Below are 570,059 nucleotides of genomic sequence, written 5' to 3'. Positions count from 1 at the left end.
GTTTACCCATATACAAAATGGGAATAGTAACATACCTACACCTAAACCATAATCTTGTTATGGGAACGAAGTAAGTGAATGCATGTAAATCACCCAGTACAATGCCTACCCAGTCCAGAGTGAGTTCTCAGCAGTAACGTGTGACAATAACCTTACTCCTATGTAAGGAGCCTGACACACAGTAAGCTTGAAATATTAGTTACCTTATTGTGTGACAAGGTTTTTCTCCACTTTGGTTAAAATGATCAATTGTTAAAATGCAATTTTAAGTGTTTATTATAATAGAAATTAGACAATAGGAATCATAAAGGGCATAAATCTATAGATAAAGAAACTGGGGTCTATCAGTGTTAAATTATAGTTATGATTAAGTAGTAGGATTAGACCCAGACTCCAGGCCTTCTGACTCCTGCTTTCATTCTTGGTCTTGGTATCCGACTCTAACTTTTTCTTTTTATTTTATTTATCTTTAGAAAAGGGAGGAAGAAAGAGAGGGAGAGATACATCAATGCGTGGTTGCTTCTCACACACCCGCTACTGGTCTACAACCCAGGCATGTGCCCTGAGTGGGAATCGAATCAGTGACCCTTTGGTTTGCAGTCCAGTGCTCAATCTATAGAGCCACACCAGCCAGGGCTGACTTAACTCTTTAAAACCCTTTCATAGGTGATTCTCTAGTTAATAGGATGAAAACAAAGTACTGCTGATCCAAATAACACACATACTAGTAGTATTTCACAGCACAACGAGGGCAGTTCTGAAAGCTCTGGGCATACATTCCTGAGCCTGATACAGACGTTGCCTGTCCCCACCCTGAGCGGTTCAACTATATAAAGTTATTAACTAATTAGTTAACTAGAAAACTATGAAAATCAGAACATTTCATTCCCTTGGCAAAAGATGGGGTTTCTAAAACTAAAAGGACATGTGATGGAGAAGCGATGAGTTAGACTCTATAACTACCCATAAAAGTGCCAGCTGCTCTTCAAAGAACAGTTGGTCTTTCCTACCCTGAGCTGTATCTCCATAGTGATTCTCAATCCTGGCTGCACATACGAACCCTCTCGGGGAACTCTGGCAGAAAAATGTCTAGGCCCCACTCATGAATGTTTGCAGTGAGGACCCAGGCTTGAGAACCACTGGCTTATCTTACCCAGCTAGACCCCAGACTTTTTGTCCAGTCAGGAGTGATACCAGTTGATGAGTTCTCCATTTAACCAGCAACCTTCACGAATGAAGTTTTCTCTTTTGTGTTAAAATCAGAGCACATAACACAACAGAAATAATGCATAGAATCTTTCAGTATCCCATACATATTTCCCCATTTAAATCCTTACAGTAATCCCGCCAGGTAAGCCACGTCGATCCTAACATCCTGGAGCTACACCTGAATGGCCCACAATTGTGCATATCTGGTAAATTCCTACATAGTCCTAAGCCTATGATCTTTGGATGGCACCACCCTGCAAGCGGCCCCAGAGGTGAGGGCCCTCCCTGTAGTACAATGTCACTGCATCTGGGGGAGCAGAGTAGGTCAGAGGTGGTGAGGAGGTGCAGGCAGGGGGAAGCAGACCCAAGGGTTCCGGAAACCAGAGCTAGAAACCAGGACCCAGGATGGCAAATCGGTTGGGAAATATAGTACAAGTCATTAAATAAACTAATTGGTATCTGACAATTTTAGGAAAATTATATGTTAAAGGGCTGTTATCTTACAGTCAGGATAGTTTTATCACCTACCTGAGGGATGCACCGTATCTTGTCAGAGTATCCTGACCTGTCCCCTCCCACTCTACATCACAGATGCTTGGCAGAGTAATGATAATTTACTCAACATCAGTTTATGATGAGTAAATTAATGAATTAATATATATTGATGGATAGCATTAGAAACTTTTAATTAAAAGAAAAGTCTCCATCCGAATGACTGGCTATTGGTTGAGCTTTTGACAGGCTTGGCCAATCCCTAATAAACTGATGAAAAACTGAACTATTGAGCAGATTTCATATTCTTTCCCGTATTTCACATTTCTTTCCCAACCCTGCTGGCAAATCCAAGTCGGAAGCAAAATGTGACTGAGCGCAGAACTAAAGCGAAGATGGCTTCATGGCCACTGTTCACACCCGAGGCTCAGGCACCTTCTTGGGGATGAGACCCCCAGGTGTAAGTTTGTCTGGTGGTCAAGGCACCCTGTCCCCTCTCCAGTCCCAGGGAGTGGCGTGGGAGAGGCATTTGGCCATCCAGTCCTCATGGTTATTTTTGCTAGATACTCTCAATCTTAGAACAGCATTACACCAATGCAATGTGGAGACAAAAAACCCCAGCTGCTCCTCCTGCCAATTATTCCAAGCAGACCGTTTGCTGCCCCTTAAACCCCCACAATAAAAACCCTGTACCCTCCACATAGTTATTCATTAAAATAAAATAAAATGCTGGAGTGGCTACTAAGTGCCAGGTACTAGGAATATGGCAGTAGGAAACAGTAAGACAATACAATCTTTCCCCTTGGAGCTTACAGCTGAGCAGAAAGAGACAGATAATAAATGTCAGATGGGACAGCAGAGGGGGTAATAGTGAGGGTGGGGTCAAAAGTGTAGCAATTTTAAGTATCAAGGAAGGCATCGCCAAGAAAACATTTCAGCAAGACCGGATGATACATGGACATCTGGGGGAAGAGCATTCCAGATCCAGGAATCATCAAGTGCCAAGGCTGGAGATGGACATCGTATTCAGCAAACAGGAGGGCGAGGTGAGTGAAACTGAGCACGGAGCACAGCAGGAAAGGAGGTAAGAGAAGCAGGGCACTTGAGAGACTTTGGATTTATTCTGAGAGGCGGGAAGAGTTTAAAGCAGAGAAATTCATCTAAGTGTGATGCAGTAGATCTAAGATAAAGGTGATCATTACAGAATATTTAGGTGAAAATCAACAGTATGAAATCTGACCCTTAAGCCTGGTTCAATGGCTACGTGTCTCAGAAAGAGAAAGCTGCTTATCCTGTAGGAAGCACTTCAGGATTTTAGAAAACAATGTCTCAGGTGAAAATAAGCATTTGTTGACCAATGTATCCTAAGCGATGTAGGAAAGAATGTGTACGTATGGCCACCTTACTGACTTGAAGGCAGTGCCTATGAATTTGTGAGAATTAGTTTGTGGAGGGTAATCGAACCTGTTAAAAGTGCTTGAGAGGAATGCTAACTAAGCATTTGTTGGAGGTATTAGAAAAAGATTCATCTTTAAGTAAGAAATGGAATTAGATGTGGTTCTTTAGGAAGAATTCAAAACTTCACATTTTCCCCTAAGGAGCCAGCAGGTATTTAATTGTTGGAACCAACCTGAGTACGGAGGAGCAGAGTTAGGTGGTCATCTAGCAAGGAATAAAAATATAGGCAGAAAGGTTTTCTTTATTTCATGTAATTAAGAGTTTGGAAAGTTCTCTTGCACTCCTGAAGCTTTTATTTTTTTCTTACAATCCTGGCATGTGCAGTCTGACCTCAGTGTCTTGCACACATTTCCTGGCTCTTTCCTGAGCCGCCGTAAGCAAATAGTTGCTCCTAAATCCCCGGAACTGTCTACTCTCTGGTGACATTTTTGAATGGCTCATCCAGTGCAGGGAGAACAGCAAATTTCTTCCTTTCTCCGGTTCTCAGGAACCCTACTTCCTTTATAAAATCTCTGAAAGCGGTTTTCACAACTTACCCATGGCCAGCCAGACCTCTACAACCAGTGGGGTGCCCCAGGACCCTGAGGGCCACTCCCAACCCCACCGCCAACATTTCAGAGGTGGTTTTGTCAGAATTTCTCAATTTGAAAAATTAGATTGTTGACACTAAAAGGTACTACAGTCCACAGTGTGGGTAATTATTTTTTCCTCAGGTTGCCATGGTATAGCTTTTTGAAGAGAAGGTCCTTTCTTAGACACCCATCTGAAAAATGGGTGTAGGGCAAAAACTGTTACCTCTGGCCAGTAGGATTCTTCTGAGGATGAGGCAAGCACATGCACTGAAAATGCTTAGCACACTGCCCAGCACATCAAGTGCGCAGCAGATGGTAGCGACCCTGTGACAGTTCCACTCTACCCATGAGCACACAGACAAGAGCGATGTAAGGACTCACAGTCACAAAGGCAGACCTGAAGTTAGTTCATTCCTATACTGAGGTTCTATGTACCATTCCGCAAAGTGTGGGGGATCAGGAAATGAAGTAAACACCCCCACACACATACGCCCCACTTACTCCCACAGTGGTAGGGCTGGGAAGAGCAGAAAAGGCTATATAAAATCCATAGCAATACAGAAAGTACCGGTTCCCTAAAGGGCTGAGGACCAGGGTACTGTGGCTGCCCAGAGCCCTCAGCAGTCTGAGCTGTCTCATGGCATGACCATGCCTCGCAGTGACGTTTACAAGAACTTGTAGAAAGATTCCTCCTTCTCAAATCAAAAGGTGACCTCAGACCTGAGATCTAGAGGTGAAGTAGTAACTTGTACAAGATCACAGAGCTAATAAATGGTAGAGGAATGATTTGAACTTGGGTGGCTGAACTTGCTGCCCTCTTTTACTTTTGTATGAACATAGAGACTGCTTGATTTACCAAGAATCTAGAACATTTGGATTATAAGTCACTGGTTTATATGAAGGGATATGGTAGGCTTTAAGAGATGCTCTTCAGAATTTACCTTGAAGCATTTTCTTAGAAAAGATGCCTTAAAAAAAAAAAAGCCCTAAGATTGGTGGATAAGTCTCTAACACTTCAAAAGAGTATACTGCCCAGCTATTGGGGTGAAGAGTCAAAGTCAGGTTTATTTCCTAGGAACCAAGCCAAGACTGCCTGCATAGCTCTAAACCTAGTCAATTTCTTTGGGTTTAACTCCAGAAAGGGCTGGAGGACTAACACCTAAAAAGCTGGAAACAAAGACACAGAGTTCTAAGTGTGGATTTTATTTCACGAAGAGACAACAATGCCGTCCCACATACAAGTGTTTACAAAACCCATCTGATTCACCAGTCTAGAGAGCCTGGGGTCTTTTCCACTTCTCAACATAGTTGGGAATATGGAAACATTAATACCCACATAATTCCCAAAGTTGGAATTTATCCATCAAACGGTACAGATTACCTAAACGTGCACTTACCTGCACAATTCATTCTAAGAATCTCAGTGATACAAACCTCATGGCCAAGGTTTCATTAATCTATTTGGTCTCATACCATGCAAACCGGAACAAGTATGCTGCTATACTAAACTGAAGATCAGTTCTCATTTTACAATTAAAAAGGTTCTCAACGCTTTAGCAACTATAGAGAATATGAAGGTTTATTTCAAAAAGAGTACATTTTTAAAACCAGGATACACAGATGCATTTAATGTAACAGTACCTTCTGCAAAAATAGGTTAAATAATACTCAGAAATGCAAGGAACAATCTTATTCTCTAAAAATTGGACAGCAGACTTTTTAAACTTAGACAGCCTTCAAAATGAAGGCTGAAAATGCTTGGTGACAAGTAACTCTACCGCCTGGTGCCACAGAGTGAGCGCCGCAAACGAAACTTCTACCACACAGCTGCAAACTACTCTATCTCCACACTGCGTTCGGCAAAATGGTTTTGACTCCAGTCCTCTCAGATGTGTCTCGGTGCTACAAGAAAAAAAGTTGAATGATACACAAAACTATTAGAAGTTACAACAGAACTATTTAAACATCTTCTCCAAAATTGAGAAAAGCAATCATGTTAAATTTTAAAAAAGGAGAAATAAAGAAAAGTCTCAAGCAAGTCAGAGGTCCTCTTCGTGAGTAGTCAAGTACAGTTTACTGGAGATTTCAATAAATTATCCTGAATCCATGGCAGAGAGCTAATGTTCAGAATCGTCGTGGAGGTCCACCTTTAAATGGCTTAAATCCAGAGCCACTTCCTCTTGGCATGGAATTGCCACCGATTTGTACAATTCTATTAATTGGGGAGGCATTACTGGAAAGGTGTAAGAGAAAAAAAGAAATAGTTACAGTTAATAACTACAAACTGCTTATAATTTACCAGGCGCTATTCTTTGTACTTTAGCCACACCAAGAAATTCACTGTTCTCAACAGTCTCACTTTACTTATGAAGAAACTGAGATGTGGAGGTACAAGATCACAGAGGTAGTAATAAATGGTGGAGGAAGAATGTGAACTTGAGCAGTTGAACTTGCCTCAGAGTAGGCCATGCATGTATGTATGGTATGCACATGAACGGACTGGAGAATGGACTGGTTCTCAAATTGTGGTACCCATCAACTGGGAGGTTGAACCTCTGACCTACAGAACATCATTCAAGAAATGTTTCTGGAATTTTTTATATGCATAATGCAACACAGTAGGTACAAATGAGTGATACAAGAAAAAGATCCACCAAAAAGCCCTACAACAACGTTGGGAGATAAAACCCCACAGTGATTTGGCCAAGATGGAGGTGTAGGTAGACACACTGTGCTTCCTCAAACAGCCAAAATTAAGGACAACAAAAATTTAGAAACAAAAAAGCAACCAGAACTGATAGGAAATTGAACTGTATGGAAGTCCCAACAACCATTTATCCAGACCAGTAAGAGGGGCAGAGAGGGGTCACAGCAGGAAAAAGTGGTGGCTGAAGGACCCGAGTGCACAGGCAGCGGCTGGCAGACCCAAGGCGTAAGGTGGCAATGAGCAGACCCAGTGAGGGCAAAAGGCGGTTGGCTGACCGCAGTCACACATATGCATGCAGATAAACCAGGCGAAAAACGGGCAGTGAGACAGACTGGGTGACCCTGCGCCAGGAAATAAAGCCTAAAAGCACCGACTGAAAACACCTGTGGGGGTTGAGGTGCCAGGAGAGACTCCCAGCCTCACAGGAAAGTTCAGTGGAGAGACTTACAGGGTCCTAGACCTTGCACAAACCTACCCACCCAGGAACCAGCACCAGGAGGGCCCAGTTTGCTTGGGGAAAGCAGCAGAAGGGACTGAAATCCAAGAGACAGTGGAGCAAGAACCATTGTTCCCTCTCTGACCCCACCCCCACATAGAGCATCACAATCCAGCTACTGGATTGCCCCACTCTGGTGAACACCTAAGGCTCAGCCCCTCATATCTAACAGGTGCAACCAGACCCAGGGGTTGGGGGGAGGTTCAAATGGAAGAATAGATCAAAGCCCCAGAGCCAATACTTTTAAGCAACCAAGAGACAGCCAACCTATCAGATGCACAGTTCAAAGCACTGGTGATCAGGATGCTCATAGAACTGGTTGAATTTGGTCGCAAATTAGATGAAAAAAATGAAGGCTACACTAAGTGAAATGAAGGAAAATGCACATGGAACCAATAGTGATGGAAACAAAACTGGGACCCAAATCAATGGAGTAGACCAGAATGAAGAAAGAAACAACCAAACAGAAAAGAAGGAAGAAACAAGAATTTAAGAAAATGAGGAGAGGCTTAGGAACCTCCAGGACACCTTTAAACACTCCAACATCCGAATTATATGGGTACCAGAAGGGAAAGAGGAAGAGCGACAAGTGGAAAACTTACTGGAATAAATAAAGGAGAACTTCCCCAATCTGGCAAAGGAAATAGACTTCCAGTAAGTCCAGGAAGCTCAGAGTCCCAAAGAAGGTGGACTCAAGGAGGAACACACCAAGGCACATCATCATTACATTAACCAAGATTAAAATGAAGGAGAGAATCCTAGAAGCAGCAAGAGATAAGGGGACAGTCACCTACAAAGGAGTTCCCGTCAGATTGTCAGCTGATTTCTCAAAAGAGACCTTATAGGCAAGAAGGGGCTGGAAAGAAGTATTCCAAGTCATGAAAGGCAAGGACCTACATCCAAGATTGCTCTATCCAACAAAGCTTTCATTTAGAATGGAAGGGCAGATAAAGTGCTTCTCAGATAAGGTCAAGTTCAAGGAGTTCATCATCACCAAGCCCTTATTATATGAAATGTTAAAGGGACTTATCTAAGAAAAAGAAGATAAAAATATCAACAGTGAAAGGAGAGCAAAGTCATAATTACTAACAACCACACCTAAAACAAAAGGAAACTAAGAGGACAGCTAGATCAGGAATGGAACCATAGAAATGAAGATCACATGGAGGGTTAGCAACAGGGGAGTGGGAGGAGGTGAAGGGGGGGAAGGTACAGAGAATAAGTAGCATAGATGGTAGGTAGAAAATAGACGGGTAGGGCAAGAATAGTAGGGGAAATGTAGAAGCTTATGACACATGGACATGAACTAAAGTGCGGGGAATGTGGGTGGGTGGGAGGGGATGTGCAGGGTGGAGGGGAATGAAGGGGGGGAAATGGGACAACTGTAATTGCATAATCAATAAAATATATTTTTAAAAAACCCACAGTGAAATGGTATAAGTAGAATAGAACCAGTTTATGAAAAGATTTGAATGCCAAGTTGAAGAATCTGGATTAGTTTCTGTGACCCAGGAAAGCTGCTTGTGTTTTGGGAGTAAATAAATGGTATAATACAACAGCAGCAATTGTTAAATTTAGAAATAGTGTGAATGGAGCACAAAAAAGATTAATTTGGGAAGATCAAATAGAAGCTGGAATGAGGAAGAAAGCATTAGCTATTACAATTTTTTATAAAACTTATAAATTCACACTCAAAATGAAGAAAGATACAAGTGAGGCCCATGGTTTTGAAGTCCGGGGGGATGAGATGCATGGTGGCCCTGGCAAATTAAAAGAAGCTGTAGGCAATAACTGGGACATGAAGGTTTGAAACAAGAGGAATGAGTTTGCCTGTGACCTTGAATGTATGGAGACAGCAGGGCTTTTACATGCAGATCACAATACAGAGCTCCATTTGAAGGAGCTGGCAAAAGAAATAAAAAGGGCAGAAAGAAAACTATGATGCATTAGAAGCAGAGGAGTGTTTCAAAAGAGGGAAAAGCAATGGTGGGAAATAGTGCTTATCCACTGAGGAGCCTAAGAACTAAAATAAAGGAATCCTATGTATCAAAGGAATCTATATTTATCAGGAAACAAAGGCATCGGTGACCTATAAAAACCAAAGGTAGAATGAGTGATGAGGCTGTGCAGGCACAAGTATAAATAAACACTTACATTTGGTGGTAGATGCAGCCAATTGAAAAGTAATTCTGGGTTACTAAGCCAAGCCCCGTCTTCTAAGACGGGGCCATGGGAAAGAAAGGTGGGCATGCAACAGAGAGAGAGGCCAAAGACCTGCCGCACAGGGGCCACAGCGGGTGTCAGTGCGAGAGAAAATAAAGCTTGTCTCTTAGCATATGAACCGGCCTTAGGTTAAATGCCCAAAAGTTTTGCAGGAGTTACAATATTTGAAAAGGGAGGAAGCAAAACATCCTTTCAGTTTTCTTCTTCCTTTCTAGGAATTTTAGGAATGTTAGGTAGTGAACAAAAAGATGGCGCCAACTTGAAGTCAATGTTCAATAACTACTGGATTCTGACATACCTACATACACACCTCTATCTAGATCAATATGCCAGAATGCCAATCAACGAACCAATACCAGGGAATAGAAACTGGTAAAAATTAACACCAGCTGCCCTGCATAAAATCCACTGGAGATGTGTAGTTAATAAAGAGACATATTTGGGCAGATCTAGGGTTGCCACCGTTCAGTCTCTCAGAAGCTGTAATGACCTTTCAGAAGAGAAGAAGGGTTTGGTTGTACACTGGCAGAAAATTCTCAACGAGTCAGCTATTTACCTTGCATGCTGGCTTATCATGCCTGCCCCTGTCCGGCCGTCACCCATGCGCCTTGTGTCATGATAGCCAGGCCCTTGAGAAGGGGGACCGTGCCACTCTTTCCTTGGTCCACTGGCATCCCGTCCGTGGCGCTCAACCACGTGTCGCTCTTCAGGATAGTGCTAGTGAAGAGAATATTAACAGAGAAGTCACGATACCTCAGCCACACACCAATTTACTCATGTTAGTGTGCTTTTAATGCAGAAACAAATTAGTAAGATGTCTGGGAAGATAAAAGACTTAATAATACGACAGCGCATATAAGGGTTTCCAACCACTCTGCATTAAGAAGCTACTCAGGGTAAGATATGAGGGAAATGGTACAGCACTGTAATTGCTACTTCTATACCTTCTAGCACCCATGTACTTTTTGACCCTTTATTTAGTATTTTCATATCTCTATATGACGCCTGGATCAATATATCTACATGTAAGAAGGCATAGTGAGAGGTCTTAACCTTAAGACAAATTAAGATGTAAGATCAACATGCAAACACATAAAACAGGAGCTGTTATCTTAGAGAGAACTGTTGCTGCTATGGCTTGGACAAGGTCTTCCATCCATGACAATGAAAAACAGCGTACTGGACATAAAGAAACAAAGGCCTTAGAACTAAGACTCTGAGGAAGGACGAGTCATAATTATGATACTTAGCCTACAAAAACACAAAGCTAAAGGTACCTTAGAGACAGAACCCCTTTCCTAAAAGAACTTCTGAATTCAGAGGGCTTTGTCCATGAGACTGCCTTAAGTTTACTCTAAACAAAGCAGAAATTTGATTTATATACCCAAGCCTAAAGTTCTATTTAGTGTAAACACCTCCATGAAGTGATCTACTTAATGTTTCACTTATTAGAAGCATTATAGCTTATAATGCCATCAGGCCCAAATCTGTTTCATAATTGCTCCAGATGAACTGGAAAGTATATAGTTCTATTAGCTAAAATGCCAAGGGCTTAAAAGTTTTTCTAGTAAAAAAGAAAGGTCCGGAAAAAACCTAGCATTTCTATTTAAATATAAAACAGCATCAGAGTATAATGCAGGTTGAAGATGGATACACACACACTTCAAGACTTTTTTATGTATAACTTGAGATGATATTCTGTATGTGTTACTTCAATGCATATATCAGTGTATCATCAATAGAATGCTTTTAAATTACCGTATGTTTCAGACCATAAGATGTACTAGGTTTTAAGAGGAAGAAAATAGGGAAAAAATGTGGTGAAATATTTAACATAAATAACATAATATTTTACCAATGTAAATGTAAAAAGAACTCAACAGCAGTATTAACAATCGTTATTCCTCCCAAATGGGGGTGGGGTGCATCTTATAGTTAAAAAAATATGGTAGTTAAAAGTTTCTGCTCAATATAGTTGCTTGAGTGATGAAGACACTTTCTTCCGTCTAGGTTCATTAACTCAAAAATATTCAAGTCAACAAAGTAAAACAAGAGTCAAAAGCAATTTAAAACTACAACATTTTTATTGCATTTTTACAGTTAAAGCTACTTAATGGCTGACTTCCGGTCAAGATGCAGGCACAGGGGAACACGGCTGGCCTCCTTGCACAACTACAACTAAACTATAAAACAACTGTTGTTAGAACCATCAGAAATAGAGTTGAATGGAAGTCTGGAAAGTTCAGAATTTAAAAAACCATATCCATCCATAGGTGAAAGGGATGCAAAACGAGCTGGTCACATACCCATTGTGCTAGATAAAACTTCAAGAAGGGTATCTCAGAAGTGCACAGTCCCAACCCCATACCAGGCCCTTCACCCTAGGGTTCCAGTGCCAGGAAAAGGAGTCCCATAACCTGTGGCTGCAAAAACCAGCAGGCACTGAGTTGGTGGAATAAACTTCTAGAGTTCCAAGCAGTTCCTCTTAAAGAACCCACACATGGACTCACGGACTTAGATTCACTTCTTCTGACCTCCAGCCCAGGGCAGCAACTTGAAAGGCACCAGTGGCATATATGGAAGAACTGAATTGTCCAGCATCGAGGTGAGAGCTGCAGGGACAGCTTTCTCCCAGACAGAAAGGCAAGCAGAGGCCGTTGTCTCTTATCTGAACCCTCTGCCTACAGAGCCACTGAGCCAGCGGGTGGGTGCCATATCTGAGACTCGTCAACCTGGATAGAACTGGAGATCGCCCAAGACTCTGTCATACCCAACTTATGGGCCCGCCCAAGCTGTTAACAGTGGCTTTTCAATATAATGGCTGGTCTTGGCTCATGTTGCGCAACTTCCTAAATCCTCTCAAACAAGCAACGGCAGGCTTCAGTGAGCCCCAAGGCCCCTGTTCCTCTTATTAGGTGGCCAAAGGCCTGGCAGTAGCAGCAGCCAGCCTAGGTTCAAGCTTGGCTTCGCCTGGGAACCGCCAAGCCCATCACAGGAAGCAGCCACCTCATACTGCTTTACAGCTCAGGCAGGGTGGACCTACGGCAAAACACAGGTCAGAGCTGACCTTGACCTGCACCACCCAGGAAACCCTAGAGCCTGTGTACCCAGTGGACAGCTACAGACCATGCTGGAGCACCACCCTGCCCCTGCAATCTCCAGGCAGGGGAGGGGTTGGTGGTCAATGGACACAGCTGACTGGCCTGGGTAAATCCCTCCCACTGATCTGCCAACAGTAATCAAGGCTCAACTACAAGACAATGGTGTATTAAGCCCACATGAAAGATACAACGAGAGTACCCAGCTTGGATGGGAGGGGAAGCCGAGCCACTGACCCCTACAGGACACCCACTACATTAGGCCATGCCACGAAGAGAGGGAGTCATAGCTGCTCTACCTAATACACAGAAACAAACACAGGGAGGCTGCCAAAATGAGGAGTCAAATAAACATGGCCCAGCCACGGCTAATGTGGCCCAGTGGACTGAGTGCCAGACTGCAAACCAAAGGGATTGTACCAGGATTGTACCAGGTCCCCAGTAAAGGGTGTGCAAGAAGCAACCACACATTGATGTTTCTCTCCTTCTCTTTCTCTCTTCCTTCCCCTCTCTCAAAATAAATAAATAGAAATGTTAAAACGAGGGAGAGAAATGGCACAAATAAAAGAACAGATCAAAATTCTGGGTGATAGGGGAGGCTGTACCACTGGACCCTACGGGACACCTACTGCATTAGGCCACACTACCAAGACACAGAGTCAAAGCAGCTCTACCTAATACAATAGGAACAAACACATGGAGGCTGCCAAAACAAAGAGACAAAGAAACACGGCCCACATGAAAGAGATCAAAACTCCAGAAAAAAAACCCTAAATAAAATGGAGATAAGTAATCTGTTAGATGCAGAGTTCAAAATGCCGGTTATAAGGATGCTCAAGGAACTTAGGACCTCAGCAGCACAAAAAACACCCAGTCAGAAATGAAAGACACTAACTGAAATAAAGAACAATTTACAGGGAAACAACAGTAGAATGGATGAAGCCAAGAATCAGATCAATGATTTGAAACATAAGGAGCCAAAAAACAACCATAAGAACAACAAAAAAAGAATCCCCAAAAAATGAGGATAGTATAAAGAGTCTCTGGGGCAACTTTAAGTGATCCAACATTTGCTTCGAAGGGGTGCTGGAGGAAGAGAAAGAGCAAAAATTGGAAATCTATCTGAAAAAATTTGGTGAAAGAAATAGATTTGCAAATCCAGAAACCAGAGTCTCCCAACTATGATGAATGCATAGAGGCCCACTCCAAGACACATCATTATTAAAAGGCCAAAGGTTAAAGATAAATAGAGATGCTTAAAAGTAAGAGAAAGCCCTGGCTGGTGTAGCTCAGTGGATTGAGCGCGGGCCTGCGAACCAGACAATCGCGGTTCGATTCCCAGTCAGGGCACATGCCTGGGTTGCAGACCAGTTCCCTGCAGGCCAGTTCCCAGCAGGGGACGCACAAAAGGCAACCATACAGTGATGTTTCTCTCCCTCTCTCCTTCCCTTCCCCTCTAAAGATAAATAAATAAAATATTAAAAAAAAAAAACAAGAGAAAAGATGTTAGTTATCTGAAAGTTGCCAAATGGGAGGGGGAGGAGAAGAATGGGTGAAAAGGCAAGGCGATTAAGAAATACAAATAGGTGGTTGCAGAAGAGCCATGAGTATGTAAAGTGCAGCAAGGGAAACAGAGCAGAGCAGCCAAAGAACCTACACGCACAATCGGGACATGAACAATGGTGAGGGATTGCCTGAGGGAGTGGGGAGAGTGGGAGTTGCTGGGTGATAGGAGGCAAAAGAGAAACATCTGGACAAACTGTAATAGCATAATCAATAAAATGTAATTTTTAAAAAAGAAATAAAACCAAAGTCCTCAGGAAAGCTCATCTACCGAATGTAATACTTCTCAAATTTCCGCAGGAAGTTTAACTTAAAAAATTACCGAGAATTTCAGGACTAGTATCCTCCTTCCTTGGACTACTGAAATTCAACTACTGACAGTAAAATATGAAAAGTATTAACATCTTTTACAGTTTCTCAATTATTCTAATAGATAAATGTATCTCACAACAAAATGGTAAGTCCTCTAAATTTCAAGAAATGAGAGTAAACATTAAGCCCTAGCCAGGTAGCTCAGCTGGTTAGACAGCCGTCCCGACACACCGAGGTTGTGGGTTCCATCCCTGGTCAGGGCACACACAAGAACCAACCAACGAACACATAAATCCATGGAACCAATTGATGTTTCTCTCTCCCCTCCCCTCCCTTCTCTCCAAAAACAGTTCTATAAAAAGAGAGAGAGAATAAAGCTCCGTAAGCATTTACCTGCGCTCCACTTCCTCGGTCTGTGATGACTCTGTCTCCCTCTCTGTCCCCATAGCCGGAAGCGTTGCTGCGACTCCCATGGGGAGCCCCTCTTACACTGTGTCCCGACACTTCTCTCCCAGATCGTTCTGGCCTTTCAACCCTGTTAAACAAAACCCCAAAACATACACCATCAAAATTCTATTTCAACTGCTGAGAAACCCAAACGCGTCGTATACCACCAACCAGGCATTAGAACCCACGCCAATACCTTGTTTCCCGTTTGTCACTGGACATGCCTCCTTCGCCTTTCCAGGTGGATGGTCTGGATGGGTTGGGGCCTGCTTCTCGAGGATGTCTGGGGTGAGTGACATCAGGCCTGTCGTGAATGATCACGGTTCTCCTCTCATCTCGTTCCCCTCGTACTTCCAGCCTGTCCGTTTCTCCAAGTTCATTTCTTGATGGTGGAGGCTCATTTCTTCTGGAATCACTGAAATTTTTCGGATACCTTTCAAAACCCGGATCTTCTCTTCGTGCACTCGGACGTGTTTTTTTCCCTTCACTTTGACCAACAAAGCGTTCTCGCCTATTAAGTTACCCAAAACAAAGAACACAGATTCTGGTAAGTACTTACGTGGCTTTATTCTCCTTAACTTTATTTGCATAACCTACAATAATTATACCTCCTGTAAAAAATTACCTTAAGGCAAAGCCACCAAAAAATCCCACAATTATAATAACTCATAATCTTTTAAATTGACTAAATGTGTGGCATGAAGGTTGGTTTTTCAGCATCCAGGAGGGATTCCATCCAACACTCAAACCACTACCAACCTGAGATTTCACTGCTCTTAACAGCTGAGGCACCCAAAACTCTCTGCATTCCCCCTGCGTATGAAAGCCTGAGAAATAAAACCAACCTACTTAACCTTGTCATGGTGGCCGATTAAACTAATTTTGAATACCAAATCATATTTCTACTAACAAAAACCAAACGTGGGCCTTGGCCAGGTGGCTCAGTTAGCGGGACCTCGGCCCATGTACCAAAAAGCTGTGGGTTGATTCCTGGTTGGGGCACGTACAGGAGGCAAGTGGTCAATGTCGATCTCTCTCCCCCCCTTCCTCTCTCTCTAAAGTCAATAAGTGTATCCTCAGGTGAGAACTTAAAAAGAAAAAGAGACAGGCAAAAAAAAAAAGAACAGATGAAACTGCTGTGCTGTACGGCAGGAACTGGAGCGCTTTGCCAAGATAATCGGGGCCTATGTGAGATTTGGGAATTATCTGTCTGTGGGGAGACCAGGAAGCAGTAACTCAGACAAGAAAAAAATGTTCTGTGCACCAGTATCCCCAAAAGAAGACTTCACCCCAACAACTGGTATAGAAAAATGAATCCACTGTCTTTTCCTAAAACCTTTTTATATTTTCTCAATTAATGAGAGCTAAATACTGTTACTCAGCTTTAAATGCCAGCATGGGGGGAAAGAAAACCGAATGAAGAAATAATTTTTTAATACATTTGCATCAAAGGTGGAAAAAATAAATCTAGGATATTCATTCATATACTAAGAACTCATCTAGTAGCCCTGGCTGGTGTAGCTCAGTGGACTGAGCACGCGGGCCTGCAAGTCAGAGGATTGCGGTTCAGTTCCCAGTCAGGGCACATGCTGGGGTTGCAGGCCAGTTTCCAGCAGGGGACTCATGAGAGGCAACCACACATTGATATTTCTCTCCCTCTCTCCTTCCCTTCCCCTCTAAAGATAAATAAATTTAAAAATATTAAAAATAATTAGTCTTTAAAAAAAAAGTCATCTAGTATAAACTGCTACCAGTTAGATGTTAGATGGGAAGTTTGATCATGTTATCCAAGATACAAACATTCTTTGTTTAAATCTAGGTTATTATGTTAATTTTTGTTGATTCCTTGTTTTTCTTCATATTACAGTCCTTTCTGGCTGTCCCCTGTAAATTCTGTATTATAAGCACCTGAGAAATTCAAACGACTGGGGGAAGTTGCTGATATTCACAGGCACATTTGGATAGTTCACAGAACCCATGAATAAAATGAAGGTGTTTGTTAAAGTAAAGGAAAACAAGGTTTTGCAGTGGGGTGATTACTTTTCCTTGGAGTAACTCCTAAGCAAATTAGATGCCTCATCATTTGGAGGGAAGTCTTCTCCACTCCCCGATATCAGCAAAAAGATCAACTATTAAATTTTTTGAAGCCCAGAGCTTCTTTATTTAAAAAAAAAAGTGTGGATTAAAATTATTGTAAAAAGCAAGCATGGACATAGGTGGGCCAGCTGAATTGTCCATTACAGTAGATCTTGACCATGGACAAGTTGGCTGTGGTTGACCCCTGTGCAGCTGTAAACTGCCTTCTTTAAAAAGAGAAGCTGCTGGGATGTGTAGGCTTTGCACTGAGCAGTTTAGTCTTTGAGGGCTTCTTGAAATAAGAAAGCCATCACCTAAACACTCATCTAGTCATCCCAGGGTTCTCTTAACTCTGTAGGTCCACGAGGTAGACTTCAATGATTCATATGTTTTCCATGGTCATTTCTGAGGATTTTTCACACGAGAGAAAAGAAAAGGGAAAGAGTTAATCCTTGTGGGTGTGAGTTTGGGACCCGCTGGCCAACAAAAGTGTCACTCCCGGAATACAGGCTTGGCATGTTTGCACCTGTCACTGTGTTAGTGTTTAAGCTTGGTGGTTAGAGCTGTTGCATGTTTTTTAAAATACATTTTTAAAATATTTTATTTATTTATCTTTAGAGGGGAAGGAGAGAGAGAGAGAGAAATATCAACGTATGGTTGCCTCTCGTGAGTCCCCCACTGGGAACTGGCCTGCAACCCATGCATGTGCCCTGACTCGGAATCAAACCATGGTTGTTTGGTTCGCAGGCCTGCGCTCAATCCACTGAGCCACACCAGTCTGGGCCTGTTTCATTTTCTGAACTAGTTTAACTTCATGGTTCTAGTTATTCAAACCAATTCTTACAGCCTCCTGAGTGGGTCACCTGGAGCTTTGAATTGTAATATTTTGAAATTTTTCATACTAAAATGTACCAAAACAGTGCACAGAGTAAAGGTAATTTACAGGGAAAAAAAAAATACACAGCTTATTTCATATGGAAAAAAATATTGAGTGGTAGATACACAATGCAATATACAGATCATGTATCAGAGAAATGTACATTTGAAACCTGTATGATTTTATTAACCAATGTCACCAAATTAAAAAAAAAACCCACCATTTATTTTGAACACTCAGCTCTAACCTGTACTTCATTAAGATTTTAACAGAAAAACCAAACTTATCACTAGCACGACTCATACACTAAACGTCCATTTTGAACATAATCAATTTACCTTTCAAAAGATGAAGACTGTACTGTTGAACCCTCAGGAAACCTGCCCCTTTCTCGGTGGTCAAAGTCATTAAATCTGTTCTGTTGGCGAGAATAGTCAGATCCATGGCTGAATCGTGCATCTGTATCTAGAGACAACTTTTTATTCTCGCTCCAGTAAGGATCATCTCGCCTTAAAGAGAAATATTTGCTCATTTATATAAATTAGTATTACGACAACCCAACAACACTTACTTGGAGCCCCACACACCACACACACTAGAAGCTGTGCAGACGGAGGACAATAAACTCAGAACACAATCCCTGTTACAAGACGAGCTAGCCAGAACTCACTGCATGGTGTCACACAGTGGTAGAGGGATTTCACAGGGCAGAAAATAGTTAAAAATTGTCTGTCTTAAAATTATTAGATGGAAAAGACAAGTGGTATAATACTCGATCTATACCACTGAATAGTAAAATTCTAAATCATAGCATACAACCTCTTCAGTTATACTTCACTTTGGAAAGGGTAGAGAAATAAGTCCGAGCATAATTCATTCATTACGCCTATTTCTCAGCACAATCAACTAAATCTCACAGAACTTAAAGTAAGAAAATTAAATGACTATATTTTTGAAATCTAGTGCGAATCATGAACACACACAACAAAATCCATATTTTTAGTCTCTCTAATATATGACTTCCCTTTTTGTACTATCTGGGCTACCTTGTAAGAATTTTGAAAATGGGCATGAGTTTGAGAACCACCACTGAAGCCTATTATAACCATTATTTCCAGTCATAATGGAAAATGTCTGGCATTAGAAAGGAAAAAGAAGAACAGATCTTCCTACTTGACAACACACTGGGTTGTGTTCATTACTATAATTATTCCCATCCCTGTCGACCACCTCTAACTCCGGTGATTACTTGTACTTACTAGTTCTCTAGTTAATTTTGGCTTGAAAGGAGTAAGATAGCAAGTGTAAATGAAAAAGAAGCAAGCAACTACCTATGATCCACATCACGTGGACGTTTCAAAGAATTCCTTTTTTCTTGTTCATAACGAAGCTGTTGCTGTTGCCTTCTTAGTTCCTCTCGTTCTCTAGCAATACGTTCAGCTTCTTTACGTCGTTCCTTCAGACGACACAGAAGGAAGAACCAACGATGCAAAATAAAAACATAAGGTAAGTATATATGCAACCTTGTTTTAATCCTATCATTAAGAAACCATCATGGGCAAGCATTGGGCAAAACACTTGGGACAGATATATAAGCAAATATGACTCCAGGAATCAGTAATCTAGACTAGGGCTATTACTGTTCGTCAACCTCATAAATAACAGAGATTGTGGGGGTGAAAGCTGACAGGTAACTGGGAAGGTCAAATTTAGTTTAATCATTTGACTGAAACAAAAGCACCTATAGGGAATTAGAAATAGAGTTCTTAATAGGTACGGACACTAAGTGCCTTAAAATCCTGGGTGCACTTCTGCAGAGAGAGGCATTATTTCCTTCCAGCCTTGGGAAATCATTCCCACTGTAATATGTAAGGAAAGTTATTATTTTCTAAGGTTGGGGCAGTGACAGAGCCTGGATTACAACTAATCTGGACTCACAGTCCTATGCTCAGATTATTAGGCTGCCATGATATTGCAGAGCTTGAGTTACTACCAATTGGCTAGAACAAAGTTACTAAACGTATTTTTTAAAGAGCACCTCATTCATTGGTATCTTTCAGGGACACAATAAATGCTCTCAGCTGAACTCATTCTACAGAAGCTTTACAAAAGTAAAGCAAATTTCAGGACAAAAACCACAGGGTTTGGAAAAGGTCAGTTATTTAAGACGAAAAGGTTTTCTGACTGCACCTGTTCAATACGAATGCGTTCCCTTTCCAAGCGTTCGCGTTCCATCCTCTCTCTCTCTAGTTTTTGCCTTTCAATTTCTAGGCGCTCTCTCTCTCTCTGTAAGCGGTCCCGTTCTTCCCGTTCACGAATTATTCTAATGCGTTCTCGCTCTCGACGCTCCCTTTCTGCCATCTCTCTTCGTCTAACAAAAATCAGTATTTAGAAATACTTAAATTATGCTAGCACTGTGTGAAAGAGAATAGCTTTTGAATTTTTATTTGAGATTGGCAATTTTAAACTTCCACTCCATCTAAGTAGTTTTAATATAATTAGAAAGAAAACTCAAAATAAAACTTTAAACAGACCCCAACACTGTCACGTATTTAAGACTGTCAATTGAGCAGCTGAATTTTACATAGTAGTGGCCTATCAGATGATTCCTGTTTAAACAAAAAAATCCCACTATAACAGCCCACTAATCAATTGACATTTCAAAAAAATATACAAAATTACAAAACTACAACTTCTATTGTTTTTGACATATAAATTTCCAGTATCTAACATATATTCTATCTCCTTACACAAGGTATACCTTATTTTGATGACTTGGGATCACACTCATCAACATGAGTTATCTGGCAAATGCTACACATAATAAAATGGTGACCCTTAAGGGCTTTTTCGGAGTATTTGTTGGCCTGTAATACAAGGCACCGGGTGACATGCATTACTGAGTCAGGAGGTAGTTCAAATGTTTGCTGAACTGAATTAACTTATTGTATTAGACTTTAAATAGTTTTGGTCGTTTCCTCCCTGTAAGGAACTCAGTGGACTTTGTCTCTCAATGTCCTCCTTCAGCAACCTAGTGGTTGTCAATGGGCCAGTACTACCCCCATGGAAATGTGAGGGGCATTTTTAGCTACTACATTTACTGAATGACACAGTCCTGCACAACAAAAATACCATCCAACACTCCTAATTTCTTTCAAATGACATAATGGACATTTATGTCGTTAAAACAAAACAAAATCACCTTTCAAAAACCTGAGCCTAGAGTGTAATTCATTTTTAACAAATGCTAGGTTGGTTTGTTTGCTTTAGCAAGGTTTTATACACACTATAATTTCCAGGAATGCAATTCCCTGCAAAAAAAGGGAAAATTATACTTAAGAACTTCATCAAAAGTTGTTCATCACTCCAGAAATCATGTCATAGCGTCAATACGACAACTCCTGGTCTTTGACTCACCAATACGACACACCATTATCAGTCTGTATTTGTAGTTGTCACATTCTCATTGAATCTAAAGAGGGGAGCAAACATCTGCCTACTTCATTAGTCTTCTGGAGAATCAAGCCTAAACATTCACATCTGGAATACATTTCCATCGTAACATGAATTACTTTCATTATAAATTACTTTTATTTCCCCTTATGTTAGCATTAAGACACACTACTGATTTCTGGAATTTATTTGTATAGGGAGGCAGGTACATTATATATCAATTTTATTTCAGAATGGTAAACAGGGCACCGTGACTTTTTAAAATATATTAAAAGTGTACGGGTCTGATAGTTTTGGAATTGCTGCTCTAGTAGCTACTGCTCTCAATCTTCTCAAATCGTCATCTAATTAGGGAGCTCGGCATACTGGGACTTCACCAAAAACAGGGAAAATGTGTTCTGAGTAATGCAAGGATTATTTCCTTTTAGTAAAGTGTGTGGCCACCACATATTATTTAACTTGATAAAAGTATCTCTGGTCACTCCTAACACTCTGGTGAAGGAATAGATCAAATTCTCTAAGTCACCTCTCAGTTAGACAAGTTAATATTTGGAAATTTATATTATGAAACACTTCCACAAGAACATTTTAAGCGGCACCCAAAACCTGACATACAAAAGCAAACTGGCACTCACGGTGCACAGCTAAGACACTGCCACTAAAAACAGAAGTTTTGTGTTTTGTCCTCAGTTTCTTTTAGAGAGAATTCTGGTTTGAGATAGAGTTTGAACAAAACAAGGTCTACTGGGCAAATCTTCCTTCACTTGGGCTCTAATTCAAAATGCAATAAATTTTCCCCCAAAATGTCAATATTCTATTTGAATACTGTAGCTTACACTGAGACTATCGTATCTTAAAATCCATTTTTCCTTTTAAGGTCATGTGTTTTATGGCAGCAACTTTGGAGAGGAAAGAGCATTGGACTTGGAGTCAGAAGACTTGGGTCTGAGTCCCGACTCTGCCACTCACTAGCCATGTGGCACTGGAAGAGTCATTCAGCCTCTCTGGGCCTCCGTGTGTTCAATTATGTGATGGGCATAACTAACCGGGCAGGGCTACGGAGACAGAGGTAACAGATGGAAAGGTCCTGTGTAAACTGTCAAATGCCATGCAAACTTGAGATATAATTAGGTTTTACTGTACTTCTCAAAAGTGAAAAATAGCTTTCTGTGGGAATATAATTTCCAACAGTATTAAATATGTACCTATAGTTAAAGACAGGTACAAAATAGACCGTTTCTACCTTCGAAGTTCCATTGCATGTCGCAATCTTTCAAAACGAACTAAGTGTTCTCTCAGTCTTTGTTCCTTCATCTTCTCAAAAGGCAAGATGTCTTTCCTTCTGTAGTCTTTGTCCCTTTTTTTATCTAGGCTAGCTCTCTCCTTTTCCTTGCTTCTTCCATGAATCTATAGAAAAAAATCATAACAGGACTAGATGTTAAAATAATCTGGGGTTTTGTCCTTCACGTTCAGCAGGTCATTTAAAAAGCTTAAATGAGTAATGACATTCCCTTTTTCTGAGATTTTGTAGCATGGAATTATTACAGAGGTAATTACAGAGGAAGGATACAGAGATACCAAATTATCTTTTTTTTGTAAACAGGTGGAACTGCATACAATATCCTTTTCAGAGACTTACTTTCTCATATCTTCCTCTTCTTGATGGCCTACAATGATCTCCTTTAGTTTGGTCTAGTATTACCATGTGTCCAGGACTCTTTGAGCCTAAGGAAAAAAAATTAGATAAGTAAATGTCTAAGAAAAATTCATTTAAAAAATATAATGTGAAAATGCTGAATTCTTTGACAACTAGATAGTCACAAACCAATACACAGAATTTTTTCAAAACCTACTTATTTTATGAGAACATAAATGCAAAGCTTTTAGAAATAGCTCAATCTGCTAATGTAAATATTTTCAGTGATAAAAAAAGGTCCCAACTCAACTACACAGCTATAAATCAATGATCATCCTCCGTCAGCTCAGATTTAACTGTAAAGAGGCTTTGTGGGAGGGACACATTTGTTTTCTGAGAGTAGAAAAGCAGACAATTAGTCTTATTAGCCCTCCTTTTCTAAAACTATAACAACTAACAACGAAGCTTAAATATCTATCTGGTTTGCAGTTTCTAGTTTTCCCTTCCACTGTAAAAACTGAATTGTAGAATATATTACAAAGAGATTGAGAAGAGGGATACATAGCATACTTATTCGTTTCTTTTCTTCACTTTTTTTAATCAATTCTGAAGTCGGCCCACTTGCTCCATTATCATTCTTCTCATCTTTACCTTCTATTTTCTTAGTATCCTTGCTTTCTTTTTTTTCAGATTTCTCAGACGACCTTTTCTCTTCTTTTTTGACAGAAGCTTGTGTCCTGACCATCCCACCCCACAGAGAAAAACAACAGAATGAGAACGACTTCATCAATGTACCAAAAAAGTCCACATACTTATCAAAAAAATAAATCCTTACTTGCTACTTCTATCACTCATATTTTTTTTGTCCCCAGAACTTCTTGAACTACTCTTTTCATCATTTTCTTTCTTTAATTCTTTCTTAGAAGGGTCACCTTTAACCTGAAATGTTTAAACAGAAAAAAAAAACTTTGTTTTAAAATTACATTTTTATGTTTATAAAAAGTATGTTAATGGTAGAAAATTTGAAAAACATAAAAGTAAAAAGAATGAATGGCTACAAATAGAAATCATTCCTAATTCTACTCCCTACCAGTATAACATCTTTAAGACCGAGAATTACTAGTCTTCAAAGTAACCTCCCTTTTATCAACGGTCACGCAAACTTACTTTTTCAACAGAAATCAGTTGTCCATGCAGCTCAGTGCGATGAAGATGTGCAATACACCTGGACACCTCTGTGCTGGAAGACATAGTTACTATGCCGTAGCACTTGGCCCCAGGACTTCGAGCATTTGTAACTACTTTTGCACTTAGTACCTGTAAAATAGGATTATACTTGAGAAAGTTTTACAACTTCACACATTTCTAAACAGATGAAACTTCAGAACTGAGACTATTCGAATTAAAGAATCTATTCAGGATATATAAATTCATGATAAAGGATAAATTTAGCATATATACTTCATATTCTATGATCACCATCTACCTCACCTATAAATACAAAGTAAATATTCAAAGGAACGATTTAAAGCATCGAAAAGCAATTTAACCTAATTTTAATTTTTCTTTTTATTTCTTTCAAATACACAGCCAAAACACAATTAGTCACATCAATGAAGTAATGATACACTTAATGAAAGTAAACAGTATTTTCAATTAGAGTTGGGCCAAAAGTTCCATTATAGCCATCTCCCTCCTAGAGTCTCTTGGGGGGGGGGTTGCAGGGGAGGATAGGAGTCTAGAAAGTTTCTAAATGAATTTTAACACTGTTCTAAGAGTTTATAAGAAGCTTTCAAAAATAATCAGCCATATGTATAAAAGCAGTCTTTAAAAATACATCATAAGCCCTGGCTAGTGTGGCTCAGGGGACAGAGTGCCGGTCTGTGAACCAAAAGATGGCTGGTTTGATTCCCAGGCAGGGCACCTGTGTGGGTTGCAGGCCAGATCACCAGCAGGGGGTGTGTGAGAGTCAAGCACACATTGATGTTTCTCTCCCTGTCTTCCACTCTGTCTAAAAATAAAATCATTAAAAAAAATTTTTTTAATACATCCTAAAAATTATACTTTAAGAAGGCACATTTTCCATTTGTCCGTGTATACCAATATAAAAGTAACAAATAATTTCATTTCTATAAAATGAATAGTTAGGAGATATAAGGCAGAGATGGGTGAGAAAAAAGGTAAGAGAAAACAACCTGGTGTGCAACGAAGAGGAACACAGACGTAATTCTAGAAGGAGGTAAAACAGGATTTAGTAGGCTGTGTGGTGTAGGTAGCCGAAAACTCAGCTTTTTTATCTTCAACTCTGCGAAAGACCAACTTGCCCCAACAGCAAATTTATAAAGTGTGTGGACTAAACTTAAATAGTTTTAGTCCTCAAAAATGTCAACAGCATAATGTTTTTATATCTCTAACAATAAATTACTGAAATAAAACAAAAAGTATACCATGGCTGATAATGGGATAATTCTCAGTGTTCTGTATCTGATATCTATAAGATCTTTTGATTTCAATTAGAAAACAAACAAAAACCCCATCAACTCCTAAAATTAACAGAACTGATTTTTATAATATTCATATGGGGTATTTACTAATATTGCTTTAATAAATATTGGAAAGCCTCGCATCTGCACACATAGTAGATTAGGTCCCTGTTACCAAAGAGCTCACCATAGAGAGGTTAACATATGATGCACGTTTAAACATAAGGCAGAAAGCAGTGAGTGCCTTAACGGTTACAGATTAATTGTAATTCTGTTCAATGACTATTAATTAAATATTCAATTCATTATTGACTACTTCCCTCTCCCGTCAGTTCTTCCTTAGGTGTCAGAGAGACTTCTGCTAATGAACCAGACCGCAGTGAACGCTCTCCTGTTGCTCTCGTAGCACCCTGCGGTCTTCGTCGTAGCACCCATCACCCCGATTAAGTAGGTTTTTACCAGTTTTACATTTTTCTCCAGAACTGTACTGGAAACTCAGATGACAGGGACCACGCCATTTTTGTTTTGTCCAATTCTATATCCCACTGCCTAATACTAGTCTACCTATATCTTCCAGGTGACCAGATCAGCTTCAGCAGTCCTAGGTCCTAAGAAAGTCATGAAGGATGTGATGAATAAAACTCAGTCCTTGACTCAAATGGGCTCAAAATATGAGCTTTCCATACAATGATCCTCAGGGCTCAGAGTGACATGATATGATAAAACTCACCATCATCAAAGAATGCAATAATTATGCCTATAACACTCCTAAGAGAAACAAGAAATTAGAAGATTCTGTATAATACTGTTTTGAATAAGCCCATTTCAAATGGAGATACTAAAGATAGGTAAAGAATGTACCTTGCCATATTTGCCAAAGAGGTTCTTCAAATCAGCAGCTTTGGTATTAGAAGAAAGTCCACTGACCCAGATATTTTTAGTTGAGCCTCCACTGCTACCGCTGGTACTGCTTGTACTTCCTAGGATTTAATATCAGACATTTAAGTATCTCAATTGGATTTTTAAAAACAAAATTATTAGAACAAGTCTTTCAAACTTATAAAAACCTCTCTTTTAATTGTGATATGACCTTACTGTATCAAAATCAACCACAATAACAGGCAATACAACTACAGTAAGGGACCAAGTCTGAACACTGCATACTTCCTACTGCATGAGTTTTAAGTGGGCAAAAAAATCAACTACATGTCTTGGACTTTTGCTGTTAAGTGTTAATAAATTATACTCTACCACTGAACTAAAAAAATACAGGCAACCAGGGAACAGTCATCTAGGAATGTAAGACTACTTAATTACCCGTATTTGTTATGGGCTTCTGGGGAAAATTGGGAGTGAAAGAGGAAAAAGTCAAAGCAAGGGATAAACTGTTGTCAAGAACTTAAATGTTTAATAACAAAGACTAACCAACCAGCTCACCTTCATTCTCTATCAGAGAAAGAGTAAGAGAAAGTGGGAATTATATGCACTTGGATAACGTTGGATTTAATAAAACACAATCTTATAAAACAATTTACAAGAGTAAGAATGGAAACCTTAACATTCTTTAAGAACAAATGGTTGTATGAATCACTTCTGTATTATTTCCATACACAAACTACAGTTTCACATATACAAATGCCATTTCTTAGAATACAGGTCGAGTTAGTCACCCTTCAGTGCTTTTCTTCAAATGTGCAGTTATAATAGGGGAATTTTCATTCACGTGATTTTATTTGGAAATTAATTCTTACCAACTTTAAGAGAAGCAATATACAAGCAATTAAAAGTAACAATTTTAATAACTTCAAGTTAATATATGTAGAAAGAGTAAAATTTTCACTGTTTTTAAAAGCTCTATGCCACAAGTTTTAGTTGAAAAATTAGTCACTGTAGACCCTGGCCAGGTAGCTAGCTCAGCAGGTTAGAGCATCATCCTGGTACACCAAGGATGTGGGTTCGATCCCTGGCTACAGCACATACAAGAATCAACCAACCAATGAATTCATAAATAAGTGGAATAACAAAATCATTGTTTCACTCTCTCCCCCCCCCATCCTCTCTCTAAAATCAGTAAATTAAAAAATACTTGAGCACTGGCTGGTGTAGCTCAGCGGATTGAGCGCAGGCTGTGAACCAAAGGGTCACCAGTTCAATTCTTAGTCAGGGCACATGCCTGGGTTGCAGGCCAGGTACCCAGTATGGGGTGCATGAGAGGCAACCCCACACTGATGTTTCTCTCCCTCTCTCTCCTCTTCCCCCCTCTCTAAAAATGAATAAATAAAATCTTTAAAAAAATACTTTAAGAAAATTAGTCAATTGTTGACTTATGAGAAGACAACCTACACCTGACTTCAGTATTTTAAATATTAATGGTTGCTGCATTTCTATTCTTAAGGAACACATTTATCAAAAGGATCTGTTTTATGTTATGGAATGTTAACCAGAAGTCTGTGTATCTTTTTTATGTCACCAGTAACATGTGGGCCCACATACTTCTCTAATTACAGATTTAAAATTTTTTAATAGGAGAAAGTTAACATTGAACCAAGACTACTCCTTCTGAATTTAAAGGATAACACTTAATAAATTTGTTATATCTTACCTATTGACCAAAGCTGTAAGGGACGTAGGTATTGTAATTAATTATAATTTAATAAATCAATCATAAAATTTCCAACTATTAAAATATGCCAAGAAAATACACTAAATGAACTACACAGGACATATAACACTCTTCTTGGGGGCCACTGAAGAGGCATTTTAGGACACTGTATTACCTGAATGGTGTTTTATCTCTTAAAATGCTCTTTTAGAAAATAAGAAACATTGTTCATGTAGACAGCAGATAGTTTCGTACAAAATGAAACTACAGTGCATGGCCATTACATAACCTTCCCAATAAATAACAAAACCAATCAAATGTTGCATCTTTAAACTTACAAATTTTAAATAAAACTATTTTCCTCATTAGATTTCCATCAACACAAAGTAAGTCAAATTAGGAAGTGAATTCTGAAGAATTAAAACATACTACATACTATGTTTCTAGAAGTGTGCCCTGATTTGAAGAATGAAAAACACAAAACCAAAAGTTAAAGACTGATTTTCTTTGAAATATTCTACTCCACAAACATACACAAGAATACAATTCATAGCACATTTCCTACTAGAACAGGGGAAGGGCTGTGGTTACAGCCTCAGGGGTTACAAATGACTACAACTAAACATAAAATACTTCTGAAACTATAATTTAGTTTTTTAATTTCAGAAGAAAATGAAATATCTATTACACTAATATTCAGTACAGTTGCTTGAAAACAGGGTTAAAAAGACATCCAAATGGGTTTTTAGCATACTCAAACCAGTTTACAATTAACCAAAGAGTAATACTTTTCAATCACACCAAGGGTACGTTGTAGTCTAACTCCATGGTGTACACAAAGGCCATCCAAAATTTTTAGCATGTCCATTTTATGGACTAAATGTTAAAAAAAAAAAAACATGCAATTATTCCTTTTTAAATAAAATTATGCACTTTACCACTGGAATAAGTAGGAAAAAATCCATTACCTTTGTCATCTTTGGATGATGTCTTGCTGTCTTTAGATTCCTTTGAAGAGCTAAAGAAGCAAATCACCAGAAGAAAATTGAAAACAAAAAACAAAGAAACAAAAATCGAACAGCTTCATATTGACTATATTTCAAACTGGTACTATTCATACAAATTAACAATTCCAAAGACCTAGATTAGGTTATTTGAACAAATGATTCCCTTAGGATTCTTGCACTGATTTTCCCCAAGATGCCCGAAGATCTAGATTTTCTGACAATTCTATTCAGTGGATATATGGCCATCTTCTCCAGATTTCAGAACTGGGACTTGACTTCATTTTGTGTTGTTAGGACTGATAGTTGTTCATTAACCATCATCACAAGGATTTTTAAAAATAAAACACAAAAAAATTGTCAATTTGAAAAAAAAACAAAAACAAAAAAACAACAAAAAAAACAAATATATGCTGACAATTCGACAATGCAATCAGTAGAACACACTGCATATTATGAAGATCTTGAAATTTTTTTAAAGTAACTTATGACGGTCAAAAATATTATAGGCAGGATCATAAGTACTAATTACTGTACATGGTCTTGAAGCCACCCCCTTAATGTAGAGTGATCTTATTGAATGCTGGAATTCAGTATCGTAAAGAACTGACATAGAAAAACAAACCTCTTTGCTTGACCAGAGGCCCCAGTAGACGAGGGCCCTTTCTTCAAAGTATCCTTTTCTTTGTCTCCAGATTCTGCTTTCTTAGAACTTTCTCTGGCTTCCTTCTCGGCAGGATCACCCTTCAGGCAGTCTTCCTTCTTACCATCTTTACGGTTCGCATTCATCTCATAATCCTTGCTTTCCTTCTCCGGGCTCTGTGCAATGGCGTCCTGCCCATCTTTTGGCTTACTTGCTTCAGAATCTGTAATTTTCACATTTTTACCTGTTTCTAGGAGGTCATCACCATCAAAATCCAGAGTGATGGCATCTTCAGCCTGGATTGTGACCGAGATGTTGTCATCCTCAGCTTCTTTCACTGTCGCATTAGCTTCCATCGCTTCATGAGCTGTGTGATCAGCCTCAGATAGGTTCCCTTCTGAAGGAAGAGGTTTAGATACTTCTTGTGTACCATCACCAGAACCTGCTATATCTAAGAGGATTTAACAGGAATAAATATGGCAAAACAAGAAGTTTAAACAATTTCATATTCATAAGCTAGAATAGGACCTAGAAAATATAAAGCCAGTTATTAGCACTGATGGAAGGTTAGGGAAAAAAAAAACACAAGGGTATTACCTAATATAAACAATCCTTTACCCAGGATCACTTATTCTTCATGGGAAAAAAAATGATCTCTACATACAGATACCAAACAACAAAAATGAGAAAAGGGTTCCATCCTGAGGATACCAGCTCTTCATTTCTGGCTGTAAGTTAATGGCATATGGAAGATTTTTTTCCTCCACGAGACAGTGCCAAACGTGAAGATTTGTTATTCAGTGTTCAAATCATCTTGGGATTTAGCCCTTGTGACCAGAACTCCCATGGTGACGTGTTGAAAGGTCACAGACTGAGGATATCGGTCAGTCTTCGAAGTACTTCAGGGCCTCATATTTTACGTTCTTCTTATTCAGTTCTTGGGTAGTCCAGAATCATGTGGAAAACTGCTACAAAAGGCTCCAAAGATGGCCTGCTCCATTACGTTCAGGAAATCGGTTATTTCCAGTCTTCATCCTGTCCAGTCAGTCCCGCAGTTATCGTTTTCAAAGGTGTCTCGAATTCCCCCCAAATAGAAAGGCTTCAGGTGTGTGAGATTTTCAGTCAGTAGCTTTCCTTCATCATTGCCTCTAGGCTTTTTTATTCTGTCCTGCTTAGAACCCTGCTCCAGGTCCTTTCTAGTCCGAAGGAGGGTCCAAGAATGCTCCCATAATCTTGTACTGACCACATGTATTGCTACAATGTCCCTGTAATTGTATTATTGGATGCCACAGCTCTCCTAAAGTACTAAAACAATCAGAAGATTGTATGTAAGTTTGTCTAAGCAGCGAACAAAAAGTCAGTCTCCTGGTTACCCACCATTTTAGGAAGAGTTGCAAAATTAACTATCCGCATTTTGCTACAACTCCAATAAGCACATATGAGTTACTGTAGTGCCAGTCTTATGATATAATCAACTTACCGTATGCTGAAAGTTATTTTTTTATTAGTTGGTTAAATAAAACATGGCATTGTCCACTTCAGTAACTGATACGTACTGATAAGTTAGAATGTATCTTAAGTGTGAAAAGAAAATTAAAGCCAATTGAAAAACAAAACCAAGATTCTAACTTAATTCACTAAATTGATGAATTTGAAAATAAACTTATTTCAAAAATAAGACTTCAAATAAGGTATGCCTTATTTTCACACAGTGTACTGGTTTTCTAAACGTCAGCAATTTAAACTCTGCTCAGCGTCACACATACCTTTCTCACTTTCTTCTTCCTCACCATCCTGAAATTCAAAGAATAATCCAATGTAAAATGAATTCACGTAAAACTGGATTTTAGTAGTAGTATAAAATCAGCCAGCTTAAATTAGTACATAATTTAGCAATATTAACTAGAGATACTGATCACTAACAAATGTAGAATATTCCGATAAAAACCAGAGCCCACTTAGAAAAATGCCTAATATATATGATTTTAGACAAGAAAACAGGCAAATCCATCAAAAATGAGTTCAACAATGTACTGGATTATTTCTTTTCAGTATTCAAAGCTGGTTTATATAACACAAATATTACTCATATTAAGAGCTGCCAATAAAAAGAATGACCTGATTATTTTATGTAACTCAGTTCACTCTTAAGGCATATTATTCAAGATCTTAGCATGAGAAAATAAAACCTGAAGACTTACACTTTCATGAGCTTAAATGTATATTAATATAAAATAAACAACAATGAAAAGAACAGACTCCCTTTTAGGTATCTCAGAAGTAAGAAGGAAGACTACAAATGCAGTTAGTTTCAAATTTCAGTCCTTCTTAGCTGTTAAAAATGAGTTTATAGTTGTCAGAGACACTGGTGGCCAGCCACTTAAAAGGGGTGTTTGTGCTCCAGGTAAATCAAAACAAGTAAAACAGTCTTTTTAAATGACTGATTTAAAAATACGTGATCTTCACCTGATCTAAAATTAAGTGTGTGCTAGCTTGAACAGGAATACCACAAAGGAAAAAGTATTATTTACACCAAGCAAACAAATACTGCAAAATCCCTAAAGTAATCACACAAAGACAGAACCAAATTAAAGATCATATCGAATAAGCAAAGTAATATGCATTTATAATCCCAATACTGAAGAAATTAAGGATGTTTAAATTTACAACTTTTAAAAATAAAACCTGTGTAGAAGTAGGTCATTTTCGGTCAAGGTGGTGTGCATTTACCACACACACAGCCTCAGGGTAGTGGTTCTCAAACTGTGAGTCTGTATCAGCATCCCTGGAAGGGCTTGTTAAAGCACAGACTGCTGAGCACCAACCCCAGAGTTTCTGATTCAGGCCAGGAGTGGGGCTTGAGAATCTGCACCTCTATCAAGTTTTCACGTGATGCTGATGCCGCTGGTCCAGGGACTACAATTTAAGAGCTACTCACAGGCTTGTAGAGTGACAGCCTAGCAGTGAAAGAAGACTTACAGCAACATTTAACCATAAACACAACTTTAAATGGCATATTTATCCTATAACACAATTTTAGATTCATATAAAAGCACGTATTCCTTAAAATAGCAAATATTTTACTACCATATGCTCAAAATTACATTTGGATAACTACTGTATTTGTAAGAAATCATTTTAATGATATTTTTACCTTTAAGTTAACCCACAAGTGCCCCAATTAAGGAATGACCAATTGTTTTACACATTAAAATAATCTGATGGAAGCCACAAACACTGAACCCACACAGCCACACGCTTAGAAAGTAAAACAGCCCAAAATAAGTTGATTACTCATAGCAATGCAAATCCTATTTTATTATATAAGTCCATTATATTGTGTTCTAATAATCTCTTAATTGTACTGTATTATTTTCTTTAAACAAAGTGCATTGAATTCAGTTGTAATCATTATGTTTCTAATCTGCAGTCCTTGGAAAGGGAAGAAAAATGCTTAACTTGGGTGAGTGACTGGGAGGATAAACTATGCTGGAATTATTGATAAGTCTTTTTCTTACGAGTTCACCTTGACTTTAGTGATTTATCTCAGAGGGATAAATAAACTGCAATTCCTTAACTTCTATGTAAAAGCAGAACAGACTTCAGGAATGCACCTTGCCTCTCCTTTGTCTACCTGTGATGCCACCGGCACACTTCCAAGTTAATCTTTTAAAGATGAGATACTGATAGGTTCAAGAAAAAATGGCCAAATTATTTGCTATTCTATAAAATAAAATTTAAATAATGTGACGTTAAAAACCCCTTTCTGCTATAGTGCCTACCAATTAAAAATGTTCTTTCTAGCTACTAAACTAACTAGTAAGGTTTGCCTTACTTGGCTGCAGAGATTTTAGATATTCTAATTATTCAACATGTCTTCTGAAGGATTTCATAACTTTAGTTTCTCAAAACAGCGCTGTACTGCATATACTTAAATGTCTCTAGGAGAAGACTCTTACCCAGCTCCTAGAACATAAAATCAATTGCCACAGAGGTGAAGCATAACAACTAGGCTAGCAGAAAAGATGAGGCAGCTATCACTGCACATTTCTTGTACTGTGCAGATAGATACGTGCTGTAAGCATAGCACTACCAAGGGTAAGCCAAGAGTCAAAAATAACTCTAAAAACCTTTGCAATAAAGAAACAAGGCAAGAAACACAAGAAAGAAAGTGGGAAGAGTTTCCTGTCTAAATGACACATGTGCACAGACATGATATAAACCCAAAGCTTCTCTATTTCTTTTTATTTGTCTTGGCAGAAGCAATGATTACTGAGACGAAGGCAAGGCTAAGACTTGTTTTTCAGTTAACAAAGTGTTTGCTATGTACCCATTCTATTACCTTCCTGCAGGTTAACCTTGTGATGCATATACGTGTCACGTGCCAAGTAAGAAGACCACTTCTGGAAGGCCTTCCCCTGACCTGTCTGTAAACACTGCAGTCAGCCTGGCTAATTTCAAACAAACCTTCAAAATAACCCTATCTATATGGCAATCTGCTAAAGATCATGGGAAATACAGCATCTGGCACATAATTAGCACTCAATAAATAGCTGTTCAATAAATTTACTGAATAAATGCAGTGGAGACACTGCTATCTGGAGGTGAAGGGATGGAACCAACCGCTCACTGGTGCACATGTGAAGAGCCTAACTGCAGCACAATGGAGGTGCACGACCGCTCACGGAGCCACATTTACCAGTGTGGAGTGAGTTAGTGCAAATAACACCAGATGAGGCATCATCAGACCTAGGTATTTATTCTGTCTTTACCACTGAAATACCTTTACTCTGTGCTATTGTGATCTGTCTAGGTGAAGTTCACATATAAAACAGAGATAACGTTTGACCTGAATGGGAGGTATAGAATGAAATAAGATAATGGACATAAAAAGTTCTTTGTAAAAGGTAAAACATTACACACGAGAGATATTAGGGACAGCTTTATGGAGGAGACAGAGATAAATCTGGCTTTGAGAGGTATATAGACCTAAAAAAAAAAAAGGAAAGGCCCTTCAAGTGAGTAAAACATTAGGGGCAAAGGCAAACAGAGAAAAGAACATTCATGGTGTGACCACAGAAGACAGAAGAGACTGAGACTAGGGGAAATTTTAAGAATTAAAACATTAGCAAATATAAATACTTTCGAGAAAAATTTCCCCAAAATTCCCAAGTAACTGGTGTCTTAAAGCTAGTAGAACAGTAATACAAATAACCACTAAACACATATGTACCATGTTATGTGCCAGGATCTGACTAATCCTCACATCCATCTAGCAGGTGGGAATTATAATGTTTACTTTATATACATGGAAATTGCCTAAGAGAACGTGCCCCAAACCACAATATTGTCAGTCAACTAATAAAAGTATAATTCATACCAAATTCTATCTAGTATGACAAACTGCCTAGAGGCTAAAGCCTGAAGACAAAAGATTTAAGCTTGAAGACTGGCTTTAAATAAATACATCTCTATACAAATACACTGCCAATTTGCTTATATTTTTAAAGGCAAATAATAGAAGGATAAATTATGACTTTTAAGTTCACCATTAAAGGATGGGTTAGGGGAACTTTTAGACAACTTGTTTCATAGCTTTGACTTTGGAACCATGCAAATAATTTAAATAATTATAAAATTAGATCAAAATTTTTAACTTTTTATTTTGAAATAATTATAGACTCACAAGAAGTTGATTAAATTTTTTAAAAAGCAATACCTAGGAGCCACAGTATCCCCCCGCCAGTGTTAATAATCAATATACTTAAATTAGAATGTGGCCGTTTTGTCAAGCTCATAATATTATAGTTCTGAATTTTTGGTTGCAGGATGGCTGTTGTAAAAATGTCATTTTGAATATATTTTAAATTGTAAGAATAAAAGAAAAAAAAATTGTTAAAAAAAAAAAAAGCAGCCCTGGGTGTGGCTCAGTGGATTGAGCATAGGCCTGCAAACCAAAGGGTAGCCAATGCGATCCCTGTCAGACACATGCTTCGGTTGCAGGCCAGGTAAAGTCCCCAGTGCAGGGCGTGTGACAGGCAACCACACAATGTTTCTCTCCCTCTCTTTCTCCCTCCTGTCCCCTCCAAAATAAGTAAATAAAATCTTTTAAAAATATAATAAATAAAATAATAACATGGGGGGAAAGATGGAAGGAAAAATCTAAAGATTAAGAGACCTGAATAGTTATTTCAATCAATCATAATGTATAGATCTTATTTGTTTCCAGATTCAAACAAAACCTGTTTAAAAAAAACACTAAAGACAATTAAACATCTGAATACTAACTATATTTGATGAAATGAAAATCTTACATTAGGATAATATAAAAAAGTAAGAGTTCTTTTCTAGAGATACATAGTGGCAAATTTTAAGCAAAATATGATGTCTAGGATTTGTTTCACTAATGCAGAAAGGGAAAGTGAATGAAGCAGTAAATGAAATAAGACCACCCATGAGTTGGTAACAGTTGAAGTTGGGTGATGGTCCCACACTATGTAGTCTTCCTTAATGCACATAGGAAGACAATATAGTCACATATTCATTAAGCATGTTTAGAAACAGTAGATCATTATAGGATCTTGGAACATTTACGTTTCTAGAGGTTTCACTACAAAGTACTTAGAGAAAGAGGGAAAATGTCATATTACTTTAGGAGAATTACTCTGAAGATGTAATCTATCTTTTGATACAATAAAGTAAAACTTGCCCCTTGATGAAAAATAACTTTTTTCATTATCAAGATGGAACAGGAGCAGGGCCATCTCTAACCCATAAAAATTTGTGAAATCAGAAAAAGACATTTATTCCTTAAGACATAATAAATACATAGACTATTATGTGAGTGGAAAGCCTTAGACATGATGACTTCACACAACTCACAACCTGCACAACTATAGGACTGGCCCGTGACGGAAATTTAAAAACCTAGTTGCCACAGTATGAAGAGCCCAACTGCACCTTTTTGCAAATTAGTAATCTAGGAGAGGCACTCCCCAATATGAGAGTTAATCTCCCTCATCTACTCTTTATCACTCAGAAATGAACATATTTGGAGACGGTGTGGAGGACAAGTCTATAGACTTTGACAGGCTGAATATTTCCTTCCCAGGTAACTAAATTATCAGAATCATTTCTCCCAGAGCTGTAGTTTCTCCCCAATGCAATAAACATAGAGAGCCAATATATAGCCTCACCAGCATTGGTGGCTCACCAGCATGTCAAAGGCAAGATAGCTGCAGGAAAGAAGGCATGACCAGAGGCAATGAGCTAATAAGCACCATAAATACAAACCCCACAATAGACACATCTAGTAAATATCACAGTGAGAAAAAAAGCAGAACTAATCACTATTTTTCCTAACTCTGGTAAATAGGGGGAATCCCTACCTATACTTGAAAGTATATTATTTAAAGGGGATACATAAGATCCAGGCCAGGTAACTCAGTTGACTAGAGCATTGTCCCAATATGCCAAGGCTGCAGGTCAATCCCTCATCAGGACACATACAAGAATCAACAAATGAATGCATAAGTAAATGGAACAAACTGATGCTCCTTTCTCTCCCCTTCCTCTCTCTCTCTAAAAATCACCAAAATAAATAATAAATAGCATATATGAACAAAGGGTTCTTGAGAACAAATAATAAAAAAAGATAAAGAATACTTTAAAAAACACTGCAGAAACTGAGCTATAAATGTCTGTTTACAGCATCTGTAGGTCACGCTTTAAAGTGTACATTATATATATGTATCACATATACCAAAAACGTACTTTAACACATAGCAGAAAAGTGGTCATTTTCAACACAGGATATGCACCCCATGTAAATCTCTAGAGTTTTATAATTTTTATACCAGCCCCATCTGGTATATTAATAAAATATACCAGAGTGTTAAATTAACAAAAATTTAAATAAGGCTTTAAATGGGGTTAGCATTTTTTAAATATTTTATATCAAAGTGACAGAAAAAAAATCAAGCAGAATGTGGGCTTCCTGCAAGAGTGGTAATAAGAGTTATGTTTTCTAGAAAGGAGGGACTGCTTTCATTTTATTCTGAAAATGGTAGAAACTTGTTATAATAACTTCCGAATACCTTCATGACAACAGAAGTTTCGGCTACTGATTTTAAGTATCTTGCTTACACCACATAAATAACTTCGCATTGAATTTAAGGCAGTTTTATGAAAAAGAGAATTAGAGTCAAAATAAGATTCCTCTTCCAAACCCTTCCACCCACAATATCAAATTCATAGGACTAGATGTAAACTTACTTGGGCTGTTAGAAAGGTATCATCTTCACCTTCTTGAGCTTCAATTTCCTAAGTAAAAGGGTATACAATAGCTGCTTTACAAAATATCTGGGTAACATGAGAATGCTTTTATGCTATACCCAATTACCACTAGCCTTGTGTTCCATACAGTGTCTGTGATCCCACGGGTACTAAGTCAGTGCTTAACAATTCAGACCATATTTTCTATGCCAACATAAAATCCGTCACACTGATAAAGAATTAGGAAACTCTTTCTCCAGCCCTTCATTTACTAGGCGAGGTGGAAGAGAAGGGTTCTGGGCCCGCCTAAGCACTGACAGCAGGGACTCCGTAACCCACTGATCTACTAGGACACATGGTACTAATGTACTGAGAAGCAGAACAAATCATCTACTTCATTCGAAGAACTTTAAAATTATATGCTTTAAATTATACTCTCATTAAGTAACCACCCCACCCGTGATAATAACCAAAGAAAACGCAAATTAATCATTTATATCTACTAAAGTAGGAAAAAAAATCACCAGGTAATGGTGGCAAGGTCAGAGCAAAACTGGTACACTCATTCATACTGGGGTTAAAAAAAAAAAAAACAACTTAAAACTTAAATGTTCCAAGTTAAAGGAGTGGCTATTAGGCACAGAGAAAGCAGTTCAATATTAGTACAAAACACAGATTATGAAGCTATTATGTGGAAATATATAGAATTTTACATAGAATAAATAGCAATGATAACTACTAAGTAATATATATATATGTGAAAAATAAGCAAAAATCAAAAAGGTCATCTTAGATGACAGGATTCAGGGTGACTATAACTTTAAAAATATATTTTTTGAAAATTCTGAGATTTCCACATTGAGCTAGGGAAAAAAAACTTATTATTTAGTACTTAATTTATCTGAGTCATGTTTTAAAAAATACTGGCTAAAGACCTGACTTTCGATGTCCTCTTTCTCTATATCTTCTATTGCTTCTGCCTCTATCAATTCATGAGCTCTTTTGTTCTCTTCTGCAGAAAGTAACTCCTTGGAATGCACAGTTTCTTCTTCATTTTCACCAAACTCTTCAGAGTCCTTTAGTTCGTCATTTCCATCTTGTTCATGTGCTTCTTGATTCTCCAATTCACAGTCCTTTTAATGGTAAGAAAATTTGGTACAACTAGAGGCAAAGTAGTGCAGGCTAGCCACCAAACGTTTTTGGTGATTTACATCTCTACACGTTTTAAATTTTATCGTATGTTGACATTATTCCCAAAGTCAAAGTTAATCATTTCACTGTACATATTATGGTAACTGTCTTTAAAAATAGAGGGAGTCTAATACCAAGATCACTAAACTACATATCTGAGTTGCCAGATCTCTCATACTGAAATACACATGAATTGGGTTGCTACTAGAGATGCTCTCAAGTCCCAGTTTTTAATAGTTAGCAACCGACACCCTAGCAGCTGTCCTAAAAGAGATGGCTTCAAAGAAATGACTTAATTTCTCCACGTGCCATACTTTACTTCAACTTTAAAGACCCTGGAGGTCATATGTTATAAGGCTTATTTCTAATTAATAATAAGGAATCCCAACTGTGATACAAATGTCTGTTCTTCAAAAATGTGCAAGCAATTAACTTAAATGTATTCGTTTTAAAATCTATCACTAGGCCACAATGCCAGTTAGGCAAAGGAGCACGGGTTGGGATTACCTCTCTGAGGAATGTCTGCTTGCCTTTCAAAGTTTATAGGTACACGGTCCTCCAGTAGAAACAAAGAAAGGCAGCAATCTGCATAGTTTCCTCTTTAACTAGAGAAAAAGGGTGGACCTGGCTGGTATAGTTGAGTGGATTGAGCGCGGGCTGCGAACCAAAGGGTCCCCAGTTTGATTCCCAGTCAGGGCACATGCCTGGGTTGCAGGCCAGGTCCCCAGTGGGGGCCACATGAGAGGCAACCACACATTGATGTTTCTATGCTTTCTCCTTCCCTTTCCCTCTTGCTAAAAATAAATAAGTAAATACAATCTTAAAGAAGAAAAAGGGCTGAAAGCAGTGAACATTCCTGCCTCCTTTCTTGTAAATCTAGCAGGTTTAAGAAAAGGTTTCTGAATTAAAAAAGAAAACAGCAGGGACATGGCTACCAATCATTCATAGCTGAACTGCAATCAGGGAACAGAAATTTCTGAGGGGGCGGGCGAGAGAAGACATGACAGTTTTGGAATGTGGAGTACCTGGGGAGCAGGGCCTCTCTCGGATGACCTGCCGCACCACGTCTGAGGGAGCACAGGGGGTTGAAAGCAGAGCAGTAATTGTATGTCATAGAGGAATGGGTGCAAATAAGGAAAAATCAAGTTTAGTCACCAAGAGAAATTCAGCTACTCTATCTGAAGTGCCTAACACTGACCATTCTCCTCACTTAAAAATGGAAGCAATCCCTATATTACTCATCCATCTAGGCAATAGGTGATACTGACCCACCCCTACTAGGAATTCCAAACTCAAAATTACCAACTCTGGAAGACATGGAAAGTGTATTAACTTAATGTCTATCAAATGCATTGCATATGCTGATAGAAAGTGAAAAATAAATATAAAAAGAAATTGAACATATATTTAAATAGGATTTTTTTTTAAAAAGCTCTCACTCTTCTAGACAGTATGACCAAGTTCATTTAATAATAACACAAAGGCATCCTTTGCAGCAAATAGTAAAGACAGCTCTATTATGCTGAATAGGAGTATATACCTCCTTGTTAACATTTCAAATGACTATGTTTATGAACTGAAGAACTGAAAGTTAGATTTTATAAATTAAAAGGTTTTATACTAAGTAACAATGTCTTTCCAGATTATGGATACTTTTTGCTTAATCATGTACTCACTAGTGAAGACAACTAGAAAAAAATAAGAACAAATCTAAATAAAGGAAGCTACACCACAAAGAAAACAATACAGAGATTGAAGAACTCTTCAAGGATCAAACACAAGCTGATTACAGGCATGCAATCTTCAACTTTAATGGATGCCTGGGCAAATATTGTCTAAAATTATCTGATTTTAGGGTTAACTGCTCAACGGAACAATTCTTTCTTTCTGTGCCTGCCCTCAAAGTGCAAAGTACGAAGTGTGAGGTGTATGGTCTGTGTGTAACACGAGGAGCGTAGAGACCTAGACAGGAGGAGAGATAGGCAGGTGAATGAACATAAGCTTTCTTCCTGGTGAAGCACGCAGGCTCCAGAGATGTTAGGACGATATGGATTAACGATACACAGGGAATGAAACACATGGGCATATCAGTGTACGCAACTTAAGAGGAACACTGCTCATTAAATAATTCCTGCAAATGCCACACTACTTAGGACCTAATGATCAGTAAGTAGCTGATCACGTTTCAGTCAACTGAAAACAAAAGAACCTTAACTACAAGTTAAAAATACTAGGTATACAGAACTGCCACAACCTCGTTACATACATTATTTTTCTGGCTGATCAGTTTTAAATATATTCTTTTTTTTTTAGCCAAAAGACCTGAATTATTTATCTTTGAAGTGCAAAATAATTTCTTTAATTTAATCTTTACCAAGTAGCAACACAACAGCAATTTTCTCTCTATTTTAAGGACACATTAATCTAGATTCGGTGTATTATATACAAAAGCTACTGCAATGGGCAGATGAAAAGTAAATGATCAATACCCTTCACTGTAGAACCTTGTCCAGGAGCTAACATACCAACTGTTCTTTAGCTGTTCCTCTGGCCCCTATCTCAGATTTCTACTTAAAAATCCAGACCAACATTAGTTTTAGCTTTATTCTCATTTAAAGAAAGGTAAAGTTATTTACTATATTTCTCAACTATGAAAATTAATGAGATTGACAATATTACATTAAGTCTCTATATTTTACCTACATACTTCAGTAACATTCAAGTAAAATGCATGAGTTCATCATGCAAAACACTAGGCTCAAAATAAACATCTTAACCTGGGTAATTAACACTTTACCTTGACAAAAGCATCATCTTCCACAGAAGCATCTCCACTCAACTCATCTGCTTCCTGTTTTTTACCTGTGAAAGAAGGAAAATGGGCTAACAACCAATACTTAATTACTGTAAGAGCAAAAAACATCCAAAAGTTCACCCCATAGTTCCACTCTCTGCTCCCAATCATCTGACAAAGCCAATGCTGATTGCTTATAAGCTACCTGCCCATGGCTGCCCCACACATAAAAAGCTTTAACAATGTCATGCTGTTTCACTAAAATAAACTGTGCAAATAATTAATCCTACATATGTACCCATCATCTTACCTGACTTGACATCTACAATACAATTTTTCCTTCCACTACTCAAATTCCCTAGCTTCAAGTCTCCCAGAAGTAGCAGAACCTTTCAAGGGTGTTCTACTGACTGTAGATATAACCAGATGTCTGATAGCTAAGTTCCAGACTCATATCCCCCACCACCAAAGCCGTATTACCCTAAGTTCTCTTCAACAAGCTTTCTCTGAAATAAAACTCACACATAATCTGTACCTTACAATCCATCAATTGATTATATATTGCCTTATATTCTCAAGTATATCTTGTTTCATCACTTAGAGAAAAAATGGTTATTCTGTATTTCTCCAAATACCTACATACAAATAGTTCTGGGCCCTTAACATGATTGACTTAACTGATTTAGGCAAGTAGAAATTACTTCATAATGAAAACTATTAATAGCTTCCAGATAGACTGCAGGCCTCCTCAGCCCAAACCTCATCTTCAAAACTTTTAACTCATGGTTGAAACTTTAAAAATGTTCTTCATACGAAAAAAACAAAATCTCCACAAAGCCAATGCTAAGAGTTTGTTTTCCAACTAGTCCACAAAAACCTACTTAATAACACATAATGTATTAGAAATGCTGTTAAAACCACAGCTCCCGGAAACCAAGTATTTAAAAAGAAATTTAATTCATTTACGTTGAAATGTGCATGAATATTCTTTCCTGGGCGAACTTATCCCACCCTCTGAAACAGAACAGCCACACACCTACCCTCCAGCTGTGGGGACCTCAGGGTGGAGGGTGAGGCAGTGAGGGAACTGTGTTAAAAAGTTAGGGTCTCTCCCTATCTCTAGTCTCTTCACCAGCCCAGATCTTCCATCCCCTCCCAATTCCAATGAGTGATGAAAAGGGAAACAAGACGCTGGTCCTTCAGGGTATGTGAAAAGCAAAATTAAAAGTGGGGATTTTTCTTTTACCCACTGAGGTAAAAGGGCCTGTCCCTGCCCCTGAGGACTTGTGTGAATCAAAAGAGAAAGTGTGGAGCTTGGTACACCATTCACTTGCTCTTTGGAACTGTTTGTATTTTAGAGAAAATATAAATTAGAAGTCACTATAAAAGTAATGACTAAGAAAGTCTGTTCATCAGAAAGTGTTTTAATAAACACTTTCAAATTTTCTATTTGAAAATTTTAATAAAGATGTTCTTTTCTCAAGGGTTGGGGATATAATACCGGAAGTAAAAGAGTGCACTAAAATCCACATTTAGAAAGTGTTCCAAATATAGAAACTTAAAAATGTTACCTTGGGGAGAAATAGCTTCTAAAAAAACATAGGAACCTTTCTACCCACTCCAACCTCAACAGACACCACCAAATAACCCACAGATTATTTACTCCTGACAATTACGAACTATTTTATAATTTGCAAAGCACTTTTTAAAAGGCTCAATTGATTTTTCCAAGCACCCAATGGTAATGGGGCAGGTACAACTTTACAAAAGAGAAGGGGGACTGAGAGGTTAAATAGCTTTCCCAAAGCTAGTAAGTGGTGCTGTCAGAAAGGAAGCCAAGGCTTCTCATTCCCAGTCCCAAATTCTTTCCACTACATCTTACTATGACCTACTTAAAAGACATTATTCTAGTAAGGAGTGGTTAATTAACTCATTTTTAAGATATTATCTTTGAAAAGGCAGCTCTCGGCAAGACACTATATACACTATACACGATGCATACTCCACAATGAATTGCACTTGCTTCTGTTTACTTAAAGGAAAACCAAATTATGCTCCAGCAACAGAAACAGCACAGGAACAGCAGCAGCCACTACCACTGCTTAACTTGCTCCCACAGTCCAGGCACTAGGATAAATGCTTTATGTACTGTAGTGTATTTACTTTATCCTCGTATCTGAAACTATATTCCTATTTCACAAAAACAGGAAACCAATGCTGAAGTTATCAGATTACAAGACTAGTAAAGAAAGTGCTCTGATTGAAACCCAGACCTATTTCCACTCCTCAAAACCCACAAAACCATTAGATCTTCAAGTACCTGAAAAAGGCCAGTTGTTTAAAAATGTTATCATTTACTGCACAGAGGTCCTAATAGCCACATCTACAAGATTTTTAAATGTGAGACTCACAGAGATTACATAATTTGCCCCATGACAAACACTCAACAAGAGGCAGAGGTACAGAAAAAGGTCCAAAATCACTACCCCTTGCTGTTTCAACAGCTCTACCGCATGAAAGCACCGGACATTTAATGCGTCATCAGCTTGTAAACATAAAAACCATACGGACAGGATTTGCACATACACAGTGATAGAGCTGTAGTAATAACCTGACGGGCACACTGAACAATACAGCTTTCACTGCTTTCACTATCCGTAACTTTGGGCTTGTTTTACACATCTGGGATTAAAAACTGTATTGAAATCATTCTTTTATGAAAAAGCATCACCCCTCCCCCATACAAAAATATAACTCATATTTTAAATAGCTATGATGTTCGCCATCCGGCCTAGAGCCCAGTACCATGCACTACAAGGAGCAGCTACTCAGGTATTATGTATTTCCTGACTAATCAGTGTTAAGTCCCGGACGGGATGCTGGTAGTAAACAGGTCTGGATTTCTATTCAGTCCTCGATAAAACAAAGAGGTGACATGCCAGTCAAATTAGCATGGTGTGCCTCCCCATCCTGTCAGTATGTACTGTAAACTCCCACCTTTCGTGTGGTACAAAGTACATCTATGGACTCCTAACTTCTGTTACAGATGAGAAATAAAAAGAAAAACCAGATCCCCCTTCAATTCCAACAAGCAACAACACCACATTAGGTACATTTTTGTGTAGTGAGTACCTATTTTAATCCCTATCTCCCATTTAAAGCTTGTGCTATGAAAGCATTAACCAAATAATCTTTTGTCCTTCCAGGAATCTGTCATGTGCCACAAAAAAATGTAAACCGGTCCACAGGACAACAGCATGACCAGGATGAGGGAGCCGACAAAGTTTCATGTAGACTGAGGCCCTGCTTTAATACTTGAAGAACAAAACTAGAAAATAATCTGAGCAGTAAAGATATTCTTAAAAACAAAAACACCCCGGTTGGCACAGCTCAGTGGACTGAGTGCCGGCCTGCAAATGAAAGGATCACCAGTTCGATTCCCAGTCAGGGCACATGCCTGGGTTGTGGGCCAGGCCCCCAGTTGGGGGTGTACAAGAGGCAACCACACATTGATGTTTCTCTCTCTTTCTCCCTCCCTTCCCCTCTCTAAAAATAAATAAATAAAATCTTTTAAAAAAAAGGAAGCAAAACAAACTTCTCACACCTTACTACCACAGCAGTACCATATAGGTATTTTGAAATGACATAAAATGCACTGGAGTTTCCTTGCATGATTTTAGGGTCTAAAGTAAAACGGCCAGGTAGAAATGCACACAACCACAGGAGGGCGACACCAGAAACATCTCCGTATCCGGGCAGCTCAAATCTGTTAGGCCCACAAATCCTTAAGGAAATTGCTGGGGCCACACATGCTTTGGAATAAAGAATTTTCAGATTTTTGAAGAGTACAATGGTATACATGCCCTTAATTAATCTCAACTTCCCAGGGGCTTCTAAAAAGGGTCTTTCAATCATTTACAGAAATATTTGTGCAATAAAATAGATGCATATTCACACCAAATGGGATAAATCAAGAATATAAATAGCCTCAATTTTGCCCCCAAACTTAAGAAAAAACTTTGTTTCCAGAACTTTTGAATTTCATAATTGTGTTTAAAGGATTCTGGATTGGCCCCAGCCAGGTGGCTTTGTTGGTTAGAGTGTCAACACAATATGCCAAGGTTGGGGGTTCAAGCCCCAGTCAGGGCACGTTAGAAGACTCGATCAATGAACACTCCAGTAAGTGGAACAACAAATTGTTGTGCCTCCCCATCTCTTCCTCTCCCCACGCCCGCCGCCCCGTCCCTCCCTACAATAAAAACAAAAAATTTTCAAGTTTTTTAAAAAAGGATTCTGGATCATAAATTGGGTTCTTCCTCCAAAGGCAAAGTGGTCCTTAAAAGTTTGTGATTTTCCTTTTCAAGTTCAGAAATACCTCCAAAACAAAATAAAACCCCCACTTCATTGAGTAGAGCTTTGCAAAAAAACCATGGCTTGAGTAACTTTTCCACTTAACCAGTTACACAAACTATAAAATGTAGAAAATATGTAGTCGTAAAATTTCTGTTGGAGGTGGGGAGAAGATTCAGAGTGTAAGCCAAACTGAGGAATATTTAACGTGCTCAGGAACAACCTCTCCTCAACTGCATGCAATATTTTAAAATAACCATAGACTGTGCCTTGTGTTTATTGTTTGCATATGCGCTTCAGCCTCTTTATTAAACCAGTATTTTCCTAATGAAGTCATTTTTCTGAAAGGCCCCGCATACCACCTCATACACAGCAGTCACCCAGCAGGTCACTGATTTATATTTGAGTCTACTACAAAGACAAATCACACTCATCATAATAAACCTGAAAAACACCAAAAGTATGTTTACAAAAATCTCTAATTTTGTCATCTAAAGACAGCTAAACTAAACACACACACACATAACATGTGTACACACACACAGGATATTTTAAAAGGCAGCACAAATGTACTTTTCTAGTCTATCAATGAAAAGAAAATACTCCTGCTTAACAGCACTGTTGCAAGAAGCAAATAAAGCAACGTGAACAATTTTTGAAAACTGTAAGACATATGAAATAATTTGCAAACTGACAGGCAGAGATAAATGGAAACGATACTGAGTTTCAAGCTCAAGTCTAGAGTCAGAGGTTCTTAACTCTATCTGCACGAGAATCACCTGGAGAACCTTTAGAACTACTGGTGCCTGGATCTGCAATGGAGCAACTGAAACCAAATTTCTGGGAGGAGGCAGGAGCCTGGTATATGTATTTTTTTAAATGTGAATGACTCCTAAGGTAGATTGAGAACCATGATGACTGAGCATAAATAACTGAAGAAGCTACAGTGAGAAGATAAGAGGAAAGTTGTTTTCAGATTCCTCAGACTAGAGAAAATGTAAGTTCTACCTACCTTTAACAAAATACTATATATGATGTGAACCCATTTTAGTTGTTGAAAAGGAAAAAAAAAGATCATTAAACATAAACCTGTAAGACATGCACATGGTACATACACCACAAATTCAGGGTGGTGGAATTACAAGCAATTTTCATTTTTTGTACTTCTCTGTATTTACTTATTTTTAAAATGAAAACATCTCACTTTTTATTATCTGGAAAACAACACAGGAGAGCCAAATGCAAAGTACTATTCCAGGGTGGCAGGACTGTAATGTAAGGCTAACTCCTGGAATTGCACAATATTGAGTTCCTCTTACTGTAGAGTGTGAGAACTACTGTACAGTTGATTCAATGAATTAGTAAATTCCATGATTAAACCCTAAGCCATTGCACAATCTCTTCATTGAAGTCCTTTCTGATGCAATCGACTAATAATTTCTTTTCCTCTAATTCCTGGACAATTCAGTTTTTTGACATGAAGTCTGAGGTCCTCTGCCCCTAATTCAGAATGCCTCCACAAGGAATGACTTGGAAGAAGCACAATGTCTTAAAGTACTAGGAAATTTTACCTAAAAACAAAATGTAAAAAAAAAATTATCTACCTTGACACACACCATATCTGATACAATAGCTTAATGATAACAGTTTCATGATAAATATAACTCACCATTTACAAATACACAAGGCAAATACATGTTTTAATGGCTGAGGTAAAATGGCCTGATTTTGTAAAATGAAAATGATATACATGCCCTGACTGGTATAGTTCAGTTGGTTGCAAGGGGTCCTGCAAAGCAAAAGGTTGCTGGTTCAATTCCCGGTGAGGACACACGCCTAGTTTGCAGCCCAGTACTCAGTGGCCATGTGTGCGAGAGGCAACAACCAACATTTCTCTTACACACTGATGATTCTCTCCCTCTCTTTCTCCCTCCCTTTCCCTGTCTCTAAGAATAAAAAAATAAAATCTTAAAAAAAAAACATATACAATCTCTGAGGCTGAACAGTATTCCAGCAAAAGTTATGAGGCTTTTTCCACTACGGCCAAGAACTTGGTGAGGAATAAAAAGATAGTGCAATGATTTACATGTTCTAAAAGTAAATATACTTTGCAAATACCAATGTTTAAAGAGAAGTCACCAGTGCTGCTGAGAAATAGTAAAGACTACTAATCTCTTGGTATACAGGCTTTTCACAAAGAAATATGCAATTATATAAAGTCAAGTAGAGTTATTTTAAAAAGCAATTGTTAAGAAACCCTTCATATGGTCCTCAGTAATCATTCAACATATATTTTTCTGAGCACCTATTATGCACCAAGCACTATGGTAGGCATTACAGAGACCAGTGTCGGTAAAAGTCTAGGTCCTTATCCTTGCACAAAGCTTCTAGCTTAGTGAGCACCCCAAAAATATCTGACAATTCTGTCCCCGAAGACCTTCTCAATGTCAGAGTTTTAATTAAATTTTCCTTAACATCCAAACATAATGCAGTTAAAAAAACAAAAAAGGCCAAGAGATTACAGTATACTATGATAATGTATTATATTAAATGCATTTTGTGTGGTTGATTATATTCTTACTTGACATAAATTTTAGAAAGCTTTACCCAGTACACATGTAATTAATTATATTGCCTGTGGTACTGTTCACACAAAATTAGACAGATCTTTGGATAAACCTATTATCCTAAATTATACTTTTTCTATAGGGGAAAAATCAGATTTTATATAGCAATCTGAATCTGTTTTTAAAGCCTGCATGTACTGCAAGTGAGTGTCAACATTAGTTAGTACTGAATTACATACAGGGTCTGGCACATATAATGCTCCTTTTTTATTACAAAAATCTTTTATTACAGGATCATAAGCACATAATTCTGTAACATAACAATAACACACCCAAGCACACCATATGACATTTTAGGTGAAATGTTCAAATTAATGTCCATCTCGTGCAACACATCCACACACCCTACCAACCACGCTCAGGCAAGCCTTCCTTCTCTGGACCCCGTATGATTCTGAATACGGTACTGATTGACCACCTAAAATAACTTTAGCTGAAGTTTAGAAATGACTCTAAAGTTTGAAAATCCAAAAGGATGTAATATGCCACTGTCAGGTGAGCCAAAAGAAACTTTAAATCTATAATCTCTAAAACAGGTTGATGAGTTAGCTCTACCTGTTTAACCACTTTCTTAACGCACACCCAAATAATATGATAGTAAATCTCACTGGTGAAGCTTTCTTCTAGGTTACTTATTAAAAGTTCACAGCAAAGAGAATATAAGACTTAGAAGGGGACTCCGGAATATGTGAGATCTCACTCCCTGGCATATGTTGTCAGTCTGGCTCAAATAAACTCTTATTAAAAAAGGGCAGAGGGGTGGGGCACAAACTGAGGTACAAACTGTTTCACCAAATTAAATGTATGCAAACAGACTTTTTTTTATTTTAACATGAAATTCTTTTTTTTAAATTTATTTTTCAAGTACAGTTTTCTGTCTTTTACTCCCATCCCAGCCCGCCCCCCCCAAACAGATTTTATAAATGTTGATCATAAATATTAGGACCTACCACATTATCAACTTTACAAGTTTGTTGCTTCTAAAACTGCATTTTTAATAGTGTACAACATACTAAAGAATGAAGATTCCTTTTCCTCTAGCTGCCCAAACATAATCATTTTAACACAAATTTTAAAAATAGTGAAGCAGTATTTATATGGAAATGTGCTTTATATTTCACCTAAGTCCTTTTTCCAGACTCATGAAGCTTCTCTGTTTTCTTAACATCATTTAACTTCTATCCAAAGATTTATTTTCCTGACAAGCTATTATATGTGTCTTGCTGACGTCTGCAAGGTAATAATTAATCCCTTCCTTTGCTCTTTTCCTTTTCTAATAACCTATCCTATACTACTTGAGGGTTTATAAGTTTTCCTATTCTTTTCTTATATATCTAGTTTAGCTAAACAGAAAGCACTTTTCTTCTGGCTCTTACCTATACGTAATCATTAAATTTCAGAACTACAAAGAACTTTACAGATAAATTAGTACAATGTCCCAACTTTACAAAAAAGAGAACAGACCTACTGAAGGAAAAATTCTATGACCAAGATGACTTTATGTTCAAGGTAGATACTGCTAAGTGAAATAAGATTTGGCAAAAACTACCAGTATTTAATGTAGTAATTCAGCAACTAGACTGAAAACCTGACATTATATTAATATTTAATTTCTTGAGTCCTTGGTTTTCAAAATCCATTAACATTGATATTTTAAGAAGTTTTCCTATTCAAATTTGATATCTAAAAGTTATTTTAAAAATTCCTAAAGTTCAAAATAATTTTACTTATAAGCATCTTAACTGTAAATTAATTCAAACTAGGCTTGTAGTTTGGGATTTACATTATGTTCTTTGCAACTCATACAATTTTCAGAACAATGATAAATGAATTCAAGGAGACAAAGACTATCATACATGTCCCAGAATGAATTTCAGAAAGTACACAGTAATAGCCTGCGAGAGACAAATGACTGTTACAACTTTTAACTGAAGGCCACAAGACACCTTAACATCAGAGTTATGGAAAAATTAAAGTTCAAGTATCCTTATAATTCCTATGAAAGAAAAAAAATAACATATTGATTTTATAGCTATACTGAAAAACTTAAAATTTTATAAGATTTATTTTATTAGTTTTATTAGTTTTATTAATAAGCTAAATTTATTTCTAAGGGTAAGATACTAAAATGGGCTACCCAGAGAAATTAAAAGTAGGTGAGAATGAATATACCAAAAGATGTTTATTTTAGATACTAACATCAAAAATCAGCTCAAATAATTTGAGATTATGATTAATACATAGTATCTGCCAAACTTTTACAATGTGCTACATAAGTGACAAGTCAAAATCTCTCTAAGAAATTACTATAAGAAACACAGTTACTTCCTGATGTACTTACTTCTGAATTGTTTATGCTTCATTTTGAAATAGCCTCTGGCTTGCCAGCAGAGGTTCCTTAGAACAAGCTTCTCTAACACAGGGAAATATGTTTCTCTCAAAGTGCTACATATGGAGTCAGTGTTCCATTCAAAGCCAAGATCTTCAGGGTAATTTGTTACTTTTCTAAACTCCATTTCCACCTCTGCTATTCCCACCATGCCACCCAGAAAACGCTTCCTAGCAGTTTTCAAGTTCCTTTGGCACAAATATGGGACTCTTACAGACCTATGAACCCAAATAAGTGAGATGGCATCAAAATCTGCCCAGACCTAATATCCACACAGATTGCTTAAAATCAAATTTTAATATTTCCTTCTTTTCCATGTAAATCCATTCAGCCATTTTACTCTAGTCATAATCAGGTCTATGGCAGACAGAGTAGCAACTGAATCACTTAGAGCAGCAGTTAGGTACCAGGATCCAGGATCCAGGCACCCACATCATATTCACTCTCTGCCACTGTCCTTATGGGACAGATGAAAAAAGCTGTAATTATGTATTCAAGTAAAAGATTACACTTACCAGAATCTTCAAAAAATATCAAAGTCCCAAAATGTTAATTTAAAACCACTTTTACCTATTCACTAAATCACCATATTTGAAATATATTCTGGCCTAGCTGAAAAATTATAAAATAAAAATCCTTAAGATATCCCTACAACCTAAAACTTTTTTTAAAGCTATCTAATCATGGATTTTCTTTACTTTGTTAGTGTGATGGGTGAGATCTTTTTAAATTTCACTGAAAATTAGAATGTATAATGTAATGGCAAAAACACAAATTAAGTTCACCAAGTCGAACAAAATACTAAACATACAGGTTATAGAATTTTAATATACTAGAGAAAACAGCAAGGAGCCAAGGCGAAAGATTTGGTAGGAATTCCTTCAATACTCTGCCAATTGTGGGGCAAGGTAGATATGTATTAATTCTGTATTTTATTCTTTAGGTCTTCACAGTATGAAGGAAAAAACATTAATGAAACTTGACATAATTTTTTTCGGCAGTAAAAAAGAACTGGTCTCACTTTCAGGTCAGCTTCAGCCAATCTTAAAGGCTACAAGTTACCCAGAGCCTGGCAACAGTAACTTTTCTTCCTTGACCCATGAAGGCAGAGTGCCAGAGGGAAATAGCAAAGAGTAGCACTATATAAACAGGGCAAGTGGCACAAGAGCAGAGGCAAGTTATATAACCAAAATATATTTTAAAATATGTTCATAACTCATAACAACCTTTGCCTTTGGTTGGTTTCTTGTTTGGAGTATCAGTTGAAACAGTTAATTCAATATTATCTGGATCGCCTCCTTCCTCTTCAATAGCCTACATTAGAAAGAGAAGTTAATATGCTACACAGTCTATCTAAACTTATTTTATAAAAACGAAATGAAAAAAAAATCAGCAAACCTCAAGCCTCAAGACATTAGAATTGCCAGTCATTTCGTAAACCGACTTCAAAAGCAGCAATTAAACTACACGAGTAAGAGAAACTTTCAAGAGGAAATATTAACTATCGAAATCACATGGAGTTTTAAATTCTACCGAGTCGAGATAGTTAAATTATCATACTGAACAAAAGTCTAAACATTCTCGATTGCAGAAAAGTTGCTTACTAAGATAATAAATAACTAAAGGGAACTTTCCTGATTTCCATAATGCAAACTTATTTCTCCTCTACTACAATTCCAACGCTCAAATAAACCGAAAGATAATCAAGGATGAAAAAGCAGATTATTGAGCTGAAGCAAACACTGAAAATTCCAGAGGAAAACAAACCCTTTCTCTTACCCACCCATCAACTTCCACTACCAATCCCTTCCCAAGATGGGGAGAAACGGTTGGGCACAATTAAACGGTAACTTCGCAGAAGTCACCAAAGTAACCAGCCCCCTCCGAGGTCAAGAAATGCACGCGCTCACCATCGCTTAAGGTTGCGGACCGAGCGCCTCCCGGGTCTACACGATCGCCTTTGGGAGGCCGTGCCGGCCGGCCGCAGCCCTCGCAGCCTGGCGGGGACGTCCCAGAGGAGATAGGGACGCGTTCGGCTGCACCGGTCCTGGGCGGCTCGCGAGCGGGTCGCAGGCCCTGCCCGGCCCGCGAGGGCGGGGGCGCCGCGGGAGGGTCCTCGTCCACCCCGCAACCGCGGGTGCCGCCCGGAGCCTTCCCACCGCGCTGTCCCGCTTGCCCAGGCGGCTGCTGACTGCCAGAGCTGCGGCGCAAGGTGGGGCTCCAAGGCGCGGCCTAAGCACCCCTTCCCGGACCTCGCCGGCCTCACCTGCTTGAGTCGGGAGATGAGTACAGTCTTGACTCCGGTGATGTCTAAGTTCCGCCGCTTCAGCTCGGACTTAAGATCGATGACCCGCAGATCGGTGATCTTTTTACATTCAGCCTGACCCGAGGCAGGCGAGGCTGCCACAGCACCGGTAGCGGCAGCCATTTTAGAAGAGCAGCGCGCTGCCGAGGCAGCAAGTGAGCTGCAGGGCGGCGGCAGCAGCGCCAGCTTCGACCCAAGCCTGGGCGACAGCCCGAGCCGCCCAGCGCTGTGCACAATGCGCCGCTGGCTCCGCCCTCTTTCCGCCACCCCAGCGCAACCTGCAACCTCAGGCGGCACCCGGATGACAGGCGCGCGTGCGCAGTGGCAGGGGTCCCTGGGGCAGGCGCTGGGCGCGCTCCGCCTGGACGGCAGCGGGCACCTGGGCTGAGTCCTCTTCCGAGTGTTGGAAGGTCAGGCTGGCTCGTCCAACCGCACCAACGTCCGCCTCCTTGCCGTTTCCCCTCAGCTGCGTTAGCCATTTTTGGCAAAGTCTCCGATCTTGTGCTACAGCAGTGTGTTAGGCACAACACACAGCGCAGATTGTTCGCAGGTTACTCAACACAGACTGTGGGGCGTGTACGCGTCCCCAACCTCTTCCAGGGAAATACTTTATCAGTTCTGAATAATCTAAAAAATGTGGCTGGTGTGCATTAATGAACTAGGTTTGCCGAGTTCCATAGAGAAGGCCGGAAAGAAATCCTACGGCTGTCATATTCATGTAAAAAGCATAAAGGGCTATAAACGTTATAAGAATATTAACAGGGCTGGCCTGTGCGACATGCCCCACTAGCTATTTCAGGGGAAAACATACCTTTACTCCGAGGAGGCATAGTTTATCCTAGGGCTACCCTGCTCACTGAAGAATAGGACAACTTTCCAGTGCACTGGCCTCAATTGGCCATCCTCTCCGGTGGACCTGATGGCTCAACATGAAATGATCACTGAATAAGGAATTTCATAAGTACTTCATTACCACTGTTATATACTGTGTGCCCTGCTTTGCCCTCCCCAAACTTTGGGACCCCCACGAACCACAATCTTCTTATGGGTGACTGGCCTGCGCAAAAGTGAGTACCTATTTGTAACTTTAGCCGGTATTATTAATAACCAAAGCATAAGCATTTATAGAATAAAACTATAAATTCCATAAACTGAGTTTGACACATAATTAACCATACTGGCATTTTTCTTGGTTTTAAAACTTAAAGCGATGAGGTATGTCTCATTTTACAATGCTTTTTTCTGATTGAGTAATTACATCAAAAGAAAAAACTGGACATTATGACCTGACATCTGGGTAGTTCTTTGTGGTTTATGGTGCACTCTGACATGCAATAACCCACTAAATCTTTCCAGACTCAGTGAAGTAAAGTTCTGGGAGGCTTAGGGAGATTAAATGTATTGTTCAGGTAGCTGGTAAGTATGTGGCCAAACTGGCGATCAAATCCAGGTTTCCTGATTCCTACTCTAGCTCTGTCTCTACGCAGTCATAGAATTTCAGAATTCAAAGGATCTTTAGAAATCTGGCACAATCCTCCATCTTTCTTTTTTTTTTTTTTTTGGAACATGTGTCCATATATTTTTTTAATGTATTAACATTTTAAGAAATGTATGTAGGGATCTACATCTTGTCACTAAACTTCAGATCTCATTCCAGCGTCCCTCCTACTCAGTCACCATGCTCCCACCTTCTGTGGAGCTTTTAAAGAAAGGTTATATTCTATCCAAAAGCCAGTGTTATATTTAAAGTGAATGAGGCCCGGCTGGTGTGGCTCAGTGTGTGCTGGCCTGCAACCAAAAGGTCCCCCGTAGGGTGCATTTCTGAGGATTAGGGTTAGGGTATCTCTCACACATTGATGTTTCTTTCCCTCTCTTCCTTCCCCTCTCTCTAAAAATAAATAAAAATTAAAATATTAAAAATAAGTAAATAAAGTGAATGAGGTTTTCTTTGTCTAAATAATCCATTAATGGAAGTGTATGAAAATGGAGATCTGGCCCTGTCTGGTGGGTCAGTGGGTTGAGCTTCACCCTGTACACCAAAAGGCTGTGGGTTCGATTCCAGGTCAGGGCACATACCTACTTTACCAATTCCATCCCCAGTCGGGGTTTGTGCAAGAGGCAGACCTATGGATGTTTCCTTCTCTCTCCCTTTCTCTTTCTCTAAAAATCAATAAATATATATGTGCCCTCTGATATGATGCACTTGAAAAGAACACATCACCTGTCAAAAATGCCGAGAAGTTTCCTGAATCTTATGAGCAAACAGACAAATCCAATTGTAGGACATTCTGCAAAGTATCTGCCCTGGAGTTTTCAAAAAAAAGCAATATCATGAAAGTGTTAAAGAACAAAAATTCAATCGAGTAAATTTGAATATCTAGTTGGCTTTATTGAGCAATCACAAATCTTGTAGCATTCCATCCAACAAGTAGAGAGTTACTCAGAGAAACTTTACAAATGGAAGGATTTAGTAGGCAGAAAATGGGTGCAGCTAAAAAGCTATTTGCAAAAAAAAAAAAAAGAAAGAATTCTTTCAGGCAAGGTTGCCTTCCCCTTAGGGGGTTACTTATCAAACAAATTGCCTAAACTCCCCTTGAGAGATAGAGAAGACCCATCAAGACAGATCACCTCATTGGTATTGACCAGAAAATTACCAATTTACCTATTAAGGTTACATTCCTGGAGAATGTTGAAAATGCAGTTAGGTCAGGTGTTAAGTCTAGGTTTGCCCTTCAGCACAAGTGAGTCCATTTTGGACCCGTTGTGTGAACTTAAGTCATTTTTCTGGGACAAATGCCCAGGAGCATGAGTGCTGTGTGAAAAACAAAAGGTTGATATCCCTAATATAAAAAGAACTTCTGAAAGTAGATAAGAAAAGTCATATGGTATGTATGTTTTATTCTTTTTTTTCTTTTTCTTTTTTAAATATATTTGATTAATTATGCCATTACAGTTCTATTCCCCCCTTCATTCCCCTCCACCCTGCACACCCCCTCCCCCACCGTTCCCCCCTTTAGTTTATGACCACGTGTCTCAAGCTCTTTAGATTCTATGTCTCCCCTACTGTTCTTGCCCTCCCCCTATCTGTTTTCTACCTACTGTCTATGCTACTTATTTTATGTACTTTCTCCCCCCTTCTCCTCCCACTCCCCTGTTGCTAAATCTTCATTTCTATGGTTCCACTCCTGATCTAGCTGTCCTCTTAGTTTGCTTTTGTTTTAGGAGTGGTTCTTAATAACTGTGAGTTTGCTGTCCTTTCACTGTTCCTCTTTTTTATCTTCTTTTTCTTAGGTAAGTCCCTTTAACATTTCATATAATAAGGGCTTGGTGATGATGAACTCCTTGAATTTGATCTCATCTGAGAAGCGCTTTATCTGTCCTTCCATTCTAAATGAAAGCTTTGCTGGATAGAGCAGTCTTGGTTGTAGGTCTTTGGTTTTCATGAGTTGGAATACTTCTTTCCAGCCCCTTCTTGCCTGTAAGGTCTCTTTTGAGAAATCCACTGACAGTCTGATGGGAACTCCTTTGCAGGTGACTGTCCCCTTATCTCTTGCTGCTTCTAGGATTCTCTCCTTCATTTTAATCTTTAACAAACTGACAAACATTTCCAGTGTGGTTGTGCCATTTTACATTCCCACTAGCAATTTCTGATATATCCAACTCTGCCACATTCTAACCAGTATTTGGTATTGTCACTTTTTGAAAATTTCAGCTGTTTTAATAGGCATGTTGTGATGTTTCATCGGAAGTTGTATTAATAACTAAAGTGAATTCACTTCTAAAACCAGGATAAATTCCAAATAGATATCTAAATATAAGAGATGAAGTGATACAAGTTCTGGAAGAGAGTACTGGTGAATTCCCAGTTCCTGGCAACCACGTATCTGATTTCGGTCACTATAGTTTTGCCTCTTACAGTTTGTCATGTAAATGGAAACATATAATATGAAGTCTTTTTGTTTTGGCTTAGATCCATCTATGTTTTTAAATATATTATTACTGTTTTCTGTTCAATGGCTGAGCAGTATTTCATTATTTGGTTGTACCACAGTTTGTTTATCCATTAACCACTTGATAAGCATTGAGTTGTTTTGAATATTATGAGTGTAATTGCTATAAACATTACCATACAAGTATTTGTGTAGACATGTGTTTTCATTTATTTTGAGTAGATACCTTGAAGTGGGTGGTATGATAATTGTATATTTAACTTCAGGAGAAACTGCCAAACTGTTTTTCCCACCAACAATATATGAGGGTTTCAGTTGCTTCAAATTCTTATTAACACTTAATAGGGTCAATCTTGTTTTTTTATTTTTATTTTTTTAATTTGAACCATTTTAGTAGATAGGTGTTATTGTTTGTCATTTTATTTTTATTTAATATTTAAATTATATTGTATTGATTATGCTATTACAGTCCTCCCAATTATTCCAATTTTGTCTCCCTCCACCCAGCATCCCCCACTCCCTAAGGCATCCCCACACTACTGTCCATGGGTCATGTGTATAAGTTCTTTGGCTTCTCCATTTCCTATACTGCACTTTACAACCCCATGGCTATTCTGTAACTCCCTATTTGTACTTCTTAATGCCCTCACCTCTTCACCCGTTCCCCACACCACCTTCCCTCTGACAACCATCATATCACTCTCCATGTCCATGATTCTGTCTGTTTTTCTTATTTGCGTACCCTGGTTTTTTTATTTTCATTTTTATTTATTTATTTTTAAGTATACTTAATTGATTATGCTATTAACAGTTGTCCTAGTTTTTTCTCACCTTTATCCCCCTCCGCCCTGTACCCCACTCCCACCAGCATTCCCCCACCTTAGTTCATGTCAGTAGTTCATATGTTTAAGTTCTTTGGCTTCTCCATTTCCCATACTATTCTTAACCTCCCCATCTAATTTTGTACCTACTAATTATGCTTCTTGTTCCCTATACCTTTTCCCCCATTTCCCCCCACCACTCTCCACTGATAAACCCTCCATGTGATCTTCATTTCTGTGAATCTGTTCCTGTTCTAGTTGTTTGCTTAGTTTGTTTTTTTGTTTTGGTTTTGGTTTTGATTTGATTGTTGATAGTTGTGAGTTTGTTGTCATTTTACAGTTCATATTTTTTTATTTTCTCCTTTTTCTTAGGTAAGTCCCTCTAACATTTCATATAATTAGGGCTTGGTGCTGATGAACTCCTTTAAGAAATTGCTTATAAGACATTATCTTATAAGCACTTTATCTGCCCTTCCATTCTAAAAAATAGCTTTGCTGGGTAAAGTAATCTTGGATGTAGGTCCTTGCCTTTCATGACTTTGAATACTTCTTTACAGCCCTTACTTGACTGTAGGGTTTCTTTTGAGAAATCAGCTGATAGACTTATGGGAACTCCTTTGTAGGTAACTCTATCCTTTTCTCTTAAGATTCTTAATATTCTCTTCTCATCTTTAATCTTGGGTAATTTAAGTATAATGTGCCTTGGTTTGTTCTTCCTTGGACCCAATTTCTTTGGGATTCTCTGAGCTTTCTGGACTTGCATGTCTATTTCCTTCCACAGGTTGGGGAAGTTCTCCATTATTTTTTCCAATAAGTTTTCAATTTCTTACTCTTACTCTTCTCCTTTTGGCACCCCTTTGATGCAGATGTTGGAACTGATATTCTCATAGAACCAGCTTTATGTTTCACTGGTTTTCATATATCCTTTTGAATTAGTGGCGTTTTTTGTTTTGTTTTTTTTTTTTATAAATACCGAAAGGTGGAATTGCTGGGTCATATGGTAGTTCTATTTTTAATTTTTTGAGGAACCTCCATAATGTTTTCCATAGTGTCTGCACCAATTTACATTCTTACCAACAGTGCACAAGGGTTCTCTTTTCTCCACATCCCCACCAACACTTGTTTTTTTTTTGTCTTTTTCATTATAGTCATTCTAATAGGTATGAAGTATTATTTCATTGTGATTCCGATTTACATTTCTGTAATAAGTAATGAAGTTGAACAACTCTTAATATGCCTGTTGGTCATCTGTATGTCTTCCCTGGAAAAGCGTCTTTTCAGATCTTCTTCCCATTTTTTAATTGGATTGTCTTTTTTTTTCTTTTGAGTTCTATTAGTTATTCATATATTTTGGATATTAACCCCGTATCAGATATATAATTTTAAAATGTTTTATTACATTTAGCATATTGCCTTTTTATTTTGTTGATGGTTTCTGTTGCTGTGCAGGAGATTTTTAGTTTAATATAGTCCCATTTGTCCATTTTTGCTTTGGTTTCTTTTACTTCTGGCATAGATTGAAAAAACCATCACCAAGACCTATGTTAAGAAGCTTACTGACTATGTTTTTTTTAGGACTTTCATGGTTTCAGGTTGTATGTTCAAGACCTGATTCCATTCTGAATTGTTTTTTGAGTATGGTATAAGACATGGGTCCAGTATTATCTTTTTGCATATGGTTACCAGTTTTTCTAACACTATTTATTTATTTATATTTTTTCTAACATTATTTATTAAGAACAGTGTTGTTGCACCATTGCATTATTCTTGGCTCCTTTGTCATGAATTAATGGAACATATATGCATGGGATAATTTGTGTGCTCTTTATTCTGTTCCATTGATTGGTGTGTATGTGTTTATGTCAAAACCATATTGTTTCATTTCACATTTTAAATTTTTAAATTATTTTTTATTATTTATGCCATTACAGTTGTCCAAATTTTTCCAACTTTGTCCACTCCAAATAGCCCCTGCTCAACTTCCTCAGGCAATCCTCACACCTTTGTCAATGTCCATGGGTCATGCACATATATGTTCTTTAGCTACTCTAGTCCCTATGCTGTACTTTACATTCCATGACTATTCTATAACTGCTAATTTGTACTTCTTAACCCCTTCATGTTTTTTCCCATCCAACACCCCCTTCCTATCTGGCAATCATCAAAATGTTCTCTGTATCTATTATTCTGTTTCTTTTCTGCTTATTTATTTTGTTTTTTAGAATCAATTATTGTTAGATATGTATTTATTGCCATTTTATTGTTTATGTTTTTGATCATCATCTTCTTAAAGACGACCTTGTATTAAATATTTCATATAATACTGGTTTGGTGGTGATGAACTCCTTTAATTTTTCTTGTCCTGGAAATTCTATATCTGTCCTTCAATTCTAAATGATAGCTTTGCTGGGTAGAGTAATCTTGGCTGTATGTAGGTCCTGGCTTTTCATCACTTTGAATATTTCTTGCTAATCCCTCTAGCCAGCAAAGTTTCTTTTGAGAAATCAGCTGACAGTCTTATGGGAATCACCCTGTAGGTAACTAACTGCTTTTCTATTACTGCTTTTAAGATGATGTCTTTGTGTTTAACATTTGGCGTTTTAATTATAATGTGTTTTGGTATGGGCCTCTTTGGGTTCATCTTTTTTGGGACTCTCTGAACTTGTATGTCTATCTCCTTCACCAAGTTAGAGAAATTTTCTTTCATTATTTACTCAGATTAGGTTTCCAATTCCTGGCTCTCTCTTTTCTCCTTTCAACATTCCAATGATAAGAATGTTGGTATGCTTGAAGTTGTCACAAAGACCTTATGCTCTACCCTCATTTGTTTGGATTCTTTTTAATTTTTGCTGTTCTGATTGGTTGGTTTTTGTTCCCTTACTATTCCAAGTCAATTTGTTTTTGCCTTCATCTACCCTACTGTTGAATCCCTATAAATTCTCCCTTTCTGACTGGATCGTTTTATGCTGTTGAGGTTCTCAATAAATTTCTTGAGCATCCTTATAGCCATTGTTTTGAACTCTGCATGTAGTAGATTGTCTCTATTTTGCTAGTTTCCATTTTGTTTAGTACTTTTTCTGGAGTTTTGTTCTGTTCTTTCATTTGGGCCATGCTTCTCTTTCTCCTCATTTTGGCAGCTTGCCTGTGTTTGTTTCCATGTATTAGATAGAGCTGCTAGGCCTCCCACACTTGGTAGCTTGGCCTAATGTAGTAGGTGTCCTGTACAGTCCAATGACACAACCTCCCCTATTACCCAAGATGGGTACTCAAGGTACACTAGCCCTGTGGGCTGTATACATCCCGCTGTTATAGTTGAGCCTTGATTGCTCTTGGTACATTCAAAGTCAGCCTGTGTCCTGTTTTGGGTTGGTCACACAGCATAAACTACAAAGTGATCTGCAGAAGGCTCTACTTGTCCTGGGTATGTAGAGCTTTCCAGGCTGAGCCAAGTTGTGAATCAAGGCTAGCTGCTGCTAGTGCTGAGCCTAGGACAACTTAGTGAGAGGTGTGGGGCTCGCCAAAGCTAGGTGCTTCTTGTTTGAAAGAATTTAGGAAAATATGAAGCATGGGCCAAGACAATCCATTCATGCAGAAAAGCAACTTGAAATAGTTGGGTGGGCCTGAAAGTGGGTGAGGCAAGGCCTCAAGGAATCACCAAAGTGGGGGCAAACTGTGAGCCAAGTTGATGGAATCTCAGATATGGTACCTGCTTTCTGGTTCTGTATTCTTTGAGGGGTGGGCTCCAAAAAGGAACAATGGCCTCTGGCAAGGCTTCTGTCTGGGAGAATGTTGCCCCCCAGCTCTCACCCTATTGCTGGACAATATTGTTCATCCCCATATGTGTTGATGCCTTTCCATTAGCTGCCCCATGCTAGAGCTTAGAGGGAGTATCTGAGTAAATCCATGCATGGGCCCTATAAGCGGACCTGCCTGGGACTATAGCAGTTTCTGCCTTTACAGCCTTACTCCCCTCTGGTTTTTACCAGATCTTCCTGGCACTGGAACCCTGGGGTGGCTGGTCTGGTGTGGGGCTGGGACCCTTTACTCCTGAGATATCCTTTCCAATATTTATCTGCTACATACGGATGTGGGAGCAACCTATTCTGCATCCCCACCCCCCTACCAGTCTCAATGTGGTTTCTTTTTTAACTTTGTGGTTATAGGAGTTCCACTCAGCTCAATTTCTTTTTTTTAATATTTTATTTATTTATTTTTAGAGAGAGGGGAAGTGAGGGAGAAAGAGTGGGAGAGAAACATCAATGTGTGGTTGCCTCTCATGTGTCCCCTACTGGGGACCTGGCCTACAACCCAGGCATGTGCCCTGACTGGGAATTGAACCTGAGACCCTTTGGTTCACAGGCCCATACTCAATCCACTGAGCTACACCAGCCAGGGCTTATTTTGAATAGTTTTTATTGTTCTTTTTCTTTACATTTACTGATTTTTTTCCTGGAGTGTCTAACCTGCCTGTAACCCCATCTATATGTTCTATATTTTAGATATTGTGTTTTTCATCAATGGAAATTTCATGTGGACCTTTTTTACATCTTACTTTGTATTTTTTAAATCATGCTCATAGTTTTCTCTACCTTTTTAATCAGATAGAGTATCCTACAATAGATATTTTAATGTCTATTAATTTTATCAGCTCTATCATTTCTACATGTTTTTTAAAGCAGTTTTTAAAAAAAGATTTTATTTATTTTTTAGAGAGAAAGGGAGAGAAACATCTATCAGTTGCCTCCTCCATGCCCCCAACTGGAAACCTGGCCTGCGACTCAGGCACGTGCCCTGACCAAGAAGCAAACTCTGGACTGCAGGCCACTGAGCTACACTAGTCAGAGCTCTGCATCTGTTTCTATTAACCAATTGTTCCCCTGGCTATGGGTCCTATTCTTCTGCTTCTTTGAATTCTTGGCCATCTCTTTTGGGCAGCAAACACTGGGAACTCTACATTCTTGGGTGTTCCGTTATTTGTATTTCTTTAATTGTTTTGACTTTTATTCTGGCACCCTATTAAGATACTTGGAGTATATTTGGTCTTCTTGAGGCTTGCTTCTAAGCATTGTTAGGATGGATCCACATAGACTCTATTTTGGGCCTACTTTGATCTGACTCCTGAGTTAATGACTCTCCGAGGTTTCTACTTTACACCCATATATTTGGAGGTCTTTCCATTTGGACTGTTTACAGACCTGTGTGAGTTCTGGAGTGCTTTGTGTACTCTTTTCTAAAGGTTGTTTTCCTATCCTTAGTAGTTTACTCATATGCCTATGTAGATCAGTACTCAAAGATTTAAGGTGCCCTCTTATATTTTTGTGAGCTTCTCCTTTCTCTTCTTGTAGCTTCCACTTTCCTGGTTTTCTGCCTTGTAAATTTTAGTTTTCCATGCTTCATTAAATCTCTGTCCTCTCAACTTAGTAAAATCAGTCGGGTTTGTTTGAGTTCCACCTCTCAGTGTTTCAGCCAGGACACTCTTCCAAGGCAGAGAATTGGAGCACTTAAAGGGTTCCCTTTATTTGACTTTCTCTCCGTCTCACTAAGTTGTACTGCTAGTTGTCTAGTATCTGAAAACTGTTGTTTTGCACATCACGTTTGATTGTCTAATTGTGTAAGGCAGGGCAGTGATGTCCTATTTTTCCATTATGGCAGGCAGCAGAAATCCTAACCTGCTTTATTAAATACTTCTTTTGAGTTTTGGAAAATTGCGTGTATACTCTGATTCTCTGTTCATAAATTTGGCATGAGGTCAAATTAAAAGCATTTAATCTCCCCAGATCAGAGAAATACAAATTAAAACTTTGGTGATAATATCTACCTAAAAGATGTAGGAATTGAATGAAAAAATAAATGTATCATTAGAACACATGTATTATGTATGTATCTATGGCTGGAATCACTGACATGTAGTGCAAATATATCCTGGGTTTGGCTTTCCTGTGACACACTCAAGTAGAGATGTGGAATAGTCAATTCTCATGCTCAGAAGAAGGATCTGGACAAAGATATAGAATTCTGAGATATTAGCATACACATCCAGTAGCATATGAAATTACTTAGGGAGAGAATAAGATACTGTGAAAACTAAAAAGAGAACCTGAGACTAAGACATGAAAGCAGGATATTTGGCTTTAAATTATGGTAAACTAGATGATTTGTATCCACCTTCCAATTGAAGATAAGTAGAAAATCTAGATAAGCTATAAATGTCTTAATACATGAAACGGCAAATAATTTAGTAAGAAATATAAGGCACAATATAGGAGAGGACCGGGACCCAGAGAAGTGAGCCATTTTGGAACACCATTTCTTTTTAACTTATTGATGTTTAGAGAGAAGGAAAATGAGGGGGAGAGACAGATATAGAGAAAGAGAGACATTGATTTGTTGTTCTACATATTTATGTACTCATTGGTTGTATCTTGTATGTTCCCTGATGGGGAATCAAACCCACAACCTGGGTGTGTTGGGATGATGCTCTAACCAACTGAACTACCCAGCAGGGCCAGAAACACCATTTTTAATAGGTGGAATTGACATATAACATTATATTAGTGTCAGGAGCACTTTTGTCCTAGGTATGTACATCAATCCTAGGAAGGCAAGTGAAAGACTAAGTTGCACTTTGGGAAGCCTTGCTGAACTGGATGGATGAGGACTGGTACATGGTACTCATCAAAAATGGTGACCCAGACCCAACTTTGGGCTAGAGCCATGATAGTCCATTGTCTGGAAGAAAAGATATGGATTGTGGTCTTCCTTGGCATTATACTGCGGTGCAGCAAATCATACACTTTGGTTCTTTCCTGCTGACTACCTGGAAAGAACCTGGCAGATAGAAATAAAAATTATTTGTGGTAGAAGTTAATGTCATAAGAGATCTTATATGGTTTCTATAAATGCAATTTCAAGCACAATGTCTTGAACACAACAAAAGATACGGAGGCACACAAAGAGACAAGGTGCCATGAGTTAGAACCTGCAAGGACAATAGATAGCTGAAAACGATACACAAGGACTCTAGAAATGGAACTTTGCAGGCCCAAACTTTATAAAATAACTCTGATTACAGACAAAGTCAAGCTTGAAAACTTTAGCAAAGAACTGTAACCTCATAAAAGGGATATAGCAGATGTGGGAAAAGCCGAAATTGCAGAAGTGAAAATACAATACCAAAATTTAAAAATTGATTTAGTAGATTAGCCACAAATGGGAGAGACAATTAGGTGCTGGAATAAATTTCAGAAGAAACTATCCAGGATGAAGCAAGGAATAATTAAAATATAGGTCACACAGTACAAAGGGCCAAAGATATACCAGATATAGTGAGAGGATCTAACAAGTTTAACTAAAGTACTAGAAGAAAAAGAGAGAGGAGGGCTCTGAAACAATATTTTGAAGACGGTTGCTAATTATCCACCAATTCAAGAAAGCCCTCCAAAGCCCAAGCAGAATGAATAAAATAAATCCTCTGTTAAACCCATAAAGATGAAACTTTAGTAAATCAAGACAGAGAAAAAATCTTAAAACAGCCAGAAAAGAAAAAGACAGATTAACTCTGAAAAAGCCATAATTAAACTCACCACTGATGTGTCAAAGACAAGAGCTTCAGAAGACATTGAAATGGTATCTTCAAAGTGCTGGGAGAAAATAAGCACCACCCTAGAAAGACTTCAATAATGAAGGCAAAATAGATACATTTTAAAGAAAAATAAAAAATTGTTAACAGTAGTTAAGCATTCAGGAATATTCTAGAAGCACTCATCATGCAGGAGGAAGTAATCATGCGTGAAAGATCACATGCAGAAAACCATGGATACCAAAGAAAATTATCATTATGAGGATAAACTTAAATCACAGTGACTGTGAAAGTAGGGGGTATGAAAAATGTAATAATGTCTTGTGGCATTTAAATGGTATAGAATTACAATACATGACAAAATGTTTTGCATGACGTGTGCATGTGTGGGTATGTGGTAAATGTTGTTAAACCATTTATAGATTTTTTCTCAGGAGGATAATAAAGGTAACAATATGATGTTTTGTTAAGTAAGAATAATTGTGGTAATTTCTAGGGCAACCCACTAAGAGAATGAAACAGTGCACGGCCACAATGAGATACCACTTTATACCTACCAGGATGACTATAATAAAAAAGACAGAAAGCAAGTTTGGGCAAGGATATGGAGAAATTGGAACCCTCAGGTATTGCTGTTAGGAATGTAAAATTGTGTGGCCTAACTGCAGAAAACAGTTTGGTGGTTTCTCAAAAAGCTAGTTATAGATTTACTGTATGACCCAGTAATTCCACTGTTAGTATATATGCAAAAGAATTGAAAACAGGGATTCAAGTAGATACTTTTGCATGAATGCTTATAATAGCATTATTATAGCAGCCAATGGTGGAAAGAACCTGAATGTCTATCAAGAGATAAAGGAATAAACAATTTTAGAATTTTAGGACTGTTTATTCTAGGATTTTATTATTTCTTTCATAATTTTTTCCTCCATAGTCTTTGTTTGCCCTTTCTGGAACTTCTGCTGGATAGTTGACCTCTAGCATTAGTCCTCTATAACTTGTACCTTTTCTCTCATATTCCTTTTCCTTTTGGTAGTGCATCCTGGAAGATTTTCTTGGTGTTCTCTTTCAACCTTTCCTTCTATTGAATCTTAATTTCAGAAGTCATCATTTTGATTCTTAAGCATTCCTTTTTGCCTTTTTCATGGTATCTTTTTGCTGTTATAAGGATGCAGTATCATTTTCAATTTCTGAGCCTCTGAGGGGTTTAACATTTTTTCTGTTTATTAAATTACCTCTGTTCTATAGTCATTTAAAAAAATATTTTATTTATTTTTAGAGAGATGGGAAGGGAGGGAGAAAGAGAGGGAGAGAAACAGCGATGTGTAAGAGATACATCAACTGGTTGCCTCTCACATGCCCCCAACCAGGGAACCTGGCCTACAACCCAGGTGTGTACCCTAACTGGGAATTGAACCAGCAACCCTTTGGTTTGCAGGTCGGCACTCAATTCACTGAGTCACACCAGCAAGGGCTCTATGTCATTTTTGAAAAATGTTAATTTTAGTCTCTTTCTCTTTATAGGTTTTCCTCAAATATCCTGGAACATCTTGCCTGTTAATAAATATATTTAAAAGACATTTTTACTCCAATCCCTAGGATATGTTTATTGATTTCAGAGAGACAGGAAGGAGAGAGAGGGAGGGAGTGGGGACAGAGAGAGAAGCATTGATTGGTTGCCTCCTGTAAGCACCCCACCTAAGGATCGAACACCCAACCTTTCGGTGTACAGGATGACACCCCAACTGAGCCACCCAGCCAGGGTGTCAATAAATATTTTTAAATTATGTACTATAAAACTAAATGTGAAGTCTGTGTAAAAGGCGATGTGTACTGCTAGGCAGGTGTGGGCCGGAGGAGCCTATAAGTATTCAAATGTGAAATATTCAGTGCGGTTTGCCACACTAGCTGCTCTAGTCTCCTAAGCTGGTACGATGTTTCTTTTCACAGTTCCCTGCCCTTGATTTCAGCTTAGGACTTCTTTACCTGGTGAAGAGAGAGGCATGCAGATGTTTGACCATGCCACGTAAAGACTTAACATTGCAGGAATCACTTCTGTTTTTATTTCTACATTTTTTTTCTTGGCCTCCCTTTCTTTGGTCCATATTTCTAGCCTCTGGTGTATTGTACAAGGTATATCAGCTCCCTCATTGGTGCAGCCCCTTTGGTAGTATTTTATGATGTTGCTATTCTTTTTTACGCTGCAACAACAATCATTAGTTCTCTACCTGAATTCTATCTTACAGATATTTAGAAGAATAACTTGCTTGTAGATGACCTCCAATTTTCTTGTTGTTTGAGTTTGTACCTCTTTGATTCTTTTATCACTTGTTGGGGTGACATTGGGAATGATAAGCATATGTGACCAGTCTGTTACCTTCTACCAGATTAGAACATTTAGTTCAATGATTTGTAAAGAATATTTTCTGTATGAAGATCCTCTTAAATGAGCATCTTTGAGAAAAAAATGCTAGAACTTTAGGGGTTCTGAAAAATGAACTTCATATTGAAATGTTTAAGTAATTTTGATTCAGTAGGTGGCACTCTTTCCTAGTTTAACGCCATCCTAAATTCATGTTTGAGTGGTTCAGAGTAGAAAGATTTTATTTATCCAAATAATCCAAATAAATAAGGTTTCAGAATTTGATCATCATCAAAGTCGATGACAAGTTTATGTTTTCACAATTTAAAAAGTTCGCCCTGGCTGGCCAGCTCCTTTGGTTAGAGCTTGCCCTGCTACTCTGAGGTTGCAGGTTCCCTCTCTGGTCTGGGCTCATACAAGAAACAGACAATGAATGCAAACATGGGTGCAACAACAAATCGGTGTTTCTCTTTCTCTCTCTGAAATTGATCAATAAAAAAGAATTTTAAACTTTTAAATTTTGAGCAAATTAAAAAATAAGATATTAAATTAAAATCTCTAAATAATCTTTCTAAATTTCTGAAACAGTAATACGATAGTGAATTATGCTCTATCACAAGTTAAAAGCCATTGAAATTTTACCAGGAGACCTGAGTATGAAAAGTATTCATAGTCAAGATATTAAATATTTTTAAAATCTCCTTTTAGATTGTGGGCAGTCTCATTTAATTCTTTTCAGTCTTCTTCTACACACTTAGTTCTAAATATTCTCCAAATACAGCATCCAAAGGAAGGCCTGCTTGAGTGTGGTTGGTAAGGTAATGGTAAAGGTAATAATATGGGTATAATAATTTATAGTTTTAATTTGAACATTTTACCTAAAATGTCATGTGATGTGCTTGAGTGTGATATTGTTATGTTACAGAATTACATGCTTATGATTTTGTAATAAAAAGGGGGCATTATTCTTGCCAGACCCTGTATATCAGCATTTTAAACATACTCTATAATCTATAAACTAAACAAAGCACAGTGTCTGTTTGTAATTCTGTAATCCAAAACCATAATTAAGATACACTTCCGGCAATTAGACAAATACCACTATAATTTAGGGAAACAATGTTTTGGAAGCTTTATGTGATTTATAAATGACAAACAAGTACATACAAACATCTGTACTTCCTGTTATGAATTTGCAAATAATTGACCCATATGTAAATCACACTTAAAACTCACAATATTTACAGGATTTGCATATAAATCTTGTTAGGTCTGAGGCAAATCATGAAATGTTAGAGCCCTAAGAGACTTTGGAGATTATAAGCCTAACTTTTCACAAGGTTGAAAACTTGTGAAAATTTTTTTAATTTTTAGAAAAGATTTTATTAATTCATTTTTTTTAAATAGAGAGGGGAAGAGGAGAAAGAGAGGAAGAGAAATATCAATGTGTGGTTGCCTCTTGCATGCCCCGTACTGAGAACCTAGCCTGCAACCCAGGCATGTGCCCTGACTGGGAATTGAACTGGCAACCCTTTGGTGCACAGGCTGGCACTCAGTCCACTGAGTTGTACCAGCCAGGGTGGAAATTTGTGAATTTTTAAATTGCTAACTGAAATGAACCCTTTAGAAATCATGGGTCTTAAAAACAGTATTGCAAAAGCATTCCAAAAAGAGTTAAAACAACTTACTGTAAATGTTCAGTGGTAAACCTATGACCAACTTTGACCAAGTATATAAAAATACTGGTAATTAACAGACTAAACTATTTCTGAAAATAATTGTCCATCTGGACACCTCAGTTGTGCTATTAGACTTTCATTAACACAGTGGATGGTCACGTTCCCTTTCATTTTCTACAGTTTTATTTTTTAAATATATTTTCACAACACCAGATGGCCTCAAAACCATGCCCAAAATTTGGCCAGATAGCCAGAAACCTTTCAGAATATTTCTGAATGCTTGTCTACAAAATTCAAAGCATTTTATGTTTCCTTGTGAGTCCATAATTTGTTACTTCAGTTTTTTCAGAAACTTGAGCCATACAGATAGTATTAGTACTTGCTAATTCAAATATATCTTGCAGGCCCTGGCTGGTGTAGCTCAGTGGATTGAGCACGGGATGTGAACTAAGGGGTCGCCAGTTTGATTCCCAGTCCGGGCACATGCCTGGGTTGTGGGCCAGGTCCCCAGTGGGGGTCACGTGATGTTTTTCTCTCTCTCTTTCTTCCTCCCTTCCTTCTCTCTAAAAATAAATGAGCATCTTTGAGCATCTCATATTTTAAAGAACTAAAGTCTTTAAAATATATATATATATCTTGCAGGTTATATTGCAAAGACAATGAGAGAAACTTAAAAATTGGTAAGTACTCATCAAAATTGTGCAGTTTTTTGAGGTTATCCTCCCACCAAATATCTACTTACTTTTTCAAAATATAAGTATGGTCAATAATTCTGTGGTTGTGTTAGTAGTAAGAAATAAATGCTGTGCCTAATGACTCTTTTAGTTCTGTTTCTGTTTTATTTTTATGTCTGTTGTTCTGTATGTACTATAACAAAGGTTATTAATTTTTAAGCTAAACACGGTCTCTATTTGCAGTCTTGTAACCTGAAATAAATTTTATAAATGAAATGTTGCCCTTGCTGGTGTGGCTCAGTGGATTGAGTGCCAATCTGTAGACCAAAAGGTTGCTGGGTAGATTCCCAGTCAGGGCACATGCCTGGTTTGCTGGCCTGGTCCCCAGCTGGGGTGTGTGAGAAGAAACCAATTGATGTTTCTCTCCCTCCTTTCCCCTAACCCTCTCTCTAAAAATAAATAAATAAAATATTTTTAAAAATTTATACCATATTGCCTCAATTAAATTAACAGCGTTGTGAAATCTATCGTATTTTCCTTTCAGTTTCAAGCTCAAATGATATCTTGGTACATTAATAGGGAAGTAAAAAGTTCTAAATTGTTAAACGTTCTGACTAACGCACCGCTTAGGTCCTTTTAATTCTTCCCCAAACTTTTCATCTGAGGAAATAGTTCAGTAAATATTTTCAGCAAGTTCCTAAGATCTCCCTCTCATGGCACTAAATCTCCAGGCTTTGCTTCGTTTTCTTCCAAAGAGCTCCCAAAGCTCACCACGTGTTTAGTCACTCTCACTTGCAAAGTCTATAAAATCCTGAGGTATGCAATGGGTGGTAGGCATGCCAGTCTTCTCCTCTGACTTTGGTCATTTGTAGAAGGATTCCTTTTTTCCCAGTTATTGCAGATGACCCACTAATTCAGCTCAGTATTTTCATGTTTAGAGAAGCTTCTCAAATTCCTGCCTAACAGGCAGGTAGGCACTGCTGACCCATGTTACAGGCTAATTTGGTAAACATTATTTTGCTGCAGTTTCGGACAGGCAGAATTTGGTTTGGAGTATAGTTTGGATAGCCCTGATCTTTCCTCAGGTGGGAAAAAATTTGGAAGAATTCATGTGATTTGGATTAGGGATTTCTGGACCTTGGCTGGGTAGCTCAGTTGGTTGGGGTGGCATCCCAGTATGCCGAGGTTGTGATTCAATCCCTGGTCAGGGCATATGCAAGAATCAACCAATGAGTGCGTGAATAAATGGAACAACATAATCAGTGTTTCTCTCTCTCTCCCAATCTCTCTTCCATTCCTTTCTCTCTAAAATCAATAAATTTTTAAAAATCTTTTTTAAAAAGTTCAAAAAAAGAATTTATGGCTTCCTAGTGGCAGAATTAAAAGTAAAACACCCGTCTTCTTATTCAGTAAGTTCAATAAATATTTGAGTGATAATTTTCTGCTAGAAACAGAAGGACGGTCTATATTTTTTATATTTTAGTTTTCTGGAAAAGACAGGCATGAATATAAATAATTATAGTACTTATGATAAAAGTACATACAAAGATTGAAGAGAGTACAAAAGTGGGAGTGATTATTAGCTCCATTGTGGGCTTGGGGGAGAGAGATAAGGAAGTGGTCTGTGGAGGAGGGCTTTGAGGAATGGACGAGAGTTTACTAAGAAAATAAAGCAGGAGCGAGGATGTGGAGGAGTGGGGGAGAGTATTTTGAAACAAGGAATAGTAGGTGAAAAAGCTGGGAAATATTGGACGGTACTTTTTTTCTAGAGAACTAACAGTAGCTTGCGAAGTACATGGACGTCTAAGAGCTTGGGTAGGGAACAGGGTAGGGAGGGGTGGTGTGAAATTGCACAGCAGAATCTGGCATTTGAAGAGCTTTATTTGCCAACCTAGGCTTTATCCTAAAGGTGAGAGAGAGAGTTATTGAAGGATTTTAAGCAACTCAGTGTCTCAATCAGTTTTTGCCATCTGCCCCAGAACTGATCCTTGTGATCCAAGTGACCTTTCAGCTCCCAGGCTGGCACTCAGACCACTGAGCCTGGGCTTGCCTGCTTTTTTAAAAAAAAAAAAGAAAAAGACTTCATCCATTTATTTGCTGCCATAGTCTATTTTTTATGAAGATTTTACTTATTTTCAGAGGGATGGAGAAAGAAAGGCAAAGAAACATCAGTGTGTGAGAGGAATATCAGTTGGCTGCCTCTCGCATACCCCAGAGCAGGGCCTGGCGGGCCACTCAGGCAAGGGCCCTGACCTGGAATCCAACCAGCAACCTTTTGGTTCACAAGCCACTGCTCAATCCTCTGTGCCACACCAGCCAGGACTATTTGCTGCCATATTCTGAGAGTGGTTAAGACTGAATGGGAGTGGTGTGGTAGCAGTGGTGGGAGCAGAAGCATAGAGATCAGGAAACTACCGTTGTAATTCAGCTGAGAGATATATCCCACCCCCACTAATCTACGAGTATTTCCCCTAAATGCAACCTTGTGGCATCTGTCTTCTCTGTCTCAGCCTTTTCTGCTCTGGGCTTCCTACTTTTGATTTGTTGTCCATCTAATATCCACCCCGCCATCATATTAGTGACTATTCTGATTTTCTTAGCCTCTCTTCTAATTACTCTCCGCCTAGCCATTTTAAAAACCAGGTATCTTAGTCAATGGCCTTACTTCACGTTTCACAGAGAAATCAAGGTCAGTCATGGAGAAAGTCTTCAATATTCCCCCTGAAGGTAACAAACTTAATTCATTTGTACAATCCCTTCCTCCTCCTCCTCACCTGTTGCAGTGAAAGGGCTATGCCTTCCCCTGTCCAAGGCTAATTCTTCCATCTGAGCTTCGAATCCCATTTGCTCTGCTTCCATTGAGCATTCTCCCTCCTTTTTAAAAAGATTTTATTTCTTTATTTTTAGAGAGAGGGGAAGAGAGAGAGAAAGAGAGGGATAGAATATGTGAGAGAAACATAGACCAGTTGCCACTCGAATGGCCCCACCTGGGGACCAGGCCTGCAACCCACGCATGTTCCCTGACCAGGAATCAAGGTGGCAGCCATTCGGTCTGCAGCACGCTGTTCAATCCACTGAGCTACGCCGGTCAGGGCGAGCATCCCTGTATTTCCATGATCTTCCACCTCTCTTTTTTTTCTGCTGGCTGTTTTCCCCGCAGCATAACTTTCTTGATTCCATAGTCTTCTAGATGTGTGTCTTTCTTTTTACATTTACTACCAATTTAATGAAAAAGTACTGGTCCTTGTCTATCTTCACTGTTCTGTCCTTTCTAAATCAGGACTTCTCAATTGGGATATTATTGGCATTTTGGGCCAATAATAATTGGCACAAAGATAATTTTTTGTTGTAGGGGGCTGTACTGTTCATTGTGAGATGTTTAGCAACATCCCAGGCCTCTATCCACTAGATGCCAGTAGCATCTTCCTAGCTGTAACAACCAAAAATATCTCTAGACATCAAATAACCCCTGCGGGTCAAATCACCCCCAGACGAAAACCTCTGTTCTAAAATATAAGACAGTTGTTGAAGCTGCTCTTATTTACAGGTCTCTTCACTGCCAAACCAATGAACATTTCATATTCTTCATCGCCCACTTTGATATTGAAACTCTTTACAAATTTTTAAAAATATTTTATGTATCTTTAGAGGGGAAGGGAAGGAGAGAGGGAGAGAAATATCAATGTATGGTTGCCTCCCGTGTGTCCCCTGCTGGGAACTGGCCTGTAACCCAGGCATGTGCCCTGACTGGGAATCGAACTGTGGTTGCTTGGTTCCCAGGCCCGAGCTCAATCCACTGAACTACGCCAGCCAGGGCTTAAAATGGTTTTTATTTACTAATTTGAGAGGGAGGGAGGGAGGGAGGGAGGGGAAGGGGGAGGAAGAGGAGGAGCGAGGGAAACATGGATTTGTTGTTCCACTTATTCATGCGTTCATTTGTTGATTTTGTATGTGCCTTGACCAGGGGTGGAACCCCCAACCTTGGCATATTGGGATGACCCTCTAAGCAACTGAGCTACCCAGCCAGGGCTCATTAATTCTTTTTTTAAATTTTTATTTATTGATTTTAGAGAGAGAGAGAGGAAGTAGGGGGGGGATCAATTTGCTTTCCTACCTATCCTTGTATTCACCAGTTGCCTCTTGCATATGCCCTTACCAGAGATTGAACCCACGTCCCTGGCTCATGGAGATGATGCTCCAACCAACTGAGCCATTTGGTCAGAGCCTTATTGGTCGATTCTTTTATGTGCCCTGACCAGGTATGGATCCCCAATGTTGGCATGTGGGGATGATGTTGTAACCAACTGAGCTACCCTGCCAGGGCAGAACTCTTTTTCTTGTTTGGCTTGTTACCTACTTTTCTAGTTTTTTTTTCCTCCCATATCCTTCTGGAACTTCTTTTTCATTTTTCAACTCTTAAACTATCAGACTGCTCTACATGTCTGTCTCTTCTCGCTTATACTCTGGGTGAACTCATTCATAATTTTTGTGTCAGTTATCACATACAAGTTTAGCCCAAATCTATGTCTTTAGCCCAAACCTCTCTTCTGAGCTTCAGACCCATGTATCCAACAGTTGGTTGGAATCTCCTCTGTGGGTAAATGTTAGACACCTCAAACTCAGCTTGACCAATAAAGAAATAATCATTTTCTTTCCCACAACCTCCTCTTTCATGCTACTCCCAACCAGAAGTCCCAAATTTAAAAAGCTGGGTTTTGCAAACTGTGTTTCTTTCTTGAATGGCACCAATACCACCTGTATTCATTAGTTATTTAATATTCTTATCTCTTGAATCTGTTCCTTCTCATTCTCATTTCTACCACCCTTCTTACCTTTTATCTGCCATTCCAACTGGTCTTCTCCTCTCTATTCTTGCTCCTCTCAACACTCCCTCTATTTTACTAATATAAAAGGGATCTCTAATAGTCAAATTGGATTGTTAGTCCTGTTATTGATCTCCCTTAATGGCTTCCCATAATTTTAAGTACAAATTAGGACAGACTTTTTATCCTAGCCAAAACAACCCTACTTAATGATATTTTTAAAGATTTTATTCATTTATCTTTAGAGAGGAAGGGAAGGAGAGAAGGAGGGAAACATCAATGTGTGGTTGCCTCTTATGTGTCCCCTGCTGGGAACTGGCCTGCAACCCATGCATGTGCCCTGATTGGGAATCGAACCGCGATCGTGTGATTCTCAGGCCTGCGCTCAATCCACTGAGCTATGCCAGCCAGGGCCTTAATGATTTTTATCTACTTTTCTTTTCTTGTCTCTTGATAGTTTCTTTGTATGATACATTCAGTAGGTCCTAGTAGAAAATTTGCTTCATGCTCTTTCAGGTACAGGATTCTGTATCTTAGCATGTGCTGATCTTACCGCCTTGGAATACTCTCGCCTTTTGATTTCTTTAACTGTCTTTATTAATGTTGCTCAATTCACTTTAAACATCATCTTCTCTTGGCTTTACTACGGTGTTTCCTCTTTGTGTTCTCAGCATACTATTATACCATCTTATCCCTTCCACATTATAGTGTAAATAATAAATTTGCTTTCTGAGTCTGGTGAAACAGCCTGTAGAGCAGTGATTACGTGTGTACTTAGCGCTCCCAGTGCCCAGCACAATGTCTAGCACATTGTAACTGCTTGGCTAGTGTTTGTTAAACAAATGAATACTAAAGATACTAAAGAGCTAGACTGGCGCAGAGTATGGACAGAAATGGATTGATTTTCACTATCTGAGATATTTGAGAGGCTGAAACAGAAGGATGTATAGAGTGATCAGAGGTAGGGAATGAGGGAGAGGGAACAGTCCAGAATGACCTTTAGGTTTCTGGTTAGATAACTTGGTCCTACTGACTGAGGCAGGAAAGCTCAAGGTGGATCGTGTGTAAATACAATACACCTACATTAATTAATTAGTTAATTTAGGACATGATGTGTTAGAGGTGCCTTGGGAGATTAAAGTGGAAATAACATGTCCAGTACAGTTAGCCATATAGGTCTAGATCAGACAGCGCTGTCCAATATGAATATTGTGTGAGCCACAAATGTAATCTCCAGTAGCCATATTTTAAAAAGTAAAAGAAACAGTTGAAATTAATTTTAATAATATATTTTAATTAACCCCAGGATTTCTCAACTGTACCATTAACATTTTGGGCCAGGCAACACTTTGTTGTGGAGCGCTATCCTGTGCGTTGTAGGACTTTTAGCATCACCCCTGACCTCTTTGTTAGGAGATGCTGCTAGCCACACACCCTGACCCAAGTCGTGACAGCCAAAATGTCTCCAGATACTGCAGAATGTCCTGGGGCAGGGAGGTGGGGGAGCAAAATCGCCCCTGCTCAAGAACCACTGATTTAACCCAATATATCCACAATAATATTTACACATGTAATCAATATTGAAATGTATTGAGATTTTTACAAGTTTTTGTTTTATTGTATTTTTGAAATTGAATATACATTTTCCACTTACAGCATTTTTCAGTTTGTACAAACTACATTTCAAGTGCTCAACAACTACATGTGTCTGTGCCTACTTTACTGAGGAGCACCCGTCTAGAGCTTTTGAAAAAAGGCTGGGTCTGGAAGTATAGAAAATATAGACCTGGAAATAACAGTTTAACTCATAGCAGTAGATAAGATAGTCCAGGCAGAATTTGTATTTAGAGGGAGAAAGAGGATTGAGGAAAAATCCCAATCTGTTTCCACACACAACCTATTGGGTTGGCCAAAAAGTTCTTTTTTTTTTTTTTGTAGTATGGCTTCAGTAGCACTTCATTATCTTTAACTTTATTTGAAACAATTTTGTTAGATTGTAATGTGACAGCTGTCATATTAACATGTATTAAAAAATCTTATCAAAATTGGTGAATTTTGTGTAGCCATTTTTATATTGAAGATGTAAGAAAATATGCGACATTTTTGGCATATTATGCATTATTATATCAAGAAAGGTAAAAATGCAAATGAAATGCAAAAAAAAGATTTGTGTAGTGCACAGAGAATGTTCTGTGACTAATTGAACATATCAGAAGGGATTTACGGAGTTTTGTCCTGGAGAGTTCTCACCAGATGGTGATGCTCCATGGTTGGGTAGACCAGTTGAAGTTGATAGCTATCAAATCAAGGCATTAATTGAGAACAGTCAACATTCTACCACCTGGGACATAGCCAATATACTCAAAATGTCAAAATCAATAAAGTTATTGGTGAAAATGAAAAATGTGTCTTTTATTTTACAGAAAAAACGAAGTGGACTTTTTGGCCAAACCAATTGGCCAAAAAGTCTATTTCTTTCTTCCATTTCTTTTTTCCTATTATTGTAAAATATTTTCTCTACTTAATGAAATGGAGAACATAAGTGAACAAAAGAAAGAGTATTGAGAAAAAATTGATGACAAAGGGAGGGAATTAATGTTTATTGAATACTTAATTGGTAAATGATGTTTGAAGCATTATATAAACTGTCGTATTTAATCTCACGAGAACCTTTGAGGTAAATAATGTTATCTCAGCTTGTAGGAAAGGAACCTAAGGATCTTTTTGGTTTTAGATATGCTTTTATTTTATTTTTAAAATTGAGCTATAATTGACATATTATTTATTTATTTAAGAGATTTATAAAGGTTTAGTTTAGTACATCACTGTGATTTGAAAGGAAGTTTGATTCCAAAGCCTACATCCTCCTACTGCACATAATGGATCATTTGTTATTTAATGATTTTTATAAATAATTATGAAGGTGAGTGTGATTGTACAACCAGTACCTATATCTATGACCACTTTTGATCTGATTCTGGAAGCAAATTCCTTTTAATAGTAAGGTGCCGTGATCTTTGTCATTAGCGATCGTGACTTTGGTATTATTTGTTGTGAACAACACTAAACCATAATGTTTTTTAACTGTACTGTAAGTATGGTCAATTTACGTGGTCAGCTGTAAATTTTACTTACGAAAAATTAGCTACGGTGTATTCAGTATTTTGATTAAATACTGGACGCACAAGCACCAAAGAAAATAAAATGCTGTGAGGAGCTCCCCGATACAGTACTGCTTCACGAAGAAACTGATAAACCGAGCACAAAGGGGAGGATCGGAGAAGAAGGGGCGGGACAGTGAGAAACTAGCATCTGAGCAAGCGCAGAAACAAACAGATGTTCACGGAGGCGTGAAGGCTACAGCGCTCTCACTTTCCGAACTGTCGTAAAGCCCCGGACTGTCGTGCTTGCTCGATAGAGGAGGGATTGGTAAGGCGGCGGCAGCAGCAGATCAGCAGCAGTGGCGGCGACGGTGGCGGCGAGGTGTTAGGTCTGCGCAGCACAGAAACGCCCACAGCTGCGGGGAAGGAGTTCCTGTGGGAGTAAATTAGGCATTCTAAACCCAAACCGGGTGAGCTGGGCCGAACCAGGCGCTGCCGCTCGCACAGTTTTGGTGGCGGTGACAGTAGCTGCTGTTGACTATAGGGGCCTATTAGGCCGAGATCTGAACCGCAGATCACTGGCTTTCAACACATCCTCTTCCACCCTTCTATCTCCTGTCTTCCTTACTGGGCCAGCGATTCCAGGACCCTGGGAAGAGGGTGGCTAATGATTAAGGTGAGGGGGGTCAGGGGGTAGGGGGATCGATTAGAGGCCGCGCGTGCGCGCCACGGGGGAGGGGCCGGCCTGGAGGGGAGAAAGAGGAAGGGCTGCGGCGGCGGAAGGCTGGGGTCGGCGACCGGCCGGTTCTTGCTGGCTGCGTCTTGCCTTAGGGTCTGGGTCTCCTCAGATTTGACTTCGTTCAAGCAGAGCATTGGTCTGCAGACACACCCACACCCCACACAGGAAGTGAGTGTGGGCGAGGGGATTTCTTTTTTGACTCTTCCTACAGTCTTAGGATGGGGGCTGAGGACCGAGGCGTGGGAGTGCGATTTGACAATGGAGCGATGAAGGTAACCCGCACCCCAAGTGCTTGGAGGGCGTAAGTCAGCCCTGACGGTTGGGGAGTTGCCTTCCTGTGCGATCAAGGAACGTCGGTCGCGGAACTGCAGAAATACCGACGCCTCAGATTTTGTAGAGTTGGTCATTCAAAAAGAAGCTCGGTATATTTATTGTCTTTAGATAATTTATCAATTAGTGGCAGTGGTCTAATGGAAATAGCTGTTTTATACTGTAGAAATAGAGTTTTCACAATAGTTGGTCAGTAGATTATAATAAATCGTTACAGGTACTTTTTAACATAAGTCTAAGTTTCAACATTTAAGGAAATACCAGAAAGTGTAGGGCATTCACTTAATTTGTTCGTGTTTGTGGTGCGGACTTACTCCATTGTATTGTATGTTTTCCTGTTTCTTGACGTACATGCAGGACTCTGGAATGGTAAGATGCCAGTGGACACAGGCTTTACAGTTTTTAAACCTGTCGATCCAAACTTTATTTTATTTGGTATTTTATGTTTAATTTTATTTTAGGGACCTCTTGAACCGTAAGAACAGACCGGAGAAAAGATAAGCTATAGTTACACTTCCTTTCTCAGTTTTGTTTGTCATTGCTTTCAGATATTGGAATGTAATTTTGTTATTACGTAAAAGATCTGTAATAATGGTTTTACTTAGCTTTAGGAGGGTGAAGATCTACATTTCGACGGTTACTGTGTATCTTCTAGTAAAAATTTCATCTTATGTTATTTTTTATACTAGTCTTTGGTTGTGTTTGTTAGACAAAAAGAGCAGATAGGATTCGAAAGAAGTCTTTTTATTCTGAAAGGAATCTAAAAGTCTTGGATTATTTTACTGCAGTCTATTTCTTGTCATTTAACCATGGTAAAAAAAAAAAAAAGAAACTTTGTTTACTCCTAATAGTAGTCTGTAAGTCATCCTGAATAATATTTCTTTCAGGAACCTGAGGAATACTTTTTACTGTTCAGTAAAAGTCCAGAATTACATTGGATGCCAAACACATCTGTTCTCTCTTTCCTGCATGCCACAGATTCTTGATAACTGCAGGCCCAGGTTTCTACAGGTACTTGATATAAAACCATTGCAGGAGGACTGAGTGACAAATGTTTAAAAACATATTACTGAGCTTATATGTTATTATTTTATTTTTTGTTTATTTATTTTAGAGAGTGAGAGAGGAAAGGAGAGAGAGAACGAAAGGAAACATCGATTTGTTGTTCCACTTACTGATGCATTTATTGGTTGATTCTTGTATGTGCCTTGGCCAGGGATGGAACCTGCAACCTTGGTATATACCGATGATGCTCTTAACCAACTGAGCTAAGCGGCCAGGGCCTGAGTTTACATTTTACATAGAGGTACTTTATTATTATTTAGTCACTCAGTAAGTATTTATTGAATACCTCATGTTCTTGGCATTGTTTTTGGTCTTCAGTGCAGAAGGCACCGCTGCCCTCATGGAGTTGATATTCTATAGGAGGAAACAATAGCTTTAGGTAGTGTTAAGTGCCATGAAGAAAATAGGGCCATGCAATGGAGAATTAATGGAAGGGAAGCTCTACTACGGATTGAGTGATTAGAGAGAGCCTCTTTTTAGAGGTAATACTTGACTTGCAATTAGTGACTGGAAAGTGTTAGCCATAGTGGTAGTCTGGAGACAGAGTGCTACAGACAAAAGGAACAAAAAATGTATTGAATTGGGTTTGATTCTGGAGGATCGACAAGTGAAAACTGTTTGATTTGTCTGTTAGGGTTTTTCATAATTGCAGGTAGATAATTTAAAAAGAAAGGTTAAATATATTGTATAGGTAGCAGCCACTTACAATGTGTTGACCTTGTTTAAATCCTGACCCCAACAAAGAAAGAAAGTTTCTTTTAGAACACCATAGGGAAAATTTGAATGTGGGTGGGTATTAGATGATGTCAAGGAAATATTGTTAATTTTGTTAGGGCTGATAATGGCATGTTTGTGTAAGAATATGCCCATATTTTTTAGGAGTGGAGACTGAAGAATGAGGAAGAGAAATAAGATGTCTGGTATTTGTTTTAAAATACTTCAAGCAAAAACAGGAGTGGGGAGATGAAGCAAGTGTGGTGCAATCTTGATAATCGTTGGGGTTAGGTGATAGGTATGCGGGTATTAATAATGCTCTCTGCTTTTGTGAGTTTTAAAAATGCTCATGTTTAGAAATATATTTGAAATAATGTATACCATTTATTCAACAAATATGAGTGTTATATTTCAGATCATTGCAGGAGAACTGAGTGACAAATGTTTAAAAACAGATATTACTGAGCTTATATGTTATTATTTTATTTTTTGTTTATTTATTTTAGAGAGCGAGAGGGGAAAGGAGAGAGGATGACACTTTGTCATTTGTCAAATGACAATCACTTTGTCATTTCAGACACTTTGTCAGTGCTCCAGTTAAAACAACGATCAGGACCTTTAGGCCTGCCTGTGAGAAGCTTGTGGTTTGCTGGAGGAAGTATTAGTCCCTTAGTTTGTCTTATATTAACGTGAAAAGTAGGTTTTTGTGGAGGGTATAGTGTCTTAGTATTTATGTGGTTCCTTAAAAAGTATTTTTCTTTTTCTAGAGAATTAAAAATTTAAGAAATTCTATATGAAGCTGGCTGTGTGCCATTCTGAGTCACTTTTGTAGCCATTGCCCTTATTCATATGTCCTCTAGGACATCAGGATAAATCACTTGTTCTCACTGTCTTTTCACATCCCAATTTGCCTTTAATTAAATTTTTATTTTGAAATTATTTCAAATACAAAAGCATAAAATAGTACTGAGAACTCTTAAATAGCCTACACTCAGATTTACCAATTTTTAACATTTGTCACATTTGCTTACTCATTCTGCTTTCTGTATCACTTTATTTTTATTTATTTTATTACAATTTTATTTTTATCCCCACTAGAGGATATCTTTTCATTGCTTTTAAAGAGAGGAAGGGAGAGAGAGAAACATCGATGTGTAAGAGAAACGTCAATTGGTTGCCTCCCGTACCAGGCATTGTACATGCCTGGACCCGGGGTCAAACCCTCAACCTAGATACGTTCCCTGACCAAGAATGGAACCTGCAACTCGTTGGTTAAGGGATATGCTCCAACCAGCTGGGTCATACCAGCCAGGGCTCTGTATCACTTTAGAGTAAATTGTATATATTTTGCCCTTTCGTCTTTAAATATCCACTGTGTATTGTGTTTTCTTGCATTATCACAGTACATTTACTAAATTCAGAAATTTAATACTAATAATATGAAACTTTATAGACCCTATTCCAGTTTGCTAAATTTGTCTCAGTAAGTGGCATTTGTTTCTTTATAGCATTTTCCCCATAGGATCCACTCCAGATCTCAAATTGCATTTAGTTGCTGTGACTTAGTTGCCTTTAATCCAAAATAGCACCTTAGCCTTTCTCTTTCATTACATTAACATTTTTGAAGAACATAAGCTACATATTTTAGAAAATATTCTTTAATTTGGATTTGTCTGATGTTTCCTCATAATTAGATTCAGATTAAACATCCTCAGCCAGGAATTTTGTGTTCTTTTCCAGGTAGGAACAAAAGCATGTGTCATTGGTCTGTCCTTCATGGGTGATGTTGGTTTGTAATTACCTGGTCACAGTGTTGTCTGGTTTCTTCACAGAATAGTTATTGTTTTTCCCTTTGCATCTAACAAGCAATCCCTGAGAATAACTTTGAGATAGTGCAGATATCTGCTTCTAATTAGATCTTCTCTATCCTCATCAAATTTGCTTCTTGGATTTAGCATGTATTGATGATTCTTGCCTATACTGATCTTTACTTTGATGGTTGCAAAATGGTTATTTTTCTAACTCCTCCATGTCCTCTACCTTGCCAGTAGGCATTCTGTTGTAGGAAGAAGCATCCTTTTTACCTCTGTTATCAATATGGATATATATACTTTCTGTTTTATTATGGGTTACAGTCCATTAGCGCCTTTATTTTTTTATGTTCCAGTTGTCCCAGATTTGCTCAGTGGTTGCCTGTTCACTCTGGTTTCATGTCTTTTTGGCAAAATCTCTTAAATTTTTTTGAGTATTTCCTTCTTTCTGAAACATCGAAATGTTCCAAGTTTTTCTTGATTCTGTCTCAATCCTGGAATTAGCCATTCTCCAAGAAGCCTTGGTTCCATTTAGTAGGAAATCCAACTTGCTTTTGAGTTATCTATTTATATACAGCAATCTCTTCTTTCCTGGATCAGGACATCCTCTGAGAAACTAAATATAAATTAGATTTTTATAGCGGATTTATAGTTCTATGAAGATTTTATTTATAAAGTAATAATTACATAAGTTAGTTTGTTATATTTGCCCCCCAAAAATGATTTTTGTTTACTTTTTTATTGAATTTATTGAGGTGACATTGGTTAATAAACTAGGTTTCAGATGTAAAATTCTGTAATACATGTCTTCTGTGTATTGTATTGTATTGTGTGTTCACCACCCCTAGTCAATCCTCCTTCAAAAAGCAACCATTTTATTTTTTGACTTTGTTTTTCAAATAAGTGATTCTGATATGATCTTAATTGTGTGATCGAGTGAAACAAAGAATAAAGTAAAAAGGTTATTTTACCGTGTGTGTGGAGGAGGTATTTAGGGAACAGTTTAACTAATCTGTGTTAAAAAATAACTTAAGATTTACATACTTAAGAGTGTTTTTAAATCTTAAGACTCTCTGGTCAGAAGGAAATTGTTGCTTTTTAACTAGCTTTGTAAATGAAATTTTTTTGGTATAATATAGAATAATTATACTATAGGAAACTCACAGGCACAGTATTACATTATATTCAGGCAGTTAGTTACTTTTATATCTTGGTATATTTCATAGACATTCTCTCACCTGTACATGAGTATGTCCTTATTTTAAAATCTTTTAAAACTTGGCATGAGTATTTTCAAATAATATTTTGAATGATTTTTAGTTTTGAACCAATTAACATCTGTACATGGTTACAAATGTCGGTTCCAAAGGCTTCTACTGTTCCAAAGGCTTCTACTGAAAAGCAGCAATCTCCTCTGTAACCCCTCCTAATCCCCCAGTGCCACTTCCTAAGGAGAAACATTTCCAGCTGTTAAGATTTTCTTTTCTGGTATTCACCTTCATATTTCTAAATAGCATTCTTATATGTCTACTTAGCCACTTTTGATGGCAGTTTTTGTTTTTTAATTATTTATTTTTAAAAGTAAAAGTAATGCATGTAAACATTACCAAATTTATAACACACAAAGGGTGCACAGGGAAAACTATTCTCCTTGCAGTCTCTGTCTTCCTGCCACTCAGTTTCTTTTTCCTGGAGCTGCATCTCCTCTTCCTATTTCATGTTTAACAGCAGAGCAGTGGTTTTCAGTATGTGGTCTGGATTCTTAAGGGGGTCTGCAAATGTTTCAAAGGGCCTTCTAGGGTGAAACTACTTCATAATAATATTAAATTCTTCTTTGCTACTTAACTATGTTGACATTTGCACTGATGGTGCAAATACAGTGGTGCATAAAACTGCTGGCCTTGCATGGCATATCTAGACAGTGGGAAAAACTGCTAATAGTTATATTCTTCACATCTATACACATTCATAGGGAAAAATATTTCACTGATGAACTAGTAAAACTTGTTAATTTTATTAATCTTGACTCAAGTGCATGTCTAATATTTCATGTGACAAAATAGGAAGAATGTTATAAAGTGCTTCTGCTGTATACGAAAGTATGATGCTTGTCTTGAAAAATACTTGTGGGTTGACTTGCAAGCTGGGCTAACCAGTTGCTTTTTCATGGAACACTATTTTTACTTGCAAGAATGACAGACTATGGTTATTTAAACTTGGGTATTTATACATATTTTCTTAAAAATAAATGAAGTGAGCCTGTTGCTTCAGGGAAAACAACGGACAATTTGTTGCCAAGATAAAATTTAGGCTCTCAAGCAAAAATTAGAGTTTTGGAAAACATATCTCCCACTATGAGCTTGGCAGCCTCTTAGGACCTCTCTGATGATATCAATGGTGATATTAACAAGTGCGCGTGCGCGCGTGTGTGTGTGTGTGTGTGTGTGTGTGTGTGTGTTTGTGAATATTTTTCTTCATAGATAGCAGTTCTGGGTAGCAGTTCTAAGGCCTGGACTTACTTTTCAGTCATCATCTTTTTGTCTTGACCAAACTTCAGTTTAACATATTTTTCCTTTTCTCTCATTATCTTTACTAAGTCACAGTTACCTTTTTCTCTGATATCTGGAAGAACTCACAGTTTATGTATATTGAAACCAAAATTCTGAAGATTGCCCAAAGAGTGTTTAAGTAAATGTGTGTAGGCTTGACTTGTATTTATCACATTTGGGTTAGGATTACTGTGTTTTTCTAGACTATGAAGTATTTTTGGACACGGTAGTATATTAACTGTCTTCTTAATTATTACCTAATAATTAAAGATTGGTAGCAAAAAATAAAAAAGTTTGTTGAATAAAGTGGTGATATTAACATACAGGGTAATGAATTCTTGCTTTCCTCAAATCAGTATCCTAGAATTTTTTTAATAGCTTGCTATTTTTGTTTCTTACTGCAAGGATTTAACTTTCCTCTCTGAATTTTAACTTTTGCTCTCGGAAGACAAAAATGTCATTTAGCCAGAACAATCTTGGAAATCCCTCAAGTTGCCCATAAAATATAAAATATAGACATACCATTTCTCAAAGTCTAACACATTGTTTTTCCTGTAGTGTTGGAACAAATTATGTTTTATTGTTAAAAACCAGATGAAATAGTAGTCTGTATGTATGGTCCATGTAGTGGGAAAAATAGATGGCTATAAACGTTAGAATCTGACAGCATAGCAAGGTGCTCACATGAGAGACACATGGGAAGTGAGACTAACCAGAGAACAGTAAAATTTTATCGTTTTGCGTTCTGGGCATATAGTCATTGAGCAGAATAGCAAGCATAATCTGCATGGTTTAAATTATTTTTTTCTTGTCTTCATGTAGTTTAGAAACTTTTAAAAATTTATCGTAGTTTAGAAAAAATTTTAAATTTATTAAATTTTAATTTAGGAAGAAAGAGAAACATTGATTTATTGTTCTACTTATTTATGCATTCATTGGTTGATTCTTGTATGTGCCCTGACTGGGGTTCGAGCCTACAACCTTGGAGGATTGGGATGATGCTTTAACTAACTGAGCTCCCTGGCCAGGGCATTCATATGGTTAATTCACATTGTGAATACACTCTCTATCCAGAAGTGTTCTCCCTGATCCAGTTTTCAGTATGTTTTTTACCTTCAGTCCTTAAAATTCTTGCCCTGACCATTGTGGCTCAGTGGGTTGGTCCACAAAGTGAAGTTTCACCAGTTTGGTTCCAGGTTAAGGCACATGCCTAGGTTGAGAGCCATGTCCCTGATTGGGGGCACGAAAGAGGCAATGGACTGATGTTTCTCTCACACATTGATGTTTCTCTCCCTCTCTTTCTCCCTTTCTTCCCCTCTCTCTAAAAACAAATAAAATCTTTTAAAAAATTAATGGAATGTCAGCCCTTTTCCTAGTTTTTCTCTTATGACTCTTGTTCTCATTTTTTAGCACATACTCTTTAACTAATGCTCTTAGGTTACATATTTTGACCTGAACGACATAGGCAGAGCAAAAATAACTTTTATCTGAAACTCTTTGGACTTCATTCAAGGAGAAATTTTCTTTGGGCAGTTTTGCTCACCCCATTAAATTCTACATGCTCAGTAGCTACCATTTTTCCAAACTAGTTTACTGTTTTATTTTTATTTACTGTCTTACTCCAACCTTTGCTTTAGGTCTTTAATAACTCAGAGTTTTGGTCTGATCTTCAAGAGGTTCAACTCAGATAGGATAGACTAGCTTGAGGTGAGTATACCTAGAAAATTGAAGGCCTGTTTTTTAAAAATAAGTTCAAATGTAAAGTCAGTGGACTTTTTTGCCAGGATTATTTCTAAGCTAGTTGAGTCTTCAACTTCAAAAACAGTAATAAAAGCCAGAATACGCGTACATTGTCTTGCTTAAAATTTTTAACAACCCTTTGAGGAACTAAATATTTCCAATTTGCTAATGAGGACATTTAGGTACATAATGGTTAGTAACTTGCTAAAGATTCATAGTAGTGATAAGGTAAAGTGGTTTTTGAGTCCATAGGTTTTGAGTCACCAGAAAAAGGAATTCCGGAATACCGGGGCTTAACTAGTATTTCTCTATTGCCTTTAAGGAAAACAGTAAGGTGTATGTTTGTATCCAGTGGGCAGTCTTTTGTCAAAAGAGAGGGAAGGATGGTGATGTTTTATCTGGATGGTGTGATTGGAGGTGGGGGCAAGTTTTCTCTGTGCTTTTTCTGTCTATTCCAGATTTTCTATAGTGAACATACATATTTTTTAAGATTTCATTTATTTATTTTTAGAGAGGGGACAGGAAGGAGAGAGAGGGAGAGAAACATCAATGTGTGGTTGCCTCTTACCCCCTACTGGGGACCTGGCCTGCAACCCAATCGTGCCCTGACTGTGAATCGAACCAGCAACACCTTGGTTCACAAACTGGTGCTCAGTCCACTGAACCACACCAGCCAGGGCTAGTGAACATATTTTTAAAAGCTATTTAGTTGAGATATAATTTATATTCAGTAAAAGCATGTGTTACTGTGCATTTCATTAAGCTTGGGTAAATGTCTATGAGGTCTGTTTAGAAGGTATCCAACCATGTAATATGAAAAATAGAGACACTTATCGAAGAAGATACAAGATACAGGAAACATTGTATATAGGACAGTGACACCTCAGTCCCCTTTAAAATAGGCCCCTTGGGACCTCACACAGTTCTCCCAATCACCATCAGTTACCCTGTCATTATTTTCCTGAATCTCATTGAAGAACTGAAGTCTCTTCTCTTTCAAAGGTGATTTTAGTTTTGGGAAAAGCCAGAAGTCACAGCACACCAAATCTGGGCCATAGAGGGGCTGAGTGACCTGGGCGATTGGACGTTTCCTCAACAAACTGTGTGAAACGTGATATATGAGTGGGTACATTGTTGTGATGAAGCCGACAGTCACCAGTTGCCCATAGCTGCAGCCTTCTCAATCACCCAAATAGGTTCTGCGGAGGAACATTCAAGCTTCATGCAAAAGGTGATGCAGAAACATTGCTGTACTTGCTCAGTCATTTTGAATGCAATGGCCACACAGTGCACATGCTCACTCAGTGGTTTCTACCTCCCCTACTGACTAGTACAGTGAAGTCATTGTAAGTGTGCAATGCAGCCCACTCCCCTTGGCTGCCAGCTTACATGGGATGTCGTACAAACCATTTTCGTTATACTAACAATAGCTGGACTTTTTCTGGACAGACATCATATACATCCATGTAACTAACACCCCAAGGAGGACATAAACATTCCATCACCCTAGAAAGTTTTTTCTTGTTCCTGTGCCACAAGTTACCTCATCTCCTGACCTAGGCAACCACTGATTTGATTTTTAACATTACGGATTAGTTTTCTTTCTTCTACAACTTCATATAAATAGAATTATATAGTATCACACTTTTGTATTGAGCTTCTTTTGGTCTTCAAATGTTTCCTCTCCAGCTTTTAATTTTTATTAAAAGTATATTTTATTATTTTATTATTTTTATGTTGAAGTATAGTTGGCTGCAGTATAATAGTTTTGAGTGTACAGTATAGTGATTTGACATTTGTTTGTCCTATAATGTGATCACTCTAGCATTTTATTGTGAAAAAATCTCAAACATAAATAAAAGTTAAAAGAATTGTGGCAGTGAATGCCTATCTCCCCACCACCTTGAGTCTGCAGATAAGTTTGCTATTTTTGCTTTATCACATTTTTCTATGTGTTTGTTCCTTTAACCTTAATCAGTCAAGCTTATTAGAGTTTTGTGATTGTTTTTTGCATTTTAAAGTAGGTTGCAGACATCAGTGCATTTACCCCTAAACAAATTCAGCTTCCGTATCATTAACTATAGTTGAATATTTGCTTATAGTTCTGTTTCTTTTTTTATATTCAGCCTGCCATTCAAATGCAGTTGTTTTTAAAGGAGAATATATAGTCCTGGCTGGTGTGCCTCAGTGGATTGAGCGCTGGCCTGCAAACCAAAGGGTCACCGGTTTGATTCCTGGTCAGGGCACATGCCGGGGTTGTGGGTCAGGTCCCCAATTAGGAGTGTGCAAGAGGCAACCACACATTGATGTTTCTCTCCCTCCCTTTCTCCCTTCTCTGTCTAAAAATGAATTTAAATATAAAAAATAAAGTAAAATTTACATATATAAAGAAATGCACAAATTTAAGTCTGCCATTTAAGTTTTGCCAAATGTATACATTTGTGCAATCCAAATCCTTATGAAGAAATAGAGCATTACCTGCACATCAAAAAGTTCCCTTATGCACCTATCTATTCAGTCTTTTCCCTATCCTTTGTACAATACAGCCAGTGTTTAAATTTTCTTTTTCACTTTAGGTTAGATTTGTCTGTTCTAGAACATCAATATCAATGGAATCATAGAGATACTTTGTATCTAATTTCTTTCCCTTAGCAGGATGTTTTTGAAATTCATCTATAATGTTGGCAGTACTTGTATCAGTAGTTCCTTCTTTGTAGTTGCTATTTGGTGTCCTGTTACATCTTTGTATCATTTGTCCACTTGCTGGAGATTTGTTTTTCCCAAGTTTTTGGTTATTATAAGTAAAGCTATGAGCATTCACATACAGATCTTTTTGTGTGCCTATGTTTTCAAACCTGTAATGGTTTGAAATACCTTACAGGGAACTACTGGTTCATAGGTTAGATGGATGTGTAATTTCATTAGAAGCTGCCAAAGAGTTGTGTGTGGATTTCCCATTGTGCCACATCCTTGTTAACATTTGATGTTTTTGTGTTTTATTTTAGCATTTTATTGGCTGTATAGTTATATCTTATTATGGTTTTAATTTGTATTTCCCTGATAACTAAAGATATTCAGCATTTTGACATGAACTTACTGGCCATTTATATGTTTTGAGATCGTTTGCCTATATTTCAGGGGGAAGTTGTCTTATTAAGATGTAAGAGTTTATGTATATTTGGATTCAGGTATCTGTGTATTTATGTATACATATAAATTACATGCATATATGATTTTCTTCATCTTTAGCTTGTTAGATTATCTTTTTGTTTTCTTAGTGGTATTTCTGAAGAGCATGTTTTCATTTTGATAAAGTTTAGTTTATCAAGTTGTAAAAAATGGTTAATGCTTTTTGTATTTTACAAAATCTTTGCCCATGGTATGATCATACAAATTTTGTGTTTCATATCTTTTAGAAGTTTAATAGTTTTAGTTTTTAGGTTTAAGTCTGTGATCCTTTTTGAGTTAATTTTTGTGTCTGGTGTGGTAAGGGTTCAGATTTTTTTTTCCATGTGGCTCACCAGTTGTTCTACCACTGTTTGTTGAAAAGACTTTTCCTTCTTCATTATTTGTTGAAAATCATTTGGTGACAGTGTGATCTGTTTCTGGACTCCAGTCTATTTTTATGCCAGCAGTACCCTGTTTTAATACAGTTGAATTTTAATCTGTCATCTGGTTTGTTTTCTATTTATCTCATGTGTTCTATTGTTTTGTGTTTTATTCTCATGTCCTGCTCCCCTTATGCTTGTGTTTTTGTTTTTTTGTATTATATTTTATTTCCACTTTTGACTTAATTAACTATACTTATATGTTTTATTATTTTTTTTGTGTGGTTGCTCTAGAGTTTACACTATGCATCTTAAACTTTTTTCACAGTCTGCCTTCAGGGAATAATAAATTGACACTATTTCATGTACAAGAAACTTGTAACAGTCTTCCGATTGCCCCTCTCTTGTGCTTTGGGTTATAAACATTTTACTTTCCATGTTACTAGTTTTGGGAGGATTTCTTTGTTCAAATTTTGTGTTTTTAGCTAGAGAATAATTTTTGTGAGGGTATCTCTGTGAGGGAAGGTGCTGGTAGAACTCACTTTATTCCATTCTACTTTTACAGAAGTCACCAGATGGTGATGATTTATGAAAAAGTCTTTAAAATTTGATAAATTCAGACAAGAAACATTGATATTTATGTCTGACAAAAAGATGGTTATATTATATTCTTTTTTTACAGAATTCGATTAAAATGATAACTTGAGGCATTTGTGAGTGAATGCCTCTGAATATTACCCAGATAATAATTTTAGGCAAATTATTTAATGAAACCATTTTTAAAAATTCCTCCCCATGTCTCATCTGTATGAAAGGTAGATTTAGATTAGTACTTTAAATGTATTAAAGTTTTTATTTTTAAGTGATTTTGCTGACCATTCTAAGCTTTTATTTTCAGGTCCTGATTGTGTCATTCATTTTATATGTAATCCCTTTTCAGTTTTGTGTAGTTTGAGAATATGGTGGACGTTTCGTTTAAACCATTATGTGAGATCATGGTTAAAAACAGATTTTGGAATATGTTTTGTAAGCTAATTTTTAATTACTCCTTTTTATATTGCTGATTATTTATATATTTCTAGACAAGTTTTGTGGTTGATTTTTTATTTTCTTTTTAAAATTTATTGATTAAAGAGGGAGAGACGGGAAGGGGAGGGAGGGAGACCAGGGCAGGTGAGGGGTGATGGTGGGGGCACAGGGGGCGGGCAGGCTCAGAGATAGAAACGTCGATTTGTTGTTCCTATTTATGCACTCATTGGTTACTTTCTGTATGTGCCCTGACCAGGAATAAAACCTGCAACTTTGGCAAATGGGGATGATGTTCTAAACAGCTGAGCAATTCAGCCAGGGAAATCTTTATTCTCTTTTAACTTTCAAGTGTTGTATTATAGCTTACAGTTCTCTGCCCACTGAAGGGTAATGGAGACTGTGCTGCCTGATTTGAGAGGTGGGGACCTTGGTGTTACTGTGAAGATGAAAGGAGAACATGCCCTGGTTGGGTAGCTCAGTTGTTTACAGTGAGTGTGTCTTGATATGCCAAGGTTGAGGATTTGATTCCTAGTCCGGCACATGCAAGAATCAACCAATGAGTGCATAAATGGGTGGAACAATAGATTGACACTCTCTCTCTTCCTTTCCCCTCTCTAAAAATCAATAAATAAAAAATGAAAAAAATGAAAGGTTATGGGAGAACTTAGGGCTGTAGTTTTAGTAATGTACATTTCTCTATTAGTTGAAAGGAAATTGGGGGAAAGGCCCTCATCTAGTCTTTCATATACTGAAAAGTACCTTAAGAAGGTGTCTTATTGTCATTTTTTGTTCCTAACAATAATTTTATACAAATAGTTGTTTGAAGTAGAGTGGCACCTCGAGATCATATGTTGTCTGTTAGAAGATCATATATTGTCTTTCAGATAACTGATTTTAGACATTCGTAGTTGTACTTCATTATTAAATATGTAGTTCAAGGAATCTCTGCCATGGAAAACAGGGTGATTAAGTCTCATTTCTTCCCATTTCACTTTTTCCTTTTATTCTTCAGGAAAAACCCTGGTACACCCTCCTCTTAAGAATTGTGTTTCTTTTTAAAATCAAAGAAGTCACTTACAAATGATTTGTAGACTTTCAGGGCAGGTAAATGGTGCAGGAGTGGGTTGGAGTCTCTTTCCAGTTGCTTTGGCTGGATATTGATGTCAAATATTTCTGCCTTGAAACTTTATTAAATATTTTAGAAAACAAATGGTACTGGATCTAGGAAAGAATTTATTGCTGAGTTCTCTTGTGAAACCTGACTTGAAATATTAACTGCAGTACTAAGAAAAGGTTTTAGTCAGAGTTTGTCCTTGTCACCACAGTTGAAGGAAGCATCAGTATGATATTAACAAGGTGTCCTGAACTTCCCAGTTTTAAAGCTTTTGAAAATTCTATAGCTTAGCCTTTGTCCTACTGTAATTTAGCCTTAGGTTTTAGGATTGAGAACCAGTAGGAACCAAAGTTTTTAAGTAACAAACTTGAATCTTTCTTTTTCATTATTTTGCTTTACAAGATTCTCAAAAAGAAAATAAAGAATGAAAATAAATAAAACATTATAGATATAATGGAGGTCACCTTTGTTTTCCTTCTTCTGAGTTTGAAGATCGTCCTGGCATATTAGGAACATAGTTTCACATTTTGCAAGTATTTTATATAGTATTTAAAATTTTTATCCTTTTACCATTTTTAAGAATTTAAATGCAGCTTTCTGTACTATCGAACATTTTATTTTGTACATTTTCAATGAAAATTGAGATAACACTGTTAGTCATTAGCATGCTACCATTTTAACCTGGTAAGCAATTACAAATTATTAACCATGTGTTGTAAATAGCCTAAAACATGCTACATGAATTTTTTTTATAAGTCTGTTTCCTGGATGGCTCAGATTTATGACTCTGTGCTACCTTACAGTGTTGCCTTAAGAATCTCTTCATATGAATACGGTTATTTAATCTAGATAAACTGCTGACTTTTTAGTTACTGGGACAAGTGCCTTAGTTGTTCTCACTCTTAATTGTTATTAAGTGCTGTCTGTAATGCCTGGAATCCAGACAGTTAAACTTATTAGCACTGTATGTAAAGTAAAATAGTTTCTGTGTTTTGAACTGTGTGTGGCCTTTCTGACAATTATTTTGACCTTGAGAGAATTGTTTTCCTTTAGGCTGTGTTCCCAAGGTTTGAAGCTGCTAGAAATCTGACTTCCAAAATAATGGAGTATCTGCTACTGCTTTACAGAAAGAGAAAAGGGGAGTTATTTGAACAATACAATAAGACAAGTATTTTATGCAAGAGATTTATAAGTAACTGAATTATGAAAGCTATCATTTTAACATGAATATTTGCTTGGGTGGGAGTATGAAGTTTAAGGCCAAGGACAATAGCAACAAAAAACAGTGTTCATTCTAAGATAGCATAATTCTGTTGTATTCTGCAGTTTGTGCTTCTGGCTTGCTTGTTGAACATAGCTCTGAAAAAACGTGGAAGGCTTCAAGGTTCAGTTCTTTTGGTTGATTCTAAGGATGCGGACCTTCATTTAGTAATTCAGCCTACCCTCCCTGTCTGATCCACTTAATTACTGATTACTGTGGCTTTACGTTGGTCTACTTTCATAGCCTTAAGGTTGCCATTTGGGTCCTTCCCAGAGTAGAGGGATTTTTAAAAAATCTAACATTTAGAACAGAATGGCATATTTGGTTAAGGTGGATCCTGATAGAAATTGAGAAGTTAGTGATTGAATAAAGGGAAGGATGATGTTGAAGTTTATTCTTGATAGCTTCCTTTTCTCTGAAGAAAGAGGCATTTACTTAAAACGAGGGGATGTAAAAGATGTAAAGGGCTCGAGGAAATAAATATTTGGGTCCTTTACTATGAGAATGGGCAAATAGCTATCAGAAAGAATTGCCAAGTTATTATTGGTCTAGTCAAGGTTAAAGAAAAAAATGTTTTAATAAAAAATACTTTTCATTGAGAAAGAGAGGGAGAGAAACATCAGTGTATGGTTGCCTCTTGTACGTTCCCAACTGGGGACCTGGCCTGCAACCCAGCCATGTGCCCTGACTGGGAATCAAAACTAGCGACCCTTTGGTTCGCAGGCTGGCTGGCGCTCAAACCACTGAGCCACACCAGCCAGGCCTCCACTTTATTTTTTTCACTAAAAAACAAAAACAGAAAAATTCACACTCCAAACATGAACCTGCCATTTCTTGCCATGTTTCAGCATCATTTGGAGTGAAGGATTTTCTTTGCCTGCCATCATGTTGTACATTCTTCTTGCTTTGACATGGATGCCAACCTTCTCCTTTATGTTTATATAAAGTGCTTTTACTTATAAAATTGTCCTTAGCATTCTATATTTTGTCATGTTTCTTTCTGTCACACTAAATTAGGACCTTGTTGAAGAATAGGACTCTATATCAGACTTACTTCTGCCCACAGATCTAGCATACAAATAGTTATTTTGTAATTATTTGAATAACTAAGCATATTCCATATCGATCAAAATTTTTCACCTTGACTTTGTTAGCCTACCATAATTTAGTTCCACCCTAGTTATTTCAGATAGCATGCTTCTCACAAGGCGACTCTTTTCAGAGCCTGGTGTAAACCACAATACTTAGAAAGATTTTTATTTATTAATTTTAGAGAGAAAGAGAAAAACATCGATTTGCTCTTATACTTATTTATATATTCTTTGGTTGTATCATGTATGAGTCCTGACTGAGGATCCATCCGACAACCTTGGCATTTTGGGACAGCAGTTGAGCCACTGAGCAACTTGACCAGGGCAGCCATAGTACTTTTTATTTTTTATTTTGATTTCTACTTTAGCATGGCTCAACAGTCACATAGTGACTGCTTATTGATAAGAAAAAGATAAAGTTATTTTAAATTATTGACAAAAATTAGCTCAAAATATTAATTGTGCTTCTGTAAAGATGTAAGTTTAATTCTAGATTTACCTTGTGTAGATTGTTGAATTTTGATAATGTAATAGGCATGTTAAAGCAGATAGGCATGTTAAAGCAGATACCTTTCCACACTGAAAAATATTAATCATCTTTAAGTTGGCTTCTATTACTTTAAAAAAGAGAAAGAGAACTCTCAATTCATCTAGTTCCAATCTCCAAGGAAACCTGGAGGCCGCTTGTCGCTGAGTTTTGGAAATTGGATGTTTAAATAATAGTAATCTCTAAGACTAGTTTGTAAATTAGAAGCCTTGAAGGTTGACAGATTGATTACGTGGAGTATCGACAGTGAAAGATTGTAGAGGTTTGTTTTCCTTGTACATTATTTATTGACACTTTTCAGTTAATCTAAGAATAATTACTATACTTTTTAAAAAATATATTTTATTGATTATGCCATTACAGTTCTATTCCCCCCTTCATTCCCCTCCACCCTGCACACCCCCTCCCCCACCATTCCCCCCTTAGTTTATGACCACATGTCTCAAGTTCTTTTTTTTAAATTTTTTTATTGATTAAGCTGTTACAGTTGTTCTATTCCCCCTTTCATTCCCCTCCACCCTACCCCCCATCCCCACCATTACCCCCCCTTTAGTTTATGGCCATGTGTCTCAAGTCCTTTAGATTCTATATTTCCCATGCTATTCTTGCCCCCCCCCATCTATTTTCTATCTACTGTCTATGCTACTTATTTTCTGTACCTTCTCCCCCCATCTCCTCCTCCCACTCCCCCTGTTGCTAACCCTCCTTAAGATCTTCATTTCTATGTTTCTGCTCCTGATCTAGCTGTCCTTTTAGTTTGCTTTCGTTTTAGGTGTGGTTGTTAATAACTGTGAGTTTGTTGTCCTTTCACTGTTCATGTTTCTTTAACTTCTTTTTCTTAGATAAGTCCCTTTAACATTTCATATAATAAGGGCTTGGTGATGATGAACTCCTTGAATTTGATCTTATCTGAGGAGCACTTTATCTGTCCTTCCATTCTAAATGAAAGTTTTGCTGGATAGAGCAATCTTGGTTGTAGGTCTTTGGATTTCATGACTTGGAATACCTCTTTCCAGCCCCTTCTTGCCTGTAAGGTCTCTTTTGAGAAATCCACTGACAGTCTGATGGGGACTCCTTTGTAGGTGACTGTTCCCTGATCTCTTGCTCCTTGTAGGATTCTCTCCTTCATTTTAATCTTGGCTAATGTAATTATGATGTGCCTTGTGTGTTTCTTCTTGGGTCCAACTTCTTTGGAACTCTCTGAGCTTCCTGGATTTCCTGGAAGTCTATTGCCTTTGCCAGATTGGGGAAATTCTCCTTTATTATTTGTTCAAATAAGTTTTCCACTGGTGGCTGGTCCTCTTCCCCTTCTGGTACCCCTATAATTCGGATGTTGGAACATTTAAAGATGTCCTGGAGGTTCCTAAGCCTTTCCTCATTTTTTTGAATTTGTGTTTCTTCATTCTTTTCTGTTTGGTTGTTTCTTTCTTCCTTCTGGTCCACTCCATTGATTTGAGTCCCAGTTTCATTTCCATCACTATTGTTTTCCTGTGCATTTCCCTTCCTTTCAATTAGTTTAGCCTTCATTTGTTCCTCTAATTTGTGACTAAAATCAACCAGTTCTTTGAGCATCCTGATCACCAGTGTTTTGAACTGTGCAGCTGAAAGTTTTGCTATTTCTTCGTCGCTTAGATTTATGGGCTCTGGGGCTTTGAGATCTTCTTGAGCCATTTTTGGTCTGTTCACGCCCATTAATTATGAGCAGCGGAGCCTTAGGTGTTTACCAGGGCGGGGTTGCCCAGGTCGCTGGGTTGTGACGCTGTATGTGGGGGCGGGGTCAAAGAGGGGCAATAGTGGTCCCCTCTGCTGCCTCCTGCTGCAGGGTCCTGCGTGGTCTGTCTCACTGCTTGCTCCTTCGCTGGTTTATCTGCGCACAAATGTGTGACCGTGGTCAGCCTGCCGCCTTGTACCCTCACTGGGTCTGCTCGTTGCTACCCCACACCTGGGATCCACCCTCAGCTGCCTGCGGGCCTGGATCGGAGGATCTTTCCTGCCCAACCCTGCTCCACTGCTGGCTCCGCCCCTCTTACTGGTCTGGCTGAATGGTTCATTGTTGTCGGACTTCTGTATAGTTCAATTTTCTGTGTTTTGGCTGCGTTTTTTGTTCCTAAAACTTTGTTTTTTAAACTTGGTTGTGCGAGAAGGCACAGTGTTTCCACCTACGCCTCCATCTTGGCGTAAGTCTCCTAATTACTATACTTTTAAAAATCATTTTCTTATTTTTAAATTATAGCTGACATACATTTCTATATTACTTTCAGGTGTATACCCCAGTGATTATATATTACATAACTTGCTAAATGATCATCATGATAAATCCTGTACCCATCTGACTCTGTACATAGTAATTTGACTCTAATTGACTATATTCCCTGTGCTGTACTTTACATCCCCATGACTATTCCGTATCAACCAATTTGTACTTCTGAATCCCTTCACCTTTTTCACTTATGTCCCCAACTCCTCTCCTACCTGGTAATCGTTAAAATGTTCCCTGTATCTATGATTCTGTTTCTATTCTGCTTGTTCATTTGTTTTTTGTGTTGTTGGGGGTTTCTTTGAGTCAGTTGTTGATAAGATATGTATTCGTTGCCATTTAATTGTTTATATTTTGGATCTTTGTTTCTTCTTAAAGAAGTCTCTTATGTAATACCGTTTTGGTGGTGAAGAACTCTTTTAGCCTTTTCTTGTCTGGGAAGCTCTTTGTCCTTTGATTCTAAATGATAGCTTTGCTGGATAGAGTAATCTTACTTGCAGGTCCTTGCTTTTCATCACTTTGAATATTTCTTCCCAGTACCTTTTGGCCTGTAAAGTTTCTGTTGAGAAATCAGCTGACAGTCTTACAGGAGCTCTCTTGTAGGTAACTGCTTTTCTCTTATGGCTTCTAAGATTCTCTGTCTTTAACCTTTGCACTTTATTCATTTTTATTTTTTAAAATTTTCTACATACTGATTTTTTTTTTTTTTAGAGAGAGAAAGAGAAGCATTGATTTGCTGTGCCACTTATCTGTGCATTCACTGGCTGATTCCTGTATATGCCTGCTGACTTGGGGTCAGACCCACTGCCGTGGCATATCAGGATGACGCTCCAATGAACTGAGCTATCAGACCAAAGCCAACGTTTTCCATTTCAGTTATGATGTGTCTTGGTGTGGGTCTCATTGGGTTCCTCTTGTTTGGGACTCTCTGCGCTTCGTGGATTTGTCTGTCTATTTCCTTCACCAGGTTAGGGAAGTTTCCTGTCATTATTTTTTCAAATAGGCTTCCCATTCCTTGCTTTCTCTCTTCTTCTATATACACTCCCATGATGCGAATGTTGGAATGCTTGAAGTTGTCCCAGAGGCTCCTTACACTGTCCTCATTATTTTTGAAGTCTTTTTTCTTTTTGTTGTTATGATTGGGTGGGTTTGGGGGGGGGTTGTTGTTGTTTGCTTTCTTATATTCAAAATTGCTGATTTGATTCTTGGCTTCATTTACTCTACTGTTGATTTCCTGTAAATTATTTTTCATTTCAGTTAGTGTATTCCTTCATTTCTGACTGGTCCTTTTTTATACTGAATTTCTCACTAAGTTCATTGAGCATCATTTTAACCAGTGTTTTGAACTCTGCGTCTAGTAGATTGCTTGTCTCTATTTAGTTTCCTTCTTTTTCTGGAGTTTTGTTCTGTTCTTTCATTTGGGACCTGTTTGTCTCCTTAGTTTGGCTGCTTCCCTGTGTTTGTTTCTGTGTATTAGGTAGAGCTGCTACATCTTCCAGGCTTGGTAGAGTCGCCTAATGTAGTAGGTGTTCTGTTGGGTCCAGTAGCACAGTTTCCCTGATCTCCCTAGCTGGGCACTTGAGATGCCCCTACTGCTACCACCTGTCCCCCAGGGGCTGAGTACACTCTCCTGTTGTAGCTGAACATTGATTGCTGTTGGCACTCAGTAGGAGGGATTTAGCCCCAGACCAATTAGCTGCAAGGACTGGCTGAGACCTTGGACCCCCAGCCACAGACCACAGTAGAATATCAGCTGTGCAGGGGCGCACTTCACAGAGCAGGACTTAACTTCAGTGGAGTCAGGTGCCCACTGAATATGCCTCTTCAGTGTGTTGCCTGTGATGGTGGTTGGGTGGTAGTGCTTTGATGTGGTCTGAAGCAGTCCACTAGATGTGCTGGTTCCAGGGCCTCCAGGGAGGTGCAGACCGAGGTCAGCCATAGCCTGTGCTCTGCCTGGGGCCACCCAGTGTGAGTTACGAAATGATTTGCAGATGGCTGCTACTTGTGCTGGGCTTGAAGCGGGCTGGATGAGGCCCAGCTGTGAACCAAAGCCTTTGCTGCTGGGCACACTTAGTGACAGGTACACGGCTTGCTAAGGCCAGATGCTGCTTGTTTGAGAGATTTTAGGAAAATCTGAAGCATGAGCCACTGTAAACAACTTAGGTGAGTCTGAAAGTTGGGTGGAGCAGGCCCTGAGGACATCAACAGAGTCAGGCCAACAGCCATAGCCAGGTAGATGGAGTCTTAGATATGTGGTCTGCACTGGTGGCTCTGTGGGATGAGGGCTCATCATAGAAAGAATGGCCTCTGCCTGCATTTCTGTCTGGGAGAAAGCTGCCCCTCACCTCTCACACTGATGCCAGACAGTTTAGTTCCATGCGGTATGCCTTTCAAGCTGCTGCCGCTGCACTGGAGCTCAGACGGAGTGAGTCTGTGGGCAGGCTCTTTAGGAGGAGCTGTCTGGGATTCCATCTCACTCATCCTCAATAACTGCTGGTTTTTACAGCCAGAAGTTATGGGGACTTCTCTTTCTGACACTGGAACCCTGGGCTGGGGAGCCCAGTGTGGGTCTGGGATCCTCTTTTTCTCAGGGGGATCTCTGCAGTTGAGACATCCCTCCCAATTTTTATCTGCCACGCATGTGGGTGTGCAACTGGCTTTTCTGGGTTTCCACCCCTCCTACCATTCTCAATTTGGCTGCTTCTTTAATTCCCTAGTTGTATGACCTCCATTCAGCCAGATTCCAGATGGTTCTGAATGACGGTTCTGAAGTTTAGTTGTAATTTTGATGTCTAGTTACTATACTTTTAATGATGAAAGATTTTGTGAAATAGTTTGATGATAAATTATTACTTTTCAAGCATTAAATTTTTTCATAAAGTTAACATTGTGCCTAGATCTGTAGACTAGTATCAATAATGAAAAAGCTAGTCAACTCTCAAATTTGGCAATTCCAGTCAAATTTGACAACAATCAGATGTCATCTTTCAGTTTCTGCCCTGTCTATTAAGTTGTCCAGGATTCGTGGTCATTTCTAGTGGCTAAGGAGGAGTTTTATGCTAGTCAAGATTTTCATAAAAATCATAGGCATATGAGATCTGTCCAATAGATATCCAACCATGCAGTATGAAAAATAGAGACAAAGAAGATACAAGAAATATTGAACATGGGACAGTGACACCTCAGTCCCCTTCAGAGTAGGGGACCACACACAGTTCTCCCAATTGCTGTCAGCTACCCTGTCGTATTGACCTGAATTTCACTGATGGTCTGAAATTTCTTTCCTTTCAGAAGTGTGATGATTATAGGTTTAGGAAAAGCCAAAAGTCACAGGGTGCCAAATCTGGGATGTAAGAGGGCTCAGTCACCTGGGTGGTTCGATGTTTCCCCCCAAAACTGCAAGAGATATGATGCCTAAGTGGGCACTTCATTGTGATGAAGCCGCCAATCATCCATTACCCATAGCAGCTGCCTTCTAAATTATCCAAATAGTTTCCATGGAGAAAATGTTCAAGCTTAATGCAAAATGTGATGCAGATTCAATGCTCTACTTGCTCAGTCTTTTTTTTTTTCAATGTACGGTTGTCTTTCGTGCATCCCCTACTGGGAACTGGCCTGAAGGGAACCGGTTTGCAACCCAGGAATATGCCCTGACTGGGAATCGAACCTCGATCCTCTGGTTCGCAGGCCTGTGCTCAATCCACTGAGCTACACCAGCCAGGGCTCACTTAGTGTTTTTAATTAAATGTTGATTATGTGAAAGTTCCAGTGAACAAAATGATGAGAAACTAAATGTATACAGTGTGAATTTGAGTTAATTTTTAGGTTTATGTATTCAGACTATTAAAACAATAGCAGTGTTTTTAAAGGCCTAACTTGTCCATGGTGATGGTATTTATGTTTTATATTAAAAAAAATTAAGGCTTCTAATTTATATTAGATCCAATTTGGAGTCTTTGCTCATCCAGAAATGAAGCATCTCTTAACATATGAAGACTGTCTTTTATATCCTATTGTATAGTTTTTAAATTTTTTGTGCATAGGTCTTTTTTCATTGATTCTTTCACATTTTCTTTATAGAATGTATTTTATATGATATAAGCAGTATCTTCATATCTCATTTCATGTTACAGTTAATAAATTTCAGAGACCAGGTTTCCATAGCAGATACATCAGACATTTGTGCAGTATTCCTTATGATTTGTAGAACTCCCTTCCTAACTGGTTGAAACCAACTCCAGATACTCTTCAGGTTTGGTAGGATAAATACACCCTTCGTTTTGCTACTGGCCCTGATAATAACAGTCATGGCTAGAGCAACACACTCTGTAATATATTGAACTCCACCTCGTTTGTACTGATAGGAGACCTAAATAGATGTTAGATATGTTTTTCTTTGATGAGTAATACTTAGGGACTTTAGAATACTTTAAACAGGACAAACAAGAAATAATAAGCTCGTTGAGCAATAAAAAAAACCTGTTATTTGAGATATTTAACTTTTCTAAAGGTGGATGCATCTAATTAGAAATAAGGGAGTTAAAACATCCAACTTCTCAAACTTTAATCCCCCATAGTAAAAGTTTATCTAAAAGTTTTACTCTGTAAATCTGTACAGTCTATAAAATTACTTGCTTTCACAGGTTTTGTGCCAAACAAACTTTGTACTTTCAGGTTGAGTAAGAGCATTGGATTTTATGAACTTCTTTAAGGATTTCATTTGTTTCTAGGTATAAGGGAATGTCATAAACACTGTATCTCATATGTAACTGCTCCTCTAGAAAAGACAATAATAGCCATTTTGCCAGGTACTCTGCTAGGTACTCTCATTTAACCCTTAAAGCAATTTTACCAGGTAGATTCTATTATTATTCCAATTTTGTAGATGAGAATCAGTGTTAAAGAGTTTAAGTAATCTACACAAGGTTATAAAGCTAGTCAGGGGCAGAGTCAAGACTTGAACCCAGCCCTAGCTGGTGTAGCTCGGTGGATTGAGCGCCGGCCTGCAAGTCAGAGGATTGCGGTTCAGTTCCCAGTCAGGGCACATGCCTGGGTTGCAGGCCAGTTCCCAGCAGGGGTGACGCATGAAAGGCAACCATACATTGATATTTCTCTCCCTCTCTCTTTCCCTTCCCATCTAAAAATAAACAAACAAATAAATCTTTAAAAAAAAGAGTTGAACCCAGATATTTTTAGTTACAACAAATGGCGCTTGACTATTTTTATTCCTCTTCTTGAGTGATCCCACGTAAAAGTGGAAAAATCACCTTCCCTGTTCATCACTCAGTATCTTTGAATGTTTCACTGTCCATAATGTTTGTTTACCCATAGTTCTTAGATTTACTATAGCCTTTTTGGTTCATTTTTTTCTAGCTTCCTAGTATATTTTGAAAATATGTCTTATAAGATTTTTAGTCTTGAAATCTGCCTCTAGGTTTGGTCAGTCAGCTAGTTTCCAACCCTAAGTCATTTGAGGTCAAGTTTGTAGTTAGGGCGGACAAAGACTCTTCATTCACAGGGTAATAAGCCGTATCTGAGGATAGTTAACCCATGTGAAAGTCTGTAAATGTAAACTTGGCCCTGTGTATGCTTTTCAGTTCCCCTTTACCTTCTCAGAGGACATTATGATCGTGGGCAGACCTCTCATAATGCAGCTTTTAGAGTCTGACAGTGTTAAATATCTTTGAACTTTTATTCCCTTTAATGCTATGGGCAATAATATCCAGAGGAATGGAGGATGTCCCTGAATCCCTGATGTAGATATCCCATGTCTCTCAGTTCATTGTCTCTTTGGATATCTGTTTAGGTTAAGGAGTCCAGTGGACTAGAGAAGATTTAGATCTCTTAATTTCTTTACTCTCTATATAACTCATTCTTCATTCAGTGACTTTTAAAAGCAACCATACAACTGACCACATGACTCTAGCAAAAATAAGACCCTGTTATGTCAGTGTGAAGCCATCCAGTGAGACTCCCTGTCCTTCCTCCTCTCTGTCAAGATTCTGAACTGCTTAACACAGAAATAACAGTGTTCTGGGGGACTGGAGGTGAAGAGAATTAGAATACTAGTTTCCCATTCTATGATTGAAAAAATTTGCTAGTATTTTTGGATCACATTAAATTTCCCATTAATTTTTGCATAAGTGATGTAATAATGGTTGTGTTTAAGTCCCTGTGCATCTTGTTAAATTTGATATGCAGTATTAAATCTCTTTACCCCTTTTTTGAGTGGCATATTTTTTGTTATTCTGTAAAATTTCTTAACTAGGTACTATTTGTTTAAAGGAAAATCATTGATTTTGTAGTATGACTATGGTAAACATTTCTATAATTGGCCTGTCTTATTGTTTCTAGTGGTTTTTCTGTTGCTGTCATCTGTTGATACCATCTGCAAATAATGACAAAAAATACCTTTTAAAAAAATATTTATATGTATAGTCTTGTTTGAATAACTTGTCTAGTCTTTCTAGGACAGCGTTGTATGGTGATGAAATTATTTTGTGTTGACTTGAATGAGAATGCCTTTAGTGTTTCACCATTAACCATCATTTTTTGTGGGGGGGTGGTGATGGTGGTGACTTTTTCTGAATTATGCAGGCCAAACAAAATGTGTATGAGCAGAATCCAGCTAATTTTTTTGGTTTGAAGATTTATTTTTTAACCTTGAACCTTGATGTCTTCAGAGACATAAAAAGTGGTCTCTGTAGATTTTCAGGAATATGCAATACTCTTCTATTTATTTATTTATTTTAAATTTTATTTATTTAATTGTACACTTTTCTATTTAATAACTATGAATCAAGAAATAGCTTGTAAATAAGGTTCCTGGCTCTGCAATGCAGTCATGTGCCCTGACTGGGAATCAAACTGGTGACCTTTTGGTTGTGGGATGACACCCCACCCGTTGAGCCACACGAGTCAGGGCCATTCATTCTTTTACTGATGAATGCAATTAAGACATACTCATTCTGTGCTTACTATATGCCAGTCAGCTGTTTCAGTTGCTAGAGATCAGGCAGTGAATAAGGGAGACTGCTTTTTCATAACTTGCATTGTAGTGAGGGGACTTATATGCAATATATAGGCTAATGAGATCATTGTAAGCATTGGCAATTTAAGTACTTACAAAAATCAAGATTTGGTGTTCAGTTATGGGGAAAAGAGGTTGGTTCTTTAAATGGAGTATGTGTTAGTCCTGGTCCTCTAAGAAACGGATTAAATGTACAGAGATGGGGGGTGGTAACATATAAACATAAAACTCACTGTTTTTACCATATTAAATGTACAGTTTGCAATCAAACATACCCACATTGTTGTGCAGCCACCTAGGTCCAGAATTTTTTCATCTTTCCCAGGTGAAACCCATTTAACACTAACTCTCATTTCCCTATTCCCCTACCCCTTGGCAGCTGCCATTCACCTTTCTGTCTCTGAACCTGGCTACTCCAGAAACCTCATATAAGTGAAATCCTATAGTATTTGTCTTTTGTTACTGGCTTATTTCACTTTGTTATCAAGGTTCATTCATTTTGTAGCACGTGTCAGAATTTCCTTCCTTTTTCTTTTCCTTGTAAGACATTTTTTTTAGAGTACCTTTCTTTTTTTGAGAGCAGTTTTGGGTTTATAACAAAATTAAGAGGAAGGTATGGAGATTTCTCATATACCTGCCTCCAACCCCCGCCCAGGCCCCACAGTGTGTAGGTGGCCTGTCATTATCAACTTCAATCAATCACCAACTGGTAAATTTCTTCTACCAAAGATACACAAATTGACCCATCATAATCATACAAAGGTCAGTAGTTTACTGTAGGGTTCACTCTTGGTGTTGTATATTCTATGGGTTTAAACAAATATAATGGCACATATCTATATTATAATATCAAGCAGAATTTTCACTGCCCTTAAAATTTTTTCTGCTGTACTTACGCATCATCTCTCCATGCCCCGCCACAACTGATCTTTTTATTGTCTCCATAGTTTTCCTTTTCCAGGATATCATATAGTTGGAGTCATGCAGTATTATAGCCTTTTCAGATTGGCTTTACTTAATATGCATTTATTTAAAAAAAATAAGGATTAAGAGGTGGTCTTTTTTAAGATTTTATTTATTTATTTTCAGAGAGAGGAGAAAGGAGGGAGGAAGATAAGAGAATCATCAATGTATGGTTGCCTTCTGCACACCCCCTACCAGGTAGAGAGGGACAGACTTAACCTGCAATCCAGGCATGTGCCCTGACTGGGAATTGAACCAGCAACGCTTTGGTTTGCAGGCTGGTACTCAATCCACTGAGCCACACTGCCCAGGGCCACTTAATATGCATTTAAAGTTCCTTCACATCTTTTCATGGCTCGATAGCTCTTTCCTTTTCAGCACTGAATAATATTCCCTTATCTGGATATACCTGTTTATTTATCTACTTGCCTTCTGAAGGATGTCTTGGTTCCTTCCAAGTTTTGCCATTTATGAGTAGAGTTGTTACAGCCATTTGTGTGTAGGTTTTTGTGTGGATTCTTATGTTTTAAGGCTGAATAATATTTCATTGTATGTATACCATATTTTATCTAATCTATCAGTGGACAGTGGGAGTGTTTTCACCTTTTGGCTGTTGTGAATAATACTGCTGTGAACATGTACAAATAATGTTTTTTGAGTCTCTGCTTTCTTTTAGATATATGCCAAGAAATAGAATTGCTGAATTGTATGGTAATTCTGGGTTGATTTTTTGAGAAATTGCTGTCTTTTCCACAGCTGCTGCACCAGTTCGTACCCCATTAGCTGTTCACAAGGGTTTCAGTTTCCCCACATCCTTACCAGTACTTACCTTTTTTAAAATAATTGTCATCATAATGGCTGTGAAATGGCATCTTACTGCCTTTTTTGACTTACCTTCCCCTAGTGATTAGTGAAGTCATTGAGTATCTTTTCATGTGCTTATTGGACATTTATACATCTTTGGAGAAATTACTATTCGAGACCTTTGCCTGTTTTTAAATCAAATTGTTTTTGTTGAATTCTAGGACTTCTTTGTATATTCTAGATACCATTTTCTTATCAGACATATGATTTGCAAATTATTTTTTGTATTCCATAGGTTTTCTTTTCACTCTGTTCATACAGAAATCCCTCATTTTATTGCACTTTGCTTTATTGTACTTCACAGATACTGCTTTTTTTTTTTTTTTTTTTTTTACAAATTGATGGTAAGACCTATCAGCAGAAAGATTATGGCTTGCTGAAAGCTCAGGTGAAGGTTAGCATATTTTCAGCAATAAAATATTTTTTATTTGCTATGTATATTGTTTTTTAGTACATTAGTACCTAATGCTATTGCACACTTAATAGACCACAGTATAGCGTAAGCATAAATTTCATATGCATGCCCTGGGAAACCAAAACATGCATGACTCGTTTTATCGCAGTGCTTTCTTTACTGTGGTGGTCTGGAACCAAACCCGCATTATCGTTGAAGCATATCTGTATTGCACTTGGATGCTCATTGTGCAAGGACTTTATTGGGGGGGGTGCCCATGAGAGAAAATGAGGGGGCTGGATAAAATGTAAAATCAGAAAATTGACTGACCCTCTAGTGAAAGAGGAAAAAAAGACTGGGCGAAAGTCTAAGGAAGTTTCAAACAAGGCCATCAGGGAGTGCTAGACCCAGAGTCAGTCACTGAAGGAGTCCCGTGTTTCCACGGACAGGCCTAACTTAGTGTCCTTGCCACACTTGGTCATCGCTCAGGTACAGCCTGTAAGAACTGTGACTTTGGGTAAATGTAATTCAGAGCACAACAGCTAGGGCTCTTGATCAGTTAACCTCTCCGTAGTTGGAAGTATGCAAGCCACATTCCCATGGCTGCCACAGAACAGTTAGAGAAGACCTCTCCAAAGAGGTGACATTTAAGCCAAGACCTGAATAGTAAGCAGAGGCTAGTTAGCCTTTCAGAAATCTTTGAAATAGCATTCTAGGCATGGGAAAAACAAAGTACAAAAGGCTCTGAGGCAGAGAAATCTTGCCATGTTCAGAGACAAAAAGAAGGCCAGTTTGGCTGCAATCTAGTGAATTTAAAGAGGTGAAGTGGTAAGACAGGGCATGAGATCACAAAGCGTTTGTAAACACTTTGTGAAGAGTTTGGATTTCATTTTTTGAGACATTTGGAAACTACTGGAAAATTTTTAGCAGGATTGTAACTGACTTATACTCTTACATAAACCCAAGTTACTAAATAGAAATGAATTGTTGGTAAAAATTAAGAAAATTCGGAGCCAGTTCCAGTAATACAAGTAAAAGATTATGGTAGTTTGGACTAGGATGGTAGCAGTGGGTATTTTCTATCCAAAGGTTAACAAAATCCTTGTAGTTCTGTCTGTCATTATCTCTGCTTTTGTGCTTTTCATGTTCCAGTCACTAGTCCTTATTGTCTGTTACCGTATTTTTTCATTTTATATAGCAATAACCTCTTAATTGTTTTCTTGTTCTGTGTAGAGTTGGGGCCCACTTCAGTCTGTTTTTATACCACATTACCAGATGATCCAACAATAGTGCAACTCTAATGATATAATTTTCTAGTTTAAGACTTTTTTTCTAGGTGTGCTCATTGTCTTACATTTTAGGATATATTGCCTCTTTTCTGCATCTATCTCTCACCTGTATTGTTACCCCTTACCTGACTCTTCAGGATTCCTTCCCGAAGCCTTGCCCATTCACCATCTCTAGTCTGTCAGTTAAGTGTCCTTGCTGTATCTTCCCTTTGGCGCCTTGTAACATGTGTTTGACTCTTTCCTCAATCTGTGAGCTCTTTGAGGGTTAGTACTATGAGTGTTTTTTGTGATTTTGCTTTTAGAGTGTTACTGTGCTGATCCACAGTCTCATGCCAGTCCCCGATATGCACCATAGACCTGCTGGAACTCTTGGTTCAACAAACGCAATTTTTAGTGTTCTACAATTTTTATCCTGGAACTCATTTACACTGTTCTGTTTTCTTCTGTGCTCTGATAACTCTATCTCTGCTTGTCTCTTTGAGAACTTTTAGGGAATTATCTGTAATTATTTATTTATTTCATCTTGATTTTTTTGGTCAACAAGAATTCACATGCATCTTTTGGTAATAGCTAATAGTCTGTTCTCTGAACTTTATTGTCTATTCAGGGTAGGTTGCCCTGACCATTGGTCTTTTTTTCACATTTTTATTTCCCATTTAGCCTCCTAAATGGAGTTGAGTTTATATCTTGGCAGTTTCACAGTAGTTATTCTGAGTATAACTTCCTCCTTACTCCCAGGTATCAGTCTGCAAGTTACCTACTATTTACTAACAAGTTTATCAAGTTCTTTTTTACTTTATTAGAGTGTATGCTTGTATACCTTCAAGTGCAGAAACCTCACTCTAAGAAATTTAGTTTATTTTAGGTACTTTGCCAATGAGCCCAGAATTATGTGTATTAGGGGGAAGTATCTTTCTTGCTAATGAAATTTTCATTGTTTGGAATATGTAATAAAGCATATCGTCCATTTGTCTGGCTATAAGTAGTGGTGGGTATAAAGCCTTTAGGTGGTAGGAGAGAGTATTCTGTCAGGCACTTGATTTAGTATTCTTAAACTGGTGCATAGTAAAATAAATGCCAGTAAAAGAGAATTAAAAATTAAAAACGTGCCCTAAGTAATATTCCTATGATACAAATATTATTTTTCTACTTAATTATATTTAAAAAAATAAATAGTGGACATATTTCCAGTTCATTTTCTGATCATCTGAAACTTTTATACGAAAGTGTAAAACCATCTTACAGATTTCTTTTTAAAATCTTTTCCTTTAGAATTCTGTAAAGTTAATCCTCAAATTTTTATTTATTAAGTATTTATATTTGTCATTGGTGGTGAAGGTTCAGAAACAATAACTTTTTACACAGTTTAGATATAGAGTTTATTAAAGTTGTATCAAATAATCTCAATGGGTTTTTATCCCTCTTATGCTAACACAAATTCCCTTTATAACATAATTTGCCAAATCCTAACCATAATTTTTTTTGCTTTGAAAGTTAGCATGTTTAGCTATTGTGCTATTTTCGTGCAAGGTTTACTAGTAGTTATTCTACAGTTATCAGGAGTAATAATACTGGTAATGCTGTTGTTATGCAAACCGCAAAAAAAAAAGATCATATTAAACCAACACAAAGAAGAATGAGTAGTAGGATTTCAGTATTGAAACAATGTAAGGAGATAGATATAGGAGGTCTGTCCAGAAAGTATCCAGGCATGTGAAATGGAGACATTTACTGAAAAAGTTACCAGATATAGGAAACATTGTAGATAGGACAATGTTATGTCAGTCCCCTTTAAAGTAGGCCCCTTACAACCTTACAGTTCTCTCAATCACCATCAGCTACCTACTTCATGTTTTCCTGAATCTCATTGAAGGTGTGAAATCTCTTCTCTTTCAAAGGTGATTTTAGTGTTCAGAAAAGCCAGAGGTCGCAGTGTACCAAATCTGGGCTGTAAGGGGGCTGAGTGACCTGGGTGATTTGATGTTTCACTAAAACCTGTGCATGAGCTGTGATGCATGAGTGGGCCATTGTTGTGATGAAGCTGCCAATCACCAGTTGTCCATAGCTGCAAGGCCTTCTGAATTATTGGAATAATTTTCATAGAGGAATGTTCTAGCTTAATGCAAAATGTGATGTGGATTTGTTGATCTACTCATTTTTAAGGTGATGGCCTCACAGTACACATGCTCACTCAATGGCATCTGCCACCCCTACTGACTAGTACAGTGAAGTCATCATTGTTATGTATGTGCATTCCTGTCCACTCTCCTTGGCTGCCAGGTTACATCAATGTCACGCAAACTGTTCTTGTCATATTAACAATGGCTGGACTTTTTCCAACCATTGGACAAGTTTGTTTACTTTGTAAATTAGATCAGCAAATACTTTTTTTTTCCCAGAAATAAGAGACTAGATTATGATTTTAGCAAATAGCAAATAGTTCAGAACATTCTTTATTGATCCTTTCTGTTTTGCTGCCTTTTTAGTTAAAAAATGTAGTGCTGGTATTTATTTTTCTTCTGTGAACTTACTCTTCTTTTTCTTAGTTTAAAATAGAACTTGAATTTGTACTCCCTTGATGGGAACATCTCAGGTAATATGGGATGTTAGTTTTGCATTTAATGACTATGTGACATAACTTGGAGAACAGTTACTGTTGCGTAGACAAACACACACCACACTGTACGCCACCCCTCTCCCTTTCTCCTTCTCTAACCCTCTAACTGAGCAGGGGGAAAAAATCACCAAAAACCAGAGCAGAGTTAACCATAGAGAGTTCATTGTTTTGGCTTTGAGACACAAACTGATAGAACAGAAATTGAATTTAATAAATTATGCTATGAATCACTTCTTTGTAAATTCACTTACAGATTCCTGTTCTCAGAACTTATGTCTCCATTTGGCAAGTTTTCATTGCCTTTCAGGGTCTCCATTACCAAGGCCCAGAGGGTGACTTAGTACTAAGGACGAGGAGCCTAAAACAAATTTTATTTTCATTCAGCATATAAAGATCATCCTTAGAGATCCAGCTCAACACAACTCCTGGGAGACATGGACCTCTGGAAGAGCCCCACGGCTTTCCGAACGACATAACTCTTTTGATGCTGATCAGAAGATGGGTCCACATTTATCTGATGCCCAGAAAACTTGATACTTGCCCTCTTGACTGGTTAGCAACAGTTTTCTTGAGATATAAGTCACATACCATACAGTTCTCCCTTCTTAAAGGTACAATTCAGTGGTTTTTACAATATTCACAGAGTTGAACAACAACCACCACAATCAATTTTAAAACATTTTCGGTTCACCAAAAATAGATCCTATACTTTTTGGCCACCACACCTCATTCCTTTTTATATCCCCTGCCCTGGGCAATCAATAATCTACTTTCTATCTCTATAGAGTTGCCTATTTTGGACATTTCTTATAAAAAGAGTCTTATTTGCCACATACATTCTTTTGTGACTGATTTCTTTTACTTAGCTGGGTGTGTTTGAGGTTCATATATTGTAGCATGACTCAGTACTTCATTTCTTTTTGGTTACTGAGTAATGGATTTGCTTATCATTTGATGCACATTCTTTGTTTATACTTTTTAGCTGTTGTGACTAATGGTGCTATGAATGTTTGTGTGTTAAGTATTTTCATGGATGCATGTTTTCATTTCTCTTAGATACATACCTAGGAGTGGAGGTGCTGGATTTTATAGTAAGTCTGTTTAATCTTTTGAGGAATTGCCAAAGTGCCTACACCATTTTATATTCCTACCACCATGTGTGAGGGTTCCTTTCTAACACTTGGTATTATCTGAATTTTGTGTTATAGCCATCCTAGTGTGCACCCTTGAATCTTTCCTTTTAATTTTTAACATTTAGTTATTGATTTTAGAGAGTGGAAAGAGGGGTAGAGAGAGAAACATCAATTTTATTATTCCACTTATTTACACATTCATTGGTTGATTCTTGACTGGGGATCAAACCTGCAACCTTGGTGTATCAGGACGATGCTGTAACTCTCTGAGCTACCTGGCCAGGGCCCCCCACCCCTTGAATCTTTTATATTTTATTAATTATACTATTATAGTTTTCCCCAATTTTTCCCCCTTTGCCTCTCTCTGCCTGCTACCCCCACTTTCTCAACAGTCCTCCCCTTTAGTTCATGTGTCATGCATATAAATTCTTTGGCTTCTCCATTTCCTATACTATTCTTGACATTCCCGTCTGTTTGTTCCTACCAATTGTGCTTCTTAATCCCTGCACCTTTTTCCCCATTTGTCCCCTTCGCCTTGTCGGCTGATAAACCTCCAAATGATCTCTATATCTATGATTCTGTTCTGTTATGGTTGTTTCCTTAGTTTGTTGTTTTTAGATTCAGTTCTTGATAGTTGTGAATTTGTTGCCATTTTAATGTTCATAGTTCTGATCTTCTTTTTCTTAAATAAGTCCCTTAAGCATTACATGTAATTATGACTTGGTGATGAAGAACTCCTTTAGCTTTACCTTGTCTGGGAAGCACTTTATCTGCCCTTCCATTCTAACTGATAGCTTTGCTGGATAGAGCAATCTAGATTGTAGGTCCTTGGCTTTTCATCACTTTGAATACTTCTTGCCAGTCTCTTCTAGCTTGCGAAGTTTCTTTTGAGAAATCAGCTGACAGTCTTATGGAAACTTCTTTGTAGATAACTCTCTGCTTTTCTTTTGCTCCTTTTAAGATTCTTTATCTTTAACCTTTAGCATCTTAATTATTGTATTGGTTGTGATTGTCTTTGGGTCCAACTTGTTTGGGACTCTGTTCTTTGTGGACTTGTATGTCTGTTTCCTCTGCCATATTGTGAAGGAAATAGACGAGGAAAGTTTTCTTTCGTTATTTTTCAAATAAGTTTTTAATTTCCTGCTTTTCCTTTTCCTTTTCTCCTCCTTTTATCCCTGTGAGTCATATGTTGGTATGTTTAGAGATTTCCCAGAGGATTCTTTATACTATCCTCACTTTTTTAAAATTCTTTTTTCTTCTTGCTGTTCTGGCTGAATGCTTATTTATGCTTTATGTTCTGAATCATTGATTTGTATTCTGGCTTTATCCCCTCCACTGTTGGTTCCCTGTAGATTTTTCTTTATTTCACTTAGGGTAGCCTTCATTTCTTCCTGGGTCTTTTTCATTTTGTTGCCTTACTCAATGAATTCTTTGAGCATCCTGATCACCACTGTTTTGACCTCTGCATCTAATAGGTTGGTTATCTCCATTGCATTTAGTTCTTTTCCTAGGGTTTTGTTCTGTTCTTTCATTTGGGCCATATTTCTTTGTCTCCTCATTTTGGCAGCCTCCCTGTGTTTGTGTCTGTGTATTAGGTAGAGTTGCTTTGACTCCTTGTGTAAGCAGTGTGGCCCATCTGGATGAATATAGCTTCTTTAAATCCTTGGTTGTTGGACTTCCATAAGCTCTATTTTCTGATGGTTCTGGGTATTAATTTCTTTGGAGGTCTAGTTGCAGTTCTTTCTGTGGTGGTCCAAGGAGGTGAAACGTGTTTACCTGTGCCTCCATGTTGACCAGAAGTCCACTCCACCTTGAATTTTAAATCTCATGTACTTGTGCTTTATCATTACATTTAATTATGGTGATTCCTGTCTGACTGGCTGCCCTCTGTAACACGTGCATTGCTGTGCTCGTATGTTGCTCATTTTTGTGTTTCTTTACTAGTTATCCTGGTGAACTCCAGACAGTGCTGGATGCCTGATCTTTGATACAGCGACTTTTGCCCTTGCAAATGATAATAATAGAAGGTTAAGGTTCTTTTTTCTCTAGAAATAAGCTGTTTCTTTTTTTAAAGATATGGTCTTCTGCTCTGATAATAGTTATATACTAAAATAAAGTGGGAGGTTCTATATTCCTGTAACTGTCTGTGGAGAAGGAAAAAACTGGCTGCTAAATATTTCCCCCACTGCCCTTTTCAGAAAGCAGTTTAAAAGTGCATGTTAAATACAAAAGTAATCTGTGGTGTTAGAAGGTAAGGTATTGGTTACAATTCTTGGTGGGTAAAGTAACCAGAAGAGATTTCTGTGGTGCTGGTTATCTTAATGTTTATTGATCTTGAAGCTCGAGTTAGTTATATAGATATGTTCACTTTGCAAGACTTCATTGAGCTAGAATCTATCTGTAATATACTTCAGTAAAAACTTAAGTTAGAAATATTAATATTGTTTAATATTTTGCACTAGTAAAGCACTTTATTTTTCACATTAACTATCTTTCCAATGAGTATGTTCCATTTTGAGTCAAGATATTTACAACTTTATCACCATTCTTTTTATATACATTGGATTGATGTAGATGTTTTAATTTCAAGTCCCCTTGTTCAGCAGCTCATTATTTCAGAGACTTAATAATTTAGATACACTTAGATTAGCTGTAGGAAGTTTGATTTTTATGTTCTCTGCTGCTTTAAGTGAATAATCTTCAACTCACACAGTCTTGGCTTGAGTCTTATTGTATATATCTAAAACTTTCTCAGATGCAGTTGTGTGCCTACTGTCTATCGGTAAGTTCACACTTTCATTAGAGAATAAGAGAGTGTGAAGGAAGAAAAAACCATGGGAAAGAGTAGTTATATTTGTAGTGGTTCATTATTTATAGTAAGACATCTAACATAGTAACCACCTGAAGGTCCAGAAATATTTACTATAATTAGCACTTTAAAATCTGATACCAGGCTAATCAAAATTTTTTGAATTCTAATCCTTTTACTCATTTTTACTATAATAGGTTTTTAAAATGTTTTAACTAAATATGTCATGTTACTAAAGGTAGAAAGATACACAGTAATGTCAGTTTTTGGTTAACAGAAGTTTTAAAATAGGCCTATGTTCACTGATCTTTATTTCTAAAAATTGGGTACATGGGTAGAGGTAACAGAAAAAAATGGTTTTTAAGAATAGTAATAGCTATTTTATATCCTGATGAGGAAAAGGTAACCTTTCCCTAAGTGGAATCTGAGTATTCTTTATTTAAATAGTATAATAAAACACATTAACAATTATTTTAATACCTAATTGTGTCTTTTAGGCCGTCCTTAAAGTTTCCCATGTTTCAATGGACTCCTGAATATAGCAAGCTCTATACCTTAAAAGTGGATATGAAGAGTGAGATTCCTTCTGATGCACCAAAGACACAGGACAGTCTGAAAGGGATCCTCTTGCATCCAGAGCCCATTGGGGCAGCCAAAAGTTTCCCTGCAGGAGTTGAGATGATTAATAGTAAAGTGGGGAATGAATTCTCTCATTTGTGTGATGATTCTCAAAAACAAGAGAAGGACATGAATGGTAACCAACAAGAGCAAGAAAAAAGTGTTGTCGTAAGGAAAAAACGCAAAAGCCAGCAGGCTGGCCCTTCGTACATGCAAAATTGTGTTAAAGAGAACCAGGGAATATTAGGATTGAGGCAACACCTGGAAGCACCAAGTGATGAAGACAATGACTCCTCTTTTAGCGATTGTCTTTCTTCTCCTTCCTCTAGTTTGCATTTTGGAGATTCTGATACTGTGACTTCAGATGAGGATAAAGGAGTCTCTGTCAGACATTCCCAGGCAATTTTGAGTGCTAAAAGTAGAACTCAGAGTGCACGGTCCCAAAAGTGGCCTCCGACTGAGACAGAAACTGTTTCCGGATTGTTAATAAAAAGACCCTGTTTTCATAGCAGTTCACTAAGGAGACTTCCATGCAGAAAGAGATTTGTAAAAAATAATTCCTCACAGAGGACACAGAAACAAAAGGAGAGGATATTAATGCAGAGGAAAAAACGAGAAGTGTTAGCCCGAAGAAAATATGCATTGCTCCCCAGTTCTAGTAGTTCTAGTGAAAATGACCTCAGCAGTGAATCTTCTTCGAGCTCATCAACTGAAGGAGAAGATTTGTTTGTTTCTACCAGTGAAAACCACCAAAACAATCCAGCTGTTCCCTCAGGTAAAACTGTTTTTTAAATTGAGTAAAATACACAGAAGCTGTTGCATTGTTTTTGTGCCTATTTTCTTGTACTTTTTAGTGATTTTGTTATATTTAAAAAGAATATGAGACTTTATTGACCTGTTATTTTTAAGCCATATAAATAAATGCAGTGTTACAAAGAACACGTGTTAATGACTTGTGGACATGGCCAGTGGAGAGGAGATTGACTATGGGAGGGAGGGTTGGGCCTGGTAGAGGGGCAAAAAGGGAGAAAATTGGACAACTGTAATAGAATAAACTATTTTTAAAAAGTAGTATTAAACCATGACTCCAGTTCTAAGGTATAAGTTTAAAAAATTTTTTAAAGTCTTAAATAGAAAAGTTCTTTAAATTTCTGTATTTCTGAGAAAAATTAAGTAAAGCTAGAGGATTTTTTTTTAGAAAACCGTTTTTATTATTCTATACTTATTAGATTATATTTTATGAGTTGATGACTTATAGTAGTTTTTATTCCTGTAGTGCTTTTCAGTATGTTTAACTTTTATGAATACTTTTTCAGATAACTGTGTGATGGGTTTCTTTCATATCGAACTTCATAAAAGCAATTCTAGTCACTAAAAAAGACAAGTCAATATTATGTTTCCTTAAGTGCTCTGTTCTTATTGTTTACTATTAACTTGTCATATTCTTTATACTGAAAAATAATTTCAAGTATTTGAGAGAACACAAACATTAGTCCTGAGAGTGCTCAGTAGAGCATATGAATAATCAGTTAAAATTGAATTGATAGAGGATTAGCTCAATTGTCCTTTCTCCTTCCCCTCGGTGATGCTGTATTTAACTGGAATAAGTTTGTGTACAGGTATGTCCCATATATATAATTTTTATAATTTATTGTCATTTAAAAGAAGTTGAAGTGAGCTTTGAATAGTAAAGCCTGAACTGAGATTAAAGATTAATTTCTTGTGAAAGTGTAAGGAAGTAGGCAATAGGAAGAACTTTTTAAAGGGCCAGATTATGAGTTTGGTGTCTTTTTTTTGGTTGGTTGGTTTGATTTTTCAAATTATATTAGAAAGTTTGTTTAGAAAGTTGCAGAGGTATTAGAGGTGAACAAACAAACAAGTTACAGAGGTAGAAGGGCCCTTGGAGCTTAGAAGAGAGAAAGACAAAGATAATGCACCTGTGAGGAAGAAGAAGGGGACAGAAAGGCAGGCACGTCCCCCAAAGGGAGAGGGCACCGAATTAGGTTTTTAATACTGACACAAAGTTTTCTCAGTCTTTACCTGATGTCCTGCTTGTTAAAGGTAGAGCCTGCTATTCCACTCTGCAAACATGGCATTATTCCCTCTTATTTTCTTTATGGGTTCCTTCCTATTCCAAGATGCCCTTTCCAAACCCTGAACCGGTAACTTTGTTCTTAATTTTAGTCTTAGCCATGTATAGTTCATTTTTTTATAACCTACCCAAATATTTGTTTTAAAAAGAGTTCATCGAGATTGCACTACAGCTGGAAGATGGTTATAGCAACCATTCCCTAAGGTTTTAAAAAAGAGGGAAGTGAGAATAGGAATTGTCTTGCAAAATTGTCACATTTCACATTTTTCTCATTCGGTTAGAATGGGAAGAGTTTGGGGAGAGGGAGCAGCAGAGCTCGATTTCCGCTGGAGAACAGTGAGGCAGGGCAGTTGGTGATGCGAGGCAGAGGTTCCGAGGAGGTGGTGTTTGTAGGAGGCATGAGAGTGGGTACATCTAGCTCAGTGTCAGTGTCTGTTTCTGGGGAGAAAGGAGTCAGATATTCTCAGGTGTTGAAGATAAATGAAAACTCTGTGATTCGTTTTTAAATCTTGTTTAGTAGTTATTGTAGCATGTGGTGTTTTTCTGTCTTAGAATAATTCCATTACTTAAACTCCATTATTTTCGGACATTATCCTGCAATGTTTGTCTTTGGAAAACAAATCCAAAAGGATTCCTGATGTTTTCTGGTTTCTAGATCAGTGTTTTATTTTAAATTAAAAAAAAATTTTTTTAAAGAAATGACTTGATCACATTCAAATGGTGTGGAATTTTAAAAATACCAAGAAGTATAAAATAAAAAATAAGATTTTGAACTTCCAGTCAAGTTGGCAGCATAGGCAGACATGGCTCATTTCTTCTTACAACCTCATCAAAATCACAACTAAAATATAGAACAACCATCACTCAGAACTGTCAGAAAGCGAGGTGAATGGAAGTCTGACAACTACAGAATTAAAGAAACCACATTCGGCCAGACTGGTAGGAGGGACGCAGATGCAGAATGCACAGGTCTAACATCAACATATGGTAGATAAAATTTGGAAGGAATATCTCAGGGGCGAGGAGTCCCAGCCCCAGCCCAGAGTTTCAGTGCCAGGAATATAAGGCCCCACAACTTCTGGATACAAAAACAAAAGGATTGAGTTGGTGGAAGAAACTTCTGAAGCCCCAAGCAGTTCCTCTTAAAGGACCCACATGTGGTCTCACCTATTCAGATTCACCCCTTTGAGCTCTGGCACCACAGTGGCAGCTTGTAAAGCATCAGTGTCATGCCGGGAGAGACTGAGGTATCTGGCATCAAGGGGAACAGAGGCCATTGTCCCTTTTCTGGGCCCTCATCCCACAGAGCTATTAAGCTGGTTCCACTCTTTGAAACCAGGGCATCAACCTGGGTAACACTCTTTGGCTTCCTTTGGAGATCCCCAGAGACTCTCCCCACCCAAGTTACAGGCCCACCCAAGCCGCTTTTCCATATGAATGGCTGGTCTTGGCTCTTGCTGCATGACTTCCTAAGTCCTCTCAAACAGGCAACAACTGGCCTCAGTGAGCCCCAGGCCTGGCACTAGCAGCAGTGAATCCAGATTCACAGCTTGGCTTCACCTGGGAACCTCCAATCCCAGCACAAGTAGCAGCCATCTCAGATTGCTTTATGGCTCAGGCAAGGCGGGCAAAACAAGGTGGGTCCTGGGCAAAACACAGGTGGGATCTGACTTGGCCTGTACCACCTGGGAAGTCTCAAGGCTAGCACACCTGGTAGATACCTACAGACCACATTGGAGCATCACCACCCTGCCCCAGCACAGCTGATCCTCCACAGAGGGTCAAGGTTGGTGGTAAGTGGTGACAGCCAATCCTTACAGCTGACTGGCCTGGGTAAATCCCTCCCATTGATCTGCCAACAGCAGCCAAAGCTCAAATGTAAGAGGAAGGTGTACTCATCCTAGGCTCATCTGTAAGAGGAGGGTATACTCAGCCCACACGAAGGGCAGACCTGGAGTACAGAATTTGGGTGGTAGGGGAAGCTGTGCCACTGGACTCTACAGGACACCTACTACATCAGGCCATGCTACCAAGACAGGGAGTCATAGCAGCTCTACCTAATACATAAAAGAAAAACAGGGAGGCAGCCAAAATGAGGAGACAGAAACATGACCCAACTGAAAGAACAGATCAAAACTCCCCAAAACCAAACTAAACAAAATGGACATAAGCAATTGATAAGGTGAAGAGTTCAAAACACTGTTTATAAGGATGCTCAAGGATTTAGTGAGCACATCAATAACACAAAAAACATCCAGTCAGAAAAGAAGGGTACACTAATCGAAATAAAGAACCATTTACAGGGAAACAACAGTATAGTGGATGAATCAATGATCTGGAACATGAGGATTTTTAAAAAAAGAACAAGAAGAAAAAGAATCCAAAAAAACCAAGAATAATGTAAGTACCCTCTGGGTCAACTTTAAGCATTCCAACATTTGCATGATAGGGGTGCCAAAAGGAGAAGAGAAAGACCAAGAAATTGGAAATCTATCTGAAAAAATAATGAAAGAAAACATCCTTAATTTGGTGAAGGAAATAGATATGCAAGTCCAGGAAGCACAGAGAGTCCCAAACAAGATGGATGCAAAGGAGGCCCACTCCAAAACACATCATTAAAATGCCAAAGTTTAAAGATTAAGAGAGAATCTTAAAAGCAGCAAGAAAAAAAGCAATTAGTTACCCACAGGTGAGTTTCCAAAGACTGTCAGCTGATTTCTCAAAAGAAACATTACAGTCTCTAAGGGATAGACAAGAAATATTCAGGCCCTGGCTGGTGTAGCTTAGTGGTTTGAGCACGGGCCTGTGAACCAGGGTATCACAGTTCGATTCCCAATCAGGGCACATGCCTGGTTGCAGGCCAGTTCCCAGCAGGGGACTCATGAGAGGCAACCATACATTGATATTTCTCTCCTTCTCTCCGTCCCTTTCCCTCTAAAGATAAATAAATAAAATCTTAAAAAAAAAAAAAGAAATATTCAAAGTAAAGAAAAGCAGGGACCTACAGGCAACATTGCTGTACCTAGCAATGACATCGTTTAGAATCAAAGGTCAGATAAAGAGCTTCCCAGACAACAAAAAACTAAAGTTCATAATCACCCAACCATTATTATATGAAATGTTAAGGGGACTTAATTCAAGTAAAGAAGATCAAAACTATGAACAATAAAATAGCAAAAATATGTATATCAAAAATTGAATCTAAAAATTTGACTGAGCAAACAAGAACACAGAATCATGGATATGTAGAATGTTTTGATGGTTACCAAATGGGAAGTGGGTGTGGGGAGAATGGGTGAAGAGGTGAAAGTATTAAGAAGTACAAATAAATAGTTAAAAAGTAGCCATGGAGGTGTAAAGTACAGTATAGGAATTGGAGTAAAGAATTTACACACCTGACCCATGGACTTGAACAGTGGTGTGAGGATTCTCTGAGGAAGTGGCGGGGGGATTACCTGACTGGAAGGAGGCAGAGTGGGAGAAATCAGGACAACTCTAATATCATATTCAATAAAACGTAATTCAAAAATAAAAGTTTATTTCAAAATAAAGTAAAAGTTTGCTTCTATTTCTTAGGTCTGAGTCTTATTAGCCAGAAGTAATCAGTTAGCAGTTTATCTCCTAAATTTACAAAATAATCCATTTTAGAAAAACAGTGATTCTTTAAACAATAGAAGAGAGTATAAGTGAGTTATTTATATAACTTAGTTACATAGTCTTTTTGTTTATAAAAAGTTGTAAGATGAATTTTAATGCATTAGCTACCTTTGTATCATTTATTATTGGAACTTCAAAAGTGTTGTATTGGACTATGTTTAATAAAGTCTTTGAAAAAACAAAGAAATTTTATGAAGACATATATAAGAGAAACACTCATAAAGTTGAAAAGTAGATGTAGATTTTTCTCCATTGTAGAATGGTGATGTCCAGTTGGTGAATTAAAACAAGGGAAGTTTTAAAGTAAAACTTTTAATTTTTATATACATTTTAGTTTTAAATATGATTCCCTTTGCACACATATCTTAAGCATCATGTAAATGATTATGAAGCAAGAATCAAAAAGGTAATTTTGAAATTGAATCTAGAATATTATTTTAAAGAGCTACTTAAGTAGAGTTATTTTCTTTTCTCTGCCTGTGAGATATGTTTATGCTGTTAGAGAGATATCCTACCTTACTATGTCTGTGTGTTTAATCTTTAGAACTTAAAAATTACTTTAAATATTTACATATTATATAATATATGAATATTGTTAGATCTTATTTCTTTTACTTTATTGATGTCAAAGAATTATTTTAGTCTTTCCAACTAATGGTTTGGGACAATTGTAGAGTCACTGCAAAAAAGATGAATTTAGACCTTTTACAACTTGTCAGCCTAAAAGTTAAAATGCATCATAGAACTAAACTGTATATAACTTCTAGAAACAACAGAGGAGAAATTCTCAGTGGTCTTTGGTTAGGCAGAGATTTCTTAAATGTGTCGCTAAAGTATGATTCATAAAAAATTGCTAATTTGGACTTCATCAAAATGAAAGACTGCGTTAACAATGCTATTAAGAAAATAAAAAGACATGGTACTGAGAGAAAATATTTACATATAGTATATCTGATAAAAGACTTGTGTTTCAAATACATGAAGACCTCTTACAGCTCAACAATACAACCAAAGTCCAAGTTAAATATAGGCAAAGAATTTGAATAGGCATTTTATCACAGTCACTAATAAGCACTTGAAAAAATGCTCAATGTCATTAGTTATAGAAATCGAAACCACCATGAGGTACCACTGTATATCCACTAGAATAGCTATAGTAAAAAAGAGGCAATAACAGTTATTGATGAGGCTTTGGAGTCCTCATTTTCCTTGTGGGAATGTACAGCCATGTAAGAAATTTTGGCATTTCTTTAAACATAAATTTATCATAGCAAGTAGAAATTACATTTCTAAGTATTTATCCAAAAGAAGTAAAAGTACATGAATGTATAAAGACTTGTAGACAAATGTTTATAGAAGCTTTTTATGTAAAATAGCCAAAAGTGAGAAATATCCAGGTGTCCCATCAACATAAGATGGATAAGCAAATTGTATATTGCTATGATAGGATAGTATTCAGCAATAAAAATGAATGAGCTATTGATAAAGCAACATGGATAGATCTCAAAGTAAGTACACTGAGCAAAAGAAGCCAGACAGAATTGTATGTAATGTATGGCTCCATTTCTGTGGAATTCTTGAAGATACAAATCAACCTGTAATGGCAGAAAATAGGCCAGTCCTTGTATGGGGTGTAGGGATGGGTGGTGACTGACTGAAAGAGGGCATGTAGGAATTTTTTAGGGTGTTGAAAATGTTTTAAAACTGGATTGAGGTGATGGTTATGCTCTTAATTTACTAAAATTAGTGAAATGTACACTTAAAATGGAGGCAGTTTTAGCTCAATATTCTTATTATGAGAATATTCTTAATACAAACATGATTTATAGTTTACCAGTTTATAGTTTGTTGGTTGACCTTTACATTGACAAGTGACAGTAATGAAAAGAGGAATATTTACAAAAATTCAGCACCAGATTTGCGGAAGAAAATAGCAAGAGAAGGAAAAAAGCATGCCCTGGCTGTTGTAGCTCAGTGGATTGAGCACAGGCCTGCGAACCACACGATTGCAGTTCGATTCCCAGTCAGGGCACATGCCTGGGTTGCAGGCCAGTTCCCAGCAGGGGATGCACAAAAAGCAACCATACATTGATATTTCTCTTCTTCCCTTCCCCTCTAAAGATAAATAAATAAAATCTTTTTTTAAAAAGCATAATTTTTTCATTATCTTAACTTTTTTAAAGTTTACAGTTCAGTAATGTTAAATGTGTTCACTTTGTTGTGAAACAGCTCTCTGGAATTTGGTCATCTTGCAGTCAGAAAAGAAACTTCATACCCATTAAACAGCTTTCCTTTCCCCCTCCCTCCAGCCCTGGTAACCACCATTCTGCGTTCCTCCCCTAAGCACCTGTGGAATCCGGCAGGGTTTTTGTGTGTGTGTGCGTGTGTGACTGGGTTATTTCACTGAGCATAGTGCCCTTCAGGTTTGTTTATGTTGCAGCATGTGATGGTATTTCCTTCATTTTTAAGTCCGAATAATGTTCTGTTCTGTGTGTATACCACATTTTATTTATCCATCTATCCATCCATTGATGGACATTTGGATTGCTTTCACCTCTTGATCACGAGTGTGTGTACAGATACCTCTTTGAAACAAAATGTGAATTTTAAAGTATGAAAGCAGTACCTGACAAAAGTTGTTTTTAAAGTAGAATTCCATGACACAGTCATCTAGGTCAAAGGGGATTAATAGATGGCTTCAAGATGTAAGCTAAAGCATTTAAGAATATTTAAGGGAAGAATCAACATTTAATGGGGGGAAGGGAGAATTTTTCAAGAAATGGTTTGGTAAGGCCTGTTCAGTTAGTATAATGTTCTCAGGGTCCATCCATGTTGTCACAAATGGAAGCCTTTTGTCTTCTAGTCGAGTAGTATTCCATTGAAAAAATAGTTTTAGATTAAGTAAATAACTAAGGACATACATTGAACCAAATACAATATGTATCCATTCTCCAAATAAGAAAGCACTTTTCAAATTAAGAATAATTTATAAAAAGGATGTACAGAACTTACAGCTTTTATAGCACAGAACGAAAAAACTAATATGTGTGCTTCTTAAAAGAATGCCATATCACATAAAAATATAACGTGGGAGAAAAATATATAGTAAATGTATCTTTATTTTAGATATTAAATAGTAAATATAGAATGTGAATATCTTATGTACGTTCTTAAATCAGTACCTTTAGATATAGTGTTAATGTCTCTAATTTTATGCAAATTCATATGGAGACACTAAAGGTTTTTAAAGAACAAACGAGAGTTATAAAAGAGGAAATAAACACCTGAAGACATACTGAACAAGAAAGTAGGTAGGTACTTGTACTGTTCTCAGTATGTGTTTTTAGCTGTATTTTAAAAACCTGTCATTTTTACAGATACAGCTTTTATTTTTGTAATGAATTTTGTCTTCATGTCAGGGTAAAAATTTTTGCATATCAATTTAGCTAACTGGAAGATGCCCTTTAAATGTTTATTCCTTTTGTTTTCAGGAAGTATCGATGAAGATGTTGTGGTGATAGAAGCTTCTTCCACTCCCCAGGTCACTGCCAATGAAGAAATTAACGTTACCTCAACTGATAGTGAAGTGGAGATTGTAACAGTTGGAGAAAGCTATCGGTAAGATTTTAACTGCTAGTTTGTTTATTTGAAATTTTAAATAGAAAGAAATATTTAAACATATTTGTGCTGCAGATATTTGCATCTTTCTGTTAACCTTTTTTTGGAGATATAGTTTGAGTATATATATATCAAGTTAGTGGTTTTCAAACCAGGTGACATTCCACTCACCTGGGAGGTCATAAAGAAAGCCTCGACTATGTCCCAGACCAACTGAACCAGAATCTTAGGGGTCAATATTTTTAAGCACCCCAAGAGTTCAGTGAAAGCTAAGAGTCAGTGTTCTAGAAAAACAGTATTTTACAAAATAGAGTTTGTGTTATGATTCAGAGAGTTTGTATTATGATTTAGTTTAGATGTGAATAATACATAAATATTAGGGATGATACTAAAATTAAAAGTGAAGAAAATATTAAGGGATATTGATAAAGTATTTCTTTTTGTTACTAATCCATTTGTTTCAAGATCTCATTGATACTAGTGAAATGTGTGCTATTCTATCAGGGCAACATAGTATAAAACATTCAAAAAATTTTTTGGCCTCCACTCAGGAATTTCATCTAAACTCTGTACTAATAATAAATGACTGAAAAATTCTCACATGTTTTGAGAATATTGCCATTTTTAAAATCACTTTCCCTATCCCCCCCCAAAAGAGGAAAACCCTAACACTATATTATTATATGTATACACTGTATTTAACTTGTGTTTTAGATGATCACAGATATTGTTAAAAGAAGCATTGAAATGTTTCTCTGTTCCATTTGATGCACCAAAGAAGTCTATGGATAACTCTTAGTTTTTGTGTTGGGTTAATTTTGAATTATATTTGCTCATTGTTTTAATCTTTGATGTTATTGATTAAAAAGAAAACATTCTTATTTTGAAAGCATGTTCAAAACATATTTAGAATGTGCTTGCCACTGGCCATTTTCCCATTGGAGTGCTACTTCTAATTTCTTTAAATTGATTTGAGAGAGAGAGAAAGAAAGAAACATCAGTTTGTTGTTCCACTTATTTATGCACTTATTGGTTGCTTCTTATATGTGCCTGTACCAGAAATCAAACCTGCAACCTTGGCATATGAGGACAGCGCTCTAACCAGCTGAGCTCCCTGGCTAGGCCCAATGGAGTGTTACTTCTAATGGCATAGAAGAGAGTATTATATAGTATATTCTTGTTTGTTTTAAGTTCTAAGTGATTTTCCCAGACTTTGAGGAAAAGTGATACTCTATGGCATGTGCCATAATTACCCTGTTGATTTTGCATAGTGCTTAGTATGACTGGCTCAGTTTTGTGAACTACAAGGATTGCTAGAATTCATGACCTGTCTTTCCTTATGGAACTGGAGATCTTTTTTGTCATGGAAATACTTAATGTTCAAGCAGATGTATTTACCGTAATAATGGACAGTGATTTTTTGAAAGACCCATGACCCATATTTATTTTACTTATTGTTATGTAGAGTACTAATTTTGTCACTGTTTAGCTAGTTCTTGGCCCTTTCTCTTAAGAGAGAATGCACCTGTGTTTCAAATTCTTTTGTCAGAATTCAACAGTTGCCACATTTATCACTAGTTCTTCGTATGTCAAGTTTTGTGCTGGTGTTCCACTCAGCAGACTTGGAACTTTCTGCAGCTATTACCAGCTGCCCAGAAATAGACTACACAGTCTCATCAGAATCTTGGTTTCTCAAGAATTTTCAATGGTGATCTCTCTCCTTACAAATCCTTTCATCCTCATACAGTTGTTTACTATCATGCTTTAGTCTGTACCATTGTTCTGGGAATGTGCTGTCCTTTTGTTACGGTGTCTCAGGAATTAATCTTTGTACTCCTTTTACTTCAGTGTTTCAGAATTTAACCTTTTTCTAAATTCTCGGGTTTTACAGTCACTGAGGCCATTTCAGCCCGGTGTGAACTTCGGGGTTCATTTCTGAATGGTTAAATTTGTACCTCTGATGATTGCATATTAATGAATGTGGCTCACCCTTTCCATATAGGAGCTTATAAATAGTTTTACATTCAGCTTAAGCAAGAAAAATCCCAACTTCATAAGCCCCACCTTTGTGAAACATTTGTTTTTCTCCTGGAGCCCTAGGATCACATAGTCTAAATTACCCCTCTGTACCCTCAGTCATTCAAATCATTACAGTGAATCCTTAAAAAAATTTTAAATACCTGTAAGAAATTTAGCACATTACAGTGGCACACATGTAATTGAAAGATGATGAAGTGTTCGGTGTTGAGGGATTGTGGGTACATGCTGTAAAAGCATAAAGCAACTCAAACAAGTGACGCTTAAGACTGAAAACTGCAGGTGTCCCTTGACTTAACAATGAAGTTGAAAATAGCATAAATACCATAAATTGGAAATGCATTTAAATATTATTATGTACCTCAAAAAATCAGGAAAAGAGAATGTTTTTAATCCATTTAACCTCCTAAACATCATAGCTTAGCTTGCCTACCTTAAATGTGCTCAGGACACTTATATTAACCTACAGTTGGGCAAATTCATCAATGAATACAGTGTAGAGTATCCATTATTTACCCTCAGGGTCAGGTGGCTGATTGGGAGCTGCAACCTGTGGCCACTGCCCAGCTTCATAAGAGAGTATCATACCACATGTTGCTAACTCGGGAGAAGGTCAAAATTCAAAGTTCGAAGTACAGTTTTTATTAAATACATATTGCTTTCAAACCATAATCAAGATGAGAACTCCTAAATTGAACCATTAAATCAGGGGCCACTTGTACTAAACTAGCTACAACCATCCTTACTTCTTCTGATCCTAGGAAATCCCTCTGGTGCCTTAAAACTCTTCTAGATCAGCACCAGAAAGTTAGCTTGGTTTAGGACACCCAAAGCCATGTTTTGCAAATTCAGTCTGCACTAAACATACACGATCTTGTGGACATTATTAAATGTTAGAGTGCTGATATTGTTGTTACTTTGCCTATGGTGAATAATTTTAGATATTTACATAAAATGTAAATAAATGATAACCCATGTGAGTATTCAAACCTTTGAAAAGAGCAGTGTTCTTGAAACTGAATCCTGTATTTTACACCAGTTATTGGTGCAAACTGACAACATACTATTTTTCATATTCTTAGATCATTTGGCTGGTGAACATTTTATTCAGAAAATGTTTGTTGAGTGCCAGACATTGTGTTAGTCATAATTTTTAATTCTGTGACCATTATTCTTTGGAGAAGTCTTGCATGAAGTACATCACAAACTGCTTTGTAAGAAAGGCTTATTATTTTTTAGGTAACTAAAACTTTTGTGTGTTTTTTATATTTACTAATTTAATACTGATATTATTTAAGGTCTCGTTCAACCCTTGGACACTCCAGATCTCACTGGAGCCAAGGTTCAAGTTCTCACACAAGTCGGCCACAGGAGCCACGGAACCGCAGTAGGATTTCTACTGTGATACAGCCCTTGAGGCAGAATGCAGCAGAAGTGGTGGACCTTACCGTTGATGAAGATGGTAAGGTGGAGTGGTAACAATGTAGAATTATGGAGAGAATTTGATAAAATGAAATATCTTACTGTGTTAGAAACTCCTACTAGTGCTTGATGGTAATATACAGGGTCTGGCACAAATAACACTCCCTTTTACACATAACAGTATCACACTTAAGCACACCATAGGACATTTTAGGTGAAATATTAAAATTAAAACTATAAATTACACCCATATTATTACCCTACAAAACACACTCAAGCAGGCCTTCCTTCTGCTGGACCCTGTATTATTAAAGTATGGGGAAATTGTTAGATTTTCTAATCTTATCTTTTAAATCATGTAATAACCTTGTTATATAGTAAATTGTGTCTGAAATTTTTTCTAGGTATTGTTTCATTGCTTGGTAGTTATTTTCTTAGCAAAAAATACTTTATGTGTAAAATCTACAAGTTTGATCTATCCTCAGTCTTACCTATTACTTTATAATATTATTGTTATACCTCACCTTTGGCTATGAAAAATAGAAATGGCACATTTTAAATACAGACAGAATAGCTCTGACCAGCGTGGCTCACTTGGGCATTATAACCACAAAGTGAAAGGTCGCTGGTTTGATTCCCAGTCAGGGCACTGGTTTGCCTGGTCCCTGGTCAGGGTATGTATGAGAAGGTGACTGATCGATTTCTGTCTCACACTGGTTTTTCTTTGCCTTTCTTTCTCCCTCCCTTCCCCTCTCTCTAAAAATAAGTAAATGAAATCTTTAAAAAATTAAATATATACAGACAACAGAAAAGCACTATAACTAAATTTAAATGGTTAATACTGATAATTTGAAATGTCAAATTTACTTTTAAAAGTGTGTTACTCTTTAATATCTATGTACCTTTTTGCTGCTTAGATTTGTTTTGTTTTGTCTTATAACTGCTCCAAGTAACTGAGGAAACAAAACTAGAGTTGGAAAACAGGAGTTAGGGGAAATAGTAGCATGTATGAATTTGTCCACATGTTGAGCATTATCTTCAGGTGTTATCAGTAGAATCTTAGAAGGAAATGGTCAGTCATAATTTCCTTAAAGGAAGGTTGTCAGCCATATATGAACTTGTTAGCTTTGGAAGTTACAAGTTGGAGACAAGATACATTAGGTAGGTAAAAAGAGTTAGAGGTCTTGGGCAATGAGCTCTTATGTGGGCTGTTTGCAGTTTGGATGATCATGACTTTCAGAGTGCCAGTACTTTGGAATTAAGATGTTTATGAGGAGTAAATTTATTCCAGCTGTTGGCATTTCATTTAATAATGTCTTGATTTTCATTTTGAAGCATTAGAAATGATCTGTAAGTCAGTAGTTAATATAACGGGGATTAACTAAAGGTTACTTGGAGTTAATTAAATACAGAATAACTATTTTGGAAACTTTCTGTATGTTTTCTGTGACATCTGTTATCCAGAAAGTAGGAGGAGGTGACAGAGTAGTCTGTTAACCCACTAGTATTAGTGCAACAGAATACTTTAACTAGGTTACTCGTACTTCAGTGACCAGTAGATGCCCTCTTCCCCCAACTAGTTTCTTTCAGTGGAAAGCTTCTATCTTATTAAAAAATAAACCCAAAACTTAAGTATAGCCGTTAGGCCAGTGGTTCTTAACTGGCTGTCATTTTACCCTTGGAGACATTTGTCAGTATCTATAGGCACTTTTGGTTCTCACAGTTGGGGGAGAATGCTACTAACATTTAATGGGTAGAGGCCATGAATGCTGTTCAGCATTCTACAATGTAAGGGACAACCTGCACTCTGTCTCCACTCCCACCCCCAACAAAGAATTATCCAGCCAAAAATGTCAGTACTGCCAAGGTTGAGAAACGGAGATAAACCGTTTGCAAATAAACAGGTTCTTCCCTTTCTTTTTTAGGTATAAGCAAATATATTTGTTTAAGCATCCAAAGTACAGTGTTGCATATAGACCTACGGGTACTATTTGTAATTCAGGAGTTAGCCTTCCATACTGCATTGCATAAAATACTGTCCTCTCTCATTCTTTATCACATTAATAGAGTCTTTTTTCAGATCTGATTGTTAGGACTATGCTTTGGACAGATTTATTCTCGTTGTTTATTTTTAAGCAACTTTAACAACCACAGTCTAGAATATTCACAGGTTAAAGTTTGCCTCAATTTTCTTTTTATATTCCACTACAAAAATTTTAAATTTTTATTAGAACCCTGGTTGGTGTGGCTCAGTGGACTGAGCTCCCAACTGTGAACTGAAAGGTCACTGGTTTGATTCCCAGTCAGGGCACATGCCTCAGTTGTGGGCCAGGTTCCAGGCTGGGGGTATGTGAGAGGCAACCAAAGGCACATCAGTGTTTGTCTCTCTCTTCCCCTCTCTCTAAAAATTAATAAAATCCTTTTTAAAAGTAGTGCTGAATATTAATATATGCAAATAATTTTTTGGAAAACATACAAAAATGCATGTGAGAAGGAGATTAAGATATATTAAATACCATAGATAATGTTTACAAAGTGTTTCTGTAAAGCATTGTACAAAGTACTTCATATACGTGATCATGGTTCATCCTAATAACACTTCTGTGAAGAAAATTCTGTACTTTCCTATTCTATAGGTGAGGAAATGGAGAATAATTAAGTAACTTATCCAGGATCATACTGTCAGTGGTGAAGTCAGACTTGCTTTCCAAGCATCTGACTCTGGAATCCACTCTGTACCAGAGAAAGTGCTGTTTGTAACACTGTTCTGACAACCTGTAACAATGTGTATGAATGTAACAGAGGCTTGCTTTTCTTTTCTTATGATAGATCAGAAAACTTACATAGTTATTATTCAAGAAACTATGTAAATTGCCTGAATTATTCTAATATACATATTAGGTATTGGATTTTTTAAATGCAGTGATTATATATTAGTAACATATCATTTTAATGTTGGACTTCAGCCTTATGAAAGCTTTTTAAATATATACTGTACTCACTAAATAGTTCACATTTTTAAAGTTTGCTTTAACAATTATCTTTAAAATGTTAGCTTGGGTTAACATATAACCCATTACCTAATTTGTTTTGAAATGCTGAATAAACATTTTGTATTTTGTAGAACCTACTGTAGTACCAACCACTTCTGCAAGAATGGAATCACAAACCACAAGCGCTTCCACTAACAATTCCAATCCATCTACCTCTGAGCAGGCCTCTGATACTACTTCAGCTGTCACTAATAGCCAACCCTCCACAGTGTCAGAGACGTCAGCTACTCTCACAAGCAATAGTATGACTGGTACTTCTATTGGAGGTATGTAAAAAATGGGAGGGGAGAAGGGATTCTTTTTGTTTACACTTGTTAGAAAAAGGAGTATTGTTTTTAAGATTTTAGTTGTATTAGCAAAATCATAGTCTTAGAATAATCATGTGTGAGCTAAGTAGTCTCAAGTAGAATTAGAATATGATTTCATATTTGAGTTGGAGTGCTGTATGTTACCAGAGTATCATAGCTAAACTGAAAGAAACTGGGAGAATGAAATGGCTGATACAAAAAAATACTAGCAAAAAAAGAAAAAAATAGGTAAATTGAATTTTAACAAAATTTAAAACTTATGGACATCAAGAAAGTGAAAAGAAAACTTAGAGAATGGGAGAAAAATATTTGAAAGTCATACATTTGATAGGTGTCTAGTATCCAGGATATATAAAGAAAATGTACAACTCACCAACAAAAAGAAAAACAAGTCTGTTTAAAGATAGGCCATGGTTGCTGTAGCTCAGTGGATTGAGCACTGGCCTGTAAACAGTAAGGTCACTGGTTTGATTCCCAATCAGGATACATGCCTGGTTGCAGGCCAGGTTCCTGGTTGTGGGTGTGTGAGAGGCAACCAGTCAATATTTCTCTTCCTCTTTTTCTCCCTTCCTTCCCCTCTCTCAAAAACAAATGAACAAATAAAGTCTTTTAAAAAAATTTAAAATGGGTGAAGGATGTGCCTCGATACTTTTCTAAAGAAGATATATAAATGACTAAGAAAGCACGTGAAAACATCATTATTACTTACTAGGGAAACCACAATGAAATACCACTTTACCACCAATAGGAGTGCTATAATTTTTTTTAAAAATCAGAAAATAACCTGTATTGACTAGAATGTGGAGAAGTGGCACCCTTATGAATAATCGGGTGGGAAGGTAAACTGGTACAGCCGCTGTGGAAACACTGGCAGTGTCTCAAAAAGTTAGATATAGCTTTTGGACGAGATGGCAGAACACTTAAATGCGGTAGTTAAAATCCTTCCACAACCACAGCAGAATTACACCTAAAGTACAGAATAGCCATGATTTGGTACTGCCTAAAATCTAGCTGAACAGAAGTCCTTTAACAAAGGACATTTAGAAGCAGCCACATCAATACTGCTAGGAGGGGTAGAAACATGGAATAGGCTGGTCCCATACCCACAAGGGGTGGTTAAAAATTAGAAGGGTATCTCGGCTGTGGAGGTCTCCTCTTAGGAACGAAGGGTTTCAGCCCCACACCAGGCTGCCCAGCCCAGGGTTCCAGTGCTGGGAAGAGAAGTCCCCATACTTTGCGCTCTGAAAATTGGCTGAGTGAGATGGAGGGCTGCTGGAGTTCCAGGTGTTCCTCTTAAAGGGCATGCACACAGACTTAGGCTGACTCACTCTGAGCCCCAGTACTGGTGCAGCAGCTCAAAAGATTCCAGGGACATACAGGAAAGAACAGAATTTTCCGGTTTGGGGGTAAGGGTCGGAAGGGCAGCTTTTCCCAGATGTAAGTGCTGGCAGATGTCTTTGTTCCTTCTGTGGAGCCCTCCACCCACAGAACCATCGGTTGTGGGGGGCTATATCTGAGTTTCTTATCAACCTTACTCACAATATTCATCCTGTACTGGTGATTCCCTGAGACCCTGCCCAACCCAAGACAACACCTTGCCCAACATTCAGGCTCTTTCCAGTGAGTTTTCTTTACAAATGGCCAGCCATGCCTTATGCTATAGACTTTCCTAAAATTTCTCAAATGAGCAGCATCTGGTCTCTTCATACCCCATGCCTCTTGCTAAGTGGTCCTAGGCCTGGGACTAGCGGCAATTGGCCTTGGTTTACACCTTGACCTCTCTCAGGCACCTCCAGACCCAGCACAAGCAGCAGCCACCTGCAGATCACTTTGTAGGTCATGCACAGTGGCTCCAGGCATGGTAGAAGCAGCCACTGACCTTGGCCTGCACCTTCTAGGAGGCTTCAGAACCAGCGCTTACAGTGGACAACTTCAGACCACATTGAAGAACCATCCAGCAACCTCTGTGAGTGACACATTCAAGAGACAAATTCAGTGGGTGCCGGAGCTGTGCTGAAGCAAGTTCTCCATGGCGCTGGCTCCCCCTGCACCTCCTGCACAGCAGATTCTTTGTGGTGGTTGTAGCCATTTTAAAAAATATCTTATTTATTTATTTTTAGAGAGAGGGGAAGGGAAGGAGAAAGAGTGGGAGAGACACATCAATGTGTGGTTGCCTCTCATGTGTCCCCTACTGGGGAGCTGGCCTGCAACCCAGGCATGTGCCCTAACTGGGAATCGAACCAGCGACCCTTTGCTTCACAGGCCCGCACTCAATCCACTGAGCTACACCAGCCAGGGCAATGTAGCCATTTCTTGCAGCCAGTCAGCCTGAGGGTGAATCCCTCCCATTTGATATGCCAGTAGCAGTCAAATCTCAAATACAACAGAGGGTGCACACAGCCCACACTAGAGGTACACCTGGGGCACATGGCTCCATTGATCAGGGAGGCTGTGCCACTGAGCCTTAAAGGACACGTACTACATAAGGCCACTCTATCAAGACTGGAAGATGTACCAGCTCTGCCTAATACGTAGAAACAAACACAGGGCGGCAGCCCAAGTGAGATGAAGAAACGTGTCCCAAATGAAAGAACAAAACTCCAGAAAAATAAATAAACAAAATGGAGATAGGCAGTCTACTCAGATGCAGAGTGCAATAACTGGTTAAAGGATATTCAGTGAACTTAGGGGGAGAATAGGTGGACTTAGAACAAAGAGATAGGAAACATAAAAATGGAGATCTAAAACAAAAAGGGAACCTGTCAGAGATGAAGACTGCATTAACTGAAATGAAGACTGTATTACAAGGGCTCTGGCTGGTGTGGCTCAGTGGATTGAGCGTGGGCCTGTGAACCAGAGGGGCTCGAGTTTGATTCCCAGTCAGGGCACATGCCTGGGTTGTGGGCCAGGTCCCCAGTAGGGGGTGTGCTAGAGGCAACCACACTGATGTTTTTCTCCCACTCTTTCTCCCTCCTTTCCCGTCTCTCTAAAAATAAATAAATATATTTTTTAAAAGACTGTTACAAGGAATCAACAGTAGAGAAGAGGAAACAGAGGATGAAATCAGAATTTGGAAGATAAGGAATCAGAAAACACCCAGTTAGAACAGCAAACATTTCTTTTTAAATCTAAAAAATAAAAGAAAGTCTGAGGAGCCACTGGGACAACTTCAAGCATACAAACATTTACATCATGGGGATGCCAGAAGGAATTGAAAACCTATTTGAAAAAATGACAGACAGAAAACTTACCTAACCTGGTAAAGGAAAGAGATATACATGTCCAAGATGAACCCAAAGAGGCACACACTAAGCCACATAATTCACATGAAAATTTTACTCTTTACAACAGCATGGATGGACCTGGAGAACATGATGCTAAGTGAAATAAGCCAATCAGAGAAAGACAAATACCATATGATTTCACTTTTGTGTAGAATCTAATGAACAAACGGAACTAACAAGCAAAATAGAGACAGACTCATAGAGAGCAGGTTGACAGCTAAGGGGAGTAGACTAAGGGGTAGAAGGATTGAGCAAAAAGCAAAAAGGAGCCATGGACATGGACAACAGTGTGGTGATTGTGGGGTGGGGGGAATGGAGGTGTAGGGCACTGAATGGTAATGGGAAGAAAATACAGTACTAAAGAAGTATGATAGAAAAAAAAATATAAAAAGTTACACAAAGGGTATTTTAAAAGCAGCAAGAGAAAAGCAGTTAGTTACATTCAAGGGAGCCCCCCCCCCCCCCCAGTTTATTTTTCAACAGAAACTTAGCAGGCCAGAGGAATTGGTAAGAAGTATTCAAAGTGTTGAAAAGGAAGATTGACAACCAAGATGGCTCTACCCAGCAAAGCTATCATTTAGAATCAAAGGACATACAAGGAGCTTCCCAGACAAGAAAAAGCTAGAGTTCATCACCACCAAACCAGTATTACAAGAAATATTAAAAGGTCTTTAACAAGAAAAAGGAAAAGGTGAAAGATAAGAATAACAAAATTGTAATAAATACATACCTATCATCAATTACTTTAAATGTAAATGTATTAAACATTCTAATCAAAAGACATGTAGTGGCTGAATGGATAACAAGCAAGACTCTTACATATGGTGTCTACAAGAGTCTCACTTCAGATTGAGAGAGACACACACACACTAAAAAATATTTGAAAATTATATATTTGATAAGGGCCTAGTATCTAGATCAATATATATATCCATAATGAATACCATAGATAATGTTTACTATATGTAAAGCATTGTACAAAGTGCTTTATATACGTGATCTTAGTTCATCCTAACAGTTATATGAAGAAAATTCTGTGGATAGTGGTTAAATAACTCAGGATCATACTATTGAGAAATCAGAAATACTTTCCAGGCATGTTACCCTGGAATCCATTCTGTACCAGAGAAAGACACACACAGACTGAAAGTAAAGGGGTGGAAAAGGGTATATCATGAAAATGGAAATGCACAAAACAGCCAGGGTTGCAGTGTTTATAATGACCAAAGTATCTACAACAAAGGTTATAGAACAAGAGACAAAGAAAAACCCAGGAATTCCATTTCTGAGTATTTATCCAAAGAAATCCCCCAAAACATTACATTGAAAAGACATACATCCATGTGTTCATTGCAGCATTATTTACAAATAGCCAAGATGTGGATGCAACCTAAGTGTCCATCAATAGGTGAATGGATAAAAAGGGGTGCATATAAATAAGGGAATACGACTCGCAATAAAAAAAATGTAATCTTGTTATCAGCAACAACATGGATGGACCTAGAGGGTATTGTGCTGAGTGAAATAAGTAAGAAAGAGGAAGACATGCCAGATGATTTTACTTGTAGGTGGAATCTAAAAGAAAAAAAATGAACAAGCAGAACAGAAACAGACTCATGATAAACAGAACATTCTGACAGTTGCCAAATGGGAGGGGGTTGGTGGGGTATGTGAAAGAGAACAGGGGATTAAGTGCTAACTGGTAGTTACAGAATAATTATGGGTTTGTAAAGTACAGCGTAAAGAACACAGTCAAAAATACTGTAATGATTATATGGTGTTGGATTGGTACTAGATTTACTGGTGTGATCACTTTGTAAGTTATGTAAATGTTTCATCACTAGGTTGTATGTCTTAAACTAATAGAATATTGTACTTCAACTGTGATTAAAAAATAAAAATTTATTTAAAAAAAAGTTAAATACAGAGTTGCCGTATCACCCATGATTCCATTCTTAGGTATGTACTCCAACTGGAAATGGATGGGAATTTGAAAAAGTTCGATCATGTGAATTTTCTCAGGGTTGTTTTTTTTTTTTTGTGGTTGGTTGGCTGGTTCTTTTGCTATCATATCTTAGAAACCATTGTCTAATTCAAGGTCACTCAGATTTCTCCTGTGTTTTAACAATTCTGTAGTCTTGCCCTGGCCAGTGTGGCACAGTTGGTTGGAGAATTGTCCCGTAACCAAAAGGTTCCAGGTTTGACTTTCAGTCAGGACACATAGCTAAGTTGTGTTTTCCATCCCTGGTTGGGGTGAATATGGGAGACAACCAATTGATGTTTCTCTCTAAGTGCAATGAAATAATGTCCTCAGGTGAGGATAAAAAAGTTTTAAAAAAATTTTTTTATAGGTTTAGCTTATCTCAGATGATTTCTTATGTTTTAATTAGCAGTGATATCTAGTTCTTTCTCATCACTTAGTCATCATCATATTATTTCTTTAAAACTTTCTTGATGTTGATACTATTATTCCCATCAAAAATGAAGAAATCTGGCATGCTAATAAATACCGTAAGATCAATAATCTTTGAGGCAAAGATCTGAATTCTTCTCATTTACTCCCCTCTCCGGGTAGCTGTATGTACCCTTATTTTTATCTACATTTTATGTGATGGAGTCCCAACTTTATTTCAGGATAGTCTTAAATCATTTATTCACTCATCCAAGACCCTTGTTGATCCAGAATTCAGATTTAATCTCCTAAGTAGCAACTTTACTTTGAATGGCCTTCTCATAATATTACTCTTAACTATATTCATAACCACCTTTGGTACAGTTTTACTTTGTGTTTCTTTTCTGTAGACGAGGAGCACCTTTTCCAGGCCAGATTGTCCTTCCGTATAAACCTGGTGAAAGCATGTACCAAATAGTCAGACTACGTTAGGATCACTCAGTTCTATTGGCTGTGTTTTTTCCCAAGAGTCTGTAGAACATCAGTCACTTATTTTCTTCACACCTTGTTTTACTTTGTACTTTCTTGCATATTTCCGACCTTGAAAAGCTTAAGCTCTTCTCCATTCAAGCTTTGCTCCATTCAAGTTTCTAAATGGGGCTTATAAAAATCGTAGAACCAAGCATATTGAATTTATAGTATCTAATCTTGGGCTTTTGATAATAAGTTGCCATAATATGATTTATCAGTTAAATACATACATACTATGATTTAACTGACATTTCTTTCCTTCCCCTCAGCAGCTATTCCATAATTCTCTCATTTTACTTAAGACTTTTTCCTCCAGGGGAAAGTAGATAAAAAATAAACAGAGGTTCTCAAGCATGAATCCCATAATTTCTGACCCTTCCATAAAAGCCTTTTTGTATCTATATTTATCTTTCTGTCCTAACTCCAGGTCTTTTATATTAACTCCTTCCTAGTTTTCCAGACCCTATGTGTGCTCTGCCTCTTATCCTTTCTTGTGTCCTTGACCATGCTGTATCAATTATCTTCCCAAAGTCTTCAGCATCTTTGCTGGTTTCATTCCTTTGGTACGTGCACACATATATTTGTGTTTAATATATGTACCCTTCAGGGGATCATCTTCATCTTAAACTTATTCTTTTAACTTGCTTCTGATGCCTTTCAAAACAAACATGATGTTAAACAGTCTGACAATAATTTTCTTCTCACCCTGTTTGGTGTGGCTCAGTGGATTGATGGCCAACCTGCAAACCAAAGGGTTGCCGGTTTGATTCCCAGTCAGGGCACATGCCTGGGTTGTGGGACAGGTCCCCAGTAGGGGGCGTGTGAGAGGCAACCACACATTGATGTTTCTCTTTCTTTCTCCCTCCCTTCCCATCTCTAAAAATAAAATCTTTAATAATATTAATAATAATTAATAATTTTCTTCTCTGTATTCTCCCAGGACTCTGGTCTCATCTCTTTTCTCGCTATCCTGTCTCATATCTATAGTTATTTTCACCTACCAGCAATTTGCTGACGACTCCCCACTTTGTGTACCCAGAGCGTTCTGGTTTTAAACTTTCATATCCACCCCTATCAGACACCTCCTCTGGACCATCCTGCAGGCACCTCAGAGGCAACATGCCCCGCTCAGCCCATCACCTGTCCAACTTCTCCATGTATTCCTTGCTTTATGCATACATGAAATCTTATATATTCATTTATTTAACAAATACTTTGTGATTACATACTTCATATCAGGTACTGTTCTGGGCACTGGGAAGAAAACATAAATTTTGTGTCCTAAAAGAGCTAATATTCTAATGGATAATAATAGTTAACATCTGTTGAGCTCATAACATTGGTCAGTGATTTATTTATATTAACTCTGATCTTTGCAGTAACCTATGAGGTAGATTCAGTTATTCTTTTTGTTTTATAGATGAAGTAACTTGCCCCAAGGTTATGAGAGAGTGGAGCAAAAATTCAAACGTAGGAAGTGTGGTGTGGAGCCTATACACCTCTTTATGCCAGAATTTCCCTAACCTTGGCATTATTGTCGTTGGGTTGGACAGTTTTTTGTGTGGTGGGTTCTCCTGTGCATTATTGAATTTTTAGCATTATTCTTGGCCTCTACCCACTCAAAACCAGTAGCACCGCCTCCTCTCTAGGTGTGATCATCAAAAACTTCTCCAGGTGTTTGTTGGCAGATAATTCCTTGGAGGCAACATTGCTCTATATTAGAACTCAGTGCTTCATTTGTAATACTGAATGATTTATACCTTCAGTTGTCTTCATACTTGATGATAAGCTACTTGAAGATGAAAGATCAGGTCAGACTTAGATGCCTGCATACCTGTTTTTGTGAAGCTAACTTATATTTAGCAAGTGCCTACTGGTTCACCTACATCATGTAGACATGTTTCTAGTTGCTAGAGCTAAAACAAGCAAGGCAGACGACATCATAAGTTATTTTAAAGGCCAGGACTTTTATTTTTACCATTGTATTTTCCAGTGCCTCATGTAGATCCTTTAACATAACATTATGTGTACAGCTTGCCAAATGAAGGAATAAATGTGTGAGTACATCTCAGTAGTCCTTTTAGAATTACAGTGAAGGGACTTTAACCAGCTTGGTGCCACTGGTCTGTGGAGGTTATTTCTCTGGTATAAGTTTGTGGTTGTCTCATTTTTAGTGGACACTCTGTGGTCTACTTTCAACAAAAAGTGTTTTATTGATATTTATTTGAATAGATATCTTCACTTCTAATTTGTGGCAGTATTCTTTGGTTAGTAACTATTAAACAAGAGGAGATTCTTTTGCCTTTACTTTGAGTTGCTACCATGTTTAAGCAACAAAGAGGTTCTGAACTGTGGGAAAATAGACTTAATTTAGCTGGAGGCCAAAACTGTACCCTAAGAAGTAGAGCTGTAAGATTTGTCTTCTTTTTGAGGCCGCATTGTTAGTGATCGGCCCCTTAAATATCTGTCTGAAATATGTTGTAGTCGTCGTGCTGCTTTTGTTTTTGTTTTTTGCCGTGATTTTGTATGTGGAGACGAAGAAAGCGCAGTCTTTCTGACAAGTCTGTGTCGCATCTGTCACTGCAGTCCTCGTTCCGGCAGTCCCTAATCTTGTGCTGGTTACAGACTCATCTCTGGAGCCTTAGAGTTAACACAAAATCCTTAAATAATTGGATTTTGTAAAATTAAAAGTATCAGAGTTGTGAGGAACCAGGAAGGTCATTTAGTTTGTCCAATGAATGGATTTAATGTCCCAGAGGTTTTCGTTTCTGTTCCAGAAACAAAATAAATAGCATTCTCTTGTACAGCACTTTGATGTGGGGGCTGAGATAAAACCCTGAAAATGCTGCAGGAAGTAGAGTCACCGTGATAATCAGTCATTATTACAAATGTTACAGCTTGTAGGAAACAGGCGCTTAATGTTGATTTAGCACAGCTAAGGTAGCTGCTGATCATGGCCGTTTCCTGGTATGCTAGGTGTAACTCTGTCCAGGTTATTCAAGAATTTTAGGATACAAATGAATGAAAGTGCCATAAAACTGATTATGATGTGCTATAATATATGTATTAAGAGGAAACACCTTGGTGACTTTCCTAGTTTTATGTTATAAATTATTTGTAATATTTAACCTTCTCAACTGATGCTAACAAGGTAGTACTAATCCAAAAAGCAATTAGAGATTTTTTTAAATTTGTAATTTTTAAAATCAAAGTTTACAGACTCCTGAATTTTAGTTCCCAGGTTAGGAACCTTTACAGAAGGGTTCAGGAAATTAGCCCAGACAAGCCAGACTAGGAACTTGGGAAAAACCCATACTACACAGATCCTACATAACAGGGCTTAGGTCACAGGCCTTTCCTGGAAGAGAATCAGCAAGGGCAGGGTAGGGCACCTTTGGGAGGAGAGACCCAGGACAGTTTCAGGGGTTTGGCAGTGAAACCTGTCAACCAGCCTGAAGCACCACCACCCAGATTCCTTTAGGTGAGCCCGTTAATTCTCTGTATTGGTGTAGCCAGTTTTGGTTGGATTTTTGTATTAGTCACCAGAAGGTTCTTAATGGATAATATTGACCCAGAAGAAATTAGGTGTAGGTGGTATGAACCAAGTTGGAGCAGAGTATTCCTGGTTTCAGTTTACTCTAGAAATAAGGCTAGAACAATGGAACTCCAGAATCCTAAGGATTCTGAGCAGGTGCCGCAGGGGTCATGGGGGCAATGTGGGAGAAGTCAGAACTCTGGGTTCTCTGTTCTGATTTGTGTGTGCAGACACACATCTATAAATATGTATACATTTATGCACATACACACACATATATATTTTTTTAGAGAGGGGAAGATAGAACCATCAGTGTGAAGAAGAAACATCGATTGGTTGCCTCTCCTGTGCACCCCAGTCAGGGACCAAACCCACAACCTAGGCATGTGCCCTGACCAGGAATCCAACCAGTGACCCTTCACTTAGTGGGTCGATGCCAAGCCCATTGAGCCACACTCGTTGGGCTCTGATATCTGTATGTTAAGTAAAAAATTTTTTTTCTTCATATGTATTTGTTTTACATAGATTCCACGTGATACGTAGTTTGAGGAGAGGACACTGTGTTTCAGATAAGAGTTTGAAACCCTGGGGTGGACCCTCACGGGGCACTTGTGCAGTTCTGGCCTGGGAGGACGTACTTTCAGCTGCACTGTGGGCACGTGGTAGAGAGCGTAGTCAGGACTCAGATGTGTCACAACGAAGACTGTCCTCTTTTATAACGACAACCCTGCAAGGCAGTCACTGCTCTTTTTAATAAATGAGAAAGGTTAATTAACTTTCCTAAGTGCGGATTGCTCACTAAGGTAGCATTGCTGAGGTTTAGACAATCTCAGGATTAGAACTCAGGCCCATCTGACTCCAAGCTGTTCTCTCCACTGTTCAACACTAAATCACTAGATTGTTACAAGACGCCTATAATTTTTCACATATTCTTATTTTTTATATTTTATCAGGTCTGAGTTTAGAGGCCAGAGGAAGGGAAAAGTTGTTGGAAGTTAGTGAGACTTAGCCCGGTATGCTCTGCGCTGGGTGATGATGTCTTAAGAAGGTAGGAGGAGTTAGAGAAGTACTGTCAGACTGCATTGTGCAGTGGTTCGTCGGGCTCAGGAGTAGAACCTTTGCCTTGTTGCATGTAATGGAAGGACTCACATGATATTGTAGAATTTAAAAAATGCAACTTTGACCTAGAAAAAGATGATCCATTGCCGTATTTAAACATCATGATAAATAGGAGCCTCCTGAAGAATTTAGGCTTTCCGGAAAATTCTTTCTGGGAAAATTCCCAGTGAAGACACTGCCTGAAATTATATGAGATGTATATTAAGAATGTGGCACTATCATATTCTTATTTACAGAGATTTGAATTTACTAAACAGTTCTTAATTTTATATTTACTTATTTATAGACAGCACCTAGTTTTTACACAGCGATACCTGATCATTTGCTTATTTTGTGTGTTTCTTTCTGTTACAAGATGACTTGAGGAGAACTGCATCTAGTGCCGTAATGGAAAATGGCCCCCCTGCAATGCCAAGGTTACCCTCCTGCTGTCCTCAGCACTCGCCATGTGGAGGGTCGTCACAGAATCACCATGCATTAGGACATCCCCACACCAGTTGCTTTCAACAGCATGGCCACCATTTTCAACACCATCACCACCACCATCATACTCCTCACCCGGCTGTCCCAGTTTCTCCCTCCTTTAGTGATCCTGCGTGCCCTGTGGAGAGACCTCCACAAGTACAAGCACCTTGTGGAGCAAATACTAGTTCTGGTACCAGCTACCATGACCAGGTATGTGAAATTTGATGAGTTTTTCTTAAATTTTTAAGATACTGATTTTTTTCCCCAGGAAAAAAATCCTCAACAATAAATTTTGTATACTAAGTAAGTCACTATTCTGTAGCCCACACAGAAGTGGCCTAATTTAGTGGTCTGTGATTTCTTTTTTCTTAGTTAAATCTCTATGATTTTTTGATGGTCTAAATGATTGCAGGTAACTGAGGGTACCAGAAATACAGAAAATAAGAAATGATACTAGTATTTTTTATTCTGGAATGGTGTTTGGTGTTTTGGGTTAAATACAGGTGAATCTGATTTTTGGGATTGTGTTTCAAACAGTGTTGAAACTGCAATGTGAACCTGTGTTGTGAGAAATTGGGGGATTCTCCCAGTTTTTACCCTTCTACCCCCTGTTCTGGAGCTCCTTATAATCTCCACTCATCTCTGGAAGTAAATAGCCTTCTCAGATGCAGACCTGTGGTAGAGAATCTCAGAAGCAGGGGAAATGGGGAATTGAGATGTGAGAAAAAAATTTTAATTTAGTAAATTAGTTGATAGTAGTGAGTGCTCGAAATGTCAAATAATACTGAGTTAGTGTTGGTGGTCACATGGGGTAAATTAAGTCAAATTACATGTGATGTATTATTTTCACTTACTGTGTTATCTCTATGTACAATTATGATAAACCTGGGTGGCGCACACTTGGAAAAAAACAAAATGTAATTTCAGGCTAAAATGTTAACTGACCTATATACTAGGAAAAAAATCACAAAGGAAAAGGTGAAGGGATTAAGCAAAAAACCCAGAAAACCTTGTAGACAGACAACAGAATGGAGATTGCCAGAGGGAAAGGAGGGGTGGGGCAGAAGAATACAGAGTGGGGGGTTTGACTTGGGGTGGTAAACACAAAGGGAGACTTGACTTGGGGTGGTGAACACACAGCACAATGTACAGACGGTGTGTTGTAGATTTGTACACCTGAAACCTATCATTTTATCAGTGTTGCCCCATTAAATTCAATAAAAATTTTTTAAAATTTCAGAGCAACTGCTTTTCTCCATCCCTTGACTTTTCCTGAAGTACTTGCTTCATCTTTAACTTTTGATGGTTATCTCTTCTGGATCTCACAAATTAAAATATAATTAAGAAAGAGGGGTATATCCTTTAAAAAATACTGGCTGCTGTTATCAAGAGGAAATGTTAAAGGGTGTAGTGGGAAATACAGATGAAATTTTAGATGGCGTTTTGGTTTTGGTAACAGTTCTCAGTATCAACATCTGCTGATCATCTAGACCTGTTTACTTCTTGGGAGCGAGGAAGTAGAAAGAATACTTCTCAGTGGACTGAATGAAATGCTCTGCTTAAAGCAAAATTTCCTTTTACTAGAAATTTGTGCTGAAGAGGGATTTATAAGTATAGTAGAAAATGGTGAAGAGGTAGACCGATTTCTCCCACATTGATTCAAGAGCTGCCAAAAGGTGGGCCCTTTGTTCACAGAATATTGTTGAAGTAGTAAAATATAATACAGCTGGTATGAGAGATCAGTTGTGATTGCCAGGTTTTCTTTTAGCCTTACTGACTTAATTGTAGGTAGAGTCTCTTTTATATTTCTGTTCATTGTAAAATGAATATAATCTATCTCTGAGTGGAGGGGTTTGGACTACACACAAAACTTGAGGAAAATCAGCAGGATCAGGCATTCAGTGGTGACAGTAGGGATGAAGGAGAACAGAGGGTGGGTTTGGAATGCAGCCGGAAGACACATGCAGACCCTCAGAGGACTCTGAAGTTAGGCACATGCGTGTAGTCGAGGGTACTGTTACTATATATGGCTGGAGAATAGTGAGGTCACACAGTCGAGACCTGTGTGAGCACAGCAGTGAGGAGTGAGAGACACAAACCTATCTGAGGAGTTGTGATTGCGTGGTGCCTTATGATTGATGCCAGATGGTGGGCAGTTAGAGAAAGAGTGGGGAGTGTTAAGCCTGACAACAAAGAACTTGCAGTGGTCACTTGTCTCCCTGTAGCTCTTTTACTCCTTTGTGTGTAGCTTCTTTATCTTTTGAGAGAATAGTTTAGTGTTGTGCATTACTTACAATCTGTAACAAAATAGTACTTGCCATTCCTGTGCCTATCTTGCTTACACTCCCTTTTCCTTCTAGAATAGAATTGAACGAACTGTTGGAATTGTCAAAAAAAGAGTGTTCTCTTTGTTGGTTTTTCCTCCTTTCTTTTTATTCTTTACTTTTAACTTTCCCTTCGGTTCCTTCCAGGAGGACCTTCACTCCACTTACTCACTCTCTGGGAGTGTTCTTAATCAGTGACTGGAGAAGAAGATAGGAAATTTGCTCACCTTCGTAGTATGTTGGTACTTCAGTACATTTACAAAATTTTAGTGTAAATAGGAAAATAGGGAAAGGATTTGAACCATAAATAAACATTCATGACTTTACAGTGTTATTCACAAACGTTATTTACCCAAATTGAGGACATATATATGCCAACTCAAAAGGAGGCCAGCCATTGTCGTAATCAGTTGTAAGCACATAATACAGAAGACGAAAGGACCCCTTTTGTTTCACTTTCCCACAGCTTCTCCTGTACCATCTTTCTCCTTCCCTTTAGCATCTTCAGGTTTTTCCTATTGTCCCCTGAGCCTAGACCCCCTGAAAGAACAAAGACCCCTATGCCTCCTCATTGGACCCTTGGGTGACCTGGGCTTCTAATATTACCCCAGCTTTACCTCCAGCCCCTGTCCTTCCAGTATGGAATGGTTCCTGTATATAATTCCATATGTAGCCCCAAATCTTTATATTCTTTAGCCATAGTTTTAAAATTACAGCTGTGGTGAATACTAAGCAAAAGCTTTTGTATTTAAATTACTCGAGAAAACAAAGAAGCAATTCTTTTTGGAATCTGCTCCAGAGTAGATGATAAAGTGTTTTAATTAGGACTTTCCAAAGTGCTTTTGGGGAAAACTTAATTATTGCTGAGTAGACTCTTTGGTTTATTTTCCAACTTAGTAAATAGGTCTTCCCTAAAGCCATGTTTCTAATAAAAGGAATTGTATGCCCTTTGTTATCTTGGGTAATGTTTCTGCTATTCAAGATTCAGTTGAATGCCTGCTATATACAGTTTACAAATAGGACAGTCAAAGTTTTTACCTGGAACCCAAATGTTTTCAGTGTGATTATGTTTTTTAAGTAAGCCCTAACTTAACTAATCCGAATTTTGAGATAAAGGAGAATATGGAAGTATGATGGAAAAGTTTTCCGTCTTCCTGAGATCTAGATAATGGAAGAGGAATAGACCTTAAAATAACAATTAGCTTTTGTTCATCTTGTAGAATTATCTTATGTTTTATTTTTAAAAATTGATTATAGATTTTAAGTAAATAATCAGTACAGTTTTTACAGACTAAGATACCCAGTATTTTCTTTGGTGTTAAGTAGATCTTCACACTAAAAGTTTGCCATTTTCAAATTTTTAATTCAGAGATTCTGTTTTCTATATTGCATTAGCACTACTTTCATAACATAACATGAAACAATGTTTTGACCAAACTTTAGAAAGATAAAATACAGTTCCTCTTTATACAGCAGGCTTTGCCAGTAGACCTGAGCAACAGTAGTATCAGAAGTCATGGAAGTGCTGCTTTTCACGGAGCATCTGCATTTGACCCCTGCTGCCCAGTTTCTTCTTCCCGAGCTGCAATCTTTGGCCACCAGGCTGCTGCTGCTGCCCCGAGCCAGCCATTATCACTAGACGCTTATGGATCAAGCATGGTTGCGCAGCCCCAGCCCCAGCCCCCTGCACAAGCCTCACTGTCATCATGTCGACATTATATGCCACCTCCTTGTAAGTATACACGTAACAGGCAAAAACCTTAGAGGCATATAAATGAAGCATTTACATTCTTCCATGAAATAACCGTTCAGTAATCTTAATTTCTGGATTTTTAGTATTTTCTCAGCCTAAGACTGGGGTGTGTTTTTCCCATTTCACCTTCCCTTCACCCCACATCCTCAAACAGTCTTCTAAGGCAAAAAGGTCAGATGTTATTTAAAAGGGTCAGGAAAATTAAAAAGTATCATATTTTATTTTACATTCTAATATTTACATTTTAATATCTGTGAAATTAAGATACATTTAATGGAACATTAAATGGCCCAATATAAAGGAGTTTTAGGGGATTTAGATTTATCCTTTCCAAGTAATGGGGAATTTGGAAGTTTAGTAGTTGTTTCCAGACACAGGAAGTACATTTTGAATAAGAATTCTGAAGCTTAACTGGGGCATTAGAATTATTTGACAGAAGCTTTACAGATGCAAAAGAGGTTTCCATACTATTTGATGCAGGCAATTAAAAATAGAATCAGATAGGACTTTTCCAAAGAAGTTGAAATCTATTAGATATAATAAGAAATGAGAAATACCCATAGGCTATGTAACATATGTTTACTACCTTGTTAAATCATAGACTAATAATCAGATGGAAACCTAAATACTTTGATTTAAAAACTGGACATTCATGCCAGGAATAAACCAAGCTTTTGTTCTGATTACATGCAAGGGATAATTTTCAGTTTTTTTATGTCCTTAGATTTATTCTTTCATTTCTGCAGCTTTTAAAGTCTATACTATAGACATGACTAGAGTTGAACCAGAATTTGTGCAGTGAAATCTGGTGATAAATCATTTATCATTACAGTAATGCAACTTAAAATTTAGAGTGTAAGCTGGGAAACAGGTTTTGAAACAAGTTTTGCAAAGCATTGACAAATGGGCAGATTCTGTGTATGAATACTTTGTGTGATATATTTGCATAGGCCAATTTGTAGTACTTGCTGATATTCATCTTTAGTCGATTATCTTTTGTTAGGTACTCAAAATGTGTGGTTTTGTGCCCCTCCTCTTTAAAATAATATACTGAGACATTTCATAGTAAATCTGTTTCTTTTTAAATGTCCTAAATAAAGAAATAAATGTTTTAGACAAACTTGATTTATCATAAAAGTAACTTGTATAGTGTACATCCTAAGAAGTTCAAACTGCAGAATGATATAAAATGAGAAGTTAAAGCCCTTCTCCCCATATTCCACTAATCTTAATACATCAGAGGTAGGAAGTATTTATAGCTTATTATAAAACCTGTTAGAAACTTAATTTTTACACACAGAAGTATGTGTATGTGCATATATGTATGTGTAAATGTGTGTGTGTGTGTGTGTATACACTTTACACATACATATTTAGAGCCAGGGGAGGGAGGAAGAAAGACAAACATCAATGCGCAAGAGACACGTGGATCTGTTGCCTCTTACACGCCCGCAACTGGGAACCTGGCCTGTAACCCAGACATGTGCCCTGACTGGGAATCAAACTGGTGACCTTTCGGTTTGCAGGCTGGTGCTCAGTCCACTGAGCCACACCAGCCAGGGCCACATATATAAAATGGGATCATATTAAACATAATTTGCCTCTTTTTGATCTGTCAGTGATTTTAAATTTAACAGTGCATCAGGATTTTCCTGTATTAACACATAAAATTTAGCTCATTGTTTTTAATACCTTTATAATATTCCATTGTATATTAAATCATTCCTTTGTTGATGGACGTTTAAACTGTTTATAGTTTTTCAGTCTCTCTGTAGGATAACTTCCTAGGAATGAGATTGCTGGGTCAAAGTAATATATTGAACTTTTAGGAAGTAATATCAAGAAGTGTTCTTTTTTAACTGATAACACATAAAATAGAGAAGGAAGGGAAATTGTCTATGGGAATGCAGAATGTCATTTTTCTACAGTGTTTAGCAATCTGTTTTGGGTAGATAAACAGTGAATTCTAATGACGATTGATGTTCTCACCACACACAGAAACAAGGTAACTGTGTGAGGCGATGGATGTGTGTGTAACTAACCTGATTGTTATAATTATTTCACAAAGTATACGTGTCAAATCATATTGTATGCTTTAAATATATACAGTTGTATTTGTTAATTATATCTCAATAAAGATGAAAAATAAAATGATTGCTGAAGAGTTAAACTTAAATAAATTTATTCTGAAACAAAACTTTAAAATTTTGTAATATTTGTGAGCATTATTTTTTCCATAATGATTATAGAAATAGAAAACTTTGAAATGAAACTGAAAAAAGTGCTCTGTGACTTCTTAGAATAAAGCAATGGTTTGAAAACATAACTTTTAGGGGGAAAAAGTTAAAAAATTTGTCTCACAACCGTCTTGAGCTAGTGAAAGTTTTCTTGAAATATGTTGTAGCGAGGTTTCCTTTGAAAATAGGGTTAAACGAGTGTTTGTGCTTACCTGCTGACTGAACCAACAGTTAGAGAATGAAGGAAAGTCTTTTATAATGAAACGAAAGAGTGGCCAAAGCTTCATACCAGACTACTGAGAAAATCTTCCAACTAAAATGAGATTCAGAGCGAAATCCAAAGAGGAGACAACCGTCTTTTTAGACCTCAAACAGAGGTATATCTCTCCAAGTAAGAGAGAGATATATTCTTCAGAGGGCCTTGCATCAGTCACTGTGTAACACAAAGATTCAGAGTGAAGAAGTGGGGGACATTATCTTTATAAAGGACTGATTTTCATGACATGCGCCTGGCAAATACATCTCTTCACTTTCTTAATGTAGCACAGGAAAAATGGCATGGGGCGGGGAGAGGGATGAGCAGCAATTAAAGAGTATCTTCGTAGTCTTGCCCAGAAGGACTTGCAAGGTCCATACCCTCCTATAGTGTTCCGTACCAGTCAACCATAAAGGAAAACACAGTTTATGTATTTAGAAATATATAATTTATACGTTTGACTACACAAAAGCAAACTTGTGAATGGCTATAATTAATAAAAGACAATTTGGGAAAATGTTTATGCTTTATTTATACAAAGAATAGTTACAAATTAACAAGAAAAAGGTGAACAGTAGGCTAGCAGAATGAATAGGTAATTTTGGAAGAAATAGAAATGGTCAATAAATACAGGATTTTTCTCAGATAGGCATTTAAAAAATTTAGTGACAGTGTAGGTGTAATCAGGTGCTCTCGTGTACTGTTAATGGAAACACTAATGACAGTAACCTTTTGGAAGGGTGTTTTGTCAACTGGTATCTGATTATTCTCCTAGACTCAGAACTACTTATAGGAATTTATGTTACAATAATTGTCCATAATTACTGTAGTGTGTGTGTGCATGTGCGCAGTGCTACATGGGTATATGAAACAGTGTGAGCGCAAGGTGGATCATACACTCAGAGGTTTCATGCAGCATTCGGATTGCTTTTGTTTGTTAAAAATGCTAGACCTTATCTTATTTTTTTAAAGATTTATTTCTTGAGAGGGAAACATTGATGTGCAAGAGATAACATAGATTAGTTGCCTCTTGCATGGCCCCTACGGGGGACCTGGCCTGCGACCCAGGCTTGCGTGCTGACCAGGAGTCAAGCCAGCAACCTTTTGGTTTGCAAGCTGGAGCTCAGTCCACTGAGTCACACTACACACTAGCCAGGGCTAAACTTTAATTTTCAGAACAGTTTTAGATTTGGAGAAAACTTAAGATGATAGCTCAGAGAGTCCCCATGTACCCTGCATCTGGTTTCCCTGCTATAATATCTCACTCCATTCTAGTTCATTTGACAAAATAACCAGTACTGGTACATCGTTATTATTTTTGATACATTATTTATTTTAGAGGAAGGGAGAGAGATGCATCAATTTGTTATTTCCACTTATTTATGCTTTCATTGTTTGATTCTTGTGTGTGCCCTGACCAGGGATTGAACCCACAACCTTGGCATATCAGGATGATGCTCCAACCAACTAAACTACCTGACCAGGGCGATATAATATTGTTGACTAAATTCCATGGTTTTCTCAGATTCTTAGTTTTACCTAGCTTCTAATTTTTATCAATGGAGATTTCTTCAATAAATGTTGAATACTGTGAGGCTGTGAAGTAAAGATATAAATACTGACATGAGAAGATATTGAAGATTATTCAGAGAAAGCAGGATGCAGAGCGGAATTGAACAGACTTGATAAAGTATTCATAAAAATTAAGTACATGCTAATATATTTATTTAATCCAACAGTAATGTATAATAGCAATATGTACTCAACTGCGTGGTGCCTGTGTTTTTCTCTACAGATGCTTCTTTGACAAGACCACTTCATCATCAAGCCTCTGCCTGCCCCCACTCCCATGGAAACCCTCCTCCTCAGACTCAGCCTCCACCCCAAGTGGATTACGTTATTCCTCATCCTGTCCATGCTTTTCATTCTCAAATGTCTTCGCATGCAACATCTCACCCAGTGGCAGCCCCACCCCCAACTCATTTAGCCAGCACCGCTGCACCAGTCCCTCAGCATCTTCCTCCCTCACACCAGCCGATTTCACACCATATTCCAGCCACAGCACCTCCAGCACAGAGGCTGCATCCTCATGAGGTGATGCAGAGGATGGAAGTGCAAAGGAGGAGGATGATGCAGCACCCAACGTATGTTTTATGTTTTTAAAAAGATAATCACACTTGATTCATGTCGTTTCTGTCTCTACTGGTCTTTATAATTACAAAATCTGTAGAAGCAGTAGAACTATATTAAATTCTCAGTTCCCTAGGAAATGAATCCCTTGTTAACCAGAATCTTCCTCTTATCTGAGTTGTAGGTGTTGACGAAACGGTTTTATATCAGGTTATTTAGTGAATCAAACCATTTTCAGGATAGGGTGCAGGGTCATTTATTTTTGCAGACCAATCCCTTGTTTGTTTCTTTACTATTCCATGGTAAAAGAAAGTGTAGAATTGATGATCCTGGGGAACAAGGTATAAAGTTAATGGTAGACGTAATTTGATTTATTGTATGTTACCAATCAGAAGGAAGAAGAGTATCAGTAGCATTTTTGGCAATTGATATTGAGAAACTAGTCTTTAGTATATTTATAAATTTAAATATTAAAATATTATAATCCACAAACATGAAAAAATTATAATCAAACTTTTTGTTTTGCAAATTCAGGATCTGATTTTCCAATTTAGGGCAGTAGACTCTGTTGGTCTAATTCTACCTACCTGTATTTTAATGTATTTATTATTTATTTATTTATTTTAGAGAGGGGAAGGGGGAGACATCACTTTGTGGTTCTACTTATTTAAACGTCCATTGGTTGGTTTTTTATATGTGCCCTGACCAGAGATCTAACCCTCAATCTTGGCATATGAGATGGTGCGCTAACCACTGCATTACCTGGCCAGGGCTGCCTGCCTGTTTTTGTAAATACAGTGTTATAGGAAAACAGCTACACTTGTTTGTTTATGTATTGTCTATGGCTTTTTTCACATTACAAAGACTGGATTAAGTAGCTACAACAGAGACCAGGTGGCCTGTAGAGCCAGCAGCATGTGCTGCTCGGTCCCTACAGAACGTGTTTGCAAAACTCTTGATATACTTGATGACCTAGTACTTGCGTAGCTGTTTCCTTTAGTTACATAATTTAAGGTTATGTCCAGAATATCTGGCAGCTATTGCAGTTCTAGTATAGTAACCCTTATGTAGAAAGTTGCCAATGTAACATTCAGGTCTTCTAGTATCTAGAAAATTGCTTTTTCTAATCAATAAGATTAAAAATGCAAACTCTGTAGATGTGTTAAAAACTAATAGAAAATAAAAATGACTACCTGAAACTTTAAAAAAAATTTGAAACTTTATGACCATTTACATTTGTAAACTTGACTGATTTAAGACTACAAAGAGAAAATGTAATAATCTGGGGTGCAGAATGAAGACTCTGAATGGAGCTGCTAACACTTTCTCAGATCTCAACTCAGATGATATTAACATGTACTTTGCATGTGTGTGAAAAAAATGAAGTTAAAGTGTTTTGCTCCTAAAAGTTTGATCCATTAAGATGGATGAATGTTATAATATAAAAGTGAAGCAAACAAAATAGCCTCCATTTTCTGCCTAAGTGTTTACATAAAATAACTTATTTGTGCCTGCAGTATTTGCTGGGTTATTTGATTTTTTAAAATTTTATTTTTATTCAATTCCTATTATTCAAAATACTGTAAAGAAGGTATATAAAGTAATGTATACAAAGGTATACAAAGTAAAATTGCCATTTTCCTTGAATGATATTTGAATTGGAGGCATTGTAATAAATGGGCAGTGAGGAATTTGCAGATTGTGGTTTCCTGATTTATTATTAATCATTAATTTTATGTGACTTAAAAAATTAATAGTTGTGCAGTTAATTTTATGACTAATCTGTAGATGTTTGTAATATTAATACCAGACTGTTTCCTACATTAAGAAATAACCAATTATTCAATTATTTCCAGTGGTCTTTTTGTGTTCTGTGTTTCCAGGCGGGCACATGAACGCCCCCCACCCCATCCACATAGGATGCACCCAAACTATGGTCATGGGCATCATATTCATGTGCCTCAGACTATGTCCTCACATCCTCGACAGGCTCCAGAGAGGTCTGCCTGGTCAGTATCTTGTTTATTTTAAAGTTCTGCTCAGCAGCTTGTGGCAAAAACTGAGAAGAGATGCTTTGTAGTGGGATGCCATTTAGAATGCTGATGGGGAGAAACTGAACTGCAGCTTAGCTTTGAGTGGGTGAGTTAAAGAGACCTGGGGATGAAACCATGTCAAACAGGAGTAGAGCTTTTCTGTTTTGTTTTGTTTTGTTTTTTGTTTTGTTTTGTTTTGTTTTTTGTTTTGTTTTGTTTTGTTTTTCAGGGATGTCTACCATCAAAATTAATTCCCTAAGGGGATCCTGTTTTTCACCCAAGTTCTTTATCCACCTTTGTACTCAAATTTGCCTTAGAACCCCTAACTCCTGACAAGGGAAGTCCAGCCTCCTAGGCTTCTAGTCTTTTCCTAAAAGAATGGAAGCAGATTTGCATTAATTTTCTTTCTGAATCTGTTGTCTGTAGGTAGTGCATTGAGATCCTGACCCACGAGACTTTTGAGGCACAATATAAAATGAGAATAAATCAAGATTTGGCATTTACCAACTCTACTGTTTCTAAAATTTTGTATACCCTTGCTTTATAAAGTATAAAAGTCTTAGCTTTTCTAATTATCTTTGAGGCCAACAACCCAGAGACACTATCTAACAAATGCGGGAACATCTGTGACATTCATGCAAATCAAAAAAAAGCAGTTTTGTGTGCTAAAGTAGAATCAGACTTTTAGATTGGAAGGAACCTTCGGAGCCATTCAGCATGCAGTTGACCCTCGACAGTGGGTGTGGACTAATGCAGTTCTCGCCATGCTGTTCAAGGGTCAACTGTATTTCCTTCTTTTGTAAGATGTGAAACTATGTACAAATTGCTTTGGGCATCATGGTTACAAAATTGGATTTTGTGGTTTTAATTTCTTCAATGAATTTGAAGTCATTAGTTAAATCTTTTTGGCTAATTTTTTTTCTCAACTTTCATCTATTAAGAAACTTTAGAGTACTTTTAAAAATGTAAACATACTCCCTCATTTCTGTTGATAATAAAGACACTGCAAGGATGGCTGGAAGTTAAACTAGAATCATTTCTTTGTCAGGGAGCTGGGAATTGAAGCTGGAGTGACCGCAGCTACTTATACACCTGGAGCTTTGCACCCGCACTTGGCCCATTACCACGCACCACCTCGACTTCATCACCTCCAGTTAGGAGCACTTCCTTTAATGGTAAACTAAAAAACTGTCAAAATTCGGACATGTTCTTCTTCTTAAAGGATTTCTTTTTTTCTAAGTTAAACATTTATTGGAAGTATTTTTAATGTATTGGCTGTCATAGGTGTCTTTATATTATTTGAGGTTTGTTAGAGGACATTGTGCTAGAAAAAGGTATTGGATATATTAATAGCTGTATGTATTGTAAAACTCTTCTTAATGTAAAAGTGGCAGTTTTTTCTTTTATACCAAGATGACAGTCTTGGCCCACCATCACTAGGACGTGTGTTTTATTTTTCGTAATGGTAAGTCGTCTGCTCTGATGCATTTGTACTGTATTCTCTGATCTACAGAAGGGCTGTATTAATTCTCTGTGTCTGATTTGAACAGATTCAGATTTTGTTGATACCATTTTGAATTCTAAAGAACAAGTTTAGCAAAAATATGTTGTTTGCTATTCATAAAACATACTAGTTATAAAAGTAGCACAGAGAGGGGAGTAGTTTGGTCTTGTGGTGGTAGAGACACTGCAGAGAAGGTTTCTGCAACGCTCTGTTACGCACGTGAGTTCTGAGGCTTTGGAATTGAGAATGATGCTCGTACAGTGGCTAGAGCATGTAAAGAGCTGTCAAACAGAGCAAGTACAGGAACCCCCAAGTAAGTCGGAATTTCTAGGTCTTCAGGGTGAAGGTAACTTAGGGATATGAAATAACGTTGCCCTTCCAAGAAACTGCAATTCATGAGCCATTGAAAAGGAAAGGTCTTGACTGTATTTCTTTTAGAGTGATTTAATGAGATTTTACTTGGAAAGATTTCCACCTCTGCAATTGTGTGGAAAGTCAGTTTCAGGGTGGGAGGAAGAAACTAGTTAACACATTATCACGGAAGAGGTAATGCTGATAAATCCCCGGGCAGAGGCAGTGGCGGTTGCCATAAAAATGATGGGGCACGTGTGAGTGATATTTAGGATGACTTGGCGATTCCTAGCTTGGGTTATTAGGAGTGTAGTTGTGCTGTTCACTAAGCTGGGAAGATTGGATGATGGTTTAAGGAGGAGTTAGGTGAGTTAGGTTTCGGACATGCTGAATCTAAGATAACTGTGTGTATCAGGACAGAATGTCCAGTAGGAAGTTAAGGTTACGGTTTGGGCCTCAAACCACAAACTTATGCGTGAGTGAGAGATGATGTGCTCTGCCAGTGCATGCCAAGTGTGCGTTACGTATCTGTCATAATATATGAATCTGTGGCATCCAGGAAAAATGTGTAGACAAGGGATTGAAAAAACCCTTGGCGAATGATAATGCTGTACTTAAACAAAGGATTTTGAGAACTGGCTGGAGAATTTGAGGAGAAACAAAGGTAGAATAATGTCAAAATAATATAGTCAGGAGTGTCTTAACCCCAAAAACGAAGTTTGAAAAATGTGGAATGCATTTATTTGGCACTGGAGTCGTTACTGGTGACTTTTGTCAGGGTGGTTTTAGTGACGGCGAGGGGTGGAGGTGGGATGCACCTTAGATCACAGGAGAGGATGCAAGGACGCTGGGTATCAGGTGCTTCAAGGTGAGCTTGGCTGTGAAGGGAAGGTGGGCCGTGTGGCTGAAAATGACTCCAGGATTAAGGAGTTAACTTGAAGGTTTTTTTAGATTTAAGGCCACAACATTAGAGAGGACTTGTTTGGAAATATTGAGGAGAGGGGTGGAATACCCAGGGTGGAGAAACAGGGGAAGGGATCAGGTGATAGAGATGAATGTTGAATAGGAGAAAGCGGAAGTTCACCCATAAAAACCAGAGAAAGTAGCCTCGGGAGGGCTTACAGGGAGGTGAAGGTTTATATAATTTGGGGGCAGGAGTTCCTTTCTGATTTTTTCATTTCCTTGGAGATGTGTAGGGGGTTGGGTTATCTGCCCAGAGCTGAGCAATATTGATCTGTATTGTAAGGAAATTTGGAGATATTTATATAATAGGCAATTTGAAGGTTAAAAGTTATTGCTTATTTTAAATTATTTACCATTATATGTCTTTTAAAGCTATAAAACTGTTAGAAGTTTGCCATGATTCAGCGGAGATTGATTTACGAATAATTTTGGAGAATTACATATAAAAATGGAAAAATGGTGCTCTATCCTAGAATCTTTCCCAATAAAGTCGACCCGCTATTCAAAGAAGTTATGTTCTGTAAAGTTGTTGCAAATGTTAAGTGAATATTGAACCATTTTTCCCAGGGTGAATACAGAGTTAGGCTACAGCAAGCCTCTGGTCACAAAACATATCAATGCATAACCTCGTTTTAATGTATATTTCTGTTTAAAGGTACTTTATCTGATGTATATTGTTGACTCATTAGCATTGAACTCATAGCCAACAGCACCATAAGTCACGCCTAAATGAAGTTTGTCTATATTTATTTTATCAGTAAGGCACATCCCAGCCTTCTTGCACTTAAGAGCAATAGCCAGCCCTTAAGCAGTATGCTTGGGGCCCATTTTAAACAATAAAATCACCAATGAAAAGCACAAAAATGTGAACAACATGATACTAAACAGATCCCGAAAAAGACACTTGTTGATGGTATAAGAGCTGAGACAAGAAGGCAGAGCCATCCATGTTCTGCCTTAGCTGGGGCCACGTGCATTGGGTGACCCCCATTTTTTGTGCTTTGTGCTTGTCCACGAATGATTATGAGAGCACCAGTACTGGTTCTGGAGTCAGAGTATGTTTTATCAAGTAGGCAAATTCACCAGTGAGGGATCTGTGAGTAGTGAGGATTGACCGCACCTAACAAAAATTAGAAAACACTGTTAAAACTTTGTCTAACAGAACCAAACAAAAAATGCAGTAGGGCTACTTTTGGCTGTTTAGGGAATTAGAGGATGGGAAATGAAACTTTCATCTTGAAGTTAAGTTTTGTTGGAAAATTTTATCCATTTCTTTCGCTTAATACTGTTTGATAAAGCTCTCTGAGATTGAGAGGATCTTATGAAAATTTTACTTTTGCCCTGACTGGTGTGGCTCAGTGAGGTAGGCATCGTCCCATGAAGTAAAAAGGTTGCTGGTTTGATTCCCTGTCAGGACACATGTCTGGGTTGTGGGCCAGGTCCCTGTTGGGGGAGTGAGATCTGTTGATGTTTCTCTCCCTCTCTTTTTCCTTCATTTACACATCTCTCTAAAACTAAATAAACAAAATCTCAAAAAATAAAGAAAATTCAACTCTTAATACATTTAGGTTACTATCAGTCTTTTTTTTTTTTTTAAAGATTTTATTTATTTATCTAGAGGGGAAGGGAAGGAGAAAGGGAGAGAAATATCAATGTATGGTTGCATCTGGTGCGTCCCCTGCTGGGAACTGGCCTGCAACCCAGGCATGTGCCCTGAGTGGGACTCGAACTGCGATCCTTTGGTTCACAGGCTCGTGCTCAACCCACTGAGCTACACCAGCCGGGGCTGTACTTAGGATTCTTTGTGCAAAAGAATTCGTGCAGTAGCTATTTCTTTCTTTTTCATCTGACTACATTTTAAGATCTGTTAGATAAAAGATTATAGTTGAAAAGGAACCTAACCCTGTTACAGAATGCTTAGTTGGAGTTATATAGGCTTATTGAAGTTGAGTTTTGTGAGGAGCTGAATAGAGAAAATTGTCTCAATTATTCAGTGTTAACAGTAGAACTTGAGCCTGTGCTAAATTGGTTTAACTTATCTGTTCTGTTACAATAGGTTCCTGACATGGCAGGCTACCCTCATATCCGTTACATCTCATCAGGATTGGATGGAACATCATTCAGAGGTCCTTTCAGGGGCAATTTTGAGGTATGTAATAAAATTGATGAAGATATTCACCACAGTGCCTTTAATGCACGGGAGAATATGTGTGTTGTTAATCAGTTACACGGGGATGCTGCAGCGACTGGGGATCAGAAGGCAGTGAAACGTCTGAATTTTTGATACTGCTTTTAGGGGCTATTATAGAAATGTTTATAAGCAATATTAATCTTTTTTAAAGGATTTTGTTTATTTAATTTTTTCAGAGTGAGAGAAAGGGAGGGAGATAAATAGCAATGTGTGGTTGCCTCTTGTGCACTCTCCATGGGGACCTGGCCTGCAACGTAGGCATGTGCTCTGACTGGGAATTGATCCAGCGACACTTTGAATCACAGACTGGCACTCAACCCACTGAGTCACACCAGTCAGGGCAGCATGTTAATCTTAGTTTCACAAGTTACTAAAGGGCCCTGGCTGGTGTGGCCGAGTGGATTGAGCACTGACCTGCAAACCAAAAGGCTTTGGGTTCGATTCCCAGTCAGGGCACATGCTTGTGTTGTGGGCCAGGTCCCCAGTTGGGGGTCCGTGAGAGGAGTCTCACGGAAACTCCTCTGTGACTTGGTTAAGCAGTCACACAGCAATGTTTCTCTTTCTCCTTTCCTTCTTTTTTGAAAATAAACAAAATCTTATTTAAAAAAGAAAATAAATAAAATATTTTTAAATGACCCAAGGATTTTGAGAAGAATAAATGAAAATAATTTAATATAAAGAAATGTAGAACCGCTTCTAATTGGCTGAGAAAAGAATTATATGCAACCGTGTGCTTTACTGTCTATGGCTTTTTAAACACTGTATTTACATTGCAGGTTTATAAATGTGGAACTTGATTTCTTTTGCAATATTGACAGTGCTGTCCCAGGAATAATCGTCTTGGCTTTTAATACTAGCTATTCTTCACCTTCAGGAACTGATTCATTTGGAAGAAAGATTAGGAAATGTCAATCGTGGAGCATCCCAGGGAACGATCGAAAGATGTACATATCCACACAAATACAAAAAGGTAAGAATTTATTCTGTGAAGTGTCTGCATGACTATTAAAATGCATAAAATTTAATATGGACCTTTTGGTTTGTGCAGTATAGCAACTATGTTATTTCTTATTAGAATCGCATACGAATATAATTTTAAAAATTCAAAATATAAAAATATATACAATGAAGCTTCTTAGCCTGCTCACTGACCCCAGCCTTCCTTCTCAGAAGAAAAATGGTTAAGGATTTCTTAGGGAACTCTCAAATATTTTTATGCATTTATAATAATATGCATTTTTCTTTCCACTTTCAAGAATATCACAAAGGGCATGATATGCACACAGTATGGCACATTTTAGTTTCATTCTTTATCTTCACTCACAGATTACCCATATTCTTTCTTTAATAGCATTTACAGAATTCCGTCATATGGCAGGGCCGTGGCTCAACTAACCACTTACTTTGATGGACATTTAGTTGACTGCATTTCTTATATTCTACCCCCAATATCTTATGTAGTATTGTGTCTAAAAGTGATGGAGTAGACATGTTAAATAAGTTTCTTTCAACAAACAATGTTCAGTGCTCTAGAGAATAATAAAATGTATCGTTCTTTGTATTTCTCACCTATCTTCTGACAGTATTAATGAGGTATTACTGCTAAATTTAAGTCCTTTTAACTGTCCAAGGTCACTACTACTTAAATACACTAAATTTATTAGCATTAATTGGGTGGTTTTTGTTTTTCCATTTGGTGGTTTTTGAAACATTTATTAGTAAAATAAAGTTTCTTTAGCTATGCCCGTGATAGGACAGAAATGGAATTTATATTGTGTATCATCCTTATTGTGGATTAAAAATAATAGATTTCAAATTAATTATTTTTTACCTTCAACTTTGTTTTTGATGCTGATTATTTAAGGGTCTTAAAAGAACACTTAGTTGATGATAGCCACTTAATTCATCCGTTAATTCATGACGGTTGTACCTGGGAAATAAGTTGTGGGTGAATGTGTGGTTTTGTTTTATTTTGTTTTTCAAATATACACAGACTTTACTCAGTTGTTCAATAATGTCATCTCTACTAATAAGGTAACAACTGATTGGTTCTCACAGAGGAAACTGCACTGCAAACAAGATGGGGAAGAAGGTACTGAGGAAGACACAGAGGAAAAGTGTACTATCTGTTTATCTATTTTAGAGGAAGGTGAAGATGTGAGGTAACTAGATGCTAATTATCTAAAATCCATTGTCAAAACTGTACAAGAGGTTTTATTTAAAAGTAGACTAGAAACCAAATAGAGATCACCTCTGGCACGCCCTCTTACCAGTCTCTGACTTCTAGAATTACTGTCTTACAGTGAATGAAAGCATAAAAAGATTGAAGTCTCCATATTACCAACAGAGGGATGGGAAATATACTGCCCTTTTGGAGGCCAGTCCAGGAGTTGGCCATGGAAATTCTGCAGTCAAAAGTTTCTTTTACAAGCCTCGCAGAAAGGAGAATTTGTGAGGCTCTGAGGCCAAGATAGTTATATTAATGTATTCTCCAAAGCTGAAATAGAGTGGGAGGGATCCAGATTAGCTGTATGCAGTTTGTTTTACAGAATCTTTATAAATCACTTGTTTCCTTTAAACCTGTAGGACTACTTTCTTCTTGCAACCTTGTGATTTAGGAAATGATATATTAACCCAATATTAATTTTAGGCATTTTTCTTATTATAATGCTTTAAGTAATTGTTTTGTTCCTACTGTGTTTTTTCTAATGTAATATAATCCATGGGAAACAGGCTTTATAACATGTAACAGAACCATATGGTAACTTTATTATTTTTCTTCAGTTGGCTAGAGAGAAAATATATATAAGCAGTTGTCTGTCATACCGCATATAGGTTTTTTTTAAATTTTTTTTATTGATTATGCCATTACAGTTGTTCTATTCCCCCTTCATTCCCTTCCACCCTACCCCCCATCCCCACCATTACCCCCCTTTAGTTTATGACCATGTGTCTCAAGTTCTTTAGATTCTCTATTTCCCATACTATTCTTGCCCCCCCATCTATTTTCTACCTACTGTCTTTGCTACTTATTTTCTGTACCTTCTCCCCCCTTCTCCTCCTCCCACTCCCCTGTTGCTAACCCTCCTTGAGATCTTCATTTCTATGTTTCCACCCCTGATCTAGCTGTCCTCTTAGTTTGCTTTTGTTTTAGGTGTGGTTGTTAATAACTGTGAATTTGCTGTCTTTTCACTGTTCATGTTTTTTTAACTTCTTTTTCTTAGGTAAATCCCTTTAACATTTCATATAATAAGGGCTTGGTGATGATGAACTCCTTGAATCTGATCTTATCTGAGAAGCACTTTATCTGTCCTTCCATTCTGAATGAAAGTTTTGCTGGATAGAGCAATCTTGGTTGTAGGTCTTTGGATTTCATGACTTGGAATACCTCTTTCCAGCCCCTTCTTGCCTGTAAGGTCTCTTTTGAGAAATCCGCTGACAGTCTGATGGGAACTCCTTTGTAGGTGACTGTCCCCTTAGCTCTTGCTGCTTCTAGGATTCTCTCCTTCATTTTAATCTTGGCTAATATAATTATGATGTGCCTTGGTGTGTTTCTTCTTGAGTCCAACTTCTTTAGGACTCTCTGAGCATCCTGGATTTCCTGAAATTCTATTTCCTTTGTCAGATTGTGGAAATTCTCCTTTATTATTTGTTCAAATAAGTTTTTCACTGGTGGCTGTTCCTTTCCCCCATCTGGTACCCCTATAATTCAGATGTTGGAGCGTTTAAAGATGTCCTGGAGGTTCCTAAGTCTCTCCTCATTTTTTTGAATTCTTGCTTCTTCACTCTTTTCTGTTTGGCCATTATTTGCTTTCTTCTGGTCCAATCCATTGATTTGAGTCCCAGTTTCCTTTCCATTACTATTGGTTTCATGTGCAATTCCATTCATTTCAATTAGTTTCGCCTTCATATGTTTGTCTAATTTGTGGCTATAATCAACCAGTTCTGTGAGGATCCTGATCACCAGTGTTTTAAACTGTGCGTCTGAGAGTTTTGCTATTTCTTCATTGCTTAGATTTATAGGCTCTGGGGCTTTGAGTTCTTCCTGAGCCATTTTTGGTCTGTTCGCGCTCATTAAGTGTGAGGAGCAGAGCCTTGTACTCCCAGGTCACTGGGTTGTGATGCTGTATGTGGGGGTGTGGTCAGAGCGGGGAAATGGCAACCCCCTCTGCTGTTTTTCGCCGCTGGGTGAGGAGCAGTGCCTTAGGTGATTCACCAGGGCCAGACTACTCAGAGTCACTGGGTTATGATGCTGTATGTGGAGGTGGTGTCAGAGCGGGGAAATGGCGGTGCCCACCACTGCTGCTTGCCGAGGGACCGAGGGGACCTGTTGGGTCCCGCTCCAATCGCCCACTCCCTCGCTTGTCTATCCGCGCATGAATGTGCGACCACAGTCAACCCGCAGCCCTGCTCCCTCGCTGTTTCCCAGCGGTCGCTGGGTCTCTCACGAGGTCCAACTCTGCGCCTGGATTCCGCGCGCCCGAGTCCGTCTGACCGAGTTTTCCTGTGCAACCCAGCTCTGCCAGCTGCTGGTTTCGCCCCTCTTACCCGTCAGGCTGAAGAATTTGTTGTTAGCAGACTTCCGAAAAGTTCAATTTTCCGTGTTCTGGCTGTGTTTTCTGTTGCTAATATTTAGTTGTCTCTGAACTTGGTTGTGTGAGAAGGCACGGCGTCTCCACCTATGCCTCCATCTTGGCGGAAGTTCGCATATAGGTTTTTTAAACACTTTTTTCAGCAAAGATTTATAAATATGGAAGATAATTGTGTTTACATTATTGACAATACTGTTTAAGAAATAATTACAAGAACTTTTTTGTTGCTGTTTTTACAAAAGTCAGGAAGTCTGAAAATGTATGAGAACTCTTAGCAGTGGGTAGAAGTAGAAGTGGACACTGGAGTTAGTAACTTTTATCCCACTGTTACTTGTAGATTTAACATTACTCTGGGTTTCCTGAAAGTTTTCTTTATTTCTCAATTTCTAATTGATAACTTACGGTATGTACTAAAGTAAATATCTCCATCTAACCTGCTTTTAAAAGAGTAGCACAATATTAAGTAAATATAACAATCCAGGACAACCCTATTATGTTATAAACAGTGTAACAGTATGGTTAACCTTTAATCAGTCATGTACTTAAGTTTAACGTATAAAGATCTTCTAGATGGAAAATAATATGGTGTATTAAGACATTCCTGCCCTGGCTGGTGTAGCTCAGTGGATTGAGTGCAGGCTTGCAAACCAGACAATTGCGATTCGATTCCCAGTCAGGGCACATGCCTGGGTTGCAGGCCAGTTCCCTGCAGGCCAGTTCCCAGCAGGGGACGCACAAGAGGCAACCATACATTGATGTTTCTCTCCCTCTCTCCTTCCCTTCCCCTCTAAATAAATAAAATCTTAAAAAAAAAAAAGACATTCCTTAATTAGTATGACATGTCTGCTATATATTTATAATATGAATTTTAATGTTTTTGAGAGAGAATTAAATGTTATTAAAGCACTTCACTAATGTGATGGTTTTAGAACATAACAGAATGATTATATAGCAGGGAACCTACTGCCAACTCCAGTGCATTGGCAGCTCATGTATAAGAAACAAAACTAAAATTGCCAGTATAATTGTTCTCAAATTCTTAAGATTTTATATGATTTGGTTCCATACCTGTGCCATTTAATTATCTTGGGCATTCGTATATTGTATTGCTTAGAATGTCAGTTTAATATAAATGTACCTCTTATTAGAGAGGCTTTTTCTTAACAGAAGAGGAAGATATCTAGTAACTTCAAAATACTGCAATTACATGTATCATTTAAAAAAATAAATGCCACATGCAGTTGTCACAGAACTAATCGTGCTTCTTCGTTTTGTGTGCCTGTGGCAGGCGCCTTCCCTGTATGCACCTTTTCCACCAAGTGTGTGTCGACCAGTGGTTGATCACCAATAAGAAGTGCCCCATATGCAGAGTGGACATCGAGGCCCAGCTGCCAAGTGAAAGTTGACACCATGTTTCAGAACTCTCGCCCCCCTCCTTCCCGCCCTCCTGGTACTGCAGTCAACCAAAGATGGCATGACTTACCTGCGCAGACTTGGAAGCCTTGAACTTAGAGTGCTGGCTCTGCTACATGGTACAACTAATGCTAGACCTACAGTTCATGTATACAGTTGATTTTGATGTATTTATAAAAGCTTTTTTTTTCTAGATTTGACATTTTCCCTGTATCATTTTACTGTATTTTTGCATGGTTCCTTGTATTGCATTTCTTTGCACATATTATGGGCTCGTGACCCTAAACTTGCAGGCAAGATTAGCTGCTTTAGTAAGTAGAACTTTGTGGTCTTTTTTTTTTTTTACATAGTACCAGGTTTTAAGAATTATGAATTTTTTTATCCATTACTAACCTTTAATTTAATCAATCATGTACTTTAGTTTGATGTATAAAGATCCTCTAGAAAATGATAATATTGTGTATTAAGACATTCCTTAATTAGGACAGAAATGGCTGCTGTATATTTACAATATGGAGTTCTGAGTTAAATACCATCCTTAATACTGGGAACAGAATACGAACCATATTCAATCAGATGCAGGTGGTATTCACACCACCAGTGATCAGTAGGAATTTCTTGGTGTGTCCTTTTCCTTCAGCACAATGCACAGAGTCGATACTGATATTACACACGTAGACTGCTGTTCTGAGTATATTTATCTTTTTCCTACTTCGTTTAGAACTTTATTTCCCTGATTCAATTTTTGCTGCTGTGAAACAGCTCTGATGAACACTAAATATTAACTTCAATAGCTGGATTGTACATACTTGCAGATTTAACAAAATTTTGGGGAAATTGAAGAAGACATGTAGTGTTTTGTTTAGTCTTCTGCTAAGCACGGATAGTAAAGATACCTGCTTAGGTCGGTTTGTGAACACAGTCAGTCAGGATTTAGAGCCGCAGTCACTGGCAGGTATCTACACATTCATCCTCAAGGTCCCAGGATCACTTTTAGGGATTTTATTAGTTTAAAGATAAATAAAGTTAGCTGAATCTACATGTCTCTTGTTTTATTTCTCTTTAAACTTGAAAACAATAAATCTGCAGATACTGTGAGGCACAAATTATACTGTCACCCTACTGTCGCGCTGATTTTCGGACTCCCACTTCATACATGACCAAGAGTCGATCACTGATTTAAAATTTTTAATTTCTAGAGTTAAGATTTACTGCGTAATATAGAATATAAAGTTAAGTTAACGTACTAACATTTCTCCTTTGGAGAAAGTTTTAATCCACTTCAGGATGCATATTAACAAGATACTTTCATATACAGGATAGCCTAATTTTATTTGTTTAAATATGCTTAATATGTCCCAGATTGCAAATGCATCAGTCAGTAACATCACTGTCTGTATGTGGAAGACATGTTCCCATGGATCATATGTGAAGATGTCAATGAGCTTGCATTAAGCCACCTGCTTTGTAAGTGGATTGATTAATAAATAACTTATATTTCTATTGTCTTTGTGTTTCCTAATTAGTTTTGATAAAACAGTTTACATTAAACAGAATTCCAAAACAGTGCCCTCCCTGAAGATAGAATTTGCGGAATTTGGTGTTTGTATCCATTCACTCCTGGCTATTTGCCTTTTTGTATTAAATGTTACACTGTAGTAATTGTCAATATCAAACATGCTCCAGCGTGGTATGGATAGAGATGGAAGGTGGACTGTGGTCAAGAAATGTGGCTATTAAATAACATTTTAAAAAAGAACACTTGATTAAGCTGCAGTTGTAGAAAAGTAGAGGGTAGGGGTGGGGGGACCAGAGAGCAAGAGAGCGACTCAGATCTGTCATTTTACTGGGGAAAAGGGCAAGCAGCCTGGTTTTAAGTCACCTGTGGAGGAGGTGTAGGTCTGTGCCAAGGGACGGAGGGTGTCCTAACCGGGGAGGATTCTGTATGATGGAGTTCTCTTACATTCCCCACGACACGAGAAGTATAGATGGAGTTCTCTGTTTTTTCAGATTACATCAGATTTCAGTGCACGAACTACCTGCTGACCTGCTTAGTAATTGCTACTGATTTTTTATTGAAGCCTTATTACTTAAAAATTTGTTTCATGCAAATATTTGTGGCATAAACCTGAATTATTCATGCAGGAGTTTATTAAGCTACTGCAGTTAGTTACAGAAAAATGTGATTAGTCATGAACTGAGTAAAGAAGAAAACTTTTAATATTTTACAGTTTTGTGCTTTGCCTTGGTGTTTTACATATCCTGCTGCAACTTAATATCAAAACAAAAATTTCAGTGGTAGCTATCCAGATATTTTAAAACTGAAAATCTAAACTAAAGTTTTGTCAGCAAATCCTATTTTATTGTTGTTAATATGCAAGTGATAAACGTATTTGAAACATTTTCTTATTCTGGTGACTTTATTTTAGCTGCTAGCATACCTCATCATTTTAACCATAACACTTTGACAGACAACCAGCTCTATTTTAAATAGAGCCGAGCTACACATCAGCTCTGTTATGTTTATAACAATGAAATTAAAACATGAACTCTGTGGCCCCGGCTGGTGTGGCGCAGTGGTTGGAGTATCGTCCTGTAACCGAACGGCTGTGGGTTCGATTTCCGGTCAGGGCAGTGCCTAGGTTCCACGGTCCATCCCTGGTCAGGCAGGTGCGGGAGGCAGCCAATCGGTGCTTCTCTTTCACGTCGCTGTTTGCTCTCTCCCTCCCTCTCTCTAAAACAGCGGTGAAAAACTGCGGGTGAAGATAAAAAAGAATTCTACGGACAAAAAATGCATCCTGATTTCTAACCTCATTTATAAAATGTCAGGAAACAATAGTAAATTTTCTTGTTTACTCAAGACTTCAATGTGTCACGATGCTGGATATATCAAGGCTGAAGTGTCCTCTCAATTAGAGATTTTGGTCATTTTCTTGAACTAGGAATTATGTGTATTCATACCAAATATTTTTACTAAGAAGAGTAAATGTTTCCAATTTTGTAGTTGGGCCTGCTAGGGACAGTTTCTTCTCTCCTGTGTGTTTTCTTCACAGGTTACACACGTGATTTTGGGGGGCTGTGAAAAAAATTCAGGCTTTGCTGTCAGACAGACTTGGGCTTTGAAGTGTGCACCTTTGAACAACTGAAGCGTTCTGAGCTTCATCTTACTTAGAAAACACCAACAGGTGGCTGTTAGAGTTGACTGAGATGGTGCATGTGAAGAGCATGTAGTACGTACTTACGATTGTAAGTGACCAGTGCTTGCTCCATCTAACTCTACCACCCAGACGCCTTTGATAACAAACAGTAGCACACAGCAAGGTGCTAAGCTACACATCGGGGCTTGCTCTGCATCTTGCTCGTATAATCCAAGCTGCTAATTATTAGATGAAAAGGAACACTTCTCTGCAGCCCTTTTCTGATGGGTTAGCACGTTTCTAATACTACAGAAGATTCCCAGCACACTCGAGCTCTTCCTTTGCCTTGCAGTCACTATAGGAGCACAGCTGGCCATCAGAACCGTCCAGTGCATTGCAGGCAGCTGCTGCCAGTGGGTCCTAGTTGGTGCAGGGTGTGAAACCATGTGTTCTCTCCTGTCGAAAAGAACATTTTGTGCAGAAACTAACAATTGGAATGTCTCATTCTCGTAATTTTTCTCCACACTGAATTGTGTTGCGCAGGAACATGGTGCCCATTGAGAACTGACAGGCACACACCACTGGGCTGCCTGTGTTGTATTAGCCTCTCATGGGCTTCCTCTTTGGACTAATGGGTGGGTGCGGGTTTTCAGGAGAAGCTTTTAATTAGCCCAAATTACCTCTTTTATTTTTTATTATTAAAGTATAGCCGACATGTAATACGAATTTCAGGTATACAATGTAGTTATTATTTATTTAACATTTATACACCTTATGTGTCACCGTGATAGATCTAGTAATTATGTCACCAAAGTTGTACTACTACTGACTGTTCCCTATGCTGTACATTACATCTCCATGATGTACTTATTTTATAACTGGAAGTTTGTACCTCTTACTTCCCTTCACCTTGTTCACCCTGTGTCAAGACCCAGTCTACAGACACTGGGACTTCTGTAGCCAAAAGTTCTGTCAAACTGGCTTCAGTGGTGGTGCCCAAGGTTCTTAGTTAACCTCTGATCTGTGGTTTCGCACCAAATAAACTACCCTCAGGTGTCAATCAAATGCCAAGGTATCTGGCAATGGCTTGTTTCCCGTCCAAATAACAGGAATAACATTGAGAATTCAGAGTTTACAAGTAATGGTAAATTCTAACTATTTTGCTGTTTTTCTAAATAACATCATGAGAAACCAGTAAGATACAAGACTATTTCAGCAAACAAAAGGACCTGTTTGGTACAAGAGTTGGGATGCACCAGATCGGCATATCTGTGAACCGTTGTGTAGCAAACCATCCCAAATCTTATTTTCTCAAACCTGCACGATTTGGGCAGGGCTCGGGGCAGGAGTGGCGCGTCTCGCAGTGTGGCGTGACCGGCGTTCCTCGTGTGGCCTGCGTTAGGTGTCTGATGCTTCAGCCCTGGGGGCCTCGGCAGCTGAGAACGCACTGGGCGCTTCTCTCGGGGCGGCCTCTGTAGGGAGGGACACTAGACAGACCTGTCCACGTGCTGGCTCGGAGCTCCCAGAAAGGAGAAACCGCCAGGCCTGGCACAGACACAGTGTCATCTGACCACCTCCTGTCAGTCAAAGCAAGTAACGAGGCTAGTGTGGATTCAAGGGGTGGGGGAGTAGAGTACACCTGTGATGGAAGTGGGAGCAAGAAACTGGGCTCAAACAGCCCCCGCTGCTTCGTTAGAATTTTGAGGGCAAACTTCCTGAGCATACTTAACCAAAGTCTAAAATATGGAGGAGCCATATGTACAAAATGCTCTTTGTTCTCAAGTATAATCAGAGGACTCCGTAGCGGAGAAACTTTCACCTTCCTATGCTGATATTTGAGAACTAACAGGGTGGAGATAGCTAGGCCTTTCTGGTCCTTTGACTTGTCATATCTTTGTATAATTTAGAAAGTCTTTGCCCTGCCTGGCATGGCTCAGGGGATTGCATGCCAACCTGTGAACCAAAGGGTCGCTTGTTCAATTCCCAGTCAGGGCACATGCCTGGGTTGTGGGCTAGGTCCCCAGTGGGGGCCACATGAGAGGCAACCACACACTGATGCTTCTCTTCCTCTCTCCCTCCCTTACCCTCTCTAAAAATAAATAAATAAAATCTGTAAAAAAAAATTCTTTCCATGGTGGTGTGAATAGATGATTATTGTAATGGTTAATTTTGTGTCAGCTTGACTGCATTGTGGAGAGCCTAGATGTTTGCTTGAGCATTATTCTGGGTGTGTCTGTGGAGGTGTTTCTAGATGAGATTAACATTTGAATCTGTAGACTTATGTAAATCAGATTGCCCTTCCTAATGTGGGTGGTCCCCATCCAATCAGTTGAAGACCCAAATAGAAAAAAAAGACTTGCCTCCCCAACCCCTCAGCTGTAAATGAGGGAGAATCCCTCCCACCTGACTGTCTTTGAGCTGGGACATCACTTTTCTCCTGCTTTTGGACTCCGACTGAAACATGGACTCTTCCCTTGTCTCCAGCCTACCAGTCTTTGGACTGAAACTAAACCATTGGCTCTCCTAGTGACTCGGGCACTGGCTTTCGGTGCCCACAGTGTCATGGATGAGACATGAGATAAATCCACACAGACTGCTGAGTTCTGTGGAGGAAAAGACGGCACGGCTACTCCCTCAAAGGGGGAGAGCGCCTCAGAGCGGCCTGGCCACTCTCTCAAGGGGAGAGCGTGCTGACCCTGGCCTAGACAGGCTTTTATTGGGTTTAATTTGTGCAGGAATACAGGTACAGTTTATTAATCATTGTCAGGCAGTAAGGATCAAACAGTAGATAGCATGCAAAGAACTATTAAGGCTTCTTCTGAGTCAGGGTCTATTAGCTAAAGGGCTACAAGACTTTGGGAAACAAACTCATTTCCTGCTCGGACCTTTATCATTTAACTAAGAGCATTCTTAGCAAAGTAGGCTTCACAGGATTTTACATATCCTTTCTCAGGCCTGATCCCCGCCCTTTCCAGCTCAGGGCTGCACCATCCTCATTGTTTCAGGCTTAAGTCAGGCAGAGGAGGCAAGATAGCCAAGGAATTCTTGGAGACTTCTCTCTGATTCAGAGAAGTCAGGCTTTGTCAAAGCCTAGGGGTGAGGGTCCATCACCCCCTTTCTCCATAGCCCCCCAAGTCCTTCCCTGGGGCCTCCACGTGATCATGCCTGTCTGAGGTGGTTCCCCCCTTGGGTAATCTTACCTGTCATTGGCTAACTGATCAAGCATTGGAGGCCAGTTATGCAAAAAGGAGCAGAAGTGGCACTCTTGCCAGGGAGATGAGCTTTGTCTCCTTAGTGGTTTAAGGTCTAGAGGTCATTCACTCAGCCTTAGCCATGGGGGGGGGGGGGTGTTATAGCTCCTGAAACAAGGCAGGGTGGTTCCCAACATTCTAGGTCTTCAGACGGCAAACTGGAAATTAGGGGACTTACAGGCTTCCATAATCATGTGAGCCAACTCTGTAGCTATCTGGAGGCCCCTGACTAATGCAATTATCCTGCCTCTAGTTATATTGTTCCAGTGATGGTGAGGTCAGCACTTACTGAAGCACATTTCTTCTAGAGACAATCATTCGTTTTCTTTGGTACGTCTTCCTATAACCTCACTTAGGGTTCTATTCTATATTCTAAGGCAATACAAAAATAAATCTGGTTTCTTGCTATATGCTAGCTTCTCAGATATTTATTGTAGGACAGCCATCTTGACTTATTTAGGTCTTTTACAAGTGAAATATCCTCAGTACCCTTGTTTTTTGTTTAAACTGGATCTTAAGCTTTTTTGCTGTCCTTATTACCATTTTCTGGATACTTCTCATTTATCAATGTTCCCCAAAGTATGATACCTAGTTATGATCATTACCACAGATGTGATCTGTGCATTCAGAAGGATGGAATTACCTTGTTTCATATTATGTGTGTGTTAGGTCTTGGAACAGTGGCATTTTTAAAGGGAGCACAGGCTTCCCAAAGGACACAGGTGGCAATGGAAGGAATAAGAATGAATTGGGCAAAGATTACAAACCAAAGAGATGGGGTCTTCGCACCGTCACCTGTGTGGCGGTGGGACTGGCTCTCCTGTCTGCATAGACCTGTGGACCCCACAGGCACAGCACAGCCCAGGGTCGGGGCTGCAACTGGAAAAGTCAACTTGATATGCCAACTGGGATATTTTCCACGTTCTTCAGCTTCTTAGTATTCCGCTGAAACTGATTAGGAAATGATACCAAACTTAGAGTGTGTCTCAGTGTTTATCCCTGTAACAGAGAACCGGAAATGCATGAGTAATTGAACAGCATACTGTTTTTAATTCTCAGCAGATCTCCTCAAACCTTTTTACTCCCTCTCGAAGCGTGAGTTATGTGCTCTTCTTCCACGCACCTTCTCTCTCTATTTTAAGCACCATGAGGGCAGAGACCCAGTTTTTATGCTTTTTTCCCCCTTCTAAGTAGTATGCATAGTACCTTGCTTATAGAAGGTATTTGGTTGATTAAAAAGCAATAACCACAAGACAGATAATCCACAAGCCCAAGGTTCAGATTTTAAAGAATTGTTTTGAGTGGAGGCTCATGAAGACTCCAGGAAAGTGTTTCTTTCCGCCTCTCTGGGCCTCCCTGCTTCTGGGGAAATGTGCAGGCCATAGACTAGGACATACCCAAGCACCCTGCCTGGCCGGCAATAGACAACCTGGTGACCTTCATGCATGGGACAGTCGGTCAAGGTGGAAGTAATAGGTCACGATGGATGCAAGCAGGGCAGAGGAAAGGCTTTCTTTTGGTAAGAAAAATAACTCACCTGCCCCTCCAGAGAAGTTACTATATTTATTTATTTATAATAACTTAGTTTGCATAGCTCTTGAGAGCATTTTAACCTAACCACTCAAAGTTTTTAAGTTACTGCCCTGGCGGATTGTTGCTCAGTGGGTTGTAGGCATCGTCCTGCAAACGGAAAGGTCACCAGTTCGATTCCCAGTCCTAGGTCGCTGGCCAGGTCCCTGGGAAGCAGGTCCCTGGGGGGTGCCTACAAGAGACAACCACACCTTAATGTTTCTGTCCCTCTCTTCCTCCCTCCCTTCCCCTCTCTCTAAAAAGAAATAAAATCTTTTTTAAAACTTTTAAAAGTTACCATTGTTATCTTACCCACATTCAGTAAATTGCCAAGGTTCTGCGGTTTCTCCTAAAATGCCCCTCATACTTTTTTCCCTCATTCTCCACACTCATCCAGGTCTCACCTGGGGAACCATTAGCCTCCCAATGCACGCTAGTCCGCCCTCCATGTGTCTTGGCGTTAGCGTTCTAAAGCGAAATTCTGACAGTGGTTACCTTTCTTAAAAACCTGCCTGGATTCCTCATTTTCTGGACTTTTGCAGCTTTAACATTCCTATGACCCAAACGCCTCAGACTACTTTGTTTTATTCTTATTGTCCCCACTTCATGAATGCCTTTGCCATCTCTGCCTGCTAAAATCTATCTGTTCTGACAAAGTCCAGCTCAAAAGTCCCCACTCTAGTAAGCCCCCTTTATCCCCCCATTCTGAATGAATCTCTCCTTGGTGCTCTGTTTTTTTTCTTTAGATTCTACCTCTTAATTTTGTTTCTGTGTGTATCCCCTTCCTTGTTTTGAACTTGGAGTGGCTCATACTATAGTCTGTGTTCCCTGCAGTGTCTGGCACACAGACTTTTTTTTTCAATATATCAATTATAGTTTATTTTATCTCCTAGCTAGTTGAAAGAAGGGAAGAAATCAGAAACTGGTAGAGAGAGATGGGTGGGGGTGGGAAACAGAAGTGGGATCAGAGCAACTGAGGGAGAGAACGTGGTGCTGTATTAGGAAGGTACCGGGTTCTGATAAAAATCAGCTGATGAAAGTCATCATTTGTCAATTGTCTCATTCACTAATGGTATATAAATTACACTGTGATCTGGAAAATGGCTGCTGAAAGTCACCCAGAAGGGGAAAGTATTCTTCAAGGACATGAGGTGAGTTGGTATGTAACCCAAGTGAATCCTAGTAAAAAACTCAACCATAAATAAGCACCTTATTTGTTATGGGCACTGGAGAAGAAGTGGGGCACAAAATCAGCACCTCCGCCCATATGGAGCACACATTCTAGTGCATCTGTTGAAATTAAGCAGCACCTGGGGTTGAGTTTGAGCTGGTCCTCGTGGTCTGCAGATGGGACTTGTAGGAGGGCTGCGCGGGTTCCAGCCCTGACCTGACCTGGGCAATTTTTGCCTGCTGAAGTTATTGAATTCTCCATTAACAGTGGCTATCTGAATGTGAAGTAGTCTCAGTGGGAGAAGGTCCTGGGATTCTGAGAAAAAGAATCCCAAGACTGGGAGAAAGAGCTAGGTATCTGAATAAGAAATTGGAGGTGAGGAAGGTCTGACAAACAGCAGGCAAACCTTTGGAATTCAGAAGAATCATCCCTCACAGTTGTGACTCCAAGACTCGACCCCCAACTGGGGAATTTAGGTATCAGGTCAGAAGAGTTCCCATTTGGCGCTCCAGGACCAAAACATCTGTATTGGAATATCAGAACCTAGGCCTGTCTCTGACTCACTTCCATGGGGTTGAACGACACTAGGCAATAGCCGCCTTGAAGCCCAATGGCTCCTGCCGAACCAAGCCACTCACCTGGTTTCCCATCATGCCAGTCCAGTGCTGGTGGTCTGTGCTTCTGCATGCAATAGTTTCCTCTCACTCCATAGTCACTGAAATTTACATGCACTTCTTTTTGAAACAGTAAGTACTTGACCAAGAAATTAAGTGAATTTATCATAGTATGTTACCATACTGCAAAGGGCCATTAGCCTTTAAGAAATTTATCCTTCATTAATTTCCTATTTGATTTCCTCCCCTGTTTCAAACTTTCCCCACTTTTCCTGCCAAATGTAAATAGAGTGAACAAGTGGTAAATGTAGTAGAAAGAGCACAGGCTTTATTCAAGGTTCATTGGTACCCCAGACCCAATCACAAATCCCGGCCCTGAAACTCGTAAGTGCTATGATTGTAGCCAAGATATTTAACTGCTGAGACTTAGTTTCTTCAAACTGAGATAATACATGACAGGTGTTAGAATTACTGTGATGATCATTTTGCAGTATATACAAATATAGAATTATAGTGTCGTACACCTAAAACATATCAATTATCCCTCCATAAAAAAAATGACAAAAAATTGGGATACTACCTGCTTTATAAGGATTGTTATGAGGTTTCAAGAAAAAAATTATGTAAATTAGTAGATAGGAGGAGTGATCAATGTTATCTAAGGCAGGAAGAAATGGAACAAAAATAAAAGACTAAGTGCATTAAACTAGAGGTTGAATCAAAAAGTTTATTTGCAAGCTTCTAAGTTAGTTGCAGTAAGGGACAGAAATGTTACTTTCATTTTTAATGAAAATACAATCTAATATGAATTAAAGTCATAATAAAATCTTATTATGATTATGACAATGTCAAGTCATAATAAGAGCACTTTGCCATTGATAGCATTTCTGTTTACAAGCCCTGTAAGTCGGTTAAAATTACTTTAGGGCGATGGATACCCTAACATCTTCCCATGCTGCATAGTAGCTGCAATTATTCCTGTTTTATAGAAGAGGAAACAGGTTTAGAAATATCAAATGCAAGAGTAAAGAATTTAATCCAGGTTATTTAACTCTACTTAAGACTCACTAGTACCCCAGTAACAGAGAGGTAAACCGTTTTTCAAAGAGCCGAATACGCGTGATAGGAATTCTTGCTCGAATTCTTAAATGGATCCTGTTATCAGGAGTCATTCCACTACCTTTACTGTGGGTGTTGGACCTTTCCTTCCTTCTTCCTTCTCCCCTTTCCAGTTCTCTTTTTCCTTCCATGTCTTGACCTGATCCTCTTACCCTTCTGCCCAAGGCTGGATCACACCTTCTGTTTCATTTTAAAGCGTCCTGCATATCACGGGATGACTTATTCGACGAGAATTTATTGAGCACCGACCATAACACGCACCAAGGAATAGTGCTATTATATCATTATTTTGCTTCTCCTGGGAATCTTAGCTTTTGAGTGAACGCCACAATTCCCACTTCTTTAGCACACGTTTGAGTCTCACCAAGTACTGTGCAGCTCTGAGCCACCCAGAGGCGCCTGTTCACGACCCAAACCAACCCAAACTCCAACTGAAATTTCCAGAAGAGGAATAAAGAAGAAATGGCATTTTCAGGGTGTTCCCTAGAACCAACTTCTGCCCACCCAGTACAAACATAAAGATCTGTAGCTGAGGCCTTGTCAACATTCAGGGAAGGCGTGCTATGTCTGCTTTCGCAATGAGACACTTCAGTTTTGTTTATCTTGGAGGTCAAGGTTTTTTAAAAAAAGATAGAAGGCACAAAAACAACCGGTTGTTAGGGCAAACGGGTCCGAAAACTTTATCCAATCAGAATGCGCGAATACCTCCTCTGAGCCAATGGGAAGAGCGCGCCGTACGTAGAACCGCCCAATAGGGGCGCAAGAGGCGCCGTATTTGAATCCAGGAACAAGTCAGCAGCCGAACTTTTCCAGCGGTGCAGCTCGGAGCACTTACCTAACGGCGCCGCGGACCTCTGTGCCCTCCCTCTGCAGTCCTCGTCTCTCCTTGGGCTGGCACTCTTGCCTGCCCCGTCCCTCATGGCGCTGCTCCGACGCCCGACAGTGAGTGAACCGGCCACCCCCGACCTGGGCGAAGGGCCTCGGCCCTCCCCCACTCCCACCCCAGTCCCCTCGGCCGCCGCTCGCTTCTCTCTTCTTCTTCTCCGGCTTCTTTGTCACAGCGGGTGCTGCTTTTCCCTTCTTCCGGCTGTCCGCTTCCCCTGTGGCCTTTCCCGGCCTTGGTTCCGATCTCCGGTTCCCGGCCCCTGCGGGTCTCTGCGCTGGGGTGGGGGAACTCCTGGAAAGCGAGCCTCTGGAGCCTGGGCCTAGTAGTCAGGAAACGATCCTGAGTGCTCGTTATTTGTTAGCTGCCTAGATACAGGGTTCTTGGGATTTCTTTTCTCTGTTTTCAGACTCCTTACCAGCTAAGGGATCCGTTGTGGGGATGGGAAGAAGGACGGGAAGAAATACCGTGATCAGTAAAGTGTTCAGAATGTTGGATCATTTATTTCATCGTCGCAAAAATCAGTGTTGATGGTATTTTGGATATTTTTCCTGCAGGCTTGAATTGCCCTTGTATCTACTTTTCCTTTGCTGAAAAATAGAGGGTCAAAACACACCTGAGTTCCAACCTCCTGGCTTTAAGACTAGTGTAAAAAGCTGATTTAAATTTAATCACATTACCAGGCTTCCCCTGTAAGCATTAAACTTCCAAACACTTTTAACAGTTGGCAGTTACTGCCAGAAAAATTGAACACTGTGACTGAATACATTCAGTTTTTACTTTCTACCCTTTTGAGTACCTAAGTCGAACTGACAAGTAATTTTTGTTTAATCTGTTCCAAAAAGTTCTTTCATAGTCAAATTCTTTCTACCCTGTAGGTTCATTTATATTCCCTGTTGGGAGACACTTTAAGATTAGAAGTTCCAGTTTCTGAGGGATAGGGCTATTTTTTTTTCTATGACATGCTTTTCACTTCTACAATAAAATGAACTTTTTAAGTATGAATTATTTTTCCTAAACTCATTTTGTCTAAAACAGGCTAAGATCAACTAGTTTTATTTCATACAATTCAAACTTTATCTGAATTGGAGAGTAAAACCCTTAACCACAAAAACTATTTCCTTTCTAAATATCCTTAACATGAGAGAGTCTATGCTATGGTAACCTCATTTTAAAGGTTGTATCTCTACAAGAGCATGTCTACATAAGCACTTACTATTTCAATTATGGCATAAGAATCAAAGCTAGCCCTGGCTGGTGTGGCTCAGTGGATTGAGCGCCGACCTTCCCATCCAAAGGGTCCCTGGTTGGACTCCCTCTCCAGGGCACCTGCCTAGGTTGCTGGCCAGGTCCTCAGTAGGGGGCATGCTAGAGGGAACCACACATTGATGTTTCTCTTCCTCTCCCACCCTTCCCCTTTGTCTAAAAATAAATAGAATCTTTTTTTTTAAAGATTTTTATTTATTTATCCTTAGAGGGGAAGGGAAGGAGAGAGGGAGAGAAACATCAATGTATGGTTGCCTTTTGTGCATCCCCTCCTGGGAACTGGCCTGCAGGGACCTGGGCTGCAACTCAGGCATGTGCCCTGGCTGGGAATCGAGCCGCGATTTTCTGGTTCGCAGGCCCATGCTCAATCCACTGAGCTACACCAGCCAGGGCTTAAATAAAATCTTTTTAAAAATTAAAAAAAAGAATCAAAGCTAGTTTAGTTTTTTTTTTTTTAAATCCTCCCCTGAGGGTATATTTTTACTGATTTAAGAGAGAGAGAGACATTGATTGGTTGCCTCCCATATGCCCATACTTGGCTGATGGGGGTTGAACTGGAAACCTAGGTGTGTGCCCTGACTGGGAATCAAATCCACAACCTTCTGGTGTATGAACCATCTGTAACCAACCGCAACCCTCTAGTTTAGGTTTTAAACATCTGGTTTTTGAAAAGCCTGACTCATTATAACAGTTTAATATTGTGTTTTAATTGCACTTGTTACTAATCTCTGTAAAGGAAAGTTTTTAAGTACTGTACATGCCTTTAATATATAGGGCTCTGTAGCAGGTGACATGGTGCTATACGGGAAATAATCACGTCTGTTTAGCTCTGAGTGGCATTATTTTTTTATAGGTAACAGATCAGTGATCTGCCTAATTTAGAGTGATGTTATCAAGTGCGAATAGTGTTTTTAGACTTCCTGGAATGTGCCTTTTTGCTCTTACCAGTAGACCTCAGCATATTAACCTTACCTAAAGCAATTCTGAATGTGGGTATCTGACACCAACCAGGTATTTTCTGTTGTCTCAACTCTTTTTTTTTTTTAAAGATTTTATTTATTTTTAGAGAGAGGGAAGGGAGGAAGAAAGAGAGGGAGAGAAACATCAATGTGTGAGAGATATAACAGCCTCTCCCACACCCCTTACCTGGGATCTGGCCTGCAACCCAGGCATGTGCCCTGGCTGGGAACCAAACCAGTGATCTTTTGGTTCACAGGCTGGCACTCAATCCACTGAGGCACACCAGCCAGGGCTCAGCTCTTTATTATTTTTTTTAGGTGTCCACTGATTTAGAGAATATTGACACAGGAGTTAATTCTAAAACGAAGAGTCATGTGACACTCCGTCGAGCAGTTTTAGAAGAAATTGGAAATAGGGTTACAACCAGAGCAACACAAGTAGCTAAGGTAAGAAACGTGAGGACTGTACGTGTGCCCACTGAGGGCGACGTTGCTGTCTTGCCCTATTCACATTTCTTTTTCCTTGTAGAAAGCTCCGAACACGAAAGTACCTGTCCAACCCACCAAAACAACAAATGCCAACAAACAGCTGAAACCTGTTGCTTCTGTGAAACCAGTACAGATGAAAATGTTGGCTCCAAAGGTAGGGAGCTCTGAATTAACAAACTTACCTAATGAAGTAGACCATTTCTGGCTAGACTGCAAGGTGCCTTTTTCCACACTGCAACTTTTGAAAACCATTCGTAGCTAGAATTCTACTGTGAAACAACACTGTGGAAGATGAATATATACAACTTTTTTAGTGATGATGCCTCAATATTTATGACCTTGAATAACAAAATTAATTACCATTATATCTAAATAAATGTAGTGATCTCCTAGTGAAATTTGGTAAGTTTTATTAAAGTAATCTACCATAAGAATGAATTTGCCCATGAAGCTGTGGAATCTCACAATTCTGAAACCCACACTCATGTAAAAACAAGGAAATACCAACATTCTGTATTGATACATTGTAGTCTGTGTGACTGGTCAACTCTGCCTGTTCCCCTTCCGCCCTGTATAAGTTCATGCATGGTCTCCTTCCTAGATGACATATATTCGTGTAATTACTACGAGACTAGCACTGTTGTAGGTGCTGAAAATGCAACAACTACTTTGCTTTTTCCAGCTCAAATATATATATATGTGTGTGTGTGTGTATATATATAATTGTATGAAAATTTTCCAAATAAACCATTGGCTATATTTGAGAAATATATACATTGAACACTTACTATACATATCCAGCTATATTAAGGCTGAAAAAGGCATCTTGTCTTCATAAAGTTTATTTAGAAGGGACATACATACCTGAAAATTAAAGCACCAATCCTAGGGAATGATGCTGGGTGTCGTAGGCACTGCATTTGATGGAATGTCCGATTGCCGGGGTTGGCGGAAGTGCTGTCCCTTGGAAAGGGCATCGGAGGCAGGGAGAGAACACTGCAGGATGCAGTGGTCAGGGGAAGCTTCATGGAATGAGTGGCAATTGTAAGGACAGGGAGAAGCTGACAGGAAAAAGCACCTTTCAGGGGAACGAAGCAGGAGCAAGAATTAAGGCACCAAAGTGGGAAAGGCCTACAGTCATGCCCTCCAGGTAAGGAGTCCACAAATCTAAACTGGGTCAGGTCTGAGTGAGGAAGCAGCCTATAAATTTAGGAGGAGGTTGCAGTTGGATATGAAGGCCTTGGAATTTGGATGTTACCCAGTAAGGCAGCAATTTATAACCTTTTTCATCTCATGGGACACATAAACTAATTACTAAAAACTCTGTGGCACAAAAAATTATTTTTTGCTAATCTGACAAAACAATAGGTATAGATATAATTTTGATTCATTCATACCAGATGGCTATTGCTGTGTTGGCCGCTGTCAATTTTTAATTTAACAATCTAGGGGACAGGACAGTGGCGCCCCTGACTGAGTAGTCAGGTGTTGTATGTTTCGAACGTTCTCATAGCACAGTGGTTGAAAATCGCTGCTGTAAGGCAGAGCGGGAGCTGAAAAATGGAGGGGAGAAGCGATGAAAGAGTGCAGGGCGGCCATGGAAGGGCCGTGGTTAGGAGGTGTGCTAGGAGACGGCATTAAATGTTCTTAATGTCCTGGCCAGTGTAGCTCAGTGGATTGAGCGCGGGCCTGCGAACCAGACAATCGCGGTTCAGTTCCCAGTCAGGGCACATGCCTGGCTTGCAGGCCGGTGCCCAGCAGGGGATGCATGAAAAGCAACCATACATTGATGTTTCTCTCCCTCTCTCCTTCCCTTCCCCTCTAAATATAAATAAATAAAATCTTTAAAAAAAAATGTTCTAGAATGTACCAGACCGCTTTCACAGGTAACATCTTGAATGCAGAAGAAGTTTATTGGATATGTTGCTTGGAGTGAAGGAGTGAAACCCTTAAGGCACTGAGTATTCAAGAAACCATTTAGGAATAAATTAATAAAAAATATTTTTTAAATATTTTATTTTATTTTTTTAGAGAGAGGGGAAGGGAAGGAGAAAGAGTGGGAGAGAAAGTGTGGTTGCCTTTCATGTGTCCCCTGCTGGGAACTGGCCTGCAGCCCAGGCATGGCCTTGACTGGGAATCGAACCGGTGACCCTCTGTTTCACAGGCCTGCACTCAATCCACTGACCTACACCAGCCAGGGCAAATTAATAAAAAATATTAATCAAGAGAGGAAGGTAGCTCTGGGGAAGGTGTCTTGTTTGGCTTTAGATGTGTTGAGGTAGCAGAGCAACATTCCCTGGGAAATGGACTGGCAACACCTAAAGGAGCGGGACAGACTCGGGGGCTTCTGCTTAGAAGAGCTGAGGGCAAGGATGTTGCTGCTCATAAGAAAGAAGGAGAGAGTTTCAAATCAGGAACTAAAGCACAGAATAAATACTCAAGGTCGGGCTTCCTTCACTGGGCCTCTGCTGGGAGGTGTCCTGTGGCCTAAATGCCAAGCCCAAAGCAGCTTTTCAGACCTTGGGCTCTTGATTATTAGGAAGCATTTTCTATGGGTGCCTCTTTGAATGAGGTTCTTCCCACATTTCAGGAGGGCCATTTGGCAGTATATTTCAGATGGTTATTCTACATACCTAGTAAGTGTGCTTTTAAAAATTTGTCCTAAGAAAATGATCAGAGAAACAGTCTGGGACGTTTAGTTTAAATAGTGCTGTAATGAATATTTCTTATATAAAAGAAATGTATTAGATTAGTCCAGTCCATTCAATGAAGTCCTATAAATACCATGTTTTATTATTTTTAAAATTTTTTTAAATTTATGTTTAGAGAGAGGGGAAGGGAGGGAGAAAGAAAAGGAGAGAAACATCAATTGTTGCCTCTCACACTCCCCCAGCTGGGGACCTGGCCCTCATTCTAACCATGTACCCTGACTGGGAATCGAACCAGCAACCTTTTGGCGTCACTTTGGTTTGTGGGAGGACACCCAACCCACTTAGTCTCACCAGTCAGGGCTATAAATACCATGTTTTAATAGAATACTTAAAGATGTTAAAATCATCTTACATTAGAAAAAAGTGGATTATTACTCAATATGATGCAGTGAAAACCCAAATTTGCTTTTAAAATTGTGCGTTTACATGTAAAATATTGATGGTAGTTATTCATCAAGTTATATTGAGTTTTATTTTCTTTCTTAAAATATTTACTTTTCACCATAGTACATGTTTGATTTGGAGAAGAAAAAAAGGGCAAAAGAAAAAGAAAAGAACCAAAAATATTGTGAACAAAACAAAGGAGAAATTACTTCAGAAATTCACTCTTTGAGTCCCCTGTACTCCATACCTTCCTTTTTTTTTTTTAAGATTTTATTTATTTTTAGAGAGAGGGGAAGGGAGGGAGAAAGAGAGGGAGAGAAACATCAATGTGTGAGAGATACATCAATCAGTTGCCTCTCATATGCCCCCTACCAGGGACCTGGCCTGCAACCTAGGCATGTGCCCTGGCTGGGAACCAAGCCAGCGACCTTTTGGTTCACAGGCCGGTACTCAATCCACTGAGCTTCACCAGCCAGGGTCTCACATCTTCTTGGCTGACCCCTTTCTCTAGCTTCCTGGCAAAACTGAGGCCACTATTTTTCAGGTGAAGAATTATGGACCTACAGCTCATTTCATAATAAAAATCATTTGTGATTGAAATGTGCTTCTAGTTTCAGAACACATCAGGGATTGATGAACAATGATTGTTTCCAATTCAGATGCACTTTTTCTCTGAAAAAAAAAAAAAAAGTCCATAATTTAGGAGAAGCCCTGCCTCCAACAGGTCAGCTCCTCCCTCTGCTTACCTATCTTTGGTCAGCCCTCTGGCTTTTGCTCTGTCCTCTGCTCCAACTGCAGTGATTGCTATTCCTTACAGCCAGTCCCTACAGGTTTTTAAAATGCCAGTTGAGCACAGGGAAAGCTGATAACACAGATGTTCCCAGACCACTAATCAATCGAATTCACCTTATTCTCTGCAAAACTGGAGGTCAGATTTCTGTCTTGCAGTAGGTGAAGCAGCTGGGTCACCAGAGATTCAGTCCGAGGCCTGGAAAGGGTTTCAGCCATTCACAGGTATTTGCAGGAGCTTATTATCCTGCAAATTTTGGAGAAGAGAGTGTGTTGTTTGTTTTGTTTTGCAGAGTAGTGAAGCTTTGGCAAACACTGAGTAGTTTGAAGGAGGGAGAAACCCTTTTACCAGCCTCATGTTTGCTGGGCACTGGGGATACAAGTTTGATGAACCACTGACTTTGTCTTCAAGTAGCTCCCAACCAGGTGGGGAACGGCAGAGTAAAAGCATGCCTTGCTGTGCTGTAATGGGCTGTAAAAGAGAGATGCAAGCTTGGAAGTGAACTGGGGAGTGGCAGCCAGAAGTCCGTGTTAGATTTTAGATTTACAGGTTTGATTCTAACACTAAATTCAAGGATGGTCATTATTTTCAAACATAAGAATATTTTATGACCTAACTTTCCCTAATACAAAAAGTATGTATGAAAGGGAATTAAGCACAACTGTTCATATTAAATCAAAAAGAGTGCCTTTCATTTTTAAATACCCAAGAAATATAGTCATAAAAAAGCAAGACCGTGCAGAAATATATAGAGTGCACAGAACCAAAAAGGTCAGCTCATTTTTACTACTCTCCATACCCGCAAAATTTCATTCCACTCCGCCACACCTTCCCTAAAGCTAGTCGCAGTAACCAGTTTTGCCTTTCTGCAGTTATGGTTGCCTGAGTGTTCACAAGTACACACTCGCTGCTGCAAATCATGGGCTGATTAGAATCAGCAGTCTTACTCGAACTCCTCCCTCGTTGCACTTAATTGACATTGATTTATGACATAAACGTTGTAAATTTAGTAAATAAAGGAACTCCGTGTTTTATCAAGACTTGTGTAAATACCTGTATATTTCCCTATCAGCATTCATCATTCTCTCGACAGACCCAACTCCTTCAGTGTCAGTACTTGGAGAGCTTCCGTGGCCTTTACTTACACTCCACTGCTCCTGATCAAACACAAGTTTCTCAAGTTCAGCAAAATCTCACATCTTCATTGTTTCTCTCTCTCTTTTTAAAAAGATTTTATTTATTTTTAGGGAGAAGAGAAGGGAGTGAGAAAGAGAGGGAAACCTCAATACATGAGCAATACATGGATCAGTTGCCTCTTGCACACCCACCCAAGCTGGGACCTGGCCTGCAACCCAGGCATGGGCCCTGACTGGGAATTGAACCAGCGACCCTTGGTTTGCAGGCCAGTACTCAGTCCCCTGAGCCACACCAGGCAGGGCTCACAGTTTCATTGTTTTAGTTATCTCTTCACAGCCCACACTTGAAGGTATTTATTCTTCAGGCTGATTTTGTCATTCAGAGGTTTGTGCCACTTAACTAGCTGATACATTTTAAAATTTTGCGTGTAGCAGGCACTGGGCAGAGGGTTGTACCATTGGTTCATAGGGCTTAGGCTACCATCCACATGGATGAGTGGGATCTTAGAGAGGATTTTAGAATAATTATGTTGGAGTTCAAAAGGAAAGCTTCCAGGAAATTATCTTTGTATTATCCCGGTGGTTTTTGGATATAGCAAAACTCGGGTGTACTTCTGAAGAGACATAGGTAAACATTTCAAGGTGCTAATGCTGCACATGATGATAACCTCTGCCTCCTTAAGCCAGCTTCCTGAGGCTGACTGCCCTTCCTGGGGAGGGCGATAACACTTACCCTTGAAAAGTAACCTTAAACTGGAGCTACATGTGCTTATTAAAATGCACATCAAATTCTCATCAATCTTGCTCAGTTCCTTCAGTGGGTTCACTTACCTTAAGGTGAAATCTAAACTCCTCGCTCACCTTTCCAGCACACCTTTGCATACCTTGTGCACGCCCTCCTGCTGTCCCGAATTACTGCAGAGCCCCCGGACTTGCCTTTGCCTCCTGGCTTCCCCTGGGACTTTGTACCGGCCTACCTTCTGCCTTCTCACTTTCCTGAAGGTCTTCCCCACTCTGGTAACCTTCCCTAGGTTTCTCCCCAGTACCCCAAGAGACGTTTTTGTATTTATTCTAGCCCCTCGAGGTTCTTAAATTCCTGAATAAGTTGCATGCCTACCAGTATACCTCTTGTTCTCCTGGCCCTTCCTCAGTTTCATAACTAATTTAAGAGGGAAGGGCTGTTTGAAATGCTATGCGTATTTTGTTGTTATTTTATCCTCCTCAAAGATTGGAAACTAATTGTTGAGCTTGAATATAAATCAAAATTGTTTATTATACAGTCTTCTCTTACTATATTCTGTTACTTTAACACATATTCTTTATAGCCTAGCAGTTCTGTTAGGTTTTGCTTTGAGAAGTACCTCTCATTCTTTTAAAAAGTAATGATTTATTTATACTTCATTACTAAACACTTGTTTTAATATATTTCTAATGTGTGTTTTTTTCGATAAATACTCACCGTCAGCGTGAGGAAACAATCACTGAGCGTGCGCTTGCTTGCCTTCTCCCCTTCCTCCTGTTTCATTCAGAGGCTGGGTGCGCTTTCCTGCCTTTTAGTTGCCGGACATTTGCTCAGCTTAGAATAAATCAGTTGGTGAGACGAAGACATCCCACTTGTAGAAAAGGCTCCTGCTAAAATGAACTGTCAGCTCCAGGACCCTCTAAACCCAGGTGTCGAAGTCTCTTCCCGTAAATATTTGTCGAGCACCTGCTGTGTGTTAGGGATGATATAGACATTCGAGATACTTAGTAGACCTAAATAAATGTAAGCTTACAGAGCTTACATGCTAGCAGAGATAGACAGTAATACACACCATACATATGTAAATTCTGTTAGAAGGCTATAGATTGATTATATGGGGGAAAACAGAAGTGAAATATGCGGTGGGGAGGAGTGGAAAGCAGGTGGTCATTTTAAATACACGTCTGGATGGACCTCACTGAGAAGGTGACATTGAAACAGAACTTGAAGGCGAGGGAATTACCCATGTGAATACAGGGACAGGCGTGTCTGGGAAGGGGGACCCTGTTGGCGAGGGGGGAGGCCAGTAGGCTGGAGAAAGCGAAGGGGGAGAGGCTGCGGGCGGGGCAGCAGGGGAAGGGGGTGCAGGGCCCGCAGGTGGCATGAAGGCTGCAGTGTTCACTCTGAGTGTAATCAGAGAGTTTTAAACAAAGGAGTAGGTCTCTAAAAACATCTACTATGTTGTGAATTATTCACCAATTCTCTGAAATGTATTTGTTTTGGCTTTAACGTATTTCAAAAATGCATATGGTACTTTTGAACCAGTGGGCTCTGCATGTGTTTGTGACGAAGGCTGCTCCTGAGGGGGTGACACGTGCACTTTCATTTGTCTGGTAGGGTCCTTCTCCCACGCCTGAGGATAGCTCCTGAGGTAGGGTCCTTCTCCCACGCCATGAAGGAAGAGAGCCTCTGTCAAGCTTTCTCCGACGCCTTGCTGTGCAAAATCGAGGACATCGATACTGAAGACTGGGAGAACCCTCAGCTCTGCAGCGACTACGTCAAGGATATCTACCAGTACCTAAGGCAGCTAGAGGTGCGTGGTCTTTGGCGGTTTTGTTGTGTAAACAGTATGGGGCGTACCCCACAGCTGGAAAGGAAACGAGGTCAGCTTTTGAAACTTTTATTCTACCCACAGGTTCTGCAGTCCATAAATCCACATTTCTTAGATGGAAGAGATGTAAACGGACGTATGCGTGCCATTCTGGTGGACTGGCTGGTGCAAGTCCATTCCAAGTTTAGGCTGCTGCAGGAAACCCTGTACATGTGCATCGCCATTATGGATCGATTTTTACAGGTAAGTGCGACTTCAGGGACTTTGTACCAGTGGTTCACAGAGCACTGTGCTTTCGCAGTGCCGAGATGTGGTAGCTCTGGAGAAAAGATGAAAAGCCAATTTATGAGACGCCAAAGAATTTAGGTTCTGGGATGGGAGGCGGTCCAAGTGTGTCAAACCTCTGATGATGCTGACCAATGCGGGCATTTTTGTTGGGTCGGCTGCCGAAAAGCGCTCAGGGAATTGCGGCATCGCCACAGTCCTTCATCAGAGGAAATACACCAGCAGATGGTCTGCAAGTCAGTCTGGAGCCTGTGGTGCCTTCAGATGCTGGCTTTGCTGGCCTGCTTGCATGGTGTCTGTAGCTTGGTGTTCTCTGCTGTTAAGTTTCCTCTGAAAAGTGAGGAGTTGGTCTAGAGAACTAAACAGGTTCCAGCCAGCTGTGGCATTGAATCACGATAGAAGTGGGAGGAGGCGGAACTTTTTTTTAAAGGGGAGTGTAATCCAGTGTTCTTAGTGTATTTTAAAAAAAAGGGTGTGTGTGGGAGTGGACCAGAATGTGAAGTCTCAAGCAAAGAGGAATGTAAGAAATTAAGCTGAGAGGCAGAAGTGATCATCAAAATATTTATCGATCAGTAAAATGCAAAACACCAACCACTTAGGAGAAATTCCTGCCATAAACCATTGGTGTGTTACCTACCAAGCAACAGCCTTGCAAATTGGATTGACTTATTTGAAGTCAACATTTATGATACAGATTTAGGTCAAGTACAAAGAATACAATAACTGTGTTTATAATAATGACCCTGAGATACCACAAAATCCTAAGAAGCCATAGATTTGGTGGGTTTTATTGTACAAGTGGTTTACATTATATAGTCTTTTTTGGGAGGTAGATTTTCAACAATTAGAGTTGAAGCAAGAAAAGCAAAGTAGCTTTTCTTAAAAAGGAAATTAATGGCAACATTTACACTCTTGACTGAGATTTTCATTGACTCTGAAGCACCTTTGAAAGATTCTTCAGTGACTAATAAATGCACCTTTGGAGAGGATTAAGGAAACATTTGTGAACCCTCGGCTTTGTCTCCAGACGTCCTTAAACCCCTGCCTTTTGGCGTGGCCTCCTGACTCAGACCACGTCGTGTGCCACGTAGGGGCTTCCCAGACACTCCGACCAGGATAGCGGGCGCGGAACGGCCACAGCGACGGAGTGATCTCGGGCTGCTGTCTGAGCCTTTGCGCAGGCCGTCAGTTCGCAAGGGGGGGAAATAGGTAATTCCTGCGGTTTTTGTGATGATTTGATGAGAGGATTGTTGGAATCTTCGCATTGTTCCTGGCACAATAGCGAGTGCAGTAACAGACAGCTGTGGTAGTATTGCTGTTAGCAGTTAGGTTTCCCGTGTGAGCAGAGTCGACGTGCACGTCTCTGGGACTTGGTTCCCTCCCGTTCTCTTCCGCCCAGATTCTCGGTCTTGTTAGGTATTAGATGCGACTTTGACACATTCTTCTCCAACTAGGTTCAGCCAGTCTCTCGCAAGAAGCTTCAACTGGTTGGGATTACAGCTTTGCTCTTGGCTTCCAAGTATGAGGAGATGTTTTCTCCAAATATTGAAGACTTCGTTTACATCACAGATAACGCGTATACCGGTGCCCAAATCCGAGAAATGGAAGCTCTAATTTTGAAAGAACTGAAATTTGAGTTGGGCCGGCCTTTGCCGCTACATTTCTTAAGGCGGGCATCGAAAGCCGGGGAGGTAAGTGCCTCCAGTTCTGTGAGAAACTTGATTTCGTTGCTTGTTGTCTCACTCAGAAACATTAATCTGTTTAAAAAGAAGCTTATGAATTTATAGGGAACGTCTTTTTAGGTAAGTCCTAATACTTACCTCATCGGTTCTGACAATAAAAGACCTCCTGGTCTCTATTATAACAGACTGTGGAATAGAGCAGTTTCTGGGAAGGAAAAATGAATTACATGGATTTGAGTTCCTGGGCCTTCTTCACCCAGAATTTTCACGATAAGAATTTTGCTGTGCTTCTTACTGTCCCTGGCTCTTCTTTCACAGGTAGATGTTGAACAGCACACTTTAGCCAAATACCTGATGGAGCTGACGCTCATTGACTACGACATGGTGCATTTCCACCCTTCCAAGGTGGCGGCGGCTGCTTCCTGCCTGTCCCAGAAGGTTCTAGGCCAAGGAAAATGGGTGAGTGTTGGATTTAAGAAGAAATTAGGTCATATTTTAGGTCCTCTGGATAGAGAAGGGGTTAGCATTTTCACAACACTATCCTTAAGCAATTGCTAAAGTCCAAAGGCCCCAAAGAAAGCTGCTGGGAACAATCAGATGGAGAGTAGGTGATCATGGTACACAATACATTATAGAGTTATAAAGAATGAGGAAAGCCACTAAGAACTGATATGCTAAGATTTCTGGGATATTGTATTAAGTGAAACAAGCAAGTCATGAAGCACACAAAACAAAGCAAGGCCAGGGCCAGACAGATTTGCCAGTACAGATAAAATGAGCCACTTTTGGATTTGTACAGGGAGCCAGATGCTAGCTCCGTGCCTCACGTGCCAGAGAGGACAACACTGAAATAAGGGGCCGGATGACTGCGGTGTGGGCATGGGGTACCGTTTTGTGCACGAGCAGTGCTAGGTTCTTACTAAGCAGCTGCATATTCTGTAGCTGAGCCCTGAGGCTTCAGCAGAGCAAAAGCCTCTTTAGAACCCAGGAGGGGGTGAGAAATGGTCTCCTAACAGCCTCCCAATGAGGCAGAACGTGAGTGGGAGCGGGTCTGGGGGCAGCTCCCTCTAAGTCGACCATCCCCTCGGGTCCCGGGAGGATCACAGCGTTTTGCCGAGACAGATAAGCCCTGGTTCGGGCCCTGGCCTGCACGGCCAGTGTGGATACATGTGAGATTACCAAGGCACCATGGTGGAGCTGCTGCTTCTATTCAGGTGCACACAGCGTGCATTTTATGTAAGAAAGAAGGGAAATAAGAGAGTATACGTTTTTGTGTTTACGTGTTTGCTAATTTTTCAAAAACAGAGGAAATAGACCAGAAACTACTGTAAATGGTTTCCTGTGAGGTTAGGTGGGAACAGAGGATGGAGCAGGGCTGCTGGTTTGAATTTTCGTTAACTTGTATACAATATAATGTAACTTTTTTGACTTTTGAACAATAGGGATGTTTTTTTGCAAACCCTGAAATGGAATTAAGCAAAGACAATGTCATTATGTATCAAGTTGGAAAACAGAGATGTAGAGAAAAGAGACATTATGTATCAAGTCGCAACAGAACATAGGGGAAAATTAATTCAAGTAACTTCTGAACACAACATTCTAACCTTGAAGTTAGAAAAAACAAAGGACCAAAAAGCTAACAAAGTTTACTTAGGAGGTTTATTGTTAATCTTTTGTAATTCTGAAACTATTTATGTATTTTTTAGGATAAAATAAATAAATAATGTTATTAAGGACAAATTTTCAGTGTAAAAAGAAAGATAAAATATTGTAGACAATTAAAAACGAAAGAGAAAACCCTATAATATTAAATGTTTTGGGGAATTGTCAGTAAATGCATAATGAAAGGGCCGAGGAACAAAACAATGACCACCCAGTACCAACACACCTGGTACCCACAATTGGATACGACCCCAGCTCCTCTGCGAAACAGCTGATTTCGGGGCCATGGCAGGGGAGTTCGAGGTGAGCCTAGACCAAGTTGTAGCAGACAGCAACCAAAGATGCATGTATCAGCGTCACATCAAAAGGAAACAAGAACTCACTTGAAAAGGCTTTTATTGATTAAATCTTAGCATTACAAAGAACAGTGAAAGCGATAGATTATAATTCATTTTTTAAAATCCACAGGTCATGATGAGGAAGGAAGGAAGGGAGAGAAGGAAAGAATGGGGTGGGGGGCTTTTTTCTAATCAGTCAAATGCCAGCTGATTAAAGTAGAAAGAATGGCAGAGTTAGAAATTAACCAGTTTAATTTGTCAATTGATGCAAATGTCATTAGATGAAATAATGTTGGGAACGAGATTCACATTGTCCCAAAATACCACCTCAAGTAGCCCTGAAGAAAAACTAACTGTGTGACGGAAAGGTCAGCTAGTTACCACTTTACCCCAGTGATCGAGCTTGGCATCATCTGTGGGGGGACCTCCCGGTTTGACCTGCTTTCTGGTGCAATAGAAAGTACACGTTGTCCCCCACGTAGAATTCACCCTCAAGGTGTTGACACGGCTCCAGTCGTCAGGAAAACTCTCAGACAAATCCAAAACGTGGAATGTTCTCCAAGCAGAGTGGCCTAGAGTCTTCAAAAAATTGGATATTATTATTATTATTTTTTAAGATTTTATTTATCTTTAGAGGGGAGGGGAAGGAGAGAGGGAGAGAAATGTCGATGTATGGTTGCCTCTCGTGGGTCCCCCGCTAGGAACTGGCCTGCAACCCAGGCATGCGCCCTGACCAGGAATTGAACCTTGATCCCTTGGTTCGCAGGCCTGCACTCAATCCACCGAGCCACACCAGCCAGGGCAAAGTCGGATATTATTTAAAGCCAAGAAAATGAAAAAATTTTAAAAGAATTTTATTTATTTTTAGGGAGGGGAAAGTGAGGAAGATAGAGAGGGAGGAAAAATACTGGTTGGTCGTCTCTTGTACACACTCCAACCCAAGACCAAACTAGCAGCCTGGGGAGTTTACCCGGCAGCCTCGAGCTTAGTGGGATGACACCCAGGCAGCTGAGCCACAGCAGTTGGCAGAAGTTGTGTTAAAACTGAAAAAGACTAGAGACGCAACAACCAGTATGTACTGCGTGTACCTTGACTGGACCCTGGATCTAAAAGGACAAATCTATGAAACAGATTAGGAAAAAGGGGAGAAATTTGAATACTGACTATGTACTAGATGATATTACGGGTTGTTGATAATGTTTCTTATGATCTAGTGAGGATGATGTTGTGACTAGGTACGAGGATATATATACATATAATTTTCACTGCACTATTTAAAAGTGAGTTGCAAATACTGATAAAGTGGCAAAATGTCACTAACTGATAGATCTACACAAATGATATATAAGATGTTCATTATATTCTTTCAGTTTTTCTGTAGATTTGAAATCTTTGAAATAAAAAGCTTGAGGCAGATAGGCGACTGGTATGTGTGTGGTACATAGGTCTGGTGCCAGGGGCTCATTTTAGCCAAATTTTGTGACTCAGACACACTTCCTTAGGCTCTAAACTTGTTCACTGAAGGTCTCCCCATTCCCTCGGAATTTATTTCTTAGTTTTTCTGTTAAACCTATTTTATTTAATTATTTATTTTATTTTATTTTTTTAATTTTAATTTTTTTATTTTTAAAATACATTTATTTAATTATTTTTTTAAGATTTTTTAAATTTTATTTTTAGAGAGAGGGGAAGGGAGGGAGAGAGTGGGAGAGAAATACTGATATGCAAGAGAAACATCCACGTGTGGTTGCCTCTCCCACACCCCCAACCAGGGACCTGGCCTGCAACTGAGGCCTGTGCCCTGACCCGGAACCCAACCAGTGACCTTTATGTTTGCAGGATGACCCCACCCATTGAGCCACACCAGTCAGAGCTCACCTGTTTTAGGATTAAGATGAATTGTGGTTTATTTTCCCAATTATATTGTACATGTGAAAGAGATGTACTTCAGGTTTTAGAATTTATCACAGAACTGGAGTCGAGTCAGGTTACGTATCTTCATACATGACAAGTCTTGGTTCCAGTCAGCAACTGTCCTTTGCTTGAATTTTGTTCTCTGGAGGCTCGGCCACGAGCCTGGGCCTCTGCCTGCTCTCTGTTCTCTCCAGGGCTTAACTGTGCAGGGCCCAGCGAGAGAATCCGCGCAGCTCCTCTGGATTCGGTGGATTAGATTGCTTCCTGCGGCCTACTTTTTGTCATAATTCTGGGCTATCAAGCCCCCCATCATCCCTGTCATTTGGACCTTGATGGGAGGACGTATGGCATGTATTAGTCCCAGGTCTCTGCCATAATTGTGAAGGGGGCATTTCTCTGTCCCACTTTCCATCCCCTTTCAGTGTGGCGAGAGAGAAGCATGAAAGCTTTGTTACGTGAAGTACCCTACTTAACCCATGTAACCTTCTTTTAAAAATAATAGTGGGGGAAGTTTGGCACTTGGTTTAGCTGAGAGCTGCATAGCATCTTGATTTAACCCTGCTCAGAGTCGGCGTCCTCCGCATTTACCCAGTAGTAAATGGCTGCTTTGCTCATACCCAGTAGTCACTAGGGTTGTGATTGAATTTCCAGGAGGTAAGACTGTTGTTTTATAGCTTCTACATAAGTAGTGTCAGCATGTGTAAGAGGGGCTCTTCTAAAGAAGTGAAGGCTTTATCCCACCCCTTCTCTTTGCATGGTGCTCCAGAACTTAAAGCAGCAGTATTACACTGGCTACACGGAGAACGAGGTGTGGGAAGTCATGCAGCACATGGCCAAAAATGTGGTGAGAGTAAATGAAAACCTAACGAAATTCATCGTAAGTACTTTCCTAAGCTGTGAAAAGCACTGGGTTATAGGTTTTGCATATGAGAGTACGAGTGTCTCTGTGTGTTTGTGTTTTCATGGAAAGATATTGGCATGCGTGAGTTTATTTTACCACAAACTGTAATTTTCTCGTACAGCAAGGGATGGAGCATACTGACCAAGTCTGAAAGCAGACTCTCTTTAAAACAAGGTGGATAGGCTAACGCCGTCCAGGCTCAGATTAGTCAGCCCCACAACAAGCAGCCCAAGGGAGTTATCCACACCTGCCCACCCTGCAGGCTTGGGCATTCAGGTGACGTTACTCAGGGCCTGTGTCCAGGATCTTTCCGGACAGTGGCTGAAAGGCACCTGCATAGCAAGCATGGTGAAGAAGTGGGGGCAAGAAGCCCATTCAGGAAGGGTCCTGTGCTGCCTACCTGACAAGGAGCCAGAGGAGGTTGGGTGCTGTTCTGCGCCCATGGGACACTGAACATCAGAGCTGAGCAAGGGTCTGCTAACGAAGAGCAAGGCACTTGTACAAAGCACCCTCCCATCCCGATTTGGCTCACCTTGGAAGTGTGATGTGCTTCAGTCCTGAGGGTCTGGGCTTTGCTAATAAGCACAGGTTGCCACTCACTTTCATTGCCAGTCCACTGCCGGTCCCGGCAAGCCTGTTGTGTCCTGACGGCACTTAGCTATAATAAACGCAGCCTCTACCTCCCACCCTTCTGGTAGCTTAGGAGAAAAAGCCTGCTCCTCGGACCTGAAAATCTTCTGGCTCCACATCGCCTGTACTACAAGCTGGGCTTTCTCCATTACTAGGCAAGGAAGGGAATTGTCAGGTACAACATAGTCTGAACCCAGAGTGCTTGTCAGCTTCTGTGACTGTATCAGCCTGCCATCTGCAAGTTGTGGGTCTGGCCCGTCAGTACTCGTAAGTTAGACTAGGAACAAGGTGTAAAGGGAAAGGGAGCGGGGTCCGACGTAGCCGTAACCACACGTGACTTCTGCAGGCCATCAAGAATAAGTATGCAAGCAGCAAACTCCTGAAGATCAGCACCATCCCTCAGCTGAACGCAAAAGCCATCCAGGAGCTCGCCGCCCCGCTGTTGGGGCGGGCCTAGGCCCTGGGTCCTCGAGGAAGAGCGAGAGGAAGAGCAATTCGTCTGCGCACTTTGTTTTGCTGATCTGGAATTCTCGACTTTATTATATATAATTCTCTGGTCTATTTCACAAAACCTCTTCTCAGACCTATTTTCTAACTATATATTGAAGAAAAATAAAGGTATTGGTTTTTCTTAAGGGATCCTGTGTATAAATATCTGTGTTCCATACTGAAGGGACTCAGCAGACACTCGCTTTGGCTGATTTCCTTCTGAGCTGTATGAGTAGCATGTAAAATGTTCTTTATGGCTTTGGGAAACACTCTCCTACCATTTTCTCAGATGGAAAAAACTAGGACTTGGCTTCAGTGAATTCCAACCCATTCCTGAACTTTTCTTAAAAATTTTTTTTTAATTTATTTTTTAGAGAGGGGAAGGCAGGGAGGAAGAGGGAGAGAAACATCAATGTGTGGCTGCCTCTCACGCACCCCCTCCTGGGGACCTGGCCCACAGCCCAGGCATGTGCCCTGACTGGGAATCCAACTGGCAACCCCCTTGGTTCTCATGCTGGTGCCCAATCCAATGAGCCAAACCAGCCAGGGCCCATTCCTAAACTTCTTGGATGTAAAAAATTAATTCATTATGAAAATTTAAAGTGAGAGGACAGCCATGACAGTTCCCCTTCTAGAAACTACTCAACTGTTTTCTAAATCCCTGTGTAGTAGCACCTGTCCCACTAGGCGGGGCCACCACAGTAACCCTCACATGTCCCAGTCAAAGGCTCAGCTGAGACCAGGAACGGTGATCCTAAGGAACCTGGAAAAAGAAAAGGCCTGTGGCATCCTGTTCAGGTTGAAATGGAATTCATTTTCCCATTGTGCTCTTTCAGCTACATTACAGGTGACTTTTATTTCTTTTTTCTTTTTTTGGAGTGGGCATGTGATTATTTTCTAAGGGGGAATGAATTCTGTTTCCAACCACTAACTTAAAAAAAAAAACCCTCATAAGGTAAATGAGTCTCTTACAGCAACAACCCACCAAACTATTAGTTGAACAAGATGTTAATTGATCCTTTGAGAGAAAGGAGTTAGCAGTCAAATAGATTTGGGAAACATCACAAATGCATGTAAGCCTCATAAAGGTTCTGAAGAGCTTCAGTAAACTCAGTTATCTCAGCATTTCCCAAACTGGGGTGGAAAAAGCTGCCTTCTACCCGACAGCAAAGCCCACGAGGGCCTGGCCCTGTGGCCGCCAGAGGAGAACCTCGCTTCTCTCCACTTTCCCTGGGTAGGTCGGGCTGCTGGGCTAGACTTCAAGCATTTGGAGAAACAGTATCTTTATATGTTGAAGTCCTAGTTTAAAGTTTTATAAACACCCTTAGCTCAGATAGTAGACCTTGTTTGCATGGCAGCCTCAGCCTGCCTCAGGCCCCAAGCGTGAATCCATGAGGCCATGAAAGGGAGCTTCTGTGGCTCCAAAAAGCAGTTCCCAGGGACGCTTGAGCTCTGTCTTCTCAAGAAATGATGGGTTTTGTAAGTATATTCCAAAGACATTTTACAGCTTCTTTATGACATATTTTGCTTAGTTAAATATTAAATACTTGGACTCAGGAAACTCCTACTTTCAGGACACCATAAAAAGACCTTTAAGATACTTCCTTATGTGCTACAGCAGGCACCCAAACTAAGGCGTTACAAATGGGAAATGAGCTATAAAAGTAGAAGTCATGACATCATAAAAACAAATTAGAAAATGAGATAATGGAACCACAGGATTTGAGGAGCACAGACCCCGTAGCTGCGTGACCTGTGTCTGTAAGGCGGGGATGGGGATAAGTGTGTCTGCCTGAGTGTTGCACCAAAGTGTGTCAAGCCTTTAGCACAATTTCTGGAAGTACTTGAATGTGAGTGGCAATGATGGACCCTGGGCGTTCCAAGGTTGTCAGCTCTCTCGCCCATCAAACAGGTTACAGATTTACAGCTGTTGAGCCCTATGTGTGGATTTTTCTTTTCTTTTTAGTTTTTTTTTTTTTTTAAGATTTTATTTATTTTTAGAGTGGGGAGTCAGAGGAAAGAAACATCAGTTGGTTGCCTCTTGCACATGCCCAGAAAAGGGACTGAACCTGCCACCCAGGCAGGTGCCCTGACCGGAAATCGAACCAGCAACCTTTTGCTTTATGGAACGACACCAAACTAACTGAGCCACACTGGTCAGAGCTAGGTTTTTGATTTTTGGAAGAAAGATATTAGACGCTTAAAGGTTGACAATTAGGCTATCCAACTCCTTGATATTTGTTGAAGACAAAGATAAAAAATCATGGGCCTTGGGGTTAAATCAGGGTTCAAATGATGGTTCTTTTACTTAAGAGCTATGTGACCTTGAGCAAAGTAGGAACCATACTGAACCTTCTCATTTGCAAAGTGGTGATTTTAGAGTAGAGTATGCCGGTCAGAAGTGGAAGGTATGTTCCCGTAGGAGGCATTGAGACTAGGTGGTAGGAGTAAAAGTGAGTCCCTGAATTCCGGAGGAACTGTGAAGACTGGGCTAGGTCTTGGGAGAGATGCAAAACAAGGAGGGACGGGGGCAGCATCGCAGGACGGCTCCCGCTCTTGACCACAAAAGTGAGGCATGCCAGGAATGCTGTTCTTTACCACGGATGCACTGTGCACACCAGTCCTGAAACCAGACTCCAATCCCACGCACCGGTGACACCACCCGGAAAAAACACCTGTAAAATCTGTCTGGGGGGAGGTCCAGGGAGGAGTGTAGAGGGATTCTAGATTACATAGCCATGTTGTCTCTCACTTGTTCTCCAGAGCATCTCTGCCTGGCAGGAGCCATGCATGGGCTTAAGGAGGATGGAGCCCTCTCTCCCTGGCATCCAGGACAAGCTGCTTTTTGTGCAGAGACGAAACATCCCCAGCAAGAGACTCCCAGCCCCACTGTAGTTGAGGCCACACGACTTAACTTCTGGCCAGTCAGGTATGAGTGGACATGGTGTGTGCACTCTGCAGGGAACATCCTTTGAAAAGGACATGGCTCCTCATCCCCTTTCAGCCTACATGGGGCTGGACTTGATAATGGTGGTGAATCACCATCAGCTGGGACAACAGGTTGGCACATGGGTGGTTTGCACCCTGTTGGTGGGGCAGCAAGCTCATAAAAGGCCTTCACCCTTTGCCCTATCCATGGGTACCAGTCTTGCTTCTCTAAGAACTGTGGAAGCCATGGCCTTTTGCATGGTTTCAGAAAGCCAGTTGCTCTCCCTGCTGCAGCCCCGTTCATTAGCATTTACCACTCTGGTGTTCTTAAAATGTGGCCTGGGGACCCCTGAGGGTTCCTTGAGACCCTTTCAAGAAGTCCATGAGGTTAAAACTATGTTCATGATAATACTGGAACTTTATTTGCATGTTTTTTAAACTCTAGTCCTGTGAATAGTGTCTGGTGGGGTCTTCCAGAGGCTACGTGACACGTGATGATGTCATCACTCTGGCGGTGAGTGCAATGTATTTGTCGGTGTTGTAAAATTTTCTCAGTTTGAACTTCTAGTATTGGAAATACTGGTAGCTGTCTCTAGCTGACAGAACTGTGAGGCCCTCAGTAACACGGAGGCCTGTGGAGGGGTTCTGAGGCTGAAGGGCTTGAGAACTGCTGCTCTATCAGTTGGAACACTTCTGCCCTAGCGCCCACCTTCAAGCTTGCTCACCGGTGCTTGGTTAACCTTAAACGTCCGGTTGGAGGCCTCTGCTGCACCTTGACACTGCATTTCTACCGCTCAGCGTGTGTGGCGCATGCGCACCTGCACACCCCACCAAGAGGATGGCCTGTCCTAGGAGGCAGGGAACGCCCCTTGGTCCTCTTTAAATCCTAGTTTAAGTGACTCTCAAACTAATCACTGGTCTGTTCAACTGAACCAGGAACAAAACGGCAGGTTTGGTTACATCCAGCGACTAGAGGAAACCTAAGGTAATGACTTAACATTTTCTTCATCTGTAATCATAAACTCGCCTACCCATTTAAATACGCCGAGTCCCCTCTGAGCCTGGCGCTGGGCGAGGAATGTGAGCAGGGATGGGGGCTGCTCTGTGATCCCTGTGGTTGAGGGTCCTCCCTGCTGCTGGCTGGGAGGTCTAACCCAGTGCCTGTCTGGTTACTGAGAGCCCGAGGGCCCCACTCACACACAAGTTTAAAATACCAAGAATGAATTAAAAACAGCCAGTACTGATTATTTTCCCCCAAGTGGGAATTACTTTTTCTTTTCCCTTCCTTCCCATCTCTTTCAATGTTTCACCTTAGGGAAAATTGTTTAAAGCCAATACATTTTTTTAAACATGAGCTTATTTTTTGGGGGGTCTCTAAAATTTTACTTATTATTTCTAGAGAGAGAGGAAGGGAGAAAGAGGGAGAGAAATATCAGTGTGTGATTGCTCCTTGTGCGCCCCAACTGGGCACCTGGCCTGAAACCCAGGCATGTGGCCTGACTGGGAACTGAACTGGCGACCCTTTGGTTTGCAGGCTGGCACTCAGTCCACTGAGCCACACCAGCCAGAGCAAAGCCAAAAAATTTTTATTTAAGATGTTTCACATGTTGTGACTCCTTCCATTGTCCACCAAAGTCACCTTAGTTTCTCCAAAACTGGAATTAGGACATCCTCAAGATAGCCCTTTTACAAGAATCTATGCCTCATCCAGACTTGTGCTGTCAGCCCCAAATTCTTAAAAAGTTGGGTTTCTTTTATCCGAGAACTGATTTTTAGGCGGAAAAACAAGAGCTCGTCCTAGCCAGCAAGGGGTGTATGGTTCTCATGGAAGGTGGTCCTGGTGCCCGGTCGTAAGAAAGCAGCCTGGGCAGCAGGGCTGTGGGGGTCCCTGCTGCTCCGAGGTGGGAACCGTCTCCCCTCCCCACTGTCAGTGAGTCCAGGAAGGTGAGAGTCCTTCATCACGTGCGTACAAGGAGACGACAGTGTCAACGGGATTCCCTTTCCTTGTGTCATCACTCGATGGCTTTATTTCTCTTATGTGGTCACATACACAAAAAACAGGACTGAACTCTACTGTAAAGTTTGCTCCGTTTTTTTTTAAAGATTTTTTATCTATTTATTTTAAGAGAGAGAGTAAAGGAGGGAGAAAGAGAAGAAATACTGATGTGAGAAACACTGGTTGCTGTGTGCCCTGACCAGACTGGCCTGCAACCCAGGCGTGTGCCCCGACTGGGAATCGAACCAGCGACCTGTCTCCTCATGGAGCGACACCAGCAGAGCCACGCTGGTCAGGGCCCTGTTCTTGATAAAACACATTACTAACTGGTTGACTTTGTTCCAAATTCCGGTACCGTTTTTTACATGCAACCCCTTATAGTTGTTTTCCCACAGATTTGGGGATCCTGCGACAACCCGGTGTGTGCTGCTCAAACCCTGCTCTCCCAACGGCTCCCGGGGGACTGGTGGCCCCTGGGAGGAGAGGAGGAGCGGAGAGTCTCCCGCATGGGCCTTTCCTATCGCTGCACGTTACATTTCCCCAGCACTACACTATCACTGCAGTCACGCCGAACCAGTGGGCTCGGCTGCCTTAACAAGACACCACAGACCCGGTGGCTGAGCAACAGAAGTTTATGGTCTTTCAGTTGTGCAGGTATCAGCAAGGTTGGTTCCTTCCGAGGGAGGGATCTGCTCCGGGCTCCTCTCCCTGACTTGTAGCCGGCTGACTCCACATCATCTCCTTTCTCTGCCCACCAGTTACCCTGGATTAGGTCGCATCCCAATGACTTCATTTTAACCTGTTTACCTCTGTCAAGAACCTATTTCCAAATAAGGTCACGTGCTGAGATACTGGGGGTTAGGACATCAAAATATCCTTTTGGGGGGGATGTGGACACAGTTTAACCCATAATGAATGTCAAGAAAGAGCAAGGTGGTTCACTGATTCCTTTATTTATTAGACGGTAATGGGGAGCAAGGGGGGCAGAGGAAAATTCATCAGTAGGGAAAGGGAGGGGTCTGCGGGGACTGAGCCAGAAAGCAGTAACACTGATTCTATAGTTGAAAATGAGTAGTGCACATTTGTAAGTACCTGGTGTGAGTTTGGTAATAAAACCTACCTTTATGAATAAGTACAGTGGAATACTACTTAGTACATTCATACATGCTTCTACCATCTTGAGATTTTTTAATATATACAGTATATGATCTGTTTTTATAAATGTACAGCTTGAGAAAAAAAAGAGACCCTTCTAGTAATAGGTACAGCATTAAACAGAAAACCAACATGGGCCAGCCACATTCCCACTGAAGACCCAGAGAAAGTGAGGCCGACAGCCCAGCCCGGCGGCCCGATGGTCCCCCGAAGTGTAAACCAGTGCCCCCTGCGTCTGTGGGCCCAGCAGGCCGCGCCGGCCCTCGGCACTTGCACAGGAAGCGCCCACTCAGGCCGAGCCCAGCCTGCAGACCGCAGGTGCTCCCCGAGGGCAGGTGGCAGAGAGGAATGCTGTGTGTCAGGTAAGGAAAAGAGGGGTGAAAGAAATGTGCTCTTCAACCAGAGGCACTTGTCAGTGGCCACCTACAGCCACCCCCTGGGCCTGGTGATCGAGTGGGGTGCTGTTTTGATAGAGCCAGCAAGGTCTGAGTGGACCTCGCCTGTCCTCTCACTAGGTTTAAATAGAATAAATAAATCTTAGTGGGTGGCCATTTTGCCCTCCCGGGTTCCTATGAATAGGCTATCTTTTAGGATCATTTATGGGGAGATGCTCCCTTTCCCCAGCCCAGTTTTTCAGTGTCCTGGGGAAGGTGCCAGAGTAAAGTCCAGGCCTTGGAGAAGCAATTGCTCGTGACAGATCAGAAGGAGAAGCCCCAAATGTCCCTGCCCCTGTCTGTGCCTGGAGCTCCTTCACCCCGCGTGCCAGAGTCTCTGCGCAACTCAGATCTTCGTCACGTAGTTGTTGGGGAACAAGCCCTGCTTGCCCCGTAGCCGGCCCGTCCACCAGCCAGAAGGGTCTGCAGGGAGACAGAGAGGGAAAAGTGAAGGGGAGCTAGGCGGTTCTCTCTGGGCCAAACGCCCTGCTCCCACGCCGCATCCCATGGGATAGGGGCGCTGGGCTCTAGCCACATTCTTTTTCCTTCTTTACTTTCTCCTATTTTAAATACAAAGTTTGAGGCAAAAAGTAACCCCTCCCATACAGCAGACACACAGATGGGGCACGCAGGCCCTCTTCAGGGAAGGACCTGCTGCCCAGCTGTGAACGTTGCTGTCGGCCCTTCAGGATGGTCCCGCCGCGGAGATGATGCCGACGGCTCTTGTTCAGGGCAGCCTGGGGCCCGTGAGGAGCCAGGACCAGGGTGCTTCGGTCTCTGCAGCCAGAAGTCTTACCTCTGGAGCAGCTGCTGGCTGGCAGAGCCTGTCTGGTTGTGTCCTGGTCTGATGCCACCCAGTGCTGCTTCCTCCACACCCCTAACTCCATTTCATACTCTGCTTCTGGAAGGACCCAGTCTGGAATACTTCTAATCCTTACTTTCCACCTTGACCCCTGACCCTTCACTGGTAATAACTATTTAGTATATATTCCGCCTGAACTTTTTCTATGATTATAAATACATATTCATTTTCAACAGAAATGGACCATTCTATGTCTTACTAGTGTGCATCTTACTTTTCAATACTTCATAGATATAAGCTTTCCATGTATGTATCTCATTTTTAAACAGCTGCACTGTATCCCAACATGTATGCAGTCACTTCCTTATTGATGGGCACTTGGCCCCAATTTTTCACGATTAATGCAGTAAATGTCCACATGCATGTCTTTGTGCCTGTTCTACAGCAGAGACTCCCGAGTCGAGGGCTATGGACCTCCAATTACCCTTGTAAGAAAAATGTTGTGCTCATCATAGACAGTGCCTTCCCGCACACTTCCAGAAGTCCAGAAGGATGGACAGTGGACACGGCCACCAGCTCCCTTCTCGGAGGGTGAGCAGCGTTGCCTACGTCTTGTACTTCTTCAGATATTCCACGTCCACGAATGCAGGTCTATAAAACGACCCCCTAGCTACACAACTGACAGCATACTGCGCACTACCCACCTTCTGCACTTTTAAAATCCTCAACCTCGCACACCAGTGATCATTTCATGTCGATAGTAAAGAGCTTCCGTGTTCCCCTGCAGCCGCACCCAGGCCACTGCTCCTGCCATTTGGCCATTTTCCCCCGGTTGTTGCCCTTCACCCTGTTGATCAGGAGTCCCTGATCTATTTGTGAATATGTCGCACGAGTTGCAAATACCCTCCTCCCACTTTTATTATGTTTTACCATATTAGCGTTTTAAGATATTTTAGTATATAAGTAGTTGAACCAGATGATCTGTTATTTTATGGCTTCTTGGTTAGAAATCCTTTCCCACATTGCTGTTATTAAAGAAAACTCTCCTGTACTTACATATAGGACTTTTATTTTTTTATTTAAAAATTTTTTTTTAAATTTATCTTTAGAAGGGAAAGGAAGGAGAGAGGGAGAGAAATATCAGTATGGTTGCTTCTTGTGTGTCCCCTTTGGGGAACTGGCCTGCAACCAAGGCATGTGCCCTGACAGGGAATCGAACCAGCAATCCTTTGCTTCACAGGCCCACACTCAATCCACTGAGCTACAACCAGCCAGGGAGGACTTTTATTTTATATACTTAAATATATATTAATTAAGATTTATCTTGGTGGAAGGGGCTAAATATAAATTCATGACATGGGGTTTTTAAAATGGTGATAACTATTGTTAAAGTTCCTTCCCAAAAGTCTGTTTAGAAGAAACAATGACAGAAGTTTACCTATTTCCCTCACTGACCACAGACATGACAATCTGCACTCCATTTGCAACAGCAAAATCCAGAGAGTTCTGAAAACTAAGAGCTTTCTGAGACTCATTTGATGGCAAAACTTGACCTGAATTGACATGGGTTTATGAAGTCTCTTCCCATGGTGTGAATGCTCACGTTTCCTAGCAGAACACTGACTTTGATCCAGGGCGTTACGTACACAGCCCCCATTACTAACTTCCTAAAGCTCCCATGTCTGGTTTCTGGAATGCATCCAGCTCTAAGGGTTTGGATAAGGGCATGTGGACCATGTCCAATTTGAGTCTTTGCTGGTGTCACAGGTGAAATGCTTCATGTCCCACCTCACTGACAACTTGGGAAGCATTGCCTCGCCAGCCCTTTGCACTCATGGACGGGACTGTTTGTCCTACTCACGTGGACAAGTTTCTGTGCTTTAACTTGGCTCCCAGTGCTCTTCACCGTGCAGAAGATTTTAACTTAGCCTTTTTTATAAGGTTAAATCCTGTGTGGCTTGGGGACTTGGTGTCTTCCATAGGAAGGCTTTTCCCTTCGGAGGATCAATATAATATTCTAGGTTTCCTTCTAACAGTTTTATAATTTAGTCATGTATTTTTAGATATTTAATCCACCTGATTTTTTTCATGTATGAGGTAGATAGACAGCTGATTGTATTTTCTTTTCCAAATAGAAAGGAATTGCCCATCCTTCCCCCCGATTTCAAAGCCACATTTATCACATATTAAATATGCATTTATCGTATATTATCTGCACAGGGGTCTGTTTTGGGGCTCTCTATTCCTGCACTCACACCACACTGTGAAAACATTTACATCACGGTGAAAACATGTTTTGATGACTTTAGGACTCTACATTTTATGTAAATATGCAATTGTTTTAAATATATCTAATACATGTTATTTCTAGAAAAATTTGAAAGTATTGAGAAATGAAAAGTGATACTCATTTAAAATTCAATACTTAAGGAGACTAATTCAACATCTTCTATAATATATATGATATATAGACATTACATATAGCTGTATGCATTTTATATTTTTACAAAAAGGAAACTATAGTACATAGTAAATTAACTTTTTCCTTTTTCCCCATGAACATTTTCCTATTTTAATACTGTACTTTCATGTCATTATCTTTAATTTAAAAACTTGCATCAAAGTTCACTGACTGAATAGCAAAGCTCTTTTTAACCCATTTCTTTATCGGATATTAGGTTATTTCCAGTATTTTTGCTGAACAAACTGGTAATAAAGATCCTGTTTGTGTTTACTGGAGTTTATTTCAACACTTATTTTTACTCTTACTCTTCACAAAGGATACTAAATGGCTTATACTATTAAAATTTGTGGAGAACTAGATGGTTAAAAAAGATTTTAAAAACCCCACCACCTCCCAGAGACCAGTCAGAAGGAGGCTGGCGCAGGCACCTGGACCTCTCCTCTGGGTGAGCCCATCCAAGGAAGGAACCTGTTGAACAATTCCTGGAACTGTCCTCGGCCACCTCTTCCTGACCGCCACACTCGCCAAGGGCCGCTGTTCACTGAGGTCGTCCTTGCTGTGCTCCTAAACCCTGATGGCTCTCCAGCATCTCCGCCCTGAGAGCCTGACATCCGGGGCCTTGTACAAACAGGCCACGCCCACTGCCAATCATCTCCTGGGGGGAGGTTCTGCGTGCAGCCGCACATCGGTTCTTTTTCCTAAATCGACCTGCTCTTTCTAGCCTCTGTGACTTTTCTGTCTGTCTGTCTCCCCACCCCTCATCACAAATGCCCTTTCCTTCATGGTGCTTTTTCTAATATCCTAAGCCAGGCATTACCTTTGTTTTTTTTATGCTTCCATAGGTGCTAAAATGTAAGTGTATATTGTATTCTAACTTATCTTCTCTACCAAATTAGGGGAACATTCAGCCACTTTTGCAATGAAGGTCACAGGCTGCCTCCCTGGCTTCCATTCCACCAGCTTCATTAGGAGGCGGCCTTGGAGCCTGGGTGGGAGAGACCTGACTCCCGTTTGCCAGTCCCTGCCCTGTTGTGAGCTGCTCTGCTGTGGACATTGGTTCAGGGTGAGCACATGACCAATGCGCTCCAGTCCCAGTGAAAGCCAGGGCTTTGCCCAGAGGCTAAGAGAAGTCTCAGAGACAAAGCAGCTTTCAGATAACATTTGACCTGTTGGCCTGGTACTGATGCAGCCATTTTGCTACCAGGAGGAAAACTGCCCTGAGGAGGGAAGAGATACAAAGAGGGCAGAGCTGAAAGAAACATTAAAAAAAATGAAGCCGGAGTCTCGATCAAGCTGAGCCTGAAACATGGCCTACCTCTACAAGTTTCAGTCAGTGGGGCCCATAAATTCCCTTCACATTTACAACACTAGTTTTTATAGCAATGTAGCGCACTCTTTGGGAGTCTATCCCAACCAGCCAGCTATGCACTTACCTTCTTTGATAATATCAATAATGTCATTGGCATTGAAGCTGAGTTCGTCTGTGTCCTGAGCATCATAGGCGTAGAGAGCCTTGCACTGTGGCACCTGAGGCTTAGGCTTGGGCTGGGGCTTGGGTCTGCCTCCTGCTGGGGTAGGCCTGCTGGTCGTCTGTCTCCGGACCCTGCAGAGAGAGTGGAGGCAGATGGGAGAGGCGCCCAACAGCAGGCAACAGCACCGTGTAGTGCTCTGGACTATGGGGCTGGCTCTGCCCTGTTCAAGTTCACATCCAGCTCCACCCTTAGAAGGATATGTCGCTCTCCAAACTTTCTGAGAATAAAATAGCCTTCCTGACAAGGTCACTGCAAAAGCACACATTTAGTTCTCAATAAACATCAGCTGCTATTACTGCACCCCCAGCACATTGTGGAAAAGACAGTTATACAAAAGTTTATAAAGCATATATTGTATATCAGTTGAAATGTCCCTCCCCCAAGTTCGGAAACAGAACTTTTGCTGGTGCCATAGAAGTCTCCCCTCAGCCGCAGTCCCCTCCAGACCCAACATCTGCGCTTTGCATCAATAATTCCGCCTTTCTTTGTAGTTTCACTGCACGCCTCCCTAAATCATCCACACGGTGTGCCTGGTGGAATTGCACGGATGGAATCCTATTCTACTACCACTTCTCCATTTTTGAGATGTATCTTGTTGATGTGTGTGGTTTCAGTTCATTCACTCTCATTGCTTCATGCTATTCTATGCGTGAACATGTCACAATTTACTTCTCCACTGTGAAGGGTCACTTAGGATGATTCCAACTTCCATCATAAAAAATGCTACTGTCAACTTCCTTGTGTAAGAGTTTATCCAGAGCTGCACCTCCGCATCAGCACTACTGATTTTGGGGTTACTGAATTCTCTGTTGTGGGCTGCCCTGGGCACTGCAGGGTATTTAGCAACATCCTTGGCTTCTACCCACTGGGTGCCAGGAGCACCTCCTCCCCTTGGTCACCATGATCAGAAACATCTCCTGGACTAAGACCCTAACCCAGCTTTAAACGTGTTCTTTCAACCTACTCCAGAGTCTCCCGTCACCATTCATACGTTGTCTCAAGCGTACAACCATAGCTTATTTCTACCCAGTGAGATCTTTAAACTTATACCTGAAACAATTATTTATTAAACATGTTCATAAAACATTTAGAACAAAAGGAAACAGAAGTACAGAAAACACTCCCCATGCCCCACACTTTGCTTAAGGACAAATCCAAGAAAAAGCCTACAGACATTCATTTGCTTACAGAAATCAAACTTCAGATTTCTCCTGAGAAAGGCTGGCCCGAACCTGACACAGCAGGGCTGGCAGTTAGGTCTGGCCAGGTCAGCTCACACCTGCTCACACCACGGGAAGAAGGAGGAAGAGGGCGGGAAAGCTTGCTGGGCTTCGAGCCCTGCTCTCAGGAGGCCGGAGCCCCGCTGTCCTTGCTGAGGTCCTGTGATACCAGGTGCTAACTGATGCTGATGAGTGAGTTGGATTGTGAAGGGGTGGCTTGGGGGGGGGCACTGCGTGTCAGCCGGGCGATAGGGCCGTTCCCAGCAGGGGTGGGGTTCCTTGGGTACTGCCTGGCGCTCTCTTCCTTTGTGGGTGGGAGCCCAACCCAAGGTGACACAAGCTTCAGTTTTCTTAGGTCGACCGCGTTCCCCCCACTCCCTACCATGCACTTTAATCGCAGAGAAAAGGCGTCGTCCGATAGGTCCTTAGCATGACATCACTTCCTCCCTGGTCTACTGGAAATCCCCAACCCCTGCTTGAGAGGTGCTGGCTGCTCTGAAAGCCGGCCAGCACACGGGCGTTTAATTAAGTAACCTATATATTAGGGATGTCGGCATTTGGTTAATAAGAGCCATTAGCCTGGATACCAGCAGTCAGGTGATTTCCCAGCAGCACGGAAAGGGTGGAGGGGTGGGGTATGTGTTAGAAAAACCTGGGAGGGAGGAAAGCCTCCAGCCTGCCAGTTCCAGGGAGCAGGGTTAGGAGGAAACATTCACACATGTGCGCACACACACTCCCCCCAAAAAAGCCATGGATGGAGATATGGCCTCTCTTATGTCTGGGGGTGGGGCGGACCCTAACATCAGAGCAGGTTGGTGAGACGTCTGGAGCGAGGAGTACTGGGACTTAGGTGTGGTCCCTGGACGGGAGCCTCTTAGCAGAGAGATAAAGCCGGATGATCCCTAAAAGGCAGGACACTCCTCTCTGCAGCCACCCCTCCCTGGGCCCTCGGCCCAGCCGCCTCCAGCTTTGACTAAGCCCTCAGTTCCTCCTCCTTCCTTTCTCCCCTGCCAGCTGCTTCCTTTCTGAGCTCCCTGAACATCACCCCAGCGCAGCGTTTATTAGTTCCTCTCATCCCACGCCACCCTCTGCCCCCACTAAAAACGCCCCCTTCTCTCTGCTCTTGGGAAATGGACCGAAATCCTTCCTGGGGCCAACAAAGTCGCTACCAGGTGTGGCCCCTGCTGGCCCCCAGTCTCCCATCCCACCACAGGCCACTCTGGTGCTTCCCATCTTTTTTCATGGAAGCCCTGAGCCCTGGTTGGGGTTAGGACCCCCTGGCCACGTATCCCTGGCTTACATCACTTTGCTGGTGAATGACAGTGCTCTCCCCACAGGTTGGGAACAAAACAGGGTGTCGGGTCTGCTCTCACCGTGTTTGCTCAGTGCTGCAGTGGAAGCTCCAGCCAGAGCCATTAGGAAGGATAAAAGGCCCATGGGTTGGAAGAGATGTGAAAATACCTCTACTGGCACACAAGGTGATTAGCACGTACAATATCCTAAGGAATACACTAAACGAACTATTAAAACTAATAAACAAGTTCAGCAAGATTACTATTCTAGAATAATAATCTTGCTAGATCAGGTATATAAAAATCAGCTCTATCTCTGAGCATTAGCAATGAACAATCCAAAAATGAAAGTGAGAAAACAATTCCATTTACGAGACATAAAAAAGGACATAGTCCTTAGGAGTAAATTTAACAAAAGAAAGATGATTCTGCTTATATGAAATATCAGCGTGGCTGCCTAGGGCTGGGCTGGGGGTAGGGGAACGACTCCTTATGGGAAGAAGCTTTCTCTTTGGGATGATGAAAATGTTCTAAAAGTAGACTCTGATAATGGTTGTACAACTGTGTGACTGTACCAAAAACGAGTGAATTGTATTTTAAAATGGTTGATGTTCTTCTTAAGAGTAAATTGCATGAGCCCCTCTGGGCTCTGCAGGGCACTGCTGATACCCAGAGCGACCAGCCGGCCTGCACGCTGCAGCCGCCAGTGTCCCAGGCAGAGTGGGGGGGTGGTGTTCGATCCCAAGGCACCCGAGGCTACTTTGTCAAGAAAGCCAAAGTAAAACCAGTCAAAGTAAAACCTCGGGGATTACTGGGGAGTGTGGGTTCCTTGGTGGACCCTGGCCAACTTGGTTTGGTTGTCCCAAGCCCTGGACAATTGCCACCATCCTGGCGATGTAAAGCCACTGGGCCCCTTATTGGCAGGCTGCATGGGCTTTACAGCACTTGGGACCCTGGCTCCCGAGTCAGTGCGGCGGGTGTGGGCCCGGCTCTGCCACTGGTGGCACATAACAGGGGGCATCGCTTCGCCTCTTTGGGTGTCTTCATCTGTTAGAAAAGGGAGACTTGGGCAATGGCCCAGGTACTTCTAATTCTAAGGGAGCTTTACATAGAGCTCCCGACAAAATTTCTACTGTCAGACATGCCAGGAGCACAGGAAGTCTGTGCCCAGGAGGCGGTCACTGCCTGCGTTTCACCACACAGTAGACCTGCAGACCACGGTAGGAAACGGTCAGCAAGAATGGCCATCCTCCAGGCTCAGTCCACATCAGACAGGCTCAGCCCTAAACCCAGACTCTCTCCTCTGCATCACTAGGTGGCGATCCTGTGTAATCAATAATGAGGACAGATAAAGACTTTTCGGAGACCTGCCAGAAACTGACTAACGAGCTCTTTCAGGTGCCTGGAGCTTCCACGGGCAGCCAAGAGCCGCCTGGCCAAGGCAGCGGAAAAGGGGCCTGGACTCCTTCACACAGCAGACCAGGCGCTGGTGCTTGGGGAGCTGGGACGGGCTCAGCCCCGCCCACGAGAGCAGGCTGTCACACGCTCAGGGTTTTCTCGGGGCAGCTGTTAAACAGTCATTATTGAAGACCAAGTCAAACACACTTAAGACTGAATAAATTATATTAAAGCACAGGCAATAAATTCTCATGACAACCCTTCCTAATTATTTTACTACATTTCACTTCCATCTGTGCTCTTGATGCTGTCATCTGTGGCTCACGTGTGGTGACGGCCCTGTGGAATGACAGTGGTGGACCACGGGCTTGTCTTCCTGGCTCTGTGACCGGGGAAGTCACAGTGGCCACAGTGAGAGCAGAAATGGGCCGATTTACAGCTCCAGACGGCCAGCTGCTCAGGGGCACACCCCTGTCCCCACCGTCCCTCCTGCAAACTCGCATCCACACACTCATGTAAAAGTGATGAAGAGTAACAAAGCCTAGGTTGGTTTTGGGGTGGATACGCATGATTTAGGTCATTTTGTTACTTCTGGAATTTTATGATGTTTACGTTCCCAATAAACCTGATATGACTGAAAGTTATGTTTTAAAAACAATTATTTTGCCCTGGCTGGTGTAGCTCAGTGGATTGAGTGCGGGCCTGTAAACCAGAGTATCACAGTTCGATTCCCAGTCAGGGCACATGCCTGGGTTGCAGGCCAGTTCCCATCGGGGGACACACGAGAGGCAACCATACATTGACATTTCTCTCCTTCCCTTCCCCTCTGAAGATAAAATAAGTAAACAAACAAACAAACAATGATTTCACTGCCCTGGCTGGTGTGGCTCCGTGGATTGAATGCCGGCCTGGGAAGCAAAGGGTCACCAGTTTGATTCCCAGTCAGGGCACGTGCCTGGGGTGTGGGCCGGGTCCCTGGTTGGGGGCGTGTGAGAGGCAACCAAGTGATGTTTCCTTTTGCACAGTGATGTTTCTCTCTCCCTTTCTTTTTCCCTTACCCTCTCTCAACAAACAAACAAACAAACAAACAAACAAAATAACCAATCATTTCATTGAGATCATGAGGGTTGGAGCAAGCATTGAAGACTCACAGTAATGAACTTATTTTTCTCATTTCAGTAACAAAGTTTCACTTTATATACATGTATATACATACATATATATATGTATATATATATATATAAATATATATAAGTTCGTAGTTAGGAAATGCCACGTCACTAAGCGAATCCACGTTTCACTGTATGTAACTGTGGCACAATGTAATTTAGTTTCCCTGTTGCTACTTGACCCACACTTCAGGCTAATTTGTACACACTCGTCACTTTACTGTGTCCATTCCCACGAAGAAAGCACAGGAAGGAGTCGAACTACACCCGCTCACTTTCGCGGCAGGCCTTTTCCCGGAGTAGGGCAGTACACCTCTAATGGGACCACACTGTAACCCACACGGCGGTTCCCAAGCAACCGAGCAGGCGACGTCGGTTTGCGTGCGAAGGCCTGCACTGCTGGAGAAGCCCCGTGTCAGCGGCAGGGGAAGCCCAAGGGAGGCCTTTGCCCTGAGACATGGAGACGCTGACTGACAGCTGAACCCTTACGGATGGCTGCCCAGTCTCACAAGATGCCAAAAGCCCACAAGGAAAAAAAACCCCAAATGACATCAGTGACAACAAAGCTCTCTGAAGTGAGGGTTTGTTTATTCTCTCTCTCCTGGGAAAGCCATCACTTTCCAGGGGGTGTGATCTGTTACGGTGACTGGAGCAGAGGAGGTTTAACTAGGAGAAGACTGAGGAACAGCGGAGCGGGAGGAGTTTGGGGCTTTATTTACATTGTCCAAACTCAGCCAGTGCCTGTTGCACTGTTACCTCACAGCTCTGTTCCGCTTGTGCTCTGAGCCCACACAGCAGCACAGCTATTGCAGGTGTGTGTGTGTGGGGGGGGGGCGGGGAAGGTGTCTCTCTGACCGGTCCCTTTGTCTTGGCTTCTGCAGGCTGCCCATTCCGTTAAAGCCAACAATGCCTAAGGTGCAGACCCTCAAGGAGTCCAGAGCTCTGCAGTTCTTGCAAGAAAAGCCACTGGGCCCTGGCTGTTGTGGCTCAACCTAGCCTGCAAACCGAAGGGTCACCTGTTCCATTCTCAGTCAGGGCACATGCCTGGGTTGCAGGCCAGGCCCCCAGGAGGGGCCGCACAAGAGACAACCACACATTGATGTTTCTCTCCTTCTCTTTCTCATTTCCTTCCCTGCTCTCTAAAAATAAATAAATAAAATCTAAAAGAAAGAAAGAAAGAAAGGCCACTGGGCCAGGGGACAAGCACTTTTCAATCCAGTAGAACCTTACTATTTCCCCGTGAGACCAAAGCACATGAATGAGTTGTAAAACAAATACAAATAAATGTTTGAACTGCACAGTGCTTTATCATTTGCGAAACCCTTACTTTACCTCCAAGAAACCCTATGGAGTGGGCTTTAAAATTACATTATTATTATTATTATTATTCCTATTTTACAGGTGCAGACACCAAGCTGTGGGGAGACTAAGTGACAAACGTGAGGCAGCACAGGGGTGACGAGGGAAATGATCCATGTGCCCAGCACGTGGCACAGAGAAGGCGCAGGACCCAGGAAATACCCAGGGAGTGACTCAATGAAGAAACAAACACGGCAACCGAGACTCACAACCAGTTCCTGCCACGGGGCCCCCAGCAGGCCGCCTTCTATGAGGCCACTCCCCTGCAGCTGCCACGCCTGGGGGCGGGGGTGCACCTGGTTTATCCCAGGCTTAGCTGCTGGGACTGCGCTTCCAGATACCACTTCTCTGTTCTGCAGATGTGAAATTTATGCCTTGAAATTCCAAGAAGGAAAATAACGGCATCATTTTATGTCTCTGGCTCTTTAAAATACGGTCCGTTCCAAAAGGTTGAATCTATAAACATTACTGGAAACCTGGGAGTGGATGCCAGAAATTCCTGAGCTTCGTGTCTACTCGGGCCAGGAGATGGCTGCTGCTCCTGTAGCCTATGGGTCGAGAAATATTGCTATTGGACACTTGGAAGTTTTAAGCTCCTTGAAAATATGGCTCCATTAGGAGATCCTTGTCAAGAGACACCCAGGCAGCGTTTCAGCTTCTCTATTGATCCTGCCTTTGTGGCGCCGCCAGGAGCCCTACCACCCAGCACTCCCGATACTCTCCTGTGTCTCCAACCGCGGGCGGCACTGACCTCTGGAGGATGCTGACATTTTTTCTGAAGTTGTCCTTGCAGGAAATGGACCCCAGGATTCGAAAGGCCAACAGAAAAGGCATCTCCGGCGTGGGCTTTGATACACCCGTGATGAAGTGCAGGTGGACTACATGCACCTCAGTTACCGGAGGGGAAATACAGAGCACGCCTGACTGGCACACCCAGTGCTCCCACCAAGCAGAGCAAAGACTGATGGGTGAACTGCTTACACGGTTCTTGCTTAACCTGTTCTTTTTCCCTGGGAATCGGCAAAGACCTTTCCCTGCATCAGGCTTCAAAAGGTGCGCTGAAGGACTACAAAGTAGCGGTCCCTCCACATCTCTGAGTTTTCTTGGATGGTGACGACAATGACGACGAGAAGAGTGACCATGACGCACATGTGACAAGGCAAGGGTAAAGGATGCAGATGGGACAGTAATTAATGCAGCAAAGACTTCATGTTCTCACCAAAAAAACCTTGACTGAACCTAAAATACACTGACGAAGACTTTCCTGAATTAACTTGAGGTGCTAATTACACCACTTGATTTCATCCCCATTACGTGATCCAAAAGAAATGATGGCTTATGCCCAATGTGTCTGTAAAGAAAAGTGCACTGGGGGCGGCAGAGGGAAGAAAGATAAACCCGAGGGTGGGAAAGCCCGAGGAAAGAAAGGCTGGCAATTGCGTTTTCCTAGATTGGCAAATTCAAGGTCACTTTTTGGAACTGTGACATATATGTAACAAACCTGTGTTTCTGGAAAGGTACAAGCTTGGGACCCCAAAGCCCCCTGCTGGCTGCAGCAACCTCCTGTGGGATAAAGCCGTCCGTGCGTTCTTGGCAAAGAGGACCTGCTAAGTGCAGGGAGCCACGAGGCTCCTGAAATGCGTGTCTAAGGTCTCCGGCCACATGAGAAATTATTTTCACTTTTGCTTTTATGTGTTTTTAGAAAATTAATACTAAGAGAAAGCTTAGGCCTTAAACCAGAGTAAATTTTCTATTTTTTAAAATATTTTTTAAATTTATTTTTAGAGAGAGGGGAAGGGAGGGAGAAAGAGAGAGAATCATTGATGTGCGAGAGAAGCACTGATCCGCTGCCTCTTGCACACCCCCCACCGGGGACCCAGCCCACACCCAGGTACGCACCCTGACCAGAACTGAACCCGAGACCTTTCTGTTTGCAGGATGATGCACAACCCACGGAGCCGCAACCAGCCAGGAGACTGGCTCAGCTGCTTGCAGCTACCAGACCCCCTGTGCCTAATACAATCATGAGTTTTACACAACCATCAGGAAAGTGTACCGCCTGGCAGACAGCTGTGAACGTGCCCTCTCCTTCCATCCTCACAGCCATCACCACAATAACATCACATGTGCCCCATCCTTAGTCTGAAGGGGGCGAAGGGGGTGATAGGCTTCAACGGGGAACTACAGAGCCGAGGGCTGGAAGGGAGCAGCCTCGGGTAAGACACAGTGTTCCTAAACTGCCTGCTTTTGGCTGACAGATGCTCCCAGCTGGCTGGTGTGCAAGTCTGCAAGTTGCAAAAGCAGGCTGGAAAGACGGTTTTGCTTGCCAAACTAAAGCAAGGAGGAAACTAGCAGACAGAGCTAAGAGATTTGGTGCGTTTTGTTCACTGATTTTAATCCCCTGCCTTCCCTGGGACAACCAACTGGGCCTGGGAAGAGTTGTTTGATGATTCTAGTGATGTCCATTCATCTGAATAGTGTGTGTCTGGATTATGGAGTAATCCAGTTGCCTCAACATCACTCTTTCAATTCACTTTTACACAGAACCTTCCCTGGCTTCAGCAATCAGACTTTAGACGAGCGGTTTTCAAAATATGGTCCCAGGTTCAGCAGCATCTTCTACCCCAGACCTACTGAACCCAACACTCTGGCAAGTGGGCAGTAAGTTCTCCAGGGACACTGTGCTCCCGACAGGTCAAGCACTACTGCTTTAGAACAAGCGGGTCAGGTAGACCATGACAATTAGCACTGATGGAACACAACTACTTACACAAAAGAGGGGTGGGGCGAGGACAGAGAGATCTAATAAAGGGTGGGGTCCACTCCACCGCAACGGCCATCTGTATGAAACTAAAGTGCTTTCGTATCTGTAGCCGAAATGAGGTAAGACTTGCCAGGGAAAAATGAGCACCAGGAGAGAATATGAAAGTTCCTCCCAGGCTGGTGTGGCTCAGTGGATTCAGCGCTGACATGCGAACCAAAAGATAGTAGTTTGATTCCCAGTCAGGGCACAGGCCTGTGTTGCGGGACAGGTTCCCAGTTGGGAGCAGGCGAGAGGCAACATATCAACATATCTCCTGCGCATTGATGTTTCTCTACTTCTCTTTCTCCCTCCTCCCTCTAAAATGTAAATAAATGAAATCTTAAAAAAAAAAAAAAAAAAGGAAGTAAGTTCCTAAGGGCTTTGTAGTCTTTGGAAGGAAGCTGACAAGGCGGGGCATGAAGGTGAATGATGGCAGCCCACCCGGCGGAAGGAGCGGTCATTTCTCTCCCAGCTCTGTTTTGTACACGGGTCTCCTGACCCCATTAGGAGCATCTTCATCTTCTAGAGACATGAACAGAATGGAAATGGGCCGGACATGAGAGAGGGGGAGAGTGGGTCCAGCAGAGAGCACCACTCCACCACTGAGAATCACGCAGAGTCGGAAGATGGTCGGCCACGTCCTGATGGTCGTAGAAGTCACATGGTCAACCACGTGGTGATAGCTGTAGCCTCATCACTATCATCATCACCACTGTAACCAAACTCCAGTGGACTGAGTGGCCTCCTACATGCCCAGGACCATACTGGGTATTTATGCATAATCTCTAGTCCTCCCACCAGCTGTGTAAGCTAGGTGGCATCACGTCAGTGTACGGACGAGGAAAGCGAAGCTTCGAGCAAGGAAGCAGCAGGCCCAACACTAGGTAAGTAACAGGGGCTGAGTGGGGTTCTCATCTTTCTCTGCTGTTTGACGACATCACTCTACAACATCTGTCTGGTGACTTACATCTCCCCTGTGCCTGAACAGCCCTAGGGACAAGGTTCTCCTTACATCCTAGGGCTACCAGAATGTTTTTTTTTTTTAATTTAAAGATTTTATTTATTTTTTAGAGAGGATGAGGGAGGGAGAAAGAGAGGGAGAGAAACATCAGTTGGCTGCCTCTCGTACGTACCCCGAGTGGGGACTGAACCTGCAACCCAGGGATGTACCTGCCTGGCGACCTTCCACTTAGGATGATGCTCCACCAACCGAGACACACCTGTCAGGAAGTGCCAGAATGATTTTTTAACACTGCTTCCAACATCTACCTCCTGGCACAGGTCACTCATTGTCTTGCAGTCAGTCAGCCCCAGTTACAAGCCTGGTCACGCCACAGGATGCACCTGACCTCCTTTCCAGCGATAACTTTTTGAATATCTGCACAGAGTTTCAGGAATCTTCACTTCCTCTACTGAAAAATCCTAGGTTTCTTTTAACTACTCTTCAACTCCTGTTCTAGAAAACCAGAAAAGTGCTCATTTTAAAGCCTTAAAGATCTATATTCATAAACAAATGTCTACATCTCAGAAAGTTCAGGGATGTTATTCTCCATGTGCCTAATGACTCTCTGAGCTACTGTACTTATGCAACTGTAGGCAAAGCCATCAATCAGAAGAACCCATTATTCCTCAGCCGTGCCAGAGAGCAAAAAAGGTCACTGTGTAATTCAGTCTCAGGGCTGCGGGAGACCGGTCTTCTGGTGTTTCTAAGCTAAGCCCTCTCCGGAGAACGAGTTGTGTGCTATCACGTTGGCTGTACTTTCAGAAATGCCCGCAAAACTCACAGCGTTGGGCCTTGGGTTACAACACGTGGGCGGAGAGCTGAGCTTTGGTGTCATGCAGAGCCAGCCCAGGGAAGTCTGTGAACCCTGGTGTGACTGACTGAGATGGAGGTCACGAAAGGGGGGAATCTTACCCTGCAGCACCCTGGTCTGGGACCTTGAGGAAATCCAAGCTCTCTGGAGTCTGCGACACGCGGTCCGAGCCGGTGGACTGTTGTCTCGGCAAGGGGGGGCGGGCCATGGAGGTGTACAGGCTTTTCTGATTTGACCTCAGGTTTCCAGGAGCGTGGGGATGTGGCACAAACTGGTTTTTGATGACGCCATTCTGATGGTACCCTAGGAGGACGAGAGGACAAAACAAAGCTCCAATGTTACGATCCTTTACCAAAAGGCTCTTTGAATTTCTCACATTTATTAACCAAGAGCAACTATTTTAACTATTGGTGAAATAATTAAACTATTTTCCAACGATTCTCCAGGCCTCAGTTTCCCCATGTGAAAAGATGGAGGGTGGGTGTAGTTGCTAATACAATGAGTGTGGGAAATGGCTAATCCATGGTAAACTGCCCAGCAAGCGCCTGGCACACGCTCACATGCGCTGCTTGAATTTGACAGAAGAATCACCAGATGTTCAGGGTTTTGAAGCCCAGTCAAGAAAAGGTAAACCTGAAACCACCTCTCAAGGGAGGCAGGCACCTTCTTGGGTCTAAGAAAAATTATAGGGTGTGACTCAAGACGGCTGACAGGCAGCCGTTTAAACAGCTGGACATCCATTTTCAAAGGACCAGTCTTGGGCGTCCTTTGCGGGAGCCCATTCTGAGGGGTGGAGGGAGCACCCCACTCAGGCAGGGGACACGGGGCTGCAGCTTGGATCGGTCCCGACAGAGCAAGCTCTCTTAGCCAACAACCGTTCCTAGCTGGGATCCCACTATCCGGTGAGTAAGGGATGGTGGTGACGGGCTCCAAACCGTGGGCCTTGGCTGAAAGTCCATTCCAGGCTAGGTAAAAAGAAGCCCGTATCTCCTCTCCCACTGACAGATCGGTAACGGTGAAGAACAAGACTCCTCAAGGCAAACTTTGGTGAACCCCCTGCAGCCTCCTCCAACTGAATTAAGGGAGAAACTGTTCAGTCCCAGTGGGATGATCTGTTTATAAGAGGGACTGAGGGTGCAGTTTTGGCGCTGCCTCTGATCGCTATGTTGACCTTGAACAAGATATATAAACTTTCAGAGTGTCAATTTCTTCATTAAAGAAACAGAGAGCCTGGTGAGACCCCAACTGCTGCCAAGGCTGCCAAGGAGACAGGCGGTGAGCTCTCGGGGTGTGATGCCCACGGGGCGGGGTGGTCCACGGCGGGGCTTCCCCACGCGGCTCGTCACCCACTCGCCTGCCATTTATTCAGAAATTAAAAATAAGCACTTGGAAATGTTCATAGCAGTTTCATAGCTATTTAATATTTGTTAAATGTAATGAGAAATGTTGGCTTATTATTTTGCATGCGTTTAAAATTCCATCCTTCTCTTACTTTTTATTTTGCCTTCAAGAAGTATGGTGTGTGGTGGATTGAAGATTAAGACAAAAGAGCAACAACAGCGCAGGTCCTTCCCTACAGATGGTGCAAGAAGTGCTGAGCCGTGAGGTTTGGATCCAACTGCCTCGTTTTATTGATGAAGAAACTGTCATGTGGAGTGGATGGGTGCCATGTTCAAGATCGGATATTTGGTCTGAGGTGAGGCAAAGGTGGTCTGGCCAGGATTTTGCACAGGGGCTGGCACATTTATTAACACCGTACCACACTGGTTCTCTTAGGTTACTTTGTGCTTGCATTTTCTTCAAGCATAAAGGCAGGGGGAAGAGAGACAGCTGGCCCAGGCAGGGGGAACTCCAAGAGACGAGATTTAGTTTCTCACTGCTGGGCACAGCATCCATATTTTAGCATAGGGAACAAAAGAAATGCTTTTTACTGCTTATCTCCGACGTTGCTACAAACAAGAGTCTCTTGTCTGGGATAATCTGAGTGTAGCGTGGCCCTGAGATGATCCTCACAGACCTAGAATCCCAAACTCATTAACATCGAGCATTCTAGGGGCAGATTTCTATGAACCGAACTTTGTGAGTGATGGAGAAATAAATATGCCTGTGAATTTTGAGAGTGCCCTTCAAATACTAAACATATTATTAAGGGCAGAAAGTCTTATATTTATTTGGATTTGGATGTTTTTGATCTGCAGATTATATTTTCATCATAAAAATGATAAACATGAAACATAAGATCTAAAAGTTTTGTATTAAAAATAAAATAAATTTTTAATCAATTTTGAATCTCACATTACTTTAGTTAGAGCAGTTCTCCTAGAGCCTATTTGACTAAGAATAAATATTTTCAACTTATTTTATTAAGCTATAAACCAGCTGCAAAATACTGTCATGGTATCTGGCTGGAACTTGGAAATGGTGGTGAGGTTATACCTGGAAAGCTCCCATTTCTATAGAGGCAGCACCCTACAGCCTAACTCCGATGCCCTTCCGGTTGTCCAGGAGGAGGAAGCCCTGTCTCTCACTGACTGGAGAAAGCCATTCCTAGGAAAGGAGTCATGCTAGGCAACGAAATCCAGGTCGCTGACTCAGACACAGTTCAGTCTCACCAGCCCGTACTGTCCCTGGGTTTCAGGGTCATAAGCTGTGCCACTGTGTTGGGACACATGAAAGAGCTCATGGCTGGCTAATACGTGAGCATTGACTTGCCAGTGGGTTTCTTCCCAAATATATTTTACAAGTGATGGGTCAGGTTAATGGCCCCAGTCTAGAGTGCGCTTGGCTTACCTGGCGGGGGAGGGGCGGCTCTCACTGGGTAGTTGGGGTTGTGAGTTCCGCTGGAATAACCTCTGTGTTGAGTGGTGTTCCTTCTGGTAGGACCTGAGATAAACAAGCAAGACAAAGTTACAGTCAGTACTGCCAGTGGGTTTTATGGCTTCTGATGGTATTTTGCTTATGCAAAACTTGTGAGACATTTCAAACCCAGATCTGCAGGAGGCTGGTTGAAGAGAAGACACATTTGAGGGCAATTCTGTTCCACTCGCCTGCCAGGAGGGGGTTGGAGGTTATGTGGATGGAGGCACAGTTTTGAAATGTCACAGGTAATAACTGTACAGAGAGGTATTAAAAATTCTTACACAGGGGTTTCTGTTTGTGTAGACTTTCAAGAGAGGGATGGGACATGTTAATATTTGTCCCCACATTCTGAACACGCACAGGAACTAAACACCCAAGTGCCGCATGCCAAGGTCACCAGTACGAAGCACATTTCAGTGCTGACTGGACATCTGCTTATGTCAAGAGCCTTTCATGTGAGTGTTTGTGTTCTACAGTCCTCCGATTAAACGCAGTGGCCACGAAGGGTAGAGGCGGACTTGGGCCCTGAACAGAGAGACCTGAAGAATTGGAAAACGAACTAGTGCCGCATGGAGCAGTATCACGGGCCAGAAGTAGGGCCGGGACGACAGGGCCACCCGAGGCCAGACGAGGCCCGTGTACTGGAGAGGAAAACAGCGAAGAAGGACTCAAGCGGGACGTAAGAGAGGTAGGATCAAACCAGCTGGAAGAGGGGTGCAAAGGGAATTCCTTATAACAAGAAGAGCAAGAAGTGACAAGGCTGAATAGCACAAAGCAAAGGAGCTGGGTCTGGGTGTCTTGGGACAGTGTCACCGTATGAGACAATGAGACAGTGTTCTGCTCGAGGGGCCCGCTGAACACTGCTCACACACACCCTGCTAATTATCTGCAGCCCTTCTCCACCTTCCTCTGTACCTGGCAGCAGACTGGAGGCCAGAGGAGGGAGAAGTTAGGGTATCCCTCCCGCTGCTTCCTTCAGCCCAGCTCTTTCTTCCGTCTGTCCCTTCCGACTCAGGGGAAAGGACAGTGTTCTGCTGTTCTTTGTCCCTGGTGTCCACTCTGTTCCCTCAACCCTGTCTACCTCTCTGTAAAGAATTCCTTTGTTGAAAAGCATTTTCACAAATCCCCCCTAAATATGCTGTCTCTTTCTATAAGTACTGAGTACTACACAGACACACGCCAGCATTTTCTGATTGGCTGTTTATCTGTACTGTTAGTGCACGTCACTGTGCGTCTCTGCAAACTTCGCAAAGGCCCGTTTTATACTGGCATCATCGTCACCGACCATGCATATGGACCAAGTTTTACAGAGACATCTACACATGTAGCATATATGATTCCTCTGTTGTCTGTTGTAAATGCCATTTTATAAATATCACTTATAAATAAAAAAGGACTCAAAGGCCAGTGAAGGAGGCAGACTGGGGTGTGTTGGTGATGTGTGTCTAATGACATGCTTTAAATGAAGGGAAGGTGCTAGATGTGATGCACAGTAACCTAGTGAACCCACCAGAGGGCTGGTAAATGTAGCCAATTTCTTTCAAACTGATGGGAAGGATCAGTGTTGCATTGTTGACACGATCTGACTGGAAAGGGCAGGGAAAGTTAAAGCCAACAAACTGATTTGTTTTGAACCCAATTAACACTGTGGCGCCAGGAATACCAGACATACTACTAGATCATTCAGAAAGGTTCAAACTGTGGCGCCAGGAATACCAGACATACTACTAGATCATTCAGAAAGGTTCAACGTGCATTTGCCTCGACGTTGGTTTAGTTGGAAACGTTTGAATCTGAAAGAGGCAGAGAAGTTCTGGTGCTGTGCCCTGCAGATCTGTGCATGTATCAAGAGCAGGTGGTGAGAAGGATGGTGCGCAGCAGGGTGAGGGGAGGCCAGGCTGGGACAGCCCAGGAGGCCAGCCCTGGTTCCACGTGGGGCCCGCCGGACACTTACGGGAGTTCTTGGGCAGCCCGGGTCCGATGCTGACCTGCAGCACTTTGTTACTGGGTTTGAGGATGGCCAGGTCACCGAAGCCTTGGTGGAACTGCACCTGCCGTGAGCCCCCGGCACTCCAGGGACCCCAGTTCTCTTTTTTCAACTTGACTTCAAGCCTGCAACAAGTATGTTTCTTGGAGTTAACAAGTCAGAATGGAGTTCTACTGGTAGCCAAACCCTCTGCAGAAAGGAGATAAGACCAGGAACTCTAACACAGCCCAGGGCCCTGAGGAGTGTGAAGCCGCAGGTTTGGCACGACAGTAAGGGGAGCTCTGTGGCCAGAAGCAGAAGCATTTGGGGCCCAGCACCAATGATACACCAGGTGGTGAGGGAGGTAGCCCATGACAGGTGCCAATCCTACTCTGCAGGTGGACTCAGGTGGGACTCCCTGGGGGACGGCAGGAAGGAGACCACACATGGCCACACCTGCTGTAGTGTGTCCCCGTGCCTCTCCCTCATTTCTCTGGGTCTGTGTGCGGAGGGCTGAGAGATGTCAGACCACGTTAACTCGTGTCTTCCTCAGCAGAATGTGGTCACTATTTAACTAAGCTCTATTCCGTCGCCATCCCGCCACCCCGGGAAGGGAAAAAGACAACAGTTAGCAACCAAAGTCCAACCAATAGGGAGGTTTGCTTACAGTTCCAAATCTCCCAGCCATATTTTATTTTTCATATTTCCTATATGCCTAATTCAATTTCAAATTCTGCTTTTTTTAACTTATATTTCTTCATGTTGTCAGACTGGAAAAGCGTATTTTAAGTAGCTACTTATTATTCTATTGAGTGGCTTAGCTCTTGGTAGCCGTCTTCTTCATTTTATTATTAATTATTATTATTATTCCCTTATTACAAATCTCCAGGCAAAACTACTGCTCCTGGCGCTAACAGCCGAGCTGTTCCTTGAAGAGGGGCAAGGGGTCCACACAGCCCCCCGTATCAATGTTGGTGCAACCACAGCAGCATTCGTCAGGGCAAATTTCCCTCGTGGTGGGAATACGGCTCTACCGTGGCCTCACCCTTGTGGGTAGCAAGAGACGGAAACTATCTCCATATTATAGATGGAAATTTAAGGAGAAACAAAGCAACTCAGAAGCTCGACAGTGTCCTGGTATCTGGTCCACGAGACCACGCTGTTAAAGCAGAACAAGGAGAGCTGAGGCCCAGGGCACTGGCCACCTGTGACCTGCACGTCCCCGATGCCCCACCCACAGGTTTTTATTAGGTGTGACTTTGGGAACTTCCGCTCCCACTCCATTCACTTTCTTCTTCTTCCTCTTCTTCCAGTCTTACTCTACTTCTGGCTACTCTCTTATTGGTGATAAAGAAAAATCTGCCTTCCCTGCCTCACTTTGGTGACCTCCATCCAAATGATAAAATATACCATTTGATGAAGTCCTTGTTTCACAGAAATGCCAAAGTGACCTTTTCAAAGTGTGTGACAACCACCTGGACTGGATTCTGCGGCCCAGAGATTCCATGGGAAGAAGCTAACGCAGCCAGGCCCCACCCCACAGGCCTCCCTTCCTCTCGGCCTGGACCCCAGCACTGAGGTCCAAGGTCACCCTAGTTTTGATTGGAGGTGGGGGCCCCAGATCCCAACTTACGTATTGCTAAATTTCAGAGGTAGTTGCTTCTGGGTTTTCTCCTCGTAACGCTTTGCTAAGAGGCTTAAGAATTCAGTTTTGAAGATGGATTCAAGCAAACTGTCATACTCTTGCTCATGAAGAATAAAAATGTCATCTTGCATAGTACTGCAAAGAAATTAGATAACAAAAGTTGCAGTTTCATGTATTCCACCGCTTTTTCACTCATTTTTAAACATTCTGTAAGACAGCACTAGGTTTCTATAGCGTTTCTGCAATAATCTTTATGACAAAACACAGCAATGAATCACACAGTAAAGTCACCGAAACCTGCTTTTGAAGAAAATCCATAGCCCGCCAAAGGCATACACAAAAACACTTCTCCCAGGTGACTTTTAAAATCAGGAATTTAAGGACAATTTAGCCTGTATTTTTTTAAAATCCATTTTCAAGTCCAGCTTCTATGTTAAGATCATATAAATCTGGACTACTATGAATAGAACGTGACTGAAAATGAACAATTCCACGTAAGTTCCAGGTTAGCTGAACAGATGACAGGGCTATAGCTACTGAAATAAATTCTACTTCGCAGAAGTGCAAGCTCGGTCATCAAACGGGAAGCCGACGTCCTGGGCTTCACACGTGCTCATTATTAGGAACCTCTGAGTATTTGGTGCTCAGCTTCCGTGTGCCCCCTGCTGCTGAGTGGACACACCGCACAGGTGCAAACGATGAGCAAGCAGTCACCACATTCCAGCTCATAAATTTTGTGCGATGGGGGGAGAACACATCCTTGGGGGAACTGCATGTCGGGACAGGGGATGGCTGGGGGCAAACTCACGCCTGTGGGGGAGGATGGAAAGAAGAGGCGAAGGCAGTGCCAGTCCCGGGGAAAATACCTAACAGCGGCGAGGAATTAACTGGACACAGCTCCATCTCCCGGCCCAGCTAGACTTTGTGGAAATCTGTAATTGAAATCTACAACACACACTGAGAATCTTTATTCCCTCGCTGGGCGTATGGCCCAGTTGAAGGAGGCTACCACCCCAAAAGTTTCATAATGTATAGGTTTGCAATTACATCCAAGCACCACTGTCAAATATCTAAGACAACTCTCTAAGCAACATTTCAGTAGACCTGGTTAAGTGTTTTTTTCAGGTATGAAAAGCAAATTAGGTGCACTCTCTTTGATGAATTGACCTTGGTAAGACTGTAACCCCTCCACGCGCAGGGGACACCAACAACACATCTTTTTAGCAACCAGTGCCCTGCTCTTGTGGCCCCTGGTCCCATTGCACCAGTAGTATCACTGTGCTGTGACAAAGCCAGACGGTGAGGCCAGTTGGAAGGAGTAGGGTTGGAGAATCTTTGAGATAAGGATTCTTCTCCCATGTAGAATCTGATCCATTTAAACCGCAACTCCTGAAATCTCTCTGTTCAGTTCCATGAATATGTACAAGGTTGGGGTGGGCAGTCCCTGGCACCGGAGGTCTTCCTTGGGCAGAGAAAGCCTTGTTGGATGATCCTAGGCTTCTTAGGAACCTTCCCTCTCTGCACTGAGCCAGGGAGCTAAGGACTTGAATCTGACCAAGCTAGCAGCGGTAGCCATAGTTTCTCTCCCTGAAACTGCAGCCCCTCAGTCTTCCTATAGGAGGGGTTTGGTCATCCACAGGAGAAAAAAGGACTAATTCAAAGGCTCATAATGGCAGTGTAAACAAACCTCAGGGAGGACTGGGGTAAACTAGCAGCAAGATATCCTCACCAGGGGAAAAGGAGCTGGCCCCTCACAGCCATGAAGCCAGAACACTCTGCAAGTATTTTTGGACATATAATGGCCCTTTGGTGGAGCACCTGGCCATTCTTATTACCTTAAGAGTTTGTTTTCAGACATCCCTCCATTGCAACTAGGCTTCCTACATACTCTTGTGATAGTTACAATACAGGTTTTTCTTTGGGGTGAAGACTCTGACCACCAGTGGTTTAAACAATGAAACTTTTTTTTTATCTGTCACTCAATAACATGTGCAAAAACAACATTCAGGGCCAATGTGACAGTTCTGCAGTGCCAGGGAGCCAGGCATCTACTCCTTCCCTTTACAGACGAGGCCAGGAAGTGGTACAACCCTGTCCCCACACCCCAGTGGCCAGCACTGTGTCACATGGTTACATCTAACTGCAAGGAAGCCCGGGAAATACAGTCTTTGGGTAGTCTGCTAGCCATTAATAGGTAGAGGAGAGAATAAATGGGTATTGCAGGACAGCTCACAATCTCCACTATACGTCCTTGTTTACAAACTCTTCCAAATTAGGAATTGAACATTTTTTCTTTAAGTTTGGGAACAATACACTTCAGAGAGTTGAGGCATCAAGTGTACTATCATCTTGCTATTCCTAGGAAAATTCTGAAATTGTCTCAATCATGTCAATGACAGCAATTTAAAACTCCAAATGGCACTTATGTAAAAGCTGCTCAGAACAGCTCTTCCAAGTCATGTGGAACTCATGAAGTGAAGTGCAAGCCCCCTAGCACGGGAGTAAGGAGACTCGCGTTGGGAAGGGAGTGTGCACAATGGGAAAGAGTGAAAACCGGAAGCACCACCCTTTCTGGCCGGCGGGGAGAGGTCTGGTGCTCCGGTGCAGGTGGCTCTGATTCAGAGCACTCTTTGACATGTCTGAGCCTGTCTTTGTAAGGTAGTACTTTAGGTGGGGCTGATTATTCAGCAGGGCTAAATGAGCCCAACACAAGTAACCTGAAGTAGTTTAATGTGCTTAGATTTGTTATGTGTTCATTACCATAAAGAAAAAAAACCCACCAAGCAGGCCAAACCTTCAAGGTCAATAATCAGCATGAGTCTGGAAATGAGAAAAGATTGTTTGGACACTTTGACTTCAACCATCAAATTCAAAAACCCCGCCCTTCCGTGACCCAGGCATGCTCTTCTAGGTGGGAGTTGCAGCCCATTCCTTTCTCCTCAGCCCATGCTCCCAGATCCGGAAACAAAGCTTTTACATTTATTTATTCTAAAAAAGAAATCAGACTTATCTTTGGACCTCAACCCGTCTTATTCATATGCTCAAGCTGCAATTCCTTACAGATGTTTTTGCCTCGTGGTGAAAGATCCTGTACCGTTCTAGTCCCTGCCTTGGCTTTCTGCTTGTTTTTAATCCCTGCTTTGTGGCTTATTGTGGTATTGCTGACAACACTAGAAAATCTTGTTATACTCCCTTAACCAGTACCTTCTTCAAAAACTGTTAGTTACAAAACACTGAGTAAAGTCTTAAAGGAGTTGTTTTTTTTTTTTCCTTTAAAGCAAAAAGGCAATTTGCTAGGGCAGCCCTGCCTTTATGTAAGTCTTTATAAAAATTTCTCCTGATTAGGAAATATATGCTCCTTTTAGCAAACTGGAAAGTACATAGGTAAATGAAGAAGAAATTAACCTTCTCCAGAATTCTACTACACAGGAAACCAGCGGCACCGGTTTGGGATCCCAACTAATTTCTCTGCGAAAGTGCAGATAAAGGCTGTGCTGGGCCTCCTCCCAAGGCTTCCCAGGAGATGCTCCCCAACCGCAGGTGCAAAGGCTCCCTTGCACCTTTGCACACCAGAAGTGGCTTGTGCATTGCTCTCTGAACACTTTGTAACCTGTGAGGCATGGGTTTACTCAGGTGTCTGCTCCCCCTTCCAGAATGGGAGGGAGCGCCTTCAGGCAGTGACTAAATCTCATTCACCTTCGAATTCCAGGGCTGAGCACAAAGTAGGTGGTCAGTACAAAAAATGCCGCACCTCCCAGGTTCCCAAAGCTCAAAGGCTACAACAAGTCACAATAAGCCAAGATTTCAGTACTGCTTCTGGTCAGCTAAGCAGGTGGTGAAGCTGATTGTTTTGACCACCAGAAGCTCAGGGCAACAGGCAATGAAACAGTCTAGGCAAGAAGGGTGTGCCCAAGGAAGCCAGGTCTTCTGTCCAAAGGCCACTATTACAGGTTGATTTTCCCTTTACATATGAAGACGGGAAAATCTGACCCACACAGGCAGCCACGTAGGCTTCGGTCTCAAGTCTCCGGTGGCCAGCTTTTGAAATGAGGAATACCAGAAGCTTCATCAGAGAGAGTCCTCAAATATATGATTTGATGGAACCAATTTTACCATCCGAAAACAAAAAAGCAAAAAGCATAGGCTATGGCGCCTTATGGCTACCACCCTTCCAGCAAACTGAGTTTGTCAAATGAGAGGGTGGCAAGGTTAGTACTTGGACAAAAAGCAGCTCTTGAAGGATCCTCCAAACACTGGTGCTTGGCCTTTTGTCGGCAGACTCTATACCTTGGAAGCCCGGCGTCCCGACTATATGTCGGCGTGCCACCTCCTGGGAGTGTGACCAAGTCTCCGGGGAAGGCAGAAATTGGACACCACTGTTCCAGTCTAACTTCTGCTTGGATACGGATTCTTCCTGTTCCAATTACCCTACCGTCCCTTTCAACGACTGCAGTCTGCCTGTCTCTCTGAGCTACTGGGCCTATCCTATGTTTTTTCTTGTAAGTTAAATATTTTTTTAAATTTTCAATTAAAATTTAACTACATGTATTCAGTATATTTATAAAAGGTAAATAGTTCTAAAGTATAATGGCTACTGAACAACTAGAAAAAACTTTTTATTATGGAAAATTGCAAATATATAGAGAGTAGCAGAATGAACCTCCACATGTTGGGTTTAAACAATCACCAATCCACAATCATGTCCATCTATACACGCATCCCCCCACCCCACACACAAACCAGGTTATGTTGGAGCAAAGTGTAACTAATATATTACTTTATCCTTAAATATTTCAGTGTGTATCTCTGAAAGGTAAGGCTTCTTTAAATAAAAAAACTATAATAGTATCACCACACCTAAATAAATGAACAATAAATCATTCATTGCAAATATTTAGTTGTGTTCACTTTCCCCAAACTGTCTCATAATTGTTTTTTTTTAAGATTTCATTTATTTATTTTTACACAGGGGAAGGGAGGGAGAAAGAGAGGGAGAGAAACATTAATGAGTGGTTGCCTCTCATGTGCCCCCCACCACGGACCTGGCCGGCAACCCGGGCATGTGAACTCACTGGGAATCAAACTGGCAACCCTTTGTTTCATAGGCCTGCACTCAATCCAATAAGACACACCAGCCAGAGTTCATAGTTGTTTTTAACTAGTTGGTTTGTTTGATCAGGGAGCTATGAGCCCATTTTTGCTTTGACAGAGGTTATGTCCGAAGAGACAGAAATGGGCTGAAAGATCAAGTTTGGGGGCAGTTTGATAGTCTTCATTAGAAGAAGGCATTAGGTGGTCATTTCAGCCAACACTCAAGTAGTAAGTCTCATATCGTTTCCAAAACACATACAAACAGGAGTTCCGGCCAAGATGGAGGTGTCGGTGGAAACCCTTCACTTCCTCACACAACCGAAAGGGGGATAACAACCAATCTAAAGACACTAAAGAACCAGAAGTGCCAGAAAATCAAACTGCATGGAACTCTGACTATGAAGAAATTAAAGAAACATTCACACAGACTGATAGCACTACAATGCAGCAAAGAGGGTTGCCTTGGCCTGATGAATTCCCTAAGGCCCTGCCCTCTTACAACCTAACTGGTATGCCAAGACAAAGAAATTGGCACAAGTGAAATAACAGATCAAAACTCCAGAAAAAGAGCTAAGCAACAAGGAGACAGCTAATCTATCTGATGCAGAGTTTAAAACACTAGTAATCAAGATGCTCACAGAACTGATTGAGCTTGGTCGCAAAATGAAGGAACAAATGAAGGCTACCCAAAGGGAAATGAAGCAGAGTATTCAGAGAACCAACAGTGACAGGAAGGAAACTGGGACTCAAATCAATGATTTGGAACAAAAGGAAGAAATAAACACACAATCAGAACAGAATAAAGAAACAAGAATTCAAAAAAAAAAAAAAAGAGGAGAGGCTTAGGAACTTCTGGGACAACTTTAAACCTTCCAACATCTGAATCATAGGACTGCCAAAGGAGAAGGGAAGAGGAAGGAATTGAAAACTTATTTTAAAAAATAATGAAGAAAAACTTCCCAAATCTGGTGAAGGAACTAGACATGCACGTCCAGGAAACTCAGAGTCCCAAAGAAGTTGGACCCAAGGATGCGCACACTAAGGCACATCATAACTAAATTACCCAAGATCAAAGATAAGCAGAGTATCTTAAAAGCAGCCAGAGAAAAGGAGACAGATACCTACCTACAAAGGAGTGCCCATAAGACTGTCAGCTGATTTCTCAAAAGAAACCTTACAGGCAAGAAGCGACTGAAAAGAAGTATTTCAAGTCATGAAAGGCCAGGACCTATACCCAAGATTACTCTACCCAGCAAAGCTATCATTTAGAATGAAAGGACAGATAAAGTGCTTCCCAGATAAGGTCAAGTTTAAGGAGTTCATCATCACCAAGCCCGTATTATGTGAAATGTTAAAGGAACTTAACTAAGAAATTGAAGAAGATCAAAAGCTATCAACAGTAAAATGACAACAAACTTACAACTATCAATAACTGAACCTAAAAAAAGAAAAGAAAAACAACAAAAACAAAAACAAAGCAAACAACTAGAACAAAAATAGAATCAGAAAAATGGACATCACATGGGGGGTTTCAATGGGGAAGGAGAGGGGAAGAATGTTGGGGAAGGTACAGAGAAGAAGCATAATTGGTAGGCATTAAAGAGAGGGGGAGGTTAAGAATGGTATAGGAAACAGAATTTAAAGAACTTATATGTACAACCCGTGGACATGAACTAAGGAGCGGGAAATGCTGAAGGGTTGGGGGGTGCAGGGGAGAGGGGGGATCAAGGGGAAAAAATTGGGAAAAAACCGTGATAGCACAATCAATAAAATACACAACACACACACACACACACACACACACACACACATACATGTTAGAACTTTTTTCCTGAAATGCAAGACAACTGTTAAAATCTTTCTCTATACCTGGATTGAAATATGCTGAACACACAAGTTTGGTGGTCTGGTACCAACATCAATTGATAATCCTGGGTTTGATTCTATACACACCATCAACCGTCTGGTTGTATTCCTAACTTGGTTACACTACTGGGTAACCTACTGAATGAAGGAAATAAGGGAACAGTATTAATCTTGGCAAATGCGAGGTTCAGTGACTACGACATGCAGAGATCACAAGTTAAAACAGCTCAAGCTCTTTTCTCCATGGTCTCAGAGCAACGTTCAGGCTAAGTACCTCATTTTACTACAGCCTCTAGCAAGGGAAGGCCACAGGAAACAAATGTCCAGACCATGAATACTAAAGAGCAAGAAGGGAAAAAGCTGCTTTTACCATGAGACACTGTATGCCCAGAAACTGTGAGAGAAGACAAAAAGAGACAGAAAGAAAAATAATCACACCTCGATAAGCCTCAAGGACTTAGTCAACAAAACAGTGTCAGAGTGTGCGACACAGATGTTAGTGTGGTTATTTATGGTCCAGCGATCCACGAGCGATGTGAGAGCTGACCACAGTGCTGGGTGATGACAATAGGAAGAACAGCAACCACTCAGCCTCACAAGTGCATGAGCTCCACAGCTGGGATCAGCTGCAGCGAGCCTGGCTTAGCTCAGGTGCAGCTGGTCCCCATGCCAGGAAAAAAAAAAAAAGAGAGAAGCTTCCAGTTGCTTCCTTAGACACGGAGGGCAGCCCAGGTAGCCAGGAAGAGTGTGGTTCATGCTGTGACTCAGCCAATGAGCCACAAGTCAGGAAGACCTTCTGAGAATCAGGCAGCTCTGAAGCTTTTTTCTTTTTTTCATTCATGGCACTGAGACCTGAGGTGGGACTACCAAAAGGCTGCTGAGGGGCTCACATCCTGAGCTGAAATGTTTAAAACACTCAACTTCACTGCAGCGGTGAAGTTGACCAGTTTTCCTGGTCCTTTATCAGGAAAACTGAGAGCAGACAGAATCAGAAACTAGTGACACCGGCAAGAATGGACACCACGTGAAATCTGCTTTGGATTATTTCACGGGAGCCGGGATTTCCAGCCTGGTAGGTGCCTCAGCACACAAAAGCCCAGCTTTTTCTGAATGCAGCGATTTTGTTTTCTGCATGGAATAAGAGTTTAGAGATGTCCCGATTCTGGGAGGACATGTTCATAAGCAACTGGAACATCACTGCTTGTGATGAAATGACAGACCACGGGCTGCCTGGCGGGGCAGCGGTATCCTCAGGAGGCCCAGGGATGCGGCTCAGGGAGGATGCTACTCAGCTCAAAGGGCTCTTCTTCATCTTTCCTTAGCCTTCTGTAGACTGGGAGGATTGCCTCTTATCGGAAGGAACTTAGCCTGAGAGCTCTTAGCCTGGGAGGATTTAGGGAAGTTTCAGAAGCATGGAGCCCCTCTGCTAAAATAAAGCCAGAGTGCTGACAGGAAGAGCAAAGGCCCCTCCCTGCCTGTGAACTTGGAGTTGAAGGGAGCATTTGGCAATGACTCCAGGGCTATAGATTATAGAGACCTATTTGTATTCCCTCCCCTATATGAATAGAGAGGACCTTAAGGAGTCCAAAAAAACTTCCCCTCCCAGACGGTGAGAGGTCACGGCCAACTGAAAAACAACACTGGTGCCGTAAAGGCCACCTCTGCTTGGGCCTTTGCTGGTGAAATGGGCTAGATCTTCCACACGTGTGAGGTGGGCTCGGGGCGGGGCTCAGGGGCGGGCCTCTGGCCCTGTGGCCCCACTTCAGTAACGGCAATTACACTCTTTCATATGCTAGGATTATTTCTCAAGTTTGACAGGAATACAGGATCTGAGTATCTCCTGATGAGAGGAGCCAACCAGAACACGGCTTTTTCTTGGTACCTCATTCCTGTCAAATCAGAGCCCCCAGAGACCAACGAAGGTCAGGTCTTCTCAGGGAAGACGAGGAAATTCAGGCTCTTCGTCATGACTGTTAACTGGAGAGCCTGGCCGGGCCTTTCATCGGCTGTGTCTGGGACAGCAGGTGACGATGCCGAGGAGACGTGGGGTCCCCCCACCTCCACGCCCTCGCCACTCACCTGAGGGACACGGACAAGATCCTCTCCACCTCGATTCTCCGCTTCAGCACTTCTTTCACAAGGCCTTTGTCTGGGCCCTGCTTGACCTTTTCTCGGCCAATTAAGTACAGGCACTTTGGCGTCAGAAGCAAGTCTCGCTTTACACCCTGTAAGTAGAGGTGCTTTCAGAAGGCAAAAAGACACATCCAGTGACATCTGTCCACAACATGCGCATCTGTTACCAGATGAAGGGAAGCGGCCTTGGGTAGCACATGGGGACACGGTTCACAGTAATTAGGCTGACATATATGAAATTAATAATATTTGACTCTCTCTGATTTACAAAAATGGCGAACCCACATGGATCCTTTTGAGGTACTGGGACAACAGGTGTGAAGGGACAGTCCTGGGCAAGCCCACGCACTTGGTGACACTACCAATTATCTGCAGCAGAACCTTTGTATTTTCTGAGCCCTGACATTCTGACTTTTGAAAATCGATCGGTATTCATTTTAATGATATATCTTAGAAACTGAGTACCAACGGACTTTGGAGTACGTGGGTTCCCAGACCCACCATGGCCATGCACATTCATCTCGGCACGCAGACTGGCTGCCGGAACAGCTGGCACCACACTCCGGTCGGAAGAAATGATTTGGCTTTAGCAAAACAACATAATCCGTCTTCTTAAGTTAACACTTATTTCAATTTTTTTCCTGATCAAAAAAATGAACAAACCAGAAAAGTTCTTCATGGATCTATGAACTACTGTGTGTTCAGATTTCACTTTTAGGGCCAAGATTTCATCAGGTAAAAGAAAGGTGTCTGAGGGAACAGGTGAAACATCAGTGTCCCTCCAGTGGCCAATGAAGGTAGTGCTACTCACTCCAGGGAGGGTGGCTAAGAACACTCTGCAGTATTGCTTGATATTCTGAATCCTCTGACCTGATGATTCCATTCCTATCAATTTATTCCAAAAGCATCAACAAACACACACATAAAGATATGCATGAAAGGATGCTTGCTCACTTCAGTTTTAAAAACATCCTCACCTGAGGATATGCTTATTAATTTCTTAGAGAGGAAGACAGACAGACAGAAACATCAATCGGTTGCCTCCTGTAGGGGCCCAGACCGGGGATCGAACCTGCAACCTAGGTATGTGCCTTGACTAGGAATCGAACTTGCAACCTTTGGTGTACGGAACAATGCTCCAACCGAGCCACCTGACCAGAGCAACAGATGCTATATTTTTAACAATTACTCATTAATCCATTCTTAGCAGGCTTTTTCTTCTTCTTTTTTTACTATCATAAAAAAAGTAGCCCTGACTGGGTTGTTCAGTTGGATGGAGCATCATCCTATCCATTAAAAGGTCTTCGGTTCGATTCTCAGTCAGGGCACACACAGAGGCTGTAGGTTTGATCCTTGGTAAGAGTGCACACTAGAGGCACTCAGTCAGTGCTTCCCTCTCACACCGATGTTTCTCTCTCTCTCTAGAAGCAATAAAAACATATCCTTGGATGAGGATTAAAAAATATGTAGTATCTGTTGAATGAAACTATACTATGCAGCTAAACAAAATAATTTATATGATCAATCTATTAATATAAGTTCTCCCTGGTATGTTAAAACAAAACAAAACACACCAGCCCATACCAAAACATTGAGCCATACTAGCCCTGAGCCCTGGCTGGTATGGCTCAATAGATTGAGTGCCAGCCTGCGAACCAAAGGGTCACTAGTTCAATTCCCAGTCAGGGCACACGCCTGGGTTGCCTGCCAGGTCCCCTGTAGGGGGCCTCAGTGAGGCAACCACGCATTGATACTTCTCTCCCTCTCATTCTCTCTCCCTTCTTCTCTCTCCAAAAATAAGTAAATAAAACCTGAAAAAGCCCCCCAAATAAAATAGCATATAATGTACATCTTGTTTCTATAAAACTAAATAAATATAAGTATGTGTGTATAAAAAATGTTCTAAAGGATACACACAAAATGTTAACAGGTATAAGTAGCTATTTTTCCTTTCGCTTCTCTGTATTTTCTAAATTGTTTTTACAATGAACATGTTTTGTTTGTGGAATATGAAAAGCAAAACTGTGAGTTATTTCTACAACTAAGGAATCTGTCTGGTGACTCTCAGAGGCAGGTCGCCAGCATGTACCTTGAACCTCCTGTCGTACTTGGTCACGGTGTCTGCAAAATCGATCTTCTCCCGCTTGCCCACAAACTGCTGGAGTTCCGGGTGCTCCTCCATCCCGATGTAATCCCCGATGAAGTTTCTGTTAATGCTATTTCTCCTCCTCTCCTTCCGGTTCAACAGGAGGTCTGAGGCTGCAATTCCCACAAAGGCAGAGAAGGGAGAAGGATCAATCCCCCAGAAAAAAGGTGGAAAATGCACAAAAAAACTCTAAAGGAATGCAAGATTGTTCACATGTGACACTATACGCAAAGTAAAATAAACTTGTAAGTTTCATCTAAGTTCAAAATTGTTCTCAAGATTTATTAAATGCATGAAACAAAATGACTGAAATACCTTCTTCCCTCATTTGGACGTATTTCTTCCGTGCCACGAATTTCCTCCACGTTTTCTGTATCACTCGGGCATACCCATCATACTTTCTCTCTCTCATTTCCTCCAGAAGAAATAGCTGTGAATGTAAAGAAGACAAATGTGAGCCAATTCAGAAGACCCAAGGGTCAGTCACTTCCTGGAGGCTTACTTCCTCCAGGGTTATTTTGTTTCCGTCCAGGTCATACATAAAAAAGAAGCTTCTTAGTCTTAGGAACAAATTTGAGAAAATGATGAATGGGGGATATTGTTTATGAGCACCGTTAACTTTTAACTCTCTATATTTTCTCTTTTTATTTATTTATAAAATTTGTTATTGTTTTTCAATTAGTCGTCCCCATTACTCTCCCTTCCCCTACCCACCCCTGCCGCCCACTTCAATCCTCCCCCCTTATCTCTCTATTTTTTCTATTGACAAAAAAAACATAAAGGGAAATAGCTGGATCTGACTGTATCCAATTGGATCTTAATAATGTACCCATCGTGCCTTATTTATAATTTCTGTGACAGTTGGATGATTTAGAATTCACCTACTTATCCCCCTCCTTGACCTAAAGAGGATATTAGATGGCTAGATCAAACGAGTTGGCAGAGGCTGTTGTTTAGTGCTGCATACATTCTCTTTGGAGAATGTTCCATTTTTTTCGGGAGCAGAGTTTGTGCTGCTGTGGAAAGAGGGCTGTCCTACTTCCAGTTCCGAGAAAGCATAGGCTGCCTGCCTCATGGAATTCTCCAAGGAGAACTGGCGCAGAAGATGATAACCAGTGATTAGAGCGGGACTGCAGATGTGCAGGCTAGGACCTGGATTCACCAAGAGCAACTGAGGCTGTTTTGCTTAAGGGCCCATATTAGACCTGGCAGGTCTGGAGAGTCAGGCCATTTCAACAATTACTACTGATTGTTGCATCCCACTCAAGCTCTGGAATCACGAAGATGATAGCAATGAGCTGCTTTACATGCATTTTTTAATCCAACCCCCAACAACTACATGTGAGCCACATATTTCTATCATCTCCACTTTATAAATGAGAAAACTGGAACCAAGACTGGGTGGGGCTGGAAAATGAACCAAAGTCCCCCAGGCTCTGCCAGGCTCTCCACTCTGACATAGAAGTCCTTCTCCGCACACCTTCATTGAACAACTTGTAGAACAGTGGGAAACTTTTGCATTCACCTAGGAAGTGGCTTATATATATGACTCTCTAGGAAAAAGAATAAAATGCACCAATAAAAAACCCAAAGTAAAGATGATCAACAATCATTGCAAAAATGTTCCAGAAGTAAACAAGCAAAATTGGTTTGACGGCAGCTGGGCTTGATTTGTTGCCTCTGTTTATCTGGGTCTGTACTCAGGAGCCACATCTAGCGCCGCCTGTTCCCCCCCCACCACCACCATCAGCCTCTCCTTCCCACAGCCCCAGATGTGCAGAGACAAGGGAGGGGCCACTTCATTCCGTGGCTTGCAGGGCCATGTATACCAGGCATGAGAAACAGATTTCAAACACAAAAGGGAATAATACATGGTTTAAAAACGGGACAGAATGTTTACAATGTTGGCCCCGCGGTTGCCTGTTGTAAGACTACGCATTAGTGTTTCTTATCTTGTGTGTTGGGTTTTTGTGTACATCTTGGTTTCTACTTCTTTCCCAGAACTATTTTGGGAGTGCCACAGAAAACACACTTGTGACTCAGAAGGGATGAAGAGGCAACCAATTTCAACTCCCTATGGACTACATCAAATATTAGCTGGGTTGTAGGTTCTTTTCAAAGGCCACATGGGTTTGAGTCAGGGACGTTGAAGAAACAGAGAGAGAAAAAGCAAAAAACAGAAAACCCCAAATCACAGACACATGTAACAAATAAGCAAAACCAAACCCTTTGGTGCCTGATGTCTAATGTGGGTTCTTGAAATAAATGAGTTATTTTGTATATTCAGCACATTTACTATAAAAGTCTAAAATCACAAAGTGGGTCTTTGAAAACCAATTTCTTAGGAGTGTTTGCAATGTCAGGGCTACATATGGATGAGTAAGTTGATGACGTGCATATAAGAACAGGGGAACGGAGAGTCAAGTGACGATAACAAAGCAACTGGGAGGAAGACGAGGAAAAGGAAAACCAAAAATAATCTTGATTTTGGAACTGAAACCCTAAAGCTGCATTGAATCAGAAAAAAAAAAGTATGCAAAATATGGAAGCTGTTTTAATTATATGTGAAAATTTAACAAGTTGAAAAAGTACAAATGGGCAGGCAACAGCCGAGTTCTGCATTGTGCCGATAAATCACCCCGTCCCGTTTTAGAAAGAACAGGAACTGTTCTGTGGGTTGCTTAATGGTGCATGACACAACATTTTCACTTTATATTTGGAAATGCAGTACTGTGAAGCTACAAATAACTCCAAGTAGGAAATGCTACCACAAACTTTTCATAAATGAGCTCTACTGATGCGTGTCATTTATGTATTTGATAGCCTTTATGGTTCATAAAGCCATTCACTAGCAGCTTTATCATTTGTGGGTCTCAGGCTAACAGCCTATGGGGCAGGCAGAATAGCAGCCCCTTCTAAAGAAGAAACCTCACCACGAGACCAGGATTTGACTAAAGTCATGTGTTTCCGTACTACCAACACTGCAAGTTCTCCAGTTATTTCCCCTTGATTGAATGACTACTTTTACCAAGTTCACCATAGGCTCCTAAAAATGGAATCCTGTGATTGTTTATAGGAACCTCAACAAATGGTGATGCTGAACCTGGTTAGTTCCAGCAGTGTCTCCAACTTAGAAAGTAATGCCTTCACACCAGAGCTGCAGAGCTCAATGGGCAGAACGGAGAGGTTGTGCTGGATTCCTGCTCAGCCGAGAACTTCTTATGGTACTCACGGCTCATAGTGACCACAGCCTCATCAGAAAAGAAAAAGAAGCTACTCCAAATTAATCTCTGGAGGTCTAATAAGACTCATAGATGGAGAGATGACAGGTAGTAGGGAAGGAGGGCAGAGGGTGAAAGGAAGGAGCAAAAAGGAGAAGGGACTTATGGACATGGACAACAGGGTGCTGAATGCTCGGGGGAGAGGAGTATAAAGGGGATAAATAGTAATGGAAAAAATACAATAAAAACGTACTGATAGGGCTTGTGCATTGTAATATTATTTGCATTACTTACCAGCAAATAGTTGTTTTTTACAAACCCTGAGATTTCTCCTCCTATCTATTCATCTCCTCAATGGCCTTTCCAGACTCCCTTCTGGTCTTCAAGATACAATCTTGGGATTTTGCATCCCCAGGCACTGCTACTCCCCCTTCAAGGAAGAAGGCTGGACCTGTTTTGGTCAACCCAGGTGAGGAGGTAGGGTTATCTGCCCTGCCTGGTTTCAGAAGCTGTAACCCTCCATGGCTAAGGCTGAGTAAAGGACCTTGGGGACCATAAGCCACTAAGGAGACAAAGCTTATCTTCCTTGTAGGGGCACCACCTCTGTCCCCTTTCTCTTCACCCTGCTTGGCCCCCGGTGGATGACTGGACAGCCAATGACCAGTAAGATTCCTCAAAAGAGGGACGACCTAAGACAGGCATGGTCATGAAGGAGCCCTCGGGGAAGGATTTGGTGTGGGGCTATAGAAAAAGGGTGTGATGGACCCTTGCCCCTCGGCTTTGACGTAGCCTGAAACAAAGCTGGAGGTGGGTATGGCCCTGGGCTGGGAAGGGCAGGTTCCCTAGGATGATCAGGCCTAAGAATGCATAAAATCCTACTTTGCCAATACCCTCAATTTCAATGATAAGGATCCTAGCAGAAAGTGAGTTTGATGGCCCTTTAACTATCTGACCCTGACTCAGAATAAGCCCTCAGAGTTCTTTGAATGTTATCTATCGTTTAATCCTGTCTGTTTGACAATGACTGATGAGCTTTACCTATACACTCTGTATTCCCATGCAAACTGAACCCAATAATAGCCTGTCGAGGCAAGGGCCGAGGCACTCTCCTCCTGAGAGGGTGGCTGAGGCGCTCCCAGGCTTTTTCTCCCCTGAGAGAGAAGCTGCTCTATCCCTTCTCCTCCCCAGGACTTGGCAGTGTGTGTGAATTTGTCTCATTTCATCCATAACGCCGCGGACCCCAGGAGCCGAGATCCGTGACAGTTATCCAAGCTTCCTTCGTGGGACAAAGAAGTCCCTCTTAGCTCAGACACAACTGGATACTATAAAAAACTATTGGGCACCTCCCATTAGCTGCTTTCTTTTATTTTTTCATTGATTTTTGAGAGAGAAACATCTATTTGTTGTTCTATGTATTTATGAACTCACTGGTTGATTCCCGTATGTGCCCTGACTGGGGATCAAACCCACAACCTTGGTGTATCAGGATGATGGCCAAGGCCATGAGCTGCTTTCTGCATGAGGCTCTGAGTACTCCATGGCATGCAAAACAGACAAGAGTCCCTGATCTCAAGGAGATGACCATCTGGAATGGAAAGGACACTAAGCAAAGAAACTCATATGGTGCTGAGTGCTCTGAAGGCCGTGAAGCAGCAGGGGTAGGGAGAATGACTTATACTCTGGTTGGGAGAGGAGGAAAGCCTTTGAGAAGAAAACACTAAGGCATGAACCAAAGAATGAAGCAAAGAAGCCAGTCTTGTGGGAGGTGTCAGGTGTGCACTCACAGACTCGGGGGCTTTGATGAACACTTTGCTCCTCCCGAGCTGGAACTGATCACTGTCCATGTTGACGGATTGGAGCAAGTGGAGGACACCTTGTTTCTCATCTCCTCTCCACGCAGGCCATGTTTCTTTGGTCAGGATGGCATACCTGTGAGGACGGTCGGGGAGAGAAGGATCAGACTCAGACTGGACCGCCACCCAAAGGCACCTGGTGTTGCTGGGTCCTGGCAATCCATTTACCTCCGTTCAAAGGCTTAGGGATTGGTCTCGACAACTGCGAAGTCCACTGGGTCTGGGATGCCCTCTACTCCCCCCCATCTGACCATTTTCCTATTAGCGCTCTGGGGAAAATCTGCCTTTCCCTTCCATCAATGTCTAAAATAGGATTGCTGAAGGTCACCCATGATTCTCCTCCGGCAAAATCAAACGGTCTTTTCTCAAAACCGATTTCCCCTGATTTCTTCAGAGCTCTTAACAGTTACTGCAGCGTTTTATAAAACTCCCTCTAAGTAGCTGATGTTGTTACAAGGTACCAACTGTTACCTCTGGAATTCTGTGCACCTTGAGTCGGTCACAGGCTATCTCCTCCAGTCTCTCCTCTCTGCTCTCCCTTTGCCTGTGCTGCTCCCTCTACCAGGTGTGCTGTTCTCCAAATACCTCAAGTGGTGGCTCCTGCTCAGGGGGACTCCCCCTCAGTGACACTTCCAGAGAGGCCTTTTTGGATCACCCAAGCAAAAGCACCCCTTTGCTGTTTTCTCTCCTACAAAACTTTTTCTTTCAGATCATGTATTGTCAGTTGTAATTCTATTCATATTTGTGCTCATTTGTTTAACGTATGCCTCGTCTGTGAGGACCAGACCTCCACGAGTGGGTGCCACAGCTGTGTGGTTCACAGTGCACACCAGCACCCCCAGCATGGCCGGCATGCGGCGCTGATAGCTAACGTTAACAACCAGCGTTCATGGGCTCGTTCTCTCTCTCTCTCTCTCTCTCTCTCTCTCTCTCTCTCTCTCTCTCTCTCTGCTTCGGGTGCTGTTCTTGGTGCTTAAATGTGAGCCCTAATGTTATTCTTGAAGCAACTGGATCAGATGATCCTTTCCATTTTGCAGAGTGGAAACAGAAGCATATAGAGACTCACCCAAGGCTCCTGAACTAGTATCAGTGCTGGGATTTGAACCCAAATCTATTGCTTTAACCATGGAACTATATATAAGCCACAAAATTGATGGGGGTGTGAATATTTCTTTTAAAGGGTTATACACTTCTGCATGCGTCTGAGTTATAACCATTAGGCTGACATACCCGAGAGGTTGACATAACAGAGGAGAGAGAAGCACATTCTGAGATGTCAAATACAGAAATTACCAAAGACTTGAAGTGGAAGGAAGCAGAGACGGATGGAAGGAGAAATCTGAGAATGTGCAAACAGGTGAGAAGTGGGGGGATGTGGTCCGTATGCAGGCATCTCTACAATACAGCCAATGCATGAGCTCCAGGCCTCTAGAAATGTCAGTCCTTCCTTTATTCCCAGGAGTTACTATGGGGTCAAACTGGTTTGCGGTTTGCGTCGTCCAAGGGGAGGGAATCTTGACAAGAGTGGCCTGCCTTCAGGATCCAGGGTTCCCAGGAGAACAGAACCAGGCGTTATCGTAACCTTAGAGCCAGCTGACTGAGACTAAGGTGATCCCAGGGACCCTGTCCGCACCTCCCAAATAGCCACATCTTTTCTAATAATGTCAAATTTCCTGGAGAAACAAATCCTCTTATTCCATAATTAAAGACAAAAAGCTTAAAAATGAAAATACCTCATTAAAGCCACACATTAGCACAAATGCATCTCATATATGAAGCAATGAGTCAATTAAACAAATGAAACCACATATAAATGACTGATAAGAGAATCTTTTAGATGCCACTGGAGGACCTGGTAAGAACTGGCAATGTAGCAATCTAAATGGATGGGGAGAAAGTTTATGCAGAGTATGGGTAAGAAGGAACAAATTGGACCTCCAAACTGACAAGTTTCTGAGCCAAGCGCAGTTTTGCTTGGCTTGGTCTAATCAAAATTAGAAAGTATACTCCTCGTGCAACTACAACTTACACTTTCCCCCTATTAAAATAATGCTGTACTGCTCATTTGATTTTTTATTTTATTTTATTTTTTGCTGTACTTTATTTATTTTTTAATTGATTTTTTATTGATTATGCTGTTAGTTGTTCTATTCCCTTCATTCCCCTCTACCCTACCCCCCGTCCACACCATTACCCCCCCTTTAGTTTATGACCATGTGTCTCAAGTTCTTTAGATTCTGTATTTCCCATACTATTCTTGCCCTCCCCCTATCTATTTTCTATCTACTGTCTATGCTACTTATTTTCTGTACCTTCTCCCCCCTTCTCCTCTTCCCACTCCCCTGTTGCTAACCCTCCTTGAGATCTTCATTTCTATGTTTCCGCTCCTGATCTAGCTGACCTTTTAGTTTGCTTTTGTTTTAGGTGTGGTTGTTAATAACTGTGAGTTTGCTGTCCTTTCACTGTTCATGTTTTTTTAACTTCTTTTTCTTAGGTAAGTCCCTTTAACATTTCATATAATAAGGGCTTGGTGATGATGAACTCCTTGAATTTGATCTTATCTGAGAAGCACTTTATCTGTCCTTCCATTCTAAATGAAAGTTTTGCTGGATAGAGCAATCTTGGTTGTAGGTCTTTGGATTTCATGACTTGGAATACTTCTTTCCAGCCCCTTCTTGCCTGTAAGGTCTCTTTTGAGAAATCCGCTGACAGTCTGATGGGGACTCCTTTGTAGGTGACTGTCCCCTTAGCTCTTGCTGCTTCTAGGATTCTCTCCTTCATTTTAATCTTGGCTAATGTAATGATGATGTGCCTTGGTGTGTTTCTTCTTGGGTCCAACTTCTTTGGTACTCTCTGAGCTTCCTGGATTTCCTGAAATTCTATTTCCTTTGCCAGATTAGGGAAATTCTCCTTTATTATTTGTTCAAATAAGTTTTCCACTGGTGGCTGTTCCTTTCCCCCTTCTGGTACCCTTATAATTCGGATGTTGGAGCGTTTAAAGATTTCCTGGAGGTTCCTAAGACTCTCCTCATTTCTTTGAATTCTTGCTTCTTCACTCTTTTCTGTTTGGCCATTATTTGCTTTCTTCTGGTCCACTCCATTGATCTGAGTCCGAGTTTCCTTTCCATTACTATTGGTTTCCTGTGCAATTCCATTCATTTCAATTAGTTTCGCCTTCATATGTTTCTCTAATTTGTGGGTATAATCAACCAGTTCTGTGAGGATCCTGATCACCAGTGTTTTAAACTGTGAGTCTGAGAGTTTTGCTATTTCTTCATCGCTTAGATTTATAGGGCTCTGGGGCTTTGAGATCTTCTTGAGCCATTTTTGGTCTGTTTGCGCCCGTTAAGTATGAGGAGCGGAGCCTTGGACTCCAGGTCGTTGGGTTGTGACGCTGTATGTGGGGGCGTGGTCAGAGCGGGGAAATGGCGGCCCCCTCTGCTGTTTCTCACAGCTGGGTGAAGAGCTGAGCCTTAGGTTGTTCACCGGGGCAGGGCCACTTAGGTCACTGGATTATGATGCTGTATGTGGAGGCGGGGTTAGAGCAGGGAAATGGCGGCACCCTCCACCACCGCTTGCGGCTGGGCTGCTGGCTCTCGTCCAATCGCCCACTCCCTTGCTTGTCTATCCACACAGGAATGTGCAACCACAGTCAACCCGCAGCCCTGCTCCCTCGCTGTTTCCCCACGATTGCTTGCTGAGTTGTCCACCAGGTCCAACCCTGCGCCTGGATTCCGCGTGCCTGAGTCCATCTGACCGAGTTTTCCTGTGCTACCCGGCTCTGCCAGCTGCTGGTTTCGCCACTCTTACAGGTCAGGCTGAAGAATTTGTTGTTATCAGACTTCCGAAAAGTTCAATTTTCTGTGTTCTGGCTGTGTTTTCTGTTGCTACTATTTAGTTGTCTCTAAACTTGGTTGTGTGAGGAAGCACGGCTTCTCCACCTATGCCTCCATCTTGGCGGAAGTTCATTTGATTTTTTTATGTTAAGAAACTTGTTTTGCCAGGATAGTCTCTCCTTTTTCCATACAAGGCCTCCTAACAGTTCGGGTCTGCGTGAGACATGCCTGTAGCCTGCCATTTCCAGGGCCCTCGGACCATGGACCACTGGTGGTGGTCCCCTTTGCTTTCGTGAAGCCCGATGCACCCTCCTCATTTCCTTTTCTTTCTCCTGGAGAGACTAGGGCATATAATTCTGGCCCAACCTCTCCTGCTAAGTAAGTATACCCAGTTCACTTGTTTATTCTAGGGCATACCAGTGGGCGCAGGTTGCACACAGCAGTGGTACACTGCCTAATAGGTGCCTGTGATAATTGTGGAGAGGTGAGGATAATAGCTTATCCTCCTTTCATCAGGCATTTTCAGTTTAAGACCCAAATATGCCTGTATTTTTCTTTTTTATTTACATTTTTTAGGGTTTTACTTATTTTTAGAGAGAGGGGAAGAGAAAGAGAGAGGAAGAGAAACATCAGTGTGTGGTTGCCTCTCATGTGGCCCTCATCAGGGACCTGGCCCGCAACCCAGGCAAGTGTCCTGACTGGTAATCAAACCTGTGACCCTTTGGTTCACAGTCCACGCTCAATCCACTGAGCCACACCAGCCAGGATAAATATGACAGTAGTTCATTTTAATGCTTTTGCACCAAATGTTCTCTCTGCTCAGATTTCTCTTCCCTGCCCTTAGAGACAGGTAGGCTCCTTTGTTATCTCTCGGATGACCAATCCAATGCTTCCTCCAGCAAAAATGAAGCTCAGACCCCAATGACCTCCAGCTGCTGGTAGTTCGAATTAAGAAAGTTTCCAACCCCCAAGGACACAAGAATCCTGGCATTCACTCGGAGGCTTTCTACATTTCATGCTTTCCTGAGTTTCCTATTCTTTCTTCTCTCTTGCTTATGACATGGAATGCCTTTGGGCATAAGTATTTTTTTCTAGCCCCAAATTCTGAGGGGCTGGGTCAAGGTCAAGGGAAGTATGTTTGTGAGGAAGTATAAATGGTGCTGTAAGATATTTTGTAAATCTTTTATGTTTCTATCACATTTTTCTTACTAAGAATCGGAATCTACATTTATGCTTATTTCTTCCAACCACAGTAAGAAGCACTCCCTGCCCAGCTCAAAAGGTGTTTTCTAATTTACAGGTAATTTCCCAAACTGAGACTCCAAATGGCTGCCATTTCTCACAGATCTTTGAAACTTTCTACAGGCAAGAGAGTTGTATTGAACAAGTGGTAAGTAAGGGATCTTCCCTCTATGGCTTAAAGCAGAGAAGGATTTATTTCAAGAGCACATGCCCCATGGCGGGAAAATTAAGGCATCTTTTGATGATTAGTTTCCAATTCTCAGTCGAGAGGAATGGTCTTGGTAAATATGAAGGATTTTTAGCAAGATAAAGGACACATACAAAAAGTTCCTATTTTTTAAGATCCTGGTAATGTCTGAACCACTGGTCTGTTTAGAAGGTGGGCTTCCCTCCCAGGGAGGGGTGTACGATGCATGCACGTGTGGACAGTTGTGCTGGGTATTAGTACATCCTTTCCCTTCAGGTTGTTACTTTCCATTTCTCACTTGGCAGCCTTTCTGTGAACATCTAGAAAACAACTTTATAAGCAAGGCCTTTTCTCTCGGCCACGGACAGAGTGAATGTGTGAGATGGGTCACAGAGGGCCACATGTCGAGACCACCAGTGGCAGACTCCCACATCTTATGGAAACATGCACTGCCTCTGGAGAAATAGTTCCTGCCCATTGACATATACAGTTTTCAAACTATTTTCAAGTGGGAGACTAAAAGTGTACTTTTTATTGAAAAATAAATTTCCTTCCAGATGCTATTATCCTCCCACTCTTCTCAAATCACAAGCAGTAAAAGCCTGCTATTCATAAGACAGGGCTGTCTGTTTGTCTCTTCTGAACGGAAAAGCCCACAGCAGGAGGGCTGAGAAGGAAAGCATCTAAGGAGAGAATCATTTCAATGACAGTCCTCAATATAAAGGGCATAACAGGCATTCACTACATGTTTACTCTGTCTAAGGTGCAGAAGAAGGTGTCATGTGTGGAGTCACGAAGGGTGTTGTGGCCCTTGAGAGAGGTGGGAATATTATAACCAACGAGGTCATTTCACAGGTCATTTAAGGAGCTGCTGCAAACAAGTAACATAACCTGTTCAGGGCACCCAGACCTTCCTATGAGGACAGTGTGGATTTCCTGCTCTTCCCAGTGCTGTGAGCTCATGGCATTGCTGCTGAGAATCAAGTTTGTTGGTTTCGTGGAAGAAAAAAGGTCTTCAGAATTGATTTCTCAAAAAAAGGTCAAAGTTAGATTTTTAAAAATATCTGATCAGTTTTCTTTTCTTTTTTTAAAAAAAGATTTTATTTATTTATTTTTAGAGGGGAAGGGAAGGAGAGAGGGAGAGAAATACCAATGTATGGTTGCCTCTTGTGCGTCCCCTGCTGGGAACTGGCCTGCAACCCAGGCATGTGCCCTGCCTGGGAATTGAACCCCAGTTGTTTGGTTCGCAGGCCCGTGCCCAATCCACTGAGCTACACCAGCCAGGGCATGATCAGTTTTCAATAGTAATGCCAATCAAAGAAAATTTGCAAGGATCAAATAAAGAGTTTTAAGCAAAGTAAAAATATTGGAGAATAAAAATTTAAATATCTTGGTATTATCAAGGCAGGTTTTTCAAAATTATGGAAAGATGAAGGAAACACTTTTAATACACTGTTTTCTGCATTCAATTATTTTCTCTTAATTGAAAAGGGGTATTTTTAAAATGTAGTTTTGTAAAATTTAAATCACTATATAAGCTATAGTTCTCAATGGCTTTGTTCCACTGCCCCTTTGCCGCCCACCCCCCCAACACCGGAACATCAGGAAATTGGATATATTTTTGGTTGTCACAACTCGGGGCAGGAGCTGCGGAGGAACAGTACCCTACTGTCATCTAGTGAGTGCAGGCCAAGGAGGTTGCCAAATATCCTACAGTGCCCAGTTCGGCCCTCACCGTGAAGACTCATCCAGCCCAAAATGTCACTGGCTGAGGTGGAGAAACCCTGTGCTAAGCTAGTGTTACAAATCTGTTTTAAAAGTCTTTCATAATTAACATCTCAACTGTTTGGGCATAGGATGCTGCCGGACCAAGAGCTCTACGCATTTATTTTCTCAGCTTCCTACATACAGCTCTGCTTACATGATAGGTGTAGTGGCTCCTTTATTTTTAGAAAGCCATGAGGTGAGTTTGTTCCTAGTCTAAGCCTCCTCCTAAATGACTGGTAATCTCAAATGTGAGAAGGCAGAGTCAGTGAAGCTTTATTGTATGAAATGATCTGCCATTTTGTTAGGCCTCTCCTGACCTTCCACATGTATAACCTGCCCAGGTGACTGGTAAGGTCAACCATCCTGTCTCATGGCGCCAAGAAACAACACCCCAAAGGACAACTAAGCTCCCCTTCAGCCTGCTGCCTCCCTGTTACACACAATTTGAATTAAAAAAACGTCTCACATCCTGCTCTTGTATCTTAAGGAAAATATAATTATTTTCTGATTAAAATGTTAAGTATGGCTTCCTTCTTTCTTAAAGGAAGTTAAATAGATGTAGAAAATACAGTGAAACTCCACTAACTTAGAATCATCAAAGAAGTCAGAATCATTGACTATTTTAAGAACACTAAATTTTATCCTTTCCAAAAACAAGTATGACAAAATAGGAACAATATAAATATAGGTCTGCCAAGTACAGTTTAATGGAAATATGAAAATGAATTTAAGTTTATACATGGACTGCACAAAGAATTCTGAGGTTAAATACTTTAAGCTGCTTTTCTTAGGTAGGTTAAATATTTTCCTGAAATTGCCTTCATACTATTCATCTGCACAATCAAGTTACACCACAGCCCTGCCGCCCATGTCAAAATTTTCATGAATTCCTGAACTTACGTTACCCTCAACAGGCCAATTACTTGTGGCTACTAATTTATTCTGTAATAAGTGACGACTAAAAGAATTCTTAAGTTACAACTTAATAATAAAGAGGAGAAAAACTCAATTAAAAAAATGGGCAAAGGACCTAAACAGACATTTCCCTAATGGCCAACACCACAGGAGAAGATGCTCAACATCACTTCCCCTGAGGGAAATGCAAATCAAAACCACGATGAGATAATCACCTCATACCCATTAGGATGGTTAGAATAAAAAAGCCAGATCACGACAAAAGTAGAGAAAGAGGCAGATAAATTGGAACCATCAAACTCTGCTGGTGGGGGTGTAAACCGGCATAGCCACTTTGGGGGGAAAAGTCTAGCAGTTTATGAAAAAGGTTAAATGTAGAGTTACCATATGGCCCGGCAATTCCATTTTGAAGTACGAAAGAAAAAAAAAAGCATATGCCCACAGAAATGTGTGTGAATGTCGACAGCAGCATTGTTCATTATTCTCAAAAGTGGCAACAACTGAGGCGTACCCACTGATGAATGAACCAGTGATGTGGTGTCCGGGTTCACTACTGGAAGGTTACTCAGCAATGAAAAGAAACGAAGCACAGACAGACACAACGTCGTGGGTGGCCCTTGAGAACATCATGCTAAGTGAGAGAAGCCAGGCCCCCCGGACACATCCTGGGTGAGTCTGTTTACACGCCGCGTCCAGAATAAGCGAATCTACGAGACAGAAAGCAGGGTCTGCCTAATGTGGCTTAATAACTAAGGAACCGGGATTTCTTTTTGGGGTGATGGAAATCTTCTCAAGTTAATGGCGATGATGGAGGCACAACTTTATATATTAAAAGGCAATAAACTGTATACTTTAAATGGGTGAGTTATGCGATATTTCAATAAACCCCTTTAAAATGAAGTCACCAGTTCATTACCTTTGTAGGAATTTTTGGAAGACACGCCGATAGGCATACCCAGCTCTCCTCACGCGGATGTTTTCTTTCAGACCCAGGTATTCTACTTGGTGCTTCACCCTGAAAGGGAGACAGTGGGGCTGGGGCATCAGCGGGCAATCCTTCCACCCTGCTCTCCTGCCCACCGCCCCCACGGCCTCCCAAACTTAAGATGAAGAAAACATACTAAAAACACTGTAACTTACCATGTGCAAGCCTGAGATGACCCCCAGGCTATGTGATATTAATTTTAAAATATTTTATAATGAAATACAGCATTTATGGATGAGAATTTACATACCTACTTTAAAAGACAGTAAAACAAAAAGTCATACACCTATCACCCAGATTGTGAACAAAAACATCAGTTTTTCAAGATGGATGACACATGTCACTTCTGAATCCAATGGCAGTGGGACTGCTTTTGTTATCAACCTTACGTTTAATAGTGATCCCAGAGGTAATGAATCTAAAGCCTTCTAGGTTTTTAAAATACAAGGCGAGAACAGGCATATAAAACTATTAATTTCAAATGACTAAGTTAACAATGTTCTAAAAAATACGTAAATTAGTTTCAGTTCGGTTTAATACTGAAATACTGGCAGTGTACTTCGGAAAATGGATGCAGGGCAGTACCGGACCGATGCCCTCACATGGAGACCTTCACGTCAGAGACCCGCCCCCAGGCCTGCACCTCCCGTGCTGGTTTAGTAGCCCTGGGGCGTGGAGTGTGTGGGTCATTCAGAATTCAGAATTGCGACCCCCCCACCCCTCACCACCGAGAAGCAAAGTATCTTGGAAGCCAAGCGACACAGACCCAGCTTCTGATTGTTCCCTCTGGGGCGATAAATAAGGCTGGTTTAATACGGACGCTTGGAAACATTAAAATGTGAAATAACAAGTAAATTTCATCTTTCTTGAGACAGATGTGAGTGTGCTGTGGCATGAAGGCAGCCCCCCATTCCCCATCTCAGTGCAGCTGGGGTCGCCTGCACTGTTGATGGAGGGAACAGGCCCCTCGTGAGTCTGCTGTGCAGAAAGGGCAGTTAGCAGCAGCATCCTCCTCACAGCTTCACACAGGCTCCCAACAGTCGTCTCCCCAGAAAGGTTCTCACGAAACCCACCACTTCCAAGGAAGCCTTGCGCTTGCTCACACCCACTGTGCACCTCTCTGCACAACACTGTGCTAGGTCCCAGGGATGGTTCCTGCTAAAGACCTCACAGATGAAACAGTGAGTGGTCAAGGGCCAGGCACAGCCCCAGCTCTGCCACTATGCCATGCCTCTGTGCCTCAGTTTCCACTCCTGTAAGATGGGGATGGTGACGTTGGTTCTTTCTTCTTACTGGGTACATTCCATGTAAAAAAGCACTTAGCCAGCTCCTGGCATGAGTCATAAAAAAGCTGTTGTTATTCTAATAAGAGTCACAGCTACCACAAGTAAACCAGAACTGGAGAACTTGAGATAGTGAGGGGATTCTCAGAAGCAGTGACACGTGCCTGCCCCTGGAAGGCTGAGTTGAATTTGCCGGGTGCAGAGGAGGGAAAGGCAGGGGGCACAGTGAAAGCAAAGGCACAAAGATGGGAAAGGCCTGTGGCCCGGGGCATGGGAGAGGAGGAGGTGGGAAAGTTAGGCTAGAAGAGGGGGTGGAGCCTTGATGGTCACACAGTAGGAGATGTGTGAAATATCCCAAGTCTGGTTACTCTTACTTGAGCCAGCATCCAGAAATGTCAGCCCATTCAAGATAATTAACTTTAAAAACTTTACATAAAGAATTAATATTCAACATCCACAGTTGATTGTTTAACTAAAGAGGAAGGAATCTAATTTAGGAAAGAAATTTTCTTTTTTCCAATCTTCCAAATCTGAAACTCACTATGGGCCTTTTCTGCACTAAGTGAAATACACATGAGTTTGCCAGTTAGAGATATTTGCTCATTTTAAGTACTTTTCATAAATTCTGGCTTTACCCCAAGCTTCTGAGCCAGGGAATGCACTGCCCACTGATTCAGGTAGAAACGCTCCTTGCCCATGAATCACCTAGGAAAGACTATGCCTCACGTTCAAACACTTTTTCCTTCATTTTAACTTCCAACATCAGGAAGTCTCTCATGGGAATTTTCTTTCACAGGACAATCAGATCAGCAAATTTTGTAATGTTTAATTTCATGTAATCAAAGCATCCCAGTGCATTTTTTGCATATTCTTGGATGCTGTCACCTCCGCAGTAAACATCAGCCAGGCTGACAACGCCCACGTGCCCCTTCATTGTTCTATCTCCTCCCCTCAGGGGGAGGTAGGCAAGTCCTCTTCTGGAGTGTCTTTGGCCATAAACACAATTAGGTCAAGGTCTGAGAACCACACTAGGGCAGCAATTCAGAATCCAGGGCACGCAACTTTGCCAGGGCCAAACAAAAATAAATTTTCCGGAGGAGAAGAAAAATAAACCACACCCTATAAACTTGTGGATTGTGGAACCCTGTCCACGAAAGAGCTTCAGTCGACTGTAATTTTTGCCAGCAAAGCCCAGCCCTTCCACGGACCCCAGTGTTCCACACTCACGGGTGAGGTGAAACCGTCTGCCACATAATAACCCTGAACAGGGATGGGGGCATCCCAGGAAGCAATCTTAGTGAAAATATAAATCAACACTTGACCAACAAATACCTTAGAATTCTTAAAACCAGTTCACACGAATGCACATTATGCAGTTCTTTGCTATAAGTCAAATAAGGGGTGTGATTAAAAAATTCAGCATAACCGGGAAGTTCCATAAATGTACCACTGTCTTAACTTCTCCACTGTCTGATATTCTGATGAATCAGATGGGATTTTATGAGAAGGTAGCATCATGGTTGGGGAACTTCCAACCAGAAGCCATTGCAAAACGTCTATACTAGAGGGACTTTCAGCAGGGAATCTATATGGGGTAGGGGATGGTATGCTGGGGAGGTATTGCATTTGCAAAGTGAGTGAGATTATGGTTCTGTTTGTTTAAGACTAAGTTTGTTGGAAAGGGTTGGGGAAGGGAAACTGGATGAAATCTGAAGTGGGGGGAGAGTGGGCTACAGCCACCCATTAGTAATAGCTTTGTTTCTCAGACTCACACAATTCGTTTGTGAGGTTGCCTATGACACTACCCTTCTGCTGTGTGTGTATGTGCATGAGTGTGGCGTGTATGCGGCTGAACATGATGGGGGGTGCAGGAGTGAGACAGAGACAGGCAGAGGCAGGTTGACAGACATGGGGAACAGACCCAGGAGAGTTCATTCTGTCAGATTGAAGGAGATGCCATTTGGCATTGACCCTCTTAGCTGAAAGAGGAAGCAACTGAGATTAAGTGTCTCACTTAAGTGACAGGCCAGCACCAGGACACGGTTCTTCAAAACCAGAGCCCAGTCCTTTGCTCTAGATCAGCTGTCCTCCAAGTGTGATGCCTGGACCCTCATCACCAGCATCATCTGGTGCTTCTCAGAAATGCACATTCTAGGATTCCGTAACAGAAGCCGTTGATGTGAGTCTGCTGGAGCTTGGCAGGGCTGTTGAGGACTGGACATTGTGGACATCACTCACTCACAGGGTCATCAGGAGTCGGAGCCGACTCAGTGGCACGTGACATACACAAAGGATCCGCCTGCATCTTGCTGGCAGTCTGGGAAAGGGACCTGTGCGAGTCCCTCAGAGCAGGTAATTAGGGGTCATGAATTCTAACCCTGGTCTTCCTGTTCAAGTTTAACTTTTATGTCACTTGATACCTCAGAGTCTGCCTACTTTTTTCCAAAAGAGTAAAAACAAAAAGCAATTCGATGTGTTCCAGTCCAGGGACTTGACTGAGGACAACGGCTGGTTCCTCTCTGGGCTCCAAGCCGCCCACGAGGTCTCTCCTCAGTTCTGTTTCCCATGTCCCTGTGGGCAGTGGGACCAGACCTCTTAGGAAAGTGTGTCTGGGTCCCCCAGCTGGATGCAAAGACTATACTCTCTAGTTGTCATCGTAACACTGTCCTACTCAATGCCCGATTCTGTCTGGCACGGGCCACGCCCCTCAATGCCAGGTGTGGGAGAACCAGCAACGTAGCTTCCTCAGAAATCAGGAGGGAGGGCTCACTGCATGCCTGTGCTCCCCACATCTCCTTTCGGCCACTTCCCTCCTGGAGAGAAGCTCTGCTCCTTAACCCAGGGCATTTACAGAAGCTGAAGTATGTCCCCAGTATCCTCTCAAGCAACAGCTAAATAAGAGATTGCTTTTTGACCAGCAATTTGGACCTTCACTTTCAACCCCGAGCTAAGCATTCTAAGCCACATCCTGTGGGTGCCAACAAGGAGCCGAACATACTAAGAATGTCGACAGAGCCTCAAACTAATTTTAAAACCATTTGGACTGCGGTATAAAGGGGTTTTTTTTCCATCTGCCCCCAGACTAGCCAAGATAAACATTATAAATTGCTAATTCTGAACCAAATGGCATTGCTAACATTTTAGGAAAAGGCAACAGGGAAGAAATATATATAGTTCTTGTCCCGAAAAAGTGAAAGACAAAAGGACATGAGACACACCCAAAGGTAATTTAAACTGCTTCTGTCTCCGGGAAAGGGCAGCCCATCGTGAGAGGGGGCAAGTGGTGCCGGGGCCGGGGAACGCGCTCTGCCCTGTCTGCTCACTGCCTTTACCGTACCTGCTCTCCTCCCAGTCTCGGGGCTTCTTGGTTTCGTTTGGTTTTATGCAGCGAATGTAGTGAGGTGTGCATTTCATGAGGGTGCTCACAAGGTCATTGGCTTGTTTCTAGAAAGGAAGAGTAACATCGGTTAGAAACACGGAACTTTCTCTGAAGCAGACCAGTTTTCAAGGAAACCAGTGGAACTTTAGTGCAGAAATATATAGCTAGGAATTAATCTTCGTGACGATCTGTTCATTAGGCTTGACTCAGGTCTACCACACTTGCTTAAAGCTCTATTTTTACGATGATTTTAACTCTCAAATGGGTTTGAAATTAGATTTTTGAAAGCAACTAGGCCTTTTCAGTACAGTTAATAAAATAAAACAAAAATACTGAACCCAATGAATCTTCACGTACAATTTTTAAAATGAGAAACAAGGGAACAGTTGTTAACAAACAAAGTTAATTTTACAAATACTCATACATTGTTTTCAGTTTTTCGTTTGGAGGGCTAGAGAAACCAATTGTTTACAAGGATAAACCATCCAAGTCCCCTGAACTCTCTTTCCTGGCAACACAAACCAATGAAGCATCTCGCATTAAAATGCTGGAAACTGGTAAAGGTGTGAGATCCACAAAACTTCCCCATTTATGAACCTTTAACACGCCACTTCGTTCACCTTCTTCCTTGGCGTGTGCTTGTACAAACCTGCAGCCGCTGAGCCTTTCCGTTGGCTTACACCTTCACAAAGCTCACATGTGGGGTCATCTCACACTAGCCGTGCCTGGGGTACCCAGCATGGCATTGGCTTTAAGCCGAAAAAGCCACAGAAAGCTGAACTTGCAGATAAAGTATTTCACGTCATAGGTACCATAAGTGTAGTCCGGAGAAACAGGAGTGGAGCCCACAGCAGCACCCACACCTGAGCACATCCTGTGGGCCATGGTGGGACGCACACGCAGACTCCCCCCTCCCAGGCAAATCAGCGTGAAGAGAGAAAACCTCTGAAGAAAAATACAGAGAAAGGGATCTCCAAAGCCAGGAAACCATTACAAAGTCAGCAGAAGGGATTTGCCTACAACCTTCTCTCAATTAGGGCCTTTCTGTGTTCATGGGTTTAGGAAATCTGAAACCCTTGAGAAAAACTCCTGGGCGTATTCGAAGCTAAGATAAATCAAGTTCTCTGTTTAGATGTGCAGAATACAGTGTTCTTTGCAATCCTGGGAGTCAAGGGCAAAGCTTCAGAGGTTACAGGATCGAAGCAAAGCCCTATGAGGAAGAAGTAAACTAACTCTTAATTGTCTTTGTTGATGTAGATTGTACTTGAGAACAAATCTGGTAATTTTTGCAATTCATAAGGTGAAGAAGTTGGGGAGGGACTGATTATAACAAAGCTTTTTGTTTGTTAGCCCCCAACCTCTTAATTTTTATAAAAAAAATTTTTTTATTGCCCTGGCTGGCATGGTTCAGTAGTTTGGAGTGTGCTCCCATAAACCAAAAAGGTAATGGGTTTGATTCCCAGTCAGGACACATGCCTAGGTTTCAGGCTTGGCCCGCGTCGGGGCTGTACCAGAGGCAACCAATCGATGTTTCTCTCTCTCCCTTCCCTTCTCTCTAACATCAATAAGCATGTCCTTGGGTGAGGAGAAAAAAAAATTTTTATTTAATTAAGACGTTTTGATTTCCAATAATAGTTTGGCAGACCCTTTAGTCATAAGCATTTAACAGCACTGTTTTCTTTTCGCCTGAGCATGAGAAGACCTGGGGGCAAGGGTGACTTAAGTTTGTGTGCCACCGACATGGTCCTTTGTAGCTCCAAACAGCAGTGGGTGGTGCCACTGAATGGACGCCACGGGCCCTACACACAGATTTTCTCACTGAGGCCTCCCAATTCTAAGAGGCAGCTACACTTACCATTATTCCTATTTTTCAGATGAGAAAATGGGGCCTTAAAGAAATAAAGTGTTGCTCAGAATGACACGGTTAGTGAGCAACAGAACTGAGGCTTGCACCCAAGTCTGTTAACTATCAAGTCTGATTCTTTTTTGTTTTAAATATGTATGTTTATTGTTCATTTAACTGTCTTGAATTAGGTGTTCCTTTTTTTTTTAAAAGATTTTATTTATTTTAGAGAGATGAGGAAGGGAGAGAGAAAGAGAGGAAGTGAAACATCAATGTATGGTTGCCTCTAGCACACCCCATACTGGGGATATGGCCTGAAACCCAGGCATATGAAATAACTGGGAGTCGAACCGGCGATGCTTTGGTTCACAGGCCTGCGCTCAAATCCACTGAGCTACACCAGCCAGGGTCTCAAGTCTGATTTTAACCACAATGCTACTCTTCCTTCCTAAGGAAGGTATGGGATAATTTAGTGTGATGTGAAAGGAACTGAGCCAGGACGAGACAGAGACCTTAGGTTTTAGTGAACAGGAATACATCTTATCTTAACCATTAAAATTATCCTGAATTTAACTATGAGTCAATTTTAGATGCCTCCCCTCCCAAAGTGGTTAGGAAACAGTAACGGAATTAACCCTGATTCCAAGGCAAGAAGAGTCCCTGGATCTGTGAACTACCAAAGACCCATGCCTAACAGAGGCTCAAGTCAAATCTGCAGACAGGACCGTGAGAAAAGGCTTAGGGCAAGAGCTCCTTCTTCTACCCTCAACACACTATTACCAAGACTGAGTTGGGGGCCTGGCCCGGCTATTTGTAAGTTACATGACAGATCACTCAATTTCTCTGGGGCTCCGTTTCCCCGTCTGTAAACTAAGCAGGCTGAACTAGAAGACCTCTAACATCTTACTTTCAAGGCTGGAGAGGCGGTAAAAGTTAACCAGTGCAATCACCCCATGGTGCCTGCGTCCGCCAGGCACACTCCTTTCGAGGCGGAGTCTCACTAGAAACAGCTGCAGTCTGGCCCACTTTGCCAGCTCAGAGCTCGATTCCCCTGCCCTAGCACATCAGTCTTTGGCTCTAAGTTCAAAACTGGTCACTTCCAGGCATGATGTAGAATTTAGTGGGGCCTCAACATCAAGTGTTATTAAAACTTATAATACTCTTATTTGCAAACAAGAAAACGGGAGTTTTCATCACATGCATATTCTATTAATTAAATCCCATAGATTAGCTTTAAATTTTAAAGAATTAGAATACAATAAAATACTCTAAAACTGTCTCAAATTAAATTTTTCTTCCAAGAAACTCAGGATTCCTTTAAGTGCTTACACCCCAGAGATACCATTAAGATGGTACTTAACATCTGCAAAAGACTGGGGCTATGGAAGGTGTAAGAGATGGAGCCAGGGCTATGCATCTGAAAGGTGTCTTGGAGGGGACATACAAAACAGGGACACTGTCACTCCTACGTGGAGGCAGGGCATCAGACAGGTCACACAGTCCACCAAGGAGGGCACCCCTACGGGCAGGATATGCACCGTAAGCTCTCCGCCCCCGGATGATAGCAATCCTTGCAGGCCTTGAAATTCTGCACATTTTGAGTCCATCCAGAAGGTGGCAATTTTGAGCATTCAACTACACAAGAAAATGAAGGCAAGGAGTCAAGTCTTCCAAGAAGATAAAAAGGCCACTAACCCCGCCCTCCTTTTTATACGAAATAAGCTCCACTGAGAATCCAGACCACTTGAAAGTGAGTCATTGCAACCTTCATGATCTGGGCCCCTTGGATCTGAATGTGACAGTCTTGTGACTAGATTTTCCAGCCCAGAGCTAATCCCTACCCTTGAAGTGAAGGCATGAGTCAGAAGCTTCACACAGACATTAATATCCGGGGCTTCAAGAGAACCACATCTGCTCTCTGCCCTCAACGCTCTGCTCCAGGGAACTCAATCCAGAGATTTACATTTCTCTAGTTCTTTGAACATGATTGTCCCTAATCCCAGAGGATTCTGCTGCCCTTCAGCTGAGAACCCAGCTTGACTTCCTCCACAGAACCCGAAGGCTCCTCCTGACTTGCTGGCATCTCCTCATTGCTAGGAGGTTTCAGTGATGGGTGCCTTTATTCCAGCCAGTGTTCTGGCCCTCCAGGGCAGGAGGCAGGCTTCCCTACATGCAACACTCAGAGAAGAAAGAGTGAATGAACAGAACAAGACAATGACCATGGTGTCCATGAGGTTGGGGTTAATGCAGGAGGACACTGTGAGGACATGTAGGATGTGGACACATAAAAACGAGGGGCAAGGCCAGTCTAGGCAGAGACCCAAAACATACATGTGAGTGCCCACAGAATGAAAGAGAGACAAGTAAGCATGGCCTGTGGGGAGGGGAATTGACAGAGTAGAACGTAATGGGAGATAATATACACTGTGCTTACTGTTTCAGACGGTGTGCTAAATGCCCTACACGGGGGGCCTACATTTATTGTGTTTAATCAACTCAGTCCCCGCCTTGAGACAGGTACTAAGGTCTCCACCCTTAAGATAAAGCAAAAGAGAGCAAAAGACAGAAAACTGTACTTAAACAACAATCACAACAAAAAAGGTAAAGCAAAAGCATCATTGAGAGCTTGGGCAACTTGTTGGCAATCACACAGCTAGGAAATGCCAACGCTGGGAAGTGAACAGGGGTGACGGGACTCCAGAGCCCTACTGTTAATCACTGGGTGATCCTGTCAGTTATGAAATTGGGGTGGCCTTAACTGGTATGATCTTTAAAAAATAGTTTAGTGACTATTTCGGGAAGAATCACATGATAAATTGTGTCTGACATAACCTCTAAATTTATAACATGTTGGCTCAGATGACAGAGGGTACCCTCCATGAGGGACCCCAAGGTGCACTAGGAGAACTCCTTCTGACTTGGAGACACCTCAGGGCCAGATGTGCCTGTAACTCCCAGAAAGCAGGGGCTTTCTGGATCCAGGGAGGTGGGAGGGCACACAAATTGCCCATATAAGACCCAGAAGTCCAAGAACATCAAGTCCCGTAAGTGGCAAGTTTGAGGATTTGGTTTAGAAAGTGATCATCAAAATCCAAAACGTGGCTCTGAATCATCCAAGTTCTCTGACAGTTTAATGTGAATTCTTCCAGGTTCAGATTGAAGCCGTTTCCTCTTAGAAAGTAGCTGCTCATCATCTGCTGACGGTTAAGCTCTGAGGTACTTAACATCCCTTTAAGGTTCCAGTGCAGCCAGGTCAAGTTCAGCTTGCATCCTGTCACCTTTTGTCAAGCAGCCACATTACTTCTGGGCGTCTGTGACGAACCGTCAATCGCACTGACGTCATCCTGGCTCCTGGGTGCAGTTCCCGACTCCTAGAAAACCCTGCCTCTTATAGGAATCTATAAGCTTCCCCAAATAGCACAAACCTTAATTTTGCTTCCGGCAGTAGTTGGACGCCCTTTCTTGTCAGCTTGTAAATTTTCCGGAAATAAAGATTTTATAAAAGGTCTAAAAAAGGAGAAAGAAAACAGATTAGCAATCAGAGGGGGCTGAAAGCCAGCTTCCGCAGAGGATGGAAAGGAACATGTGACCTTGGCGACAGAAAGGCTATCCGATGCAAAGCACAAGCCATCAAGATGTGACCTGGGGAAATAAGCAACCACAGACAAAAACAAAAGGAGTCACCTGTCCCCCAGACACAGAGGACGAATTCTAAGATAGAAGTATTTTGGATTAAAACCCGAAACATAAATTTGAAAACTTTGCTTTCTGAATCCCCTCCCCTCTACTGGAATGGAGGGACACCTTGACAATGGGACACAGCACAGCATGGGTTTGCCGAGTTAGACGAGACAGACCAAAGCCCAGGGACTTGAACTCCTTGTCTGGATCCGATGCAGATTCTGCTTCATTCTAAAGCAGGGTTTCCCAACCTTGGCGCTACTGATATTTGGGACTTAGGGCTGTATAATTCTTTGTCGGAGGCATGGGGGAGGGTGCTCTCCAATACACCAGAGGGTATTTTGCAGGGATAACGGACTTTGCCCACTAGATGCCAGTAGCACAGTGCAGGGCAGAGGCAACGTCCCAGACACCTGAGTGCCCTTCGGTCTGGCAGACAGACGGGGACACAGCGGGCGCTCCGTAAATATTTGCTGATTCACTGAATAAAGGGATTTATGTCAATGAGCAATCTGAAACTCAGGTTCAATTCCTCCTAAATGGCTCTCAGGGCATCTAGAATTTTCTAGAAATTCTCCCCAGCAGTCTGCTTTTAACTTGACCAGACATAATTATAGATTTTTGCGGCACATTTGTTTCATAAACAGTAGACCATGTCTCTAGGATAAGAGTTTATGTGAAAGCATCAATAGCTCTCAAACTTGGCAGTGATTTTAATAATTTTTTAAAAATCTCTAAAATCATGCCTGCACCTGACTGTCATAAAACCCACAAGCCAGGGCTTGTGGCTTACCCAACCTGTTAAGAGAGAAAAAAACAGATTTTATGTGTTTTCAAACGAAACGAAATTCAGAATCTCCAAAGTTGGGAGATGTGAGTGCAAGGAAGTGCAGGCATGTGGAGCTGAGGGCAGGGAGAGGGAGGCTGGGGGGAGGGGCAGAGTTAAATGGGGCAGAACACCTCTGACCAGGGCCTGGAAGAGATGCGTGGTTGTGCTTTGGTTGTAGTTAGGCCTTTCTTAGAAAATTATCAGACTTGCTGGTGCTGACTAAGGAAGTTAACCTTGATAATTTGACAGTTTAAGTAACAGAGACTGAAAGGGCAGCTATTACTTGCAGACAGCTCTAAAACTAAATCTGGAAGGCTGTGCAATATGGTACTTGCCTGGCATATATAGCTCTGATCGTGTAAATTATGCACCATGCCTGTTACCCGGGATCTTGGGAAGCTTGGCAGGGAAGAGGGAGGAAGGGACCCAGCAGGGCTGGCCCTGAGAGCTCCAGCAATTTGCAGGGGGAAGCCTCTGCTGCTCCTACCTCTATAGCTTCAACAGGGTGTTGGGAGTGAAAATGGGTCTCTGAGGCAATCCGTCTTGACTTGCCCCTCCCAGAGGTCAGAGCCACTTCCCAATTGCTTCAGGGACTCAGGTTAACTTGGGGATTTCAAAGCCACTGGCCATCTAATAAAATTGTGATCACGAAAAATTCTTGGGACGATATTCCTAGGGCAAAGTATCATAGAACCGGACCCTTTCACTCTTACATGGTCAGACACAGCCATCCCCTGTCCCTGATAATAGTGTTGAAAACAATGAAGCTGGTGGCTCTGAAGGGTATGCAGACTGCACTTGGAATTTCAGGGAAGGAAGTGTTAGGGATACAAGGGCAAGGCTGGGGTTGGAAAAAGACAGGTTGTTTTCAGAAACCAAGTTTGTCCAATGACAACCCAGACCCAACAGCTCAAAGACACGAAATGTTGACCAATCCACAGGTTTGTTTTGAATCTCGATCAAACCTCTATCGCATGTCAGGTAAGGCAAAACCCACTTACAGCTCACTGCTCTGCATGAGCTCTATCAGGTCCATGAAGAGCACATCACGGTTCCTTTCACAGAAGCCATCCATGTCATAGGATACCTGGTCAAGAACGGGAAAAGATCCAATTTTAACCTTTAAGTATTTTACTGAAGAAAAAAATCCAAGCAGACATGGCTATTCTTACCAAAATGTATATATTCCCAGATTTCATCATGAATTGCCACCTTAAAGCTGTGCACTACTTACTTAACTTGTTAGCCAGCTCAGTCGGTGATGGACTGTGGCCACCGACGGATGGCACTTGGCTGCCCACATGGCCCAGAGGATCCATGGCTCACATATCCCTTCTTCAATGGATTCATAGGCATGTCTAAGTAATAAACTTAATTCTTTCCCTACATTTCATCTAAGATAAAAAATTTAAGAACTCCTTATATTCATTAATCCATTGCAACGGACCATGTCATCTGAGGCTTTGCAATTTCTCTGACAAATGGTGTCAGAGTTGGATCAACTCGGCTTAAAAGTCATGCTCGGGGACTTGGGTTAACAAGGACGAAAGGTGAGACCATTGGATTTCCACAGGACTAGAAAGTCCCTGAACATCATGACCTCAGGTTACTTTGTATCACCAGCACCCACACAAAGCCGTTACCCAATAGGCACCCAATAATCGTTGAACAAACCCCACAGAACAAACACCAAATGTGAACCTTGGTCCCTATTTATATTCCAGGTGGCCACAGGTAGGTAAGGATTGAAGGCTTGTGAGTGCAGCAAGAGGCATAACAAAAAGCCACTCCTTTAGCAGTTAACATTTGTGCCAGGGTGATTCGTGATTAAAAAGTACACAGTAGTGTGTACTGCCTTTGGAATTGCCTCCCTAAATACTTCATAGGCCCCATGTTGTTGAATGAAATCAATGTTGAATGAATGAAACACAGTGAGGCAGATGAAACTATATGAACATTGTTTTCAGTTGCCTCATGAGAAAACATGATAGACCCAAAGGCTTAAAACAGGTCGACCACGAAAAAGATAACATTTCCTTTCCTGTTGACCCCGGCTCTACTGGCCATACCTTCCCAGCATAATGGTGAATAATGAAGCCTTGGTTCCAGCTGTTGAAGTGCTCATGATTCCCGATCTGCATCTGGAGCTTCTGCAGCAGCGTCTGGTCCGCCCCCTCACCCACTGCATGCATCGTGGCGCACACGTCATCCAGGATGCTCATGATGCCCGGAGGGTTCTGATGGGACCAAGAAGCCACAGCCCCAAGTCAGCGACCGTTCTCAGACACGTACAATGCCTATCGGGTCGTTTCTTAAGCAAGGAAACAGCTCCCTAGATTCAAGATACTATCTTGAAAGTCTCTCTTTCTTTCCCTTTGAGCCAGAATGACATTAATAATCCCAAATGGGAGTCACCACTTATATCTAATGATGGAGAAAAAGTCCATTTTCCAAAAATTGGTTTAACTCCTGGAAGTTCTATTGAAAGTCAGACACAAATCATTATCTGCTCAATCTTATTTGTACCAAGTTAATTTTAAAAACCCAAAAGAAAAATTAAAACATTTCCTCGGACTCCAGTCCATTCCCGAACGTTTGCTTTCAGCCCATGAGACACGTAGGCCCGGTTCCCAGCTCCACACGCACACCTTCCATCACACATCACCCTCCCCACACCGCACGACTGTATGAACAGTCCCCGTGGCTTCTACAGTCGTCACACTTACTCTTTTAGTGGCTGTATTCCCCTGCTCTGATTGCTACAGTTTACTTAACTGAATTAATGGTCTAGGGAGGTTTTCACTGTTTCCAGTGTTGAGTGTTATTAAAAGGAAGATCAAAAAAATCCAAAAATGTTACTATGGAGATCTGTCTACATCCTTTATGTTTTCCTTTGAATAATTTCTAGGGCTCAAAGTCCTAGAAGTGGTTTGAATGGTCTAGAAGGCAGGATCAATTTTATGTCTCTTTATATGCCAAGCCATCCACACAAATGATAGTTGTCTTCTCTTAGAATTCAGTAACAACTTCTCTTTTTAAACTGGCCTTTTACTCATATATGCACTTTCATATTTATGAAAACAAAACCTACTGCTCACATACACATATACACAAAATTAGTGGAATTGCTAAAATTCTGTGCAAAGTTATCACTTTGTCTATTCTAAAATAATGACGCAGAGATGAAAAGCTCACTTAATGTGAACCTGTGAGCAGCAAAGAGACACCAGACCGATACTCACAACTTTGTTTTCTATGAGGTCGCACACGATTTTGTTGTTGAAGTAGTCAATGGGCGTCCACCTTATTCCCTCCTGAACATACTCTTCCTGCAGGACAGACAGCGGGAGCCCCTGTTACTACCCAGTGAGGACGAGCAGAACCCCGCGTGTGTGGATATCAAAGGCACACAGATCACCAAGAAAGAAAAGCTTGAATGCCCCTGGACAAAGACTTGGAACTTTAATTTTTTTTGTTTGTTTACTTGTTTTCTAAGAGAGATAGAAAAGGAACATTTCATTGTTTGGTAATGTAATTTTTATTCAGTTCAAACCATATGAAATTGGCACCTACCACACAATCATTTCTCACATTCAAATATGGTTATTTAATATGGTTTAACCTACGGGTCTGTTTCACAATCATCTCCGAATTTAACATAGGACAGAAGCATAGATAAGTATCTGGGGACTTAAGGGGAAGGCCCCTCGCTCAGGTCAGGTACTCATCCAACCTGACGAACAGCACCACACTCTCCTGCTTTCCCTCCCTCCTCCCCAGGCATGCTTTGTTAGCCTCTCTCCGGATGTTTATAAGGTGCAGAATCTCAGGCTCAATCGCCCAGCCTTCTTTTCTCAGCTGTTCTCCAGGTGAGTTCAATCAATGCCACTAGCCCCTTTAAACAAATGACCCTGAATTAACTTCTCTAGTCTAGACCTCCCCACTGAGTTCCAGACACATACATATCTGATTTTGGAATCTGCACTTGGATGTACAACAAGCGTCTCAAACACAACTTGTTCAGCGGAGTTCTGAATCTACATTCCCCACTGTCTCCAACCAATTGTTCTCCCTCTTTTTAAAGATTTTATTTATCTATTTTTAGACAGAAGGGAAGGGAAGGAGAAAGAGAGGGAGAGAAACATCAATGTGTGGTTGCCTCTCATGTGCCTTCTATTGGGGACCTGGCCCGCAACCCAGGCACGTGTCCTGACTGGGAATCAAACCAGTCAGGCTCGCAGGCTGGCGCGCAATCCAATGAGCCACACCAGCCAGGGCCCAACTGCTCTCTTAACTGTACCTTCATAAGTAGTCCCAGCATTGGCCCTGTCATCAAGCTACAAGGTGGATATCATGCTTGGTTCCTCCTTTGCTCTCAGCTGACCGCTAATGACCCTGAGCGATCAGGCTGGCTCAGTCTCTAGGACACAAACTGGATCTGACCATCTGTCTTGCTGTCACCACCTCCACCAATGCATCACGGGCTACGCTCCACCCGTTCTTGCCCAGCCTTCTGCCGTGGTCTCCTAACTGGTTTTAAAACTTCCATTCCTATTTGCTTCCCAGGTCTCACCCCACTCTAAGTCCACAGAGCCAGAGTGGTGACCTTTTTGAAAACACGGAACACAAATCAGACCGTGTCACTCTCTGCTCAGCATGCCGCAGTGGTTTCCTATCCTAGTTGCTATAAAATCTGAAGTTTCTGCCACGCCCCACAAAGTTCCCATATGATGTAGCCTCCCCCTGCGTATTTCTGTCTCAGTCCATCCCACGCTTTCCGTTGGCTGTTTGGCTCTGGCTACTACCAGGTGGTGGGAAGGCAAGACTTTCTGGGCAGAGGCTTACGTGAAAGCCACTGGTCCCTGGGGTCTCTAGGCAGAGGGACCAACCCCTCCCTGGGGAAATGTTCCTGACACAGCCTTTCATATGTGGAATGGACTGAACGTGTCCCCCAAGATTTCATGTCCATATAAAATCTCAAAATGTGCCCTGGCTGGGCTCAGTGGATTGAACGCAGGCCTGCGAACCACACGCTAGCGGTTCGGTTCCCAGACAGGGCACATGCCTGGGTTGCAGGCCAGTTCCCAGCAGGGGACTCACAAGAGACAACCACACATTGATATTTCTCTCCTTCTCTCCTTCCCTTCCTCTCTAAAGATAAATAAATGAAGTCTTTAAAGAAATCTTTTTAAAAAAATCTCGAAATGTGAGGTTTGGAAATAGGATCTTTATATAACAGATACAGTTAGCTAAGGATCTCACAAGGGAAGTCATCTTGGACTTAGGGTGATCCTTTAATCCAACCATTTGGACACACACTGAAAAAGGCCATGTGAAGACAGGCAGAGGCTGAAGTTATGCTGCCACAACACGAGGAAGGTCAGGGGCCACGGGAACCTGGAAGAGCCAAGGAAGAGCTCTCCCCCAGAACTGCGAAAGGGGTGTGGCTCTGGTGACACTGATTCCGGACTCTGAGAGAACCTTCTGGAGTTTTAAGTCACCCAGTCTGTGGGACTTTGTCACAGCAGCCCTCAAATCACAAACCAATGCTGTATCCTGAATAAAAGGGAACCTGCACTGGACTTGCAGAGGAAACTATAAGCAAGACATGTCACCTCAAGTCAGAATTAAAATATCAGCTTTGATAAAGGCAGCTCTTTGTGGGAAGAACTGAGAGTAAAGCAAATCTGAGAAAACCATGTTTTTCCTTTGAAACACATTATATGCCATAGATACTTGGGCTTGGAACCGGGTTTCCATTTTCTGCTTGGCCAGTGAGTCAGAGAGCAATAAAAACAGCCAGTCAGTCCTAAGTCCAACTTCACAGCACCCTTTGCTTAAAGCAGAAAGAAAATGTAGCAGATGGTGTTTATATTTCACTAACTAAAATGTCACCACGGCATGTGGTTTTCTGCCTGACTCTATTAAGTACATTTCCTAAGACAAGACTCGAATCAGAATGTTACTAGAAGAGAACTCTATACCCTTTAAAATAAGATAGACGTAGAACAGGAAGAAGGAAGGGGAGGGGTCCTTACCTGTTCCGCCTTTAATGTCAGTTCGATAAAAATCTGCTGTAATTTTTCATTAACGAAATTGATACAAAACTGTTCAAAGCCATTTTTCTGAGAAAAGGAAAAGAAAAAGAAAAAGTTACTTCCGTGAATTGTTTCTGCAAAATCATTTTCAAGTCGTTTCTTGAGGGATTTAGTGAGATGTTTCCATGTGAAAAGCCTTAACAGAAATGTTGGAGGCATCAGGAGAAAGCTGCATAGTTTATATTTAGGAGAAACTAATTTGGTAAAGGTACACAAAGAACTCACAAAGGCAAAAATTGGACCATAGTGAGGTTTTTTTTTTTCATTGCCTAGAACTAATTTATTTCCTCAAGCCAGAGGAAATGGATCATGCACCCCGGTCCCCAATTATTCGAACTGGTCCTACCTGGAATATTTCAAAGCCATAGATGTCCAGAACACCAATGTTGTATTCTTCATGGTCCTTCTCCATCGCTTTGTTGATGGACTAGGGGAAAGCAAATGGCATGGCAATTAACTTCTTCTCTTTCATGGGAAAAACAGACATGCGTGGGGGAATGGAAAGCAATTCTGTGCACAGCGAATACTAGTGCCTGCTGGAAACAGAACAGTAAGGACGCAGGTGACCTACAGCCTAATGTCTCAGAGCAAAGTCAAGTACTTGGGGAAACCACCAGGACTTCAAAAAACTATTATGGCAGGATAAAACAAGGTTTGCTTCATGATGAAATCCATTACATTTGGCAGAATTCGTTTTCTTCAGGAAGTCTTGAGAATTGAAAGAAAATGTCACTTTGGATCATGAAAGTAAAACCTATTTTACATCAAGAACTCCATTCAATAGTTATTTCATGATCACCTAACACAGTATGCCATGGATATCAAGAAGACAATTCGTTCCACAGAGCTTAAAGGGCGAGCCAACTATGAATAATAATACCAGTAATCACCGTTAAAGTGATAATAAAAAAACAGCTTACATGTATTTAACATTCACCTGTCCCAGGCTTTGCTAAGAGCTTTCCACATGTAGTTTCACTTACTTCTCACTAATTCTAACGGCAGTGATAACACTGCCCTCCCCGAAATCACACTGGGCAAGAGGGAACGTCTGGGATTAAACTGCAGTGATGTGACGCCTAACTCTGTGTCCCTGATCTCTGTGAGAAGAGATGTGCCAGTCAATGGAATAGGCTTGATGACAGGGGGGCCCGAGGGGGCTTGTGAGGACTGCATGGAAGAAAGGAATATAGGAGAAAAATTCCGGAGGTGGTGAATACCCGGATGAATCTTGAGGTACCAGACTCGTTTTGTAGACCAAAAAAAAAAAAAGCAAGCAATAATACACAGCACTGAGCCCAGTACCTGGTACAGTCAGTGCTCAGTGAATGCCAGCTTTAATCAGTATCTCTTACACGGGGCGTCCATCCCCTTTTACCACACAAAAAGCTGAGGAAAACATGGAAAGGAAATCAGGTGAGAAGCCCAACACAGGAGGTTAAGCTGAACAAAGAACCAGGAGATGTGGTTTCTAGTCCTAAGTCTGCATGGCCTTCTTGCTGAACGGTCTTGGGCAAATCTGCCAACAATGGGGTCTAAGGTTGCCGTGTCAATAACATGAGGGCTCTGCACAAGTTAAAAACCTGGCTAATGTTTGGCATGACCTTGACCTTCCCAAGCAATCTTACCCTTAAAATAGCCACGAGGAGTGCACAGAGTAATTACCGTATGCTGCTCTGCCCTAACATACCCTAACCACACCGTATCATACATTAACCCGTGTAGCTGTTGTGGCCTAGGTGCAAACAGACTTTTGGGGTCCAACGGCCCTTGACTATGGTTTCCATAGGGCTCTCTCTACCTTGGTTATATAAAAGGCAGAGAAGTAGAAGAGCTGGAGCACTGTGAGTTATCGGCGCTTGATTCCCAGATCTATTGCTTAATAGTGTTGTGACCTTAGGTAAGTTCCTTAACCTCTCTGAGCCTCAGCTTATCTGTAAAACAGAGATAATCATACCTAAGTCACAGGCTTGCTGTAAGCATTAAATGAGGTCTTTTTTCCCCTAAAGTACTTAGAGCAGAATCTGGCACATAGTAAGTGCTATATAAGTGTCTGCTATTATTGTCCTCCCATTCAGAGGCTGCGGTGGTTTACACAGACTGTCACTGGCAGTGCTACACCGCTGAGAGACCAATTTCAGGATCGCTCTGAGGTATATATAGATAAGTATGTATACATATGCAAATGTGCATGTAAGTGTGTGTATATGATTATCCCATCATTAAAACATATCTGTGGTAGTTTTACAATCTAGAATCTGCGATGGGTTTAAAATACAGATTACGCAGGGGAGTGGATCCAGGACCCCCGGGGATATCACGTCCACGGATGCTGAGGTCCCTTATGTAACAGGGCACGGTATAGTCCTACAACTAGACGCATCCTCTCGTAAACTTAAAATCGTCTCTGTATCACTTAAAATGTCCAATACAATGTAAATGTTACATAAACAGCTATTACACTATATTGTTTAGGGAATAATAACAAGAAAAAAGCCTGTACATGTTTAGGTACAGACACAGCCATAGTTGTGTCTAACACATAGTCAGGCCTAACTACATAGTCAGCAACAACATAACATTTATTAATTTTTCGAGTATTTTTGATCCGTGATCGGCTGAGTGTGGATTCCACAGCTATGGAGGGCTGGTGGTACACAAAGTCCGACACCCCGCCCTCAGATGGTGGAGCTTGATTTCCCTCCACTCATGTGTGGGCTGCACCGAGTGACATGCTTCCAACAGGCAGAATATTGCAGAGTGGCAATCCTTGAGTCCAGGATGAGGACATTATGAGTAAATGCCTTGTGATGTCTGCCTTGCTCTCTCCTAGATCACTCACTCGGGGGAAGCCAACTGCCATGTTGTGAGCATATTCAAGTGGCTCAAAAGAAAGTGTGCAACAAGGCCCTGAGGTGTCCTGCTCACAGCCTTGGGAGTGTGTCATCTTGGAACCAGGTCCTCAACTCTGATCAAGTCTCGGGATGACTGTAGCTCCCACCAGCATCTTGACTACCGCCCACCCCCGAATCAGAACCACCCAGCCAAGTCACTTCCCAAATGAGAGAATATGTGTCTACTGTGCAAGCCACTAGGTTTTGAACTAATTCATGACACAGTGAGGGATGGCATATACAACATTCCTACATCTTCAGGCTCAAAATCCAGACAGCTGCACGACCACGGGGCCTCTGCTTTCCTGGTCCTCAGTCCTGCCTCCATAAGTACAGGGTTGGGCGAAAGTGGGTTTACAGCTGTGAGTACATGAATCACAGAGTTTATTCTTGTATTATTATTTATTGATTGTTGTATTGTTTTCCATACAAATAACTATGAAGCTACCTTGCCCTACCCTTTATACTGTCCACAAGAGGCTGTTGCCATATTAGTATCTTGGGGTAATTCAGAAGTAAACATAGGACTCAAGGATCCCAGGATTACGTGGTAAAAATGGGAGTAGTAAGGTAATGGCTAAAAAAATGAGCCAAAACATGAACACAAACCTTCAGTAGTTTTAACTCTTTCTGGCTACGATATGAAGCATCGCCAGTGTCCCCCTGTGTTTACTTACATCTACCAAGAAATCAAAGACCCGGGCGTGCAGGGCCTTGGCGAGCGCGTCCCTGGTGTAACAGGCCTGCTCCACGTTGAGGGTCACGTGGATGGACTCTGACTTGCCTCCCCACTTGCTGTCCATCTGCCGGCTCGTTAGCTTTTCCTTCAATCGGTCCTGGTTTATCCCCAGGAGATATGCAGGGAAAGCCAAAACTATAGAAAACAAAATAAACCAAGAATGTCACGCAGGATTTTAACAATGTGTATCGCAAACAGTGGGCTGCGCGTGTACACACACAAAATGCCATCTTTCGTCCCCAAGAACTTTCTGTCCAGTGAAGACGCTTATCAGCAATCCCACACACATCCATCCGCTTTGTTTTCCCCCATTGTTGCATTCATGAGTCAATTCCTCTGATGACCAAGACTTCCAATAATACAAACCAGTGAACCAAGAAGGGTGGCAAACCTATACCCCTGCTGAGATCACAGATGAATGCCTAAAATGGACATCTCTCTGAGCTTGCATCAAGACAGCTGGAAGGAACTAAATCAAGAAACATTTTTTTGGCTCTAAGTATTGTTTTCTTCCTTTCTGACACAGTGTTTCATGGCATCAATCCCAAAGAGCTTTAAGCACCTGGCATTATCAAACTAACCATTACAACCAGTCCCATATTTCTGAGTAGTCACCTTGCGTAGGGTTACTGGAGATAGGACAGGACACAAAATATTGAAGACATCCTAAAGATAATCTAGGGGAGACAAAAGCAGCCTGCCAAATAAAGGAGCCTATGAAAAGTTAAATTTGTGACACAGACAGACAATGAAGTCCAGGAGGAATTTTGATCAGAAAGATGTTACTCCTTGTTGGGGGCATCAAGGAAGATGTGGGGTTGGGCGAGGTCCAAAAGCGTGGACAGGATCTGTGTAGATGCAGGAGGAGAGACAGGACAACGGAATGTGTAAAGGGGAGGAAGCAGGAATGTAAGAGACGTGGTCCAGGTATAGCGAGCAGACCGACACTGGCTACAGTGGGAAGTTAAGGCAGATGATTGAAAGCTTAGGACAAATCCCAATACTGGAAGTCACAGAATGGTCTGAGATATTCGGGCTGCAGTCAGAGGGGCCTGGACGGCTTCGGGAGGGGGTGTTACAAGCAGATTTCTTTGCGCGTGATGTACTGGATGAAATGGAGGGTGCTAGCGCTGTTCACACCATAGCCTATTGGCCCCATCCTGCGGACATGGAGTCATGTAGTTTGTGGCTTTCGGGCAGCAAAGCCGAGGCTCCCGTGGCCCAGCAACTTGTTGAGGCCGAGAAACTCTCCCAGAGGAGGGTTAGTGATATAAATGGGAATTTCCCCCTCTGGTTCAAACACACTAATGTAAGTGACACCATCCTTGGGAATGAAAGGATCCTCAGACTTTTTCCAATATAAATAAAAGATTTTTATGGGCACAAATCAAAATTCTAAACTGGAATATGAATCTTCTTTTCTGCATAAAGCTTTACCAAAATTCTTTGATAAATGCATTTTGTTAAAAGCCTTATTATGATAATGCTCAAAACTCACAAGCCTCCCACTACAGGATAATCTGTCGAGTTTCACAGATGGTGTTAGAACGAACAGGCTGACATTTCTTAGTATATACCTTCCAATGAGATGAAGTCAGTGATTGCATTTTGAAGAACTGTGATGCCAGAACTAGGTATATATTATCTACGTGAGCATCTCACAGAAACGCTCTGACTAGCAGAGGGCTTCCTTTTTCACAAAGGGCATGTGAACAAAATCAAGTGCACTAATTTGCCAATGCCATTCCTGTGAGTTTTTTTAAATTAAATTTTGGGGAGTGACATTGGTTAAGTTTCAAGTGTACAATTCTACAATACATCATTGGCATAATTCATTATGTGTTCACCATCCAAAGTCTAGTCTCTTTCTGTCACCTTATATTTGACCCTCTTTACCCTCTTCCTACCCTGCTTTACTTTAGTTTGAATATTAACAAGTATGTTTAGGAACCTGGATGTGTCTTCCAATAAACAGCACCTTACCTTTGCACACGGCAAAGACTTAAGATTGGACACATGTAGGGTTGTTTGGTAAGAGCCACTCACCAAAGTGTCTGACATGTAAGAGGTTCACTAAGGGAAGCTACAATGTTGATTCCCTCCATCATCACCAGGCAGATAGTCATGTGCATGCATATCTCACTGGACACAGTGGTGTTCCCTGGTCTACAGTACACTCACCAGGACCCCTCCCTCTTCATGGTAACTACACCATGAATGGTTTGATACAACAAACAATTAGCCCCACTTTGTCTGTTTTGTAAACGTGAGCTTCTGCCAAACCCATAAGCATGCCAACGTGGGGACGAGGTTCAAATATTTGGTGAAAAAGTTTATGCCATTATCTTTATGATCATAGCTAAGGAAATACAACAATATGGGCTAAGTCTCTGGGTCCTTGAGACAAAACAGACAGACGAGACGGAAAAAGAAACATGCGGTACACACTTCCATGGCTCACACCTCTTCTGTAGCAGAGGGCACCAGTGAAGGACCACAGGCACTCGGAAAACAAGGCATGGAGTTTGGCCAAGAATCAGAACCACAGCTTAGGGAAACAGTAAAGAAGTCTAGAGAGGAAATCCAGTACTTGCTTTGAAAAAAATCCATGCCATGTGTTTCAAGAATAACCTTTTATGACCTCATATTTTCTTCAGTGGCTGCCCTGGTGCTGAAATTATAGGGCTGTTCCTATAGACTTCCCGGGCGGTGAATTTCCATGAGCGTATATGCCACTGGGGCTGGATAAGAGCAGCGTGGACGCTCGGCGGCCTTGGGGAGGCAGAGGACGGAGCAGGCCATGATTAAATTAAACATGCTGATGAAGTCTAGGTATAGGTCGAGTCTGGTATAGTTAATCAGAATTATGAGGAATATAAAAGAACCTGCTAGAAAGCAATGTTTCAGCAGATTTTGGTAATGCAGGTAGAGTTCTACTAGTGCCTTAAAGAGTAAAACAAAGTCAGATTTAATATTTCCATTTACAAGAAATGGCAAAGTAAAAAACTTTTTTAAAGAATAAAAATTAACAGCGCAAATGAGGGCATTGCTGCTTGTGCTCCCCATTAATTTTATGTTGTATTATTTTCCTCCAACAAAATTCTTAGGTTAATTTGGATTTAATATCTTTTGGGCAAGACTTGTTTTCAAAATGCCATCTCAGTGTTTTGGCAATGACGGGGCACCAGTGCCCAGGTGAAGGTGTGTTTGACCTCTCAGCGATGTAAAGGTTTGACTCAGGAAATTCTATAGCTCCAGCAGTCGAAGGTTAGGTAACAACAAAACTTGTCATTATTAATGACTATTTTGCTTCAGCTGTGATGGGAATCTCGCCATTTCCCCCCGCTACAATAGCTAGAGAAAGTTTGCTTTCTTCCATGATAAAAACATGGGCTAGCACTGCCCTCTACAAATTTATTCGGCTGAGATACTCAAATATCAGAAACACAGCACAAGCCAGGTTCTCCATTTTAGTAGTACTCATTCAGTGTTGTAACAGCAGAAGACCTAAAACCATCTTAATGTCCACTCGCAGATGATTAGTTTAATAAATTAAAAAACTGCCAAACAATGAAATGCTATGCAGCTATAGAAAAGATGGAGCTCCTCAGCGAATTAATACAAAGTAATCTTCAGGACAGAATGTAGATTATGTTGTATGTGCCCATGAAGGCACAAGAGTGGGAAACATGAGTATGTGTAGTTGCTCTGGAACACATATCCCATGAAAGCAAAGGAAGAGAGAGGAAACCCTGGCTCCCTGCCTGGAAGGGAACAACAAGCTGACTGGCAAAGTGGGAGCGTGGAGAGCTTGGACAGGGCGCCCACCTGGAGCACATCAGGGTGTTACCGAGGGAACAGGAAAGAAAGTACCAGCAAGAGGACACTTATCTTTGTTACACCTCTTTGGTTTCAAGCACACCTTTCCCACATCTCACTCACCATCAACTCCACCCCCTCCAATCAAGCACTTGCCGATCCTGCGTCTAGACTCAGCGGGCGGGGGAGGCTACTTCTTGGCTCAAGTATATGGGGAAATGCTAGCTGTGTCGGAGCCGTGCCTCTCTTCTCCAGCATAAAGGGGCACTAAAGCTGGCACAATCCACAAAGGCCAGAGCAATCCAGCCCCTTCCACAGAAACCACCAAGAAACCAACACTGACAGAGCTGAAAGGCCGAGCGTGTTAATGGCTCTCCAGCACACACACACACGCATTTGTTAAATGGAAGGGGCAATGTCCACAAAGTCTGGAAACAGAGTTATTACTGTTATTATTGCTAGGCCATGTTTCTAAACTCTGGACACCCTGTAAATTTATTGTTTTCCATCCCATTCCTTTCCCTTGTAAACATAATTCGTCTTGCTCTTTCTTTATCAGATGGACATCGGAAGTTAGCAGAACTTCCCTTTTTATCACAAAAGAAAACAAAAATATAAAAAGGAACCTTATTTGGAATGGAAATAGCCTCACTGCACTGTCAGCAATGAGTGGGATACTATTTATTACTAAGCCTCTAAATTTATCATCCTTGAAGAATGCTGAGAAAGGAAGAAATGTCTTCCTGGGTGCTTGAAGGATGGGTGGGTGGCTTCTGAAAGCAGCCTGGGAAGCTGTCTGATGGGAGAGAGGCTGCAGTCACCCACCACGGTGCGTGTGGTGGACTGTGCCCTGCACATCAATAGCATCTCTGCAGGGAAAACTTGATTTATTCTCAGAGCAAAAATGATCATTCAGGTCTTCAGGTTCTGACTGCTACAGAGGCGACCATTAAAGGTGATCATTAGCCATATCAACACCACAGTCAACGTCCTTTTTTCCCCCCATTTTCAGAAATCCAATCTCATTCAACCCATGGGACAAACTGAATCTGTGAGCTTTCTATATTCACATGTAGCCCACCACTTGCTCTTCATGATCTTTAGGCAAATGTAGACCCTAACAATCAGTCACAGAAAAGATTTTTGTTGGCAGACAAATCTTTTGAGTTATTCAGCTATTACTCTAATCTTCATTAAAGTATCACTTTACTTTTAAGCCTAGATGTGAAATTCTGCTTCTCCGATGTTAATGATAAACTGAAACACATTCATTGATGGCCTGGGTGTAGCTCTGGCTCAGTTAATGTGGGATGTGGTAGGAGAGGGGCAGGTGCTGGAGAGGCCTGGACGCTCACGGGCCCTTCTGTTCTGCCACAGCAGGACCCATATGACTTCTCATCTCTTCCCGAGATACCCGGGTTGAGATGTAAGCAAAGGAAAGCAGTGGGTTACTTCCGATGGAGCCAAACAATGGTTTTCCCTCCTCCAACAACCTTGAGCCAAAGCTACTCACACTCTTCACTCTCCACTGCGGCATAATTGCCAACTTCTTTAAAGCTGATGTTTCCCAGGTGGAGAACGCCTGCTACTATCTGCAGCACCAGGGTCTGCTCCTCCGCGAAGATCCCGATCACATCCATTGCGTGCTGGAGGGAAAAAGAAAAATTACCCACACAGACTGGTCACCAGCTTAATGCGTACATGATGAAGGAGCCCAGGCTTAGGCTGGGTGGGGCAGCAGTATGCGGCTCAGCCAGCGATGGCAGCTAGACGTCCACAGAAGACATTATCCCTGACCAACGCACTCACACATCCTTCTTAAGTCTCAAAATCGTGCTGGGAAGGTGGTTCTGTCCCTAGAGAGCACGCAGTCCTCCAGGAATAAGGGCACAGAGAGCTGCGGGAGGAAAGGTACTCAGCTGCAGCAGCAGCTGCACCCAAAGTCAACAAGTCTGTCCTCATCCCTTGCTGTGATCTGGTGCCACCGCTCTCCCTCCAAGGACACTCGCGCTGTGTCCAGCTGCTCCAAATAGACTCAGAGGTCTTTCCCTTCACTGGGAGGACTGAGAATAGCTTGGACTTTCAAAAAAGATCTTGATTGTAAATCCCCAAGAGATCAAATACAAACATCACCAGAAAGTCTTATTTCTGAGGTCCACAAAATTCAATAAAGGCAGCTGAAAGGCTTGAGTCTTCAATATCCATCTCCTAAAGGAACTATACCCTTAGAACAATGCAGGCCCTTTACCTACATTGCTTCACCCAGCTCCTTCGGGGCCACACGGCCTTTTTGATGTCCTCTCTTTTCCTGGCACCCAGGAGTAACATCCTGACCCTTTAAGGAACAACTATCAGCTTCCTTCCAAATGTCCCTCCAAATGCCAGGGTCTCCCAACTGCTTCTGGATCTGGGCTGACGATGAGCCTGGCTGGTAGCTGATTCAAAGGGCACTGGTGGTGCACTCCTTTTGGCTAAGTGGGTGACCAACCCTCCTCCACAAAGTTCTCCATTGACTTATTAAGTTGTTTCCTGGAGGATGTGACCCCTCGGTAACCTGCCTGGGTTCACCCTTGGTACCATAACGTACACACCACGTGAAGAGCGTGGAGAGAGATCGCACTCCGACCTGTACAGTGCAGAGGTGAAGAGAGCATGGGTGGAGAAAAGCCTGAAGGTGTTTCAAAATTTCTAAACCTCATTAAGATCATAAGAGAGCTCTGCTTTGCCTCTCTAAGGAAACAGCCTGACAACTGTGCAAGTTGCCAGCAAATAGGAATGGTAAATATATTATCCACAATAGATTCTGTCTTTTCATCAGAGCTCCTGCAGGGGGGTAGTGATGCATTCCCTGTTGCTTTTTGCTTTATCCATCTGAAGAATTGTTAAGTGGTCCTTTGACAACTGGGCAGGTGGCTATTTCAGGGTGCCGAAACATGTGTTTTATGAAATGGATCACGTAGAGCAGAAGGAGGTGGAAACCTCACACTGTCCTTGGCTTGGCTAGCCTTCACGGCCCTTTCCATATCCCGGAAGCCATATCCCATCTGCAGAGCAAAGCCTTTCTGGCACCATGCCAGCACTTACCAGAGTTTCCTGAAACTCCCGCCTGTCATCGATGTCATCTACCTTGTAGGACCCAGAGAGGCTCAGGTAGTAATAATAGTCCATGCTGGTGATGCCAAGGCTGTGCTTCTGTTCCGCAGAGGCCCCCTCGATGAGCTGCAGCAAGAGAAAGTGAGGTGTGGATGAGATGTGACCCTCCAAGTACTCAAAGGCACCTCATGGTTCTTGCTGCCTCCACCCCAAGCACAAGCAATGGGATTTTCTAGCCCTGCTCTCCAGAATGATCCGTGATCCTCATCTCTAAAATATGATGGGGTTTCAGGATTTCTGCTCTACTTGTGGCAGCCCAAAGTCATCTCTTCAAGTTCTGGTTCTTAACTCTCTGATCAGACCTGCAAGACCAGAGAAGTTTCCTTTGTCTAGTAAGCAAAAGGCCTGCAGTGCTTCGGTGGCGAGATCCCTCAAGTGGAAACTTGGCCAGATTATAATTACTTCATTCCTGCTTGACTGGCTTATGAGTGTTTAAAGTGCAGACGGCCCCTCCATGCTTCTCATTGCAGGATGCATATTAGAAAACCACTCAGGTCCCGCACCCCCAAACCAAATGACTGTCCTCGGCTTTTCGCTCCACTTCTGGTATCTATCTGCACCTTAGGTCTGAGCAAGACGCTCACAAATTTCTCCCATCATGGATGTGCTAGATATGTTTAACCATCAACTCTTGTGGGGAAGATGGGTTTGCAGTGTTTGCCAGTTTTCATGGTGTAAATACTCCTACCCTGACTGATTTCAAACTATTAAGAAAGAGTCAGTGAATTAAGAGATGGAAACAGATTTGCACAGCCCATGCAAGCCAGCTCTAGCACCCTGCCATCTCCAACCCAACAGGATTTAGGAAAATAGAAACAGTTCCCATCTACACTTCTCCATTGTGGTCAAATTCCTCACGGCAACACGGCAACACACCCCCAAAATGGGGAACCTCATTTCCATCGCCGAGAAGTTCTAGGCCATCGCATGACATGGGGTTCCCTTAGTTTTCTCCCTAGTCTCTTTGAAATCTTTTTGTGCCACCCTCTTTCTAGCTTTCTCTTCCGTGTTGTTATCTGAGAAAAAACTTGTCCTTACCTCGTTCTCAGTCTCCTCCCCATCCACAGTGCATAGCCCCCCTCAGCTGTATCTTCAATATCCTGCTCTCACTCTCTTCCACTTACAAACGCATGGTGTGCTCTGCCTTCTGTAGAAACTTTTCCTCGGCTCAGCGAACTTCTTCAAGCTGCAGAATCTACTTCACCACCTGCACCCTGGCTCCTCCCCTCACCATTCTGATGAAATGGCTTCTGTGATTACTTTGCAGTGGCTACACGCATTCACCAGCCCCTTCTTGGTCCCCAGACCTCTGCCCCATGCCTCACCTGCAGGAGCTCTGAGCACTGATCCCCCTTCGCAGCCCCCGGGCCTTCCCCTGCCTTTCCTCCCCTAACGCCCTCCCTGGTTCCCCAATCTGCAGACAGTCCTGTGTATGCATGGTTTCCTCTCCATGCTCACTCCCACAGGAGTCTCATCAATTTCACAGCTTCGGCTTCATGTCAGAATCTTCAAAGCTCATCACTTCCACAGCCCCTAGTCTGGTAGTTTCTATCCTCTGGGTAGAGGACTTCTGAGGCAGGGTATGGTGGGCAATGGGCTGGCTTTTATTGAAAAGGGTCCTAGAAACAACTATAAACTTTGCTCTAGTGCTTAGTAAATAATGTACTATGTGTGTGATACACGAAATTATTTTTCAATCATCTGTATGTGCTGCTTTGATTAATACAATTAAAAGTACATATTACTGAATTCACAAAAGCTTTTGGTCATTTAGATATTCTTTCAACAGTTACCAACTAAGAAGAACTGTTTGTCATCATCTAAGATATCTATGCAACTGATAAGACTAAACTTGAGCTACCAACACAGTTTAACCTCTTTCTAATACCGTGATCTTTAAGCTGGAACAAAATAAAAAATAGCTGCAGGGCGTTCTTCAATGAAAATCTAATGTGGATCCCCAATATATGAAATGCTAATATGTAAACTTGTATGTAAACTGTCTACGGATTTCTGCTCTACTTGGGGTAGCCAACTTGTGATATAATTTTAAAACACTTAAAAGTATTTTAATAACCACTTGAATCAGATGACCACTGAAGACAGGGACAAAATTTAAAAGCATCTTCCACACTCCTCTAGCCCACAAGTCTCCATGGCTTCTACGTATCTAAGTCAAAACTTTCTGACCTAGCATTAAAGATCCATAGCCAATGGGGGAAGTAAGAGAGGGTAAACAGGGGATAACTGGTGAAAAGGAGGGGAGGGGCGGGGAGGGGTGGGGAGGGGAGGGAGGGGAGAGGAGGGAAGGGGAGAACCGTAGCCCATTTTGAGTCTTCATCCCACACTGGTTGAAACCTGGCTCACAGGGCCCCTGCTCTGTCCCGGCCACCTGACCTGCCTGAGCCGTCTCCCCTTGCAGGTTACACAGAACTTCCTGAGTGACATCTTTCTCCTGACCAGTCCAATCAAATCTCCCCACGTGAGTCTTTATTTAGCAAAGAATCAAAATTTTGTTTTGAGGTCATATCAACATTTCGCTAATTATTAAACTGTTGGGGAACTTTTGTCTTCTCACCCCATCCAGAACTTACTCTCCTTTATGATCAGGGTCATTCATTCCCAAACTTCTTGTAAGTTCAGTGACTTACACGTACCACTGTGATAGACACTCCTTGGCTTGCCAGACTACATTGTCTAAACCTGAGAGTTGACAGGAAAACACACACACACACACACACACACACACGAAGAAGGAACAAGGAAGTAGGAAAAATATGAAGGAAAACCTGGTAAAATATGTGAAAACTCCGCTCTCCAGGGTTCCTCATCACCACCCTAGATTTTTCCAGAAGGAAGTTGGAGATCTTTCCGCCATCTGGTTCCCCACCTGGACTGAACTGGATTTCAAAGTATTTTCCCTGCAAGAAAGGTAAGGATTTCCTTTAGTGGTAAGTAAACAAAAACATGTTCTAAATAGGCTTTAGATACAGTACATAATTCAGGAAAAGTCGTTAATGACAGATACATTCTGAATTATTCCCAGTTCTGGTTTAGATTTCCTCAAGTCTTCCTATCAGACTAGCCCTACTCCTGTCCAATCACTCAATCCTGCATCGAGAGAAGCTATTATTTGAGCCTGACTCAATAAGGATTTGTTATATGCCTTGCCCATTGTCCCCAGGTAGGGGTTTGCTTGCTAAGCCAGAAGCTGTAAAGAATGGGACAATCACATGGTCCCTTCGATCTAACAAGACTGAACTCTGTATCAGCCTCTCTCAGAAGAAGCAGAATTTCCCTCTGACAGACTTATTTTATTGGCTTTGAGTAAAAGCAATCCCTTTTACCTCTGGAGGATCTAAATTTCTTATATAAAATAAGAACACCTGATTATAAATAAAGTTAATTCCAGCTAGTGTGGGTGCGGGGATTTTTGTTACTGTGGTGGTTAATTATTTCCTTTTACATTAAATTCTAATAGGGAACAAAGGAGAATAAGGCCTTGGAATTTAGCTGGAAAAGGTGCCCAGATTAAGTAAATGACATTTCCCTTTCTCATTAGCGTCTACTCCTCAGAGTAGACTTCCCTCCACTCCTCAGAAAGGTCCACAGGGGTAAACGTAAATGAAGGAAAAGATGACAGTGTGGGCGAGAAGGAGGGGTGTGGCCAAGGGTCACACCGGAAAGCATGCCCAGACTAACTGTCTTCACTTGCAGTGTTTAAAAAACATGTATGCAGATGAATTCCACCCATCTCAGAGCTGAATCCTGCCAGGCCGCAAGTCAGACTGGAACCATAAACTCAATATGGACAAAAGCACACTGCATATTTTTCCCTACTGCCACAGCACCCAGAACCTGCTGAGCTCTAGTTAAGTTACTTGCCGATTCTGTGTAACAGAAAGGCTACAAAAGCTACCCTCGAATGGTCTATTTGTCTTAATCTGAAGACTCCTCCCCATCCCCTTCCCTAAGTAAACCCTAAAACAAGCACCCAGAAGCACCAGACATAGGGTAGAAGCACCAACTACTAACTCGATTTACAGTGGGTCCTGAGTAAAGCTTGCTGAGCAAGAACCCCTGTGCTTCTTCCCCTTGTGGCCTTTCTTCACCACCTTTTTTTTTTTCAGCATGTTTTTCTGGAGGGAATAATTCAGGGTCTGTCCATGTAACCCCCACTCCCCACCGTTCTCCATCAAGAAGCCGTGAAATGAAACCAAACAGGGCATCACATCTGGGAAGGGCAGATGTTGTAAGTGGCAAATTCCCAAGTCCTTTTAGAAGTGGTTTGAATCCTTGCTCTCCTGTGAGAAAGACATGGGGAGCCTTTAAGAAATGCTGATGTCCAGTGTCTTGTAGGACAAACAAATCAGAGTTTCCGGGAAATGGCACCCAGACCTAAGCAGTTTTAAACAGTCTGGGTGATTTTTATATATGGTCACGGTTGAGAACCACGGCTCTAATGTGACACACTTATACACAACTCAAAATTGTTCTATAAAAGCTAAAGCTCCGAAGAAGACATCAAAATGTTCAGTTTTCTTGTAGAGCAACCTGGGACAAAGGGGAAATTGTATAAAGACAAGACGTTGCATTTTTAAAAATTAAATGAAAAAGAATGATTGTTGGTAATACTTTCCTTTTTAAGCTAGGTGCTAGTACACTGGTGTTCACCGTATTATTTTGAAAGTCATGTCTGAAATATTTCATAATATATTTGACAAATAATAAAATTTATAAAATGGAAATTTAAAATTTATTAAATGGAAATATATAAATTTTTTAGACTTTGTGTCTATTTTTTAAATGAAATTACCCATAATCCCATCTGATGTCACTTCCACCTCTTCCTTCAACCACTCTAATGATATATTCAAACTCTGACTTACAGGCAATTAATGATGTGTTTTTAAATTTAAATTTTAAATTATACTTTACATTCAATATCCTTTTGTATTGGTGTGAGGGGTAGAGCATAGTGGTTGTTAGACAATCACATATTTTACAAAATGATCTCCAGGTATTTCAAGTACCCACTTGGCGCCATACAGTTATTACAATATTATTGACTATGTTCTTCACTCTGCTGTACTGCACATCTAACTACCAATGTGTAATTCTTACTCCCTTCACCTTTTTCACCCAGACCACAAACACCCATCCACTCTGAAAATCATCAGTCTGCTCTCTGCATCTGAGTCTGCTTCTATTTTGTTTATTCTTTGACTTTTGTTCTTTAGATTCCAAATATGGTGATATCATGTGGTATTGGTTGTTCCCTATTTGATTATTCCACTTAGCATAATATACTGTAGGTTCGTCCTTGCTGTCACACATGGTAAGATTTCATTGTTGTTTTTTAAATATTTTACTTATTTATTTTTAGAGAGAGGGGACAGGAAGGAGAAAGAGTGGGAAAGAAACATGAATGTGTGGTTGCTTCTCATGTGTCCCCTACTGGGGACCTGGCCTGCAACCCAGGCATGTGCCCTGACTGGGAATCGAACCAGTGACCCTTTGCTTCACAGGCCCGTGCTCAATCCACTGAGCTATGCCAATCAGGGCAAGATTTCATTGTTTTTTATGACCAAGTAATATCCCATTATATACATGTAACACCACTTTTTTAAAATATATTTTATTGATTATGCTATTACAACTGTCCCATTCCCCCCACCTCCCTGAACGTCCCTTCCAACCTGCATCAACTCCCTGCCCCCTTAGTTCATGTTCATGGGTCATACATATAAGATCTTTGGCTTCTACATTTCCTATACTATTCTTAACTTCCTCCTATTTTGTACCTACCAATAATGCTCCTTATTTCCTGTACCCTTTCCCTCACTTCCCCCTCTACTTCCCTGCTGATAACTCTCCATGTGATCTCCATTTCTGTGATTCTATTCCTGTTCTAGTTGTTTGCCTAGTTCACTTTTGTTTCTGTTTTGTTTTGTTTTTTTTAGGTTCAGTTGTTGATAGTTGTGAGTTTGTTGTCAATATTTTTTATCTTCTTTTTCTTAGATAAGTCCCTTTAACATTTCATACAATAGGGGCTTGGTGATGACTCCTTCAACTTGACCTTATCTGGGAAGCACTTTATCTGCCCTTCCATTCTAAATGATGGTTTTGCTGGATAGAGCAATCTTGGATGTAGGTCCTTGCCTTTAATGACTTCGAATACTTCTTTCCAGCCCCTTCTTGCCTGTAAAGTTTCTTTGGAGAAATCAGCTGACAGTTTTATGGAAACTCTTTTGTAGGTAACTATCTCCTTTCCTTTTGCTACTTGGAAGATTCTTTCCTTATTTTTAATCCTGGGTAATATCATTGTGATGTGCTTTGGTATGTGGTTCCTTCTTGGGTCTATCTTCTTTGGGACTCTCTGAGCTTCCTGGACTTCTAGAAGTCTATTTCCTTTTCCAGATTAGGTTTCTCCTTCATTATTTTTTCAAATAAGTTTTCAATTTCTTGCTTTTCTTCTCCCTCTGGTACTCCTATGATTCAGATGTTGGAAAGTTTAAGGTTGTCCTGGAGGTTTATAAGCCTCTCCTCATTTTTTAAAATTCTTGTTTGTTCATTTTTTCTGGTTGAATGCTTATTTCTTCCTTCTGTGCCAAACTGTTGATTTGAGTCCTGGTTTCCTTCCCATTAATGTTGGTTCCCTGTACATTTTCCTTTATTTCATTTTGCATAGCCTTCACTTCTTCCTCGATTTTGCAACCATACTTAACCATTTGTGTGAGCATCCTGATTACCAGTGTTTTGAACCCTGCCTCTGAAATGTTGGTTATCTCTTTGTCACTTCGTTGCATTTTTTCTGGAGCTTTGATCTGATTTTTCAGTGGGGCCTTTTTTTTTTTGGTCTTAGTAGCCTGTTAGGTTGTAAGGGGCGGAGCCTTAGGCATTTGACAGGGCAGGGCAACCCAGGTCACTACATTGTCCTGCTGTATTTGGGGGAGGGGTCCAAAAGGGAACAATGCTGCTTGCTTGGCTCTCTGTGGGGTTTTGGGCATATCCTCCTCTACTCAAGCAAATTAGACCCTTCTGGTGCTAATTCCCGAATTGGTGGTTTTGTGTATATTCTAGGAGCCTGTGAATTTCTCCAACAAACCCTCCTGTAAGGCTGAAAGTTTTGCCCGCTGCTGCACCCCCCCACAGGTGTTTTCAGTCAGAGGCTTTGAGGCTTTATTTTCAGGAGCTGGAGCCCTGGGTTGCAAGGTCTGACTCGCTCCCCAGTTGTTCCCTGCAGTCGAATGTGGGACTGTTTGCTCCGCCAGCCGCCACCTTGTTGCACATCCTCTCTGCCCCAGCTGCCCATCTCCACCCCTCCTACAGGTCTGGATGAATGTTTCTTTAACTCCTTGCCTGTTGGACTTCCATACAGTTTGATTTTCTGGCAGTTCTAGTTGTTTTTTGTTTTTTAAAATTTTAAATTTGTTGTTGTCCTTCTTTTGGTTGTGTGAGGTGGCACAGTGTGTCTACCAATGCCTCTATCTTGGCCACTGAATTTCTACCACTACCTTTTTATCCACTCATATATTGATGGGCACTTGGGTTGGCTCCATATATTGTATATTGTAAGTAATGCTGCAATGAATATAGGGGTGCATATATTCTTTCGAATTAATGTTTTGTTTTTGTTTAGATATATCCAGATGGAATCTGGGTCATAAGGCAGTTCTATTTTTCATTTTTTTTTAAGAATCTCCATATTGTTTTCCACTGTGGCTGCACCAGTCTGCATTCCCAGCAACAGCACACAAGGCTTCTCATTTTACCACATTCTCATCAACACTTATTACTGATTGATTGATTTTTTTAAAAAGATTTTATTTATTTATGTTAAGAGGGTAAGGAAAAGAGAGAGGGAGAGAGATATCAATATATGGTTGCTTCACATGTGTCCCCTGCTGGGAACTGGCCTACAACCCAGGCACGTGCCCTGACTAGGAATTGAACTGCAATCCTTTAGTTTGCAGGCCCGAGTTCAATCCAATGAGCTACACCAGCAAGGGCTGTTTATTGATTTATTGATCGTAGCCATGCTGACAGGTGTGAGGAGATAATTCAATGTGGTTTTAATTTGTATTTCTCTGATCATTACTGACGTTAAACTATTTTCATATTTATATATGAGTCTACTACCCATCTGTATGTCTGCTTTGGCAAAAGGTCTAATCAGGTCCTCTGCTCTTTCTTGTTTTTAACTGGATTGATTTTTTTTTTTTGGTGTTGAGTTGTTATGAGTTCTGTGCAAATTTTGTATCGTCATAGGATGTATCATTGGCAATTATCTTCTGACATTCAGTAGGTTGTGTTTTTTTCATTAATGGTTTCCTTTGCTATGCAAAAACTTTTCAGTTTGATGTAGTCCCATTTGTTTATTTTTTCTATTGTTTCCCTTGCCTGAGGAAATATGTCAGAAAAAATGCTGCTAACAGAAATATGGAAAACAGTATGAAGGCTTTAGAACTATTTTTAAAATTTAAAACATGTTTAAATAAAAGATTTACTGCTTATATTTTCTTGTAGTTTTACTGTTTTTAGTCTTACATTTATATATTTAATCCGTTTTGGGTTTCTGTTGCATATGGTGTAAGAAGGTGATCTAGTTTCATTTTTTCTGCACGTAACTGTCCAATTTTCCCAACATCATTTACTGAGTAGACTCTTTAACCCATTGTATGTTCTTGCCTCTTTGTTATATATTAATTGACCATACAGGTGTGAGTCTAATTCTACATTCTATATTCTGTTCCATTGATCTATGTTTGTTTTTATCCAGTATCATGCTGTTTTAATTACTATAGCTTTGTAGTATAGTTTGATATCAGTAGCATGATATGTGCGACTTTCTTCCTCTTTCTCAAGATACTTGTAACTATTCATAGTTTTTTTGTGATTCCATATATATTTTTGGATTGTTTTTTCTAGTTCTGTGAAAAATTCTATTGCTATTTGATAGGAATTGCATTGAATCTAGAGATTGCTTTGGGTAGTACAAACATTTTAATGATGTCAATTCTTATCCCTGAGCACAGTATATGCTTTCATTTAATTGTACTTTCTTTCATTTCTTCTTCAGTGTCCTATAATTTTCCTAATACAGCTCTTTTACTTCCTCATTAAGTTTATTCCAAAATATTTTATTTCCTTTTTTGATGCAACTATAAATAAAATTTTCTTTTTTCTTTTTAATATTTTATTTATTTATCTTTAGAGGGGAAGGGAAGGAGAGAAATATCAATGTATGGTTGCCTCTCATGAGTCCCCCGCTGGGAACTGACCTGCAACCCAGGCATGTGCCCTGACTGGGAATCAAACCGCGATTGTGTGGTTCGCAGGCCCGCGCTCAATCCACTGAGCTACACCAGTCAGGGTGGATTGTTTTCTTAGTTTCCCTTTCTAATAGTTCATTATTGGTGTACAAAATTACAAAAAAAAATTCTGAATATTGATTTTGTATCCTGCTACTTTACTGAATTCATTTATCAATTCTAATAGATGTTTGGTAAAATCTAGGGTTCTCTTTATACAGTATTATGTTTTCTGCAAATAATGAATTTTACTTCTTTCTTTCCAATTTGGATACATTTTATTTCTTCTTCATGTCTGATTGCTGTGGCTAGGACTCCCAGTACTATGTTGAACAAGAGTGGTGAAACTGGACAATCCTGTCTTGTTGCTGACCTAAGGGAAATGGTTTTAGTTTTCCCCTGTTAAGTATAATGTTAGATGTGAGTTTTCCATATATGGCCTTTATTATGCTGTGGTATGTCCTCTCTATTCCCACTTTGCTGAGAGTGTTTATCATAAATTGTGCTGGATTTTTGTCAAATGTTTTTCTGCATCTATTGATATGATCAGATACTTTTTTATCATTTATTTTGTTTATGTGGTCTAACACATTAATTGATATGTGGATACTGAACCATTCTTGTATCCTAGGAATAAATCCCACTTGAACATACTGTATGATACATTTAATGTACTACTGAATACAGCTTGCTAATATTTTGTTGAGGATTTTTCCATCTATGTTCATCAGGGATATAGGCCAATAATCTTTCTTTGTTGTGCCTTTATCAGGTTTTGGAATCAGGATAATGCCGGCCTTGTAAAGTGAGTTTGGGAGTCTTCCCTCCTCTTGAATTTTCTGGAATAGTTTGAGAAGGATAGGAGTTAGTTCTTTGCAGGTTGCTATAATTTGCTTCTGAATCCATCAGATCTAGCACTTTTGTTTGTTGGGAAGTTTTTAAATTAGTGATTAGATTTTGATTGTAATTGCTCTGTTCTGATATTTCTGTTTCTTCTTGTTTCAGTCTTCATAAGCTCCTAGGATTTATTCCTTCATTCCAGATTATCCAATTTGGTGACACAGATTGTTCGTAGTATTTTCTGAGAGTCCTTTGTGTTTCTGTGGCATTAGTTGTCACTTCTCTTTTCATTTCTGATTTTATTTATCTTGATTTTCTATTTTTCTTTACAATCTAGTTAAAGATTTATCAATGTTGTTTAATTTTTCAAAAAATTTGAAAATTTGAAAGCATTCTTAGTTTCATTGATCTTTTGTATTGTTTTTTAGACTCTAAATTGTTTCAACTGTGATTTTTATTACTTCCTTCTATTCATTTCAAACTTTGTTGTTCTTTTTCTAGTTTCTTTAGGTAAGGTTAGATTGTTTATTTGAGATTAAAAAAAAAAAGACTGTTCATGTTTCTTGAGGTCAGTTTGTATTGCTATGAATTTCCCTCTTTGGACTGCTTCTGCTGTAACCCATAGATTTTTGGATTGTTGTTTTCGATTTCATTCGTCTCAAGGTATCTTTTAATTTCTTCCTTGATTTATTTATTAACTCATTGTTTATTAACATGTTATTTAGCACCCATGTGTTTTTCAATTTTGTTTGTTTGGGGTTTTTTTTTGCTTGTAATTGATTTCTAGTTTCATAGCATTGTGGTTGGAAAAGACGTGATCAGATTTTAATCTTCTTAAATTTATTAAGATTGTTTTGTGGCTTAACAAGTGGTCGATCCTGGAAAATGTTCCATATGCACTTGAAAAGAATGTATATTCTGCTGCTTTGGGATGAAATGCTCTGAAAATATAAATTAATGCTTTTGGTTTCTGTGTCATTTAAGATGGCTATTTTCTTGCTTTTTGGTCTGGAAGATCTACCCAGCAACATCAGAGGGGTATTAAAGTCCCCTACCACGACTATACTACTGCCAATCTCTCCTTTTATATCCATCAAAATATGCTTTAAGTATTTAGGTGCTAGCATGTTAAGTGTATAAATTTTTACTAGGGTTATATCCTCTTGTTGGATTGATTATTTTTTCATTACATAATTAAAGTTCTTCTTTGACTTTTATTATTGCCTTTGTTTTAAAGTCTATTTTGTCTGAAGTAAGTATTGCTACTCCAGTATTTTTTTGGTATCCATTTGCATGAAATATCATTTTCCAACCCCACACTTTCAGTCTGTTTTTCTCTTTCAATCTGAAGTGGGTCCCTTGTAGACAGCATATATATGGGTATTATTTTCTTATCCATTCGGCTACCCTATGTCTTTTGTTTCGAGCATTTAATCCATTTGCATTTGAAATGATTATTGTTAGGTATGTATTTATTGCTATTTTATTATACACATTTATGTCCTTCCCCTCCTTTTTTCTTCCTTCTTCTTAAATTAGTCCCTTTAACATTCCTTGTAATACTGGTGCGGTAGGGATAAATGTCTTTAGCTCTCTCCTGTCAGGGAAGCTTCTTATTTTTCCTTCAATTTTAAATGATGGCCTTGCTGGGTAGTTTTCACTGTAGGTCTTTGCCTTTCATATTTCTGAATATTTTATGCCATGTGTTCTAATCTGAAAATTATCTATTGAGAAATAATGTGACAGTCTTATGAGAGATCCCTTGTACATAACTGTCTTTCTCTTGATGCTTTTAAGTTTCTCTTTGTTTTTAACCTTTGGCTTTTTAATTATAATTTTCTTGGTGTGCAAGTCCTTGGGTTCATTTTGTTTGGAATTTTCTTTGCTTCTTGGACTTGTATGTCTTTTTCCTTCAACAGGTTAGGTAAGTTTTCAGTTTTTACTTTTCAAAAAAAGTTCACAACCCCTTGCTTTTTTTTTATTATCCTTCTGGTACTCTTATTATGTGGATATTATTATGCTTCATGTTGTTCCTGAGGTCCCTTAAACTATCCCCATTTTTAAAATTATGTTTTGTTTTTGCTGCTCTGATTGTTTTCTGCTTTGTCTTCCAAATCTGATTTAGTTTTCTGCTTTGTCTAATCTACTGTTGACTCCTTCTAGTGTATTCTTCATTTCAGTTATTGTGTTCATCATTTCTGACTTGTTCTATTTTAATGATTTCTATGTCTTTTTTAATGCTTACTATTCTGTGTTGACACTTTTACTGAGTTCATTCATTCTTCCCCTAAGTTCCTTTAGCATTCTTATAATCATAGTTTTGAACTCTGTATCTGAGAGATTGCTTGCCTCCATTTTATTTAGTTTTTTTTTTTCTGGGGATTTTTTGCTGTTGTTTCATATAGGGCATGATCCCTTCCCATTTTGGCTTTCTCTTTGTATTTGTGCCTGTGTATTAGGTAGATCTGCTATGTCCCAGCCTTTGTAGGTGGCCTTATATAGTAGGTTTGCTGTGGGGCTCAGTGGAAGAGTCTGTGTGATCACCTGAGCTGGGTGCTCCAGGAACATCCTTGTGTGGGCTACGTGACCCATCCTGTTGTAGTTGAGTGTTGATTGCTGTTGGTCCTCAGGCTGGCTGACTATGAGGATGAATCCTGACCACAGTGTATGGGGGTACTGTGTGGGGGATGATCCTAAGAAGCAGAATTTATCTCAGCAGGGTTTGGTGCCTGCCAAGTCCCTCTCTTTGGGTGTGCTATTTGTAAAGCTAATTGGATTGTGTCTGATGTGGTCTGAAGCCACCCTCCGGGTATGTTGGTTCTGGGGCTTCTTGAAAAGGACTCTAGTGCAGCTCAATGCCATACACTGTCTGTGACCAGCCCTGGGTCATCTCTTAGGACCTATGACACAATTCATGGTTGGTAACTGCCTGTGCCAGGCCTGTGTGCATGTGGGAGTGGCCAAGTCACACACTGAGGCCAGTGGTCACTGATACCAGGCTGAGGGCAGATCAGCAAAAGGCCCAAAGCACTCCAGGATCTGTGACTGCCTGCCGGTTGCCCATCATTTAGGCTCAGCCTTTGAAAGAGCCTCAGAAAGTACACGAGTTGTGTGAAGCACAGTCCCAGTGAGTCACAACATAAAGGCAAGTGGTAGTTACTAGGTTAGTACAGATTCAACACTGGCACTACTGTTGGGTCTGAGGCCACTCATCAAAAGTGTTAGGGTACACCAAGCCTCCCAACTGGAGCCTTTAGTGCTTTGTGGTGGATGAGGGTCTCAAGGATTTGTTAGGGTGGGGCCAGTAGAGTTCATCAGGCTAAAAGAGATTAAGATTTGGCCAAGTGGAGGAAGGGCTTTGCATAGGAACAGTGGCATCTGTCAGGTACACGTGAAAAAATGGCTCTTGCCCCAAAGCCACACAGTTCAGTCTTTCCCTGTATGTCTCTGACATTCCCTGAGCTTGCTCAGAATTTCTTGAGAGTTTTTCATGAAAGACTCCAATAAGGGCCCAGACTGGCCACTGTCAGCAGATCCCTTCACCAGGTGCAAGCTGGCAGGACAGGGACTCAGGGGTCAGCAGGGTGGGGCCAGTGTGCTTCCCCAAGCTATTACCCAATGAGGAGGAATACTCAACCCAAGAAAGATGGTGTTTGTGTGCAATATGGGCAAGGGACTCAACACAGAGACATGGGTGACTGTCCCTCCATTCCTGTCCTCAAAGCTACACAACCCAACTGCTCCCTCTATGACTCTGGTTCCAAGTGAGCTACATCCCTCCATAAATGAGATTTTTCTGAGCTGGCCCTTTAAAAGGGCACCTGGGTTTACAGCAGCCTCCCACATCACTTGGGCAGATGGAATTCCTGCTGCTTTTCATAGCCAAATGTTATGTGGGCTCCTCTTCCTGGTACTGGTGCTCCAGGCTGGTGAGCCCAGCATGTGACTGACACTCCTCATTCCTCAGGAGAAACCTTTGCAGCTGAGATATCCCTCTGTATTCTCTGCTGCTTCACGTGGTTGCAGGGGCAGCCCTTTCCACAGCTCTGCCCTTCCTACAAGTCTCAACGTAGTTTTTCTGTATATCCTTAGTTATACGACTGTGTTCAACTAGTCTTCAGATGGTTATCCAGATTGATTGTTCTATGATTTAGCTGCATTTTGATAGGGAGGACATGAATGCAACTTCCGTATACCTACTACCATCTTGGGTCCCCTTTCCTTGACTGTTTTATGTGATGTGCATTTTAAAAGAAAAATTGGACCACATTGCAAATATTGTTCCTCAGCCTATTTTTAAAAATTTAAGAACATATCAAGCTGATGCATAACTTTTTAAATACTTCATTATTACTGGAAACTTAGATATTATGCCCTAAAAGTATTGCTGGGTCACAGACAATGAGCACTTTCAAAGTCTGATAAAGATGGCCAAATTGCTCTCCTGGGGAAATGTGTCCATTTTTAACCAATAGTGTCTTTCCAGTGGTATTACCCATCTCCTTAATGTTTGCCCACCTGAGAGACAGAAAATGATATACAGTTTTAGTTTATGTTTTTCTCATGATTTGTGGCAACAATTTTGATGCCCATTAGATGCTACTATGTGTGTGAATTACCCATCCATACTCTTTCCCGTCTTTCCATCAGGATTATATAACATTATTTTGTAATCAGAAAAATAGTAATTGCTGGGTATTTTTGTTTTGTTTTACAAAAATTGACTGATGTGTCATCCTTGTCCAAGGATGAAGAATACTTTGTACTGGAAAAAGTCAAGAGAAATATTGATTTAATTATGTTCTGGTTTCCAAGGGAGGTGAATGAAAGGGGATGGGTAGCAAGAGAGTTGAACTTGGTCAAGTCCATTTTTAGAAAGATGGAGTTGAAAGGAAAAAGACGGTCAAGTGGAAAATCCATTCACAGCTTATTTCCTACTACATTACCTAGAAACTTCTTCCAGATAACACAACCCAGGCATTGAGCAAAAAAATAGGAGACGTCAACAAATGAATAAATAGTTTGAATAACATTGAACGGCAAGGAAAATGAGGGCAATGCTGACAGATATAAATCACCAGGGAACTTAAAAATTACTGCAGGAGAACTTAGTAAGAATTCTCTTGGAAAATAGAAGAAGCTTCCTTACAAAATAGAAGGGTGACAAAGAAATCATTTTTCTCCAAAATTCCCATTTATTTATTTTAAAATGCTCCCGAATCAGCCTCACAGATGGCCCCTCGAATGCTTTACTGCCAGACATAATCTATGAGATAAGATGCAAAACCTACATAAATCAAAGCTACTAAGAAAATACTTATTTTCATCCTTGCCAGCCTTCCAATTCTCAGGAGATACTAAGACAGAAACACGTTTTCATAGGAATTCATGATAATGCATTTCATTCATGTTTTCATTATCTTGCGTAAGTGGGCCAGTCAGGAGGCACCTGGCAGGTTAAGTGCACTCATTTTGGGGTGTTATTATGTTACATGAATATACATTAAAAAAAAACACACCCAGCTATGAGGGGTGGGGGAGTCAGTGAGCTCACTTTGCCTGACAGAGAGGGGGAAGTTTCTCTCAAGGTGCCTGATCAAAGCATCTATTCCCTTCATTTTCCACAGACTGAGTCCATGAAGCAAAAGCAAAGTGGGAAAACTGCGATCTAGTCAACTCATTTCTTTGTCTGGGAAAGATTTCTTTTCTCCAGGACATCAAGTGAACTCTTCTAACACCACAGCTGACACTTTTATCAATTTTTATTTTCCTCAATAAGGCAACTCAAGTTAACTGTTTTAAAAAATTATCTGATTTATATACTAGTGGTTCAAAAATAACTTTAGTTAAAGGGCAAATTGAAGCCTGACAGTGCTACTAGAGAAAATTAAGAAAAGACTGAAAAGGTAGCATCCGGATGATGTGTGATTAAGTCCTTAAGGACACTGGACTTCAATCAGGAATAGCCACATGATCAACCAGGTGACATTTTGTGAAAGAGCAAAGACTTACGAATCGGCTGGAGTTGTTGTTCCGGACAGTCTTGGCATTCCCGAAGGCCTCCAGCAGTGGGTTGGACTGCAGGATAATGTCCTTGACGTGCTGTCACCACAAAAAGACCAGGGGTTAGGACAGTGCAAACACCTGCCACGCCGTCCCTGAGGACCTGGTTTTTTAATGCAGGCAAGGTGGCAGGCCTCAAAACCATGTGTCCCTGTGGTTTCTGGAGGATTGATGGTACTCCAAACTTTTGACAGACTTTAACCTGTTTGTGTCTTCCAACTTGAGGAAGCCAGGGAGCCACCAGTACGTCAGGACGTACAAACACCCCTGGACTGGGCTTCCATATCAGATGTGCTTTACCCTGCACCCCCTGGTGTGTGGTACTCACAGCAGCAAGGACAGCGAAGCCTGAAGGGGCGTCTCCTTCTGTTCTGATCAGAATCTTCACTGTCACTATCCCTTCTCTACCCAACTGCTCTACCTGCCTGTTGCATTTCCACCTCCATCCTCCCCACTGTAAGTGACGGGTACCTGAAGGGAAATTAAACAGTTTCTCCTCCTCAAACAAGGTCTTACACAGAGTTTTGTGCTTCCCAAACTTTAATATGTACAAATCACCTTGGGACCTTGTACTAATGCAGATGGGGATTCAGAAGGTCTGAGGCAGGATCCGAGAGCCTGCATTTCTAACCAGCTCCCTGGTGCAGCTGGCTCTGCCAGCATGGAGCCACGTTTGAGCAGCAAGGGCCAATGCTGGCTTGTACGGAACAATTCCTGGCCTACAGCAGGACAAGAATTTGGGTTTCAAATACCTTAGTTCTAAGGCAGAGTGAAAAGTATGCAAAACATGCAATGGGCAAGAGAGCCCAACAGATAGGAGCTGATGTTGGAGAGGTCTTTCAACAAGTGAATCATTCCTGTACTTCCAATTATGCACATACTATGGTTAAACATATTCCAGAAATAACAAGTCTTTGGTTTGTGCTTTGAAGCTACTGACTAATTTCAAGCCAAGGGCTCTGTATCATCGTCCTCATAGGAAAATAGGAAGAGAAAAGTCAACATTAAATGTTTTCCGTCTGGCCACTAAGGCATGGTCTAGAGAAAACAGGGCTAGATTAAGGCACTAATTACTAATAGACTCTGTAACAGCTGAAGTGTTCCCTTTGGCACCCTCCTGAACAGTCAGAAGAGGAAGAACTGGAATTCCACGAACCAGGAACATGTCATTAGCAATGGCACCAAAAGAAAATTCTGGGTGGTCCCTCTATAGGGTTAGTTTCAAAGGTTAGAAATATTACTTCCAAGCCACCTAATCTCCTTAAAAAACTCATGGATTTGTATAAACGTTGCTTTTCTTTGTAAAATTAATTTTGGTATATGGATCTTCTCTAATTCTTTAACTGTTTTTGCTGATCAGACATGCCTATACCACTAATCAACACTTAGCTTCTCGTAGGGATAGAACAAAAGAAAGGCTATTCCTTGTCTATTGCCTTCTTTAATTTCTGACTTGTTAACTGAGAATCTTTATGCACATATTCATCCATTTGTCCATCTACCCATCCACTATCAATATGTCTAATAGGATTCTGTGGTTAGTGTACTGGAGAAAAGAAAAAAAGGAAATTACAGTAAAGAAGCAGCCCACCAACAAAATAGTATCCTGGATTACTGTCTCCATATTGATCTTCTAGGGAGAGGGTGTGGTTAGAAGAATGGAAAAAAGCAAGTGGACTGTGCCACACCAATCTAGGTTCTTGAACTGCACTCCCTGCCCAGTGGGAAGCCATGAGCCACGTGTGGCTTTGATCTACACCTGGTATCCCCACTGAGATGTGCCATAAGGGTGGAATTCACACTGGATTTCAAAGATTTAGCACCAAAAGAATGTAAAATATCTCATCGTTTAAAAATTTTGATTGTATGCTGAAATGATAATGTTTTGGATATGCTGAGTTAAATAAAATGAATTTTTAAAATTAATTTCATAGGCCAGTTTTTACTAAAAAAAAAGAAAAAAAGATTTTATTTATTTATTTTTAGACAGTGGGGAAGGGAAGGAGAAAGAGAGGGAGAGAAACATCAATGTGTGGTTGCCTCTCACATGACCCCTACTGGGGACCTGGCCCACAACCCACATGCACCCTAGACTGGGAATTGAACTGGCGACTCTGCTTCACAGGTCAGAGCTCAATCCACTGAACCACACCACCCAGGACTGTTTTATTTATTTATTTTTACATGTGTCTACTTGAAAATTTTAAATTCTGTACATGACATGCACCACATACTGCTGCTCTAGGTCTTCCTTTTGTTCAGCACGTACAATTATGTGCAATACATACTAGTTGATAACAATAATAAATGGCTGTGTTGGTGGTTTATGTATTTACTATACTGTACTTCCTGTTATGTTAGAGTGTACTCTTTCCCCTTTAAAAAAAGTCTGCCGTAAAGTTTGCTGTGTTAACTGGCAGCAGCCTCATGCCTCTCATGTTTATCACATCTCTTGACTGCATCATTTTCTGTTGTGCTTGATTTAATCTCATATTGTTTTGTACAGGGACATTAAAAGCAGGGACCTATATAACCTAGATTGCTCTATCCAGCAAAGCTATCAGTTAGAATAGAAGGGCAGATAAAATGCTTCCCAACAAGGTAAAGCTAAAGTTGTTCATTACTAAGCCATTATTATATAAAATGTTAAAAAGGACTTACTTTAGAAAAAGAAGATAAAAACTATGAACATTAAAATGGCAATAACTTCGCAACTATTGCCAATTGAATCTGAAAAACAGACTAAGCAAACAAGCAGAACAGAAACAGAATCATAGATACGGAGATCAATGGGAGGGTTATCAACTGGAAGTGGGAAGGGGAAGAACGGGGAAAAGATGCAGGGATTAAGAAGTACAAATTGGTAGGTACAGAAGAGACAGAGGAGGTTAAGGACAGTATAGGAAATGGAGAAGCCAGAGAACTTACATGCATGACCCATGGACGTGAACTAAGCGGGGTAGTGCTGGAGGGAATGGATGGTACCGGATGGAGGGGGAAAGGGGGGAAAATTGGAACAACTGTAATAGCATGATCAATAAATTAAAAACACACTGAAAAAATATACATTTTCTTAAGCAGAATTAACAAGTCAAAGGTGCATGCATGTACATTTGACAGAGTTTGCTAAAAGACCCTTCAGAAAAATATACTAGTTCATGCTCCCACCAGGAATGTATGAGACACACTACATCTCTCTTTTTACCCACATAATGTTTAAAACCCTACAGAATTTTTGCCATTGTGACACTTAAGAAAGAGTGTTTTGGTATAGTTTTAATCTGTACTTCTCTTATTATCATGAAGGTGAGCAAATTTTCATTTTATAAGTCATTTATACTTCCTTTTCTGAGTTGTCTTTCATACTCTTTGTGTTTATTTTTCCATTGGATTATTTATCTTTGTACTGATTTGTAGGAGTTCATTCTATATGGGCATCTCCATCTTTTAAACATGCTATTTCTTTGCAGATTTCAAGTTTCTTGCTTACAGAACCAGTATCTCTTCTGTGGAAGAAAAATTTCTTTTTCAAACAGCAAATGCAGCCTCTTACATTTCACGCAGGACAGGGTCCCAAATGGGCCCCTGTCACAAACTCACCTGGACTTTGGGGCCCCCGCCGGACACCCTGGAGACGTAACTCATGATGTACTTGGCCGCCACCGTCTTTCCAGCACCACTTTCACCACTGAGAAAAGAAAGACAAAATCCCCAGCCATGAAGTGGATTACAACAAGCTCCCTCCCCTCAGACCTCCCGCACCCAGAGCAAAAAGAGGCAGAAAGAAATTCAGTACAAAATACACAACATTGATTGACAAAGGCAAATCAGGGCAGGATCGGCTCACACCCATGACCTGTATGAGTAACAGCAACACGGCCTGTGGCCCAGGGTCTTGGTAACCATCATCGTGTACAAGACGGACAAGTAAGCATTCCAAATGCCCCATAACAGGGGACAAACCACTGTCCCCTCTAATGTCCCCAGGGACATTATGAAATATCAGAAGGATGAAATGTTGTACAAAAATTACAATTGACATGAAGAATATAAACATAGAAAGAAAGCACATGAAGTAACGCTAAGTGAAATAAACCTGATTCAAATGATATATAAAGCAGGTTATAAAAATGTAAAGAAAAGGAGTACATAAGAAAAGAAGACTAGATCTAACACGAAATATTAGCAGAGGTTTGGAAAAGGAAAAGGTATTATGGGAGACTTCTCTCAGTTCATTGTTTATCAAATATGTAGTGGTACATAAATTACTTCTATAATAAACAAAAAAGAAAAAGGTTTCAACCCCTGTGCCTTGAAGTGATGTAAGCAACTTTAAAGCTGAACTTCTAAAGTTAAATGATGAGGCAATATTAATCATATCCTGAGCAACGAAGACTACCTTCCGTTTTGTGTCCTTACTGCGTGGGGAAGCCCTTTTGTTAGTACAGTCTGCTTGTCAACAGACCTGTTCTTCCTTCAAAATTCCCTTGAATTAACAATGACCCTCAATTCAAAATACTCAATGCAAAATATGTGTAAGTCAGTCAGGTATCTCATTTCTCTATCGGTAGCCTTTGTGTTACCATGATAGAATAAAAGGAATCTGTACTATGTGAAGTGATAAAATTCAGACAATATTTTTGTTTGCAATTGGTGATCAAGAATTGTAGGGTGTAGAGCAATTTATTTTTTTTAATGAACATCAAACCTAATGAATCACTGTCAATTACTCAAGTTACTGAAGAGAAAATATTTGCTTAGGGTACAATCCAACCGGGTGACCATTACCCTCAAAAGAACACTGAAATATATTTTGAAAAAAATTAAAGTTTCAAAACAAAACAAATAATTCAAGTAGCCATGACAGCAAAACTCAGAACTCGGTTCAACTTTATTGAACTAATTAGAAAGACTATGGGGCAGAATGGGGAACCCTACTCTCTGAGGACCTCAGAGGTCCGAGTCCATTTAAGCAGCTCATTTACCGTCCTAGTACTCAGCGCCTGGCTTCTGTATGAGTCACGTGAAATTTCGCAAGGAAGATGTGGTGCCAAGCAGAAAACCAAACTGAAATTTTAGAAGGCGGTATATGGGGCAGTAGAAAACCAGTGAGTTTGGGATGATGTGTCATACAATTTACAAAGAACATACAGGCACAAATACAGTGTGTAAATATTTCAGCTCCATGAGAAAACTATATTTATTTCTTTAAAGTATTTTTATTGATTATGCTATTACAGTTTCCCAAATTTACCCTCCTTTATCCTGCCCCCCCAACTCTCCAGCACTCCCCCTAGTTCATGTCCATGGGTTGTACATAGGAGTTCTTTGAGTCCTGTTTCCTATACTATTTTTATCTTTTCCCGTTTATTTTACGCCTACTAATTATGCTTCTTCTTCCCTGCACCTATTCCCTTTTATTTTTCCCTCCCCCCGCCACTGAACTCCCTCTGTGTGCTGTCCAATTCTCTGATTCTGTTCCTGTTCTGATTGTTGCTTAGTTTTTGTTTTCATTGTTTTTGTTTCTTTTAGGTTCATTTGTTAATAGTTTGTGAGTTTGTTCTCATTCTACTATTCATATTTTTATCTCCTTTTTCTTAGATAAGTCCCTTTTATGTTTCATATACTAAGGGCTTGGTGATGATGAACTCCTTTAACTTGACCTTATCTGGGAAGCACTTTATCTGCCCTTCCATTCTAAATGAAAGCTTTGCTGGATAGAGCAATCTTGGATGTAGGTCCTTGCCTTTCATGACTTCAAATACTTCTTTCCAGCCCCATCTTGCCTGCAAGGTTTCTTTTGAGAAATCAGCGGATAGCCTTATGGGCACTCCTTTGTAGGTAACTGTCTCCTTTTCTCTTGCTGCTTTTAGGATTTTCTCTTTGTCTTTAATCTTGGGTAACTTAATGATGATGTGCCTTGGTGTGTTCCTCTTTAGGTCCAACTTCTTTAGGATTCTCTGGGCTTCCTGGAAGTCTATTTCCTTTGCCAGATTAGGGAACTTTTCCTTCATTATTTGTTCAAGTAAGTTTTCAATTTCTTGCTGTTGTTGTTCTTCTTCTGGTACCCCTATAATTCAGATATTGCAACATTTCAGGTTGTCCCAGAGAATCCTCAGCCTCTCTTCACTTTTTTGGATTCTTGTTTCTTCATATTGATCCAGTTGGATGTTTGTTTATTTCTTTTGTTCCAAATCGTTGCTTTGAATCCTGGTTTCCTTCTTGTCACTGTTGGTTCCCTGACTATAAGGGATGGGGCCTTAGGTACTCACCCAGGCAGGGCAACCCTCTTTGCTGTGCTGCCTGTGGGGGAGGGGCCCGAGAGGGAACAACGCAGCTCTCCTGCTCGTCTCTAGCACACTTTCCAACAGACTCTAGCTTCAGGATGGAAGTATCTCCTACTGCGGCAACCCCAGCCATAGCCCACAGTCATCTCTGAGTCTCAGCTTCCCGCTTAAGCCAGTCAGTCCCACCCCTTGGCTGCCATGTTTTTTCTGGGTTGATCTGCTTGGTCCGCCTTACCAGTCTGGTTGTTCTGGTTGATTTTTTCCTTAATTCCTTGGTTGTCAGAGTTCCATGCACTTTGATTTCCTGGCATTCTTGGTTGTTTATTGATTTTAGATTGGTTGTTATCCTCCTTTTGGTTATACAAGGAGGTGAAGGGTTTCTACCTACACTTCCATCTTGGCCGGAACTTCAGAAAATTATGCTTAAATGGTCTATATAATCACATGATTTCTATGCTAGACCCCGGGTCAAAACATACACTTTTGTTCATTTTTAGCACTGGTTTTGTCAACAATGAAACTTCAGTTTTTAATTTTGTAAATAATATGAACATTCAGGAATGCTGGAAAGTCCCAGAGACCAATGGTACAACCACGCAATATAATATTACAAAGACAATTAAACAACTAGAAAACTACATGACAAGATAAAGACGATGCAACTAAAGTGGCAACATAAACAGAATAATTATGTCCACAGTGTAATAAAATAATGCATGGACAAGAATGGAAACAGAATAAAGAAAAAATATTTGACTTGTTGATGGGTAGGTATTTAAATGACTCTGCTTCTTTTGATGTGATTTCTCTTAATGCTTTCATTTTTGAGGCAGACAATTACCCATATATGATACTTCAGATTTTTAAAAACATTTTCAGAAAGAGTGGGATCACTTATCACAGTGATAATCTATAAGGATCAATTTCTTTAGTTACTCAACTCCCTATCCCATGATAATCAATAAGGATCAATTTCTTTAGTCACTCAACTTCCTTCCTTCCTAAAATTAAACATATTTTCATTTTAGAAATCCTTACAGCACACTGTGTGTATGCGTGTGTGTACACGACAAGCAAGAGGGGAAAATAACAAATTCAATATAGAAATATAAAAGTAAACTATAGTGAGTCTTCCATTGTGTCTTTGGCAAATGGTGTGATCAGACATAATACATCTTGTCTTTTTTGTTGGAAGCAAAAGAAAAGAATAATAATGGAAAGTAACTCATTTCATATATTAAAATAAGTATGCCAGAGCCAATTAATAGGACATCTATGTTCTCAGAAACTGTGATATTTTCCAGAAGATTTAAAATAATTAGTTCTGGATGAACATTGATCAGAATTTTCATTTCTTGGTTTCAATTTACAGACACTTAAAAAGAAGTTTTATTGATCAGAGGCCGGTAATTTGCTCAGAATATGGGACAATAATGGAAAGTTGGATAATTACTAGAAGCTTACAGTATATGCAAACATGATTATAATGGCCTTTTGGTACGGGAAAGTATCGAGTTTGCCCCTGGACTAAAACCCAAGTTAAAAGAATATGAAGGTATCATACAAATTCCATAGCGTACCCAAATCTTTTGTTCAACTGTGCACTCGTGAAATAAATATATGTATTTATATACATGTATATGTCTACATAAAATTTCTTTTAAGTTGTCTCGATCGGTGGCCGATGGAGATGGTCAGCAGCCAGGTGAAAATGTGAGCCTGATGCACAGGCAAAGGTTCAGGATAAAGACAGAGTGATGTCAGTGATCGGCTTGTAAAACAGAGATGAAATGGTGACAGTGAGTGATATTACCAAGGAGAAGTATGACTAAGAACAGGCTGACGTGGGACCTTGGGGACTGTAGTGGCCAGTGTTCGCTCCCACTCGTGCACATTCCCCACTTCCTCTTTCCTGACAATATCCCCATTTGGTTCTGGCGTCTGTCCTCTCGCACGAGGCATAGGGAAGCTGGTCCCATTCTCAGTGAAGACTGTCTGCATCTGATCCCCCAGCAATTGTCTGGAGTCCATATTAACAGGGTCGCCCAATGAGACTGGAGGGAAGGACTAATGAGAGAGGTTTCTCTCTCCTCTGGGAAGTAAGGAAGAACATTCCTTTCTAATTGCCTCTGGCAGCCACCTGGAACCTGTCTCAGGGTGTGTGGACTTCGATGCAGGGAAGTGAAAAAGAACCTTGGTCTTTGATGGTATCAGTGGACCCCTGAGTGAACTAGCTGTGGGGTCTGCATAATCTCTGTGGGTTTTCTTATGTGAGATACGTTTTCTTGATGTCTAAGCCAACTCAAAGCAAGTTTAATGAAATGGGGGCCATGGACATTTCAGGAGCATGCTGAAGAAGCAGCTCCTCGAGGAGAACGTGATGGAAAGGTGAGGGAGGCCCAGGGAGGAGCAGGAGGACGGAGGTGGTATCATGAAGCTCAGAGACCTGGGGGTCAACCTTGTCTGTGTGGCAGCAGGAGATCAGGGAGACAATGAAGTTCTGAAAAGTCCCACTGGGATTTATTCTGTTTGACCTCATGGTTCTGATGTAGGGACACTCAAGGACTGAACCTGACTCTTCAAAAGGTTTTAAGCTGAGGATAAAAAATTCAACAATGGTTTTAATAAAATGACCTTTTCTAATGCTAGACTTATAAAAGGTGACCATATTAGTGACGGAAAAGTAGTCCAGAAAATTGAGAAACAATGTCAATTCCAAAGGAGATTGGTGTCACAAATCATGGTTGCCATGGCAAAGGGGCTTGGGAGTGGGTGAAATGGGTAAGGGAGGTCAAAAAGTACAAATTTCCAGTTATAAAATAAAAAAGTCACAAAGATATAATATATGGCATGTGACTACAGTTAATAATACTGCATTGCATATTAGGAAGCTGCTAAGAGAAGAGATCTTGAAAGTTCTCATCACAAGAAACAAATTTTGTAACTGGATAGGTCATGGGTGTTAACTAGACTGTGGTGATCATTTCACGATACATACATTTATCAAATCATCTTGTACACCTGAAACTTATGTGATATGTCAATTACACCTTGATTAAAAGAAAAGAGCAAACTAAAATATTCTGAGTCCATCGAGTGTTTAATGCAAATCAGGGTCCGATGTGGGGGCTTTATATACACCACTCATTTAATGTGGATAACAGCCTTGGGAGGTAGGTGCTATTCTTACCCCATTCCTTGATGGCAAATGCTAATCAACTTGCCCAGGGACACACCGCTAGTGAGGGGCATTGCTAGGAAAAGACTTAGACAGTCTGACTCAAGCATTACATTGCTTCAGACAAGGGTATGTATTTAAAATACTCATGTGAGTTAGATAGGTAATTAAAATCTGCAATATTTCCCAAAGTAACTCCATGAATAGCACAGTCTGTAGTATAATCAAACTTACAACCACTCCTGAATCTCTACTGATACACCTCCCTTTAAGTGAGGCTTCTGCCAAAAACAGTTATTATCTCACACACAATTAAAGCTAACAAATAATAGCCTGCCTGCACCACTGTGATCACAAGACAAGATGTGATTGGGAATGAGCACCATCACGTCAAAGAAGGTTCTGGGCAGGCTTCTCCAAAGACTCAATTCCCACACTCCCTTCCTGACAGCCCTCCTGGGTCTGGGAAAGAATGAAGACTGAGGTGACGCATCTCTGTTGCCTGAAGAGAAAGGGGTGATCTGTCCCAACCCTGCAAAAACACTGAAAAATAAATCCTCAAGAACATGCAGTGGCTGAATGTCTAAAATGCAAAATGAAAGAGCCATGCCTCAGTGACTGAGCAAACGGCAAAAATTCAGTCTTGAACATGACAAGGAAAGTGTGAACAAGACCAAGAGCTGTCATTTCTTCCCAATCAATGAGTATTGTCAAGCAGACAAAATCTCATCTGTAGACAATGGCTGCATGGCAATGCTCCTCTGGGCCCAGCCCGGAGCAATCAGAGGAACTCACTGTGGGGGGTATGGAGGCCAAGTTTGAACCACAGCTCAGCTACTCAGGAGCTCTGAAATTCCAGCAGGTATTTTTATATCACTCCTGAACAGTTTTTAAGAAATATTTACTATGTGTATTTCCTTACTGAGCTTTCCTTATATTCCTCTAAGGTATTAATCACCATTTTGCAGATGAAGTGGCTGAGGCTTACAGAGGTCACACACATTAGAACAGAATAAAGAATCCACCCTGTGACTCAGCCCCAGAGATCTTTCCACTACACAATGTGACTGTGGGTGGTAATAGATTAACAACCAGATAACATGACACCCGCTGACTCAAAGCAGCAGAGAAGTGGAAAGAGTGTAAGAGTGGACGAGGCAGCCCTAGCTTGGAGCACGGCTCTGATGCACTGCAAACGCAAGATGTTTTAACATGTTTCATATCTCTCTGAGACTCAGTTTCTTGGTCTGCAAAAAGGAGGGTAGTAACTCTTAGTTTGTCAAGTTGTAAATGATATACCAGTCCATAACAGATGCCAAGACAAAGCAACCACCCAAAAAAGGTGAATTATTAAGATTATGGATAACATATTAATTAGCAAATGAGTCAGCCCTCTGGAGTAACACTCTGACTGATGATGAAGGAATTTCAGCCACCACACAGGTTACAAGGTAATATCTGCAGTGAGCTTGGGCAGAAACGTAGATGGGGAAAAAAAAAAAGAAAGGTAGATGGGGGCCCTACTCTCAAACCCCCAGCCCGAGGGCGGTCCTCATGAAAACTCCACAGTCACGGGTGTGAGCAAACAGGCCCTCCCAAAGCCAGGCCAGGAGAACAGGGGCCAATCACCCCTCCTGGGATAACAAGAAATTGGGTGGACCAACAGAAACAAGAAGGAGTTCCAATACTACTAATAAAAGGTTCCTGAAATACAACAAAGACCGGAAGACAACTTGAGAATTTGTGAGGCACTTGTTGGTGCCTAGGTAGAGACAAGACGCAAGCCAAATATTGGAGCTGCTCTGATTTTTAAAACCTTCTAATTTTTAATCTTTACAACCATCAATATTAAGGATTTCAAGTCAGAAGTGTCTTTTGAAGCAGACAGGTCAGAAATCTTAGATTCAATAGGGACAACTATCTCCTTTTCCGCTACCAAAATTCTCATATTCTTTAAGTCACCAAATCCTTTTGATGTACGTTCAAAATATCTTTCATGTCTTTATTTATTCAGCAGGTACTCAGGATACAATCTACAAGACTTTGCAAACTGGTGTCAGACACATTAAAGACAGAATACCCTACTCTGCAGAAAAACCTGCTGAAGAATATTTCAAGCAAAAAAAAATTAGAAACTGTACTAAATGCAATGCTTTCATATTGACATTACATTTTTTTGAAATCGGGTAGGACAGCAGGAGCTGATGCAGGCAAAAAAATGACAGAAATTCATTTTGGGTGGAGCCATAAAATGATCACAAAAATTTTCTCCAAGGCCTTGTAAGTCTCCATAGAGGTCAGTTAACCAAGGATTCAGAAATGCCTCTGGCCACAGCGCTGAGATCTTGTCTGGTGATAAGAGATGGTAGAAAATAAAGGAAAACTTGCTGCTTCTCCTTCCCCTTTACCACACCAGATTATTTTATTAAATAAATTTGCACAGATGTCTCTGATAGATCCAGCAATAAAGATACGTTATTCTAAAACACAAATCCAAATTCTTGATTTGGGAGCAAAAAAAAAAAGTGATGAGCTAAGCAGAGATTGGTTGCTCATTTACTGAGTTCGCACATGTGTCTACCTGTCTTCCAGTGTCCATCGTTGTCAGTGACCTTAATGCAGCTGCAGCTGTGGCATTTTTCTATCGCCACTGCCTTGAGTCCACATTCACCTCTGCTCGTTTACTCCTTCATGAGATTATTGAGTGTCAAACATCAGTTTCCCCTTCACCTTTCCAAATCAGGCCATGCCCTCCAGAACCTCACTGCTCATCTGTATTTTCTCAAGATCCCATGTTTCCTCCCAATAGTGTTATCTTTATGAATGAACTCTTCTGTGGTGTCATGTCCCAGCTCAGAGATCTGCAAGGCCTGTAGATTTTATCTGCAGATCACTCGGCCTATCATTCCGTGAGGTACCTGTCACCTGAACAATCTTACCTCCCCAAATCAACCTCTGCTGAACTACTGCACAAAGCCTATATGGCTATTATTTAGAAACAGAGGTGGAAATCCAGTGTGGACCTCTGAGCAACTGACAAGGACCATCTGTCAGCGGAAGTCTAGTTTGACAGATACGCTGACATCCTCCTCTTCCTGCCCCATCACACAGTGTGGGGTCCAGAGGCCAGCAAGTCATTCATGCATTCTCCTTCCCACACATTTTAAAGGGAAGACCCAAACCAAGTCCAAATTCCTCAGTGACACCTTTGCTGGCTATTTCATTCTAAACCGATCTCCCCCTTTCATAAATGCCGTAGCACGTACAGGGTACTTCAAGTATTACAGCTTCAGAATTATCATCAAACCTTAATTATGTGTTCCTGAGAAACCAAAAAGCGTACATCAGTTTCCAATCATCAAAGATTGAAAAACGACTTTAAATGCTCACACGAAAAATTTTTAAAAATCATATTAAGAAGGTGCTGACAATGAGGAGTATAGGAGGTACTACTGAAATTCAGAGGCTGGAGATCACTGGGTTGAGGTAGGTAAGAAAGGCTTAGGTGGGGGAGATAACTCCAGACAGGGAGACCTACCTGGGCAAGAACATGACTCATTTAAGGGAAAAGAGAAGGGCAATTTGGTCAGAGTAGAAACAAATAAAGTTGGGTGTGTCCCAAGCTAGGGACTTCAGACTCTGCTGGGCACTGCAGAATCAATGAGGTAGTTCAGCAGAAGTGGGACATAGACTAAATGATACAATAGTGAAGGAGCAGTCATCTGGCAACTGAGTTGGGAAGAGAAAGTTGGTAGAAGAATAAATTTGGAAGTAACATAGAAAGAACCATATATGAACTCGTTAAATCTGGGGTGTTGGCTCGTCACATAAATGCGGTTGTCACAGGAGTAGCTGGTGCTCAAGGCAGGAGGTGGCAGACTTCCCGTAAAAATGACTAGACGTGGTCTGTCATTTCAGCTCAGTTGGGCAGTTGTCCCACAGACAAGGATAACACGAAAACAGATGGCGCTAGCTTTGCTCCAATAAAAAAACTTTATTGAAAAAAAACAGGCAATGGGCCATAGTCTGGGAACCCCCAGGTTAGGGAAAAGGCTATGCTGGAGATACAGGTTCTCTATAAATTCTCACAACTGCAGTTTTCTGATGTTTTTATGGTATAAGACAGTGTAATACCCCTGGGCTGGTATAGCTCAGTGGATTGAGCACAGGCCTGTGAATCAAAGGATCAAGGTTCGATTCCCAGTCAGGGCACATGCCTGGGTTGCAGGCCAGTTCCCAGCAGGGGACACAAGAGAGGCAACCACACATTGATATTTCTCTCCCTTTCTCCTTCCCCTCTCCTCTAAAGATAAATAAATAAAATCTTAAAAAAAAACAGTGCAATGCCTATTCATGTTATTCATAAATAATGATTTCAAGTTTTAGTTTGAGAAGAACTCAAATAATTTAAATGTTTTCTTTAAATTGATCAAAAGAATATATCTATTTAAACTCTTAGCTTCTTAAGCAAATATTAACCATTTACACCATCAAGAGATTTTCTAAATTCTGAAACGATAAACAAAAGTCACATTTACTGAAAACTTATTTAATGTTTATTAGAATTGTATTGTTTCATATCCACACTACACTCTCCTTGATAAACTCACACATTTATAACTGAACGGCTGGTAGGGAACAAACCAGGGGATGAGAAGCAGGTATATCTATAAACCAGCTGGCTTTCTCAGTTATAAGGGCTTCACCGAGCTGGTACCCACGCTGGGATGGAAGGGGAGGAGCTAAGTGGGAAGCACCCAGCAGCCGGAAGGCCCTCAGGAAGTGTGACTTCCCTGGACTAGCTAATGGTGCTAAAGACAAGAGGTGACTGGGGTATTAGGATTTCAGGAGCCTCATTCTTCATTCTCAACTAGCATAAATTAGGGAGATTGAAAAAGGATATCAATGCTCTGGGCTCACCATAAATCACCTCAAACAGAATCTCTAGATGTGTAGCCCAGATACCTGTAGAGCCACTGAGCTAATGAGGCAATACAGGAATTGGACACATCTATCACTGGTAAGTTGATTAGTGAACACAGGGCATGGTAGATGAAATTAGCATCTACTGCAGCCACTCCCCTGACCTGCCTGCCAGTGGACTGTCGGGGAGAAACTTGGGAAACACCTAAGGCAAACCCTGGGTGTTTATTCCTGACTAGTCTCCAACCTAACAGATAGCTGAGGTGCGCAGGAGAAAGCGTAGGTTAATAAAAGGGGCTGGCCTACATGGAATTAGAATGATAGGGGACTCAAAAGTTAGAAAATTTTAGTTTAAGTAATAGCTAGAAGCTTAGTAATCAGTGCATATAAAAGTTATTGTTGCAGGAACTGAAGGTACCTGGAACCCACCCTGACTCCAGGAGACACAGGCAGTTCCACCTTTGTGCCTCAGGAGGGCTGCAAGCAATCAAGATGGTATCTGAGCCATTGCACTCAGGGGCAAGATGACCACTGTCCAGGGCGAGAACGCTGCAGTTTTTTAATCCAGTTAACTTCTCCCTGAATTCCAAACCCCTCGCCTACACTTTGTTTGTCTTATAAAAGGGGCCATTTTGGAAAGGAATTTAAGATGGTCTGTTAAGAGTATGAAGCCACCATCTTCTCAGATCACCAGTCATCTGAATAAAGTGTCCATAAAGATTTAATCCCTGTCTGCGCTTATTGGGTTCGGTATGTGACTGGCAGCACAAACGCCAGTCTTTTCTGGTTTCAAGAACAGGAAAATAAACACCAGAAATTTTTCCCTAAGCGAATAGACCACATGGAGGAATAGAGCAATACCCTGATAGGGGTGGGGGCCGTGATCTGTTGACAGTACCCAGTGCAGTCATCCCTCCATTCTGAATTCAACCTCTAACGGTAATCTGGCTCCCCTGGGCTGTGTTCCGGAAAACAATCAGCTGAGCCATCCACAGGCAGAATTCTCCTTACAAACTCATGAGCTGGGATCTAATTCACACTCACTTGTGAGTTGCAGGCCAGAGTCTGTCTACTTGAAGCTGCTCAACTCTAGCTACTTTGACAGAACAAGTCTATAGACACGTGATACTCAAGCCCAAGCCTTCGGTGGAGACTCGCACTTGACAACACAGCCCGTCTCCTTCCTTGATTTCTTCCTTTTTAAGTTCAGTTTGTTACACTGCTTTCCAGTCCAGCAGTAGCCAGCTGCCAGTCCATCCTGTCAGCACACCCACCTCTTTAGAAAACTTAAGTAAGATTGGGAGGAAACTGAAAATCCTGCCTCTCTCTGCCCATTTAGAGTGTGCATTTCATCCTGTACACAAGGTCGCACAAGGGAATTGGGAAGTGAAGGTCTAAAAAGAGCACTCGAGAGATTAGGTCATTCATTTTTCATTTTCTAACTAAACAATACAAAAAATTCTTAGTCTTTCCAGCTATGGCAAAAGCCCATAGCAAAGGAGCACATCTCTCTTCCGGCCCCTGGAGAACCAGTTGTGTTGCTGTTCACGAATGCACACAGGCAGTCCTCACTAGACTCAGGCCCTAGCTGAACAAACACCCAGCTCCCAATATTGCTGGCTGCAAACTTGGGCCTCTCTACCCACAACAGCATTTCCCTGCCTTCCCTCCCCTCTGACACTGTTTGAAAGAGCGAGCTCCAAAACCAGGAAAGAACCTCAGAGGTCCTCTGGTCAATCAGTTAACTCACCAATGAAGAAATCAAGGCTCAGACAAACGTTACGTTCGCCACCCAGGGTCACAGAGCTGCTAGAATGAACCAAGGCTTGCTAAAGGTAGATTTTAGTTAATAAAGAATTAAACAGAAAGAGAGGTCTGGCTTTTGCCCTGGGCTACTAAAGCGCTAATCTCTAGAGTTCTAGAATATCCTGCCTGATAGAAGTCTCTCTCTATATTTGCTGGGGGCTTTGAGATAGTCTAAGAATATGAATTATAATAAAGGCTTTAGAAAGCACCAAATAATCTGACCCCCTGGAGGAACTGGAGACTAAAGGTCAGCCCTGCAGTGACAGAGCCCGAATTAAAACTCTGGACACCAAAGACTGGAGTGAACCCCCCTGGTTGACAATACTATTGCCGTAACTGGAAGGAATTAACACCTTGCATGCTTTCGGGGGGAGAGGACAGCCAGAAGCTTCTCGTTTGGACCCCTCCCAGACCTTGCACCCTACGTCCCCACATTTTTTTGTTTCTGATTGGTATTCCTTGGTTATAATAAAATGGTAGTCCCGAGTACAGTGCTTTCATGACTTCTGTGAGTGATTCTAGCAAATTATTGAAACTGAGAGGGTGGTAGGAACCCCTGAATTGGTAGGTAGTGTCAAAACTGAGGGTGGCCTGACTCTGGGTAGTTAGTGAAGGATCCTACATGTGGGCACGGGTCCTGCTTCACTGCACAGATATCTTGCAGGGACATATTCAGGGGGCGCCGAGAGTGGGAGAGATGTGGGCTGGGCAAGACAGAGGCAGCTTCCAGACCGTGAAGCCCATGCAGCAAGACCGTTCCCTTCTTTCTCATCGCACTCGACGCTCCAAAGGAAGGAGAAGGCCAGGGACTGAAACAGAGAACTCACCCTGTACTCTCATTGATTCCAGTTAAGGAAATGTTGCCCTCGCCACCCCTCTATTGGCCAGTGACCTCAATTGGGGGGTCGAACACAAGCATTTCCTGTGAAGCAACACGACTCATCATTACCCAAGTATTTCTTCCAAAGGGGCTTTACTTGCATATACATAGTATTTGGATCTAACTTCCAACTTACAGAAAACCCCGTTGAGGGAATTCGTGTGATGAGATCCCGAGGAAGCAGTGAGCTAAATGTAAAGAGTGTCCATAGGAAAACTGGGTTGGTGTCTGCACCATGTCAGTGTCATTATAGACACAAGAAAGCCACGACGCTGCCAGGGCAACTGTGGGAGGACACTCCTGTTCCTTGATTGACATGAGCCAGCAGGAAAGGACGTGTTTGCAACGATTAGAGACATTTGAATGTGGATTGCTTATGTTTAGATGATATTAAATTTTTATTAATCACTTAGTTGTGATACTGGTCCTGGGGAAAAGGGAAAAAGGGTTCTTTTGCAGAGATGTGTATGGAAATATTTAGTCTAGGTAAAATATCACGAAGTCTACATTCACCTTGAAATATGTTAGCATTCTTGGCTTTATAGTTTTGAATTTGGAACCATGTAAATATTTCATACAATGATAAAACAAAATTCAATTTAAAAATGTTAAATCCCTAAAATCCAAAATGAAATAAGTAAACCTAACTGCAGGTCAAGTTGGAATGTTAATGACACAGAAAACCCGATATTTTGATTGTACATCTTATAGAACAACAAAGAAATTTCAGAATTAATTCAGTATTGCTACTAATAACACTGGTACTGTTATTTTAAATCATTATCAAAATTACAGATTTGTGCCCTGGCTGCTGTAGCTCAATGAATTGAGTGCAGGCCTGCAAAATAAAAGGTTGCAGGTTTGATTCCCAGTCAGGGCACATGCCTGGGTTGCAAGCTGGGTCCCCAGTGGGGGGCTCATAAGAAGCAACCACACATTGATATTTCTCTCCCTTTCTCCTTCCCTTCTCCTCTCTTTAAAAAATAAATAAATAAAATCTTTTAAAAATTTACAGATTTGCTTTATCCCATTTATATATTTATGTGTTCACTTAAAGTATATAGATACATATTTACTTCTACTGTTATATGTATATTTACATTTATACACATGCAGTATAAACCAAGTAACTGTGATAATGTCATTAGGAACCAAAACTTTCAGCATTAAGAGAAATAAGATACAAATATAAAAATAAAGTAAAAATCCTATCATCTGAAAATTAACTGAAAATTATCAGTATAAACTTGTGTTCCACGTTTTCTCTTTTTTCTAAATATTTTATTATTTACTTTTAGGGAGGGGAAGGGGAGGAGAAAGAGATGGGGAGAAACATCAGTGTGTGGCTGCCTCTAGTGTGCCCACTCCTGGGGACCCGGCCCGCAACCCAGGCACATGCCCTGACTGGGAATGGATCCAGCGACCTTTTGGTTCGCAGGCCCACAGTCAGTCCACTGAGCTACACCAGCCAGGACCATTTTTTTCTTTAAAAAAATTCATATTCCTTTGTCTTCTGAAAAGAACTAATAGCTCTGACTAGGTTGGTGGTCTTTCAGTATCATTTCCCATTCAAATGAACTGGAGCTTCTGGGTGAAATGGCTGATTCCAGGGCTTGGCAGAAAATGGACCAGATGAGTCGGGAACATCTCAAACAACAAAACTACCAAAGATTACCAGGGTCCTACCAAAGGGGCAGAGGAGCCAATACAAAGAGCTCTCACTGGTCACAGTTAGGACCTTTTGAGTCCAAAAGAAAACTGCAATGTAGTTAAACAGACAACATACTTAAAATCCACTAGTTGGTATGAAAATGAAAATATTACCTTGGGAGGTTGCTAGCATCAACTCATTGCTTTGAAAACTGGTCAAAACAACGAATCAAACTTTTTATGTAGTTCTTTCCTACAGATAGTATTTTAAGTTAACCAAGTAAAAGAATTCCATCTAACAAACATAGAAGAAATAATAGAATTAGAAAATAATTACTTTTCAATCATTAGTTAAAGAATGACTGTGAAATGAGAGTTTATAATTGCCAGTGGACGGGTCCACTGGCAATCAGGACATGACACAAAGACAGACCAGAAGGCATTATTGACCAATAAAAGCCTCAAGTTCACAGCATCACTGAAGAAGCATTTTTGCCAAAGCACTGAATCTGCACCTTTTAAATCACGCTTTTAAATATAAATATTGATTTACAGTATAATGCCATGGTATACAACCAGCTCATCCCAGGCTGCAGAAAATTGTGCAAGACAAAAGACCTTATTGTTTAACAAACAAATGCCACAAAAACAAAAAGAGGAGACTCAGGAGACATGGCGACCCAGGGCAGTGTGTAAGCCTGGTTTGGAACCCAAATAAAAACAAACCAACTATAAAATTCCTAGATGATATATGATAGAACTGTATACCTAAAACCTATATAATTTTATTAACCAATGTCATGTCAATAAAGTCAACTAAAAAAAAGAGAAATTACACACACAATTTACAAAATAGTCATGGAATCAGCTGATAATATTAGATGATGTTTAAAAAGTATTCACTGTCTAGGTGTGATATAAATGATCTTTTAGAGGTCCACAGTAAAGTACTGACCAATGAAATAACTTGCTACGTAGGATTTGCTTTAAATGACCAAGCGGAAGCAGGGCGGAAGAGTTAGGTAAAACAGGATGGGCCACATAGTAATGAACGTATAAGTTGGATGGCAGGCATACAGGGGCTTATCATAACACTCTTTTTGACTTTGTATCTGTCTATAAATATCCCTAATACAACATTTTTCAAAAGTGCTTCAGATAAAAATTTAAAGAACACTCACAGGAACAAGTATAAAGGACATATGGACAACAACTAAGGGGGGTGGAAATGGGAGGGAGGTGGGGGCACTGGGGGGGTTGGGAAGGGACTAAAAGACAGACGACTACTTGAACAATTATTAAATTAAAAATATTTTTAAAAATTTAAAGAACTAAAAAAGATTAATGCAAATATGACAACATGTTAACAACTGTGAGGTTCTAAGAGATGGGAATATGGATGGTTACGTTTTCTTCATATGAAATGTTCACAATAGTAAACAAAACTGAAAAAGCACTTAAACCCAGCAAGGACTCTGAGTTGGGTCAGGTTAAAAGGATTTTGAAATGTAGCTACAGACATTGAATGCTGGCATTTACCACGGAGGCCCACAGAAAATTAAAAGCAAATGACAAAGTACACCAGAAAGTTCAAACCTGAATTAAATGATCAGGGAAAGAACAAAGAGGGACCTCGACAAAAGGACTCTAGCTGACAGAACAGTGAAACTTACGACATAAAGGACCTTCAAATTAGAATAAAGCCACAGTACAATCACACGGGAGGGGCGGTGTTTTATCATTTTCAGTTCGGGCCCGAGGGTGATCAGTAAAAGACCTGGCCAGCACAACGTGCTCTAAAGCCTTAACACCTTAGGCAACTGGGCAGAGACAGCAACCCTGTGGAGGTGCCAAAGTTTTTATGATTTGGAATTATAACAGAAACCAGACAAAGCAGACAGCATGACTGTGACTCAGATGGGTCAGCAGCGATTGCAAAAGCACCGCTTCTCGATAGAATCTCGAACTGCAGCATGACCTCACATCCTCTGTACACAATAAGGCTCCTTCTCGTACCTGATGATGACACACTGGTTCTCCCTGTCGATGATCATGTTTCTGTACATGTTATCTGCAAGAGCATAGATGTGCGGTGGGTTTTCATACTGTGCCTAGAAAAGCAAAACAAAACACAAAACCACGGTCAGGTAGAGCAACACATTAAATTTCTTTTCTTGGCCTTGGCCTATATCACTGTATAGTCCCAATGCCTGTAATTATATCTTGTGGGTTACATCACACAAGAATTCGTCAACGTATCGAGGTCATGAGCAGTTACACCTAACAAAATACAGATGGAATCTGGAAGGACTCTTCCGTAGGTATTCATGTGATTCAGCCTTCAGGCAGACCCAGGCCTTCCGATGCGCCCACACACGCCGGTCCACCCCTGCACACCTGTGCAGGCGGCGCTCCACTGCCACATGGCGCTCCAGCAACAGGCCTACTAAGGATCCGGGTCTGACTTGGTTAGAAGCCCAAATTCCTACACAATGTTGTCGTAAGAGGCAAGTTGGACATAACAATGAATGAGGAGAAAAACTAAAAATTTCCCAGAAGAAGAGGGCAAGTTGTGTGGTTCTTTAAAGTGATGAACTGGTTTGCTCAGTTTGTTTCCTCTCAGCAGGAAAAAAAACTCCTGCCACACTGAGATGTCCCCCCACGTTTTAGTTTCATGGGTTGTCTCAGCTATCACTAAATACCAATTCACCAATGAATTCAGCGTGTCGGGACAACTTCAGACCCGATTTCCCCAATTTCTTGGCGGCCACCTCCACCACTCACCTCAAAAGAAAAATGCTAAAGAGAAAAATACTTCGTGTGGTGTAAAGCTGGAGAAAGAACACTCCTTAAATCTAAGGCTACCTAACATAAAAAAAAGTGAAAACAAAGCCAGACCCAGAGTGAGAAGAGAATAAAGCTCATGCTACAAACATCACAGAGTAACTGGGATGATGGATGGGGAAGCAATTTGAAAAGGGAGAGTATCGTGCAAAGGTGGTACAGCATCGTTTACTAATCCAACTTTGGGCCTTACTTTACTACCACGTACTTCTATTATAGAAAAAGGGGACTGGCCCAGAATTGCCATTCGTTGCAGTCTCTGACAGATCAGGACTGGGTGACGAGAATGGGTGAAAGAGAGTGTTCGGATGCCTGTACACGTGTTAAGAATTGGTGTACGCAGTGTTCGCACTGCCCCCTGGGTTGTGAGCTGGAGGCTCACAAGGGGAACTGCCCAGTGAGGGCTGGAGGCTATTCCAGGGACATGGAGACGAAATAACTCCAACTGGAAACAAGAATACACCCCCGCCTTCACCTTACAGTCAGAGGGGAAGCATGGATGGGCCTCTGGATGTAGTTTTAAAATGACCTTCAAGCCTAGATTGCTTGTGTAGGATTATTTTTAGTATCTCCTTGGAGACAGGGAATTAGACTACAAAGAAGAAAAGAGGATGGAAAACAGAAGAAAATGAAGTAGAGAGAAAGCTGTGGACATGGAGGAAGAGGTGTGGGCAAGTCACTACCCAATAAAGCTTGAAAGCTGGTTAATTAGTTATCCTTGATCTTTGATTGTCTTTTAAGTTGACTTCCAATCTATGGTCTTACAGAACCTCTCAGCTACATGAGAATTATAGAATAGGTATTTTTCCTCACCTGATTCTTCCCTCCCCTGAAGCCCCTGAAGCCCCTGAAATTCACTGGGACCTGACTTCAGCTCCACCACTCAGTAGATTTGAGAACTTTACCTCTCTGAGCCTCAGTTTCCTCATCTGTGAAATGGGGGTGGAGAATAATACACAGCCAGCACCCAGAGCTGTTTTATTATTGTAGCAAGTGTAACATAGCACCTGGCACTGTTACCATGAGGAGTTAAAAATAAATACATGTTTTTAAAATCCTAGGGCATTTCTTTAAAGAAAACTCTTCAAAAGATAAATGGACTAAAAGGGATTCAGGTAGCGATGCTTTTCAGAGAACTGGAAAGAAACCACACGAAGACACAGCACTACATCCACCCTGCCTCGCCATCATTGAGAATGTGGAGCCAGGCCCGCGCCTGCTGCCCGGGAGCCCACCGCTCAGGGCCAGGGCAGGGCCCGGGCTCTGCTGACAGTGTTCCCCTTGTGCTGGGCTCCCATAAAGGCAGCATTATCAAAGGTCTTTCGCGTGGCAGCCTCCTTTGGCTCTAGCGACCAGCATCATTCATCTGGCAACAATGGGGTGGGCTCTTGCTCTGCGTAAATTGCCTTCCACTTCAACTGATGAATTTGTGTGGGCTCTTTTTTGTTTGTTTTCCAGGGGTCAGGATTAATGAACGCTCTTGTGCTTCTGCTGCAAAGAAGAGAGTGAAGGGAAAAAGATGCAGAGAAGGGGAGGCCTGGGGAAGTGATGAACCACGTGATGAAACATTAATCAGGATTACACTTTCTGTTTTTACCACACAACTGAAATGGCTCCGGAGCTGGGTCTGCATTAGGGACCAGGGTCACATTAATAAATGAAATAATAAAAGACTTCTTTTTCATGTTCCAGGCATAGCCACAGCTTAAGTAAGGTTCTGATTCAGACAAAGTGATTTCCATCGCCCGGTGCATTTTTTACCCATTACTGATGTTTCGGTCCTTAGAATTTTGTGGCATGTGTGGATAGGGAACTTATATCCTTTCTAACTAATTTTGTATATAATGGTCCAATGTTAAATAGTCCTATGCTTTTTTGAGCTACACTTGAAAGAGCAGCACATCATTAAAAATCAACGCTGACACCTACTTAAGCTTCCCCAATAATAATTCATAGTAAGGAAATGCAAGTGTATTGCCAATATCAAGAAAAACGACCCATGCATCAAAGAAGCTTTTCAAAAACACTACAGTAATTTGTGTGGCACATAACTTACCGCTCCTTGGTACATTTCAATTTCCTTATCCCCAAAATATGGCATCTGCTTAAAAGGGTTGACGGAGATTAATACGGATCCGATATATGTCTGAATTTATATCCAGTTAAGGTCCATTGTTAATCTTCATAGCTACACGTTTTTTAAAACTAAGTAACCAGAGGTTATCAAAAATTCTTAATGACTGTCCGGCAAAAAGCTCATGCACTTGTTTCTAAAAGATTGCAAATAAAGACAAAGACAATTACCCACTAGCTCAGATTTTGTTCCCCTCCAGGAAGAGTAATGGACTTCATTACCAAGGTGCTACAAAAAGAAATCACTGTTTTAAAGGAATTGAAGCTTATTCTTTTAAGGCTGGTGACATATACAGCTTGGGGGTGGGGTGGGGGGTGGGGGGAAACAAACCAGAGATGACTGGGGAGTGGAGAGCAGTTATCATTCTTCTCAAGTGATATTATTTATGCCTTGGAGCCGTCTTACCTCGGGTATACTAACTGCATTCATTTACTCATTCGACAAATAGAGGGTGCAAGATGAATTTAACAGCCCTGCTCCTCTGAAGCGTAGGGAACTGAGTTGTTCCTATATTATTCAGAGCAGAAAATCACAAGCCCATACAGGTCAGGTGTAGGAGAAGGTGTCGTTTCTGCACGGGGAGCCCAGGAAGGCCTCTTGGAAGAGAACGTGTTTATACTAGGTCTTCACTGTTTTACATAGCACTTTAACACGCCCAATTAAATCAAGTGTCATTACACCATAAAATATTTCCATTTATTCATTCAACGATCAACTAGTTTGAACTGGGTGCCTATAACATGCCCAGGACTGGTCTCGATGCTGGGGATGCAGCAGCGAACAAAATAGATACAATGGGAAAAACTCCATTTCGTGAAGGAAAAAATCACAAAAACCAAAGTCACTGATAAAAAAATCTAAACAACACACATACTCAGAATTGTTTTCTTTTACTTGATAATTGCAAAATGTTTAGCAAATTTGCAGTTGAAGATGCAGCTAAAGAAATCCGATATCAGATCCGTATGGGATTTCCTCCCCCAAGGCCGCACACATGTGTTCACATGTCAAGACAGCAGCGCACTGAATTGGGCCAGACTGCTGCGCTCCCCAAGTCCAGTTCTCTCCGACCTTGGGTAAGTTGTATCTGAGAGCTGTGGCATGAAATAGGGCCTACTTGATAGGGTTTTATAAGAATTCAATGAAATAGATTCCCACTCAGGGCACATGCCTGGGTTGCAGGCCAGTTCCCAGCAGGGGACTCATGAGAGGCAACCACACATTGATATTTCTCTCCTTCTCGCCTTCCCTTCCCCAAGATAAATAAATAAAATCTTTTAAAAAAAAGTCTAGTTTCTTTAAAAATTTTAATAAAACAAACAATATAAAATGCTCAGCAGTGTCTGGCCTGTAGCAGAGGAAATTTCTTCCATTCATGTCCTTTAAGATGCACGTTTTGTCTCATGTCAGCATCCGTGAGATGCAGCTTTGGTACTATCACTATTTAGTGATAGCACCAAATGAGGCAAGTGCTGGATAAACCACACAGTATTTAAAAATTAATGTTCGTGCACATAGGCGAGAATGTAGAATGATGCGCTTGGTGTTGCTGCCTTTTTCATTGACCACAAAGCTCTCTGACTTGAAAGGGTTGAGGCTACAACGACAGTAGAGAAGATGGGGTCGTTCTCAGACCCTGCCGGATGCACCCGGTGTTGGTACGGGGGCAGTCCACGGCACTAAGGGGACATGTGAGTGAGACAGTGAATCGTGACTGAAAGTCGCCAGTCACAGAAGAGGGGAGGAGAGCAAATAAATTCCAAGTGGCAAAGTTAAGTTCCAAGAGGCCACCAATAGATTAACATGTACTTTTGGGGGCAGGCAAAAGTTAGCACAGATAAATTTATTATTAAATGTCTATAATGCTGTAGACTGCATGTTGACAACAATCCTGATCAAACGCACACTGTCTACGTGGTACCAATCTAAGCTCCTAATCACAATCCTGTTGCTATTTTAATCCTGTTTCACTGGGAAGAAACTGAGGCACTGGCAGATCTATGATTCAAACCCAAGCAGTCTGGTTCTAGGGTCCGCACTTTTTATTTTTAAACCTCGCCTGAGGATATGTTTACTGACTTGAGAGAGAGAGGAAAAAACATCGATGGGACAGTGATCGGTTGTCTCCAGTACACGTCCCAACCAGGGATTGAACCCACAACCTAGGTATGTGCCCTGACCAGGACTCGCACTCATAATCTTTCTGGTGTAAGGACAACGCTCCAACCAACTAAGCAACCCAGCCAGGGTAAGAGTCCATACTCTTAATCAACAAGCTATACTGTTTTTTCTGAGATTAGCAGGTTACATTGCTATTGTTGTTATTGGTGGAGTTGCCAGATTTAGCAATTAAAATAAAAAATGCCCAGCCCCGGCTCATGTCACTCAGTGGACTGAGCGCCAGACTGAGAACCAAAGGTTTGCCAGTTGGATTCCCAGTCAGGGCACATGCCTGGGTTGCGGGCCAGGTCCCCAGTAGGGGGGGGCTCAAAGTGAGCAGCGACCAAGAAATGAGAGGCAACCACACGTGGACATTTCTCTCCCTTTCTTTCTCCTTCCCTTCCCTTCTCTCTAAAAATGAATAAATGAAATCTTTAAAAAAGACCCAAATTTGAAGCTCAGATAAACAATAAATAATTTATGCATGTATATCCCAAGTAAGTATGCCCCAAGAAATATTTGGGACATACTAGTACTAAAAAGTTACTTGTTATCTATCTGAAATTCAAACTTAGCCAGGAGTCCTGTAATTTACTGGCAATCCTAAATTGCTAGCACAAGGATGCCATGCAGGACTGGGGGGTGTTCAATTAGAGAGCTCCATGGTCCTTTGTAAATTAGATTCTGTGATTCTTTTGAATACTCAAACCTCTGTCTCCCTTGGTTGATTTTTTTTTTCCAGTATCCTGACTACACACTATAGGGACCAAATCAAAACTGAATAAATAATAAAGTTTGGCCCTCACTCTGGTTCTCATGCTAAACAAATATAGTAATTTTTATGATAAACCAAATTTTCAAGAAATAGTGTCCTGCTATGACTACCCCCATTTCAGAACAAGAGGATGTCTGTCTGCACTTATCTCGAGGTAAAAACAAATGTGGGTGGTATGTTTCCATGGAGAAGGGGGCGGTTCCCTTAGTTAGAAAGGCAGTGCTGTGACTGGCACCTGTCCTGGACAAACCGCCGCTGCACACAGAGAAAGAGCTGCCTGCGGACAAACGCCCAAGGAACCACGTCCTCAGCAACCCCTTCCTACCCACCAGGCCCTTGGTTACCAAATGAGTGCAGATTGGATCGCCTAAGAGCTCTTACGGGAGCCAGTGCTCGTTTTTTTCACTATTAACACTTTGCTACGTAAAGTTTGAGGAGTCTTGACTTTCAATCACTAGTCTGCATACATTCTGGTGAGGGCCTGGGAAGGGGACAGTGAGAGAAAACCTTCTGTCAGACTGCCCAGGCCAGTCCTGAACCAAGGACTGCGGGTGAAGCAGGGAAAACTGCAGCTGTTCCCTGAATCTCCCAGTTGGGCTCTCAAGGGCCACATTATTTGGGAGGATTCCTGGAAGAAAAGGTTTGGTTTGAAACGGAAGAACTGAGACAAGAGAGTTTAATTTAGATTTAAAGGAAACAAACATATATTTAGTTAGTGAGAGATTGTTCCTCTAACTGCCCGCCTTTTTTTTTTCCACCCGGCTGTGTCTGCAGAGCCCACAGCTACCTTCCTGAGAGCAGAGGCCTCCCACTGGGTTGGGTCACATCTCCAGAGCTCAAAAACCTCACTCCTACTCCTACTCCATAATTCAGGTGTGTCCCTGGAAAAAGCTCTTCCCAGCATTGTCTCTACCCACATAATCTTTGGCTATGAAGGTGTGGCCCAAGGTTAATTTTGAAAATGGATGGAGCTATAAGGCTGTGCTACAAAACAAAACAGAAAAGCCCAGGGAAAAAAAAAAGATAAATGCCATCTTATTTAATAGAATTTGCCAGACAGAAGGGACCCAACACATCTTGGTTCCCAAATGCGTGCTGTGGGTCTTTGAATTACTAGTCACTGCAGCAAGAATGACAAACAGAGAAACAATGGCCAGCATTTTTCATAAAGCTTAATCTGTGCAATAAAAAAGGCTGTCCTTTATTCTTAGATGATTTCCTCCCTATTTGGGGGGTGTTAAAATATTCTTTCTTTTAGGAAATGTGTGGCAGTACACCTTCTTTAAATAAAAAAATTTTTTATTGCTTTGTGAGAAAGAAACATCAATTTGTTGTTCCACTTACTTATGCATTCCCTGGTTGATTCCTGTATGTGCCCTGACCAGGAATCGAACCCCAACTGTGGTGTATCATGTTGATGCTCTAACCAGCTGAGCTAACTGGCCAGGATTTTGAAAGTTTGTTTTTAATGGTCTTATTAGACAAAAATAAAAAATTAACTTAAAGAAAAATTTCAATAACTAATGAATCCCCCCAAACCACCCACACTGACCTAATCAGCTTCCTTGTTTTTATCACGGAGGTGGGGCAGGGAGCTGACGGGACTCGCCCAAAGACCTGTGGACAGTGGTCAGGCCGGAACTTGAGCCCGTGGCTCCAGCCGCCAGACCAACCTTCACTTCACTAAAGCCGCTCAACGAACTGACTGCCAAGGGACAAACCTCACAGGGAACAACTGCACTGCCTTCAGCTCCGGTTGGTCTGGCACGAAAGTCTCAACCCCTCGTCCAAGGGCTGAAGTTGCCAAATGCTCTTCAGTGTGGTCTTTGAGTAAAAACAAGTTTGGAGAGGGCTGGACCAAATGGGCGCAGTGTGCTCTGACACAAGAACGACTTCGTCAGCCAAGCGGCTCTAAAGATGTCTCGCCAGGCATGAGAGCAAACAGTGCCATGTTTTCCTCATATAGTTTCGAGTACAATGCATTGCAAGGAGTGTGGGGACATTCAGGAAAAATGGACGGCAAATTAAACCTTCCCTGTCTTAGGATAAATAGATGAAAACTATGTGTTTTTATTGGTAAACAACATTAGCATTTTCTAAGTAGATGTTCTTCTAAAGTAGAGCACAGCAATGTGCATCAGCTTGAATGCATTAACAATTGATTGTTCCAGAGGCTGACCCTCAGTACAAGACAATGTGCTGGTATTAGATGTAGAAGAGGTGAAACGAGCAAATTTATCAATTAATGTGAAATCAAATCTCTCCTTGCCTTACTTATTCAGCTTAGGATTGATAGGGGAGGGAAACCCCTTCTTATGTCAAATAATGCATTAAACTGATTTTTTTAAAGGGCTTTTATCACTTATCAGAGGAGAAGATTTGCAGCTCCACCCTTCGTATTATTTCATAAACATCCAACAGACCCATCAGGCTTCCTTAGAGCTGAAAGCTGCTGTGTGCTATTGATGGAAAGTACATTGATGCTGAGTTTCTCCTTTATTGAGTGGGCAGAGATTTCTAAAACACGAAGTCATTAGCGGTTAGCTAACTCATTTCCTTGGTAGAGCACACGATTAGTCAGTCATTGATTCAAAGGCATTAATTCAGAGGCTCATAATCAGCCCCCTCTTTCTGAGTCATTTAAAAATTCTGCCGTCTGAATATAAAAAGCAAATTTTGATAGTCAACAAATTTCAATGAACACGTAATACAATGCACCATGCCAAGAATTATGCAGGAAACTAAAATACATGATGCAAGAGAATATAATTTTTGCTAAAATTAACAAGAAAGCACATATATATATGCATGTCTATGTGTGGATAAATTAAAATATATACAGCAAGAGCTTATATGGGAACTAATCCTACTCATATATGGTGGGATTCTAGGTGATTTTAGTGTTCCCCTTGGTGCTTGACTAATTTTACAAATCATGTTAAGTAAAAACATATTGCTTTAAAGGTTTTTTTTTTTACTTTATTTATTTATTTATTTATTTAAAATAAATTTATTTTTTTTGAATTAATTATGCTCTTACAGTTGTTCTATTCCCCCCTTCATTCCCCTCCACCCTGCCCCCCCCAACCCCACCATTACCCCCCTTTAGTTTATGTCCATGTGTCTCAAGTCCTTTAGGTTCTATATTTCCCATACTATTCTTGCCCCTCCCCATCTATTTTCTATCTACTGTCTATGCTACTTGTTTTCTGTTCCTTCTCCCCCCGTCTCCTCCTCCCACTCCCCTGTTGCTAACCCTCCTTGAGATCTTCATTTCTATGTTTCCACTCCTGATCTAGCTGTCCTTTTAGTTTGCTTTCGTTTTAGGTGTGGTTGTTAATAACTGTGAGTTTGTTGTCCTTTCACTGTTCATGTTTCTTTAACTTCTTTTTCTTTCTAGATAAGTCCCTTTAACATTTCATATAATAAGGGCTTGGTGATAATGAACTCCTTGAATTTGGTCTTATCTGAGAAGCACCTTATCTGTCCTTCCGTTCTAAATGAAAGTTTTGCTGGGTAGAGCAATCTTGGTTGTAGGTCTTTAGATTTCATGACTTGGAATATTTCTTTCCAGCCCCTTCTTGCCTGTAAGGTCTCTTTTGAGAAATCTGCTGACAGCCTGATGGGGACTCCTTTGTAGGTGATTGTCCCCTTACCTCTTGCTGCTTCCAGGATTCTTTCCTTCATTTTAATTTTGGCTAATGTAATTATGATATGCCTTGGTGTGTTTCTTCTTGAGTCCAACTTTTTTGGTACTCTCTGAGCTTCTTGGATTTCTTGGAAGTCTATTTCCTTTGCCAGATTGGGGAAATTTTCTTTTATTATTTGTTCAAATAGTTTTTCCACTGGTGGTTGTGTCTTTCCCCCCTTCTGGTACCCCTATAATTCGGATATTGGAGCGTTTATAGATGTCCTGGAGGTTCCTAAGCTTCTCCTCATTTTTCTGAATTCTTATTTCTTCATTCCTTTCTGATTGATCATTTTTTTCTTCCTTCTGGTTCACTCCATTGATTTGAGTCCCAGTTTTTTTTTCATCTCTATGGTTTTCCTGTGGAATTCCATTCATTTCCCTTAATTTAGCCTTCATATGTTTCTCTAATTTGTGGCTATAGTCCACCAGATCTGTGAGGAAGCTGATGACCAGTGTTTTAAACTGTGCGTCTGAGAGATTTGCTATTTCTTCGTCACTTAGATTTATCTCTGGGGCTTTGAGGTCTTCCTGAGACATTTTTGGTCTGTTCTGGCCCTTTAAGTGGGAGGAGCGGCGCCTTGGATTCCCAGGTCGCTGGGTTGTGACGCTGTATGTGGGGGCGTGGTCAGAGCGGGGAAATGGCGCCGCCGCCGCCGCTGCCACCGCTGGTCCAAGCGCTCACTCCCTCACCCGCGTGCAACCATGCAACCACAGTCAACTCGCTGCCACCGCCTCCCCACTGACTCCTCCGTAGTCGCTCACCCGGTGGGCCGCTCGGTCGCTCACTAGGTCCAATCCTGGGTTTGGAACCCGTGCGACTGGATTCGCGCGTCTGGATTCCGCGCCCGGGTCAACTCCTTTGTAACTCCTCACCCGACGCCGGTTTCACCCCTTACCAGTCGGGCCGAAGAATTTGTTGTTAGCGGACTTCCGAAAAGTTCAGTTTTCCGTGTTCTGGTTGTGTTTTCTGATGCTAATATTTAGTTGTCCCTAAACTTGGTTGTGTGAGGAGGCACGGCGCATCCACCTAAACCTCCATCTTGGCGGAAGTCCCCACTTTTTTTTTTTTTTAAAAAAGACGTATCAGACACAGTCCCTGTCCTCAAGGAATCTCTGGTGTTTAGGGGTTAATGATCTTTGTGGGAAGAAATGGGTACGTCCAGGTTGGCTGATAACCGCTGACGTAACACCTTTCTTTTCTTTTCTCACCCAGCTTGTCAAAACCCATGTTTCTATGTAAATTATGTAATAAGCTGAGCCTGCATTCTATGAACATTCCAATAAATAATTTGTTCAACTACATGCAGGGGAAGTTAGTCTTTTATGGTATTGTCAGTAACCAATCCTCTATTTAAAAGTTTCCAGGATAAAATGCTTTTGAATTTCCAATAAGCATCTTTACAACTGAATCTTTGAAATGTAATCCAGAAACATAGAAATAGGGGAGGGACTTGCACACTTGCCTTAATGTATCATACTAGTAACTAAGGCTGATTGAGTACTTACTGCACTCACTTTTCCACTTACCCTACAACAGCCTCGGGTAGGAGATTGCACTGACACTCGCATTTTAGAGGTGAGGAAATCAAGGCACACAGATCACAGAACTTCCAAAAGTCACAGCCCACGCAGAATAAGGTTCGAAATCAGGACGCTCAGGCCCACTTCCTGCACCCAACTTTTTCTTCTATCATCTGCAAGTTTCTATATGGCCGGGGTCTCGCACATAACAGTGATTTAAATGTTTTCATGGTGATAAGTCCAGATAAGGTGAGCGTATTTCCATTTTTTCACCAAGTAAAATTTAATCTTACAGCTGAATACAACTGCTTTCACACTTAAGTTAAAGGAAGTTCTGCCCAGGTATCTAGGAATTAAACAAAGATTTTTTCTGTCAAGGGCCAGAAAAGTAATTATTTTAGGCTTTGTGGGTCGTGTGGTCTATTGCAACCACCCAGCTCTGCCATTGCAGCGGGAGAGCAGCCACAGACAAGAACAAAACAACTGAGCACGGTTGTGCGCCAACAAAACTTCTGGTATAAAGTGAGCGGTGAGCAGGGTTTTGTCTGCAGGCAGTAGGCTGACACCCCTGGTCAACATGGCAGATAAATACAAATATAGCTGTTAACACTTGAAAGCAGGGGCTTGGGGTTTCACTCCCCAGGTATTTGGTAAAAACCTCCTAGGCAAACAGGAAACCCCACAGTATCAGAACTGTCCAAGTGCCTCGGAATTGTGTATTGTTCCGTAAACACCTGGTGGGTTGAAAGCTCCTAATGACGAGACAGTCAGTCCTGGAAAAAGCACTGTGACAGAGGAACAGGTGCTCTTAACTAGAAGTCAAATGACCAGCGCAGATAAGAAACAGAAGCTACAGATGTGAAAACTGTTCTCCCCCGGCTCGGGGGTTAAAATCTGGAATGCCCATTACGAGGGTTGCAGATCCCCACGTGTGACGGTCCTCCACAACACCACACCTTCAGAAGTCACCAAGAGCACCAAAGCTAAACCGGCCGGCACCACTCGGCAGGTTTCACACGCATCTTCATGCCTGTAGCCAACTCTGTAATAATTCCACTAAAAAATCTTTACCTACTTGTACCAGACAACTCACTCCTGAATCCTGCAGGAACTTAACCATCACAGTTCTCTTTTCATAATGACGTCAACACGCATTTGAATCAAATTTCCATTCTGAATGTTTAAAAAGTCCTATAAAAATGGCATCTTGGCAAGCTAAAATTGAAACACAAAGGACAACTCAAGGACATCAGGCATTTTCAATAGGTTATCTTCACTTCTCATGTTTCCTTTAGTAAACATAAGAATGCAGAAAAACTGACCAAACTGTAGTGTTTGCCTAAGGCAATCTTTTTTAAACCTATTAAATCTGATGTTAACTGCTTTGCAATTCGGCAGCCCTATCAAGGAAACTCTGCAGATCAGGACTTTCTCTGGGACCAGCGGAGTTTGTATACGCCGCCACGTGCGTGGTTAGAGGACCTCAAAGGTGCAGGGCCCTGGATTAAAACAGATGGACACTGGCTGCATCTCGATTATGCAAAGTGCCAGGGAAATGATTTAGCACTGTCTCTGCCCTTCCCACAGCCTGAACCAAGGGACAGAAAAGTCCCAACCACATTCTGAGAGGGTGAAAGTGACCCGAGCGAAAGTGTTCAGGCGGAGCTTGTTACACCAGGAACAAAGTGCCGTTTTACTGTGGACACTGCCGTCTCATTCAGCAATGTCCCAGGGAACCAACGAAGGATACGAAAATGTAGTCATCCATGTATCTCTTCTTCAGATTCTCCACGATGGCGTTCTCGGTGATCTTGGAGAGAAGGACCATGTCGTCCACGCCGCTGTGCTTGACATTGTGGCTCTGCCAGTGGTACCGGTAGGCACCTTTGCTTCCCTGCAAATGGAAAATGCACAATTATTAGGATAGTTTACTTTCTCCTAGAGTTAAAGAAAAATGCCACTCATTTCCCAAATATTCGTCCTATCAAATGCAGCAGAGCAGAGTAAATCAAGATTTTGCTATCTACAGACCCAGATTCAAGTTTCGGCTTGAATTCAAGTTCACAGGTGAAGTGAAGTGGGGAAAAGTTATCTCAGCTCACTGTGCCGCTTCAGCTTCTTTCCCCACTTGAAAAATGGGAGAAATAAGCCCTGCTTTGTTGCTGGGCTTCAAAATCCCTAAGTTGCTGTAGGGATTAAATAACATGACGTATGTAAAGCGCTGAGCAAGGTCTGGAGTATAGCACAATAAATGATCAATGGTCTCCAATAATTCCTTCAACCTTATTATTTTATAATATTTATCAATGAAGATGAGTAGTGAAATAGAAACTTTCTAGATTTCCTTTGTAAATTATATGGCAGAACTCAGAAGTGGAAAAAATATGCATCACAAAATGACTAAGTCACATCACCATCATTTTTCCTTTGTAAACTTACCACTTGTCAATGCAACATTGTCCTGCTACATTCAAACAATAGGCTGCACTTTGATGACAGACCACTGGTATATTAACGAGGAAAGGGACAGGAGCCTGAACATGATCACAAAACATGCTACACGCAGGAGGACATCATATGGCCCCATGGCCTCCTGGGACAGATGAAGCTGGAACCCTTGTCTGCTTGTCGAAGTTACAACTTAACACCAGGAGTGGCTTCTGACCACCCTGTGGCCTGCAGGGGTGTCTTTAACTTGGCATCTCTGCAGTGGAACCCCCTGCAGGTCCAGCTGTCTGCTGAGCCCTGGGATCAGGGGAAGGACTCGCCCTTCCCCTTCACAAATCCTATTGGACAGGACGCACAGCCAAGACTCAGCTTCAGCCCCCGTCTCAGGAGTTCACTTTTTGCGGGAGTTTGGACAAAGGAGAGAAAAATTCTGAATAGAGGTATCTAGAAAGGCTGTCTGATCGGTGTCAAAAGTAGAATGACAAAAAGTAATAGGAGGCCCTTCGAGAGAAGGGGGAGGCGGCAGAAAGCAAGACGGACGCCATTTTAAATTTCACTTTTTAAAATTGTTTTCTTTTCTGGAGGCATGGGTCCTTTGATAAAAGCATATGCTAAGAGGCTCTGGGAAAAGCAATTTTAAAAAACCAGCCTGGGAGGGGCCTCCCCAGGAAAAGCATACCAGAGCCATGGCTCAGGCTCCAGGAGGGGGTTCTGGAAGGCTTGCCACCCATGCTGCCTCGCAAAGGGAAACTGTTCATGTGATATACTTGGTTTTCTCAGAACAACATGTAGCATCAGTTCTACAAAATTACCTCAGACCTCACCACTCCTTCTTCCTCTTGTGGCAAAGCAGAAAGAGAAAAAGCACTGGCCACAACATGACTCACTGCATCTCCACCGTATCCCTCCAACCAGATAAAGATTCCCGGAGACGCCTCCTTCCTTTCCTCTTTGTTTATTCTTTTCGAGCCCCCAGAAAATTACTCCTCGGAGAAAACCAAGGTCTCTGAGTAACTAACCAGGGGGCGTGTTTGTATATTTGCTTTTAACCCCAATAAATATCTACCTACTTACAAGAGGCAAAACATGTTACGTTTTCTTTGGGTGATGTGAGCACAGTTGATCAAAGCAGGACTATTACCAAGCTGTTGTTTAACTTCTGCAAAGGGCGAGGCATTACCACCTTCTCGAAGTGACCCAGGCTTTCCTCTGCGTCACTGGAGAGGGACACATTCTGTCCCACTTCAGAGACGGTGCCTTCCTCCTTCTAGTGGCAGTTGTCCTGGTGGCTTGAGTGCATGAGTCCCATGGCCCCAAATGTCCCTTGACACTGCAGAGTCCCACTCCTGGGTCTCCAGACCTCCCTCTACAAGACAGTAAGGAACCAACAGTGGAACTCAACAGTCGCTACAAGCCATTTGATTTGTGCTGGTTGCCCCCTTTACTATTCCAAACCACCACCCGAGGAGAGGGGTTAACATTCCCATGCTACAGTAGAAGGAATCACACTTCCCAGCTAGTCAAGTAGCAAAGGCAAGGCAAGAACCCAAGTCTCTAGGAGTGTGAACTTATCCAAACAGCATGCTTTTCTCCACGCTTTCTCCCTCATGACTTACTGAATGTCTCCACCTGTTAAGTGTACTAAGATGGTAACAGAATGATAGACTGGTTCCAAAATATCATTAAAAATTCATATATTCTTTGTTAACAACCCACCTTCTCCTAGCATCAAAGATGAAAACACTGGAGTTATTTTTTATTTGACGCATTTCCTATGTCCCATTGGTCATGAATCTCAATCTCTCTCCCTACTCCCTCCCTTCAACTCTCTCTCTGTCCTTCTCCCAGGCAACTAGGGAACCCATTCGACCTTCACAACCACTCCGCATACTGTGTATTATTGTCTCTATTTTACTGATGAAAAAGACTGTCCAAGGTTTTCCACTTGCAACCCCTCTGTCTTTACTGATGGCCTCTTTCTATGCCTTTCTCCTCCCCCCACCGCCCCCCTAAAAACCCACAGTTCAGATGATGTAAAGGGAGGGAGGGTGGGAGCACACAGAGCCCTTTGGGGACAGATGACCTGCTCAAGATTGTCAAGGACAAGGCCAGAACCCACCCAGAGGTAAATGAAAGCTGGGACAGGAAGTTCTACTGGAGGGCGGCAACTTCATGAGGGAAGCTGTAAGCCAAACATGGAAGCATAGGTTCTCATCCCAGCCCAAGGAAGCTTAAAAGTTCTCCAGAGGGCAACAGAAAAACCCCTCTCTGTTCTGCTATCAGGGACAACAAAATCTGATCACAGCATGACTTTTCCAGAGGCCTTCCCTGGAAGGCAGCCGCCGAGTCCGGGAGCACGTGGAGGGCAGGGTGGGAAACAGTTCTCTCTGCCCAGCCCCAGACTGAGGCGTCGGAAGTGGAAGTGGAAGCGGAAGCGGAAGCGGAAGCGGGAGCGGAAGGCTCGGCTGAAAGTTGCCTTCGGGCCACAAACTACTGTCCTAGAAGTGTGAGAACATGAGTTACGTTTCTGGAGCAGATAACCTCGGCCCCTTCCCCTCCTCCTCCTCCTCACACTGCCGACAGGGAGGGTAGGGGCAGAACTGGCTGCCATACCCACTGGGAGGAGGAAGGGCAGCGACAGGGACTTAACCATCGTGAGGAACGTCTCCCTGCTCAGATGGCGGAGGCCCAGTCTACCAGCCTGTCCTCTCGGCAAGTGCCAGCTTCCTTTCCTTCTGCCGGCTTCTATTTGGCTAGGAAATGCCCTTTTGCTTCCCCACTAAAAATGGTAACTTTTTAAACAAGGTATTTCATTTGGCAACAGCCGTGGATGAGTGAGGCATCGCTGCACAAAGGAAAGAGTGTAGCTGACATGGCAGCTGAGAAATGATCATGAAAGTAATAAATGATAATAATTATAATGATGATGAAAACTTACATGACCTCCTAACAATTACGACAAATTACAAGGGAGATATTTCCCATTAGATGAGGCTTGAGGGCTGCCTATCACATTTAGTCTTTTATTAAAAAGCAATGGATTCACATGCATGTTCTAGAAAGTGGGGTACACCCATATCCGCACAACAGCCTGGTCTGTTCCTCCCATTTCGGAGGTGGCCCCAAGGCACAGGAGTCCCTCACAGGGAGGAAGAACCCGGGTCACTGATTCTCCGACTGATTTGAGAGGCAGAGTGTCACTCACTGGTGTTTGTTTGCCAGGGTGGGGACTAGAAAGAGCGAAGGTGAGTCAGCACAAAGGTGAGGACTGTTCCCTCCCGAAAGCCGACCTTCACTGGAGAAAGCCCCACTGTCACCCTCCCGCCGCAGCCCCGTCCTGCAGACACTCTCTCTAGTGTCTCAGGGAGCATTTTCCTTCTTTGGCTCGTCCAGGAGAGAAGAGGAGACCACATACTGGGCAACTACAGTCTTCAGACGCCCAGAACAGGGAGCCACCGACGTGCTGGGCGAATACAGTGGGCCCAGTGTTGGGCCCGGCCTGGGCAGGGCGGTCGCCCACAGTCTCACCCTGTTCCAGGGGGCGTAGACTGCACAGTAATTGTAGACGGCAGTGTTCCCACACTGCTGGTACCGAAACTGTAGTGCCACAGAGCAGTATGTACGCAGTTAATGCAATAAAAGTGAATTCACACCCTCTCTGATCCAGCGAGTGCATTTTTAGAACCGGCCTGTAGACACACACACAAGGTCGTTCACGGTAGTGAAGCGGGTAACAGGAAAAGCGGGCACAGGGTGTGGACTGACTGGAATATGGCACACGCTGCCCAGGAAGGAGCCTGCTGGTGCTAACATGGAGAAATCTTCACGACACAGTTTCCTGAAGAGAGCCATCAATGAGTGGATTAAGTGAGGAATGATGGCATTTGTCTGCACTGTTTAGAAGATGTTTTAGGACAGTTTTCCTGAAAGACACACGAGGTTCCATTGGGGAGAAGGAGGGCTTTTACTTCCCATTTTAAATTTGTCTGCCAATTTTACATTTTTAAAAAATCCATATGCATGTCTTAGCAAAATTTAAATATAAATGGAAGCATTGAAAACAATGCCAGTGCTATCCTGCATTTTTGGGTGTGCGGGGGTGGGGTGGGGTGGGGTGGGGTGGGGTGGGGCAGTGTTGGGTGGTGACCGAGCAATCCCTAAGCTGGACCATCACTGTAAACCCGGGTTCTGTGCAGGCTGCTCAGGGTCTGGAAGGTGGGTCGGGAGCTGCTGCCTGGATGAGCAGATACCAGGCCTGCAAAGATTGGCTGGTCCTTGAACACAACAGGACAGCAGACCCGATTTCCAGAAACCATGGGGCCAGAATGCCCCTGTGTTATAAGCGTATCACCCTGAGAAGCAGATAAACCATACTCTTACTGTGAAAAGTGGACCATGGTTAAACCTCTGGCCTGCCATCAGACTGAGCTTGTGTCTTTTGTCCCAGTGAGTCACAAAAGGAAAGGCACAGAACTATCTCTTAGACTTTAATGTTTTAATTGACAGTCTGGGGATTTCTACCTTTGCAGGTCTGCTACTTGACTGGAATGAAACACCTACTTTCATTGCAGATGGGGAGGCAGGTCAACTATAAATGTTTATTTGTCTCCTGCGTGCCAAGCACAGCAAACCAGCATTGGGCTTGCCGTGTATTTCAACTTGATGGAATTTAGAGCCCTCCCCCACTGTTATGGTGTTGTGAAGATGTGTGTTTGAAGCCAGTGTGTGTCTGTGTGTGCATGCTGAAGTACAGTGAACAGAGTGCAAAGAAGGGTATGTTTCTGAAGAGTAAGGGGCAGTTAGTAGCCCACCAGCATCCTCACTCCCCTCTAACCTGTACTAAACCCACAAATACATGCCAAGGCCTTACATGATCTCATTTAATTCACATGCCATCTGCAAGACATGAATATTACAATCCCTCCATCGGGTAAAGTTAAGGTCTGGGATTATAATGTACCGAGTTGCCCCTGCCTGGAGAGGCTGGTGACATAGGAAAGTACTTTGTAAGATTGGCACACAAAGTGGTGGTGAGGCTCAGTGGAGGGGGGGGCGCTTCCCGCAGTGGGGGGGAGTCTCAATGAATGCAGAAGATGTGCTCATATGTGACCCCCCAAAAAGCTCAATAATTGTGTGATATTTCCACATACATGTCTCAGTTAATCCTTAGAACAAAGGGCCAGAGCTGAGACTTGCCACTGGGACTTCTGACTTCCTTTTCTTTGCTCTTTCTGCTATACCCCGACTCACCTCCAATGTCATTGACAAGGCTGTGTATAGACACTGGCTCAAGGACCACGTGGTCCAGAGGTCAGTCTCTCAGATGCAGTCAGATTTCAACCTTCCTGGAAGTGACTAAAGCAAACATAATGTATTGTCCCAACTGGGACACATTGTGTGCAGAAAACAGTGTTGTTAATAAAGCTGGAACAAGAGGCATAAACCAGGAGTGCCTCAGGTACATGGCTGTACCCGTGGCCAACTCGATCTCTGGAAAGCCACAGTAAACTCTTCAAGACCAACCCTCCTAGTGGAGACCCTGAGCTTCTTAACCATAGGATCTCCCACTAATCTCTCTGCCTCTCTGGGCCTCTCAGCCCCCTGCTCAGGGAGAGGTTCCTAACGTGGCACTGCACCCATAAGCCACTGCCAAGATCAAACAGAACTGACAGTGACACCAGCCCCTAATCCCTCCGGGGCACAGTTGGTTTTATGTGGCATGACTGACGCCAGAGTGTGGACGGTACACAGAGACTGGCAACATTGGTTTGACCAACTGAGTGGGTAAGCGAATAAAGGTCTGTAAATAAATAAATGTTAAAAAGTAGCAAAAGATGGCAAGGTGCCCAAATTTTGTTTTAATTGCACACAAGGTCTGTCCAGAAAGTATCCAGCCATGTACTATGAAAAATGGAGACATTTATTGAACAAGATACAAGAAACACTGTACATAGGACAATGACACCTCAGTCCCCTTCAAAGTAGGCGCCTTGGGACCTCACACACTTCACCCAATCACCATCAGCTGAACTGTCTGTCGTATTTTCCTGAATCTTATTGATGGTCTGAAATCTCTCCCCTTTCAAAGGTGATTTCAGTTTTAGGAAAAACCAGAAGTCATTGCGCACCAAATCTGGGCTGTAGAGGGGCTGAGTCACCTCGGTGATTTGACGTTTCACCAAAAAATTCTGCATGAGATGTGATGCATAAGTGGGAGCATTTTCATGATGAAGCTGCCAATCACCAGTGGCCCACTGCTCCAGCTGTTTTCGTCATATTGCATCTCTCAACCAATGAAAACCAATGAGGTAGTACTCCTCATTAATCATTTGGCCCAGGAGGGCATACTCATAATGGACAACACCTTCCCAATCGAAAAATACAAGTAACATGGTCTTGATCTTGCTACGAGTTTGCTCTGCCTTCTTCGGGTGTGGAGAACCAGGTGATTTCCATTGGGACGACTGGGCCTTTGTTTCCAGATCATGGCCATACACTCACCATTCATCTTTGGTTGTGACTTTCTTGAAGAAGTCTGGTTCATTGGTAACGGTCTGACTCAAGTCATTAGCAACGGCAGCACAATGTTCTTTCTGCTCTGGTGGCAGAAGCTGTGGAGTGAATCCTGCCACTACACATTTCATGCCAAGATCCTGCATCTAAATCTTGGAGATGGTAGTTCTGGGAGTCCCCTGATCAGCTTCCAGTTCTTGCATTGTCAGTTGCTGATCTTTGTTGACTGCAGCCTGTACACATTCCACATTCTCAGGTGTTCCGCTTGTTGCAGGCCTCCCAGAATGTGGATTGATTTCAACAGATTCTCAACCAGCTTTGAAGCCTCTGTACCACACTTTTACTTGTGCTGTACTCATTGCATCATCCCTGAAAGCCTTCTGAGTTATCTGAACAGTTTCTGTGGAGGAATACCCAGGCTAAATGCAAAATTTGATGCAGATTTGATGCTCCACTCGCTCAGTCATTTTGAATGCAACGGCTACACAGTACACATGGTCACTCAACAGCATCTACTGCCCCCACTGACTAGTACAGTGAAGTCGTCATTGTTCACACAAGCACATTCCAGTCTGCTCTCCTTGGCTGCCAGGTTACCTTGATGTCACTTTGATGTCCATTGATGTACACTGTTATATTAACAATGGCTGGACTTCATCTGGGCAGACCTTCGAATATAATGCCATTTCTACAAAAAGATATCTCTATGAAAATAGTTTATTTTTTTTTAAGTGGACTTCCTACATGGTTTTATTTTTCTCCTGGGCACATATTTATAAAATGTGCACAGATATACATATGGATGGCTGTTTCCATGGAAAAATTAGACCAAATAAGCTAAGGGTTATGAAAGTACTCAGTAAAATGAAAATTTTGCCCTATTATTTGTTACTCCATGTCGGCTCAGGCCTGCAACCCTCGCTGCCTACCCCAGCCTGCAGCTCCAGTGAACTCTTTAAATCACGATGGGGCCCAAGCAGGAAAACAGACTTTCTTTCCCTCCCTTTCTCTGCCCGAAATGTTGCTCCCCAAAGGAAGATTTTCTATGTCAATAAAAAGATCAAATTTAAGATGCTGTGAATGAACAGTTAGCACATTCCATCAATACTAAGACACATTTCTCCTTATTCTAACATGCTGAAATTAGAAAGTGCCTTGCAGTCAATGCTGGGTCACAGCTTAACCGGCAGTGCTTTTTTGCTGTTGTGTTTTTAGCCAGAAAAATAAGAGCACGATGTGTCTGTTACAACCAGAGGCACCTTGGGCACGTAACACTAGAGAAGGGGGCAGGCACTGTGCTGCCCAGTTTGCAAATATTAGGTCAATACTTACTACCATCCCAGGTATAAAGTAGCATCGAGATTTCGACTGTTCTGGAAACATCGGACCATGTATTAGTGTCGCTTCAGGAACTGTGCAGTGGTTTCTGCCCGTGGGGTCGATGACCCCCCAGTCCCAGGAGCTTCGCTGTGAAAATTTTTGTAGCTGCCCATCCCCCACCCCCCCTGCCCCTCCCCAACAGAATGCAGGTGAGAGTCTTGGCTGACAAGCTGTCCATCTCCGGACCACAAGTTTACAGAGCAAGGTAATTTCCTCTGCGACTTGTAAAGGCACATTCAGACGTGTATGTCTTTCACCCTGAAAGTTCCTTCAGTGTTAAGGCCAGCTGAAGCAGGAAGCTGGGCCTCCCCTCTCCCCTCATGTGATACAAGAGCTATACTCCAGTGCTTCCTCAGCCATTTTCAACTACTTTTATAATGTATCTAGGAATCGAACCGGCAACACTTTGGTTTGCAGGGTGGCATTCAGTCCACCCTGAGACACATCGGCCAGTATAATGTATCTATATCGACTACTTTTATAACTTTTCTTATCTACAGGGCAAATTCTACCAGTCCTATGCTTCAGAGTTTTCTGTATAAACTATCCTTCTAAATTTGGCTAAATCCTAAAATAACCATCTCCTAAAATCACTAGTTTGACATTCGTTTTATTTCTTTGAGATGTGTTAAAGTAATGGTGAAAACATACCATTTAAATACACAACATGAGGTTACACACCCTGATCCCACCTTGGTGCCCCGTCCCACCCCTGGGGATCCGCTGCCACTCTCTCTGGGCCTGTCCCCACCGATTTCAAGTCATGCCACATGGAACTGAACTGACTTGCATCGCATCTCCTGAACATCCTGTGTTCTCCGCTGTGGGAAACCTCACATGGCAAGACCAGGTTCCCCACGACACAGTGGGTGGGGGCCTAGGCTTTGTTTTCACAAGCAGCAATTGCCCCACGTTCGTGTTCCGAGTCCCCAGTGTTCTCCATCAGGGGTCCCAAGGCCCCTCCTGCAGTCCTGTCTCCTCAGCAAACCCTCCCCGCCGCACGTGGGACAGTCAGTGGTCCCCAGGGTGAGGGCTTGTCTCCAGGCGCAGGAGGAAATTCTCTCTTGGGCCCCTGTAATTTACCCCTTCTCTCTAGGGAAGCACTTCCTGCGAGTATCATTATCAGCACGTCGGGTCTTTGTCTCAATCTCTAGGAAACCGAGAATGGTGACTATCGTCCCCTTGGGAGAATATTCTTCTTCTCACACAACAGCTAATCCGTGTTGCATATCAACACCGTTCTAACATTTTGTACGTGATAATTTATTTAATTCTCACAACGTTACCAGGCAGGAAACTGAAGCTTGGAGAAGTGAAGTAACTCGCCCAGCTCCAACAGCTGGGCTTTAAGCCCAGGCTGCCCGGCTCTCTAATCTTTAGGCTCAACCTTTATGCGCACTGCCTCTTGTAAAAAGGTGAGTGGCCACTGAAAACAGCAACACTTCTAAAGTTAATAGCAGCTGCTGTATTGCGGGTTCAGTGTGTGCCACGTATCAACTTCTCTTACCTACACAGCACCACGAAGCAGGCACTCGCATCACTGGTACGTAGGATACCTGGTGCGAGGCCTGGCAGCTACATGGCAGTGCACAGACAGAGAAAACTCCGTGCCGTGACACTGGCCGTGGGAGCACGTCTGTCCCCTGCTGTGCCCCCAGCATGCAGGCCAGTGCCTGGCACACGGTCATGTTCAATCACCAGTCTGATGAATAAACTACAGGTCGCTTGAGCGCATCTTACTGCGGCGGCTACAGGGCAGGAAATGGGGCCCTGGGCTCAGGGTCTGCCCAAAGGAAGAAAGAAGTTTCAAAAGCTTTCTGACTGCCCCCAGCTCAGAAGATCAAAGGGAAAAAAATGTTGGCCCTAAAGACAGCTCTTCTCTTATTGTCCACTGTCGACCAGGTTGGGATAACAAGCTCACCTAGATCACAGGGGGAGGACATTTAAAGCTATAGAAAAAATGAGACAAATGGTTGAAATCCCTTTACATTAAAAATGTTCATTTTGCATCTGCCTCTATTTACAGCCTCTAATCAAACAAATGATGAAGGGTCACACGGGTGTCAGTCTGTCTTTTCGGCCGTGGCTCTGCAGAATAGCATCCTGGAGCACTTATCAATCCCTCTGGGACTCCCCTGTCATCACTCCTGCTTCCAAGTACAAAAGTTGGGGCATGCAGTTCTGTTTGCAAACCCAGCAGCTGCTCAGAATCAACAGACCTGGATTCAAGCACAAACCCTACCTCTGTGACTTTGGGCAAGGTCAGTTTCATGGAATTTTATTCTTTACAATTAAGGCAACCCACTAAACAGGCACTGAAATGTGGTTCAGGGTTTGAACCTCGGACAACAAGATTTTCATTAATAAATAGCTTCATAAACCAAGAAAACAAAACCCTCTCAGATGATGCGTCCTAATTTTTGTTTTCAAAATTACAGTCCCTGAAGCAATGACAGCTGTTCGGTACATTTCTTTAAGTGAATTAAGAAGTCAGAGTAATGAGGCAGGCAGACTGTTTACAGAAACACCACAACCAATGGCTCTTTTTCATATTATTGATTAAAATGGGAATAAAAGAGAGGCAACTGAACAACTTCTTGTTACATAAAATGAACTATTGTTCTTTACCACGGAAAAAAGAAGTCCTAATTTAAATGCTGTTCTGAGAAAAAAGAAAAATATGCAAGGACTCGTCTGCAGAGTGCAGCAGACCTGGTCGACCCCATTAAAACTGGTCTCCCAGGGCCCGTGACCATTCACAGCATCTCTCTGTATTGACTGCAAAATATGTATTGTTTAGGGCATGCAAAATAAGAAAGGTATGACAATACAAAACAATCAACTCATTAAAAAAAAATGAACAGCTTAACGTGTATCTGAATGAGAAAACTCAATTAAAAATGAAAGCTTTGTAAGGTTGATGAAATTCTTTTCTTACCTATGTTTTTAAAGTGTGGAAACACTGAAAGAGTACAGAGGAGGATTTCAGGTGGAGGTGCGACAGGTAAGGGGCTGAACTGTCATCTCCCACTTGAGGGGCTGTTCAGGATACGCTCAGCGGAGGGAAGGGCCCGGAATGTGATCAGGGCTGGCTCAGGAGCATGGGTGGCCCATGTCACAGGTTAGCCATGAGGATACTGAGTCCGGGATAGAAGCCGAGCTCTGAGGTGAGGGGTGTCCCCTGAGCAGTCACTGGCCAATGCCGAACCAAGTACGGAAGTGAGAAATGCCTTCCACACCTCTTCCTGTGTTTGGCACGGGCGTATGCGGACCCTCTGCTTGCTTGACCTGTGCCATCAGATGCCACGTTCCTGTAGGGGGCAAAATGTAGCTTAGGGCATGGGTCTGGGAGATTTTTAGGGTGCAAACGAGACCCAATCAGATCCAGAGAGATCTTGATGGTGACAGAGGGGAAGGGTCTGTGAGTCCGTCTCGGGGGGAGAAGTCATCAGGTTAGTGTTGGCCACTAACCAACACTGCAGATCAGCGTCACCAAGGGTCCCGCAGGCTCAGGACAGCATCATGGGTGAAGATAAACACCTGGCCCAGCCTCTCACTCCCTGTCATCACCTGCCCATTTCTTCTCGCAACCCACGCCTTGCATCTCATGTACAGAATGAACACAGGTTTGAATTGAAGGAATTTAGGAGGGGAAGAATCGTGTCTGCACTTGATAATTCAACTAGAAGCAGGCCTTTGCCTCCTGATGCCCCTGTTATTAGCTGATCTATCAGAAGCCACACCTGGACTGCAGGAGCCGGTCCTGGAGCCCAGGTGGCATGGGCCCAGGCGTCACCGGCGTGGCCGCCTGTGCAGCAGGGAGGAGCAAGGACGCAAGTATCCTACCTTGTTTTTGTGTCCTTCCCTACACAAATTGTGAGGGGTTCTTACTACCTACTTGCTGTGACCCCCACCTCCAAGTTTAGAAAGTAAGTTATGGGGATAAATTTGCAATAAAATAAATTTAGGAGATTAGCCGAGCTTCTCTGTGAGCTTATTCAGGACTCTAGTTATTCAGTTCTTTTGGGTTGGTGACGCCACTCAGGCCAGATAAAATCCTTAGCAAAGCTTCAGTTGCACGCAAACACAGATGTTTAAAAATACAAAAATTAGGAAGGTAAACAGAGGTTATGGAAGGGGAGAAAGAAGATTCTATCTCTCTGAAGGGAAGGGATTCTTACTGAATAGAGGTCTTTGATCTCCTACAACTAAAAAGTCTTTTAAGGAAGTGAAATATTTCAAGGACATTCAGTAAAAGTGGAATCCAAGGATTCCAATCTCTAAGCCTCAGTTTCTTTTTCTGCAAAATGGGGATAATAACATTATCGACCATCAGTAAATGATGCATGGAGGGGCCATCTGACACTGCCTGGCCCACTGCGAGTCCCAAGTAAAGTTGTTAATCGTCGTACGTGAACTGGGAACACTGGGAGCCGGGAACAGTGCCCTGACTGGACACCTGATGTTTCAAGAAAGAATCAGAGGACCATCATCTCATCTGGCCAGTAAGACAGTAACAGCAGAGACAGGACTCAGTAAGGAAATATGGAACTTCTAAAGTTTCATGGTGCTCAAGTGGTGCACGCTCGCATGAGACATTTCAGCACAGGATTCTCCGAGAACACGGATCTACTACAGAGCAGAAGAAGAAAGATGGTGGCTGCAGAAGAGACACACAGAGAGTTTAAGAGGCTAACTGAAAAGGGAGCAAGTAATGAAGAAATGCAGTGAGGACCACCTTGAGTAACAGACTAATGCCTTATAGGCCCCCCAGCAAAAGGTGGAGGTGTTTAAAAAAACTACAAAGGAGGCAGGGTAAGGTAGGGGCAGGGACAGTTCTAGAGTTACATTCTGAATCCTAAAATTCCACAGCTGGGAGGGGCCTTTCCTTATTGATCGATCGGGCCAGAGCTCTTACTTTGCAAGTGTGGAACCTGAGGCCCGGAGAGCTGATACATGTCCAAGATGCCAGCTGCTGAACAGAAGAACCAGGAGTACAACCTGGGTCCCCAGCTCTGGGCCCAGCACTGTGTGGCTCTCTTCCATCGTCCCTTCTGAGCAAACCTATCGCGAAGGTTTTAATCACCAACAAAACTTCTGGAAAGAACGATCAAATGAGTCTAGTCGTTCAAATATTTTAATTTTTTCAAATAATAAGCATTACTGTTTGCGAATCTTGACCCTTTGGCAATCAGATTGCAGAAGGGAACTGGTGTCCATCCAAATATCAGGGCGTGGGGTACGAGTCTAGGCAATGGCTTAAAAATCAGAAACAAATAAATAAAGGAGAAAAGTCCTCTCCAGAAGATGTGGGGAAATACCAGCAGAAATGAGAAAACTGTCGTCTAACCAGAGATCTCTAGCTGGAGAATTCCACGGTGCTCCTTCCAATAGTAACTTTTCTGGCTCAGAGTCACTGAACTTGAAAACAAAATACGAGCTAACCATGTCTCATGTGATTACTGGGCATGGGCAAGTCACACCAGCCTACAACTCACGACTCCACGGAAAATCCAAAAGATTTTGGGTGATCGCTGCCCATTGCTTAGTGTATTTTGCAATACAATACAGCATCACAAAAGCAACTCACATCACCGCGAAGTGTGCTCCACGGTGTTGAGGGAACAAGGCGTGGACGTTGCTTTTCTTAAGCACCTACTAGTGCCAAACACTGTGTTTGCTGCTTTTTGTTTCATTTGGTCTCAAAAACATTGTAGAACCAGGGAGGCACGATGATCCCCAAGTATCTGATGAAAAAATTGGCCAGAAAGTCACGGAGTCCAGACCTGTACTTGGATCTGGTGGGTTTAGAAATCCGCAGCAGCTTTCGCTGAGGCTGTGGTGAAAGACAGAAGAAATGGATTCCCCACTCTATGAAAATATCTCAAGGGAAACATTCTCTGAGAGTGAGAATTCAAATAGAGCAGCTGAAGCTGCCTGCAGGTCCCATGGGGCGAGTTGGGTGGACTGCGTTGGCTATGGAACAGACCGGCCATGGGAAAGAGAGGGGCATTTGGGTGCATGATACACTCTCCTTCAAAGTACTCTGCACAGCCACTTCCAAAGGCAGAGCCCCACCCCAGGTCTTCAGTAAGTGCATGCTTCTTCAAATTTTTTTGAATGGATGATGATTTCCCTTTGTAGCAAAAATGCCTCTTAGCACAATAAGGACATTCAAACATATAAAAAAAAATGTCTTGCCCTGGTTGGTGTAGCTCTGGATTGATCACAGGCCTGCAAACCAAAGGATTGCGGTTCGGTTCCCAGTCAGGGCACATGCCTGGGTTGCAGGCCAGTTCCCAGCAGGGGACACCCGAGGCGCAACCATACACTGATGTTTCTCTCCTTCTCGCCTTTCCTTCCCCTCTAAAGATAAATAAATAAATAAGTTTTTAAAAATGTCTTGAACAAAAAAAAATATTGGATTTCTGGCCAAGATGGAGGCATAGATAGATACACTTTGCCTCCCTGCACAACCAAAAGAAGGACAACAACAAATTTAAAAACAAAAAATAACCAGAACTGCCAAAATATCAAACTATAGAGAAGTCCGACGATCCAGGAATTAAAGAAGAAACATTCATCCACAGTGGCAGGAGGAACAGAGAGGACATGCAGTAAGGCGGCAGCTGGAGGACCAGACTGGGCAATACCACATTTGCATGCAGATGAACTGGGATGAACCACTGGAGAGCAACACGGACCATGCAACCCAAGGGTTCATTGGGGAAATAAAGCCTCAAAACCTCTGGCTGTAAAAATCTGTGGGGCTTGTGGCAGTGGGCGAAACTCTCAGCCTCACAGGAGAGTTTACTGGAGAGACCCACCTGGTCCTAGAACGCACACAAAACCACCCACAGGGGAACCAGCACCAGAAGGGCCCAATTTGCTTGTGGGTCCAGTGGAAGTAACTTGCCAGTTACTAAAAGTGGGGTGAGAGCCAAGCACCTGGCATTGTTACCTCAGACCCCTCCCCCACTTACACAGCCACAACACAGTGACGTGACTGCCCCTCCCTGGTGAATACCTAAGGCTCCGCCCCTTACAACGTAACAGGCATGCGGAAACAACAACAACAAAAATGTGGCCCAAATGAAAGAACAGATCAAAGCTCCAAAAACAGAACTAAGCCATGAAGAGTGAGCCAGCCTATCAAATGCAGAGTTCGAAACACTGGTAATCAGGATGCTCACAGATATGGTTTAGTATGGTCATGAAATAGAGAAAGACGTGAAAGCTATTCAAAGTAAAATAAGGAAAAGTATACAGGGAACCACCTGTTGGTGGAGGGGGGGGCCAGGGTGGAGGGGCAGAAAGGGGAGAAAAAAGTGGGAAAATTATAATAGCATAATCAGTAAAATATGTAAATAAAATCTTCACAGAAATTATTACTTAGACAAAAAAGGCAAAATCGACATCAATCGCCAAACAGTCCCAAGTTGGGAACCACTGAAGGAACCTATTACGTAGCTTTCAAAGTCAAACCACACAGCACGCTCAGCCCTGTAAAGTCAAGAGCGGGTAGTAAACTGTGGTCTTCCTTGTACTAAGGACAGGAATGAGAGTCAAGGGGGCTAGAACTGGCACGCAAATGATCCCAGTGCAGTAATCACAGAAACCCCTTTCTGGGAGGAAGTGAGCCAAACTGGGACCTGCTCTGTGTTAGGTAGAACAGAGCTCGGTGCCTACCCTGTCATGGAGAAACAGTGTGCTCTGTTTTGGCGGGGACAGTGAATAGAATATAGATGTCAATGTCACCACCTCCCCAAAAGGGCTGTGCTCAAAAACTGCCAGCAAGGCCACAAGTGGATTTGCAAAAACATCTGCATGGTTTCTGGTTGCAAAAATGCTGAAAGGGTTTGTACTACTCTCTGCTCCCAAGTGCACAAAAGTCTCTTTCTGACCAAGCCCCAAGACCCAAAATATAAGGAAAAGTAGCGCCAGCAGTCTAATATCCTTTCTGGCCATTCCTCCTCCTTCTCCAGGGAGTTGGGCCAAAAGCACAGCACAGCTTACTGATCAAATAACCAACACCCAAGATCCCTGGGAGTGACCACGCGCTCACTGGAATCAAAAGCAAAAGGTTTTGCCATATGTTTGACAGCATTTGTACGGGTTAAGGTACAGACGTAACTGCTAGCTTTGCACTTAGGAGAAAACCTCACTTCAATTTATTTATTTTTTTTTAACTCAGTGGAGTAAGAGGAGAACAAAGGTTAAAAAAAGAGAGAAATCACTTGAGATCCAGAGAAAGATAAAAGGCAAATGATTTAAATTAAACATTCGGGAAACATTAAAGAGGGAGAGGAAATAAAACAACTCTCGATCTAAATATACAACAAAAAGTTGTTTGATCGTAGGGCAAGCCATGTGAATTAAAATACCATCAATGCCTTAAAGGGAAAAAACATTTAAAGAAAAAGTTTCCTTTCAACTTCCATTGTAATGAAACCATCATTTTTTTGGCGGAACTCCAGTTCATATGCTAAATGGCTACCAAATTCAACTTTGAAAAGCCTATATCACATCCTCTAGTTTTAAAAAACATAACCAATCCTTTCCAATCAGTGGGCAAATTTTGTTCGCTGGGTGGGTTTGTTTTGAGCAGCTATGAATAAAGGCAAGGGTGATTTTATTTGGTTTGATTTTTGTCATCTAAAATGTTCTCTATTTAAAAAAAAAAAAACCCATGGTTGTTTTCCAAGGCTTCAAAGCCAGTTTATCAGTTTTGAAAAGTGGTTTGAATATTTTAAAACCCACCCAACTGGTGTTTCCCTTGTCTGCAAATCAAAAATTGCACCACCTTTTCTTAAAGGTGTTCCTGTACACTGCTGTGGAGTGATTACTATTTAAACTCCCATGACTGCGCCACAACTGGCAGGCATGTGAGTTGTGAAAGTGAAAGCACACCACGGCAGGACAAAACGAGAGTGGGGCCCAAGGACGGACCACAGTGTGCAATGCACAGATGGCAACGGGAGGCCCCGAGACAATGCACAGTTCCTTTCTATTCTGTTTTGCCCCATTGTGTTTCGAACAGACTGAATCACTGCCCGGCTTCGGGGGCCAGCCTCTGAAAGGGCCCATTGTAAGGGATATGCTTTCCAGAGCAGAGTTAAGGTTGCTGTAGTAACCTTCACTATGAATTTCCTGACCACGGTGATGAAAATCTCAACTGGATTGTGACATTACTATAGTTACAAACAAGACTGCAAAATGAGCATGGGCCTGCCCATTTAGGGGGTCTTTTTCTTATTGGAACGTCCCCCACTATCTGCTGCCTAAATCATTCACACAGCCAAAGAAGGGGCTGAATTTCTAAGAGCCAGAGCTTGAGAAGTGAACCTGTACTGGGTGTGTGTTGGGGTCGGGTAAGGGGCGGGGTATTTCTCCTACGGCTTGTGGATGGTGGGCACATGGGAGTTTGCGGGCCAAGGAAAGGCCTCAGAGCTCACGAACTGCTTCAACCATCATGTCTGCAGGGCTGGGAAAGCCACTTTTTTTGGAGCTGAGCAGGGACATGGATATTCATGGTCCAAATGCCACAGGCAAAGAGTAAGCCTGCACTTCATTGGGAGAAAATAGTTCAGGATTCAGCAGAGTGCTGCTTTATTCCACCACGAAAAAAAAAGGCAGAAGGCAATCACCCTGACTTACCGAATGGAACACTAAACTAGAATGAAATCCCTATTCAATTAACTCTGTTGAGGGCTCACTGTGTATCAAGCTGCTTACATGTATTAATTCATTTAATTGTCCTAGCAAACCCACATGGCTGGTATTATTCTTAATCCCCACTTTAAGGATGAGGAAACCCTAGCACAGAGAAGTTACATCATTTGCCCCTATCAACAGCCGAGAAGCAAATATTCTGGTTCCAGAATCTTTATTGAGCTTTATCTTTCCCACATAGGTGCCGGGTGTTTGGATCTGGCACTCTGGAGCTCAGGAGCCAGAAATTGGGCAGGAACATCAACTTGGAAGTCCTCCACTGGCTACTAAGAAGTTGTTGCCATAGGCATGAGTGAGACTGTGCAGAACAGAAAGCAAATGGGAGAGAAGAAAACAGGACAGAAAGTATTTCATCCCTTCATTTGTTCATTCATTCCAATAGTTATGTCCCTACTAGGAGCCAAGCACTGTTCTAGGCACTGGGGTAACACTTGCAGACCATACAGACAAGGCTCCAACTTTCATCAAGCTTACTTTCTCTTTGGTGAGGCAGAAAACAAACAGACTAGATAAGCAGGGAAAGTAGAGGTGGCTGAGAGCAGGCCAGGAGGGCAAGGCTGAGTACTTGGCAATGGAGACAGGAAATAGGCAGCCAAAATGGAATCCCCATCAGAGTGCAGCCCAGGTCACACCGAAAGACTGTCTTCCTTCCAAAGGGAAAGGGCCCAACTACTTACTCAGATCCCCATCCAGTAAGAGAAGTAACACCCTCTTATTTGTACATTGCTTCCTACTGAGCTATTTATCATCCCATGTGAGTCCTCAAGAAACTCGGAGAGGCAGGCAGGGAGCAGGTACAATTATCTCTATTTTGTAGCTTGGACAGACTGGCGAAATTTCCCCGATACTTTAGGGGACCCCAGAGAAGTAGTAGAGATGGGAGAGGACTGAAGAGCAAATTTCCTGTTGGGCTCATCAGCTTTGGAAAATGTTCCTTTGTTTAACTGCCTATCATCATAATGGCTATGTCACTTATTCCTGGGTTATTATTAAGCTGGGGTGCAAGTCTCCCTGTGCTGGATCTCGCCTACTTAGGAATAAAGAGGGGGCAGGAGGAGGGAACCAGAACCAGAGACAGAGCTAAACTGCTTTTAACCTAGAGACAGGGCGAAAACAAACAGCTCTTTAAAAACACAATTTCTAAGCATACTTAAAGGTAGCAATTGCAGCCTAAAAGCCTCTCAGCTTGGTGATGCACCACCCTAAAGTAAAGAAAGGGCAAAATTATCAAGGCAGAGAAAAGCAGAGACGTCAGGCGGTGGATGAAGGCCCTAGGCCATGCCAATTTCTAAGTAAGATGAGGAATTACAGTAATTCAGCCCACAGCGATTTCCCATTTTAACTGATGTTTCCTGTTTTCTATGCTGGGCATCGTAAGGATTTTCAGAACCAGACCCGGAGTTCACAGTCCATCTTTTCACTGGGGTACATTCTTTTCAGTCCACTCATCGCATTATGTGCAACAGCACAACCCAAAACAGATCTGTTTTCCTACTGACATCAATTTGCGGCCACCATTACTGTTACTGAGAATTCTTGGCTCTGTGGGGTGGAGACAGAGAGAGCAGCCGAGCAGTTCCCTGGTCGACTGCCCTTGAAATAGAGTGGGGACCCGCTGGTGGGTGTCTCCGCAGGAACCCTCCCCAACGGCCCGGGGTTGACTTGATTCAGGAGTGAGGGTGAGGGGCAGAGAAGGGACAGACACCCCTTTCCAGGCCTTTCATCTAGCTGACTGCTGACCCACTCTGGGGCAGAGAGACAACTGAGGGTTTTGTTCATTTGGGTTTTGATCGTAGGATAACCTTTCAACCCTTTCATTTTGAAATAACTTCAACGTCTCAGAAAAGTTACAAAAAATTGGCGTATACAAAGAATTCTTATATTTGTTACCAACATGTAACATTTTGTCTTTTTATTACTTAGTATTTTAATGTGTATTTCCTAAGAAGAGACTTTTCTTATATAAGCAGAGCAAACAACTTCAGAAAAATGTAACACTGATACTTTGTATCCAAGTCAACGTTCCAATTTCATTAATTACCCCAACAATGTCCTTCCACAAGATTTTTTCCTAGCGCAGGGTCACGTACTGCACTTAGTTTTCATATTTCTTTAGTCTCTTTTCATTTCTAACAACTCTTTAGCTTTTATGATGTTGACATTTTAAAAAATTTGGGCTAGTTTTTTTTTATAGAATTTTCCTCAGTTTGGGTTTGTCTGATGTTTCCTCATAATTAGATTCAGCTTTTGCATTTCTTGGCTAGAATTTTAGTCAAGTAATTTTGTGTTCTTCTCAAGGTATCTATCATGCTTGGAGGTACATGATGTTTATGGGTGATATTCATCTTTATCACTTGGTTAAGTACTACCCCATTTCTCCAGAGTCATTTCTGGGGTTTTTTCCCCCTGTTTTAAGTGCTAAGCAATTTGTGGGGGAATACTTTGAGACTAGGTAAATATCTCATTCCTCATCAAACTCTATGACAGTCAACTTTGATAGAATTAAAATCTAAGACCCAGTTATTGGGCGTTTGGGAGGAATGCATTACTCTCAGAAGCCGAGTGTTTCAGACACAGGCTGTGTCTATGTGAGCCTCTCAGAGACATGGTACCTGCTTTCATCACACCTGCGGGTTCCGGAGAGTCTGAGGTTGCTGGGTGGCTGTGCCGCTCACGTGACACCTAGTTCCACCTCCAGAAGGCGTGAAATAATGCATTCCTAGAAGCTGAACTCAAAACCAGAAGTATGAGTCAAGGCGATTCTTAATGGCCCAGACAGCACCATGCGAAGAGGCAGGCAGACCAGGAGATCAGGCCTGTCCATAAGCAAAGCTATCATGTGTGGGATGTTTATCTCGGGTTCCCTCCAGCAGGGTGCCTCTGAGCCTCACCCTCAGGCCCCAGTCCCATTCTTTATCCCTTCTTTAGCTACTTCAATGAGTGTCTGCTTACAGGGTGGATATGGTGGAAGGGTTTGGGGGCCAGAGAGCTGAAGCCAAATGGGGCTAAGTGGGTTGGGGGTTAAGAACAATGTGAGTGAAAAGATGAGTTCAACCAGTCAGTACAAATACTTTGCCAACACCGATCGTGAGCCCCAGAGAGGGAACACCTCCGTGTCCGACCTCGGATCCCAGCCACGCTTGTTCCTCTCGGGAGAGTCATCGCACATTTTCTTTCTGCTAAAAGTTATCGTGTGGAAGTGTTCCCTCAGAGGACTTTATTAGACAAGAACCAGCAGCACGTGGCCACTCCCACAACCAGAGAGGCTGGGACGAAGCTGTGGAGAGAAGCCCCAAGTGCCTCTGCGGCCCAGGTGTGACAGGCATGGAGGCGGGCGGGCCATCTGGAGACCAGCAACGCCCCGGCCCCGTCCGCATGACAGCCACGCGTGTCACCGGCCTGGAGCGGGAGCGCGCTCTGGAAAGGTCCGTGTGGCTCTGTGATGTCAATACTACCGCTGAAACAACACTGGGAAAGTAAACGTTTTACACTTTTTAGGGAAAAAGCTGCCATTAGAGATCGATGTTCCCCCTTCTGGCTCGGTAATGAGGCAGAAAGTACGGGCAGCGTCCTCCGAAATTCCCAGTGATCCATAAACACAAATAGGAACTGGCACCAGGAATAGCAATTTCCGGGATGGCATTCTCTTAATAACAGCCGCGCTGCTGCGGTCCTTTTGCTGAGCCACAGCCTGGGTTTCCCACATAGCCACTCGCTCACTGATCCAGGCCTTTACCCGATCAACAAAACCTGTGTGAGGTGCTGTGCCAGGCCCTGGGACAGGTCGATTTTTTTTTTTTTAAGATACGAAGGTTTACAAATTAAACACTTAAGTCTACAGTTGTAGTTTCAGCGTGAAGAATGAATTTTGATGACATAAGATTCCACTCCTTCATTTACGAAAGTGCTGAATGGGCTGGTGACTACCAAGACAAAGAACACGCTACTGTTCACACTGAGATGTGAAATGTTACCCCTGGCTGCCAGGTAAGCCGAGAAGATGAGTTCGCACAAATCCTTGATCTTCATGGACCGCTGAATTCTAACCCGAATGACCTCATTTTAAAAACTCTGTCATTAATTTCATTTTAGAAACAGCAGCCCAAGCTCTGGCAGACAACGATCAGCTCTAATCATCATTCACTCTATTTAAATTAAGTTGATCAGGTTTTTTCCCTAAAACAAATTTTTCCCCACCTCAAATACTGCTTTTTTAAAAATCTCCAGGCCCAGCTGCGAGACTCAGAAATTTATTGTGAGGAAAGTGACACCATCTCCCACCTGGCGAGAGGTTTTCAATGTCCTGACTGGAATCCCTAAATCTTTAATGTAATGTAAGATCTTGACCGGACTTTATTGCCACTGGGAAACCGAAAGGGCATTTGAGCAACTGTTTACAGACCAGTGGGCTGCTCTATAATTCATCACCAGGTAAAGTGTTGGGTGTTAAGTGCCCGGGTTTGGGGTCCTCGTGAATCTCTTCTAGGTGTAAATCCAGGGCAGCTCCTCCCAACCGGTCCCCAAAGCTCTGCCCACTCGGTCCACGCGGAAGGCCGTCCCACTTCCCATGTCTTGTTGGCAACAGGCTCCACTGGCCCATCCCCACCACCACGCTCAGCTGCCCGCCCTCCCCACGCACCCCCGCACGCTCAGACTACATCCTGGGAGGGAGGGAATCTACCTCTGCTGCTGCCACCATTGTTGAAGCCTGGAAGTGGGTCACATGATGCAAAGGAACACTGTCGAAGACAGTCAGCTGGTAAGGGGCCAAGAGACCTGTCACGGCCTTCTAGGGAGAACTCTTTCAGGGTTCGAATTTAGAGAGACATTCCAAAAACGACCCTCTTCGGTTGGAGGTGTGGTTATGAAGAATTTTGGTAGGCTTTCTGGAAGGGATTGTAGCCTAGCTGTAAGAGACCATCCGAATGATAAAATTATAGTTCTAACAAGAGTAATAGAAATAACAAACTCTTTGATCAGGCTTAGTTTATACTTTAAAAAAATGTTTTAGCAGTGACAGCCTACGAATCCTCAGGATTTGTTTAAAATGCCTTCTTCGTTAATGACCTACATTAGTAAATATACCCACAATCCACAAAGCATCCTCTCCGGAGCAAAACGTGGACTCCAAATGAGAATGTGTATTTACATCTAAGCACTTTACAATAGATAAAATTCCCATTGACACTACAGAAACTAGTAGTCACCAGAGTCCCCTTCTTTCCTCAGAAATGTCCTCCCTCCGTGGCAATCCCACCCCAGTGGGCTGCGCTCCTGAGAGCCAGCCTCCTTCTGTGCCGCACTTGCAGCCTCACAAACAGACCTGTCAGCCGGAGCCTGCGTCCTGGGAAAGCACTTGGATCCTCAGCAATGCCTCAGGGGCTAAGGCCAGAGGCCGCAGTTTATAATTGAGAAGATCTTCTTGGACGCTGGGAGTAACGGCCACTCTCAGTACTGGAGCCCAGTTTAACATCGCGAAGCCCAGGTCGTGCCGTGACCTGGCAGAGAGCAGAGGCCCAGGACTGGAGCCCGAAGTGCAGACTCAAATTTCTTCTGCCGGTTACTGGCTGGGTGGCCTGGAGGGTTTACTTAAATGCCCCGTTTCCAACCTCTCAGGGTTGTTAGTGGGGGACCAGTGAGATAAAGAACAGGAAAGTCCTTTGTAAACCTTATGGTGCCCTATAGATGAATTGATAATGTCGACAGAGAATCAGGGACACTATTTATAAATGTATGCCCTCACACCGGTTGGGATAGAAGTTACCATCCCCACCCTCACATCTGTTGCCCCAAAATGGCAAGAAGAACACCTAAATAAAGGTGAAGTTGTTCACCACCTGGCAGAAGTAAACCCTCTCTGTTGGAGGTGATGAGAGAGGATGGGATCCAGGCAGGATGAGCGTCTGATGTGGCACAAGGTGAAGCAAGAAATGGTTAGAAACTGCGCCTTGATGCTAACAGAACCCAGCACGGCAATGAGGAGATCGGTTAGCTACTAACGTAAGATTTGGGGACATGTCCAAATAACTAAGGCACTTTCCTAAATGTCTAGAGAGACAAGCAGCCCAAAATATAATTTCCCTACAATCAACAGAAATTAACCTGTCGTCGATATGGCAACATGCTATGAAAGAATGCTGGTAAGGGATGGGCGGTGTGCTGGGGTGGAGAAGGCCAGTGCTTAGAAGTCAGACCATCTTAGCTGGGTGACCACGGCAGCCGTGGAAGGCCACTTGGTCCTCATCCGCGAACAGTGTCAGCGCCAAACTCACAGCAACATTAAGAAAAACGTGCAGTACCTCCTGGGGCCCAACTCGATCGTTGGGTTTGACGTGCTGCCCTGACCTTAATTAGACATAATTACAACCAATTCTTGGACTTGACCCTGAGTGGCATGCGGACAGGGAAATCTATGTCTTCTACTCTGAGTTCTCAGTGTCCAGTTTGCGCTTGGCCCAAAGTTGGTGCTCAAAAGATTATACTGAACAAGCCACGTGGGACACCCTCCGAGTAAAATAATACTAAGAATATAATGGTTCCTTTCCTGACTATATGGCATTTCACAATGAAGAGTTTTCACATACACCCTGGCTGGTGTGGCTCAATGGATTGAGCCCAGCCCGTGAACTGAAAGGTCACAGGTTGGATTCCCAGTGAGAGCACATGCCTGGGTTGTGTGTCCGGTCCGCGCCTGGCGGTGTGAGAGAGGCAACCATTCAATGTTTCTCCCACACATTCTCTCCCTTTCTCCCTTCTTTCCCCTCTCTACAAATAAATAAATTAAACCTTTTTTTTAAAAAAAAAAAGAGTTTTCACAGGCACTATCCTGTTGGAGAGATGACTGAAGTAGTCATTACAAGGCAAGCATCTCTAGTTCCATTTTCCAAATGAGGAAAGTGATGGTCAGGCACTTGGTCAAGGTCACATATAAAGCAAAAGGCAGAGTGGGATTCTCACTCCACTTAGTCCTCTTCAGGTACAGTCCCTTTCTATCCCTTCACACACCTGAGTGATACTGACACCGGGAAGTAACTGGAGCTGAACTATGTCTTGGTTGTGGAGTTTCCTTGACACTTCTCGGTTCTGCTGCAAGTTTTTCAGAGGCTGTTAGGACACAGGGCTGTCGTCGGACGAGGTATGACACAAAATAACTCATAACGTGACTTTTGCCTTTTTTTTTCTCCATTCAAATGAGGTTGTGTCTTCTTTCCGGAATAACTTTCTTTCCAAGAAGGCTCTACTGAAACTACCCCAGTTTAGGTAGAACTACTCAAAGGATCGGGATCTTGGTTCACAGTTCCTTTCGAAGCACAGGTAAGGGGAACTATAAAGGAAAAGTTACTTGCTGATGGAGATGAAACTGTAACTTGAGGTATTCATTGATCTGAGCTCAAACCTTAGAAAAATAGAGTGTCATTTATTTCCCTGTCACAGTCAAAATCAGATGCCTTAGATTCATATTGTGCTTTGCAGTTTTAAAAAGCACTCTCGCACGTATTCTTTCATTTAATCTCCACAATGTTCTGAAGTTGGTCTTAACCCTCCTTGGTTTATAGATCAGGAAACCAAACCTTTTAGAGCACGAGTGGCAAACACAAGGCCCGTGAGCCGAATCTAGCCCCCCACCTTGTTTCTGCCAAGCTCCTTGGCCCTAGTTAAGGAGCTGTTACATTTATACAGTCCTAACATTACATTTGGCCCTTTGAAGGCAACCGCGAGGCTGATGTGGCCCCCAGTGAAAATGAGTTTAGGGGTTCAGCCCTGGTTTAGAGGTTAAGGAACTGGCCCAAGGCGGCAGTGGGGTCTCTTGTAAATGAACCCAGTTTTTCTGAATGTGTAGGGCCCCGTGGATACACGACACACACACCATGTCGAGGTCTTCCAGCTGAAGACCACAAGGAACACACCTGTACTTGCACAAGTTGGGTTCCTGGGAAACTGTGTGTCCTCCACGGTAAGAGGGTAGCAGACCTATCACAGGATCTGAGCTTTGGTTGGGTGGATTTGGGGGAAGTCGAAGGAAACAGGTTGGCTTGAGGGTGGGTGGTATCCGCGAGTGGGTTGTTCTGCGATGGGCCGTTTCAGTAACTGTGTCTGCAGGGAGAGCTGAGCAGCAGAGAGAGAGCCATAAAGTGGTAGAGCAGCAGCGGTCACCCCTGTTCGCCGGGTGAGAGGATGTCTGCGGGGCCTTTCTGTGGCTTGTACAAGAACCTCGTTTTTGTCTGCTTAGACGAAACTATGCAGCGACCTTGCATGGTCTCCCTAGACCAGGGTTTCGGAGGGACCTGGTCCGAAGCTGGTGTCAGGCGAGCATGCTCATGTCTAACAGGAGGACAACGTGGCCCGGCTGTGAGTGCCAGGCCGGCTTCCCACAACGCTGAGGCCCAGCTCGGTCAGACCAGAGGACGTCAGGGCTTGCTTTTTTCTTTCCCCAACGACTGCCTCTGAGCAGCTTTCATATCTAACAGAAAGTCAGGAAGATCATTCCGTATAACTTAATTTCAGTGAAACCTTTACTTGGTGAAATCCCAAACACAGTCAGGTGAACAATCCCGAGAACGCCCTAACAGATGTGATAAGCTTTGAGTCACAGTTGTCTTGCAGGAGCTTGTCCCTTCCTCTGTTCTGGTTTCCTCCTGTCTGAATGATCAGCTGGCTGGCTCCCTGGCCCGCGGTAGGCTGAACTGTGACGGGGCCTGGGAGCTGTGCCCCAGTGTCTGTACTTCCTCTCCCTCAGTGATACAATCTCCAGCTTGTCCTGGGGCACAGGGCTACTCAGAATAAAGAATCCATTCCCGATAAAGAATCCATTCCTGGATTCTTGGGCAGCTAGGTGTGGGGTGACGTAAGGGGTGTGTGCCTGTTCGTGGACTATCATCTAGAGAGAGAGGGGCGTGGTCCCACTTACCCCTCCCTTGCTCAGAATTGGCAGGTGGTAGCCAGAGCGCTGCTGGGCCCAGAAGGGCCAGGGCCAGGGCCACACCTTGGGGGTGGCAGAGCAGAAAATGGGAAGCAGCCTGCAAGCCAGGCAGGTACAGCGCTCCGCCAGCCCTGCACTGCCTACAGCCAGAATGCCAAGTGGGAGAGAAGTAAACGTACCACGTGGAAATTTTCCCATTTAAATGGGATAAAATTAAATGTACTTCCTGGAGTTGTTTTATGGCACCAAGCTTACACAAATCTATCCCTACTCGAATCCCTTTGCTTTGCATTTGAGTCCTCCCCTCTTCTCAGCCATGCACAACACAGGGAGAAATCTGTTTATAACACTGTTGTATCTGGCTATGCACACTATTTGGGTTATGAGTGTATGTAATGTTTATCTAATTATATAGCACACCTTCAATTTTTACCATTTTTGTCTCACTCTTTCCCCATTGGCCACAGCCCCATAATAGGGGCATAAAAAACACTGCGCAAATGTCTGTTTTAATGAGCCTTCAAAGACTCTATAATGTAATCTCATTTTAACCTCTACCTATTCTTGTATTCACTTCTCATGCTATGTGAGATATTCATGTTCTCGGATGGACAAAAATATATACCTCAGCCAAACTGCAAGTTGCTAAGGTACCGTTCCACAGGTTGGCAAAAACTCAAATGGTAAATTTGTGAGTGCCAAGAGTTTAAATATATAAAATGCCTTTATTTGTAAAAGGTCTCAAAGGATTTTTTTCCCTGTTGATTCCCCTTGTATTTGCAATTGACCAAAGTGCTTTCGTGTAATAACCGCCACCCCACAGTCTACAGTCAGGCTGCACACGAGCCATTTCCAGGTCACAGACAGGAGCTAGAAGTTCTGAGATGGTGAGTCACTGGCTCAGGCCACAGTTTATCCAACAACCCCTTGAATGGCCCTGTGGGCTGTTTTCCCGGTTTCTGCATTCCGACAAACACGGCAGTAAGCCTTCCCATGCCTGTTCTCTTTGCACCCAGGGCTCACATTTCTGCAGGGAAGGAGTCCGAAGCGAAACTTCTGGTCAGGGATTTGAGGACAGGATGTGAATAGGTAGAGGGGGCACTGGGAAGGCGTTCCTGGCCAGGGAACAAAAGCGAGCACAGGAATGGAAGGTCGAGGAGGCGGGCCTGACAGGATCGTTGCCCCAGTTTTATTTAGCAGGAAATGTAGGCCACTGCTCTCTAACTTCAGAGTGAAACCAAGTCCAAGTGGATGGCACCCAGGGGAGTTGCTGGGAAGACCTGGGCAGTGGCCCCTCTCCAGCGTCTCGGGTGGCACTTGAGACATGGGGTAGCCAACCAGGTCTGCCAGAGGCTGCAGGAGCACCTGGGTCCTGGGAGGATGGGGTCGGCAGAGTCGTTCCTTATCGGAAGAGCAGCAGCAGGAGTTGGGAGCAGCCAGTGTGGGCAAGGGAGAGAGCAAGAGCAGATTCTGTCTCTCAGGCTGACCTACAGTAATCCAATTACAATTCTGACACTTCCTCCTCACCTTCCCTCAGGGATTCCTTCAAGGACACTTCTAATCTAGCCCTTTGGGTAAGTATGCAATTTATGATAAAGTGTTTAAGACAAACCCTCTACAGCAAGTTATATAAAAATATATATACATATTCGATATGTTTGTATATATATTTATTTTTATTTATGCTTTATTTCCAGAGAGAGAGAATGGCAGAAAGAGTCTAAGAGCCAGAAAACCTGGAATAAGGAAGAGAAAGATCAAAGAAACAGAGGGAGGCGGCAAAAGTAGCCTTCCAGTTGGGAGTACTCAAAACAGATATTCTTGTTTATTATGTATGAATCACTGCATTATTTGTCCCTACGAACAACTGCAAACCTACTTTTCCTCGCCCTGTGCGAATTATGCACCAACTCTGAGCCAGGCACTCTCCCCACAGTGACTGGTATTCATCCTCACAATAATCCTGCAAGAACGGTGTTACCAGCCCCGTACTAATTAAAAATGAAGCTTTGAGAAGTTAAGATCCTGCTCTCCAAAAAACAACAACAAGCAAAAAAACCCCAGACTTGAATTCTCATCTTCTAACCTGTCAGACTTCCCATTGTCCCGGGGTTGTGAAAAGGAGCCAATGGGCGAACGCTTCTGCAATGTGGGGAACAGTGTGGGGGTAACGCGGGGACCTGGTCGTTTAGGTTCGCTAACCAAGGGTGTTTGAGTCTCCCTGGAAGTCAGCTGGAGCCCAGCCCCAGGTCACATGACAGCCGGAAGGGATGCGCTTACAGGGGCACGGATTGCGTCAGCAATTCACGCAGCAGGTTATTGGTGGCCGTTCCCTTACACCAGGGGGGTCGAACTCATTTTCACCGGGGCCACATCAGCCTCGCGGTAAGGTGCTGGCTAGATAAAAGAAGGTGGCGGGCCAGATTCGGCCCACGGGCCTTGTGTTTGCCACCTGTGCCTCAGACCAAGACTCTCATTTAGAGGAACCTAAATGAGGAACTCATTTAGGAACTCGGAGGTTGTGGCCCCAAAATTGTAGGTTTTTTCCGTTTTTCTTTTAAAAATATCTTTATTGTCAAGATTGCTCCTCACTTTCCTTCCATCTAATTTCTACTTTATTACTCCCCTTTCCAACACAATAAAGCATAATTCAAGTTACGTAATTGGGGGGAGATAAAGAGAAGGCTCTCTGAAAGCCATGTTTATCTTTGTTAAATATATAATACATACAAAGACATTATATACTTACACATACACACTCACATTTTTCAACAGAGTAGGAATCACCCTCAACTCCTTCCTCCCCTACATCCAATCCTACTGGTTCCACCTGAGGCCTGTTTCCCAACTCCACCCCCTCCCCCTCTTCTCAAGGCCACTGACTTACTACTTAAGGGCTCATTACTTCTCCCCTGCACTAGCACCCTAACAGGTCTTTTTGGTCCGCTCCCTACCTCCTGTTGCTTTGGTCCTGGGTACCCTCCCTTCATAATTACATAAGTGAGCTGCTACGATTACAGGTGGTGAAGGCTTCCTGACCCTCCCCAAGAGCACATCACACAGGTGAGTTGGCCAGCAGGGGTATCACAACAAGCTCACTGCCTGCCACCTTGGAGGTGAGGTATGTCAAGTTCACTCATCAACGTACTCAGTCTGGTTGGGGAAAGGACTAACATGCCATGTGCACATGGTACAAAGCAGCAGACTCAATCCTAGGTCTTAATTGAAAAGCTTGAAGAGTTCAGGGAGGGGAAGCAACCTGAACCGAAGCAGAAAGGGTCAGTGGAGGAGTGGGAACTTAGTTATTTAGGCTGGGCCTGGAGATGCCAAATACCTAGTTGACCAACAGGAAGAGGAGGCCTTTCCAGGGGCAATGCAAATGCCAAGTCTCCACCACAGACCTGCTGAAGGAGATGCCGTGGGTGTTGGGGACAGGGCGCAGTGACCTGTTTCACAAACTCCCCAGGTGATTCTGATGCAGGTTTCTGGAGAACCGCAGCTCTAGGGAGAAGACATGCTTTAAACAAGTTTCTATGGGTAATACCTATTCCTGCAAAAGAAACTTTTCAATCACCTCTCAGTAGAATTCATTTCATTTAGTTCTAGATACAGCTTCAATGGCAGAGCAGTGACATGTGCCAGCACCAATGCGGAGACACTGTGTGTGCACACGTGAGGTGTGTGTGCACAGGGACCAAATCAGCCACCTGATTGCCAGGCAGTAACTGTTAATACACATCTGAGAAAAAGCTAGAAAAATTAATTATTTAAGGCAGCAACACAGACTGATATCAGAGTCCTATGGGACAAGAAATTCTATATACTGAAGATAAAGAAAGTGATTGCACTGTGGTTACTTAGGACCCAGAAATAATAATAGGAGTGTAGATCCAACTACTTTTTTGTCATCTCATCACTTTTTTTTCTGATCATTTGGTGGCCAGTTCTCATATTTCCACATGCCAGATATAAGATCGGCACTCTTTGTATTTTAAGTTTCTGTATTTGAGGACCTCAGACTTTGCCTACTTTCACCACTTCTGTGCCAAAGGAAGGTCGGGTTTCTTTTGAATTGTGTTGGGTCTGCAGCTCCTCGTTAAGTAAACTAGGACTCCGCGTCTGGCCAATGCATTCAAGAGAAAAGTAGAAGGGATCATAGTGAATTGTAGGGAGAGACACAGGGGGAAGTTCCCTGAAAGTCTAAAAGTAGGAACCAAGGGTGGTATTTTTGGCTTGGGACTTTCTGTGCCACATGAAATTATGAGAATGACTTAATTGTTCCTGTGCATTCGAAACCCAAGAGAGACCATAATGGCTGGGCTCCACCCAGACCTACGGGCGCAGGAGTTAGACAGGGTGGCCTCGTGCCAACTAAACCTGCTCTGCAAACATGAATGACTGCATCGCTCCTGTTTTCGGGGCCGGCGAGGCTGATGACGGCTGTCATGGCTTTTTTTTCTCACAGTCTCCCCAGAGTGTGTGGGGTGGTGTGTTACAGAGGGATCCTGTGGCAGCAGTAACCAGAGAGGCAGGACAGGCTCCAGAAAGCCTGGGTTCTAGTCCTCTCACTAGTTGCTATGTACACACAGGCAGCAATTTCAACTTTTCTCTATACTCCGCTACCTCACCTACTGAGCGACAAAGGCAACTATCTGCCTTACTGATCTCACAGAATGGTGGGGAGGACAAAATGAGGAAACAGATACAAAGAACCTCATTTGGAAAGTTAAGATCATTGTACTACTGAGACCCATTCTTGTCTCTGTCTTTGGTGGTCACATTCTATCTTTTGCATCCCTCCTTCTAACATCTTATGGTGGATATCTACTGGGTTTCCTGTCCCGCTTCCATTTCTACAGTAGGTGGCAGTCAGGAGGGTCCATGCCACCTGGCCACAGAAGAAGACCCCCCAAGTCAGACCAATGAGATTCTCATTCCCAGAAACGTACAGCAGAGGCACAGAGACGGAGTTGGTGGTGGTCTAGGCTCACTGCACTATCCCTGTGGTTCCTGTGGGGGTTGGGTGGGGTGTCTGGCAAATCTAGATTCATCTCGGTTTGTCACACTGATGAGAGGGTACCACTGGCATCCACGGGGGAGAAACCTGGGTCTCTGCTAAACATCTTCCAACACACAAGGCAACCCCTGACATCAAAGAGTCACCTGGCCCCAAATGTCCCGTCAAGAATGAGGATTCCTGCACTAGCAAAGAGATTACAAGGCAAGTGCCCACAGGGTCAGGCAGATAATCAAGGACTGACTCAGGCACCGGGGAAGCCGGGCTGCCAGGAGCAGGGGCAGGAGCATGAAGCAGGGGCAACCACTGTGCAGCTTCAGCCAACTGGTACCACAGGAAGCAAAGACTCAGTGTGGCCAGGTCTGATTTTTCTAGAGGAGTGAAAATATGGATTTTCCTGTGAAATCTTCTGATCTTTAAATGCTGGCTCAAAATCTTTTAAGTGTGTGGGCCAAATAAATACATCTCCAGACCTCATGGAGCCTGGAGTCACCAGTTTGTAGCCTGTGGTCTGGAGAGAAGATCCAGAGTCTCCTCGACCTGAACTTCCGGAAGCTACTAGCTCCTCCCCCCTTTGCCTCGGGAGCTGTGAGGTATCCCAGGGTGTTACATGCACCCCAAACGTTTTTTTTTAATTGGATTGAGTTTTACTTTAATTTTTTAATTATTTATTGACTCTATTGGGGTGACATTGGTGAATAAAATTATATAGTTTCAAGTATACAATTCTCCTAAAGGCCTTAACTACTCCACACCCCTACCCCCACCCCCACCCCCTCTCCCTCCTTCTCTACATCTTTGGTCCCATGTGAGTGCCATCTCCATCCACATAAGAATCTGAATCTCTAGGCTTCAAAGGGACCTTAGAATAGGTCTAGTCCTGACCTCCCCCCCAAAAATATTTGACAAGTTAAATATTAATCTCTCTGTGCCTTAGTTTCCTGGTTTGTAAAATGTGGGTAATAATTGATACTTCATCGAGCTGTTAGGAAGACTGAGTGAGCTCACACATCACCTTAACCCCCTTGAACCCTCTGTCTTTGGAAATAACGCTCCGGTGCTACTGCTGCTGCTGATAAACATGACAAAACCAGTGAGCACATCAAGATCGAGAGTAACGTTAATATTAGTTTGGGGCTTGGCGTAAAAACTCACACAGCGTGGAACTTGAACATTAAATCAGTCTTTCCTAGGACAAATAAGCCACGTCTCATCAGTTACTTAGACACATTTTTGGAACACTTCGCAGACGCCAAAGAATATTTTGTGTGTTGATGCATAGTGGGCCAGCAAGCACTAGGGTGATTTGGCTCACGATAATTCTGAGAAGGGGAAAAAACAGCAGGGCAGTGAGTGAGGAGAGGGCAGCTGTCAAACCACCAAACCTACACACACACACACACACACACACACACACAAATATACAGTGCAAGAAATTCTTGGGCCAGAGTGCGACAATCTCTCACCATCTGAAGTATTCAGTGAATTCAGGTTTATGGGAAACCTAACCTGTCACAAGGGCTTTGGCATTCTTTCTGGCAGCCAAGTCATTCCGGCTGTAGTTCCTGCCAAAGCTACTTGACCCTCATAAAAATCTTTGACAGCAAAGTGGGTGCCATTTTTTCCCTCTGCTTTGAAAAGCTTCCTTGATGGCACCCATTACAAAGAGAGCAGGGTCTGCTCTCCGGACTGGAGGCCAAAATGCTAATTAACTTACACCCCAGTCTGCCAAAGAAATTGGTGGGTAGCACTCTCTTTCCAGCAGTGTTATAGAGAGGAGAGAAAAAAAAAATAAAAGGAAATGGAAAAGAGTAAAATCCAGAAAGAATTCTGATCTTAAGACCAAATGATCACATCTGCTTTTCCACATTTGTCCTCCCCACTTCCCTCCTGCCAATATAAATTGGTCTGTCAATAACGAAGTCCGTTTCATCACGTATGAATTCGAAACTGGCTTCCCAGCTTTCCGCAGCAGACTTCACAGGGGATTTATGTGAGGTCTTCTGGGTTCACCGGCAACGCTTTTTTTCCTATTTCTAGGAAAGCACTGTGCTATATAAGGAAGATATACAAAAAGCAAAAAAAAAAAAAAAGTGCATACTAAAAATCAAAACTATACTGGGGAAGTAAAATTTGAATTCAGTCCAATGACCTGTAAAAGTTGATATTACTAGATATCACTGATAAATGCTAATAACCAAGTTCCCACAGCCTTCTCAGCAGCAGAGACCCCAAAAAGACAACAACAATTCAGTGTCCCAAGAGTATTCTGAAGCACTGAATTAGTTGTATTCTTGCTGCCACTAGTTTCCTCCCTGGGCAGAGAAGAAAGTACACCTGGTGTTTTGCAATGTGGAGATGCCGAAATAGGCATTATGCTTTCCCACGCTGCTCCATCTATCCACCCATCCATCCACCCTCCCACCCATCCACCCACCCACCCACCCAATATATATCTACAGAGTGTCTAGCATGTGCCAGACACTTTGCTATGAGTTGGGAGATAGATATGAACAAGACAGGTATTGTACTTTGCCTGCCCTCACAGAGCTTACTGTCCATTGAGGCAATGAGACAGGTCAACAAGCAACTCAAAGAGTATGGTCAGAGTCACGGAAGGTAAGCCATGCCCCTCTCTCCTCCCCAAAGAAAGCTGAAACAAGGGGCTGAGAGACTTTAATTTGACATGAAACATGAAGCAAGACTCTTAGGGGCAAACTCTAAACTCACAATCACCAAGGTAAACTAGCAGAGGAAATAATTTGGGGAGAGAAAAGCAACAGAGACCTCCATAAAGATGGCTAGTGGCGCACACAAGACGACCACTTACGGGTTTCATATCCCTAAACACAGCATGCCCACCTCAGAATGACTACACAGTCTGCTTTCAGAGGGGCGGTGCTGGGTTTTGGTACCCGTCCCATGCTGGTTGGGAAGCCTGGGCACAGGCGGAGGAGCTCCTACTCACCAAAGCAGCAAACCCTGTATACGAAGGGGAGGTAGATGAGGAACAGATTTGGGAGAAGAGACTCATGCTCTCTGGGAGCCTAGGACTTCTAAAGAACAATAATGACAGAAGTGGTAGGGAAAAAAAGGTGGTGTGACGTTGGGGAGGACGTGGGACAATGAGAACACTCTAAGAGGAGTTTCCATAGTGCTGGTTATCACATGCGCCTGACACTCTAAGGTGGGTACTATTATTATCACTACCATTCTGTAAATGAGGAAACTGAGGAAGAGAGGCTATAAAGCTTGTCCATGGTTATTTGTAAGTCATGGAGCCAGTATGGAACCACATTTGGCCTGGCTCTAGAACCTTTGTCCCTTATTACACGCAGGCCAGAAAACCCAAGACACACCTTAATAGGAAACAGGAGGTCCCAGGGCACTTTAAAGCAAGGTACCACGTAACTAGAGCAGTGATTTCAGGAATTCATGCAGTCACCAAGCAGAATGAACAGGACGGAAGGGGGGCAGTAACTGGCATTTAGTGAGTGCCTCTGGAGCACCTGGATCTCTCCAGGTATGATCTCAAAATCCTGCTCCATTATCCAACAGTCACTTTGAAAAAGATAGATCCCCATTTACCAATATTGGAACTAAGCCTAAAATGGTTCAATAACTCGCTACTTACTCCTATATGTGGTACAATCAGAATTTGAACCCAAATGAGGCTACTGTTAAAGTGACTGCTTTTCTGTCCTGGCTGGTGTGGCTCGGAGCACTGAGTGCCAGTCTCTGGCATGTGAACTGAAAGGTTGCTGGTTCGATTCCCAGCCAGGGCACATGCCTGGGTTGCGGGCCTGGCCCCCAGTTGCGGACCTGTGAGAGACAGCCAATTGATTCTCTCCCTCTCTTTCTTCTTCCATTCCCCTCTCTAAAAATGAATACACATATCTAAAAAAAGTGACTATTTCCCCCACCATTCTGTCCTAGAAATGCTGAGGCAAGAAAACCAGGTACAGATTTTTATAACTGTCAAAACGAGTGGCCGTGAGAACTAGTGGAAGGGGTGGGTGGAAATTTTGATACTTGACTGGACATTTAAATCAGGGGAAAGGTTGGAGGAAAAAATAAACAATACCAGAATTTTAAAATTATGAGCCTGGAACAGTTATGGTGCCATTCGTAGAAATTAGGAAGTTAAAGGGGATTGAGACATTTTTATTTTACTTGAGTTTGGGAGGCAGAGAATAATAAAAAAAAAAGCCTACCTAAACAGTGACTAAGAATACTAACATTTATTAAGCACTTATTATTTGCCTGACATTGTACTAAGGGCATTACATGCACCAACTACTTTAATTCTAATAAAACTCTATGAGATCAACTAATTTAGTTTTCACAAAAGTCTTTATTTTCCCTATTTTAAAGATGAAGAAAATGAGTAAGTTATCCAAGACCACACCGTGAGTAAACTGCAGGTCTGTTTAGGTCTGTTTTGTGTCCTATAGAAACTGGACATTGCCTGTGTCTCGGAGGAGACAGGAGACAATGGTTGACAAAGCCTGGCCCACGTGGCTAGGTGATTCTGGAGAAGCAGAATCACCGTGAATTGATAAATGTCATAAAAAATAAATTTTAGCTCAAACAGGAGGTTTCTGTGGTAACCTGTATTTATTCTAATTTCAAAAGAAAATAAGTGGATTATATAAATTTAAGGGAAAAAAACCTAAAAGCTACCTAATTGCTCTGACATTTCTAATATGTTTAGCTGTTCAAAAATAAACAGGCTCCCTTCTGAGGCAATGAGTCCTTACTCACTGGAGAGTGCTCAAGAACACCGTCGGAAACTGGCGGAGAGCTTTCTGGACAAGGACAGGCTGCAAGATAGGAACACTGAGATAGTTATCTTTGTCTCGAGGATCCTCGCTGCCTCTTCCTTCCACTGGTCACCTCTCCATGTTACTCTTCTGACTGAATGATGTTTCCAACTCCATAAAGAGTCCTTTGTGTTACCCTTTACAACTTAAGAAATTGTCAAAACGAAGCTGTGTCTATACCTACAAACTGCTCTGACGATTTCAACCTTAAAGGCTATTTCTCAGTTTTGAAAAGTAAAAGAAGAAAGAAACCCATGGATTGTTAAACACAAAAGCCCAAACCTTTCGTGGTTAAACAAATCTAGCATTTAAGAGTATAGTCAAGTGTTTACCAAGTTCAAAATGCTTACCTAGCAGGGATAAGAAGGAAGCTGAGAGCCAGGGAAGGGCTGAAAGGAAACTGTCCTGCTTACCTGGCTATTTTAAAAATGTAAGTAGCTCTATAGAGGGAAAGTGAAATCTAATCAAGCCCTGACCCAGATTGTATCGATTCTAGGAAGCACCTTGGGGGGGGAAAAAAGCATATTGTTTTGTTTTTACATTTTAACATATCTGAAATCAAAACATATCTTACAATTGATGTCTTAATTAAGTTATAGCATGTTTCTTTCTTAAAGGTACATAAAAATGGTGATTCTTAAAAATCAATGGCAATAAGGTTGATGAAAAATAAACATCGGTGTCTTAAGAAAATAAACCAATGGAGTCTTAGTTTTAATGAAATATAGTAATTTCCGAACATGATACAAAACAACACAATTGCGACATACAAATTACAGTTCAGACTTCAGAATTAAGGACGGTATGGAGAATGACTGTGTGTGCTTGTTGTTGAGTGCATCAGTGCTGGTGTGGGCTGTGGGGCCCACACGCAAGGGAGGGGGACCTCCAGGTGGAGGGAAAGCAGCGGGCTTCGGATCTGGCTGACCCAGGAGAGCACCTTGGGGCTGTGACCTACTATCACTACAGCTTTCCAGGCTCTGCTGTTCCGAGTCTGGAGCAACAAAGACCCTTCCGTGTGCCCCCTGTGACTTCTCCAGCCCCACAACTGAGTTAGTTAGATCTTCATCATAATTAGTGACATTGCGCATTTTTTCATGTCTTTTGGCCATCTGTATGTCCTTTTTGGAGAATTACCTACCTATTCAGCTCCTTTGCCCATATTTTAATTGGATTGTTTGTCTTCCTGGTATTGAGTTGCCTAAGTCCTTTACATATTTTGGAGATTAACCACTTATCAGATGTATCACTGGTTAATATTCTCCCATACAGTGGGTTCCTTTTTTATTTTGTTGAAGGTTTCTTTAGTTGTGTGTCCCATTTATTTACTTGTTTTTCCATTGCCCTCAGAGACATATCAGCAAAAATATTGCTCTGATAGATGTCTCAGATTTTACCGCCTATGTTTTCTAGAATTTGTATGGTTTCACAACTCACATTTAAGTCGTTTATCCATTTTGAGTTTATTTTTGTACATGGTGTAATTTGGTGGCTACTTTCATTTTTTTTTTGCATGCATCTAATTTTCTCAACACCATTTATTGAAGAGACAGTGCTTACTCCGTTGTATGTTCTTGCCTCCCTTGTCAAATATTAATTGATCATATAAGTGTGGGTTTATTTCTGGGCTCTCTGTCCTGTTCTATCTATATCCAGGACATAGCTGTTTTGATTCAACGGCCTTGTAATATAGTTTGATATCAGGTATTGTGACACTTCCAATTCTGTTCTTCTTTCTCAAGATTGCTGAGACTATTTGAGGTCTTTTTTGGTCCCATATAAATTTTTCAAATATTTGTTCCACATTTGTGAAATATGTCTTTGGTATTTTAATAAGAATTCCATTGAATCTATATATTGCTTTGGGTAGTATAGACATTTTAATGATGTTAATTCTTTCAACCCATGAACAAAGTATATGCTTCCACTTATTTGTACCTCTCTCAATTTCCTTCTTCAATGCCCTATAGTTTTCCAAATACAGGTCTTTTACCTCCTTGGTTAAATTTATACCTAGGTACCTTTTTTTTTTAAATTTTTTATTTATTTATTTTTTTATTGATTATGCCATTACATTTGCTCTATTCCCCCCTCCCTTCCCCTCCACCCTGCATACCCCTCCCCCACCATTTCCCCCTTTAGTTCATGAACATGTGTCTCAAATTCTTTAGATTCTGTATTTCCCCTACTATTCTTACCCTCCCCCCTATCTATTTTCTATCTACTGTCTATACTACTTATTTTCTGTACCTTCTCCCCCCTTCCCCCTCCTCCCACTCCCCTGTTGCTAACCCTCCATGTGATCTTCATTTCTATGGTTCTGCTCCTGATCTAGCTATCCTCTTAGTTTGCTTTTGTTTTAGGTGTGGTTCTTAATAACTGTGAGTTTGCTGTCCTTTCACTGTTCATCTTTTTTATCTTCTTTTTCTTAGGTAAGTCCCTTTAACATTTCATATAGTAAGGGCTTGGTGATGATGAACTCCTTGAATTTGGTCTTATCTGAGAAGCACTTTATCTGTCCTTCCATTCTAAATGAAAGTTTTGCTGGGTAGAGCAATCTTGGTTGTAGATCTTTGGTTTTCATGACTTGGAATACCTCTGTCCAGCCCCTTCTTGCCTGTAAGGTCTCTTTTGAGAAATCAGCTGACAGTCTGATGGGAACTCCTTTGTAGGTGACTATCCCCTTAGCTCTTGCTGCTTCTAGGATTCTCTCCTTCATTTTAATCTTGGCTAATGTAATTATGATGTGCCTTGGTGTGTTCCTTCTTGGGTCCAACTTCTTTGGGACTCTCTGAGCTTCCTGGATTTCTCGGAAGTCTATTTCCTTGGCCATCTTGGGGAAATTCTCCTTTATTATTTGTTCAAATAATTTTTCAACTGGTGGTTGTGCCTTTCCCCCTTCTGGTACCCCTATAATTCGGATGTTGGAACGTTTAAAGATGTCCTGGAGGTTCCTAATCTTCTCCTCATTTTTCTGAATTCTTATTTCTTCATTCCTTTCTGTTTGATCATTTTTTTCTTCTGTCTGGTCCTCTCCCTTGATTTGAGTCCCAATGTTCTTTCCATTACTATTGGTATCTTTTGTATCAGCATTCATTTCAATTAATTTAGCTTCCATATGTTTCTCTAATTTGTGACTAAAATCCACCAGTTCTGTAAGGATCTTTATAACCAGTGTTTTGAACTGTGCATCTGAAAGACTGGCTATTTCTTCATCACTTAGGTCTATCGGTTCTGGGGCTCTGAGTTGTTCTAGAGCCATTTTTGGTCTATTCGTGCTGTTAAGTGAGCGGAGCGAAGCCTTAGTTGTTTACCAGGACGGGGCGACCCAGGTCGCTGGTTTGTGACGCTGTGTGTGGGGGCGGGGTCAGAGAGGGAGCGATGGCGTTCCTCTCCGCTAGCCCAGCGCATCCAGTCACTCACACGCCTCGGGCTTGCTTATCCGATCCTAATTTTGCGAGCCTGCTGCACCGCGCGGGTTTCCCTTCTCACTGGTTTCTCCGCACGTAAATGCGCGCGACCGACCGACCCACCGCGCCTCTTCCCTGTGCGCTCCGGCAGCCAGCTCGCTGGCGATCAGCCCTCGGTTGCCTGCGCGCACCGCGCACCGCCCCGGGAATTTTTTCTTGCTAACCTGCTCCGCTTCTGGTCTCGCTCCTTGTACCAGTCCAGCTGGGTATCTAGTTGTCCTTTGGACTCCGTATTGTCGATTTTCCGTGTGGCTTGGTTGTGACTGCTGTTAAAAATAGTTGTTCTTAGATTTGGTTGTGCACAGAGGTGAGGTGGACCCTCCACCTACTTCTCCATCTTGGCGGAAGTCCGGAAGTAGTGTTTTTAATGAGAAAGATCAACACCAGAAGTGAGGAAGCTTTCTTTTTTTTCTTTGCACATGACCTCAGCTATAATCATGCAACTGGCGAGGAAGAGACAGCAGCTCAGTCACTGCGCAGAGTGGACGACCGGAACTCCTTATACCTAGGTACCTTATTTTTTGTTGTTGTTGCAATAGTTAATAGGATTGTTTTCTTGGTTTCTCTTTCTAATATTTCATTTTGGTGTATAGAAATATCACTGATTTCTGGATATTAATGTTGTATATATACTACTACTTTGCCAAATTCATTTGTTATTTCTAGTAGCTTTTTGGTAGAGTCTGTAGGATTTTATATGTACAAAATCAAGTCATCTGCAAATAATGGCAGTTTTACTTCCTCCTTTCCAATTTGGATGCCTTTTATTTCTTCTTCTTGTCTGATTGCTATGGTTAGGACTTCCGGTAATATGTTGATTAAGAGTGGTGAAAGCAGATGCATGATGTTCACTGTGTGTATGTCATATGTAGCTCTTACTGCATTCAGGTATGTTCCCTCTATTCCCACTTAGCTGAGTGTTTATCATAAATGGGAGTTGGATTTTATCAAATACTTTTTCTGCATCTATTGCTATGATCATGTGGTTTTAAGTTTCATTTTATTTATGTAATGTATCATGTTTACATCAGATATTATACCAACATTGCATCCCCCAAATAAATCCCCCTTGATTATGGTATATTAGCTTTTTAATGTATTGCTGGATCTTGTTTGCTAATATTTTGTTGAGAATTTTAGCATCTGTGTTCATCAGGGATATCAGCCTATAATATTTTTTCTTTGCAGTGTCTTTATCTGGTTTTGGAATTAAGATAATGCTAGCCTTGTAAAATGAGCTTGGGAGTCTTCCCTCTTTTTAAATTTTTTGGAATCATTTGAGAAGCATAGGTGTTAATTCTTCTTTGAATGTTTGGTAAATTCACCTGTGAAGCTATCTGGTCCAGGACTTTTATTTTTCAAGAGTTTTTTTTATTACTGCTTCAATTTCACCAGTTGTAATCTAGAATTCAGATTCTCTGATTCTTACTGATTCAGTTATGGAAGGTTGTATTTTTCTAAGAATTTATCTATTTCTTCCAAATTGTCCAATTTGTCAGCATATAGTCGTTCATAATATTTTCTTACAATGCTTTGTATTTCTTTGTTATCAGTTGTTACTTCTCCTTTTTCAGTTCTAATTTTACTTATTTGGGTCCTCTCGTTTTTCTTGATAAGTCTGGTTAAAAGTTTGTAAATCTTGTTTATATTTTCAAAGACACAGATCTTGGTTTCGTTGATCTTTTGTATTGTTTTTTATACTCTACGATGTTTATTTCTACTCTAATATTTATTATTTCCTTCCTTCTACTGACTTGGGCCTTTGTTTTTGTTTTTCATTTCTTTTAAGTATAAAGTTAGATTGTTTATTTGAGTTTTTTCTTATTTACTGAGGTAGGCCTGTAATGCTATGAATTTCCCTCTTCATCCTTATTTTTAAAAAGTTAATTAAATGAGTTAAAATTAAGTCAGTATTTCATTAACCTGACCTAGATTGAGCAAAAGCTGCTGAGGGTAGAAGCAAGTGTTTATTTTCACATCTGTAGTGACCCTATGTCAGCTTAGGCAAGACTTAGACTCTCAGTACCTGGTCTTCATTTTTCTCACCTGACAAATGGGAGACATGGATTGGTCTCCCCAACCCCTTCCAGCTCTGACCTCCAGGACCTATGACCAGGGCTGTCCAGTGAATCAAAAATCTTCTCACACCACAAAAGTAATAAGAAAAGGAAAGGCGCCATGCATTCTTCATAGTTTGTAATTCTTTAAGACCAAACTCTAATCAAACTTAAAGGTCTGCTTCCTCTTCCATGAGGTACATTTTTTATTACCAGGTGCTTACGTGGGGGGAAACCCAGATGGCTATATATTTCTTAATACACAAATAATTTTCACTTCCTCTGGAAGGATGCACAGTAGATTAGTTGAGTGGTTAGCCTGAACCCATCCATCTTCCAACTTAAAGTCACATGTTTTTCAACGGCACATCAACAAATGATATCTGTTGTTTTTTAAAATATTCCTTTGTGTCTACATCACTCCAACACAGTGGGCTTATGACTTTATTATCTCATCATTCTGGTTTTGCTTATTGACCTTTCTTTTTCTTTTGTGTTAAACTATACATGGCTACTTGTATATTTTATATCTAAGCTTTAATTAAAGACGATGTAATCGATACATGAATTCCTCCCTTCCAAAATATAGAAAAATGGACACTGGAAAATGACTCAAAAGCATTCACTTCAGAATTTACCACCTATTGGATGAGTGACCAAGATCCCATCCATGTATGTAAAAAGGTTTTGTGAAACTGCAAGTCAGGGAACCCTTTACAGGACAGTATGAAGGTCCTAAGCCATCAAAGTCAAGGCAATCAGCGACATGCACCTCTAGGAACTGCAACCTGGGTGGGGCCTCAGTAAAAGAAGGAACATGCCAATGATACCATCACCCTTTTACTGGGAAGGTATTTCCCTACTTGCCTATTTGAGCACACAACTCCATGTAGGAACCTCCTATCTGGTCCTCACTTGGTGGGGAATGCTGCCCCGCTCCAGCAGCTCACCTTACAAATACCTACACCATTTTGTATTTTCAGAAAATCTAGTCCTCAATACTACTTTATATGCTGGTACACAGTAAGCACTATATAAACATTTGTACTTACTTACTTTAAAAACAGCACCACTGTGTGGAGAATGCAGGAGACCAAATGTAGAGGCAGAGAGACCAAACAAAAATACATATACCATTCGAGGTGAGAAACCGTGGTCGTTGGCTTAGGGTAGCTGCTACGGAGTGCTGTCAAGCTGTCAGATTCTATGTATCCTCATGGGTAGAAATGCAAGACGTGCCCGTGGCCAGGATGTGGTGGGTGAGGGAAAGAATGAAGTCAAGGAAAGGCTAGGCTGGGTTGCAATTTCCAGACACATCCTGGGCAGCCCCATTAGTGGGCTACATGGACACCCTGTTCCCCCTTCCCAGCACTGCGGGAGCTGTCCTAGGGAGAAGACGCCGGGCGGGAGTGTGGAGGCTCACCCCTTGCTGAAGGGAGACAGAGCCAGGTGGTGGGACTGAGATCATGGTGGGACTGGTACCAGCAGGAGTCTATGGTGGTGACAGTTCCTGATTCTTGTGCTGTGCCCAGCAGTCCCAGGGCCAGGTGACATATGTATCCACAGAGAGAGTGAGAGAAAGTTTATCCCTGGGCATTAACTGGGCAGTAAAACGCCTTGTACAATTTGGCCTTTGCTCAAGGACAGGAGTGGGTGCAGACCAGTGTATTTTCTTGCACGGGGCAAGTGGCTTCTCCTTGGACCTATGCCACCTCCCAGAGAGTGTGGACTGGAAGAGACTCTACAGGAGGAGAGAGAACTCACTCCATCTCCAAACTCAAACTAGCAAGGCTTTCTAAGCTCTGAAAAGGAACTGGCCTGAAGTGGGCTGGCGACTGAGCAGACAAGGAACCAAAGGGATATTGGGGACAAGATGGGGGTGGGGTTAGAGAGTTACTGTTCCAACCTGTCTGAACCCCCAGACGTGCTGTTGTTCTTTTTGGTCTCTCTCCAATTCCTCTGACATGAAGGAGTAGTGTCAATAGTATTTTATGAAGACAAATCATGAAAACCTAAAGGACATACACAATTCCAGCTGTTCAGAGATAAGCCCTATCAAAACACAGCTGTTTGATCAATGTGGAGAGGAAATCTGGACGCCTGCAACAGACCTTCTCAACGTGGCCGTTCCCCAGGGAGAGGGCCTCTCCAGGCCTGCGCGTCCCGGGCAATTGGCAGGGGGCTCCAGGACAAGTGAGAATCCAAGCGGGAGAAAGGGAGTCGCTGCAGAGTTGTTTACCTCTCTATCCTCTGGAAGACGAAGACCTAGCACCCACTTCAGCCCTGTGACAGGGCACCATTCCACTCCCCCAGTGTACAGACGATGAACCAGCTCCGAGAGAGCAGGCGGCGTTGCACATGGGCTAATCAGGGCAGATGGGGAATGGAGCCCAACATTCTGGTGACACCGTGGCTGCTTCCCAAAGACCACCGTCCACAGCGGAAGGTGAGGACAGGGACTGAAATTGGAACTGGAGCTAGGGGTAACACAGGTAATAATAAGTGTGAGAATATTATTACTAGTGACAGTAATAACTAACATTGACAGGGTTTTAGTATGAATTTCTTTGACAAATACTGATTGAGTGCCTTCTGTGTGCCAGGCACTGCTAGCGGCCCTGGGAATACAGCTTCCCCACGGAGCTGACATTCTCACGGAGGAAACCCCATGCCAGGTCCCACGAGTTATTCTTTTTAATCCTCAAGCAACATTATGATGTACACACTGTTAGAACCTTCATTTGGTGAGGGAATGGGGGAATCCGGGAGGTTAAATGACGTACCTAATGTGTCACAGCCAGAGAGCAGTGTGGGGCTGGGGCCAGGGTCCTCCAGAATCGTATGAGCAGTGCAGTGTATTAGGCACCTCAACAGTGATCCTAAAAGTGCATTATTAGAAGAAAATAGACCAAAGACTCAGAATATAAACATTTGGGGTAGCTCCAAACCAAAAGAGATTTTGACATCTGTTCAAAAGAACTGCAGGAACGCTTTAAAGACATTCTACGATCTCTGCAAATCAGAGCAGGAGAAGCCCACCCAAACTTTCCCACAGTTTAGTGTTCCTTCCAAGTTCATGGCATCATATGACTGCGTGTGGAAACTGCCAGCTGTCAAACAGTGGGCAGGCCTACTTCCTGTGTAACTACAGCTTTTTGATTCTCTCTTAAGGTCTTTAAAAGAGCAAACCACAGTCATTCCCACTTCCCAGAAACCTCTGCTGAGCACAGCATGAAATGGTATTTCAAACATGAAACACTGGAACACAGATTAATAATTTACCAATGACTCTAAACAAATACTCCTTGTGGGGGGGAAAAACTCTTCTAAATAGGAAGTCAGATTACCTCAGTACTTGAAAAAGCAAACTGCGAAATCACCTTCGAATTCAATATTTGTTAAGGCTGATGGTTCGTTTTTTAAGAATTAATCATTCCCAGCTTCAATATTCAGCTTTAGCATAAAGTTCACTTTCCTCTGCATGTGGACTCCTACACTCTCTGCCCAGATAAATTAATACATATTCCAGAGTCTGGGGCCGCGATCAATGAAAAACCACAGTAAATTCCTAAGCAGTAATAGATATTCCACATGGCTTGAAATGGTTGAAGGAGAACTTTTTTAAGGTTAAGAATCAAAGCACTGTAATTGAAGAACTTACAAATCCAGTGGCAATGGCTTCTCAAGGCATCTGATGTTGACTTCGAGGACCATTTAAGGCAAACTCGCCTCTCCCAACCCCTCCCTGCTCTTCCTCTTAGGGAGTTCCCAGCTCTAAGAGTGGTCCATTTCATTTCATTTTATTTTACTTTATTTTATTGTTATTATTTTTTTATCCTCACTCAAGGACGTACATTGACTGATTGTAGGGAAAGAGGAAGGAAGGGAGAGAGAAAGGGAGAGAAAAATCGATGTGCGACAGAAACACCAAGCATTGATCGGCTGCCTCTTGTACACGCCCCAGCTGGGACCTGACCTGCAACCTAGGCAGCTGCCCTGGCAGGGACTCAAACCCGAGACCTTCAGGTTTACAGGACAACACTGGCATTTTAAATTAGGTCAGTGGCATTCATTTAAAATGACAGTGCAATGTGGAAAATCACAGACTAAGTATATAGAAAAGTAAACACTTGAGTGTTTTTAGAAAGAGTAAATACCTGAGAAATACTCGAGAAGTACATATTCCCAAAGTCTGTTGCCAGGCCTTATAATTCAGTCTATTGGTATAGCATGTAAAGGACTGATAACACAGTCTTTTGTAGGTATATTTCTAAGCAGACTTTTACAAATCTATCTTGGATTCAACTTTTGGAAATTTACAAAGTAGTATTCTAAACTAATTAAATGCATTCCATTTAACAGAAATGTATCTGTCCTATATTCATGGGAATGATGTAAAATGGGGGTCATCAACCTATCGCATAAAGGTCAAGTCAGACCCACTGTTTGTTTTTGTAAATAAAGTTTTATTAAACTACCATGCTCGTTCTTTACATATCTATGGCTGATTTCACGCTACAATGGCAGACTTGAGGAGTTTTACCAAGACCATGTGGTCCACTAAAATATTTACTAGATGGACCTTCATATTAGTTAGTTGACCAGATACAGGCAAACGAATTGAGGAAAATCCCCAAAGCGGTGCCAGCAGCCTCGCCCGGCCACGGCTGTGCTCCACGGCTGTGCTCACTGTACTGTGGAGAGATGGAAATAGTGGGAGGCAAGCCTTTTAAAGCACGACTACCTTTCTTTTCAAACTCTAGTCTACAATTAAAAGAAGCATATCCCTGAACTAAAAGAAGAACACTATGTGGAATCAGAGGTCAGCACCATGTTACAAAAGGAATGCTTTAGCCCCACGTTTTAGGATAAGATGGAGGAGGTGAAACGATATACACAAATGGCGAGAAAAGACAAGACAGACTTCCTCCGCTATGAACTGCAGTCCACCTGGTTGTCCACGTCACCCCCATCATCCCCATTTCTCAATGGGAGATTGTGTATACATATCAATCCTCTGCCCCAAAAAGCAATGAGCTAAAAGGAATTTGAGTCCCAAATTATCAAACCTCATTTCCTTACACAATTTGAAATTTACTTATTTTAACAGTCAGTAGCACACCTCTAAAAAAAAACATAAACAATCCTGTTGGAGCTACACCTGAGGGGCACTTTCCACTTGATGAATTATTTTAATCAGACTGCTTTTCTCTTCTTTACCTGTAGCTACTCCTGGCTTTGCAAACTCTGAGTTCCACAGTTTGATTTCACTACTTGCAGCTGTTTTATTACTGGAGGATAGGGGTGATGTTCAAAAGAGAAGAAAGGAAAAAGAACGAATAATTTTATAATTTTATTTTTTTTAAGATTTTATTTATTTATCTTTTATTTTTTTTAAGATTTTATTTATTTATCTTTAGAGGGGAAGGGAAGGAGAGAAGGAAACATCAATGTGTGGTTGCCTCTCATGTGTCCCCTGCTGGGAACTGGCCTGCAACCCAGGCATGTGCCCTGACTGGGAATCAAACCGCAATACTCTGGTTCGCAGGCCCATGCTCAATCCCCTGAGCTACACCAGCCAGGGCCAAGAAAGACTAATTTTAAAGTAGAGATAAAGTAGGGCTAATTTGAGTACAGTGAAGCCCAAGAGCTCTTGTTCTTAGCACAGAACCTAGGCCCTAGATGAAAACCGACATATGAGCACGAATTAATTTGAAAGCAAAAAGTACCCTACAATTTTGCAGCACTTTACCTCTTGTCCCATTCTGAGCCCTCAGACAACCCTGTGACTGGAAGTAAACATTATTTCCATCTCGCAGATTAGGATCTGTGTTTCCAGAGAGGTTAAATCAGCTGCTCGAAGTCATGGGTCGAGAATTCCAAGTCTTCTTCTGATTGCTGCTACTTCTCTTGTGACACCAAGTGCGTGCATGATAGGATTACAATGTCCAAGAACGCAACCAACTTAATGGAAACAAATTCTTGGCCTGTGTGCAGGTCTTACACTTTTACCCTCTCAAAATTCGACATAAAGCTAGTATTTCCAGTTACAACTCAGAGTTAGACCGGAATTAGATCCAGGACGCCCATTATTTGGTGGTCTCTGGGGAGGTGCGATTCATCTTCATTAGAATATAAATTAACCTGAGCAACAACAGCAGCCTAGACAGAGGTATTTCTAGTTAATATTCCCAGCACTGTCACTGACCTGTCTAATGTGAAAGCCACATAAACTAAATGTCCCCATCACTTAGGTCATATCTTTATGTTACTACTGAACAGACGAGGTTTAAGAAATGGACTTCGTTGGCTTTTGACTGGCTCCCATTGTTTTCTAATCAAAGGTTTCCTATTATGTACACAGACCTAACAGTATTCCCTCCCCGCCAACCTCCTATAAAAGAAGCTGAGCTAGGCAAAGACATGAGTCCCAAATTTTTTCCTTTCCGAAAAGACTTGATCTCACCTGGATTGGCTATATGTAGTAATCCCACGAAGTGGTGGTTGCTTAGTAAGCGCAATATAAGTACAATCTACTAAGAAATGTCACATTTCCTTTAAATTCTGAAATCATACATTCCAGTTCCACCTCTCGCTTTTCAAGGTTCTGCTTTAATTACCCAGCTTCGTCGCTGTCTACTTTCGAAGACGGTCCATCCACTTGCCAACCTTCTCACACGCTGTGAGACTTGCCGCTGCCACCCGCTCCCACCCACCACAGCCATGAGACCAATTTCCCGCTGGGGGTGTTTCCTTCTTCCTCCGAACAGACTGATTCCTCGCTTCCTTCTAGATCTACTCTCTCTTCCTGTCTACTTTTCAGCCTCTAGTTTTTCTTCCTCCCTCCCCTCTTTATTCACATAATATTTATAGTTGAAAGCTGAACCACTAAAGTGAATTTAATAAATATGTTTTGCATGTCTGCCATGTGTCCAACATATCCTCAGAGGAAAGAGCTACTTTTTCATCCTCTGAAACCCCCTGGAAATGTGCCCTGGGATTGGGGAACAGTAGAAAAGGTAGAGACTTCCTGACTGAAGAGGTCAGTCATACTCATTAGTAAACTGTGTGGTGGTGGATACAAATGAAATATAAAGAATCTCTCATCCTCAAGATTTTTGTGAACTTATAGACAGTTTACCTTTCAGTTACTTGGAATTATCCCCTATCTTATTTTCATAACTCCACTCCTTCATGCCTTTGGTGAACATGTAAATAGGCAAAACTTTTCTGGAAGCCAATTATGGGGTTCCTCTCAAAGTGTCTAAGCACATACCACATGAATCAGCAATCCTGCTTCATCGGGAACACCAGCCGGAATGTTTAGCAGAAAATGGAAAGACTCTAAATGCCCACCAACACTGAGTACCTCTGAGTAGCAGAGGGCGGCAGCGGCAGTGGATGACGATGGCACCACCTGGCACCACCGGCAGGAGAGCTGTAGCGCTGGACCGGACAAAGGAGACCTCCGTTCCATTCGTCACATCATCAACAGGCAACAACCTTACAAAGGCTGGAGTCTGGTGGGACTTCACCTAAATTCCCGGCCTTCCAAAACCCACCAGCCACCCAAACAACCTATGCACGATGCAACCAATTGTGGGAATTATTTGTTTTTGCAGCTGTTCCCAGAATCTCCTTCTCTACTGGATTTTTCATTCAGTTAATTAATGAATTACTTCAACAAACTGAGCTCCTACTCTATGCCACAGACAGCGCTAAGTCCTGGAGAAAAAGTTGTGGAGGAAACAGACCATCTGCCTCCCACGGGCCCGTGGCCTTGTGGGACTGACTGTGAGACCAAACGGAAGCTGATGCCACGGGGACTTCCACACACCCCCCACTGCTGGCTTCTGTTTGTTCATCCTGATCATTCTTAGGACGGATACGGTAACCTAAAATTAGAGGAAGTAATCAAGGTCTCAGAGCCCATCAACATTAACAAAATGCTTGCTCTTCAAAAAAAATATGGCCATTTTAGACAATTTCTCAGATGAGTATGAGAATATACTACCACATGCCACCTCTTTCCAGTATGGTAGTAGCATTTTCCCCCATTGGTGACGAAGTGGCAGAAGCTGCTACAGGCCCAAAGCAGAGTCAGACAGCAGCAATAAAATTGCCACCAACTTCACCCAAGTATTTTTCAAAGCCTGTTAAGGTCTCCCTCCATACGATGCTGATATAGGAATCAGTTGGGTGCAGCAGCCCCTGCTTGTCACGCTGCCAGGTCTTTTGGTTCAGGCTGGAGGGTCGAAAACAGTAGGGAGTCCTAGAGAACCTCGCTAACTCTTTAATATTGACTATTAGCATAATTGATTGATTGATGTAAATCTAGAACAGTTTATTACTAATATTACCAATGCAAGAATATAAAGACGTGGAAAAACTGGTTCCCAAATAGCCTCCAATATCAGTACAAATGTAATGATTTATAAAGGTAGCATTATATTAGAAAAAGAAAAGACTGGCCAATAAATAGTACTAGGACAACTGGTTAGTCGTTCACCCAATTTTACAGTCAGTTATCTCCAGTCACAAAAACATTTAAAGTTAAATGTTCAGTAAGTAACTAAATCTTGTTTTTAACATTTGAAAAATTTTAAATTACAGTTCACATTTAATATTATTTTAGTATTATCTTATCAGGCTGGCACAAATGTCGCCATCATTTGGCCCGATCCACCCACAGGTGTCGTCTGAGGGTTACAGGTTCAGAAACCTGAAAGGAAAGTACTCAGCAGACAAAAGCTTCTTTGCAAAAACCACATCCACAACCCCTCCTCGCTGTGCCTGCTGCTGAGGAAGTTTCAGCAAATGCAGTCGTATAAAGAGTTAACTGTTCAATATCTTTTGTGAAAAAAAATGTAGCACGATCGAAAACTATCACAAAGGATGCCCACAGCACAGTGGGTGCAACTACAAGAGAGAAGAACGGGGGCCTTCGTGTGGGGCACAAGCCTACTCAGGATAATCTTTCTTCATTCCTTGCATAGCCCATGGTCTTATGCTGTTATTGTTAAAGTTGAAGTTTAATGTCAAAATTAAACAAAACAAAACAAGATTTGGCACAACTTGGTGGGTGTATGTACCAGTCTTGGTATATCCTGAAAGGTGGACTATCGTCAAAGAGTTTGTTAAAATGACTTCAAACCACATTCAGACACTTCACTGGCAAGCACAGGCTTCAGTAGCATGAAATGTGATCCACCAACTACCATCAGAATACAAGATTTGAGGGAGTTTTGAAAGGAGCAAGTAATGATTCATTCAGTGGCCACAGCAGGACAGCATGTTTTTTGCATCAACAGATCTGTGCTCAATATGAATAGCAAAAAAGGCCACTTGGTTCTGCGTCAAGGGCTGCTTTCCAGTTGTCCCGTGCACACGCCACATGATGCTCAGGGCTGGAAAAGTGGGAGGGAGCTGGCCACTCACTCCCAGATCTCTCTGAAGTCCAGCACCTGTTTTTCCCAGCTACTTGGAGACTGGGAAGGACTTGCACTTAAAACGTATAGACACTTCTTGCCCCAGAGAATAGCCACTGTTAAGCAGCCTGTGTATTTATCGATAAACTTTGGCAGACACAATGGGAAAAAGAAATTAATTCAAAAGACTCCCCTTGAGGACAGTGGGAAAGAAACTATATCATTTGAAACTGTACATGGCTTAACTTATGTGAGGAATGCCAGGATACACGCGGCACTGTTCGCACACATCCCCTGGCGCCTTCGTAGGAGACGACGCCCTGGTTGCGTGGTGTGGCAATCTCTCTGGTCGCTCAGAAGGACCAGTCCTCCTCTCCGCCACTATGCTCAGTAAATACCAAAAGCAGAAGAAAACCTTGACGGTTTTTCCTGGGTTAAAAAAAAGGCCCAATGTTTATATTCTTTCAAATCTAGATCTCAGAATGTAATGACAAATGTCTTTTATTTTTAAAATACGTAGTTTTCATGGGACCTGAATTTTGGACACATGTTGGGCCATCTGGAAAATGGTACTTCCCGTCATCCACACAGCCCAACCCTAAGTATCCCCTAGTTTTAGGGCAAATCTATGCTTATATAATGCTTCTTGACAGTTATTAAATTATTTACAGTTTACAGTTTACTTCCAGGAACTTCATTTGATTTGATCCTTATCACAACTCCAGGAGGTGATTTATGATGATGAATATTGTGAACATTTCCATTACAGATGTGAAAACTGAGGGAACTGCTCTCAAATCACAAGAGCCAGGGCTCAGGCCAGGCTCCATACTACAAACTGTCACTAACTCCTTTTCAAGTACAACCAAACTGCATTTACTACAGATACAAAATAAAATAAGCGGTAGTGAGGCCTGCCCGGAGGCATGCGGGTTGCAGGCTGCAGCAGGCGGCCCAGATGCCTTCCCGATATTACCGTAAGAAAGCAATTACGATGAAACCAACTTTGGCAAAGAGGTCGTGTGACCCATAGCTGCCAATGGTGAGCTGGATTATCATTCTTCTAAACATGAATGTCCATTAGATATAATTTTTATAATGTAAAGCATATGCTTTAATTCTGCTCTACTTCATATTTGGCAGAAAACAGACCTTCAGTCTGCAGTACCAGATTTAAAGGAACATTGAAACTACCATAGGTTAAAATATCTTGCTCAGAACATTCCTATAGGACAAGGTAAAACCTAAGGTTGGAAACATCTTCACATAAGTAATAAAGGAAATAAATCACTTACACACCGCCCATGTTCCCCCATCCATGATGTGGTTACTGTGGTTAAATTAAGCTAGTATTTTCCTCCTACTCAGCTGGGAAATGTCACCCAAGAGTGTCAATTAATCAAACTAAATCCTTCTGAAGGAAGAAAGCTTTGTGGTACTGCAGATTCAGCTACTAGGTGTAACAAAAGTGGCCCTACAGCAACAATCCCATTGTAAAGCAAAGAGAATGGAATTATGTTTGGGGGGGAAAATGTAATAGATGGCTTCCGAGTTTGGTAGCCTCTTCTATTGACATCTGAGTTTCTATTTTCCTTAAAAGTAACTTTTTATATAATAGCCACATAGGCTAGGTCAGTGTTAAAATTTTCTTTTTGCTTCAGGGAAGAGCTGAAATATTTTACTCAGTACACAGCACATTCCTGGTTCCCAGATCTGTGCCAAGCAAATGTTCTTTTCAACCTGTTGGTTAGGGAGAGAACTGTATCATTAATCCATGAAGGCAAATTGTCTGCTGAATTATGAAGTGGGAAACAGAAAATTGTTTCCTCTGTGGTTTCAGAACAGCTCCCCCTCAGCTGGCTCCACACAACACACTGAGCCAACTCCGTTCCCTACGTGGACTCGGAGGCCGCCCAGGACCACGTCTGTAGGATCTCAGGGGTGTTAGAGCCGGTGCCTGCTGACCAAGGAAAGTCAATAGGGAGTTTCGGCCCTCTGCAACCTGTAATCACTTCCCATTGACAGGAGGAGCAGGTTGCCACAAACTGCTGTGGCTAAAAATTCAGGATGCCACCAGATAAACTGGGCAAGAGGACTAGCTGAGCCAGGAGTGAAACTGAATCAGCATTTTTAAATGCACACTTAAACAATGACAACACCCTATAAAAACATCAATGACGTGTTATACATCTTGAATTAGCAATGATGGGTAGTAAACTCTCAATGACCATTTTACCACCTCTTGCTAGACTGAAGTCCTTTGGGGTTTGCTCTGCAGTGGGTCCAATGAATGGTTTTGAATTACCATAACTGTGCTTTGATGTAGATTATAATGTGTAATAAGACACATCTGTTTCCCTATATTAGGAAGTCTCTAATTGTTATTTCTCCTCCCCTTACTCCTCCCAGTAATGGCAAACAGATTTTATTGTAACACATACATTGTTTTCCTAATGACTTCCTAACCTTTTCTTTTTCTCTTTCTTTCTTTTTTTTTTAAACAGATTTTATTTATTTATTCTTAGAGAGAGGGGAAGAGAGGAAGAAAGAGAGAGAGACATCAATCAGTTGCCTCTGGCTCGGCCCAACCCTGAAACACAGGCCTGTGCCCAGACCTGGAACTGAAAAGGTAACCTTTCACCTTGTGAGAAGATACGCAACCAACTGAGCTACAATGGTCAGGGCCTAACCTTTTCTTTAAAAAGAAAATCAACATTCAAAAAATATCTCACATCTACTTCTTTTGTAGCAGCAGAATATAATGTGAAAATGTGAAGATGAAAAAAATAATTTAATTTCTTGGGTACACAGAATACTTAATCCTTGTACATGAAACTCTTGACTCACTACTTGTTAAAATTGTATTGACTAAGCATGAATCTTTAACTTCAGCTTTTATCTTAAAATAGGATCGATGAACTACTTTTTATATTCCAAGTGATACAAAACAATCGAGGAAAGACAAGGAAATGCAAAGAGAGAGGTACCAGGAATGGGACATTATTAATTAGTTATTACTAATGGGGCCTTATTCTCCCATGTCATCACTTGGAAATAAAGGGTGACATGGGAGAATGTCACCTGTGGATGTAAGAACATGTACCAATTACCAGAATCCCCAAGGCTTTCTATGTGTTATTCGTGGTTTAGACATGCATCTGGATGAAAAGTAATCTTACTATTTCTTTTGCCTTCACATAAAACTTCCTTTAAAGCCATGACAAGAATCCCGGGGTATCCAGCAATGACATTTTTTATTGTCTGCAAATCTCTCAACTGTAGCTAAAACGTATGGAGTTAGTTCTTCCTAATACATTTGAATATCACTTTGTAGTTTGAAAAACACTTTTCTGTAAGTAGTTCTTATTTCATTCCTGGGATCATTCCTTTTTCCTAGAGATTCTAAGCAAAAGCCTGGCTCCCACTTACAAATCTTCCATTCTGCAAAACAAATGTAAAACAATTCTCTCCTCTTTAAGCTTTTCATTGTGCTTTCCTGGCCTTTAGGAAGAGGAGGAACATCACTGAACATCTGGCCACAATTCAGAAGCACAGGATGTGTGTGTCCTGCTACAAATACATTCAGTCCAAGTTCTGCGCCTTTTACATCCATGGGCCATACAGCCACCATGTGTCCTCAGAATGATGGCCCAATGGTCCAAGTCACTCTATTAATGAAGAAACAATTTGGGGTGAACCAGGCCCTGGCCAGGTAGTTCAGTTGGTTAGAGCATCACCCTGCTATGTTAAGGCTGCAGGTTTGATCCCCAGTCAGGGCACATACAGGAATCAACCAATGAGTGCATCAGTAAGTGGGACAACAAATCGAGGTTCCTCTCTATCTCTTCCTTCCTCTCTCTCCAAAAACAATCAGTAAAATTAACACAAAAAGGCTAGTTCTTCTAAAAAATACAAATAAAAATGGAGTGAACCAGAATGCTACAGTCCCTTCATAGTCAGATAAATGAGACTGTTATTTAAATTCTATGGGTTGCAACATGATATCTATTAAGTTATAAGGAAAAGGAATAAAAATATTTTCCAAAGAATGTTATAAGAAAAGATCCCATTTGGACCAGGAATAGAAGTTATAAAATGCCAGTAATAAACTTAATTAAAAATGTAAAAGAACTGAGTAAGGAAACGCAAAATTAATTATCTTGAAGCTCCTAAAAGCAACAGCTGATGGAAATGGTGGATAAAAAGAATCAGCTATAAAAATGTTTGCCTTCTCAAACGGCTCTGTAGAGTCTCTCCAACTGCAATCTAGATTCTAAAGAAATTCTGTTCTGGAACTTTGACACTGACCCTAAATTTTATCTGAAAGAGTAAAGGATTATGAATTGCCAAGAACTCATTTTAAAAGGAATATGACTAGGGAGGTCTTGCCCAAACAAATACAAAAACATTCCAAAACTAGAGTAATCATTCTAAAGTCATCGATGGAATTGAAAAGGGCCAGAAACACATTAGAGATGTAAAGTTGGTGTAGGATGAAGGCAGCACTTGAAAGCAGAGGATGAAGAATGTATTACTTAATAAACTATTGTAGGACCACTTGGAAAAAGTTTTGTGGTATGGTCCCTCACACCAGAAAAATACATTTCAGATGATAAAAGAAGCCAAATTTTAAAAAATAATAAAAGTTGTAGAGAAAATAAGTATATGATTACAGTCACGTACCACTTAACGAAGGCATATGTTCTGAGAAATTCGTCATTAGATGAGTTCATCGGTGTGCAAGCATCCCAGCGTGCACTTACACAAACGTAGACGGCATGGCCTTCTACACCTGGCCACACACCTAGGCTATCGAGTATGGCCTACATTCCTGGCTACCCGCCTGCACGGAATGTTTACTGCACAGAACCTGAGATTCAGTCAAGCACCAGAGAAACGATGCAAACGTGAGAGGCACGAGGCTGCTGCCAGCAGAACACAGCAAACTGTGCTACAGCAGACTTACTTTTTGTAAGAAAGATTATATTCTAAAATAACAATTACATGTATAGTACAGCCCTGGCTGCTGTGGCTCAGTGGACTGAGTGCCAGCCTGTGAACCAAAAGGTCACAGGTCAAATCCCCAGTTTGGGGTGTGCAAGAGGCAGCTAGTTGATGTATCTCTTGTGCATACATTGATGCTTCTCTCCTCTTTCTTCCTCCTTTCTCTAAAAATAACTAAAATATTTTTAACATAGTACAGTAAATAAGTAAACCAGTAATAATTATTTACTATTGGCATTATGCACTGTACATAATTGTAAGCGCTATGCATACTTTATATGGCTGGCAGAACCACACGTTTGTTCACACCAACATCTCCACAAGCACGTGAGCAATACGGGGAAGCTAGGACAGATATGTCACTGGGCAGCAGGAACTCTGCAGCTCCATTATAACCTTATGGGAGCACCATCGTGTATTTGCTCCATTGCTGATGGAAATGTTATGTGGCTCATGACTGCACATGATTTGGGGTAAGGAAGGCCATCTAGGAGAGACACAACAGAACCACTGCACATGATGCAAGACCCACGTCACTTTCGGTTTCACAGCTCTAGACAGCAGTGGCTCTCAGCCACCCCACGGTCCCCCGGGAATCACCTGAAACCCTTTCCAATAAGAGACCCCTGGGCCTCATTCCGAACCTGCTGAATCACCTGCCCAGGTGGAGGGGGACTGGGCCATGTTGTGGAGGCCTCTTGTTCAGGATACAACACCGGAGTGGGGTGGGGGCAGGGGGATTCAAGTTGTAAGGCTTCCGCCAGCCTGCTGAAGCCCTGTCACGACTGAAGGCCCCCAGGTGCCGTTCACACACACGTTCCTCTTTTGTGAAGTCCCCTGGGAACCAGCCTCCTTTTTACAGAAGTCAGTGGAATTAAACAAATACCCTTTGCTATCCCTCTACCACCCCTGCCAAAACGCCCCTGCCCCACCCCTGCCCCGCCCCCCAGACTTCGTAAGTTTGGCAGTTTGTCGCAGCATGGCACAAGACATCCAGATCGGGGCGCCCGTGGCAATACACCACATTACGGCAGAGGCAGCTATTCTCAGGTATCTCAGGACAGAGCGGCCCACTGCCGCCACTGCTTTTACGAACCACCCAGGAGGCTTTCAAGGTTATTCAGGTGGGTCTGGGTCCCACCTGCAGGACTCTGATTCAGCTGGTCTAGGATGGAGTCCAGGGACTGACATTATTTTAAAGCTCCACAGGTGCTCCTAAATTAGATTGAGACCACTGGCTAATGTCCAGAAACAACTCCTGCTCTCTGGAGTTGCACACCTTAATGAGACAGAGAACCCCATTGGCTCTAACACAAGGTAGACCCATGATGTACGAGGTAAGAGCATCTCAGACAAGGTGCCACGCACATACAGAAGAGGAAGGCTTGTCTGAGGGGATGGGGTTTGGTTGAACCCAGATCTACATAAAATGTTTTCTAAGACCTGGCCTTAGACGGAGGGCACTCAGGCAGAGGAGAGGGAAAATGGGATCATTTTCCTCCCATAATGTGTCATATGAATGTGTGTGTGTGTGTGTGTATGGGGGCAAAAAATGTAATTTATTTATAAAAAATTGTGTACTTATTCTTACAGGTTTAAACTTCAGTCACCTTCAAAGTACTATCCACTTGATTCAATACACCTATGGAGCCTTTTCCCACTGCTCAAAACAGTGACCTCATTGATTTTGCTGCCTTTTACTGCTTCTGCCATTTTTTGTTTCACCTCCTCCACACTGACAAAACGTTTCCCTTTGAGGATGTTTTTCACCTGGGGAAACCCAAAGAAGTTGCTTGGGGCGAGATTTGGTGAATAGGGAGGGTGGGGCACGAGGATGGTGCTGAACACGCCACACTGTGTGAGCAGGTGTGCCCATAAACCACCCATCATGAAATGAGCAAATGCCTTGACAGAGTCTTCAAAAAACAATTTCACTGAAAATGAATGCAGCCTCTCACAATAACACCAGCTAGTCCACTGATACAGACAGCCCCCTGTATGGATCCTAGCACAATCATTTCCTGGGGGAAGGCTGTACTACAAGAGGCCCGGCCCCCCAGAAGATAATTCCAGGATTTTCTTTGCTCCCTCCTCATATATATATACACATATTGAATATACACGCTTTCTTTTTATTTCTTTTTTAAAAAACCCTCACCAAAGGATACATTTATTGATTTTAGGGAGAGAGGAAAAAAGAGAGAGCGAGACATTGATGTGAGAGAGAAATATCTATCAGTTGCCTCTCTACACACCGGGACTGGGGACCTAACCCGCAACGCAGGTATGTGCTCTGGCTGGGAATCAAACTTGCAACCTTACAGTGCATGGAACAGTGCTCCAGTGAACCAAGCTACACTGGCCAGGGCTACTCCCTTTTTAATTCTACTTGCAATTATAACTCACTAAGTAACAGAAGATTTCGCCACACTGTGGACGAAACGGATGTAATCATATGGTTATTCTGCTTCTAGACAAGGCTGTGCTTCTGCCAGCCTAGGTTAAGGCAGAAACGGCCATCTTTCCCCCACCCCCAGAATGCACTTCAAACAACCCACGATATACAAAAGGGTAAAACCGAACAATTCAGAAAGTTCAAATGCAATAAGCCTACTTCAAATTACCCAGCCAATTAGGAGGAGGAAGATGAGAGGTTTTGCCGAGAATTTTTCAAATAAGCAGACTACACTGCCCAGACTCAACGAATACATTACGAATGTATTTCACGCTGGTGTTTCTGACATGTGTTCCGCCCCAAACCAGCAGATAGGAAAGTTTGAAGCTAGGCAGGTCAAGAAGAGATGTGTCTGTTTTCTTGAAATATCTCTAACCTTCCTCAATTGATTCTAATTTTCATGTTCTTTCCTTAACAGGTAATGTGTAACTCAAAGACAACCTCTTACAGGACTGAAAATAAATAGTACGGTTTCCCTTAAGTTTAGAGAGCCAGGCCTGAACAAGTGGGTTAGAGAATGCAAATGTAGCAGCTGTACTGGAGATAGATGCCTCCAACTTTGGGGTGAGGCAGGAGGGCATCTAGCACAGAATTTCAGCAGTGGTAGGGGTGTGGTACTTTACCTGTCTCAATGACTGGATTCAAAGCATCCTGTAATGTTCTTATTCATACGTAAGGCAGCACCCTAGAATGCAAAATGTGAACTAGTCTTGCTTCCTTTTTTTTAAAGAATGAAACTGAAGTACAGAGAATTAAATCATTAGTTCTACTCAGTTCCCGGAAACCATGAGAGGGGAAAGAAACCTTTCCCAGTCACCAGACAGGCTCCTGCCTCCCCCTCAGGGTGGGACAGATCACCGGAGCTGCCTGAGGTGGCTCCTGACTCACCTTCACACCCTCCTGGAGCACACCCTGAGTCACAAGGACATTAACTACTATTCACCATGATAGCACCTGGAGAAATAGACAGTGGGGAGTTCCAAGAACTGAGCAGAAGAAAAAGAGATAAAACTGAAAAGGACAAAGTTTGTAGCATCCATCTTTCAACAAATCATACATAACCAGAGGACACAGTACCTGCCCTCAAGGACCAAAGGCATTCCTAGGGGCAGGAGGTACCTGTTCCACAGGTGAATGACAGGAATGGGGAGGGCATACAGGAATGTGGAAAGGCCAAGGGAAAGGATGACAAATTCTGCAGAGTATAAAGGAATGTAAATCGTTTGACCTCAAGAGGCTTACACTCTATCTGGGCAGTGTGACTTACACACAGACAGCAATGCAAAATCACATATAGTTAAGTACCAAATACATAACTCCAGGACAAGGGCTACGGATTTAAAGAAGGAATGATTTCAGTGAGCTAAAGCAAAAGTCTAGGAGATGAGCCTTTATTTGGACCTTGAAAGTTCTGATAAATGTCAAAAGAGGGAAGGGAAGCCCAGTCATGGAAAATGGGCTGCCCAAAGCAGGTATTCCTGCCAGACTGTAAAACATCAACATGAGAATCAGCTCATTCATTCATTCATCCAATCAATATTTACTGAGAACCTACTGTGTGTGGGCACTATGCCAGGAGCTAGTAGGGAGAGAGAAGGACTACTGGAAAACAACAGGCAGAGGCAGCCTGGATTAGGTTTGAGACAGTACCACATTTTGGGTTATAGTCTGTCCTCAGGAAAAGCTGAGTTTCTGAGTAAGAGTGATAAGTCCGAAGCTGTATATTAGCAGGAAGGTGATTCAGGCAATGCTGTTTCTGTGAATTGTAAGGGATGAGAGTGAAGATCACTTAAGAAACAAACTCTTGTGATGGTCCCCATGGAAAAACAACGCAGATTCGGACTAGGGCAACAGCCGTGGAAAGGAAGGGAGAGCGCTGTGAGGACATGCTCGTGGGGCTTGGGGGCCAACAGGAGTCAAAGTCTGGAACGGACGAGAATGACAGACAAGGACCAGGATGTCTCCAGCCTAGGTGTCTGAGGGAACTCTAAAAAGAAAACCAGTTAAGGCAACTGCACTTTCTTCAGCCCCAGGACTGGGATGGTCTGGAGGCTGGTCTCTTTTCAATGCCCTTCTCTATTTTCATGCGATTGACATTCCCATCTGGACCTCTTTCCTCCTTCTCCACCCTGACACTTGGCTACTAGTTCACGGTCAGGTGTTACTAACTGACAAGCAAGCAGCATTTTTTCAAGAACAATGCAGTAGCTCAAGGGCATCGGGTAATGGTAGAAAGCTTGGCACCAACAGCAGTCATCGAAGAGACATTCTGGGTCGAGAAATTTCCAAGCGTGGGTAGGACCGTGCCTCTATTTTAGGACCGCTGACTCCGTAATTGCCTGGGAGGAAACTTTCCCTCAATACCACTCCTGAGCTTTGCCCTGTCAGTTTTGTTTGGGCAGCATAATAAGAGGTGATTGATTAGTAGCTGCATCCCTGAAAGTTCAGGATGCTTAGCTGCATCCCTGTCCTTAAAAGATGACATCTGGGAGGACAGCCATCGACTTCCTCTGGAGACATGTTAGAGTCACGTTACCTTGCTTGGAGCACAGCGTTCCTGTGCACTAGTGCCTTGCATCAATCACCTGGGGATCTTGTTAAGGAAGATTCAGAAGCAGCTAGATTTTGGGTGGAGCCTGAGGTTCCGCAGCTGCAGCAATATCCCAGGTGATGCCCGTGCTTCTAGCCCATGCAACCACAACTTGAATACGCATGTTCCTAGGAACAGACAGCTTCTCCCCAAAGCAGACCTTAGATTCTGGTGATGCTGAACTTAAATCTCTCCTCTGCCACTTGTCAGATGGGAGACTTTGAGTAGGTCACCTAACTCAGGTATTATTTTCTTTGACTGAAAGCCAAGAAAAATTACACCTACCACTAAGGAGGTACAAATGCTGGATGATAAAGTGGGGCCTCAGTAACTGGTTAATTCCAACAGCAGACTCTGTTCTCTTCAACAGGGGGGAACAGATAAATTCACAGAAGCACACCACGGCCCCCAAGCCTCTACACCACAGGCTAAGGTCTGGACAGGCTAAGGTCTCCAGACAGAATTAGTGAGAATGCAGAACTTCTCAGAAAGTGGAGAAGCCACTGAAACCTCTTTACCATTGTGTAACCCTGCTTAATGACAAACATAACCAAAAATAGCACTGTCTTGTATTTGTCTGAGTGATCCGTAATATCAAGATCTACTTCACGACTTCCCAGCTCTGAAATTCCCAAACTCCAGTTGGCAAGAAAAGGAGTGCAGTATATGTAGATTTAACCAAAACTGGTGTATTCGAACTTCTGCAACCTTCACATTTCCCCTCTCCAAAGTCAGATTCCCCCTGTACTAAGAATGACTGTGCCAGTGCATTCTAAAGCTTTTCGATCTAAAACGTGTCATTTACACTGAGCTTGTAAAAATACATTTTCTACATGAACCAGAATAGTCTTATACTTGGAATTCTTTGTCCTAGGTGCAGAAACAACCCTTGTCCACATTTCTACATTTTGAAAAGCAAACCACAGCTCTGTAAATGCATAGTTTTTGTGAGGCTATCAACATTCCCTTGCATGGATTAACCTTTTAACCCCAAAAACTAAAGTATGTGAGCCAAGTGAGTGTAACTTCAGAAACACCAGCCCCAAAATAACGAACAGTTTGTTGTATAGATAGAGTGTATATAATCTTTTTTAATCCTCTCCCTTTCTCTCACTTTCTCCACCCCACACCCAGAAAAACGCCTGTTTAGAGAAAGCCACACCTAGCACTAAGGGCTAACCACTCTTTAAAAAAGAAACATTCAGAGCACACTTTAAGAACTGAATATTCAAAATCAAAAAGAAATGCCCAGACAGTGGGAAGAAGTTTTACTCTCAATGCAAATGAAACTACTGGAATTTGTAAGGGGCAGAATGAACAAAACAATTAAGCTATTAGCACGTCTCCCTGGGGCCTTCGGAGGAGAGCAAAACCAGATCTCACTTGGGCAGGTGAGTGCTCAGGCTGCTTACCAGTAAAACACTGGCCATCCGGGAATTTTACATTCTGAAGTTCCACAGAGCTGAGCAAGGAAAACCTTCTTATCGATCTTTCTATCTTCTTATCGTCTTATCTAAGGGGGGCCACAGTGGAAAAAAACCCCAAAGTGGGGGGTCACAGGTCACAACTGATATGGAAGTGTTCCACATGGTGTTGCAAACTTTTCACTGGAAAGGGTCCTGGGGAATTTTGTTTTCATTGTGCCTGGAGAGCTGCACCCCCCTTCAGGGAATAAATTGGGATTCATCGGGCGGCTTCGGGCAGTCACTTAGCCTCGCCAGGTCTCAGCGGCAGGAGGGTTAGAAGAGAAGGGAGTGAGTGGAAGCCACCGCAGCCCGCCACCGCACCCCCAGCTTCCCTCTGCAGTGTCTGCCTTCTACAGGAGCTGAACTGAACTTGCTATTATCCTGTTCTATTAAAAGAAAACTCAAAAGGAAGCCCTCCTGGTTTTATTTGAGGGGCTATTTTTATCTTTGAAAACATTTCCAGTTTACAATTAGGTAACTGCCTACTTCAATCCACCCGCTCTCATCAATCACTCATTCACTGAAGGCTGCGATGCAACAACCCAGTTGCAAGGAAGGCTTTCTGGCCTCCCGGGAGGAGTTCGGTTCAGTTCAGCCAAGTCCCACGTGACAGACACTGCAGTAAGTGATGGAAACATACAAAAAACTAGCGTAAACAAGTGTCCCCTTTAGGAGTTTACAGCCTACTAACACCAAATAATAAACAAACGTGTAATGAACTCACATCACTCAAAAGCCTCCCATTGGCAGAAGGACCCAACTTATCTTGCCTGTCCCAACTCCTCCCCTTCCTGGTCAGCAAGTCACTCAAAACCCCTCACGGAAAATGTTCTAACTGAAGGTCATACACAGCTTTCTGACCAGCCCCAACCCCGCCCCAGGTTACCTGGCCTTTCCCCTCCCCGTGGAGGCCATTCCCTTCACACTTTGGGGGCTGAGACTACTGTTACCCCAGCCACCAGGAGCTGAGCCTGGAAAACTTTCTCTAGAAAGCTCCCAAAGTGCAAATCTCCCCATTTTGTTAGCTGACGAGTTCCAGTACAAATATTTCCCAAAGAAAGTTTGAATTTAACAGTATTTAGGTTTCCTGTGAATTTTAACCCTGTCCTCCAAAACCACATACAATAAAAAAAAGCAGATCAAAAACTCCATTTCAATTCAATTCTTTCTTCTATTTATTATCTCTGCCTATTTCTTAAACATCCATACCTGTGAAAATCACTGGCAACACAGACAGTAGATTCCGTGTTTTCTGGGAGAACTTTCTTCACGGATTCTGAAAGACTTGTGGTGGGGGCAGGGTGGAGGGGGGGGCTGGGGTCAACAGCACAGCCCCTTGATGAGCAAAGAAAGGCATGATGATGGGCAGGCCGATTCACCTGCCTTCTGTGACACAGCAGCTTGGCTTTCAGCTGCCCTTTTAAGCATCTTTATCCTTCTCTCTGTCCTCACCGCTCCATCTCTCGGCGGGGCAGGCCAAATGCAGTGAGGAGTGACACCTGCGTCAGATGACCTCATTCCCACTAAAATCAAAGGCTCCGGTGACATTTGAATCACAGTGCACTTTAACTGATCAACTAACTCCTCACCTGTTTCTTTCCATTAGTGGAGCAATCAAGAAGAGCAGGTTGTGGAGTGGGTTTTCAGAGTTTTTCTTTTGGTTGGAGGTTCTGTACTCTATTGTGTCTCTCAAGGTAGAGACCTGGGGACAGTGTTAAAGGACGTATGGGCACACACAGCAGAAGGAAATGCAAGCACTGTTTCCTCCAGGATGCTTAAACTAGTTCTGAATACCTGGTATGACAAGTCATAATAACGGGGCAGAGGGTGGGATATACAATGAGCAGGAAAAGACTCTACCTGCAAAGTAACTGACCAGAAGGGAAGATGAAATGGGCATAAACGATCATTAACATTTCCACACATAAAAAGCTATGGTATTTAGGACAACTTCCAACTATGAAACTCAAGAAAGTGCAATTGGGTCTGGCCCAAAAGGAGAATTAGACCGTGGAAAAGGAGGGGGGCGGGGAGAATTGATGGTGACCAGACATCAGCCAAAGGTGAGAACACCCAGGCCTGTAAGGGGCACAGCAAGTAGCTGAACTTGGCCAGATGATCTAGGTGAGAGACAAAGCAAAAATGAGTGTTGAAGAGCTGAAACCCAAAGGACTCAGTGGATGGTGGAATCTTGCAATTCACTATACATCTCGCATCTACAGTATATAAAATACACCTTTACCAACTGATGCTAAATACAAGTGCTGAAAAAAAATGAAGACTTTGATTCACAGCCCCCAATAAGGACTGTGCCTTCTTGTCTCTGTAGAGTAGAAAGAGCCTGTCACACTGGCGCGCCGAACTCACTGGAGAGGTGTTAAGCAGGGGTCCACGGAGAAGAGGGCTTGCCTTCTTTTGGCAGCCTTAATTATATGTCCTCACTCCTGAACAGGTGCAAATTATGTTTCCTGCCTTCTCTGACCCTCCTATTCATCCCTCCAGCTTCTAGAAGTACAAAAGCCTTGTGGGAGAAGAACAGAATGCTAGGTAGACAGATGGCAGCTTGTAGCAGGGGGGACAAAGAGCGGAAAGCAAGAGACTATCCCAATTCCGATTTTCCCTACACCCCAAGCCCTAGTCCACAGCCCAGCAATTTCTTTCTATTATGTGTCCTCAGTACGTGAATACTGATTTTATAATTAATAACAAGGAATCCTTACCAGGGAAATGAGATTTTAATTATTTACAAAGTCAAAACCTTATGTCCTTGATTTATATTTGAAGTCTGTATTAGATGTATTCCTCCCTGTGATCACAGGAGAATATAAAAAACATAAATATAAGATGAATGCAATTTGAGCTCTATTTTTAAGCTCTATTACTGTTCTGAAAAATCAAGTTAGTTGTCAACAAACAATACCTACCATTACCTCATTGTAACTTATACTGGTTGAATGTCCCTGGGAATCTTACAAAAAATTATTTTAACTTTACTACTTTCAACCTCCCTCCTAATGCTTTATTATGTTTGATTTTCAAACATTGACCATAAAAGCAGGTTGAGACTTCTGGCCAAGACACAGGAGTGGGTAGATACACTATGCCTGCCTGCACAACAAAAAAAGGACAACAAATTTAAAAACAAAAAAACAACCAGAACTGACAGAAAATCAAACTGTATGGAAGTCTGACGACCGAGGAGCTAAAGAAGAAACATCCATCCAGGCCGGTTGGAGGGGCGGAGACGGTGGAGACAGGCAGCCAGTGGAGCAGACTCGTGGCCAGGTGTTGGCTGGGGGACTGGGTGGTCCACATCTGCTGCAGTGAAACCTGGAAGGAACAACTGGGGAGCAAGACAGACAGCGCAGCCCAGGGTTCCAGCACAGGGAAATAAAGCCTCAAACTCACAGAACAGTTCATTGGAGATACCCACAGGGTCCTAGACCATATACAAACCCACCCACCAGAGAATCAGCACCAGAAGGGCCCAACCTGCTTGTGGGTAGCAGGGGAAGTGACTAACGGCAAGGCAAGAACCTGAGCAAGTGGCATGTTCCCTCTTGGACCCCTCCCCCACATAGACCACCACAGCACAGTGACACGGGTTGCCCCACAATGGCGGATACCTAGGGCTCCACCCCTAACAATGTAACAGGTGCACCAAGACAAAAAAAGATATATGGTCCAAATGAAAGAATAGATCAAAGCTCCAAAAATGGAACTAAGCAATGAAGAGACAGCCAATCTATTAGATGCAGAGTTCAAAACACTGATAATCAAGATGCTCACAGAAATGGTTGAGTATGGTCACAAAATAGAGGAAGAAGTGAAGACTAGGCAAAGTGAGAAGTGAAGACTAGGCAAAGTGAAATAAAGGAAAATGTACAGGGAACCAACAGTGATGGGAAGGAAACCAGGACTCAAGTCAAAAATTTGGAACAGAAGGATTTAGAAATAAACATTCAACCAGAACAATATGAAGAAATAAGAATTCAAAAAATGAGGAGAGGCTTAGGAACCTCTGGGACAACTTTAAATATTCCAACATCTGAATCCAAGGGGTGCCAGAAAGAGAAGAGGAATAGCAAAAAATTGAAGACTTATTGGAAAAAATAATGGAGAACTTCCCCAATCTGGCAAAGGAAATAGACTTCCAGGAAGTCCAAGAAGCTCAGAGAGTCCCAAAAGAGTTGGACCCAAGGAAGTACACATCAAGGCACATCATAACTAAATTACCCAAGATGAAAGATAAGTAGAGTATCTTAAAAGCAGCAAGAGAAAAGGAGACAGATACCTACAAAGGAGTTTCCATAGGACTATCGGCTGATTTCTCAAAAACTTTGCAGGCAAGAAGGGGCTGTAAAGAAGTCATGAAAGGCAAAGGCCTACTCTATCCAGCAAAGCTTTCATTTAGAATGCAAGGACAGATAAAGTGCTTCCCAGATAAGGTAAAGTTAAAGGAGTTCATCATCACCAAGCCCTTATTTTATGAAATGTTAAAGGGACTTACCTAAGAAAAAGAAGGTGATCAAAACTATGAACAGTAAAATGACAACAAACTCACAACTATCAACAACCAAATCTAAAAAAAAACAAAAATGAACTAAAAAGCAAACAACTGGAACAGGAACAGATTGACAGAAATGAAGATCACATGGACGGTTATCAGTGGGGAGGGAAAGGGGAGAGAATGGGGGGGGAAAGGCACAGAGAATAAGAAGCATAAATGTCAGGTATAAAATAGACAGGGGAGGCTGAGAACAATATGGGAAATGAAGAAGCCAAATATCCTATATGCACAACCCATGGACATGAACTAAGGGGGAGGGAGGCTAGAGAGAGGGATGGTGCAGGGCAGAGGGAGAGAAAGGGGAGAAAAAATGGGACAACTGTGATAGCATAATCAATAAAATGTATTTTAAAAAAATAAAAGCAGGTTGAAGACAAAGATCCCTGGACTGTGTATCAAGGGACTTGTATTCTATTGCCAACTCTTCTGTGAACTTTCCAGTTGAGCTTAGTTAAGCTACTTAAATTCTTGGGACCCTTAAGAGTCACAGGAAGGCCATGGACCACGTCACAGTTTCTCAATCTTCTTCCAAAGAAAATATGCACATGTGAACAAAACAAAATATGCAGATGTAAACTTCAGCTTAAAATTTCATAGAAACCCTAAAGTAGTCTCCAGAGTATTTCCCATCATGGCATTCTATGTTCAAGGTATCCGACCACTGAAAGAAACAAGCATTATGTGCATAGCCATCACCATGACACAGGTAGGTAGAAGAGGTTAACAATCACAAACTGGTTCCACCAATCATCCCTAAAGAGTGTCTGAGTAGAGCTGGGACTACAGGGTGGGACAGCCACTGCTGTCCTGCATCACCACCAGAAACTCCTGTGAATGAGACTGGACCAAGCTTTAAGGTGTCTACCTTATTAAGGAGTCTACATTATTCTGTGAAACAAAGCCTTTACTGTTAAAAGTCAAAGGGAAGTTACTTGCTTTGATTCTCTGAGACACACCCCTTTTTCCTGCCCAAAGAATAGTTAGTGCCAAGAGCTGAGTTTTGCTTTATTTCAAAGCTAATGTAATATATACATCGGATAAGATGATACGGTATCTAGGATTTGCTTCAAAATAAATAAAGGGAAGTTGAGAAGAGAGGAAAACAAAACTGGATAAATTAGACAACCTAGAAGAAAAGGATAATTTCTGCAAATATACAACCTGCCAAGGCTGAATCATGAAGAAACAGAAAATCTGAAGAGACCAAATACTAGTAAGGAGATTGAATCGCTAATCAAAAACCTCCCATAAAGAAAGGCCAGGACCAGATGGCTCCATTGGTCAATTCTACCAAATATTTAAATTAGAATTTACGCCAATCCTTCTCAAACTGTTCCAAAAATAGAAGAGGAAACACTTCCAAACTCATTTTACAAGGCCAGCATTACCCCGATGCCAAAACCAGACAAGGACACTACAAGATAATCCCAGGTCAAAATCCCTGATGAACATATATACAAAAATCCTCAACAAAATATTAGCAAACCAAATTCAGTAATACATTGAAAGGATCCAGTGGGACTTATTCCAGGGATGCAAGGTTGGTTCAACACTCACAAATCAATCAATGTGACAGGCCACATAACAAAATGGAGGAAACAAGATTGGCCACGAGGTTTCATTTGTCAAAGTTAGGGGATGAGTTTTCAACCCATTTGTCTACTTTTTACATTTTTTTAAATTTAAAAAGTGAGAAGGAGTTGCTGTAACCGATGTGGCTCTGTGGGTTGAGTGTCTCTCACTGGTTCCATTTCCAATCAGGGCACATGCCTGGGTTGTGGGCCAGGTCTCTGGTTGGGGGCTCTTGGGAGAGAAAACCAATCGATGTTTCTCTGCCTCCCTTCCCCTCTCTCTAAAACTGAATAAATAAAATCTTTTTTAAGAAATAATTTTTTTAAAAAGAAGTGAGAAGTAGAAAGTCAAAGTGAAAGATGCATAGGTTAATGGAGCTTTTGAGACCTAAGCACAAAGCTAAATTAATCCAACTCAATTTACATCTTGTTGAGGAGCCCACAGACAGCACAGTGTGTGGCTCCCAAAATATGGAACTGACACAGTGTTATTTTGGGAAGCATCTTACAGTCCAAAAGGCATGACTTTCAACCAAGACAAAAAAAGTGGTTTTGTGTGTGAGAGGAATGTCTCCCTCCACATGCACAGCTCTGTGCTGGCTGAAAAGACAGAGTTAGGCAACAGGCAGTGCTGTCCCCACCTGCTCCAACAGTATCATTCCACCCTGATGTCCAACAGGCCATCTAGCCCAGTCTTGTTTGGCTGAGATTCACTGCTCTCTCGGTCTGGACTTAACTGTAAAATGCTTGTTATTTTCACAAAACTTCCATTAGCAGATAGAAGTGATTTTTCTTCTTCTTGTTAGCTTCTGCTTTTACTTTTTTTCCCCAACAAAAATAGCAATTTAAAAATCATACTCAGACTCCCTTCTGGGGAAAAACACACAGTTCCAATTCTTCATGCTTTGGGAAAATAGTGGTGGACATATCAGGACCCATGGAGGCTTCGGTCACACAAGGGTTCAGAGGGTCAGCCAGGGAAAGCAGGTGCTGCCACTCAATCTAGTCCTGCTTCAATGTATTCACCCAACTGAGGCAAAGGGAAAGAGAAGGTTGGGGATGGAGAACCGTATCTGAGAGACGCCCCCCCACCCGGCCCCTGAGGCAGTCCTCTGCCATGTGATTTGCTTTGGCAAATAGGACAGCAGCAAGCACGATGCAGCAGAGGTTTAAAACATGTTTATTCGCTGGGACTTGCTTTCTTTTTTTGCTGTGCTTGGGAACCCTGTAACCACTACTATGTAAACAAGCCAGGACTAGTCTGTTGTGAAAAGAGATACATGGCCAAGTCACCTCTAGTGCCCCAGCTGAAACTGAGCCAACTATCAGACATGTGAGTGAGGTCATCTTCCATCCCGGCCAAGCTACCAGCTGACCTCAGGGATCCGATGAGCCAGTCCAGCTCAGAACTGTCCAGCCAATGCACAGACTCACAAGAAATAACAGGTGTTATTTAAGCACCAAGTTTGGATGCTTTGTTACACCAAAAGCTAACAGACACAATAGGGTAAGAAGAGGTGACTAAGAGACATGAAGATGTACTGAACCTCCTGGGGCCCAACCACTAATGACACTTCATGTAACACTCAATGGGACTCAACTATCGGGTCCATTGTCTTCATCTCCCAATAAAACAACACAACGTAGACCCAAAACTGAACACACACCCTAACATCCACCTCAAGACAATATTTGCTACAATTTTTGGAAGAATACTGCATGGGCTTGAGAAGTTTATAAACCACCTAAAGTTATATTAAGAATCCTGTGTTTATGTGTTTTTTCTTAATTAGAAAAAGATGTTAAAACTATGAATAACATAAATGTTTATGTTTATCAGCCTAGAATTAATGATATTATTTTAGCATATGTGCTTTGGTTCTTTTGGATATAAAGCAAATAAAACATTACGAAGTTAGTCCACCAACGGTCCTTTTCCTTTCTGCCTTCCCCCTTCAGCAGCTTCAGCTGGGTACCCTTCCAGTCCATTGATTTGTATTTTGAAAAGAACACACACATAAATATATACATATATGACTATATATTCCCAAACAATATATACAGTCTTGTTATATGTTTTTTAAATTTTCTTTTTTATAGTTTTTTTATTTAATTTTTTTTCAATTACAGTTTACATTCAATATGATTTTGTATTAGTTCCAGGGGTACAGCATAGTGGTTAGACAGTCCTATACTTTACAAAGTGTTCCCCCCGATATTTCCAATACTCACCTGGCACCATACCCAGTTATTACACTATTGTTGACAGTATTTTCTACGCTGTGCTTGACATCCCCATGACTGTTTTGTAACTGCCAATGTGTACTTCTTAACCCATTCATCGTTTTTTACCCAGTCTCCCAATCCCCTCCCCTAAATTCTTTCTTAAATGGTTTTATACTATATGTATCTTTCTACAACTTGCTTCTCCATACTCCCTTTGTAACATCTACTCATACTGGCATTCTAGTATCATTGTCATGCCTTCATGTGTTTTTTTTTTTTACTAATGGACCTTTACATTGTTCCTTTTCATTTGCTTTTGCTGTTACAAACACTGCTAAGGAACAGGTCAATAGCTTCCAAGGTGTTTTCAGAGGACCCCAGGACACGTGCAAATATGAGGAATCTTGGACAATCTGATGGAGAAAGACCAATTGCCATCACTTTGCACCTGTATTTCTGCATGAGCACATCACCCGTCTTGGAGGAAGCTGCCTTTACATCCTGAAACAGCTTCAGAGATACTACTACACTCAGATCCAAAATCTCCTACCACGAAAGTCTGCCTCTAATTGGGAACACACAAAAAACAACTTTATTTTTTTGTTGTTGAAAATTATCTTTAGAGACACACAGTGACACCGTCCAAAACGTGGTGATCCATGGTAAGGCTTGGTTCTATGCTCTCCTGTTACCCAGTGATATTATGCAAAATTGACTTCAACATCAAATGCCAGTCATGCCAATTAAATTACTAAGAGACAAAAGAAATTTTAAATAAATGTTAAAAGTAAATGACTAAGAGACTAACGATATATTATCTAGTTTTTTCCTTTGTTTTCTGTCATGTATACATGGACTAAAGGGCTGAGTTTCTGCTGGTTATTTCATTTCCCTTGTTTTCTTTCTTTTAAGCCTAATTGGAATCAGGGAGATTTCTAGCATGACTTTTACTCATGCTTCCTCCCAGTGTGATATCATCTGGTCCCAAAACTGTGATCTGCAAAGCCCCAGAACAAAGAAATTACAACCCGGACCATTACTTTCATAACAGACAATGTTCTTAGTTCTAAATTATCCTGCCCTGGTATTATGGAATAAAATTAGCTAAAATAAATGATTTTTATAAAAATCAACTTTGACTGCCCTCAGGAGTACGTGAAATGATGAAGTGTTAATACAGATACTTGGGCTCAGGAATTTCAAGTTTGGAAATAATCAAGTGCTTTCAAACAAGCATACGGTTAGCAGATATGGTTCATGAGATACAAGCTGTATGGCCCTCAGCAACTCTTCCTCGCCACACTCTTTTAAACCTATAAAAATGGCAACAAAAGCCATCATTGGTGCAAGAATGAAATGAAATCACTTGTGTGAAAGCCTGTTACCATTTCCCCGCGAGACTGTAAGCTCGTCATCAGCAGAGGCAGTACTAAGTTCACCTTGGATTTCCCAGTGGCTGCCACCCGGTTTGGCAAGAATGCCTACAAGCCTGTAGGCTGACCTCCTTGGCAACTTCTCCGTCTTCTCCACTTCAGGGATCAACGCTCTCCATCTTCAAGTATTTGCACTCTCTGACAAGATCAAGCTGGAGCCAGAGGCCTGAGCACCACTGGTGTCACACAGTCACGTGCCAACACATACTCTAGGGGCAACACCCCCAGTTCCCGCCTTTGGGTCAGTACCTGGGAGTGTGTAGCGCACTCCACACCTGCCTGTCCTGCTCCAGGCTCTGTACCAAAGACAGACTCCGTGTCTCAGGATGCTGAGCAGAGCAGTACCGACCAGAGCTGCTTTGGCGCATGCCCGAGGAGCTCTTCCCAATGCAGGGCATCAGACCATGCTGCTGCCCGGAATAGGAGACATCTCTGTCGTTCCGACCCAGACTGGGGCAATCAGGTGACATGGGATTATTACACTGCCACCAAAATATGACAAGTATGCTTACCAAGGAAAAGGATTTATCAAACAAGTGGGCAACTACAGGACACAAATCATTTATTTGCCCCACAATTACAATACATAAAATGATGTGTGTTTTGGATAGACTAGAAGAAAACCCAAAGACATGGAAATAATACCATTAGGGTAGTACTGTTATGGTGAATAATTCTTAATTTACTTCTTTAATCTTTCTGGTTAAGATAATACTGAATCAAAAATAAGTACCAACCTTCTCTCTCCACACAGGCTTTTTTGGGTGGTTCTATAAAGAAAATTACCTGGTTGTGTCTAGACTCTAAGGAAATAGACTCCAATCCACCATCGAGGTTTGGTGGGAAAGCCTGATTAGATCGTGACCAGAAAATCTAAATTCCGGCACCAGCTCAGCAAAACCTAGCGCTGAGACTTTGGAAGTCATCTAACCCTGTGGCGCCCCCGCCCCCAGATCTCTGCGAGTCAAGCGGAAGGATTTAGGACAGAATTCTTAAGCTCTCTTCTGGGCTCCCTACGATGTAACACAGGATTATGAAGTCCTGTGAACGGATTTTTAACAAACACATCAGAAATGAGAACGTGTAAGAGAGTGTGGCCCCCTGCAGAGTAGTTCTTACTCCTGGAAGGATCCGCTTCCTCTTTGGCCTCCACGGCCTGTTCTACGCGATACTGCCCATCTTTTGTAGGGCCCGTTTGTCCTCCATTGAGGCAGAACGTAAGTTCTAGAACAGCTGAGAGGAACTGGGTGCTAATTCTGATGAGTAAGATGGGTGATCAGGCTGAACACAAACATTTTAGGTCATAAAGGAAGTTGAAAAAAAAAGATAAAAAAAAAACGACCATTCTAAAGCGCTTCGAACAACGTTAATGACGTTGTTCCCACGGTGGCAGCTCGGAAGGCAGGGCTGACAGATGCACAGTGTAAGTTCCACAGCTGGCCACAGCCAGTGTCACCGGTTTAGGGAAGACTCTCGGAGTTCTATTTCTCTCCAGTGTGGCTGTCATAAAGATATGTAAAAAACCAAAATACTTTGCTAGGATGCCGGAAAACCTTTCATCTCTGCCAAAACAAATTCTGAGGTTGAAATTCAAAACATAATTTGTTTACCATTATTACAGAATGTGCTTATAAGGCTGAGATTTTTTGAGATGTTTATTTTTAATACCTTTGGCATTTAACCTTTAACCCCTTGTTTGCTGTGTAAATATTTAGTCTCAGCAAGGTAAAAAAAAAAAAGATAAAAACTCACCAAGGAGAAACTCATTTTAATCACATATTAATAAGAACGTAAGTTGCTGCATCTTTGTCAAAACAAAATAGTAGATGACTCAGACTTGGAAATCCATGATGGTACATACTTTCCATATATCCCAATATGAAGCCTGTAACACCTCATCCTTGTACGGAGGTTTCAAAATGTTTCTACTTTTTGAAGCTGACGAAAAAAGCCTCCATAAGTTCCTACTAAGTAATAAGACTCAATCCTCTCCTCATCAGGAAACGCAAAGTACCACAGGTTCTTTTTCATATAGTCTCACGTGAGTTTATGACATTAACATTAAATACAGGAGCAAAAAGTTACATTCCAAGTCCCATTTACCAAACTGTTAATTATCTGGCCCCAAGAATAACCCCTGAAAATAGACCTTGAATTCATGAGATTGGGCTGGGAAAGGACCAAGAAAAGAGGTGCCTTATACACTATTGGTGGGCAGGGTATATTTTCACTGGAGGAGGGAGTTGACGGGTTAAGAAAGAGAAGTTCAATTTATAGCCAGCACTCACAAAACTATCTCACTGGTGTTTAGATAGCTCCAAATAGTGGCAGCTGGATACTAATTTCCCCTGTTTAATAGCTCAGGGATTCCATGGACCTTGGCACTAATTGGCTCTCTTAAGGGAAACCCAGTGGGAAGGCGTTGATTTATCAATAAAAACCTAACAGCACTGCTGGCCATGGGGCTAAAGTTTAGACATTCCTCCTGATGACAGAAAGGAAGGAAGTGCAGTGGCTTGCAGGCCCCCACTTTGACCTTTACACTGGAATGGCTGCAACAGCCGACCTGTAGGTGTGTGCTTGGCCTCTCCCTGATGATCGAAAGAACACTTAAAAATTGGCCAGTCTGGTATAAAAATCTGGATTTTCAGCTTCTCTTTAAAAAAAGACAACTTGGTAACATGGTCAATGTAACCATGGCTGAGGGTCAAGTAATGGAGCCTCTTTAGATGGGGCATACGTTTCATATTTACGCCCCAGAGGCCAACCTCACTCCATCAAAACCTATCCCGACCTCCGTAGACATTTGAGTTTGCAACCACTGATAGAGCTGAGATCCCAGGCAAAACGATGGAGGAGATGGTTGTCAGCTTCTGCAAATGCCTGCTTGTTCCACTTTTCCATCCTTCTCCATTCACCGCCCCACTGGGCTTCCATCCCTGCCCTGGGCTGGCCAAACAGTTCCCACTAGGCTGGCCTACCCACAATGCCCCTAGAAAATGTCCGGGACTCCAAATCTTTCCCTCACCCCTCTGCCTCCATCAAAACTTCTTTGCACTTTATCCTGTTCCTTTCTGGGTTTGTTTTGTCTTATTGTGTTGTTTTGGCCAGGAAACTACTTAGCAGTCTGATAAACTAATTAGAGGGAGTGAACTAGGTTACCTTCCCAGAGAACATATTTGAAATGGATTCCAGACTTTCTAATACATGTCATGCCTTCAAGACTCACAGAAATTTATCTACCTTATAGTCGGCTATCCATCAGATTTCTAAGTCCATAAGTCTATTTCTGTGTATTTTTATGTGTAATATATCCAGCTTACCCACAAGAAACATGTAAGCAAGGACAAGGGGAACATATCTTGAATATATTCTGAGGTGATAGCCAATTCATATTTACTTAAATATTTCAGACTATCTTAAGTCACAGAGGACCTATGAATCATAATTTCTGAGTCCAAAGTACACAGCAGAGTTATAACTTGGGTTCTAGTCCGTCAGCAGTACAAACTGATCATAGCCACAAAAGGAGAGCGTCCTTTGTGGACAATGAAAAAGCCAGAGTCTATGAAGGAAACCTTAAAAACTTAAACCTTGACTTTAATTGAAGTCGAAACAGATTGTCATACCCTAACATACACAAAATTATAAAGACATGAGAGATTTTTTTCAATTCTTCAGGTCTCCAAAAAATTTCTATTGCCTGCTAGTGTTCTTCATTCTCCAAAGATGGAGAAAAGTATCCCAAAGTGAGTTTTCAGAAGGAAGCTATCAGGTCCATATAAACTGTACATTGTATTCCTAAGTCTGAAAACGGAAATCTTCCTTGTGAGTCACAACTGAATGGGTCTTGGCTGGGCCTTGGGTACCTGGGGAGAGCCTTCCTAATGGAGAGCTGCCAGACTTCCTAAAAGGCCATGAACAGAGAGCGACAGAGAGACAGAGAGAGAGAGATCTCCACTGCACAGGTGCTCTTCCTTCTCCCTGCAGTCCAGCCCAGGGTCTGGTGAATTCTATTCTCCAGGCTAGCCCTCAGCCACACCCACGGAGAGCAATGCCCCTTCTCTTCCGCTTCTGAGCAGCTGAGGAATGCAGCTGGGCAGACCCAGACAGATGTGAGGCCTCATTTGGCTTAAAGGGGTCTCATATAAACAGAAAACATCATAACTGAGGTTTCTGCCTATTTAAGAGGCTAATGCTCACCCTGACCAGTGTGGCTCAGTTGGATGGGGTATCATCCTGCAAAGCAAAAGGTCATGGGTTCAATGCCCCATCAGGGCACATGCCTGGGTTGCGGGTTCAGACCCCATGGCAGGGTCGTGTAAGAGAGGCAACCAATGGATATTTCTCACCCTCTCTTTCTCCCTCCCTTCCCCTTTCTCTAAAAATAAATAAATATTTTTAATAAAGAGACTAATGCTCTGTTGTGAGGCAACTTCACGTATTTAATAATGTGTATTAAATAAATACACATTATTTAATTTTTAAAGCCAGTGTAGAAATTATTTGTTAATTTTTGCCAAATTACTCTAGATCCAGTAGATCGAGCGATGGCACATCTCCTATTTCAGGAGAGCCAGCTGTTTCAACTTTTCTGTCAGGGAATCCTGGCCTCAGCAGCCCTGTCCGATGCCCACATACTGTCCAGGCAGCCCATCCGCGCAGAGGGCAGGGAAGCCACCAGCAGGCAGGCAGCACTCAGGCCTCCCGCACATACTCGACACAACTCTGGAGACCACGGCCTTCCTTCAGGGTCTCCTCTACGTCCATTCGCCCAATCGGCTACTTCCACAGCAATGGGGCCAGCAGAGCACCAACTTCCCCGAGTCACAAAACAAAGTAGTACCCTAGACTAGCTTTTAGTCTGCCCAGCATGAAAAAATAAGTTAACTAAGGGAAAGTTAATTTTCTCAAGGTATCACTGGCTCAAGTATTTAAATTCAGAAAGATTCTTTAAGCACTTGACAAAAATGCATTGATTGAGAAATACTGAACCATGGAAAATAATTATAGCAATCCTAAAGTACTAGGACTATCACATTGCTTAAGTTTAAGTGGCCAATTAGGCAGTGGCCCCATTAGGTAGCTCCACCCAGACAACGCACTCAGTGTAAGTAAATGGTTCTTTATAGGGGTTCCAAAAATAATTTAGGACAGACTGATTCTTAAACCCTAAAACTGAAAGAGGAAATTTATTTAGAGGTCAAGTGTCCTCTTAGGTAGGGGCAAAGGTAATGTAATTCCTTTGAACAAACTCAGCACTAGGTCAAGTGCTGCTTTTGAGTTTTGTATGTAGGTTCCGATGGGCCTTGGCTGCAAGTCCCTCAGGCTGGTCACGCGGGATCGATTTTTGCAGTCGTGCTGTTCTGGTTATCATTTTTACTTATCTCCACTTTCACAGTCATTAACAAACCAAACCAACCAGAAGAGGACCAGTTAGTTCATCCACCTAAGCAGGACTGTTTGAAAAGAACCAAGCGTGGAAACGATGAAGCTTTGCGGTAGAATTTTATCTTTTTTCTGTTGATGGACTGCCAGTCGCTTCTAAATAGAGTCCTTGCTTTTGTGCTTCGGAAAGTAAAGTACACCAAAGCCCAAGGGACGCGGTAAGGTTGCTGGGGGCGGGGTGGGGGTGAGGGGAGTTGGGGCGAAGGAGGAAAAGTCTAAAAACGCGTCCGAGAAAAAGCCAGCCACTTCCAGGTATTCCCAAAGTGCCAACGGAAAAGGAACAAAAACCTCGACTTCCTCCCGTGCGAACCGTTCACCGTACACCCGAAAAGGGCCAGTCACCTCGCACCGGGGAAGGGGTGGAAGTGGGGGTGGGGGTGTTTACTTCGCCTCTTGGGCTCCAAGACCCCCCAGGCCCGCTCCGCTCCTGGTCCAGGCCAGCGACCCACGGAGCTGCCCTCGGTCACTTTCACTCTCGGGTGCCTGCCCTCCGCCAGGTGGTCGCCCTACCTGGCGCGCCCGCCGGCCTTTGTGCTGCCCGCGCGGTCCCAGCCAGCGCGCCGGGGGCCACGGGACAGTTGCGGGCGCGAGTCGGGCGGCGGCCGCGCAGAGTGGGAGAGGCAGGCGGTCCGCTCCGGTGCCCGCGGGCGGGAGGGGCGTGCGGGGACCCGGGGGCGCTGCCGCCGGCTCCCGCGCCTACGTGCGGGCGATAAGCGCCCCGGCCGGTGGGACCAAAGGGGGACAGGAGGCTGCCCCGTCTTGCCAGTAGAAAAGAAAGGGACTCGCTCCGAGGACCGTGCCCCTGCACACACGTCTCCCCACACTCCAGCTTCCGACAGCTGGCAGCCATCGCAACCCGGCCGCAAAAAGTTTCGCGACGCCGAAAGCGACTTGAAGAAAGTTTTCCTTGGCCCCTCACTCCTTCTCCCCCAGTCCCTAGTTAAGGAAAGCAGCAGGAAATACGAGATCGCGACGTGCCCACTCCAGCGTCCACCTTCTCCTCCCCTGGCCTGGGCAGCGCGCCCAAGGTGGGTGCCCAGCGCCGAGGCTTCCCGCCCCAGCCCAGGCTCGGGCGTCCCGGACGCCGCGCGGCCAACTCACCATGGTGACTCGCGGCGCGGTCGCGCCTCTGCCGGGTCCGGCTGCCGGGGAGCTGGGGCTGCTGGCACGCAGTCGGCTGGGCGAACTTCAAAAGTTGGTTCCCTTCGCCAGAAACAGGCTCTCGACACCCAAGCACTCACAGGAGCCAATGGGAACCCTGGGGGGACTCCATCCAGACGGGATCTCTAGGTGAGGGCGACGCGGAGGCTCCTTAGCAGCGGGAGCGCGCGCTGCCGCGCGCCGGGGTCCACTCGGGCCGGGAGCCCCCCGCCCGCCTAGGTGAGTCCGCCGCTCTCGGCGCGTCTGCCCGGCTGCCCTGCCTTGCTCCTCTTTCTTCGGCCACTTACTCCGTACTCCTCTGGCTGAGCCTCGGCTCGGGCAGGGCAGTCTGTCCATAAATGGAGAATTCGGTTCGGGCCTGGCCAATCAGGGGTTGTTTTCGGCGCGTCACTCCTCGGGGAAAGCGCAGCAGCCAACAAGCTCGGAGCTGCTGGAGTTTCCAGAGCCCTCTGGATGCTGTAGTCCTCCGCGCCGGGCTCCGAGCGGCGCCGCGGACCCCTGGCTCCCGGGTGCCGGACCTGAGCTGTCAGGAAGAAAACTGGGAGAGAGAGGTAAACCCCTCCCTTTTTTTTTTCTTTTCAACTCGAAAGTTAGAGTAGGTGTAGCTTCCAAGCTGAAGTGGTATGATTTTCCCATAACTTTTTTTTTTAGAAGGAAATATTTTTATCATCATAAAAGATCAGAGTCGTGGCAGCAGCCCAAAGGAAATCCTTTTTCTTTCCGACGTCTGGATTGTGAGGAAAGTCAAAAATACCATTTCCCCCACGCCTCCTTTTACCTGAATTTCCTTAAAAAACAAAGGAAGGTTTTGGCGGAGGCTGGGGGGACGTTTGATGAAGGTGCACGTGCACTGAGCAGAGGGACAGTGGAGACAGAGATGCGGAGAATGCCCCGTCCAACCTCAGTCAACCCGCATCTGCTGAGAGCAATTAGCAGGACGATCAGAACTGTAAAGGTACCTTATTCCAGAGAGAGGAGTTTCAAGAAATCAGATGGCCACTGGGGAGAAGATTGGGTTGGGGGACAAGCAGAATCCTGAAATAAAGGTCAAGAGTCTAATTTTACTGTTTGAAAAGTTCGGGAAGTAATCTCGGTGAGTCACAACAAGATTGTGCTCCTGGGGTCTGTGATAAGCTTTGAAAACTGCAGGGCACGGAAACACTATGAAGCCTGATGATTTACCGATTTACTTTAAGAAATGTGGTGGTAGCGATTCACTTGAATATAGGATCCTAAAGTTGGAATGGATGTTTAAAATCATCTTGTTGCCCTGACCGGTGTGGCTCCGTTGGTTGGAGCATCATCTGGTAGAAGATGGAAAGGTCGCCAGTTGGATTCTGGTCAGGGCACATACCCAGGTTGCAGACTTGATAGCAGGTCAAGGCTCCTACAGGAAGGCAAGCAACTGATGTTCCTCTCTCCCCACCCCCATTCTCTCTAAAAGTAATGGGGGAAAAAAGCATCTAGAATGGGTAAACAAAAAGTGTATTAGATCCATACACTGGAATATTATTCGGACATTAAAAAAGAAGGAGCTACTGACACATGCTACAATGTGGACGAACCTTGAAAACATTAAGTGAAAGAAGCTAGTCACAGACTACATAGTCTGTGATTCCACTTACATGAAAGGAGAGAGTGGAGAAAATCTATAGAGACAAAGGGAATTAGCCATTGCCAGGGGCTGGGAAGTGGGGAGGAGGGAATAACTAACTGCCACTGGGTATGTGTTTTCATGTCGGGGCAATGAAAGAGTCAGTGGTGATGCTTGCACAACTTTGTAAATATAAAGGGTGAGTCTTACAGTGTGTGAATTATGTCTGTCCTTCAAAAATTGAAAGAAAATCATGTTGACTACATTCCTGTAGTAATCATCCACACAGTTAGGCAATAGATAGAATTAAATGCCTACTATATAGGTCAGCAAGGCAACTGTGAGCGCATTGGCCTCTGTCTCCTCGGAGCTTGATTTTAGAATGAGAGAGAGAAAAGATAAATTCTAAAACAATAAATAATTATAGAAAAATACAAAAATAATGAGAAGCCATGGTAGTCGTATGTGAGCAACTGCCATACTTGGAGCTATACTTCAGGTTACAAAGCTCATCCGGTCGTGGTCTGCAGTACAGACTGTAAGGAAAACAGCGAGACATCTGTCCAGCACTCACTGTGTGCTAGGCATTGCTGGGTACATACCGATGTGATCCACCAAGTTCACAGGCAAATCTAACTCCATGTCTCAGGGGGCACGCTAGCTTCAGGATACGATCAGGCGTTTTAGGAAGTGATAATCAGAGGTTGCTGAGAGGGGGATTTGCAGTTACCAGCACAAGAAACACTGCATAGGTTGAAAATAACACATTGTCCAAGCCACCATCCAGCACAGGGTCACCCTGGTCAGTAGTTGGGCTGGCATGGGCTTCAAGTGACACAGATCAAGACATAGTTGTTTTCCTTCAAGTTAACCCAGGGATACAGTGAGACACCAAAAGTCACCTGGTAATTCATCGGCAACCTATTAACCTTGGATTTCTCTAAAACTACCTTGACACCATTTATCAGTTGAGTTTTTTAAAAAATGCTTACTGTTATTTGCCCTAGTAATCTCTTTCCAGTTTGAAGAAGTGTTACCAACTCTAGCAAGTAGGACTTTGATGAAGATCTATGCTTGTATTTGTTTTTCACAATTTCATAATAAAATTCCTTTCCAGATAGATGTATAAATATATATTAATTTTTGTGTCTAAGGAGTACTCAGATTATGGGATTTATTGACACGTAATCCTGAATTTGACGTTTTCCTTTTCCACTTAACTAGCTGTGAGATCTTAATTCCTGAATTCAGTTCCCTATCTGTGAAGTAGGTGGCTGTGACTACACAAGAAGTGTGTGTGAGTGATCGACAAGTGTTGGTTCCTTTCCCCTTCTCCTGTGCTGTGTGTTCCTAGGTTGGAGATTCCAACCTGGGTCCCAGGGGGAGATCCGACACACTGTGGCACCTGGATTGCACACCACGTGGTGGGGGCTGTTTGTGTGTGCCCTCTTCTTTGAGGAGAGTTAAGAGCTTTCATTACATTCTCAAAGATGCCATAAATACCCAAACACTTGGAGCCACAGCTCTGGGTCCTATTCACTTTGCCTCGCTGGGTCTTTGTGTCTATCATGGCGTTTTTCTTCTAATGGGGGTTAGAACTCAGTCTGGTGGTATAAGGGCGGAGGTGCAGCTTAGATTCTCCAAGCACCACTCACTAATTTAGTCTGAACATAGAATAAAGTGTGAGATCATTCGGCAGAGACTATGATCCAGGGAGAACTCTTTGAAGCCCAGCTTGTTCCATTTCTACCTTAGGGAGGTACATGATCAGTTTTGGCTGAGGTGATGAGAAGTTCCGGTTTTCCTGGGAGAGCCCTGCTTTATGCCATTATCCCAGTGAGATGACTAACTGCACCCCTCCTGCATTCCCCAAAAGGCCTAGTTGGAATGCCGAATTGTGGTTAGCCTAGAGTTTTTACCGAATTCACCCCCACCAAAATATTTTTAAATGAAAGTTTTTCATATTTTCTTGATTTACATCTAGTTTCCAGAGCATTCGATAATACACTACCAGATAGCTATTCTTATTCGAGGTCATAGTGGCAATGAAGTCGACTTTTGAAATTGTAAAACTCATTCTAGACACATGATGGAGCTAGTCAGATGGGCCTTTATACATCTGTTGGCATGATTAACTGCATTTATCTGGGGCTGAATGAAAAAGAAAAATATTTTTTTAAAAAAGCAAGATGGAAACAAAGCACAATTTCTCATAGAAATCCAACAGTGGAAAAAAATCACTGCTTATACATTTTGGAGAACAATCAGTAAGATGATAAAGCAATGAAGCTAGTTTCCATGTCAGCACCATAAAAGAACATTCAAATGAATTTACAATAATACAACTAAATAAAAGTTTGTTATTGGGAAAGTGAGACCAGAAATGTTTGACAAGACACTGAGAAAAGGGAAACCTGTATCACATCAAAGTGAAATGTCCTAGGTGATCATTTTCTACTGTAACTGGCATCATTTATCAGGTTCAGTGGGTGTCAGCTACTTAGCTCACTGTGCAATATATCCTTTAATCTTCCATACAACCCATTAACTTTATTTATAGTTAATAAACTCAGTAGAGAGTTTCAAGTAATTTGCCTCAGCTATCACTCAGCTACCATGCATCAAATCTGTGTACTGTGTTGCCTGACTCTGAAGCCCAAACTCTTACCCTCTAAGCAGTAACTTCGTAGTTGGAAAGTGTATCAGAAGAAGTTTTTCTTACTGCAGGGCCAGTATGAATAGAAGACACCAACCCTATGTCTTCACAATGTGCGTGTCTACACGAGCATTGAAACCCTGGAAGCCTCTCCAAACCAGGGCTCCTAGAAAAGTTCTTGCTGTTTTATAAGAATTACATTTGTGTAGAGAATTTAACTCAACTTTAAACATCTTTGTTCTTCACCTAATATGTTAATATTGAATTGTAAAAAGGATATTGCAGAGAATTTTCAATGGCTCTCTAATATCATATAATGCTGATTAATTTAAATTTTTTTGTGATAATGTAACAACTATTTTACTGAAATAAGGGAACCATTTTTACCAAAATAAAGGAACAGAAATATTCAGCTTATTAAATGCATGTTTATATACATTTGTTATATTTTCTCTGATTTAAGCCAGTATTTTTTCTTCCAGTTTCAATTTGATTTTTTACATGCAAAAGATGAGCCCTGACCTTTCTCTGGTTTTAAGAGTGATTAAATAGTGAGTGACACTACTCAGTGTTCCGTGACCCACCCAGCAGCGAAGTGTCCCACAGAAGTGAGCTTTGCAGAGGTCCAAGTCTCCAGACCATTTCTGTGTCCACATCCTGCTCTTCTTTCTCCTTGCTGTCACTTTGTGCCACCTGATTGGATTTTGCGTATTCTTGTAAGTCATCCTTAAAATTCGCTGGAACAAGGCAAGGCATGCATAAATAAATACATGCATTAAAAAAAACTTAAACATAGCAAATAACTGCACGAATCTTATCTTATTAAAACACCAAAAATTTTTTAACTGGAAGGAAAATTTTTCTGAAGTAAACAGTAGGTTTCGCTGCCTTTAGAAAATATGCTGAACGTCAAGCAAGCCTGGGCCTGAAGATCAGGGTCGTCCAGGTAAAGACCAAGTACCTCACAGGGTTGTCCTGAGCGGCAGCCTGGGGACTTCTGGGTGGGACGTCTGTTGGCCAGTATACTCCCTGGACCCCTGTATCTGTAGAGTCCTCCTGTCTTTTTGTTTGTTTGTTTGTTTGTTTGTTTGTATAGGGTAGTTTTGTCTTCTTTTTTTCTAAGTTTATATTCTCCATGGTCAGAGACTATTTATCCTGCTATCTGCTGCTCCTGTGTAGTCTTTTTTAGGAACAAGAAGCAAAAAAAGGGGGGGTAGAAGGGGCACCTGGGCTGCTTCATTAGAAAAAAAATTTAAAGGAATATATGCCCAGGAGCCCAGGGCAAGCAGAACACAAAAGAAGGCAGGGCTGCACAAGCTCTTTGTCCTTTTCTGGCTTTGTGGCTTCTCTGCATAGATGGACGTTCTCTGTCCCTTCCGGCTTCCCCCACCTACTGATAGTGGCCCCTCCTTCCACGACTTCAGCTTGCAGAGGGTCTTTAGTTTGTCATCATCTTGACTTGGGCCCCCAAACTACCTTTGAGCAATACTGCCCATAGCTGCCTGGAAAGTTGCCTCCTAGTTTCTTGAGTCAAGGTCCAGAGAGAGAAGAGGAGGGAGAGAGAGAAAGAGAGAATCTGGCTCACCCAGTCCAACCTTGCACTCCACCAAACCACACCACCCAGGTCACAGGTCGCTAGCAAGCCATGGAAGGATCTGATTGAACTAGGCGTGTGTACAGTCGCATTCCAGGCAAATGTTGTCATAGGGTTGGTGTCTTAAAGCTACTGCCCCATTAAAAAGAGATGGTGAATAAGAACAGAATCTCTGAGGAGGAGACAGTGCAGGCACTCCAGATTTGGGTCACTTGACAGTTTGCCAGCTGCATCTGTCTAAGGCCTTAATTTACACATTGTCTTGGCGAGACTGTGAGGGCAGTTCCATTTGCCTCTTCAACAGAAAAAAAAAACAACGCATGGGTTTTGAAACAACCATTGTCATTTCAACTTCATCATCATGCACCTATAAATGTATTTGTACGTGTAAGGTATGGCATATGTTTTGCCTTTATTACCATGTACTTGTAAATGTGTTTACATATGCCTATAAATATGTGTGTATACACATACCTGTGTGTTTAAGATGACATTTTTCCAGATTCCACTACAAACACGTGGGGAGCTTTACTATTTTAAATAGACTTTACTTTTTAGAGCAGTTTTAGATGCATGGCAACCCTGGGGGGAAAGCACAGAAATTCTCCACATACTCCCCGCCCTGATGCGGGCACAGCCTCCCCCGGTATCAACAGAGGGATTTGTTGGAGTGGCCTGTTTCCTGGTGCTGGTGCGTGTGGTCAGCAGGGCTTCTGCACCACGGCCGGTTCACTCTCCACCGCAGCAAACATTTCCCAGGCACGGACGCAGGCCCTCGCAGCTTCCCATCCCCCTGACACACACACACACACACACACACACACACACACACACACGAGGGCTTCCTGCTGTCCTGCACAACATGCTCCTGAAAACACACACCAGTGTGAGGTGTATCAAATTCAACAGCAGATGTGTGGTTTTTAAGGAGAGGTTTTTATTTTCAGAGAGCTAAAATACAGTCTAAAATTCCTGATCGTGCCTTGTCTCTTAGATCTAGTCTGAATCTAGAATGCCCGCATTTAGTAGCTGTTCTTTTAAATTTGGGCTTCCCCATGCCAGCTGAGCAGCGGGCCATCCAAAGTCCGAAAGGCAGCTTTCTGATTTGGATGCATCTGTGTGTGCCCCTCTGTGATTCATGAATCCTTTTTCTTTATCTGTAAGAGCAGGTAATGATAGTACCTCCATCATGCATTTCTCACATAGTACTGTGAGAATTTGGTAAATGAAGTCCTATAAAGCGGTTAGAAGAGTGACTGATGTAGTTCTCAGTACAAGTGGTCATTATCAAGGCTGAAGATTCACCACCTTCTGCCCACCTGATGATCTTCTCTGTCTCTGTTGTTCTAAGTGTAAGAGAACTACACTTCTCTTTACTGGTGTTTGCATTTATACTTCTTCCCACGTTTCACTAATTTTCATAAAGCAACAAAGCTAAATGCAACTTAGTTGGAGCATAGCTGTTCAATGCCACTTGGTTGACAGAGATGGAAGTGAGCTGAGAGCTGAGCCGGCAGGAAGCGTGCCCATGAGATCAATACAATGTTCCTTTGTTACCTGGCTTTTTGCCTGATGCTGCATCAGAAAGATGGCTCAGGTGCATTAATGTGTAGTGTCCTTATCTGTGCAGAAGTGAATGCACACGGGTCAAGGGCACCCGGAGGATGCTTTGTAAAGGTGTTGGTAACAAAGGAATTCTATATTGGACCAAGAATGTGATTCTAAAAGCAGCTCCTCTAACTTAAGTACAATTTTCCTCCAAATGGCATAAAATGGATACAAACGTGCACTTATTTAAAGGACTTGAGTGGATTGGAAAGTGCGCTCTAGCACATAAAAATATACCCAGCTATCACAAATCCTATCCATGTAAATTTGCCCTAAAATAGTATCCCAACTCCAATTATTTTTTTAATAACTATTACTTAAATATTTCATTAAAGGTTTTTTTCCCCTTAATTTCTATGTTTAAAAATTTGGAGTGGGCATGAGAGTGGTGGCTGGGGTGGGACGATGCTTAGGAATAATTTATAAAGAAATAGAAGTAACATTTTTTCCTTGATAAATTTCCATGTAGCGTTGTTATTTGAAACCATTCTCCTAGGCACCTGGCAGGAAAACAGAACAAAACATCAGAATAAAAAGTGACTGTGTTACCAGAAAGGGGCCTGGCCTGGAGCAGGCGTGCGGGGGGCCAGCTGTAGTGTGTGTGTTCTTGACTTTGTGTAGGAAAGATATCACAACACGAGCCCAGGTGACTAGGAAGGTATGTTTATTAAAGCTGGGAACAGTGCAACAAGGACAGGCCTAGCATAGAAGCAGCAGGAAAGCCCAGGCTGGGCCACGGTAGCTCTCTGGGAAGTCAGAGAAGAGGGGTCTTTGGGACCTGCTCAGGGGGTTAGCCTGGGACAGCCTGCAGATGCCATGGCCTTAGAGGTTAGGAGACATGTGCCTGTGAAGACAAAAATGGGAGAAGAGGAGAAAGAGAATGGTATGGGCTGCTCCCCGGAGGGAGAGTACGTGCTGGGTCTTTTGTCTTGAGGCTTTTTTTTCTCTTTCTTGCCAGAGGGAAGCTTAGGGAAGTTCCCAGGGCAGCGTTTTAGTGGAATATTCAGCAGTTCTCCAAGGTGTGCCCTTTTAGGGCCAGGTCTCCAACTGATTGGTCAGTGACAGGGGGTGTTAGTCATTGCGGTTGGTTCTGGTGTCCACCTGGTTTTCCTGCTTTTCTGGGCCTGGAGCTGAAATACAGCTGAAACCTAGGTGTTTTCTCCAGGGAGGTGACCTGTATCTGGCTGTAAATTGCCCGGCCTTTGTGTTCGGCTATCTGTCTAAGTTTCCCTATTCTACTTGCCCAGGAATTTTTCTGGCTTCTGCTATCCTGTCTCATTGAATGGATAAATAAAAGAGAAGAAAAGTCTAGTCACCAAAAGTAAAGTGACTAGACTTACATTTTTTGAAGTCCACTATCATTGGTTTAAAATCACAAAAGAAATATGTACTCCTTATTATAAAATAAAGCATACAAATTTAGAGTTTGTAAAATAAGAAGTGAAAGTCTACCTGCATACACTCTCTCCCTCAATATTTTAAATGTGAGAATCCAAGAAGAGGCTCCCGGTTTGGTGAGTTCCGAGTGACGAGTGTTAGACACATTCAGGTGGACCTGACAGAGGTTCCCCGGCCTCTCCGGGATAGGCCGGTTGAACCTCTGGGGAGATGTCAGGTCTGATATTGTCTGTGCCTTTGGCAGTTTTCATATTGTCCTCTTGTTGCTTTTGATGCCGAGTGACTCCTTCCTAAATTTCTCTCTCTCCTTATCTCTCCGTTGGCCAGGCTGGGAGGAAACAGCTTTCTTCTGTATCTTTGGTGGGAGTATGAATAGGTGAAAGCTCTCTGGAAAGCAATTTGACACCCTCTAGCAACATTACAGCATTGTGCAGTCTCTTTTCCAACCATTCTGGCTTTGGGAATTTATCCAAGGATGTACGCACACAATGCAAATTAACATATGTTTACAAAGCATCACTGGCTAGCAAAAGATTGGAAACAACCCAAATGTTTATCATTAGTGGAACTGGTTAAATATATTAGGAGACAACATGAAATAGTTTTGTTTTGTTTTTTAAATTTGAAGAGCTTTTAAAAGAGAATGAGGAATTATTCTCTGAACAGCTATGGAAAGATTTTTGTGATGATTGATAAGTTAAAATTGAAAGAGCAAAGTACAGATGTTCCAGCAGCACAAATACTAAAAATGGAACAATACAGAGAAGATTAGCATGGCCCCTGAGCAAGGATGACAAGCAAACTGGTGAGGCATTCCATATTTTAAAAAAACACAAACAGATAGACCTACAGAACAGTATGTCTATCCACTACAGTATATATGTGAAGCAGTAGTATGTATATCAAGAACGGTATGCAGATCAAGCTATCTTTTATGTAAGAAAATAAGGATGGAGACATAATAGATTAGTATTTATGTTTACATGAAGACATCTTGGAAAAGTTACAAAGAAACTCACACACAAGCAGTATTTGTTAGACATAGGAGCAAGGGCAGGAGCAAGAATGTATGCTTGGATGTGCTTTAGACAGATGCTGGGTTTTTGAACCATTGTAAACATATTACTCAGAAACACTTAAAATATTGTTATCAAGCAGAATATATTGTTGCAGGTGGCAGAATAATACAGAGGACATATAGGAGTCTCGTAAACAAAGATTTTGAAACCGTAAGGAGGGCTTCTCAGAGTTGCCCGGCCTAAACAATCAAGTTAGAAAGGTGTGGAGTTAACCTAGGATCTTCGAGCTGTTAGGATCTGCATAAGCAAGAGCCCAGGGATTTGAGAGCTTATTGAGTTGACTGGAAATGTGTCTCCCTGGGGTACTTTCTCAAACTCATTGAGAAAATAATGAGCTGAGATTCCACTTTGGTGTCTCTGGGACTGTAGCAAAATGAATTTGGTTTCTCAGTCTTCACTCACCATAAAATGTAATTTACCGTGCATTGAATACACTGCGGATTCCATCCTTACGCATGTCAGATTTCATCCTTTGCTCCTCTTTGAGGAGAGCCACTGTGTAAACGTGAAGTTACCTGTGCTGGGAAAATTGAATCCTAATCCATTTTAGGACTGGGCTTATCAGAAAATTCAAGTGATTAGCACTGGCTGGTGTGGCTCTGTGGACTGAGCTCTGACCTGCAAACCGAGAGGTCACCAGTTTGATCCCCAGACAGGGCACATGCCTGGGTTATAGGCCAGTTCCGCAGTTGTGGGTGTACGAGAGGCAGCTGAGTGATGTTTCTCTCCCTCTCTTTTTCCTTCTTTTCTCCTCTCTCTAAAATATTAATGAAATATTTTTTAAAGAAAATTCAAGTGATTAAACCTGATTTTTTACCTCTTTAAACTTAGTCAGAAATAGGTCTATTGCACCTGAAGACTCAGGTTTATGAAATAATTTATTATTTAAGTATTGAAGTTATCGTAGTGTGTGCCGTAGTTACGCTTCATATCTTTACACCGCGTTATCCTTTAATTTACTTTTTGATTTACATCTCATTATCCTTTCCCTTGAACAACAGGAGAGCAGCTGAATGTTAGATGATTTCTGTTGACAGGATAAAGAAAAGTCAACTTGTTTTTTGCTCAATAATTCTAAAATGAGTCATTTTAGAACCTTAAAAAATCACATTAATCCTGTTTCTTTGAAAAGAGTGCTCTTTAGGGAAGTGGATCCAATTATGTTAAAATCAATCTTTCTCTCTTCCTGTCATATACACACACACGCATGCGCACACACACACACTCCATCTATGCAAAGAGCAAAAAGCCTTGAAGGAAATATTAAAAATGTTTACACTGAGGGCATTCAGAGGGTAGGGCAACGGGTGATTTTTCTTGTCCTTTAACTTTTTCTATATTTCCCAAGTTCTATTTCATGAGACGAACTACTTTTATAATAAAAACAGAAGAGTGAAACAACCAAGGCACATGTTTAAAGGTAGAGTTTGGCGAGCCAAGCTCCAGCACGTAACTCACCTCTCTTCATTTACCTCCCAGGAAGCCCTGAGCGGCCTTGTCTCAGTCTCAGACACGTGGTCACCTGTTCTGAAGCCTTCACACCGTTGGACCTGGAAAGAGAAACGGGTCCCTCATATTCCTTCCAGTTAGTTAACCCTGATGCACCTGGGCCCTTTCTGGCTCCTGCTGGCACTCCAAGGTCACCTTCGGGCCAGACCCGGCACTCAGCCCTCTTCCTCAGTCGCCTGCCTCCCAAAACAAAGAAACTAGGTCCAAATCTACCAACAATCTCGAATACTGGAGAGTTCACTCACTTTTCTTTGGGGATGTCAGGCAAGTTCTTCATAAGGCATAGTAAAATTTCTCCCTAAATACCTGTACACGCTTTTTTCACAGTCCCTCCCCCAGCAGCTGCTTCAGCTGCTTTTTGTCCAATTGCCTCCTGGGAACTCTTGTGCCCAACATTGTTCCTTTCTTCCCTGGTTCGCACGTGCCACCCAGGGAAAAGAGTCAGTTGTCAGCCAGATGTGAACCACCTCATCTTCTTCAGATGTGTCTCCAAGGCCCGTAGTTCAACTGAATGAAGTTTAATGGTTCCTGGAAGCTAGAAAAAACTTACCTTCCATTTTATACCCTAAGCAACACATGTGAAAACTAGTGTCAGGTTTGTGCAAAACATGGCCATCGGGATGAATTCTTTACTCAATGTCCTGTGAGATAGAACCACTCTTAGGAGCCAAACTAGGGCAGCTTGGAGATTGGGTTGGAAGTGGGGCTGTTCAGTGCGTGGGTTCAGTGGGACCACCGAGCCAGGCAGGCTCAAAGCCTTCTCTCCCGGAAGGTGGTAGGCCGGGTGTGGACTGTCATTGGCCCCAAGACAAGAGGACAGATGGAGCCCACAAACCATATGTCTAAATATCATCAAGTTATAAATCAAGCTAAAAATAAGTAAAGTATGTTCTGTCCTCCCACCTTGACAAAAATACCTGTAGGACAACCTGGAAGGCTTAAATTTAGAACGCCTGGACTCCTCAGAGTTCCTGGTCAGAATGTGGCAGCACCGAGAGAGCCAGCCCACTCTTGGACCCTCCTTCCCCCTCCCTTCCCCTTCCCCCTCTGAGCAGGGATCCCTTCTGTGTCCATATGAACCCCCAGCTCTCACATCCAAGTTCTTTCCCTGCTGCCCCAACACCCACCCTGAAGACTGGGGTGCAGGTACCAGCACCAGAGTCACCCTTAGAAGGGCTGACCTGAAAAACGGGCTGGGAGCAAGCTTGGGGATGTTTGGGCAGAGAATCGTGGGGTCCTGTGCATTGTCCCCAAAAAAGGGACAATGCCATGTTGTTCACTCCTAACTCATATCTTTGAAGGTCCTCCCCTAGATGACTTGGGGAAATGTAAGGTCAAAGTCACTGTTTGTTAACTGCCAGTGCTGCAAGGAGGCAGGCAGGTGGATTCCATGACCTCTGAAGGTTATTGTGCCAACTCAGCCTCCTCTGCTGGGCTCCCTCAACATGGTGTTGGGGGAGCTCAGCGGACCATGGTCCACCTCTCACCCTTTAGTGCCCTTTGGCCAGCTTCCGACAAGAAGCAAAGTGCACCTCTGTTCCTCCCAGCTTTCTGCTCTATCAGGGACGTGGTCCGAAGGGGAAGATCTTTCAAGGCAGAGCATATTAGCAGACAATTTTATCTTCCCTCATTAGGTCACAAAGAACTGTTTCTGGTACCTAGGCGAGGCTGGGAGGCAGAGGCAGAATGTGAGGAGAGGAGTTAAACATAAGGACTGGAGAAGGGCCACCAAGCATGCTGTCTCCGTATCTGGGCTTCAGGTGCAGTCACATCTGTTGGGAGGCAGGAAGACCAACTGTAACACCCCAAAGCCTTCTGACCGTTGTCAGGTGGTGTGGGCCCAGCCAAAAGCAGACAGGGCTGTTCTGGAGGCCCTGAGTTCGGAATTGCAGAAACGCAAAGCATGTGGGTGGGGCCCAGAAGCTGAGCACAGGCCCTGGGGCTAGATGTTCCCCTGCAGCCTCTTTCCTTCCCCTGACTCAGGCTGGGAAGGAGACTGCACCAGCTCCTTCTCATTCCCCATCTCAGCTGCTAGGGTCCGAAAGTCTGCCCTGAAGACTGCTGGTTCCATGTGATCTCAGCCAGTAATGACATAAGGACTGGACACGAAAACTCCAGAGAGGGCCTCCCCTCAAGGCCTGCCATGCAGAAGAAAATGTTCTGGGGTCGGGCAGTTCATGAGAAGTTAAGGAGAGTCCATAACACCCGACCTTTCTTTGAAGTATCTGAGAGTATTCCTCTCATCCCCATCAAAAAACATACTTAGAAGTAAGTTTCCTGTCTTGGTTTTCAGCTAAATGTCATTAACTTGATACTTGCTCCTCCACTTGCATTTTCATTTCAAAAATAAAGTCACTGGGAAATGCCAGTGGGGTTTGGGAAGAGGTATGACTAACTCCTGAATATTATGGGTTGAGCGAAACAGAGGCCAGGCTTGCAATGGGCTATCATAATCCCATCCTTAGGAAGCACGGCTCGCTCCATTACTTATGCTGTGGAATGCCGGTAGTGGTCCCCATTAGTGAGAGACAAAACCTTGTAGAGAAGGGGGAAGGGAGGGAATACGTAGCACACCATTGATAGTAACAGGAAGGAATAATGAAGAGAAGCCTTGAAGAAGTTATTCTAGGGCCTTTATCCTGGAGTCTAACCTCCAAGATCTTCTTTGCTTTTATGTGTGGCTAACGTGATTCAAGGGAGATGATCCCCTTTTATAACCAGCTGCCCTAAGAAATAATATGCACGCTATGAAGCATCTTTCTGAGATGACCTCAAACTTGAACTCATCACAGAGAGTCACAAAGCACAAGTCGACCCCTAGCTCGGTTTTACAATAAGATAAATTGACATCATGGAGGATTGCCAGATACATTAAAGGATACTTTTACTTTTATTTTCTCAATCTGATAAGTATGGGTCCCCAAATCACCAATTTTCTCTGATTTCTTAAAAAATAAAAGTTCCTTAATGTGTGGGACATCTGAGGTCTTAGAGAAATGTCACATGGCGCTGCACATAAAGTGAAAAGAGCCCCGGCCAGTGTGGCTCAGTTGGTTGGAGCATCATCCCATAAACTGAAAGGTCATGGGTTCAATTCCTAGTCAGACCACAAGCCTGGGTGTCCGGTTTTTTTGGGGGGTGAGGATTAAAAGAAAAAGAAAAACTCCCATGGAAAACTAGAGTGTCTCTTCCAGTAGACATTTCCCATTGGGCAGATTTTGGTGTCTTCCTTCATGGTCATGAACATCTATGTGAGAATACCTGCTTTGACTACAAATCCAAAAAAGGAAAGTTCTTAAAACCCATAGGCAATGCCACCCACTCCATGTGCACCTACGATCTGCTAAGCATCGTAAGTGTTTTATATGGGTCATCTTGTTTCACCTTCGCCATAGATATCCTTGAAGACAACTATTTTTTTTATCTTAAATGTAAAGAGGAATCTGAAACTTAGAGGTATTAAAAAACTTGTCCCAGGTCACATATATGGTAAGAGGAAGAGCCAGGATGATGGTGATGATGGTGGTGGTGGTAAAGGTGAAGACAGCTAACATTTATCAAGAATACATTCGTGCCAGCAATGTGTAGAGTGAGCTATACTCGTGAACTCATAGGATTATCACAGCCATCTTTCCGATTGGTATCCTCATTAACTCCATTTTAAAGAGGAGGAAACTCATTCACTCTTGGTCTGCTGACTCCGAAACACTGACTCCACTGTTAGCCAGTGCTGCTTTTGGTCTTGCCTCTCCACCTACTGGGCCCCGACATCCCAATTCCACGCCTCCTATTGTGGGTTGCTGAACACATTTGCAGACCCAGCCACTTCCTAAAATGTTAACCCTTACACCAGGCTTATTGGTTCTTGGAAGGTGATGCAGGGTAAACTCTTCGCAGACAAATGTCCAGCCAACCAGACTCCCTATTTTAAATCTGGCAAATTTTGTGTTTTTAGGCCTTGAAACTACACTTCTTACAAGTTTCATGCAAATTACTCTCAGAAGCTGACACATAGCCAGAAAAACAGCGTCAGCAAAAGCTTTCTCAATCTTACCTCCAGGAAGCACTTGGTTTCTGCTGACCTCAATCTTAGAGAAACTTCCAGCCAGTCACATAGATGTCTGGCCTCATACCAACACGACAAACCTGGTTTCTGTGCCATGGTGCCGATGCCACAGATCCTGTCTGGGGGATGTGCTTGCCCATTGCCTCAGATGCAAGGTCAAGGTTAGAGAGAAAAATGGAGAATGAGCACAAAGCTTCCATCCCCCCCACCCACTTTCTCTTTAGACTATGCAATGTAATTTTCCCCCAGAAAAGGGGATGAAATTTCAAATATTTCCTTTTGACTTCCCCTAGAAAGACATTTCTTTTACCTCATTCTTGTCTCTGTCTTCAAAAGGTGGTTCTGCTTTGCCTGAACTAGCCCACACCGTCTCTCCCGCTGCTTCCTGAGTGGGTGCGTTGGAAAGTAGTGGAGAGGATGCCGAGTGTACTCGTCAGAGAATGCAGGCTCCAGACCCAGGCTGCCTGTGTTTCTGCATGAAAACTTTGGCACTTAGCCCTCTCTCTGCCTCCACTTCCTCGTTTGTAAGGTGGGGATGACAGTAGCCTCTGTTTTAGAGGGCCGGTGATTAGGTGAACTAATGCATCTAACACATACGGCAGCTGGTCAGGAAGCATTGGCTGTTGTCATCCAATGGGCTTTAACTCCCTGAGAGCAGGAACCCCATTTTTAAAAATCACATTTCTCTCTAGTACCCATCACAGTGTCTGGCACATAATAAGCATCCCTAAAATACCTGGTCAGAATTAATGGACTATGTGGGAAGGCCCTGGAGTGCCAAGAGCCGTTGCTGGGATCCTCCTGGAGGGACAGTCCGTCCCTGCTGGGTGTCTGTGTGACAAGGGGAGCCCCGCCACAGCGATCACATGTGATCCCTGGAGCCAGGGGGCTCGAGGGCTGTTTAGCAGAGTAACGTGCACAATGAGTGGCGGGGGTGGGGAGTAGGGGAAGAAGGCTTTGCATAATATAAGGGAGAGAAGTCATTTTATGTGGGCTCCTGTGGTGTTATTATTTTGACATTCATTTATTTTACATGAATTCCCTGGTGACTGCACGTAAATAGATATGGCTGAGTTGGATTTTCTGACCCCGGTGGTACAGACTAAACTTGCATAAACTGTCATGGGCATCTTTTTGGGAGTGGAGCTACTTTGTGGAGTCTTTTGGCAAGAGCCCTAGACAATAGATTCTTTTATTATTCCAAGCTGTGGCATGGACTGTGGTTTTGGAGCTGGAAAAGGAGACTCCAATGGAATATTACATAGCAAATTAACTAGTCATCTTACTTAGTAAACACTCTGCATCAAACAAGAGTTATTATTGTAGCTTCCGCTGGCTTAAGCGAGTGAGGGTCTAGAAAGCCAGTATAATTGAGACCTCAACCTTGTAAGGTTGTCAGATTGTCCAGACATTTGGACACTATTCTACTGCTGTTGTGTAATTATTTGTATTTTAGATTGTGCTTCTTTCTAACTCTTTCTTGGCCATTATTATTTTTGCTTATACTTTGAAGCCTTTATCAATTACGAATGAGCCAATTAAAGCAGAAGCCCTTTGGCCTAAGGGTGTAAAGCACAATTACATTGTATTTGACTCCCTGAAAGGCTCTGGGGCCAAAAAGGGGAGTTAACCAGCAGAGACTTACTGCCGGAGTCTGTTAAAGAGTGTGTCATCAGAACTCATTAATGCCGCTACACACAGTGGCTCTCCCCCATCCGCTCCCTGCTCTGATCTTCCTGAAGTTGTCGTGGCAATCTGTTTCCGCAGCTAGTGTTGGAGACACCAACGCTGGGTACCAGGATTTTTCAGACTGCTTTCAGTATTCCAGAGTTTTTAAAATTACTTTTGATTTGCCAAATACCACCACATCGAGCATGTAGACTCAGGGATGCCAGTTTAGGACATTTTTGTGTGCGCTCTTTTGCCTTATTGTTTCCTGTAGGTTTATTTATTTATTTATTTATTTAATTTTTTAAATTTCTTTTTTTATTGATTATGCCATTACAGTTGTTCTATTCCCCTCTTCATTCCCCTCCACCCTACCCCCCATCCCCACCATTACCCCCCCTTTAGTTTATGACCATGTGTCTCAAGTTCTTTAGATTCTCTATTTCCCATACTATTCTTGCCCCCCCCCATCAATTTTCTATCTACTGTCTATGCTACTTATTTTCTGTACCTTCTCTCCCCTTCTCCTCCTCCCACTCCCCTGTTGCTAACCCTCTTTGAGATCTTCATTTCTATGTTTCTGCTCCTGATCTAGCTGTCCTTTTAGTTTGCTTTGTTTTAGGTGTGGTTGTTAATAACTGTGAGTTTGCTGTCCTTTCACTGTTCATGTTTTTTTACTTCTTTTTCTTAGATAAGTCCCTTTAACATTTCATATAATAAGGGCTTGGTGATGATGAACTCCTTGAATTTGATCTTATCTGAGAAGCACTTTATCTGTCCTTCCATTCTAAATGAAAGTTTTGCTGGACAGAGCAATCTCGGTTGTAGGTCTTTGGATTTCATGACTTGGAATACCTCTTTCCAGCCCCTTCTTGCCTGTAAGGTCTCTTTGGAGAAATCCTCTGACAGTCTGATAGGAACTCCTTTGTAGGTGATTGTCCCCTTAGCTCTTGCTGCTTCTAGGATTCTCTCCTTCATTTTAATCTTGGCTAATGTAATGATGATGTGCCTTGGTGTGTTTCTTCTTGGGTCCAACTTCTTTGGGACTCTCTGAGCTTCCTGGATTTCCTGGAAGTCTATTTCCTTTGCCAGATTGGGGAAATTCTCCTTTATTATTTGTTCAAATAAGTTTTCCACTGGTGGCTGTGCCTTTCCCCCTTCTGGTACCCCTATAATTCGGATGTTGGAGCATTTAAAGATGTCCTGGAGGTTCCTAAGACTCTCCTCATTTTTTTCAATTCTTGCTTCTTCACTCTTTTCTGTTTGGCCATTTTTTGCTTTTGTTCTGGTCCACTCCATTGATTTGAGTCCCAGTTTCCTTTTCATCGCTATTGGTTTCCTGTGCAATTCCATTCATTTCAATGAGTTTCGCCTTCATATGTTTGTCTAATTTGTGACTATAATCAACCAGTTCTGTGAGGATCCTGATCACCAGTGTTTTAAACTGTGCGTCTGAGAGTTTTGCTATTTCTTCATCGCTTAGATTTATAGGCTCTGGGGCTTTGAGATCTTCTTGAGCCATTTTTGGTTTGTTTGCGCCCGTTAAGTATGAGTAGCGGAGCCTTGGACTCTCAGGTCGCTGGGTTGTGACGCTATATGTGGGGGCGTGGTCAGAGCGGGGAAATGGCGACCTCCTCTGCTGTTTCTCGCTGCTGGGTGAGGGCGGGGCCACTCAGGTCACTGGGTTACTACGCTGTATGTGGAGGTGGGGTCAGAGCAGGGAAATGGCGGCGCCCTGTGCTGCCGCTCGCGTGGGGCCTGCTCAGTCCCGCAGTCTCACCGCCCACTCCCTTGCTTGTCTATCTGCTCAGGAAAGCGAGACCACAGTCAACCCGCAGCTCTGCTCCCTCGCTGTTTCCCCTCAGTCGCTCGCTGAGTCGCTTACTAGGTCCAACCCTGCGCCTGGGTTCCGCGCGCCCGAGTCCGTCTGACCGAGTTTTTCTGTGCAACCCCGCTCCGACAGGTGCTGGTTTCGTCCCTCTTACTGGTTAGGCTGAAGAATTTGTTGTTATCAGACTTCCAAAAAGTTCAATTTTCTGTGTTCTGGCTGTGTTTTCTGTTGCTAATATTTAGTTGTCTCTAAACTTGGTTGTGAGAGAAGGCACAGTGTCTCTTCCTATGCCTCCATCTTGGTGGAAGTTCCTGTGGGTTTATTGGTGGTATTATTTGACTGTTTAATCCGAGGGAGAGAGAGAGAGAGAGAAATGCACTAGAGGAGAAATAGACACAGTCTTTTTTCTTTTCTCTCTATTTTGGACACGCCGGGGCACATTCCAGGTGATGTGGATACGATAGTGAGCAAGATGGTTTTCTGACTGTGGAACACACATCTTTTCACTTTTTTCCAGTACGACGTAATTTCATTCATTTACTTATTTTTGTCTGTCGAAAATAAATAAATTTGCAGTTGAAATTTAATATTATTTTGTATCAGTTGCAGGTATATGGCATCGTGGTTAGACATTTATACAGTTTATGGATTGATCCTCCCATAAGTCTCATGCCCACCTGGCACCATGCGTAGGTATTGCAGTGTTACTGACTGTATTGAAACGGACACAGCCTTACCCGTGGCACCACCTAGAGACTGTAGCCCTGAGACAGGAAAGCAGCATTCGAAGAGGTTCTGGAGCATTGCTTTTGCATAATTTTCCAGTTACTTTCTGGACGCTTGCAAAAATGTTATTGGTTATGTCAGGTGGGAGAAACTTATGTCACATCTGCACATGAGAAAGAGTGTAAACTCTAGAAGGGCAGATTTTGTTTCAGTCAGATAAGTAACTGTGCAATGATAATATGAGGTTTGAATATTTTAATGGGTGCAAACACATTGGGTGTGGGGAGGCAGTGGGGCTGGATAAGTTAAGATTGGGTTTGGCTGCATGTTACCAAAACTCCAAAATAATAGTGCTTTCTACAGGATGGAAATTGTATTCCTCTCTTACATAAATAAAATTAGGAGGTAGGCAGTGCAAAATGTAAAGTAGCTTCATGAAATCATTAGCAAACAAACCCAATTTCTCCAGTGCGAGGCTCCTCCATCCCTAGGGTGATGCCTGTGCTTTATGGTTGAACTTGGTGGCCAGAGAATCAGCCGTCCTATTCTAATGAAGGAAGGAGAAGAAAGGCATGTCTGCTCCATATAAAGATCACATCCCAGAAGTTGCAAACATTTCCACTCTCATATCATTGGCCAGAACATAGCCAAATGGACACATCTAGCTACAAAAGATTCTGGGGAATGTAGTCTTTATTCCAAGCACCATATGCTCAACTTAAAAATTAGGATTGTGGTACAAGAAAACAAAAAGAAGAAAATGGACATTGGGTGTCTGGTATTAGCAGTCTCCACCATAGGCACTGAACATCACTGACCATGGACGTTGAAAAGGCCTCCTGAAGGAGGTGATATCTGAGCACGGAATGCAGTATGATTAGGGACGTGTCCAGATGAAAGGGTCTGAGGAGAGGAGGAAGGGGAGGGGACAGCATGTATGGGGACATGAAAGAAAGAAAGCACGGCATGTTGGAAAAACTGAAAGATGCTCCTTCTCTCTGGATTACAGAGTAGAGGCAGGGGACTCACTCCCTCGACTAGGCTCAGGCCAGTCCTCATTCTCCAGGGATAGTCTCAGGGGCCTGGCTCTCCCCCTTGTCTTCTACTCCATCTGATTCCCCATGTTTAAAGTGAGTGGCCGAACCCTACAGGGCAAGAAGGGGAAGAGTAGTTAGAACACCACATTCATATTAAGAAGGCCCTACCTACTCTTTACCTCAAAATAAGAGAATTGAGGGTGTTTTTTTTTCAACTAGAATGAAACATGAAACTCCTCAAGTGGACTTCTTGGAGAGGCTCCAGAGTGGGGGTATGGAGGGAGAGCGTCATCATCTGCCCCACCACACTTGGGAGATAACCTTCTTCCAGTACTGCGGCAACAGTTACAAGTGGGGGTCTGTGAACTGGGGGACCAGGGGTCACTGGGGGATGCAAAGGCCTCTCCAAGTCAATTTGTCCAAACTGACTCATGCTGTGACCGCCCAAATTCATTCTTCTTCCAGTGTCCCCTGCCTCTGTGAATGTACCTCCAAACATGCCAGTTCTCGTGAGGAAATTAACTTAGCTGAGCATCTCCTCCTCCCTCACCCTGCACATCCAACCACTCACAGGCCACAATAGCTCTCACACCTGCCTCCTCCTCTCCATCTCTACTGCCCCATGCTGGTCTAAGCTTCTGCCTCCTCTCCTGACTTACAGCAGTGCTTGTCACTCTGCCCTGCTCCTGCTCAGACCTCTCTACTGTCTAATCATGCCACAGCCTGTGGTATCATTTCATAGCATAAGATGATCGTGGTTCCTTTCCCTTGCCACTTGCAACCTTGTAAGGGTTTCCTACTGTGATCCATGCAGCACTGAGCCATCAGGTCCACATCACTCCTCCTCCATCAGGTGTCATTCCCTCCCATTGCCCTTCCAGTCCAGCCATTACGGTCAACTTTCTGCTCTGCCAACACTCTGCACTCCCTTCTGAGGCAGGGCTTTCCTGCAAGCCACACTGCTCCTCCTGCTCCCTGCTAATGCCCATCAGCTTCTGTTCTCGGCTCCAGCTCCTGTTGCTTTCCTGGGGAAGTCATCCCTAAACTCGCAGTCTGCTAAGAATCCTTCTCTCACGTGTTTCTTTTCCTTAGTACACATGCTGTCTTGGGATTTCACACGCACTGGCTGTTTGATTAACATCTCCCTGGCTGGATCACCCATTGGTGCTCTGGAACCAGTTTATGCACAAACACGAACCCAGGACAAGAAAAGTAGGACTCAGAACTGTGCTCTGTATTACTGGTCAAATATACTGTGAAAAACTGTCTGGTTCCTTTTCATTTGAAACCCTCAGATTGGGGAAATTTCCTCTAATTTTACCTTTTCATTAAATAGTTTACGATGTCTCCCAATTTGTAGGCACAACGAAAAATGAAAATACTTGGGGGGCACTAATGGAAACTTATTATTTTAATGATAAAGCCTCAAAAACTTAAAGAAGTCTGCTTCTTTGAAGAAAGACATATAAGAAAGGGCTTTGGACCCTTTTCCATCTCAACGCCTAATCCTTACCGAACACCAAAGGCGTGTGTGCTGGGCTCCCTTGGGCCAGTGGGTGCTGGGCCCACGGCCGGGCCCCTTGTTCCTCTGGCAGGTGTCCGGCTGCCACTTCTGTGTTGAAGGCTTTACCATGTCAAAATACAACAAAGGAATTTTTAGTAGGGGATCCTTTCAGCCAAAGGACTACAAAGGCTTCAGATTAATTCTGGAAACATTTCCTCTTTGCATATTTAGAGGGAAAGTGATCTTTTAAGTTGAGACCCTAAAGGATTATTATTTTATATTAAGTTTGCTATTGCTTTATACTGATATAAAGTAATAAACCCAAATTTCTCTCCATGAGTGGAAAGTAGGATGGTGTTATTTTAATGTCTCTTAACTGTTTTGAGATTCAAAATATTTCTGCCTCAGCTCCAGCAGGGATTTGAGGGTCAAGAGTCTTACAAGAGCTGCCCATTCCTCTGTCCCCCCTGTTCCCATACTTAGAAACAAACGTCACGCCCGTTATAGTCACCGGAGGTTACAAACTGTTGGCCTGCAGGCCCAATTAGTCATTTAGATGTATTTTGCTTGGCTAGACGGATGTTTAAATTTGTTTTTTACCATTTGATGTTAAATGTAGTTGAATGCTTCTTGGCAGATAATGTCTGCTTCTGCTGAAATGCTTGTCATCTCTCTGGCTCCTAAGAATAGTAAGTTGGAGACCCCCACATGGCTGTGCTTTATGGAGGGGGCATGGACTACGTGGAGACCTCCCAAGCACGGGACATTGAATTAATGGGCCTTGGATCAAATGAACGTATGGATGAAAATTGCAGGTCTCAGACATAGGGTCCCCAGCTGAGACACCAGAGCTTTCCTTCCATGCACACAGAGAGGAAAGAGGAAAGGCTATGTGAGGGCACAGCAAGAGCTTGGCAGATATGTGAGTAGAAGAAAGAGGCCTTGCCAGAACCCAACCTTGCTGGCACCTTGATCTTGGACTTTGGCCTCCAGAACTGTGAGAAACAAATAGTCTGTCGTTTCAGCTTCCCAGTCTGTGGTGTTTTGTTATGGCATCCTGAGAAGACTAATACTACCTTTCCCCACCCTCGTGTCTCCAAGTTATTTTATGGAAAGATTTCTCCGGCTAGAAAGCCTCATCTAAGGTTGTCTTTCAGTCCAGGCAATGGAGATCTGGTTAGAATTGTAGATGCGTTTCAAAAAAGAAAGAAAGAATGAATCAGCATGGGTGGCACGCTGGGACATAATTGGTTCTTTTCATGTTGAAACATTTTATGTAATAAATTTCCTCCAGATCTTAATAAATGTTTTCCCCAAAGTCTTGAAGAACCAATGTCAGAGAATGAGTGCAGATTATTTCTACAGGTAAATCTGCACAAGCAAATCCATTTATTCTTGGGGCGGAGAGGAACTGGAGTCATATCCACTCAGGAGCCTAAACTGAAAACAGAAGACCTACTGGAGAGAAAATGGGAAGAGACATCCTCTGCTCACTCTGGTAATGTGAGGTCCACAGTCCTTCCTTCTCTTGCCTTAGAGAGGACAGGGTCTCTCAGGTGGAAGGGGCTGTCCCTTTGGTGTGAAATTCTGTATCAATAGTTTGATGACAAAGTCCTTACACCCAGGAATCTGTTCTCCAAACAGCCAGAATAACCTGCTATAAATCAAATCTCTTGCCCCAAATGTTCCCATCACACTTAGAGAGAACTCCATGTTTTTCGTAGCCAGGAGGCCAACAGATCGAGGTCCTGACCACCACCCGGGACTAATTTTTTACCACCACGCCTGCCTCACGTTCTGCTCTAGCTACACTGGTTTCTTTCTGCTCTCTGAGCAGAGAGAGCTCACCCCTGGTCCAGAGCCTTTGTGAATCTTCTTCCCTGTGCCAGGAATGCTCTTTTTCCAGACCTTTGCTTGTTTTGATCCCTCAAGGGTCTGCAAAATGTCATTTTCTCACAGAAGTCTTCCCTGACCACCCAGTTGAAACCAGCCACCCTATCTCCTGCATATCCGTTTTTTTGCTAGCACGTATGTATAGATTCATGTGATTCCTTGCTCATTGTGGGTGTCTCCTGTTAGACTGAGGTCTGTGAGGGCAAGGGCTTTGTCTAGACCAGCCTCAGGCAGATAGCAGAAGTTCAGTATATACATGTTGAGTGACTGAATGAGCAGGTAAACCTGCCACGGACAAAGTGGACAAGGGGTATGTGAGGATGTAGATGATGCAGCTGTATGTTTCCCCCCCCAGAATGACTGATGCTTCATTCTGTCTATCTATGGTCCCTTAAAAACATCAGAATAAATTGTCCTCCATACACATGGTGAGGACAAGCCATTGAGATGGCTTTTAGGACCAGGCCCCTTCCTCCCACACTGCCTCTTTCTAGAGGCAGGCCCCAGTTATTCCTTAATGCTCCTAACAATCATACTTGACATTTCTGAACTTGTGTGAAGGGTGAGCTCAGAAATGTCAAGCGTCCACATCTAGTTTCTGGAATCATATCTATCTTAGAGCATCTCTTAAGGTGGCCTGCTTGGGACAGTCACCCAGAGGCCTGGAGCCTCCGGAGCCTCCTGCTCTCTCCATGGGCTTCATAACAAATTGTACTTCTTTTATCCTCAGTGCTTGACCCAGGAGGAGGCAAAAGTCGATATCCAGAGACCCCTGGAAAGGGAGAGTGGAACTGTGGCACTTCTGGACACAAGGGCATTGGTGGGCCCAAGAGTCTGGAAACAACATTACCACATGATATTTCCAGAGCCTTCTCATTGAAAAATCCAGAATGAACTTCCCTTCCCAAGTCAAGAAATGATCGACACTCACCCCTCCCAGTAGGGCATCCCCACATTCCTGGTTCTAGGATAAATTATAATGCTATTAGAAGCAGTGGCTTCAAGGCCACTGCCGAGCTAAGTAAGTGCTTTCTGCAAGTTGTCTCATTCAATTTTCATTCTGCTTTAGAGATATACATCGTCATCTCTCACTGTACACACGAGGAGACTGAGGCTGAGGGCTGTGAAGTCGTTTTCTCCAATCCACATGGTCAGGACTATAATGTAGGTACTAACCACTATGTTGTTTGGCCAATTTAAACCAGTTGCCCACTACATAAAAACCGCCTTTAGGGGGACATACAGAGGGCCCATAGACATATGAAAGGATGTTCAACATTATTAGCCATCGGAGAGATGCAAATTAAAACCGCAATGAGATAGCACCTCACACCGGTCAGAATGGCCATCAGAAACAAATCATCGAAAAACAAGTTCTGGAGAGGTTGTGGAGAAAAGGTTAACCTGGTACACTGTTGGTGGGAATGCAGATTGGTGCAGCCACTGTGGAATATAGTATGAAATTTCCTCAAAAAAACAAAAATTGTACTGCCTTTGGATTCAGTGATTCCACTGCTGGGATTATACCCCAAGAATCCTGAAACACCAATCCAAAAGAATCTATGCATCCAATGTTCATAGCAACATTACTTACAATAGCCAAGTGCTGGAAACAGCCAAAGTGCCATTGGTAAAAGAGTGGATCAAAAAACTGTGGTACATTTACACAATGGAATACTATGCAGTAGAAAGAAAGAAGGAGCTCCTACCTTTTGTGACAGCATAGATGGAACTAGAGAATATTATACTAAGTGAAATAAGCCAGGTGGTGAAAGACAAATACCACATGATCTCATCTATAAGAGGAACCTAATGAACAAAATAAACACGCAAAATATAACCAGAGCCTGGAAACAAAAAACAGACTGACAGCAACCAGAGGGGAGTGGGGAGGGGATAACAGGGGAAAGAAGAGGAAGGGTCTAGTCAAAGAACAGGTATAAATGGCCCATGGACGTGGACAACAAGGTGGGGATTGACTGTGGGAGTGGGGGGAGGGGTTGGGCAGGACAACAGGGGAAAATCCGGTCAACTACAACAGAATAATTTAAAAAAACAACTTTTAAGGGAAGAATACAATAAAAATAATGGAAAAAACAAAACAGTTTTAGCAAGGCATCAGTCACCTATCATAAAATTCCCCCGCTGTACGTGTGCAACTCGATGAGGTCGGCGAAGTTACCGAGTCCTGCCACCATCACCACAGTCCAGGTTTAGAACAAACACTTCACTCCCCAAAGTGTTTCTTCGCGCCCATGGCAGTCAGTCTCCACTCCTACCCTCAGCACGAGGCATCTGCGCGTCTGTTCTCTGTCTCTGTAAAGGAAATCATCACGCATTGGCTTTTTTATTTTATGAAAAGCTGCATTTGTGTGGTGAAGACTGTTAAGTCAGTTCTCGACATTCAGTTCAGAGGCAGGCTTTGGATGAACACAAGAGGGAGGGCTCTGTGCCCCCACTTCCTAGGGGGCCTGGAGGGAAAGGTTTTATTTGTTCGTTAACAATTCCAGGCTTCTGAGGACACACTTGAGGTTGCCAGGCTGGAGGCGGAAGATCAGGATGGGGAGATTGTACATATTGATTTTTCTGTTCTTTTGCCTCTAACTTAGAACATAAAAAAATCATTTATCTTGATTGATGGGCTCCAGTCCAAATAGTTTCAGGAATGCCTCCATGTTAAGTAAAATACAGTGTAAAATGAAGCCCTACAAATCTAAGTGAGAAAATGTAATCCAACCTAAAGGGCCAACCTAAAGCTGCATGGGCCTGTTCCTACCCAGCAAAGAAGCTCCTCCCTCCAAGGGCAAGTGAGGAAGACAAGAGCAAAGGGGCCACTTTCGTTCCCTTCCCTAAATACCACCCATTAGGGCCACGGACACCTGCAATATTCCCCTCTGCTCTAGATCCAGGTCTCTTTAAGGATTGTGTTCTCCTGCCCCGGGATCTTCCATTGCTTCTGAGATGCTTTTCCCTGAGGCAACGCCCAAGGTACCTCCCCAGGGTGGGGACAGTGGAGGGAGCTTAACCTTCCTTTGAATGCTCCAGCATCCCTGTCCCTCTGAATGAAATTCCTATTCCACCTGGGGGAGAACAAAACCCCCCACTGCATGACCAGGCTGCCTAGTCCCACCCTTCTCATACCTGCTTCTCCTCTTACCTGGAGCAATGAACTGTCTGCCCAAATGGCGAGGAGGCACCCAAGGCAAGGCGATGCTCTCCCTCCCCACACATTGCTCTCAGGGACCCTCTTTTCTTTGCCCAGGCAGACCTAAAGCCGAGCCAGTTTTAAGTTTTGTTTTCAAGTTTCCCTGACGCAAGAGCTTGGAGGGAGGCTGACTGCTGAATAAAAGTCTAACAACAGCAACAACAATACCTAACGTTGCCCTGGCTGATGCTGCTCAGTCGGTTGGAACATCGTCCTGTATCCAAAAGTTCGCAGGTTCAATTCCAGGTCAGGGCACATCCCTTGGTTGCAGGTCTGATCTCTGGTCTGGGCACATACGGGAGGCAACCAATCGATGTTTCTCTCCCTCCCTCCCTCTCTCTCTCTCTAAAAGCAATGGAGAAAATGTCCTTGGGTGAGGATAGAAATTTTTTCTTTAAATAATAGCTAACATTTATTAAATACGTACCATGTGTCATGCTCTGTGTGTTTCACCTGTTTTTTCCTCATATAATTCTCAGAATAACTGTAAGATCAGTAGTATCATTAGCCTCATTTTACCAAAAACTATTCATATTATTAGTACAGATATTATTAGTTTAGATATTATATAGAATTATTATTATTAAATGATTAGTAGCACAATACTTTATTATTGTATTATTAACACAGAAATTATTAAAGTGTAGAAATTATTAGTAAAGAAAGTAGTATCAGTACTATTAAGTGCAGAAATTATAATCATATTACAGAAATTAGCACAAAAAAGAGTATCATGCTATTATAATACAGAAAAGACTTCAGTATCATTAATATGGTACATAAATGATCAATTTTTATAATATAGGTATTATTATTATAAAGATGATATCCACATTATTATTCTAATATAGAAATTATCATCCATATTATTATTATAGTATAGAAATTATTAGCCCTGGCTGGAGTGGCTCAGTGGACTGAGTGCTGACATGTAAAGCTAGGGCTTGCTGGTTCTATTCCCAGTCAGGGCAGGTGCCTGGGTTGTGAGCCAGGTCAGGTCCCTAGTGGGGGGCGTGCCAGAATCAACCACACATCGATGTTTCCCTCTCTCTCTTTCGCCCTCCCTCCCCTCTCTCTAAAAAATAAATTAAATCTTTTTAAAAAATAAATTATTAGTACAGAAAATAGTATCAGTACTATTATTACTGGTGCCATTTTTCAGAAAATGAGTCTTAGAGAGGTGAAGCAAAGTCACCTAAGGTTACAGAGTTAGCAGTGGAACCAGCTGCATTCACTCGGCTGCTAACCATGGAGCAATACTCATTCTCTGCACCCCCAGTGGCCCCCCAGGGCAGGGGACAAGTGCGGGAGGAAGGCAGAGGGGGATGTGAGCTGGAGCAATGGGAACATCACAGTGACAGAATGAGAAGGAACTTGGGTATTTTCTGGTGACTTAGGTCCTACGGGAAAATGGAATTAACCTAGGAAGTATTCCCACATCCTGTGGTCTGGAAAAAGAAACCATTTTAAAAGTTAGAAACAAGTTGGAACAATGTTGCATTTAAGCTAAGCTCAAGCAACAGATATTTATTTGTTGAGTCTAGATTTTACACTAGGCTATTTATTTTGCTTTTGACAGTGATGTTGAATTATATTACTTTATGGTTACTTTATTGCTTGATGAATAAGTCCAACTCTCAGTCCCAGAGGTCAAGGAGCATGGACACGGCACAGGCTGGGATCTGCTTTGGGCACAGTCCCTGGGGCAGGGGTCATACAGGAGGGGAGGGGCCCTGTCCAAGTGAGGCTGTGGGGGAGCCCAGGGCTGGCCTGGCAGAACTGGGCTGGATGAACTTGGATCCCCAGTGGAAGCAAAGTGGTATGTGTGCATCTTCCAGTAGAGACTACTGGAGTTCCCATTGAGAAAAGTAGACCAAGAGTTCAGCTGCAGATATGACTAGGGGCCTCACTGCACTCAGAGTGCTAATGGGAACTCACACGGTAGTTCCCAAACTCAACACAGCTCCACCACCTCTTCAGAGCAGAGCAGAGACAGAGACAGATATAGGAAATGTTTTGGTCCTCTCCCCCTCAGGGAATGAGTCACCTCCCTCCACCAGAGGAGTGAAATGCTCTGTCGTATCTCTCCTAGGTCCACACCTCTGGGTGGAATCTTCCGCAGCCCTAGATGGAGTGGGTAGGAGATAAAGGCGTGGGAGAGAAATGGACTGGGGCAGAGTCAGAGCAGAGGGGCGGGGGGCGGGGGGCTGATGGTGCTTCCGGTGGAGGGGCTGGTGATCCAGACTTGCCCTTGGAGCCACCTTTGCCACTCCTCCCGGGGGCTGGAGACTATGCTGGAGAAATCAGGGCTCCTGAGTGGAAGGGGGACTGGGATCCATAGATGAGAGAGGTAAGGTTAGGAGTTTGGGGCAGATGGGGTAGCATTTGTTTTGGTAAAGAGATTTCAGAATTTGCCGGGAATGGAAAAGACTTGCTGGAGCCCTGTGGGTCTGGTTGTTTGTGAGGTTGTTTCTTGCAGTCAGAATTTATGTTCCTACCCTGGGGACTGGTTTCCAGACCAATCAAAAGACTCAAAGAAACAGTGTTAGAGCTGGTCCCCATCCCTGCCCTTTCCCTGCTCCCACCTGCTGTGGAGTAGCATGAGGGCTCCCCCCCCCCTCGCATCTGGGGTGGGACGACCTTTGTGGAGTTGCCACAGGCCTTTCTGGACATTCCTCTGTTGGCTTTAAAATTAATTTTCAAGCCGTTGAGAAAGGTCTTCCCTGAGCCCTTTGCAGAGAGGAAAATCAATCAAAAAAACTAAAGAGTGAGATAAATGAACTAAACACTTATAACCATGCTACCTGAGGTGAGGCAGGGTGAGGCCAGGTGCAGGTGACGAGAGAGCAACTGGAAAGAGTGTGACAGTTTTGTCACATTCACAGCCCCCCGGGGAGAACCAGCAGCCAAGCAGGGCCACCGAGGGGAAGCACCCTGGTCAGTCAGGCGGCCGGGGCAAAGGGGAACTGTGCGCAAGAACCTTGTTGTGGTTTCTGTGGGAAGGAGCAGGGGAGGCAGGGTAAGAAGGCTTAGAATTGAGTCATGAGAATAATTTCAGGGACCTAGGGGCTGCCCCTGGCTGTCTGGTACCTGGCCCTGGGGAGGCTAGTGAGGGTCTGTAGCGGCCCAGAGTGTGAGAGACCGGAAGGGGAGGGGGTGGGGTGTGGACTTGACTGGCTGCTCAAGAAAGCAGAGCTGACTGGCCTCTTCCAGGCCCTCTAAATTTTCTCAAGGCGGCATGTTAAAACAAACAAACAAACAAACAAACAAAAACAAAACTATATTATACCTTGGGAACATAGGAATGAATACCTCATTTGCATATTTTAAGGAACATAAACCTGCGAACCTATAAAATTCTCCCCACCTAAGCTTACATTTGCAGAATTCAAAGCCGTGATCTCCTGTCCCTTATTTGCATTCGAGAGTGTTTATTTCAGCCTTCGGTAGATAGTTGTCTCCGTTCCTCGGGAAAAGGGCTGGAAACCTGTCTGCCTGGAGGCCACAGCTTCCTCCCATCATCCTCAGAGAAGGCAGGGGTGCAAGTCAAGCTATGAGGCTCTGGTCAGTAGAATAATGGCTCTCCCAAAGATGTCCACATCCTGACCCCTGAACTCGTGAATACTGCCTTACACGGTCAAAGGCAATTCAGGTCGCAGATGTACTTAAGATTGCTAATCAGCTGATCTTGAGATGGAGCCAATCTAGTCAGAGGAGTTCTTCAGAGGGGAAGAGGGAGGCAGAGAGAGCAATGACCTGGGAAAAGGGCTTGACCTGCTGTTTCTGGCTTTGAAGAGGGCGGGAGTGGCCACGTGCCGGAGAATAAGGGCAGCTTCTAGGAGCCAGAGAAGACAAGGGAAAGGAGCTGTTTCTAGAGTCTCCAAAGGATGCAGGGGGCTGGATTTTGGCCCAGTGAGACCTACACTGGACCTCTGACATGCAGAACTGTAAGAGAATCGATTTATGCTGCTTTAAGCAACCACATTTATGCTTTAAAAAAAATGGCAACAGCAGGAATAGTAGAGAGGCTCAGAGGGGTTTAACTGTCCTTGAGTGACAGATTTCCCCTGCTGAGATCCACTCTCCTGTACCTCTTGCTGCTAATTATATTTAATACCAAAGATTTGTTCGGAAACAGAAATGATTGTCTAAGGGACATTCACTAGCTTGCAGAATCTCTGGGAGGGCCACAGACCAGGCTTTGGAACACAGCCAAGAACAATGCCCAACCGTGCTATGGAGCTGCTATTCTAAAACATTTTTTAACATCTATTTATTGACTTTGAAAATAGCAGGAAGAGGAAAAACAGCAATAATGTGTGCTTCATAGGACAGTCACCACTGGGAGCCACCAGGGCTCAGTCCTGCTGAGGACCATCTGGGGAAGGGTACAGGCCTCCCAGCGGTCTCATCAGCGGATGGAGAGACTGGGGCTTGCTTCCATCACCTCCTTTCCCCCATGAGTTGATGGTTGACCATGAGGGAATTAAGTACCTTAGTCTGCAGGCTGTACCTCAGCATGAGTATTTTTTAAAAGATTTTATTTATTTATTTTTAGAAAGAGAGGAAGGGAGGGAAAGAGAGAGAGAGAGAGAGAGAGAAACATCAGTGTGTGGTTGCCTCTTATGCATCCCCTATTGGGGACCTGGCCAACAACTCAGTATATGCCCTGACTGGGAATCGAACCAGCCACCCTTTGCTTTGCAGTCAGGTGCTCAGTCCTCTGAGCCACACCTGCCAGGGCAGGCACCAGTATTAGCAAACTTCTTCGTGCCAGAGGAAGTCCTCTGACAGGGAAGCAGGGAGATAGGTCACTTGAGGTGTGAATTCTTCACTGCGGCAGAACCTGTGACCCACAGCTGTGAGCAAATTCCAACACGGGTTGAGGAGACATGGCTTGGGTCTTCAACAGCAGCTGCTGCAACCCTTCCGAAGAGTGACTGCTGACATGTTGCCACCACTCTCCGTCTCTCTCCACACACCCACGTACACAGCAAACACACAGCATTTATTGTGCGCAGGGCACGCGGATCTATCAAGTCCTTGAGTCTCCATAACGACCTACTGGGTGTGTTTCATATACCTGTGGTGCTTGTGGTACTTTTATTTTATTGAAATTATTCCAAAGTGTATTGGAACGGTTCAATTTTAAAATCTCGTTACACCAAAAAGTAGAAAATAAAAATAAAATTGGGTTCATTTCACTTAGCATAATGTTCTCCAGATGCATCCATATTGTCTGTCACAAAGGGTAAAGTTTTTGTCTTTTTTATAGCTGAGTAGTATTCCCTTGTGTAAATGACCCACGCGAAATAAGCCAGTCAGAGAAAAACAAATACCATGGGACTTCACTCATATGTGGAGTCTAATGAGCAAACAGGATGAACAAGCAAAATAGATACAGATTCTCATAGAGGGAGAGCCAGATGACAGCTAAGGCGGGGGGGGGGGGGGGGTGGAGGGACTGAGCAAAAAGGAAACAGCACTCATGGACCTGGACAACAGGGTGGTGATTGCTGAGGGGAGAGGGTGTAAGAGGACTAAATGGTAATAGAAAAAAATACAATAAAAATAAATATAAAATAAAATTAAAATTAAAATATATATGGGGGTGGATAGCTTTGTAAAAGTCTTTCTGCGGGTAAGTAGCCAGAGTTTGTAAACGACCCATCTAGACTTTTGCAGGTGAGTCTGCCCAGGGGCTGTGCTCAGGGTCACTGAAGGGGTTGGTGGGGAGGGGTGGGCCGACTGCAGGAGTGTGTGGTGAAGCCGCTAGAAAAGCTCCCATCGAGTCGTTGTCCTGAAAGAGTCCTGCAAAATAACTTAAAGGGAAACCAAAAGGAGAGACTATAAACAGAAAGGGAGTTCAGCTCACTGAGGTCCGGATGGATGAGCACCGCATCCCCAGGCTGTGCTCCCAGCCTCCTGATTCGTCCCTCCCACAGATGCCATCCCAACCTGTCATCTCCCCTTTTATATCCACTTGATTTTCAGATGGTTGTCTCCTCCTTAATGTCAAACGCTAGGTGTTAAACTTACGCTATGATCTATATAGCAATGTGAAAAAAAAGGCTTGCTCTACTTACCAGGAATGTATGAAGAAAGCAAACACCTTTTTTTTTTTCTCCTAGGGAACCAAACAAATGTCGTAGCAGCAGCTTCGTGGTGCCTTGAGGACACAAAATGAGCTGGGACATGGTTCTAAGATTGTGCTGACAGACTAGTGCAAAGGTAAGGCCACAGGCAATGGTGACAGGAAGCCTACCAACCATATGTGGAAAAGACATGCCTCGGATGTCATTTATGCAAACTGGTTTTTATACCCATTCAAATTCGTTAGCTGTAACCCCACCTCTCACCTTTCAGAAATCAACATTCTCTAACTTACAGAGATAAGCAGCTTGGTTCTGCGTTCTCTCTTGAATCTATTCTCTCCAAAGGTGAAAAAGAAGGCTTAGAAATGTTGCAAAAGTGCCTTTTACGTGTGGTACAATGTTCACTTCAGTTCACTTATTTGGCTATTGTTTTCTTTCAAATGTCCATGCTAATACTTGGCGTGGTAGAAAAAAACCTTAATAACTTTTCTCGCTCTGATTCCTTTCTCAGACCTGGTAACGGAGGGATAAGAGCTTGATCTTTGAAGCCAGATGGGCATGAGGTTACGGCGTCGTTATTTATTAGTTGTGGAGCTCGGCTAGTGCAGGGTCGAGGTGCTGTCCCGTCCTCACAGAGCTGCTGTGAGGAATCAAAACGGCCGGGTGTGCAGAGAGCACAAAGCACTTGTCGACAATAAGTGGTGGCCAATATGACCTTTGTGATCTATAATGTGGTTTCTGAATAGACTGGCTGCAGGCAAAAATCTTATGCAAAAGACTGATACAGATCTTTTGGCTGTTTTTTTTTTTTCAGTTGCAAAATCAAAAATTGATATTCTGGTTTCAAACCACTACTAGTAGGTTTGGCTACTGAAATCATTTATTTATTTATTTATTTTTAAGATTAAAAAAAATTATCATTAGAGGGGAAGGGAAGGAGAGAGGGAGAGAAATATCTGTGTATGGTGGCCTCTTGTGTGTCCCCTGCTGGGAACTGGCCTGCAACTCAGGCATGTGCCCTGACTGTGAATCAAAACACAATCCTTTGGTTTATAGGCCTGTGCTCAATCCACTGAGCTGTACCAGCCCGGGCTGAAGTCATTTAATCAGTTTGATTAACTCTGTAGATAATAAAACATTTACAAACACCATCTCATTTAATTCTCACGAAAACCTATGAGTCAACAAAAACAAATATTACTGTACTTCTTCCCACTTAGGGAAGTGAAAATTAAGATTAAGGGATATTAAATAACTCTCACTTTTGTTCTCGATTTTCCTCTCTAGGAATGCCCTTAATCCCTCTGCTGTGTACTAGAATGGCACACCTTCACCAGGGCCCATGGTAAACTTTCCTCTACTCTTTTCAAAGGAAAGGAACTCATTCTTTCAAAACCTTCTATAGCACTTGAATTGTGAACCATATAATTTAGCACTTTATTACTCTTTCATTTCTTTCCAGTAGTGTGTGTGTGTGCATGTGTGTGTGTGCCTATAAGACATCTAAAACATATACATGCAATTTAACTCTGCCCAGCAAGACAAGAAACCTCTCAAACCTTGGGACCATGCAACTTAAACAGATTCTGGGTCTTCCGACCCAGCTCCTGTCTCCTTCACAGCCCCAGCCCTGCACTGGACTCAGAACAAGTGCCTGGTATAGACTTAAATGAGTCATGGAAAGTTTATCTGAAATGATGGCCTGGGAAGCCCATTGCAGGGTAAACATGGAGACTCACTCCTTAGGGACTATCATCTAAGAAGCAGGACAAAAGCACTGCTGGAAACAGAGATGCAAAAAGCAACCCTGAGCAAAAAGCACATCACTTACATGCAGCTACTAGCACTGGTTCGGGCAATGCCCATCTTGCCCCTGTAAGTTTGTGTGACCAGGACATGGCTTTTTTAAAAGGTTTATTTACTCTTTATTGTATTTTTTTTTCATTGCCTTTTAGTCCCCTTATACCCTCCTCCCAACCAGGTCAGGCCTTTGGTCACAATATCCCCCAGTCATGCCACGGTGGCCCTGTGGAGGCGGGGACGTCCTTCTGTGGCTTTATGACACTCCGTTCTCCCTTCTGTAGTGGCGAGAATTAATTTGTTGTCTAAACAAACAAATCTTAAGTGAAGGAAGCTAAATATCAAGTGATATTTTTGGAGGAGCTCTTAAATCAGGACAGCTGGGTTTTAATGGAAAAATAAGTGTTTCACACTGAGTATCAATTGCATATTGCTGCACACTAAGTATCAGCCTAGACAGAATTTTCCCTTTTATCACAGTTTATATGATTTATAATAAAATCAAATAGACATTCCTTAACAATTCCAAATGGCAAGGTATCACTGGGTTTCTTTTATAACACAAAATTCCAGGCTTTTCCCAACAATTCCAATGACCAGGACTCCTACCTCCTGGACTGTTGTTTCTCACCCAGTGAAGAAGACCGGCTCCCGATGACTGTCAAGTTCTGGTGTGGTCATGACTGCTAGGTGAGTGCATCTCAGGCCTTGAGGTGCATAGGAATCAATCAAGAATCTGGTTAAAAAGGGCAGGTTCTGTTTCATGGATCTAGTGGGGGACCCATGAATCTGCATTCTAACGCAGAAGTGGTACTGGTACGCCTGATCTCTAGACTATGCTTTGGGTAACAGTGTTTTAGAATTGGGGCTCAGTGGAATGACAGGTGTCTGGAAGTTTGGCCAAAGATTCTTTTTTTTTAAGATTTCATTTATTTATTTTTAGAGAGGCGAAGGGAGGGAGAAAGAAAGGGAGAGAAACATCAATGTGTGGTTGCCTCTCACATGCCATACTGGGGGCCTGGCCAGCAACCTAGGCATGTGCTCTGATTGGGAATCGAACCATGAGACCTTTTGGTTTGCAGTTCAGTGCTCAATCCACTGAGCTACACCAGGCAGGAGGCCAGAGATTCTTGTGTGGAAGCAGATGTGGTCCTCATCACTGGGGGTCAGGAAAGTCTTTTTTTAAAATATTTTTTATTGATTATGCTGTTATAGTTGTCTCAATTTTATCCCCTCTGCCCTCCTCCACCTGGTACCTCGCTTCCCCCCAGCAATTCACTCCCTTAGTTCATGTCCATGGGTCATACATGTAAGTTCTTTGGCTTCTCCATTTCCTATACTCTCCTTAGCATCTCCCTGTTTATTTTGTACCTACCAGTTTGTACTTCTTAATCCTTGTGCCTTTTTCCCCATTTTCCCCTTCCCCGTTCCCAACTGATAACCCTCCAAATGATCTCCATATCTATGATTCTGTTCCTGTTCTGCTTGTTTGCTTAGTTTGTTTTTTAGATTCAGTTTCTGATAGGTGTGAATTTGTTACCATTTTAATGTTCATAGTTTTTATCTTTTTCTTATTTAGTTCCCTTTAACACTTCATATAGTAATGGCTTGGTGATGGTGAACAGTTTTTGTTTTACCTTGCCTTGGAAGCACTTTATCTGCCCTTCCATTCTAAATGATAGCTTTGCTGGATAGAGTAATCTTAGATGTAGGTCCTTGCTTTTCAACATTTTGAGTTCCTCCTAGCTTGCTAAGTTTCTTTTGAGAAATCAGCTGACAGTCTTATGGGAACTCCTTTGTAGGTAACTCTGCTTTTCTCTTGCTCTTTTTAAGATTCTCTCTCTATCTTTAAACTTTGGCATTTTAATTATAATGTGTCTTAGTGTATTCCTCTTTGGGTCCAACTCGTTTGGGACTCTGTGCTTCCTGGGCTTGTATGTCTATTTCCTTAACCAAATAAAGAAGTTTTCTTGTATGCTTTTTTTTTCAAGTAAGTTTTGTATTTCTTGTTCTTCCTCTTCTCCTTCTGGCACCCCTATGATTCAGATGTTGCTACATTTGGAGGTGTCCCAGAGGCTCCTTATTCTATCCTTATTTGTTTTAATTCCTTTTTCTTCTTGCTCTTCTGATTGAATGCTTTTTTTCTTCCTTATGTTCTAAATCATTTATTCGATTCTTGGCTTTATCCCTTCCACTGTTGGTTCCCTATAGATTTTTCTTATTTCATTTAATGGAACCTTCAGTTCTTCCTGCATCTTTTTTATGCTGTTGCAATACCCAATGATTTCTCTGAGCATCCTGATAGCCAGTGTTTTGAACTCTGCATCTGATAGGTTGCTTATCTCTATTTCATTTAGTTCTTTCCCTGGCGTTTTGTTCTGTTCTTTCATTTGGGCCATATTTCTTTGTCTCCTCATCTTGGCAGCCTCCCTGTGTTTGTTTCTGTGTATTAGAAAGAGCTACTTTGACTCCCTGTCTTAGTGACGTGGCTGACAGTAGAAAAGGCAACTGTGAATTTTGTGAGGCGGAGCCTTAGATAATCACCAGGGTGGGGCAACCAGTTGTACCACTTTGTGGCTCTGTGTGGAAGAGGACTCAGAGAGAGGACAATGCTGCTGCTTGACCTCTGGAGATTGCCCAGGAGGAACTTGTCTCCTGGCACTCACCCTGTTGCCAGTCACTTCATTTTCTTCCCTTCTCCCCATCTGCCACTTGTGCCCTCAGCTGTTGTCCTGGTGCTGAATCCCAGAGGAGGTGGGTCTGTGTGAATCCTAAGTCTACTGTGGGCCCTTTAACAGGAGTCTCTTGAGAATCCCACAGTGTCTTCCACCACTGCAACCCTCACTGGTTTTTACAGCCAGGAGTTATGGGAACTTACCTTCCTGGCACTGAAACCCTTGGCTGGGTCATCTGGTCTGGGGCTGAGATCACTTGCTTCTGAAATATCATTCCCAATTTTTATACACCACATGTGAATGTAGGACCACCCATTCTGCCACCTCTCTGTGCTTCTCCCTGCCTCTCTGTGCCTCTCCGCATCTGCCCCTCTCCTACCTGTCTGGATGAATGTGGCATCTTTAAATATTTGGTTGTTGGACTTCCACGTACCTTGATTTTCTGACAAATCTGGTTGATATTTGTTTTGTAGTCTAGTTGTAACTTTTCCTGTAGTTGTGCATGGATGCAAAGTATGTTCACTTATGCCTCTATCTTCCGGAAAAGTCTTTACATCCTAGATGTCCTGCTTGAAAGACAGGATGAGCTGGGGAAGACTTAAGTTTTTGAGGGAAAAAATGGGTAGCAGATCTTTCTTCTCCTCTTCCTCCTCTTTCTTCTTGCCTGATAGAGACCAGGAAATCAATGTGTTAATACTCTTTCTTTCTCCCATCAGTCTTATCTCTGTGTCTAACTAGCTGTGTGACCTTAGGTGAATCAATGGAAATGTTGGAATAACCAATGAATATATAGTACACGTGATCTGTATGGTACCTGGTCCTGGTGCACCTCACTGCCTTTAGCCCCAGCAGTCCTTAAAAACCATGTTATTGTCGGGCAGAGCTTGTTTGGTGCCTGGAATGCTTTAACGTGGGACCACCATCCTGTCCAAGAACTTGTCATTCATTGTATCATGTAGACACCGACAGATCATGTAAGACAAGCTGTGATTGTAGACCTCTGCTATCATTTAGAATAGAAACTTTAGGTTCGAAGAGGAGGAGCCCCTGAATCTCAGAGTTGGAAGGATGGTAGCTTCTTAAGGTACGCTAGGAGATGTCTATTGCCTGGGAGCTCTCCCTGGTGCTGCTTATGGCTTTTCCCAAGTCTGCTTTTCTCATGTGATGGTCTCTTGAATTTGTTCTCTTTGTCTAAAACATCCATCTAAATTCTTGCTTGTAAATATGCCCTACTTAGACTTTTCTCTTGACTTTATCTCATATTTATTGCTGGCCAATACCTGGAGCCTTTAGTCTTGCTGGCAAAAAAGTATTGAGCTCTTTAAGCTCTTTTTGTGGGGATGGATTTTTCTAAACCATTAAATTATTTTTATCTATCTATCTATCTATCTATCTATCTATCATCTCTGCTTTAATGTGACATTCTTTCTAACCATACCTTCAGAAAAAAATAAGGCAGAGGCACATAGTATTGTCTGCATGTAGTGTTAATGTACTTTGTAAAATTTGCATAAGGAGGGGCTGGAAAGAGGTATTCCAAGTCATGAAATCCAAAGACCTACAACCAAGATTGCTCTATCCAGCAAAACTTTCATTTAGAATGGAAGGACAGATAAAGTGCTTCTCAGATAAGATCAAATTCAAGGAGTTCATCATCACCAAGCCCTTATTATATGAAATGTTAAAGGGACTTACCTAAGAAAAAGAAGTTAAAAAACATGAACAGTGAAAGGACAACAAACTCACAGTTATTAACAACCACACCTAAAACAAAAGCAAACTAAAAGGACAGCTAGATCAGGAGCAGAAACATAGAAATGAAGATCTCAAGGAGGGTTAGCAACAGGGGAGTGGGAGGAGGAGAAGGGGGGAGAAGGTACAGAAAATAAGTAGCATAGACAGTAGATAGAAAATAGATGGGGGGCAAGAATAGCATGGGAAATATAGAATCTAAAGAACTTGAGACACATGGTCATAAACTAAAGGGAGGGTGATGGTGGGGATGGGGGGATAGGGTGGAGGGGAATGAAGGGGGGAATAGAACAACTGTAACAGCATAATCAATAAAAAAAATAAATTAAAAAAATTTGCATAAGGTTTACATAAAATAAAATTAACTGTTTAAAAGTGTACAATTCAGTGGCATTTAGTACAGTCATTGTTGTACAACCACCACCTGTATCTAGTTCCAAAAAACATTTAATGTATACCTTTTGAAAGCTGCATGGAAGCAAAGATTACTTGGGTGGTTCAGAAGAAATTTTTGCCACTTATTGTATTTACAATGCAATTTATTGAGTCTTACAATTTTAAATCTCTTAGCTATATGAATACTTTTCACTTTGTTTTGTATTTGCTTGTGCAGTAATAATAATAATGATAATGATAATATCAGCTATTATTCATGAAATGCCTACTATATGACAGACACTTCACATGTATTTTTCTATTTAAGCTTCAGAGCAACCTAATGAAATAACTATTATTAATAATATTTGACAGAAAAGAACACTGAAGCTCAGAGAATTTAACTGCCCAAGGCTACATAGCTATCAAGTAGCAGAGATGAGGCTTAATCCAAGGCAGTCTGACTCCAGGACTTGACCTCTTAATCACAACAAAATAATGCTTCATGTGGACACAGTGTGAATTGCACTAAACTCTCAGCAAGCAATAAATAAATAAATAAATAAATAAATAAATAAATAAAAGTGTATATGCAAACTCAAGATTAAATACATGGAAAAAAAGAATGAGAAGAAGCTAACAAAACACCAGAAATCTTCATCAAACTGTTAAAAATTGAGGAGTTCTTGCTGGAACTTTTTTATATAAGGGATTTGTATTTAACTGTCTGTCAGGATTTTAAAATACCTATTTATAACTAATATCTCCTTTCTCTTGCATCACAGATTTCTCTTCCTTTACTGGATCATTGCTAGCAAAAAAAGAAACTTGCTCTAATGTCTTCTGTTAAAAAACAAAAGCAACATAAAAAAAAGAAACAAAATGGCTCTTGCTTCTACATCATACCTCTCTGGCTCCCTTCTCATTTTTCTGCTCCCCTTCACTGCATTGTGTATGGCCCCTGCTTCTTTACTCATTTCCCATCTCTTCCCCAACCTGCTCCAAAAGAGTCATGTCCCCACGACTCCTCTGAAAGAGCCGTTTAAAGGTCACTAATGACCTCCAGTTGCCAAATCCATCACTTACTTTTTAGGCTTTAACTTCTGAAACTTTTCAGCAGCCTTGGACTCAGTTGACCATTGCGTCAACACTTTCCTTGAAACTACTCCTTCACCTTCTAACCGTTGTCACCCTCTCCTTGCTCCCTTATAATTACACAGGGTCCTCCCTCTCAATTTCCTTCCCTGGTTCTCAGCTCTGATTCGAGGCATCTGGTTCCTCCCTTTCTGCCCAAGGCTCGGTTCTGGGACCCATGCAATTCCGCATCTGCATGTCTCTCCTAGATGATCTCATCTAGGCTTTAAGTGTTCCTCCTATAAGCTAGTGCCAATCAAATGACATCTGTTCAGACCCTCCCTTAAACTTCATGTGCGTAGTTTCAGTGGCCACCTTGATATTTCTTCTTAGAGGTTTAACAGTCATTTCATACTTCCCATGTCCAAAAGTGAGTTCTGGATTTGTGCTCCTAAACTTTCTCTTTCCACAGAGTTCTCCATCTCATAAATGGCATCATACTATACCCAGGTGCTCAGATTAAAGTAACAATAATGGCAACTACCACCTTGATTTCTCTTTTCTCCATCCCCAACTAACTCCTGACAAGTTGGCTTAAATCTACCTTTACATTATACCCCAAATCAGTCAACGTCTATCTATCCCCGCCCCACCATAGCCATTGTAATCCAAGCCATTCTTTGTACTCCCTACTATAGTAGCCTTAAATCTAGTTTGTCTGCTTTTTCTTATGCCCTCCTATAATTTATTCTGAAAACAGTCGCCAGAGGAAATCAAATCAGGTTATTCCCCTGCTTAAAATTCTCCTTTGGTTATCATCTCAAATAAAACCAAGATGATTACTATGGCTTTCAAGCTCCTACATACAGTGCCCTCTACATTCATGTAGTTCCCCCCTCTCTCTCCTCATTCTATACATTTTACTTATTTACTTATTTTTAGAGAGGGGAAAGGAGGGAGAAAGAGAGGAAGGGAAACATTGATGTGATAGAGAAAGATCAAGAAATATCGATCTGTTACCATTCATGCATGTCCTGACTGGGGACCAAACCCAAAACCCAGGCACGTGTGCCCTGAACAGAAATTGAACCAGTGACCTTTCGCTTTTCAGGATGATGCCCAACCAACTGAGCCACACTGGTCTGAGCCCTCTCCCACTCATACTAAGCTCTACGACACCAGCCTTCTTTTTAATCCCCATATCTGAGTATTCCAGGCCCCTTCTTTACTGGCTGTTCCTCCTGCCTGTAATTCATTTCTCCTAGATTTTTACATGGCTGACTTCAGATCATCCAGGAATCAGTCAAACATCCCCTTCTTAGAGGAGTTCATGCTAACCATCCTTTCTGAACTATCCACCAAACTCTGTATCAGTCACTATCATATGACATTTTTTGTTTTCTCTATGATCCTCATTACTATCTAAAATAGCTTTGCTTACTTGTTTATCTTCCCCACTTAAAATATAAGCTCCATGAGGGTATAGACGATATTAACTCTGTACCCCTCATGCCTAAAATAGTGCCTGACAGTCTAGGTGCTCAACAGATGGGGGAATTCAGGCTCAAAAAAAAACAACAACAAAAAAAGCTAAATAACTCGCCCCAAATCATCCTGTTACTAAGACATGAATACGAAATTTGAATCCAACTCTTGACATTGAATCCTGGAGTTCTTCTATTACATGATAATTCATGTAATACACGTGTTATATAAAAAGATCACCTGGCTTTTTGTTATTTATAATTGTGAGATAATAGAAAGTATATATTGGTCTCTTTCCTTGGTTCCTGGCATAGAGTTCCTAAAATCTTTGTGATTTCTGAAGCAATAAAAATGCTGGTGGCATCTTTTGTTCTAACATATTTGGTCTTTGACCCCAAATTCCTGCTACAGGGCTCCTGAAACCCTTGTAATTTCCTGGGCTATAGGAGTGTCTTGGTCTAATGTGGTGATTCTGGTGTGCTCCAGGATAAGGGCTAGTCACCAGAAAGAACAAGCCATAATTAGAAGCTTGGGATTTTTAGCCCCAACCCCCACTCTTTTGAGAAGGGAGGAGGTTTGAAAATGGAGTTAATGATTGTCCATGCCTCTGCCATAAAACCCCATGAAAATCCCCAAAGGATGGGGTTCACAGAGCTTCTGGATTGGGCTCAAGTGCGGCTGCTGGGAGGATGGTGCACCTGGAGAGGTCACTGAAGCTCCGCGCACTGTCCCACACACCTTGCCCTACACATCTCTTCCCTCTGGGTGTTCATCTGTTTCCTTTAATATATCCTTCTATATAAAACCAATAAACATAATTAAACTCTTTCATTGAGTTCTGTGAGCTGATCTAGCAAGTTCATCAAACCCAAGCAGGTGTTCACGGGAACCCTGATTTATATTGGTCAGAAGCACAGGTGACAACCTGTGATTGGCATCTGAAGTGGCGTGGGGCCAGTCCTGTGGGGCTGAGTCCTTAACCTGTGGGATCTAACACTATCTCCAAGTAGGTAGTATCAGAATTAAGATAAATGATAGGACACTCAGCTGATGTCATGGAGAACTTGCTTAGTGTTGGGAAAACCCTCTGCACATTGGGTGACTGGAAGTGTCAGCAGTGAGCATTCAGTGTGAATAAGAAAAGAAAGACTCACAGGAAAGAAGAACATAGGTGGGAGGGGAAACTGTGTAGTTTTTCCTTAGACAATAATGATCATAAAAAAGTAACTCAAATGGATGCTTTTACATTTTTTCTTGCTCTAAAACATTATTATAGTTGCACACACACATAGCGCTTTAAATAAATAGGCTACATATCAGAAAATATTTTTGTATTGATACTTGTTACCTCAACTATTCTATTTTTAACAAGCTAAATCAGAAGGGAGAAGCCATATACTGATTTTTGTCAGACATTTATGAAAATATATTTGGAACAATTTACTATGCAGCCACTGCTTTTAGGTTCTTTTGAACAAAATTAGTTTTTAAATTAGTGTCTTCAGTCCTCTAAAAAGGTTTCATAATGCCATTCTCAAGTGGAAGAATTGCCGTTTGCTAACCACACATTTTAAATGTGCCCAAAATAGAAATGCAAAAATCATGCTCTAGAAAGAAAGGCGGTGATAAGAGTCTTAGATAAATAACCTGAGGATTTTCAAAATAATAGGTACATGTACTTTAAAAATACACTATGATTTTTTTCTCAGAACTCTGGGTTTTTCTGGTAACTTTCTATATCAAAGAAATACATGTACTTAGTTTATAAAGTCAAATATGCTTACCCAGACGTTTCTTGATCTCTCACTGTTGGGCATCATCTACTGTCTTCCCACCGGGGAACATGTGAACTTGGCTTTCTTAGATGCTTCAGTCTACCTTCTGCCACACATACCTCTTCTCCCCCAGTCTTCTGAATCATATGACATAACAACGTTTGATTAATGCTTACATTATGTCTATTGTTCATAGCTGAGTTGAGTATGATTGTACAGTTTTTTTTTAATTCTTGGTATTAGTAATCACCTCTTTTGGATATTGCTTAGTTTGTTTCGTACCTCCTACTGATTCATCTACAAACTTTCTGAATGAACTATAATTCCCCTCATTATGGTCAAACATATGGGTAATCTGTCTCCTCTCCGCTCCGCTCCCTTTTTTGAGAATATCTTCACTGTGGTGCTCTACTTTTTGCTTCAGTCTGCACTGGTTGCTCTCCGTGAAGCCTGTGCACATCAGTCTTGGGCTTCCTTTTATCACATTCCTAAGAATGCCCTTTGCCATTTATTACCTTGGGGTGGCTCTTCCACTTTCTGGACCCATGTTTACTTCCTTTTGGTTTACATTCTCATTCTTATTCTCATTCTCAATACAATGCCATTATTATTATTTTCTCCCCTTGGGAAAAGGGGAGAAAGACTCTTCCTTGGAAAAAGAAATGTCTAACTGATTATGTTAAGGTTTAGATACTGGGTGTGCTTGGGTTTTAAACTTAAAATGAATTGGCAGTAATTTTGTATTTGTCACTGAGACCTAACCAAAAAAGGTGTTCTGACTTTTAAGCACTGGAATCACCAAGTTGTGTCTCCATGTGTGAAATAAAATTGTTGAGCCAATATTAATTGGTTGCTCACTGTTCTGACTGGATTTGGAAGAAAATACGCCAGGAAAGGCTGAGTCCCACCTTGTGATATAAGAGGCTTGAGCAGAGACATTCATCAGGGACAGGGCCACATCTGCTCCTGATGCTCAGGGCAGGGTGGACAGATGGAGGAGACTCTTAAAGGGTAGAACCCAGGTCGGGTGTGGTGAGACCAGGGAAGAGGAAGTCTTCTTTATGCTGGTGATGCTTTGAAATCTGATAGTTTATGACAATAAACCAAACAACTAAAAGCAGGGACCAGATAATTGTCTGGTGTTGGTAGTCATTGATTCCACAGTCATGGCTGGCTACATTCACCCTCCGAGATGTTCACTGTGAGAGGAATGACTTCACCTGGCAGTGGGAGGAAGGAGGACGGGCCAGTGATGTCATCTCTACCCACGGCACCGGCACCAAACACAGAAGCCTTTCCCTTTTTAAGGGCCAGAGTGTTTACTTAACTGGTTGAGTCATGTAGGTGGGGCAGGAACGATCCAGATAAATAAGGCAGAAGCCAAACTGTGACGATCTCAGTCGTTGTTCTTGGAGAAGAGAGTTCTTATCATTTGTGTTACATGCAGCCAAAATGATCCAGGAAATCAGGAAGTATACATATGTTGACTAGGAGATAGTTTTGAAAGAGTTGGTTTTGGGGTGTGGCTGATACCAGAAGTATAGAATTGTTCCAAGACAGGCAACATCAGTAACAGTGTGAGAAATGAGCCAACCAGATGAATTACCAAGTTCTGTTCCATAAACAAGATAAAATAGTTGAGCCGATACTAATTAGACCTCCATTCTTCTGATTGGGCCTTGGGAGAAAGTAATAACATTTTTACTATATTAAATAATAAATAACATTAAAATAGTAACTAAAATGCTACTCTAAGCCTTTTTACATGAATTGGTACCTTTGATTTTTGGTGCCTCATTAGAACACAATGATTTTTGGTGCCTCATTAGAACACAATGAGGGAATTTCATTCCCTCAGATTCAGAGCAAATCACCTGAGAAGGGAATACAATGAGGTAGACACTACATTATCTCCATTTTTACAGATAAAACTGAGTCAAAGAGAGGTTAAGTGACTTGCCTAAGCACATACCAATAGTTTCCAGCAACTTCACAGCATGGATCCTTCTAAGGAAAAAGAAAAATGTCAAATTTATTATTCTAAGGGGAAGAGAAAGCTATTTCCTGAGTGTGTAGTGATGATATCCTACTACATGACTATGTGGAGCTCCAGGTTTTGATAGGAAATGCTACAACCCATTCACATTGCTTTGGGAAATCTGCTATATGTGCACAAAAACAATTAAAGGGTGTCCAAATGTTGGAGAACAAACAAAAAGAAACACTTGATATTTCTCATTTAAGAGCAACTGCATAATATTAATTTTATTTTAAGTGCAAAATGTGTGTTGCTTATTAATGAGGATTTAAATATATATATATATATATCACTCCATATACTTTTTTGCTGGCAAGCTAGCACTCATAAAGAGCTCACTTCAGTCTCATTATTCAAGGAGATGCTCAAATCCTAAAACACTTTTGATTCTGTATGTTTCAAAATAAAAATTTTTTATCTGATTCATGTGGAAGAATACACTAAAATCTTTTTAAAAAGATTTTATGTATTTATTTTTAGAGAGAGAAAGGGAGGAAGAGAGGGAGGGAAACACCAAAGGGTGCTTGCCTCTCACTCGCTCCCCACTGGAGACCTGGCCCACAGCCCAGGCATGTGCCCTGACTGGCAATCGAACCAGTGACCCGTTGCTTTGTAGGCCAGTGCTCAATCCACTGAGCCACACCAGCCAGGGCAAACACCACTTTTGACCTATACAAGCCTGGTTGCTGACCTCGTGGATTCCCTGTACATCATATCTTCATGACTAGTGGTTGTCCTGAGACACGGAAGGACCACAACTGAGCTGTGCAATAAATCACTTTAAAAAAATTCTCCTCAGTTATCTAGCACAATATATGGCATCAGCTATTTGTACTTGTTGACTGGCTGGTGAATAGTATGACAGCAGGAGGTTTACGAAATTGCTCTCTTTGATGGACTGTCTTTTGTAAACTTTGCTAGTACAAAATACTCTGTGATAAATCATAGCTTTTATTTATTTATTTAGTATTTTATTTTTATTATGCTTTTCCTTTACCATTTGTCCTCCTTCTACCCCCACCTCCCACAATCCCCGCACTGTTGTCCATGTCCATGTCCATGAGTGCTTTTTCCTTTTTGCTGGATCCCTCCACCCTCTAACTGCCGCCCCCAGAAAATCATAGCTTTTAAATTAAGGTATACAAAAAAATCCATTTCCTGTAATGAGTCATTATCAAATGATTCCAGAAGAACTGCTCGTTGAAATTTATTCTACAGGAATACTGTAAGAGTTGGAAAAACCATAGGCTTAAATCATTGTGCACTGAATTTCATTCCCTCAGATTCAGAGCAAATCACCTGAGAAGGGAATACAGGTCAGAAGCGGGCAGTCAGGGGTCTGATACAAGGCCCGTATGAAACTTAGGGATTCCTACTGAGGAATTCAGCTTGAAAGTGCTACAATCATTGTGTCTTCTTGTTCATGAGTCTTTTTTTTAAATTGTGGGTTTTACTTATATAAATTGGTATGACTTTTTTGAGAAGGAAATGAAAGCCAACCTCAATAGAAAGGTGCATATAGGTGACATTGGCCCCTCACCTCCCAGCTCCTCTCCTTCCTTACCCTTGAGAGCTTTGGAGTCTTATGGCAAGTAAAGCATCAAAGTTATGCTTTGAAAGCTGGCAGAAGTAGCAGGAGGATGTATACTGTTTTATCAATGTTCTACCCTGAGGAATATAAGGATCTGATCCACTGTTACCCTCCTAGGAAGCCAGGAACAGGTGCCTTGACATTCTGACGCAAGAATGTGGCAGGGTGGAGCTGGGGAGTGGCAGGGTGGAGCTGGGACCTGGGGAGAGAGTGGTAAGCAGAGAGGGAAAATGAGACACAGGGGTCTTTGTTGTTTGAACTTTTCTCAGGACTTGATGATGGGCTCTGTGTTTGAGTGGGCACTTTACAGTAACACCTGCATACCCTCCCAGACACAGAGGCATGTTACATAGGTTTCAAATATATTTTCAGTGGCAAAAGTAAATATGTTTTCATATATTTACAGGGAAACTGAGCGATACTGCTATCACCATGACATAGGATTCAGTTCAATGTATGTATGTTTACTGAGTGTACACCATGTGACAGGCAGCGGGAAGCTGAGTGAGAAAAGGAAAGAATAATTAATCATAGTGCCAAAGAGATGCTTTTAGGTCCCATCTCCACAGCACAGGTCTCAGAGTCATGAACTCCTTAGCACAATGGCAGTTTCGCATATGCCTGTCATTCCTTGGTTAATGTGTCTCAGGCTGCAGGCTCTATGAGAGGAGACAGCAGTGTCTTTTTCTTCTTCCTCATGGTGTCTCAGCTTAGAGCTGGGCACAGTTTCCAGCATTTGGCAGGCATCCAATATATAGTGTTGACTGAATAATGTTAGGGATGCATGAACCTTTTGTAGGGGGAATATTACCCCGTTTTATAGGTGTGGAAGCAGCCATAGAATACCCAAGGCCACACAGAAATAGCTGCTGGAGAGAGGCTTCCAAACACTCAGCCCGACTCCACAACTCTACCATGTCACGCTCCTTCCCCCGTGGGAAGGGGGCTCAGGCTGGGGGGTGGAGGGGAGACAGACGGGAAAACCTACACTGGGTAAATACTAGCACCGTGAAAGAGATGTGAACCGGAGGCCTTGAGGCGGGCAAGGCGGGGGTCCCTAGCTCTGCTCAAAGTAAATCCCGCCCACCGAGAGGAAGCAAAATTGTGAGTGGCTAGGCTTGTGCACCCTGCTTACACTCCAAATGGAGAGGCAGGTGCAAAGAGTTAGGACGCCCTGGGCGGGGGGATGAAGCGGAAGGGAGAAAGAAGGAAGAAGGAAGGGATGTGAGAAAGAGGGGTGGTAGCAGTTCTTTCCTGCGTCGTGTCTGTTGCAGGGAGGCACAATTCTTGGCCCCCGAGGCGGGTATCAAGGTGTTTCATCAAACGACACTTGGCAGCCGCGAGGGCTAGTTCACCTGCACTTGCGGGGCGTTGACACCAAGCTGTTTCCCAGACGGTGGCCTAAGAAAATTTCTCTCAATTTGGAAGGGTGAGTGAAAATAAAGAACGTTTTGCGGGGGTGGGGTGGGGAAGAGGTTTCGTAAATCAGGGATACCAGATCTCCAAAGAGAATTACGGTGCAACCACCATGGCTATTATTTTAAGCGGGCACCATTTCAACACCTCTCCCTTCAAATCACCCAGCCCTACAACAGAATTTTTTTCCGATAAGCGAAATCCCCGCCTGCCAACTCCGAGCCGCTGGGACGAGAGCTCAGTGGGAAACAGCAGCTACGAGGAGAGGCTATTTTGGGTGTGGGAACGCTGCGGGAGGAGGGGCGGCGCCGCCGGGCTGGGCTCGGGCGCGCGGGGAAAGCCTCCAGCTCCGGCTGCCACGGCAACCGCGTCCAGGCAACGCGCCTGGAAGCAGCTCCGGCGGCGCGCGGCGGCTCGCTCCCCCTGGGAGCCGCGAACCCCGGCGGGCCGCGCGCCGGGCCAGGAGGCAGGCGCGCGCTGATTGGACTGCGCTCCCCGCGGCGCGGGCCCGCAGCCGGGCACCCCGTACAGTCCTCGCCAGCTGCCACTGCACCCAGCCGCGCCCGCGAGGACCTGGGGAGCCGCGGCTCGCCCGCCCCGCGCGAGGGTGAGTGCCGCGCCCGACTGGGCATCCTACGGTCCGAGCTCCCTGAGACTGCCGTTGACCTTGGGGCAGCCCTCGGGGAGATGGGCTTGGGGAAACACTGAGAGACGCGCGTGGCCCATGTGACATGCTGCTGGCGAGAGGGTTAACTGCATGTTGACGCGCAGGAATGAAGTTGGCCACCGAGCGCAACTGGCATTGCATTTTTGCGGGGGCTGGGGAGAGGTTGCAAGCTAGCAAACCAACAGAAGCCCCAAGGGACTGTTTGGAGGAGCCGGAGTGGTGCGGAGATTGCCAGGGGGTAGTGGTAAGTCAGCCCTTCCACTGCTCAGAGCTGAGTGACCTTGGACAGGTCAACCCCCAACCCCGTCTGCCACCGTCGTTGAAAGGAGAGGCTTGAGTTCTTTGCAGTTCCACAATGCTGTCGTGCCATTGCACTATGAGATGACAAAGGGTCCCAAAGTACAGGCTCTGCAGGTACAGGATAGACAAGGCTTAACCATGTACATTGTATACGGGTTTCTATTAATTGGCTCTCAAGTGGCGAGAAATGTTATAGTTTTATCAAAGATTGTGGAACAAAAGCAGTGAGTGGTCCAGAGAGTGGCTTCTCAAGATGCCCAGGTTAAAATCTTCTGGGTGCTCTAAAGTCATAAACAAAATCAGGGTTAACACTCCTGAGTTCTTTCCTGTAGTTCATCTAACAGGAAACTTTGTATTTGAACAGGTAAAATCAAAACCCAATAGTGGCAGGCAGCAGCAAATTAAGTGAGTCATTTCTTCAATATGCATGAGGTTTTGTGTGTGCGCGTGTGTGTGGTGCGCGGGAGCTCCTGGCTGCGATCACACCCTCATCTCATTGCCTGTGTATGTCAGCGTTAGAAATTATTTCATGGGAGTAACCAGAAATAATGCTGGAATAATTTGAATCCACAGAAATGCAGCTCTGTCAGAAGCAGGGGCAAACATTTGCAGCTTGCTCTTAAATAACAGTTGGGTTTGTGAAAGTAGATGTATTCTTTACTGAGAACCAGCCCTGGGATTTGCACTGGTCTCAACCTTCAGGGCCCTTGCAGGAAGTGTGTGTGTGTGTGTGTGTGTGTGTGTGTGTGTGTGTGTAGGGTACTCCTGAGACCCAGTAGGCTCTAATACCTTTTCTATTTTCGGCATTGGCTGGTGCTAAAAAGACACCCAGGTGCCTTTCTATATTCTCACCCAGGTGCCTTTCTATGTTCTCAGTTTATACACTTCTCTCTTCCAAGGAGAGGGAAAGGAGAAAATACCTAGCCCCTCTCAGGGTCCCTGGGGTTGCCCCTTCTGGCTTCCTGCTCCAGGGCTGTCCTTGAGAGTCATTCCAGTGTGATTTCATCTGTATAAAAATGTGGGTTGGAAAGACAACATTTTCAGTGTTAATGAATAAGCTTCTGCAAAGCTTGTTTACCTGAGGGTTTAATAATCTTTAATGGTTTACATGTTAGAAATCTGATAGCATCCAGACAGAAAAATTTTTACTGCCCAGGAATTCAACCACCAAACTTACAAACCGTTGATGACTCACACCTTACGACACCAGGGACCCTCATGCACTATTCAGCCTCCCTTCTCTCACTAACCTGTGTCTCCAGCCTGACTTTCAGTCTCTTGTTTCTTACATCCTGCAGCCATGCTCCTGTATTTTTATTTTTCTGAGGCAGAGCCCATCTCCAGTCTTTCTCTGAGCACCAGAGCCCTCTCCCATCACACTGGAGTGTGGGTTGGGCTTCCCCTTGTTTCTCGGTGCCACCTCCAAACTGTGAGGCCACCAGTACAAAGTCTACTTGTAGATCACGCTGTCTCTTTGAGCCCCAAACCATTCTCCCTGTCTTTTGGATCAGTGCTTGCCATACCTAGTGGCTCCTCAGAGTCACCTGGAGTATTTTGAGAAATGTGGCTCTGTAAACTGTCCCAAACATACCAAATTAGAATCATCAAGGTGCCAAGACCTATGAATCCTTATTTTAACAAGAAACCCCAAAAGAATAAGGAAGAGGAGGAAAGATGAGAGAAAACAGTTCCCAAGGTGACACTAATGTACACCCAGGTTTGGGACTCACTTCACCTGATGCTGTAAAAAAGTAACAAACAAATGAGCAACCAACTTGGTTCTCTTTTTTTAAATTAATCAATTTATTTATTTTTAATATATTTTATTGATTATGTTATTATAGTTGTCCCATTTTCCCCTTTCATTCCCCTCCACCCTGCACACCCTCTCCCTCCCACATTCCCCCCTTTAGTTCATGTCCATGTGTCTTGAGTTCTTTAGCTTTTACATTTCCCATACTATTCTTACGCTCCTCCTGTCTATTTTTTACCTACCATCTATGCTACTTATTCTCTGTACCTCCCTCCCCCACTCCCACTCCCCTGTTGCTAACCCTCCATGTGATCTCCATTTCTGTGGTTCTGTTTCTGTTCTAGTTATTTCCTTAGTTTGTTTTTATTTTAGAAGTGGTTGTTAGTGATTGTGAGTTTGCCGTCATTTTAGTAAACATGTTTTTTATCTTTTTTTCTCAGATAAGCCCCTTTAACATTTCATATAAGGGCTTGGTGATGATGAACTCTTTTAACTTGACCTTCTCTGGGAAGCACTTTATCTGCCCTTCCATTCTAAATGAAAGCTTTGCTGGATAGAGTAATATTGGATGTAGGTCCTTGTCTTTCATGACTTGGAATACTTCTTTCCAGCCCCTTCTTGCCTATAAGGTCTCTTTGGAGAAATCCACTGACAGTCTGATGGGAACTCCTTTGTAGGTGACTGTCTCCTTATCTCTTACTGCTTCTGAATTCTCTCCTTCATTTTAATCTTGGCTAATATAATAATGATGTGCCTTGGTGTGTTCCTTCTTGGGTCCAGCTTCTTTGGGACTCTCTAAGCTTCCTGGAAGTCTATTTCATTTGCAAGATTTGGGGAGTTCTCCTTTATTATTTGTTCAAATAAGTTTTCCACTTGTGGCTATTCCTCTTCCCCTTCTGGTACCCCTATAATTCAGATGTTGGAACATTTAAGGATGTCCTGGAGGTTCCTAAGCCTCTCCTGATTTTGTTGAATTCTTGTTTCTTCATTCTGTTCTGGTTGAATGTTTCTTTCTTCCTTCTGGTCCTCTCCATTGATTTGAGTCCCAGTTTCCTTTCCATCACTATTGGTTTACTATGCATTTCCCTTCATTTCACTTGGTGTAGCCTTCATATGTTCATCTAATTTGTGACTAAAATCAACCAGTTCAGTGAGCATCCTGATGACCAGTGTTTTGAACTGTGCATCTGATAGGTTGGCTATCTCTTGGTCGCTTAGAAGTATTGGCTGTGGGGCTTTGAGCTGTTTTTCTACTTGAGCCATAATGTTTTGGTCTGTTCCCACCTGTTACGTATGAGGGGCAGAGCCTTAGTTGTTCACCAGGGCGGGGCAACCCAAGTTGCCGGTTTGTGATGCTGTATGTGGGGGCGGGGTCCAAGAGGGAAAAAAAAATGGCACTTTGCTCCACTCTCTGTTGCACCTCAGTCCCTTCCACAGCTTCCCCCAAGCAAACTGGGCCTTTCTGGTGCTGATTCCTGTGTGGGTGGGCTTGTGTGTGTTCTAGGACCCTGTGGGCTTCTCCAACAAACTTTCCTGTGAGGGTGGGAGTCTCTCCCTGCGCCTCAACCCCCACAAGTGTTTTCAGTTGGTGTTTTGAGGCTTTATTTCCCCGGTGTTAGGACCCTGGGTTGCACAATCTGTCTCGCTCCTCAGTTATTGGTGCACAAATGTGGGACTGCTGCCTGGTCAGCCAGCCACCCTGCGTACCGTGCCCTGCTTCTCAATTGCTGCCTCACTGGGTTTACTCCTTGCCACCCCATGCCTGGGGTCTGCCAGCCACCACCTGGGTGCCCAGGGTCTGCCCGGTGCCACCTTGCATGCCCGGGGTGCCTTGAGTGTCCGGGGTGTCTTGCGTGCACGGTGTCACCGCTTCCTGTGCTGCAACCCCTCTCTGCTCGTCCACTGGACTTTGTCCCACCTACTGGTCTGGATGAATGTGTCTATGTTAACTCCTTGGTTGTCGGACTTCAATACAGTTCAATTTTCTTTCAGCTTTGGTTGTTACTTTGTTTCTGAATTGTTGTTGTCCTTATTTTGGTTGTTCAAGGAGGCACAGTGTATCTACCTACACCTCCATCTTGGCTGGAAGTCTTTTCTTTTTTAAAAAAAGATTTTATTTATTTATTTTTAGAGAGAGGGGAAGGGAGGGAGAAAGAGAGAGAGAAATATCAATGTGTGGTTGCCTCTCATGTGGTCCCCACTGGAGACCTGGCCTGCAACCCAGGCATGTGCCCAGACTGGGAATTGAACTGGTGACTCTTTTGTTCACAGCCCATGCTCAATCCACTGAGCTACACCAGCCAGGGTGGTTCTCTTTTCTATCTTATCTTTTCCCAGTGACTTTGGGGTTACGTTGAGCCTATATTAGTTCATTGACCTTGAAGTTCCTCAAGGTCCTCAACTCAGCTCTCATGACTTTGGTTTCCACTTCCCTCACGTCTAGCTTAGTCTTGGGAACTTTTTCCACCTGTAAGATATGGACTTCGACTTGGATTGCAGCCTGGTCAGCTGATTTTTCTCCACCTACTGCACTGAGTTTCAACCACCGCTGAGGACTCTGGTCCTTTAATTGCCAGCCATTCACTCCCTTTATGGCTCCATTTCTCCACTTGGAGCTTCTATGTTGCCAGCCATTTCAGTTCTGTCTGGAATCCCAGAATCTTTTGTCTTAACACGTTGGACTTCTCACGTTCCAGTCCTCAATCCCAAATCACCCTCGTCCTCTGCTTTTTCTTCTCCCAGCCTGCCAGGTCATCTGGGAGAAAGTCACAAAGGCCTGCACACTGAGTCCAGTCCAAATTTATGCTGGCTCTACTCTAATCTCACCTAAGTCTTGCTTTTCTATGAAAACAATTCTTTTTTGAATGCACTCTGGACTGCATTTTTTGGAGGTTATGACAGACTTTTTCATTACTTAAACTTCTAGTCGGTTTCCTTTCGGGAGATCACCTTTTTGTTGTTGATAAGATTAAGGATGTCTGCGTCCCGATTTGCTGCCCTCTACCTCTGTATAAGTCCCCAGTTTTTCTACCCTGAATATTTTCTTCGCCTGTTTTGTTCTTTATTTCTTTCTCCAAGGAAGAAAGTGTCTCTAATTCCCCTCCCAAAATTGAGCCACATACACTCCCCACTTTCCAGTCTCTGGAGTTCTTCCCTTCCTTCTTGACTCTTTTGGACACTTGCTCCATTTGTTACTCCCTTTCTCTGGTTTCTTTGGTCCCTTCCCACCCTGCTCCCCCATATACTCAAGTCATCATTCTCATAATAAGAGAAATTATGCCAGAATCCCCGCTCTGTCCAGCAGAACTTTCTGCAATGATGCAAACACTTTATATTTGTGCTGCCCAATACGGGAGTCACTGGCTACATGACTACCAAGCACATGCAATGTGGCTAGTGTGACTGAGGAACTGAATCTCTGACTTTTGTCAGTCTTAAATTAATTCAGATTCAGTCTAAGTAGTCACATGGGTTGAGGGCTACTGTGCGGGCAGCACAGTTCTGCCCCTGTGGTGAGCTGCCCTCAGCCTCCCTCCTTGGACTGTCTACCTGCTTCTCTGTCCTCACCCTCACCTTTCTGTTGAAGCTGCTTTCTTCTAGGGCTCCAGTGGAGGGGTCCTGGTTGCAGAGCAAAGGCCAGTCCCCACCTTGATTGCTGCCCCCGAGTCTGCTGCCCGACCTTCCTCCCGAGCCTCTCTCTCTTTTTTTGTCTGGTTCTCCAGGTGCAGCTCAGACCTCGCTGATCTCCGGACTTCTGACCGTGGAAGCAGGTGGGATCCTGGGGAAGTTTTTCTCTTCTTTTGCTCTCTGCTGACATTAGTTGTTAATGGGCACTTAATTACTGGGTGTCACACTGTGCGCTGTGGCTAAACTGTGCTGTGCACTTCAATTCCCACTCCAACTCTGTGACACAGACGGTCTTCTCATTCCTGTAATGTAGTTGAAGAAACTGAGGTGGAGAGGAATGAGAGCAACTCTATCTAGGGAGTCATCAGGTATTAAGGAGCAGATCTGAGAATGGCCTGCTTTTCACCAGGTTTTCCTCAGGCCCCCAGATGCTGTCAAGTCTACATATCTGGCTCCGCCCTCTCCCAAATTCCACTCAGAATCTGCTACCCATAAGCCTGACTATCTTGTCTCTAAACAACGCTTCATCCTAGCTTCTTTAATCATTTTTCCTTTTTAAACTTTTAATTTTGAAATAGTTCCAATTAGCAAAAAAATTGCAAGAATAACTTAAACAATTCCCATATACCTTTTGTCCAGACTCCACAAATATTAACTATTTACCACACTTGTATTATCCTTTTCTATCACATTTCTTCTCTCCACACAGACGTGCATGTTGTATACACACACACACACACACGTGTATGTTCTTGTAATTGTGCTCGAACCATTTCAGAGTTAGTTGTAGACATGTTCCTCTTTACCTCCCCACTTCAAATACTTCAGTGTAAATGTCCTAAAAAAATAAGGACCAAGCATCCAAAATCAAGAAATGAACATTGATTCTGTACAATTATCTAATCTACAGACTTTAAGTGTTACCAATAGTCATAATAATGTCTCTTATAGCAAAATGGCGGTAAATATATTTTTTAAAAGTCTCTTTCTGGCCCAGGATGCAATCCAGGATCTTGTACTTTGTTAGTTGTTGTGCCTCTTTAGTTTCATGTTATCTAGTGGCTTCTTCAATTGTTCTTTGGCATTCATGACCTTGACACTTTGGAAGGGTACAGGCAGACTATTCAGTAGAGAACCCGTCAACCTGGGTTCTTCTGGTGTTTTCTCACAATAGAACCAGGTTATCCATTATTAGAGAGGCATTGTATAGGGAAGGCACCACGTCCTTTGAGTGTGTCTTTAATGATTTTTGTGCTATCATTCTTCTCTCTGTCACTTGGGTTATCTTGATCACTTTTTTTCTCTTCTTCACACTCCCACAACTAGCTGGTCATTGAGTGTTGAGCTATTGTGCCCCTTGTACAACTTGGCTCACAATGTCCCTTCCTTTCAAGTCCTACTGTCTCTCCTGTTCTAGACTATTGTGAAGTCAAAGCCTCTGAGCACAGTTCCAGTGACTGTCCCAGCCTTGTCTATCACTGGTCTGTCTTGTCTATCACTTGTCTGTCTTGTCCTTACCAATAGGAACCCGGGTACTCAGTAATGTTCATTAGTCAGTACCTCCTCTGCTTTGTCTTCCCTCCATCCTGTCTCATCTGCCCTGAACTTACCTAACCCCTGCTTTGAATATCCAGCTCAAACACCTGTTCCTCAAATGCTTTTTCTGATGGCCCAGTTCAGACTGCCCTTCTGTTCAGAGACAGTGCCAGGTTTGTGCTTCTCACAAGCAGGTACCAACCTCTCCAGGCTTATGTTGTGGCCTGTTTTATTTTCCTATTGAATTGAAGCTCCTGGGTGTGGGGGCAGTATCTAGTTCAGCACTGTAAGAGGCTCCATGAATATTTGTTGACTGTACTAAATTACTTGATTAACATCATTGAGCAAAATGCACAGGATGACCATAGAGTTGTCTTCTAGCACCTGGTACCTGATGGTGGGTGTGAGAGCCATCCATGCCTTCCTCCAAAGGAAGGAAGGAGGAAGAGAGAATAGTAATTCAAAATAGGGCCTTTTACCCACCCAGCATGCTTTTCCGTATGAATGGCTGGTCTTGGCTCACATTTCACAACTTCCTAAATCCTCTCAAACAAGCAACCTTTGGTTTCAGTGAGCCCCAGGCCCAGCACTAGCAGCAGCCAGCCTAGATTCACAGTTTGGCTTCTCCTGGGAATCTCCACGTCCAGCACAAGTAGCAGCCATCTCAGATAGCTTTATAGCTCAGGCAGGGTGGTCCTGGGCAAAACACAGGTGGGGGCTGACCTTGGGGGCACCACCTGGGAAATCCCAGGGCCAGTGTACCCAGTGGACAGCTACAGACTACATCATAGCACCACCACCCTGCCCCTGCACGGCTGATCCTCCATGGAGGGTAAAGGTTGGTGGTCAGTTTCACAGCCAGTCTTTACAGTTGACTGGCCTGGGTAAATCCCTCCCATTGATTTGCCAATAGCGACCAAGGCTCAACTATAAGAGGAAGGTGTACTCATCCCAACGAAGGGCACACCTCGAGTCCCCAGCTTGGGTGATAGGAGAGGCTGTGCCACTGGACCTTACAGGGCAACTACTATCTTAAGCCACACTACAAGACACAGAGTCAAAGCAGTTCTACCTATTACAGAGAAACAAACATAGGGAGGCTGCCAAAATGAGCAGTTAAAAAAACATGACCCAGATGAAAGAACAGATCAAAACTCCAGAAAAAGCTAAATGAAATGGAGATAAGCAATTTATTAGATACAGAGTTCAAAACACTGATTATAAGGATACTCAAGGAACTTAGTGAGGACCTCAGCAGCATAAAAAATATCCAGTCAGAAATGAAGGATACACTAATGGAAATAAAGAACAAATTACAGAGAAACAACAGTAGAGTGGATGAAGCCAAAAATCAAATCAATGATTTGGAACATAAGGAAGCAAGTAACCAATCAGAACAACAACAAGAAAAATGAATTTTAAAAATGAGGATAGTATAAGCAGACTCTGGGACAACTTCAAGAGGTCCAACATTTGCATCATAGGGGTGCCAGAAGGGAAAGAGAAAGAGCAAGAAACTGGTAATCTATTTGAAAAAATAGTGAAAGAAAACTTCCTGAATTTAGTGAAGAAAATAGGCATGCAAGTCCAAGAGGCAGAGAGTCCTGATTATGATGGATGTAAAGAGCCCCACTCCAAGACACATCAGAATTAAAATGCCAAAGGTTAAAGATGAAGAGAGAATATTAAAATCAACAAGAGAAAAGCAGTTAGTTAGCTACAGGGGAGTTCCCATAAGACCGTCAGTTCATTTCCCAAAAGAAACTTCACAGGCTAGATGGGATTGTCAAGAAATATTCAAAGTCGTGAAAAGCCATAATTGAATCTATTATGAAGGACCTACAGCCATAATTGCTCTAACCTGCAAAGCTATTATTTAGAATTAAAGGGTAGATAAAGAGCTTCCCAGACAAGAAAAAACTAAAAGAGTTCATCATCACTAAACCAGTATTATATAAAATGTTAAAGGGACTTATTTAAGAAAAAGAAAATCAAAACTATGAACAACAAAATGACAACAAATACATACCTATCAACAATTGAATCTAAAAAGCAAACTAAGCAAACAAGAAGAACAGAGACAGAATCATGGATACAGTGGGCGTTTTGTTGGTTGCCAGATGGGAGAGGGGACAGTGGTTGAAGAGCTGAGGGGATTAAGAAGTACAAATAGGTAGTTACAGAATAGCCATGGGGATGTAAAGTACAGCATAGTAAATGAAATAACGAAAGAACTTACATGCATGACCCATGGACATGAACAGTGGTATAGGGATTGCCTGAGGGAGTGGGGGATGCTGGCTGGAGGGTGGCCACAGGAGAAAGATCAGGACAACTATAATAGCATAATCAATGACATATAATTAAAAAATAGGGCCTTTTAGCAAAATGATGGGTGCTTCAGAAAGGTATTTTCATGTTGTAAGCATGTATTGTATTTTTTTCTTTTTTTTTTTTTATTGATTATGCCATTACATTTGCTCTATTCCCCCCCTCCCTTCCCCTCCACCCTGCATACCCCTCCCCCACCATTTCCCCCCTTTAGTTCATGAACATGTGTCTCAAATTCTTTAGATTCTGTATTTCCCCTACTATTCTTACCCTCCCCCCTATCTATTTTCTATCTACTGTCTATACTATTTATTTTCTGTACCTTCTCCCCCTTCCCCTCCTCCCACTCCCCCTGTTGCTAACCCTCCCTGTGATCTTCATTTCTATGGTTCTGCTCCTGATCTAGCTATCCTCTTAGTTTGCTTTTGTTTTAGGTGTGTTTCTTAATAACTGTGAGTTTGCTGTCCTTTCACTGTTCATCTTTTTTATCTTCTTTTTCTTAGGTAAGTCCCTTTAACATTTCATATAGTAAGGGCTTGGTGGTGATGAACTCCTTGAATTTGACCTTATCTGAGAAGCACTTTATCTGTCCTTCCATTCTAAATGAAAGTTTTGCTGGGTAGAGCAATCTTGGTTGTAGATCTTTGGTTTTCATGACTTGGAATACCTCTGTCCAGCCCCTTCTTGCCTGTAAGGTCTCTTTTGAGAAATCAGCTGACAGTCTGATGGGAACTCCTTTGTAGGTGACTGTCCCCTTAGCTCTTGCTGCTTCTAGGATTCTCTCCTTCATTTTAATCTTGGCTAATGTAATTATGATGTGCCTTGGTGTGTTCCTTCCCGGGTCCAACTTCCTCGGGACTCTCCGAGCTTCCTGGATCTCTCGGAAGTCTATTTCCTTTGCCATCTTGGGGAAATTCTCCTTTATTATTTGTTCAAATAATTTTTCAACTGGTGGTTGTGCCTTTCCCCCTTCTGGTACCCCTATAATTCGGATGTTGGAACGTTTAAAGATGTCCTAGAGGTTCCCAAGCCTCTCCTCATTTTTCTGAATTCTTATTTCTTCATTCCTTTCTGCTTGATCATCTTTTTCTTCTGTCTGGTCCTCTCCCTTGATTTGAGTCCCAATTTTCTTTCCATCACTATTGGTATCTTTTGTATCAGCATTCATTTCAATTGGTTTAGCTTCCATATGTTTCTCTAATTTGTGACTAAAATCCACCAGTTCTGTAAGGATCTTTATAACCAGTGTTTTGAACTGTGCATCTGAAAGACTGGCTATTTCTTCATCACTTAGGTCTATCGGTTCTGGGGCTCTGAGTTGTCCTAGAGCCATTTTTGGTCTATTCGTGCTGTTAAGTGAGCGGAGCGAAGCCTTAGTTGTTTACCAGGACGGGCGACCCAGGTCGCTGGTTTGTGACGCTGTGTGTGGGGGCGGGGTCAGAGAGGGAACAATGGCGTTCCTCTCCACTAGCCCAGCGCATCCAGTCACTCAAACGCCTCGGGCTTGCTTATCCGATCCTAATTTTGCGAGCCTGCTGCACCGCGCAGGTTTCCCTTCTCACTGGTTTCTCCGCACGTAAATGCGCGCGACCGACGCGCCTCTTCCCTGTGCGCTCCGGCAGCCAGCTCACTGGCGATCAGCGCCCTCGATTGCCTGCGCACGCTGCGCACCGCCCCGGGAATTTTTTCTTGCTAACCTGCTCCGCTGCTGGCCTCGCTCCTCGTACCGGTCCAGCCGAGTATCTAGTTGTCCTTTGGACTCCGTATTGTCGATTTTCCGTGTGGCTTGGTTGTGACTGCTGTTAAAAATAGTTGTTCTTCGATTTGGTTGTGCACAGAGGCGAGGTGGACCCTCCACCTACTTCTCCATCTTGGCGGAAGTCCAGCATGTATTGTATTTTTAAAGAGCAGAGAAATCTAACATAGCATATTAAAAATGGCCCGCCTATTTCTTCACATCCCAAAGGAGCAGCTGAGTGTGTGAGAAGCAGTTTCTCAGGCTCATTCCCTCCCTCTGCGCTCTCCAGCCTCCTGTCTCTCTCCTCCTCACTGTCTGGCCCACTCCCCGCTTGCCGGCAGCCACCTTTCCTTCCTCCACCCTCTCGCATTCCTTTTCCTCTTCTTCCCCTTACTCTTTCTGCCTGTTCCTTTCTCTTCTTAGCTCTTCTATTTTCATCCTCTCCTTATACTGATTATTTTATTTTTTAACTTATTAGATGAGGCTATGTGTCATGGGTTTTAACATAAAACCAGGTGAAAGAAGATAAAACAGTCACTTTTTACTACTTGGTGGTCTTTTGTCAATTTCCCCCCTCCCCCAGGGCTTAAGGTTCTTGGTATTTTAAAAATGTGGTTATCAGGGACAATAAAATGGTGTATTTGATTACCTTCCTGGTATACCAGGAAAGTCACAGAGAATGTGCTGGCTGACAGATCTCAAAAGGCCTGAATGTTTCAGCCTCTGTTCAGGCAAAACTGGCATTTGAGATCAGAAACCAGATTTGAGTGTGGTGAGTTGTCAAGGTTATTATAACGATGGTATTTCTCCTCAAGATGTGCCGGTACTTGCCGGCCGGTGGTCAGCTTTTTCCCCTCTTCAGAATGCTTTGTGCAGATAACATCTTCTCTGGACAGAATAGCTACAGGAGGGAAGGCAAGAGATTCTGCTGCATAGCTGGAGTGGGGCTTAGATGAAAAGCGTGTTTATGTGGGAGAGAGTGTGTGGGGGCTGCTTTTGCATTATGGAATTCTTAAAATTGTTTAACCGGGAAGATGTTATTCAGAAACCCCTGGTGTGTTCAGCTTGTTTTTGTTTATTTCAGATTTATTCCCCCCCCTTTTTTAATTATCTCCAGAAGGGCTCAGCAGGCCTCCCTTGCTCCCTCTAAAATAGTTATAAAATTAATGCATTCAACTCAAGACGTTACTCCAAATAGAGTCTCTCATAGCCCCTGTTCAGCTGAGAAGTCCAGCCCTGCCCATTGTGTATGAGAAAAAGGGCAGAGACTGGGCTGGGTCTTTCTTCCAAACCCAAATCCTTATAGCTTTTCAGTTGGAAATTCATACAGAGCAGAATCCAAAAGTCACAATCAATAGTCTATTGGCATGAGTATGGAAAACCGTGCCTCCCTTCCACTATGTGATCCTTGGTGCATCTGCAGGTGTCGGTAGTTTAGTAGCTAGAGCATTTACACCAGCTTGTAATACTATTTTTTTCTGTTCTAGCTGTTGCACTAGGCAAAGTCCCTTTTTAACATTTAGCAATGTGTCTAATGCTGGAAAGAGAAGTTGCCAAATATAGCTGTTGATCATAATAATACACCCTAACAGTAATATTAAGACACTTCTCTCTCGGTGCGGGTGCGTGTGTGAGTGAGTGCCCGCGCAGGGCAACCTGAAGCAGTCTGCCAAGCTTGCAGCTGGAAGGAGCCCTGAGTCAGCCATCAATATGCCTTTTGAGCAGAGCGACTCCATAATTAAAATAATGGGCCCTACCAAATTAGAAAAACAAGCAAATGAACAAATATTTAGGAGTGTCTGTGAAGAAATGCTGTGCCGGGTTACACAGGGGTTACAGATTCACAGGGTATATGGCTCCTGCTGCCCCAAAGCAGCTCAGTTTGGAGGCATAATCCATGAAAAGTTCAAATAACAATAGAAGATTAAAATAGCATTTCAAAATATGTTATTAATAGATGGGAACAAAGACCAATCTGTTTTTGCGGGGGTTCTCTTAAAAATGTTAACATCATTCTAGAGTAGATCAGAACAACATCAGTGGCTGCTGGGCTCCAGGGGTCCGGATGATCCCAGCCCACCTGTGGACTCTGTCCGACAGAGGTCGGGCATATGTTGCCGCTTTGCCAGCTCCCAGCAGTCATGCAGTAATCCCTGCGCTGGCTGGAAGGCCACCATCAATCCTTGGAGCATTTTGAAGTTTGTTTGTTTCTTTTTTTTTTTTATGGGTGAGTAATACAGCCACCCTCACCTTCCTTCATTCAACAGAACTCCCCTGGTGAGTGTGACGGAGTGGAGGAGGAAGAAAACGAGTCATGCAAAGAGGAATCGAGGTCATTTTCACAGACAGCATTAAAAATACATGCCGTGGGACCCTGTGGAGGGATCCACACTGTCTCTGGAACCTCTGGCTGAGGGTGTGCTATCCTGGCGACTTGCACTGGGGGCAGCCCGAGCCACCGAGCCTGCACACGATGCCTGATTCCCTGATGGGTGGGCAATCCAGGGCTTCACTAGGGTTACTGGGCTCAAGCCTCATTATGTACTTAGGGGATGGGTAAGAATTAGCAGCAAACTGGGAGTCAGTTGTTCAATGGATACAGAGTTTCAGTTTGGGAAGATGAAAAAGTTCTAGAGCTCTGTTGTACAGCAATGCACATATGGTTAACACCACTGTACTCTGTGTGCTGAAAATGTGTAAGGTGGTAACTGTTATGGTATGTTTTCCCCAGCTTTATTTTTATTTATTTTTTAAATCTCAGTTTTTTCTAATTTTAGAAATTGATTTGAGAGAGAGAGAGAGAGAAAGGAAAGGAGAGAGGAAAGTAACATGGATTTGTTATTCCACTTACTTATGCATTTTGGTTGTTGATTCTTGCATGTTCCCTGACTGAGGATGAAACCTGCAACCCTGGCCTATCGGGATGACGCTGTAACCAACTGGGCTCCCCAGCCAGGCTCCCCAGCTTTATTGAGGCATAATTTTTTTAGTTTATTGAGATCTAATTGACATTTAACATTGTATAAGTTTAAGGTGTACCGCATGTTGATTTAGTATGTGAAGTTATTAAAACCATAAAGTTAGTTAATATAACATGGTATGTGTTTTTAACCACAGTAAAAAAAAACTTTCTGCAAACTTATTTTAACTGAGTCATATCATCTTTTAAACCCAGCATCAGGCTTGTCTCTTGGTTTTGATAGCTGTAAATGGGCAATTTCTGTATTTTTTTCTTATTGGCTCTTCTTTCATTCAAGAAGTTTTTATTTAAATTTTTGTTAGTGTGAGAATAGCACACTTTATTAAAGTATTTTGCAAATTAGGAGAAGTAGAATAAAAATGTATCCATTGCCACCGTTTATTTTTTTATTCATTTCTGTCCACCATTTAAAAAAGCATTTAACAGTCCTGGTAGCACCAGACCCCTTGCCGCACCCTCCCCGGGATGGGAGGGACTTCTGATTGCTAGAGTAGTGTATGACAGAAACAGTCGTCAAGGTGTGTCATTGACCGGAAGTATTCAGGGAAGGACATTTTGGTGTGAGGATGCCCCGCAGCTTACAGGCTGTGCAAGGCCTTATCATCTTCCCTCATTTGATGACTTATCCAAATTTCCCCCAGATTCACCTTGCAACTATAGTGCTATCTACATCCCCAAACATGCTAGCCCAGTGTTAGCCCAGAATATGCCTTATTCATTTATTCTCCAAAATTCTGGCCAGGTATAGTGAGAGGAGAGCTGTCTATTAATTTTACTTTTGATTTTAGAGAGAGGGGAAAGAAGGGAAAGACGGAGGGAAAGGAACACTGATGTAAGAGAAACATCCATTGGCCGCCTTCTGTATGCACCCCGACTGGGGACCGAACTGCCACCCAGCCGGTGCCCTGACTGGAGTCAAACCGGCGCCCTTTCGGTTTGCGGGATCACGCCCAACCAACTGAGCCACCCTTGCCAGGGTGGGACCTGTCTATTGAGGAGACCGGGTGTGCTTGTGTGTGCTTTTCTACTTTCACTGCACATAGCTTGGCAGCACTCCCCCAGTCTGAGCCCTGTGGTCAATTTACAGAAAACTCCTGCTACTATCAGTGGTCCTGCTTTGATCTTCTTATCAATCTGGATACTTTGATTTTGGAATTAGTCCCTGGCCTCAGTTGCACAGCCCTCTTCCTCCTCCTGGTACTGAAAACAAATGACGTTACCCAGATACCAGCTTATTCGCACCGCAGAGCAATGCCTCCAGTTTGGCACAGGGGTGAGGGGAGCACCATGAAAGAGAAAAGAGGGGCCCAGGGGTGGGTCCGATAGGAGAGGGAAGGAAAGCCTGTGCATACAGAGGTGCGGTGGCTGTCTTGTCCTGACCTTGACCTCTCCATCTATCTCTGCTGCTCCAGGTTCCAGTAATCTCCTTACCCTGTGGGGGAGGAGGAGAAGAAAGAGGACAGGGTATGGCAAGGATGGAACTTGAAATATTGTCAGGTTCTTTTAAATTCTGAAGTTAAATGTTCGCACCACCTAAGCTGTGGTCCTCATGGAGCAAAGTTCTGGTTTCCAGACTCTGATTATGGTTCCAGATGATAGTATAAATCTCTTTTCAAATGTTGTTCTTTTAAAAACCCTTAACATTATAGTTAGCGTGTAAATATTTTCTGTGTTACTTCATAGCCTTTGTAACCATGCTTTGAAATAGCTATTGGTATTCTTTTGAGTGGAAGTGCCATGTTTTATTAACTACTTTTTTATTGTTGGACATTGAACCAATAGCCATTTGTAGAAATATTAACATCTAGATAAGATCACATATTAAGTATGGATAAAATTCTTTCAGGGTAAAGATTTGATGAAGATTAGTTACAACTGTGTTGTAATTCTGATGTCGTGGTCCCCAGAATGTCTTGGACAAGATCAAGTTCTGTGCATGCCCTTGAGAGACTAACAATGGGACTGACTCTGCTTGAGCTCATGGTCTTTACATATTTGTTTTTTTTTTAATCCTCACCCAAGGATATGCTTATTGACCTTAGAGAGGAAGGGGGAGACAGAGCCAGAAAGAGACAGAGAGAAAGAGATAAAAATCAGTTGCTTCCCACACTCACCGAGACTGGGGATTAAACTTGCAACCTTTTGGTGCGTGTATGGGATAATGCAGTAACCAACTGAGCCACCTGGCCAGGGAGATATATCTATACACACACATTTTTTAAAGTGGGGTAGGAAGAAGCAACTCATTTCTCTTTCTTTTTAAATTATATAATGAAAAATTAACCGAAGAAGTAAAATACACATTTAATTGAAGCCCCCGTATCCCTCCGTCTGATCCCCTTTATCTCCCACTCAGAGGCAAATTGTACTCTGGTTTGGTGTATTTCATTTTCATACTCATCTTTAAATGTTACAGATTTGGCATATTATTGGCATACTCTAAACCTTTATAAAATGCCACCATAGGGTACGTATCCTTCTTCAGCTTGCTTTTTACTTAATGTATTTGTGAGATTCATTCATATTGGGACTTGCGATTCTTATTTATTTATTTCCACAACTGTTTGTTCCTTCATTGCATGAATATATCATGATTTATTCATCCATTTGCTTAACGATGGGCATTCAGCCCTCCCTCGCCCACTTTCTTGCTCTTAGAAACAGTGCTGCCTTGAGTATTCTTGTGTCTCCTTGTGAACAAGTTTGAGAAGGTTTGAGGGGATTCCTTAGCACTGGGATTATCGGATCATGGGATTTGTGCACCTTTAGCTTTTCTAGATAGTGAAGATTGCAATCCAGCGTGGTGGTGCCGATTCACATTCCCATCTGGTGTTCCCTCGTTCCACATCCGTTCCTGTCCGCATGTGGTCTTGCCGTTCTTCCTTTTTGCCAACCTGGTGGAATAAACTGGTATCTCTTGTGACAAATTAGATTTATTTTATGATTTGCTTCCCTTGGCCAGAACAGAGCCACTCTTATTAGGAAAAAAATTTCTTAAAGTTCTTATTCTGTCTTCAATATTCTTTTGAGATGTTTTTCTAAGCAAGATAATCATTTAGAAATCTATTAAGTGACTTAAAAGTTAGATTACAGAATAAATAATTAAACATTAAAATAAATTTAAAATATTTCTAGTAAGCAGAACTATACCCTATGTGATTTGACGTTAAAATCCCAGCTGACTCCAGCTGCCAACTGAGCACAGATGGCTGCCACTTGGCTGGTCTCTGATGTGTCCTGTTGGTTAAGAACAGAGCCCTGGCTGGTGTGGCTCCATTGGTCGGAGTGTTGGCCCATAACTGAAAGGTTGCGGGTTTGATTCCTGGTCAGGGTACATACCTAGGTTGCAGGTTTGGTCCCCTGTTCAGGCATGTATGATCCCTGGTGTGGGCGTGTAGGAGAGGCAACCAATCGATACTTCTCTCTTGCATTGATGTTTCCCCTTCTCTCTTACTCTCTCTAAAAAACAATGAAAAAATGTCAAGTGAGAATTAAAAAAAACAAAAAAAAAGACAAGAGTAACTCTAGGTCACACCTAGCTCAAAGAGGAGAAAATGAACAAGGTGTAGACTCCAGAAGGTGGAGGTCATGTAAGAGTGTCTACCACAACAGATACCACATTTTGGTGTCATGGGTTTAGATACTCATCACTAATAGGGCGACAGAGATGAGCAAATTTGGGGAGACTGACTTACCCAAGCCAGGTTCCCATCAAAAGTGTAATTCCAATTGTTAATTCACAAGGAGAAAAGTAGCTGGCAGATAGACTGGGACTTGAGTTTGTTGATTCTTGCATATTCCCTTTTTATACACATCCACGCGGAAAAGCTAAACGGTGTGCTTGGTGAGTTTGGGCTCAGGGCAAGAGTCATGAGCAGGATTATCTTAGAGTAATAGCATTGGACCATGAGAGCTTAATCACCCCTCTCCATTATAGAACTCTTCTCATTGCCCTAGATTCTTAGGTTCTTGGAAACACTGATAAATTTTACCTCTTCAAACTCTGCTTTTACTAGACATGCTGTGCATACCATCTCCCATTCTGGTTGTACATTCATTCTCTAGTCAGAATATTACTCAGTTGATTAAATTCAACATTATAAAATGACTTCATTTCAGTCATGTATCCTTAAGATTCATTCGTCCAGGAAACATGTATTGATGAGCTGCCGTTTGCCAGGTGTTTGGGATACAGCCGTGGACAGTGCAGCTCCCGTGGAGCTCAAGCATGGAGCCAGAGACTGACCCTGAACCAGGAATCACAAGTGTGCTGTTTGCAGAACTTCCGCCAAGATGGAGGCGTAGGTGGAAGCACTGTGCCTTCTCACACAACCAAATTTAAAAACAACAAAGTTTTAGCAACAAGAATGCAGCCAAACCACAGAAAATTGAACTATATGGAAGTCTGACAATAATGAACCCTTCAGCCAAACTGGTAAGAGGGGCAGAGCCAGCAGCAGAGCAGGGTCGGGCAGGAAGGATCCACCGGCCTGACCCAGGCATGCGACCCAGGTGCGCAGACAGCCGTGGGTGGATCCTGGGTGTGGAGTATCGGGCGGACCCACTGAGGGCGCAAGGTGGTGGTCTCACTGAGGGCTGACCACGGTCACACATTTGCGCACAGATGAACTGGTGAAGGAGCAAGCAGTGAGACAGACTGTGCAGGCCCCAGTGGCGGGAAGCAGCAGAGGGGACTGCCATTGTCCCTCTCTGACCCCGCCACCTGGGTGGCCTCTCTCTGACCCGCCCCCACCTACAGCGTCACAAACCAGTGACCTGGGTGGCCCCACCCTGGTAAACAACTAAGGCTCTTCTCCTCATACCTAACAGGCATGAACAGATCAAAACATGGCTCAAGAACAACTCAGAGCCCCAGAGCTGATAAATCTAAGCGATGAAGAAATAGCCAAACTTTTGGATGCATAGTTCAAAACACTGGTGATCAGGATGCTCACAGAACTGGTTGATTTTAGTCACAAATTAGAGGAACATATGAAGGCTAAACTAATTGAAATGAATGGAAATGCACAGGAAACCAATAGTAATGGAAAGGAAACTGGGACTTAAATCAAAGGAGTGGACCAGAAGGAAGAAAAAAATGACCAAACAGAAAAGGATGAAGAAACAAGAATTCAGAAAAATGAGGAGAGGCTTAGGAACCTTTAGGACATCTTTAAACGATCCAATATCTGAATTATAGGGGTACCAGAAGGGGAAGAGGAACACCCACAAGTGGAAACCTTATTTGAACAAATAATAAAGGAGAACTTCCCCAATCTGGCAAAGGAAATAGACTTCCAGGAAATCCAGGAAGCTCAGAGAGTCCCAAAGAAGTTGGACCCAAGAAGGAACACACCAAGGCACATCATAATTATATTAGCCAAGATTAAAATGAAGGAGAGAATTCTAGAAGCAGCAAGAGATAAGGGGACAGTCACCTACAAAGGAGTCCCCATCAGACTGTCAGCTGATTTCTCAAAAGAGACCTTACAGGCAAGAAGGGGCTGGAAAGAGGTATTCCAAGTCATGAAAGACAAGGACCTACATCCAATATTACTCTATCCAGCAAAGCTTTCATTTAGAATGGAAGGACAGATAAAGTATTTCTCAGTTAAGATCACATTCAAGGAGTTCATCATCACCAAGCCCTTATTATATGAAATGTTAAAGGGACTTACCTAAGAAAAAGGAGATAAAAAAGATGAACAGTGAAAGGACAGCAAACTCACAGTTATTAACAACCACACCTAAAACAAAAGCAAACTAAGAGGACAGCTAGATCAGGAGTGGAACCATAGAAATGGAGATCACATGGAGGGTTAGCAACAGGAGAATGGGAGAAGGAGAAGGGGGGAGAAGGTACAGAAAATAAGTAGCATAGACGGTAGGTAGAAAATAGGGGGAGGGCAAGAATAGTATGGGAAATATAGAATCTAAAGAACTTGAGACACGTGGTCATAAACTAAAGGGGGGAATGGTGGGAGAGGGGTGTGCAGGGTGGAGGGGACTGAAGGGGGTAATAGAACAACTGTAATGGCATAATCAATAAAATATATTTTTTTAAAAAAAGAGGAATGCAAAGGGAAAAAAAAAAACCACAAGTGTGCTCTTTGCCTCCTTTCAGTTGTAAGTCCCAGCAGTATCTTGGATCATTCTTATGGATCTGCTGACATCAACCCTTTTAATTCTTCAGATTTCATTGTCATAGTCTTGCCATCTGCCCCACTGACATTTTATACTATCGGTGTTCATTTCATAGAACAAAGGAAAGGAAAATAAGGGACCAAAAAGTTGAACTAAGCCATGATTATAAATAGCATTTCGGTGATTTCAGCGGAAATATCTGTCTGTCAGGGGCTGCCTAACAGTTATGGTGAATTCATTCAGTGGAATATTATGCAGGCATTAAAGTTATGATGTAATATCGACATAGAAAGATGTTCACAATATAGTGTCAATTGAGAAATTCAAGGTATACATAGTATAGAGTGTGGTTTCATTTTTTTCAAAAAAGAAAATTATAAGGGGTGGGGTTATAGGTGAAAGAGGTGAAGAGGAATGTAATCAATAGCACTGCAAATTTGCACATTGACAGATGGTCACTAAAATTAGTGGGGTGATCACATTGTAAGGTATAAAAATGTCACGTACCTGAAACTAATGTAACTAATATAATATTGTATACCAATGATACTTAAATTTTAAAAAGAAAATTATGTGTATCCTGAAGAGAGATCTTAAAAATGTAAATTGATATAAACATCAGCAATTTCTGAATGGTGGTTTTACTTCTCTACACCTTTATGTAGAGGCTAAAATTTAATAAATTACTCTATTAATCACACAAAGCATTTTTAAGTTTAATAAAAGGAGTTTCTTAAAATGTTTCAAACTTCTTCACATAAAATATGTGTGTTACAAAGCTTTGGGTTTTTGGTTTTTATGTATATGCTCTGCCTTAAAAACATACGAGTGACAATAGCATTGTTTCAGTCCCTCTGTCCCCTCAGCACACACTGACACCAGGAGGAGAGGCAGATGGAAGGGCTACGACAAGCACCTAATAATTTCCCCACTATCCCCACACAGTAAACAATATTACAGCTCTTTTTTTAAAATTAATTTTATTTAGTTATTTTTCAAGTACAGTTTTTTGTCTATTTTTCCCATCCGAGCCTCCCTCACCCCTTGCTCCCCACCTCCCTCCCATTTCCACCCCCCTTAGTTCTCGTCCCTGTGTCCTTCCTATTTGTTCCTCCAAATCCCTCCCCTTTTTCCCTTTAACTTCCCTTCCTTCTCCCCTCTGGTCACTGTCCCCTTGTTCTCTATTTTAGTGTCTTTGTTTTTTGGGTTTTTTTTTCCTGCTTGCTTGTTTGTTTTGTTGTTTAGCTTCCTGTTAAAGGTGAGATCATATGGTATTTGTCTTTCAGCACCTGGCCTATTTCATTCAGCATAATGCTTTCCAGTTCGATCCATGTTGTTGCAAAAGGTAGTAGCTCCTTCTTTCTCTCTGCAGCATAGAATTCCATTGTGTATAACATCAATATCAAAGAACCTATGCACCACAATGTTCATAGCAGCACAATTTACAATAGCCAAGAGTTGGAAGCAACCTCGGTGCCCATCAGTAAATGAATGGATCAATATCATAGCTCTTTAAACAAAGGAATATTATTTGCTGGACCTTCTATGTAAAGTTTTTTTTAAAAAATCAATATATTTTCTATTATTAGGTGTGAGTAACCAAGGAAGGGGAGGGAACCAGCTCTTTTGGAAGTGTGCCCAGTGCCCCAAGGCCAGACCCTGTCTGGCTCCCCCATAGCCTCCCTGTGGCAACGCCTGGTGCTCTTCCCTCCTGGCCACATGATGTTGGGCCAGGTGAACATTCCTAAGTCCCAGTTTGCTCTGGTTAAAGGGAGATAATAAGAGTTGTTTCTTCACAAATGGTTGTGAGGATGAATTCAACTAATGCATGTAAGTGGTCCCCATGAGCGCCTAACCCAGGGTAACCACTCTGTAAGAGTAAGCAGCTATTGTTTATATGATCTGCAACTGGACTCACTGAGGCCAGTCTGCTAGGAGCACAGAGTTGATGGGAAGCCGAGATTCAAAGAGGTGCCTTTCTGATCCTACCACCCATGTTTTCAAGATAGAATAGTATACTGGACTGTAGTTGTGAAAAGAGATAGAGAGAAATAGGGAAAGGGGGGACAGTACAGGGTGGGGAAATGGACAGTGAAAATGGAAATTTAAGAAAAGGAAACCGGCAAAGGAAAACGAGCGGAGAGTCATTAGTGGTCGTAAAAGAAAAAGGAAATCAGAGAGAAGGTTGAGAGAGGTGAGGGAGAAGAGCCAGAAAAGAGTTGGGGAGAGAGAAATTAAGAAGCTCAGGGGACCCCTTAGCCCCTCCCCCTCCCCAGACCCTGTCCCATCTCCCCACTAGTTAGATCCCTAATGGAGCATCTACCAGGGCCATGTCTCCCCTCTTCTGACCTCTGCCTGCCCCAGACACCGTGGCGGCTTGGGTCTCACAGCTCCCTGATCGCTCCCTGCTGCGCCAGGTCAGAGCCCAGAGGCCAAAGCACGGTGTTAGAGATTAAGTTAGAGAAGGACTCCCACCTGTCGTTCTACACAAACTTTCAACTGTTCTCCACCCTCTCTCCTTTCACTCTATTTTTAAGTTTAAGGAAATAGGCTTTTTCCCCCACCACCAAATTACAACCACTTTATTCATAAATGCTTTGCCTACTTTTCTATTCTGACACTCATCAGAACACATCAGCACTGTATTTTAATAGTGAACTGAAAAACTAACTTAACTTGTACATGGTTGGATTTAATTTTTCAGTAAAAATTATCATTTTAATTTATTAACTTCATGTATCATTTACTTTAAAATGATACCATAGGTTTTTCTGCCAAGTGCTATTTGGTTATAAAATATAAGAATTGATTGACATTGTCTCCCTTTGTCATTAAAATATATTCATGTATATATCTCAGAATCCTCATAATCACAAATAATAAAGGTAATAGCATATTCCTGAAATTTCACTGACATGTTGAATATTTAGGGCAATTATGATTTTTACTTGTTTCTTATTTCTCTCAGTTCTTTTCTCTGCTTTACCTACCTTTCTCTTCCCCTAATTTCCCCCAATTTCTTAAACTCATGAACTAGAGATTGATATTATAACAGTGAAACATGGCACAATCAAAGCAATATGCATCCAAGACCTGCCTAATGATGCTGTAGACGCACTGCTGGAGCCCAGGTTTATCCATGTACAGGAGCCGACGACCTCAGGCAGGTGATCCAGAATGGACAACGAGAAGATCTGGAAATGATCTTTGAGGTCATTTAATCCAGCAATTTACTTGTTTCTAATCCTTATTCGTCTGCCATACAGATCCCATTGTTCTGGCCAAGAATCACGATACTAACCAACCAAATGACCTCACAGATAAACATTCATGAGAAAGGGCACCAATTCTGAACAGACCCGAGTGTGTGTTGTGAACTCATGCCACGTGGCGTTTCCCATCATAGAAAGTGCATGACACTTGGTAGTAGGAAAGTTTGTTATTGAAAAGCAGTCTCAGACAATGAGTGGTGGGTCGACTCCTTTGTCAGGAAGCTGGTGTGGCTGGGCTTCTGTAGCTCAGGCAGGATAGTTGCAGGTGGATGAAAGGGGATTCCAAAAGTCTCCCTTTGTGCACAGATATTATATTCAGTGTTAATGTTTGGAGTGCAGTCTCAGTAAAGAACCATGCTTTTAAATGAAGCCATATTGCCTGATGCCTTTATTGCTGCAATTTCTGGTCCAGGAACACTAATCAGGCTCTTACAAACACGTGTGGGGTCCTCTAGGTCAGCTCTATGTCAAGTAAGATTTGAAAGGTGCCCTTAGTAAGTATTTGGTTTAGTAAGAAAGACAGACTGCTGAACAGTTAAAAATGATGCCACATTCTAAGTAGTATATAACAGACAGAATAAAGAGCTGAAGAAATACAAACGAGAGAGCCATTTTATTAGACTGAGGGGCAGGTGGGGCCTTACGGATGAATAGGAGTTTTCTAGGCAGATGGAGATGGGAAGGGCATTTCTGTTCAAGTTCATGGGCAAAGGTCTGATGGCAGCAACGTGCATGGCGTGTTCAAGGACCGAGGTGGGTAGAGTGACAGGGGGAGGGTTAGAGTTGAGTGGAGAAGGCGAATTGGTAAGAGTGGCCAAGGACGAGGCTGGGACAGTGGGTTGGGTCAGAGTGTACGAGAGTAAAGGAAGTGGAGGTGGTGTTGGAGTGTGGAGGAGAAAAAGTGTAGAACAATCTCTCTGCTCTGTGCTTTGGAAAAGCTTATTCTTATCAGTGCTTCCCCAGTCTAGCTGCTAACCAAGAAATATGAAGCCTCTCTTTTTCTTCCCCATGTGTTTTTTTAATGTTAATTTTTTAATTGAGGTATAATTGACATATATTGTTTGTTTCAGGTGTACAACATAATGATTTCATAGTTCTATACATTGCAAAATCACCACAGTAAATCTAGTTGACAGCAGGTGTTATTATAAAAGTATTTATGTGTGATGATGAGAACTTCAAGATTTACTTTCATAGCAACTTTCAGAAAAGAACCAGTGTTGTTCACTGCAGTCTCCATGATGTACGCCACATCCCCACAGCTTACTTATTGGATGACTGGAAGTTTGTACCGTTTGACCACTTTCACCAATTTTGTACCCACCAAACCCTGCCTCTGGCAACCACCAACCTGTTCTCTGTATCTCTGAGCTTGGTTTTCTGTTCTCTTGTTGGTTTATTTGTTTGTTTGTTTGAAGTTTTGTTTTTAGATCCAAAATATAAGTGAGATCATATGGTAATTGTCTCTGCCTGACTTACATCTCTTAGCATAATACCATTGATTGTCTTGAATGGCAAGATTTCATTCTTTACTATGGCTCAGTGAAAATTTGTTGTATGTGTATAGCACATTTGCTTGATCCATTCATCTATCAGTGGACACTTAGGTTGCTTCCATATTTTGGCTGTTGTGAATAACACCACACTAAACACAGTGTACATGTGTCTTTTCCAATCAGTGTTTCCTTCCCATGTTTTTTGTTGTTGTTCCTGTGATTCCAAAGCCACTCCCCCCCCCATTGGTTTCTTGATTGGCTTAGCTGTCTACCTTTCTCTGTAGGATGGGAAGCCCTTGAGGGAGGGTATTTTGTCTTACCTGTTTAGATTACTTGGTTACAGAATCAATGCCAAGTAAATGTTTCTTAGGTTGCTTTATTCTATAGGTCAACATTCCATCTAAGGTATTTTACAGCTTTAAATTTATAAAGAATATATGACCCTGAATATTAACATCTTGCACACTGTCCTAATTTTAGGTAGTCTAAATGGCAGAAATCATTATCTTCACTGAAGAACTTTTTTGGCATCATAGCTTGTTTAGCATGAATCACTTTTCTTAAATGTAATTTGTTTAAATTTAAAGTTCTGTGTCTAGGAAAGTGAAATGTTCACATTGCAAAACTAAAAATAACACACTGGAGAGATGATGCCAAAACAATTGTTTCAATCAGAAATGCTTTCTGAATCCAGAGTCTAAATGAGAACTAATTACTGAATTAGATCAGAGTTACTAGGCATTCATTGTTTTAAGGCAATTAACAACAGTATTGAGGAACCTAAGTAATGAAATATTTTTAACTCCCTCCAGTTTTGTTCAGATTTCTAATGCATGATCAAGTAAATGTTCCTTATATGTAAGATGCAATATGAATGATTATATCTTATAATAAAGTTTAATGAAGAATATTATTCTCATTCTCTTATTGAATAGACAGATTCCCTCAAATTAGAGCCTACTGACTATATATTGTTTTTTAAGATTTTATTTATTTATTTTTAGACAGAGTAGTTAGGGAGGGAGAAAGAGAAGGAAACATCAATGTGTGGTTGCCTCTCATGCGCCCCCTGCTGGGGACTTGGCCTGCAACCCAGGCATGTGCCCTGACTGAGAATCGAACCAGCGAGCCTTTGGTTCACAGACCAGTGCTCAGTACACTGAGCCACACCAGCCAGGGCTATACTGTATTTTATTTAAGATTAATTTAGAAAGAAGTGCTTTTATTTTGCTGTATAATTTACTAAATTTGCTGTGATCTATTTACTAAGGAAGTTTTCTGTAATTTCTACAGAGATGTAAAAGATCAAATAAGCCTGTTAAAGAAAACTGTCATGTTTCTGTAAAAGCAGTTTCTGAAGCTTGACACAGATATGGGGCAGGGAGACCTCAGGAGCCTACTTTTAACAGTCCTTGTCGGTCTGTGTCTCACAAGGCTGGGCAACATTCATCTCGGGAGCAATTTAATTTTGCTTAATTCTTCTCTCCTTATTTGGAAACATTTTCTGTTTCTTTCATATATAAGACATAAAGTCTTTAATAATATAACTGATCAGTGTGCCAGCATAATTTGTGATTCACTTAGTAACCTAGTAATATGCTTTAGGGATCATTTAAGTTCTGGTTATAAACTGTTAAATAATATAACACTTATTTTTTTAACAGATGTGAATTATTAAAAGGAAAAATGGCCCGACGGAGCACTGTATTTCCTTCTCTTGTCACCAAGGAAAGGTATAATATATGGAAAATATGCATCTAAGGTATACTTTTTCTTTTCACCAATCCCATGAGGGCTGCTAGTGGGTGTGATGGTCATTATAAATGAAGCCTTACTGCTGTTGCATTATCCAAGAGTGATTTTATTCATGGGCAAGGGCAGTATTGCTATGTGTCCTTTCCAGCTTTCAGTTTGTAGCATACTGTGGACTGCTCTGTGACCATTAGTGGTGAGGATTTCACAGTAGCCCTATAGTACAGGTGTTCTTTTGGTCAGCAGTGAAATATAATTCCAGAGACTTCAGGAGCTGATGCCCCTGCTAATTCTTTTAAATCAGAAGTTGCAAGTTGGGTGTCCATAGGCCAATATTGGCTCATGGAAGTACATTGTTTGATCTGCATCATCTTAAATACTTTTCAAATGAATTGTTAATGCTAAAAAAAATCAGGTGATTTCACGTAGAAGTCTGGATTGGCTGCCTCTCCTTGAAATAGCAGATGGTCTGGAAAAATGGACCTGGCATTCCCAGATGGTCAGTCATGGGTGGAGCAGAATTCTGGCTCCTTGTAGTTGAGGGATGCCCTTTCCAGTTCTCCAAAGTCCCCACCACTCCCTCTTGCCTCATACATGATGTGGTTCACTCATTTGTGTCACCTGCCTGACCCTCATAGATATTTGGGTTTGTAACCTTGCTTCAGGGGGAGGAAGGGGGAGGGAATGTCAGGAGATTTTGTTCCTAAGGTTGATCCTGATAACACAGCTTATATTGGGAAGACTGCTGAGTGTGCCCAACTCCACCAGCCTCTTGCTTTTTTAAAAGATTTTATTTATTTATTTATTTATTTATTTATTTATTTATTTATTTATTTCCAGAGAGAGGGGAAGGGAGGGAGAAAGAGAGGGAGAAAAACATCAATGTGTGGTTGCCTCTTGCCCACCCCCCACTGGGGGCCTGGCCTGCAACCCAGGCACGTGTCCTGACTGGAAATCGAACTGGCAACCCTTTGGTTCACAGGCCCATACTCAATACATTGAGCCACACCAGCCAGGGCACCTCTTGCTTTTTAAGGTCATGAAACCTGCTACCAGCACACTTTACTCTCTGGATACAATCGTTTAAAGATGCTGCCTGGCTCATGAAGAAAATTCTTTGGGGTAGAAACCCGCCTGAAACTTTATTTAGTTGGGATAGATAACTTGCATTTTCTTCTCTGGGAAGTCTTGAATCTAGCTTTAAACATGACCTTTCCCCCGATTAACAAGCCTGGTGACATGGCTCCTTCCTGCAGGCGAGTTCGAACCATGCCCCGACACAGCCAGTCCCTGACCATGGCGCCCTACTCCTCTGTAAGCCTTATGGAGCAGCTGGAAGACAGGATCCTCTGCCACGAGAAGACGACAGCAGCCCTCGTGGAGCACGCCTTCCGAATTAAAGATGACATCGTCAACAGTTTGCAGAAAATGCAAAACAAAGGGGGAGGTGACCGCTTGGCCAGGCTTTTCTTGGAGGAGCACATCAGAAACATAACTGCCATAGTGAAGCAACTTAATCGGGATATCGAGGTAAGTAAGGTGCGTGAGTCTGGTGCATGAGTCTGGTGCGCTGGGCTCCTTCCCACACACTAGTTCCCGGGCAGGAGGTCGCCCGGTCCCACTGCCAACTCCCAGGCAGTGTTGCCTCCTGACCGAAGCTGTCTGTCTTGACTATTCTTAATGATCGCCAAGGAAACAGCTTGAACAAACATCCTGCTTAAATTTATTCCAGTACTTGATAGCATGTACCGTCAGCGTTATTTCTGTTTAATCTAAATTTGCCTGGCTGATTATTAAATCACTTTGTTTTGTTTGGCTCTCAGCGGAGAGAGAAGCACTAGTCAAATTGTTTCCCTGCAAGAACCCTTCATATTGTTGAAGATGGCTATTAAATCCATTACTAGGTCAGCCTTTGCTCTTCTGATTAAATGTTTCCAGGTCATGATGATTACATAGTTTATCACTCAAACAACCTAGAGATTTAAATTGCTTTTCCGACTTCTCTTATTTTCTTTTTCTCTGCAATGAGCTCAGTAAAAGGCAAATATTGTCTAAGTTTAGAATTTGTAAATTTATTGCTATTTATTGAGCAATCACAGGGATTACCCAATTTAGTTCAGAAACCTCAAAATCATTTAGGGTGTGGGCTTTTCATCAATGAACAATGTTAATATCCTTCACATGACATTTTTAAATATATGGATAAAAAGTGTATTGACTAGATTAAGGAAAACCTTTGTTTCAAGTCACAGAGACTGTGTCTTAATTATGCCTCATAAATCGAACCTCATTTTTTGGTGTCAGGTACGTGTGCATGAATGTACGAGGATATATGCATAAACATACATATTTAATAGCCTTATTGAGGTATAATTTAAAAGCCACAAAAATTCACCCATTGTAAGTATATATACAACTCAGTGACTTTTAGTAAATTTTATAATTTTATGTCCATCAATGCCATTTAGTTTTTGAACATTTCTATCACAACCCCAAATTTATATAAGCCTATCAATTCCCACTTCCATCCCAACCCCAAACAACCACCAATCTGCTTTCTGTCTCTATAAGTTTGTCTTTTCTGGAAATTTCATGTAAGTGAAATCTTATGAAATCTTCTGCATCTGGCTTCTTTCACTTGGCATAATCTTTTTGAGATTCAGCATGTTCCAGAATGTTCTTTCTATAACTGAGTGGTATCCTATCGTATGGATATACCACATTCTGTTTGTCCCTTCCTTCCTTCATGGGCATTCGCACTGTTTCCAGCTTTCAGCTGTTATGAATGAACCTGCCCTGAACTCTGGTGTGCAAGTCTCTGTGTGGGCACGTGTTTTCATTTCTCTTGGGTAAATTACTAGGAATAGAATTGCCAGGTCTCACAGTAAGCTTATGTTTAACTTTTTAAAACACAACAAAACAATTTGGCAAGGTGGCTATAATATTTTGCAATTCGTCAGTAAAGTACGAGGTTTCCAGTTTTTCCACACCTCATCGACACTTGGTACTATCTGTCTTTTTAATTATCATCATCCTAGTGCCTGTGCAGTGGCATTTTAGTGTGGTTTTAACTTGAACTTTCCCAGTGACTAATAATCTTCAGCACCTCTTCATGTGCTTACTGATCATGTGTGTGTCTTATCTGGTGAGATGTCTACTCAAATCTGCTGCCTATTTTTTTAAAATAAATTTTTTATTGTGGTACGATATTTACCATTGTTGCCATTTTAAAGTATACAATGGAATGACGTCAATTACATTCCCATCACCACTATCCATTTCCCAAACATTCTGATCATCCCAAACAGAAACTCTGTACCAGTTAAACAATAACTTCCTGCACTTCCACACTCCCCACAGCCCCAGGTAACCTCTATCCCATTCTCTGGCTCTGTGAATGTGCTTATTCGAGGTATGTCATATAAGTGGAATTATACAGTATTGTCCTGTTGTGTCTGGTTTATTTCACTTAGCGTGTGTTCAAGGTTCATCCAGGTTGTAGCATGTGTTAGAATCCATTTGTAAGTTGGGTTATTTGTCTTATTATTCAGTTGTAAAAGTTTCATAGATAGTCTAGATATAAGTCCCTTATCAGATATATGCCTTGCAAATATTTCTCCTATTCTGTGACTTATATTTTTATTTTCCTAATTGTGTCTTTTGAAGTGCAAAATTTAAAAATTTTAATGATGTCCAACTTATTGGCTTTTTTCTTTTATAGTTTATACTTTTAGTCTTGTGTCTTAAGAACCATTTGCATAACCTAGGGCTGCAAAGATATTCCCCTATTTTCTTCTCATGTTTTAGTTTTAGTTCTTTACATTCCATGATACAGTTTGAGTCCATTTTTACATACGAAGTAAGGTAAAAGGTCTAAGTTAATTTTTTTCCATATGGGTGGCCAAGGAAAATCTATCATTTTCCCATTTGTTTCTTTGTTGAAAGTCAAGTGACCATAAAATGTAGGGGTTAAATCTGGATTCCATTGATCTGTATGGTTTTCCTGAGCTGATAGCACTTTGCCTTAATTTCTAACTTTAGAGTACATTTTGAAATCAGGTAGTTTAGGTCCTTCAACTTTGTTCTTCTTTTCAAAATTGTTTTGGCTATTCTAGGTCCTTCACACTTTCATGTAAATTTTAAGATCAGTTTGTCAATTTCCATAGAAAAACATGCTGAGATTGTGACAGAAATTGCTTTGAATATATAGATCAGTTTGAGGAGAATTGCTATTTTAATGAATAATCAATATTATTCATTAGACTAATAGTTTTTGTCATTACAAAGGCCAACTCTTGGTTTTATTAATTTTTTCTATGGCTTTTCTGTTTTCTACTCTGTTGATTTCAACTCTGTATTATTTCCTTTTTTCCTGCTTGCTTTGATTAAGCTTGCTTTTCTTATTTTAGTTTCTTAAGGTAGAAGTTTAGGTAATTGGTTCGAGATCTTTTTTCTGATCACGATGCTTAAAGCTATCAAGTATACTCTAAGCACTGCTTTAGCTGCTTCCCACGAATTTTGGTATGTTGTGTTTTTGTTTTCAGACAGTTGAAGATATTCCAAAACTTCCCTTTTGGTTTCATTTTTGGCTCATGTGTTATTTAGAAATCTATTGTTTAGTTTCCAATGCTTGGGGGATTCACCAAGTTTATTTCTGTTGTGGTTTTAGATCTCTAATTTAATTGCATGTGGGCAGAGAATATACTTTGTATATTTTTAATCTCCTTGAATTTATTAAGACTCTTGTTCTATCAGTTATCAAAATCTCCAGCTCTCTTTGTTGAATTGTCTTATTTCTGGGAGCTCTGTTGTTACGCACATAAACAGCATGGAGCAAAAATAAGTTTACAGTTCATGTAGAAAGCAGTATGATAAGAATAAACTCTGTGTTTTGCATACTCACTGTAAACCTACTGCTGGACATTTATTGTTGTATATATCTTCCTGATATGTTGACCCTTTTATCATAAAATGTCTCTCTCTGTCTCTAGTAGTATGTCTTGTCTTAAAGTCCATTTTGTCTGATATTAATATAACTACCCAGCTCTTTTATGGCTAGTGTTTGCATTGTCAATTTCTTTTTTTATACTTTTCACTCAGTATATGCGTAAGTAAGGTCCTGATCTACCACATGTTCACTAACTTTACCTCTTCTTTGACATTCTCATGTATCCTTAGTAAGGACCGAGATTCACTCAGAACTGTACTCTAATTGAAGTTCATTTGTCTTTAGGATTCTAAAACTTCGGTCTGTACTTCTTATGGTGTTTAAAGGACTGTGTGTTTGCTATTAATGGCACATAGCAGATCTTTGTTGCTTTGGAGACTGGTGGCATCCATTCCAATTTCTTCTGGTCACAGCAATTTGAGTTGCTTCTCCTTCATTGGATACAGACTTGATGGCTATTAGTCAGGGCACCTTATCACCTTTTTAGGTAAAGAGGATTGGAGTTCATAACTCAGGCTAGAACATGGAGATGCTCACATCCTAGAGCTTGACACCTGAGCAGAGTCTTCCTGCAGCAGCTGTGCCTATGGGGTGCTGGCCAGTGGTTTTGCTGCCTGGACCCCAGGAAATGCCTTTGGTGTCTTCTCAGTCGGGGTCCCCAGCTGCCCTGTTGATCGTGTGCACTTCTCCCCTATATCCTTCCATAAATTCCATTCCCTCCCCAGAGTCAGCCAGAGTCTGGTTCGATTGCCTGCAAGTAAAGAGCTCTAATGACATAAGAGGGAGCACAGAAAGTTTAAGAAATTGCCAGAGATAATTTACTTGTTTTTGGAAGGTATGTGTCTATATTTACAGTGCTCTTCCCAGCTTTACATTTGAGTGCTAAAGCAATTTTGTCTCAGAGACTAAATCACTTGCCAACCCCAAGTTGGCCCCTTCACAAAATCGAACAACCCCAGGTTAAACATTTCATGTTGAAAGGGGTTAGAGATAGTTTAGGAGGCTGTCAGCCCTTCCACGCCCAAATAAATCTAGAGATGGAGATAGATAAAGTCAAAGTGCTTAGGAATAAATATTGGTTCTGCTCTGGTTGGCGTGGCTCCATAACAGAAAGGTTGAGGGTTCAATTCCCGGTCAGGGCACATGCCTGGGTTGTGGGTTTGATCCCCAATCCCCAGTCCAGGTGTGTGAGGTGGGCAATCAATTGATGCTTCTCTCTTTGAGTCAATGTTTTTCTCTTTTTCTCCCTTCCCCTCTCTAAAAGCAATGAAAAGATGTTCTTAGGTGAGGATAAAAAGAGAAATAAATAATGATTCTTATGTTCTTATTCTCTCAACCAATAGCAAAGAAGTATGTCGTAAAAAAATAGGAACACCCCGCCCTGGTGTATGTGGTGCAGTGGATTGAGTGCTGATCTGTGAACCACAGGGTTGCCAGTTCAATTCCCAGCCGGGGCACATGCCTGGGTTGCAGGCCAGATCCCTCGTTGGGGGTATGTGAAAGGCAACCACACACTGATGTTTCTCTCCCTCTCTCTCTCCCTCTCTTCCCCTCTCTCTAAAAATAAATAAACAAAATCTTTTAAAAAATTACACATACCCCAGTGTTTCATCTTAGAAAATCATGTGACCTCCCCATTCTTGCCATGCCCAGAATTTCCCATGGGTGGTGGGCAGACTAGAGACTGGAGCCAGTCTATGGTGTTATTGCTGCCCTCAGTTATAAAAAAAAGCAAAGTGTAACTTTACTTTTCTACTCTTAGAAAAGCCTAGACCTGATTTTCTTTTTCTGTCAATGTAAGAGGAGCTAGTGTTTTAGCTGCAGCTATGGACTCTGAGGAACCATTTCCCCTTTGGTAGCTACTATGTACTAATCCAACAATCAGAACAATTTTAAACAATTATTTTCAGCTCTGGCCAAGCCCTCCGTGCTGTTGAACAGTTCCTTTACTCCAGGAAGCCACGCCTGCCTGCTCCTCCCTTGCCTCAGTTCCTTTTCCCTTGATGTATTCGTCACCGTTACAGTAGCATTTACCGAGGAAGACAGACATTTTTTCTTTATGAGTCTGTTTCCCTTGATAGAGCGTAAATTCTTCAAAAAGAAAGGGGCCTTGTCTTACTTCTCTTTGCATTGTCCAGTACAAGGTAAGTGCCATGAATGCTTATTAAGGGAATGCGTGCCCAATTCAGAGTGAGGCCAGTTGCAGATTTGCTGGTAGCAAGAAGGACTAGAGGAGACAGACCCTGAGGTCATCTATGCAAACTGCGTTCCTCTTCAGATGAGTCATCAGGGGCCCAGGCAAACGAGCGGACCTGTTTGAGGCTCCAAGGCCAAGAAGGGGCAGTGCTGAGAGGAAGCCCAGATTATGAAATTCTAACAATATGCTCTTTTTACTTTTCTACCTTGCCTTCTTGTAGCTCTTCTAGAAACTCGACCGTAGGTAACCAACTCGCAAATGCGAACAGGCAGGCTATTTAGCCCTTCTTTGCTCTCTGAGTATTTCTACCCCTTCAAGAAGAATTTCTTCACAAAACTAGGTAATTCTAGCTTTAGACTTCACTGAGTTCTTCCCTGCCCTGTCATTATTTTAATGTGACTTCATTGATAATTTGAGTCATTAGGAAACACACCTAGAAATCCAAAGTCATCAATAGGCTTTTGCTAATTATTTTTCTTTGAGTTGTGTTTTTTAAAAGATTTTATTTATTTATATTTTTTAGAGAGAGGGGAAAGGCAGGGAGAAAGAGAGGGAGAGAAGCATTGATCAGTTGCCTATCATATGCACCCTGACCAGGGATGGAACCGGCAACCGAGGCATGTGTCCTGACTGGGAGTCGAACCTGCACCTTCTGCTTTGCAGGAGGTTGCCCAGCCAACAAAGCCACACCGATCAGGGCTAATTGTGTTTTGAACACAATTTTTCTTCAATGTGTTTCTTTAAGATGACTTTTAAACAGTTTGAAATGTAGCAAGTTTTAAAGTAATTTCAAATCTGCTGTTTTTCCATCTGAAACACATTTTATTTAATGATTATTCATTCTTGCCTTAACTAGACAACACTCTTTTCATTTACATATAATTTTTGCAGTGTGCAATTTTGCAAATGAAAAGCTGATTTCCATTGTAGAGAGGAAAAGTGAGTAAAATCTAACTCTGGTAAAAAATTTGCACATATGAGCATTTACTTCTATGGCTGGTAGTAACTCTACATCATTATAAAGTAACAGAAGGAAGTTTGGAAGAATAGTAGATTCTGATGTGAAAAACTAATTATATGATTTTATATATATCATAAGCCTGAGTATGTTTACTCAAACATAACCAAAATTAGAGTGCTTGATGAAACATCAAAACTGCAACGTTGTCTGTAGCCAAATTTTTTTTAAAAATGAAATCATGGTGTAGATTAAAATCTTATCTATTTATTGTAGAGTAAAATTTAAAAGTACTAAAAAGAAAGTCTTTATTCATAAGTAATGTAAAATTGGGAGGGTGCATTTTATGCAAATATAATATATGCTTATTTAGAGCAAAGAGGTGTGGTGATATTCAAACTGTATTTAAATGAGATGAAAAGTGTTGTTGTTTTTTTTTTGTCTGTAGATTCTCAATGAATTTCTTCTGTAAATCACCTGGTTCTATAATTATTTTTATTATTGGTTTACATATATTTTTTAGTTCACTCTATAAAATTTTACTGCGTATTTTTTAATAAAATCTGTCTCTGTGGATGATTGTGTTACCAAACTAAAACTGAAGGCAGTCTTGACATACAAAGCTCACCCCAGGCTCCTGGTCGAATTAAGTTAATGTTAATACCACATCTTGGTAAATATGCCTAGATAAGTCTTTCTCATTTTCTACCACATGGCTCTGAACACATTTGCACACAGAAAGAACAGTGAAACGTGTGGTCAAACCACTGGGCTGTGTGATCTTCAAGAACTAGAACTGAGTCTTAATTTTTCTATTTTTAGTACTGGCCAGTATTGAGCACATAGTAGGAGCTCAATAAATGCACATTAATCAATGCCTCCAGAGTTTTTGGCCTTTTCAAAACCCTGTAATCATTGCCCATGTTATATCAGCAGATTCCAATGTCAAAACAGATGACTCTTGTGTACTCGTATACCATAGGTGCTTGATAAATGTTGAATGAAAGTCTATATTGTTTAAGTACATTCCTACCCATGCCCTGGCTGGTGCAGCTCAGTGGATTGAGCTCTGGCCTGGGAACCAAAGGGTTGCTGGTTCAATTCCCAGTCAGGGCACATGTCTGGGTTGCTGCCCAGGCCCCCAGTAGGGGGTATGCAAGAGGCAATCACACACTGATGTTTCTCACCTTCTCTTTCTCCCTCCCTTCCTCTCTCTCTAAAAGTAAATAAATAAAAACTTAAAAAAAATACATTCCTACTCATTGTGTTCAATGGCAGTTTGCCTTGAGATATGAAGTATGGTATTAATTATTTATTCCTCAGAAGCTTTCCACAAATTATCACCATCACGTTACATTTAGAAGAGGTGATGTAGTCAACCTTGACTTTTGCATGTCTGGGTTATCCGTACTGTTTCATCAATCCCTGGAAGCCAGGTCCCAGTGAGCAGTCAGTCCATGGCCCTGTTGTGGGTGGCAGGATTTCCCTTCCACACCACTTTGATGGTTTGGGGAAGTGGTTGGGATCCCACATCCCCTTAGAGCTTTTACTCTGTCTTTGGGGAACTAGGCGGTGGGGTCTGTTACCTGGCTGGTTAGAATCTTCAGACTTACTCCTGATTCCCGTGCTTCATAAGGTCCACTGACTTGGGGTGTTGGGTTTGACCTAGTTGGGTTAAGGGAAACTGTTTCAAGCCTTCATCTAATTAACTAGATTATATCTAGTTTTGTTAGTTTAATAATGTACAAATGGGCTTTCTGGACTTAAGTGATGAGTACAGAGCTGGTCTTTATCAACATATCAAGGAGAGGTGTGGACAAGGATGGATAGACGAGAACTTGTACAGCTAGCACTGCCAGGGAGGAGAGAGTCTTGGCTACTGGACTTCATGCGTTTTACCCACAGAGAGGATTTTGGTCTGCAGCTCAGTAGCTCAGTGATTCTGTCCCGTGGGAACAGGTGTATCAGCAGAGGGACTTTGGCGGTTACCCTCTATATTAGTCAGAGTTCTCCAGAGAAACCAAATCAATCATATATATATACATATATATAGTCTATCCAGAAGGTGTCCAGAAATATAATATAAAAAATAGAGGCATTTATTGAAGAAGATATAAGATACTAGAAACATTGTACATAGGACAATGATGCCTCAGTCCCCTTCAAAGTAGGCACCTTGGGACCTCACACAGTTCTCCCAATTGCCATCAGCTGCCCCATCATATTTTCCCGAATCTCATCAATGGTCTGAAATCTCTTCCCTTTCAAAGGTGATTTTAGTTTGGGGAAAAGCCAGAAGTCACAGGGCACCAAATCAGGGCTGTAGTAGGGTTGAGTCACCTGGGTGATTTGACATTTCACAAAAAAACTCTGCATGAGACGTGATGCGTGAGTGGGTGCCTTGTTGTGATACAGCTGCCAATCACTAGTTGCCCATAGCTGCAGCCTTCTGAATCTGAATAGTTTCTGCAGAGGAATGTAAAAGCTTAACGCAAAATCTGATGCAGATTTGTTGCTGTATTCAGGCATTTCGAGTGCGACAACCACACAGTACACACGCTCACTCAATGGTGTCTACTGCCCCCATTGTCTAGTACAGTAAAGTCATCATTGTTCATTTATGCACACTCCATGCACACTCCAGTCCGCTCTCCTTAGCTCCCAGGCTACATCAATGTACAAACTGTGTGTGTGCCTGTGCATACACACATGTGTGTATATATAACTTTACATATAACTTAAGTATTACAAGGTATTGGCTCACATGATTGTGGGGACTGCCATCTGCAGGATGGAGACCCAGGAAAGCTGGTGGTGTAACAGTTTGAAGGCCTGAGAACCAGGAGTGCTGAGGGCAGGAGAAAATTGATGACCCAGTTCAGTCAGGCAGAAATCGAATTCCAACTTCTTCCTCCTTTTTGTTCTGTTCGGGCTCTACCCCATCCCTCACTTTGAGGAGGGCCCTCTACTTTACTCAGTTTACCTATTCAAATGCTAATCTCTCCCAGGAACATCCTCACTGACACATCCAGAAATACTGTTTAACCAGCTATCTGAGCATGCCACGGCTCAGCAAGTTGACATGTAATTAACCATCACATTATCCAAATTCATTTTGTTTTAACTCTCCCCGCTAGACTTGGCTTGTCATATGGCTTGACTCTAGGGGATGAAGACAGTGAATTGAATGGAATTTGAGTATTTGTTCAGTTCCGTTGATAGAGTATTTTCAATGTATTGCAGTACATTAACTAATTGATGTTTTGCTCTCTATACATTTTAGCTTGTCTAAGTTCATTTTTGCAGAACTGATTACCTGCAAGTACCAGCTAGCTATAGTCTCTGAGGCTTTGATGTGGAAAATGAAATCCTGGAACGTGGAGTTAAATTAATTGGTAAATCACTCAGCCACTCACTGGGAGCCAGGCATTGCTCGAGGCACTGGGGCTGCAATAGGGACCCAGACATACAAGGACCCTCTTAGGCTTTCTGTACCTTCCAGCAGTTTCACGGGGGTAAATGCTAAGTAACCAAGGTGATTTCAGCCTAAGTCAAGGGCTCTGATAAGATAATATGTGGAGAGTGATTGTGTGGCTATTTTAGGAAGCGTGGTAGGGATACAAGGTGGTGTGAACTGAGACCAGAATTACAGAAAGCGCCAGCCAAGCCAAGGTGTTGGGGAGGAGACACACGGGGAAGAGAACATTCCAGAAAGAGGGAACTGCAGGTTTGAAGGCCATAAACGGGAAGAAGTTGGGCATGTCTGAGGAGCAGAAGGAGGACCAGTGGGACTGGGTGTCATGAGCCGGGAATAGGTCCAGATCATTATTAGCCTTGAAGGCTATTGTGGGAAGTTAGGAGTTTGGAAATGGGAAGCCATGATTTATTTTTAAGCAAAGGAATTGAATTCATTCACACTCTTTGTGGTGAGGAAATAATTGTGGATAAAGCAGATATAATTTCTTGCCCTTCTGTTTCAAAAAGCCCTAGCTACTGCATGAGAAGGCATTGTAGGGGGACAAGAATGGAGGCAGGAGGCTGGGTTGGGGGGCCACCATGGCACTTCAGGGGTGAGGGGACTGCAGCTTGGGTTGAGGGAGTGAACTTGGACTTGGAGAGAAGTGAATGATGGTTCTGGATCTGTTTTACAGATAGCTGACGTAACTTCCCCACATTGGAGGTAGAAAGATTGGTGTTTAGCTCTGTGCAAGTTGTAGGGCCCCATCAAATGTTCAGGTTAAAAAGCCAAAAAGGCAATTTAATATGTGTGGCTGGAACTCCAGGGAATTTTAAGCCCCAGTGGGAAGATTAAAAAGCCATGTAGGGAGTTACTATCTTCCCTGCAGGAGTTGGGCCTTTCTCCAAGTAATATTGGAGTTACCACTTTCATTTCTAAATCCTTGTATCTAGGAGAAGTTGGAGAAGGAGAATCACAGAGAACCGTTTCTTTCCTGGTCATCCTAGTCAGTACTCGCCTGCCTGGGTGGGTGAGGTTGCAGCCTGGGCCCTTTGCACAAACAGCATGTTGTGGGGCCCACACTGGGGTCTTCGGGAAGGGAGCTTCTTCAAAGACAGGCCATATCTTAGAGAAAATAATGAAGACTTGGGATATTCCTTTTTCAGGGTGGCTGGCCTCTCCTCTCTGCTGGTGTGAGATGTTACTGTAGGGGTTCAGGCCACCCCCCACCCCCATCCTGCAGTCTTTCCTGCTGCAGCTGAGCTCTCCAAAGGCAGTCCTGGTGCACAGCACATAGTAGGGATGCAGAAAACAGTTTCTTGAATTGAATTGAAAATAATGGAGAGTTGATGACATACTGAGTAAACACATCATGATGATATATTGTTCCGAAGTGACAAATTAGGCTTTACAGACAGATTGCTTTCTAAGGCTTCATCATAGAATTCCTTTAAATAGTAAACTCTCTAATGCCTTCTATTTTCACAACTTTTCAGTAGTGTGAATATTGTGTTAAGGTCAGATATAATTCTTTTTTGTATTATTCAGAGAAAGCACTTCTAACACAGTATCTTATTCATCTGAAAGTTAAATGGCTTTTCTTATGTCTAAGCATTAAAATACACACACACACACACACACACGTACATTTTTCCTCCCCATGGACATAAAAGTACTGTAAGTTCACTACAGAAAATTAAAAAAGGAGGAATTGACCATAATCCCAATCCAGAGAGAAACAAAATGTTAATTTTCTAGTATTATTTTCTATACATCTTATAACAGCTGGAAAATTCTGTCTATTTATTTTGTATTTTTTTTTTGCTTAATATTAAATTGTGCACATTTCCCTTGTGTTTTTAAAGCCCCCCGTTAACCTCTTACCAGTTGCATAATAATGCGCTGTATTGGTACCTTGTAAAATGCATGGCATGTGGATCATACTCCAGAGGCACTTTGGTGTATACATTTTTTGTCATTTTTTCTTACTATTTCCCTTCAAATTAGTTCCAAGGACTAGCACTGCAGGGTCACAGGTTATGGACATTACGAATATATTTCGAGGAGTCGCGCCGTGGAAAACTTGTACCAGGAAGTGCATTTTCAATGTGTGATAGATATTTTAGTAGTATAAATTTAAAAAGTTGCTTCTTTAACAGATGAAAATGGCATGATTTTCTAATTTTAATTTCATGTAGACTTTATTTTTGGAGCGGTTTCAGGACCGCAGCGAAGAAAGCGCTGAGCGCTGCGGGCTGGGCCCAGCGCAGGCGCATCCTGCCACTGTCAGCCCGCCCCGCACAGCCCCGCCCCGCCCCGCCCCGCACTTCTGGGCTGTGGGTTTTACATCCTGTTCCCTTGCTTAGTAGAAAGTTGGCACTTTTAAAAAGAATTTGGTGTTTAATAATCTTTTTTTGCTTCTCTGTGGTGAACTACTGTTTATTTTCTTTGCTTACTGGTTTTTTGATTGAGAAACAACTCAAATGAAATGATTGGTCGGAGCCTTTGTCATTTCCCCCGCGTCCTGTGCGATGTTTCCCCGGGAGCGGTCTCTGGGCCAAAGCTTCGTGTCTGGGCCCATTCGCTGGCTTGGGCTCTCTGGGAGTGGGTCCTGGGGCTGTGTGTTTAACCAGCCGCCTAGGCATACTTCTGTACCCCAGAGATACCTGAGAACCACTGGCCTTAAACCTTATTATAAACAAAGGTTTGGAAGCATTAGTACAAAAAAGTAAGTGTTACTTTTTGTTAACTAATGAGTGTTACTTCCTGGTAAAAGAGTGCACACCAGTGCCTTCTCCTCAGTGGGAGAGTGTCAGAACCAGATTAGTCACATCTGAAGTTGTTTTGCAAGCGTATGTTGGGATGACTAACGTTTTGTCATTCACAGGTGATTGTAACTGGCTTGCATTCTTCTTAATAGAGCAGGTTCATTCAGAAAAAGCTGGAAACTGCTGCAAGGAACAGATAGGTCTAGCAGTTTCGAATTCCTTCCAGTGAAATTTCTTTATTGTCATTGTCACTCCGTCTACAGTGGCTCCCCCCAGGTTTCCAATAAGGAAAACACAGAATCCTCACATCCTAATTTCTGCTTTTCACCAGGAAGTTTGAAAACTCTGAACAATGTATGCAAGTGCACTTTTCTGCATGTATGTTATATTCAGAACCACTTAAGAAAAGGGAACACAAAAGAGTTTATTTATATTATAGCATAATTATATTGTCTAATAGGGCTTTTTGGTTCATTTGCACACTGGACTGCAAACTTCCAGTGTATCGGAAATCATCACATTTCTAGAAATAAATAGTAACAAGTAGATAGACATGGATCTATCCTTAAGAAACCCTAGATTGGTGTAGGAGGTAATGGGAAGGTGATTTATTATGCCTTCCTCCACTGTTCTGGTTCCAGAGCCACCTGGGCTAGACAGGCAGGAAGGCTAGGGGGAGTCTGCAGAGGTTTAGCCTGGGAGAGCCTGACAGTGAGGTCCTGGGCACTGTGGTTTTGGAGTCAGAGGGTAGGCGGTCTCGCTGCCTTGCCCTGTGTGCTCGGTGGAGGGGGAGGTGAGGAGGAGTTGTAGAGGTCAGCTGTGTCCCCACTACCCCCAGGCAGGGAGGGCTGTGGAGGGCAGGCACAGAGAGGCTTCCTCCTGGCGCCTCATCTGGACACAGGCTCTCCCTGGCTGCCCCTCCAGTCCATAAGCTCCTTCTACTATACCCAGGACCACCTACTTAATCTCATCCCAATGGTCATAGAACAAAAGGAAACCATACCTAAGGGGGCCCAGCAGCCAGAGGAAGAAGAATAAGCACCGCCTGTAGGACAGGCCTGAATGAAATAGGAAACAGGTGGGCCTTGAATGAGACATGATTAGGACATGTCATGGACTGAATGTTTGTGTCACTCCCCAAATTCACGTGTTGGAGCCCTAGCCCCAGTGCAAGGGCATTTGGAGGTGGGGCCTCTGGGCGGTAATGAGGTTTAAATGGTGGTGAGCGTGGAGCTTTTCTAGGAAGAAGGAGACCAGAGCTGTCTCTGTTGCGGGAGGGCACTGCAAGAAGGCAGATGTCTGCAAGCCAGGAAGAGGCCATCCTTAGATGGGACGTGCTGGCATCCTGCTCTCAGAGTTTCCAGCCTTCAGAACTAGGAGAAATATGTGTGTGTTGCTCATAAACCACTCGGTCTGGTATGTTGCTGAAGTAGCCCCTGCTAACTATGATAAGGCACTTAAGGACATCTGGGTGCAGCATTCAATTTCTTCCGTGAACTTAAATTTTTAAAAGTCAGTAGATGAACTAGAAACAAGGATCGTTACTTTTAAGAATTGAATTGATTGCCCATAATACAAAGTAGAAAAAAATGGTTGAAACATCAGAGCCAAATACAAAGAGAGGAACCAGGGGGAAAAAGTACAAGACTTGAAGGTCAGATCAAGGACCCCGCCTAGCAATAAAATGAACCCCAGAAGGAGACAAAGAAGCAGATGGAGAAGAAAAATAGTTACAGGAAAGAGAATTTACCTGAGTTGAAAAAATATATGAGACAGCAGATTGAAAAGTTTGCTGAGTTCCAGGTAGAATAGATCTAAGAGAGAGAGAGCGCTGCAATTAGATACATTCTGATAAAATTCTTCAACTCTGAAGATGAAGAAAAAATCTTGCCAGCTTCTAGGTGCAAGGAGCCAAGGTACTTACAGAGGAAGAAGCATCGGACTTCCTGTCAGCCTTGACATTCACTGGGGGAAAGGTCATTAAGTCAAGAATTCTATACCCTTCAATGTACCCCTCATCCTTCAGGGAGCAGGGAGGACGGTTATTGATGTGGCAGCGACTCAGAATCGTTTGTCCGGTGTCTGCATCTGAGGGAAATGCTGGAGAAAGGACTCGGACGGAAACACTGGAGTCTGCACAGAGACCCCGCGACAGGGGAAGTGGGAAGGAGAAGCACGGGGGCAGTCAGTCATCCTCGTACCGTCTCATGTAACTGGACATTGAGAAATGCCCGGGACTGGGTAACAGAAGTGCTCAAAAACTACTGACCCAGCAGAGACGGTCTACAGGCAAAATCCTGATGACAGCCCAACTAGAAGTATCGAGTTATTTTAGCAAAGCCTGGTGGGGTGGGGGAAGGGCAAGAGGGGAGAAAAGTAAAATTCTTCCAAGTAAGTCGTCTCGGGTAGCCAGGTGAAAGAGGATGAAGGAGGGTGGGCATGCAGACGTGGGGCGTGTCCCACGTGCGGGGGGGGGGGGGCGCCGCACAAGGGTGGGGCCTGGAATAGACACGCGGGTGGTTGGGAGTGTGGTGGAGGGGAAGGTGACCTGTGGGGTCCGGGGCGTGTCCCAGTGCACCGGCGGAGGAGGGGCCTCAACGGTAACCCCACTGAACCCGTCAAAACAAGGGAAAGGAGAAAGGAAACGAGAACGACTAAAAGCGACGTAAACTGTGACTACAGAGTGAGATGAAGGGACAAATGGAAGCGAAGCAGTTTGCTGTCGTGCTGAGAGCACAGTCCGGGTTCAAATCCCAGCTCTGTCTCTTTTTCCCTGTGGCTTTGGGCAAGTTCTGTAACTGCTGAGGGATTTCGCCGCAGGGAAACGCGGTGGTAACAGGGCCTCCTTCATGGGGCGTCCTGAGGGTTAAACGAGTTTACACACCTAGGGCGCTTTAAACGGCGCCTGGTGCACAGTTCAATCAAGCAGGTGTTCGCTTTATTGTTTATAAAGCTTAGCAGCACTGTTACTATTTGGTAAGATGAAACAATAGTAAAAGCACTAAATCATGCAGCGAAGGTTATTATATAATAGTTATGGCCACTGGTTGTAAATGTATATGTGCCACATTCAATGGCGGCTACATATAGATTAAAAGTATTAAAAGTGTAAGAAATTGATAGAAATACTTTATAGTGGGAGAATTTATAATACCTCTTTTAAGCTTTAGAGATTCAGGAGACAAAAATAAATAAGATCTAGAAAAAATGAATAATAGAATCAGCAAACTCAATTGAATAGACAATTTTGAAACTTGTGTTCCTCGAATAGATTTTGGATGGAACATTTTTTTAAAAATCAGTCTTTGCCACAAAGCAACCTTTAATACATTCAAAACATTAAATATATTACAGACCATATTTTAGTCATAATCCAATACAATTAGAAATAAATAATAAAAATGATGAGAACCACTTAGCTTGAAGATGAAGAGACACAATTCTGACTAATCCTTAGATCAAAGAGGAATCCAAAACCGAAATTAAAGCAATAAAAAGAGAAAACACGCCACACCCAAACTATGCGCAAAGAAAATACTGTACTAAAAAAAGTCTTTGTTATTAAGAAAGAAATAATAAAAATAAAGGAACATCGTACTAATCTTTTAAAATTACCAAAAAAGATTAAAACTGAAGACAGAATTAATAATATTTAAGCTGACATCAAGCAAATAGAAAATGTTTGTAAAAGCCCAAAAGCTTTTGAAAGAGAAAGAAACCAAAAGCTTTTTCTTTGAGAAGAAGGAGAGAGAAGGTGGTGGTGGTGAGGGGGCGTGTGAAGGACAGAACAGAGGACGGGCAGTGGGAGAAGGATGTGCCAAAGACTAAGGAAACGTTCAAAAGAAACACCTGATGTAACCTTTGGCTTTTGAGGGAGGGGTCTCCTGCTGCTTAGGACTCAGGTTTTCTAGTCAGTCTGTCTGTCTGCCATAGTGCTTCAGCGTCAGCTTCTTTCCTGTTTTTGGCAGGCAGCGTGGCAGGGGCCTGGCCACTTGCTACCCATGTGACTCTGGACGTATCATTTCAGCTGTTTGTGCCTCACTTCCTGGTGGGTAACTCGGGCATCCTGAGTAACTCCCTCTAGGGACCAGTGTGGATTTGGTGCCTGTCAGCGCCTCCCAGGACATGCTCGGGAACCCCAGGGGCAGGTTCATCGTCTCCATCATTCCTTTGTAGAGTTCCCAAGATGGCTGGTCCACGAGGTCATGCTTTTAGGTCGGGTCACTCAACCTTCATGCAGGTTCACTTTCATTTCATGTCTTTCCTATGGGACACCATTCTGCCATTCCAATGTGAATATTGTCATCCAATAACTACTAGAAAGGTTAGCACTTGCTGAGTGCTTTGTATGTATCTTCTGTAATATCCACAGAGGCCTTAAGACTGTAGTCACCACTGTTGCCAACAGATGAGGAAAGGGAAGCTCAGGGCACCATGCACGCTGGCCCGGGATCACACAGTGGAGGAACCAGAACTTGGACTCCATTCAATGTGGTGCCCACTCCCCTTCTTACTCTTCATTTATTACTTCATAATAAGTAATAAGTAAATAATAAGGGATTGTTCAATGAAAATAATGATTATCAAAACCCATCCTGGAGTGCTACAAACACATCCCCAGAGTCCAGGGTTCTTGGTCTGGGCTTTGCTCCTCTCCCTGTGGCTTGACCTCCATCAAGTCTTTTGACATGGAGCCTAGTGTTTTAATTGCTAAATTAAGGGGCTTGGTGTGGGTGTGACCCCTAAGGTCCCTCTCTTTCTGTCTAGGCCCCTGGTTCTCTGTGTATATCAGTTGACTGTTAAAAAGGAGCCTCTCATGATAGGAGTTAAACATTCTTACTTAAAATCGTTTTGTGGCGCCACGAAAATTCTCAAAGGACTCCCTTGTGGCCCTCTGTGTTGCCCAGGTGCTCCAGGAGCAGATCCGTGCCCGGGACAACATCAGCTACGGAACTAATTCTGCCTTAAAGACTCTGGAGATGCGGCAGCTGTCCGGTCTGGGAGATCTTCGAGGGAGAGTGGCAAGGTAGGTGGTCAAATGCTGGGGACCCCACTCTTCAAAAGCTGGTTTTCATAAACTTCATTTTCATGGGGAATACGTTCATGAAACTCCAAAGCAAATTCTTTGCATTCTTCCTGTACATCCCTTCCTTTGCCCATAAAATTGAGCAGTGGAAGTTAGACCCGGATGTGAGCGTGCTGTGATGGCTCGTGTGTGGAAAAGCAGTGGGAGAGCTTGGCTGGCCTGTGCTGTCGGGCAGAGGGAGGTTTGTATGTTTACTGAATCCAGTAACACACAAAGCTGGGACTTAACAGTTTGCATGGCTTTTTAAAAATGTCATTTTTCTTATAATTCATTTATTACTAAATTATTTTAAAATTACAGTTGACATGCAATATTATATTAGTTTCATCTGTATAATATAGGGATTAGGTATTTATATTCCCCAATAAGTCCTAGTACCCGTCTGACACCATGCCCAGTTATTACATTATTATTGACTGTATTTTTATGTTATTTCTGAAAGTATTGGTCCGTGGTAGAATGGAAATTTTAAAAACAGCTCTTTCACCTCTGAGAGCACAGAAAGTGCTGTTTTAGCCCCTCACAACTCCAATTGTGCTGGCCGGACCCTTGGCATCCTCCTCACCTGGGCTCTGGTTAGAAATGCCCACCATCTCTCAAGTATTTGTGGACCCGTTCTGCCCTGTGCTGCTATTGAGTCAAGCACAAGTCCACACAGGAGCGGCCAAGCTCACAGGCAATTCGAATCATTCTGAGGTGAAGTTGGCCATGGTCTACAGAGGGGGTGGGAGTGGAAAAGGACTCACAAGGCCTGTTTGGAGCAAAGAGCAGTAGTGCGAGGAGATGTTGGTGCAGATGACACCTGCAGGGCCTTGCCTGCTGGGCATGCGGTTTGGGGTCTGCTGGATGAACATCACTAACAGCAGAGATTTAATGGAGGCCTGGTTGACCACTCGAGTAGTTTTCTACCCCTGTCTGAGTGACCTCCAATCTCCTTCGTATGACCCTTAGGGACAGAAACCCTGCTGAACTCCTCATCTCTCGTTACCCTTGCACTGTACCATTCAGCAGCGATGAACTGCTTGTCATTTCAGGACGAGGCCGTGCTCTCCTATTTCAGTGCCTTTGCACATGCTCTTCTTATACCCAGCATTCCTTCCCCCCTTCTTTTCTAATTTCTAGTCAGCCTTTAGGATTCTGCTCCAATGTCTCCTCCTCCAGGAAGTCTTCCTTGGTACCCCTGTCCTCATGAGCTCCCCTGGCATTTTATGTTCTATTAGGTCTCTCTCTTGTCTTCACTGCCTTGGGGTAGAGTACCATCTTTTATTTTTATAGCTCAAGGGTCTGGGAACAATCTCAGGAAAACAGTAGATAATCAATGTTTGTTTGGATGAATGATCTAAAAAATCACTGTTAATAGGGTAGAAAAAACTTGAATCCTTTCTCTGGAGGTTAGTTTAAAAAAAAAACAACTCAGCTCTGTTATGACTCTCAGAACAGTGAGGAGTTAGGACTTCAGAGCTGCAGGGCAGAGTCGAGACTTCAGGAGAACGACGAGGATCTCTTAGGTCACGGTAGTTGCGGTTGAAGACTAAGGGGGGCAATGCACGTAAGAGCTCAGTGCGGAGCATGGGACGGCATGTGCATACAGCACGTGGGAGCTGCTGCCCTTAGCTTGTTAGCTCAGGGGCAGCAGCAGCAGTGAAATTGTCCTCAGCGGTGCAATTATCCTGGTTCTAATTACGATGTGAAGAAATTATCCTGACACGCTTTCAGAAATTTTACATTTTTTTCCTGCGGTTTCTTACTAACTGCTCTCCCCAGCTTGTTCCTCCTCTGCAGCAAACACTTCTACTCCAAAACAACGACAAAGTGTGCTGTGAGCACCACATGGTTTTGCTTTGTTTTATATTGGTCTTTCCCTTATAATGTTAATGAGACTTGAATTGTTGAAATAAACGCATGTGAAATAAAAATTCTTCAGAAAAGTTTTAGCTTTTTGTATTTGGCTATGTGATTGTATTGAAGGAATATGTATGAACTTTTTAAGTAATACTCTCGAGTTAGTAGGCTGCTATATTATTTCAGATTTATTTCATAGTGTTTTGGAGGCATTGGTGATGTAATTGACAGGAAACAGGCCCTGATACCTCCCCTCTGGACCCGAGTTAGAGGGGCAAAGGCAAATTTGCAGTGGAGGTGAGAGGCACCCTTACTCCCTCTAAGCAGAGCACATCCTAAAAAAGACTTTCTCAGCATTTTCCATTTCTCCCTAAAGCAGAATATCTGAAATAGTCCATTTTTGCCTTGTTTTCTTCGTTTTTCCAAGACTCAATGAGCACATCCACTTTCCTCTATGAGGTCTGCTTGCATGGTTGATACAGGGTGCAGCCAAGGGGGGGGGGCAAATAGGGATTTGGAATGGGTTCCAGAACTCAAGGTGTTCAGGAAATATTAGGATGTCCTCACCCCTCCCCTCCACAGGTGTGAGTTGGGGAAAGGGACACATGGAGCAGAACATACAGAGCTGTTTTGTACAGCAACAGCTTTGCAGCTAACCTCTGACATGGCCATTTAACATATCTATAACCTTCAACTGGTTGCATAGATGTGTTAAATAGCTGTGGCCATGCTTTGAGCCAGGGGTATGGAAGTGACTTCCACCCAGGATGTAATTGGGGGACAGCTCCCCCTGGTTACAGCGCCTATGTGAGAGCTTGGAGATGATTGGCTCCACAACATGGGGCCACACCTACCCAGACTTACAATGGCAGCCCAGTAAACTTGGAAGAATACAGGAATGCTGGCAGGTGTAACTGATTGTAGGAGGAGTCGGAAATGGGGGTGGAGAGGAAGATTGGTGTGGGGATTTAAATCCAGGCTTGGCAGCCATGTGAGGAGAGAACTACATGGCTTTGCCAGAGTGGGGACCCCTGCAGTTTTAGAGAGAGAGATCCATGTGGTTTTGCCTGAGTGGGGACCCTCGCAGCTTTGATGGGGGGACTCCCGTGGCTTTGGTGAGAGTAAGGACCCCACGGCTTTGGGGTGCACTCCTTGGCCACGTGGCTTAGGAAGCAGGAGAGACTTTGCCTGGAAGAAAAAGGGTGAAAGGACTCTTGCCAGTCCTGGGCCATGAGAAGGTGCCGCGTAGCTTTGGATTAACTGAAGATCCTGGCGACGACACAGCTGATGGTGACGGGACCCTGAATCATGGACGTCTACTTCTTTTCCTGAAATATGGTACCCCAAATTAGGAAGGACTGTGCGTGTCTGTGGGTATTCTAAAGGACTTTGCTATTTTAATGAAGACATTAGGTCACTACTTTAAGTCTGTATAGCTTTAAATAAATATTTCCTTTCCTTTTCACAAATCTCTGGCCTTGAGAGACAGCTTTCCTCTGGTGGCGGACAAGCAAACCTAGTGGGGGGTCCTTTTGGTAATAGTATATCATACCCCCCCACTCCACCCTGTTCGGTAATATGGTGTCAGAGCCTTAGAAAATTATCTGTATACCAAGGCAGATGTGCAAGTTCCCGCAAGGTGAGCAAGCCCAGGTGCAAAGGAAAAAAAAGATAAAATTGGACATCATCAGATTAAATATTTTTGACTATCATAAATAACACTGTTTTGAATATTCACATGGGTTTTTTGTCATATGTTTTCATTTCTCACACACACACACACATACCTAGGAGTGTAATTGCTGAATCCTACAGTACATCTATATTTACCCTTTTGGGGAACAGAACAGCCCGGCTGTTTTCCGCGGGGGCTGCAGCATTTCCCCCGCCAGCAGCAGTGCATGAGGGCTCCGGTTCCTCCACACCCTCTCCGACACTTGTCTGTCTTTTGATTATAGCCAACCTAGTGGGCGTGAAGCGGCGTCTTGTAGTTCTGATTTGCATTTCTCTTAATGACTAACGGCGTTGAACATCATTTAACATACTTATTGGTGATTTGTATCTCTTCTTTGCAGAACTGTTTGTTTAGATCCTTGGCCCATTTTTAAATTGGGGTATTTGTCTTTTTATTTTTGAGTTGTAGCAGTTCTTTATATATTCCAGATGCAATTCTCTTATCAAATATTTGAAAAAAAAATCCCTATTCTGTCTTCTTTTCATATTCTTAATTGGGTACATTTGTTTAAATACTTCTATTCTTTATTCATATTCTCTATTTAATGAGACATTGTCATTAAACCTTCCTTTACTTTTTGAAGCATATTGCTTTTATTTATTTGATTATTTTATATTTCTAACGGCTGCCTTGAGTTTTTGTCTTTTAAACTTGACTGCTGCCCTGTCTCACAGGCAGCTCCTTTTGTCTGCTCTCTCCCGCCCCCTGGGTACAGCTCCCATTTTTCTGTTTCTTTGCATGTCTCAGAATTTTGTTAATAACTGGACACTTTAGGCAGTGTGTTGTTGCAGCCTTTGTGCTCACACACGCACCCTGGGGTTGGTTGGTTTGATGACCTGGCTGGACTGTTTCAGTGGCATCTCTTTCCCCCGCCACGTGAAGCCGCAGACGTCGCTCCTCAGAAGGCACGACACCGCCCAGCAGTGACAGTGCTCTCAGTGAGTCTCTCCTTGTCTCTTTCCCTCATCTTTATGAAGTTGTCCGCCTCTGTTAGTACCACACCCAGATCTTAGGCTCCACTAATTGCTGGCATATTTGCTCTCCTTTTTATGGCAATGCCCTAGAACATAAGCTGCTCTATGATCTGATTCAATTAAATTATTGCCAGCACTTAAGGGCTTAATGATGTACATATGCAATAATTATGTGTATGATATATATATATACAGTACTTATATATATGTACATGCATATATATAATAAATATACATGCATGTGTATTAATTATTACAATGTGGAAGATGAGAAAATGTTTTATTTATTTATTTAATTAATTATTGTTCAAGTACAGTTTTCTGACTTTTACCCCCATCCCTGCCCACCCCCACGTGCTCCCCACCCCCTCCCATTTCCACCCCCCTTAGCTGTTGTCCATGTGTCCTTTATACTAGTTCCTGTAAATCCTTCCACCTTTTTCCCTGAAATTCCCTCCCCTCTCCCCCCTGGTCCCTGTCAGCCTGTTCTCTATTTCAGTGTCTTTGGTTATATTTTGCTTGTTTTTTTGTTTTGTTGTTTAGGTTCCTATTAAAGGTGAGATCATATGGTATTTGTCTTTCAACACCTGGATTATTTCACTCAGCATAATGCTTTCCAGTTCCATCCATGTTGTTGCAAAGGGTAGTAGTTCTTTCTTTCTTTCTGCTGCGTAGAATTCCATTGTGTATATGTACCATAATTTTTTGATCCATTCATTTACTGACAGGCACCTAGGTTGCTTCCAACTCTTGGCTATTGTAAATTGTGCTGCTATGAACATTGGGGTGCATAGGTTATTTTAGATCGGTGTTTTAGGGTTCTTAGGTTATAATCCTAGCAGTGGAATTGCTGGGTCAAAAGGCAGGTCCACTTTTAGTTTTCTGAGAAAATTCCATACTGTTTTACATAATGCTTGTACCAGTCTGCAATCCCACCAACAGTGAACTAGGGTCCCCTTTTCCCCACAACCTCTCCAAATTTGTTGTTTGTTGTTTTGTTTATGATAGCCATTCTGACCGGTGTAAAGTGGTATATCATTGTGGTTTTAATTTGCATCTCTGTGATAGCTAGCAATATTGAGCATCTTTTCATGTGTCTCTGGATCCTCTGTATGTCCTCCTTGGAGAAGTGTCTGTTCAAGTCCTTTACCCATTTTTTAATTGGGTTGTTTGTCTTCTTAGAGTGGAGTCGTGTAAGTTCTTTGTATATTTTGGAGATTAAACCTTTGTCTGAGGTATCATTTGGCAGATATGTTTTCTTATACAGTCGGTTGCCTTTTTATTTTAATATTGTTTTCTTTAACCTTGCAGAAGCTTTTTATTTTGATGAGTTCCCATTTGTTTATTTTTTCCTTTATAGTAAAAATGTTGCTGTATGAAATATCTGAGATTTTCCTGCCAATGTTCTCCTCTAGGACTTTAATGGTGTCCTGGCTTATATTTAAGTCTTTTATCCACCTTGAATTTATTTTGGTGTATGGTGTAAGTTGGTGCTCAAGTTTCATTTTTTTGCATGTAGCTATCTAGTGCTCCCAACACCATTTGCTGAAGAGGCTATCTTTACTCCATTTTATGTTACTGCCCTCTTTGTTGAATATTAATCGATTATAGAGAGTTGGGTTTATTTCTGGGCTCTCTGTTCTGTTCCATTGGTCTATGAGCCTATTTTTATGCCAGTACCAGGCTGTTTTGATTACAGTGGGCTTGTAATACAGTTTGATATCGGGTATTGTGATCCCTCCTACTTTGTTCTTTCTCAAAATAGCAGCTGCTATTCAGGCTTGTTTATGGTTCCATATAAATTTTTGAAGTGTTTGTTCTATGTCTGTGAAATATGCCATTGGTACTTTAATAGGTATTGCATTGAATCTGTAAATTGCTTTGGGTAGTATGGACATTTTGATGATATTAATTGGAAGATGAGAAAATGTTTTAAACGTTATTGCTTTTGGTGTGCTATGCCACTGTGTCACAAGCTATAAGAGAAGTTCTGCTTAAGCCTGTTGCGCAAGTGATACCTTTGGGCCCCAGTAGGACTTCCTCTTCTCAGTGATCTGTTGGCCAAGTGATAGAGTCCTTCTGCCACCTGATGGCCACAGCTAGGAAATGTACCTGAGATCCTGCCCCAAAGGCTGGAAAAATAAAAACTGGGAATCTGTAATATAAAATATTAAGGATGAAATAGGACAACTGATCAGATTCATTGCAAATTCTGTGTAACTGAAGTTATTGAGCATGTATGCAGCTATGCTAGAGTGCTGAGGCCATCTTTTGTGTTTTTTTGAAAAGACAAGAACAATGTCTTTAATTTGATACTAGATGAAAGAGCAACATTGCTTTCCCCCTTCTTTATATGTATATTATATATGCTTTATGTATGTAAATATATATTAATATGTAATTTCAGAGTTATAAATATATGCAGGAGTCACCATTTGTCAACATTTTGTCTCACTTTATTATTCTATCATGTATAATTTTTTCTGAAATATTTGAGAGTAAGAATAATGTTGCTTTTAACATAAAAAACTGAGTTGATTCCACTGTGTATGTTTGCTGATGAGAGGCTCTGGTTTCTCACACCGTGTCTCTCCACTTCCCCTGCCTGCTCTGCCACTTTGCTTATAACGGTGCACAAGTAATACGGCTGGTCATACACAGGCAGGCGTACGATGGCAGATACAAAACAAAAAAATGAGGGCTCGCCAGCTCCATCTCTGTTTTACTCCTTTGAAGCAACTAATGTTAACAATTTGGTGTCTTTCCTTTTAGACTTTTCTCATACATTGTTGTAAAATAATTATTTATTATTGTAGGAATATAATGATTTGCAGCAAAATAATTACCTGTAAAATTAATTGTAATTTTACAAAGTTTTATATATATAATAAAAAGTTTTAAAATAAATATATTTTTATAAAATATATATAATAAACTTTACATATATACATATGTATAAAATTCTGCCACTTAAGTGTTTTTACACAATAATATATTGTGGGCCTCTTTCCAATATACACGTAGATTTATTTACGTATTTATTTAATCCTCACCCAAGAGCATGCCCCTTAATTTTAGAGAGAGGGGCAGGGAGACAGAGCGAAGGAGAGAAACATCAGCGTTTGCCTCTGGTATACACCCCAACCAGACCAGGGACCAAACCGCAGCCTAGGCATGTGCCCTGACTTTGGATGAAACCTACAACCTTCTGGTTTCTAGGACGATGCTCCAACCAGCTGAGCCACACTGGCCAGGGCAATCTAGCGTACTTTGCAATTGGATGTGGAGTATTCTGCTGCATGTATGTACCACAGGTCAGTGTATTTCATGGGAACCTGTATTAATGGGAACTTCTGAGTAGTATGTTGGTCTCCGACTGAGATACAACACAAGCTATAGCTAGTGAAAATAGTGAACCATGTGCTTCAAGATAATGTTGACATCTTTCCAAATAACTTTCCAAACACATTGTGTCCCTTGAACAGCTTTGTAAAGATGATGAAACCAGTCTGATGTAATGATACCAAAGAGTTTCCATCCAGTAAGCTTATGTTCAGATTGGGAAATAATGCCTTTCTATAGTATTTTTGTATTTCATGGTAGGTTAAAACCCCATGTTTCCCCAAATATGATTTAAACAATATTTTGCTAAAAATCATTAACTCACTCAGAAATAAACTCAAGTCTCTATGGTCAATTAATATTGGACAAAGGGGACAGCAACATAAAATGGAGTAAAAATAGCCTCTTCAACAAATAGTGTTGGGAGAACTGGACAGCTATGTGCAAAAAAGTGAAACTCGAACACCAACTTACACCATACACCAAAATAAATTCAAGGTGGATAAAAGACTTAAATATAAGCTGTGAATCCATTAAAGTCCTAGAAGAGAACATAGGCAGAAAGATCTCAGATATTTCACGCAGCAACATTTTTACTGGTATGTCCCCTAGAACAAGGGACATAAAGGAAAGAATAAACAAATGGGATCTCATCAAAATTAAAAGCTTTTGCAAGGCTAAAGAAAACAGTATTAAAATAAAAAGAGAACCAACTGTATGGGAAAACAGATTTGCCAATGATACCTCAGACAAGGGTTTAATCTCCAAAATATACAAAGAACTTACATGACTCCACTCTAAGAAGACAAACAACCCAATTAAAAAGTGGGCAAAGGACTTCTCCAAGGAGGACATACAGAGAATCCAGAGACACATGAAAAGATGCTCAATATTGCTAGCTATCACAGAGATGCAAATTAAAACCACAATGAGATACCACTTCATACCGGTCAGAATGGCCATCATAAACAAAGCAACAAACAAACAACAAGTTTTGGAGAGGTTGTGAGGAAAAGGGGACCCTAGTTCACTGTTGGTGGGATTGCAGACTGGTATAACCACTATGGAAAACAGTATGGTATTTTCTCACAAAACTAAAAATGGATCTGCCTTTTGATCCAGCAATTCCACTGCTAGGATTATACCCTAAGAAACATCAATCCAAAATAACCTATGCACCCCAATGTTCATAGCAGCACAATTTACAATAGTCAAGAGTTGGAAGCAACCTAGGTGCCCAACAGTAAATGAATGAATCCAAAAACTATGGTACATTTACTCAATGGAATTCTATGCAGCAGAAAGAAAGAAGGAGCTCCTACCCTTTGCAACAGCATGAATGGAACTGGAAAACATGCTGAGTGAAATAAGCCAAGCAGTAAAAGACAGATAGCATATGATCTCACCTTTAATAGGAACCTAAACAACAAAACAAACAAACAAGCAAAATATAACCAGAGACATAGACATTGAGAGCATGCTGACAGTGACCAGAAGGGAGAGGGGAGGGAATTTCAGAGGAAAAGGGTAAGGGTTTACAGGAACAAGTATAAAGGACACATGGATAAAAACTAAGGGTGGGGTGGAAATGGGAGGGAGGTGGGGAGCACGTGGGGGTGGGCTTGGCTGGGCTGGGAGTAAAAGACAGAAAACTGTACTTGAACTACAATGAAAATAAATTTTAAAAATTATGAACTCAAAATAAAGCAGAAGATTCTGTATTTGGTGTTGATTTTTTACCATTATTTGTGAATTGGGGTGATTTGTAGGGACTAAATGAAACAATACATATGAAGTATCTTGTATAGTGTATGGTACCTAGTAAATATTCCTTATATTTACTCATTCACAGATATTTGTTGAGCCTCTACTACTGTGCCAGGAACTAGGGTCTAGTGATGGAACAGGCCGAGAGCATCCTTGCTTACACGGGGGTGATGTTCTGTCTCACCAGGAAGACAGACATTAAACAGCTTACTGCAAAATATTTAATTTTACTTATTATTTGGATCATTCAGTTTGATTTTTTTTTTGTTCACAGTTTTGTGTCTTTGGAGTTAATGCCTAAAAATATATTCACCTTTCAAGATTTAGAGTAAAACCTGCCACATTGCCCTCTGGAAAGCTTATAAACATGTTATCCCACTTGTATTCTACAAACTCCAACATTGCACATTCACATTAAAAAAGTATTTCTGATACAAAAGCATAGTGGCATCACTGTTCTTTTAATTTATGTATATATTTTATTATGAATATTGAAAATTTAAAAATGCATTTGTGATGTTGGTCAGATTGAAAATATTTAAAATATTTAAGTCAATATTTTAAAAATTCTGTCCTACTAATTTTTTTTATTACTTTTTTAAAAGATTGTAGCATTTCAACAAAATAAGTGAGCTAGACAAATTGTTTCACTTAGAGAAAACATGAGTTGGCACCAAATAAGGACCAACTTTGGAATCATTGAACTGGTAGCTTAGTTTCTTCAGAGTCTGTAATGAATTGCGTTTCCCAACGGTCTCCCCAGTTTGCTTGCTGTTGCTTCTCATGTCACGCTCCTCATCTCTGGGTGTTGTCGTCTTCTGACCGAAGGATATATTTTTAGTGACTCCTTTTATGTGGGCTGTGGGTGATGCATTTCTTAATCTTCCTGTGTCTGAAACTGTCTTTATCTTTGTTTTCACTTATTCTTGGATGATACATTGTTTTTGCTCAATATTTCTTCATCATCTTGTAACGTCTATTGTTTTCTGACATCTGTTGTGTGTTGTCTTACAGTCAGTCTTTGGTGGGTTACCAATCTTTAGTAGTTTTTGTCTTTATTGTGGGTCATCTGAATCTCAGCATGCTCTGTTTATTTTTTCTATTTACTCTATTTATTCTGTTTATTGATCCCATGATGAACTCACTGAATAGTTTAAAAACTCATGTCTTTTTTTCAGTTTTATGAAATTGCCAGCACTCACACCCCACACATTGCTTCTCTGTCATCCTCTCCATTTCCTCCTTCTGGAACTGTTCACTTCCTTCTTGACTTATGGTAGTAACATGTCTGTATATTTCCTCCTTGTTCTGTAACTATCTTTCATGTTTCTCTGTCTTTGCTGCATGCGGAGTGAGCTCCTTGTTACGGTCTTCCAATCCACTGATTTCATCTTCTATCGTGTCCAGTCTAGAGTCTGTTAGGTGTGTTAAGACAACTGTGTAGTTTATTCCCAGGACTTCTAATTTTTTTCTCTTATACACTGGCTCTTCTTTCATCTCTGCCTGATTTTGACCGCTAATTTAGCATTCTGTTGATGGATGTTAATCTAGCTTTGATTTTTTTAGTGTCTTAAATATATTTATTCTAAGCACATTTGATCCCAGTTTTTCTTAATGATTTCCATGGCTGGTGGAGCCCCACTCAAGTCTCTGGTTTCAGTTACCCTGGTCGTAAGTGGGGCCAGTCGTTGATATTGTCGCCTGTGGGAACTGAAATTTCTTTTTTTTTAAATAAGATTTTATTTTTTAGAGATGGGAAATGAGGGAGAAAGAGAGAGAGAGAAACATCAATGTGTGGTTGCCTCTTGCATGACACCCACTGGGGATCTGGCCCGCAACCCAGGCATGTGCCCTGACTGGGAATTGAACCCGAGACCTTTGGTTTGCAGGCCGGCACTCAATCAACTAAGCCACACCAGCCAGGACTGAGATTTCTTTTTACTACTGTTGGTTTTCAGATGTAGAGCCCCAGCTGCCTCTGACACCAGCTGTGACGAGACACGTGCTTTGTTCTATCTACTGAACACCTGTCTTCTTCCCACTCTCTCCCATTCTTTATTGTCCTTTGGCTTTATATTATTTTATTATTATTGTTATTATATGCATCTAGTGTCATCTTGGTAGATTTTCAGAAGGGAACCAATGTAAGGGCATATGTGTTGTCCACCACGTTTAACTGAAGGAGCAGGTAGTAGTTTCTATTTGCAACATTTTAATACAAAGTGATTAGTAAATTGGTTAAATATTATAGCTTATTAGAAAGCCTACCACGCATGGGCATGCGCCTGTCTTTGCTCATGGCTTATAAACTCTAGACCTATAATATTTTATTTTCTCTAGCTTCTGGAGGGGTATGATTTAACTTTTGTTAATTGCTATGCTGTTTTTAATTGTTGATTGCAATAGTCTAAGTGATTTAGAGAGTGAGACTCTTTTCAGTATCTAAATCATTTAGGGAATAGTTACAAGCCTTGTTCAGGCCTCAGGGCAGATATCACACCCTGGAGAATACAGCCCCAGGACCTTTAGGACAACTGTAGACCGCTGATTTGCTGAGACCGCAACTGGCCGTGGGCTTGTGCTCCTTTGTGGGCATTTATAATGACTTGTTCCTCAAGTTCCCAACCTTCTGAGCGCATTTGTCAGAATCGGGATAATGAACGAGATGTCAACTGTAATTTTCATCAATAATAGCGAAATATACATATAAGCTAAATAACATTTTAGTAGAGGTGGCATACATTTTTACTTTTAATTTCTAGGTGGTAGAGCGTATGTACCGAAGAGAGAAAGTTCCCACTCTACTGTACTTTGTACAGCAGACATTCTACAAACATTGCTGAGTGAATGAATGAATTGTGGGTTGGGGTTGCAACCACAGCCTCTTCACTTTTACTGTACGTTGCCTTGAATCTGACCTGACTTTCGTGACAGTAACATAAGCCCACGTATTTCCAGGTCTGGCTTCCTTGACCTCCGGCCTCATTTCTGCTTTAGGAGGGGCCCAGGCAAAGATGGTAGGATAGTGCCTAGTCCATAAAATTGTAATATATTTTTCATATATGGCTATTGATCAAAATATTTTCCTCGTGTAAGTATTTTTTCTCACTATAAAAATTATTCATATTTATTTCAGGAATGCTTTACAATGTAGAGAAGAATGAAAAATAAAGTAAAAATCACACATACTCCAGAGATAGTTGGTTAATATTTTGCATATTTTCTTGTGATATTTTAATGACTGTATGTATGAAGGGTCACTCAAGAAAACAGAAAACACTCTAAGTATTTTAGCAGGAAGGGATTTAATACAGAAAATCACAGCTTGCAAAATCATTGGACGATCTGGGGAAGCAAAGTGCAGGAAACTCAGTGGCTTTGGGGAAAACAGGAAGTGGAGAATCACAGAAAGGAGCCGTTGGTGATCTCGGCTGCCCACAGCGTGGAAGGAAATGCTTTTCAGGAGTGGGCCTAGAGTGGCTGCAAACCTAACTTTGGCGGTTTACCCGTGTGTCTGCCTGCCTGCTGCCACTGGAGAAGAATAACGGCTTCCCCTTGTCTTCTACCTTCCACATCTCGCATCGGTGCCTTTCACTGGGGGAATCTCAGTCAGAACCAAGCTAGTAAGGGAGCCTGGGAAGTGCAGGTTTGGGGCTGCTGCCTGACGATGTGCAGAGAACGTTCGCAAGGGGCGAGATGCTGTGTCGGTTTTGAGTGAGCCATTCGTAGAATTGCTTCCCCTTGTCCCCAGTCTCCCAGTATGTTTTTCTAAGTCTCTCACTATTAGCTGATCCCCATCTCTTATTCTGGTCAAAATGAACCACCAGATAAATTGTTTGAAGTTCTGCCAACTGTGAGGGTTTCCCTCCTATAATATCCTTAGCACCACTGCCAAGAGGAGTTTTAAGAGTCAGCAGTTTTCTAGAAGGTGCCAGAATATCCAGTATGACTATCTGTAAATCAGGCCTGACTTTTTCTCCTTCAGTCCACGAGGTTATCTAACACTCCCCCAGGGACTGCAGGTCGAGTTGCAGGAGAGCTGGTGCAGAAGCAGGGCTAGGCCATGGGAGTCTGCCCCCATGTAATTTACTTACGCCTTTACAACCTGCTCAAGCTTCACGTCTGGACATACCCCTCCCCTCGGAGATGGAGTGCAGCTCAATGCCCATCTGTAGGGCTTGGTGTTCCTGCGGACCGCCCAGGTTGCATGGTCACTTCACGGCCCAGGACTGGGCATGCTGTCTCTGGCGCAGCCCAGTAGCAAGCCAGCAGCTACTTCTTAAAGAAAGAATGATTGTATTGGAATAAGCGATGACTTTGCTCTGAATCCCTCCGGGTCCATTCTTTGATTTTCCTATTAGGTCTAGACAGAGGCTTGTACACAGCTTACCTGCCACCCATACTTTGAGTACCATTGGCACTGCCAAGCTGTAAGACCCAAGGGGAAGAGCCCCTTTCTTGGCCGCTTGGACCCGCTGTAGCACCTTCCGCCGTAGCACCTTCCCCGGCTCTGGACCGTCTTCAGAGAACACAGCCCCGGAGGTGATTTGGTAGAAGGTTAAGAGGAGCACTTTCAGATGTGGTAGAAATTGCCTCCAAAATTCAAAGAGGCCCCAAGCTTGAAAGGGCTGAGGTGGTTCTGGAGAATGACAGACTGCATCCGACACACTCTACATGCTTTTTGTGGTGGGGCTCTCACTGCTTAAATGGTTTTGTAGTCATGAGCCCTGTAAAGCTGTTGCCCTTTGATGGTTATGTCCCTGGTCTTATTAAGCATACCCCTGTGGTTCAACGTAAAAACCGTAATGAGGGCAGCTCTCTGAATTCCTGTGAACCTCTGTTAAAAAGAATGACTCATAGGCAGTTTCTTTGAGGAGAGTCATGCATTTTATAGTATGTAAGGGAGTTTTGGCACTTGTTTTCACCCTTTAATGAGAATAGGCTTTGTTGTTTGCCCGGACAGATGTGACGCCAGCATAGCCAGACTCTCTGCCGAGCACAAAACGACCTACGAGGGGCTTCAGCACCTGAACAAGGAACAGCAAGCTGCCAAACTTATCTTGGAAACGAAAATCAAAGACGCAGAGGGACAGGTACGGCCTGCTTCAGGCAGCCAGTTAAAAGTGGTCATTGTTCCAAGCTAAGAATAACGTGGCGCTGACTGATTCTTACAGGACACGGTAGGTAGGGCACCCAGCGTAAGTAAGCATCATCTCTTTTCTTGGCTTCTCCTTCCTTCCACGTCACCGGAGTGGCACTTCCTGAGTGTGGCAACCAAACCACTGAGATTTGTCGGTATAGTCCTAATTTCAAAGATTCTTTTCTCTCACTCTTACAACAATTAATATACTTTAGACATTCTAAATTATAACTCGAAAACTACCTCTCACACACATAAGTGATCAGCATTCTTTTACCTGCCAGTCGTCCCAATTTTGGGTTTGAGGAAATGTTGCTCTGTCCACTGGGACTCATTGTATGTGCTGCCCCGTCCCATAGTCTGTACCTGGGGAACAGTCGGGACAAAGCTTGAGGATAAGCTGGCTAATGCATTTTCAGAGTATTCTGCCTTGGAGTTTATAGAGTAATTTTACAAAGCAAAGTTCTTGGCGTTTTACCGTGTGCTTTTTGGCCACTTAAAACTTCCCCTTTGCCAGAACGGGGCCTGTCGTTGTAGGACTTTGCCCACAATATTTGCTCTACTTACTATTCTTCATTTAAAAAGGGACTGTTCCAGGAATGTGGGGCGTCTGGTCAACTTGTTGGATTAAAAACACTGTGTCTTAACTACATCCAGTAAATGAAAAACACAGGTATTATAAAGCCATAAAAAGAAGAATAGAATGGCAGTAAGTCCAATTACTTTTAGTTCAATAACTTTTATCACAGAAGAGTGAGGATAGGCCAGAAAAATAAATGCTAAGGAAATATTAAGCTTTCTGGTAGCCAAGCCATGTAGAATAGAAAGCCATAAAAAGATATATTTTTTTCTTTGTTCTGGACTTGATAAATACGTGTTCCATGAGTCTTTAAGTAAGGAACACTGAACATCATACTTGCAGAAAATAAAGAAGTTTCATATAGCACTCGTTTTGTATGAAATGTTAATAAAGAGATGAGGCGACTGGGTAAACAGTGGGAGGAAGGAGTGAGAGGGACCTTCTTCACAAATCATATGTTCCGGTGACTTAACAACCTGGGGTAAGTCCGGGACCTTAGCGGGTTTTGTAAGCAATAAGAATTCCGTTCATGCCGTGGCTGGTGTAGCTCAGTGGATTGAGCCCGGGCTATGAACCAAAGGGTCACCAGTTTGATTCCCAGTCAGAGCACAGGCCTGGGTCGCCAGCCTGGTCCCTAGTGGGGGCCACATGAGAGGCAACCACACATTGATGTTTCTCTCTCTATTTCTCCCTCCCTTCCCCTCTAAAAATAAATAAATAAGATCTGAAAAAAAAAATCCTGTTCTCTGTGACCAGCAGTTCCATCAGTGGTAAAACTGTCCAGGTGACAGTGACCGTATTTGTGCCAGCAGGTGGAGGTAGTGTTCTGGGCAGACACTTGCTCCTCAGAGAGCTCGGTGCACGACTTGATGGGTGATGGGTGCGTGTGAGAGAAAAGGGAAGTGGGCCAACGAGGTGCACTCCTAGGTGAACGTCCTCAGTTAGACCGAATCTGCACCTCCTGTGCCTTGAATGCAGCTTACGGAATGCCTCCTGGAATGACCTCTGAGCAGGTGGATGCGCTAGTACAAGCCAAGTCTCTTTTCCAGATCTCTCAGCTTTTGAACAGAGTGGACTTGTCGATATCGGAGCAAAGCACCAAGCTGAAGATGTCCCACAGGGACAGCAACCACCAGCTGCAGCTCTTGGACACGAAGTAAGTGATAACTCAGAGACATCTTTACTTTGGTAGAAGTTCTTCATGAACTTCTTAATACTGCACTGTTTTTCCCTCTTGGTTTTTATTTATTGCGTAAACAACTGGAAGTTCAAAGGAAAAGTTTCCGGGTAGCATGCTGTCACTTTGCCTTCCTAGTTTTGGGGTTTGGTGGGTGGACAGTAATCTATCTATTCATTTGAGAAAACACGTGAGCACTGGCCCAGGTGCTGAGGATAAGTAATGATGAGAAACACACTCTATTCCTATCCTTGTGCGGTTTACAGTCCAGGGATTGATGAGCATCCATTAATGACTAAAATTAGCATTTGCTACATTATTACCAATAGTGATTAAGTGCTTTGAAGAAGAGGGACACGGTGTGGTAGGACGGATAATGGTCCCCCCATGTCACCATGTTACCTGTGGATATGGCCTCTTGCATAGTAAAAAGGGACTTTGCATATATGATTATGATTTTGAAGTGGGTAAATTATCCTGGGTTATTTGGGTAAACCTGATGCCACCCCTTCAAGTCCCTGTGAGAGGGAGGCAGGAAGGTCAGGGTCAGGACAGAGGACCATGTGACACAGAAGCAGAGATGGGAGTGGGAAGGCAGGAGGAAGGGGCCACAAGCTGTGGACGCTGAAAAAGGCAAGAAAATGGTTCTCCCCTCAGAGTTTCAGAAGGAACCACCACTGCTCACGCCTCCACTTCAGTCCAGGGAACCTGATTTCAGGCCTCTGGCCTTCAGAACTGGGAGAAAGTAGATGTGTTGTTTTTTGCCCCCACGTGGGTGGTCATTTGTCACAGCAGCCACAGGAAGCTGACACAGTGGTGCTGTGAGGGGCAATAACAGGGGCTTGGCTGTGGGGCCGTCCTGAGGAAGCCGTGCTGGAAGTGAGAAGTGAAGGGTGAGTGGATTCGTTGGGTGAAGAGGGAGTTGGGAATACAGGGGATGGAATAGCCTGTCTTTGGGAGAATTGTGGCCCTGGCTGGTGTGGCTCACTTGGTTGGAGCATCATCCTGTAAACTGAAAGGTCGCCAGTTCTATTCCCAGTCAGGGCAACATGCCTGGGTTGCAAGTTCGTTCCCTGGTGGGGGGTGTAAAAGAGGAAACCAATGGATGTTTCCCTCTACCTCCCTCTCTCTTTCTCTTTCTCTTCCTCCCTTCCTTTCCCCTCTCTCCAAAATCATCAAGCATGTGCTTGGGTAAGGATTAAAAAAAAAAAGAACCTGCAAGATGGCAAACCGGCCAGGACTGAGGCTGAGGGGAAGTGAGGGCTGGAGCAGAGAGGTGCGACCGAGGAGGAGGCGGGCCAGCTTGCGGGGCCTTGTGGACCTCGGTCGGGCCTTCTGTCCCACCACTAGAGCGGGAAGGAGCCCCTGGGGTATTTTAAGCAGATGAAGTGACATATATCCATATATATGAAATTTTTATCAATGGCCTTGATTGCAGTTGGAAACGGATCACAAGGGGCGGAAGCAGCGACGGAGACATCATGGCTGTTAGGGGCACACCGTTGGGCAGTCCGGGTGGGGGAGGTCTGCACCAGGGTGAGGTGGAGCTCTCTAGTTAGTGTCCTCTAGTTTGTTATACTTTCCCACGTTCTTACAGCGACCCGTTAGAGTCACTGTCCCTGCCCGCAGTGAAACTCACCTGCTGCTCTTCTGCTCAGTCACAGACCATACACCTCCTGTCATGACTTCATGAGCGTGGCATTTTCCTGCCAATGCCGACCCAGTATTGACTGTATATGTTTATATGTGGGTGTGTGCATTTATGTATATTTGACTTAATATATTTTTTAAAGATTTTATTTATTTTTAGAGAGAGGGGAAGGGAGGGAGAAAGAGAAGGGGAGAAACATCCATGTGTGGTTGCTTCTTGCACACTGCCACTGGGGACCTGGCCCACAACTCAGGCACGTGCCCTGACTGGGAATGAACCAGCAACCTTTGGTTTGCAGGCCAGTGCTCAGTCCACTGAGCTATAGCATCCAGGGCTGACTTAATCTATTCTTTAAAGGTGACTACGGGAACTTTGGTAGAGGCTGGTGGAAAGTTTAAGTCAATCATTTTCCCAGTCCTCGCATCTCATTGCCTCCATGGTTAATGCTGTTTCAGTGTCATTGCCAATTTAACGATTTACTTGTGAAAACCACCTTTTCTTTCCTCTGTGTGTGTTTGTATAATTATTGAGTTATGTCACTATTTCTCATAGAGCCTACAAGCTGGCCAAGTGTGGAAAGAGCTCTCTAATCCTTTCTTCGATCACACAGGAAGAAAATGAACATTTTAGTATTTTTTTCTTCTGTGAATTATTTCCTTAGGAGATATTACTAGTCAGCAGACGTGAACATCTTTATTTTTCTTCCTACAATTTCAAGTTTGGCAGTCTACACACAAAGTCTGTTCACAGAGGAAAGGGGACAAAGCTTGGGGCCTGTGTGAGACAGAGGGACGTATTGGAGACCCAAAGGGTGAGACACCAGTGGGGTGAACCACGGGAAATCCCACTCCACAAAGCGGTTGTAAGGACACTTACCTGTCTGAATCTCAGCTCTGGGTGGAGGAGTAAAAGGTATTTCTTAAAAGTCCAGGATCACAACACGACCTCTATATGGATTTAGAACTATGATGCACCTTACCTAAGTGGCTTCAAGGAAACCACAGTGGGTAATTATCTTAGAAAGATCCTGATTCGGTAGCGGCCTGAGATTCCTGGCCAAAGCAAATGTAAATCCTCGGTGTTCATGTCTTCCCACAGACAAAGGAAGTACTAAAGAACACGAATTTACAATCAAATATTGTCAACAACACAAGGAAAAAAAGCCACGTATGGGATCGGGTCAGAAGAAACAACAAAAAACAGACTCAGAATTCTGAGTACCACATGTGTAGGAAGTATTGTGTAAAATAAGTGTACGTGTACATGTATGTATGTATGTATTCACACACACATTTTAAAAGTATGACTAAGAGGTAAGAGATTATCCAAAATGACCCATCAGAATTTAAATGACCAAACAGAACTTGTTCGAAATATAATAATAAAAAATGAGAGCTGTAGCCTCTGAGTGGACTGGACCAGGGAGCCTGAACAGTGGCCGCAGCCAAGAGCCCCACGTGGTTGCTGAGCACGGCCAGTCCCAGGCAGGGAACCCAGCCAGCGACCCTGCCCAAACCCGGCACGTGGCCTGTGGCCCTAGACCGGGGAGCCCAGACAACAGCTCCACCGGCTGCAGAGCGCGGCTTCCAGCTCCACGCAGCTGCGAGGTACACAGTGGTGGCCCTGCCTGACCAGGGAGCCAGGTCAGTCACCTCTCCCAACAGTGGAGCACAGCCTGCTAAGTTATGGAGCATAACCCGAGGCCCTGTGATCACAAATCCCAGCCTGTGGTCCTGCCTGAACCTGAGCCCAGCTAGGGGCAGCACCTGGCCAGGGAGTACAGTGTGGGCCCCACCTGATCAGGTGCAGTTGTGGAGCCAGCCCGCAGCCCTGTCCCGTCGTGGAGTCCAGCCAGCAGCACCATGTGCCAGGGGACACAGCTTCCAACCCCGCCCAACCAGAGGTAACTTCAGAGCCCAGTTATCGGCTCCACAGGATGACGCAGCTCACCCAGGGCCCTGCCAGGACAGGGAGCCCAGCCAGTGGCCCCCACTACCATGGAGCGTGGAAAGCAACTCTGCCCAACGAGAGACATGACAGACGTATATAGATCATTCCATCCAACACATTCTTCTTAAGTACACACAGAACATCCTCTAGGATAGGTCATATGTTAGGCCACAAAACAAGTCTTAACAAGCTAAAGAAGATTGAAATAAAACCAAGTACCTTTCTTTCTTTCTTTTTTTATAAACCACAATAGCATCAAATTAGAAATCAATAACAGGAGCAAAACTGGAAACTAAACAACCCATTCCTGAATAATAAATGTATCAAAGAAGAGCAACAGGGAAATTTTAAAATCTTGAAATAAATAAAAATGGAAACACAATATACCAAAACTTATGGGATGCAGCAAAAGCAGTTCTGTGGGGGAAGTTTACACTAATAAAAGTGTGTATCTTGAAAAAAGAAAGGTTTTGGATAAGTAACCTAACTTTATACTTCCATGGATTAGAAAAAGAATAACAAACTAATCTCAAAGGTAGCAGAAAGAAAAAATAAAGCTTAAACTAGAAATAAATGAAATATGAAATATAAAACAATTTTTAAAAGATGGAAAAAATAAGCAAAATTAATTGTTGGTTTGTTTGAAAGATAAACCAAATAGACAAAACTTTAGTCAGGCTAACCAAGAAAAAAAAGAAAGAGGATTCAAATAAATAAGATTATAAATGAAAAAGGAGACATTACAACTGATACCACAGAAATGCAAAGGATCGTAACAGACTACTATGAACAATTATGCCAACAAATTGGATAACCTAGAAGAAAATCAATGAATTCCTGGAAATATACAACGTACCAATACAGAGTTATGAAGAGAATCTGAACAGAACAATAATAAGAAGTGTTGGGGACTGCTCTGTGTAGCCCTGTGAGTGCAGGCTCTGAAAGGGGCTATAAGTCTCCCTGGAAAACCAGGTAACCCAGGTGGCAGACATGACCCGACTCTGACACTGGGGGTTCCTGTGGGAATCAGGCCTGAAATGCACTTTGTATCTTTTGAAGCTTGCTCTGCTTTGCTTTGTATGGTTCTGTCGATACACACCAGATATTTAAGTTCAAGGCATAAGGAGTAAACTCTTTTCTCATGAAACACGTCTTAAAGACCGTCTGGTGTCAGCATGGCTAGCAGACCCTGACCTATGACAGATCTCTGTGTTCCTTCAATTGTTATCTATAGATAATACCTGTTTGTGTATGGCATAGGCTTTTGACATTGATCGATGAGTTGTGCACGTAGGCTGTACACACCTACACATACCATTCCTAGTGAAAGCCGTTCGGGAGGAGGGCTCAGGGCTTTCTCCACTAGAGGGAATCGCCACCCTTTTTCCCGCCAGAACAACGAGATTTTGTCTGGGATGATTTATTTCTCATCGCAGTGGCCAGGAGAGCTCTGCTGGATGGAGTTCCTCCCACAAAGAAGATTGAATCAGTAATCAAATACCTCCTCACAAACAAAAGCCCAGGACCAAATGGCTTCATGGATGAATTCTACCAAATATTTGAAGAAGGATTAATGGCAACCATGTTCAAACTCATCCAAAAAATTGGAGAGGAGGGAACACTTCCAAATTCATTCTATGAGGCCAGCATTACCCTGATGCCAAAGCCACATATAGATGCTACAAGAAAATATCCTTGATGAACACAGATGCAGAAATTCTCAACAAAATACCAGCAACCAAATTCAAAAGTACATTAAAGGGATCATTCACCATAATCAAATAGGATTAATCCTTGGGCTGTAAGAATGGTTCAATATAGGCTAATCAATCAATGTAATATACCACATTAACAGAACAAAGGACAAAAATCATAAGATCATCTCCTCAGACTCAGAAGAAGCATTTCAACACCTTTTCATGATAAAGATTACAAACCTAATTAAGAAAAAGTGTATCTTCTCCTTCTTAAGCAAGAGGAGTAAGAAGGTATAGAAGGAATGTACGCCAACCTAATTAAGGCCATATGTCATAAGGCCACTGCTAACATCATACTCAATGATGAAAATCTGAACGTTTTTCCTCTGAGACCAGGAACAAGACAAGCATGCCCAGTCTCGCTTGTATTCATCATAGTACCACAAATGCTAGCCAGAGATAGCAGGCAATAAAAACAAAAAACTTTCAAATTTAAAAAAGTATTGTAAAATTATCCCTGTTTGCAAACATGATATAGAAAGCTCTTAAGACTGCACCCAAAAACTGTAAGAATAAATGAATTCAGTAAAGCTGCTGTGTTCAGGGGTCAGTGTTCCCGGTTATACAGGGCTGCAGGGTGTGCTCCACAGTTAGGCTCAGCTGCTGCCTTGGCTTCCTGCCTGGGTGAGGCCAAAGATCTTTGTTTTCAATGGCCCAGAAATTGTACTTATCATTGTCCAACTTAGTCATGTGACCACACCTAGCTGCAAAGAAGGGTGGGAAATGTAGTCTCCAGCTAGGCAGCCATGTATCCAGTTTACATTTGAGGCAGGCTTTCTTTCTCTTTCCCCTTTCCTTTCCTTGCCTTTTATTTTCTTTCTTCTTCTTCTTTTTTTTTAATATTTCTACTACAAAATGCACTTGTTGTCTACAGAGGATGATTTATATTGGGCCAACTATCAATATTTACTGCCTCATAGAAGACTATGACTCAGATTATAGCAAAGGTCTTCCCCATTAAAAGAGTGTGTTACATTTCAAGCCCTTATTTGCCTTTCTGGAGCACTTTGTAAAAGAAAATGTGCTTTTCATCTTTCTCTTCTCTTCCTCCACCATCTTTTTGGTGCTTCTGTCTCTCACTGCAATCTGGAGTCTGGTGATAAAATAGTTAGCTTTCAAAAGGAGGAAGATTATATAGCATGTGAGTTTTTATATATCTTTTCTCTTTTTTTTCAAAGCTATAATTTATTGCTTAAAAAAATTTTTGTTCAAGTACAGTTGTCTCCATTCCCCCCCACTCCCCCCAAACCCAGCCATCCCCACCTCCCGCTCTCCATCCTACTCCCTGTTGGCTTTGTCCATGTATCCCCTATACTTGTTCCTTGACAACCCTTCCCTCTTTTCCCCTTATTGTCCCCTCCCACCTCCCCTCTGGTTACTGTCAGTTTGTTCTTAATTTCAATGTGTCTGGTTATATTTTGCTTGTTTGTTTGTTTTGTTGATTAGGTTTCACTTATAGGTGAGATCATATGGTATTTGTCTTTTACCACCTGGCTTCTTTCACTCAGCATAATGCTCTCCAGTTCCATCCGTGCTGTCACAGAGGGTAGGCGCTCCTTCTTTCTCTCTGCTGCCTAGTATTTCATTGTGTAAATGTACCAGTTTTTTGATCCACTCATTCACTGACGGGCACTTAGGTTGCTTCTGACACTTGGCCATTATAAATTGTGCTGCTATGAACATTGTGGTGCATAGGTTCTTTGATATTGATGTTTTAAGGTTCTTAGGTTATAATCCCAGCAGTGGAATTGCTGGGTCAAAAGGCAGATCCATTTTTAGTTTTCTGAGAAAATTTTTAGTTTTCTGTTTTCCACAGTGGCTGCACAGCCTGCCTTCCCACCAACAGTGCACTAGGATTTCCTTTTCTCCACAACCTCACCAGCACTTGTTGTTTGTTTATGGTGGCCATTCTAACCGGTATGAAGTGTTATCTCATTATGGTTTTAATTTGCATCTCTCTGATGGCTACATTTGAGGTTTTCTTAAAACGGAAAAAGAGGCAAACAGATATTGCAGATAATTAGGGGTTTTAAAACAATGGGTGTTTATTTTGTTATCATAATTTAAGACATATATTCTTTTGCACTTTCATTACATTTCACAATAAGAGTAATAAAAAAGTAATTAAAAGAAGCCAGCAAGTGGGAGGTGTTATTTTAAGGTATTTGGAAAGGGAAAGAACAAGAGAAATGAAGGCTTGGGTTATTTTTTCTTTCAAAAATTTTTTTAAATTTAAATTAGAAAATACCTGTTTGGAGGCCAAAATAATTTGGAGAACATTATAGGGAAAGGGAGGCAGGCAGGTGGAGGAGAAGTCCAGGGAAATAAGGGAGCCTGGAGGCGCACCTGGACAGTGTCCTCTGAGCCAGGAGCACTAGGGGACCCTCTGAACTGCGAAGACTAGCACCTGGTGTGGCTTTGTGTGACTCTGACACTGCAATGCCCACTCTGTCAGTTGTTCATGGGTAGAAAGTATCATCAGGCGCTTTTCTGTTACATCCTCTTCCCCTCCCCGCCCCGTCCCCCAAAAGTGCTAAATGCAATTCCAAGAAAAGGTAAGCGGTAATTCTGAATGAGCACAGTTTACTACTGACCCGCTCATGAGACATTTGATAGTCAGAGACTAAGGTTGCTTGATGTAATTTTCAAATAGTTCTATATCTAACTTGCTGTCTCCTTTATTGTAGATTTAAAGGTACAATTGAGGAACTCAGTAACCAGATTTTATCGGCTCGGAACTGGCTGCAACAGGAACAAGAACGGATAGAAAAAGAACTTCTACAGAAAATCGATCAGCTTTCCTTGGTTGTTAAGGAAAACAGCGTAGGTATTGATGTTTAGCAATAACGTGGTAAAATTAGTTGGTGGGGGCCTGCAGTGTCTCAGTAATACCGGGTAATTTATCACCGATTCACTTAGCACCACATTAAGCTGTGCGGTTTTGTCTTGCCTGAGGATCCATTTCTGAGGTTCATATTGATTCTTTGTATTTGTTATAAAGAGATAGAGAGCGTTGATTTGTTTTGGTTAACAAAAGTTAAGTAGAAAATTTTAGTATTTCCAGCAAAGATGAATTTAAGTGAAGACCTTAACAAACCAAATTGCCCATCTGCTTTTCTAAATGAAACAAGCAATTACAAAGTTCAACCTGGCTTGTTTTAATTTCACGATCTGGTAAAAATAGTCTTGGTTGGATTTCCCCTCCAGGTCCCCCAGTCACACTGTAACTACAGTATAAGATGCTGTTGTGCAACATGTAAAGAGAATTCACTGTTTTCTTTTCCAGCTTCCTTCTCCTTTTACCCCACTCTCCCTCAGGACTAAGATTTGTAGAACTGTTCAAAAACGATGTTGAGAAAGCCCTTGCCTACCCAGTATTCAAAATCACTGGACTCTGAAACCAGTACTTAGCAGGCCCTTTCTTGGTTTGGTTATTTAGCCTGAGCATCTCCCTCTCCCTTCTCTTTTCTTGCACTGCTTCCTCCTGTTGGACTTTGATGGAGCAGAAGAGACTGGTGTAGCTGGCACCTCTGGCTCTGCTCTCTGAGTGCCCAGCTGTTGAACTGCAGGCCGTGCATTGAACAGCACTGCGAGCGCTTTGTCATGCCATGGCCCACCTACGGCTTAGAGTTTGTAGTCCTGGCCTCCAGAGCTCACCTGGTTCCCCTACCAATGAGGCACAGTGGGAAGGGAAAGGAAGGAAATAATTTACTGTATCCAATATTTCTTTAAATGTCCTTCACGTTTTTATCATATCTACTGATTCATTTATTTAGATTTATGCTAATACATTTATAGGCTTCTGGGTCTTCAGATCATGTTATTTTTACATGTGGGTTGGCCTAATAACTAACAGTAAACCTTAGGATAATGGTGGCTTTAATAAGATAAAAAGCTTATTTCTCTTTCACATAGAGGATATCTGGACACAGGAATTGCAGAGCTGATGTGGTAGCTTGTCAGTCCTCGGTGACCCAGGATATTTCTGGCTTAATTGCCAATCTTAGAGAGTGACCCTTGTCCTCATAGTTCAAGAAGGTTGCTAGAGCTCCAGTCATCATGTCTGAATCCCAGGAAAAGAAGAAAAAAGGAAAGGGCAAGGGTATGCCTCAGCCGGCTTTTAATTTTTCCTGGAAGCTACCACATACACTTGAACTTGCATCTCATTGGCCACAACCTAATCATATGGCTGCCCCCAAATCAGGAGACAGTAGAAAATGTTGCCTTTATTCTGGGTGACCTTATACTCAGCTGTAAATCGAGGGTCTGTTAAGAAAAAAAAAGGATAATGGATATTAGGGTGACCAGCGAGCAACCTCTGCAATTCTGTTCCCTGCAGACTCTTGTTAAGTGCCATTCTAGCCGATGCAAATGCCATACAGACTTTTTGGGGGAGTAATCAGGTGCAATTCTTATATGGATCTCAGGGAGCCAGTGAAAGGGACGTGGAGAAGAAGCTCAGCCAGATGTCAGCCAGACTTGACAAGATAGAAGAGAGTCAAAAGAAGCACGTGGAAGTGCAGAGAACCAGAGCGGAGGAGGAGAAGCTGCACGGGCGCATCAGCAAGCTGGAGCTGCAGATGAGTGCGGACCTGAAGGGAGTGAAAGCCGAGGTCGATGCTGGTAGGCCAGAAAGACTCAGCTCGCACGGTTTATTTTCTGTTGCATCTAAAACCCATCAAATTACTGTATTTTGTTGTGTCTAATGCATACTTTTGGCCCACATTTTTGAAGGAAGATACGGATGTGCATTATACATGGATAGTACCGCAATACCTTGTATGTTCTTGTGTTTTGTAATTATTTGTTACATAAAATTTCTCGTACTACGATATGCTCAAAAATAAATGCTATAATCCCCCCTTTAAAATATTTTATTTATTTATTTTTACAGAGAGGGGGAGGGATGGAATAAGAGAGGGAAAGAAACGTCAATGTGTGTGGTTGCCTCTCACGTGGCTCCCACTGGGGACCTGGCCTGCAACCCAGACATGTGCCCTGACTGGGAATTGAACTGGCAACCCTTTGGTTCACAGCCCACACTCAATTCACTGAGCTATACCAACCAGGCCTAAAATTCCCTTATAATACAAAAAAACCCCCAAATATCTAAATATAAGTAAATAAAAATTGAATTAAAACATTTTTTAAGTTTTTTTCTTAAAAGTTTAGGCTGAAAACTTGGGTGCACTTTATACACGGCAAAAACACAGCAGTATTCCCCTCAAGCTCCCACGATGCTGGTGGTGGTAACAGCAGTGAAATGTCCTCGGGCGGTTTTGTAAGTAGCTGTGCTGTATTGACCAAAACATTGTTTTAATTCCAAGTTCATGAAGAGCCACCATAAGGGACATGCGAACAAAATGAAAATTGCTTGGCTTGCAATTGATGTACACTTTCTTTAGCGCTGCCTACAGATTCTTTTAAATTCATAGCCAAGGTCAGTGTGTCCCAGAGCTAAGCACATATCTCTGAGAGGCTTATAAAGGCTTTTTTTTTTTTCTATACTGCTGGCAATATACCACCATGGCAATGAATGGTTTTCCTCTACTCAAAAGTTAACAGGGCCCATTAATTCACACTCGGTTGGAAGAAAATGTCAGCGAGAGCTGGTTTCTATTTCTGAAGTGCTGTCGTGAAAGGAGAGATTAGGTTTACATGCGGAGTGAGGAATACAGAACTGGAACTAGTAAGTGAACTTTACCTGAAGACAGCTTTTTTTAGAAAGGGAGAGAAACATCAATGTGTGATTGCTTCTCATGTGCCCCCTACTGGGGACCTGGCCTACAACCCAGCCATGTGCCTTGACTGGGAATCAAACTGGCAACCCTTTGGTTCGCAGGTCGACACTCAATCCACTGAGCTACAGCAGCCAGGGCTGAAGACAGCTTTTAACTCAATATGAGGCAGAAGCAAAACAGGTCCTCAAATAAGGATCAACACTGAGCATCATTTTAAAACTCTTCTTTGTGTCATCTAGCTGTGGTAAAATTGGTTTTGTTACTGTTAATTTGTTTAAGGTGGCAGAACCTATTGTTAAGTGAGGGCTGACTGTATCCTCGATGGACTGACTGGTCCTGAAAAGACACTGGCGGCTTTGAGAGTTTGAGGCCTCTTTGTCACTGAAAGTGTTCACGTGGAAGCGGGTTGGTCATGGTCAGGAAAGAGCAAACAGTCTTGGCGTGTGAGAAGGAGGCCGAAATGGTCTCCTCGCTCCTCCAGTTCCGTGATTCCATCGTTTCCTTGTGTGGAACCATTGTGCTTTTGCTGCATGGAGATAAAAGTCTTAGTTATCCCAAGAATAATTTTGTCGTTACCACTGAAGTCTGTTATTTAAGTAGAAGCCACAATTAAGTGTATGCATTGAAGAACTTGTAAAGATAAAAATGAATTCTCTTTCTTGGTCTTTGGGCTATTAGAATTTGGTATTTGAATATTTCATCTGTGTTTTACTTTGCATCATTTCCTGAGTGAATTTACTATCATCTAATCAATATACCATTGAGGTTTTTACTATTTAGTACCTAATAAGAATGCATATGAATCTAATTAAAAATATTTATTTTTTCTTACAAAATTAATACATTTCTTAATGGGAAGTCATAAAGCACAAAATATTTTTTAAAATACTCATGCCTTCTTTAATCCAGAGGTCATTTTTATGTATATCTTTCTATACATATAGGATATACATGCATGTGCTTTTTCAAATGACAGTGCATGCTCTGCATGCTGATCAGTGACCCGCTCTTTTATTTATTAATTTGTATGTCTTTCCACTCAATAAGAAACAATAGTTTTAATACATAACGTTTATACCTATTTTTCATGAATTGCAACATAAAGGAAATTTCCTGAAAGAAAACTCTAATTATATGAATGAACACAAGACCTTTCAAACATTTATTTTAAAGACCAAGAGGAATACAGAATAGTACAAAATTCTCTTTTGATGGGGAAATTTTTTCATTTTCTATTTTCTTATTTTGAAATAATTTCAGATTTAGAAAAAGTGTAAGAACAGTTCAAAAACTCAATATGCCTTCTGTCTAGATTGACCAATTGTTAATGTTTTAGGAATTTGTTTAATTTCTTTCTCTGTGTGTGCTCGTATGTGGCTGTGTGAATACAGTTTTTTTCTAAATCATTTGAGAGTACATTTCAGAAGTTATGATGCCTTTTTATCCCTTTATTATTTCAAGCTATATACTCTAAGACGTTTCAACTATATGCTCTAAGAACAAGGACATTCATTCTCTTAAACAACTGTAGTACAGTGTAATACTGATGAAATATGTTTCAATATTCAACTTTCACCATTGTTTTCTTTATAGCAAACCTTCCCTGACCTAGGTTCTAATCCAGAATCACATATCATGTATTTAATTATCATGCTTCTTTATTTAGTCTCTTTTAATATGGATCCATTCCTTAGTGATGTTGACATCGTTAAAGAATACAGTCCAGGACTTTGTGGAATGTCCCACAGTTTGGGTCTGTTTGCTTCCTCTCACTTAGATTTGGGTTGTAGGTTTTGGACAGAAATGCCACAGAAGTTATGTGTCCTTCCCTAGGTACCTTACCAGAAGGTACATGATGATGATTCTCTCAGTGTTGGTGAAGTTGGCTCTGATCCTTTGGTTAAAGTGTAACCGCCAGGTTTCTCCATTGTAATCATCCTCTTCCCCTTTATAATTAAAAAATAACCTGTAGGGAGATACTGTGAAACTATGTAACTATCCTGTTTCCCAGCAAAGTTTTACTCCATTCGTTTTAGCATCTATCGATACTTTTTGGCCAAATCAACTGTGACTATATGCTTAGTCAAATATGTGGAATTTGTAGAATTTGATACATTTTTGAAAACAAATATTAACGCTTGTGAAATTTACCTCTCCTTAAAGGGTTTACAGCCATCTACGAAAGCATAGGATCCCTCAGGCAAGTTCTCGAAGCCAAGATGAAACTGGACAAGGATCACCTGCAGAAGCAAATCCAACAGATGCAGAAGCCAGAAGCTCCCATGTGAAGGGAGTTGGGAGAGGACCTCAAAGGCGGTTTTGCCAGTCGGTGTGGGAGTTAGATACTTCTGTAGCCAGGTTGTTGTGGTATTTGGAATTGTCCTATTCATGCGTGCATGTGCCAAGAAATGTGTTTTCATGGATCTAAATGTTTACCTTGAGTCTTGAAAACACTCTATCTTTAAAAGTATTAAATACAATTTTTACCACTTTATATCCACTTCTGTAAATTCAGTGGGATATCCTCCCTTCACTCCCTAATTTGGAAAGGCTCTTATTGCCTTCACTTTATGAATGAAAAGACTAAGTTTTCCAACTTAATTTTCCTTCAATGCTTGATGCTCTAGCTAAGACCTTACTATTTTGAAAATGTCACAGTGATTTTTTAAATTAAGAAACCAATGAATTGTCACAGAAATGTGTTGCTCCTCACCATAAATTAAGAGAATGTCCTGATGGTTTAGAATTCAACCTTTGAGTCAGTAGTTGGATTTTTACTATTGTTGTCTGTACATTTCTTATGTTGGTTATCTTCTGATAACTCTTCTGTCTTTTGTAGGGGGAAGGGACTTAACATTTGGAAAAACCCCACCACTTATATAATGAAAATTGTTTAAAAATTGAAAACTGCCATATAGATTAAAAATTAAAATGGAACCTTAGGACAATTATCTAGACAATGCAAGGTACAATACCTACATTGACCACCTAGTTATACCAGGTTTTAATATTGAAAACTTTTTTCAATTATCCACAGCCCGTATAGTGATAGCCATATATTTAATAACAAAATGGTGGTTAATAGTCTGTTTATTGCACAACTGATTGATTGTCCATTAATCATCATAGGGTGTGAGGATTTTTCAGGCTTTGTGATCTACTCTCTAAATGTTTCCAAATTTGGCACAAAGTGCTCAAGTTTATATATACTTTCTGTATTCCTGTGCCTTGGTCTTATCACGTCAATGCACTGTACCCTACCCAAGTTTTGTGAACAAAATAGAAGGCATGATAATACTATATCAGAATTATGATATAAAAATGGGATCTTATGTATTTTTTAAAGTCTAAACTTTATCGCCGTTAAGACACTGACCACTCACTATTATTAATGAAATAGAAATTCATACTTTTGTATGGACGGAGACTCGAACTGATATTGCATTTATAACACTGTCAAGAAACTTTCATTTTGAGCAACTTTGTAGATGATGGGTGTTTTCTCTTCAGTCGCCGTGTGGAACTAGTCACTGAGTGTCGGCGCCAGTGCTGTCTGTCCACCGTGTACGTGCCAACCGGCAACGAGACACACACCGTGCTAAACTGTGAGGGTGCCCCGGAGAAAGAAAACAGGAATACTTTTAAAACTTTAAAATCTTTTTCTTTGTTTGATGAGGACTCAGGAAAATCAAAGTGTTTTCTACTTTTAGGAGAAATCATAAATGAAATATCTCACTGGCTATTACTGTTTACCCATATAAAATATGCTGCTAAAGTACATAATATTTAACCCTCGATGGCTTGACAAAAAAAATTTTTTTTAATTTGGACCTGAGAAGTCATATAAGGAATATGTCATCCAACATGTTTTTCCTTATTTTGTCACGAATCCTTGCATTTCAATATAGGAAGACTATTTCCACTGACCAATGAAAAGAAATGGTTAATGCTCTTTTGCAATCAGAAAGTGAATTTCCTTTTGCAATAGAGCAGCCCGTGCAGCTCAGTTCTCCACGTGTTAAGCACAAGCTGCAGCAGAGCAGAGAGCCAGGGCCCTTCTGGCGGCTCTCCCCTCAGGGGTCTCCGAACAGGGGGCCTGGGCGCCTGGAGGAGGGGCAGAGGAGACCGCTAGAGACAGGTAGGGGCTGGGGATGCTCAGCTGTCTGCTGAGTGGCTCAGGTGCTTCTGATGCTGCCAAGTCCATGTCATGAGCTCTGGCTACATGTTGCTGTCACCTGGGGAGTCCACAGAGCTACTGGTGCCTGGCCTGGCCCCGCCCCCCATCAAGTCAGGGCCTCTGACTTGGGATGGGACGCAGGCCTCAGGGCCTATGGAAGGCCCCAGTGGCGAATCACACACCGGGGAGGTTGTGAGCTTATTCTTATCACCAAAGTTTAAATGAGAATCAGCTTCCGTGTTCTTTCCTTTACCAGAAATTTGCAATAAAAAGAGTAAAATTTCCAAAGAATGTGGTGTATGATTTTTCAAAGTCTTTTAGTGTGAGGTAAAAATGATGCCCTAGGAAGTGCTCCTCTTACCTTGCTGTGGAAACCGCGTGGTGGGGGGAGTCAGGCACTGCAGTCGTGGCAGACCTGCTGGGACCGGGAGAGTCGTGGGGAGGGCGGGGCTCCGTCCGTAAGCAGCGTCCAGGAGGGGCCAGGCGGCGTGCCAGGGAACTGAAGCCCTCGGTGCAAGGGCCTGAAATGAGCGGACGCGGGTCGTCACACACCTGCGCTCATTACGGCTTCATTTCTAACAGCCAAAAGGTGGGAGCCCCCAAACGTCCACTGATGGAAGAGTGGACGAGCAAAAGCGGTAGATACGTACAATGGAACACTATCCAGCCCCAAACAGGAAGGGCATTCTGACACATGGTATATGCATAGCATGAACTATTATGCTAAATGAAATAAGCTGGTCACCAAAAGACAACTATTGTACGATTCCTCGTGTGTGGGGCAGCTGGAAGAGTCAGACTCAGAGATACAGAGAGCAGCGTGGTAGCTGCCAGGGGCTGGAGGGTCGGGGAGAGGAGAGGAATTCGGGTTTTGTGGGTATAGTTGCAGCCGTGAAGAGGAAAACCTTCTGGTCGTGGTTCATAACTATGTGAATGTACCTAATGCCACTGAACCGTACTCTTAAAAACAGGGACACTGATCAATTTTATGTTTATCTTACCACTGTAAGAAGAAATGGAGTGGATTCCCCAACCCCAAATCAAACTTCTGGATGGGACTGCAGCCCTGGCGGCTTTACAGTAACCTCACGAGATAGAGGTGGGGCCAGAGACACCCGGCCCAGCCACACCCACATCTGATCTGTGGAAACTGAGGCAATGAATATGTCTTGTTGAAAGTCACCACATTTTGGGTCTGTGTGTTATATGTGCAGCATTAGATAACTAATACCCCGAGGCACTGAGGAATCTTGACAGAACTACTTTGCAGAAATGCTTATTTCTTGTGCTACAAATGCCTTGTTCATGTGTATAACCTCATTTAATATACATATTTCCTGAGCGGGAAATGATCTTAGAATGTATGGTGAGGGGGCCCTGGGCGGCGGGGGGCGTGCAGGGGAGGACAAGGCCGGAAGAAGGCAGCGGTGGGGGTGAAGAGCCGGAGCAAGGGCAGTGGAGAACTTCCCGGGCTTAGTGAGATCAGATGGGTGGGTGCAGATTTCTCTCTCAAGGTTTTTATGAGAGGAGGGTGAATTCTGTCTCAAGTGACCTGGGGCTCCTGAGAGTCATAAGTGAGGGTGAGAGGGGCAGAGAGAAGTCCCGAAGTCAGATTTCACTGGCTGGGCACACCAGTCATGACCGCCCTGGCCCGGTGCCTGCTCAGCCAAGGCCGAGGAGAGCTTAGGACTGGGTCCCTGAAGACGGGCCAAACCGAACCAGCCCCTTAAAGGTCCACCCCAGAGGGATGGGACATAACAAAGATCTGGGGGACCAAGGACGAGATAATGATACCAGCATCTAGAGGGGACAGTTACTGTAATGCAGGGTCTCTCTCCTTCAGCACAGATGACCTGGGGGTTGGGTCTTTCCCTGTGGGGGTGGCCTTGGACACTGTGGGGTGCTGGGCAGCATCCATGGCCCCACCCACTCAATGCAGGGTGCATCCCTTAGTTGTGACACTGCTGCAATGTAAGTTATTGTTGGATAAAAGAACCATATCGTGTGTGGCACATAGTAGGTCCTCACTAAATTTTTGTTGCATGGATAAATAATGATGCATTGAGAAATTTAAAAATAATGCATACTGAATGGCATATATACCTTACCACATTTGATCTTTGTTATTGTCCTGTTTGGTGTGTCCCATTGTTTCCATTTTGCGATGGAGCAGATTATGGATGGTCACGCAGCTAATCGATGGAGGAGCAGGGATTTGAATCCATATCTGCCTTCAAAACCCAGCCTGCCCCATGGCTTCAGTATAAGCCAGTGCCTGAAACAAGAGTGATTTGTTTACTATCCCACAGTTGTTTGGAATCAGAATACTGTCTGGATCGGTGGCTCTCAAAGTGTCCCCAGCCCAGCAGCAGCAGCGGCGCCTGGGAAGTTGTTAGAAATGCGAACTCTCAGGTCCTGCCCCAGACCCATGGAGGCAGAAACTCTGGGGTGGGCTCCGCGATCTGCTTTAGCACATCCTGCACGTGGTCCTCATGCAAGTTAGAAACTTGAGGATCACTGGTCTAGCGCTGCACAGTAATACGGTAGCCATTGCTTCCACATGGCCGCTTACATTGAGTATAAATTAACCTGCATTCAATAAATGTAGAACTTCGGCCCTCCGTTTCTCACCCACATTTCGAGTGGCCCCCAGTGGTGCGTGGCCGCATGCGCACAAATGCAGACGGCCTACTGGGCAGCGGGGCAGGCGCAGCCGCGCCCCTCTGCCCCGTGCACGCTCCGGACTCTCGCCAGCGGACCTGCGGCTTCCTCTCCACGGTGTCGTCCCTACTAGAGATGATTTCCCAAGTCCTTAATTTTTTTCTTTAAAACTAAACAATCATTTTATGTATTTGTTTCATTTACATTTTCCCCCCTTTTTACTGAATTCGTTAGGGTGACAGTGGTCAACAAACCCGCGCAGGTCTCAGGCGCACAACTCCACTACCTGCCATCAGTTCACCTTGCGGTGCGCACACCCCCAGTCAGGGCTCCTCCGGCACCATACACCCCCTCGCCCTCCTCCGCCTTCCCCCGCCCCCTCCCTCACGGCAATCCCCCCACTCCTGTCTGAATCCGTGAGTTTTTTCTCGTTTTCTTCTTTCTTCTCAGTCTCTGCACCCCTTCCAGCCCGCGGCCCCCACCAACAGCTCTCAGCCTGCTCTCTGCCTCAGGGTCTCTCTCTGTATTGCTTATAGTTCATTCATTTTGTTTATTAGATTCCACAAACAAGTGAAGTTATATGTGTCTTTCTCTAACCGGCTTATTTCACTTAGAATGTTCTCCAGGTCCATCCACGCTGGTGCAAAGGGTAGATCTTCCTCCTTTTTATGGCTAAGTAGTATTCCATTGTATAAATGTACCACAGCTTTTTTATCCACTTACTCCTGATGGGCACATTCGTGGCTTCCAAATCTGGGCTATTGTATATAAAGCTGCAAGGAACATAGGGGTGCATATATTCTTTCAAATTAGTGTTTCGGGTTTCTTCAGATTCCCAGGTCTTTATAAGATTTTGTCTCGTCTGCCAGTTCCGATCAGTAGATGTTGCTACCTGGAGCACTTGAGAAGGATCCGGAAGCTGGCGTCAGACTTGGGGGAAGCACCAGCGCGGGTCAGCCCAGGGCAGGTGGGGGCCCTGCCTGTTGGCTGCATGTCTGTCAGGTGCACACAAGGACATTCCAGACGTGTGGGCTGCCTGGCCAGGCGTCGCTGGCCAGACGACCTTGAGTGATTCTGGTGTTCCCTGGGGTGAGGGACCTGGCAGGCCTGGGGTCAAGGTGAGGCTAAATGAGACATTCACCTTGGAAAACTTAAACCTGTGTAATTGAGATAAATAATATGTTAATCCAATGATGCAACTTTTAAATACAAGCAATAACGCAAAAAAAATTCACAATGAACAAAATACCAACCCTAGATGAAGACCAGACCCAACTAGGTCGTGGGGAGCCATTCTGAAACCAAAACACAAAGAAAAATGTGTGTCCCTGTATACAAGTTTTTTGTAATTATGTTTAAATTTTTGACATTTTGGTCATTGTGGGTTTTCTTTTTTTGTTAATTTGGATGCTTAGAAATATTACACTAAAATATTATTTACCTCAATGACTGAGGATTTCGGCTGCTCCCCACCTTACATTTAACATTTGAGATGAGTGCCTCCCTCACCTCACTCTAATCCTGGGCCTGCTCGGATGTCTATAAATTTGGAGCCAAAGTCAGTGCTTAGTTATTGTAATTAGCTAGCATGTCTCAGGCCTGCATGATTGCCTTAGAGCACCTCTGGTCTGTTTTTATCCCTAATTACCATTATTTGTTTAAGTTTCAAACTTGTGACTTCATCCTTGGAACTGGCTTTGGACTCAAAGAAAGCAAAGGTCTGACTCCTTTTTGGGACAAGGAGGAAGAGTTGGGGGAGCAGGGGTGGGGGGGGAGTGAAGATGTTGGCAGGGTCCCCACAGAAGTGTGAGTTCTTACCCAGGCTACCTTCAGCCCTCTGGGACTCCCTGCTCCTTGCTGCCCCCACATGGAGGGAGTACAAACTACAGGGGAATCTTTCAGTAGGAAGAACCCAGAACCAGGGAATGTCTCAGTGGAAGGGCCCTTGGTGGTCCCTGAACTCAGCTTTATCATTTTCTAGAACAGGAAACAGCACCAGAGGAGGTCAAAGTGGGCTTTGTAGGTGAGTTCTACAGACAAGCTGTAACCACACTAGTGAGAGAGTACCAACTCTTGCACTGGCTGGGATGTGGCAGGGAACAAAACATACCAAAATTTCTGCCTTTATGGAGTTTTAAATTCTAGTGTAGGTGGGGGCAGAGAGAGAAAATAAACAAGCAACTAAATACCATGTATGTCCGTTGACTGTAAGGGCTTTGGAGGAAAAATAAAACGGGGGCAGAGGGTAGGGGTCTGTGCATCAGCCAAGAAGTCCTGGAGAGAACAGCCCCTTTGTTCTTGCCCTAGGCCCCTGCTGGCCTACTAGTGCCCCTCAGGCCCTCAGGTGGCCCGGCAGGGAACTCACTTCTGACAGAGGCTGTGCTGCTGCCCAAACCATTTTGGACAGGACCCCATGATGAGCTTCCTGAGTAAGACTTCAGCCTTCTCTGTTCTGCCCACTAGGATCTCAGCTTCCTCAAACAGCTCAGTTCACTGTTACCAGTTTTCATCCCAAGAGGGAGGAAAGGGGGGACAGGTTTGTCAACTTTCCTCTTTCTCCCTCACACTGCCCTGGGGTAACAAAGAGAGCTGGGCTTCCTATTCCTGTCCCTCTTTGGACAGGCCTTCCCCTCAGTCATACCCTCCAAATCCCTGGGGTGGGAGCCACAGCCCTAACTCGAGGACAGTGTTCTGGGCACCACGGAGGCCGGTTTGGTTCACAACCTGGCACAAGATCCCTAGCCCTTGCCAGTACTAGGAGTTGAAGGAAAGGAGAAAGTTTATTCTCTCATGACAAAGCCTTGCTTTTAACGTTTATCTTTCTGTGCTTTCAGTGATCTGTTCCGAGTTTCAAAACTGAATGTGGACTCTTTGCATTGCTGCTGGTTCCCTCTGGGACAATAGATGCTTCTGTAGAATAGGGGAGTGGGGGGCAAGGAAATGCAAATGACACAAGTAAATGAGCATATTTCAAAAAGTACTCCCCCATCATGTGTGGCAGCATGCACTCTCCCTAGACTGTGGTCTACTTGAAGGCACGGTCTCATTTCCCCGAATAGTTCAAATCTAACAGACATTAGCTAATCATGAAAAACTTGCAGACGAGCTGAAGTTTGTATTTTCCTTTTGTTGTCTCATGAATAAAATAGCTCCTGGTAGGGCAGCTTCAAGCCCCATGCAAATGAAAGCTCCAATTAATTGGTCCACATGGGTTCAGACTTTGATTAATGAAAAGCAAAATGAATTAAATGTTGCTTAATGAATGCACTTTTAAAAACTAATCTTTCTAAAGAATCTGTGTTTGGCGGAACTTTCAAAAATAAGGTAAAAATATGGGGGAACATCCATGCAAAGTGCTTTTATGCACATTGTCACATTTACATGTTATTTCTGGGCAGTGTGAAAAATAAATTTTATTGGCCCTGGCTGGTGTGGCTCAGTGGATTGAGTGCTGGCTTGCAAACCAAAAGGTCACTGGTTTGATTCCCAGTCAGGGTACATGCTTGGGTTGCAGGCCAGGCCCCCAGTAGGGGATGTGCAAGAGGCAACCACACATTGACGTTTCTTTCTCTCTCTTTCTCCCTCCCTTCCCCTCTCTCTAAAAACAAATAAAGTCTTAAAAAATAAATAAATAATTTTTATTGAAGATCTCTCTTAAACAAGTGTTCTGAGAGCTAGACAATGTAGATTTCTCTGGCTTCATAAGACTCAGCAAGAAGACCCCTGGCTGGTGTGGCTCGGTGAATTGAGCACTGGCCTGTGAAGTAACGGGTTCTCTAAAAATAAGTAAATATGAAAATTAAAAAAAGGACTCATCAAGATTAATCATTTCGGTTTAACTTTATTTTGGATTTTTCTAAACTCTGCAAACGGTGGACTTATAAAGTCAATCACTAGATGGCGCAATAAGCTAGATTTGTTAAGAAATAATGCTGATAAACCTCGACCTCACCCCACTCCAACTTTCAAATTTCTTAATCACAGCCTGATACATATATAGGACTTTGTCGTTCACAAGTCGGTTTTCTCTAAAGTAGTTAGCCCTCATAACACTCCTGGGTCACTATTATTATTCTCGTTCTCAGAGAAAGAAACCAAAGTTACTAATTTTAACTAAAACACCTCCTATCTGCCAGACTGTTTAAAGTAGATAATCTCATTTAATTCGGACAACAACCCAGTGAGTAAGAAATTAATGTTTCCATTTTGCAAGTAGGGAAATGAACTCTCAAGGCACTTTGGCCAAGGCCATAGAGCTGGTGAGGCAAGGCTGAGCACCCAGGTCCACTGGTTCCTGGTCTAGTGTGTTTCCTGTGATAACCACATTCTGTTCCTAAAATTTGGGGGAGGAATCCCTGTGTCACAGCCCGTGTTTTTTTCAGATGCACTTAGTTCTGCATTTCACAGATGTTTGCAACTGCAGATGGAAAGGAGAATGAGACAGAAGTGGAAGTCCACATTATAGCATTAGGGTGTAACATTCACTAGTTTTGGCCTGAAAAAACAAAACCCTGTTCCCTCGCATCACCCTTCTTGCCACACTTCTCAGGTGTTTTTGAAACACCTGCATTTAGTCATTCTCATTGTAGGTAATGGTAGGCAGCTTGGTCCTTTGAGTAAAGCTTCAAGGGACATTCATTATTCTCAGATTGAAAATGCTGTTGCTAGTAAGATGCTCTCTCTTTACACTTTTAAAAATATATATATTTTATTGATTATGCTATTACAATTGTCCCATCCCCCCCCTTTATTCCTCTCTGCCCTGCACACCCCCTCCCACCCACATTTCATCCTCCCTTTAGTTCATGTCCCTGGGTTGTATATGTAAGTTCTTTGGCTTCCACATTTCCTATACTATTCTTAACTCCTCCTGTCTATTTTCTACCTACCATTTATGCTTCTCATTCCCTGTACTTTTTCTCCTTCTCTCCCCCTCCCACTCCCCTCTTGACAACCCTATCTCCATTTCTGTGGTTCTGTTCCTGTTCTAGTTGTTTGCTTAGTTTGCTTTTGTTTTAGTTGTGGTTGTTAATAACTGTGAGTTTGCTGTTCATATTTTTTATCTTCTTTTTCTTAGATAAGTCCCTTTAATGTTTTATATAATAAGGGCTTAGAGATTATTAACTCCTTTAGTTTTACTTTCTGGGAAGCACTTTAACTGCCCTTCAATTCTAAATGATAGTTTTGCTGGATAGAGTAATCTTGGATGTAAGTCCTTGCCTTTCATGACTTGGAATACTTCCTTCCAGTCCCTTTTTGCCTGCAAGGTTTCTTTTGAGAAATCAGCTGATGGTCTTATGGAAACTCCTTTGTAGGTAACTGTTTCCTTTTCTCTTGCTGCTTTTAAGATTCTGTCCTTATCTTTAATCTTGGCTAAATGTAATTATGATGTGCCCTGGTATGTTCCTCCTTGGATCCAACTTCTTTGGGATTCTCTGAGCTTCCTGGACTTCCTGAAAAGTCTATTTCCTGTGCCAGATTAGGGGAGTTCTTCATTATGGTTTTTAAAATATATTTTTAAAGTTTATTTATTTACTTTTAGAGAGAGAAGAAGGGAGGAAGAGAAATATCGATGTATGAGAGATATGTCAATTAGTTGCTTCTGTTATGTCCCAACTGGGGAACTGACCTGCACCCCAGGTATTTACCCTGACTGGGAATCAAACTGGTGACCTTTTGGTTTGTAGCCTGGCACTCAGTCCACTGAACCACACCAGCCAGGGCTCCTTCATTATGTTCTCAAATAAGTTTTCAATTTCTTGCTCTTCCTCTTTCCCTTCTGGCACCCCTTTGATTTGGATGTTGGAATGTTTAAAGGTGTCCTGGAGGTTCCTAAGCCTCTCCTCATTTTTTTGAGGAAGAATTCTTGTCTCTTCATTCTGTTCTGGTTCAATATTTATTTCTTCCTTCTGTGCCAAACTGTTGATTTGAGTCCCAGTTTTTTTTCCCCATCATTGTTGGTTCCCTGTACATTTTCCTTTATTTCACTTTTCATAGCCTTCATTTTTTCCTCTAGTTTGCCACCATACTCAACCAATTCTGTGAGCATCCTGATTACCAGTGTTTTGAACTGTGCATCTAATAGGTTGGCCATCTTCTCATCACTTAGTTGTATTTTTTTCTGGAGCTTTGATTTGTTCTTTCACTTGGGTCATTTTTGTTTTTTGTTTCCAAGCCTGTTATGTAGTAAGGGGTGGAGCCTTAGGTGTTCACCAGGGCAGGGTGACCCACGTTGCTGGGTTGCGATGCTGTTTGTGGGGGAGGGTCTGAGAGTGAACATTGTGGATTGCTTCACTCTCTGCCAGTTTGCAGTCACTTCCCCCACTAACCACAAGCAAATTGGGCCCTTCTGGTGCTGATTCGAGGTGGATGGACTTGTGTATGTTCTAGGACTCTGTGGATCTCTCCAACGAACTCTCCTGTGAGGCTGGGAGTTTCTCCTACTGCCGGCTCAATCCCCACTGGTGTTTTCAGTCAAAGGTTTTGAGGCTTTATTTCTCTGCACTGAAACCCTGGGTTGCGCAGTCTGTTTTGCTCCCTAGTTGTTCTTTTATCCACACACAAATGTGGGACTGCCCGGTCTGCAATCCACCACCGTGTCCACCCCGGTCCTCCAGCCTCTGCCTTGCTAAGAGTCCTTTCCACCCAGCTGCCCATCTCCGCCCCTCCTACTGATCTGGATGAATGTTTCTTCTCTAACTCCTTGGTTATTCAATTTCCATACAGTTTGATTTTTCTGTCAGTTCTGGTTGCTTTTTGCTTTTAAATTTGTTTTGTCCTTTTTATGAGAGGAGGCACAGTGTGTCTACCTATGCCTCCATCTGGGCCCGAAGTCCCTCTCTTTACATTGTGATTTTCCCCCTCCTTCTAGCTCTGAATCCTGTTTAAAATATAAACTCTATTCTAATACCCAAAAGTAGGCCAATAATTAATAGGTGATTAATAAGTGTTGTTTAATAAATGAGTACTACTGGGCATGTATTGATATACAGGATTGGGTGATATTATTTTATGTAAAGCCGTAGTGAATCAACAGATAGAAAAGGTCAGGCCAGTTTCCCAGCCTGCCAAACTGTTCATGACCCACTGAGGCCAGTTTACAACCCTCTGGACTGCCCATGACTCAGTCGCCCTGGTTCGCTTGGTAGCCGTGGCTTAATCAAGACTCTCTCCCACCTCCCACAGTAGACATCTGACACCGGCCATAATGGCGGATGGTCAGCCTGCCCTCCCTGTACCTGGGAACGGCCTGCTCTTTACTTAACCCATTGTCCTGCCTCACATCCTGGAACCCTGAGGCAACCGCCCAGAAGAACAAGAGACTAACCCCTCCCTCATTCCCCCACAAACCCCAAGTTTTTTCTTTTAAAAGCCCTGTTCTTGCCTCCTGCCCTCCCCCGCACTGCACTAGGTCCACACTCAGCCCGACTGTGAGCGCGGCATCAAATAAAGACTCTGGGGTCAGAGCATCCAGCTCCTCCCGCCTCTATCTCTCATGCATTTCTAACACAAATAACATTAAATCGTATGGAACCCTATTTCTTGTCATAAGATTTACTCTCAGTCCTGGCTGGCGTGGCTCTGTGGATTGAGCGCTGGCCTGAGGACCAAAAGGTCATGGGTTCGATTTCCCATCAGGTTACACGGGTCTGGTGGGTCAGGACCCCCTTTTGGGGTGTGCAAGGGGCAACCAATCAATATTTCTCACACATCGGTGTTTCTCTCTCCCTCTTTCTCCCTCCTTATCCCCACTGGGGTAATCAATCCCCCACAACCTGGGTATGTGCCCCGACTGGGAATCAAACCAGCAAACTTTAGGTTACAGGATGACGCTTCAACCAACTGCGTCACACTGGCCAGGGAGTGTATATACTTTTTTTTTTTTTTTTTACTTAATTCAACCCTCAAGTGACTTGGAGAGGTAGGTACTGCCCTGGCTGTACTCTACTCACAAAGGAATGAACTATGGGGAAATCAGGGACGTTTTCTGAGGCCATGCAGTCAACAAATGTTGGAATCAGGATTCACATCCAGTCTACCTGAGTTTGGAATGGAGCTCCTAACCATTGCTCTGTGCTGCCCCAGAGCAGCCAGCATTGTGGATGACCGGCGTGGTGGTGACCCGAGAAGTTCAAGGTAAGAAAGCATGCCTGCTTTCCTGGGCACCGTCTCTGAGGCAGGACCTGCACTTAAGATGCTCTCTGACAAAGTTCTCGACCCTGGCTGCACAGTAGAATCACCGGGGGAGCTACTAAACCACAGATGCCTGGATCCCACCCTGCGATGTAGTTGGTCTGGGTGCTGCTGGACCATTGGAGTGTGTTCCAGTTTCCCAGGTGATTCTAATAAGCAGCCATGGTTACCAAACTCTTTTTTTTTTAATTCTAAAGAACATTCTGTGCACCTGTGGACCTTGTTAAATGATAGACTGATTTAGGAAATTTGAAGGGGGCCCAAGAGTTAAGTCTCTAATAAGCCCCAGGTGATCCTAAGTAGAAAAGTTGTCCTGAGTGGAAGCTTAACTACTCCAAGTGGTGACCAGTGACATCAGCATCACCAGGAGCCTGTTAGACACTCCAGGTCCTGGTCCCCCCAGCTCAGACCTGGAACCCACAGGGAAGGACAGTGAAAGCCCAGTGACTTTTACTGTACGTTAAGGTGAGAGAATGCCTTCAGGTGAACTCAGTGCATATTTAAAGAGCAATTAGGCTGGTGAGACAATTCAGAACTGAAATGACAGACAAGGAATCTGAGATGTCTGGCCAGGAGAAAAGAAAGAACAAAAGGAAGCAGGTAAGTACCCTGGCCCCGGAAGCACTGCCCCCCAAAATGAGAGGAGGGGTTTTGTGTGCTCCAGAGGGAGCACTAGGAGGTCAGGAGGACTCTTCTGTCCAGCGGTAGTGGCTGGCCCCTGGGGCTGTGGGGGCGACAGCTCTGGTCTCATCAAGGAGGACACACTCCACTGATTGTGGCAGAAGGGACTTTAGCATTGTAAGGATTCCGCGACGTTGAAGCTCCCTGGTGACTCTGAAATTCCGTGTCTATACCGTTGAAGTGGCCAGACTGTCCACTCACCTGGGGACTAGTCAGTGCCCCTGCAGCGGAGGTGAGATGTATCCAAACTTGGGCTGGACGTCAGGATGAGTGGAATGTCTTGAGTTGACACTGATAAAACCGACCTAAAGTGGAAAGGTGCCCCCAAAGGGGAGACAGGTACTTACACAAGCGTATGTGGGAGGAAACTCTGGAAGCCCCCAGATCTGACCAGAGAAGAGGGGCTCAGATCTGGGGGGCCTGGTACTGGTCCTTCGGATAGCAGCAACTGGAGGAAGGGCAGGGGAAAGGTGGCCCCGAGGCTTCTTTTGGTGGAAGGGCTCAAGTCACATTATTTCGAGCATTGTGAGTCATTGCGAGGACTCTTGCATGCGAAGGTGGAGAAGCTGAGGCACCCCACCCGGGAAGGGCTGGGGTGGAGAATTCCGGGCCCCAGTGGCTCCAGATGTTGGCAGGATGACTTTCAAGACCTGTCTTCTCGGGCTTCGCCTTTCGCATGACTCAGTTCCACTCTTTGCCTCTGTGGGCCTCTGTGTGCCTCTGTGTGTCTGCCAGTTGGCTCCCCAGCCCCTTTGCAGCTTCCACAGCCCCAGGCGGTGGCTGGGGAAGAGGCTGAGGAGCAGCGAGGAGATCCGGCTGCAGAGGGTTGGGGTCCGTTGTGGCCTAATTCCTAGGTCTCCTGTACTCCTAGGTCTCCTAGACAATGACCTAGGGCAGGTTGAAAGTGTTCTTTCAACTGGAAGAGACTTTGCTTACATATTAAACACCCAGGAAAATTCTTCTCTTCCAACAAAGGAACTTCCTCTTTTCTAGCTGTCTTAAAACATGAAGCCTTGTTTCGCAACCTCACTTTATTTGGTAGAGAGAAAAATTCACAGAAATATTTGAGCCAAGTTTCTGAGAGCCTGGGTTGTCACGAGAGCTCAGCTGGGCCTCTTGGGAGCTTCTCCTGCCTTCTGTCATGCAGTCCTATCCAGGGAGGGCATGAGTGGGCAAGGGCAGGGTGTGGAGGGGCATGGGGTCAGAGGTAGCAGGAGGAATGTGTCAGGGATTTGCTTGGCCTTCCTTGGGAACAAATTGCTCAGGGCTTGGGGAAGTTTTTATGAGCCTTCCTCACAGACAGGGAGCTTCAGACTTCCTTAGCCAATACCTGGGAAAGGCCAGTCAGGTGGCAAAGCAGTCAAATGTGCTGGAGGGGAACTTGCTTGAGACCGTGGCTCAGTCCACCTATGTGGGGGGGGGGGGGCAAACGGAAGCAGCATAATTGAGTCCTATTAAGAACTGTCCCCTGTTCTTATGTTTATAATCCCATTAGTCCACAAGGAAACTCCTGTAGAGATGAGAAATGACTCACAGAAGAGGCATGCCCTGCCCTGGGTTATCACCCAGTGGGGTGCGGAATTGGGGTGCCTTGGTCTCTCTTCATTCCACAGGGGTGTTCTCGCAGAGGCTTAGGCCACCTGTGGAGGGAACTTCCTGTTCAGGGGCCTTAACTGCCAGAGCAAACTGAAACATTTACTTCCAGCCCAGAAGAAAGGGCTATTGTTCTTTATAACAACGCCATATTCCAAGTTCAGGGCTGCTTGCTTGTTAATCACTTTCCAGCTGATTACTCACGTAATCCCAGGAAGCTAGTCTTTGACTTCAGTTACCCTTCTGTTTGTTTTCATTTAGAGGACTCACAAAGGAGGAACTTCCTCAGAGCTAAGGGCTCCATGCCACCCTCACCTTTTTTAAGTGATTGAGAGGAAAGTCCTGTTGTACCTGCTGCTAGAATAGTTTCCAGGTCACAGGCGTAGCCCTGTTCCCGGGGAAGTTAGCGCAGAATAAAAGGGACTCCTGAGGACTCGCTCAGCTTGCTCAGCCATGCAGAAGGGGAGGAGTGACTGCCTCGCAGGCACCGGGCTTAGCCTGGCTCTCTGGTTCCTGCTGTCAGCTATTCCAACTGTTAAACCTGTGGCGTTCCCAGAATGGGCCACAGGCCTGCCACGTGCCAGGGACACCACCGAGAGTCTGCGAGAAACCCCACTGACAGGGAGCTTCTTGAAGAATATACAATGACTCTATTTTTCTTCAAAAATTTTTTTGAAGATTTTATTTATTTTCAGAGAGAGGAGAAGGAAGGGAGAAAGGGGGAGAAACGTCAATGTGCAAAAGAAACATCGATTGGTTGCCTCTCATTGGTTGCCCCAACTGGGGACTTGGCCCAAAAACCTAAGCGTGTGCCCTAAGAATCGAACCAGCAACCTTTTGGTGTGCAGGCCCAAGCTTCGGAGCTCAATCCACAGGGCGACACCAGCCAGGGCCAATTATTCTATTTTTCTAAATCAGGGGATAATTGGAATAATCTATCAGCTTGATTTCAACTGCACCCAGCAATCAGAGCCGTCCTAATATTGACTCAGATGACGTCATTTCCTCGTTCAGAACCCTCCGAGGGCCTCCTACAATGATCTCCCAGGCCCTTTGTCACCTGCCCTGTCCTTTTAACATTTCTTCTTTCCTTTAAGGCACAGCTGGCAAACGCAAGGTCCACGGGCGGAATCCGGCCCTCCACCTTTTTTATCTGGCCTGGCACCTTGTTTCTACCCGGTCTCAGCACTGAGCTCCTTGGCCCGAGTTAAGAAATAGTTACTTCTACACAGTCCTAACATTACATTTGGCCCTTTGAAAGCAACCGCAAGGCTGATGTGGCCCCCGGTGAAAGTGAGTCTGACACCCCTGCTTTAAGGGCTTCTTGGCCACTCTCGCTGTTTCCTCTGGTGGCACTAGCTTGTGTGCTGTTCCTTGAACAAGGCAAACCCCTTCCTTCCTCAGGGCCTTTGCACCTGCTCTTCCTCCCCAAATCCACAAAGGTTCCTCACTTCTTCCAGGTCCTTACTCAAAAGCAACCTTTGCAGTGAGGCTACTCTATAAAATGTTCCTCCCTCTCCCTTTCTTGCTTATTTTCTATAACACTTAGCTATCTGATATAACATATTTTTACTTAATTACCTTATTTTTTAGACCATAAGGCGCACGTAGGGCTATTTATGTTATTAAGATACTTAATAACATAAATAACATCATATTTCACCAATGTAAATGTAAACAGAACTCAACAGCAGCATTAACAACCATTATTCCTCCCAAATTTGGGGAGAGTGTGTTTTACAGTCAGAAAAATACGGTATCTGCTGCCCTTTGCTTTTCCACTAGGATTTAAGCTACCTGAGGAAGAAGGTATTTTGTTTGCTTGCTTGCAGAGAACAGTGTTAGTTGATAAAAGGTGCTTGAAAATACCTGTTGGGAGAGTACGTGAATAAATGGGGTCTCCAACACAGTGCCTTCAGGAACCAGTCAGGCAACAGGAATGTATGGAGTGAGAAGGTTAAAAACAATAGAGGGCAGAGGAGAGGAACATGGATGCCCCTCCTGAAGGCATTCACTTTAAAACAATAGCAGTGGCCATCACAAAACGCCCCCACCTAATCTAAGCCTACCTGTGGGCTGTAAGTTTGGGGCTGGGCATGTCAGACCAGCAGATGTCTGTGGCCTGGACTTCCCTAGACTTGCTGTTGGTAAATGGCTCTGTGGAGAAATGCCCATGGTTTTCCTTGAGGGATCTTCTAAGTAGTTCTATGACACTGTCACTCTGCCCATTCCAGAGGTATCGTAGAGACATCGTTCATTACATTCTATCTATAGAAGAAATTTCTCCTGCTGGTGTTGGGTCAGGTATAGGTTTCTCAAATCGTTTTATTTTTTGGCAAGTGATGGTCTGGTGTGTGTTGTCCTGGTCTGGTCATCCTGGATCTGCATCCTCCTGGGTTTGCACCACTGGGTTTGAGTCATCCTGGCTCAAACCCAGGATGAGTGTAGATCAGTGAATTTCCCAGAGCTGGGATGCCTGAAGACTGGAGTCTGTATATTCTGAAGTTAGTCTCAAGGATTCTTATACAAACTTGCTGTTCATCTGCAAGCTACAAATCAGTCAGAGCCAGCACTTTCAGAAAGTGTTGCAAGAATGGTGGGATGGGTTAGGGTTTCCCACTGTTACAAATTTTCCGCTGTTACAAAGGAAGCGCAGCCCCTCCTAGTTGGTGGATTGCTTGTGTCTAAATAGGCCTTGCTCACATACACGTTCCGGGCCCCTCTGGTTTCCTCCTGACTCACAGACACCAACTGGAGTCCACCCAGCAGAGGCTTCTCAGCAAGGCAGTCACTGGTTCTTTATTCTGATAGACCCTCCTACTATTCTGTCTCCAGGACTCCACATTTGTGGTAAAGAGAAAGTCAGCCCAGTGCCTGGGCCACATGAGCTGGGCAGCAACCCCACCAGCAGCAGCGGAGCCCCAGTGGGGTTATCGGAAGGAAGTAATCATTCCCCTCAGATGACTCCATCTACCCAGGAAACTCCTGGGCGTGATTGGCAACTGCATCTACCCCGAGCACAGAGTAAATGTTTAACCTCGCCTGCTTTATCACCATTAATATGTGTATTTATTCTGATACCGGTATTGATTCTCTGTTCCCTTGTTGCTTTAACATTTTCCCTTCCCTCCTGGAACCTTTAACCCTGAACGTGGCCTGACAGCTGGAAGCTCATTATGGCAATTAAAAACTGCCTGAGGCGTGTCTACCCGTAAACTCCACCAACTGAAGTAAATTATGATCTCTTTTTACTGCTTCCTTTTCTGCTTTCACACACACCCCCCCCCCCCCCTTTAAAAAAGCATGCTTGGAAGGTAGGTGACTCACCTACCTACTCGAGTTTTCCTTGTCTTTTCTTTTGGCAGGTAGCTAATTCAACTTATAATTCCATCTCCCCATGGCCAGAATTTCAGTCAAAATAACATGTATCAAGCACCTCTGTTGTGTACTGTCCCAGGGACTGGGGATACACCAGTGCACAAAATAAACTCTCAAAAAAATAAAAGTAAAAAAAAGCCCCGGCCGGGTGGCTCAGGTGAAGCATCATCCAGTACATCAACATGTTGTGGTTCCATCCGCCATTGGAGAGTGTCCAGGAGGGGACCCATTGGTGTCACTCTCTCTCTCCCCAATAAACATAAATCGATAAATAAAAATAAAAATAATAAAATCAATAAAATTGTGTCCTTGAGTGAGGATTAAAATTAAAAAATGCCTGTAAATTCTAGCCCCCACCCTAAACAAGACCACACAGAACATTCTGTTCTGTACCTGGTGCTTCTTTCACATACTAATCCACATGGGTGCGCTTTTCATATTCATACACAGACTCTACCCCCAGTCTTGTTAATCTCTACATGTGATTACAAGGCACGGACGTATAATATTTTAAACAAGGCATGAAGATCTCGGGAGACAGGCAGAGTCACTGTTATGTTATAAACAAGGTAACTCTGGGCCAGAGAGACAGGCTCCGGCCCCTGTATTGCCTGCCAGTCCTGAAAGAGCTCAGCCCCACGTCTTCCGCCTCTTGGTTCCTCATCATTTCTGCCGTAACCAGGAAAGCAGTAGGAGAGACAGCACAGGGAGCAGGTTCGCCCTTCCAAACTGGTACAAGAGGGGCTCTCAGACCGTCAAGGAGCCACGCAGGAATATCTCCTCTGGTTTGTCAATGACCTTTTACCTCAAGGTCTAATCCTGGAAACTCTTAAACCAGGGAAGCAGTTCCGCTGTCGGGACGACTGCCCCTCGGATAGATGGCAGCAGTCAGGGTCTCCAGCAACTGGCCTGTCTGCATTTCGGCGGCGACTTCAGCCAGGTGCCATGTGCTGGCCAAGTGGCCTTCCCTCAGGGAAGCCAAGGGAGTGCCTGACCGAGTTCTGTCCTTTTAGATGTATATGTCTTTAAAACGGATGGATCTTAGCCTTTTCTCTCCTAGAGCATTTATATTTGAGTTTATTCTTCATTTAACTTATAAAACACTACCAGAGTTGAATATTAGATCCTCGCCTTTTTGTGATTGTAAAAATAGTGCATGTTCATAACAGCATCACAATCCTGGTGATACGGCGTGTGCCTGTGACAGGCTGTGAGAATCTGGGATTCCCTCCACCATTCTTCCATCCGGAAGACAGGCAGGGTCTTGATAATGATGGGGAAAGGGTGGCAACTCAGAAGCAGCATCAACAAAGCACAGGCAGGTGGGAAGGTGGCAGGAATATTTGGGGACAGTGAGGAGCAAGCACAGTGGGTTGAGAGGTTCAGGTAAGTTAGTGTTAAAATTGGAAAGGCAGCAAAGGTGGCAGGATCTTGAATGTCAAGAAAAGGAATTTGGACTTCACTTGATCAGCAGGCTATCCGCAGTCCTGAAAGATAAGCGTTGGGGTTGGGAATTCATATATCCAAATGCCCGTTCTGTGGTTTGTGCAATAGGTCACAGGTATCTGTGCATGTTTACAAGTTTGCATTGAGATAACATTTTAGAACATAATTGCTGAACTTTCCAGCCCAACCTTTTGGTCTGTTAAGGGAGCCAGGACCCAGAGGGAATAAAAGTTTTGCTCCAGGGCACACACCTTTGGTCACACTTGCTGCTGTGGAGACATACCCAGGCCATGCCTCTCTGTGACTGAGGGATGCTGTCGCCTCACCGGGGACTTGCTGGCAACCTGTAATATGGTGGCTTGGAAAAAAGTACTGAGCTTGGCATTGGGAGGTCAGGATTCTAATTCTAACTCTAGCCTCTCAAGTTAGCAGTTTCTCTAGGTAAAAAGAAAACGGTGGAGTAGAACCTATGATTTATTTTGTTTCCCTCCGTGAGAGTCTGAATCATGCTTCTATGTATTTTGAAATGTCTTTCCATATATACCAGTTAATTTGGTCCTTAACCCAATTGTGGGTGCAGAGGGAAGAAATGTTATAGAAGAGGAAATTAGGGTTTAGAGGTTGTAGTGACTTGTCCTGGGTTAGTCAAGAGTAAAAAGCACAAACCCAAGGTCTGGACCCCTCTTCCAGGGCCCTTTCCACTGTGCCATACCACTGAGAGAAAATTATTTCTCTTAAGCTGTCTGCATATTAATTCGGGATTTCTCCAAATTCGACCTGCCCACACCGAAGTAAGGGTTAGCATGGGTTTGCCGCCTTGAAGGTAGTCAACACTGTGGGCTAAAGAAGGGAAGAGATACGTGAGAGAAGAACTTGTTCTGAGAAGATAAACCTCCTGGCTCTCTGGCTTCTACAGTTTATGTTGTTCTTGTACTCTTTCCCAAGCTGTACCTCTGACTCTGAATGGTGCCTTCGTTCCTGCGGTTGCATCCGTTAAATTCGATGGGAAAGTGTGTTCCTAATACCCCAACCTTGTCTAGTAATGTCTTTTCAGTGGAACTGTGGGACCACAGTGTTTTTTTCACTTGCACGTTGAGGTGTCTGCTAGTTGAACTGATGCGTATTCCGCATCTTGTGGCAGTTCTGTGTGGCAACCACAGACAGCCGTGCTTGTCTCGTCGCCCAGAGCTGTGACCGTGGTGTTTTGATGGGCAAAGTAATTTAGTGGGAGGAAAGGAGGAATGCAAAGCAAGAGCAAATTAAATGAGTTGTTTGGTATTTTAAACCAGTTTCTCGGTTAACATAATTTTAGAGCTTTACAACCAGGATTTTTTTTTTTAACACCGAAAACATAGTATTATTGTATAACTATACCAAATTCAAATGGACCCAACTGTCCCACTGTATTTTTTTAAAATCTATTACCCTTCTTTTTTAAAAATATATTTTATTTATTTATCTTTAGAGAGGAAGGGAAGGAGAGAGGGAGAGAAATATCAATGTGTGGTTGCCTCCTGTGCGTCCCCCTCTGGGAACTGGCCTGCAACCCAGGCATGTGCCCTGACTGGGAATGGAGCTGCGATCGTCTGGTTCGCAGGCCCGTGCTCAATCCACTGAGCTACGCCAGCCAGGGCCCCACTGTGTTTTTTTTTTTTTTAAATTTTTTAATTACAGTTTGCATTCAATATTTGTATTATTTTCATATGTACAATATAGTGGTTACACAATAATATACTTTACAAAGTGTCCCCCTTGATAATTCTAGTACCCACCTGGCACCATATATAATCATTACAATATTACTGACTATATTCCCTATGTTGTACTTTACATCCCTGAGACTATTTTATAACTATCTGTTTGTGCTCCTTAACCCCCTCACCTTTTCTCAAACAGGACTTTTTGGTGAAAGGGAGCTACAGCCTCAGCTGACTGATTTACTGAGTTGTCATTCACGGGGCTTTGGAGGATTATCTAGTACATGGGTCACATCCTTTCCCGATATTTACCAGGGCACCGCGATGGTTCTCCTTTGTTTCACTTGAAGCAGGACTCATGGCAGACAGAGACATCCTGTTGGTCTCTGTGGCACTTTGAGGATGCAGAATGAGGACAGCTTGAATTAACTTCTCAACAATAAATTCCTAACCTAGCTGTTCGGAGATTCAAATGAAAATAATAAGCAAAACTAGTAAGCAACAATGGGCTATTTAGTAAATGGTAAGGAAAGAGTGGGTTGTAATTTGGAAGAGTATTAAATTAGATCCACATCTTATATTGTTAGTGAGGATAAACTCCAAATGGATTAAAAATTTACATGTAAAACTGAAACCACAAAAGTACTAGAAGAAAACATGGGAGAATTCCTTTTATGTGCTTAGAGTGGAGATGGACCTGTCTAAATATTGACTCAAGCCCTGGCTGGTACAGCTCAGTGGATTGAGCGCGGGCTGCAAACCAAAATGTCGCCAGTTCTATTCCCACTCAGGGCACATGCCTGGGTGGCAGGCCAAGTGCCCACTTGGGGGTACACAAGAGGCAACCACACACTGATGTTTCTCTCCTTCTTTTCTTCTCTCTCTAAATATAAATAAAAATAAAGAATCTTTTTAAAAATTGGCAAAGCAAAACATACACTGTAAGAAAAGACAGAGAGCGAATGGCAACCTGAAGAAAAATGGCTGCAACTCGAAACACAGAGGAAAGGCGAAGAGCTGACCTCTCCAGTATGGAAAGAATTCCTAGAAACTGAGAAGAAAAGGATTTACACTCAAAAGAAAGATGCGCAAAGAATGTGAACGGACAGTTCACAGAAAAGGAAATAAAAAATGGCTCTTAAACATACGGACAAGTAGGGCTTGACCTTACGCATGACAAAAGATATATAAATTAGCACTGTGCTGAGACACCCGATTGACAGAAATTGCCGAGTTCGACAGCACACATTATTGCCAAGGCTGTGGGGGGAACAGGCACTTTCTTCCATGGCTGGTGGAAGTGCTATCAAAGTTACAAGTGCGCACGCTCTTTATTACAGTGATTCAATTTTGGGGACTTGATCCTACAGATATGTGTGTGTATTCATATAAAATTATACATATGCAAGCTCTGGCTGGTGTGGCTCAGTGGATTGAGTGCTGGCCTGTGAACCAAAGACTCGCTGGTTTGATTCCCAGTCAGGGCACATACCCTGGCTGCAGGCCAGGTCCCCGGGCCCCGGGGTGGGGCGTGCAAGAGGTAATCACACATTGATATTTCTCTTCCTCTCTGTCTCCCTCCCTTCCCCTCTCTAAAAATAAATAAGTAAAATCTTAAAAAAAAAATGCATATGCAGAGTTATCCATTGTAGCATACTTTGCAATAGCAAAAGATTTAGAAACAACCCAAATATCTTTCAATAGAGGACTAGCCATGGTATGTAGATGAAAAGAAAAAACTATGCAGTTGCAAAAAGAGATGATTTATTTGGATCTTTTGTTAACTAAAAGACAAAGCAAAGGAGCAAAACAGCCAACTAAAACATATCAAGGTTGAGAACAACAATGTATTTTATCTTGAGTAAAAGATGGGGTTAGTAAGAATATAAATTGATATGGGCTTGTATAGTCATTAAAAAAACTCTGGGAGGCTACACAGGAAACTAATATAAGTGGTGTTATATCAGAGAGAGTGTGGGAAATGGGGGGCAGAAGAAACAAGGTGACAGCAGGATTTTCCACTGTATACCTTAAAAAACACTTCCACAAATATGACACAGGAAAAAGCAGAACATACAATGCTTTACTCAATGAGTTATAAGGTGACACCATGAAACCATCGCCGATCCAGGTCAAGAAATAGAACACTGCATTGCCCCATGAGCTCTCTCCTGTCCATCACAGCCTCTCCCCAAGGGCAACCTCTGTCTGACTATTATGATCATCACCTTTTAGCTTTATAGCTTTAGCACCCTAGTGTGTATCTCTAAATGTTGGAGTCCGTGCGTTACTGGATTCATGTTACAGATGCTTTTATAATGAGCTGCTTTTCTCATTTTATTTGTAAGATTCATCCAGGTAGCGTGTAGCTATAGTTTGCTCATTTTTATTGCTGGGTATGTTATTCCGTTGTGTAAATAACTGTGACTTATATATCCATCCTACTGTTGGTGGACATTTGTTCTATTTTCCAGTTTGGGAATGTGATATTGTGACTTAGAAGAAATATATATATAATCCTTGGGATGACAAAAATATATTTCTCATATAAGTTTGGTCTTTATTCGTGGTTCCTGGCTCATAGCTCCCAAATCCATTCAAATTTCTTGAGTGATAAAAGTAATGCAAGTATCTTTTATTATAATATTTGGTGTCTAGTCCTCAGGAACTTCAGAGCCCTAAAGGCAAAATGAGTGTCTCGTCGTTCCTAACAAGCCCCTTTCCACCACACATGAGCTTCTGTTAATGAGGTGACTTTGGGAAAGCACCTAAAGTTGGTGCTTTAGATTGCCAGGAGAACCAACCATGTGATCACAGGGGTGGAACTTTCAGTCCCACCCCTGTGACCTCCAGGGAGAGGAGAGAGGCTGGAGGTTGAATCTATCACAATGGCCATGATTTAATCAATTGTGTCTATGTACTGAAGCCTCTGTAAAAACAAAAAAGGTTCAGAGATTTTCTAGACTGAAGAATCAGAACACTTCCATGTGCCACCATGTCAGTCCCCGACCTTCACAGTACCCAAAGTCCGTGAGGACAAAGCTCCTTTGTTCAGACCTTAACCTGTGTATCTCTTCAGCTGGCTGTTGGTCAATATCCTTTAATATTCTTTGTAATAAACCAGTAATCTAGTGAGGAAATGGATTTCCTGAGTTGCATGAGCCAGGAAATTGAACTCAAGGAGGGGGTTGTGTAAAGCGCTCATTTAGAGCTAGATGCTTAGAAGCACAGAAGACAACCAGGGCTTGTCTGGTCGCATCTTCAGGTAGATAGTGTCAGAATTGCTCGGCGATGTGCCACATCTCTTTTCCCCACATCGAAGTGGGATGTGCAGAATTTATAGGGGTTATTAAAACTAAAACTGCGGGGAACATGATTGTACGTGTGTCTAGAGGAACATGTACTCACACTGCTGTTGGTTATGTATCTAGGAGTGGAAGTGCTGATTTGCAGGGTCTGAATGTCTTCAACTGCAGTAGATATTGTCAATCGGTTTTCAAAGTGGTTGCACCAATTTATACTCCAACTACTGCAGTGTAGGGGAGTTCTGTTACTTCACATCCTCACCAACATATGGCATTGTTAGTCTTAGCTATATGAATCTCTAACAATATCTCATGATGGTTTTAATTTGCATTTTCTGATTACTGAGGAGTCTGGGCACATTTTCAAGTGTATTGGCCATTTGGATATCTTCTTTTATAAATGTCTAACTCTCTTACCATTTTTTTCCTCTTAGTTTCTTGTTTTTCTTTCCTCACCGAAAGAATAAATTTTAAAACAAATTACTTATTTATTTTTAGAGAGAGGGGAAGGGAAGGAGAAAGACAGGGAGAGAAACATCAATGTGTGTTTGCCTCTCATGTGTCCACTACTGGGGACCTGGCCCACAACCCAAGCATGTGCCCTGATGGGGAATTGAACCAGTGGCTCTTTGGTTCACAGGCCCCCACTCAATTCACTGAGCTACACGAACCAGGGCAGAAATGTTTTGTTATATATGTTATAAATAAGTCCACCTCTGTGGCTAGTCTTTTCATTCTCATTCATTTCCTCCCTCTCTGTCTTTACTTCACAGTATATTATGCATACTGTACTATAACTTGTCCTCTAAAAATATATCTTTGGGGTCTTTTAATCAGTAGTACCTAAACAATTTCTTCCCCTTTTTATAGCTACATTGTGTCCCATTATATGATTTTACCATAATTCTTTTAATTAACTTTAATTAGACCCTATTGGTGAATATTGAACTGGTTTCTACTGCTTTGCTATTGCAACTTCAATAAATAATCATGTCCTAATATATTTTATACACATTTAAGTACTCTCTAGAGTGAGAAGTTGCACTGCAGGTCAGAGAGTAGGTGCATTTGTTATTTTGCTAATTGTTGTTCGACAGCACTTCGTAGAGGGTGCCCCTTACCTTACCACCCGCTTTTCCACAGTTTCATTTGTGTGGTTTTGTTAGACTTCAATGTTTTCAAATCTAATGGGCAATAAACAATGCCTCAAAATAGTTGATTTTTAAAAAATAAGCCCAGCTTTACCGAGGTGTGGGGGAAACTTTGCGCTCAAGTCCCCCTGTCTGCCACAGATGGAAATAAAACCACCAAGACATGATCTGCTTGGGGAGGAGAGGTGGTCAGTCTCAAAGGAGAAGGACCAAGAGCCCCTTCCTCAATGCCTTTTATTAGGTTTGTAACACACAGGAATACAAGTAAAGCTCATCAATCAATGTCAGGCAGCAAGTATCAAACAATAGATAACATTTCAAAGAAATCTGAGGGCTTAATCTGAGTCAGTGTATGTCAGGTAAGGGGGTTACAAAAACTTTGGGAGACGTACTCATTTTCTGCTTGGACCCTTATCATATGAATGAAAGCATTCTTAGCAAAGCAGGCTTCACAGGACTTTAGGAACTCTTTTCTTATGCCCAATCACCCTGCAACCTGCTCTAGCTGGCAGAAGACTGCACCACCCTCCCTGTCATAGGTTTTAGTCTTAAGTGGATTAGAGCCAGAAAGCGCTTCTCCCAGATGGAAGTGGGGACTCAGGCTATGTCAGAATAGGGGTGAGGGCCCATCACTCCCTCTTTGCTCCAGCCCCCCGAGTCCTTCCTTGAGGGCTTCCCAAGTGATTTTAGGTTGCCCCCCCTCTGAGGGGTCTTACCCATCATTGGCTAACTGACCAAGCATTGGGGGCCAGAGATGGATGAAGCAGAAGCGGTGCCCCTGCCAGGGAGATAAGCTTTGTCTCCTTAGTGGCTCACAGTCTGAAGGTTGCTCACTCAGCCTTATCCGTGGGGGGTTTACAGCTCTGAAACCAGACAAGGCAGACAAGGCGGTTCCCAACACTGAGGTACAATTGACATAAAATAATCTACACATATTTATAGTGTGCAATTTGGTAAGTTTTTTTCTTAATTTTATTATCTCTAGAGGGGAAGGGAAGGAGAGAGGGAGAGAAATATCAATGTATGGTTGCCTCTCATGTGTCCCCTGCTGGGAACTGGCCTGCAACCCAGGCATGTGCCCTGACTGGGAATCAAACCACGATCCTTTGGTTTGAAGGCCCGTGCTCAATCCACTGAGCTGCACTAGCCAGGGCTAATTTGGTAAGTTTTGACCTCTCTATGCATTTGTGAAGCCACCACTGCAATCAAGATCATGAATGCATTCGTCATCCCCCAAAGGTCGCTCCTCTTCCTTGTATTCCCTTCCTCCTCTCCTCCACACCTCTGTGTTTCCTTCCCTAAGCAGCCAAGAGTCTGTTTTCTGTCACTGTAGATTAGCTGTTGTTTTCTAATATGTTTATCCATTTACCTGTCAACGCACACTCAAGTTTCCAGTTTTGTTTTTACACTATTAGAAAGAAAGCTATTACAGGCATTGTGGTACAAGTCATTGTACAGACGTTTATTTCCCTTTCTCTTGGGTAAATACTTAGAAGTAAAATGGCTAGATTACATCTTAGGTATATAACTTTTCAAGAAACTACCAAGTTGTTTTCCAAAGTATTAATAGTTGTGCTATTTTTCATTCCCACCAGTAGAGTATGAGAGTTCCAATTTCTCCACATTCTTAGCAGTACTTGGTATGGCCAAGCTTTTTCATCTTGGCCATTTAAATAGATATGTAGTGTTATCTTGTAGTTTTAATTTACATTTCTCTAATGACCAGTGATGTTGATCCTTATTTTATACGCTTTTGGGTTTGTTTGTTTTTTTGCCATTCATATATCTTTTTGCAAAAAAAGAATTATTTATTTATTTTTAGACAGAAGGGGAGGAAGAGAGAAAGAAAGGGAGAGAAACATCAATGTGTGGTTGCCTCTTGCACGCCCCTGCTGGAGATCTGGCCAACAAACCAGACACGTTCCCTGACTGGCAATTGAACTGGTGACCCTTTGGTTTGCAGGCCAGTGCTCAATCCACTGAGCCACACCAGCCAAGGCTGCCATTCATATATCTTTTTTTGGTGAAGTATCTTTTTGTATTTTAACCCATTTTAAAATTATGTTATTTTCTAATCACTGGGTTTCGAAAGTTCTTTATATTTTCTGATTATAAGTTTTTTCAAATATATTCTTTGTAAAGATTTTCCTCCAGCCTGTGACTTGTCTTCTCATTCTTTTATCAGACTCTTGTAAGAAGTAGGAGTATTTAATTTTGATGAACTCCAATTCATCAATTTTTTTTCATTTATATATTGTGCTTCTGAAACCTGAAAAGTCAGAATTTGTACTGCCTGTCACAAGCAGAACCAATAAGCAGAGGCAAGGATTGAATCTTTTTGAACAATGTATTCAGATGGCTGGCGATCTGAGAAGATGGGTGGTTATGTATCACCTTCTACCCTGCTCCCCTCAACCCTACCATCCCCCTGCTTAGTTCATGTCCATGGATTGTACGTATAAGTTCTTTGAGTCCTCTGTCTCCTACACCATTTTTTATCTTTCCCTGTGTATTTTATGCCTATTAATTATGCTTCTTCTTCCCTATATGTTCCCCCCATTCCTCCCTTACCCTCTCCACCAAACTCCTTCCATGTGATGTCCATTTCTCTGATTTTGTTCCTTTTTTGGCTGTTTGCTTAGTTTTTTTTCTTTTATTTTAGGTTCATTTGTTGATAGTTGTGAGTTTGTTATCATTTTACTGTTCATATTTTTGGTCTTCTTTTTCTTAGATAAATCTCTTTAACGTTTTATATAATAAGGGCTTGGTGATGATGAACTCCTTTAACTTGACCTTATCTGGGAAGCACTTTATCTGCCCTTCCATTCTAAATGAAAATTTTGCTGGATAGAGTAATTTTGGATGTAGGTCCATGCATTTCATGATTTCAAATACTTCTTTCCAGCCCCTTCTTGCCTGCAAGGTTTGTTTTGAAAAATCACCTGATAATCTAATGGGAACTCCTTTGTAGGTAATGGTCCCCTTTTCTCTTGCTGCTCTTAGGATTTTCTCTTTGTCTTTACTCTTGGGTAACTCAGTGATGATGTTCCTTGGTGTGTTCCTCTTTGGGTACAACTTTGTTGGGACTCTCTGGGCTTCCTGGACTTCCTGGAAATCTATTTCCTCCACCAGATTAGGGAAGTTTTCCTTCACTAATTGTTCAATTAAGTTTTCAACTTCTTTCTGTTGTTCTTCTCCTTCTGACACTCCTATAATTTGGATATTGGAACATTTTAGATTGTCCCAGAGAATCCTCAGCCTCTCTTCATTTTTTTGGGGTTCTTTTTAAAAAATATAGTTTATTGATTATGCTATCACAGTTGTCCCACTTCCCCCCTTCACTCCCCTCTACCCCACACACTCCTTCCCACCCACATTCCCCCCCTTTAGTTGATGTCCATGTGTCACAAGTTCTTTAGCTTCTACATTTCCCATACTATTCTTGCCCTCCCCCTGTCTATTTTCTACCTGCCATCTATGCTACTAATTCTCTGTACCTTTCCCCCCTCTCTCCTCCTCCCACTCCCCTGTTACTAACCCTCCATGTGATCTCCATTTCTGTGGTTCTGTTCCTGTTCTAGTTGTTTGCTTAGTTTGCTTTTATTTTAGGTGTGGTTGTTAATAGCTGTCATTTTACTGTTCAGATTAGGTTCAGATAACTTGACCTCATCTGAGAAGCACTTTATCTGCACTTCCATTCTAAATGAAAACTTTGCTGGATAGAGCAATCTTGGGTGTAGGTCCTTGCCTTTCATGATTTGGAATACTTCTTTCCAGCCTCTTCTTACCTGTAAAGTCTCCTTTGAGAAATCAGCTAACAGTCTGATGGGAACTCCTTTGTAGGTGACTGTCTCCTTTTCTCTTGCTGCTTCTAGAATTCTCTCCTTCATTTAAATTTTAGCTAATATAATTATGATGTGCCTTGGTGAGTTCCTCCTTAGGTCCACCTTCTTTGGGACTCTCTGAGCTTCCTGGACTTCCTGGAAGTCTATTTTGCCAGGCTGGGGAAGTTCTCCTGTATTATTTGTTCAAATAAGGTTTCCACTTGTTGCTGTTCCTCTTCCCCTTCTGGTACCCCTATAATTTGGATGTTGGAACATTTAAAGATGTCCTGGAGGTTCCTAAGCCTCTCCTCATTTTTTAAAATTCTTGTTTCTTCATTCTTTTCTGTTGTTTCTTTCTTCCTTCTCGTCCACTCCATTGATTTGAGTCCCAGTTTTCTTTTCATCACTATTGGTTCCCTGTGCATTTCTTTTTCCATCTAATTTGTGATCAAAGTCAACCGATTCTGTGAGCTTCCTGATCACCATTGCTTTGAACTGTACATCTGATAGGTTGGCTTGGCTCTCTCTGGGTTGCTTAGATGTATTGGCTATGGGGCTTTGATCTGTTCTTCCTTTTGAGCCTTTTTTTTGGGGGGGGGTCTGGTTGCAACCGTTATGTAGTGAGGGGCAGAGCCTTAGGTGTTCACTAGGATGGGGCAACCCAGTAGCTGGGTTGTGATGCTATATGTGGGGGCAGGGTCAGAGAGGGAACAATGGTACTTGCTTTGCTCTCTTCCAGGTTTCAGTCCCTTCTACCACTCCTCCCAAGCAAACTGGGCCCTTCTGGTGCTGGTTCCTGCGTGGGTGGGCTCGAGTACATTTTAGAGACCCTGTGGGTCTCTCCAACGAACTCTCCTGTGAAGCTGGGAGTTTCTCCTGGCACCTCAATGCCCACAAGTGTTTTCAGTCAGTGCTTTTAGGCTTTATTTCCCAGTGCTGGGGCCCTGGGTTGCGAGGTCTGTCTCACTGCCCATTTTCATCTAGTTTATCTGTGTGCAAATGTGTGACCATGGTCAGCCAGCCACCTTGCTCGCCTTACTGGGTCTGCTTGTTGCCACCCCATGCCTGGGGTCTGCCAGCTGCCACCTACACTCCTGGGTTGCCAGCCACCACTTTTTCCTGCCCTGACCCTGCTCCACCAGCCACCAACTCTGCCCCTCTTACTGGTCTGGATGAGTGGTTGTCAGACTTCCATACAGTTCAATTTTCTGTCAGATCTGGTTGTTTTTTTTTTGTTTGTTTGTTTCTAAATTTTTGTTGCCCTTAATTTTGGTTGTTTGAGGAGGCACAGTGTGTCTACCTATACCTCCATCTTGGCTGGAAGTCTCACTTTTTTGGATTCTTGTTTCTTCATTCTGATCTGGTTGGATGTTTATGTCTTCTTTTGTTCCAAATTGTTGCTTCCAAGAAGGAATCATGGTTTCCTGCTTGTCACTTTTGGTTTCCTGAGTATTTTACTTTATTTTACTTTGGGTATTTTTTATTTTTTAACCAAGTTTAATCAGTTCTGTGAGCATTTTGATTACCAGGGCTTTAAATTCTCCATCAGTTAGGTAATCTCCTCATCACTGAGTTCTGAGGTTTTGCTTTGTTCTTTCATTTGGGCCATATTTCTTTGTCTTGGTGCAGCTGATAGGTTGTAAGGGGGCCTTAGGCATTTAACCCAGCAGGGACACCCTCCTTGCTGTGCTGCCTATGGAGGAGGGGCCAGAGAGGGAACAGTGTGCCGCTCACCTGCTCATCTCTAGCACACTTTTCAATGAACTCTCCCATGTGAGACTGGGAGAAACTCCCATTGTGGCAACCACCATAGTCCACAGTTAGCTCTGAGTCTCAGTTTTCCCCTTAAGTCAGCCCCTCCTTTGATGCCTGAGAGCTCAGAAGCCAGCCTCATCCCTCAGCCACCTCGTGGTGGTTTTTGTGAGTTGGCCAGTGTAGTCCGCCTTACTGGCCTGGTTGTTCTGGTTGATTTTTCTTTAATTTCTTGGTTGTTAGAGTTCCATGGAGTTTGGTTTTCTGGCACTTCCAGTTGTTCATTGATTGGTTTGATTGGTTTTTATCCTTCTTTTGGTTGTGCAAGGAAGCGAAGGGTTTCTATTTATGCCTCCATCTTGGCCGGAGCTCTATTTAATGAAAATTCTTATGTTTATTACATGTGGACAATTTACTTCTAAATAATAAATTAATAACTATAGAATGAAATTACATTAAAATTACATAAAATATAATTTATCTTTCTTTGAGCTTGTGTGCCATAATCTTGATGATTAACATCAACTATCATTGTAAAATCTGTATCTAAAAATGGTGTAGGAGACTGGGTGAATGAGCTCTAACCTAATGATATAACTTGATTTTTAGAACCTTATGGAAAAGTTCCAATATCACCTTCCCATTTGTTGTAGCTTAAACAAAAGAAAAGAGAATATAGTTTGGCTGGGTATTGGGAGTGGGGAGAGAAATGTTACCTTTTATTTTATTCTAGATAACTGAGAATGTGCCAACTTAAGTCAATATTATATTGCTGCTGAGCGAATTTGTCATTTTAATTTTTAAAAAACATTTTTTTCTTTATTTTTAGAGAGATGGGAAGGAAGGGAGAAAGAAAGGAAGAGAAACACTGATTTATGAGAAAAACATCAATGCCCACCCCACTGGGCCACTCTGGTCAGAGTTAATAATAAATTTCACAGTACTAAAAACTTGATTATTATCATGCTACTAATGTTACTGATAGCAAATGAACTCCAGTTGAAGGTTGTAATAAACCTTTAATTCAGCAATATCATAGAATTTGGAAAACAAATAATTGTTATATTTATTGCAAGCATTTAAAATGAAATGACTATCTTAGATCAATGACTGTCTTTATCTTGGTGCAATAAACACAGTGATAGGATTTTTGTCTACCACTTAGTTTCTTTTTCTGCCCTCTATTGGACTCTGTCAATAGTCTGAACTTGGCAAAAAGTGCAGCCTTACTGATTAAGTGTTTGTGTGTACAAATGTGCAGAAATACACTGACATGCTTGCATGGGTACAGTGTTTACATAGTAAATGTACCAGTTCTAAATTGAGAGTAGCATGCATTTATTCATATAATTACAACTGTTTTCTTAAGTATCACAAAGTCTAAGGTTTTAAAACAGTCAAAGCCTAGAGCTGCTTCAGAATCACCTTTAGCCATTCACAGCCCAGTATGTCACTGTCCCACCCCAGCACCTGTGTTTGTCATCCCTGTCTCTTGAGCACCTTTATGAATTGAAAGATAATTTCAAGGGATAGTGTAAAGTATGAGGGACATCATCTACATTTTCTATTTGATCTAACTCAGAGATCTGGTCTGTATTCCTAACTCAATTATATAAAGCTAGGAGTTAAATGCCTTCTCTTGGAAGTCCTTCCGGATCTATGAGTATTCTTTCGAACTCCTCTAGTCTGAAAAGAATAGGCAGTTTATACTCTATGTATTGCTGGCTAATCTTTTGTGTATACAACAAATATTTCATTTTAAAACTGATTCATTACCGAGAAGAATATACCCTCACTTTTGTGGCATGCCTAATACAAGCACCAAATGTGAATCCAGTCATGAGAAAACTCTAGACATGTCCCAAGGTCAGGGGCTTTCCACAAAATAACTGCCCTGAACTCTTCCAATGTATTAATGCCATTGAGTGCAGATGCTGGGGAAATGTTTAAGAATGAATGCAGTACATAATCTAGAATTCAAGAAATCTAGAATTTCTTTTGCTAGGTACTTAATTAGGACAATTGGCAAAATGTGAAGAAGGCCTGTAGATTATATCATAAAAAATCCAGGTCTCGTCATAGTCTGTGTTTGGACTGATTGGTGGGGAAGCATTTTAGACCCAGCCACATCAGACCCTGTTCTGCCAGGGGTCGGACTGGGCCATGGTGAGGATTATGTGTGGGTAATAACCTGTCCACCCCTGAGTCTTGTGTCCTCATATCAGTGACACGGTTGCCTCTCCATGGTTGCTGTTGACAGTGTAACATTCTACTTAGTCACCAACTTTTGCAACATTTGTCAGAACAAGATGAGGGCCGGTGGGGAGGAAGGCTGGTCACAGACCTTTGTCTCACTCCCTGAATGAAAGCTGTGTGCTAAGAAAATGAACAGCACTGTGTGATGTTAATCTTCAGATTGTGGAGGTTGTACCACAGTAACTTAAGAGAAGGTTCTATTTTTAGTAAATGTAAGTTGAAATAGTTGGTGGGAAAGAGGCACCATATCTGTAACTGACTTTCAAATGGTTCACAAAGCAAACAAAATATATTTGGGTGATGTCAGTGAAGGGTATAAGGGAATTCTTTGCACCTTTTCTGCAAATATTCTGTAAGCCTGAAATAGTCAAAATAAGAAGCTAAAAAGGAAAACTGCATTACGATGTAATTCATTTGAAGAAGTTTCAGAAAGAATGAAGAATCCATATTAAAATGACCTTTTTGCCGTGAGGAGTCCCACAAATGTGGGGACAGATGCACAGACCCCTGCGCTGCCCAGGCAAGCGGATGCCTGCAATGACCGCCCTGGGCACCACAACCTGCCCCTTCGCCTTACAGCCCTTTGATGCAGATTGTAAGAAGATAAGAATAGTAGTAGGCACTTTGACCATATTATTCAGTTCAATTTGCAGAGAGTACTCCTGCTTTGGGGAAGAGCTAGGTGTTTTAGAACTGAGGAAGAAGTGCGGCATTGACATCGAGAGGTAGAAGGAACAGGACGTGATGATATGTTGGCTGAGGAAAAAGTTGGTGCCAAGAATGACTCCTGGGATTCTCATAAAAGCCATTCACTAAAGGGAGACCTGGAAGAGAAGCTGACTTGATTGGGAGGTAGGCTGATTAATGGAGGAGATATCAAGAGCCTAACTTTAGCCCTGACTGGTGTGGCTCAGTGGGTTGGGTGCCGTACCGTAAACTGGAAAGTCACTGGTTTGATCCCCAGTCAGGGCACACGCCTGGATGATGGGCCAGGTCCCTGGTTGTGGGCCTGCAGGCCTGCAAGAGGCAACTGATCCATGCTTCTCTCCTTTCCTCTTCCTCCCTCCCTTCCTGTCTCTCTAAAAATAAATAAATAAATAAATAAAATCCTGAAGAGAGAATATCTGAGGCCACTGGCTTTCCTAAAGGATGCCTGTGCCTCTGCAGTGTGGAGGGTGAACTGCACAGTGGCCAGGCCCGGGGCGATGAAAGCCAGGCATCGGGCAGTTTTGGGGGACTTTCTCAACCTCAGTTGTAAGGGCAAATGGGGGTGGCCAATCTGACTCTTCCATCCAGTGGAAAAATGTGTCCTTAGGGAAACTACCTTTCAATTTTCACGTAGAAGACGCCAGAGGAAACCAAATGTCTCAGTACCTCTAATGGCTGTGACTGGGTGAATGCATCCCTGGAGAAGTGCGTGAGTGTACTTTATTCAGCAAACATTCCCTGAGGACCTACTATGTGCTAAACATACACACACATATGTATTAATGCATATAAATATACATATAATGTGCTTGTGTATGTAGAATATTTTAATATTAATAGTACTGGTATTATATGGTTAGTTATCAGGAACAATACCCAACACTGACTAAACACTTACCATATGCCAGGCTCTGAAACTACATTTCACTTAATAGGTACAAATCCCTATATGAAGTAAATGGTATTATCATCCTGTTTTAGAGGTACAGATGCTGAGGCTTATAGAAATGATGCAGTTGGCTCAGGAGCTGGGGAGTGATAGAGCAAGGACCAGAGCACAGGTGCATCTGAGCACATTGAGATGTGTTTATAAGCACATCTCAAACTGTGCTTATAAACACTACCTGACCTGGCCTCCTTGCAGCCTGTTGGGACTAGGGGGTCAGGTGTGGGGGCGACTTCTTCACGAGTCCCCCTGAGTGCCATGGACACGAGAATGAATAATGACCGAGACATGCTGGATCTGTTTGGGGAGGAGGTGTGGGCCGTGGCCAGTTTCTCAGGGGAGACAAAAGCCAGCAGCGGCCAGTTTCTCCAAGGAGAAAAAGGCCCCGAGCACCTTCCTCCATAGCCTTTTATTGGGTTGTAATACACAGGAATACAGGGCAGCAAGGATCAAACAGTAGATAACATTTCAGAGATATCTGAGGGCTTCAGAGTCTGAGTCAGTGTCTGTCAGGAAGAGAGTTGCAGAAACTTTGGGAGGCATACTCATTTCCTCCAGACCCTTATCATATGAATGAAAGCACTCTTAGCAGAGCAGATTTCACAGGTTTATCAGCAAGTCTTTGTGATGCCAGATTTTTCCCCAGGACATGCTCTAGCAAGGCAAGGGGCTGCACCTCTCCCCATCAGGTATTCAGGCTTAAAGGGATTAGAGCCAGGAAGTACTTCTCCCAGAGAACATGGGGACTTGGGTTATGTCCGAGCGGGCATGGGGGGGTGGGGAAGTGGGGGGAGGGGGTAAGAGTCCATTGCTCTTTGTGGCAAGCCCCCCAGTCCTTCCATGAAGGCCTCCCAAGTGATTGAGTCTGGCTTAGGTTGCCCCCCCCACACACACACACACCCGTCATTGACTTCCGACCAAGCTTTGGGGGCAGGGAGAGGAACTGAGGCAGCCTTTGCTACCAGAGATAAGCTTTGTCTCCTGTGGCTCGAATTCCATCCCTCAGCCCTTAGCCACAAGGAATCGAGATACAATTCCTAAAATCAGGCAGAGCGGTCTACAACAGTCAGGGGCAGTGGGAAGAGTAATAAGGAAGTAAAAGGAAGAAAAATGAGTTGCTTGAGGAAAGTTGGTTGTTAGGTTCTTTCCTGACTAGGCTTTTTCTTCACTAATGTTTCCCTGTGGGCAGTTAATTTATTAAGAAACTTTGCCCGACAGAGGGGCTGCTTGTCACATAGCAATTGTCCAGGTATACCTGCAATTTTTACTTAGCAGAAGGCCATTCCTTACCGGATACCTGTAATCACTTGAAAGTTCTGCAGAGCTCAAACCTGTTATTTTGACCCAGAAAGAGAAGAATGCTATTGATGAAATCTTGCAACTTGAAGAGGGAGTCTCACAATATAGCTGAGGTTTCAGTATGCTAGCTGAAGGTTGGTGGGAGAGGGTGGTGCCATGAGACTTGGGTGTTTAAGGTGAGGACCTTCACGTGAGTGGCCGCCTCCCTCCCCCAACCGGATGTTCCCTCTCCTTGCACTGGAATGTCCTCATTGTTGTCATTTTCCTCACTCTTCCCTGTGTGCTTAGCCTTTTTTCTTTTTTTAACTTT

General features: G+C 42.0%; 5 protein-coding genes and 1 non-coding gene across 31 annotated transcripts; 4 read left to right on the top strand and 2 right to left on the bottom strand.

Annotated features, from left to right (window-relative positions):
- Nucleotides 1–4,918: 4,918 nt before the first annotated feature.
- SLTM (SAFB like transcription modulator) lies at nucleotides 4,919–53,508 on the bottom strand. 8 transcript variants are annotated; one of them, XM_037151123.2, is made up of 22 exons: nucleotides 53,243–53,508; nucleotides 52,203–52,290; nucleotides 41,614–41,699; nucleotides 39,842–39,883; nucleotides 38,561–38,758; nucleotides 37,626–37,673; nucleotides 31,118–31,145; nucleotides 29,334–29,802; nucleotides 28,673–28,722; nucleotides 25,964–26,082; nucleotides 23,787–23,936; nucleotides 23,455–23,558; nucleotides 23,271–23,356; nucleotides 22,623–22,708; nucleotides 22,227–22,390; nucleotides 19,721–19,901; nucleotides 18,862–18,986; nucleotides 17,869–18,039; nucleotides 14,774–15,088; nucleotides 14,524–14,665; nucleotides 9,714–9,874; nucleotides 4,919–5,964 (listed from the first exon to the last, which is right to left on the bottom strand). In XM_037151123.2, exons 1-22 carry the CDS (start codon nucleotides 53,402–53,404, stop codon nucleotides 5,856–5,858), a joined length of 3,084 nt encoding a protein of 1,027 aa, XP_037007018.2. In that variant the 5' UTR covers nucleotides 53,405–53,508; the 3' UTR covers nucleotides 4,919–5,855. The 8 variants fall into 8 exon arrangements, with proteins under 8 accessions (XP_037007018.2, XP_037007013.2, XP_037007016.2 ...); XM_037151118.2 differs by having other exon boundaries at nucleotides 23,190–23,356; nucleotides 53,243–53,507; XM_037151121.2 differs by having other exon boundaries at nucleotides 23,190–23,356; nucleotides 29,334–29,748; nucleotides 53,243–53,507.
- A 25,062-nt stretch (nucleotides 53,509–78,570) lies between these two features.
- Nucleotides 78,571–166,545, top strand: RNF111 (ring finger protein 111). Of its 8 annotated transcripts, none has more exons than XM_053670062.1 (15): nucleotides 78,571–78,946; nucleotides 112,279–112,313; nucleotides 115,662–116,557; nucleotides 125,023–125,149; nucleotides 128,485–128,648; nucleotides 131,733–131,927; nucleotides 143,186–143,505; nucleotides 147,093–147,351; nucleotides 151,661–152,009; nucleotides 153,852–154,004; nucleotides 155,077–155,203; nucleotides 158,903–158,995; nucleotides 159,912–160,007; nucleotides 161,072–161,199; nucleotides 164,918–166,545. In XM_053670062.1, the coding sequence occupies exons 3-15, from the start codon at nucleotides 115,681–115,683 to the stop codon at nucleotides 165,033–165,035; spliced, it is 3,006 nt and encodes a 1,001-aa protein (XP_053526037.1). In that variant the 5' UTR covers nucleotides 78,571–78,946; nucleotides 112,279–112,313; nucleotides 115,662–115,680; the 3' UTR covers nucleotides 165,036–166,545. The 8 variants fall into 8 exon arrangements, with proteins under 8 accessions (XP_053526037.1, XP_037006887.2, XP_053526041.1 ...); XM_053670063.1 differs by lacking the exon at nucleotides 78,571–78,946 and adding an exon at nucleotides 111,505–111,774; XM_037150992.2 differs by lacking the exon at nucleotides 112,279–112,313 and having other exon boundaries at nucleotides 78,571–78,740.
- A 10,138-nt stretch (nucleotides 166,546–176,683) lies between these two features.
- CCNB2 (cyclin B2) lies at nucleotides 176,684–195,141 on the top strand. Its single transcript, XM_037151128.2, is given in 10 exon segments — nucleotides 176,684–176,845; nucleotides 179,330–179,458; nucleotides 179,541–179,654; nucleotides 186,881–186,934; nucleotides 186,936–187,076; nucleotides 187,179–187,337; nucleotides 188,834–189,070; nucleotides 189,380–189,520; nucleotides 193,742–193,852; nucleotides 194,853–195,141. Coding segments are annotated over 10 exon segments (1,221 nt in total). The 5' UTR covers nucleotides 176,684–176,821; the 3' UTR covers nucleotides 194,964–195,141.
- Nucleotides 195,142–200,852: 5,711 nt separating this feature from the next.
- MYO1E (myosin IE) lies at nucleotides 200,853–406,906 on the bottom strand. Of its 2 annotated transcripts, XM_037151034.2 has the most exons (29): nucleotides 406,510–406,906; nucleotides 349,612–349,837; nucleotides 326,608–326,751; nucleotides 316,633–316,722; nucleotides 313,749–313,843; nucleotides 296,609–296,696; nucleotides 292,958–293,047; nucleotides 279,581–279,712; nucleotides 276,723–276,857; nucleotides 275,152–275,284; nucleotides 269,758–269,954; nucleotides 266,533–266,613; nucleotides 266,127–266,213; nucleotides 263,331–263,417; nucleotides 262,158–262,325; nucleotides 261,090–261,175; nucleotides 259,004–259,085; nucleotides 253,694–253,800; nucleotides 249,005–249,103; nucleotides 240,073–240,217; nucleotides 235,383–235,497; nucleotides 235,011–235,180; nucleotides 232,868–233,013; nucleotides 223,820–223,966; nucleotides 222,175–222,332; nucleotides 220,152–220,244; nucleotides 217,463–217,664; nucleotides 206,208–206,377; nucleotides 200,853–201,931 (listed from the first exon to the last, which is right to left on the bottom strand). In XM_037151034.2, exons 2-29 carry the CDS (start codon nucleotides 349,627–349,629, stop codon nucleotides 201,855–201,857), a joined length of 3,342 nt encoding a protein of 1,113 aa, XP_037006929.1. In that variant the 5' UTR covers nucleotides 349,630–349,837; nucleotides 406,510–406,906; the 3' UTR covers nucleotides 200,853–201,854. The 2 variants fall into 2 exon arrangements, with proteins under 2 accessions (XP_037006929.1, XP_053526074.1); XM_053670099.1 differs by lacking the exon at nucleotides 349,612–349,837 and having other exon boundaries at nucleotides 406,510–406,905.
- Nucleotides 406,907–407,016: 110 nt separating this feature from the next.
- On the top strand, nucleotides 407,017–534,976 carry FAM81A (family with sequence similarity 81 member A). 11 transcript variants are annotated; one of them, XM_037151026.2, is made up of 11 exons: nucleotides 407,017–407,120; nucleotides 430,205–430,337; nucleotides 440,069–440,168; nucleotides 483,522–483,590; nucleotides 484,866–485,139; nucleotides 502,845–502,963; nucleotides 517,647–517,776; nucleotides 519,453–519,559; nucleotides 527,629–527,764; nucleotides 529,369–529,564; nucleotides 532,846–534,976. In XM_037151026.2, the coding sequence occupies exons 4-11, from the start codon at nucleotides 483,544–483,546 to the stop codon at nucleotides 532,968–532,970; spliced, it is 1,134 nt and encodes a 377-aa protein (XP_037006921.2). In that variant the 5' UTR covers nucleotides 407,017–407,120; nucleotides 430,205–430,337; nucleotides 440,069–440,168; nucleotides 483,522–483,543; the 3' UTR covers nucleotides 532,971–534,976. The 11 variants fall into 11 exon arrangements, with proteins under 11 accessions (XP_037006921.2, XP_053526076.1, XP_053526077.1 ...); XM_053670101.1 differs by lacking the exon at nucleotides 430,205–430,337; XM_053670102.1 differs by lacking the exons at nucleotides 407,017–407,120; nucleotides 430,205–430,337 and adding an exon at nucleotides 431,881–431,896.
- Nucleotides 416,142–416,244, top strand: LOC119053505 (U6 spliceosomal RNA). Its single transcript, XR_005083308.2, has one exon. It is a non-coding gene; the product is annotated as a U6 spliceosomal RNA (small nuclear RNA).
- Nucleotides 534,977–570,059: the final 35,083 nt, after the last annotated feature.

The sequence above is a fragment of the Artibeus jamaicensis genome, unplaced genomic scaffold (assembly GCF_021234435.1).
Source record: "Artibeus jamaicensis isolate MK-2021 breed Jamaican fruit bat unplaced genomic scaffold, CSHL_Jam_final contig_548, whole genome shotgun sequence".
Classification (NCBI taxonomy): domain Eukaryota; kingdom Metazoa; phylum Chordata; class Mammalia; order Chiroptera; family Phyllostomidae; genus Artibeus; species Artibeus jamaicensis.
Note: the sequence above shows the minus strand (reverse complement) of the source record. Positions and strands in the feature narration are given on the sequence as shown.

Coding starts and splice junctions, on each gene's coding strand:
- MYO1E (XM_037151034.2), bottom strand. Junction 293,048..296,608: donor GCGGGGGCCCCAAAGTCCAG/GTGAGTTTGTGA, acceptor TTGTGGTGACAG/CACGTCAAGGACATTATCCT. Junction 261,176..262,157: donor TTCACCATTATGCTGGGAAG/GTATGGCCAGTA, acceptor GTTCTTGACCAG/GTATCCTATGACATGGATGG.
- FAM81A (XM_053670101.1), top strand. CDS start 483,544: ATGGCCCGACGGAGCACTGTATTTCCTTCTCTTGTCACCAAGGAAAG. Junction 519,560..527,628: donor CTGCAGCTCTTGGACACGAA/GTAAGTGATAAC, acceptor CCTTTATTGTAG/ATTTAAAGGTACAATTGAGG. Junction 527,765..529,368: donor TGGTTGTTAAGGAAAACAGC/GTAGGTATTGAT, acceptor TATGGATCTCAG/GGAGCCAGTGAAAGGGACGT.
- RNF111 (XM_037150992.2), top strand. CDS start 115,681: ATGTTTCAATGGACTCCTGAATATAGCAAGCTCTATACCTTAAAAGTG. Junction 116,558..125,022: donor CAATCCAGCTGTTCCCTCAG/GTAAAACTGTTT, acceptor TTTTGTTTTCAG/GAAGTATCGATGAAGATGTT. Junction 125,150..128,484: donor ACAGTTGGAGAAAGCTATCG/GTAAGATTTTAA, acceptor ATATTATTTAAG/GTCTCGTTCAACCCTTGGAC.
- SLTM (XM_037151118.2), bottom strand. CDS start 53,404: ATGGCTGCCGCTACCGGTGCTGTGGCAGCCTCGCCTGCCTCGGGTCAG. Junction 29,803..31,117: donor GGAAGAAGAAAGTGAGAAAG/GTATGTGTGACG, acceptor AAATCCTCTTAG/ATATAGCAGGTTCTGGTGAT. Junction 22,709..23,189: donor TGAAGAAAAGAAACGAATAA/GTATGCTATGTA, acceptor TTTTTTCCTTAG/GCTCAAAGAGTCCTGGACAC.